This window comes from Halichoerus grypus, chromosome 5 (genome assembly GCF_964656455.1).
Source record: "Halichoerus grypus chromosome 5, mHalGry1.hap1.1, whole genome shotgun sequence".
NCBI lineage: Eukaryota > Metazoa > Chordata > Mammalia > Carnivora > Phocidae > Halichoerus > Halichoerus grypus.
This window is the reverse complement of record NC_135716.1, coordinates 15846969-16386736: the sequence shown is the minus strand read 5'-3', so window position 1 is coordinate 16386736 and position 539768 is coordinate 15846969. Positions and strand designations below refer to the sequence as shown.

Sequence of the window (539768 nt, the reverse complement as noted above, 5' to 3'; positions counted from 1 at the left end):
CACACCCCTCCCCCAATATAACTGGACAAGTTCTTGCCTTTAAGGATGCATGAGATTACATTGGCCTCACCCAGGTAATCCAGGAAGATCTCCCCATCTCAAGGTCCTTAACCACATCCACACAGACACTTTCACCTTGTAAAGTAACATGCACAGGTCCTGGGGATGAGGACGTGGACATTGTTTTGGGAGCGGGAGGCCTTATTTTGCCTACCACTTGAGTATCACACAGGCATTATGATTCGGCCCAATTTGGAAGCCCATTTAGCAGAGCTTTGAAAGCCAGGATGATTATTGTGCATGAAAGAAGGAGGCTCCACAAACACTTTTCTCTCTGGAACAAGATTTTCCCATTTGTTATTCAGCCTCTCAAGTGACAAGTGTCTCAGGAAAAAGGAAGGACCACGCTCCATCCTTCCCCGACTCATTAAAATCCTCTCGAGCACAGTGGATGAGGCACATTCAGAGCTGGTAAGGGAAGGACACCCAGGTCCTCCCCCACCTCTGCCCCCAGGAGTTTCCAGACCAGCCCCTAAAGTTCAGCTTTCCTTTAAGGGAGCACTAGCTCCTCCCAAATCAAGAGATAACACATGTCTCTGCTCTCCCTCATTCAGAAAGGGCCATTTGAGAAAAGAGCACTCTATTTTTCTCTGAATCTTAGCAGGAGAAAGAAAATGGGCTTTGGAGGCTGAGATGGTGGCATGAAGCCTGAGCATAGACAATAGCTGTGTGACCTTGACCGGGTTACTCAACAACTCTGAATCTCTCTGATTTATAAAGTGAAGATGACGTCCATCTTGTAGGATTGTGGGAGTCTGGGCGTGCGGGCTGGTGGCTGATGGCTCTCTACTGCGGATGGAGGGAGAGGAACATTTTTTAAGTGTCTAGTATTGTCTTCTATATCATATTATCCAAATGAATGATCACTTACTATCTGAGTAACAAACAATTAAAGCTCGCTGAATGCTATTATAGATTACAAAGTAATACATCTATTTCCTCGCTCATTCTCCCAAAGGTCCCACTGCACAGACAAGAAAACAGCTCTAGGGGCTTCCAAGATGTCCAAGCTCCTTTGTAGCAGATCTAAACTCCAAGCGCTTCCCCCCACCTCCTGCCCCTCTGCTCTGTGCTTTCCTGGAGGGGCTGCCTAATGATTGACTTAAGGTGGGTGAGCCTGCCCCCAGTCAGAATATTCCTTGATGATTTTTTTAAGGTTCATCCATGGCCCGGGGGTTCAACCACAACCCCCCAAATATTTACACAACGTCATGGATGCAGGTTGGAGTCTCTTCTTCTGTTTACTTGAAGCACTGCGTTTGATGATGGTAAGAGAATGTAAAGGCAGTTCTCGTTCATGCTACACCTGATCTTTTTGATGTTCTTTTCTCATCTTGCCACTTCTTGTGGTGAGAATCCCCACACCCGCAGTGCAGAAAACAATGCAGACATTTAACTGAGCTCTTTCTAAATCAGGCATAGAACTCAGATTTGGAAGTTAGGGTTGTAAAGAAACAGGCAGGGTAGAAACTGCTAGCTGCATACCCAATATCCATTTTCTCCTTCCTTCTTGGTAACAGAAGACCGACCAGCTGTAGGAGGGCAGCAATGTGCTGAGCTCAAGCAGCACGTCTGTCCGTGTCTTGCTATTGGGGGTAGCAGAAACTTTGTGAGCATAGCTCCGTGGGTAGGGCTTACAGGAAATCTCACTAAAGGGAGTTGTTTCAGCTGACAGACCCTTTGCACCTTTTCTTCCTCCTTCATCGCCCCTGAACTGTGGGTGTGATGGTTGGAGCTCCATCAGTTATCTTGGATCTTGAGGCAACCTTGACTATGGAAGCCGCCATAAGTAGTGGGGCAGAAAGATAAAAGGGGCACAGATCCCTGCTAATTGAGGAGTCACCAAACCAGTCCTGCAGGGACTATCTCCAGACTTTTCTACATGAAAGCAAAATAAACCTGTATCTTTCTAAAGCCACAGTTATTTGGGAGTGGTAGTTGTTGCTTTCATTGTTATTTGCAGCTGAACAAATCCTAATTGATACAGAGACTCTTTTCTGGACCTTACAGAATTGGCAACAGTTTATTCCAGTAGCTTATCTAAATTTCTTCACCTCTGGCCAGTGGAGGACCGGGCATCACTAGTCCTTTTGTGAAGACATATTATCTTCCTTCAAGTTGGAGCTGAAACCCAGGGAGAATTTCATGCCTTGAGGCACCTCTGCATTTGAGAACCAAATCAGTTAGAATTTCCAAGTGAAAGTTCTCTCTTTTCCTTCCTGAGCTTCTCTTAAGTCTCACCTTTTATTTATTTATTTTTTTAAAAGATTTTATTTATTTGACAGAGAGAGAGAGAGACAGCGAGAGAGGGAACACAAGCAGGGGGAGTGGGAGAGGGAGAAGCAGGCTTCCCGCGGAGCAGGGAGCCCGATGCGGGGCTCGATCCCAGGACCCCGGGGTCATGACCTGAGCCGACAGCAGATGCTTAACGCCTGAGCCACCCAGGTGCCCCAAATCTCACCTTTTAAAAAAATTTACTTATTTCTAACTTTAGCAAAACATACATAACATAAAATTTACCATTTTAACCATTTCTAAGTGTACAGTTGTGTGGCATTAAGTATATTCACATTGTTCTACAACCATCACCGTCCTCGATCTTCAGAACATCTTTCATCTTGCAAAACTAAACCTCTGTCCCCATTACCAATGGCTTCCCATGCCCCCTCCCCTGCCCCTGGCAACCACGGTTCTGCTCTCTGTCTCTATGAGTTTGACGACTCTGAGTATGGCATGTGGGTGGAATCATACGGTATTTGCCTTTTGTGACTGGCTTATTTCACTTAGTATAACGTCTGCAAGGTTCATCTGTGTTGTGGCTTTTGTCAGGATTTCCGTCCTCTGTAAGGCTGAATAATATTCCATTGTATGTGTGCACCACCTTTTGTTTATTCATTCACGGACACTCAGATTGCTTTCACCTTTGAGCTATTGTAATTGCTGCTATAAGTGAGTGTACAAATATCTCTTTGAGACTTCTTCTTCGAGACCATACTTTCAATTTTTGGAGGGGGTGGGGATAGACTCAGTAGTGGAACTGCTGGATCATATAGTACTGCTATGTTTAATTTTTTGAGGAATTACCATACTGTTTTCCGTAATGACGGTCCCATTTTCTGCTCCCACCAGCTGTGCACAAAGGCTCTAATATCTCCATATCCTCAACAGTACTTGTTACTTTTCTAGGGTTTTTTTCCTTCATAATCACCATCCTAGTGGGTGTGAAGTGATAGCTCACAGTTTTGATTTGCATTTCCTTAATGACTAGTGATGTTGAATATCTTGTTGGTGCGGGCAGGCCAGGTCCGAGGACCCAGAGTGGGGGACCCAGAGCGAGGGTCCTTGGTTTCACACAGGACAGAAATCAAACACAAGCCAGAGAAAGTGAAAGCAGAGTTTACTGAGTAGCGTGAGTGACAGAAAATAGGAGACGGAATGTCCGGGAGACTCGGAAAGGAAAGCAGAATGAGTCTCGTCATCGCTTGGGGTTAGGGGTTTATGCTGGAAAGGAGTCAGGGAACGTGTTCCTTCAGGAATCCAAGGTAGGGTGCCCTCAAATGTGAGTGACAGGTGAGTAGCAGGTGTGATTTTAGAAATCACTGAAGGTAGGGGCTGCTGATGCCAGTGTTCGCCAAGGCTTGTTCGAAGCTAGTGACCTGGAGACAGGTTTGGGATCCAGCTCTTCGTAGATGTGATCAGGTGTTTGGGGGCCTAGGAGAAACTCAGAGAATGATCAACCCTCTTGCCTCCCCATTGGAGTGAGAACATAGCTTCTTTGGTTTTTACTCCAAGGTAAATATAGGATGTGAGTAAATGGGGGCTTGCAGAGAAACTGCAGAGACAGAGCCTTTCTAACCTGGGGTCCCTCTGGCTTCTCCACCTCATTTTCATATGCTTATTGGTCGTTTGTGGATCTTCTTTGGAGAAACGTCTGCTCACGTCCTGTGCTCTTTTTTTGTTTGTTTGTTTTGTTTTTTTATTATGTTATGTTAGTCACCATACATTACATCATTAGTTTTTTTTTTACCTGTATATTTTAATTTTTTTTTAATTTTTTATTGTTATGTTAATCCCCATACATTACATCATTAGTTTTTGATGTAGTGTTCCATGATTCATTGTTTGCGTATAACACCCAGTGCTCCATGCAGAACGTGCCCTCCTTAATACCCATCACCAGGCTAACCCATCCTCCCACCCCGTCCCCTCTAGAACCCTCGGTTTGTTTTTCAGAGTCCACAGTCTCTTATGGTTCATCGCCTGTTTGGCTTCTGTTGTTGTTGGGTTTTCCAAGTTCTCTATACATTCTGGGTATTAATCCCTCATCAGATGCATGGTTTGCAAATATTTTCTCTCATTCTGCGGCTTGCCTTTTCACTGTTGATGGTGTCCTTTGCTACACAGTTTTTAACATTTTGATGGAGTCCAACTTGCCTTGATTTTCTTTTTTTTTAAAGATTTTATTTATTTATTTGAGAGAGAGAGCACAAGCAGGGAGAGAGGGAGAAGCAGGCTCCCCGCTGAGCAGGGAGCCCGATGCGGGGCTCAATCCCAGAACCTTGGGATCATGACCTGAGCCAAAAGTAGACATTTAACTGACAGCCACCCAGGTGCCCCCAGCTTACCTTGTTTTTCTTTTGTGGCCTATGTCTTTGGTGTCATATCCAAGAAATCATGATCGTATCCAGTGTCCTGAAGCTTTTCCTCTGCATTTCCTTCTAGGAGTTTTATAGTTGCAGCTCTTATATTTAGGGCTCTGGTACATGTGGAGTGAATTTTTGTATTTGGTGTTAGGTAAGGGACTAGTGTCGTTCTTTTGTGTGTGGATGTCCAGTTTCCCCAGCACCGTGTGTTGAAAACCTCACCTGGTAAATGTTCTCCCGTACTTCCTTCATACATACCACTCTTAGTAGTGGCCCTTACTGTAGCCAGTGTGCTAGATATTTTCATAATCTTCTTGAGTCCCTGTGATGACTCCAAGAAGAGTCTACGGTCAGCATAGGCTAGAATATATTATAGTAACGCACACACCCTCCAGATCTCAGAGTTTTATCTGAATAGTTTCTCTCACTCACAGACTTGGCTTTGGGTCTGAGCAACACCCCACATGTTGGTCCAGGATTCCATATGGACCCTGCCATATCAATGTTAATTCCACAACTTCTGGGTCCAGGAAAATAGAGTAATGAGACTCCAACATTGACTAGTAAATGCTTCTTCCTCTTGGAAATAGCACAGGATACTTCCACTCATGGCTCATTGGCCAAAACAAGTCACATGGACAATCCCAACTTCAAGAGAGCAGAGAACTACAATCCCCCCGGGTGCTCAGAAGTAGAGGAGAAACCGATATTGGTGAGTCATAGTAACACTTTCTCCATGTGGGTATGATTACTCCCAATTCACAGATCAGAAATTGGGGTGTCATGGCTAATTACCAGGCAGTTTTGTCTTTGGCTTTAAAACCATCTTCTCTTCCTGTTCCCAGCACTGTAGCTATTACAATAGAATGTACTGGATATAGACTATTTTCTTGCTAGGGAATTATCCAATTTTCGGCCTGCACCAGTCTTTGGGATGTTTATGATGATTTAAGGAAACTGCTCGCTAACTGTAAGCCAACTGATTTTCAATAAAACAACAAGTTTCAGATTGTGGTGAATCATTTCTATGGCTTTCCTGAGCTCCTTCATCAGAACCACTTAGGGCTCCTAAGAGTCCACCCGTGGCTTTTAGGAGACACCCAGGGGCCCTTTTCTTCCTCTGCCATTCAGGAAGCTCGGCTGGATCAGTCAGGATCCATGCACATACACGCAGCAGTGGTGGCCACGAAGTAGAAGTAAATTTGCATCTATGCCAATGTTCAATGCACTGATGTCAGTTTTAAAAATAAGCCTTAGGAGTCCATGATCATCATCCCCTCCACCCCTTCCCTCCTGCAACCACCAGGTTGTTCTCTGTATTTATGAGGCTGTTTCTGTCTTTGCTCTTCTTTCTTCTGTTCTGTTTTTCAGATTCCACATATATGTGAAATTGAACTCATTTCACTTAGCATAATACCCTCTAGGCCCGTCCCCATGGTCATGAAGGGGATTAAAAGATATAAATCTCCAGTTACAAAATAAATAAGTCACAGAAATGAAAAGTACGGCATAGAGAGTATCGTTAATAATATTGTAATAACATTGTATGGTGACAGATAGTAACTATACTCATTGTGGTAAACACTGAGTAATGTATAGAACTGTTGGATCACTATGTTGTACGCATGAAACTAATAGAAGTTGTATGTCAACTGTACTTCCAAAAAGAAACAAAACAAAACAAAAACAAAAACAAAACAAAACAAAACAAACCATCAAGAAGTACGTGATGCTCAGCGCCTCCCCACCGGGGGCGAGGGCTATTCCTTTCTTTCTGCCAAGCCCCAGTGTACTTTGTACTTACCTCTCCTGTGACCCACATGCATATTCTCTGGCTCTAGAATCAGTATGTCCTTGTCACCATGCCGTTTTTATCCCTGCAGACTGAATTTCCTCAGGTCCTATCAACTGATGGGTAGAAAGGGGATTACAGTCAGAATAATTACCCCAAAGTCACAACTCTCTTGGTAATCTATAGGAACCTGACCTCCTAAAAAAGTCTTATTCCCTCACTCAGCCCCAGAACCTTTTAAATAAAACCTTCACCCAGACCTAGGACAGTTCACCCACCATATTTCACCTCAAGCTACGGGGCAGGATCAGATAAGTGGGCAGAGACTAGGGTGGCCATGTGACACGTGTTGGCCAATGATGGATATTAAGAAGTCTCTTGGCTGGAGCCTGAGGCACAGCTTGTTTCCTTTATCCTGTCCCCCGATCCCATCTTGGAATGTAAATGTGATACTTGGAGGTACAGCAGCCATTTCTTCACATGAGGTCTGAAGCCGAGGCCACTGCCATGAAAACGCATCAAGAAGCCTTAGCGCCGCACTGCTCCCCTTCAGACTCCCCTGCTTCCAGGGGAGAAAACAACCCCTAACCTGTTAGGTTTTCGGTAGTTTGCAGTCATAGCAATCCTAACTGATACAGAATGGCGAAGCACATGTCTCCAAAACTACAGATGATATTCAATTGCTTTTAAGGGAAAACATACCCATTTGAGTCAAAATGGTAGAAGAAGGGCAGGGCAAGAGGCAGGGACTGGCCAGATTCAGGAGCAGAGTCAGCACAGGAGTCCACAAAAAGATAGACCGTGGTGGCCCACGTTGAAGAACAATCCCTCTCCCCGTCCCCACCACCAGTACCACTCACATAGAAGCTGAGGCCCGGGCAGGGCGGGAGCGAGAGAGAAAAGAACACTTCATAAAAACTCAGGAATTCAGTGACTTGGTCATTTGGTAAATTGGCTTTTAGTAAATTAGCTTTCAGAGAATTGATTTTCAGCAAAGGGACTTAATGCCTGTGTTTTCAGCTAGAACCACTGTCACTCCCAGGGCTATGGCCGGGCTGAGAGGCATGAGGCCCTCCCCCCACCGACTGTGTGCTCCGGACGGCCTGGCCCAGGGCGGCTCTGTCCCACAGCCCTCCAGGGCTCTCAGTCCAGCAGCTCCTTTCCCTCCCTGCCCTCTCTGGAGCGTTCAGGCATCAGCCCCGGGGTGGGGCACAGAGGCAAACCCGTGGGGAGCCCTGGGCTTCACTCACACGCAGCCTCCCCTCGGAAGACTAGAGTTTTTGATGCTGGTCAAGCTCTTGATGTCTGCCCTTCCTAATCCAGTGTTTGTTCTCTCCCAGGAGCCTCCTAAGTTCTCTTAGGAAGAACCCTGTGCAGGTGCGAGCCATGACTTTCCAGACAGGCCTCATAGGACTGACCCCTAGCTGAGGCTCGAGCTGAGAATACAAATCCCAAGTTCCCCAGGTGTGTCTTGCATGTCAGGTCAGTAGGTCAGTAGACATTTGTTCAATAAATGACTATAATAATTACTGCCCTCTATGGAGGGTCTACCGTGTGCTTTGCACTGTGCCAGATTCTTCATTTACATATACCTCAGTTCCCTGAGGCTAACAGTGTGCCCTCCTTCTAGAAAAACCAGGAATAAGGGAAATAAAATTGACTTTCAAGAACTACACTAGGAGACTATCCACTGGAGGTAACTGGTCAGTGTGAGAAGCAGGTCAGTCTCAGCTAAGCTTAGAAATAGGTGGGATCTCTGGGCTGAAACATAATAAAGTCAATCTTTACCCAGGGCATGGTGGAATGTGGTCATAATCACCTGCTGTTGTTTTTATCTGCTCAGGATCCCTTGCTTTGGGGGGAACCATCTCTTTCCCACCTTCAGTCCAAGGGGTTTTAGGTGGAGATAAATTTACCTCCCTTCCCTCAGACATGTATCCCGACTCAGCCCGTGAGTGTTCCAGCCCAAGGGCACAGCAATTCAGTGAATCATTCAGGGTTGTTCATGTGACCCAAGCCACGTGAATAACAGTCATTCCTGAGACTGTCACTGCCCCTCACTCTTTTGTGTGTGTGGGAGGAAAATTTATGGTAAGTGCCTGCCTGAGGATAACATCAGCCCAGAAGAAAGCATCTCAGAGAAGAGAGAGAAAGAGGGAGAGAAAAGCGAACTAGATCCAGCCATGCCTGAAGCACATACCTCCCCCAGGGCTTCCCAGTTACTTTAGCCAATATATTTTGTGTTAAGCTAGTTTGAGTTGGATGGATCTAACACCTGGTCTGAGTACCCAGAGAGCTCTTCAGGGAGAAGACTTGTTCACTGACTTCACGTTTTCTGGTCCCACTGGCAAAGTCACTTGTATGCTTAACAGATATCGCACAGAACCTCTGATCCACCATCTCCCAGGTTCCTCAGCTAGATAAATGCAACTGCCATGGACACATCTGCCAAAATCCTGAGAGCTGTCATTGATTCTACTCTTTCCCATACCCTCCAAGTTCCATTGATCAGTGCCTGTCAATATGGGGTAGACCCCCAAAATATCCACATCCTTCTAGTCTTCTCCAGTTCTTCTGCCACCATCGTGGCTGGCCTAACTGCTGCAAAAACCTCTCACCTGGTGTCCCCGTGGCAGCCAGGGTGATCTTCTAAATGTGGAGACCAGGTTGTATTGTGGCCTTGCTTCCAAAGGTTCAGTTACTGCTCACTGCCCCGAGGAGAAATGTTCAGCTCTGTAGGCTGGCTCATGAGCTCTCTACACTCTGGCCCTGCAGCTTCGGTGATCTCCCCTGACCCCTCATGCCCCTGCTCATCTGCTCAGGCTCCCCTGCTTCCTTCGTGTTCCCTGACCTTGCCCAGGGTCCTGCAGCCCCAGGGCCTTTGCCCCTGCAAGTCTGTCCTCCTGGGATATTTGTCTCCTGGCTCCCCCATGCCTGGCTCATTCTCATTTCCCTGGTCTCAGCTCCTGTGTCATGTCTCTCCTCAGAGAGACTCTTTGTCTTCCTTGCTTTGGACTCAAGTCTCCCTCGAGGGAACGGCAGCTCCAGGAGGGTAAATGTTACCCCGCCCCCACAGTCTCTACACCAGTGTCTGGCATTGTGTGTGAGTCAGTTCCGGCTCCACCACAAATACCTCAGACTGGGCAAGCTAACAAACAGGCATTAATTTTCTCACAGTTCTAGAAGCTGGACCCCTGAGAGCACAATGTCAGCAGGCCGGCAGGGCTGATTTCTTCTGAGGCTGCTCTCCTTGGCTTGCAGATGGCTGTCTCTTCCCTGTGTCCTCATGTGGTCTTCCCTCTGCTTCCATCGGTGTCCTAATCTCCTCCTAAACACACAGGTCACATTGGATGAGGGCCACCCTAATGGCCTCATATTAATTTAATTACCTCTTGAAAGGCTCTATCTCCAAATACAGTCCCACTCTCAGGTCCTGGGGGTTAGGACTTCAACATATGAATTTTTGGGGAAAATGATTCAGCCCATAGCAAGCATAAAGTCGGCCCTCAGACATATTTATTACATTAGCGCAATGTCTGCCTTCTCTGCTTTATACTTGCTCCGGTAATCTCCTCTTGGAGATTTGGCTTCCCGAGTGACTTGTTGATCCTGCTAATGGGAAAGTTCTAGTCCATGTGACAGATCTATTTCTCACTATAAACGAATACATCAGAATTCTGGTGTTTGCCTCGGTCTACTGTGCACTTTAATCAGCATCGGACGGTCTGCAAGGCCTCTTTACTAATCCGGCACTGACGACGACATCCCCGCCTTCCAAACCAACACTCAGGTCCTGGGATGCAGTGGATGACAGTGACGCCACTGGTGTGGCCTTCCCTGGCTTCAGCCCCACCCCTCCTCCCCGGATTGCTCCTATTTTACAGATGGTCGGAGAGGTTAGGTAAATTATACAAAGTCACCCAGCTAGTCAGTCGTGCTAGAATCCAAATTCGCATCTGGTCTTCTCTGGCCGCAAAGCTCCTGTGTCATGGTTCTGCAGTTCTTGCTTCTGCAAATGAATATGCATAAACAGGTCGCAACTGACCACCCAGCTCCCCCGGGGTCACTGATGTCATTCCTCAAAACACTGGCTACTTTGAAAACAAGAGAGCGGGGATGGCCACGGTGAGCAGCCTGACAGAATCAAGGAGCAGGGGCATTGTGGAAGGGTCTGGTGGGGCTTCAGCTGCAGTCCCCCTCCTCACATCTGGAACCTGAGCCACGGGGCACTGGCCTGGGCAGCCGTATTTGGGCACTTTCCCCAGGCCTGGATCTTGTCAGCCAGGGATTCCAGAAAAGACTGAGTAAAGAGCAAGTGAATGTCAGGACTATGTCCTCCATAGGGTCAAATCCTTCCAAAGCAGCTCTTCCCACTTCCCCAGGCCTCCAGCTCCATGGCTGGCCCAGGCTTCTGTCTCCTCCCACGTTTCGTCTCACTTTGCTGTTTTGCCTCATAAGCCCTGCCAGGACTGGACCCTGTCCCTGTGCCTGTGAGGAGGGGCCAGGCAGCCCAGTGATGAAGAACAAGCCTGAGCATTGACATCACAGAAATCTGATCTAAATCCAGATTTAAGCACTTGCCTTCCTTGTGAGATGTAAGATGGGGACAATAGTCCCAATCGTGTAGCCAGCTACGAGGATAAATGTGATAAGAAAGTCAAATTCTTGGCATAGTGTGAGCACTCAATAAAAGAATATTAAAACCTAAACCTGTGGCTGAGGTTCCTCAGCTAGTGCAGAGCTCAGCCAGGATTTGGATCCTGAACTTCCGGGCTTCAAAACCCCTGCTCTTTCGCCCGCGCCTCCCTCCTCCCCAGGAGGCTGACCACGCTGTCCCTCCCACGCGGCGCTGGTGTGAACACAGAGACAGGGGAGGTAGAACTGCTCTCTGCATTGTAGAAAAGCAAAGAAAATGTCAGTGGTTCTGCCTCTCACAGGCTGGCTCCACATCCGTCCTCCCTTTGGAACCTGTCTCTTAATCCACCACATCTCCAGTGGGAGGAAATTGCCAGCAAACCTACTGCTCTGTCCCTCCACACCTTCCTCCTCTGGACCAAGGGATGGTTGCCTTGGGAACCAAGCGATTTCCTTGTTGTCTGCCCTGAAGACAGGCACGCCAAGAAAGCCACCAGAGATGGGCTTCTGCCGGATTATTTGGTGCCGGGGCTATTGGCTTGGGTGGTCTAAGACACCTGCTGCTTGGGCAGAAACCAGGAGGTGTGGGGGCGGGAGGGAAGACTCGTAGAAATGTGGGTAGGGACCAAAACTGAAGTCAGGAAGATCATCCAGCGGAACCCTGAATCTGAAGAGTTCCCAGACAGAAAAGGAGATGAGAGGATGGAATGTGGGTAGACCAGAAAGAGGAAGAAGGGTCGAAGTGTAGGGTGGGAGTCAGAATCCAGGGAAATCACTACTACTCGGAAAATGTCAGTGTGAAGGCTCTGAGTGGAGGGTTGGAACCCTGGGTATAGGCAGAAGGAGGTGTCAAGATACTGACCCTATCCAGATTGGCAGGTTCAATCCATCCCTGCCCTTTGTCTCACAACCCTGAGGGAACGACCTTCAGGATGGATCAGTTCTGCTTGTTTTGTTTTTTTTTTTAAGATTTTATTTATTTGACAGAGAGAGACACAGTGAGAGGGAGAACATAAGCAGGGGGAGTGGGAGAGGGAGAAGCAGGCTTCCCGCAGAGCAGGGAGCCCAATGTGGGGCTCGATCCCAGGACCCTGGGACCATGACCTGAGCCGAAGGCAGACGCTTAACAACTGAGCCACCCAGGTGCCCCTTGCTTGTTTTTTATAACTTTATTTTTTAGAGCAATTTTATGTTCATAGTACAATCGAGTGGGAAATAGAGTTCTCATGTACCCCTGACTCCACACATGAACAGCCTCCCCTAAGATCAACACCCCCAATCACATTTATTACAACCAACGAACCCTCGCTGACATATCAGTATTACTCAGAGTCCTTAGGGTACAGTAGGGTTTGTTCTTGGTGTTGTACATTCTACAGGTTTGGACAAATATATAGTGACCTGTCTCCACCATTGTAGTATCATATGGAATAGCTTCAGGGCCCTGAAAACCCTCTGTGCTCCACTAGTCATCCCGTAGAGCCACTGTTTGTTTGTTTTTTACCGTCTCCATGATGTTGCCTTTTCCAGAATATCATATGGCTGTAATTACATAGTATGTAAACTTTTCAGCCTTTCCTTTCATTTAGCAACATGTTTTTAAGGTTCCTCCATGTCTTTTCATTGCTTAATAGCTCATTTCTTTTTAGCACTGAATAATATTCCATTATCTGGATGTACCACAATTTATTTAACCATTCACCTACTAAAGGACATCTTGGTTGCTTCCAAGCTTTGGCAATTACAAATAAAGCTCTATAAATATCTGTGTGTAGGTTTTTGTATGGACAGGAGCAAATACCAAGGAACATGATTGCTGAATCATATGGTAAGGGTATGTTTAGTTTTGTAAAAAAACTGCCAGAAGTGAGTCAACTTTGATGGTAAGAGTCGCTCAGACATGAAGGAGCTCTGCAAAAGGCAGTGAGAAAGAGTAGGGTAGAGGGAGGAGGTGGAACCAGAGATGCAAAAGAAGGGCAGGTAGAAGGCAAAGACAGGAAAGGTTGACACACCTGTTTCACGGCTGCCAAGGCTGGGTCTAGTTGGAGACTTCACCTTTGCTTGACCTTGATTCAGTCTTCACTGAGCCAGAACTGCCAACTCGAGTCACACCTGCCCGTAGGAAATTCACCAACTGGTTGTGAGAATCACAAATCATTAATCTAATTCATGGCTTTTCCAACTGGCTTCCTCTACAAAGAAAAATATTTCTCATATTTCCCATTTCACGATGAACAAAGCACCCTGTTCACACTCAGGAATACCAGCTGTAGGTAATAATACAATGAGCCAAATTATGCTAAAGCCCCTCCTAGCATCCACACCAAAAACCCTGGACTTTTCCTTACTTTAAAGGGGTCTCTCTGTCAAAGCTCTGGTGTGTTGGAGATTGGGACTATAAATTAGTCATTTGCCTTCCTTCCGGGCTATAGCCAGTTGACAGTAGACACAAGGAGCCAAACGGACCAAAGAATCAGTTTTATCAATGGCAGCAATGTCCCCTTAACTTGCTTTCGGTCATGGTCACCATCCCCTGCTCCTTCCCTGCATGGAAGGTCTATGGGCCAGCAGAGCAGGATGAACTTATTAACCAATCCGCCACTTTGCTTTAAGTTCTGCTAAGGAAGATGGAGAATGATGAGATCATGAGGCTCACTGTGCCTGGGCACAGATCCAACAAGAAACAAGAGCCCTGCCATGAATGAGCAGTGGCTTGAACACATTAACCTTGCCCAACAGAGCAATGGGCTGCTGAGTGTCAGCCTCTCACCAGCTCTCCGGTGGATGAGTCAGCGCTCTTCCTTTCTGCTACTGGGGTGGGAGAGATAAATCCACCATCCCGATTTGCCTGGGACCGAAGCATTGCCATGATGTGGGATTTTTAATGCTAAAACCTGGAAGTCCCTGGCAAATTGGGACCAGTCGGTCCCCTTCTATCCTCCTCAAGCCTTAGCACGTGTGTTGTCTCTACGGAGGGACAACAATGTGGAGAGAGGAAGAAGAGGGTTTCTCCCTACAGTGGCTCCAGCAGCCCCTCCAGGCTGATGAGAACCGGGGTCATTAGTGGATTGGTATGTGTGTGGGGATGAAATTTGGGATGTAAATACAACACCCCCTTACCGGCACTGCTCTCTGTGTGGTGAGACTAAGGGTGATTTTTATGTTCTTTATGCTTTTCTATTTTTTCCAAACTTTCTGCAATAACCATTGGTAGCATGGGAATCAGAAAAAAGAACCAAATTATAGTTAAGAAATAGGAATAAAAAGAGAAAGCCAGTAATTTAAATTGATCAAAAGTTACACTGATCAACTAGAACAGAACAATGAGTAGGGAAAATGGGAAATGTGTTCCAAATTTACCCTGGATGATCTTAGATTATCCAGTGGTCGTATCACAATTTTTAGGAGGTATCTGTTCCTCTACTCGCCCCTTCACAATCATAATCAACTATAAGTACGGGATTCTCCCAAAACACAAACTGTATTACCCTATTCCTCTCCAAATACCTTCTCTGAACTGAAACTGTGATTCAACGTTATGCTCTCTGTTTAAACAGCATTTCCCACCTTGTAAGCAAGCATGGCTGAAGATACAAATTTATTCTATTACCGGCCTAACTGAGAGGAAAATCTGAAGAGGTGAATTTTTGGTCTCAATTCAGCTACTTCCTGAATGTATGGCCTTACACGTCCCCAAGACTCGGGTTCTTCATCCAAAGAGTGTGGCTGGGAGGCACTTTTCTCCCAAGCTTCAGTGCCCCTGGAGGGCTCCATCAAATCAGTGAGCACGGAACTGTTCTATACCCTGCAGAATATTGTCCAAAGATTCACAACTACATATCAAGGGATTGACCTTTTTGCCTTAGGAACCAGGAAACATAGAAACCAATTCAAATGGAAAATAAAACCATTCAGTCATTCGTTCATTCATTTATCCAAACAGCATTTCCTAATCACCTCTGTGCTTAGAACTGGAGACCCAAAGATGGATAAGTTCATCTCTAACCAGGGACCGAATCTGGGAAGTACAGTATTCAGTGTTGCTGCAAGCTCCCAGACCACCTTCCACCCACTCCTCTTAGTTCTGGGCTCTGTGACCATAATGAGACCCTAATGGGACCATAAGGAGACAAATCTCATTGAAAAGCAAGCTTCCAACCATTTCTCCACTGGTGACTGATAGAAACTCTTGTTTTTCTTTCCTTTTACCCAAAGGGAAAAATAAACATTTTAAAAATGATGAAAGTCCTTCGGTCAGGAGCCTGGACTCAGACCTAGAAAAACCAGACAGTAAACACTTAAATTAGCAGAAAGAAAAGATCTTCCCTAAAGAGCTTCCACGGGGCATGCACCGGGGAGGCTGAAAATAAACCCTTTGAAAAACAGAACAGGTGGGTCTCAGCCCCTTCATGACAGTTGATTGCAAACTCTATTTCAAGCTCTATCTTGGAGCAAAGAAGTAATTAAACACACAAAGGCAGACGAATTCAAACAGAGGAACGCCCACTCCCAGAGGACTGAGGCTGAGGTAAGACAAGGATGGCTTGCTTTCCCTGGAAGAGAACTGCTTCACAGGTAGGCAACACCCCATGTAATATGGTGGCTGCTGGAAGCCACCCAGTCCCCCAAATACCACGTCCCACTCCATCCTGCCTTATGGGTATCTGGAACTCCACCCCATTGTAACTGCATCCTTTTAGGTTAAGATAGTGTCCCTGTTACACAACCCACACCAAGTGTTGGTAAAAGTGGGCAAAATCAGGCGAGTCGAGTTCTAGGTATTTGCAGGAAGAAAGGAGGTAGCTGTGAGCTGTTCAGAATGGAGAAGCTTTCTCCAGGATGCCTATAAAGAAAATGCTCAAGTCTGGAGGTTCTCAAATTTCCGTGTGCCTCAGAACTGCCTGGAAGGCTTGTTAAAACCGATTGTTCCCCCATCCCCATGTATACTTGGAGCGATAAAGAATTCCATGTTCAAAGGCGCATACCCTTGACACTTTGAGACTGATGCTCTAATGTCTGCTGGGATCTGATGTGGCTGAGATTTCTTTTCCTTTAGTATGCTGTTCCATAATTTTACTTTTTTATTTTTAATAATTCTCTGTGATTGTGGCTATTTTTAAAATATTTTTTTTATTATTTCTATGTCTTTTGAAATGAGGGCATTTTTTTTTTCCATGCTCAATCTATCAACTTGATTGAGAAGTCTGAGCACGTGTTCTCAATCCTTTCCAATTCCAGGAAGCCAGCCCCAGAACATCTCCAAAAGCCCAGAGATCAATTTGTAAAACTCACATCGCTCATTTTTAGAGAAACAATTACCATTTCTGTTATCTCTCTGTATTCAGGAAGCATCGTGTATATATGGCTTGTCTAGATGCTACCTTATTCCCTTGGCTCAATTTAATATTTATTTATTTATTTATTTATTTATTTAGCATTTTTTTAATAATTTTTTCTATTATGTTATGTTAGTCACCATACATTACATCATTAGTTTTCGATGTAGTGATCCATGATTCGTTGTTTGCGTATAACACCCAGTGGTCCACTCAATACGTGCCCTCCTTAATACCCACCACCAGGCTAGCCCATCCCCCCACACCCCTCTAAAAAGAAGAAAAGAAGGGGAAACCAAGCCACTTGTTCTGGTTCTGATCTGAGGTGAATCACAGTGTATATTTCCCGCTCCTCAACTCTGCTGCAGCATATGCATCCAGGAAGATCAAATCCATAGCTTACCAGCTCGTCTGTCGCTCCATGGGGGCAGGTTGTCAGTGTCATCCCCACTGTACCCCTTATACCTAGCACAGTGCCTGACACAGAGGGCCACGTTGCTCTATCAGCTGAGTGAATAACCGGAAGGAGTAAGCAGGAGGCATGTGACGCAAGCTATACCTTGCTTGAGAAAACTGGGGCTCAGAGTCACAGCCAGGCACCAGAGTTGGGACTAGAACCCCGAATTTCTGACATTAACCCAATTCAACACATCCCAGGAGAAACAACACAACTCTGTTGATGATCTACTGACTGGACATTTCTCCAAAATGTGTCTTGTTCATCTGTGTGCTCATATGAACCCATAAAAGATACTCAATAAGATAGATGCTTGTTCGATTATGATGATGAAATGAATTAATACGATTCAACTAAGTATTCACTTGTTTCCTAATATTTTTGCACTTATAGAACATCCTAGAATTGAACAACAGCATTAAGAACCCTCTCCCCAGAAAAACACACACCTGTACACATGCACACAAACACATAACATTTTGCATCAATTTCGAAAGGTTCCCCAGAGCCCCTAAAGTTGAGTTAGACCTAAAAAATCCCTTTCAAAATCTTGAAATATTAGGGCTTAGAAGGGGCTTACAGATGATTGATTTCAGTGTCCTCACTTCACAAACACAGAACTGAAGACTAGAGATAAGGAGTTACTGGTACACTGACTTCAGAGTGCCTCCCGGGACCGAGTGGAGTGTCAGCTGTGTAGAAGTGCCCCTGGGAGCAGCTGGGGAAAGAGAGATACCACTTCCCTCACCTTCCTGAGTTTCCTGGAGGCAGAAGTGACCTATCCCAAGCTTCATAGCTAGTTAGGAGAAGCCCTGAGACCAAAATTTCTAGCCCATTGCCCTTTCCATGACCAGCACTGCCCCACAAAGGCTCTTGTGTTTTCCTCTTCATTTTCTTTTTCTAAAAAATATTCTATTTATTTATTTATTTATTTATTTAAGAGAGAGCTTGAGCAGGGTTGGGGGGAGGGGCAGAGGGCCGAGGGAGAAGGAGAGAGAGAATCTCAAGCAGACTCCCCGCTGAGGGCAGGGCTGGATCCCAGGACCCTGAGATCATGACCTGAGCCGAAATCAAGAGTCAGACACTCAACCAATCTGCGACTCTACCGAAAAAGAGGAGGAGGAAAAAAGTGGAGGAGGAAGGGGAAGAGGAGGAGCCACCCAGGGGCCCCTCCTCTTCTTTTTCTTTTAATTGAGGTCTAATTGATACACCATATTGTATTAGTTTCAGGGGTATAATAGAATGGTTCGGTATTTGTATATATCGGGGGGGGGGTGATCCCCATGAAGTCTAGTTAACATCCATCACCATATATAATTACAAAGTTCTTTTTTTTTTCCTGTGATGAGAACTTGTAAGATGTGTTCTCTTAGCAACAGCAGAGCCCCTTCCAACCTCTCCCCCCCACCCTCCCAGCCTGCTGTTCTCCCCTCCTTCCCTCTGGGCTCCCTTCTCATTGACTGCTTTCTCCTATGAAATTCTTCTTCTTCTTCTTCTTTTTTTAATTAAAAAGGAATAAAAATTTCAGCCCATAAAGTGATACATAGTTAGCATAGGATGATTAAAACCAAAAATTACTTGTGTATGTCCAGTGTGAGGTTCCCCAACCAAACTCTTTAAAACTCAACCAATTAATCAATTAATCTTGAATGTCCCTCCTTCTGACACTAGGAAAATAACAACATAAATATAACAAGTGGATGGGACAAAAGAAAAGGTGACATTTAAAATTGTGTCCTGAAATGTCACAAGAGGCTTGAGTAAATCTTTATTATGCTAAAATAAATGAAAATAAAAATAAATGGAAGCTACCAAGTCACAGAGAATTTAGGGCCAATATCTGGCCAAGCCAAAGGAAGTGAGGTCAGGAAATGGAGCTCCTTCACTACTCAGTTCAACTGTCAATTCCAAAAATAAAAGCTGTGCCTAAGAGGCTGAGTAGAGATTTTGGGATTCTCATAGGACTAGAGGGAAATAAAATGGCATTCACAGTGCTTTAAAAAGGAGGGGCTTTGAAAAACATGCAAGGCTTTTCATTGGACAAGGGGAAGGGCTGCCCCCTGGGAGTCACATTAAATGGGAAATAGAATATCCCTCCCAAGGACAGAGGCTTCTAATCATCTCAACCCCTGATTTGTTAACGTGATCTGCCCTCAGTTTAGATCAGTTTAGGAAAGTTCTAACTGAGGAACAACAAACAAATGTGACAAAGAGAAAACAAATAGGGGCGCCTGGGTGGCTTAGTCGTTAAGCGTCTGCCTTCTGCTCAGGTCATGATCCCGGGGTCCTGGGATTCAGCCCTGCATCAGGCTCCCTGCTCAGCGGGAAGCGTGCTTCTCCCTCTCCCACTCTCCCTGCTTGTGTTCCCTCTCTCGCTGTCTCTCTGTCAAAAAATAAATAAAATCTTTTTTTTTAAAAAAAGAGAAAACAAATAGCAAAATGTCAGACTTAAATGAAGCCATATAAATAATTGTATTCAATAAAAATGGACTGAATACTGCAAGTTCTAAAAGCAAGATCCTATGTGCTGTCTATAAGAGTAGGACACTTAACTGATTGCACCACCCAGGTGTCCCAGGATGTTTTTTACTCTTAAAATGTATATGTCAAAGTTGAAGTTTTATATATATAATATATATGTATATATATAAAATTTCAACTGACATGCAAATTTTTTTCTATTTTGTTTTATCTTTAAAATTCAAGTATAATTAACATACATATTCATTTCAGACCTATATTATGATTCAACAGTCTCATATGTTACTCAGTACAATATGAACACACTTGTAAATGATAAAAAATACTACATATCAAAATGTGTGAGATGCAGCTAAAACAGTATGTAGGGGGAAATATACAGCTTTTTTTAAAATTTTTTTTTAAAGATTTTATTTATTTATTTGACAGAGAGAGACAGAGTGAGAGAGGGAACACAAGCAGGGGGAGGGGAGAGGGAGAAGCAGGCTTCCCGCGGAGCAGGGAGCCCGATGCGGGGCTCGATCCCAGGACCCTGGGATCATGACCTGAGCCGAAGGCAGACGCTTAACGACTGAGCCACCCAGGCGCCCCAAATATATAGCTTTAATAACTTGTATTAGGAAAAAGGAGGAGGAAATTAGCTCAAAATGTTTTACAGATCTAAGTCTAAGACCTGATACATAAAACTCCTAGAAGAAAACACAGGGAAGAAGCTCCCTGACATTAGTCTTGGCAATGATCTTTTGGATGTGACACCAAAAGCACAAACAACAGAAGCAAAAGTCAACAAGTGGGACCACATCAAACTAAAAATCTTCTGCACAGCAAAAGAAAAGATCCGCAAGTGAAAAGGCAATCTACGAAATGGAAGAAAATATTTGAAAACATAAACTGGATAAGTGGTTAATATCTAAAGATCTCATGCAACTCAATAACAACAACAACAAAAGCACACAACTGTAAGTAAATCTACTAGTATCTAAAATAAATTTTAATTTGGGGCACCCGGGTGGTTCAGTGCATTAAGCGTCTGACTTCGGCTCAGGTCATGATCCCGGAGTCCCGGGATCAAGACCTCCATCAGGGCACCTGGGTGGCTCAGTGCATTAAGCGTCTGCCTTCGGCTCAGGTCATGATCTCAGGGTCCTGGGATTGAGCCCTGCGTTGGCTCCACACTCAGTGGGGAGTCTGCTTGAGATGTTCTCTCTCTCTCTCCCCCTTTGCCCCTCCCCCCACACTCTCTCAAATAAATAAATAAATCTTTAATAAATAAATAATAAAATCAATAACAAAATACATTTTAATTTAAAAAATAAAAATATCTGAATAAACAATGGGCAGAGGAACTAAATACATTTTTCCAAGAAAGACATCCAAATGGCCAGCAGGTTCGTGAAAAGATGCTCACCATCACTAATCATCAGGAAAATGCAAATCAAAGCTGCAGTGAGATATCCCCTCACACCTGTTAGAATGACTATCATGAAGAAGACAAGAGACAAATGTTGGCAAGGATGTGGAGAAGAGAGAACCCCAGTACATGGCTGGTGGGAATGCAAACTGGTACAGCCACTATGGGAAACAGTATGGAAATTCCTCAAAAAGTTAAAAATAGAGCTACCATATGATCCAGCAATCCCACTTCTGGGTATATATTCAAAGGATATATATAGGATAAAAACAGACTATTAAAAAGATATCTGCATTCTCGGGCACCTGGGTGGCTCAGATAATTAAGTGTCTGCCTTCGGCTCAGGTCATGATCCCAGGGTCCTGGGATTGAGTCCCACATCAGGCTGCTTGCTCAACGGGGAGCCTGCTTCTCTCTCTCTCTCTCTCTCTCTCTCTGGCAAATAAATAAAATAAAATCTAAAAAAAAGGATATCTGCATTCTCATGTTTATTGCAGCATTATTAGTGATAGCCAAGATATCAACACAACTTAAGTGTCCATCAACAGATGAATGGAGATAGATATATGTCTACATCTATATCTATATCTATCTATATCTATATCTATCTATCTATATATATATATATATATATATACCACAGGATATTCCATGAGGAAAAAGGAAATCCTGCAGTTGGTGACAACATGGATGGCCCTTGAGGGCTTTATGTTAAGAGAGCTAAGTCAGACTGAGAAAGAAAAATACTGTATAATATCACCTATAGGTGGAATATAAAAAAGCCAAATTTGTAAAAACCACCACAATGGTGGTTACCAGGGCTGGAGGGATGAGAGAATTGGGGAGATGTTGTTTAAGGGTACAAACTTGCAACAAGTAGATAAATGTCTTGGGAGACCTAAACCACAATAACAATAACCATATTATACTAACTGTAAAGTTGCTAAGAGACTAGAACTTAATTGTTCACATAAAAAAAGGAAATAATAATTATGTAATGTGATAGAAGTGTTAGCTAATGCTATGGTGGTAATCAGACTGCAATGTATAAATGTATCAATCAAAATGTTGTACACCTTAAATTTATATAATGTTATACATCAATTATATCTCAATAAAAAAAGGAGAAGTGTTTAAAGTAAATCATCCCAATTCCACCTTAAAAAGTAAAAAGAAATAAAAGCAATTAAATCCAAGGTACAAGGAAAGAAAATAAAAGATCAGAAATCAATGAAATAGTTAACAACAAGGAAAACAAATAATAGAAGAGTTAACAAAGCCAAAAATAGTAAAGAAAAAACAGGGAAAACAAAGTTGCTAATATTAGCAATAAAAGAGGGGCTATAAATACATAACCTACAGATATTAGGATAATAAGTCAATTATCATAAATAACTTTACCAGTAACTTTGGCAACTGGACAAATTCTTTGGACAACACAACTGCCGGAAACTAACAAGAGAGGAATGACTCGAATACTGCTATATCTATTTTTGAAATTGAATTCATAATAAAAAGAAATGTCTCCACAAAGCCAGATGGGTCACTGGTAAATTCCATCAAACACTTAAGAAAAAACAGCAGAGTGTGTCAACGGCTGACTGGCCTTCATTGCTGGTGCTGCCAGGCATGCGAATCCCAGTCTCTGTCCCTTTCCTCCAAATTCCAAATTCCAGGGAAGAAATTTAATTAGTGCGGCATGGGCCAGGTAGACACCTCTAGAAAAATCGAATTGTCCATGGCCAGTAGGGGTGGGGAGGATGGGCACTTATGCAGTACTGACCAGGGCACAGGGACCGACTCTAAGGTCTGAGCATGCTCTTGGAGAAGAGGGGGTCGCCCCAGGCAATCACCCCAGAGCACCCACTGCACCCACTGGAGCCTAGCCTGAGAAACACCCAACTCCTGCAACTGGATGAACATGGTCTCGGAAAGAACAGTAGCATCCAAACCCCCTACATTCACAGTCTTGTCATCTGAAAACGAGTCCCAATCACCATGCGGTTTCAGGCACAACAAAAAATGTAGTGTTGATCTAGTAACACATGAGAAGATCAACCAGTGAATAGGCGCAGGGAGTATGACCCATAAGAGAGCCCACCAGGTTTTCTTAACCAGCCCCCAAGCTTACGCAGTCCTAAAACAAGCAAACAATCCCCTCCCCAACCCCACCACCACCAAAACAAAAACAAGAAACAAGAACCAAAAAACAACCCAAAAAAACCAAAACAAAAAACAATGATCCTGGGGCGCCTGGGTGGCTCAGTTGGTTGAGCGACTGCCTTCGGCTCAGGTCATGATCCTGGAGTCCCGGGATCGAGTCCCGCATCGGGCTCCCTGCTCGGCGGGGAGTCTGCTTCTCCCTCTGCCCCTCCCCCCTCTCATGCTCTCTCTATCTCATTCTCTCTCTCAAATAAGTAAATAAAATCTTTAAAAAAAAAAAAAACAATGATCCTCTGAGATCAATACAGCAGGTTTTGTAGTACAATCCCCACTTTCCAGGTGGGAAAGGTCACATTTAGAAAGGGGCCAAGGGGCCTGACCTGTCTCACTATGGGATCCCGGTATCTTATATCGTATGATTCCTGCATGCGTAGTTTTGCTCCTCAAAGGATAATTTTGGGCCCCCTGTGACTTCTGTTCGTCTAATCTGGGTGCCACCTGGAGGAAGCAGTGCAGTGTGGCCACCAACAAAGGGGCTCCTGCTTTTCCTGTGCTCTTGCAGATCCCCCGGATCTTCCTGCTTTGCCTGCCTCCCTGTCTTGTTGAGATTTGTTGTGTCTACCAATGTTGAAATAAGAACAAAGATCATAAAGTGGAACCGCTACTCGGTTTGCAAAAGGTGACAGAAAAGGGCAAAAATACATATTTAAAGAGGCTCATTTTTTCAAAAAGCCTAGTGATTATTTCCTCTCAGAATAAAATTATGTTAAAATCATTCTCTGCAAGGAGGGGAAAAGATGGCCTTTGGAGAATAAAGCTAAACTAATTTTAGCTCCATTTGCATTTCTAGTATATTAACAACTTCAATTTGGAGTGTGGAGGGGAGGAGAGAGGCTGACCCAATTATGCATCTTAAGAGGGGGCAGGACAGACAGAGCTGTGCCTTCAAAGGCTTACTTGGGCCAGACAGGTATGCTTCGGTCACACAGCTTGCAGGGAGGTGACATTCCTCCCTCCTCTTCACTCCTCAGCTCTGGAGCCTCCAACCTTGGACTTGAATGCCATGAAGACTCACAGGAACAGCATGATGGCGGTGGATAGGGCAAGGGTGGATTCCTTGCCTTGGGCAAGTCACAGCCTCTTTGCTTCCTGTTCGCTCCTATGAAATGGGAACTATTCATGGTTCCCGTGAGGATTCCAGGTAATCATGTACGTAAATCACCTGCACAAGTAGACTTTTAAGAAGGGTAGTACGAGATCCTAGAAAATACATATTGATCTCTGCACCCAGTTCAAAGAGCTCCTATAACCCTGGTCATTTCCTAGGTGATTGGAGCACTAGGATAATCTTTTGTCCTAATATTTGATCTTTGACTCAGCTTCCTGACACAGGGCTGCTGAAACCCTTGCCATTTGCTGGGTAAAAGGAGTGTCTTTTGTTCTAGGTGGGCTTCTGGATGGGGCTGGTCAGCAGGAAGATAAAGCCATGAGTAGAGGCTTGGAATTTTCAGCCTTGCCTCTCATTCTCTTGAGAAGGGAGAAGGGCTGAAAATGGAAGTAAAGATCTATCACACCCACATGATGAAGCCTCCATAAAAATCCCAGAAATATGGGGTTCAGAGAGCTTCCCGGTTGGTGAACACACCCACGTACTGGGAGGTAATGGGCCCCAACTTCACAGGGACAAAAGCACCTGTGTCAGGACCCTCCCAGACCTCGTCCTGTATATCTTTTTATTTGGCTGTTCGCACAGAAGCTGTTGGTAACCTGGGGACCTACTACTTGCGATTGGCATCAGAAGTGGGGTGGGAGAAATCTTGTGGGACTGAGCCCTTAACCTGTGGGGTCTGATGCTATTTCCAGGTAAATAGTATCTGAATTGAGTTAAATTGGAGGACACCAAGTTGGCAACATTGGAGGATTGCTTTATGTGGGAGAAAACCCCACATACTTGGTGACCAGAAGTGTCAGACATTCAATGTTCTGTGTGAGTAGTAAAGAAAAACTCACAGGAGGAAATAACTGTAGGTTTTCCCCTACACAGGTAGCTCCGATTATATGAGCCCCACTCATCATCCCTATTATCCATCCATCCATCCATCGATACCATCAATGGGTAGTGGTGAGACAGATGATGGGTACAGCCTGAGGCTCTGGAAGTTGATGGGTTCCTGAAAAGTCTTTCTTACCTCCAAGTCGTGTAAATCAAACGAAATGCAAAATGCACCTGGTACTCTTGCTATTTGTAAATGACACACAAAAAAACCCATAAAGCAAAGACTTGGCTCTTCAAATCTCTGATTTATAAATAGGATTTCACATATAATTATGGACCCTCAGACGGAAAGGGACCCAGTTCTCCTGGGAGGTTGTGGATGCAGAGGGAAAAATATACCCATTATGTGGTTTTACACAGACTGAAATGAAACAAATAAATACCCCTTGCTTTTATTTTACACTTAGCTTTTTTTTTAAATTACTTCTACCCTTTTTAATAGTGAACTTTGTCAAAGTGATTTGAAAGTATAGACAATATCAAAAATCAATTATTAAGGGAGGGGTGCCTGGGTGGCTCAGATGGTTAAGTGTCTGCCTTCGGCTCAGGTCACAATCCTGGGTCCTGGGATGGAGCCCCACATCAGGATCCTGGCTCAGCAGGAAGCCTGCTTCTCCCTCTTCCTAAGCCTCTCCCCCTGCTCATGCTCTCTCTCTCTCTCTCTCTCTCTCTCTCTGTATCTCTGTGTCTCAAATGAATAAATAAAATCTTTTTTAAAAAATCAATTATTAGGGGAAACGTTTCCTTCTTAAAAATCTATTTCCTCCTTATTTCTAATCTTTAGCATAACATTTTTCCTCTCTGACTCTAATAACCAAAGGTATGGTATGATGCAGACTCAAAAGACAGGGAAATCTGAACCTGATTCTCAGCTCCACTATTTAACCTCTCTGGCCTTTATTTTCCTATCTACAAAATGGGGGATCTAATCCCAAGTAGTTGGTGGTGCTGTTGCTGTAACCGGTGTGCTAAGCAAGCATGATGGTGCCCTGTGATCAAAATGCACTTGGTTATTCTTACACCCTTTAAACTTGATTCCCGGGGGCAGGGGTGGGACAAGGCAGGGAGGGGGTGCTCTCCCCCACCTGTGAGTGACAAATCCTACAGGCCTACTCTGCTCACACTTCTTTGACAGTCTAAAGGCTACAAATACAGCTGTAATTCAGCAACGACACAGTCCAGTTCTCTTTAATGATCCAGAACTCTGAGTGTGACTTAGCTTCACATCTTCCCTTTCTAAGCTCAGGCCTGCTTCTGTGAACAGTGTGGAGGGAGAGGCTTTCTGCTCTTAGCTGCTCTTTCAGATCTGCTGGCCAGGTTCCCAGAAGGGGAGGTGGGATCGAGGTAAGAGAGGAGGACAGTTCTCGCTTAGCACATGACTTTGCACTCCAGCCCTGGAGGTGAGTAAGACAGCAGGGAAAATGTTCTGAAGGTCTGAGGTCCCTCTAAGCCCTCACTAGGCTTGAGGCTAAAAGGTGACACCCCATTCTCTTTATGAATCTTCTCTCAATCTTTCATAATTTCAAACAAGTTAAGGCAGTTGGTAGACATAGAACAGGTTCTCCTTCATTCCCATTGTAAATCCTGCATGTGGAGAGGTCTCTCTCACATTGGCTCATAATCAGCATACTGATATACCTTGGAAAACTGGGTCAAAAGAGTCTCCTTTTAACATCCTGTCATGTGAAGATAAGAAATAATATATCTCATGTGTTTGGCTTATAGTAGGTGCTCAATAAATTATTGACAAGGTAGAATCCTTATTAATAAATCGTTTCTTCCATCTGGTAGATGAGAAGGGACTTTCTGGGAAAATCCCAACACGTGCCTGTTTTAAATGCATCAGAATGCTTTTCTAAAAATGCTCTGTAGTCAACCAATTTAGATTTCCCAAAGCCAAATTCTTGTTAATTATTCAACATTTTAATATATGCCACAAGTAAAACCACATGCTTTAGAATTAAAAACTCTGTTCAAAAACATCCCGGGGTTGGCACATCCAATGGTTGTTGGTAATGTTCCAGAATCAGAATTAAAACAAAAGACTCCACTGTGGGTTTGAGGTTCCTTTAAAAAAAGTGTTACTTTTTCAAGCATGAAAGTATTTATTTTGCAGATCCCCCAGATTTAAATAATGGTTCAGAAATCTCACTGAAAATCTGCCGCCATCAGCTCTTTGGAAAATAGAGATTTAATTCTGGTTCTATCACCTCTGAGCTTGGCAGAGAACAAGCTGGACTATTTTCCAGGCAACCAAATCAATCAAAAACCATGAACCTTCCAGGAAACCTAAGACTTCAATTACCCAGAGCCCGTGTTTGTGCATGTACCATGTGTGCATGGTATGTTTGCGTCCTGCCCTCTGTGAGCTGTGGGCATTGAGGTTCCCCTGCTGAGAAAGCTGAATGCTTTGTTTTTCTCCTGGCAACATCATGGAATCAAAACCCACAGTAATCTGGCTGACTCCCACAGAAAACAGCACCTCTTCCAAAGCTGGAGGCAGCTTTGGTAGCCAGCCGGAACAGAGATGTAAATGCCTTCTCATCTGAGCAGGACCCTTTTGTATACTCACTCAGGACTTGGGTGATTCCCTTAAGTTATTTGGCTCCAAAACCCACCTTCCTTTGTCAGTTCAAGTGCAGTCTCCCCCGCCCCCTCCCCTACCCCCATCTCCAGTGGTGCTCAATGCTTCTTGTCTGACAGTTGGCAGCCTTCTTGGCCTCTGCCTGTTCTCACTGCTCTCACCAGCACCTCCCCACTCCACCACCAATACTAGCTACTTACTAAATTACTGAAGCCCTCACCGCCCCCCTCCAACCAACTGCCCATCACTGAAAGTTTCGAGTAGAGACTGGTGACCTCTTAAAGGGGCTATCACACAGAGAGGATGTTACTTAAAGCATCATGGAGAATCTGTGCATTGAGTGATGAATGCCTGCTCCATGGAGCACAAAGAGGTGGATTAATTTGCCCCAATGCACATTGCCAGGGCAAAGCCCTCCTACCTCGCTTTCCTGCCTTGGGCAAATGCTCTTCATCCGGTGTCTCACCAAATCTGGGAGTCAAGAGGGTCTCCTTCACATGGGTCATTTCTTCCTCAAGCAGTTTTTCTCTGGCTACCTGCATCCATCACTACTGTTCTCAAGGGGACCTTCTAGACTAGACTGGGTGTCCCCAAATCCCTCCAGCAGAACCCACTCTGAAGTAGACCTGCACAGAAGATACCTAGTAATGGGAAGAAATATAAGGAGGGTGCCGAAAAATATATGGGGGCCAATCCTACTCCAGTGCATCCCAGAGAATGCACACTGGATTACTAGTAGCAGCTACTCTTGAGGAATAGTGCTATGAAATGTAAGGGAGGGAGTGTTTCACTCTTACTTTCTGCAAATTCCATTATTTAATTTTTTTTAATTTAGTGGTTACCCTAGACTTTGAAATATGCATTTATAACTAATCTAAGTCCATCTTCAAATAACACAATATTGCTATCGATACCCTATAACAAAATATTGCCAATACCTTCTGGGGACCCCTCATGATATTGCTGTTACTCATTTCACTTATCCATATGCTATAATCATCCAACAAATTGTTGCTATTATTACATTAAACAAGCAGTTATCGCTAGCTCAATTAAGAAGAAGGATAATAAAATATTTTAATTTAATCTTCCTTTATTCCTTCTCTGATGCTCTTCCTTTCTTTATGTAGATCCAAATTTCTGACCTAAATAATTTTCCTTCTCCCTGAAGGATTTCTTTTAACATTTCTTACAGAGTCATTCTGCTGGTTATTAATTCCCCCAGTTTTTTGTTTGTCTGAGAAAGTCTTTATTTCTCTTTCACTTTTGAAGGATAATCTTGCTGGGTGTAGAATTCTAGGTTGGTGGGTTTTTTTTTTTTTTTCAAGACTTTAGATATTTCAGTACATTCTCTTTTTGCTTGCATGGTTTCTGATGAGAGGCCTACTGTAATTTTTATCCTTGTCCCTTTATAGGTAAGATGTGTCCCTCTTCTGGCTTGTTTCAAGAATTTCTCTTTGTCTTTGGTTATTTGAAGTTTGAATAGGATAGCATAAACAATGTAGATTTTTTGGTATTATTCTGCCTGGTGTTCTTTCAGCTTCCTGGCTCTGTGCTTGGGGTGTGTTATTAATTTTGGAAAGTGCTTGGCCACAGTTCATTATTTCTTCTGCTACATTATTTCTTCTCCTGGTATTCCAATGATGTGTTATCTGGCATATCCAATTAGGTTATATCGTTAGACATCCCACAGTTTAGGTGTTCTGGTCTGTGGTGTTTTTTCTTTTCTCCTTCCATGATTTTTTCTCTTCACATTTTAGTTTGGGAAGTTTTTATGGACCTATCTTTGAGTTCACTGATCTTTTTCTCCGCCATGTCTAGTTGGCTGATGAAGTCGTCAGAATAGCATTCTTCATTACTATTACAGTTGGTTTTCTCCTTATATTTCATTTGATTATTTCTTAGGATTTCTATCTCTGTCTTGCATTACCCATCCGTTCTTTTATGTTGTCTACTTTTTCCATTACAGCCTCTAACATATTAATCGTAGTTATTTTAAATCATAGTTTTTTAAATTGCTGCTCTGGTAATTCCAACATCTATAACATATCTGAGTCTGGTTCTGATGCTTACTTTGCCTCTTCAGACTGTGTTTTTTTCTTGATTTTTGTCATGCCTGATAATTTTTTTTTTGTCAAAAGCTGGACATGATATATTGAGTAATAGGAACTGAAGGAAACAGGGCTTTAGTGTCATGTTTTATGTTCATCTGTTCATTGGCCTCTGTTTAATATTTGTTGTAGCAGTAGGTGCCAGAAACTTCAAACTCCTGTAGAGTTCCTGTGGTTGTCTTTAGTTTCCCTAACAATGCCTCCTTCAATAGTCTGCACCTTGCAGCTCTTTCAGCTGTACTTCACTGTCATTATGCTGGTGTCCTGTTGATGAGGCAGTAAGATGTGGTAAGGATGTGGTGAGATGTGTTAAGGAGGGGGAGCATTCTAATCTTATTTTTTAAATTTCAGTCATTTAGTGAGCCCATGTCCCTGGACTGTGACCCTCACAAGTACTTCTGAGCCTCCCCCCATCCCCTCACCACCTTGAGTGACATAGAAAGGCTGCAGCAAGCTAGAGTCTAATAAATGCCTTTCCCCCAGGGGGAATAAGGGTCTGGTAAGGTCTGTTCCCTTTCTGGGTAGGCTTTTATTATGCAGAATACTCTGGCATATTTCCAAATGGTTACTTTTCTCCTCTCCCTGCCAGAGCCACAAGGAGATAATCTTGGATTTTCCCTGTGAGAAGCTGGTGAGTTTACTAGAGGCAAGACCCACGAAAATGGGACACTCCACCCAAACTGTGGCCACCAGGAGTTTCTCACTCTCAAACTACTCCACACTCAACCTTCAGAAATTCATCAAAAATTGCCATTTAAGTGTTCCCATTCATTTTTAGCTGCAAGGGGTTTCTGCTTCAAGGAAGCAGATCTGGGCTCTGACTCTGAATTCATCTGTCTGTCTACATTTAAGGGCAGCTGTTTGCCTTGCGACCTCAGTTTCCTGGTGGGTCCAAGAAAAGTCATGGATTTCAGTTTGTTTAGCTTTGATCTAATTATAAGGATGGGAGTGATGACCTCTGAGTTTTTGACATGTTGGAGCTGAAGCTGGAAATCTATTATTTAATTTTTAACAAAGAGTTTCATTGTTTTAATTAAAGAAAAACTTTTGAAAAATAAGACATCCTTTTTAGGGGTTTATCTTTGGCCTTTAGGTGTATAACTATAGAGTAATTTTCTTCTTACTTTAGCAAGGAGTTATACCAGCAAACCTTTTTAATCCTAATAGAAATTACCAATAGAACCATTGTCTCCCATAAGGAGTAATGATTATCCTCCTTGCTAAGCCCTGAGGCAGCCAAATCTTACTTTAGACAATAGCTTCCTGCATCCAGTTGGCAGTTTGTTTCCTGGACCCAACATAAAGGCAAGAGATTCTAGAAATTCAAGAAATACCTCCCAACCCTCCTACACCGTTGGTGGGAATGCAAGCTGGTGCAGCCACTCTGGAAAACAGTATGGAGGTTCCTGAAAAAGTTGAAAATAGAGCTACCATACGATCCAGCAATTGCACTACTGGGTATTTACCCCAAAGATACAAATGTAGGGATCCGAAGGGGTACATGCACCCCGATGTTTATAGCAGCAATGTCCACAATAGCCAAACTGTGGAAAGAGCCAAGATGTCCATCGACAGATGAATGGATAAAGAAGATGTGGTATATATATACAATGGAATATTATGCAGCCATCAAAAGGAATGAGATCTTGCCATTTACAACGATGTGGATGGAACTGGAGGGTGTTACGCTGAGTGAAATAAGTCAATCAGATAAAGACATGTATCATATGACCTCACTGATATGAGGAATTCTTAATCTCAGGAAACAAACTGAGGGTTGCTGGAGTGGTGGGGGGGTGGGAGGGATGGGGTGGCTGGGTGATGGACATTGGGGAGGGTATGTGCTATGGTGAGCACTGTGAATTGTGCAAGACTGTTGAATCACAGACCTGTACTTCTGGAACAAATAGTACAATATATGTTTAAAAAAAAAAAAGAAGAAGAAGATAGCAGGAGGGGAAGAATGAAGGGGAGGAAATTGGAGGGGAAGACAAACCATGAGAGATGATGGACTCTGAAAAACAAGCTGAGGGTTCTGGAGGGGAGGGGGCTGGGAGGATGGGTTAGCCTGGTGATGGGTATTAGGGAGGGCACATTCTGCATGGAGCACTGGGTGTTATACACAAACAATGAATCATGGAACACTACATCAAAAACTAATGATGTAATGTATGGTGATTAACATAACAATAAAAATAAAAAAAATTAAAAAAAAGAAATATCTCCCAATCTTCCCTCTCCCTGTAGATCCCAATCCCTGTAATGGGGGACATGGTCCTTCCTAAGAGAAGGATAGCTATGATTTCATTTCCAAAGACCCATGAATGAAAGACCTTAGTGACAAGTCTGTACTGAGGTGTAAATGATTGGTGGTGGTTATCTTCCTGAAAGCAGTCTCTTCTAAGACAGAAGAAGAGCTATGTGAGGATGGAGGGCTATAAAAAGGAGTGATACATTCACATGTGGGAGGGGAGAAGGAGAAAGCCACAGGGCCTTCCCCAACCCCTACCCTGCTGATAACTCTGAAGACTTCATTCCTCTCTCTCCCTGAGCTAAACCCGGCCAAGGCCAGCAAAACAGTATAGAACCGGACTGTAACAGCTGTGACACTTGGGAAACTTCTTGATGCCTCTGAGTATGGACATCCTGGTGGGGGCACTGGGTACCACAATACAATTGGATGAGTGTGGAAGTTTTAGCACCTCACTTGACCTTGCTGGTGGGGGTGGGTCTGCAGTTTTCTCTGTGGTGTTTAGCTGGAAAAGAGAACTTACTATCTAAAAGTTTTCTGTCTTGCTACTCTGGGGACTAGATAACATAAGTCTTCCTTGGGGCTTTTGATGTCTGTATCCAGTGATGTTTCCAGGTTGCTGGTTTCATCAGCTCAAGTCTGGGATGCATGAGGCAAACAAAGCAAAAGCCCAGGGGACTCACTACCAGGTCACTCCTTGGGTCCTGAAGTCCCTAGCCAGTCTGCCTTCTTCTCTCCACCTTTCAGAGTCTTCCTAGGCTTGTTTTATACACCATATCCAGAGGTTTTAATTGTATTTCTTGGGAAGAATAAGAAAAGTGGATCTATTCCATCTTCCCAGAAGCAAAACTCTGCCCTCTTTGTTTTGTTACCTTCTTTCAATGCAACATCTTTTCATGCAAATAAACATATTTCATATGATCATTTTAATGATGGTATATTCTTCCACAACACTGATATATATTGCTTTAATTAAATCAATTATCCTGTGGTTGGACCTGCAGGGTTTCTTCTCCCCCAACACGTTTCTATTATGAATAACACCAAGTAGCTAAACATTTGTCATATTCTTAAGTGTTCCCTTCGGCTAAATTTCTGGGCACTGGCACTGGTAATCTAAAGGGCATGTACATGCTAACACTTCTACAAAGTGTATCTGATGCTCTCCGGAGAGCAGAAAGATTATAGCAAAGTATGCAACTGTGTGTATCTTGTTTGTATATGCAACCCTCCTACCTGCAATATCACTGAGTATTATTTTTTTAATTGCCAATCCAGTAAGTTAAAAATGGTAGGTATACCCCATTTCAAAAGTTACCTTTATTTAGTTACCTGTGAGACTCGAGAGCGATGCTGGTGTCTTTAGTAGCACATTTCTAGGCACTGAGAGGAGAGATGGGGAAACCTGAGATCGAAAGCTTGAAAGGGTCCTCCAGGTAGAGTCAGGTCATGGCAGTTTGTGGAACACCACTGCAATGTGGCAGCCAGTGGGCAGGACCCAGTGACCAGGACAGACCCAGAGGGGCAGAGGATAGGGAAGTAGGAGGGCAGCGCTCATCTGATGGGACAACACATTTCCTCTGCCATTCAAGGGGTCATTTAACTTCTCAGGAATTCTTGGGGCTGTTTCCTAAAGAAGCATCTGCCATCCATCAGAAATGGGTAGTTGTCATCACAGTGAATGGACTGAAGGCCCAATTTAATTGTTGTTCTATAACTACTGGCCTTATAATAATATAAATGAATACAGACGCATGCACGCGTGCACACACACACACACACACACACACACACAGCCCTGGCCTGTTTCAATCCTGGTCTCTTCATCCATGCCACACTTAGTCACTATCAGACTATAATTAGCTTATGTTACAATTGGGCTGTAATGACAGTCACATAGGACAAGTGCAAGATGATAGGGGTTGAGCCTGACAGAGAGAGAGCTTTCTTCTTGGCAGTTCTCAGCAACGGCTTAGATTTCACCACTGACCATCCTGCTGCTCAATAAGTGAATGTGAATAATAGTGATTTGCATTTGTTTGCAAGGGATTTTTTTTTTTTTTTAATTTGAGAGAGAGAGCAAGAGCTAGGGTGGGGGAGGGATAGAAGGAGAAAGAGAATCCCAAGAGGACTCCTTGCCCAGCACGGAGACCAACAAGGGGTGCAATCTGAGGACTCCTAGATCACAACCCAAGCTAGAACCAAGAGTAGGCCGCCCAACGGCCTGAGCCACCCAGGTGCCCCTGTTTGCGAGGGATTTTTAACTGTAAGTCCTTAAAGGCAGGAACTCTCCAGGTGTCCCACTCCCAAAAATCTGAGCTAATGACCACCTCATGTCATTGCTCCGTTTCAACTTGTTGAATTGGAATACATTGAATTGTGTTTCATGAAGTTGATTTGTCTAGACTCTGGCATAAAGGGGACCCCCTGTGCTGGTGATGGTGGGCATCCCAGGATACCTAGTACCCAGTGCCTTAAACGCACACTTACTTCTTCAGGCTGTTTCATCTGGAGCCGTTAGATTTCATCAAACAGCTCATGTCTGGGGTGCTGAGGGGCAATCTGATACTTTGGAGTACAGAACATAAGACTTCACACAAAGAGGCACTCACTCCTCCAATTACTGGCGTAGAATTTGACCCCGCCCCCCACAGAAATTTCCATAAATTCCATTTTGTTCAATCCCCATCAATAAAAGGAAAAGGTGAATTTATAATTGTATGCACTGCATCATATGGCTTATTCCTGCCAGGAAAATACTTCCATTTTGATGAGACATTAATGAAAACAGAATATGCCAGGTACAATTACACCTTTGATGCCTGGAATAATTGTACACAGAGTAGCTTCTGGTAGCTTCTGGCCCGGTTTCAAACCCTGTTGCTCCTTTACCACTCACATCTGCCGGTGCCAAACCCAGGAAGGCATGTTCCTAGAGTGACACAACCCCTAGCTCTGCCTTTCTGGGTCCCTGCGGCTGAGCTGGCACGGGGCCAGCTGAAGGATCCCTGAAGGCATCATGACCTGCTGTTCAAAGCTGGTGCCTGGGCTCAGGGGGAGCTCATTTGTCCCGATTCCCACCCCAACAAGGCCAGCCATGGTCCGGCTGTTCTGTCTGTGACCGGTGCGTCCTGAGGTTGCCCAGCCCTGGGACCCGGGATTTCCACTCAGCAAGCAAGGTATGCAATACACTGAGGTATGGAACCCCCCACATTCTTCATTCTAGAAGTTACCAGAGAGCTTTGCACTTGGCGTTATTGATCACTGTCATTTCCAAAGCTGACACTGGAACCCCATTTGGCTCCTTGGACTGCATTTCAATGGTTGGAACCCAGATGCTGGGAAAATGGATTCTTCGTCCCACGACATCCTCCCTCACCAGGTGCTGATCATTTTATAGATACGGACACTAAGTTCAGCAGGATCTGTCTCACCATGGAACAGCTGGTGAATGTCAGGGGAGGGGACTAGGTATAGGCATTTGCCACTGTGGCCCCCCAACTCCCTTGTCTGCCCCTTGGTAATTCTTCACGTTACGAGCCTTGCCATTCCCCGACTTCTCACATTCTCACATTCCTTCGCAGCTCATTGCACAAGTGGGACTCAGGTCCCACCAACAGGATGCACACAAGACTGGATTCAGAAGCGCACGCGCTGAGGAGAAGTCCTCATGCTGGGGAAGCCAATGTGCAGCGCTACGATGGTGGACATTCTGGAGTCTTGTCCCGAGCGAGGGTGGCCGTGGTTGTGGTGCTTTCACTGGGGCAGCACCCGTTCTGCTGATCCGGACTATGTAGCTTCAGAGCTTGCTGAGCCTTTCCGGATTCTGGGACCCACCTAATACCTTTAAAGGTTTTATATATTTATTGAGAAAGAGAGAGAGAGAGCATGAGCAGGGAGAGAGGGAGAGGGAGAAGCAGACTCCCCACTGAGCGGGGAGCCCAGTGCAGGACTCGATCCCAGGACCTGAGGGTCCCAAGACCCTGGGATCATGACCTGAGCTGAAGCTAGACGTTTAACTGACTGAGCCACCCAGGTGCCCCAGCCACTTAATACCTTTAAATAAATTCTTTTCTTGCTTAAAATAACAAGAGCTTATTTTGTTGTCTGCAACACAAAAATCTGACCAATGTTAACCGAAACCCAAGAGTTTGGATTCCCAAAGTCAGAGCTTTTTTTTTTTTTTCTCGGTCCACCATCAGGTATTCGCTTTAAACTCACATCTTATTAACCTTCTCTCTTTCTCCAGATACGTCACCGAAAGTAAAGGACAGAGGGCAGCAGGGAAGAGAAACTTGGACCTTGGGACTGTCAGAATAGACAGTGGTTGGTGGGTGACAGGAAAATCCAGGGCACTGCATCCCACGAGGGGGAATCAGGAGAGGTGGAAACCCAGACAGAATCAGGACGGGCACCAGACAAGAACACACATTTAGCAAGCAAAGACTTGGTGCCAGGACACGTCATAAACAACAGCAAAACCAAAACTAAGTATCTAAGATAGGTATTCGCAGCATTTCTTATCTCCCTCTTTCCAAGGAGAGTTCTCTGTTTGAGTTCTTCAGCTCCAATGTCCTTATGTGGGAACAGGTCTCATGAATAAGCCAAAGAAATGCCTCAGAGTTATGCACGGAACAAAGAAGAGGGACAGAAAGGGAGAGGAGGGGATTACAGGCTGGTAGTAGGAGGGAGGGCAACAGAAATGAGACGTTGGGGAGAGAGGTACCACAATGAGGGAGACTCTGGGGAAGGTGACATTTTAGGAGGGTTGGGCAGATTTGCTGGTACTGCCTAGTGTAACACCCCTTCCCTGGCCCCCCCTTTCAAGAGCCTTCAGAAAGTCTCACATTACTCTTCAAGAGTTTTAGTATGCATTGGTTCTTCTTCAGGAAGCATCGCCATTCTTGGGACCAGTCTTAAGCAGGAACAGATGCATTATCTCATTTGACATTCATTATAGGCCCGTGAGATGAACACTATTGTGATTTCATTTCTCAGCCTAAGAACCTGAGGATCAGAGGGTTTTATGGCTTATCCAGAGTCACACAGCTCTGTAAGTGGGGAGACTGGGATTTGAATCCAGACCGAAAGGATTCCAAAACCCTTGCATAGAGGAAGGTAGAAGAGACAATACGTTGATCCCCTTCAAATCACAATTTGCCCATTTGCTTGCTGGGGCTGGTCACATGGATTTGATAATTCCTGAGCTGATGTAGGGGTCTACCAATTACTTAGATCTGTAACTTAAAAAAAAAAAAAAGACGAGGAAGAAGAAGCTATGAAGTCCTACACAACAACTATTCCCACAGCCTAAGGACAGAACCTCCAAAGCTGTAATTAAGACCTGCGTTAAGTTATTCAGAAAATAAAAATTCATTAAACTGCAAAGATAAGACAGGTATGCAATAATACCCCCTTGGTTTGCTAGTGATGTAACCCATTCTGAAGGCAATTCAGTTCATACACACTTTTTAAAAGTTTAAATGCAATGACCTCACGGTTGTTTATATCCACACAGACCCCAAAGTGATGACACGGGAGGGAAGCCTCCACTATGTAATAATTTTAGTCTAACGTGCTAGAACCAGGCCTGGGAGAAACTAACCACTCTGCAAGTGTAAGAGCATCACAAAGGCTCTCTTTTATCCTGGCCACACCCCTAAGACTTGAATACAATGAGGCACAGCTTATAAATGATTCACTGGGGCTGCGAACGGGTAAGTGATCTGCTCAGTCACTCAGCTTCTGGTTTTAATGAGGAGACCATAGGTCCCGGCATAAGGACAGCCCTGGGTTCTACCTGTTAAAGTGTCCCGCTTCGTTCTCATAATTTTCCCCTCTTAGATGACAATTTGTAGGGTCACCCTAGTCATCAGTGGCAACACTGAGGTGAACCCACATCCGACTTACCCTATGGCTCTCGGTCACTGGGCTCTCCAGGCCTACACAGGGTACATTTCCATGAAGGCACCCTTATTCGGTGAGTCTCGAGTAGGCCCAGAAGTCCATTTTAACCAAGATCCCCAGGTGATTCCATTGCCGATGGTTGGAGCATCGTGTTTTGCGAGAGACTCTCCTGTTACCTTAAATATTAGTTTGCAAGGGCTGCCATAACCAGATATCACAGACTGGCTGGCTTCAACAACAGAGGTTTATTTTCTCACAGTTTCCTATGCTGGAAGTCCAAGATCAAGGTGTTGGCAGGGTTGGTGTCTTCTTTTTTTTTTTTTTTTTTAAAGATTTTATTTATTTATTTGACAGAATGAGACAGCGAGAGAGAGAACACAAGCAGGGGGAGTGGGAGAGGGAGAAGTAGGCTTCCCGCAGAGGGAGAAGCAGGCTTCCTGCAGAGCAGGGAGCCCGATGCGGGGCTCAATCCCAGGACCCCGGGATCATGACCTGAGCCGAAGGCAGGCACTTAACAACTGAGCCACCCAGGCGCCCCGAAGGTTGGTGTCTTCTGAGGCCTCTCTCCTTGGCTTGCGGATGGCCTTCTCACCATGACCCCCCGTGGCCTTTTCTCTGTGCACATGGACCCCTGGGGTCTCTCTGCATCCAAATTTCCTCTTCTTTTTTTTTTTTTTTTTAAAAATTTTATTCAAATTTCCTCTTCTTGTGAGGATACCAGACTGATTGGATTAGGGTCCACCCCAAAGGCCTCTTTATAACTTCATGACTTCTAAAAGCTTCCCCTATCTCCAAATACACTCACATTCTGAGGTCCCAGGAGTGAGGGCCTCAACATACAAATCTAGGGGGGCACAATTCAGCCCACAACACCTTACTAGGTACAGAAAAGGGTAATGGAATAAAGTTATAAAATCTTCTTTTCTGAGGGTCTTCAGAAGTAAAGCAAAGTCACCCCTGTGAGAAACAGGTGTGAGCCAGGTACAAGGTGAGACCTTGTTCATTCCATCACTACCACTGGTTTGGAGGCTCTGAACGTTCTTTGGCCCACTAGTGTGAGTTCCAGAGGTGGCTGGGAAGAGATGCTTTTTCGGCCATGACCACCATCACCACGCCCTCCCCCATCCCCAACTAGGTAAAACAGAGCAACAAAATCAAAGACCTCTGCTGCTAGAAGGTGGGAATGGGTGGCAAGTCGGATGCAATTTGGATTAACCTGCACGGCAGACAATGTTACTTTTGTACCCTAATGACATTCCTACTTTTCCTTCCTGACAGAGGTTACCAGAACTACAAAGCAGGAGGCCTCCCGCTTAGTTGGAGCATGGGCATATGGCTGAATTCTAGTCAAGAGGAACCAAGGGGAAGAAGAAGAAGAATGTAGCAGGAGGGGAAGAATGAAGGGGGGGAAATCGGAGGGGGAGAAGAACCATGAGAGACAATGGACTCTGAAAAACAAACTGAGGGTTCTAGAGGGGAGGGGGGTGGGAGGATGGGTTAGCCTGGTGATGGGTATTGAGGAGGGCACGTTCTGCATGGAGCACTGGGTGTTATGCACAAACAATGAATCATGGAACACTACATCTAAAACTAATGATGTAATGTATGGGGATTAACATAACAATAAAAAAATTTAAAAAAAAAAAAAAAAAGAGGAACCAAGGGGAAATGTCTTAGCTGGTTTCTGGAAAAGAATCTTCCTCTGGTTAACATAGAGTATTAAATAGAAGCTCCAGGGGCGCCTGGGTGGCTCAGTTGGTTAAGCAACTGCCTTCGGCTCAGGTCATGATTCTGGAGTCCCGGGATCGAGTCCCACATCCGGCTCCCTGCTCAGCAGGGGGTCTGCTTCTCCCTCTGACCCTTCCCCTCTCATGCTCTCTGTCTCCCATTCTCTCTCTCAGATAAATAAATAAAATCTTTAAATAAATAAATAAATAAATAAATAAATAGAAGCTCCATGCCACCTGCCTAGGACATGAGTATCTATAGATGTAATGCGTAGGGCTGCGACCTCAGGGAGAAGTGCCCTTAAGAAGATGACCCGGAGCCCTCACCCGTTAACCAATGCTGGAACCACCCTCTTCCAGATTTACCAAGTGAAGCAGTGAATATTTTCTAGTTGCTGAGCATCTTTTTGTAGGATTTCTATTACTTGTAAGCAAAAGCCTCCTACCTGATATAGGGAAAAGGACTCCAGACTTTATATTTTAAAGTGTTAATGGTTATATGGGACATCTGGGTGGGCTCAGATGGTTAAGCATCTGCCTTCAGCTCAGATCATGATCCCAGTGTTCTGGGATTGAGTCCTGCATCGGGCTCCCTGCTCAGTGGGGGGAGCCTGCTTCTCCCTCTCCCTCTGCCATTCCCCCTGCTTGTGCTCTCTCTCACTCTCTCTGACGAGTAAATAAAATCTTTTATAAATAAATAAATAAATAAAGTGTTAATGTTTACTTGAAAATCAGCATATATTGCATATTTATTACAAAAACCATAAGCAAAGATAAAAAGAAGAAGAAGAATGTAGCAGGAGGGGAAGAATGAAGGGGGGGAAATCGGAGGGGGAGAAGAACCATGAGAGACGATGGACTCTGAAAAACAAACTGAGGGTTCTAGAGGGGAGGGGGTTGGGGGGATGGGTTAGCCTGGTGATGGGTATTGAGGAGGGCACGTTCTGCATGGAGCACTGGGGGTTATGCACAAACAATGAATCATGGAACACTATATCTAAAACTAATGATGTAATGTATGGGGATTAACATAACAATAAAAAAATTAAAAAAAAAATGTATATAGAAATCAATCTTATAAGATTATACTCCATGTAATTATTTTTAATAATCCAATTTATGTCCTAGTTTATATCCTTTTTCCAGACATATATACATGTATTTATTTTACAAAAATGGCATCATATTCTGCCCCTAGTTTTGTAATCTGTTTTATGTCTGTGCCTAATAGTATATCATGATGTTCTTTTCCCATTTTTGATGGTGGCAAAGCATTCCCTTGTGTGTATGTACCATAATTTAAATGACCTTACATGGACATTATAGTTTTTAACCACTATAACTGCTTTTATAAATACCATGATAAACATCTTATGTATATAAATTTGCTCACTTAACTGATGACTTCCATAGGATAGATTCAGAAAGTGCTACCTGACTCAAAAGGTACCGTATGATGCCTTTAAGGGTTTGGGTCTGAATTTCAAAATTGCTCTCCAGGAAGGCTGTAGCACTGTCTTTTCCCACAGTCTGTAAGACACCCTGTTTCTGCATGCCTTCCCCAATGCTGGATGTTATTCTTTTGAAGCATTGCCAATCTGATAAGCCCAAAAGGAAAATTTCTCTGATTTTTTGGTAGGCTTTTGATTACCAGATAAGGGTGGGCATTTGGCTTCTTGTTGAAAGCTCAGCTATCTCAGAGCACAGGAGATTTCTTTCCTATTTTACTCAAACACAGGCTTGAGAGGCCCCTGAGCACCTGCCGTGACAGCGAGCAGCCCCCACTCACTCTCCCCAGTTGATTCCGGGACTCAGTATGTCTGTTGGGGTGAATTCTCCTTCTAGCCTGCCTCGGTGACAGCCTGTTACTCAAGCAATAGTGTGGCCCCACCCCAGCCTCTTTTTAAACAACTTATCTTCTGTTGGCGAGTTTCAACCCTGGCTGCACATTAGGATTATCTAGGCAGGTGGGTTTTTATTTTTTTTTTTAACTTTACTATAAATTTTATTTTCCTTCATGAATAGGTAACATATGACTCACAACAAAAAAAAACTTAAGGGGTATTCAATTAAAAATCTCCCTCTGTAGCCCCGAACCATTCCATCATCTTCCCCAGATGCAACCAATGTCATGAGTTTTTTGTGGACACTTCCAGAGATATGAGTAGATTTTAAGAAGCGCCCCTTCTGGGTCCCCACGCCAGGCTTTCTATATCAGAATTTCCAGGATGGAGAATCTGAAAACTCAAATTTTTTCTTTTTAAAGCCCACAACGTTGTTAGGTGATAGCATTTAAAACGACTACTTTAGGTTGCCATTCGTTCATTCATTCAACACATATTTATCGAGCAAGCTCTTTTATTGTCAGACACTATGCTTGGTGCCCTGGGACAGCAGTGAACCAAACAAAGTCGTTACTCTCATGGAACTTAGATAGTAATGGGGGGAAAAACAAAAAATAAACTGTAATTATCAGAAAGTGAGACATTCCATGATGAAAACTAGTCTTCCAATTGCTTGTATCTCAACTTAAACCTCCTTCCTCCTCTTGGAGATTTTTCTTAGTCCCTCCATTAGAAGGCAGAGGGTAGATAGGAAGAAAAAAGAAGCAAATGTGTCAGGCAATTAGATGCCTCCCAGAGCCCAAATTCTGGATGAGCTTGAAGCTTGTGCCCAAAGTCCTTCTGGTGTGATGTTCATTTCTCTTCACTAGCACAGGGCATTGAATTCTTCATAAAGGCTTAGAAATAATTCTGAGAAATGTCAGCTTGCTCATTACTCCAAAATAAAAAGTCTGATTCCTTCTTTTTTTTCTGCAATCCACAAAGACCTACACTAAAGCATTGCGGGGCCCCCACACAACCATCCCATGTGCCTCTCAAAGAGAAAGGTGGTTGGGTGTCTCCTTGACTCGGACACTCACAATATTCAGTTCAGTTCAAAAAAATACCATTACTGACATGCGCCATGCCCTGTGGTAAGTACCATTATCATCCTGTTTAAAATATGAAGAAGAAACCCATGCTCAGAGAGATTAGGTAACTTATCCAAGTCACCCTGAACTCAGATCAAGGTTCGCTGATGTCAGAGCTAACCCCCAAAGGGTTACCTCAAAAGTTGAGTGAGATGATCCAGGGGACCTGGCTGGTTCAGTCAGGAGAGCGTGTGACTTGATTTTGGGATCATGTGTTCAAGCCCCATATTGCAGGTAGAGTTTACTTTTTTTTTTTTTTAATTTTATTATGTTATGTTAGTCACCATACAATACATCATTAGTTTTTGATGTGGTGATCCACGTTCCATTGTTTTCGTATAACACCCAGTGCTCCATGCAGTACGTGCCCTCCTTAATACCCATCACCGGGCTAACCAATCCCCCCTCCCCCCTCCCCTCTAAAACCCTGTTTATTTCTCAGAGTCCATAGTCTTACTTTTAAAAAAATTGCAGGGACGCCTGGGTGGCTCAGTTGGTTAAGCATCTGCCTTCGGCTCAGGTTATGATCCCAGGGTCCTGGGATCTAGTCCCGCATCGGGCTCCTTGCTCATCAGGGAGCCTGTTTCTCCCTCTGCCTGCCACTTCGCCTGCTTGTGTGCTCTCATTCTCTCTCTCTCTCCGACAAACAGACAAATAAATAAATAAAATCTTTGAAAAAAATTTCAAAGCCTCATTCCAAATCTCTGTACTCTGTACCACCCCATAGTACGTACACCCAAAAGGGAATAAATCTTAAAAAAAAAATAAAAAGTTGAGTAAGATGATCCACACATTATGTTTGACATAATGTCTGGTAAATGGTTAAGACCTATTTCATTCTATGGAAGCTACCTTCTTCTCCTTCATCTTCTTTTTCTTCTTCCTCTTCTTCTCCCCCACCCTCCTACTTCCTTCTTCCTCCTCCTTGTTAATTGACTGGACTCTTCAAGATGGCAGTTACGGACTCACGTCCACCATTTTTTTTTTGAACCAAACTACAGAGAAGGAATGAGGTGGGGAGGAGTGAAACCAAGTGGTGGGGGCTGGAATTCGCCTGCCTGCTGCAAGCTGGGAATTCGGAGGGCCTTCCTGGTACCCCGGGGCCATAGCATGAGAAGTTCCTGATCCAGCCTGCATTGTTGGTGCCTCCAAAACCTGCCTCATTTTCTCTTCCATTTGACCATGAAGCACTGGAGGACTTGCTCCTATTTGTATTCCCAGTGCCGGGAATGTTGTCTGGCTCATAACAGGTACTACAAGTTGAATGAAGAAACGACTGGATGAGCTGCCTGACTATCCAGCTTCCTCTTCTCCAAGGTCAGACTCTGCCCTCGTGTCTTCAGTCACTATTCATTTTGCATTTTTCCCTACCAGATGCTGTACTGGATGCTTTAGGTTTATTTTTGTCCTTAATTCTCACACCAGTCATTGGGGTAAGAAATATTAGCTCCACTTTACACCTGTGGAACATGAGGCTCGTGGTATGTAAGTGGTGGTCACACTGTTCTGAAGCAGTGAGGACAGCTTTGGTATTGCCCCCTCTTCTTAACCCACCTGTCCCTTCGTTCCCCCAAACAGCATGAAACAAACACAGACTGAGCACAGTGCCCGGCGAGGCTCGGCACACAGGGAGGTCGTGATCCATGCGGCCCTCGTCCTCATGGGGTTTATAGTCCCAGGGGAAACAGAGCAGTGAGCGGTTAAAATGCAGGGTGCTGAGTCCTGAGTGCAAGAAGAAACATGCAGGGACTGTGGGAGACAGAGGATGGGCACCCAACTCACTGGTGGATCATAAGGCTTCCGAAGGAAGTGGCATCCAGCCAGAGCCCTGAAGGATGCGGATGGAAAGAGGAAAGGGCATTCCCAACAGAGGGAACAGTATATTCAACAGTATATGCAAAAGACCAGGGAGAAAGAACAGTTGTCAGGACTTGCATGGGGCTCACAGTGTGCTACTGGGGGGAGAGGGAAGTAAGCAACATGGCTGCCAAATAATTGGGCCAGATTATAAAGGGCCCTGCAGACCAAGATATTTAAAGACTGGGGGCTCTAATGTGTAGAGAAGCCCTGCTTAAAATGGGAGCGGGGTGATATGATCAGATTTGCATTTTCAAAAGATCTCTCTGGATACTGTGTAGACAATGAACCAGAGGGGAGCGAGGGTGGGTGCTTGAGAGAGTTAATGTACATGCACGGTGGGGGAGATGGTGGACTGCATTAATGTAGCAGCAGAACAGCATGGGAAGAAGAATGGATGGATTTCAGAAGTTGGCGCAAGCTCCAGCCAGCAGGACTTGGTCACTGAGTGGGATGTGGGTGGGTGGGTGGGTGGGATGTCTGTGTGGGGCAGTGCTAGGGGCAAGTGCAGGAAGCCTGCGTTCGGAAAGGGAGTGCGTGCTATCAACACAGCGCTGAGAAGGCATTTTCTTCTGCTGGTTTTAGTGAAGCACCCTCAACTGTGCCTTGTAACCACCCCCTCTGCTATTTCTTTCTCCCTGGACCAGTGATGCCTGAACTTCCTATGACATATTCCTCTTTTAGCAATTACAATGCTGTGTGCTAATCATTGGTTGTGTATCTGCTTCCTCCAAATGGGCTGTGGATTTCTCAAAGCAGGGACTGGGCCTGGGTGAAGTGCTGGTGCAGTAATCACTAACTGTGGTCTTCAGACCACTGGAATTAGAGTCACTTGAGGCTTACCATCGAACAGGCAAATTCTGGGGCCCAACTCCAGGCTGTTTCCAGAATCAGAATCTCTTGGAGGAAGGACCCAGGAATCTGCCTTTTAACCAACTCCTCAAATATATCCAATAGACGTCTACTGAAGTTTAATAACCCTTGGACTATAAAGTTGAGATATAGTCAAGAGGACAATCTCTGAAGTCAGAAGTCTGAAACCTAATTCAGGTCTTCATTGAAACTCAGTGTTCTTTTCTCTACAATGGGATACTCTAGTCACTCCTCAGGGATGAGTGAGATAGTGTCTATAACACACAAAATCTAGGGTGTGACAAAGGCGCCCACTCCATGAACACTGGTTGAATAAACTTGCAAAATTTGCATGCAACATGCAAGCATCTCAAAATGTTGCTACTTCATAGTCACTGAATGCCCCTTTGACATTAACAGCAGTTACATGCTAATGGCGAAAAGCAACGGAGCATTTGTTCTCAGGAACCTAGGACTCCACTGGCCCTGTTAAAATGAAATTGTGCTAAATTGATGACCACAAGGACATTTCCTTGTCCCCATAAGAAGATTCATCTAAATCATGTGGCAGTTTGTTCTCTTCCAAATGCTGCCTGGACTGAAGAGTACCTTCCACGTTATTTCTTATTCAGTGTGTGTCTTCCCATTTGGCCTCTTTTAAAAACCATCACTCCATTTTTCCAGAATGAAAATGATCCCTTCTTAGAATCCTGCGTGCTATTTCTCAGTGGCAGGAGGCTTGGGAGTCAGCGGGGGGCCTGGGTTGGAAGGCCAGCTCCAGTCCTTACCAGCTGAGCAACTTTTCCAAGCCTCAGTGATAACCTCTGTAAAGTGGGTATGATAGCAGTTCCTACATTAGAGAGCTATTGTGAGGATTAATTCTTGCAAACCTGTTAGAACAATGGTCAGCCCTGAGTCAACATTGGGGCAGGCTGTTCTAAAATGTTTCCAGCAGCAAATATTTGGCTGGCACCCGCTCCTCAGCTTTTTAGTCTTATATACCTTCTAAGTCCACTCAGTGAGGTCTATCTCTCTCTCCTGGGTCCAGTGTTTCCTTGTTCAATTGATAATTAAACCTACCACAGAAAGAGAAGAGAAAATGTATCCCTTGTCTGGTCGACAGAAAGTAGCTTTTCCTCTGACCTCTTCCAGAAGGATTTGTAGTTTCAAAACTCTGAGCCTAAAACTTAACCTAAATCCTGCCTGACATACCTCCATGGGTCAACCAACTCAAGACCTCAATAGGAAGCTGTTATATATTAGAAACTGGGCCTACTGACTGGGCGCAGTGGACACTGGCAGAAGTAGAAGGAAGTCCCCACACTCCTTCACTCCAAATCTCTGCCTGTGCTTCAGGGCAGGCGTCTTTGTGGTCCGGGTGTTCTGCAAAATGGCGGTGGCTAGTGGCAGAAGGCACTTTGGTGCTCCTTCTGGACTAGTGCAGGACTGTGCTGAGTGTCTCCAATTAAAACCAGAGCACCCTAGATGTCTGAAGTTCTCAGCAGGGTGATGGTATGTCACAACAAATTTTATGCCAATAGTACGCTCTGCCTCTTCTCCTGGGCTTGTCTCTTTAGAAGCATCTGCGGAGCTTTGAAAAATCCTAATGTCAGGCCACTCACCAAACCAATTACTTTAAACTTGCAGGAGTAGGATCCAGGTACCAGTATTATGGCAATGCTTCTCAAACTTTATTATTTTTTTAATTATATTATGTTAGTCACCATACAGTACATCATTAGTTTTTGAAGTAGTGTTCCATGAATCATTGTTTGCGTATAACACCCAGTACTTCATGCAATATGTGCCCTCCTTAATACCCATCACCGGGCTAACCCATCATCCCCTCAACCCCTTCCCTTCTAAAACCCTCAGATTGCTTCCCAGAGTCCATAGTCTCTCATGGTTCCTCACCCCCTCTGATGTCCCCCCCTTCATTTTTCCCTTCCTTCTCCTAATGTCTTCCATGGTATTCCTTATGTTCCACAAATAAGAGAAACCATATAATTGTCTTTCTTTGCTTCACTTATTTCACTTAACGTACTCTCCTCCAGTTCCATCCATGTTGATGCAAATGTTGGGTATTCATCCTTTCTGATGGCTGGGTAATATTCCATTATATATATGGACCACATCTTCTTTATCCATTCATCTGTTGAAGGGCATCTCGGCTCCCTCCACAGTTAGGCTATCGTGGACATTGCTGCTATGAACATTGGGGTGCATGTGGCCCTTGTTTTCACTACATCTGTATTTTTGGGGTAAATGCCCAGTAGTGCAATTGCTGGGTCATAGGGTAGCTCTATTTTTAACTTTTTGAGGAACCTCCACACCGTTTTCCAAAGTGACTATACCAACTTGCATTCCCACCAACAGTGTAAGAGGGTTTCCCCTTTCTCCGCATCCTTGCCAACATTTATTGTTTGCTGCCTTGTCAATTTTTGCTATTCTAACTGGTGTAAGGTGGTATCTCAGTGTGGTTTTGATTTGAATTTCCCTGATGGCTAATGATGTTGAACATTTTTTCATGTGTCTGTTAGCCATTTGTATGTCTTCTTTGGAGAAGTGTCTGTTCATGTCTTCTGCCCATTTTTTGACTTGATTATTTGTTTTTTGGGGGTCGAGTTTGAGAAGTTCTTTATAGATCTTGGATACCAACCCTTTGTCTGTAGTGTCATTTGCAAATGCTTCTCAAACTGTAAAATGCATTTGAATTACCCAGGAAACTTGTTAAAATGTGGATTTGGATTCACCAGGTCTGGGGTGAAGCCTGAGAGTCTGCATTGCTAACAAACTTCCCGATCATGCCTACACTAATGGTCTAAGGACCAGAATTTGGGTAGCAAAGTCTTAGGCTGTTCCTCCTCCCATCCCTCCTGTCCCATCAAAATCGGTGCCTGATCCTCATCGGTCTCTTTACCTCAGGGCTGTAACATCAGAAATGCAGGCTTTCTTCCAGGTAGCTTATTTACTTCTGAGGAAAGGGAACTAATTATTATTGACTCACCTACATTATCTTGTTTAAGGTGAAGATGATTAGAAAAATGGGAATTTAAAACATTCTTGCAGTCAGGGCTTTCTGACCAATGCAATGTGGTCATCTTTACTCTTCCTGCCATGGGACTTTCAGTTTTGAACAGGCTCACATGGTTTCTCTTTCCCTCCAACACCCAGTTCTAGCAATATTCTTTTTTTTTTTTTTTAAGATTTATTTATTTATTTGACACAAAGAGAGAGACAGCTAGAGAGGGAACACAAGCAGGTGGAGTTGGGAGAGGGAGAAGCAGGCTCCCGGCTGAGCAGGGAGCCCGATACGGGGCTCGATCCCAGGACCCTGGGATCATGACCTGAGCCGAAGGCAGACGCTTAACTGACTGAGCCACCCAGACACCCCACTAGCAATATTCTTTAAGGACATGCACATGCGGAGTGAGGTGCAGCTGTCCACTCAGAGCCGATAGGCCTGGCTTCGTATTCTGGCTCTACCACCTAGAGGCTGTGTGACCTTGGACAACTTGTTTAGCCCTTCTGTGCCTCAGCTCTCCCACCTGTAAGTTGGGAATTATAATACACAAATTAAAATATCTATAAATAAAGTCTTGATCCTGTTGTGAGAACCTCATATGAATTTTCCTCTGGTCCCTACGATGTACCAGTCTGCTGTATCATCCCATTTTGTGGATGGGTTGAGTACTTGGTTTGAGGTCGCACAGCTAGCAGTTAGTAGTTGTGTCAGGGGCAAGATGTGAATGCATGTAGACTGGCTCGGATGGTCATTCCCTTGACCCTCACAGTAAACGACCTCTCACCTGCACGCACTAGAACTCTGGAGGTCATGGCTCTGGGGTAGGGCCATGCTGCCAGTGTCGGCCATGGTCAGCCACAAGCTCTCAGTCCCAGAGCCCCCTGCAGCCTCCCGGGTAGCCGAGGCCCTGATACCTATGCACTCAGCATGCCAAAACTATCCCCCTTCCCATCTAACGTGGGGCTGGCAACTGGAATACTGTGGGCAAGCTCTTCTGCATTCATCAGTTCAACAAATCGTGCACATAGTCCTTCACTTCTGGAGCACCTTCTGAGCTCTGAATCTGCCTCCTGTGTTAAGCTCTGGAGATGTCCAAATCGATAACAGCCAGCCCTGCTCTAACAGAGCTCATGTGGGGCCTCACAGAGGAGACAGACTTGTGAGAGAGGATTTGTGATAACTTGCAGGAAGTGCTCAAAAAGAGGAATGAGCAAAGAGAGGAAAGCTCTGGCCGGGGACATCAGGGAAGGCTTCTAAGAGGAGGTGGCATTTCAGCTCAGAAATGAATCAGGCAAATTAATGAATTCATCAGTTCACTGACAACACTGTGCTAAGTGCTAAAGATGTGAGAGTATACTGGATAATTTCCATTTCCTCCTGCAGATCTCCTGGCCACCTTCTCCCGCCTGCTCTGTGCCCCCGACCCACAAGGACTGCATCACCAGGCTGCTTTGCCCTCTGGCATCTGGTTGGGTTTGGCCAGTGAGAAGCACCAACAGGAGATTAGCAGGTGGAAGAAGAATGAGGTCAGGTATTTATCTGCTAGAGCATGGCTGTTTTCGTCAGTTCTGGCTTCTGTAACAAAGTGCCATAGACTGGGTGGTTTATAAGTGATAGAAACGTATTTCTCGCAGCTCTGGAGGCTGGAAGTCTGAGAGAAGGGTGCCAGTAGGGTTGGCTTCTAGTGAGGGGCCCCTCCCGGATTGCAAGTTGCCACCTCTCATTGTCCTCACGTGGTGGAAAGACAGAATGGAAGTGAGTTCTCTCCTGACTCTTACGAGGGCACTAACCCCATCGTGAGGCCCCACCCTCATGACTTCATCTATCCCTAATCACTTCCCTAAGGCCCATCACATTAGGGGTCAGGATTTCAATATATGAGTTTTGGGGGGACACAAACTTCAGCCCATGCAATGTCCCTGTGGGGTTGTCTCTGATTGATTGCATCCCTCCACTGAAGGCATGGTTCATGTGGCCCCCTCCACGGGCTCTCCCTTTGAGTTCCAGATACCTTCACTTGTCCTTTCAGGCCCAATTAGGTAGAAAGGCTTCCCGTTGTTACCAGCCCAGGGCACAGCATTATTCCTTGCTGGCTCCCCTAAATCCTGCCCATGCCTTACAAATAGTCCCTTTATTAAACTCACTTCAAGCCATTTGATTTGTGTGTGCCTCCGTTCCTGCCAGAACACTGATCAATACACAGGATAAACAAGAAAGACTTGGTCCCTGCTTTCAGGGAGCTTAGGTATGTTGAAGAAGATGGGGCATATTTTGGGTAGGTATAATGCATCTTAGCACAGATTAAGGGCTTCAGGGGTTTTGAGAATGATGGGGCCTTCGGTGTGGACAGAGCACAGGGTGTGGGGATAAGAGTAGCAGCAGAAGGGGCAGAGAAAGGTTCTCAACAGGGCACTTGCTGGGCACCCACTTTGCAAGAAGCACAAAGCTACATGCTCGGTGAACCCTGAGATAAGCAAGGCTTGGTCCCTGTCCACAAGGACTGACTATAGAAGTCACAGAATGTCCCTCATAAAATAAGAATTCCCTCAGATCGAATAAGAAAGAAAACCATTACTCGTTCATTCAATAATGTGTATGTATTAAACACCAGCTACCAGGCATAGACCCTGCAACATGTCAGAGATCAGACCTGTTGGAATGAAATGCTGGGTTTGGAAGCTTTGATGGTAGAAAACCAGGGCAGGAATAAGTCAGGGACACAATGTCATCAAAAATAAAAACAAAACAACAACAACAAAAACAGTGGGTGCATGAATAGCTGTTGTTTATCCACCATTCATCCTTCCTCCTTCTTCTGGTTATATCCTCCTTTCCTGTTTGAATGAATTCTGTGCACCCTGCACCCCACTCCTGTGCCATCCCTAAAAGGATGGACAGGTGACCTGGGCTCATCTAATCAGAATACAGCACTCTCCAAACCATTGCAATCGGTGCAGGGAGGTCTGTGACTCATGCAAGACCAAAGAGTGTCCTCCTACTATTTGATTTGATAAAGGGGTCCTCTTTCTCTGAGATCATTCAGAGCAGTAATGACCAATTAAACCCTGAATTGCTAGAGTCTAAATTTTCTCCATGGGATGAAAGCTTGTCTGAGAATGAAATGAAGCTGATAACAGGAGAGTAGTGATGATGGAAAGAGAGAGATGGAATTGTGGAACTCCTGGATCCAGCCATACCTAAAGCCAGAGCATCCCTCGGACTCTAATTATGAGCCAATAATGTCTCCCTTTTGCTTGAGCTAGGGTTTCTAACCTTTATAACATAAGGAGTTTTATACAAGAGCCAACAGAGAGACCCTGGACAACAGTGGGGAGTGGTTTCTGAAATAGAGAAAGGGCCTAGAAAACAAGAAAGGAGGGAAGGCAGACTTCCTACCCTTGCTAGGGTTGCCTTGGCAACCAAGAGCACCTTCTTTACTCCATCATATAAGGACTGAAGTTCAATGGGCCTGAGCTCTACCCTCTATTTTGTCACTTACTCTGTGACCTCAGGCAAGTCACCTTCCCATTTTGAGCCTCAACATCCACATTTACAAAATGAATAAACAAAAGTCAAACTCTTTTGGATTAAACTCCAACCCAGGTGGCTGCAATGCTTGTTTTCCAATCTCATTATTGTTAGGGCTTCACATTCTCCCATCAGTTCTTGACTCCCTCCACGCCTTCCCATGTTTTGGAGCCCAGGCTGTCCAGTTCAGCTGGAACATTCTACTAGATTCCTGCAGCTACTATCACAGACTTCCACAAACTCGGTGGTTTAAGCCAACAGAAATTTATCCTCTCATAGTTCTGAAGACCAGAATTCCAAAAGGTGTCTTTTAAGGATAAAATCAAGATGTCAGTAGGGTTGGTTCTTTGTTGAGATTCCAGGGGAGAATCTGCTCGTAGCCTCTTCTAGCGCCTGGTGGCCGCAACCTGTGGCTTGGGCTGGCACCTTCCCAGTCTCTGCTGCAGTCCTCACACTGCCTTTTCCTCTTCTGTAGTAAAATCTCTCTCTGCTGCCTGGTCATAGGAACCCGTGTGATTGCATTTAGGGCCCACCCTGGTATCCAAGATCATCCCATCTCAAGAATGTCCATCACATCTGCAAAGTCCTTCTCTACCATATAAAGAGACATGCATGGATTCCAGGAATTAGGACATGGATAGCTTCTAAACTTTTAAAAAGATTTATTTATTTATTTGAGAGAGAGAGAGAGAGAGAGAGAGCTCTGTGAGTGTGGGGAGAAGCATAGGGAGAGGGAGAGAGAGAATCCTCAAGCAGACTCCCTATTGAGTGCAGAGCCTGAGATCATGACCTGAGCTGAAATCAAGAGCTGGACACTTAGCCGACTGAGCCACCCGGGAGCTCCAGGACATTGATATCTATTAGGAGTCCATTATGTAGGCTGTCACAAAGATCTCAGGGGAAACTGGCCTCATCCTCTGATCAGATTCTCCCCTGAAGCTGGATTTTTCCTTGCTGTCCAGCTTTTGCTCTCCCTGACCTTCAGGCTTCCTGAATCTTCCTCTCACTGCAAATCATTAGGCAGAGCTGGAAGGTTCATCCCTCTCATTTTATAGTTAAGGAAGCTGAGGCCCAGGGAGCAACAGCGTGATCCAGATCACACCATTGGCAGAGCTGTGCTGAAACCTGGGCCTTCAGGCTCCCAGGCCAAGGTGCCTTCCAATGTCTTAGCTGTTCCACACCCACTGGACCTGACCTCCTGGCTCCTAGATCTGCTTCTCTTTGGAGATATCAGCCTTGTGAGTCTCTGCTTATCACTCCTGGCTCCCTGAAAGCCAAATTCTTTTGGATTAAACCCCAAACTTTCCGTGAGTGCCTGGACCAAGCTCAGGCCCAGGGCTCAATGTTCTCCACACTTCAGAGTTGCCCAAAGGGCTGTGACATGACATTGGCACAGCAGAACGGTCCCTTAGAGGTTATACAACCCCATCCTCAGTTTCACCTGAGCTGGAACTGCCAGAGTTTGGGGAACGTTTGCTCTTCCAGCCTCGTGGACTTCACTCCATGCCCACCCTACCATGGCCACATAGTCCAATGTACTATGGAGTTGATTTATACTCTTCTCAAGTAAGACAGTGTGAAGGCACCTCGGAAAAGCACCCAACATGGATGTCACCAGAAAATGCAAACTTCTGGAGAAACCCCAAGTACTCTGAGCCTGTAGTGATTGAAAGGTGAGACTTTCTCCTCAGAAAAGTAGAGGCTCCAAACAGTGAAGGACATCCAGGCAGAGCATGCTGCCTTCTGAATGCATCTCTAAGGCCTGGTATTGTCCCCAAGGGCATGGCACAGAGACAATCACACTGTATGACCCCCCACACTATGAAAAGGTCTTAAAGAGTCTTGGGGTCAAATCCAGATCTTCCCCTCTTGCAACTGGATGACCTTAGGTAAGTTACAGTGAAATTGGGTCGGTAAATTCTATCTCCTCACTTGGTTGCAAGGGTTAAGTGAGATAATATTTGTAAAGTGGACCAGTATAATATCCTGACACATAGTAGATGCTAAATCAATGTTAGTTTCTCTATTCTCCCACTCCACATTTTGATGGAAGAGGATGGGATTGGGGTAAAAATCCATTTAAAGCAGGATTTCCCAACAATGGCACTGTTGACCTTTGGGGCCAGATAATTCTTTGTTGTGGGAGGCTGTTCTGCACGTTATAGGATGGTTAGCAGCATCCCCAGCCTCTACCCACTAGATGCCAGTAGCATCCCTACATTCATGACAACCAAAAATATCTCCAGACATTGCCAGATGCCCCAGGGGGACAAAATCTCCTCCAGCTGGGAACCACTGGTTTCAAGGGAACAGGGCCAGCCTTAAGGAGAAAAGGTGTCATAAAACAGAATATCTATCCCAAAGGGCTCTTATCTCCTTAACTTCAGTGGAAGAAGGCTTGATGGACCTTGCCCCCTCCCTGTCCCAAATTCCTCTGAGAGACTGCCTGGGATTGTCAGGTATGGGACAATCAGTCCTTCCAACATTCTAATCTAGAAAAATGAATGCATTTGGAGACACCAGTGGAAAAATACTTTAACCTTCTTTGCAAATGTCTCCTGATAATCTGAAAAGGCAACAGTGCTGACAGAGGGAGATGGGAGAGGAGGAGGAGAAGGACAAGAAGGGAGAAGGAAGGACGGGCAGGAGAGGCAAAGAGGAGGCGGAGAAGAAACCAATGTTAACAAGACTGTGGACTAGGTACTATTTTTAAATGCGTAATAGAGATTTCCTCACAATGCCTTTTCAAGATGGGTGTTTATTGTGCCTGTTTTGCAGATGAGGAGATCAAGGCTCAGAGAGGCTAAGCATCCTGCCCAAAAACACACAGCTAGGAATTGTGGGAATCAGGATTCCACAGTCCAAACATTCCCCCTACTCTGTTGCTTGGAATACATTTCTTGCCACAGAAACTTTCACTTTTTAGTAATTTGTCAATTAATTTGTTTAAATTCTATTCAAACCATGACCCAGCCCAAGTCCGGGGCTTGGGAATAATCCCAGAGAAGGGAAGTCTGAAGCAGAAACACAGTCAAGGCCTTTGGAAATCCAGACAGCAGGGGGAGGATGGGGCGTATTTGTGACATGTTCACTGATGTCCTGACAACGACCTCACCCTGGATTGAGTGGCCCTTGGATGACACAGAGAGCTGGTTAATAAGTCTCTGGCCAAGGAGTCATAAACCTTGAGCCCCATTTTACAAACTCTGTTCAAGTGTCCCAGAACATCCACTCCAGGAGAGGAAGGGAGGGAACAGGGAGAGACTGAGGAACAATAAGTTTTGAGAAAGTTACTGCTGTCCAAAGTAAGAACTAAAAGTTCAAGAGTAAAGGGGGCTAAGGAGACATGACAACTGAACGCAACATATGACCCACGATGTGCTTTCTCTATAAAGGAAGTTATTGGGACAGCGGGTGAAAATAAGAGAGTTAGCTAGCTAGCTAGATGAATTAAGAGCTATAATTTAGACGATAGTATTGTATCAATTTTAATTTTTCAGGTATTGATCATTCTTACTGTGATTCTGTAAGAGAATAATTCTTATTTTTTAGGAAATATGTACTAAAATTTGTAGGTAGGGGTAAAGGGACATCATGTCTTCAACTTAGTCTTACACAATTTAAAAATGAAATTGTGTGTGTGTGTGCACCGCACGCAGCATGTGCAGGGAGAGAGAGAGAGCCAAGTCCCTCCTTCTTTCTGTGGACAGCTCCTTCCCACCGGTTAGGCTTCGGTTTAAGTCAATAATTTTCGCTATCATCTTGCCTTTTATTTTTCAAAAATGCTACCACAATGTATAAATACTTACTTGTGAGTGTGTGCTTAATCCTGTGAACCATCTGAACGTGAAGAACGCGCTTACCCTGACTGCCTCCGTACCCCAGTGCTCAGCACCACCTGCTACGTAGGGTCACTTATTAGCTCTGTGACCCGGAGCAAGTCATTTAACCTCTCTCTCTTTTTACCTATAAAGTGGGTTTCCCTCATAGGTTATTTTGAGAACTGAGATCATTTGCCATCTCTGGTATTTACCGCCAATTCCCTTCCCTTTTTCCTGGAAGAGGGCATCTATTAGGTCCCTTTCTTTTAAGAGACAGAAACCGCATTGGTTGCAACAAAAAAAAGGAAGCTCTTAGCAGGTGTTTCTAAACCACTGGAGAAGCAGGTGAAACCAGGGACTCAAATGCCCTCAGCTGCCCACTTGTCCTTCTCATTCTCCCCCTCTTCCTGTGCATGTATGCGTGTGTGCAAGCGTGTGCATGTGTGTGTGTGTGCACGCACGTGTGTATGTATATGTGTGCATGTCATATCTTTGCTTTTCCCTGTGTGTCACTTTTATTCACTTAGCTGCCTGCCTTTCTCAGGTGGGAAGCCCGTCTCTGCAGCTGTGGCTCCCGTCATAATTTCCGTCCAGAGAGCAACGGCGCTTCTATTCATCCCCCCAGCTCCAGTGAGAGGGATCCCAGGGAAGAACTCTGATGGCCCTGACTCGAATCATGGGACATTCCCCTGACCACTAGGGTCAGGGAGGTGGAGATGTACAGCTCTCATTCAGGTTAGGATAGGCTAGGGACCATGCCCCCCAGAGAAGGAGATGCATTTCCAAGCAGGTGCAGAAGAATTCAGGCAGGAAAAAACAGTGATGTCCACCATGAGAAACGCAGTGTAACACGCAGCAGAGCATGCAGGGCATAGGGGTGGTTACAATGGCCTCTGTAAGCTCTTTATGTGTCTTTCTCCCTGATTAAATTTCTGGCAACCTGGAAACAGAGACAGTGCCTTAATTATGATTCTTTTCGCTCTATCTAGCACCGTCCCGTGCACACGGGGCATGGAGTAGGTGTCATCTGAATAAATGAATGAACAGTGTAAGCCCCAAAGCCTTCTTTCGTCCCTCTTGGTGCTTCTGTGATCCTGGTCCGGGAAAACAAGTTACATAATGACCCTCAGAGTCTCCAAGAAATTTGGCTTCTCTCTCATTAGTTATTTATGTCTTAGAACGGTCTTGCTGAGACTTGCCCATTCTCCTTCGCCTTGCTTGGCCTCTTCCAAGCGTTTCCATGTTCCTATTTATAAATCTCACTTGAGCCCGGCTCTCCGGGCCTGATTCTCTCCTCGCTCCCTGCCTTCCTCCTACGGGCAGAATGCTTTGGTTAACCCGAAATGGCTCTCAGAGGAGGTACAGCTGCTCATACCAATGTCTTGTGGCTTCATCCAGTTCCCTGCCAAAGAGGGAGCAGCCTTTTTGGATTGCCTGTTTAGCACTTGCCTCAAGGACAGAACGGTCACCTAGCAGCTTTCCCGTTTCGTGTACGGAAAAGTGAAAAGGCTGAGAAGGAAGTAATGGGCCAGAGTCCCCGAGTTCCAGACTAACTCAGTTCTGGGCTTTGCAGGTTCCAAGTCCCTAGCCATGGCTAAGCCTTAGACACCTTTCCTCAACCCCTAGAGATGAAACCAGCCACCCTGGGCTGAGCACCCAGGCCCTGTGTGGGGTGCAGGGACAATGCAGTGATGCAGACCAGTTCCTGTCCTTGCAAGGCTTACATCCCCGGCAGGCAGCTGGAAAGGAAAACCATTAGTACAATGGGGTGTGACGTACCAAGGTTTCAGGCCATGAGTTGCACAACATAGAAGACATTAGAATGCGGCAAATGGCTTCTGCATCTGCAAAGACCTTGGTTTGACTCCAGAAAATCCTCCAGGGCTCATTTACTAAGTACCCACTCACAGAAATAACTCAAGAAAAATCCTTTAAAGTTATTTATTTACGGTCATAGCAACTTTTAAGCTGGAGGAATCTTGAAGATAATCTGATCCCAAGCCCTGAGTTCACAAGGGAACACACCAGATCTACAATTACACAATTAAATCATCGCCATGGTGCACAAACTGCCCCCCAAGGATGTCATCTTAATAATGTATATCATTTTCTGTTGGAAAAAGGATAGAAATTAAACATTGATGCATAAGCCTTGAGCTATACATACCATTGTCACATTTAATTCTCCCAATAAGGACGTGGATATTTTTATTCCATTTACAAAGGAGGAAACCGAAGCACGGAGACGTTAAGTGACAGCCCAAGGTCACAAAGCTGATAAATGATGGGTTGGGGATTTGAACTCAGGCTGACTTATTTCCAAAGTCTCTATTCCTATAAGAATGGAAATGTATTGAATTCCTGTTAAAAATCTGGGTCCTTGTCTTAAATCTACCACTAACAATTTACATGAATTGGGAAAGCTCCTTTCATTCTATTAGGACTAAGTTTCCTGAAGAGAACTGAGTGGGGTCAGCGACAGCAATATATTATATGACCTATGAATGGCCACCCTCCCATCCTATGCCCAAGACAGACATGACTATAAGATCAGGGCACTGTTTCCCCCTGAGCTCAAATTGGGCTTCGAATGCAGAGCCTCATGCAATCAGTAGCAATTGGTAAGAAATAAAACCTATTTGCCACCCTTTGGCTCTATGAGCTCTCAAATCTTTGCCAGCTCTATTTAGTCTGTGCAAACTCTGGCCATGGATTTTGTCATTTCTCTGCAGTGCTGGAAGAAAAAGGGGAACAGCTTATCTGTGATTCTGCAGAAAGAATCCTGCCAGATGCAGAGCCCTACTGTTCTGGCTGATGGCAGAGCTGTGCCCAGGACTCCAGGGGGAAGGGTCTGCCATAAATGTGAAGGGTTACAACTCTGCTCCACATGCTGGAAAGCTTCCCTTGTGCCTGACGTTTACTGGGACATCACGTAGTTCTCTCGTAAAATGAACCTCTATTGCTGAAATGGCTTCATACCAACAATGCCCCCAGAGGGATATACAGAAAAACACTATACACACACACACACACACACACACACACACACACACACACACACACACACTGGAATATTATGCAGCCATCAAAAGGAATGAGATCTTGCCATTTGCAACAACGTGGATGGAACTGGAGGGTGTTATGCTGAGCGAAATAAGTCAATCAGAGAAAGGTATCATATGACCTCACTGATATGAGGAATTCTTAATCTCAGGAAACAAACTGAGGGTTGCTGGAGTGGTGGGGGGTGGGAGGGATGGGGTGGCTGGGTGATAGACATTGGGGAGGGTATGTGTTATGGTGAGCGCTGTGAATTGTGCAAGACTGTTGAATCACAGACCTGTACCTCTGAAACAAATAATACAATATATGTTAAGAAAAAAAAGAAGAAGAAGATAGCAGGAGGGGAAAATGAAGGGGGGGAAATCAGAGGGGGAGACGAACCATGAGAGACGATGGACTCTGAAAAGCAAAGTGAGGGTTCTAGAGGGGAGGGGGGTGGGGGGATGGGTTAGCCTGGTGATGGGTATTAAAGAGGGCACGTTCTGCATGGAGCACTGGGTGTTATACGCAAACAATGAATCATGGATCACTACATCAAAAACTAATGATGTAATGTATGGTGATTAACATAACAATAAAAAAAGAAAAGAAAAACACCACAGTCCTCCCATGCTGACTGGCACACCGGCCAGGGGGATGGGATTGGGGCGCGGTGATGGGGGACAGTTAGTCAGAGTTATCTCTATGGAAGATATCCCGAAGTGCCAAGCTATGTCAGGTGGTTGAGCCTGGGACAGGAGGTGACCGAGGAATGGAACATCAGAACAACATTGACTCACGCTAAGCTGACAAGTTCCACCAAATGCCATGGGCAGCGGCAACAGTCGTGTCAGACCCGAGGGAGCACAACTCCTGGCCACATCACCAGGCTGTCCGGACCTCAGCAGTCTGCAGCGTGCAGGTCACCCCAACCTGCCAACAGCCACCATGAAAAAAAAAATGGTCCATCCTTCCAAGTGTCTATTTGAGTTCAGTGTCAAATTACCCCAGGCTGCCAGTGAGTGCCCAAGGCCCTGCATGGTTGCCCGACCTGCCCGTGGAAACAACAGAGCAACGGAGATTCCAGGTTTCTGGATTCCCAGCCACTCCCTCACACAGCACTGTCGCTCGGGGAAGACAGTTGGGAATCCTGCCCCTGGCTACATGATGGAGGGCACAGCTAAGTGTCAGAACTGTCTCTTTGCAGCTCGGGATACTCACAAGTTACCAAGTGTTGTTCTAGCTGCTTCCTAGGGAAAAGCAGCTAAGGGTTTTGGTGGTTGGGCACAATGGATCTAGAACCAGACAGCCTTGGCTCAGATCCCAGATAGCGGTGTATCTTTGGCCAAGTTACCTAACCTCTGTAAGCCTCAGTTTCCTTACCTGTAAAATGGGGGTAACACTTACATGAGGTTGTTATAAGCATCATCGGTGTTATACTTGCTCTTTACACATATTTTCTCATTGGATCCTACAAAAACACTCGGAAGTAGGTATTATGATCCTTATTCGCATGGGAAGAAACACACAGAGCTGAGAAATAGCCTGTCCCTGGTCCCACAGATGGCAGTGATTTTAATAATGAGATCTAACATTTAGTAACTCTTACTATGTGCCAAGCATAACAAAACAGGGTAGCTACAGTGGTCCCCAATTTACAAAAAAGTAAGAGCTGAGATCCAGAGAGACTAACCTGCCAAGATCATAAAGCTAGTAAATGGCAGCGTGGCTTCAGAATCTGAGTTTCTGATGGCTCTCTTCACCCCGGACCTCTGTCTGCTACATCTTGCTACCTAGGAATGAGCTGTGGAATCAGCCATTTCCATGAAAAAAGAAAAAAAAAAAAGTTCTTCTTTGCCTATAACAGCTTTGGTCACCTGAAGAAGAGTTATAAGATTAGTCACAGTCATCATCGTCACGTAGAGGTAGCTCTCCCAGTCCGAATGAGAGCGGATGGTCCAGTTAGAGCCAGGTTCCTCGGTGGAGTGCTACCAGCATTGTGTATGAGACAGTTCTTTGCTGTCACGTGGGGAGTGAGCTGTCCCGCACCTTGCAGGATGATCAGGCCTCCCCCCCACCCATGGAACACCAGGGACTCCCCCAAGCCACTGTAACACCCCAAAAGCCCCCCATGACTTTCACAGGATTTGGGGTGCAGGGGAGGATTCTGCCCCAGGTGAGAACCACTGAAATGGAGGATTACCTACTTCTCTCTCCTCTTTCCAGTAATTCAATTCAACCCAAGGAATTAGGAGAGAGCAGAAGCAAACCAGGGACAGCCACCCCTAGGAGACTGCATATAACTAAGTACCAAATGGAGTGCTGGCGAGCGACAGGCCGGAGAACCCTGCTGAAGGAGGAAGACACACCACCTGGCTATGTGGTCAGGAATGGCTCTGTGGCAACTCCCCTGATTGGAGGTCGGGGCAAAGGAGGAGGCAAAGTGGAGAAGGGATGTAACCTAAGTGAGGCCAACTCACCCCCCTTCACTGTTCAGTGGCTGGGACAAGGCCAGGCAGAGGTGGAGAGGTTCCGGGGGTGGAGGTCGGGATGCCAGGCCCTGGCAAGCTGTGTCACCGTGGTCAAGTCACCTACCCTCTGTTCCTCAGTTACCCCAGTGGCCTCCTGAGGGTGGCCTCCCTGCCCACTTCCCGGAGTTGGAGGGTCACAGGACATCAGGAATGTGAGGGCACCCAGAACAGTGAATACCACTGGTAGTTTCCTTTGTGTCCAAGGCAAGTCTCTGGGCACTGAGCGCTGTTTGCTTTTGAGTATCTGTCACCATTCATAGAAGAATGAACTGTTGCCAGGCCTGCACTCAGTGATTCATTTGTACCCCCACCGGGGACACCAAGAGAGCACTTCCTTCCCAGGCCAGTCTGCCAAGTGCCAAAAACCTCGAGGGTGGTGTGCGTGGGCTGTCCAGAGCGCAGGGAAGGAGCCTGTGACTCAGGCACAAGGTAGGCTCTCGGCTTTCGCTGCCCCTCCATTAGGAAGGCCGGGACGGGGGCCCCTGGCTGGCTCAGTTGGTAGAACATCCAGCCCTTGATCTAGATCTAGATCTAGAGATTGTGAGCTCAAGCCCCACGCTGGGGGTAGAGCCCACTAAAAAAAAGGAATGCCAGGATGTAGCCGTAAGCAGCATTTTAGGGCATTATGGTTCAGAATATGATACAGGCTGCGGAGTTCTACGTCGTGTATGTGTTTATGAGAAAGGAAAGAGAACACTGCGGACTGAGCATTTATTGTGCCGCAGATGCTGTGCTAAGGGCTTGGCGTGCATTTGTCTCATTTAATCCTTGTAGCACGTTGGCCACACGCATGAGGAAACTGAGAAATAGAGAGTTAAGTGACTTGCCTAAAGTAGTACACCCAACTGGTGGGAGTGGTAAACAAAATAATGCCCCCCGCCATGTCCTTGACCCCCAGAATCTATGACAATGTTAGGTTCTATGGCAAAGGGACTTGAGATTGCTGATGGGATTAAAGTAAGATCAGCTGGCTTTAAAGATTTATTTATTTATTTGAGAGAGAGAGAGAGAGAGAGTGTGTGTGTGTGTGTGTGTGTGTGTACAGAGGGGCAGGGACAGAGGGAGAATCTCAAGGAGACTCCCGTGCTGAGTGCGGAGCCTGTCATGGGGCTCGATTCCAGAACCTTGAGATCACGACCTGAGCCGAAATCAAGAGTCAGACACTTAACCCACTGAGCCACCCAGGCGCCCCAAGACCAGCTGGCTTTAAAATCAGATTATCCTAGTAATCTGGCTGGGCCCAGTGTAATCACAAGGGTCCTTAAAAGTGCAAAGGGAGGCAGAAGAGGAGAGGTAGAGAGGGGGTTGGGAGGGACCCAAGGGGAAGCAAAAATAAGCCTCTCCTTATCTCCTAACTTCATGTTCAGCCACTAGAATCCCATAATTACAGCTAATAATAGCTACCATTTATCTAGACGTTGTTATGAGCCAGGTGCCTTGGTAAGCACTTCACACAGATCATCTCTCGGCAAAAAAGAAAAAAAAAAAGAGAGATGTGGCTTTATCTTACAAAAGAAGAAACTGAGGCACAGTGAGGTTAGACACCCTGTGGATCAAAGGTCAGGCCACTAGGGCAGCACCCCGCAAAGCTGCTTATTCTGACTGCATACCCACTGCCTGAGGGGGCTGAGGGCAGCTATGTGATCCCCGCCCCCCTCCCCCCCCATGGACGCAAGAAGGCCATTCAGCTACAGTGCCCTCTGTCATTATCCTTGGTCTTCTCAAATAGCAACCTGGGCATTTTTCAAAGATACTGATTCTTTCTTCACTACTCAAGACTTGGCGAGAGGAGTTTCTTTTTGGTTTTCTCAGAAAATATGTTTAGGGAGTAGTCAGGTATTTCTTATGTAATAATTGTACTCCAACAATTTTCTACGTCTACAATTCTAATTTCTTTCTCTAAATTATACCAAGAGATTTCTGGCATCAGAACCTCATTTCCTAGGGGCCACCTTTGTGACAGAGTTTGGTCAACCAACTAACCAACCAGTTAGAACCCGTTGCACAAGCTCGCACGTTGAGCCAAGGATTGCTACCCACCCTTCCTTCTTTCCGCCTCAGGTCCCAAACTGGGGTCTCAGCGCTACAGAATCGTTCTCAGGTGGAACCTGAGTAGCGGTTTCCCATAGTTAAGAAGAGGAGTTGAGCTCAGAAATGCAATTCTTCTCTGACTTCCTAAGCTCAGTGCTTTCGAATCATTCACTGCCATCTGCCTTCAGAGCCTCCGGGAGACAAGAAACAGGAAAGGCAAGAACAATGGAAGGTTCTGCCTCCAAGGGTCTCAGAACAGTTACTCAATTTCTTTGGTTTCAGTCTCCTGTACTCTACTATTAGGAGGCTGACTTAGATGGTCCCTAAGGTCCCCTGCAGCCCACACAAGACAGACCTACCCTAATTCTTCTAGGTATCAAGCCCTGATAACTAATCTGTGCTCCTTCTAGCTACTATTTATTTAGAATCTGGTGCCTCGCTCCCAGGCCCAGTAGCTCAGCTAATGAGCCACCATCCATCACATTGCCTGGGTATATAAGTATAGTTGTCTAGTATATTTACAGATACTCACATCGAACCTCTTTTTTTTTCCTGAAGAGTCTAAGACACGCCAAAATATAGTGACTTTTCATTGGAAAGAGTAAAGAAATTCTAGTAGAGCAAAACACTAAGAATCTATACAGTAGTCCTCCTTAGCCGTGGTTTTACTTACAGTTACCCACAGTCAACCATGGTCTGGAAGCAGATGACGCTCCTTCTGACATGTCACCAGAAGGTCAATAGTGGCCTAACGCTACGTCACGATGATTACATCATTCACCTCACCTCATCTAATCACGCAAGCATTTTATCATCTCACATTACCACAGGAAGAAGGGTGAGTACAATAAGGTATTTTGACAGAGAGAGACTACGTTCATATAACTTTTATTATAGTATATTGGTATAATTGTTCCATTTTATTGTTGTTAATCTCTTACTGTGTCTAATTTATAAATTAAACTTTATCACAGGTATGTATGTATAGGAAAAAGCAGGGTATATATAGGGTTCAGTACTATCCGTGGTTTCAAGCATCCACTGGGGGTCTTGGAATGTATCCCTTGTGGATAAGGGGAGCTACTGTATTAACATTTTCTGCCATTTGCTAAGCATCAACTATGTGCTAGATCAGTAGACACTGTATATACTTCATCTACTTCTCACTAAAACTCTGGAGATAATCATTTCCCCCATTTTAGGGATGGGCAAACTGAGGCTTGGTGAGATTAGGCTGACTTGCGCAAAGTGAAAACATGAGCGGGTGGGATAGGTGGGATTCCTCACATGGTCCATTTGGCCCCAAAGTTAATGTTGTTTATACTGCACTATGTATCAGACAAAGTGCTGGCTTCCTTCTTCATTTCCACAGCCCTTTGTTTACACCAATTATTCAAGGCACATCTGCCTCACCCAGTGGTCCATCAATCAAACAACTGACCTTTCCCAGGGCACTTACCATATCTTATTCATCTCTCTTCCCTTCCCCAGCCCCAGACCTAGCTCCCAGCAGGTATACAATAATATATGCTCACCAACTAGCGAGCATCAGTATTCCAAAAACGTCCCCACAACGAATACCATGCTGATGAATTTTGATGAAAGAAGCCTTTTATAAACATCATTTTAAGATAGAAAAATAGGCATTGGTCACACTGTCCATTATAAACATCATCAGCTAAGCCTCTTTTTTTTCTGCCCCCATCTTAAAAGTTATGTTTGATCCGTTGGGATGGCCCATATATTTTGAAGCTATTACCATTGCTAAACCTGTGATCAGATTGTTCCCTGGGCACACACTCAAGCACAGGAGAAATGTCATTAGTACCCAGATTCGCCTGCCATCCGCCCGCTTGTCAGTGTCTGGATCCATGGCGCTAGTGAGCATAATCACGACTGATTCGGTCCCTGAGGTTCATTGTGTAGACTCTGGATTCCTGCTGATTCGAATCTTGATTTGCCCAGATTCCTGGGTAGTTCTGAAATACTGAGAAAAACAAAGGACCAAACAGCTAAGTGAATCCTTGGCTGTCACACACTTCCTTGTCCAGAGACCTGTCACTTTGCCTTCCGGACACCTTTCCTTGGTTAATATTAGGATAGAATTATGGAGCTCAAACAAGGCATCTTATTGATTCACTGGCAGTCTTTGGGGTGAGGTGTAGGGCTGCCTCTTGGACTTACAACATGGACACTTTTCTGCCGGTGTTTTTTTTTTCTCTGACATAAGGGCAGTGTTGGATCAGAAGATGCCTGTAGACTCACATGCCAACACCTACATTCTGGCTGGCACACTATCAAATTTGCATTGTTTCCCTAATGGAAATTTTTGTAGTTAGGATATTTTCTGTTTGAGGCATTCAGTAAATCCCAGATTGAGAGTGGAAGAGAACTCCAAAATCCCTACAATTAAGCTTTGTAGTATTACATGCAGTAGAACTCCCAAAGCATCACCCATTCCAGCAGTCAGCCCAGCTTCCAGAACATAACCTGAATCCTTCCCCTTGTCCCCATTTCCAGCACTCCCATCCCGGTCCAGGCCACTGTCATCCCCTCCCCCCCCCCCGACGGACCACTGCCATTGCCTCCTAAGTGGGGTTTCAGCATTGCCCCCGACACACCAGCCAGAATGTTCTTTGAAAGAGAGAACCCAGATGGTATCACTCCTTTGCTGAAGCCTTCTTGTGGATTCCCACTGCATTTGATTCTTTTCTTAGGACCACTCAGGGGCTGTTCCTACCCATTCGGTGGCCTGAGCAGAGGGAGGTGCAGACCAGGCTTCAGTGGCAGGCTGAGCGCTCCGGTCTTCAGCAGGGAACTGTTGACCAGGCACAGAGGGCACCTGCACGCCTTCAGACCAACCACTCTGGGACCTCAGGTTGAGTGGCAGCGAACTCAGGAACTGGAACAGTCCACTCACCCTGAAATTCCACCTGGGTCACAGCCTTTTGAGCAGTGGCCTGCTCTTCCTTTTCAATCTCTTCTCTGTAGGATCTCTGTAGAAGCAGAAATCAGGCACAACCACTCATGGGTGTTCACGGGAAATGGTGCCACGCATGCGCAGAACTTCCCTAGCCAGCATCCACATCAGACCCGCCGAGGGAGCTTCCTTGTTGTTGCAAGGGATGGCGATGTCCACATAGTGCAGAGGAGTGTTACAGCGGGTGATGGTAGACAGGTTGCTCCAAGGACAGCCCATTTCTTCGGGAGGGAGAGTCAGGGAAAAGAGAACAGAGCAGAGGGGCACCAGTGCTGAGCAGAGAGGCCCAGAGTTCGTGGGGCACATTAGCAGCTGCACGGGCCACCCTCAAACCGGCCAGGGCAGGGCAGGCCTTAGCAGGACTGTGTGGAGAAGGGGAGGCAGAGCTGGGGTTCAGAGGTTCTCTTGGTCGCTCTTCAGAGCCAAAGACTGTTTTCATGGTGGTTCTCACTTCCTGAACCTTCTGCCTAGACTGGCTAGGCAGCCAGGAAGCACATATTTCACACAGGGTGGGTGTTGGTTCCAGCAGCCCTACGAAACGAATACACTTTTGATGACCTGGAAATAGGTGTGCTATAAGCACATAAGACGCCTCTGTGACAGGCTGGTGGTCAGCCCTGGGATCAGTAACCACCAGAAGTCTCAGCTCCCAGAAGGCCGCCTGGATCTGGTTAGCGGAGGTTCCAGGAGTGAAGCAGCCAGCAACAAGAGTGACTCCAGGAGCAGCAGCAGCAGACTTCAGCCCAGCTCACCAGCCAGGATTCCTGGATGGTCTCCACCACCTCCCTGCCAGTTGGTGTGGTTCAAAGTGTGGTCCATGGGTCAGAGCTGGTCCACCACATGCTTTTTACCAGGCCAGGAGGAAATAAGTACAGAAACTGAGAGTGTTTGGGAAAATGTATTATAATTTGATGTTCATGCTATTTTTGTTGGATTTTACAAAAGTATTGAGTACTATAGACAGCAAATTTAAATATCTGGTCATTCGCCACAGTTAAACCAGTAAGAAGATGGCAGAAGATGGTCTCAGGACATCATTTGGTCCAGATCCCTGCCTTTGGGATCATCTATTACTCAGTATCCTGTGTTATACTTTTGTGTTTATTGATATTTACTTCTCTGTGACCCTGTCACTGAGAGTTGGGGTCAGCCACAAACTCATAAATATTGTTTGAATGAAGAAGGGGGCCCCTTCCCAAGGCAAGGAGATGGTATTCTGCAGAAATACCTGTTACTCTTCAATGGCCACTGCCAGTTAACACTCCCATAGGTTGAAGAATGTTACTTTGGGGACATTTTGGCTTGGAATTCAGCACATACTCTCTGACCTATCAAAAATAACAAAAAGAATGTTTTGAATTTATATATCCAACTTTATAAATGTACGTGTTTCATTCAGATATGTTCCGGTGCCCCCGATCAATCTTTGTTGTCCACGCAAGGGTCACATTATGGTTCGATCTTACTGTTTATTTGTCATGGTATGGTGAAAACAGCCTGGGCTGTGGAAACATGTGGGAATTCCAGTTGTCATTTTACTGGTTCTATTTGGCAAATAAAGTTACAGAAATTCTATGAACTTCAGCATCTTCCTCTGAAAAAAATGTGAGAAATAACTTTCATTTCAGAGTTGTTTTGAAGATAAAATACCCTATGGGAAACACTGAGCACACAGTAGGTGCTCAGTAAATGCGGGGCCCTTTACTTTATTTCTTTTGTTCCCTGTAGTACCATCAGCCATGGGCTGGAGGAAAAGTTTGAGGCTCTCTCAATCGCCTTTAGTTGTAACAGTTGCTGGAGTCTGTCCTCACATGGTTTCTGCTACACCCAATGCAACAAATCCTTCATCCTAAGTATTATAAGCAAATGCATAGTTTCCAGTGGAGCCCAGCCCTATCTGCTCCCAACACAACTGGTGTAATGACAGCAAGCTCTGGAACCTCATAAAGGTCATCGTGCTCAGGCTGTCCCTAAGCACTTTGAATTGAGCTTGCTGTAGAAGAGAGCTCTGTTGGCTTTTGCCCTTCCTTTGAGCTTGCATTAATTACCCCTTGCACGGAGTTTATAGACCAGAGCCAGATGTGTAAGATCAAAGGGAAACTGGGCCTCAGGAAAGGAACTGGAAATTGCTTCAGAATGCCTTCAGGCGACGTGAATGGCAATGACTCCACCAGCAGGCCCTCACAGGGGGCTTTCTTCAGGATCTGGGCAGACTCTTCTTTAGTCTGCCCAAGAGGACAGAGGGCTCCCCAGACCAACACGGGCCGATAACACCCACCCTGTGTGAAATATGTGCTTCCTGGCTGCCTAGCCAGTCTAGGCAGAAGGTTCAGGAAGTGAGAACCACCATGAAAACAGTCTTTGGCTCTGAAGAGCGACCAAGAGAACCTCTGAACCCCAGCTCTGCCTCCCCTTCTCCACACAGTCCTGCTAAGGCCTGCCCTGCCCTGGCCGGTTTGAGGGTGGCCCGTGGAGCTGCTAATGTGCCCCACGAACTCTGGGCCTCTCTGCTCAGCACTGGTGCCCCTCTGCTCTGTTCTCTTTTCCCTGACTCTCCCTCCCGAAGAAATGGGTTGTCCTTGGAGCAATTCTGGAGGTACTGATGACCGCCAATAAGAAAGAGTCCAATAGATCCTGGGTCTAATCTCAGCTCCCCCCCTTACTAGCCCCGTAACCCCAAGTCTCATCTTCCTCACCTGCAAATTGTGGGTGACAGTGACGCCTGTCTCATGAGGTTGTGCAATGGATCGATAGTGTAGTAAAGCCCTTAGTACAGTGCTCGGCATAGAGTGGATATTCACCAAATACTCTTATTACTGTGATTGTTCTTTTTATTATTAACAAGCAGCTAGCACACCTATTTCCAGGTCATGAAAAGTGTATTAGTTTCGTAGGGCTGCTGGAACCAATTCCCATAAACTGGATGGTTTAATACTACAAAAATGTATTCTAGAGACCAGAAATCTGAAATCAAGGTGTCAGCAGGGCCTCACTTCCTCTGAAGGCTCTAAGGAAGAATCTCTTCCTTGCCTTTTGTAGCTTCTCATGGCTGTGGGCATTCCTTGGTGTTTCCTGGCTTCTAGACACATCCTTTCAATCTCTGTCTTCACATTGTCTTCTCTGCCTTATTTCCCTTTGCCACTTTCTTCTAAGGACACTTGTGAAGGTGTTTAGAACCCACCCAGATAATCCCAGATACTTTCCTCAACTCCAGATCCTTAACTTCATCTCCTCTGTTATTACATAAGGTAATACTCACTCTTTTGCCATACAGGTAATATTCACAGGTTCTGGGGATTGGGACATACTTTACTGGAGGCTACCCAATTAAACCCACTACAGAAGACATGCTCTAGGAAAATGGGTTTGGGAAGGAGGGCTTTTGCTTGCTTCTTGTTCAAGAGTCTCAAATCCTGACAGCATTTGATTATCAGCTGCAAAACCCCATTTGCTGTCTCTCTAGGAACCCATTCATGACCATGCCAGATCCTAACATGGTTACTAGGTCCCTGGATCCATGGTATATATAATATAGTCTGGGAGTGAGTTTGTGGGATGGTACGATGAGACAGAATAGGCTATAGTGACTAGAGATATGTAGCTGGAACAAAGGAACTCTTAAGAGAGAAAGAACATCAAATTTTGGTTCACATTATACATAACAATGGGGATGCTGTAAATCGGCCAAGCCTAAGATCATCTGGTCTTACCTTATGTACCTGGATATGAACTAAACCATGTTTAATCTTCACTTTTTTTTTTAAAGATTTTATTTATTTATTTGACAGAGAGAGAGCACAAGTGGGGGAGTGGCAGGCAGAGGGAGAAGGAGAAGCAGGCTCCCTGCTGAGCAGGGAAGCCCAATGAGGGGCTAGATCCCAGGACCCTGAGATCATGACCTGAGCCGAAGGCAGACTCCTAACCAACTGAGCCACCCAGGCGCCCCTAATCTTCACTTTTGATGATAAGTGGTTTTGATGCCCTCAAAACTGTTGAAATAAAGTACTACTCTCCATCCCTGATCACTGAGGAGAGAGAGACATCATGTTCAAAGGGACACCATGCCTATTGTATTCTGTGGATTTGTGGAATATGATGTCACCAATACCTTGGATTTGTATATACAGTGGCAGCTCTGGGGGAGATGCAGGGGAGAAATGGCCCTGCCTATGAGGTCAGAGGTCTCAGGCAGAGTTTCCAAAGTATGAGTTGGTGGAAGTGGAGATAGAAAGCCTCACCTTTCCTTGCCCTAGACCAGTCCCATGACCTCCACATATCCTCACCTCTTATGGGACTCAGTGCTCTCATTATAAAATGAGAGGGTATAGTGGGCTAAATAATGCCCTCCCCCCACCAAGATACCCATATCCAAATCCCCATAACCTGGGAATTTCACCTTATTTGGCAAAAGGGACTTTGCAGATGTGATTAAATCAAGGACCTTGAGACGGGGAATTATCCTGGATTATCTAGGTGGACCTAAATGTAATTGTAAGTGTCCATACTAAGAGGGAGGCAAGAGGGAGATTTCACTAGAGAAGAGAAGTCAATGTAGTGACTGAAGCAGAGATCAGAGAGGTGCATCCCCAATCCAAGGACCACCGGCCACCACCAGAAGCTGGAAGAGGCATGACACAAAAACTCCCCTGGAGCCTCCAGAAGGAACCAGTTCTGCTGACATCTTGATTTTAGTGCTGGAAGGCCCATTTCAGACTTCTGACTTCCAGAACCATAAGAAAATAAATTTCTGTTGTTTTAAGCCATTAATTCATGGCAATTTGTTCCAGCAGCAGTAGGAAAGTAATGTAAGGGGTTAGGCCATATACCTGTAGTCATGATAATTATACAAGAACGTTCAAGGGCTCAGCTTGGGCCAGGCATTCGGTAACAAGTTGTACTCTTACTTTACTCCCAACGACAACCCTGAGAAGTAAGTACTATTAGTCTCAGGGAACCGAGAATCAGAGAGGTTCATTAACTTTGCTAAAATTAAACAAGTAAATGGAGGGCTGGGATCTAACCTCAGGCCCAGCTGCTTACTAAGGATCCATGATACACTGCCTGCTTTTATATAAGCAATTTCTTGACATTTTTGACTTCGTACATTTAAGGAAAAAAAAAAATTCATGACTTACATAAGCCATTCAATTTCTACTTCCCAGTGGAACTCTAAATATCAGTGTGTGTATGTGCAAAGTGAGATCTTCTTCTCAGGATATGACACCTCCATTTCTTAGATTATGAGTTAAAATTGCCTTTAGCCTATGAAAATCCAATTTCAGTAACGTAAGAACTCACTCAATGGGAAATGAATGTCTAGTCCTTAGATTAGATAAAAATAAAAGTGTTAATAAAAATTATCCCAAACTTGAAAATATGGCAAAGGTCCATACAGTGTGTCCTTATAATGTCTTACTGCAGCACCGTTGAACAGGCCCACCTAAGGAAGGTTTCATTCTCTTGGCTAGTGGTTCTCAAACTTTTTGGTCTCAGGACTCCTTTAACTATTGAAAATTATTGAAGACCTTTTACTACATGGATTACTTTTTTTTTATTTAAATTTTTTATTGTTATGTTAATCCCCATACATTACATCATTAGTTTTAGATATAGTGTTCCATGATTCATTGTTTGTGCATAACACCCAGTGCTCCATGCAGAACGTGCCCTCCTCAATACGCATCACCAGGTTAACCCATCCTTCCACCCCCCTCCCCTCTAGAACCCTCAGTTTGTTTTTCAGAGTCCATCGTCTCTCATGGTTCTTCTCCCCCTCCGATTTCCCCCCCTTCATTCTTCCCCTCCTGCTACATTCTTCTTCTTCTTCTTTTCTTTCTTAACATATATTGCATTATTTGTTTCAGAGGTACAGATCTGAGATTCAACAGTCTTGCACAATTCATAGCGCTTACCAGAGCACATACCCTCCCCAGGACATGGATTACATTTACTGTTCTTTAGCATCTTAGAGATTAAAAACTTAAAAATTCAAAATGCTTATTAATTCATTTAAATAATAATAAACCTATTCCATATTAATACAAGTCACATTTTTATGAAAAAAAATTATACACATTTCCCAAAACCAAGTAATTTAGTGAGAAGAGTGGGATTATTTTGTATGTTTGCAAATTCCTTTAATGTCTGGCTTAAAGAAGACCTCTGGATTCTCATATATGCTTCTGCATTCAGTCTGTTGTGATATGCTGGTTTGGCTGGAGCCTGGGAAGATAATTCTGCCTCACTGAGATATACAGTTTGAAAAGGCGGAGCAGGGGAGAGGCAGAATTTAATGGCCTTTCCAGATAACTATGGATATTTTCCTCTGATACTCTACCCAGCTTGGCTAGTGATAGTTTCTTAAAGCTTAATGGCAATATGGAACCCGATATATCAATGAACTTTCTGAACTCTGTTCCACTAAAGTCCATTGAGCTATCTCACACTTTAAATGAATGTTTTACCCACATACGGATTTTGTGCCATTGTACATTGATCATTTGGAAAATACTGGTTCACTGAGTTCTGCACAGGTTCCTAATGTTAATCTGGATCCTGGTGCCAGAGAAAAGAGTTTCAGAATTCTAATTTTCACTTGAAACTGTGAATTTTGTCATGGCCACAAATTCTGCCAGTAAGTTTTTCTGAAATTCTAGATACTCTTCATTCATTTTTGAGAAATGATTTGCCAAATATCCAAGGCTGAAAAACCATTGTTTGTCAGTTGGTTTTTGTGCTGTTTTTGTTTTTTTTTTTAAGGAAAAATGGTGTTCCTTGAAACAAAGTGGCAAGTTCTGCTCCTAACTCCAATGACAGCCTGATTGCCTTTCCCCTGGATAACCACACACCTTGGGATGCAGCTGTAGTGTTTTATGTCCTCTGTACTTTCCATTTCACAGCATGGAATATTAAAAACAGTACTCAAAGTCAGGAGTTAAGACAATTAATACTTTTTACTTCTTCATCAAGGACATCCTTAAGTGAAGCAGGTGGGGTTCTTTTGCAGCTAGTACATGAGGTAAAGAATGCACCAACCACCAGAGTAGTTTGGGCCCAAGACCTTGGTTTGCACCAAGGTGCCACATTTCCACCCACATTGCTTCTCCCTCATCAATGCACACGTCAATGCCATAAAGATAAATAAATAAAAATGGCTGAAGGGTAAATAACATTGTGGTGTTATTGTGAAAACAGGTTTGACATCATGTATTCCCGGAAAGGGTTTCAGATTCCCCACGGATCCATGGACCACACTTTGAGAACCTCCATCCAAAGATACCTTCTAGTTCTGAGAATCCATGACCCTTCCCTAAGACCAGATTTCCTAGATGACTTTATCTAAACCTATCCTCACAACTGGTGCCGCAAAAGAGAGAAGAGTAGCCCCAATATTCCTGTTACACTTCATTCCACTTAGATTCTGAATCAGGAGATGTGAGGTATGGCTGGAGGTGGGCAGGAGGGTGTTAACGAAGGAAGTGACCTATGTAAAGGTTTCCATAGAGTGTCTAAGGTCTTACACACTTCTAAGTCTTTTCTGGGCAGAGTTTTCAGGAAACAACCTCCTTTCTGCAGGGCTGTTTATCTCTTTCCCCAACTAATTCTTCCTGACATCTAACATTAGACATGTAAGCAGTGGTTTCTAGTCTAGGTCAGCCACTCCATAACTATTTATAATCCTGCAGGAAATCATTATTCTTTTCATTTCAAGACGACTGATTAAAAAAAAAAAACTAATTATGGCAGGTCATAAAAACAGAATTTCAAAGGGTGCTTTGGGGACAGAGTAACCTGGTAAATAATTATTTTCCCTTGTATCTAGCTCTTTAACTGCACAGAAGATTTTATCACTGTCTTCCTGATGAGCTTTTAAGAATTAGCTGGGATTCAGAGAATTGGGGAAGTGGGACAGAGATGAGATTTGCATCAAGGCACAAAGTTTTTATGGTGTTAATAAATGTAAATGTGTCCTACGAGGATAGGCAATGTGGCTGCAGAGCACTGGAGGCTATTTAGAAGTCGGCAAAGAATCTCTGAAATAAATGTCAGGGTAAAGATTCTTTGGGGTTTGGTATCAGGTTGAAATTGATGAGATTTCACCATAGTAATACAATTGATTTCAGCCCTCCTCCTCTGGAGCCATCAGGGGGGATCTTCTGTGACCTTGAGGATTTAGTCAAATCAGCACAAAAGAGGTAAAACATTCTCTCAAAGAGAACTGTATAACAAGTCAATGTGCTGGCTGAGAATTCCTATGTCCCCGTCCTCCCTGTCAATTAGTCTCTTTTCTATTTAACAAATATTATTGTTTTCACATCTACCCTGTGCCAAACTCTGAACAGGACCCTGGGAAGAATATAAAAATTATTAATATAAAATCCCTTATCTCAAAGTTTCTAATTTTGTGCATAATTTAAGAATTATGCACAAAAAACTATAAAAACTATAAAAACAATACACACAGTAATGAAAAGTCTTCCACTTCCTAACTGTGTGACAGACAAGTTATACAAGCTTTCTAAACTTCAGATTTCTCGTCTGTAACATGGGGATAACCCTAGTACATCCCTTGTGGGGTTGTTTTGGACATTAAATGAAATAACATGTATAAAGAGCCTGGTACAGAGCCTGTACTTAGCATTCCAAGTATCTGAGTCAATGATAAAAACTATCATTTTTTAGTGACTTTCCCTCCTAACAATAACCAGGAAGCATTAGTCCCTTTACAAATGATGGAATCTGAGCCTCAGGAAAATAAAATAATTCACTATTCCATGATACCCTTCAGATGAGAATCATTGCAAAAGAGTAGAGAAAGGGACAGGCATTGAAAAGATATGCTCATTAATAGTTGTGGTAGCCTATCTCCAAAATGGCTTCCCAGGAACCATAGTATTTGCGTCCTTGTGTAGCCCCCTCACTCAGTGAATAAATAAATAATTGTGGCATCAGTAATGCCACATGTTGTGAGAGCGGGTTAAAGGAGCCTAGCCTGACTCCTTTGGGATGCTTGCTCTTTGGATGCTCCATCTTGGAGCTCAGCTGCCATGCTGCGAGATGCCTAAACCCAAGCCGCTGCCCCAGCCAAGCTCACAGCCAACAACCAGCACCATCTGATAGTCCTGTCCATGTTCCACTATGGACTTTATCCAAAGTCAAGCCTCAAGATGACTACAGCCCAGATGATATTTGACTACAACTGCTTTTGAGAAATCCAAGTGAGAACTGCCCAACCGAGGAGGGGTCCCATTTCACCTAGTTTGTGGAAAGATACAAGGGAATCTTTCTCTCAGCCTAACAATAAGAAATAACTAGATGATCTAAAAAATCATAACTTTTTTGGAGCATGTTGGAGAGCTAAAGTCACAAGATGACTAGGGTAACTCAATTCTAAAGTTCGACAAGTCCCTCCAAGACGAGATGAGACCTGTGAACTCTTGCACCTGTGGCAGAGCATGGGAGGGAGAGCCCAGCCTCCACAACAGCAGGTGGCAGGGAGGGACCTGCTCGTCATTCGTTTTTATATGCTCAAACAATTTCATAATTTTAAAGGAACCTGGACTGAGAAGCAGATGACCTGTTTGATAGACAGATGTTGATCGCAGCCCAGTGACCTTGGGAAGTACCCCACACTTTGGCTCCTGTCTATCTGGTTGAGGCTGCCTGTGGCAGAGGTCGCAGATGACAGTGAGCACTTCTCAGAGAGCCACACCTGCATGGAGCAGGAAGGCCACTGACACAGGGAGGCCAGGGCACTCAAGGACGGGCAGTGGCTTTGACACGCCCCACAGTTGGCAGACAACAAAGTTTCCCAACACTTCCTGCCTCTCCTGTTCATTGATTAATGTGCACAGCTTTACACAAATCACACATCTTCCCTGTGCTTTTGTGCCTCCTTTTCCAAGGTTCAGAAAACTAATACAGATACCCTCACTGCACTCTCCACCCCACACACAGGCACCACACTCATTCGCAAACACCGTGGTGAGGAAGAACCAGGCAGAGTGACCGAGAACTACTTTACCAGCAAAATGACCACTGATGCCAAATGACTTGACAGGTTAAAAGATGCAGGGACAATAGATTCTCTTAATGAATCTCTAAGTGACCAAAAGAAACTGGGCACCAAAGCCCTGAGAGAAGTAGCAATGTTTTTTTTGCAATATCATCTACAAAGGATCGACTACATACCAGGAACTTTGAATATTTTTTAACATTCTTTATCTTCAATTCATACAAAACTAAAAGTTAGATGTTACTGTCCCATTTTGCATATGGGAAAGCCAAGGCCAAATACAGAGTAATGGTTATGCCATAGGCACCACAGTCAGACTACTTGGGTTTGGTTCCCAGCTCTGCTACTTACTCGCCATGTGACCGTGGGCAAGTCTTCTCTGTGCCTCAGTCATCCCTTCTATAAGACGAGGATAATAATGGTACTTTTCATAGATGAGAGAGTAAAAGTAAGACATTGGGCAATGTGCCTAGCATACAGTAAACCCTTAGTGAATATGACCTGCCATATTAAGTTACTTTACCCAAACCACACAGTGAGAAAGAGTCTGACTCCAAAGTTGCATTCTTTCCAAAGAAATATTGTTTGTGGTTGTGAAAATTGTTTTTGTGAAATATTAATAAATTTAAATAACCTAAGTTAAACAGAACTAGTATGAACTCAGATAGACCTCCCTCACTTGCCTTGATCCCCTCAAGGCAGCATAGCCATGAAGGACCAGATGTTTGCTGAATGGTTTTCTTAGGTTCCCTGCTCCCTCTCATTTTTTGTTGTCCCAGTTCATCAGGATTCCCTCTCTGAAGGAATCTCATTCCATTATGTTAAATTTAGGTAACTAAGGATCTTCAAAGTATAATATATATTGTATTTGCTATGTAAATTTAAGAATATCAAAGCAAAACAAGACTCCTAGAGAAGATTGTAAATCTCTCTTTGGGCTCTTTGTGTAACATAGGTTATGAGAGAGATACAAAGACATAGATGGATGAATGGATAAGTAAAATGTGGATATATATACAATGGAATATTATTCAATCTTAAAAAGGAAGGAAATTCTGGCACATGTTATAACACGGATGAAGCTTGAAGACATTATGTTAAGTGAAATAAGCCAGTAACAAAAGGACAAACCTTAACAAGGTTAATTAAAGTAGTCAAACTCACAGAGACAGACAATAGAATGGTAGGATCCAGGGGTTGGGGGAGGAGAGCATGGGAAGTTAGTGCTTAATAGGTACATACTTTTAGTTGTGCAGGATGAAAAGAGTTACGGGAATGGACAGTAGTGAATGTGCTTAATACCATTTCAAGATAGTTTTTTTTTTTTTTTAAGATTGATTGATTGATTGATTGATTGATTTGAAAGAGAGAGAGTACACACATGTGGAAGGGAGGGCCAGAGAGAGAAGGAGAGAGAGACTCTCAAGCAAACTCCCTGCTGAGATCATGACCTGAGCCAAAATCAAGAGTCCAGTGCTTAACTGACTGAGCCACCCCGGCACCCCCACTTCAAGATAGTTTAAATGGTAAATTTTATGCTATGCATATTTTACCACAGTGAAAATGTTTTTCAAAGAAGAAGAATATGAAATTTGGAGGAGACTAAGGGCATTATAATAATAATGAAACATAAAATATTGGTGAGTTTCTTGTTCTGAGTTGTGTTTGGAATGGATGAGTCCAATAGCCTGGTGGATGCTATAAGATCAATAAAATCTAAACTCCTCAAGCTTCATTTGTCTCAATGTTAAGAGCCATAGCTATTGGGGGATGGGCTCCAGGACATCTGTCACTGAGGGCTCGAAAAGAAACAAGATAATCAGTTGCCAAGAATATTATAGATGGAGTGATTTCTAAGGGAGTACCCATTATGAAAATCTAAGCTTGCTAAACAGAGGAGGCAGACAGGGAGGGGTCAACTGCAATCCATTGTTCATTGAAGGTCTCTGTGTGGCTAGCATGAACTGGGCACTTCTGGGAAACAAAAGCTATAAGGTGGTGTTCTCTACTGAGGGAGCTACCATCAAGTCAGAAGACATGACAGTGTCATGTCATCAGAACCCATTCAGTGCTAAGTTATGTGGACTTTCCTAAGAGATCAGGATGTGTGGAGGTTCTGTATTGTGCCAATTTGGCTAGACTGGAACTATGCTTCCCGGAATTCCCTTCCCTGATGGTTCTGAGTTAGCATTGGTCACAGGAAGAATCTGCAATATTTGAAAGCAACCATTATGCTCTGAAGGTCCTAGAAGACCAGCACCCATGCTGGTACCTCTAATGAATGCTGGCTTTCATTGTTGGTGGGGATGGCAGCCAGCTTGCAGCTCCTCAGACCCCACCAGATCTTCTCCTCCTCTGAGTCTGGAACAGGAGCATGTTTAACTCTGTAACAAAGAGCACCAGCTTCTGGAGGTCATGCCCATCATCAAAATTAGAGGCAGCAAGAGAAAGATATGGGTTCCAACCTGTCCTTGTGGGGTCCAATTTGCCTTTATGGGTTCCAATTTGTCTCTGTGCACCCCAAATTGTTCTCACTGTTGTCCACTTCACATCCATCTTTTCTTTCTAACTGCTGGCCTTGTTGACCTAGAGAAACTTCGAGCCTAGCACCAGAAGTAGAAGCAAGTCATACATAGCTTTCTTCAGCACCTCCCGCAAGTGCCTAAGATCTAATGTCTCTGGTGCATCCCTTACCCCGTATTAGCCACGGTGGCTCTGCTGTCCTGATAGAACCATTACTGATAAGACCATGGGACAGTACAGTCAGGCTAAAGAAGGTATATGTGAACTCCAGCCTTAAAAGCTTAGGTTTTTAAATCATTAACATGCCAACCACTTTCTAATGCTACTTTCCAAACATCACTCATCCATGCCTTAAGATGGCCTTTGTTCCATCAGGAGCCAGTGTTATTTCCAGCTCAGTACATACCAACCCCTAAAATATATTCCTGTGCCAGACCCAGGTAATCTCTTTTTCAGTCTGCCTGATGCCCATAGCTTTAGAGTGGATAAACACCAGCAAAGGCTATAAAACCCAAGAGAAAAATAGGGGAAATTTGAAGCAATTACATTCATCTAGTTTAGTACAATCGTCAGGATGATATTTGGGCTTTGGAGTTACAACTGAGGATGAATCCTGGCTCCACACTTTCTAATCATTGGGCTTTTTGCCAAGTTGCTTAATTTTTCTGAGCCTCGGTTTTCTCATCTGTAAAATAGGAAGATAACCCCTTCATTACCAGTTTTCTGTGAAGATAAAATTTAAAAAGTATATAAAATACTTACTATAGTGTTTTTTAGTGCTTAGTGGTATACCAAATATGTGTACGCATACACATGCACACAAACACACAAACTCAGTATCAGGACTGAGGGTTTCCATTCTTTTGGTCATTGTGTCTTATCTCCAGTAACTGGGATGCTTGTCTATAATGAATAATGGATGGATGGGTGGATGGATGGATGGGTGGTGATGTTTGCTTTGCTAAGGATCTCTAGATAGAAGGGCCGATGGGGGGGACAAAATGGACCTGAATGCCATGACTTTGAAACAGATGTTAAGTCAAGGACATACCTACAGAGAAATCACTCAAAATTGCCGCAGCATCAGGCTCTGCCAGGTTCTTGTCCTTGCTTCCCCAGGGTGTGTTCTTCAAGCCCCGTACTGCTCTGTGTTTCTCTCACGGACTTTTATAGTCTTCAAATCCCTTTCATGAACATAATGTCATTAGATCTCTGCAATAGCCCATGAAGGCAGGAAACATGAATATTAGTGTCCCCATCTTACCATCAGGGAAAGGCTTTTAAAGAGGCTGACCACCTGTTCTGATATCTAACCAAGGGCTGCTTCCCTCATGAGCCACGGCTGTACCAATGTTGCACAGCAGAGATGCAAAGAAAAACCACAGAGAAAAGCTGCTTTTCCATTACAGCAAAATTATGAAGACTGCATCTTGGTTTTGTGCAACGAATGTGATGCTTCAGCAGGGGAACCAGGGCGCTGATTCTGGGCCTGCTTTTACTAGCTGCCATTTGGCATGGCCAAGGGGAAATACTTGGACCTCACAATCAAACAGATCAGAGTTTGAATCCCAGCTCCGCCACTGTCTGTAAAACCTTGGGCAAGTTACTTTCTCTCTTTGAGTCACGACTTTTCAATCTCCAAAACTGAGACAATATCCAGCCTGGAGGCTTCACTGAGATAACCTAGCAGAGTAGCTGAAATCTAGCAGAGGTTCAATCAATGATAATCCTCTATTATCCCTTCTCTATCCACTTCCACCTTAGTGGAGTAAAGAGAAATATAGCAGAAAGTTAAGAGCATGAACTACAGAGCCAGGTTGTCTGGCTTTAAATTCTAGCCCTGCCATCTATTGGCTATGTGACCTTAAGAAAATTACTTAACTTCTCTCTGCCTAAGTTTGCTCTTCTGCCGAATGAAGACAGTAATAGTACCTACCTCATAGGGTTCTTATAAAGACTAAACCAATTAATATTTGTGAGGCACTCAGAACACTGACTGGCATATGGTAGGTGCAACATGCATTTTCTTTTTTAAATAAAAAAAATAATCATTTTCATGGAACTTTTGTGGAAAGAACAGATGTGAAAATATCTTTTTTAATTTAGAAGAATCAGACAAAAGGAGAGAAATACTAAAACACTTTCCCAAAGCATCAAAATGTACTGAGCCCTTACAATTTCACAGCACAAAATAAGATGCAAAATGATGACGTCTGAGCCATTCATTCAGTAAACCTGTGTTGTGTGCCAACTGCGCACCAGGCACTTTGCTAAGCACTGGAGATTCGAAGGTGGACAACACAACCAGGCCCACTGCCTTTGTGGAGCTACCATTCAGAGGGATGGGTGGTGGAAAACTTAGGGGAAAAAATCAATAAGATAATTACAGCTTATAATAAGTACTTGAAGGGGGGCGCCTGGGTGGCTCAGTGGTTGAGCATCTGCCTGCGGCTCAGGTCGTGATCCTAGAGTCCCAGGATCGAGCCCCACTTAGAGTTCTGTGTTCATTAGGGAGCCTGCTTCTCCATCGCCCTCTGCCCCTCCACACTCATGCTCGCACACTCTCTCTCTCTCTCTCACTCTCTCTCAAATAAATAAATAAAATCCTTTAAAAAAATAATAAATACTTGAAGGAAAGATAGCTGTGTACTGTGATCACGGACAATGGCAGGAAGGTGCCTAGACAGAAGGGAGTCAGGGGAGACTTCTCCAAGGAGGTGGCATGTAAGCTGAGGCCAGAGGGCTGTGAAGGTTCTGCTCACAGAGCTTAAATCAGTCTAATCTAGGGAGTTGGGAGCACTTGGCATGAGCATAAATGTAGAGATTCTAATGGATCTACCTCACAGGATTGTTCTGGGGAATAAATATAATGCGGTCTGAGAAACACCTGGCACAAGCCTGGTCCACAGTACATGCTGAACATTGTTACCCTCTCCCTGGAAAGTGCCTCACTTCAGAGGAGCCCCCACAGTTTCTGCGTAGTCAAATGGAGCACTCTTCTGGGCCCATCCCTGCCTCTCAGAGCAGCATCCATTGAGGAATTAATTCAACAATTCCCTCAAATCAACACACTGTTACTAAGTGAATATATTTATGAGTCACATTAAAGGTACAGATGTGATAAAAGATACAAATCCAACCCTAACCCTGCTCTCCAGGGACCTACAGATTGAAGGAGGAAACAGATACCTACAAACTCATAAGGGGGGAGTCCAAGACCAGAGGGAGTAACACCTGTCTACCCCAGAGCAAAGGGTGGAGTGGCCCACAGACCCTCAGCAGAGAAGAAATGGAGCAGAGGGTTAGGAAAGTCTGGCTACTTGGGGAGGGGGTCTCTAGGCATCAAGTGAGCGTTCAGTTTGCCAGCATGTTGGATCAATGAATGTTAACACCTGCTTGGCTCATGACACAAGGCCCTGGGGGCAGACCCCAGGGCAGGAGTGTGAGCTGAAGGAAGAGGGGTCCAGACACTCAAGATGGGCAACAGCCATGCCACAGGTAACAAAGACATCACCACTCTTGCCCTGCCCGGGAGACAACCTCAATCCTAAGGCACCTAATGCATTCCAGCCGCCAAGCCTCCACTGCCTTCTGTCCCTGCCTGGAGTTCCTTCTCTGTTCCCCACTTCCAGATTCAGTGCCCAGCTCCCGAGTTCAATTCTGTTTCCCTGGATATTACAGCCCATAGCCATCACCGCCACCCCTCCAAAAACCGTTACAACCTGCGTCCGCGGGACTCGGATTCTCCTTCAATCAGACCATAATGCAGTAAGACCTTGCTGCCCGCAGAACTCGGTGCAAAGGGCTGGAGGCAGACCTCACATGGGGCACTATGCAGGGTGCCAGGAGACACAGGTGGACATCGTCCCTCCACACAACGTAGGTTTGAGTCAGCACCAAAAGAGAATGAAAGAGAACAGGACCATGGCAGAAGAAGAGATTTCATACTTGCCATGTCTCTCTCTTCCCACACTACATGGCAAAGTTCTTCGTGTATTCACTTGTTCATTGAAGAAATATGTACCGAGTTCACTCTTCTGGGTGATTAAGACACTTCAGTGAACAAAACAGACAAAAATCCATCAGTGAGGGGATATTTTCATGAAGACAGGGAAGAGAAAGGAAATGACCCTGTGGACTAATACAGTGCATAGTATGGGCTTGGAAGAGCAATTCATTGCAAAGGCCCGGAGGTGAGTGTGTACCGGGGCCCCTGAAGAGGCCTGTGGCTGGAGTCAGTGAGCAGGGGAGCGCAGAAGGGGAGGAGGACTGAAAACTAATCAGGGGGCCACGAGGGGCCATGAGCTTTGCTCTGGGTGAAGTGGGGACCCACTGGGAGATTCTGCGTTGGAAAGGAACATGATATAACTCACATTTTGGAGGCTGTTGTGATACCACAGGAGACAGATGGTAATGGCTTAACCCAGGTGAGAAGCAGAGAAATAGCTTTAAATTCCATTTTCCTCCCTAGTGCTTGGGACCATGCCCGGCACCTGGGAGAAGTGGGATAAAAACCGGACTGATTGGATTGAAATGAAGCAAACACCTAAGAGCTCTTTGGATCTGAGCTCCAGCCAAGTCCCATTGTGGACAGACATGCAAAGGGAGGCCCTGTAAGCTGCTGTCATCAGGCACGCTCGGGACTGTGCTGACCGAGCAGCAGCTTTTTCATGGAGAGCTCAGCGGGCAATCCTGACAGCAGGGCATGTGAGCCCGAGGTCTCGCTGGCTGGAGCTGAGAGCTGCAAGAAAGAAACCTGTGTCCTGGGTAAAGCAGTGAGAAGGGAAAGGTCCCTGTACTTCCATTATGTCACAGATTTTTAATGTATCAAGTGACCTCAAAATTAAAAGAGGCTTCTAAAGGCCCATTCGCCCCCCTCCCAGTTTGCTGTCCTCAGAAGGGCTGCCCTGGATTTCAGTCCAGAAGCCTGGTAAAGAGAGACTCACAGAACTCAAAAAGGCAAAAAAGTGATAATTCAGGGACCAGGCCCAGCTTGTCAAATTCGGTGTGCTCTGGGACGCAAAAGGAGAGGACGTGAGTGCATAGTGAGAGAGAGATCAATCTCCCATGGACTGAACCCCCTTGTTCTGCCCAAGCTCCACTCCCCCACTCCCCGCACCTGCTACAGAGTCCTCCAAACAAAGTATCATGTCATCTTTATGATCATTCCTACTAACCCTGTGAGACACCTGCTCGGTGAGGAACTCATTCTGTAGAATTTTGCAGGACTTGGGCCAGGTGAGAAACTGCAGGAAGATGGAGAAAAAATCAGGATCTTAGTGAGTTTCACTGCCCTGACCCCTCTTTTGAAAGGAGTCTCCCCCACCTGCACTCACCGTTACATCAGCCTGTGTCTAAATCCATTCAGGCTGTGATCACAGAACACCGCAGACCGGGCGGCTTACAAAGAATGGAAATTTATTTCTGAGTGAGTGAATAAATACTTCATCAGCTTGAGACAGCCCGTGCATGGAAATAGCCCTAGAATTCCATCCAGAGCCCAGTGCTAGTCAAAGAAAAGCCTTGACCTCCATTAACCTTCACCTTACCTTCCCAGTTTTCAGCGCACTAAGGACGCAGTCCCTGATCTGATCCTCACAGTAAAATCTGTGAGATAACTGTTACCAGTTCACTTTTACAGCTGAGGAAATGGAGCCTCATAAACATTCAGCGATAGCCTCAAGATCATACAACTGATAAGTAGCAGAACTAGAACTCAAATAACCAAGTTCAAGTTCAGAGCTTATTCTGTGCCTGAGGGAACTTTAAAAGAAAGGCTCTTACTTCTAACTAGATCCTTTTCTAATTTATGTACCTATATCTCCTAAGATAGCGTCCGATGTCATCTCTTTAACTCTGGGGAAAAAAGTGTGACCCAATAAAAACGGGTCGGGCTGGAGTCCAGACCGGAGCTGCAGGAACCAGTTATGTAACCTTGGACGAGGGCTGGCACCTCTCAGCGGGCCTCCGTTTCTTCTTCTCTCAAGTGGATGGAATAATACCTGACTTGTTGGCCTCATGAGGCTCTCATAGAAAAAGAGAAAAGTGCCCCAGACACACAAGCTCAACATTACAAAGGGTGCCAGGGCTCTTATGTCCTTCTGGCCCCTGCTGCTCAGACAGCTGATAATGGAGGGACCGTAACTCCCCCTACCCTGCCTTATTTCCATCTTACCCCATTTACCAGATCTGACCCTCCCGTCAGAGCCCAGATCTAGGATAAGACAGTGGTGGCAGAAACTTTGTCAATCTACAAAAAAACCGCGGAATTTTAATCTTGAAATATGGTATGTGAATTATATCTCAATTTTTTTTTAAATAAAAAGATGCGATTGCTAGCCCTAGGGATAGGCACAAAGACCTACCTAAGACTGTAGCTGTGGTAACATGGAGAAGACAAATTAATTGTAAGAGATTTTGAGGAAAAGGAAAAAGCCAAATGTGATTTGAATTTTAGGATGGAAAATGAAGGAGGACAGCGGGGCCTTTAACCAAAAGAAGGGCAAGCGAGTCTGGGAGAGATCAGAACCAACTCGGCCATAGGGTGTATAGAATTTGAGAGTTCAGTGGGACACACGGGTGCATGTGTGCATCGGGAAGCCAGAGAATCAGGCCTGGATTTCTGGGAATGATGAGGACTTGGGGACGACATAAACGCCATGGTTAATGACAAGATTGGATGTGCTCCCTCAAGATTTAGGAAAACAAAAGAGTCAGCAGGGTTTTTATACGTCCAATATTCTGAGTCCTTCTTCAAATTGGTGGGCTCCAATCCTTGTCAATCTATGAATTCTTTGGGTACAGTTGAATTGGTTAACGTTGTCTTTCTCCAAGTAGGGTTAAGGTTTTCTCTTCTTCGAGCAGATAAAGGACCAGTACTCACCTTGAGCCCGTCCAGCTTTGGCTTTAGGCTTTGTTGGCGCCAATCTGTTGTGATCTTTCCCTTACTCCGAGGGCACAGTCATGACTCCGAGGGAGTGCTTTAGGGTGCAGTCCTTATCCCTAGGATTCAGGCCTCCTGGAGTCCTAACTGAAATCCTACCGAGGCCCCTTGACTTTGGCAAGACTTGAACTCCATCGTCTATCTCCCCGGCACTGTTCAGTTGCTAAAACCTTTGCCCAGCACTTAGCTTCCCTGCTGTTCCATTGCTCTGAGCATCCTCTGCAATCTCACTCCTCACTGGTGCAATTTAGGAGTCATCTGATGACTTCAGGGAATTGGCCTGCATATTTGGGGGCTCACTTATCTGAGGTCCTCCTCTTCGGCAGCCCCAAATGCCGTGTCCACTCTGCACAGTGAGGGGATGCTTCCTGCTCAGACTCCACCCCCCTGGCTGAGAATGACAAGTAGCCTCAGGTAATACTCTGAGGTGAATGGGGAGCTAATCTGACTTGCTGCCTTCTCTCAAGGATTGTGGCACCTCCACTTCCTGAGGTTCCCATCCCCCAATCTTTCACATATATTTTAACTATTTTGCCCAGATTGCATAATAGTTTTAGTGAGCCCGTTAATGCAACATGCTACTCCACAAAACTAGCAATCTTCATTAAGAAAATCAAAAGATAAATCAGGACTGGCCCTCAGAAGCCATTTTGGGGAAACAGAAGGGGAGTAGTCCGATAGAAGGAAACAAGAGCAAAGAGGGAAACCAGAGTATACGATCTTATGAAGGCCAAAAGAGAAAAGTGCCACGGAGTCGGCATTCTCAAAAAGAAAAAAAAAAAACCCAGCCATGGAAAGAAGGCTAAAATAAGGACGTTGTCCTTGACAAGGAGCAGAAGGTCATGGGTGTAGTATTTACTGATTGTTTATATTCATCAACCGGTAAGCTTTTTGGGATAGGCGACGAGTTTTACAATTTGTATTTTCACTGGGCAGTTCTGAACATTCAGCATATAGCTGTTCATTAATTATACGACAAGGAAAAGTTCTGAATGTTTGAGAGAGGCTGGTGTAAAGCTGATAGAGAGGTCTGGTTTGGAGTGTCCTCTGCGGAAGGGCTGGGAAGTGCTAATTTAGCAGAGGCCCCCCCACCCCGCCAGACTATTTATATCCACCAGCAAATGTGCCAGGTGCCTGGCATTCAGTTCATGGCTCGGGAAGACGGGAAATAAATTTCATTTCAAGGATCCCAGCTCCCATGTGGAAAAAGAAGTCTGGCTTGAGCTTTCTCTCTCACCCTCTTGATAACCACACAAATAACAGCCCTACACTGAAACAGACGCCTGTGAGCACAGAGTCCAAGGACCCGGCGGCTCTGGGTCTGTATGAAATGTCGTTTCCTCTGCTTCATCTGTCAGACATTTTTCCTTTGCACTGAGTGAAAAGAATATCCGTGCGTTCACACGGACCAGTCTGACAACTGGAAATTCCGAGTGCTGCAGCCTCACAACTTGGTGGTTTCTCCGCCAGACAGGAAAGAGCTCCCTGCTAGCCCACCTCATCCTGCCCATTCTCACCAGGCCCCCTCCCTTCTGGTAAGTATCCAGTCCGTTACTAGCCCGTATAGACAAGTCCACACAATAGTCTAACCCAACAGCACTTCGCAGACCAACAAAGTCCCAGACGAGCAGAGCTAGAAAGGTCCCCGTGGGACCACCAGGCACAGCGGAAGAGCAGTGGTTTACTAGTTAAGCTAGCCATGGGAGCTGGATGCGGACATTCAACTCCCAGCTTTGCTGCCTTTTACCCTGGTGACCTTGAGTAAACCATGCAGTCTCTCTGTTTCAGTTTCCTCTTAGGAACAATGGGGATGATAGAAACGCTTTCCTCGTAGGGCTGGCGTGAGGATAACACAGCCCCTGGCTACCCCTGTGACGGCATGAGAAAGCTCATCATAAACCGTACAACGCAACGTAAACGTGCAGTGTGATGTGATCCTTATTGTTCTTACTGGCACCTCTGTGTTTAGTTAACTCGTACTTGTGTGGATTTTAGGAGACACAGCTGTTCGCTCTGTGCGGGTCAGCATCTGCACTGTGCTGGGTCAGAGCAGCTGGGAGGAGGCTCACCTGCCCCGGGGGTGAGGAGCTGAAGCCCCCAAGTCACAGCACTGCTGGGGGGAGGCCACCCCGGAAGCAGCCAGCATCAGAGAAGGGCTCTGGTTGGAGCGCCAGGCAGTCAGAAACAATGCAGGGATAGAGACAGGCTCTCTGAGAAAGTCACCACCGCCCTACCCAGCAGGAGAGAAGCACCTGTCTCCTCCATCATCCAGCCCCGTGTACAGCGGATGGTCAATGACTCATCGCAAAGGGAATGTTTCTCTATGAGGATGCAATACATCTGCATTAGGCTGATTAAAAATTGTTCCTTGTCAGCCTAACAAGTGTGGTACTAGAGAGTCTGGAATGCAAATGCACAAAGGACTTTGGAGTCTGACCCACCTGCGCCCCAACCCTGGCTCTGCCAATGACCAGCTCTGTGACCTTGGGAAAGCTGCTTAGCTTCTCTGGTTCTGTGACCTTGCCTATAAAATGGGGATAATAAATTTAACTCCCCCGGGTTACTGCCGAGAGTCAGAAGACCTGGCATATGTGAAATGCTGTGGGACTACTGAGCCAGGCTCAGAGGAAGCAAACATGACAATGACCACGTCTCCCTCTTCCTTCCTAAGAGAACCGTTATGTCTAGGTGTACACGGGTAGACCATTCAATTGCTTATCAACCTGTCTATCCCACTGCATCTCAGGTGTATCCAGAATTCCCAGAATGGAACTGTAGTTGCTCAGAATATAAAACAAAATAAACAAAACTCTGGGGTGTCTTGCTCTATTCGGTTAACAGTTCTATTGCTTTCATTACCATAGCTCCATAGCTTTGAATTTACCGATTTAGCCATGAAAAGTATGTTCATTACTTAAAAAAAAAAAAAATTTAGACCTAGGTATGCTGTCACAAGGTAGGAAGAGGTACTTTACCTAGAGCTCCTTCAATAATTTCCTAAATTTAGAAATTCACACAAACTCCTTTTTACCAAAGTTATCACATTTTGTATTTATTTTCATGCCGATGTTCCCTACTCAGCTGGGACCATGGACCACTGATCTCTGTACAGTCACTGCTTAATTTAGTATCTAACACATAAGCAGTGCTAAGGAAATCTTCCTTTAAGTGAGCTCTGAATTGAGCTGTTCTTCCTACTTAAACTATTTTTTAGGTCAAATTCATTACTACTCTCTACATGATGGTTTACTATGACTCAGGATAAACAGTGTCATGCCTTTTATGCACCAAAAATAAAGTCTCTGTTCACATGAACAACTCGTTAATAAAAGATGCTCATCAGAGAAGTCAAAAGATCTCAGATTTTTCTGAAGTATATTCCATCCATCTCGCTTACATGTTTCAATATAACCTGTCATGGAATCTCACTGTCTAATAATTAAAAACAGAACTAACAACAAAAGAGCTGTTGCCATTTACTGAATGCTTACCATGTGCCTATGTGAAGTGCTTTACATGGATTATCTGAATTCTTGCCGTAGCTTCATTACAGGGTCAAGGAGAAGGCAAACTGGATGCACGGGCCAGTGGGGTGGTCACCCAAGGTCACCCAGTTAGCAAGCCCAATTTCAGACCCAGAAGGTCAGACTCCAAATCCAGGAATTTTTGCCACTGCACCTACTTTTTGCCACTGCCCCCCAGCACGGCATCTGGGTTTCCTGGGATCTATTCCACAGACTTCACTTTCCACCTCAGTTTTTCCCTTCTGTGTACCTTCTGCTTCAGCTGGAGGAGCTCCTGTTAACATACCCACTCTGCACTTCCCCAGCTCCACCTTGGCTTAGGAAAGCCTGCTTCCTGGAATGCCTTTCCCACCTTCTCTGCACAGCCTAACCCACCACCCTTTAAAACCCAGGCCAACCCCTGTCTCTTCCAGAAAACTTTCCCTGATACCCTCTGCCCGCCTTCAACACACACCCCCAGCAGGCATCTTTTCTCCCTTCTCTGAACTGCCGGAGCATTTTCTCGGCATTTCCTGTGGACGCCCTGAATCTTATTCCTGGTATATCCTTTTTATGTGCAGATGCCCCAAGTCTATCTACTGGACACTGCTCACCTTGGAGGTAGAATCCACGCTGGATCCAGACCTGGATCCACACAGCATCCAGTTCAGGAGATTGTGGGTGGAAGCCCCTCCCATTGCGGCCCCACGACTGGGTAGCTTTGTCACGCAGATTCCCTTCCTGGCTTCTCTCATGCCCCCCGCCGCAACTTAATTGATTTAATGGGACTTTGTGGAATTCATCGATGAAGTATGAAATGGACCGACATGCTGCCGTAGCCACCCAGTTAATCAAAGGCCTAGCGGAAAATGAAAATGCTGGATAAGATCAAAATAAATAATTGCCAAATTAGTCACCATCTGTGTCTTGTTGTCAACAAACAGAGCCTAGTTTTCCTCTCACTCCCTGCCTGCTTAGATTGTATAGTGAGGTCTCAGCTGAAAGGCATGAGGAAGGAACAGAGAGTGTTCTGGAGATAAGATGTGCCCCTGAACTTACTTTGGGGAAATTCCATCGACCCAATGGGTGTTTATTAAGCACCTACTACATATGTGACACTCTGCTGGGCACTGGAGATAGAATGGTGACAAAGGCTTTTCTGTCCAGGAGCTGAACAGGGGAGTAGGCTCATAAACAGATGGGAAAAGCAAAGACTGACAGCTTCATCTTGGGCATGTGGCCCGGGGAGATCCTGTCACTGCTTTCAGCCTCAGTGTCTTCACCTGTGAGATGGGCTGATGCCAGGCTGGGGAGGGGGTAGTGAGATGACGTTGACATAAAGGCCTGGCTCACGCTGTGTGCTTCACAACTGGTCACTCCCTTCCACCTCTCTTTCTCTTGGGAGCTGAGCCGGGAGTGTAATCCCTCCCTCAACACAAACGCTATTGGAGAATGGAGGATTACAAATACAGTTCAGGGAAGCAAGCCCATGGTGGAGACCTCATATAACCGCCTTCTGGAAGACACACTGAGCTAAATGAATTTTATTTTCTTCCCATTTTCCTGGTGAAGTGCATCATTTCCCATGAGGCTCAGATGGTACCCACCTCCAAATTAAAATAGCCACATCTTAATTTCTCCATCTCTAATGCGGAAGACATAATATCCACCTCCCAGGGTCCTTGTGGGAAAAAATGAGATAACTCATATATCTGTTCAGTAAACGCTTACTGAATGCCTGTGACGTGCCAGCACTGTTCTAGCTTCTGGGGTCACAGCAGTGAACAGAACAGAGTTTTAAAGAAACCCCATCCCTCTAGTGGGCCAGGCAAGGGAACGCATGTTGACAAATTATACAGTATGTCAGATGCTGAGATGCATGCAAAGCATTTGGTGCAAAGCATGACTTATAACGAATGCTCAGGTTTATGGTGATGGAAAGAATGATTAGCACCGAGGGTAAATTACCAAAACAAGTCAGCTTCTTCAAGGTCAGGCTAAAAGAGATGTTGTGGGTGAGCAGTAGAGGAGGATCTTAGTCCCCACGATTACTTAACGTTATGTCATCCATTCGAAGAAAACATCCCTGGGCTTATCAGTGCTTGGAAGAGTCAACAGCGTTTTTCCTGTATACTTGAGAACAGCAATGGAAATGATTTTCTCCCTCAGTCACTCCTGTTTCCAATTTATTTCCTTATTTGACTCAGTGGTCCAAAGTATCTTCAAGACTTTCTTGTATGAAAAATGAAATTATGTTGGCAAAATGTATATATTCTGTGGCCTTTTGCTTCCGGATGCAGAAAGAAATGATTCAACTTAGGCGTTGGTCCTCATCCTTGGGACGAGATTCAGTGTAAATGCTCAGAGGCAGCTGACGGAAACCAGAACATCTACCCCTGGAACAAGGTAACTGACTTTAATTCTCCATCTGAAAAAGCCAAGAGTTGGCATAAACATTTCCAAGGAAAAAGTCTCACCAATGGAAATAAGGCTGCTTGACCACAAGCTCCAGTCATCAGATGAAAAGCATGAAGTGGACATGCTTTCCACCTCTACTCCCAATGATGAGCACCCCAGAAACCATGGTGGGGGTGCCTTTGGGCAATAATGCAGCAAATCTCTGAGTTCCCAAGGGCTGAGACCATATCTTAATGCTCTTTGGAGCCCTAACACCTCCCAGAGAGTCAGGTGCATTATAGACGTGCTGGTGACCATGACCATTCATTTGCCTCTCTTATCAGTCCTCCACCCTGCTCCACCCTGCTCCACCCAGCTCTGGGCCCCTGAGAGACTTACCTTCGTGTTCTTAATCAAAGGGCTTTCTTGCCATCTGACCTCTAGTTGAGTTTGATCAATAGTGATGTTGGGGTGTTTATTCCCTAACTCTCTCCTTATGGGGTGGCTGGTGGTTGGTGGTGTCCCAGTAAAGGCCATTTCTCCTGTCAGGGCACCTTATCCACATCTCTCTCTCTCTTTCTGGGTTCCAGTAACAGCTTCTTCGCCTTGCACTTCAGGCCTAGGAGCAGTAACAGCTCTCCACGGGTACTCAGACCGAGCTGCTTGCACTATCCCTCCATCAATTTTCTTAAACACTACCCTAAATTTCAAAATCAACTCATTTATTAAAGTCTCCTTCAAATATCCAGTGGGAACTTGCCATTAGTTCCCTTCAAGGAAACTGCCTGACAGAGGATGTGAATAATAAATGTTTGCAAAATGAATTAATTGATTAATGGACTCAAATAGTATTATCCTGTTCACATATCCATATAGCTTTATAATCCAGACCAAAGAACCAAAACCTGCCTGATGATTAAAATTATCTGGAGAACTTTTTAAAATAAATATTCTCAGGCGTATCTCAGGGAAATCTAGAGATTGAGTCTTGGAAATGTCTGTGTGTAGCTTTAGGGATCTCCAGGGGAATCTGATGATCAGGATGGCATAAGAACCTCTGATCTAGATGGCTTCCTCAGAATCCCTGACCATCCTAGAAACAGTTAGAGACTGTCACCACCCACCCTTACACTGCTCATGGCTAGTTACCAGAATAACTGGGTCCAGGAGAAAAAAGAACTTGTCATCCCTTATGATACTTCTCTCTTCATTTAGGAAAGGGGGAGGAGGTGCAAAAGAGATAGGGAAGAACTTTCATTATGAGTAGTGATTGGTTATCCAATTAAATGCTGGAAGAAAAGGATTACTTTAGCTATTAGTTGAACAATCCTTCTACCTAGAGAGCCCCATTTCAAAGAATAACTAATAATAATCACTAAGAACATGTTCTTAGGAATCTGCTCATTTGAGTCCTGACTCTACTGGACAACAACTATTTGTGGGCCAGATACACAGTCTTTCTGAGCCCCACTGTCCTCATGTATAATACTTATCTATCCATTCATTCATCTTCCAATCCATCAATCCACCCATCTACTTACTCATCCATCTATCCCACCTAACTATCCACCTAACTACCTACCTACCCTCCCATCCATCCATCCATCCATCCATCCATCCATCTACCTACCTATCTTTCCAACAAACCATCCAACCATCTATCCATTCATCCATCCATTCAAATCATCCAGCCATGGTCTACAGTGTTCAATGGCACCATTAGGATGGATTATCTTTATGGTCCTTTTTGGCCTGGGAGTCTGTAATTCCATAAAAATCAATAGGCAAAGGATGATTATATATAAAATCAACTATAGTCTCAGCAAGCCCTCAAAGAGCTCACATCTAGTGGAGAAGATCAAAAGATAAATATACATACAACAGAGCAGAAGGCAGAAAATGAAAAGAGCCTAAGGGTGGTGTGAGCAGCAGCATAAAGGATGGGGCTGGTTGAAGGTAAAATGGCCTGATCCACACAGAGAAAGGCAGCCCTACCTGTTTCTGAAATATGTTGCAATCAGTATTGTGGATTTGAGGGGCACCAAAAGCCAGAATCTACCCCCTACAGTAGCCAGTACAATGCTTCAAATTGCTACCCTCTTTTGCACAAGGGTATCTGCTTCCAAGTGGTCCCCATTAAAGGCACAAATTGCCTGGGAAATACATCCATCAGTACCTATCTATGGGACTAGCAATCCCACCATCTGTGATTCTAGGATCATATTTCATGAACCTGAAACCAGAGCATGTGACAAGCACACATGGAGACAAATAAAATGTCTATTTGGAATCCAAGCTGCCTTGGAAAATCTGCGTCATATAGATGCTCTGGCCATAGACTGGCTGAGCCTAAGAGATCAGGAATTAGGTTTGTGGGAGCCTGAGGAATCTGGTTTTCACCTCCATCCTGAGGAACTGCTGGGCAAAGAGCATCCAGTAGAATGCAAGGGGCACTGAAACAGTAGTAAGGAACAAAAAGTCAAATGAAAACAGGAAGAGAGAAGAGGGAACTTGGGGAATAGTGGGCAATCCTGAGAAGTCCCCTTATCTCCACCCACAGTGAACTTGAGTTCCTTCACAATTATTTTCCGACCTGGCTTTCAGTAGGGCAATCTGCCTGACCAGCCTGCACCAGAGGCAGGAGTCTGGGGCCCTGGGAGAGGGCTGAGACCCCTCAGTGCTTCTCTTTCCTACCCCTCACTCTCCTTCTTCAGAGGGCAGAGCTCCTGTCCCAGGCAGTGGACTCCACACTCCTGGGAGGACCTCTGGGAAGTGGTTTCCCACAGGGGTGAATGTGGCCATTGGAGAACATTTCCTGAGATGCAGGTATGCAAGGAGGGAACCTTTCTCCTTCCATGAGGATGACTATTTTAGATACTTCTCATTCCCTAAAGCCCATCTCCTGAGTCATTCTCCATTACAACAAGTCAAATGCTGCCATTCAGCCTTCTAGGGCTCCTACAACACTTGAGTTTTACCTCTTACTTGGCGTTTAATTAACTTTCCAGATGTTATTTTCTTACGTATATGAATCTCTCCCTCCCACTCCAACCTTACTGCAAACAGGAAAAGTAGGACCTCATCTATACGGTGTAGCTTTCATTGTTAAAACGTCAGCCTTTACCTGGGATTGTATTAGATTATCATTAACACGTAGGTAATATAAAAATCTGGGCTGTTTTAAAGTTCTTCAAGATGCATAGGTCTATCTTATGGATATAAAACATAAGACCGAGTAGATCAGAAATACCTTAGTAAAAGATAAATTTTGTTATTCTCCTCTTAAAGTCAAATAACTGAAGTAAGTAAACTAAATCAAATAAAAGGACCTCAGAAGTCACCCAGTTTAGTGCTCCCATTTTACAGACAAGATTATATCGTTTCAACTTAGTCACCCCTCCAGTTACCAAGCTGCAAATATAGTGATAGTTCTGGGCCCTTCTCTCCTAAGCCTTGCCTGACAAGGTTCAGTCAGCGGAGCCCAGGCACAGTCGGGGCATGACAGCACACCAGGTTCTCATCAAACCCAGGAGATGGTGGCAACTCCTCCTCTCCCCTTGGCCCCTCCAGGGAGAAGATCCTCAACTCTTACAGACTTGCATTTTTTTTCCCTTCTATTTCCAAATTAGTCATTTTAAGAAAAGGGGAAAGGAAACCACTTGTTATTTCTGGGATTAGTCACACACAGCACTTCAGTGTCAAACCAAATCACAAAGCCCCAGCTTAAGACTTCCTTCTTTGCAAGATGGATGGGAAGGGAGAGTTGATGAGTGTCCACCCTAGAAGAACTTAGCAGGAAAGTTATCAGGGAGAGAGGAGGGCTACCCACCCAACACGTCATCTTGAAGCACGGGGTGGCCGTTCTGAAAGGTTAAAACCAATGGCAGACACTTTGGGTGGGGCTGGCACAGGGGAGACATGGGGAGAGCACGATTAACACTATAGTAAATATGGCCAGAGTCCCGTGTGAAAGTCCAGTCCTGCCATGGGTGCTGAGATACACTAGCCTCAATTCCGGGAGCAAATATTTTCAATTACAGCATTGCCACTGAGGGGTGAAAGAGCCAAGCTTCTATTCTGTTTGTTCATAGACTGAAACCCGGGATGTATAATGAGAAAGACTTGACTTGCACGGTGTTTGCTCATCCTCCATTGTCTTATGGGGTTCTCATGACTGGGACATAAGACAGGGATTATGATGCCCCTTTAAGAGAGAGGACATTGAAACACAGAAGGGTGTAGTACCTCTCCCACTTTAGGCGGGTGGTTAAGGCAGATCAGGGACTCAGACCCAGGCCTTGTGCCTCCCTGGTTTAGGAATCTTTCTCTACGCTGAGAAATAAGATATCGCAAAGCCAGTGGGTCCTTCAAAGGACCAGAGGGGCCTCTACCTAATAGCATGGCAACAGAAGTCCTGCAAACACACTCACAAAAACACACAATCTCAGCTGAGAAGAGGGGCTGCGGGGCTCTCTCCTGGTGGTTGTCTCCCCTCCATGACCCCTGGATGTCACCCTTCTCCTACTCAGCTTCTTGTAACCACCCCAATATTATCCTTCTTTCCCTTAAAACTCAGGCTAAAGCTGACCAACAACCCTTTTCTTCTTTTCCCAAAGCAGAGCTGAGATAGCCAGACATTTCTGCATCAGATGGTTATAAATAGAAACCAGAGAATTGTGACCTACAGTGAAAATAGTATCACAATCGCCACATTTCCAAAAAGGAGAAGTTTGGGACATTGAGAGAGCTACAGACTCGCCCCCAGAAGTCCAGAGCCTCCTCCTAGACACCTGACTTCCAGAAGCTTGTCTCCAGGTCAGTCATCAGTGCCCAACTGCTGATGCGATCAGTATCTGCACCTGCCAAGTGAGACCACCAACCCTGGCCACGCTCCCTGCGAAAATCAAGGAAAAGCTACCAGATGGGACACAACTGAGACATCTTCAAATCTGATTAAATCTAGGGCTGTTCCTTTTTGTTGGTTTGTGTTTGTTTTTCTCCTTAATCATTGCTCTTGGACACAATTTATCATATGGGTCAGGAGAGACATGTCAGAACCTCAGCAGGGATCTTCCAGAAGAGAGAGAGCTTGATGGTTTCAAGGAGAGGCTGGTGTGGAGCAGTACTTCCTTCTCCTGCACTTGTAGCTCTCCTACCAAGGCAAACCATCTGATGCACTCCAAATCCAAGTTTAGAAAAGAAAAGGCCCTCATCCACCTGTTGGGTTTACCTGCCAGCAACAGATGGCAGCCTCAAGCCTCCTTCCCCTTCACTTGGGGGTGTGAAGTGAGTGGCAGGGGGTGGCCTGGCCGAGGAAGTCTTTCAAAGACCTCCAGAAGGTTTGCCCTTCAATGGGTTCACCTAAAAAGGTCTTATCCCCTCTCTAGGTACATGCCTACTAGAACCATGCTCTCCCTCCCTCCTGCTCCCATTGGCCTTCATCAACTCCACATCCAGGTATGTGAGTCTCTGCAATGGGGACTCTACTCCTGTGAACCCTCCTAGCACTTGGACCTCGAAGGGGACCCAGCACAGAAAGAGTATGAGAGCTCAGTAAACATTTATTTGTCAGCTCTTTGAATGCATGAATATGAGTCTAAAATCTTGTCAGGTCCTGATTTTACTGTTATGTATTTAACAGGTACTCAGGAAAGAGTTAATCAGGCAAGGTTTTCATTAAATCATGATAGCTACCAATTAAAAATATCTATTGTGTACCAAGTGCTTTACAGACATTACTTCTGGAGACAACCATGAAAGGTAGATGTTCGCATCCCCATTTCACAGATGATGAAAGTGGAACATGGTAGGTTAAGTATCTCAGCACTCAAGTTACTGATTGATTGGGTTGCTACCTTACCTCTGGTTTGATCCCGAAGACCAGCCCCCTTCTTTCTTGCCAACTGCCTGTCCACTAATGTGGCTCGCAGCCATTCTACTTCTGGATCCCACCCCACCTGTCATCACCATTCCAGAAAAAGCATTTGAGGCTCCTCGATGAGCAATAGGTCCTACAGATCTTTCTCTATCTAGGATCCTCTGTTTAGCAAGATCATCTGCATGGGGGTGAAAACCTATCACCACTATTTGTTCAACCAAAAAGCAGCAATTCAATTTCACAACGTGTCAAGCACAGGTACTATGGGGAGATATTTATAAGATACCTTGGGCAGTTATTATACAAAGGGCCTAGTTGAAGAGACAAAAATAACACACTTAAGAACAAACTGATATCATAAAAAGACAGCATTTAATTATTTGCCACATCACAGATTCTGTGGCACCTCGAATGCCTAGGCCATACCCTTGCAAGTCCTCATTGCTGGCAAAACATTCACTGACTGTAGATTTGAGTATCAGAAATTGCTAGACATTATCCACAGCCAAATCGGGGGAAGAAAGACATCAAAGAAATGGAGTAAATCCATTTTTATAAAAGAGCAAGGCAGTGATTAAAACAATTTTGGGAGGGTTTTTTTTTTTAAATAATATAGTTCTGAGGCAATTCTGAAAGAAGACTTCCCACTGAGTCTCAAGCACAAGACACATCACTAAACAGGGGCTTCCATTCCCAGATTTATTTGAGAAGGAAATATTACTTGGATTTATAACCTTGGGGTTGCTTGTTTAAAAGAACAAAATCATGCTATTTTATTACTGAATCAGGGTAATTTTTTTAAAGATTTTTATTTATTTATTTGAGAGAGAGAGAGAGAGAGAACACAGAGGCAGAGGGAGAGAGAGAAGCAGACTCCCCGCTGAGCAAAGAGCCCGATGTGGGGCTCGATCCCAGGACCCTGAGATCATGACATGAGTCAAGGCAGACGCTTAACTGACTGAGCCACCTAAGCGCCCTGAATCAGGGTAATTTTTAACCTTAATACAGGAGAAGCTGTGTAGAAAACAGGCTACCTGTGTTCAGAATGTATTCTTTCTGGGGTGGCTGGCTGACTCTTGATTTCGGGGTCATGAGTTCAAGCCCATTGAGCGTGGAGTCTACTTAAAATTAAAAAAAATTAAAAATAGGTAAATAACTAAATGTTTTATTTCTGTATCTGGGGTGAAAGAAGACTGTTGATACCCAAGAAGACAGACACATGTAAGACACTGGTCACATTTGTGCTCCTCAAAGTTCGGAAATTTTTTTTGAATGCGGCCACGATTTTCTCTCCCTTCTGGCTTGTAGAAATGCCTGCTTCCACGTTAGTGGAGAGCTCTGGGGGGCTCGATGAGGCTTCTTTTTGTGTGTGTGTGTTTGTTCATTTGTTTAAAGGAGACTGCATTCTGAAGGGCCTAAAAATCAAGGCCAGATCTGCCCCTGCCCAGACGCCTAGCTGCCTCTGGAGCCCCGCTCAAGTCCACGGCAGAACCCCCCCCCACTGGGGCTGCTACTGACATCATCTCAAGAGCTTGCGGAGCTCCCAGGGCCCAACCCCCCCGGTGCAATTACGCCAGAATCTCTAGGGAGGGACCCAGGCACAGGTGTATTTTAAGGCTCCCCAGGCAACTGCCATGTACATCCTCGGCTGAGACTCCCGCCGTGTCAGATGATCCCCTGACACCCAGGTTGTGGCAGGGTGCTGGGCCATCAAGGTTCAACAGCGGCCAGCATCACACCATCGCCCGGGGCGGGGGGGGGGGGGGGGGGATGGGCAGCATCCCCGGGTCTGCGGACGGCGCCCCCTGCATGTGAATCCCACCTCCGTTACAATTCTAGTTACGGAACCAAAGGCAGGAGCAGAATGATGACTATTCCTGCGCCCCCATTTCCTCCTCTGTAAAATGGGGATTAAACCTTCTTGGGGGTCACTGTGAGAATTGAACAAGGTGATGTGTATAAGGCACACAGCGTACTGCCTGGTACACAGCGAGCACTCGGTAGCATGATTTTTGAAATCTCAGTGTTCCATCCCCATTTAAGGGGGGAAGAGGCCATGAAATGAACAGTGCCTGCTGATCAGGGAGGAGTGAGCTCTAACTTCTCTTTCCTCTCTTCTTCTCTCCAATAACCTTCACCCCAGCGTTTGGGGGTGGGGCACACCTTGTCCTAGCTGCAAATTGGCCTTTAAAGAATGCCTCAAGGGGCAGAGGGCAGAGGACAGTGACTCTGGGTGGTGGAGAAGGAGCAGCTGCCTCTGGGAGATGTGCCCTGCGTCCTGGACTTCTTAGGAGCTTCGGTCATTCTCGAGGGGAGGACCCTCGAGAGGCTTCGAGGCAGGGAGGGCCTCTCTGACTTTGAGCCCTTTCATGTGCAGAAAGTTACCACGAGCAGAGTTCAGGAACAGGAAGGACAGGTGCTCATGACTCCAGCTTCCTTCTTTCTGAGAACCGTAGAGACTGAATCACAGCAAAAGCTCTATGATTCAGATTTTATACTGAGATAAGAAAGGTCACACTAAAACAGTAATCTTTAAGTTTTAGCAGAAGTCCCTTATATTTGAACACACTTTAATTCCAGCTACTAGCTAACAGATCGTAGGCCACTTTTTATTGGAAGAGGATCAGTGCGGTATGCCCGATGTTTGGTGTGCATTACTTCGTCATGTCAGACTGAGGCTCATGGAAGAGAAACAACCTGCCAGGGTCACTCAGCTGGCAAATGCTGGATTGCAAAGACTAGGGTTTCCCAGGGACTCCCAAACCTGAGCACACATCAGGATTGACCAGCGGGCTTGTTAAGCAGATTGCTCAGCCCCATCTGCAGACTTTCTGATTCAGGGAGTTTGGGATAGGGCCCAAGAATGTGCATTTGTAACAAGTTCCCAGGGGATGCTGATGTTACTGGTCCCTGGAACCACAGTTTGAGAACATCTGCCTTATGACAACCGTGTCAATTACTTAAACCTCAGCTATGAAGAAAAGGGAAGAGTCCTTAGGAATAACTCTTTAAAAGGTTGTTAGGTTTCCCTACTCCTCCATATACACCCTTACCAACACCATTGTTTATCAAGCAGATGTATTCTTCAGAGACAGGATTCTGCTTGATCCAAATCTAATCACACCCTCCAGGCAGCTAAAGGCGGAAGACCAAGACCTCACTAGCCCCCCAGTGTGGGCAACTTGGTTTCCTGAAGCCTTTCCTTGGGCCAGGTAAGGAAAAGTCCAGGAAAAGGAGAATAAACCAGCCCACAATGCAACCAGGGCACTCTCAACCTCTGCAAGAGAGCTTGGCAACCACTGAAGCTTGATTGCCGTTTGTGGCCATTAACACAAGCTGGGCCCCAGGTGAACTCAGAAAGCCCCTTCGTTGATGTTTGTCTGGTTTCCTAGCAACCCAAACGTTAAGGAACAGACATAAAAACAAAAGGTTCTAGGAGGTCATCCTCCTGCTGGCTGCCCCCACCAGGTTGGAAGAAAATTCTGCAGAATTAGAAGAGTTTTATCTGCCAGCATGAATAAGGTTTGTGATCCCAATCCACAGGCTGAACATAAAACCAGAGACTAATTACCGCAGTGCCCATCACAATTAAAGCCAGACAAATCACAGCTCTTGGTGTTGCAGCATAACTGAGCTCCTGGCAGAAAGACGGTGTGCAATAATCAGAAATAAAACCAGGGTTTGAAAGTTTAAGGCTCCGAGAAATATATGTCATGGCATTTCTTATAAGTGATCGCCACCTACCCAATAGCATGAACTGACCTAAATGGCAAGATATGCTGTCTATCCCAGTGAGATTTCTAGTCCATCAGATGATGTTGGAAAGTGTGATGTTTGGAGAGAAGACGGAGTGTGGGTGGGCCTCGAGTCAGCCCTGAGTTCAAGTCCCAGATCTACCATTTACCAGCAGAATGACCTTGGGCATGTCACCTAATTGCCACATGCAAACCACCACAAGCCCTTTTGGCTCTACCACCAAAAAATGTCCCAAATCTGTCTGTTTCTTTCCTCTCCACTGCTGCCCACCACATGCAAGCCCCCCTTACCTCTAGTCTGGATGACCTCAATGACCTGCTAACAATTACCTGCTAACCAGCCTCCCTGCCTCCCCAGTTGCCTACCAACAGTTCATTCTCCACTCAACAGCTAAAATAATCTTTTAAATTTAATTCTAATAAAACATGCATAACACAAGATTTTCCATCTTAACCATTTTTAAGTTGTGTTAAGAATATTTACATTGTTGTGCAACCAATCTCTAGAACTTCATCTTGCAAAACTATAATCCAGCGTCCATTAAACAGCTCTGCACTTGCCACTCCCCTAGCCCCTGGCAACCACAATATTTTGGGTTTTTTTTCTATGTGTTTGACTATTATAGATGCCTCAGATGAGTGGTATCCTATAGTATTTGTCTTTTTGTGACTGGCTTCTTTCCCTTAGTATAATGTAATCAAGGTCCATCCATGCGTAGCATGTGTCAGAATATCCTTCCCTTTTAAGGCTGAATAACATTTCATTGTATGTGTACACCACGTTTTGTTTATTCACTCATCTTTCAATGGAAATTTGTGTTCTTCCACCTCTTAGCTATTGTGAATAATGCTGCTATGAACAGGGTAGATAAATATCTCTTCAAGACCCTGCTTTCAATTCTTTTGGGTATGTACCCAGAAGTGGTATTGCTGGATCATATGGTAATTTTTTAAAGATTTTATTTATTTATTGAGAGAGAGAGAGAAAGAGCATGCATACATGTGCATGAGCAGGGGGAAGGACAGAGGGAGAGAGAGAGAGAGAGAGAGAGAATCCCAAGCAGACTCCTCATAGAGTGCGGAGCCCGATGCAGGGCTGGATCCCACAACCCCAAGACCATGCCCAGGGCTGAAATCAAGAGTTGGATGCTTAACTGACTGAGCCACCCAGGCACCCTGATCATATGGTAATTCTATTTTTAATTTTTAAAGGAACTATCATACTGTTTTCCATAGTGGTTGCAGCATTTTATATTCACACCAACAGTGCAGAGTGATCTTTTAAGACCTCCGCACAATTGACATTTTGGTCTGGATATCTATTTGTTGTGTGCATATGTGAGGAGAGGGCTGCGTTTTGTGATGTAGAATGCTTAGCCGTATCTCTGGCCTCTACCCACCAGATGCCAGTTGCACCTGCTCCCCCAATTGTGACATCCAAAAGTGTCTCCAGACATTGCCAAATGCTTCCTATGGACAAAATCACTCCTGGTTGAGGACCACTGAATTAGATCATAGCTCTCCCTAGCTTATACCCCTCCAAAGTCTTCCCATCACACTTAGGATAAAATCCAAATCCTCCCATAGCCAATAAAGCCCTCAAGACCTGCCCTGCCCACTTCTACAACCTCATTTCTTCCCATCTCCCAGGTGCTCAGTGGGCCTCACCATGGTGACTCTCCTTGGTCCCTTGAACACAACAGGCTTATGCCTGCCTCAGGGCCTTTGCACTTAACTGTTCCCACTGTCTGTTGTTCCCAGGTCTCTCTATTGTTCACATCTCAACTCATGTGTCACCTCCTCAGGGAAGTGTTCCTTGACCACCCAGTCCAAGCAGCCACTCTCTGGAATAACTCAACCATAACATTTTGAGGCTTAAGACTCTGAGAAATGTATGTCTATAAGTCATGGAATTTTTTACAAGACAATGCTATAGTTGTTTTCTTCATTGCCTTTGTCACCATCTAAAACCATTTTGTTCATTTTTTGTTTGTTTATTATCTGTAGGATAAAAATATAGCCTATCAAACAAATCAGGACATTTTGAGAGTGAAAGGGCAAGCTAAAAATAATGAACAGGTGTTTTGATCCCAGACAAAGCAGGGAGCTTTGGTAGCTCTAATTATCCATCTTCTAGACTAGGATGTGATCTCCATGAGAACAGTTCTGTGAGAACCTCTGTTTTGTTCATCATCTGTGCCTAGAACCTACAACAGTACTGACACACTGTAAATTCTCAGTAAATACTGCCAAATGAATGTCAAAACTTTCTGATCTCAATTGCTTCAACTATGAAAATGGGTGTGATAACTATGACAGCCTCAAGACTGGGGTGAAGAGAATATGATATTACAAATGTGCCATCAGATTCTCAATAAAACACTTACTTCCTTTTATGCTATTTTCATAGAAAAGTAAAGCTTTAGAACTGAAGAGACCTTAGTCCCTGGAAGTGGAATTCCAGAACTGGAGGTGACAGTCTCGTCCACTGTTTCTCAATCCTGGCTGAACATGAGAATGACCTAGAGCATACTTCTGAACATCAATTCCCAGGCCCCACTTCAAGCCAAATGAAACAAAAGCTCTGGAGGTAAGGCTCAGGCAGGTAATGGTTTTTAAAATTTCTTGGGAAGGGGTGCCTGAGTGGCTCAGTCATTAAGCGTCTGCCTTCGGCTCGGGTCATGATCCCAGGGTCCTGGGATTGAGCCCCGCATCGGGCTCCCTGCTCTGCGGGGAGCTTGCTTCTCCCTCTTCCACTCCCCCTGCTTGTGTTCCCTCTCTCACTGTGTCTCTCTCTGTCAAATAAATAAATAAAATCTTTTAAAAAAATAAAATTTCTTGGGAAATTCTGATGCACAGAGAGGGCTGAGGTCCTGGATCAGGTCAACCCCACTAATTTCACAGATGAGGAATCAGGCTCGGGACAGAGACCTGCCCAAGGTGACACACTCTGTGTGGCAGGTCTCCTGGCTCCTAGTCCGTCCTCTGTGCACCCTGTCAAATGGCTTCCTGCCAGCACCTGTAGTTTTCCAGACCTGGAAAGATCCTGAAGGCGTTCTACGGGAGGACCTATGCTTGCTAATGAGCCCCCAGTCAACTGCAGGATCGAAGAGCAAAGTTCAAGTTTAGTTAAGATCCTCATCAGATCACCATGCCTACCTCAAAGCAATCAGCATGGGCACCATGGTGGTAAGTCCGCATTTGCCTCTCCAGACTCACTCTCTGTCCTCAACACCTCCCCAGTGTCCAGGGATGCTGACCTTCAAGCACTGAGGCACCCAGGCTCCTGCGGCTTCTAATTCAACTCAGCCAATGGGTGGCATCAGCAGGAGATCAGATGACCAGAGGAGAGCCTGAAAATGAAGCTAACCTCAGTGGACTCCGTGAGGATGACCTGAGCAGATGAACCCAGTGCCCCTAGCTAACTACACTATGGTCACATGGTCAGTACACAATAAATATCCTTCCCTTTTGACACACAAGACATGGGTAAAATCTGTCCAGTGCTTAGAGGAAGAAATGGAGATTCACCTATATTTATAGCAAAGGACTGACTCAAAAGATTCATTTAAACAGAACAGCAAAAAACAAAAGTAAAAAGTCAGCATTGTTCTCCTTTCTCTGTGTTTGTTGTTCTTAATTATACCCTCCTTCTCCAGTGCAGGACCAACTTCGTTTTTCTTTTCCTAATCTGATTACTTTATAAACAACATTCAGAGCTTTTTATAATCTCTTGTGGGGCTTTCAAAAGTGTTCCTGTACTTAGAGAAACACTCTTTCTGCTGTTCAGAATGTGATTTTCCCGAGGCTAATGAACTGGACCTGGACTCCAAGGAAAAGCAAGTGATGTGTTCCCAGCTTCCCAAGCTTGAACACCAGCCTGGGTTAGCCATCAAGAGTGTGCTGGCCTCTTCTCCGAAGTGCCTGGAGCTATCTCAGACAATCCCGCTGGGATTTTCTGACCTGCAGTCTGCTAGGTGGGTCATATCCAAGTCATGCTACTTGGATGCCCACAGGCTCCCAGTTTGACCTCAGCAGACAGATTTAACGAGGCCATAGCTGTGAGTGGAGGACCAAGTGAACAGGCTGGCCTGCTCTGGGGTCGACTCACTATTGCTGTGTGTTGCTGGATGTGTCACTGAAGCTCCTCATGCCTCAGTTTACTCATGTACACAATCGGCATAGTAGTCATGTTTACTGCAAGGACCAGTGGTAGATAGTAAACTCTGATTTGGGTTTCTAGCCCTGTGAGGAAGGAAGGGGATTTGTGGGGATTGGAAATAATGAATGTCAAGTTCTTGGCACATAGTAGGTGATCAATAAATAATTGTTATTACTTCATAGGGTTTTGTAGGTGTTCAGTGTCATAATGTGTAAAAATAACCAGTTGATGGTAGACACATAGTAGAGGTTCAATAAATGGTACAATATATTTGAAAGCAGGCCTAAGAATATCTATAAAGAAAGCTCAAAAGTAACTCACTGCCTTGAGCTTGACTGGGATTATTCTAACATCTCTTTTACTCTTGGACAGTATCCTCTGGGGCCACCTTCTCCTCATCAAAAAGCTGAGCTGAGCCCCTGACGGATACAGTTAAGAGTGATGGCAATAAGCCCTGTCATGAAAGTTAAAGTTACTAGCTATAAAAAATGTGAAACTCCAGGCACTTTTCAAACCTTATTTTAAATGCCATTAGTTGAAAGTTGGAGTGCAAAGCTGGAAGCAAAGTTCTGTAGCCTTGATTTGCATAGTGTTCTAGTCTTTATATTTTTCCTTGTAGGAGATGTTACTTTCTGCAGCGTTGAACTAAGAGGCAAAAGGTTGGGGGTTTAGAGCCCTATCATTAGCCAGTTGTGTGACTTTGGGGCCCTGGTCTCTCACCTGTCAAGCAGGAGGGTTGGGCTAGATTGTAAATGTGTGGCTTTCGTTTTCCCAAAACGTTGACGGTTGGATGGAGGGGTGTTATTACTGACAATGACGGCCTTGAGTAAGTGAAGTGGGACGGATGGAGGTTAAGTCCCCCCACAGAGTGAGGAAAGAGACTCCCTGCCACCGGCTGGCTAGTAGTGTGTAGGGTATGGGGGAGGGATGGGGTTGTGGTGGCAGCAAATGGCTTTGAAGGAGTGATCACCTGTGGCAAATGCAGAAGGCAGAGGTCAAATAAGATGAGCACAGACTGGCAATGGATTTAGTGATTTGGAGTCACTGGTGACCTTGACAAGAACATTTCTGGTGAAGGGGCTGGGGATAGCCTTACTGAAAGGAGACTGGAACGAGAGAAATTAAAGATGGTTAGACACACTTTGGAGGAATTTTGCTCTCAATCTAGAAAATTATTGCTCACAGTAAGAGATGAGCTATGTAAACACTTCAAAGAGTGCCTGTCATGATGGAATGCTGAAATAATGTTAGCCAGGATTATGGTTCTCTGTTTTCTCATCTGACCCTCACCACATGCCTGAGAGGTCCAGGGGTCAAGCTTTACCTAAGTTTGACATGAGAAAACTGAAGCAGATAAATATGGGGACTTCGTCGAGGTCTCACATCCCATTCCTTGGTTTATCCATTCGTGTCACACATGTCAGTTGCGTGCCTGCTGCATACTGGGAGGACAGAGGTCGCTAAAGAGTAGACCTAGGAGCCACGTCTCCCGGTGAACAGATACTCTTTCTAGTATATTAGGGAAAGTTCTTAAAATGTTTAAACTTATTTTTACTACTAAATATGTGAGTCACAAATCAAGGCAACTCAACTCCTTGACTTCTCAAAGAACTACCACACAATTTGGCAATTCCCCCTCTAGGTATTTACCCAAGGAAAATGAAAACACTAATTTGAAAAGACATATGCACCCCTATATTAATTGCAGCATTATTTATAATAGCCAAGATATGGAAGCAACTTGTGTCCACCATGAATAGATGGTTGGATAAAGAAGATGTGGTATATAAATTTACAATGGAATATTATTCAGGCATAAAAATGGGTGACATCTTGCCATTTAGGTCCAAGTAGATGGACCTAGAGTGTATTATGCTAAGTGAAATAAGTCAGACAGAGGAAGACAAATACTGTATGATTTCACTTAATAACTGGAATCTGAAAAAAAAGAACAAACAAAACAGAAACAGACTCATTGATACAGAGGACAAATTGATGGTTGCCAGAGAAAAGAGAGGTAGGGGAATGGATAAAATAGATAAAATTAAGAGGTACAATCCTCCAGTTATAAAATAAATAAGATACAAGGATGTAATGTACACCATAGGGAATACAGTCAATAATACTGTAACAACTTTGTATGGTGACAGATGGTAACTAGATATCATGGTGACCATTTCATAATGTACATAAATATTGAATCACTATATTGTATACCTGAAACTAATATAATATTGTATGTCAATTATTCTTCAATAAAAAATAATAAAATTTTTAAAATAAAATGAAAAAAAGAGACTGACCACCTTTCTCATGGGAAACCACCAAAACCGTGTCCATACAACGCTTTTTGGGCACTAGAAACCCATCAAAATTGGCCTCTTGACAGAGATGCCAAAGAAAGAGGTTACTTAGTGATCATTTTGGGGGTTTGTTTAGATACAAGAAAAGTTATCCCTTAGAAATGGGGCTATAATTCTTAGGTCCTCAGCCATCCATCACTGTCAAACAGGCAGGATTTAAATCAACTGCTTAGCATCGAAAAGGTTAAAGATCCGAGTGTAATCCATCTCTTTGCACTTTATTACCAATGTTCCTTTTCTCAACCCCTTGAGTAATCTAATTTCTTCAGCCAAGGAAACTGCATGTAGAATCAGAGAAGAGACACCAATTATCCCTCCTGCCTAGAGCCACTGACCATGACACTTTCTGCAAGAAGCGATGAACTGCTTCAAACGCAACCCTTGCTTACTGAGTCCAGGGAGCCTTACAGTTTTCTTTACCACCCATCCCCACCAAGGTCACTTTTCTGACATGGAAGGGAACAGCCAGAGATAAGGATGGCCTGCCTGGCTACTGGCAAAACTGAGACTCCAGACCCTGCCTTCCAGAACTTTCTGCACTAGCCCATAGACCAATGGTTAACTGTGTGGCTATGGAGTGGGCCAAGCTACAGGCCAAAGCCCAGAGCTGACATCTACTTTTGGTTTGACTTTGGGTCCTGGATCTCAGTTAAAACCCACCTCAAAGGGTTGTACAGATTCAAGGTAATATGTGGTGTATAAACCTTAGCATAATTCCAGCGTTCAGTAATTCGTGTAATAATTATTAAGTATTATTGCTTTTACACAGACCACAAAAAGGGAGGACTAATCCAACAAACACAGTTTAATCATCTATCACTGGTTAAACATATATCACCTCAGTTTAACTTCCCACACGAGCCATGGAGGACACTTATATTCAGATATTGCCTTGTGTGTCCTCTGTGACTGGGCTGTCTTGGATGGGCAGCCCTCTGGGGCCAGTGGCCCTGTGAATTCAATATGGAGTCTCTAATTCAATGATACAGTCTGTCCCTCTGTCCTTTGCCATTTGTTCGCCTTGGTCTGATGGTCACAAGGTGCAGATGCCTTGCTCTCGTATCTGCAAAGTCCTCAGACTCTGTCCCATCACGTTCCTCCAGACAGGTTTGACTTAGATTCAAGGGCCCAGACTGGAGGACGAGGTATTATATTTCTTGGTGAGCTGCTGCATCTCTGGTTAGATTTCTGCCTGGCATATTGCAGTCCACCTTCTGGCAAAAGTTCACTCCTCCCTACGATGCTTCAGGTGCTCCACGGGGTAAACTCTGTCCCCCTAAAATGCATATGTTGAAACCCTAAACCCCAGAACTTCAAAATGTGACTATATTTGGAGATAGGGCCTTTAAAGAGGTGATTAAGTTAAAATGAAGCTATTAGAGTAGGCCCTCATCCAATTTCAACTGGTGTCTGTGTAAGAAGAGGAAATTTGGACACAGAAGGACCCCAGGGACGCGTGTGCACAGAGGAAAAGCCATGTGGGGCCATGTGAGAAGGCTGTCTGCAAGCCAAGGAGAGAGGCTGCAGAAGAAATCAACCCTAGAGACCTTGAGCTCAGACTTCCAGCCTCTAGAACTGTGAGAAAATTAATTCCTGTTGCTTAAGCCCCCCTCACCCCCCCACCCCCCCATCTGTGGTACTTTGTAATGGCAGCTGGAGCTGACTAATGCAGACCATTTGTATTTCTCAACAGGCAGATGCTTCTACGTCAATTCACAAGTTAAAATAAACCATGCATACTCATTTTTATGGTGGCTTTGGAAATTGTCTCCGGACAATTACATTCAAGCTGTCACTTGACAATGGCAAAGAGGGAAGAGCCACAGCACTTGAAAGCATACTTTTCTTACAGTTTATCATTCTTCCTGAAGAGACACTGTGGCTCCCAAAGGTGAGGCTGCACCAGACAGTTACTTCTTGTTCACATTTCAGCTTCTTCACGTGCTGGGATCCTTCTACACATTCAGTTTTAGTCACATCACTGGAATGTTCCTCTCATGAATATGCACTAAAGCACTCACAAAAGGAATTCACAATTTCCAGTCCCAGTTCCTACACTGAGCAAAATGTTTCACGTCTGAGGCACTGTGGGGAGCTCCACAGTGTAGCTGTCACCTTCAAATCCAAACCATATTATAAGCTCCCTAGATGTGCCAGAGCCCGCCTTATGCCACATATTGCATTGAACAACCCGGGGAGAGGGGACAGTTCCATAGACTATGGTGCTAATAGCACACTCTAGGGTTGTGCAGTGCACGACCTACACAGCTGTACAAAGTGGCCCTGGCAGAAATTATGTCTCATATAATTCATCTCCCTTCCAGCCTCATGCTGTGTGACTAAAATGCCCTTTATAATTATCAGTTTTCTGACATTTCTAAGTGAAGTATTCTCCTTCAAAAAAGAAAAGTCACCAAGGCAAGAAAAAGGCTCTGGTGAAATATTAGATAAATATCACAGCTCCTTGGATCACACTGTGTCTTCTCTGGACAATGGGAATTACCCAGTAGAGATAAAATGACCTGATACACAGTTATCTCTGGGAAGAGAAGAGGCTTGGTGCTGCGTGAGGTTCTGATGTTTCTCCTTCAGTCCACATGTTTAAACATCACCCTACAATCACCTTCAGCCTTTCATTGTTTACACTTAATAATGACTTTGTTCTGGGGCACCTGGGTGGCTTAGTCGGTTAAGTGTCTGCCTTCGGCTCAGGCCATGATCCCCGAGTCCTGGGATCGAGCCCTGCAACGGGCTCCCTGCTCAGTGGAGAGCCTGCTTCTTCCTCTCCCTCTGCTGCTCCCCCTGCTTGTGCTCCCTCGCTCTGTCAAATAAATAAATAAAATCTTTAAAAAAAATTAATGACTTTGTTCTCCTCTAATTTCTATTTCTGTTAGAACCTCTAAGTACATCCACACTTATTTATTGGTTGAATAATGGCTGTCTTATTCCTTAGAGCCTGTGCAGATGAGCTGGTAAGAATGCCTTGCAAGGGCTGTGAGCAAGTGAGGTCTCAGAGGGAAGCACATGCCTCAGGCTTACCGGGCATGCACCACTTGGAGATTGAGACACAAGTAAGAATGTCTTCTTGTTGGTTTAAGATGGGATGCACCTGCCAACCAAGCCCAGTTGCCCACTTCGGCACCTCTCAACTGTCTTTCCCTATACACCAAATATCTGGACCTCAAAACTGCAATCAGAGGTTTGTTAGATCAGTGGAGATGCCAAGTTGTGTAGACTGATCCATGAGATAATATATCTACCCAGAAATAGGAATGGTGATGCCCATGGGGCAGCAGACACTCTCCACTGGACAGTGCTTGAAAGACACAGCCACTCCTGGCTCTTTGAGGATTTTTTTAAATTCTGTTCTTCAGCCTTACTCTCCCCCTTCAATTTTTCACCAAACCATAAATTACAAGTGAATAGGTATCTGCTAAGTGGGTTCCAAAGACTCCTGCTCAGTCTCCTTAGGATCAGGTCACTTGATTACAGTTTCTTACAGTTCCAGACCCCCGGGTTTCTCATCAGCGGATACTTGCTTGGTTTCCGCCATGATTGGGTTTTCCTGATTTAACTCCCAAACAGAAACTTGTCACCTGAGTTCTCAGGGAACCATCGAACTCACTGCCCACCCTTTCAGCTCTCCTTCCTGCTTTTAAAGGACTGTTGAGAGAGAGAGAATGAGACCACGCACGACATTCTGCAACCGGTGCTCAGCACGACGGGCACTCAGCAAGCACTGGTTTCCTCTTCCAGGGGGAGTGAAGCATGTATGGAGCTCTGCACACCCAATCACACCATGATAGGGGAAGGACGCAGATGTGGATGCCCCCAAGAGAACTTCTGTTGAGTGATTGTGGGGATCCAAATTCCAACCCAATCCCACCCCCCAAGTGGGATCCAAATGTGGGATCCAAATTCTAACCCAATCCCGACCCCCAAGGGACCTGACCTTGAGGGAGACTATGGGAGTGGCAGGCCTGCCATGGATGTGGATCCTCGCTGGGGGGGGGAGGGGGGCGGTGGGGGGAGGAGGAATGTGGCACTTTGTGGCCTGACCAGTGTCCAACCAGATGGGCACAGTGACTGACTCTCCCAGCTGATAATGAAGCTCTGGCCAGATTCATCTCTACGAAAACCTCTGCCTCAGAGTTCAGAGATAGTCAAGGGCCCAAGAGAAATTCAGCTTTGATGTGAAACATGTTCCAAGATGGTGAATATGGTTCGATATCTTTGCCTCCTTACCTCGGGAGCAACAATAAGGCCTGATGTTCACTACCCTGAGATGAGGAGAGAATGTGAAAAGAAATAGAACAGTTGGTTTTGACTTTTCAGTGAGAAAAGAGAATTACAAGCTACTCCTCTCAGGGGTTTCACTCATATGTGTCTGGGGTCCAGTGAGGAGGGCACCAGGCCCATCCTGTATCCTCAAAACTGCAATCACCTACCGCAGACAAATGGGGCAGCTGGAGAGACTGGTTGGTGCCCGTGGTTCTACATTTTCCATCCACAGCCTGTAAGCTTGAAACGTGGTCTTCGTGGAGAAAGCGATGACCCTCGCCTTTAGGAATGAAGATAGAGACCTGGGGTCCAAGGGCCTTCCCAGCAACTATGTTGGCAAACACAGTTCTGTGTGGAGCATCTGTTGCATACCGGGCACTAGGTGCGGGGCTGTGTATGTGTGATCTCATGTCTCTACAACACCAGGAGCCAGGTGGGGGTAAGTAGCTGATCTGCTTAAGGACAACAGCTGGTAAGTAGCTAGACCAGGATCTGGACCCAGATCCGATGACCACTTTCTGCTTGGCCAATCTGCCAAGCACCTGTAAGAAGAGACCATGGTAGCATAAATTGTGTAAGATTTCCTAAACTTTGTAACCTGTGCTTGTTACTGTGGTCTCTGTGCTGTGTCCCCACTGTGATTAGTTGAGGAAAAAAAAAAAACAAAAAACCTTCAAACAAGAGAAGCCCATCTGCTTGTCTTTAGAGGCAATGAGAAGAGAAATCTCTCACGATTAGTGGGGCCAGAGTGGGGAAAGGCAACATCTAAGGGGTGGGATTCTAGAACCTTGGAAGACAGAATGGGAGAGTCTTGCCATCAGGCCAGAAGAAGCTGCACCCCAGGGGCTCAATGGTAGAAAGACTCAGGCTGGCTCACACCATGCTCCCAAAGACAGAGAAATCCTGATGTGGAGAAAAGAGGGTCGAAGGTACACTGATACTTGAGGGCCCATTTCTTGAACTTTAGCACGACACACATGCAGAGTCATTGTCTTTTCTCAGAAAAAGTGATACTCTTTCAATTTTGACAATATCATTTACTTTTTTAAAGTCCCCTTGGTTTTTTTATCCTGGAAACACCTGATCTGAGGCTGGGCCAAGGGAAACAACACTCAGATGACCCCTGGGTCCTTTGGGTGCTCACTTTAGGTCCTTTGGGTCACTTTAACTTGTATGAGCCCAGAGGGTTTGGGGAGACAGGTCTGGCTCTTAATAATATAACGATCCCACAGGATAATTAGCTGTAACTGCCCCCCTCGGGTTAATCTTGGTGCTACTGGTGTATGGACGACCTGAAACTATCAGTGGGTCTGCTTCAATGGGATGTGCTCACAGCAGGGAAGAGCCCCTCTCCATGCTGCCCCCAAACTGGGCCCATTAGTCAGGGAGCCAGCACCTGAACTTCAAGAAGGCACCACTTTCAAGATTCAGGGCCTTTCCTGCAAGTGCAGGGAGCCTTCCCTGCCTGTTGCCATCCATAATGGCCCCACTTTCCCCCACTGCCCTCCTCTCTTTCAGTCAGTAGCTAACAGTTAAGCTTGCAAGTGTCTCTGACTGTTCCAGAGGTATCTGCTTGACTTCTACTGTAAATCCTCTGAGCTTCGTGAGGTGGGTGGGAGTAGGGGGCTGTTCTGTGGATGGTTCTATCCCCCACAGGCCAACCCCAGGATCCAGCTCACGTTCACCAAATCTTAGCCAACTCTCTGGAATTTCTCTGTGTCCTCAAAACAGCTTTCTGAACAGTCCTAGATGCAGGCCTGCTCCTGGGATTCTTTTTCATGACTTCCAGTTTTCACTTATAGTATATGGACTCATAAAAATGAAGAGAGAGAAAGACAAAGACAAAGGAACAGTAACTAAGTTAGGAGAATTAATCCTGGAATTAAAACTGGTTCCTTGGGAGCACTCCTCTCCTGCACATAATAATCTCATTTTGATTAACATTGCCCCATTAGGGAACAGGCACAGTTTGAGTGCAGTAATGGAGAGATCAAATGTGGAATAGCCACTAAGCTGTCAACGCTCTTTGAAATATGTTTTCAACTTTCATTTCTGTCTGAGCCACTGTTCTTCCACCTCCCTCTGTGTTCCGAGTCAAGACTGTCTCTCCATTGGAGAGACATCCTGTGGGATGGGAAGACAATGGGCTTTAGGGTCTGATGGGAATGCATCTGAATCCCACCTCCATGTCCTAGGAATTAAGACTTTCCTTGCAGGGCTTCTGCCATGATTAAGGGAGTTAATAAATGTACATGTGCCAGTGCACACAGCAGGTGCTCAATACATGGAAATGGTTTGTTTTGATTCATAGCATTGCGAACCCTGAACATACCCTGTATGTTGTCACAGCTGCTTCTGCCCTGGATGAACACCTCTGCTGCTTGACATCCTACCCATCCCTTCAGTCCTAGGTTAACTGATATCTCTTCCAGGAGGCGGTCCCTGATTTCCAAATCAAATAAGAGATCACACATGGAAATATGACCATGTTGTTCCTCTAGTCAAAAACCACTGGGTGATTCTCCATTGCCTATAGGACAAATCTAACCATCTCTAGTGAGCACAACTAGGCTCTTTGTGATTTAACCTGTGTTCCCAGTCCTTCCCCAAACTCCACCCTTGTTTCACATTCTAACCGTGCACACCTGCTGTGGCTTCCTGACTATAGTGAATTCCCTCTGACTCCCCTACTGCCGGAGGCTGCACCATCAAACTCAGGTGGCTGAATCAACTTGCACTTGGATTTCTGGGACACAAGGCATGCAAAATGCGGGGTCCAGTTGTAAAGGGGCTCTGTGAAAGGTTCTTTCCTTTGGAGCACATCAAGAATCATGGCCAAGTTCCTTGAGGGCCTTTGCATCTGCATCTTGCAAATACAGCACTCTTGAGTTCATCTGAAGTCACCCTCATGAGGACTGTGGAAGATGTGCTTGGGTTTCCACCTCCCAAACCAATCCGTCTAGCCTGTCTGTCTATCAGCAGCCTGGGGTCAAGGGAAAAGGCATCCCTCCCATGGGTGGACCAGAAATCCAGGGCTCTGTCATTGCTAGAGTACAGTACCGGGCAAGATTGCAGACCCCAGCAGAACCACATCTGGCCCAAACCTGACTTGTCTGGCCCAAACCAGCTTTGGGACGTTGGCTATGTCTCTGAACCCTCATTTCTTCATCTGGAGGAGGGGAGTGGTCATAACATTCCAGAATGTTATGGGGAGGAGTGCCCGACCTATAGCAGGTGTTCAATAAATGATTACCACTATTAGAATTTCTCAAAATAGCAGGCAGTGTTTCCTCTGAAATGCCCCTGGACCATAACAAGCATTTTGGGACTGGGTTTTATGCACTGCCTGAAGAGAGTGATCCAACCACCTTGGATATATCTTTAGTTCAAACATTAAAAGGTCAAAGTTATGTCCTCCACTCTCATCCTTTTCATCAAGAAGCCTCCCTGTGGAAATTACAGAGTCTGTTACGAGAGTCCCTGGAAGGAAGAATCTCTGTACTCCATGTTCAAGAAGTCAACTTCTGCAATTTTGATTCTTCAGAACTTATTATATGATGTGTAGGTTATGGTATGGGAAGATCCAAGAACCTGGAGACAGAGAACGTGAGTTCTGTTCTAGTCCTGGCCCAGCTGTTACCAGTTGAGCTGTGTGATTTTGGCTAAGTCACTTAGCCTCTCTGAGCTTCAGATTCCTCATCTGTAATACAAGAGTGTATACCTCACATATAAGATAATGAGAGGGAAATTGTTTTAGAAACTATTAAGTATGTTCAGGTCTAAGGTTCTTGGATTTGTCTCTTTTTCCTCTTGGCCTATTTTACTATAGGTCAAAAATGGGATCTACAATTCCAAAATGCAAAAACATCTGAAAAATGATACCTTTTGTAACTCATTTGGTTGCAACACTTGACCTCACTGATGTGATGTTATTTATAGACCTTATTCATCCTAGTTACGGTAAGTATTCCTATGTTTTACCGTGGAAATAATGTATTTTAAAGTCCCGTTCCAGCTACCCCTGGGTGTGACAAGAATGCATGAGATATTCTGAAACACATCTGGCCCCAAGAATTTTGCTGAAGGAGTTATAGATTTCTATCCCAGGAATAGATCCTAAGCTGTCATCATTCATGTACCACTTTCATGACTTTTGTCATATTCTTTTACCACCCGTATTATGATTTGCTTTATATAATTGACTTTTTTTACTTATTTTTTTCAAATGAATCTTTTTAAAAAACACGCAGTAAAATAAATACCTAATTATACATTAAAAATATTTTTCTAGGCAATACCCTGATTCACCCTTCACCTCACAGTGAACACACCCCACACTTAGGCAACAATGACCTCCAACCGGGACAACTATGTTGGCTCCTAAATAGAACACGAGTGGTAAGGGCAACATCGCCAAGTTCAGACTCATCTCTGAGGCTCTCAATTATCATAAATATTTAGCAGTTCAGTTCCAAGGCCAGCTGCAGTCCTGCTGTGAGCAGTGATCTCAGTCACATCAGCTGTGAAGGTCTGTTGAGAAAAACCATGAAATAGCCAGTAGAGACAGACGACGGGTGAATCTCCTAACAGTCGAGGTGTGGGAAGTTCTTTCAAGGATACTCTCATCGATTCTCACCTACACCAAGAGCATCATCTAAAATAAAAACCAGGCCCACACAGATTGAGAGCTTCCTCTAAGATCTCGGAGCCACAGGCAGAGCTGAGAGTAAATTCAGGGGCCTGCTGCCAAGCTAGGGTTTTCTGTCCCACTTTGTAGGGTCTCTCACCCACGCCAAGTCAGTCCCAGCTGCTCATGTTGCTGCTTATGCCACTTTGTGCCTCTGATTAATATTCACAGAAGCTGCTGGACTTCCATAAAACCAGCCTGCTCTCAGCCTAAAATATTGCCCTCATGGCTTAGCTATTATCCTTTGCCAGTTGGTGAAAAAGGCTCTGCAATGGTTGAACGGGTCTAACAAGGCTTTTCGGGGTTTTGAGAATCTTCAGAATGGACCAAGAATTATGTGATTGTCAGCGTTTTCTACAAAACTGGGGGAATAGAAGTTGGTGGAAATGGGGCAGTGCCCAGATAATCTGTTCCAAGGCCACATATAACAGCATGATTTAGCCTTTTGGCAAGTGTTTTCTAGAAACTACAATTTCTAGAAGAATCAAGAATTTCCCAATTAGCTAAACAAGTGCAGGAAAGTCAGAGGTCTCCCTCTTTTTTTCATTTCACCAGAATTAATTACTAATAGTCCCAACTTTCCTCTTTTTTCCCATGTGTAAGATCATGAAAAGGAAATTACACTGGGGGTCTGGAAGCCTGGGTCCTAAGTTCTGCCTGTGTCCCAGGACCAGTCTACCATCTGTAGACCACAGAAGCATGCTCTAAGGAGATGGCCTGTAGTGTAATCTGGAAATCTAGGTGCTGTGGTCAGACATGTTTTCATCCTAGCTCTGCCCCTTGGTCAAGTTCTTTAAACTTCTCTGAGCCCTTCTTTCCTCATCTGTAAAACTAACTGCAAAGGTGTTAACGAGGATTAAAAAATAAATTGGATGTAAAACACTGAGCACAGCCCTGGTACAAAGTGAAATGTAAATAAATGGTAGCTGTTGTTGCTAGTGTCAATTTGGATAATCTGGGCCTTTGAACTGAACTATATGAACATGTATAATGAAAGGCTCTTGCTTCCAATGATTATAGATTTATCGCTCAGAACAGAATGACTGAGGAAGCATCATGCCGTTGATAGGTAAGCTCATCACAATTCAATTTTCAAATGCATGAATTCTTCTAGCTTTGAGGAGTTATTCACGGCGCCTTGAAAGAAACAAAAAATCAACCAGCACAGCTTTAAATATGGCCAGTCATGGACTGTCAGTGGAAAAGGAAGTAAGGGCAAATGGGGATAAACATCATCAACAAATAATTATTTTAGTCTGTGCCTTTGACTTTCAGGACAGAATATTTTACCCAGGTGTGTCCCCCTGATTTGAGTTTCACCAAATTACTGTCCCTGGCTCCCCCGCTTCCTGAAGGAACAGTCTAGAGTTAAGGAGCAAGAGGCCGGAGGAGACATGAGGAAACCATGCTAGTATTTTGTGAAACAGAGTCAGCTGACCAACTGCATTAGGGTGACCTAGGTGTTAAATGCAGATCCCCCAGCCCCAAATGAATGAGACTCTCTGGGGTTGGGGGTAGAAAATACGCATTTTTAGCAAGCACTATTGATGTAACCAAAACTTTGAGAACCACTGATCTTATACCATGTTATAATCATGCAATAAATGCCATACATTATTATGTGCCTTCTCAGTAGGATTTCTCTGTCTCTAGTAGAAATTCATGGCCTAACAGGAGCAAAAAAAATTAGCAAACAAGCCATCCCAGGAATTGTATAGCCAAATAATAGAGGTGAAAACAAAGTAAAACGGTGTCCCAGAGCATGTGGGGTCAGTCTGCTTGGTGACACACAGGGACAATTGTCAAGAAGGTCTTCCCCAAGTGGAAGCTCCACCTGCACATTTTTAGACAAAGTGGGTGAAGTATAGAGGTTACTGGACAGATGTGGACAGGAGGCACAAGCAGAGCGAATAATGTGGCAAAGCAGAGATGTGAGAGGGGCTCTGGCACACGTGAGGATGCACAGTGATTCCTTCTGTGGCTGCAAGGCAGGGAGTGAGATTTCGAGGGATAGCGGAAACACGTCTTCTCAACTGTGCAAAACTACAGATATGCTTGCCTTCCGCAGAGAAGAAAAGCCATTTGAAGTTTCTGGCATTAAAAAGCATAAACAAATCTCTAGGCTCTACTCTGACTTGATGTTTTTTTTTCCTTTTCCTAATTTTAAAATACACTGGCATCCTACACCAAATCCCAAGCAGATGGTAAATATAGTCGGCGATACCGTAAGTTGCTTTGCTTGTCTTACTTAAACTCTCCGCTGTAGCTAGCTTGGCCTCATTGTGCGCCACATTTGGCTGTAAGCTCCTTAAGAGAAAAGGTATCTTGCTTTACCCTGTCTGGGATCCTCACTGCAACAGCCCTCCATCTTCACTGTCTTTTGGGGCTCTAAGTCCCTCTTCTAATTTAGCCCCAACTTACGGGATCACTCTCTTTGTTTGATCTCACGTCCACTCCAAACCTAAATTCTTTCATTTCCTTAGTCTGTAGAAAAGGGGGATCCTTTCTTTCCTGGGCCCCGAATTCACCCACACCCCTCTTTAGCTTCAGGTCCAAACATGTGTATTCGGTTTGCACACTACTCAACTCAGGTCACCAGGCATCTGGCATTAGGTGCTTTCCTCAGTCTGTAATCACATCTTGATTGTCCTCTCCATTGCTGGTCTTTCCTGGTTTGGAGAGTCACTGAATTTTAGGGCTGGAAAGAATTTTTGAGCCATTCGGGATAACTTTCCTTGATTCACTTTTTAAAAAATTAAAAAGTTTTTTTTTTTTTGATATTTCTTGAACACAAACATATGGTTCTCTCAATCTTTTTTTTTTTTTTTTTAAAGATTTTATTTATTTATTTGAGAGAGAGAGAGAGCGCAAGAGGGGGTAGGGTTAGAGGGAGAAGCAGACTCCCCGCCGAGCAGGGAGCCCGATGTGGGACTCGATCCCGGGACTCCGGGATCATGACCTGAGCCGAAGGCAGTCGCTTAACCAACTGAGCCACCCAGGCGCCCAGGTTCTCTCAATCTTGTGAGGTAGGGATTATTATGGCTGTTATTATGCCTTTTCTATTACAGATTAGAAAGCAAAAGCTCAGAGAGGCTAAGTAACTTGCTCAGAGTTACCTAATCGATAGTGCCAAGACTCAAGCTCGAATCTGTTGGCTCCAAACTGAATGCTCTTTCCACTCTTCTATACTCCCAGCTTTAGAATATCTGCCTTGTATGGACTTTGCAGCCCCATCCACTGGATCCATTTATCTATCCTCTCTCTCACCCTGGTGTCTCCAAAAGGCCCTCAGCTTTCACTCTTTACAGCTCTACTCTCTACCATCATTTATCTCCGATTTGACTCAATCTAGAAGTTTCCTCTTCTCCCAAAGTTATGCTCAACAATATTAGCATGAAAAATGCAACCATGATCTTGCTCTGGAAGGTCCTACATGCTGTCTTTATTAAAATAGTAAAAATTTTCAAGACGCCACACTCACATTTTATATTGTGTACCTATGCCCTCATCCCTAACAAAACTATTCTGAATCATCCATGAATTATTTTTGGAAGAGGAGAATTCTTTACTGCATGGACCTAGATGTCATTATTTTCTTCCCTTATTTGCGATTACATCAGGACAGCTTCTGGTCCAGTGGGTGGGTTGTGAAACTAAAATTAATTCCTCTGAGTAAAGGTGCTTTGTGAACTGCATCAGACTCCATACTCATCGGGCACCACTATGGTCATAATTCCAATTGGTCCCTGATGGTCCCAGGAGTGCTGAAAGTGGCCTGACCGCCCTGCACACCCAGAACTTCCCCTGGGTCTGAGAAGCTGGAGCTGCCATCTAGATTTCATTTCTACTTGTACTCTACCAATGGGCAGAGCAACAATATTAAGGCAGTGCATGTATACTTCTCCTTCTTCCAACCCCTCCTTCTTTCCTGACTTTTCCACCTTTCCCTTCTATCATCCAATCTTCCCTTTGGGCTCAAATACAAAACTTCCATCCTTCCAGATCCATCCCAACCTAGTATTCTTTCATCTTTCACTGGCAGTACCACTTCTGTGGCATCCAGATGCTACCAATTGCAATATCTATTCTTTTTTCTTCAGCTTTGGTGTAATTTTGAGAAATAAACTCTTGAGAGCAGAGAGAGATGGGCTATTTTTATTTGAAGCAAAATCCATCGCTGGAACTGCTATCTGAGGTAAAGAAAAAGACTTTTGGAAAACAAGGCATTCAACTATTCCCATAGCAACAAGGGAATCAGGCATTGCTGTGTGGCCCAATAGATGTTTATGGAAACGCCAACACCTACAAAAGGATTATAAAGCAACGAGCATAGGAATTAGAGGCCAAGGATCTGGATAACAGAGAACCACCTCTGTCATTCATTGTATATGACCTTGAAGTTCTCAGAATTCAAGTTCCTTGCCTATGAAATGGGGTAAGGAATACCTGTGTCTTCAAGGTTGTTGTCTTAGCCAAATGAGATAATCTGTATGAAATTTCTTTGTCAGTTAGAGAGCTCTAGATAAATTATGATCACTCCGTTGGGGCAGATAATGCTGAGGTTTAGAGGTGACAGCAACCAAAGATGGATGATCGAATAAGGAGCACACACACACCAGGCTTTCGGGACCATGTTCAGGGTGGGGGAAATTCAGAGACAAAAGCCATAGCAGGTGTGTGAACCTGCTTCCCACTGCATTTGAACAGCATTCAAATACCCAGCAGGGCCAAACTTCAGCACTGGAAGAGAAACCTCAGTCTTTAGGCTGTGGGGCTTTTAAGTTGCATGGCTGAGAGAATACAATGCCCCCACATGGTGTGATGAACAGCTAGAGTCCAAACCTGTGGTCCTAGCCACCGTGTGGCAGAACCTTGGCACTGTCCTTATGTCATTGCTTCAGCATTCATCAGTTGAAGAAATCAAGCTATCCCAGCTACACTGCCACTTCAGGGTTCTAGCATAAGTTGGTTTGCTTGTCTTAAACTTTCAGCTATAACTGGTTTCTTTGGAGTTTTTCAGAGGCCAGCCTGTGAGGAATCAGTCTGGGAAAAGTCAGCCCTTACTTTTCCGTAGATTAATAAAGAATACTCCCCCCCCCCTTTGAGTTCTAAAATTTTTGAGTTTAGGGGCGCCTGGGTGGCTCAGTCATTAAGCGTCTGCCTTCGGCTCAGGTCATGATCCCAGGTTCTGGGATCGAGCCCTGCATCAGACTTCCTGCTCCGTGGGAAGCCTGCTTCTCCCTCTCCTACCCCCCCTGCTGTGTTCCCTCTTTCGCTGTGTCTCTCTCTGTCAAATAAATAAATAAAATCTTTAAAAATAAAAAAAATTTAAAAAAATAAAATTTTTGAGTTTATATAGAACTTTTTGGGTTGAAGATAAAAATAGCAGGCTTACTGGGGATAAAGGGTAGGGTGGAAATACGGGTGAGGTGTACAGCAGCAACAATGAGCTTGCTAGTTCTTCACCCCAGAATTAGGCAGACCAGCTATCAAATCACAGGCATCTTTTATAAACCATGGGCCTTTCTGGGCAGGAGCAAAGTGGTCCATTTCTCTGAAGGGAAGCAGATCCCAAAGGAAACCCAGTAAGTACTGACAAATTCCCCCCAGTCAAACCATCATAAACAAAATATGGTAGATACACACAACCCAGGGGAGGGGAGGAGTCAAGCTAGTAATTGAGAAAGGCTAGAACTATTAAAATAGATAGCTCCTAAAGAAATACATGCCATGAGATGAAATATTTCCTCTTAACCGATTTTGAGGAATCCAGTGAACTGTAGTCCGTCCTATTTCACATGAGAAAGGAGGTGTGTCTGAAGTTTTCCATTAAAGGAAGTCCCATTCCCCCTCTCCATGGATATTTAGTATAACTTAAGATAACAGCTATCTGAATGACAAAGCCATTTTCCATGCAAAGTCTCATCCCATCTTAAAACAAGCCTGTGAGTAATAATAATAGTGTCTAGTACTCAATTTGCAGATGAGCTAAATGACCAGGATCAAACAACTAGTAAACAGAAGACCTTTAGATTTAAACATTATTTCAATGAAACTATAGGAGCTTCATAGGACCTCATCAGCTTTAAACAATATGCAAGAAAACTATTGGGAGGCTCTAAATCATTGTACTTTGGTGCAATTATTTTAGGGGTAGTAGTGCTGTAAATAACTTCAAAGCCATGTGTTTGATCTGGGTTATCTTTTGGTTGCTTAACTTCATCAAAGGTGTGTCTGATGGACTGAAATTTCAGTACTTAAAGTCATACAATAAAGGTCCAAAGAGAGAGAAAGTGGAATGTTTTCACTTTTGCATTATTCCTCAGCTCAAATATATTCAACAGATTCCTCTTAAATATATATATATATTTAACCACCAAATTGAAGACCAGAGAGAGTCCTGAAAACTGCTATCTTCACAACAATTTACTAAGCTCCTTCTATATGCCGAGCATTTCACCAGGCATTATAAATATATAATTTCAATCCTTACAGCCCTAAAGAGAGATAGTATTATCTCAGTTTTATAAATGGGGACAATCTGGGACTTCAGAGAGGCTAGTCGTCGTGTGTGAGCTCCCACATTTAGGAACTGATCGGGTTAGAACTGGTGGTTTCTGAGTGACAAATACTAATAGCACCGCTTCAGAATTAAAGTAAAGGACTTTTCAGCCGTGAAAGTAGATCTTCCTGTATGACCACTGCCAGGTCTATCAGCAGCAATCACTCACCTCGGAGGCTCAGAGGCTGAAGTCTTAAAAAGTACATTGCAAATGGGTGAGTAGTTTAAATCCATCCATGTCTTTTTAATGAGTTTACAACTCCCTTACCAAGCCTTCAGAAGTTCAAAATTGATACAGAATTAATAAAAAACACAGGTAGAAAGAGGGATAATCCATAATATGGTATCGTGATAAATTCCAAGGACCCTCAGTGTCGAAGCCTCACACAACAGATGTGGAACAGCGTGCTAATGCTATTCACAGAGAGCCATGGAATCATGAAAGATTTAACTCACTGATTTAAACTGAATTAATATCTTGCCCTTTAAGATTTCTATATTTTATTTATATTTTTCCTGAATTGGAAGGATGCAATATTTTTATTTAAAAGGTTACTGACATAAAGTCTTACTGCAGAGTAAAGATGAACCAATATGATGTGTCAAGCTGACTTACTTTGTCCCCCAATGCTGAATTATATATATAAAAAAAACTATAATAAAATATATTATAAGAACTTAACAGCATCATTGTGACCCATGTGTGTCACTCAGATTTACAGAATTCTAGAGCACCCAAAGGTTGTCCATCTCCCTGACAGCAGAAGGTCCTCAAAAGGAGCTGGATCTCATGATTCTTTTGACCCACTTCCCTCATAATCTGGTTCATTACTGGGCACCAAACACATAACGGTAGAAGTAAGTGTAGAAAGTATTTTTTTCTGAATTGCATTTTGAATTTCTAAATTTTGCAGAGACAAAGAGAAAAGCTGAATCTTAAATTAGTAAGTGAAACTATTTATTAGCCATCTGAGTAGGAAGAATACTGCAGGAAGATATAATTATAAAACCTGAATGTAGCTGGGATCCAGCTTAGAGTGTTCAGCCTGTTTATAAAATATGCCAAATATCAGATGGCATGCAAAGGGCAATGTGTTAATAGCAGAAAGACAAAACACTGGCTACGATTTCCAGGAAAGACTAAAGATTTTGGACTAAGCTTTTGGCAGAACTGCTCGACAACATACTTTTTCACTCGAAATCCAACTGCTTAGAGATAGAAAGGACTTGAAGGAAATGAGGAAAGTTTATTTTAAGCACCTTAAGCATTGTTCTTTTTGAATCTTTCACTTGCTACACAGAGAAAAATAAATACAAAAAGGATACCAACCACAGAATGTTTAGTTTGTAAATTTAAAGCCCCTAAGTTATCCACCCCTCTCTCCAATTGCCTATAACAAGGCAACCCTATAAAATTTGAAGAAAAAAAGGAGCCTAGAATATGGAATCAGAAGAGTTGTATTTAAATGAAGGTCTAGCTGCTTAAAGAGATTTGCAACTCATCTCACCTATAAAATTAGGGATTGTATTACCTTTCCTTCTTTGCCAAAAAAACCAATGCTATGATTATTAAGATATTCTGATGACTCATCAATGGTTGCTATTCGCTTTTGCCTGCTCTGGAGATCATGATTTTAAAGGCTTTGCAATATATCTTTTCTACCCTACTACTGCAATGATGCATTTTCAACTTAAGTTTTTTCCACTGACTTTTTATTTCTCTTAGAATCCAGGAAAAAGTCAACACTTACTACACAGTGTGCAAAGGTCTGTGATAGTTGCAAAGAAAAACACGACCATAAATAAAATCTGATCCTACCTTCAAGAAACTTATAACAGAAAGGATACAGGTACTAAAAACATGGTTGTGATAAAAAGGCATTATCTGAAAGACCAGATGATTACAATAATAGTCTCTAATGAATAATGCCTTCCTGTGTCCTTGCCCCTTTGCAGTATGACATGGCCATTTCTCACACTAAAAGGATAGAGTCAACAGAGTCAACTTCTTCATTCCTTGAATTTGAGCCGGTTTTGTAACTTGTCTTGACCAAGGGAGGGTGGCAGGAGTTGCATGGCATAAAATCTAGAGTATAGGCATTTGGAGACCTCATGGTTTCTACTTTTACTATCTTGGGACCCAACTGTCATATAAAGAAGATTTGGTTAGACTAAGAACTGATAAGAAACCATGTGGTGAGAGAGATCCTAGTCTTCCCTCTATGCCCAGACCATCTTAAACCCTCCAGCTTTTGCCAACTCACCAGCTGACTGCAGCCACACGACTGAACTTAGGCAAGACCAGCAGAGAAATTGCCTGGCCAGCACACAGAAATGTGAGAAATAGTAAATTATTGTTTTCAGCCTCTAAGTTTTAGAATAATGGATAACTGAGATGTCTGATAAGTACTATAACAGACATAAGAAGTGATTTGGGAACAAAGAAGAGTTAGAAATTATTTCCTGTTCAGAGGATGTGGGGTGACAGTTAAAGACAACTTTACAGCAATAATGTTTTTCCTTTTTCTTTTTTGGGGGGGGCTATTTTTTTTTTACAATTATGACTGTGTTATCTTTTTTTTAAATTTTTTTACTGTTATGTTAATCCCCATACATCATTAGTTTTAGATGTAGTGTTCCATGATTCATTGTTTGTGCATAACACCCAGTGCTCCATGCAGAACGTGCCCTCTTTAATACCCATCACCAGGCTAACCCATCCTCCCATCCCCCTCCCCTCTAGAACCCTCAGTTTGTTTTTCAGAGTCCATCAACTCTCATAGTTTGTCTACCCCTCCGATTTGGGGGGGCTATTTTTCATACAACTTTATTGCAAATATTTAAAGTATAAAATTTGGGGTGCCTGGGTGGCTCAGTTGGTTGGGCAACTGCCTTTGACTCAGGTCATGATCCCGGGGTCCTGGGATTGAGCCCTGTGTCAGGCTCCTTGCTCAGCGGGGAGCCCGCTTCTTCCTCTCCCTCTGCCTGCTATTCTACCTGCTTGTGCTCTCTCTCTCTCTCTCAAATAAATAAAAAATATTTTTAAAAAAGTATAAAATTTGATGAGTCTTGGCATGTGTCATCACTATAATCAAGATAAAGAATGCATCCATCACCCACAAGTTTCTTTTCTAAAGTGGTTGTATCATTTTACATCCCTACCAGTAGTGTTACTGTGAACCAGCTGTCCCACAACATCATCAACCCTTGATATGGTATTTTTCTCAATTTTAGCCATTCTAGTGAGTGTGGTTTTAATTTGTATTTTCATGACTAATGACACTGAGCATGTTTTCATGTGCTAATATGCCATCTGTATATCATGTGTGGGTGTTTGTTTCACTAGATTTTGTCAATTTATTTTTGCATCTATTGAGGTGATCATATAGAGAAACTGGGTCCTTAAATATTTATAGTTTTCCTTCTTCCTCCCATTCTCTATTTCCTGTCTTTCTGAGATTCCAATTACACATCTTTAAAGGCATTTCATTGTGCCCATATGCCTCGAAAGGTTGTTCCATTACTTTCTTCTTCCTATGCTTCAGTGTGTATTGTTTCCTATTGACCTATCTTGCAGGTCACTAATTCTGTCTTTTGTGTGCAAATCCAGTGTTACATCTGTCTAATGTGTTATTAATTCCAGATATTGTATGCAGTCACAGAATGTCTATTTTTGATTAACTTTATAGAATAACTTTCTGATGAAAGCCTCTACCTTTTCATTTTTTCCCGTTAACTTTTCTCAAACAAAAATAACATAGTTATCACTATAAAAACACCGTATGTTAACTATACTGAAATTAAAATTAAAAGAAAAGAGGGGCCCCCGAGTGGCACAGTCAGTTAGATATCCAACTCTTGGTTTCAGCTGAGGTCATGATCTCAGTGTCTTGAGATCAAGCCCCACATTGGGCTCTGAGCTCAGCGAGGTCTGCTAAAGTTTCTCTCTCCCTCTCCCCCTCCCTGCGCTCTCTCTCCAAAATAAATAAATAAATCTTTTGTTTTACTTTTAAAAAAAGAAAGAAAAATAAGTTATTTTAGAGTTCTTGTCAGCTAACTCCATTATCTGGATTATCTGTGGGTCTGTTTCTTGTATCTTTTTTCCTTAGTTTTTGGTCATGTGGTCCTATCTTTCGGCATGTCTCAGAATCTTCAATTAATTTCCAGGTGTTATACATAAAAGTTTTACAGGCTTCTGGTGATATCTTCCTCCAGAGAGGTTCATCCTTCCTTTTGCTAGGACAATATAGTGTTCACCCTAATCCAGCTAGAAATCATGATAAATCAAGGCAGAGTTCCAAACCTTGGTATAAGGCTTCTTCTACCTTTGCCCTGGCCTTCAGAATTTTCAAATGATAACCTAGGCTGTTCCCCAGATCCCCTTCTTCCAGCAGGTTCTGAATTTAGTCTTTGTTTCATAAGGCTTTCTGCTTAATTTTGTCTTCTGTCCTAAATAGCTCTACAATTTTGCAAATTTTCTGAGAGGGAATTACATATGCTTGAGGCTTCTGTATATCTCTACCAAAAGCTCTCCTGGTTTCTGTCCCCTAGAAGCAAGACTTAAAATATACAAAACCAAAATTATCAGCCTCCTGACTGCAACAAGAATGGACAAAAGCTCCCAAGCTAAAAGCAGCTTTAGAAGTCAACTCACTTTTAAAATGTTCACTTCTCTTTGGAGTCCTGCCTAGGCAGGTTTCCACTGCCTTCAAATAGATGAGCTGAGATATGGTGGTGGTGGACTTAATAATTTCTAGCAACTAGTGATGGTTGTACTGTTTATTCTTTCCCTTTCTCAATAGAAGTGGTTATTGCATACTTGGTATGTAGGGGCAGATACTTTTTTCATTTATAGGATATCTGATATCAGTGAGCCAGTTTAAAACCTTATAGAGAGAATAGTATATTCCCGGAGTTGAATGCAGTCACTGCATGGAAACTTGAGCCCACTCCCCTGTGGATGGGTGTTTTCCATATAGAGAAAAAGGTGAGACATGAATACTTGGTAGCCAAAATGGTAGATTGTGATACACAACTAGTTTTCCCCCAAAATGTCCTTCCCTTCTTTCAATTTTTGGCTATATATTCAGCCATACATATGGGGAGATTTACAAGCATCTCTTTCAGTTCAGTGTTCATATGATGGACGTCTGATACATAAGTAGATGCGTCATGTGGCAACTTAAAAGTTGGTTCAAGCCCTTTTCTTTCTAGTTCCTTCCTCCTGGATAGACTGCAGATGTGATAGCTGGAGCTGAAGCAGCCATTTTAGATCATGAAGTGACTACTGAGAACAAAAACTAATTACATGAATGAAGCAGAAGGATGGAAATCTGGGCTTTGCTGCTTTGTGGAACATAACCCTTATACTAGCATACTAGTCCTGGGCAACATACCACAACAATTTTATATGAGAGAGAAATAAATGTCCATCTTGTTTCAGCTACTATTATTTTGGGGTTTTGTTACTTACAGCTAAACCTAATCTAAACTAATTAGGAAAGTTCAGGATGGCAGTTCTCAAAGTGTGAAAGTGTGGTCTGCAGATTCCGTCTGTGAGGTCAAAACCATTTTCATAATATACTAAAACCTTATTTACCTTTTTCACAGTGGTGACATGTTCACTGATGGTGCAAAAGCCATGGTGGCTAAAAGCACCAACATTAGAATGAATAAAGACACCAGTAGTGACTGTATTCTTCATTGCCATGCACTTGGAGTTGGGGGAGAGGGAGAAGAAAAGCTTCACTCAGTGTCCTTCAAAAAGCAGTAAAAATTATTTATTTTAAAAATTGACTGTTGAGTAAATGTCTTTTTAATATTCTATATGAATAGGCAAATGTGCACAAAATACTTCTGGGGAGACCAAAATATGATGGTTATCTTGTAGAAAAGCAATTATGAGATTGTTTTGTGAGATAAACTTGGTTATTCAGATGTGCATATTTGGCAGATATTTTTCTCAAACATGAATGAAGTGAACTGTCACTTCAAGGAAAATTAATGGTATGTGTTCCCAATGACAAAATTTAAGCTTTCACGTGAAAATCAGAATTTTGGGAAACATGTATCTGCCATCTGAATTTGAAAGCTTCCCAATACTTAAGAGGCACTTTTTAAAATGATATCACTGGTCATATTATACATGATTTTTAAATTTTATGTGGGAAATGTATTAACATTGGGAGGATCTGCATAATTTGGTGAACCAATAATTTCCAAATGCTGAATGCATGCTGTTATAAAATCATGCATGGGGAAAAATGTTCAAAGTGCAAGGTAGAACAAGAGGTTTTAATGTAACCCAGTGCAAAATTTCATTGATATGGTTTTGAATTCTACAGTGCAATGAACCATTTAGAAACTACCCCTTCTACAGTGTTAGTAGTGTCCAAGAATAAATCTATAGTCATATAAAAAGGTTATTAAAATATTCTTCCTTTTCCCAACCATATATCTGTGTGAGGCAAAATTTTCTTCATATACTTCAAACAAAACAAACATCAAACAGATTGAATGCAGAAAGATATGAGAATCCAGCTGTCTTCTAGCAAGCCAGACATTGAAGAGATCTGTAAAAAATGTAAAAACAATGCTACTCTTCTCACTATACTTTCAGAAAATAGTCTTCATAAGATGTGTATCATTTATGTTAACATGAAGTTGGTTTATTATTATTTTAAAATAAATTGTAAATATTTTTGTAATTTGTCAGTTATAATTTCTAATGCAGTAAATATTTTTATAGCCTTCATGAACAAACAAAAGGTTTTTGAGGACCTCTATATTTTTTTTTCAGAGCTCAAAGGAGTCTTGAGTCAAAACATTTTAAAATCTTTGGTTTGTGATACTGAAAGAATTAGAGATACAATTACAAAGCTGTACTCTGTGAAATAATGAGATCAGGAAAAGTACCATCAAGCTCAGAGTTGGGTAAATAATGCCCTACTCAGAAAAAAGAGGAGTGCAGATAGGTTCTAGAAATTGTAGACTAATATACTTGACATTAATCCTCAAGGGAAATCCTCCATTAGTGCAGATTAAACAGAAAGTAAAGTGGTCACCACTGGCTCCCAACACAAGTTCACTAAGAATAAATCATGCCAACCAAAGAATGTTTGTTTCCTTGGTAACCAGCAGAACAGGACATTATACATACTATATTTCCCATTAAGCATTTGACTATCTGTTACAAACAATGGACTAGAGAACTGCCAGTAGAAGATGAACCATGAACCAATCGACCTGAAGCAAAATGTGGGAAGTTCAAAAATGATACAGAACATGACTTAGGAAGTGTTTACTACTGATACACAATGGGCTGGGAGTCAAGCCAGAATTCAAGCTCCTAGAGAGAAGTGCACAGTGATGTGGGTGGCGAGAGTTGGCCCGTTAAACAAATATCTACTGTAGACCCACCATGTTTCAGGCCCTGTACAAAGTATTACAGATAGAGAAGTGAACAAGTTGGATGCTTACTATGTGCCTTTGTGGCACTGACATTTGAAGCACAGTCAGATCTTTTTCTTCTTATGAAATGTGGGTATGAATTAGTATGGAAGGTTAAAACTGTTAACCATAAAATGAACTAAAAATTAATTTAGATTTTTTCTCCTCCCAATTGGGGGTAAGGGAGAAAAAGAGAAAATGTCTGACTTATATACTTTAAAAATAACAGCACGGAACATAATATACATTATAAAAACTGCATTTCCATCAGTCCAAGGTTGGGGAAAAGAAGAGAAAATAAGGAAGAAAACAATTGCACCTGAGACATAAGGTAAAGAGATACAGAATAACCACTGTTGTGCAGGAATGGTGATGGTGGGGTTGACATGCAGGAGAGAAAAACTCTAATTCTAATTAAAGTAGCCCCAGTTTTTTTTCAACTAACTCTCTTGAACTCCATGTATATCTAGCATCTGCATAACTATTTTATAAATGGTAAAGCACTACACAAATGTATAGCTTTCATATTAGCAAATGGCAAACCTTTACTGAATTTCACAATTCTCACAGAAAATTCCTTTATCCAACAGTTTTGGAAGGTTCACCCCTTCTCCCCTCAAAAGTAGTTCCTTTTAAGTTTAATTCTTCAGTCATCATTCTCACTTTCTATTCCTGTGAACAAAAAGTTTGACTTGGACTTGTCAAATCACACAATCTCTCAGGTGCCTCCTACTCTTTTTAATTGGTGTCAGTAAAAAAAAGTGTTCAAATTTCTTTCATTCATAAACCTGTCAATGGCATTAACATGTTTGATGTCATAAATTTTAATATAAAAGCCAATATACAACACTATGTGCTTCATACTGCTGTCAGCAAAGATCGGTAGACACTAAAAGTCCTGAAGCTTCAAAATTAAAATGTTATATGTCCTCGCTTTAAGTAGTATTCCATTTCTAAAAGTTAAAGAAGAAAAACCAATTTCAGTGTTACAACTCATATACCAATAGCAATTATTGCTTTGGTAAAAACAAGTGATCTGTTAGTAAGATTTCATTATGAGCACAAAACAAACCCTAAATAATTTGCAGATGGGTTAACCACAGATTGTATGAATTCCCAGGGAGCTTCCCCAGGCTTCTTGGGCCATTTCCCTCTACTGCTGACAGTAAATATGCGGGGAGTATTAATCCCAACATTTAAATATTAGTATTTAGACTTAATCCAGAAAATATTAATAATGCGAAGCAAATAAAAAAATCTTACAAGACATTCCAAAGTGAAATATATCTCACAGGTCTGAGATTTCCTTAACATGTATTGTTAATGTTCTCACTTCTTTCAGGTCTTCCCTAAGCATTCTATAAAAATAAACCCTCAACTCTGAGAAACAAACTGAGGGTTTTAGAGGGGAGGGGATGGGGGAATGGGTTAGCCCGGTGATGGGTATTAAGGAGGGAACGTATTGCATGGAGCACTGGGTGTTAAACGCAAACAATGAATCATGGAACACTACATCAAAAACTAATGATGTAATATATGGTGACTAACATAACATCATAAAATAAAATTAGTAATAAATAAATAAATAAATAAATAAATAAATAAACCCTCACATATGACCACTGGTACTTTCCATGCTCCTTACTTTGTTTCATTTATCTCTAGAACTTATCACTGTCTGCAATAAAAAATATTTCAGTGTATGTTTGCCCCACTGATGCCCCCCTCCCCAGAATAAACTTCACGAGAATGAGAATGTTCTAGCTGTTTGCTCAGTTCCTTGAACAGTTGTGAGCACATAGTAAGCATAGAATTTCTTAAATGAACCTTGAGATTATAAGCACAATTCCCTTAGATTATCGGTAAGAAAACAACTCCACAAATCTGAAGGTAAAAAGGAACCTAAGCAGAGAAGAGACGTTACAAAGTCCACAGAATTGATGCCCTATTGCATAGTAACTAAGAACACAGGCTTCAAACTTGGACAACACTGGATTCCAGTCCACTTATTAGTAGTGACCTCATAGGTCTACTACTAACTTTCCATATAAAATTTACCCAATATAAAATAGGGATAATAATAGCACCAACTTAACGTCATTATTTAAAGTGATTAAATATGACAGTGTGTAAAATACTTACAAAACAGCAAGTGAGTACTTAATAAAAGGGAACTAACATCATCATCATCATTATCACCATCATCATCTCACTCAGGCTCCATAGCCTAATATTTCCCCAAAAAATCCTGGTAAGCCTGGCTATCTAGTTGCTAAATCCATACAGCTGAGAAGTGGCAAGTTAGAGAGAGAAGGAGTTGCCAAAAGCCGAGAGCAGTAAAAAGATGGGAGGAAAATTAAAGTTTTCCTGAGGCACTGCATTACAGCACAATGATAATGTCCATGGGGATGGTGCTTAGCCACTAAGAAAAAGATGACATTACATTTAATACATTCTTTTAAGATGGGAAGAAAATATAATTCTAAAATTAGGAAGATTTACTTCAAAATGGTTTACACAAACTTGTGTGAAAGATAAACTTCCATTACCTTCAAAATTCACCTCCTACAGAAAAGGAGTAAATGAGGCATTATTCTACAGAAGGCTTGGATATCTCTGCTGTAAAGACCCATCAGTGTGATTTATGCCAATCTCTCTAGTGTTATTTTTGACATCCTATTAAAGATCAAATTGTCTCAATATAGGATCATTCTTCTCTCATAATCTGTAATGGATCACCAATGTGGATTTGAGGGAGGTAGTAAATAATTCCATTTTACTGTCTCAGTGACATTGCTACAACCCTGTAAAAAATCTGCATTTATTTATTCTATTTCCTTTAGTGACAGAATAACCAGAGTCGTCCCTTAGAGATTAGGAAGAAAATCAAATTTCAAAATCAAAACCACATTCCAAATTTTTTAAAAGATATTTTTTTGTTCAATTCCTTTGTAAAAACATTGGTCACCATTTAACATACAGTGGCAACAAAATGCACCCAATTCACATGCATCAACAAGTCAATAAATCGTAATACACAGACAACATGAATTTCAAACGAACAGTACTAAAGTAGCTCATGTTGTATTTAACTATAGTTATGGTGCTTCCAATAAAGAAATAGCTAATATGAGAAAAAAGATTCCAGTTTCAATCTGAAATAAGATTATTTGTGACAAGTACCATGAAACTATGATTTTATGAAGTCATTATCTTAAAGGGAGCCATTTTTCAGAAATCACTTGGTGCCAAGCACCAATACTCATGTAGAGTAAGATCTTGAAAAGATGTGTACCTTAGGTTAAGGACAAAAGGTCTCCATTTTTTGAAAGTTAATTATCTGAATGATTCACATATTTATTGTGCCCCCAAATTAAAATATCTTTCAACATGAAGGTTATATATGCTATGTTTTGACACTTTAAATAATTCTGTAGACATTCAACTAAATTGAAATCTTCTGTAGGACTGGATTACTTTCAAAAGCAAAAAGTGAAAACCAATAATCAAAGCCCTTTCTAAACTCACAGGCAAGGTTTCTGGATGTGGGATTTAATTAATAAGAAAATTTAAGCACCACAATAAAATAGTTTTTAGAAAACAGAAAAGACTGGCAATATACAAGTTAGGAACAAATGCACTTAGACATTTAAAAAAATTGTTTAAATAAGCACTCTAATCCTTCCAGCTAAAATAATAAAAAAAATTCTTTTTGGTGTGTATGTAGTACTATGTGGAACATAAAAACCACAATTCTGCTTAAGAAGTCAAGTTCTATAATTCTAATTTGATCAAATGAGACTACCGTATTATTTGTACATAATAAGAATGTCATATATTTATTTTTATATTATATGATTTATTTTCTTCTTTTTTCTCAAAAATCTATGATTAAAGAAGAGCTCTAAATTATTTTGGAGTGCACAGACGGTAATTTATGACAAATTGCCTTGTGGGAAAAAACAGCCCCTCTGAAAATAAGAGGTCAAAGTAAGTATGTGCAAATAAAACTTTAAACTAAGGTAACTATATATACAGCCATCTTAGAAGTTTTCCTTCTTTTGCATCTATTTAGCAACATAAATAATTTCAGTGGCCCAAACAGTTATTTTAATTTCAGTTTTTCTCCTCCATGATGTGTTTACTCTTACAAGTAAGAGTAATTTTTTAGCATATGTAACAGACCACATGCTAACAAACTTTAAGGGCTCATAAAATTAAAATTTATGACTCATATATAGTTGTACTATATATGTTAGATACGCAAGGCTGAAAAGCAATCTCAACCTAGAATATTATTTAAACATCACAAAAGAAGAAGACCAAAAAAAAAAAAAAAAAGATTTCTCCTCACGTAACTTTTGACTACTAGACTATTCATAGCAAAAAAGAAAAGTATAAAATATTTAGTCTTCACCTCAAAGTAAGTTATCCAGAAATAAAACACACTAAACAAGACATCAGGAATATGAGTATGGAGACTCAGATTCATTCAATTCAGATGAGAAGATGCTTTGGGGAAAAAGAAATCCATCCCAAACAATCAAATTTGTATCTCATTAACCTCCCAAACACAACTTCAACTTCACCACTTATACCATAAGCCATCTTGACAGTTCCCATTTTCTTTTTCTCTAAAAAAAATTTTAGCCTCTTAATCTCCAAGTGTCATGTCAAACCCCTTATTTTACCTTAATTCCACAATCCCCATTTATAAAAGACCCTAAAATAATCATTTTCTTCCGCTTAGGAGCAGAAGCTACCATGTTATGATTCAAAATTGAGAAATTAAAGATTAAAAAAATCAACTGAAAATAATACACTTATTAACATACATGGTTTTATGTAGTAGGGACACCACATAATTACTCATTCTGATTAAACCTCTGGCTCTTGAGACAGTGAGGTCAGAAAATTAAAATGAGTAATAGATACTTAAAATACTTAAAGTGTGTGTTTATCTTGAATTGACTAAGAGTTTAAAAAATGACTAAAATTATATGATTGTAAATGTTCAATGTAAAACAGTAGAAAATTCATGTTGCCAAATAGAGTAAAAAAAAAAAAAAACCTTTAACTTATATTAAACACCTTAAGTAATGTGGCAAAAATCTCAAGGCTGAGTTGTAACTAGAGAACAACAGCGAAGACAGAGGATCCTTTCATGCATGCACACAGATGAAGTAACAAATACTCAAACCCCAACTCAGTACAGTACGCCAATGACTGATACTTAAATGATATTTTGATATATAAAGAAAAAGAAAAAGGTAAAATGTTGACTGCCATTGATGAAAAAGCATTTCAACAATTTACACAAAATGGATACTAAACATTTTTTAAAAAGATGTCCTAAGAAAACCAAGCCACAATAAGTTAGTGTTTTCCATAATACATGCTGAATTATTTGATCCCATATCTATACACTGTTATTGTCTTAATTCCTAAATGTTGTGACAGCATATTTAGTAATTGAGGTACATTAGTTTACATTTTTTTATAGATACTCTAAGAGGGTTAATTTTTCTTTTCCAGTTTTTCATCTTCTTCACCTCCTCCAAAGAAAAGCAAAGGAAACATTCCTAGAATGCAGCCAATAGTCACCCCAACAGCTTTGCCCTAAGGAAACAAAAGAAAACATTTTTTGAAAGTTATTTTATCCCTGAAAGAAGAATCCTTGCCTAAGTATCTATGATAAATAATTACTATATATTATAAAATTCAACTGTAATTGCATTTCTTTTGATCATAGTAACTTAAATGTAAAAATAAGCCACATATGACAAAGGAGGCAAGAATATGTAATGGAGAAAAGATAGTCTCATAAATGGTGTTGGGAAAACTGGACAGCTACATGCAAAAGAATGAAACTGGACCACTTTCTTACACGATACACAATAATAAACTCAAAATGGATTAAAGATCTAAATATAAGACCTGAAACCATAAAAATCCTAGAAGAAAACATAGTAATCTCTTGAACATCAGCCTTAGCAACATTTTTCTGGATCTGTATCCTCAGGCAAGAAAAAACAAAAGCAACAATACACAATTGGGACTACTTCAAACTGAAAAGCTTTTTGCAGAGCAAAGGAAACCATCAACAAATGACAAAGCAATCTACTAAATGGGAGAAAATATCTATAAATGATATAACCAATAAGGGGTTAATATCCAAAATATATAAAGAACTCATACAACTTAACACCAAAAAATAATCTGATTAAAAAATGGGCAGAGGACCTGACTAGACATTTCTCCAAAGAAGACATACAGATGGTCAACACATGAAAAAGTGCTCAATACTACTAATCATCAGGGAAATGCAAATCAAAAGCACAATGAGATATCACCTCACACCTGTCAGAATGACTAAAATAAGAAACACAAGAAACAAGAAGTGGAGAAAAAGGAACTCCCATGCACTGCTGGTAGGAATACAAACTGGTGCAGCCCTGTGGAAAATAGTATGGAGGTTCCTTTAAAAATTAAGAATAGAACTACCATATGATCCAGTAATCACACTACCGGGTATTTACCCAAAGAATACAAAAACACTAATTTGAAAGGATATATGCACCCCTATGTTTATTGCAGCATTATGTACAATAGCTAAACTATGGAAACAGCCCAAGTGCACACACACACACACACACACGAATATTATTCAGCCATAAAAAAGAATGCAACAACATGATGGATCTAGACGGCATCACGCTAAGTGAAGTAAGTCAGAGAAAGACAAATGCCATATGATTTCAATCATATGTGGAATTTAAGAAAAAACAAAGGGGGGAAAAAAGAGAAACAGACCAAAAACAGACTCTTAACTATAGAAAACAAACAGATGGTTATCAGAGGGGAGGTGGGTAGAACAGGTGAAGGGGATTATCTTATCTTGATGAGCACTGAGTAATATATAGAATTTTTCCATCACTGTATTTACAGTACACCTGAAACTAACACTGTATGTTAACTAGACTGAAATTAAGAAAAAAAAGACAAGAAATAACAAATATTGATGAGGATATGGAGAAAAGGGAACCCTTGTGCACTGCTGGTCGGAATGTAAATTGGTGTAGCCACTATGGAAAACAGAACGAAGGCTCCTCAAAAAATTAAAAATAAAAATACCATATGACCCACTAATTCCACTTCTGGGTATTTACCCAAAGAAAATAAAAACATTAATTTGAAAAGATATATAAATAACCCTATATTTAGTGCAGCATTATTTACAATGGCCAAGATATGGAAGCAACCTAAGGGTCCATCAATACATGAATAAAGAAGATGCAGTATATGTGTATGTGCATGCACACATACATATACATGTATGCAGGTGTATGTGTATATGCATGTATACATACATATATATTGCGCATATGTATGTATACTACATATATACATTTGTATATTTGCATGTGTATATGTATGTATACACATGTGTATGTGCATGTACACACACACACACACACACACACAATGGAGTATTACTCAGCTATAAAAGAGAATGAAATCTTGCCATCTGTGACAACGTAGACGGACCTAGAGGGTATTATGGTACTTGAAATAAGACAGAAAAAGACACATAACATATGATTTCACTTACATGTGGAATCTAAAAAACAGAACAAACAAAAAGCAGAAACAGACCCATAGATACAGAAAACAAAGTGGTGGTTGCCAGAGAGGAGGAGATGGAGGGGATGGGTGAAATAGGTGAAGGGCAATAAGAGTACAAATTTCCAATTATAAAATAAATAAGTCATGAGAAAGAAAAGTACAGCATAGGAAATATAGTCAAAAATGTTATAATAACTTTGTATACTGAAGGATGGTGACCATACTAATTGTGATATTTTGTAATATATATAATTGTTGAATCACTAGGTTGTACACCTGAAACTAATATAATATTGTATGTCAACTACACTTCAATTAAAAAAAAATAAGCTACAAAAAGGTTCTAGAACAAGTAATATTTAAAGTTCAATGCAACTAGGAAAAGTTTTTTCAAATTGCCATGAAATAACACCAAAGAAATATTCAAGTAGAAAAATACCTTTTAGAAATTGTACATACATTTTAACGTCTGAAGATAGGGGAAAAAAAAAACTCACCAAATACTCTCAATATATTTGGATTTGCTCCTTTTGTATATACTCCTTTTCAATATTTATTCCCATGTATACCTAATTATATGTAGGTCTAATTGTTATGTAAACATAGCTTTGTTTTCTGCCTCAATTCTTACCCCAGAGCCACACATGTTATAATAAGCTCTTTTTTCAAACTATTTCATAAACTTAATAGAAAACTTCTAAATTCCACTGAACTGATGGCCTATAATCTGTTTAAATCTCTCCTTATACCATTAAAAGTCACTGCTACTTTTTCACCAGTATAAGTGATATTACAATAAACATTTTTATGTATAGTTTTTCCCAATGATTTATTTAAAAATCAAATATGAATATTTGTGCATATTCATAAGGTAATGAATGCCATGCTGTCTATTCTACACAAAAATGACTGCAAAAACATATATACCAATTGAAATATAGTTGACCCTTGAACAACACAGGTTTGAACTGTGTGGATCCACTTATATGTGGGTTTTTACAGTGCAGTACTCCTAAATGTATTTTCTTTTCCTCATGATTTTCTTAGCAACATTTTCTTTTCTCTAGCTTACTTTATTGTAAGAATACTGTTTATAATATGTATAACATATAAAATATGTGTTAATCGACTATGTATGTTATTGGTAAAGCTTCCAGTTAACAGTAAGCTATTAGTAGTTAAGTGTTTGGGAAGTCAAAAGTTTTATGTCGATTTTCAACTCATGGGGGAGATGGTGCCCCTAACTCCCAGCTTGTTCAAGGGTCAACTGTATATGCATATGTACATGGATATACACACACCAATTTTTGTACAACCGTACCTACTCTATGAACACTTTTAAATTTTTATTTTTGTAAATAATTTTTTAAATTTGCATTTCTAGGATAATCATCAAGGTTAAGCCTCTTTCAATTAAGTTTTATTTCTTCATATAAATATTTATTGAGAATCTACTACGTGCCAAACTCTGCGCTAGCTACCAGAGAGACAAAGCCTAATTAGACGCAGTCGCTCTCTCTCTCCCAGGAACTTCCAGTTAGCTATACAGAGAAAAGCAAATAAATAAAACAAGTTCTATCAAACATTACAGGTGCTATGACAGCTACATAACCAACAGTTCTGAATAAAATGTTTTTTTCCTATATATTGTCCATTTATCTATCAGACCCTACAAGTTTTCTGATAAATTTCAAGATTAGACATTAGTGTTTGACAACAGCTTGCATAAATATTTTCAATTCTGTTATTTTTGGGTTTTTGGTCATGGTAGTAGTGATGGTGGTATGCCCATGCTTTATATTAACAGTCAGACTTGTCATTTTCATCATGTCAAACTTCGGAAAGAATCACTCCTACAGAGTTTTAATAAGCAGAAATTTTCTTCATTCCAGAGGCTGAAAAAGTTAATCCTAGATCCTTATCTTGACCTGAAAGTTTGTATTCATTTCTATTTAGTTATAAACACAGAGAGAGACTATTTTATTTTAGATTCTGGACTTTCCCATACACATGAAATGTCCATTGCCACTTCTACTTCTCACCCATTCTGTTAGAATGCTTGTTACTATTGTCCATGGAAACCAAGGCTTTCCTCCCCACTCACTGTAGGATTCCCAGTTAATGAGTTCCAACCCAATTATCTCAATGGGGCATAAAGTCAATAGGGCAGAGAGGGAGGAAAGAAGTGGGATATCCTTTTCTGGCTCCCTGATTCAGAACCTGAAACATCTTTCCATTGAAAAATCAGTTACTTATATATTATTATCAGGTCTTATGATAGTCTAGGCCTTATAATTAACTACACTGGGGCTAACCTAAGAACTTGAGTACATCCATAATATGGCTCTGCAAGAAAATATTTTCTGAGTTTCAAACAGCCAAATTACAAATGAAGTTTTAAAATACAACCTATGTCAACAGGAACCCACATGTGCATTTGCATATATTCCATTATGGGTAAATGTCAGAGTTAGCTTATGTCATGAATAGATTGCTGATCACTAACTTAAATTACTTCAGGCTATTTGTTAATTGAATGTTATGTTACAGAGTAGATTTGATCCTAACATAAAAGAAGCAGAGTCAACAGCTAAGAAATAGAATCACTTCATATGCTGGTAGAAGATTTATCAAAATACACACACGTATACACACTATACACACACACACACACACTAGCTTAGTAATTAAAGTACTTTTATAATAGGAAAAGGGAATGGATCTGCTTATAATACAGAAAGAAAACAGAATTATGAATTACATGAGAAGAAAGCCCAGGAAAATAATCTTCTCTTGATCCTAACTGTAGTGCTAAAATGTTAAGCCAAATTGCTAGAATGTTAGAATATCCTGATTCTTCAACAACTGTGGCAGATACTAGCCAGCTAATCTCACTTCAATTTATCTACAAATTGCAGGATATGGACACATATATATGATTTTTTACAAAGAAATAGATAAGTCTAAGGTGGAACATGAAATCTGCATTTCTAACAAGTTTCCAGGTAGTGTTGATCCTGCTGGCCCTGGCATTACACTTTGAGAAGCACTGTCCTGTATAATCTCACTTTCTCCCATGGTTTTAACTATCACCTTTTCAGTGAGGCCTGCAGACCCTCCTATTTAATCCTGCAAGCTATCTCCATCCCAGCACTCCCAACCTCTTTTACCCTTCTCTGCCTTCTTTTTTTCTTTAATTCCTTTAACATTTGTGAACTTCTAGTACATTAAACATTTTATCAGATTTTTTATTGTCTTCTCTCCACTGTTAAAATTAAGATCCACCAGAAAAAAAAGATCTTGTTTTGTTAACCAATATATTCAAAACTCCTACATATGTACCGTGCATACAGTAGGTAAAAAATGAATATTTGTTGAATGGGTGTATCATTGATAATACTCATCATCTCTAATTCAGACCTCTCTAACTCTTGACTTTTAATCCAAATGCCTACTAGGTATCACCACTTGAATGTCTTATAAGCATCTCAAATTCAACTTACTGAATCGAAAACAGAACTCATAACCTTTTCTTACTAACTTGTCCTTCCTCCTTTTCTTCTTGACTTAATTGTTGGCATTGTGATCCATCCAGTTTCCTTTCTATTTAAAATTCTTCACTAGCACTCCATCACCTAGGTATGAGGTTCAAGCTCCTTAGTATAGCTTATACAATGTCTTTCCTGTCTGATCCATTCTTACTTCTCCAATGCTGTTTCCTACTGCTGCTTCAATCTTCAACTACTACATATTATAGTCCAGCAATACCTAATTTCTTGTATTTCTCTGAACATACCCTGTTTTTATCACGTCTTTCTACTTGCTAGTCAATGTATTCAGAATTCTCTTGTTCACCTACTAAACATCTCATCAATAACACAAAAATCAGCTTAGATCCAATAATCACCAAGAAATCTTCCCACCAAAAGAATTTTCTCCCCACAAAGTATTAATTCTCTTACTTGTGCTATTGCTATATCTAGTGCGTAATTCTATAACTGCACTAAATTATAATTTGTTTACATGTCTGGTTCTTCACCTAAACAATTCTTAAAAATAACTGTAATTTATATTCATTTTATGTCCTTCAGTCTCTAGGACATGACAGATATTCCTTCACATTAACTGAATCATATGAAGAATATTCTAAAAATCAAGTACACCTACAAAAAATAGACAATAAAAAATTATTGTTCTTCTGAAAACTGCCAAAGCTTAGACAATTTTTGTTAAAAACTCCATTCAAATCAATTTAGTCTCAAATTTCTCAAAGGACTGAACTATACAGTATCTTGCTCTGGCTACCTGAATTCATTATCATAAACCATATAAAGTACTTACAAAATGTGTACTAACACGTGTTTGCCACATGTCCACTTGTTTTGGTGTAAGATCCGGAATTGACAGGCCTAATCTGGAAGCCAAAGCTTCAACGTAGCCTGCAAGTCTTTAAAAAAACACAAGGACAGAATATAAGTTTTTAAAGAGACACACAAAGGTCCTCAGATAACAAACTAATTGCTACAAAAAGAAACAAAATAATTTTACACCTGTAACTGGCACCCTAGAAATGGTGTAAATGTTTTTTACAATTTTCATTTTTATTGTGCATAAATATATACAGTTCAAAATATTTTAATATTAATATATTCATACATAGATAAACTAATTGACTTAGAGCAATTATTCTCTCTTATTTTATTTTATTTATTTTTATTTTTTTGAGAGAGAGCAAGGAGGGGGGTTGAGGGGGTGGGAGAGGGACCAAGGGAGAGGGAGAAAGAATCTCAAGCAGGCTCCACACCCAGTGCAGAGCCCAACACAGGACTCAATCTCACAACCCTGAGATTATGACCTGAGCCAAAATCAAGAGTCAGCTGCTTGGGGCACCTGGATGGCTCAGTTGGTTAAGCATCTGCCTTGGGCTTGGGTCATGATCCCAGGGTCCTGGGTTTGAGCCCCGCATGGGGCTCCTTGCTCAACAGACAGCCTGCTTCTCTCTCTCCCTCTGCTGCTACCCCTGCTTGTGCGCACACGTGCTCTCTGTCAAATAAATAAAATCTTAAAAAAAAAGTCAGACGCTTAACTGACTGAGCCATCCAGGCACACCTCTCTCTTATTTTAAAAGATCATTTCAAGGTATACAAAAAAATTTTGCAATAAAATTACAGTCATGCACTTACTCCAAATTCAAAGCAAAGCACGTTAACATATGATATTAGATTGGGGTGCCTGGGTGGCTCAGTTGGCTAAGTGTCTGCCTTCGGCTCAGGTCATGATCCCAGGGTCCTGGGATCAAGCCCCACGTTGGGCTCCCTGCTCGGTGGGAAGTCTGCTTCTCCTTTTCCCTCTGCCCCTTCTCCCGCTCGCTCTCTCTCTCTCTCGCTCACTCTCTCTAATAAATAAATAAAATCTTTAAAAATACATATATAATATTAGATTTATATACTAAGTAAAACAGCCTAGAATTTTCAGGGCAATCTCAAGTATTTATCAAGTCTAACTTCCCATCATTTATTGGATATAAACTCACTTTGTGAACTGTAAGAAAGAAAAATATTTGCCAGTTAAACTATGCATACATCAGTTATAAGATGGATCCTAATATCAGATATGTTAAGTTCTAAAAAAAACTGGGTACCTAAGAATCAATAAAATGCATTTGTTATTTAATGATATTTTTTCAAGGCAGAGGAGAAATAGTTCTTAAATATAAAGACTCCCAACAAAATCTTAATCTCTAATCAAAAATAATTAATGATGCAATCTAAAATTAAATGGCCTTAAAATCTATTCGATCACTTGGTTCTATTAAATATAAAAAGCTATCACAGTAGTTGTAATATTACCACTATTAACCTTAATGTTGGAAATGGGGAAACAGAATGTGTAAAGGGTGATATCATTATAGATTTATGTCAGGAATCTGAGAAATATAAAATTTCTGCCCTGGCCCAGAAGCAAAGAAACTTTGTGTTTTAACAGTAGCTTTGGCCCCAAACTGCAGTACAGAATTCTAATACACAGGGTCAGATCACTTATGAAGCTGCCTTTTCCTAGATTATAAGGCTAAGTAAACTTCTAGTAGGCCCAAATCCAAATCTCAAAACTTACCACTCTCATGAACCATGGAAGGAAAAAACAGAGCCAAAGACTGAGCAAAAGAGACTATGTTTATCACAATAATTAATGCCAACTTAGTCTAATTTATCCTTCCCAGCCTTCCTCAAGCTCAGGAGGCAGCCCAGGCCATGTGCTGCTTGGAAGACAGAATGTAAAGTGAGAAAGAGAGAAAGCTGGCCTTTTCTAAGTAGACATCCTTGCTTTGTTTCATCATTCCAGCCACATGGAATAAAGAGAGCAAAAACAGGCCAAACCCATCCATGTATGCTCTGGCCATTATTCTTTTTGAAAGTTCCTCTCTCCAGAAAACATGCCCAGTCAGTATCCTCACATTTGAGCCATTCTCTTATCTTTGAGCTTAGTGGGAGAAGAGTGGGGTGAAATAATGATGGGGTTCTTGGTTTTAATCCTGTCTCACCTTGGAAATGTCTATAAAATACACATGAATACTTCAGTAAATGAAAATTAAACTCTGCTTACATTACAGTCGTCTTAGAAAACCTTTTTCATGTATCAATCTTTTGAGAAGATTTTAAACACAAATTCCAGGTCCCTATACCCAGAGACACAAGTTCTGAGGTATAACCCAGGTATTTGTATTTGATGCACACTGAAGCTTTAGTATTACTGATTTAGAAATATTAAATTTAAAACTTTAGTTCGAAAACACACACAATAAATGTCCCATATTTTTTATCTTTCTCAATTAAAGAATGGGGAAGAGAAAGAGAACAACACACATGCACAAATGAATAAATGAATGGACCTACCCAAGTCCAGCTAAATCTGACACAAGATTTCCCAAAGCAGCAGCTAAAAAATTGAGAAGTGGATAAGTGAATTGTTACATGGAAGTCAGAAAAATCATTATAATACATCACTATATCATCAGTAAAGCACTGATCTGGAAGAGTAATCACAGTTTCTGAAACTACAACAACTATATCCAAAGTAACTCATTGGATAGCTCTGAATCTCAAGATTTCAAAATAGAACACAAGTCTCTTGGGATTATAGTGTTCTCCTTCCATCAAGTAGTAGGATTTTTTCTGTTGTGGCAGCCAGTTTCCATTTTGGTTTCAATACCTATACAATATTTTGTAGCTTTATCTTTCATTACATTTAAGGAAATTTGGATATTTGGAAGTTAAAGTAAAGCTTTATGCATAGCTTTGAAATTCAAGAAAATCACAGAGAAGAAATGACTCTTTCATGAATTCATCCACTTCATGCTTTCTACACAATAAACACAACACTGAACCATTCCTAAATTTCACTATCATGAAAAACAGAGTGGTAACTAGGGGAAAGAAAGTAATAGAACCAAATTAGACTTTCAATCTTATATTTCCTTCTTTGATTTTTCTACCCAACTTGAAAATAAATTAGTAAAAACAAGAGTAAAAAGGTTTTGGGGTAACACTGAATTAAGAGAAAAACTTAACTTTAACATAGTCAGTACAGCATTGTTACTTATTAACTAACATAAAGTACCTAAAATTTCTCAGGAAAAAAGTGCTTCATATACAAAATTAAGAATTTGAAGAACAGGATTAAGGAGACAAACTAATAGACATCTCAATGAGTAAATTTATTTAAATAAATCATCCTCTTCTAAGTCTAACCTGCTAAAATGTTTTATAAATATAAGTACAATGGAATAATAATATGACTTATTAAATACCTGCCATAGTTGAAATTCCCAAAATAATTCCAATAGACATCTCAATATGGGTTCCCTGAAAAATGATTACAAAGAAATTAAGCTTAAAAATTAACGCTGTAGTGACTATAAAAATAGCAAAGTATTAATAAAAACAGATAAATTGGTTAAGCCCATAGGTTATTGCAGCAAAATTATATATATAAAATATGCATAAATATTCATATAATGAGGTAATGCACTTAACTATTAAATATATGCATTCATGCAGAAGCATCAATATCATTTGATTCATTAAAATTAGGCTTTTATAAAAAATAAAAATAGCAACAAATATAATTATAATACAAATAGCAATATAATCCATCATTAAAAATCTAGAATTTATATTTTCCAACCACAAAGATTCTTTAAACCTCTTGGAACACAAAGACCAACTTACCTAATTTTAAATTCTGAGTGATACATCTATATTATTGGTATTTACTCTATCAAAGGAGTAACAAAAAAAGCAAACTAAACTAATTTCTAGGGACCCAAGAGATCACAGACTTCAAAAATTATCTTTATAACACTGAGTTCTAACCATTAAGTAGTGAGACGACATGATTCATTTATGAGCAACAATAGCATTTTGCACAATAGATAGAACCTCAGTAAAAAACAAGGTACTGAATTTACTGAGTTTCTGACTTTCTACATCCATCCCATTCCCCTATAGACAAGAGGGACTTGTATTTTTACTTCCACTTTAAAGAGAAGGAACTGAAATGAAGAAGATTAAACAATTCTAATGGGTTATTTACAGAATAAAGAAGAAATACTATGATCTATTGTGCTAATTGAGTTCTAATGCTTGGGCAATGCTCCCATAAGTAGACTTAATTTTCCTCCTAAATACTGATGATTGAAAATTTCTAAATAAATTTTAAAATCTCAATGATAGTTATGGAGGGAAAAAAAAAGAATGTCCTATCTGGTATGTAGAAATATTGCATTACTCAATTATTTATAAAACTGGAGAGGGGCTCCCGGGTGGCTCAGTCGGTTAAGTGTCTGCCTTTGGCTCAGGTCATGATCCCAGGGTCCTGGGATCGAGCCACGCATTGGGCTCCCTGCTCAGCAGTGAATCTGTTTCTTCCTCTCCCTCTGCCCCTCCGCCTGCTTGTGCTCTCTCTCAAATAAATAAAATCTTAAAAATAAAAATAAAAAAAAACAACTGAAGAGAAGCTGAGTTAGTTTCCTCATTTTTCTCTCGCCTAGGCCTTTTGGTTCCACCCCTTTAAAATACAATTCTTGGGGCGCCTGGGTGGCTTAGTTGGTTGAGCGACTGCCTTCAGCTCAGGTCGTGATCCTGGAGTCCCAGGATCGAGTCCCGCGTCGGGCTCCCTGCTCAGCAGGGAGTCTGCTTCTCCCTCTGACCCTCGCCCCCCCCCTTAATGTCCTCTCTCTCTCATTCTCTCTCTCAAATAAATGAATAAAATCTTAAAAAATAAATAAAATAAAATACAATTCTTGTTGGATATGGAGAGAAAAGCCTGATGCATAAAAGTCTCCGAGGTATTTAAAATCACAAGGAAGGTTGTGAAGGAATCCAAAAGAAACAGATTTCTGAAGAAAAAAAGGAACAGACCATGCATAAGGAATAAAGATGTGTATCTTTAATATGGATGGGGAAAAAAAAAACACAAGAAAAACCCCCACAAAAAACTGGAGCACTAATATAGAACAAAGGCACCTGACAGGTACAGTATATAAAAAATAAATATAGCATCCTTAGCAGCAACAAATCATTAGGAATGCCCCAGGAAAACTCTGTTTGCAATACATGTATTTAAAAAGTATTCAAATGCTTAATCATTTAGTTGAATTTAAGAAACCTGAAGGACCTTCTAATAACATAAAAGCTTCAAATAAAGTCAAAGACAGTTTTAGGACAATGGACTACCAGTCTTTACTTTTTCCCATAGTTACATCAAGTTTTATCTTGTACATCTAATACTAATTATCTTAAATTTATATCTGGTTCATCATCTGAATACAATTAAACTACTCTAGAATTCTAACAAATTCTATTCCAATTAAATTGTAAGAAACATAATCCAAAAAAACCACCAAAACATGTCATAAAAAGCAATCCTAGTAATATAAAAATATAATAAAAAACTATGAAACCAAAGGCTGAGTATGAACAGCAGCCAACAATAAAGGTCAGTCTATTACAGGAAGTTACATAGGAATTTGTTTTGATGACTACAACTAGACTAGCAACCAAGAGAGGACAACAGGAAAGAGGAAAACATCAAATGTCAGTGGCATGACAGAAAAGAAGAATCAAATATTTCCTTCACTTACTATCTTAAAACAGTCATAGCTGTCCCACAATGTTAGGAGTCAATCAGTGTTTTTAAAAAATTAAAAGGTGAAAAACATTCTTAAGATAATGATGACTACTTATTTTCCTATTCATAGACTCTAGTTATATTATTTATGTATTTTAGTTTCAGCAGTCTATTTAAAACCTCCTTGGGAAATTGCACTGTCCCTGAACTAGTTTGCAATTACCACTGAATAACAATTTTGCTACACATACTGCTCTTACTCAGGTACTGAAGCCAGTGGTCTAAACATTTATCTCAATATTATATAAGTAAAAACTGGTATTATGTCCCTTAAACTGGATTTCAATGTAAACTTCAAGAACAAGCATTACTAACTTGGAGTCAACCATCTCAGACCTGGAAAAATAGTTCACTCTCAGTTATACTAACAATGAGACATAGGCCGAGTAACAGAAAACAGTAAACAACATTACAATAATTTGACTCTAGAGTGTGTGTTTCACTTTATTGGTAGCTGTATTTAGATGCAGATTATCTGTTACTTTAGATATTTATTTCAAATAAGTAATAGCACACTGTAAAGTTCACAATCTATGAAGCTACCCAGTTTCCCTATTCCGATCTCTCTTCAAAATCTCTATTCACCCTTCTTTATGCAAAATATATCATCTCAATACTTCCTCAATAGTCTTTTAGTATTTGACTATCTAAGGTCTGCCCTATTGAGGCGGAAAAAACAAATGAATATGAAGGTGGTAGTATGGATACCAGCTGTCAATTAAGAGAAATTTAAATATTAAATTGTATAAAAACCGAAAGAAATATTTGTCACAGAGAAACTTTAATTCAGACAATCTATTTAAAAACACATCAAGTCTTACCTACAGCTTATAAATTCATCATAATGGGGGTTTTCATTATAATTAGATATGATTTATTATGTAGTATCTATTTCAGTAATCTAACCAACTCAAATTTTAGTAATTTCACTAAAAGCAGTGTGGTTCCAAGTTGCTGAATATTTACAGATATATAAATTGGCCAATTTAATTCTTATATACATATTAGGAAAATGTCACAGTCAGTCAAAAAACCAGCATTCTGAAATTATATTTTAGAGGCTCTTGCCAGGCTGCTTTGCTAAAGAACTACACAATGGGTGCTTCCACATTCAAGCTGTGCGCATGCTAGAGCACCTGCTGTGACTATTTAAGCATCAGGATACCTTCCTGCTATGTCAACAAGGTGAGGAGCCAGACTTTCTGGATAGCTGAGCACCATTAATCTGACATAAGATGAGACTATATAATAGCAAAAAAAATCTTTTTAGATATTCTTTTAAGAATTTTAGATATTCTTTAAGCAAATTTTATAATCTACACAATGTAAATTATACTTTTAGTCCCTGTTTTGAAACCAAATATTCTATTTATGTCCATCTGTAATACATATGACCTCCAAGACACCAAAAAAACAAAAAACAAAACAAAACAAAAAAAACCCTCGCTCTCATATGTATTTTTCTCATATTCAATAATCCTAAAATCATTTTTTTCAAGTTAGAGTCAGTGAAGAGAAGTGGATAGAGCACTGGGCAGTTTTAGAAGACTTGCATTTTAATCATGGACTCATCTCTGACTTTAGAAATTGGACCAGTGACCAATATTGTTATTCATTAACAAAAGGTGCCATTCAATGGTAGGAAAGGTAAAGAAGCCTTCTCCGAGACTAAACACTTTTAAAGGACACACTTACATTAAAATGACCAGAGCAAAGGGGAACTTTTTTAAAACACTACAATGGAACAAAGACAAAAAGGAGATATACTCAGTATTCTCAACTAAAATTTAAAATACCTTTGGGTCAAATGGATAGACTACATCAAAACACCCTTTAAAACATTTCTGCATGGAGAAACTAAACAAGGAACTAACCAAATAACATATATGTGATGAGAACTGTCAGTAAAATTAAAGAACATCAGAAAATTTTATATACTTTTTCCTTTAATAAGAATGTTGAAACTAGAACAGAATAATATAGACCTAATAAATATGTTTATAATTGTCAATGCTTTACCAAAAGTCTTAATGATTAATACATATAATGCCTTAAAACTGAATGATAGTTTAATTAACATGAAATATAGTAAAAAGTAGCCTTGTTCATTATGATGTTAACTAAAATTTTATAGCTAGGATATATAAATTATTAGGAAAATTTAGACCACATTAATTTCTTTATTAACTCAAAATAGAAGGGGTGAAAGAAAGAACTTACTGCAACAATCATAATTGCATTATCCAAAAAGCCAAACCCTATGAAAGGTATCGCATTGTGGATGAATACTGAAAAACATCGAAAAGAGAAAATATATTTTAGGTTTTCTATTAACTTTAAATGAGAAAACAGACCATATGATTAAAGACTCCTAAATAGATCTGACAACCTTTGAAATTTGCTTTTCATTCCCCATAGCCAAAAGATTCTGCTCCTGCTATAAGTTTAACTACTTCCTAGAAGCCACACTGGGGAAACAAAACAAAATTAAAAAACATGTAACATGTAAAAATAACTGTGTTAGATTTCTGGGTTGTTTTCTTACTAGCTACACATAAAAAGTACATACAGTTAACGGCAGAACAAGTAAGTAAATACATATTATGAGTACCATGCTTTACCTGTTTAATTACTATTGATATCCATCTGTTTCTTATACCTAAAGACTGATATCATAAAATTAATATCCATATTAGAAATAATAAAAAATACCCTGAATCAATTTCAGGGAAGCTATATGGTCACTTTTACCCACTAAACAATTTTTGGACAAATGTGAGAAAAATGTGATTATCTCATTTATATTAGCCATCTATATGCAGTCTCTTCCCCCCTCACAATATCAGAATCCCTGAAAGCTTTCACAAACTATTTGATTTAAATCAAAACGTAATTTGGCCTCTTCCTAACAAAGGCACACTTTACCTTATCTATCTAATACAGAATCTGAATGACCTGACATAATAGAAGTGTAACTAGGAAGAACTAATACCTATATAAATTTTATACATTCAGTCTCATTTTTTTCATATTTGGATCTTCAGCACGTTGCAGAATGCATAGTGCATACCAGATACTCAATGAATATTAGTTAATTAAGTTGAGGACCACTAACCTGGAAAGGAAGAGAATTCCATATTAAGACAATTGAAGGCAGACTGTGAAACAGATTAAAAGCTGGGCTAGTTAAAAGACTTTATTCTGATTCATCTATATAATTGCCAAGATATAGCCAACAACAATTCAACAGATGACTTTTTTAGATAAGCATCAAACTTGTGAATTTTATAACATATCCAAAAAATAGTTCCTTAAGCGAATTGGTTGTATGTGTTTTTCCTTTTAATGCAGTTAAGTCCATAGAAAGTGTAATTAAAATATAATCCAGAAGTTAAAAAAATTTGACATTAGTCTAGTGAGTTCTGCACCAACCCAGGAAAGGCTAATAAACAGTAAACAAAACAAAACAAAAAAACACTCTACCCAAAACCACTATTGGAAGACTAAGATCACAGGAAAAGGGTGTATATATCCTAGATCATTTCAGACTTCTTCTTGCTATCAAGTAAGAATGTTCAAGATAAAAAGTAGCATCTTTTTAATTATAAAGAATATTATTTTTTAAAAGGTATTATTTTAAAAGTTATTAAAGATGGTAAAAATCAAATAGCACATTAATGAAATGGGATTTCTCAATTAAAGAGTCTAGCCTTAGTTCTTTGATTTTGCCTAAGTCTAGTTGCTTAACTACTAGACATTCAAAATTTTATAATAAGCAACTTTGAAGTATAAAATATATCATGTTTTTATGCTTAGACCTAAATAAATGCATCATATAAGTAAAAATTTATTGTCAACACAAAGGAAAAAATACAATTTTCAAATTGTTAAATAAACATGTACTGGACACTCCACCATGCATGAGATACAAAGATAAGTAAGACTTGGTTACCAACCCTCAAGAAATTTGGGTATGATAACATACCATATCAACAGTTAATTTCAATATAACCAACTGATAATAGTATTATACAGTGCTATGGACATGAATTTGCATGAATCTAGGCTAGGAGAATCAGGAAAAATTACCAGGGGAATTAAAGTCTTCAAGAATTCTTAAATGTTTTGGTATTTGGGAAAAGTTACTTATTTCTAATATAAATTATATTCTACCTCTGAGAGAAAAAAGAACTGGCTAGTTAATAAGTTTTAAAAAATCAAGTAAGTTTGCTCTCCAGTATGTAATGATCTCCTATTAATTTGTGATTTCTTCAATTTCCTTTGGGAAATACTACTCTAAAACAGCAAATCACATCTACTATTTAGCTTTCGCTTACAACCTACTCGAATTCACTGTACTGTTAAAACATTCTCTTCTTTTACTGTCTTTATAATAAGATCCCAAACTGTTTTACATTATGCCAGTGTTAGCCTTGACTATTTATTCCCATCTTAACAGAGTAAAGAAAGCACACCAGCACCATTATAAGCTTCTTCTTCCTGGTGGTCTTAAATGAACTTAGCTTTCTTCATCATCATAAACAGCAAGCTGTATAAGTATTTCCTCCACCAGAGAACAGTTCTACCTAGCCCAGACTTTCTAGTTCTGAAATTACCCAACTTAAATCCAAACTAAAGTGAACATATCCTTTTTTCTGGGAATTAAGAAAACCTTACCATAAGCATAATTTTATTTCTAGATGGTAACAACAGTTTAACAATGTTAGATACTGATTCCATAATATTATAATATGTTGTAAACCAAGTTTATAAACTTTTTGTTTCGGCATGATAAATTAGATAACCCACTCTATCTGGAAAAATTAAATTTACTGACTCATCTATATTAACAGTAAATGATACAGTTATTTTATATCTAAAAGATAGATGCACAGATATTTAACAATTATAGAACCATTACCATATCTCAGCTGTCCTGGGGTGGGTGGTAGAGCTTCCAACTTTTCTAAAGGGGAAAAAAGGGTTTAGGTCAAGAATTAGTTACTATAGCATGATTTCTTTTTTATTACAATAAAGAAAATACCAGCAGATTTACAAAGTGTGAGAATATCAAAGTTTATTCATAAATTTTTGTAGGTTAATGGACCAAAGTTATCCATACAGAAAATAATACTTGGTATGGATTAAATTACAAGGCTAGAAAACAAAACTGAACTTTAGTTACAAGTCTACCATGGAACTTATGACCTTGGGTAATCATTAGTTGTTCATTTTTGTGTTTTTAAAATCCTTGCATCTATATAATGAACCTGTTTACATTAATTACAAAAAAAAAAAACCCTTTGAAATATAGCTTCTTTAAGATGCAGTGATAAATGACTTAAGAATTATATATACAAACAAACATTGATAGTAGAAAAAAGAATATTCAAATAGACGTAGATATCCTTTAAAAAACAGAAAATAACATTTTTAAAGCAAAGTATTACAACAATGACTTCACTGGATTGTGTTCTGTTCCTTAATCTCCCTTGATAATATACTGAATATTTTGAGTTTTGAAACCTATATACTATTGGATAATATAGAATATTCTACACAATAAAATGACCCAAAAAAGTAGGGTGCTATTCAAAATCCTAAGTAACAATAAACTACTTATAATATATAGCATAATAAACACACAAAGTTTTCCCAAGTATAAATCAAAGTAAGTATCTTTAAGTGCCATCATTAAATCTAAAAATTAACAATTATTATAAATAAGCAATGTACCTAATTTCATAACAATAACCATCTCACCATTTGTATAAGTACAAGAGTAAGCTATGGTAAAATGGCAGAGAACATACTTTCTTTATCCTCATCCAGTCCAAAAGAATTAACTGACAGTCTATGGAGAAGAACCCACACCACAAATCACACTGTTCTAAAGATTTAGTATAACTGGACTGTCCAAGGAAATACATTATAAACTGGATATATATTTTCTAAAATATTTATTTATAATCTACAACAACATAAGAACTAAAGAATTTGGTTTTAGAAAAGTAAAAAGCAAATAAATTTCCACTGATAAGCTATATAAAAAAGAAGTATCGTCCATATTTGTGAATGGTATTTTACTAAAAACACATATAGTACCAAAATGGTTCTGCAACAAGAAGTACACTAAAACCTTGAGTTTAGTCAATTATCATATTATTCAGAAAGTTCTAAGAATGCAAGTTTAAATTTTGTTTTCCCTTTTTTTAGAGGAGTTATGAAATGAAGATATACTAATCTTTGCAGAATTTCACATCTGATTAAAACATATTTTCTATTTATTGACTAACACCATTACCTCAAAATCTATTTTGAAAGCATGCAAATGGTTTTCCAAATGTTAACAAGAAATATAGGATACCGCTGTACTCCACAGAGTTTTCTGGTGAAGTAAACATGCAAAAGTGGTTACATACCAGAACTATTTGCTAGTTGCATTACTCTCATCATCACTACAGTTCTGACACTGTGAGGAGAAGTCCTTGTCAGTTGACTGGAACATCTTGAAATACCTAAAAATTCAACAAGCAGGACTTTCCCAATAGAATGAGAATATACAGAGTCCTTGCTTTTACTTCGTCAAATTCCCTACATATTCATACTGAGCAAAATACTTAAAATATTTTACAACTCCTAAGAAGAAAGGATAGGAGGTAGGCAAATGTATAAGGTGCAGCAAAGAGAAAACCACCAAATAATATAATCAATATTCCTAATCTTCCTTTCCTATTACCCATAAGGATTAAAAAATTAAAAGTAATGAAAAAATAAAATTTTTAAAGACTGAGAAAGAGAAAGAAATATAAAGGAGAATAGAGTAGGGAGGAAAACCACTGGCACAGAGAATAAAGTAAAATCAAAGCAGAGATTCTGCCTCCTACTTTACAAAGAGCCTATTGAGTAGCAAGAGGAAACATGAAAGGAACATTTCCTAGAAAGTGGAAATTATACTGGAAATTATCCATCAAAATTTTTTTAGATCATAAATTGATCATTTTGAGGACTTTGACATTGTAAATTACCTTCTTTACTATGTTAACTGAATCAAAACTATATATATCAGAAGTGAAAAACATTGGATGTACAATATAAAACAGAACTCCATCTTGGAAATAAGCCCATGCAATCTATACAGGTTTTAAAAATCTATACAAAATTTTCTTTTGACATATTGTAAACTATCTGTACTTACACTGGAAATGTACTCTAATCTAATATTTCATTAAGAAGACTTTGGAGTTAGAAAAACTAGTTCTTTCAGTTTCTGTGTGTGTATGTGTGTGTCTGATATACATCATGCTTTCTTCTTTTTCTGAATATCTTTAAAAAATAAGAAAACCATTAAGATTGTACTTCACCATACCATATTTTCCAATGATTTTAGCTTAAAAAAAATCTGGTTCTACTTCTACGATTGGCTTATTAGTAACCTCCTACAACACCAATTCTCCTGCATAGAATAAATACACACTATACACAAACATATATAAATAAATAACTACCAAAATGCACTAGAAAATGACCAAAAACAGGTTGATTCTGGAAAGGAATCAACACTTAGAAAAAGGAATGGAACTAAGTGAGTTACCTGTTTATTGCAGCTTTTGGCCCGAGGGCAGCCTCAACCCAACTAAAACTCAAACAAAAAATCTTCAGTCTTTCTGGCCTGAAGAAGCAGTGGATAGGGTGCAAGGTAACCAAAGCCACTGGAAAGTGAAAGGGGAGTCCTGGAAAGGATAGAGTCAGAAAGGAGGAGCCTAAATCCAGTATATACAGTCAGTTCAAATGTATGGCTGACCTGTGAACTACACATTTGCAGTTAAAAAAAAAAAAAAATGCTAGCTAAGGGTAAAATAACTGAAGATTTGAGCTACACACCAAGAAACAGAGTTTGCAGTATGAGCCTAACCATCAACTGCCTGCTAAAACAAGTAAAGAAAAACTGAAATTTTTTAGAAGAATAAAACACAACTCAGAGTCTCTACAACATGGTAATTGCAGCAGTGATTAAGATATCATCCAAAATTATTTCACAAAGAAACAGGAAAACATGACCCATTTTCAGGAGAAAAAACAATAGACAGAGATCAATTTTGAAGTGATTCAAATGTTATAAGTAGCAGACAAGGACTTTAAAGTATCAATTAAAAATATATTCAAAAATATAAATGAAAACATAGTCAAATAGAAACTATAAAAAAGAACCAAACTCTAGTCCTAGAACTGAAAAATGTATTATCTGAAATTTTTAAATTAATTGGATAGGCTTAAAAGCAAAATGGAGGTTATAAAACAAAGAGTGAATATGATGATAGATCAATAAAAATAACCCAATCTGAAGAACAGAAAATAAAAGGATTGAGAAATAATGAATCAGTCTCACAGACTTGTGGCTAAATATCAAAAAGTCAATACACGTATAACTGGAGTTCCAAAAAGGGAGAAGAAAGAAAAGACCAAAAAATATTTAAGTAAATAATGCCTAATAATTTCCCAAATTTGGTGGAAGACAAAATTTCAAAAGATTCAAGAAAGTTCAGGGAACCCCTGGTAGAATAAGGATAAAGAAAATCAATGATAAAGAAAAAGGAATCTTGAAAGCAGTCACAAAAAAATGACACGTTAAAGGAAAACAATGATTTATATATACTTCAAGAAGGAAAAAAAGCTGTCAATGCAGTATTCTATATCCAGAAAGATTATATCCTTCAAGAATGAAAGCAAACTGTATCTTAGATAAACTAAAACTATGAAAATATGTTGCCAGCCAACCTGCAATATAGGAAATGTGAAAGCAAGTTCTTTAGACTGAAGGGAAATACCAGTTGGGCAGAGGGATCTTCAGGAAAGAATGAAGAGTATCAGAAATGGTAAATATTGGGTAAATATAAAAAACTACTTTTTCCCTAGTAATTTAATCTACGTAGACCTGTCTAAAAGAAAAAAATTTTAACTCTGTCTTATGGAGTTTATAAGATATGTAGATGTAATTCATATAACATCAAAGCATAAAGGATGAAGGAGGTTACAAATGGACCAATTTGGTAATTTGGTTGTAATATTTCTACAATGTCTATTACGTGATACAATATTAGCTCTAAGTAGTCTATGAAGAAGTAAGAATGCATATTTGTAATGCCTGGAGCAATCACACATACAGACAAAATGCAATGAGGATACAGCTAAAAAGCTAGTAAATAATTTGAAGGGAATTTTTAAAAAATATTAAATTAAGGCAAAACAATGCAGGAAATGAGAACAGAGGGACAAACAGCAAATAGTATAACAGCAAACCTATATCCTACCACATCAATAATTACATTCAATGTTAATGGACTAAACACTCCAAATAAATGGCAGAGATTGTCAAAACATAAAAAAGCAAGACCCAACTATAAGATATCCATAAGAATTACACTTTAGTAGATTGAAAATAAATGGATGGTAAAAGATATACTAAACACTAGACTTATAAAAGCTGGAGTGGCTATATTATCATATAAAGTAGACTTAAAGAATATGGCCAGAACCAGGGACATTTCAGAATGATAAAAGAGTTAATTCATCAAAAGGCATAATAACAATTTGATTACGCCTAATAACACAGCTTCAAAATGTGTGATGCAAAATCTGACAGAATTAAAGGGCAAAATAAATTCTACAATCATACTCCGAGATATAAAAGCCTCTTTCTCAGCAATTGACAGAAAACTAGGCAAAAATATCAGTAAGATATAGATTATTTGAACAACACTGCCAATTATCCTGGTCCATACTTAATATTTAAATGATACCCAACAACTATAATATACAACTATATTATACATATTCTTTTCAAGTGGAGATGGTACATTCATCAAGATAGACCATAAGCTGATCCACAAAACATGTTAATAAATTTATGATTAAAATAATAAAGAATATGTTCTCTGACCAAAATGGAATCAATAACAATAAGATATCTAGAAAAAAAATTGAAAATTAAATAACATCTTCTAAATACATGGGCCAAAGAAGAAATCAAAAGGGAAATTAGAAAATACTTCAAACTGAATATGAGTGAAAATACAACATACCAAAATTTATGGTATGCAGCTAAATGAATGCTTGAAGGGAAGTTTGAAGTACTTCCATTAAAAAGAAGAATCATCTAAGATAAACGGCCTATGGTTCTAACTTAAGAAGCTATGAAAAAAAGAGCAAGTTAAATCAAGAGTAAGGAAATAAAAAGAAGGAAATAAAAGAGCTGAAAATAATTAATAGAAAACAATAAAGGAAATAGGCAAAGGCAAAAGTTGGTTCTTTGAAAAGATCAACAAAATTAATAAACTTCTAAGTACACTGATCAAGAAAGAGAAAACACAAATTACTAATACCAGGAATGAAAGGGGACATCACTACAGATCCTACAGGAATTAAAAAGAGTATTATGAATAGCTTTATGCCAACAAATTCAACAACTTTGATGAAATGGGCAAATGGTTTAAAAAATACAATTTACCAAAACTGATGTGAAATAAAACAAAAAATCTGAATAGCTCTATCCATTAATAAAACTGAATTTGTCATCAAACACTTTTGCATAACATAAACACAAAAATCCTCTAGGCCCAGATGGTTTCATTGCTGAATTTTATCAAAATCTTAAAGAAAAAAAACACCAATCTTACACAAACTCACAAACCCTTTAAAAAAATAGAAGATAAAGAAATACTTCCCAACTTGTTTTATGAAGCCAGAATAATTCTAAAAATAAAACCTAACCAAGAAATGACAAAAAAGAAAAACTGCACACCAATATCCCTCAGGAACACAGACACAAAAATCCTTAACTGAATGATAAGTGTTCTGCTTTCCCCAGGTGTAAGTGTTTATCCATAACAGTGGCAAAAAATAACATCCAGACTTCCTTACATTTTTTCCTTTCTTAAATATTTCTCATTGTTTGAGGGAGAAGTTGCTCTTAGTAGAGTCCCATGTTTAGAAATACACAGGTTAGGGGGTGCCTGGGTGGCTCAATCATTAAACATCTCTTTATTTCAGTTCAAGTTATGATCTCAGGGTTTTGAGATCAAGCCCTGAATTTGGGGCTTGAGATTGTCTCTCTCCCTCTCCCTCTGCTCCTCCCCTCCCTTAAAAAAAAAAAAAAAGAAAAAGAAACACAGGTTAGGAAAATTACCAGCAAGCATTTATGAGATAATATTTACTTATAGGATTTTTTTCCTTTTGAATTCACATTTAAAAGTGTGCCTGAGGGAGGGTAAATAAGAGAAGACAGTTGTTGCAAACTGCTAATTTATACTGTTATCAAATCAAAATGAAAATTATTTGAAATGGAACTATCTCTTCCTCCAATTCATCCTTGAGAATTTAAATACATTCAATTATTACAATACATAAACAAATCTTTTTCTAATACAAAAATATCCTAGATATTCATTACAAATCTTGAAAACATAAGAAAAACACCTTGTATGTTTAAATATAAGATTTTTCAACACTTTCAACATTTTGTTTTGCTTCAGTAAACCAGGAAGATTCCAGAAAACAATTTAAAACATATAAAGCAATTTTACTTTTTTTAATTAAATGAAACTAACTTTTTAGACTGTACAAAGCATGAAGTATTCAGTTAGTTTTCTAATTAACTGAAGCAACCAGAGACCTGTTGTAGCTTGTAAAATACTGTTACTACCTAATATTTTTAAATTTTTTAAAAGGAATATTTCTTTGATGAATTAGAATATTAAAATGCATCACAATCATCATTTTAACGCTCAATTATTATCTTTTTAGGAAATATAAAAATGAGGGCACTGTCACATAAATCAGAAGAGAGTCAAAAGAAAACACAAGGGTTTTTTTCTATTTCAGGAATAAACAAGTATTTAATCTAGCTGCTTTTTATTTCTTGTTACATAAATATAAATATAAATATTTAAGTTGTATTCACTGTATTCACTTAAAGAAAGAGGAATGTTGGGTTAGGAAGAGAACAGCAAAGGGAGAAATGAGAGATTTCAAGTGCAGACATATTTTTAAAAAGAGAGGGAGGAAGGGAGATTATTTTAAAGGGAGCCTCAGAGAAGAACACACAAGAAAGGGACTCCCTAGATCTGGGCAAATGAGTTGCTAGGACATGGGTTTTTTTCAGTCCCTCTACTGTGATTCTTTGATCAGCCATCTAATGGTCTAAACTTGATATCTTTAGCAGACTCCATTGTGCACACAGATACTCATAATACATAGCACAATGTTAAGCACTATGAGAAGAACAGATGAATAGAAAGCATCTCAGTTGTGCCAGAGTGGTTTTGCTGTAGGACATAGGTCTAAAGATTTCTGTATCCTGCCTAGGCCATGTTCTCAAAATTTGTTTCAAAATAAATTCCTGACCAATCATTTATCATTGCCTTTTTTTTAAACCTAAAATGGCATCTAGTAGATAAAATTGGCTAATTATAGGCTCTAATAAACTAATTTCCAGTTAAGTATTTTGTCTTTTTCCTGTGTTGGAAGGTAACCAAAAATTTCTTATTGGTAAGATTCAGGAGAAGCTTTTCCTAGAATATGTATTTGGGACAGTAATCCTACAATCAAGCCTATATTACTGCAATGACAGATGACCTCTAACCATAGAAGAACAACTATTACCGTTTTAAAGCTCACATTTGCTTTAATCCTAGAAAATTCTTACTAGGTTTTACCAAAATATCTTAGAATACTTCATAACTAAAATGCAACTTATGTATTCAAATATTTTTATCAGTGCCACAAGTATACTAAAATTTACCGTTTATATTAATACTTAGAATAAAGTAGACAATTCTTTTAAATTGTGCTTTTCAGGAATATCAACATGCAAGTTTTAGAATAGAACCTCTGGAAATAGAATGACTGTCTGCAACCTAGACATACAATGCCTTGTGCCTTTGGTTGCGCTTTTCAGTCAAAATTGATTACTTTAATAGGAATTTACTGTAAACATCTTAAACAAGCCATATTTATATATATACATAGATGCCTTATGTATATATACACATAATTTACACATAAACATTTATTCATATTTACATATATTAAAAAGATGAGGATATTGAGGGTTTTTTTTTTTAAGATTTTATTTATTTATTTGACCGAGAGAGAGAGAGAGAGAGAGAGTACAAGCAGAGGGAGAGAGAGAAGCAGGCTTCCTGCTGAGCAGGGAGCCCGGCACGGGGCTCGATCCCAGGACTCTGGGATCGTGACCTGAGCCGAAGGCAGACGCTTAAAAACTGAGCCACCCAGGCACCCCGAGTTTGTTTTTTTTAACTTAAGAATTTTTAAGCAAGGAGGGATGGGGTGGCTAGGTGATGGACATTGGGGAGGTATGCGCTATGGTGAGCGCTGTGAATTGTGTAAGACTGATGAATCACAGGGGCACCTGGGTGGCTCAGTCGTTAAGCGTCTGCCTTTGGCTCAAATCATGATGCCAGCGTCCTGAGATCGAGCCCCGAGCCGGGCTCCCTGCTCCACGGGAAGCCTGCTTTTCCCTCTCCCACTCCCCCTGCTTGTGTTCCCTCTCTCGCTGGGTCTCGCTGTCAAATAAATAAATAAATAAAATCTTAAAAAAAAAAAAAAAAAAGACTGATGAATCACAGACCTGTACCTCTGAAACAAATAATACATTATACGTTAAAAAAAAAAAAAAAAAGAAGATAGTAGGAAGAGAAAAATGAAAGGGGGGAAATTGGAGGAGGAGACGAACCATGAGAGACTATGGACTCTGAGAAACAAACTGAGGGTTTTAGAGGGGAGGAGTTGGGGGGTTGGGTTAGCCCGGTGATGGGTATTAAGGAGAGCACGTATTGCACGGAGCACTGGGTGTTATACGCAAACAATGAATCATGGAACACTACATCAAAAACTAATGATGTAATGTATGGTGACTAACATAATAAAATAAAATTAAAAAAAAGAATTTTTAAGCAAAATTAGAAAATAACATTAAAAATACTAAATTCTTTTGGCTTATCTAAACGAAAAAGTTCTACTTTTCAACTATGAAGACCATACGTACTTACTGTGGAAAGTTAGATTCAGAAGAACAAAAAAAAGAAAATTAAACTACCTATAACTTTTCAGAAATAAACATTTTAGGGCGCCTGGGTGGCTCAGTTGGTTAAGCGACTGCCTTCAGCTCAGGTCATGATCCTGGAGTCCCAGGATCGAGTCCCAAATCGGGCTCCCTGCTTGGCGGGAAATCTGCTTCTCCCTCTGACCCTCCCCCCTCTCATGCTCTCTCTCTTTCTCTCTCTCTCTCAAATAAATAAATAATATCTTTAAAAAAAAAAAGAAACATTTTGATGTATAATCCTTCAATCTTTTTTCTACAGAGATGTATACATAAAATGGTATTCTGCCATTTTCATAAGGCATTATCTGGTGAATATTTTCCCTCATCAAATTTTTTAAGGTAATGATTTTACTGGTGACATTTTTTTTCATCGTATGATGTACAATAGTTTAACTAATCCTCTATTACTAGATACTTATTCTTTATTCTTTTTCACTTTTACAAAGAACACTAATATAAATTTGCACCTAAATCTTTTTATGTTCCTCTGAAAGTTCCTTAGAGTAGATTCCTAAGTGGCAATATTAGGTCGAAAGGAAGGAAGGAAGGAAGGAAGGAAGGAAGGAAGGAAGGAAGGAAGGAAAGGAGGAATGAAGGAAGGAAAGGAGGAAGGAGGGAGGAAGGGATTTAAGGATTTTTAAAATTCTGCAAAATTTCTCTCAGAAAGAATATGCCAAACTATTCCCATCTTGCTGCATTTTTATTTTTTCAATGTTAACACTCTACTAAAAATATTTTCATGTTTTTAGAATGTAGGTTAAGTGTCATTAAAACAAATCCTTGAAAGAAATTTCTAAGCCCTAATCAATTGTCAAGTTATTTTAATTGGTAAAATATTCTAATAAAACAATTAGGTAGGACAGGTCTGAGAAGTTTATTATATGATTTACAAGTATATCTCCCCTTAATTATATTTCCTTTTAAAAATAACTCTTTTACAAAAAAAAAAAACCTTCAGACTAATATTAATAAGCATTTCTAGAATACCTCTTAGGATAAGGTATGCCTGGTGTATTTCTTTTTTATTTATTTATTTTAAAAGATCTTTTATTTTAGAGAGAAAGAGCAAGAAGGAGAGGGAGAGAGAGAATCCTCAAGTGGACTCCCTGCTGAGCGTGGAGGCCAACATGGGGCTCAATCCCAGGACCCCGAGATCATGCACTGAGTGGAAACCAAGAGTCGGCTGCCTAACTGACAGAGCCACCCAGGAGCCCCATATTTCTTTTTTAAATAAGTTACTCTACTTAGAGGTACATCTTAAATTGAAAATCAAAACATTCTGGTTGAAGAAATGTAAGTAGAACACCTATAGTTTCTACATTTTAGTCTCTATTATAAAATTATAATAGATGTTTGTAATGGTGATGCTGGAAAACAAAACTAGGCCCCTTGACATATAGAATGAATTCCATTATATTTAATAGAAACCATAATTTCTCATGTTCATAAACATTCCATCATTAAACTTAACCATATTTTACAAAGTATAAATCCAAACTTGAAAAAAAAAAGAAAATCCGAAAAACAAAAAGAGGAATCTTGTTTTCTATCACGCTTTCAAGGCAATGATAATTCTAAATATGGTAACTTATTTTAGTCTGTTACCATGGACATAAACATCAATGTAAGATCAAAAATCAAGGGAACAATTTAAAATCATTTATAATGTACTTAATAAGAAAAGTACCAAAGCAATTGCACTCTGAGATGACAGAAAAGGAACAGTTTAATGCACACATTATTCCTTTAATTACAAATAATACTGTAAGTGTCCAATTATCCAGTTTCTGATCTTTTGACCACCTGCTATTTGCTCCAGGCCCTACCCAGCATTTTCTCTAAGGAAGTACAGAAAGTAGACTTGGAAACACAAATTACACTTTGGCCTAATAAGAGATTTATGATAAGAAAAGAGATGAAACTACTGTGTTTAAGCAACAATTTGGAGACTATAGATCTTAGTTACCCAATTTATGAACATTATGAATAACTGTTTAGACTTTTGATAAAATCAAAAGTTCTGAAGGGTAAGGTGAAATTTACAATAAATATATAACACATTAAAGAATACAAACTTAAATGCAAACAATGCCATATACAAAATAATTTAAACAAATCATATTAAATAATCAAACATGCACCAAACAGGAAAAAGCTTAAAAAAGGTTTTTTTTTAAGCTACAAAGCAAAAAAAAAAAAAAAAAAAGCTACAAAGCAATATTTTTAAAAGAAACAAATTAATATGACTAAGTTATACACTTATAAAAACTCAAATTTGAAAAGTGAAAGCACTCTTTAGAAATAGCAAGGAACTTAAATATTTAACTTACTAAATTTCAGTTAACAAGTCTTTTAGAATAAAAACTATGATTGTAAAAGTCCTTTTTAATAATTGTTTTTAAAAAATGCATGCCTTAGCTAATACCCCCCCACCTCAAAGAAAAAGAAAGAAAAAAAGAAAAAGAAAAAGCATTTGAATGTGATTTTGTAATTTTATTTAGCATTTAAGTGTACTGCAACATGCACATTATGTAGAAAAGAAACTTCTACCTGGATTTCTACATGGATCATATAATACTATTACCTCATTAACCTCTGGGGAACATAACATGGGACCTGGGGCTTCACTGCAACCTAGACTGGTATCTAGTTAACTTCAGGGCAACTAAGCCATTCCTGGGTTGGGCAGGCCAGTCACATAACAGCTGAGGACAGGAGTTGGCCAGCAGTAATGATGAGGAAGGTAACAGTACCCAATTAATCATCACATTTATTACCTAATTAATGTAGTAACTTGTTAATTGTTTAACTCTGGCTGTACAATTATTTATTTCTCTTTTATCTGTCATTTCATAGAGGTTTTTCTTTAATTTTTCATTTTTTATTTAAATTGAATTACCCAGGACACCTGGGTGGCTCAGTTGGTTAAGTGACTGCCTTCGGCTCAGGTCATGATCCTGGGACTCCAGGATTGAGTCCCGCATCGGGCTCCCTGCTCAGCAGGGAGTCTGCTTCTCCCTCCGACCCTCCCCCATCTCGTGCTCTCCCTCTCATTCGCTCTCTCTCAAATAAATAAATAAAATCTTAAAAAAAATAAAATAAAAAAATAAATTGAATTAGCCAATGTATAGTACATCATTAGTTTCAGATGTAGTGTTCTATTTGTTATTTGTGTATAACACCCAGGGCTCATCACATCACGTGCCCTCCTTAATGCCCATCACCCAATTACCCCATTCCCACCACCTCCCTTTCAGCAACCCTAAGTGTGTTGCTGTCTATAGTTAAAAGTCTCTCATGGTTTATCTCCCTCTCTGATGACTTCCCATTCAGTTTTCCCTCCCTTACACTATGATCCTCTGCACTGTTTCTTATATTCCACTATATGAGTGAAACCATATAATTGCCTTTCTCCATTTGACTTATTTCGCTCAGCATAATACCCTCCAGTTCCATCCACATCAATGTAAATAGTAAGTATTTATCCTTTCTGATGGCTGGGTAATATTCCATTGTATATATAAACCACATCTTCTCAATCCATTCAACTGTCGATGGACATCTCGGCTCTCCACAGTTTGGCTATTGTGGACATTGTTGCTATGAACATTGGGGTGCATGTATCTTTGGGGTCAATACTGAGTAGTGCAATTGCTGGGTGGTAGGGTAGCTCTATTTTTAGCTTCTTGAGGAACCTCCATACTGTTTTCCAGAGTGGCTGTACCAGCTTGCATTCCCACCAACAGTGTAAGAGGGTTCCCCTTTCTCTGCATCCTTGCCAACATTTGGTGTTTCCTGTCTTGTTAATTTTTGCCATTTTAACTGGTGTAAGGAGGTATCTCATTGTGGTTTTGCTTTGTATTTCCCTGATGCCAAGGGATGTGGAGCATTTTTTCATTTGTCTGTTGGCTATTTGTATGTCTTATTTGGAGAAATGTCTGTTCATGTCTTCTGCCCATTTCTTGACTGGATTCTTTGTTTTCTGGGTGTTGAGTTTGATAAGTTCTTTATAGATCGTGGACACTAGCCCTTTATCTGATACGTCATTTGCAAATATCTTCTCCCATTCCATAGGTTACCTTTTGGTTTTGTTGACTGTTTCCTTTGCTGTGCAGAAGCTTTTTATCTTGGCGAAGTCCCAATAGTTCATTTTTGCTTTTGTTTCCCTTGCCTTGGAGACGTGTCTAGCAAGAAGCTGCTGCAGCTGAGGTCAAAGAGGTTGCTGTCTGTGTTCTCCTCTAGGATTTTGATGGATTCCTGTCTCACATTAAGGTCTTTCATTCATTTTGAATTTATTTTAGTGTATGGTGCAAGAAAATGGTCCAGTTACATTCCTCTACATGCGGCTGTCCAATTTTCCCAGCACGATTTATTAAAGAGATTGTCTTTTTCGATTGGATATTCTTTCCTGCTCTGTCAAAGATAAGTTGACCATAGAGTTAATGGTGCATTTCTGGGTTCTCTATTCTGTTCGATTGATCTGTGTGTCTGTTTTTGTGCCAGTACCATACTCTCTTGATGATTACAGCTTTGTAATATAGTTTGAAGTCTGGCATTGTGATGCCACCAGCTTTGGTTTTCTTTTTCAACATTCCTCTGGCTATTTGGGGGCTTTTCTGGTTCCATACAAATTTTAGGATTGTTTGTTTCTGCTTTGTGAAAAAAGTTGATGGTGTTTTGATAGGGTTTGCACTGAATGTGTAGATTGCTCTGGGTAGCGTTGACATTTTAACAATATTTATTCTTCCAATCCATGAGCATGGAATATTTTTCCATTTCTTTGTGTCTTCCTCAATTTCTTTCATATGTGTTCTTAGTTTTAAAGGTACAGGTCCTTTACCTCTTTGGTTAGCTTTTCTCCCAGGTATCTTATGGTTTTTGGTGCAATTATAAATGGGATCGATTCCTTAATTTCTCTTTCTTCTGTCTCATTATTAGTATATAGAAGTGCAACTGATTTCTGTGCATTGATTTTATATATCCTGCCACGTTGCTGAATTGCTGTATGAGTTCTAGCAATTTTGGGGTGGAGTCTTTTGGTTTTCCACATAAAGTATCATGTCATCTGTGAAGTGAGACTTTGACTTCTTCTTTGCCAATTTGAATGCCTTTTATTTCTTTTTGTTGTCTGATTGCTGAGGCTAGGACTTCTAGTAGTATGTTGAACAAGAGTGCTGAGAGTGGGCATCCCTGTCATGTTCCTAACCTTAGGGGAAAAGCTCTCAGTTTTTCCCCATTGAGAAAGATATTCACTGTGGGCTTTTCGTAGATGGCTTTTATGATATTGAGGTATGTTCCCTCTATCCCTACACTACAGAGAGTTTTAATCAAGAAAGGATGCTGTAGTTTGTCAAATGCTTTTTCTGCATCTATTGAGAGGATCGTATGGTTCTTGTCCTTTCTTTTCTTAATGTGATGTATCACGTTGATTGATTTGCAGATGTTGAACCAACCTTGCAGCCCAGGAATAAATCGCACTTGGTCATGGTGAATAATCCTTTTAATGTATTGTTGGGTCCTATTGGCTAGTATCTTGGTGAGTATTTTGGCATCCATGTTCATCAAAGATATTGGTCTGTAGTTCTCCTTTTTGGTGGGGTCTTCGTCTGGTTTTGGGATCAAGGTAATGCTGGCCTCATTGAACAAGTTTGGAAGTTTTTCTTCCATTTCTATTTTCTGAAACAGCTTCAGTAGAATAGCTATTATTTCTTCTTTAAATGTTTGGTAGAATTCCCCTGGGAAGCCACCTGGCCGTGAACTCTTGTTTTGGGGGAGGTTTTTTATTACTGCTTCAATTTCCTTGCTGGTTATGGGTCTGTTCAGATTTTCTATTTCTTCCTGTTTCAGTTTTGGTAGTTTGTTAATTTCCAGGAATGCATCCATTTCTTCCAGACTGCCTAGTTTGTTGGCATATAGTTGCTCATAATATGTTCTTAAAATTGTCTGTATTTCCTTGGTGTTGGTCATGATCTCTCCTATTTCATTCATGATTTTATTAATTTGGGTCCTTTCTTTTTTCTTTTTGATAAGTCTAGCTAGGGGTTTATCAATCATATTAATTCTTTCAAAAAACCAGCTTCTAGTTTCGTTGATCTGTTCTACCGTTCTTCTGGTTTCTATTTCATTGATTTCTGCTCTGATCTTCATTATTTCACTTCTCCTGCTTGGTTTAGGTTTAATTTTCTGTTCTGTCTCCAGCTCCAGGTCCTAGGTGTAAGGTTACCTTGTGTATTTGATATTTTTGTAATTTTTTGAGAGAGGCTTGTATTGCAATGTATTTCCCTCTTAGGACCACCTTTGCTGTATCCCAAAGGTTTTGAACAGTTGTGTTTTCATTTTCACTAGTTTCCATGATTTTTAAAAAATTCTTTATTTCCTGGTTGACCTATTCATTCTTTAGTAGGATGCTCTTTAACCTCCAAGAGTTTGAATTCCTTCCAAATTTCCTCCTGTGACTGAGTTCAAGTTTCAAAGCATTATGGTCTGAAAATATGCAGGGAATAATCCCAATCTTTTGGTCCTGGTTGAGACCTGATTTGTGACCCAGTATGTGATTTATTCTGGAGAAAGTTCCATGTGCACTTGAGAAGAATGTATATTCTGTTGCTTTAGGATGGAATGCTCTGTACATACCTGTGAAGTCCAACTGGTCTAGTGTGTCATTCAAAGCTCTTGTTTCCTTGTTGATCTGCTTAGATGATCTGTCCATTGCTACGAGTGGGGTGTTGAAGTCCCCTACTATTATTGTATTATTATGAATGTGTTTCTTTAATTTGGTTATTAATTGGTTATAATTGGCTGCTCCCAAATTAGGAGCGTAAGTATTTATAGTTGTTAGATCTTCTTATTGAGTAGACCCTTTAAGTATGATATAGTGCTCCTCTTCATCTCTTACTACAGTCTTTGGTTTAAAATCTAATTTGTCTAATATGGGGATTGCTACCCCAACTTTCTTTTGAGGTCCATTAGCATAATAAATGGTTCTCCACCTCCTCACTTTCAATCTGGAAGTGTCTTTAGGTCTAAAATGAGTCTCCTGTAGACAGCATATGGATGGGTCTTTTATCCAATCTGATACTCTGTGTCTTTTGACTGGAGCATTTAGCCCACTTACATTCAGAGTAACTATTGAAAGATATGAATTTAGTCTCATTGTATTACCTGTAAAGTCCCTGTTTCTGTAGACTGTCTCTGTTTCTTTCTGGTCTATGTTACTCTTGGGCTCTGTCTTCACTTACAGGATCCCCCTTAATAGTTCTTGCAGGGCTGGCTTGGTGGTCACATATTCTTTCAATTTCTATATGTTCTGGAAACTTTTTACTGCTCCTTTCATTCTGAATGACAGCCTTGCTGGATAAAGTTTTCTTGGTTGCATGTTTTTCTTTTAGTACACTGAATGTATCATGCCAGACCTTTCTGGCCTGCCAGATCTCTGTGGATAGGTCTGATGCCAGTCTAATGTTTCTACCCCTGTAGGTTAGGAACCTCTTGTCTTGAACTGCTTTCAGGATTTTCTCTTTATCTCTGAAATTTGCAAGCTTCACTATTATGTGTTGGGGTGTTGATCTATTTTTATTGATTTTAGGAGGGGTCCTCTCTACCTCTTGGACATGAATGCCTGTTTCCTTCTCCAGATTAGGGACGTTCTCAGCTATGATATTACTTAAATATACCTTCTGGCCCTTTCTTCTCCCTCAGGCACCCCAAAAATTCTGATATTTTATGTGTTATGGCATTGCTGATTTCTCGAAGCCTCCCCTCATAGTCCATTAGTTGTTTTTCTCTTTTCCCCAGCTTCCTTCCTTTCCATCAACTGGTTTTCTATGTCACTTAGTCTCTCTTCTGCCTCATTTACCCTACCTGTTAGAGCATCCAATTTAAACTGCATCTCACAGCATTTTTAATTTGGCCTGATTAGATCTCATTTCTGCACTAAAAGATTCTCTAGTGTCTTCTATGTTTTCAAGCCCAGCTAGTAACTTTATAATTGTTACTCTGAATTCCATCTCCGACATTTTACTTATATCCATGTCAATTAGATCTGTGGCAGAGAGTATTACCTCTGGTTCTTTCTTTTGTTGTGAATTCCTCCTTCTAGTCATTTTACCCAGAGAAGAATGGATGAACAAGTGAGTATTAGCAAAAATACCAACCACGGGGGTGCCTGGGTGGCTCAGTCATTAAGCATCTGCCTTCGGCTCAGGTCATGGTCCCAGGGTCCTGGGTCCGAGCCCCGCATCAGGCTCCCTGCTTGGCAGGAAGCCTGCTTCTCCCTCTCCCACTCCCCCTGCTTGTGTTCCTTCTCTTGCTGTGTCTCTCTCTGTCAAATAAATAAATAAAATCTTTAAAAAAAAAAAACCCACGATCCAAGTGAAATACATACTAGAAAAATCCAAAGAGGTCAGAAACCAGAAAAGAAAAAGAAAAAAACAAAAACAAAAACAAAAAAAGGGGGGGGAGCATGGGGAGGGGGAAGAGAGAATATAATTTCACAGGGTGGACAAAGTAGGGTGATCCACTTGGTCCTGAGTGTATTTTGGTCTGTGTGTTAGAAGAGACTAAATCCCAAAATTGTAAAGAAAGCAAAACTTACATATATACAAAATTAAAATTGAATAGAGTGAAAGGAAGCCAAAAATGAAGAATATATCTATAAAATGTAAATGTAAAAAAAATGAAAGTTAAAAAAAGACTTAAAAACAAAGAGCTGATAAAATAAGAAACTAGTTGAAAAGGGAAAAAAGAAAAAAAAGTAAATGGAAAATTTTAAAGTGAAAGATAAACAAATCATGAGAAAAAAACCTCAAATTCTATATACTATTTTCCCCTAGCACTGGAATTTTACAGTTCTGTGTGGTCCGTAAACTTGCTATTCGCCTGTTCTTCCAGTTGATCTTCTGGGGGAGGGGCCTGCTGCGCTGACTCTCAGGTGTTTTTGCCTGGGCAGAGTTGCACGCCCCCTGGGGGCCGGGCTTGGTGTAAGCTGTTTTTGGTTGCTCTGTGTGGCTTTAGTTCCCTGAAGGCTTTCCGTGCCTCTTTAGAGGATCAAAATAAAAATGGCTGTGCCCCATCTCCAGCCCCAGAGTGAAAAGATCATGGTCCCCTCTCTTCAGCAAACCCTCAGGGATAAGTGGTCTTCATGGTGTGCACCTACAACAATCCTCCTAGGGGAAGTCAGTTGCTGCATTTCTGCACTTTTCAGGGTCCTGGCACAAAGAACGGTCACCTGATCATGCATGTACCCGGTCAGTCCCTCCTGGGGGAAGGCAGAGGGTCGCTGGTTAGTGTTCTTTACAGAGCCATCCCTCCCCCGCCCCCTGCACTGAGAGCTGTTGCCCTTTCCTGCACTCACACATACGCTTGGCCCCTCCCCGGGGAGGTTCCCTCCCCTGCTGTTAATCGTCCCATATCTCCCCGCAGATTCACTTCTCCGCACCTCCTACCTTGCAAAAAGTGCTCACTTTTCTACTTGTAGAGTTCCTGAAATTCTTTTCTTACATCTCAGGTTGAATTCATGGGTGTTCAGAATGATTTAATAGTTATCTAGCTAAATTCAAGGGACCAGATGAAACAAGGTCTTCTACTCTTCCACCATCTTGCCTCTTCCACTTCATAGTTTTTTAAAGATAATCAAACATACTATTGATCTGTGGTTGTTTTTACATGTCTAAATGTGTACTTGAAAATAATATATACTATTTAACACAGAAACTATATTCCTTCCTTTCCTTCATGCCAAAGGAAGACAGAAAAAGGAAATAATTACTATACATAATGACATTCCTTTTTTAAAAGGCTAAGATAAAAACAACAGTATAAATTTTTTTTAAAAGATTTTATTTATTTATTTGACAGAGACACAGCAAGAGAGGGAACACAAGTAGGGGGAGTGGGAGAGGGAGAAGCAGGCTTCCCACTGAGCAGGAAGCCTGATGAGGGGCTGATCCCTGAACCCTGGGATCAAGACCTGAGCGGAAGGAAGACGCTTAACGACTGAGCCACCCAGGCACCCAACAGTACAGATTTTTTTAAAAGATTTTATTTATATGACAGAGATAGAGAGGGCACGAGCACAAGTAGGGGGAGCGGCAAAGGGAGAGGGAGAAGCAGGCTCCCTGCTAAGCAGGGAGCTTGAGATGGGGCTTCATCCCAGGACCCCGAGATCATGACCTGAACCAAAGGCAGACACTTAACCGACTGAGCCACCCAGGTGCCCCAACAGCACAACTTTTTAAAAATAATCAGATCCTCTTACTTTTACTTATTACATAGAGACAATACTATATAACGTTAAGAAACTCTAGAAAAATCATATAACTCGGTATATTATACATATACATTATATTATAGATGGAAAGCTTAAGGAGAGCTAGAAAAATATAATAATTCATCTTGGAACACAATAAATGGTACATATATCTGCGGGTATAGTTACACAGATCTCCAGACGACATTGATTTTTAAATAAAATTGCTTAATACTAGGAAGAAGCAGAGATTTTTCAGTCAATGCATTACCTTTTTCCTTTCCAGTCATTCCTCAAATAAGAATTCTTTCACAGAATGTTAGAGCTGAAAGGATCCCTAGAAACCATCTGCCAGTAGTTTTCAACATGGAGTATACCTCAACCCTTGCTCAGAAATGCAGGGTTGCTTTTGGATGTGATAGTGACTGGGAAATGCTACTGGCATTAGGGGTGCTAAACACCCTGTAATGTGCAAGAGAGTCCTTCATAATAAAGATTTATCCAGCCCAAATGCCAGTAGTATACCCACTGAGAAATACTGACTTAATTCTCCACTTTGAAGATGCAGCCACTTAGGGCCAGAGATGTTAAGTGACTTACTCGAGGCTACACAGCTGGATCTAGAACCCAGGTTCTCATTCTCTTGTTCTAATCCGCTTTCAATGAATAAAATGACAACAGAAAACCACAGAAAACCAAGAATCAATTATATGTTAATACATAAACATTATCAAAACATTGGTCATACATTAATATTTGAAATTGAAATAAAACTGCAATTAACTAAAATATTAATATCCTTTTCAAATTTTTTTTCATCCTAAGAAATAGTTTCCTTTCAGATAAATCATTTTTCAAAAATCCATCACAGTTAAAAGAAAGAGGAGTAAATCAACTGACTTATGGTTACCAAATAAAACATGTTTTGAATGGGAAATTACATGGTTTCTGATGGTTTCAGAACAACTTAATACCCTATAGTCTAGCACTAATCTTCTCTTCTAACCATGAAGAAATTTATCACAGCAAAAAGAAACTGAACTAAAAATCCAAAGGACTCGACACTAATCGTCACTCTGAGGTATAGGTAACCAGTTGCCATATCTTGAACATGTCACAAACCTCTAGATCTATTCCATGTTACATAAAATGAGTTTAGGTCCTGTGATCCTTTCTAGATCTAAGATTTTTATTCTGTATTTCTTCCTTATTGCATAACAAGTAGGGTTTAAAAAAAATACAGAGCTATCAACTAAATATTCACAAAAAAGCACCCTACAGTGAGCAGGGATACAACTAAAGACTGAGTCTCAAAAGGTGATCACTGACTCCTATTAATTTAGTTACTGTTCAGCAACACCTTACCTCCTACTGATATCTGTCATCAGCTATAGAATCATTATCATTCCTTTTTCCCTACACTGTCCTAAAAATAAAGGCTAAGTAAACAATCTTCAGAATACTTCAAAATTATTCTTAAAAAGACATTTGCATTGGGGTGCCTAGGAGGCTCAGTCAGTTAAGCATCTGACTCTTGATTTCAGCTCAGGTCATGATCTCAGGGTCGTGAGATTGAGCACTTCATCGGACTCCACGCTAGGCGTGGAGCCTGCTTAAGATTCTCTCTTTCCTTTTCCCTCTGCCCCTCCCACCCCCACACTCTCTCAAGCTCTCTCTAATAAAAAACAACAACAATAAAAAGACATTAGCATTTAAACATTTAACTTCTACATATACACAGAGATGAAAACTTTTTAATTTTAAAATTACATCAGAACTGGTCAAGTAGAATATACTGCGGGATTTTTTACAGAAAATGTACTAATCTGTTAATATGTGTATGTATGTACACACACTGTGCCTCTACATTTCTCTTAACCTCTTACAGACTGGTCTTTGCTCTTGACAGTGTATATACATCCTAAGAAAACTGAGTTGCATTTAACCTTTATTCTTACAAAATTTCAATTATTCCATAAAATATTTTTGATACTTTTTCATACATGTGTTATACTTCTTAGGCAATATATCTATATTAAATAGCAATCAAAATAAAATAGGGACAGAGATATAGTTTTTATTTCTCCTTCCCTCCCCTTATCTTTCTCTCTCTCTCATACACACACGGACATGCACACAACATAATTCCTCCAACTAGCACATGCAACACAAGTTAGGTATCAAGCTGTATGGAAACTGGATCTAAAAAAAATTCATGAATGACTTTAAAATAAGACTTTCAAAATATTCAAGAATATACTTTAAAAATGTATTTCCCTGAAGTTCAGTTACTTAAATACAGTTTCTCCTTACAATATTCTGAAGATTTTTCCTGTGTGTGGTCCTTTTTTCCTACTCATGCATCCTAAAGAAATTCATAATTTTTGTTGCTTCTTATGTCTCACTTCCTCAGTTATTTCAACAATTTTTTTTTTTTTTTGAGAGAGAGAGACTAAGCACGTGGGGGCAAGGGGGAGGAGCAGAGGGTGAGAGAGAGAGAGAATCTTAAGAAGGCTCCACAACCAGCACGGAGTCCAGCACAGGGCTCGATCTCACGACCCTGAGATCATGACCTGAGCTGAAATCAAGAGTCCGATGCTTAACTGACTGAACCACCCAGGTGCCCCATTTCAATAATTTTAAAAATATGTTATTTAAATATAACTAAATATAAGTGGTTTTATGTCTTGTTAAGGTTATAAATTTAATCCTTCAGTTAATTAAACATGCAATTATTATTCCATCCACAAAGTCTAGGATTAGATAATAAAAATACTCTGTAGACAGTCTAAAACACTGGTGCAAAAAACAAAGGTTATCATTACAACCAAAACATTCTATTTCAAACAGGCAAGAAGTTCTGCCAAATAGATGCTTTGCTATTTGCAGTAACATCTGACAATCAATCAATACTGTTAAGATTGTACTATACCAAAACTATCAGGGGTCTCTGCTGATGATACCTTCTTCGCTTGCTTCACAATGGCAATCTCGGGTTTGGGATATCTGCATGCTAAAAATATTGTAAAATCAAAATGTATTCACGTGATAAAGTAAATAAAATATGTATAAATAAAAAATGTATATGAAATTTTGAAGTGAAGCATGCTAGAACATAGGCAGTCCTTACTTGGCACAGTAGTGTGGGGTCATAAAAATGACAATGCAAGATGAAACCATAAAGCCTTAATACCAATGGGGAAAATTACAATTGTTCTGTGACCTTTAAAATTTTTTTCAAAACAATAAAAATTCTCTTGCCAACAGTTATGAACATAAAGGGAAATTTAAAATAGTAAAACTAATGTATGATCAATTTTCATTTCTTTGCTGTACTTTCATCTTTTTTGGTCAATTCTCTTTTGATTACCCATTTTTTTAAAACATCTCATGGGTTTATCACTATGAGACAAGAAGGCAATGAAAACTACACATTTTGCTATCTCTGTGTGAACTGACCAACAGATTAAGTAGTGACCAATCACTGAGAGACTGAAAGAGTGATATGATTGGCCATGATAATGATGTACATCTGTTGTTACACAGTGCTTTGTAGAAGGCAAAGTTTGTACTTTGTACAATTACTCACCGTTAATATACTGTAGTAAATAAAATTTGAACTGTGTTGTTGGGAACTGCTGTTATGTAACTAAAACATAGTCACTGAAATTGGTGCATTTGGGAACCATGCAAAGCAAGGAATGCCTATAATAATAAAAAAATGGATTATTTAATGAAATGGGCATAAATCCAGGGAAAAAATAGGGTATTCGAATTTCATATATATTTTTTCTACATATATAAATTAATGGTAAATAAAAGAGAACAAGATTCTCTTCCTTAGAAGTTAAATGTTTTCCACTTAAATCACTTAATTTACTATCATTTGACTATCAGTGAAAGAATACCTAACGTATAATGAAGCAAGATTCAGTGATCGAATCTTATGTTTAAAAGTAAAATACTTGTATCATACATCAGCTGGCAAAACTTTTTAAAATGTGCATTCATTGCTGTAAAAAAAAAAGTTCTTAAAGGTTACTAAAAAAAAACAACAACAACAAAAAACAAACCTTGCAGAAAATAGTCCCTAATCTCAAGGATATACAAACATGTATGAGATGATTAGAGGAAGAAAAAAATACATGTAAGTTTCCAAAAGGGAAAAATTATAGCCTTAAGAAGTGGGAGACAGCCTCCAGGAAGAGGTTTTGAGTCTGGCCTTAAAGCACGGCAAGGATTTAAATAAGTGAGGGGAGGGAGGTTTCCCTTTTCCTTCCCATACAATTCAGTCTAAAAGCCATAAGGTGGGAATCAGTGAGGTAGGCATTTGTGTGGGAGGCAGAACAGGGTCTCAGAGCTCAAGGGGGAGGGAGGAAGTGTTCACACGGGGGGTCAGTCTGGCACAATCTGTCAGAACCCAAATAGGGTAAGAAAGGCTTCCCCATGGTAAAAGAGAGGGGATGTGGCTCAGGGTGTCAGTGCCAGAGCTAGGGTGATAAGGGCATCTATAAAGGAGTATGTTGGCAGTGGTGGTGATGGAATATTGGTGACATATAGAAAGAGTGATCTAAATAATAAATATATTAAAGGTAATGGGAGACGAACCATGAGAGACTATGGACTCTGAGAAACAAACTGAGGGTTCTAGAGGGGAGGGGGGGTGGGGGGATTGGTTAGCCTGGTGATGGGTATTAAAGAGGGCACGTACTGAATGGAGCACTGGGTGTTATATGCAAACAATGAATCATGGAACACTACATCAAAAACTAATGATGTGATTAACATAACAATAAAAAATTAAAAAAAAACTAATGTAATGTATGGTGAGTAACATAACATAATGAAATAAAAATAAATAAATAAAGGTAATGGGAGTCAGATATTTTTTCATCATAGAATAGAGTTAGAAATACAGGAAGAGAGAAAACTAGAATGTACGCTGTGGTGCTGGATCAGAATTGAAGAAATTGCTATCAACTCTCATTGTATAATACAGACAGAGAAATAGAAATATAAATGATATTTATTACATATATAAATACATATATTCATATATTCACTAGCTCTGTCCATGATAGGGGTGGAAATAGCAACACCCCAATAACTATGAGCACATCTAATGCCCAGATCTTGGTTTCTAAATACCATTCTACACTAAAGAAACAAGGGCTCCGTAACAATGGCTGATTCCAGAGCTAGGGCAGAAAAAGTCCAAGAGGAACCTGGAACATCTTATGGTGCAGAAAATAAGGAAAAAGGAAATGTTCAAAAAAAAAAAAAAAAGAGTAATGGGGATATGTCAAAAAGACAAAGAAGTCAGCTTGAAGGGGTTCCCATTGGTGAAGTATGGAACAATTAGAGGATCAAAAATGATAGTAATAAATTATAAACCATTAAACAGAAAAAGAATCCATGAGTATATATTGATATAAATTAATAATTGAGTTGATAAGGAATGGAATATTTCATAGACTCAAAGTACCTCTCCACAAAATATTTATCAGACAGATACCACTTTTGTCAAATGTTCAGAGAAAATGTTACCCTGGAAATGGTTAACATGACCAGGGACAAATTAAAATCATGGGCAACTGAAAGGATGAAAAAGAACATAACACCACTTCTATGATATTCCTGCCAAAGATGCAAAACTGGAATCTATTCATGAGGAAAGAGACAAAACTAAATTGAAGTTTATGAGATGATTAGAGGAAGAAAAAAATACATGTAGCATTGAAATCACTGCAAACTTGTTAAGAAATGCAGAATTTTAGGTCCCACTACATGCTACAAATTAACTGGTCTGTAATCTCAAAAGTGCTAAGGTCATGAAGATCAGGTCAAGACTGAGGAACTGTTCCAGATGGAAGGAAATTAAAGATGTAACAACTAAATGCAACATGTGACTTTGGACTGGATCTTTTTGTTGTAAAGGAACATTAATGGGAGAACTGATGAAAGTGAATTACTTCAGAATATTTAGATGGTAGTACATATTACACTGTGGCTATATAAGGCAATGTTCTCATTTGTAGGAAACACAAGCCAAAGTATTCCAGCTGTAGTGGACATTGCAATGTATAGTCAGTCCTTAAGTGCTGGAATTCCTGCCAAGAGACAGCTCTCAGTGGTCAGTCATCATAGAAGACTGCCTCAGCCAAAGAATGTTGCTTCATCCAAGGCTCTGTACCTTGTCCACATCCAATAAATAGCTCATTTTTACAGAGGTAGAGGCCCAGACCTCTCACCCAGCTCAGAACAAAACTGAAGGGTCATCCCATCTGTAGAACTCCCCACAAGGTAAACTGAGGCTTCCACTGAGACTGCATCACTTTACTTGTACCTCTGCCCAAACCTACTTCCTTCCCTTCCCTTTCAAAGATGAGGATTTCAATAGCATTCCCCAATAAACTTCCCGCATGCTAATCTTTGTTTCAGAGACTGCTTCCCACAAAACTCAACCTATGAGAGAGATGATATGGCATCATGTCAGCAACTTATTCTCAAATGACTCAGGAGAAAGAAAAAAAAAAGCTTACTGTACTATACTTGAAACTCTGAGATTTGTTATATAAATATATGGAAAGAGATAAATCTGAGATTGTTTCAAAATTTTATTTTTTTTTTAAAGATTTATTTCTTTGAGAGAGAGAGAGAGTGCATGAGCAGGGGAGGGGCAGAGGGAGAGGGAGAGAAGCGGATTCCCACTGTGCACGGAGCCCAGCGTGGGGCTTGATCTCATGACCCTGAGATCATGACCTGAGCGAAATCAAGAGTCAGATGCTCAACTGACTGAGCCACCCGGGCATCCCATGTTTCAAAATTTCAAAAGCAATACAAAATTAAGCAGGGAAAACACAGAAGAACAGAATGAAGAAAAGCAACAGAAAAAAATAACAGTAGGGGCATGGAACACTAAAGAAATGAGACTAACCAATGGACAGTATATTCAAGGTATTAGTGGAAAATGAAATAGATGAACAAAAAAGAATACATCTATTACAGCATTTATAACCAAAAAGTGATCATTGTAGAACTATAAAATCAGTGTTAATGATTTACATTTTTGCTAATGTTTAAGAAGCCCCTTTTAAGCAGAAAAAAAGCTAGGATAATGTTTTTCAAACCATAAGATCTTAGTCACAAACAAATACAAAATTCTGCCAGCTCACAAAATGTGCCACATCTTACATTATCACTCTTACATGTTTACCTGTTTTCTTTCATAATTCAAACATCCACATGACCTCAACTCTTTCCAACCTTAAAAACAAAAACAAAAACACCTTCTATAACCTTGCACTCAATGGACCTGTAGCATTGAAATCACTGCAAACTTGTTAAGAAATGCAGAATTTTAGGTCCCACTTCAAACCTACTGAAACAGAATCTGCATTTCAATAGGAGTTCAGATGATTTTATATGTACATTAAGCTTTGTAAAGCAGGGCTCTAGTTTCCACTGTGGGATGTAGAAAGCCGCAAAGAGCTTTGCTCTCACCATTAGGATGAAACAAAGTCACACTAAATTCAAATGCATGACTTATTCTGAACCTATCAGAGAACTCAAGTCAAAGAGCAAACAACAAGAGGCAGGCACCTGCAAGGACAGAGGGGACTTGCTTAGTTGCGACAGATGCAACCAGATACCATAAGAAGAATAAGCTAGAACAGTAAGGGAACAAGTGAAGGCAGAGTAAGGGCTGGGGGTACAGTGTGAAGGTACAAGGGTATGCATAAACTGGAAGAACCTGCACCTTCTTGCAGGTTCTTTGACCAGAAATCCCACCAGATGCAAAAAATATGAGAGAGAGCCCTAATAAAGTGTTCATTGTGGTATAGACCTGGAGGAAGGGAAAAACAGTTGTGCAGGAAGAACATGAAACTCTACCTAGATCCTTTTTCAATCTGTCTTATGAGTCAAAAGCCTCAAATTGTAAGAAGAGCAAAAATACTATTACTCTTGGGGCAGGTAGGGTGACCAACTGTCCGGTTCGCCCAAGACTGTCTCAGTCTTAGCACTGAAATTCCATATCCCAGGAAAAAGTGTTCCCTCTATCTCTTAGGCATTTTAATTTGAAAAATAGTTTTCAATCATCTTTTTTATTTCTACGAAAATTTTAATGGAACTGCAGGAAAAAAACAAAAGATTGTTGATAACTTGAAAAAATCTGTAACTTGTAAGAATGTGAATTTCTGAAAAAATGAAATAGTTAAAGCTTTATGTAAATATAATAAAACACAGAATTTCAATTAAGATATATTACAACTGGGGCACGTGGGTGGCTCTCTCTCTCTCTGTCAAATAAATAAATAAAATCTTTTTTTTAAATATATATTACAATTGAAATGTGTTATAATGGTAAAAGCTGGTATCTTGTAGGTACTGGTTCTAAGAAAATACAGATAATATAAAAATTAAACAAATCTACAAAAAAAGTTTCCATTAGTAAAGTTTAAAGGCATAATATACAACACAGTTTTCAAAAAACTTTATTTTTTTAAAAAGATTTTATTTATTTATTTGAGAGAGAGAGAGAAACAGAGAGAAAACACAGAGGGAGAGTAAGAAGGAGAAGCAGACTCCCAGCTGAGCAGAGAGCCCAACGTGGGACTCGATCCCAGGATCCTGGGATCATGATCCGAGCCAAAGGCAGATGTTTAACCGACTGAGCCCCCCAGGTGCCCACAACTGCTTATTAATTTAATCTTATCTTGATATATGTGAGTCATTTTTTTTGGTACCATCTGAAATTGGCTTTTGGAAATTTGAATTTATATAGCATGAGAATAATGTCCCTGATGGACTAGAATTCTACAGGACTGTCTGTAAGAAATGAGTATACTAGTAACAAATATTTAACTTAAGTTCAGACTTCTGACCTGTAAGAGATAATCTCAGATAAACTTAAGCTACTATCCAACATGTCCTGCCCTCCATATCCAAAGTTCCCTTTAAGAGTTAAATCCTTCCTGGGGCACCTGGGTGGCGCAGTCAGTCAAAGTGTCTGACTCTTGGTTTCTGCTCAGGTCTGATCTCAGGGTCTTGGGATCGGCCCGCACGGGGCTCTGCACTACGCGGAGTCTGCTTCAGTTTCTCTCTCCCTCTCCCTCTGCCTCCCTTCCACCCTCCTTCTCTCAAATAAACAAATCTTTAAAAAAAAAAAAAAAGGAGTTGAATCCTTCCTTATTGATACTCCTTCAACCAACTAAAATCTGGCTTCTCCCCACAGAGATCTTATAAGACTGCTTCTGACAAAGACCTCAGTCTCTTTTATGTTTTTAAATCCAACAGACCTCCTCTTTTTCCCCACAGTCTTCCTCTTACTTGATCTATCTAAAGTATCAAATTATTCCCTCTTTCTTGAAATACTCTCTTCTTCACTTTTCTTCTGGGATACACTATTCTTGATATTTTTCCTATCTTTGTGAACATTCCTTCTTGGCCTACTCCTAGTTCTGGTTCTTCTTCCTCTTCCCCTCCAATAAACTTTGGTGTTTTTCATAGTTCTCTCCTTGATCTTCCTCTCTTTCCACTCTACTTAATCTCCCTGGCCTTAGTTGCTAAATATATGGGTAGGATTCCCAAATTTGCATCTTACCCTGGAGCTCCAGGGTTCATACAGCCAAGCCAGTTAACTATTGGGTATCTTTATATATTGTTATCTCACAAATACCCAACACCAAAGAAGCTAAAAATGAACGCAACTTCTCCATTCCAAAATCTGCTTGGGACCCTGCATGGCCCCTTCCATTGTAAAGAACTATCACTATCTTGTCAATGGCTCAAACCAGAAATCTGAGGATCATCTTTGGTTCACCTTTTTATTTCATAATCCTGTCATCAAATACCTATTCTATTGTTCAGTTAAATGTTTTATTATTTAACTTCTAAATAAACTCTCTTGAATATGTCTACCTCTTTCCAACCTTATTTCCACTAGCCTAGTTCAGGTCTCTATTATCTTTCTTTGATTTCTGCAAAGTTCTCCTAACTAATTGCCTCGCTTCTACCTCTAGTCTAATCCCCCTACTATCCCTTCTTTGTGCTATATGCAGAGTGATCTTTCTAAACTGCAAATACGATGGCATTATTCATGATAGTTTACCTCCACCACCCTGTGCACACACCCCTGGATCCACCTACCTCTTACTGAGTTCTAGATTTCAACTTGAATGTTATTTTCTGTAAGGTAATGTCATCCCCTCTGCATTTTCCAGCTCCCCAGTTATCCCTCCAATGCACTTCAATGCACTGTAAACCCTATCACAGTACTTAACACAATGCATTATAATTTCAAGCCAAACTATCTCCTATCTTCTCTAAAACATAAACTTCATAATTTTAAGAATCCTATCAAGTGCCTCAATAGTGTCTGGCAAGTACACAGTAGGACCTCAAATTGTTAAATAAAAAAATTTTAATAAAATGTCAAGCACTAAAATGGCGAAAATTGGCATGAATTTCTCTAAAATTTTACCTGGAGGTTTTGTAACTAGTACTAGTTACTCAATCAAAAATAACATAAATGATTGCGAAGTTGTATAATTAGGTTCCACAGTTATGAAGCAAGTGGAAGACATCTCTGGCATTTAAGGGAGTTATACTGATTTCATAGGATTTTTTAAAAGAGGAAACTTAGTATACATTATTTTTAAATGCACTACAGAGCTGGTAGAGATCTTAGAGATCATATAATTAAAACTATGTTATAGTTATGAGAGAACAAGTCTAAAAAAAATAAGTGACTTATAAGCCCAAGGTGTTCCTTCCATTACAGAAAATGGACTAGTAGAATTAAGATATATATAAAATACAGTGTAGTGAAGCAAAAATTTCCTGCCCCCTTCTAGGTCCTTTTAGCTAGACTAAGAATCAAATTGACATGAGGCATATTAGCAGAAGAAAATAAAATTTAACTTTATTATGTATGGGGAATCCACAGAGATGTGGTGGTTCAGTTGATTAAACAACTGTCTTTGGCTCAGGTCATGATCCCAGGGTCCTGGGATGGAGCCCCATGGCGGGCTCCCTGCTCAGCAGGGAGCCTGCTTCTCCCTCTCTCTCTGCCTGCCACTCCCCCTGCTTGTGCTCTCTCTCCCTCTCTCCCTGTCAAATAAATAAATAAAATCTTTAAAAATTAAAAAAAAAAAAAAAGAAATTCCAAAGACAGGCAAAATGACATATACATGTCATTCAGAACTAAGAAAAAAAGGGTAGGGGTCTGGGACTTCAAAGGGAAGGAATGCAATTTGCAAAAAGATAAAAAAGAGTAAATGTTTGGTAAACAAATGTTTGCTGGGCCACTCAGAAACAATGGGACACAGGAGACTTAGAGCCAACAAGCCTTGCCAGGTTCCTCCGTCTACAATACCTAGCTTATATCATAATGTAGTTCTCTATGGTGATAGCTCTCTTCCTGGAGCAGGTCCTCTATCTAAATTTTTTTAGGCAGCTGTGGGGGAGGTAAAGAGCCTTTCCTAAATCTGCTGGGTTTTAATTGTTTTTAACTTAAAAATAATCTTCATGCCAAAGTGGGGCAGCCTGCCCTTGGCCCCTGTAACACTAACACACACACACACACACAAATACACACACACTTCATGTTATTAAAACAAATCGTTTCTTTTATACTACATACTATAATTAATGTCCAAAATTTTCAATAAATAAGTTACAAATAAGTGTAAGGGTCAGCAAACTATGGCCTGCAGGTCAAATCCAGCCAGTTTTTTATATAGCCATTAAGCTAAAAATTATTTTACATTTTTAAATAGTTTGAAGAACAGCCCTCAACTACTATTATCAAACATGGAATGGCTATGGAAATTAGCTGTGGCCATGATAATATTTCTTAAGGAATTCAACCCAACACAGCATTTAAATGTGAAATATTAAACAGTAGTCATTGGAAGACAACTAATGTTGTTTGAATCACAAGTAATGTTAAGCTGCTTTATATCCTTCCCTTACTGTTAAAAGTTAAAACAAGAGGCAGGATCTTCATTTCCACACAAATATGTAGCAGTTTCATTTTCCTAGCTCAAACCACAATTCCAGCAGCATTCTTCAAACCTCAATGCAAGATCTGTATTTCAAAATCCATTTAACTGTGCAATTGAGGAGCTTCTACCTACCACAAATTGGAAGGGATTAATCTACAATGTAATATGTGAAAAGACAAATATCAGGAGAAAAATCTAATAGAATTCCAAAAAATGTCTTCTAAGCAATCAATACGTTATCATAAGCTTACAGACTGATGCCAATATTTGGAGGTACCTAACCATGTGAAAAAGACATTTTCAAAGATGAAATATATAAAATCCCATTATAGATTGGCATTAACACATAATATCTACAATTAATTTTGACAATAAGGAACACTAATATTGAACCCTAATTAAGCTAAATGTTATCCTCCAAAAAGAATTCCATCTTCCTCATTAGAAGACCTGTATTTAAAAAAAAAAAAAAATTGTACTGAAGTATTTTATTACATTTTTAATTTTGCCAATTAAAAATATCTGTGGAAATCTGTTTCCTCTCTTACACAAATACTATATAACATCCTCAATTTTGCCTTTTGGTCTACAGTACTAAAATATTTACAATCTGGCCCTTTAAAAAAAGTTTGCCAACGTCTGTTCTGTAAAGAAGCTAAATTGTTTTTTAATTTCTAAATTAAAAAGTAAAGTCTAAAAGACTAATACTGAAATTAAGACTAAGTGGTGTTTTTAGTAATTCTCTATTCAACCTATTCAAATATGTCCCCCCACCAAAGAGATGTTTCCAAGGTCACCAGTAACCTCCTTGTAAACAAATTCTATCTTACTAGCCCTCTCAGCAACATACATCATAGCAGATCATTTCCTCATTCTTGGCTTCAAAACTCTTTGCTTTTCCTATTTCACTGGATGCCCCTCCTCAGTCTTCTTTGCTGGCTCTTACTCTTTTGACTTTGAAACTCTGGAGCTTCACAGTCTCAATCATGGGCTTTTTCCTCTTTTCTATCTAAAGGTTAGCAAACAGTTTCTGTAAAGAGACGGTCTAAATATTTTAGGCTTCGAGGGCCATTATGGTCTCTATCACAACTACTCAACTCTGCCATTCTAGCACAGAAGCAGCCATAGACAATACGTAAATGAATGAGTGTGGCTCTACTGCAATAAACTTCATTTACAAGCAGAAGTGGCAGCTAGATTTGCCTGTGGCCTGTAGTTTTCCCACCCCTGATCTAGACTCTCACCTTGGTGCCCTACTCTCCCCCATGACTAAGTAGCATCTACATACAACTGTTGACCCCCACACTTACATATGCAGTCTCAATTTCCCCTATGAATTCCAGATTTATGTGAACACACACACACACACACACACACACACAATGTCCCTAATCTATTTTCCCCCCAGTCTTCTCCCTGGCAGTTTATAGCACCACCTTTCACTCAATTACTATAGTCAGAAACCTGAGTCATCCCTTACTATTTCCTTTTCCTTAATTACCTGTCCCTTTCTAACTCATCAGCAGTCCTATCAGTTCACTCTCAAATATACACCTTGAATCCATCTCCTTCTCTTCATCTCCATGGCCGCCTAGTCTAAGCCCTCAACATTGCTAGCCTAACCTACTGCCAACACTTTCCTAAGTGGTCTCCTAGCTTATGCATTTGCACCCTCCAGTTTGTTCTCTAAAAGCAACCAAGTACTCTTCAAATTCCATTATTTCACTCCCATGTTTCAACCCAGGAACGGCCTTCATACAGTTTACCTAGAAAGGCCCTGACTAATCTTGCTTTCTGCCTACCTGCCTATCTCATCTCATTCCGTGCTCCCCTTTGTTTTTAAGTTGCACTCATGTTTGCCTTCTGTCAATTCTGACACTGTGTCAAGTCTCTTCCTAACTCAGGATCTTGGTATTTGCTTTTCCTTCTCCTCAGAATGCTCTTCCTCCAACTCTCTGAATGACTAGCTTCTTCAATCCTTTATTTTCAGCTTAAATATCACCTACAAAAAGGCCTTCCCAGATCACCTTATCTAAAGAAAGTGTCATTCTGTTTATTCACCTAATAGCACACACTATCAACAATTATCTTGCTTATTTACTTTATTGTTCATATCTTTCCTTTCTCAAAATGGTAAACTTTATGAGAGTATTTTGCCAAATTAATTCTCTGATATACCCCCAACACCTAGTACAACGTCTATTATATGGTATATACAGTAACAAATATTTGCTAAATAAATAAATTTTCAAAGCTGGAAAGCTTTCCTATGAATAGTGTGTTACATATTTTAAAATAAAAATCCAACAACTCACTCAAAAAATTTAAGGAAAATTAAAATTAAAATTAGAAATTTATGGTGGGGGGCTGCCTGGGTGGCTCAATTGGTTGAGCATCTGCCTTCAGCTCAGGTCGTGATCCCAGGGTCCTGGGATTGAGCTCCACCTCGGGCTCTCTGTTCAGCAGGGAGCCTGCTTTTCCCTCTCCCTCTGCTGCTCCCTCTGCTTATGCTCTCTCTCTCTCTCTCTCTCTCTCATTCTGCCGAATAAATAAAATCTTTTTTTAAAAAATAGAAATTTATGTCAGAAGTCCCAAATACTAGTTTTCTGACTCTTCAAAAATTCTCACATATAAACATTTTAAGAGGTTTATAAACTTTTTTTGCATATTGATTTTACTTTGGCTTCTCTTATTTTTAAAGTAACAATGCCATATTTGCTTTTCTATTGAATGTTATATATAGTACAAATATACAGAAGTTAGACTAAGGTATTTTAACCAGCACATGAGACTGTTTTGAGCATTTGAGGTGCTACTTTTTTTCCCCAATGTGTGTTAAAAATCCCAAGTCTGAGTACCCAGAAAGGTGCAAGAAAAAACTAAATTAAAAACTGCTCTGCCACACAGGTTGTAGGATCTTGGGCAAGCAACTCTGAGCCTCAGTTCTTAGTCTATAGAAAAAAAATAATAATTCTTTCTCTCTCTGAGAGAAATAAAATAATTACCTGAAACTTCACTTAGCTCAGTATGTCTGGCACATAGCAAATACTCCATAATTGCTAATTAATGGTAGTAAAGGTGACATTAGCAACAGCAATAGTGGTAGTAATAGGATGTCTTCTATAAAATATAAGAACCCTTATACAATAGAAATTCAGAAGTTGTGTTACAAAATACTAGACTGTTTTTAAAATTATAAATGTTTCTAATAACACAGTGTACTAAATAATCTACCCTAAAACTCAGAAAGAAAACAGAAAATGTAAACCAAGTAAGAGCACATTCTAATTTAAATTTCCCTGAAACTGGGGTGCCTGGGTGGCTCAGTCATTAAGCGTCTGCCTTCGGCTCAGGTCATGGTCTCGGGGTCCTGGGATCGAGCCCCGCATTGGGCTCCCTGCTCCACAGGAAGCCTGCTTCTCCCTCTCCCACTCCCCCTGCTTGTGTTCCCTCTCTCGCTGTCTCTCTCTGTCAAAAAAAAAAAAAAATTTCCCTGAAACTTTAAAAACAGTAAAAACAGTAAATGTCTCAGTTTAGTTAACTTAAACTGTGCTTAAAACAATAATTCTTTGAACAGTCATATCCAGATGTTAGCAAAAAATACAAGATCTTCAGTGTAAGATCTGAGGAGTCAAAAGAACAATAACAATGTAATAAATACAATTGGTTAGCAAGAGAACAGTGGTCTAATGACCTTTAAGTGTCTGTCAGGAGTAAACCCCATTGGGAAACACAGGGGGATGAAAAAAAGAGAGAGAGAATGAAAGAGAAAGAAAAAAAATAAAAAACACTATGGAAGAGTGACAAAGAGTAGACATTAGAAACAATAACAGAGATATCAAGAAAGAGACCTCCTTTCATAGTAGAAAAGAGTTTAGCACAACCACAAGGGATGAATGAGAACAGAATTGTGTGAGGGCACCAGGGAGCGGGAGGAGGGGCTTATAAGCCCCACACATTCACTACCACTATGAGTCTAAAAAACATGCCAACCAAAATGGTACAGTGTTCTGGAGGCATTTGGTGTGATAACTAGTATGTCTACAAATAGAAGTAGCCCCAAAGAAAAGTATTAAAATATAGTATATAAAGATACTGGCATCTGGTAGAAGCTAAATTGTGCTCATTATACTTTTACTAAGGTAGAGAAAAATGCAATACGTTCAAATATGCCACTACCAACAGCCATCAAAGTAGAGCTTAAGGGAAATGACGTCTTGTTACTTGTAATGTCCTTTGCCTAGAAGAGTCTCTCATTTACCAGGTGATTTAGGATAACTAAGTTATTATATTTTAACATACAACTACTTTGTTCTCATGTGGTTGTTTTCATTAACTTAAAACAGATATAAACCTATGAGTCAAAGATAAGGCTAGAGTCCTATAAATCTACATACTAATTAATTCAGCTGAATTGAGCAAGATGCTAATAAAATCTGCACTCAGGGATTTAGTCCCTATTTGTTCCAGTTAGCTTTACACTATGATATGCCAAAGAAAACCAGACCAGAATGTGGTTATGCAAACTCATCATTAGTTTTAGAAAACCCGAAACAGAGATGCCTGGGTGGCTCAGTCATTTAAGTGTCTGCCTTTGGCTCAGGTCATGATCTTGGGGTCCTGGGATCGAGTTCCACATCAGGCTCCTTGCTTGGTGGGGAGCCTGCTTCTCCCTCTGCCTGCTGCTCCCCCTACTTGTGCGTGCACTCGCTCACTCTTTCTTTCTCTCTTTCTGATAAATAAATAAATAAATAAATAAATAAATAAATAAATAAAATCTTAAAAAAAAGAAAACCTGAAACAATCTTCACTAATAACAGTTCAATATTAGTCATCTCAACACGCAAGATCATCCATTATCTTTAGTTCTACCTAACTTTCTGGATGAGCCTATAAATTGCAGACCTATTATTTCAATTTTCCTATACACAGATTTGTTCATAAAAATCTGCTTCTCATAATTGCTATAAAAAGTAAGCACTAAGTGACTACTGAGGTGGACAACACCAAATTAATTGCTGGTGAATGAAACTGAAGCAGTGTTGAACTTTTCTGAAGCCGGATTTTCTAAGCGTGTAATATTTAGAACTTAGTCAAGAACTTAGAAGTGAAGAAGCAACACAATCAAGGAAACCAGTTATCATAGCACTCATTTATTTGATAGAGAAGTGAGGAATCTGATAGGGAGGATAGGTCTCTGTCTTTATCCAGAGACAAATAAATGAAAATAAAGCAGTAAGATTGAAGTACAGAGAATATACTGATAATAGCAAGTATCAATGGATGAGAGAAGAGAAGGAGATAAGGCAGAGGACTGAAGAAGACATAGCCTTATAGCATTTCATAGAAAGCAACGGCTCTCCACCAGGGCAATTTGCTATACTCCTCCCCTTACCCCCAACCCAGAGTCTCCTCCAAGGAACATTTGGCAATGTCTGGAGACATGACTGGTTACACACTGAGGGTGAAGTAGGTGGGAGGGCACTATTGGCATTTAGTGGATAGAGGACAGGGATGTTGCTAAATATCCTGTGTGGAGGACTGCCCCCGCAACAAAGAATTATCCAGCCCAAAATGTCAATATTGCTAAGGTTGAGAAATCTTGATACAGAAAAAGGAGTCCTAAACATCTCAAATATAAAAGGAATCACTGTACTAGCACTCAGTACAAGAACAAATGTTCAAAAGTCTTAAACACCTAGTATGTTAATGGTACGCATTAATAGAGAAAGAGATTCTAACAGAAATGATTTTTTAACATACTGATATAAAGGAATAAACTACAATTATTAGGTATGGTTATCTACATGGAATGCTCCTAATTTCCCTTCCTTGAATCAACACTGGTCTTAGTGATTTCCTTAACCAACAGCATGCACCAGAAATGACATTCTGGGAATTCCAAGACTAGGTCATAACAAGTCTGTGGGAGGCTAAAGAATGGCCCCCAAATATGCCCATTATCCTAATCCTCTAACTTGTGAATACCTTATTTTACATGGCAGAAGAGATTTTGCAGGTGTCACTAAATTAAGGATTTTGAAAGAGATTATCCTGGGTTATCCAGGTGGACCCTAAATGTAATCATGTGAGGTGGATGCAAAAAGGTAAATGAAGGAGAGGATGATGTGACAACCAAGGCGGAAATCAGAATGATGTGGCCAGGAACCAAGGACTGCTGCAAGCTGGAAGAGACAAGGAACAGATTCTCCCCCAGAGCCTCCAGAAGGACTGAGTCTTGCTGACACTTTTATTTTGGCCCCTTAAGTCTCATTCTGGACTTCAGACCTCTAGAACTCTAAGACAATAAATCTGTGTTGTTTTAAGCCACCAAATTTGTGGTAACTTGTTATAGCAGCAACAGAAAACTAATATAAAATCTTATAGCTTCTACGTAGCCCTCTTGGAACTTTTTCTCTGTGAGTCCTGACCCATCTAAGTACTAGAGTCATCTCAAGAATGTGCTAGTGAGGTCAGGTGCATTTACTCTGGTCAACCATTCCAGATGAACCCAGCTTCTGGCCACCTCCACCAAAGTACCAGACGTGTGAGTAAAAACATCTGGGACCCTGTGACCAGCACATCTGCCAGCTGAAATTTATGAACTGACCTCCACAGGTACCACATGAAACAGTAAGAATCATCCAGCCAAGCCCTGCCTATATTCCTGATCCACAAAATCATGAAATGTAATAGAACAGTTGTTGTTTTAAGTCACACATGACTTTGAATATCAAGGTATACATGAGTGACGATCAGAGATTGTCAAATAGTACATATCCATTTTATAATGGAAGGAAAAAATCCTATTTGTGTTAGCTATTTTTTGCTGGCAGTAATCCCTAGTAATAAGACTACTCCACTATGCCAGTAACTCTAAAATATTCAGAATTAAGTTTGTTGGAATATACTGCTATAATTAGGTTCTTTCCATATTGGTAAAATAACTGATTGTAGCAAAGCTTCATTTAACTTATGTGGGCCCAATGATACAGAAGCTCTCAGCTTAAAAAAAAAAAAAAAAGCGCTCAGCTTATTAGAGATCTCTTATTCTTCCTGACTCAATTCACACTTCATATCCTCATCCTGGTTCTTCCTCTCCCTCTTGCTGGGTCTAGTGTGAGCTACACTTTATTCCTCTTTTACTATTTCAACCAAGGCCCTGAAATATCTGTATTCACATATCTTAATTTGGAATATGAAATGTTTTTCTTGCTCTCTTTTTATTCTCTTTGAGCAAAAGCCACAATTTTCTCCAATTCATCCCAGAAACCAATAGCTTAACTGAGTTGCTACTTTCTCACATTACCATGGGCTGAGAAAAATGAGGATACTCTTGTTAAAGAGTCCAAGATCCCTAGTGAATCAGAACTCCACGAAAAGTCTTGTCTTTAAGTATTTTCAGTATCCACTTTAATATCAGATTTTAATCTTCCAGCCTTTCATTTTGCCAAAGGCCTCTTGTTGTATATGGCAAGTTCTCAAAATGAAACATCCTACCTTAAATAAATAATCACAAAAGGTGAAAATTACAAGATTAAGTTTAGAATTATATGGTGTATCTATACAGATGTAGATAAATGGCAAAAAAAAAGCAATTTAAAATGTACACAATTACCACTTTCACAGAGAAACAGAAAAAAATGCAAGCTGATTAAGATCTAACATTAATAGAAAAACTACTCTGTTCACCTCCATACATTTCTTATCTACTATATGTAAAAGAAATCTCATTTTAAAAATACCTAGAGTACACATTTAACAAAAATATTCCCTCAGAACCTCCCTTTTTCAAATCATATCCTTCATTGTGCCTCCCCCAAAGCCAGCTATTATCTCTCTGTGTAATTCTCCAATAAACATTAATTTTAATACTTTTAAGTAAGTGTGGAAGGTAGCCTCCAACATGGCCCCCAATGATTTCTACCTCCTGGTATTTGCACCCTGTAAGGTACCCTCCTGCTATGTACCAGGACAAAAGAAATGGACTACGGCTCTTCTAAGATTGGGTTATAACATATGTGGCTTCCAGCTTAGGCTCTCACTCTCTCCTATCACTCATTCTGGGGGAAGCCAGCTACCATGTTGAGAACACTTAGGCAGCCATGTAGAGAGGCCCACATGGCAAGAAACAAGACTTCCAGCCAACAACCATGTGAGTGAGCCTTCTTGAAAATGAACCCTCCAGCCCCAGGCTAGATCTCAGCTGATGCAGCCCCAGCTAAAAGCTTGATTCAAATGACTCTGTGAAATACCCTGAGTCAGAAACATCCTATTAAGCCTGTACAAGATTCCTAATCCCCAGAAACTGAAATAAAACATGTTTGTTTTAAGCCACTATGTTTTAGGGTAATTTGTTATACAGCAATGTATAACTAATACAATAAGCATTGCCTATTCTTCAAAAACCAAACTCATGTTTTAAAAGTAAAAAAAAATTATAAATAGAAATAGTAATTGCAAAAATTGGGAGAAAAATTTGTTTTTAAAATCTTGGCTAAAATTGAAAGGCAACTGTAATGTCAGTTTGCCAGTTCTACTTAAAAAAAAATGAGCCAACAAAGTACTATCAGGAAAATATGGACTGTTTGTGGAAGAACAGAGATCAGATTGAGTAGGTAAACTGGGAACACAACATCAACTTTTTTAAAATTGAGAAGGAAATCATTTTGTAATTTAAAAATCACAATATCCTATTTAACTACGATAAGACGTCCCACAAAGCTTGCCTTATCTATTTAGAATCTTGTCACAGCTTTACCTTGTCACAGACCAGATCACATGCCTACTGATAAACACATAAGAAAGATAAGGGCAAATGTACCAAATTTCAACTAGATTTCACAGGCATATCAAAGCATAGATTTTTTTCCTGTGATGTTTCCACATCAAATCCAAAACACTTCTTTCACTCATACAAGCACACTTTCCAAGAACACGTAAGATTTCCTATAATACGAAACAGTCCTTTTAACATAACTTATTTAATTAGAAAATGCATTTAGTACCCATACATTTAGTACATGAGTTGGGTATTTAAAAATATCCAAAAAGCAACAATAAAAGAAAAACATGGGAGCTTTTCATTTATCTGATTGGGGGGAAAAATGATTTCAGTGATCTCCTTAGGAACTGTATGTACTGATATTGAACACAACAAGGAACACGAAGACTGTACTAAAAGTTAAAGCAGCAGCATCAATAAGTATCTTTTGAGTCAACGGGCAATAATTTAGTCATCAATACTGGCAAATATAGTTGATTTAAACTCTCAAGTTCTTTAGCTTATGAATAGGAGATAAGCATTGACTACCACATTGTTTCCTACTATATTTTTGCCAGTTTATCTTGAATAAAGAAGACAAATTACTAACTTCTCTCTCATATAACTTACACACTTATTAAGTTTAATTGATGCTAACTGATCTCCACTGACTGAAGTTAATAGGTCCTTTCCAAAATATTTAAAACCATGTCAAGGGGCGCCTGGGTGGTTCAGTCAGTTAAGCGTCTGCCTTCAGCTCAGGTCATGATCCCAGGGTCCTGGGATAGAGGCCCGCACTGGGCTCCCTGCTCAGCAGGGAGCCTGCTTCTCCCTCACCCACTCCCCTTGCTTGTGTTCCCTCTCTCACTGTGTCTCTCTCTGTCAAATAAATAAATAAAATCTAAAAAAAAAAAAAAAAAAACATGTCAAATTTCAAATTATCTTCAGTGGAAAATGCAGCCTCTCTACTGCAATACTCCTGCCATGTGCTAAAACAATAAGGTATGAGGTAAAATTTATCCAGTTGTATCACAGGATGTGCTTTTCAAGAACTGTCATAAAATTATATTAATAGGGCCCTGGAAACTTGTAACAATGTTAATGCAGAAGAATTTCCAAGAAATTACTTAGACAAGGCCTAATGTATGTTCAAATAGTGTTGTCCATGGAGAAAACATTTCTAAAATTAATGTTACAGCATATATGACTGGCTATATTGTTTTCCCAGGAGCACATTTTCAGAACTGAGTATTTTAAAACCACAAAGTGAGTACAAACATACTTACAAATATGATTATTGCTTCATATAACAGCATGATTACACACTTAATAACTGAACTGATTATGATGCTACATTTTTCCTTAAAAGCATTGTGCACAGACAATATCTGGAATATCCAGTACTATAAATTGGTCCACGATTCCCTGAACATAGAAAAAAAAAGCAGTGCAAAGGCAAAGCTAAGAAAAAGTTCCCGAAGAAGCAGTATAGATAAGTCACGCTTACGTGACCTTCCTTCATTCCTGTACACAGGCCAAAGAAACACTTTCAAGTGCCTCCGGCAAATCAAATGCCACGTTCCAATCAATGTACTCTAAACTTAGGAATCTATGGGATGTTTATGTACCTATCAACTCTGGGGAGGGAGGTAAACTTTTTAAAAAATATCAAATACATCAGAATGTACTATAAAATAGCAATGTATCTTGTCTGTTTTATGTATTTTGTCGGTACTATTGTATTTAAACTGCAAAAATATTTTAAGGTGGAATTAATCACTTACTCCTTTCATCCTCTTGATTTTCTGAATTCTTAGCTTTTTCACCTGCACTCAAATTCAGACCTACAGCATTCTGCACTGGTTTTAAAAATATCCTATTTTAACATGTTAGCTTAAAAATAGCCTTGCTTTCACCGCTCCACATTACTTTAAAGCAGAAGTCTGCTTTTCATAGTAGAGCCAGATTCCCAGAAAAATACCTTCTTAATTACTTCATTCTTTCAACCTCTGGGGAAACAACAAAAACTGGAGTTTAACTTGTGCAGCGCCGAACCTACAGGGGCTTGCTGTTGCTGGTTTGATCCATTCTTTCCATTTCCCAGGAAAATGTTTCCTTTGGCTGCTTAATTTAATACAACTACATGTGTGTGCAAACACACAGCTGAGAGCATCTCTGCCTCAGGAAGCAATACCCCTCTTTTGGACACCCATACATCTTGGTTTGATAACCTTTCAAGAAAGTTTCTTCCTGCATCTCGAGTTTGCGGCACTTTTCAAGCAGGCAAGGCACGCCACCTGCGTGGCCGCACGTTCACAAGAAAGCAGCAAGGGCTTAGGGGGACAGGAGGGTTGGGGAGGGGAGGCACACAACAAATCAAAGCACAATCGAAACAGTATCGGTTGACAATCTGGGCTGAAGCTCGGCTTCTAAGGCTGGGGAGGAACCAGCCAAGCGTCGGTCCGGGCTGCTGGCACGATCCGCGCCTGTCCTACCTGCCCTGGGGACACTCAGGAGGCGCGGAAGGTCCCCCCCGCACACACACACCAATCCCCGCCGGGACGTCCCAGGCGCGAGGCCAGGCGGGCGAGGGGAGCCGGCGGCAGGGGTCCCGGGCCGAGGGGCGGAAGGCCTCCCGGGGCGCCGACGGGGTGTGGGGACTCCGGGCCCCCAGGCTCGCCCCTCACGACCCCTTACCTTGGGCGATGGCAATGGACTCGAAGCGGTGCAGCTCCTTGAGCAGGCAGCTCCTCTCGGTGGAGTGCAGGCTGTAGATGAAGTCGCGCGCGCCCTGCGCCGTGTTCAGCGCCTCTATGGGCTCCTTCTTGGGGTGGGTGCCCAGCCCTCGGAAGCCGCCGGGGGCCGCGAGCGCCAGCAGCCCCCGCCCGCAGCAGCACCAGGACGGCGGGCGGGGCGCGGCGGCGGCGGCGGCGACCGGGCCCGGCCTCAGGCTGCGCGCTGTCCGGCTCCTCAGCAGCGGCAACAGCCGGGACATGGCGGGCTGAGGAGCGGGGACCCCCGCGGCAGTCCGGGAGGGCGATTTCTAGCAAGGCAGGGGGAAGAAGGAGGTAGGCTCAGCCGGACCCCGCCCCAATGTCCTCCTGACTGGCAGCAGAGGCGCCGGGCACCATGCACTCCCCGGGCCCGCGCGTCGATCGCCTCCTTTTCTGTCCCCCTTCCCTTCCGAAAGGCCCGCGGCCGCTCCGGTCCCTCCAACGAGAAAAACTTTCTGTGAGGCTGGGGCCGGGAGAGGGCGGGTGGGCGGTGCGGGCGGGCGCCTCCCGGCTGAGGAGGGGCGGCGCGGGGGGGCGGGCGGGCGGCTAGGGTTGTCTCTGTCAGTTTGATCTTCCAGAGGGATGAGTCAGCCACGCACCGCCCTCCTTCGGCACCGCCCTCCGCTCCTGCCGGCTTTCCCACCCTCTTGCCTGCCCTCGTCGGCGCTCCGTAGGGCTCCAGCGCCCTCAAAGCGGCCGCGCTCCAGGCCACAACCGCCGCCGCTACCCCTAGCGGCTGTATAGGGGCTAACAGGGCGGGGCGAAGGGACGGGGCGGGGCCGCGCAAGCGCAGTCCGCGAGCTCCCCGGCCGTGCTCCCGGCGGACTTGGGAGCGTGCACAGGAGTCCCCACCCCCTCCGGTGCGTGATGGTGGAGGAACAGACGGCGCGTATCCCAGTGCTGGCGCCACCTTTAAGTCCAACGCAGGGAACGGGGAAAAACAGCTCTGGATTTCTTGCTCCGCGGTAGTGCCGCTACCACCGCTGCGCCCTAGCGCCAGGCCTAAACCTGGAGCTTGTTCCGAGCGGTGCTCCAGCGTGCGGCGCCCCCTCGCCCGGCACGGGCCTCACCACCGCTCGGAACCTCACGGCGGCGGGGGGGGGCGGGTCCTGCTCAGGCTTTTGGGGATTGAAGCGCCCACCGTGGCTTCGGCCAGGCACTCCGGTCTTTGAGGCACCTGCCCTGGGAGCTTCAAAGGGAGGGCGAGGCCAGGGGTTTGAGACTGAGGCCTTGACACCGAAAATCCGCTTCCTCGTTCTGATGCCAGCAGCTTGCAGACCGTTAATGCTGGAGCAAGAATATCACAGACCTTTGCCGGCTGTTTGCCAAGGTTTGTTTTTAGTTTTTGTTTTTCTCTTTGCCAAGGCGAAAAGAATTTTGCGATTCTGCACTGTTTCCACGTGTCCAGATCCTAGACCTCTTTCAGGGCCAAGCTCGACGGTCTCCTACTCCGACCTTTCCTTTATCTCCTCCTAAGGAAGATCTCCCCTTTATCTGAACCTAATGACACTTAGGCTTCCTGCCTTAGAGAGTAGATCCACTTAGAGAGTAAATCTGCTCAAGCGCAATCAAGATCGAAATCTTACCCTTATCTTATCCGCTGCTGTACCAGCCCAAGACCTGGTATGTGGTAAATGCGCTATAATCATGTAAGTGCAATATATAAATGTGAGTCGGGGGAGGAATGTTACCGCTAAATCATTCTATTGCTCTAACTCAGCGGTTCTCAAAGTGTGATTCCCGGACAGCAGAGCTTGTTAAGCATGAAAATTGGCCTACTCTGCTCTAGACCCCTTGAATCAGAAACTGGAGTTTGGGCCCACTCATCTGTGTTTTAACAAGCCCTCCAGTTAATACTGATGCACACAAAAGTTTGAGAACCACTGCTCTAACTTAACCATGAAAAGCATTTTTTTAAAAATTTCAGGGCAGCCTCTTTGTGTAATAATGGCAGTTAAGAATGTGCTCTGTGAGGGGTGCCTGGCTGGCTCAGTTAGAAGAGCATGTGACTCCTGATCTTGGGGTGGTGAGTTGAAGCCCCACCTTGGGTGTAGAGACTATTTAAAAAAAAATGTGCTCTGTGGTAAATGAAGTTGGGTGTAAAGACTTGTGTCTTTCTTGTTTTTGAAACCCTCTACATCCCCAGAGTAGAATCCTCTGCAGAGTTATTTTAGTCTCAAATTCTTCTCTCCTATATCTCTTACCCACAAGGGATTCTGACTCATTGAGCTTGGGGCAGGGCCTGGGAAGTGAGGTTTGGAACAGCTATTCACTAAGAACCCATTCCTAACAGTCTTTAGGACACCAGTTTTGTGGGTGGACTCCAGAAACAGATGGCTGACAGTTTGACAACTGGCTCAACCATTTTCTAAGTGTGTTAGTGGTAGATTATTAGAATAGTGGTTCCAATGAATCATGGCTTATGGTATCCATTCCTTTGTGTAGACCTGTCCCACATTGACTGTGGGCTTGGCTGTGTGACCTGCTTTAGCTGATAAGTGGAACATCACAACCCTGATCTAAGTGCTTGCTCGGTGGGACTTGTTGTAATGTGTTTGCTGGATGATTTATGATTATTCAAGTCTGCTATAGAAAATAAGAATCTAAAATGTAGACATAATTTGCTTATGCGACATTAAACCTGGGATAAATGGATACGGGTTGATCTTAGATAAAAAGGATGGAACAAATGAAAGTGCTACTTTAGATAGAAAGAGATAGACCAAGTGAACTTTAAATATTAATAAGGTAGAGATTATACTACCTCTAGACACAACTATGTCATCCCTACATTGGCCACCTACTAGTGACACGCATTATAGTCTCATTGTGGCCTCGTGTAGTCTGTACAAGAAAAGCAGATAAACCCCTAGCTACTCAGCCAGCTAATGGCCAGCTGCAAGCAGACACACTTGCTCCTTCATCTCTGACAGAACAGATATATGTTGGTTCCAGGCCCTCCTCTCTTACTTTCCTCTGTGGTCCTTAAAACCACACCATCTGCAGAGAAGACTGGCACAGCAGGGAGGTTAGGACATATGAACATTGCGTAAAACAAAATTCAGATACTGTGGTCTTCCACCTTGCTGTCCTAAGCTGGTTTATCTGTCCATCTCTTTCCCCTTGCTAGGCAGCTCATTGTTAGTCTCTTATAAGATGTCAATCAGATGTCAGCTAACTGCAGCTACTGGCTGGATGCCCAAGATGGCACATTCATGTGGCTGAGGATTGAGGAGGATCGACACTAATGTGGCTGAGGATTGATGCTGGCTAGTGGCTAGCTGCATGCAGCTGGGACTGTGAACTAGTGTACCTTCATTCAGCCCCTCCAGCAAGGCAGAACTTCTCCCTTGCTGGCTGGCTTCCCTCAAAGCGGGTGTCTGAAAAGAACCAGGCCCATGGCCTTTTCTGACATAGCCTAAGAAGTCATGCAGAGGGGCACCGGTGTGTGGTAGTCGGTTAAGCATCCATCACTTGGTTTCAGCTCAGGTCTGATCTCAGGGTGGTGAGATCAAGCCCTGTGTCAGGCTCCACACTAGGTGGGGAGTCTGCTTGAGTTTCTCTCTCCCTCTGCCCCTCCCCCCTGCATGCACGTGCACGCTCGCTCTCTCAAATAAATAAATAAATCTTAAAAAAAAAAAAAAAAGTCATGCAGCATCATTTCTCCTGTACTCAACTAGCTACCAGCAAGCTACTAAAGCCAGCCAAGATTCAAGAGAATTCAATGGGAACAATGCCAAACAATTTGGGAACATGTTCTAAAGCTGCCACATAAACAGTGTGATTCAGGTGTCTTCATTTGGTTTATAAGCCCATCTGTCCTGTGACCTATGGTAGAGTCTGTGTGGTGGTGTACTTGGAGCCTGCCATTGCATCAAGGTAATTCTCCACATGACATTTGCCCTTTGGAATTCAGCTGCCATACATAGAACTCCGGAGTATCCTGCTACAAAGACCACATGGAGGAGGAGGCAACAGCCAGTAACCCCAGCTAACTACCAGGCACATGTATGGGGCCATCTTGGACCATCCAGTCCCAATCAAGACCCAGATGACAGCATTGCAAAGAGGTAAAGTCATTAGCTCTGGAGCCAGACTTCCTGGGTTTGGGTCCTCACTCCTCCATTTACTAGCTCTGTAACCTTGAGCTGATAACTTAATCTTTCACGGACGCTCATCTGATGGAATAAAGGCATGTTGTTAAATTTGCTCATCTGTTAAATGGAAATAAGGCATCTGCTTTATAGGGCTATAGTGAAACTAAATGAATTAATACATGTAAAGCATTTTAAACAGTACCTAGAACATGGTGAGTGCTCGATAAGTATTAGCTCTCATTATCCAAATTCCTGTGAACCTCTCACACCTCTAGGATTATGTCTTTGGACCCTAATTTGAGAAATACCTACCTAGCTATCTGTCGTTTAATACACATTTAATGTGTACTAATTGGATCCCTTATCCATTCCTTTTCTCTGAACATTTGAATATCCTAAATCTGAGTAAATGGAGGAGATGGGGAGAGAGGAGGGCTTGGGGTCTGTGTATAGAGCTATGGAGAAATACAGGATAAGGCAGGCGCATGTGGGTGGCAAGAGGAAGGTCCTGAGGAAATTGTGAGGCTGCTAAAGAGAGTGCCAGCGGGTTGGAGAAGGTTACGGAAGAGGGAGAGCAGGAGGGCCTGGATTCAGCCTAGCCTGCCCTTCACTTTTAAAGATGACGGACATCATGCCTCAGTTAATAATCACAATCTCCTCCTCATGAAAAGCTGCTGCTGAATCAACAGTCCACAGTAGATTACATCATGCAAATACCTTCCAGAGTTCCTGGCATCTCTCTTGCTGGCAGGGCACAAGGCTGTTTGCTGTGTACGTGTTCTGATATGTTATACACCCAGCTATTACTGCCCATTTTTAAATTCCTGAATGGTTGTTTTATTTAGTGGGACCTTTAATCATTTATTCTGTCCACATTTTTGTAGTTCCCTTTTGGCACTTCTCATCCCTCAGTTTCCCACCTTAGGATTCTGACCCCTGGAACTCCCTAGCACCATCAGAATTATGGCACGTGGATTGCTGCTTCACAATGAAAAGCACGAAAGGCAATTAGAAAAATTAAAGAAGACTTAAATAAACAGAGAGAAATACCAATTAAAGTTTGGAAAACGCAAAGTATATGATGTCTGTTCTCTCTGAATTAATCTATAAATTCAGCACAATGTCAATCAAAATCCCAGCTGGGTTTGTGTCTTTGTATGTGTGTGTACGAAATTGTTAAACTGATAGTAAAATTTACATTGAAATGCAAATGGAGGCCATACAGCATACAGAAATGGCATGGGTCCCCCCGAGTTCAAATCCTAACTCTAACTCATCTACTAACTGTATCAGTTGGACAAGTTGTTTATCAGTCTAAGTCTTGGTTTTGAGTTTCTTGTTATTTCTTAAAATCTACCCTAAGAATCATGAGGATGAAATGAGATAATATATGTAAAGCACATGGCATATTACCTAACATGTAGTAGGTGCTCAACAAATGATAGGCAGTATTAAAAGGCAGTAAGATTTAAAAAATAGTGTTAACAGTAAAACGGTATATCAGAGGCCCATGTAACTTTAGAGCTAAAAGAAAGAGAATCCAATTGGATCTCTATTTTCTCAACATGCCTGTATCAGTGTTTCTCAGCGTTCCAACTCCTTGCAATCTAGCTGTCCAGTTTCCAAAGGACTAAGCTGGAGATATAAACGTGGGAACCATCAGCATCCAGATATCATTTAAAGCTATAGAACTGGCCAAGTTCCCATTGGGGTAAAGACGGAGATGAGGAGAGGGTCTGGGGCTTACCTGGGACTCTTCACCCCTGAGAGACTGGAAGAGGCAGAAGAGCCAGCAGGGTAGGAGGAAAACCAGAGGACGGTGGTGTTCAGATCATTAGATGCCTAGAACAATGTTCACCTGGTGTAATACTGGTCATTATTATTCTTGGGATATTGGATGATTTTTTTTTTTTTTTACTCCTTTGCACTTGTATCTGTTACTTGAATTGTTTATGGTAAATGTATATAATTTGTTTTTAAAAACAAAACTTTTATTAAAGAAAGGAACTACAGAACACCTGAGAAATGCAAAATAAACCCTGAAGGGACAATCTCTCTTTCGGATCCTTTGCATTCCTCTACACCAGTCATTTAATACTACCTCTCATCATCTAATGATCTCATCTACATATTGGAAAGTGCCCGTCACAGGTCAAGAAATAGTATCTTATGGAAGCAAGGTAGAAAATATAAGGGAGGGGCTATCAGTTGGTGCACAAAACTCCTGTGCTTAATTTCATATTCCATGAAGCTCATATTTATCTGTCCTTAAGCATACCTATGGGCAACAAGACTGTCCCACACCCACCATAAAAGGTGCACCTGCACACCAAATACACACACATACATGCATGCACACACACACACCTATTTGTCTCTTTCAGGGCAAAATTTTATAACATTTTTTCCTTTCCAGGTCTCCCATCGTGTTTGAGGTTGGGGAGGAATATTGATCAAAGCAAATATAAGCAGTATGGCTTGAAATGCCTTCTTTGCAAACTTTAAACTTGAGTTCTTAGTGAGGCTTCAAATATTTAGATGCTGAAAGTACTATTTTTTGAAAAATGGCTCTATCTGTGAACCCAGCAGGGAGGTCAGTGGAAGGATTGTGAATGTTCCTGTTTGTTTTGGGAAGAAAATAAGGCATTGATTCAGACTTTCCTTGAACATCTTTTCAAAGAGACTTATCAAATCATCCCCAGACTCTATCTGAATTCAACATATATTGACATCACCAAATTAGGTACTGGAAGTATGAAAATAAAAATGTACTTTGTTTAAGGCCAGATTCTCTATTTACAATTTAATATTTTCAATGCTATAAATTACTACTGTTCAACAGTATCCAATTCTCAGGGCCAGAGAGGATTATTCTTTCCTATGCCCTTGAAGCTAGGGGTAGCTGTGTGACTTGCTTTGGCCAATGAATGGAAACCTGACATATTTCACCTCCAAATACAGGTACTTAATTGCCTGTGCTCGACTAGGCAGTTCTTCCCTCTGCTAATGCCTCAGTGAGATTCACAACATGTGCTGAAATGAAGTTCTATGAAACTGATGATGCTGGGAGTAGTGAGCCTATATAGGAGAAGAGCTGCCCTGGAGAGTTGCCCCAATCCATAGCAGACTTTGCATGACAGAGATAGAAGCTTTTTTATGTTAAGTCCATGTGATCGAGGGATTCCTTTTTATTGCAGCAAAAGCTCCAGTATCATGACTAATATAGCTCTTCTTTGGCTCTTTCTCTTACCTTTATAAAGTTGAATGCCTTCCTTCACTCCTGCTATTTTTCTAAAGGGAGGGCCTGTTTTGGCTCCAGTGTGTTTGTTTTTCCTGAGTAGGATATAGGGAGACAGGGTCCTCTTTTCCTCTTGTTTCTGAGTTTTATGTGAGTCTGGCACCACACACAGATTTGGGAGTCGACAGCATTAAGGAAGTGGTTTAAACCCATGTAAGCAGATAAAGTTGGGTATAGCAAATGTGTGACTGAAAACATAAGAGGACAGAGACTTGGGGAACAAAAACAGTTAAGGGATAAGCAGTGGAAGAAGAAATAACCAAGGAAAGAAGGTGAGGTAATGTGACAAAAGGAAAAAAATCTGGCCACAGAAAACAAAGGATGATAAAGTTTCTAGAATGAGTGGTCTAGAGTTTCAAATGCAGCAGCAAAGTAAAGCAAATCAAAGACAAGGAAGTACTTATTAGAAATGGTGAGTTGAACACGTATAATTATGACCCCTTTATAATAAAAGTGCTCTAAACTGAATGTAAATGAGTTAAAAAAAAAAAAAAAGTCATACCCTTGTAAGCATGGAGTTAATAGGAGAAGAGGAAGAGCGGACAGCATTACAGAAATACAAGATGGAGAGCAAATGGAGGAGTGTTAATTAACCCAATGGATCAGAGAAAGGTGAAAACTAAGCTAAAATGGAGCAACCCACAAGAAGGTTAATTTGAGCAACAGTCTCAAAAAAGTACTGGAATTGGAGTCACCAGGTACCTCTGAAGGTTGAGATATAACTGCACTAAAAACATAAGATCTAGGTGAAAATTTTTAAAGGCGTGTTCAGAAAGGCAGATCCCCTTCTACATCCTATATAGCTGGGAGAATGCCACTTCCTGACTCCAGCAGGAATCCAGAAGTTTACTAGTGGAGAGACACTGGGCTTAAGGGCACTAGAAACACCTGAGGGCAAGGGAGGTACAACTCAAGAGATTAAGTGAATACCACAGTCTGACTCATGGGTCCCCCTTGTCACTCTTCTGCTCTGCTTCCAGGAGAGTTTGGTAGCCATACTATTGGAGGATTCCTCTTTGAGTGCCCAATAAAATAGCTCAGCCAGACCACCCGACAGTGAAACCACCAATTAACCAGCTCTGCCAGTCTGCCAATTAGTTTCTAAACAGCTTTTTGTTGTTTCTCTCTTAAATACAAAATATGAGCCAAGAATTTAAAATCATAGGTTGGTTGAAGAAAGCCTTCAAGACAGAAAAAAAATAGCATAAAAATATATAAATAAATAGCATAAAAATATATAGATAGGTAGATAGATAGATAGATAGATAGATGATAGATAGATAGATAGATAGATAGATAGATAGATAGATAGATAGATAGATAGGTGTCTGGGGCACCTGGGTAGCTCAGTCAGTTAAGTGTCTGCCTTCAGTTCAGGTCATGATCCCAGGATCCTGGGATTAAGCCCCGCATCGGGCTCCCTGCTCAGCGGGGAACCTGCTTGTCTCTCTCTCTCTTTCTCAATAAATAAAATCTTTAAAAAAAAAAAAAAGGCATCTGGCTGGCTCAGTCAGTAGAGCATGCAACTCTTGATCTCGTGAGTTCAAGCCCCACATGGAGCGTAGAGATTACTTAAAAAAAAAAAAAAGGACAAAACAAAAAAAATGGATCTCAGAGGACGTAGGGAGCAAAATAAAACTTTTGAAAATTCATAATACTAATATATTTACAGAATGAGGGGAGATACCGCATCTATGGGAAAAAATGGGATTCTGTAAAAGTAGGAATAGCCAGAAAACAGTATTTCTTGAAATTTGAAATATGATAGTCAAAATGAAAAATGTAGCAAAAAGATTGGGAGATAATATTGAGAAACATTTCTTTAAAAGCAGATAATAGATAATAGATAAAATAGAAGATAAATGACAAAATTAAAGAATCAGGAGGTGCAAAAAAGTGGAAGACAACACAGTTTGAAAATGTAAGAGAGAAAATTGTCAAATGTCTGAAGGAGAACTCCCAAAAGTGAAAGTCGTTTGTTCCCAGATCGAGAGAGTTCACTGAGGGACCAGAACACTAGATGAAAAAAGACACACTTTAAAGTATGTCATCACACTTTGTTGTCATCAGATCACTAGGGACCAAAAAAAGATCTTAAAAGTTTCCAGCAGCAAAGTCAAGAAGTGTCAAGGGAAGTTCAGTAAAAAGGATCCCATTTCAAATATAGTTTGTACTGTAATAGCGTTGTGTGGTGACAGATGGCGGCTACACTTGTGGTCACAGCATAACGTATAGAATCACTATGTTTTACACCTAAAACTAACGTAACATTGTGTGTCTATACTCACAATGACTATATAACTCATTTGCATATACAGCTCTACGAAGTTTTGTTTTGTTTTTTTTTAAAAAAAGGATCCCATTTCAGAACTGTTTTAGGCGTCTCAACACTAATGGTGGAAGCCAGAAGACAAATGGAACATAATAGCTTTGAAATTCCAAAGAAAATTATTTCCAATCTAGAATTCTATATTGAGCAATCCGACGTGAAGGTGGATTATAACCTTTTTAAACATTGAAGTCTCAAAATATGTGTGTCCCATACATCATATCAGGAAAAACTGGAAGATGTGCTCCCCTCTCACTCTTGAGAGTGTTTTCTGTATCTTCACTTAATAAACTTCTATCACTTTACTCAAAAAAAACCAAAACAAAAACTGGAAGATGTGCTCCATCAAATAGAAGGAATAAAGCAGGAGATCCAGGAGATGGGAAGTTGCAGGACAACAGGTCTAGAGAACAACCAGTCGACGGGGGAGCAAGGCGATGGAAGGCTTTGGGAGGTGTACCTCTAACAAAGAGATGGAATTTATGGATTTTTCTGATGTTTTTGAAATATTGAAAGAATTACACTTCTAGTGTTAGCTAGCTAGTCAGTTTAAATAGATGGAAGGTGTGCTGCATGATTTGTGTTTTAATGAGCTCTGCATCCAATACTTCGGACCCACGTGTATAAACCATATGTCCTGTTTGTTTATGCATAGTTTTAGGAGTCAAAACATCCTTTTTGTGCTTTTAATTATTAAAATGGTTTCTGGCTATTATTTCATAACCTGTCCCCAGAATTTCGTGCCTTCAACACCCATTCCTCCTGCTGTATTTCCTTTGTACACCTTCGAAACTCAAACTCAAAGTTTGAACCATCTTTGACCTCTTTCACTTCAAAAATGTCTTTGCTAAATGCCACACATTCTATTAAATGTGACATTTTTTCATATTTTTTTAAAAGATTTTAAAAATTTATTTAACAGAGATAGCACAAGTAGGCAGAGTGGCAGACAGAGGTAGAGGGAGAAGCAGGCTCTCCGCCGAGTGGGGAGCCCGATGCAGGGCTCGATCCCAGGACCCTGGGATCATGACCTGAGCCGAAGGCAGCCGCTTAACCGACTGAGCCACCCAGGTGCCCCTCATATATTTTTTTTAAGTAATCTCTATGCCCAATGTGGGGCTCAAACTCATGACCTTGAGATCAAGAGTCACATGCTCTACGAACTAAATAAGCCAGGTACCCCTATCCATTAAATGTTTTTAATTTTTATTCCCATTTTTCCATCCTGGCTGGCTCTGACAGAGTTTAAGCTATCAGTATTTGTGGACTGTCTTTATGCACTCTCTTTATGCTTCTAAACTATATCTCCAATAGCTCCCCTTACTAACTTATGGTCTTTATGGTCTTATTAAACACTGCTTTTCTAGCCACATCTCTTACTACTTTCCCTTTCTTGAGCCAAACATGACTCCCTTAGTACTCTCTAAGATTTCCAGTCTTCATGCTGGTGTTTACATTGTCACCTGTTTACAGCACGTTCACACTCAGTATCTCTACATGTCCACAAACTTTCCCATTCTTCAGCGTCCAGCTCAAATGCCTTCTCATTCCTGGGGTAGCTCTTGAAGATGTTTTCATAGAAGATATGACCTCTTTTTCTGAACTCCCTCATCACTGTCTCTGAACCTTCTTGTGTTCTAGTGCATGGCAGGAGTGGGGGGCTAGTTGGTGGGGTAGGCCTCACTTATAAACAACTTGAAGGAAGCTTCCCTGTTTAATTCATTTTTGTTTTCCCTTAGCAGCTAGCATAGTATCCTGTACATTCAATACATTTTTTGAATTTTAAAACTAAATAGGGGCGCCTGGGTGGCTCAGTCGTTAAGCGTCTGCCTTCGGCTCAGGTCATGATCCCAGGGTCCTGGGATCGAGCCCCGCATCGGGCTCCCTGCTCGGCGGGAAGCCTGCTTCTCCCTCTCCCACTCCCCCTGCTTGTGTTCCCTCTCTCGCTGTCTCTCTCTGTCAAATAAATAAATAAAATCTTTAAAAAAAAAAAAAACTAAATAGCCAACCAATATTATTTCCTGCTTTATTGAGGTACAATTGGCATACAAGAAACTGCATATAATTCATGTATATCATTTGGTAAGTTTGGACGTATGTGTATATACTTCTTATACCATCACCAAAGTCAAGGTAATAAACATATCCATCACTTTCAAAAGTTTCCTTGTATCCCTTTGTTTTGGGTTTAGTTTGGTTTGGGTTTTTTTGGTAAGAATACAACATGACATATACCTTCTTAAATTTTAAGCACATAATTCCTTATTGTTAACTGTCATCACTGTGTTATACATCAGATCTCTGGAATTTACTCATCTTGTATAACTGTAACTATATACACTCAACAACTCCTCTATTCCTCTCCCTCCCCACCCTTGGTAACCACCATTCTACCAATCAATATTTGATTTTATGATATACTGCCATTTGAATGGCAAAAAAAGAGCAGTAACCTTAGGGAACTATCATTATAATAAGACTAAGTTACTTTGCCCCAAGTCCCAGCAAGATAGGAAAATACTATATGATTGTTAAGGAAAAGATAGAGGGTGCGTGGACTGAAAAGTCCTATTAAAGTTGAGTAGCTGTAACCCAATATTGCATCCATTATATAAATAGAACAGAGGTATTGGAGTCAGACTAACCTGAACTAATATCTTGCCTCAGCCCCTTACCAGCTGCAAATCCTTGGACCAATTAACCTCTTTGCCCCTCAGTGTTCTTCTTGCAAAATTTAGACAATAATGATACTTACCTCCCAAAGCTGTTTGTGTAATTAAACAAGATAATCTACATGAAGAGTTTTGCAGAATGCCTGGAATACATCATATACACTCCATAAATGATAACTTCTCTTTTATTATCAGTGGTGAGAGCTGTGTTAATCAGTTGCCAAGAGCACTAGATTTGGAACCAGAGAGAGCTGGAGGTTCTTCTTCTTAAAAAATGATGAGAAAACACTTCTGAACTCATTTTATTAGGCCAACATTAAGCTCATACCAAAGCAAGGTAGGGTCAATACAAGAAAAGAAAATTACAGGCCAATATCCTTGATGAACGTAGATGCAAAAATTCTCAACAGACACTAGCAAGCCATATTCAACAGCACTTTAAAAGGATCAGACCCCGGGGCGCCTGGGTGGCTCAGTTGGTTAAGCGACTGCCTTCGGCTCAGGTCATGATCCTGGAGTCCCTGGATCGAGTCCCACATCGGGCTCCCTGCTCGGCGGGGAGTCTGCTTCTCCCTCTGACCCTCCCCCCCTCATGTGCTGTCTCTCTCATTCTCTCAAATAAATAAATAAAATCTTAAAAAAAAAAAAAAAAAGGATCAGACCCCATAATCAAGTGAGGTTTATTCTTGGAATGCAAGGATAGTTCAGTATACGCAAATCAATAAACATGATACACCACATTAACAAAATGGAGCATTAAAAACCATATAATAATATGAATAGATACAGAAAAGGCACTTGACAAAAGTAAATATCCTTTAATGATACAGACTCAACAAATTAGGTATAGAAGGAATGTACCTCAACATAATAAAGGCGATATATGACAAGCCCACAGATAACAAACTCAACAGTGAAAAGCTGAAAGCTTTTGGCTTAAGATGAGGAAAAGACAAGAATGCCCACCCTCACCACTCCTATTCAACATAATACTGGAGTCTTATAGCAATTAGGCAAGGAAAAGAAATAAAGACATGCAAACTGGAAAGGAAGAAGTTAAGTTGTCTGTTTGCAGATATGCTCTTATATATAGAAAATCCTAAAGACTTCACCAAAAAACTGTTGGAACTAATGAACAAATTCAATAAAGTTACAGGAAACAAAATCAATATACAAAAATTAGTTGTGTTTCTATACACTAAGAATGAACTATTTGAAAAAGAAATTAAGAAAACAATCCCAATTACAATAGCATTGAAAACACAATAAAATATTTAGGGATAAATTTAAATAAGGAGGGGAAGGATCTATATAATAAAAACTACAAGATGTTGATGAAGAAATTGAAGAAGACACAAATAAATGAAAGATATATCATGTTCATGGGTCAGAGAATTAATATTGTTAAAATGTCCGTACTACCCAAAGCCATTTATAGATTCAATGTAATGGCTATCAAAATTCCAATAGTGGTTTTCACAAAATTAGAAAAAAAATCCTAAAATTCGTATGGAACCACAAGAGATTCTGAATAGCCAAAGCAATCTTGAGCAAAAAGAACAAAGCTGGAGGCATCACACTTCCTGGTTTAAAACTATATTACAGAGATTTAGTAATGAAAACAGTATGGTACTGGCATAAAAACAGACATGTAGATCAATGGAACAAAATAGCGAGCCCAGAAATAAGCCCACATATATAGAGTAAACTAATCTGTGACAAAGGTGCCAAGTATACACAATGGAAGAAAAGTATAGTCTCTTCAATAAATGATGTTGGGAAACTAGATATCCACATGCAAAAGAAAGTGGATACACTTATAACATACACAAAAATAAATTCAAAGCAAATCAAAGACTTAAATGTAAGACCTGAAACCATAAAACTCCTAGAAGAAAAGATAAGGATAAGCTTCTTGACATTGGTCTTGGCAATGATTTTTTTTTTTGACATGACACCTAAGTACAGGCAACAAAAGCAAAAATAAACAAGTGGGACTACATCAAACTTAAAAGCTTCTGCACAGCAAAGGAAACTCAACAAAATGAAAGGGCAATCTACAGAATGGTAGAAAATATTTGCAAACTGTACGTCTGATAAGGGGTTAATATCCAAAGTATATAAGGAACTCCATAACTCAATCACAAAAACAAAAATAACTTGAGAGAGTTCTGGGGAATGAACTTAAGTGACCATCAATTTAATATAGACTGCTAAATGCTTAAGATGTTATATACAAACCTAATGGTAGCCACAAATCAAAAACCAGTACAGATATGCAAAAAATAAAGAGAAAGGAATCCAAGTATATCACTAAAAAAACCCAGCAAACCATGAGAGAAGAGAGGAAGAAAGGAACAGAGAAGAACTACAAAAACAACCATAAAACAAGTAACAAAATGGCAATAAGTACATACCTATCAATAGTTATTTTGAATGTAAATTGACTCAGCACTTCAATCAAAAGACATAGGGTGATAGAATGGATAAAAAAGAAAGACCTCTCAGGGCGCCTGGGTGGCACAGACAGTTAAGCATCCAACTCGGTTTTATTCTGGTCATGATCTCAGGGTCCTGGGATCAAGACCCATGTGGGGCTCAGTGCAGAGTGTGCTTGAGATTTTCCCTCCCTCTCCCTCCGCGCCCCCCCCAATGCTTTCTCTCTCTCTAAAATAAATAAATCTTAAAAAAAAAGACCCATCTATATGCTGCCTACAAAAGACTCAGACCTAAAAACACAGCATGCAGATTGAAAGTGAAGGGATGGAAAAGCATTTATCATGCAAATGGAAGTGAGAAGAAAGCTGGGGTAGCAATGTTTATGTTGGACTAAATAGACTTTGAAACAAAGGCCGGGGGTGCCTGGGTGGCTCAGTCAGTTAAGCGTCTGCCTTCAGCTCAGGTCATGATCCCAGGATCCTGGGATCCAGTCCCACGTCGGGCTCCCTGCTCAATGGTGAGTCTGCTTCTCCCTCTGCCTCTCCCCCCACTCGTTCTCTCAATATTTCTCTCTCTCTCGCTCTCGCTCTCTCAAATAAATAAAATCTTTAAAAAAAAAAGACTGTAACTAAAGACAAAGAAAGATATTATATAATCATAAAAGGAATAATCCAACAAGAAGATATAATAATTGTAAATATTTATGTTCCAAACATGGGAGTACCCAAATACATAAAGCAGCTAATAATAAATATAAAAGAAGTAATCAATAGTAATACAATAATAGTAGACTTTAACACCCCACTTACATCAATGGATAGATCATTCAAACAGAAAATCAACAGAGACAGTGGCTTTGAATGACACATTGGACCAGATAGATCTAATATATAGAACATTCCATCCTAAAACAGAACATTCCATCCTAAAACAACAGATTCTTTTCAAGAGCACATGGAACATTCTCCAGAACAGATCACATATTAGGCCACAAAACAAGTCTCAACAAATTCAAAAAGATTGAAGTCATACAATGCATCTTTTCTGACCACAACACTATGCAACTAGAAATCAACCACAAGAAAAAGTCTGGAAAGAGCCCGAAACTTGAAGGTTAAATAACGTGCTACTAAACAATGAATGGATCAACCAAGAAATCCCAAAAAGGAAATCCAAAAATACATGGAGACAAATGAAAATGAAAACACAGTGGTCCAAAATTTGGGGGATGCAGCAAAAGCTGTTCTAAATGGGAAGTTTATAGCAATACAGGTCTACCTCAAGAAGCAAGAAAAAAATCTCAAACAACCTAACCTTACACCTAAAAGAGCAGGAAAAAGAAGAATAAACAAAACCTAAAACTAGTAGAAGGAAATAAATAGGGGCGCCTGGGTGGCTCAGTCGTTAAGTGTCTGCCTTCGGCTCAGGTCATGATCCCAGGGTCCTGGGATCGAGCCCCAAACCCCGTGTCAGGCTCTCTGCTCAGCAGGGAGCCTGCTTCTCCCTCTGCCTCTGCCTGCTACTCCCCCTGCTTGTGCTCTCTCTCTCTCTGACAAATAAATAAAATCTTAAAAAAAAAAGAAGGAAATAAATAATAAAGATTAGAGTAGAAATAAACAAAATAGAAACTAAAAAACTATAGAAGAGCTCAATAAAACCAGGAGCTGGTTCTTTGAAAAGATCAACAAAATTGATAAACCTTTAAGCCAGACTCATCAAAAGAATGGGTTGTGGGTAGAGGACTCAAATAAACAACATCAGAAATGAAAGAGAAGAAATAATAACCAACACCACAGAAATGGAGGATTATGAGAGAATATTATGAAAAATTATATGCCAACAAATTGGACAACCTAGGAGAAATGGATAAATTTGTAGAAACATAACTTCCCAAAACCGAATCCAGAAGAAAAAGAAAATTTGAGCAGACCTATTACCAGCAATGAAATTAAATCAGTAATCAAAAAACTCCCAACAAATAAAAGTCCAGGACCAGACAGTTTCACAGGTGAATTCCACCAAACATATAAAGAAGAGTTGAAACTTAATTCTTCTCAAACTTTTCCACAAAGTAGAAGAGGAAGGAAAGCCTCTAAATTTATTCTATGAGGCCAGCATTACCCTGATAACAAAGCCAAATAAAGATACTACATAAAAAGAGAACAGCAAGCCAACATCTCAGTATCTCTGATGAACATAGATGCAAAAATCCTCAACAAAATGTTAGCAAACCGAATCCAACAATACATTACAAAAAATTATTCACCATGATCAAGTGGGATTTATTCCTGGGATACAAGGGTGGTTCAATGTTTGGAAATCAATCATTGTGATGCATTGCATCAAGAGAAAGGAGAAAACCATATGATTATTTCAATAGATGCAGAAAAAGTATTTGACAAAGTACAACATCCATTCATGATTAAAAACCCTCAATAAAGTAGGTTTAGAGGGAACATACCTCAATGTAAGAAAGGCCTTGTGTGAAACAACCACAGCTAACATCATACTCAATGGTGAAAAACAGTTGTTTCACTAAGGTCAGGAACAAGACAAGTATGACCACTCTCACCACTTCTATTCAACATAGTACTGGAATTCCTAGCCATAGCAGTCAAACAAGAAAAAGAAATAAAAGGTATCCAAGTTGGTAAGGAAGAAGTAAAACTTTCACTATTTGTGGATGACATGAAACTATATATAGAATACTGTAAATACTCCCCAAAAATCTATTAGAACTGATACGTGAAATCAGTGAGGTCACAGGTTACAAAAATCAATATACAGAAATCCATTGCATTTCTATACATTAATAATGAAGTAGCAGAAAGAGAAATTAAGAAAAATAATCCCATGTACAATTACACCAAAAATAATAAAATACCTAGGAATAAACATAACCAAAGAGGTGAAAGACCTGTACTCTGAAAACTATAAGACATGATGAAAGAAATTGAAGATGACACAAACAAATGGAAAGCCATTCCATACTCATGGATTGGAAGAAGAAATATTGTTAAAATGTCCATACTACCCAAAGCAATCTACATATTTAATGCAATCTCTATCAAAATACCAACAGCATTTTTCACAGATCTAGAACAAACAATCCTAAAATTAGTATGGAGCCACAAAAGACTCCAAATAGACAAAACAATCTTGAAAGAGAACGAAACTGGAGGTATCACAATCCCAGATTTCAAGATACACTATGAAGCTGTAGTAATCAAAACAGTATGGTCATGTCCTTTATATATTTTGGATACTTACCCTTTATCAGATGTCATTTGCAAGTATCTTCTCCCATTCAGTAGCTGCTTTTAATTTTGTTGATTGTTTCCTTTGCTGTGCAAGTTTTATTTTTATGTAGTCCCAATAGCTTATTTTTGCTTCTGTTTCCCTTGCCATAGGAGACATATCTAGAAAAATGTTGCTATGGCCAATGTCAGAGAAATTACTATCAGAGCTGTCTTCAAGGGTTTTCATGATTTCAGGTCTCACATTTAGGTCCTTAATCCATTTTGAGTTTATTTTTGTGTATGGTGTAAGAAAGTGATCCAATTTCATCCTTTTGCACACAGCTGTCTAGTTTTCCCAACACCATTTGTTGAAGAGACCGTCTTTTTCCCATTGCATATTCTTGCCTCCTTTGTTGAAGATTAATTGACCATATAATCATGGATTTATTTCTGGACTCTCAATTCTGTTACACTGATCTTTCTGGGCTCTCTATTCTGTTACATTGATCTATGTGTCTGTTTTTGTGCCTGCCTCTGATAATCATAAATGAAACGTCAATCGTCTTCCTAAAATGTAAAGATAATCACCTTTTAACTATTATCCTACTGTACGGAAACTCCCATTGTAGTAACACTTATTGTAAAGGTTAAACAATTTCTTCATTTTCACTTTATGAGTCATACTGTAATGTCATGCCTGTGAACTTCATATGACTTTGGGTTTGAAGTATCCTGTTTGCAGTTTGTTTCTCGCTCGGTAAAATATTCTCATCAAGTAAAGTTCTCAGAATTTTCTTTTGGCAATATGTGCAATGGAATATTATTCATCCATAAAGATGAAGGAAATCCTGCCATTTGCAACAATATGGATGAACCTAGAGGATATTATGCTAAGTGAACAAGCCAGATGCAGAAAGACAAATGCTGTGTGATCCCACTTATATGTGGAATCTAAAAAAGTACAACTTAACCGAAGAATAGAACAGTGGTTGCTGGGGGCTGGGAGGTGAGGAGGGGATGAGAAGATATTGGTCAAAGGGTATAAACTTTCAGTTGTAAGATGAGTAAGTTCTAGGGATGCACAGCGTGGTGGTTATAGTTAATAATACTGTATTGTATGCTTGAAATTTGCTAAGAGAGTAGGATCTTAAGTGTTATCACCACACACACACAAAAAGTAGCTATGTGAGGTGATAGATATTTAAATAATTGTGGTAATCATTTCACATACATACTTATATTAAATCATCACATTATACACCTTTAAAGAATCATGCTGTACAATCTAAATATATACAATTTTTCTTTGTAAATCACACTTCAATAAAGCTTAGGGGGAAAATGGTGAAAGGCTTATTTGGTGAAAGTCTTGTGACTCTTTGACCTGCAAGTGGAAAGCAGTCCTTGAACAGAATGTGGCTAAATGAAGTTGTGCTTGCTACAATCTTTAATCTCTTCAGATCCGATCAGGACTTCTATTTCCTGAAACTATTTCCAGGACAGTCTCTACTCCACCATTTGAAAAGACCTTCAAAGGACTAATATTAACCCCTACTGGGTTCAGGAGAGGGATAACTCTACTTTCTGCCTCCATCACTTCCCAGGTACTATAAAATTAGATTAGGTCTGCTGATCAATTTCATTGTAATAGCTAATCACCTCGTAGTATCACCACATTTTGGAAAGCACTGTGCTAAGTGCTTTGCATACTTCATCTCATTTAATCCTCTAGGCTTTGCAAAGTAGCTTTTTAAAAATCTCCAGCTTAAAGATCATAATAACAATGAAGATTATAGCTCACCATTATTGAGTGCTTATTGTGTTCCAGGTGCTGTTCTGAACCTTTAGTATAGATTATCTCTCTTTATCTTCGTTAATAAACCCATCAAATAGGAACTATTTTTAGTCCTCATTTTTTAGATGTGAAACTAGAGGTAAAGACAGGTTAAGTAACTTGTTCAAGGTCACACAGCTAATAAATAATGGATGGGAATAAAACCTATGGTCTCTGTGAATCCAGAGTTCAAGCTTCTTCCCCCTCAAAGACCCAGCCAAGTTCAGATGCAAACATGTTGACCTTAGAGCCAAGAGATACTGAGTCACCACAGTCTTCTCTTTGCATGAGTTTCAAGGTGTTTCAAAATCATAAGCCTGTTCTTCCTCTTGACAGCTCCAGTGGCACCTTCTCTTAGTAAATTATCTGTTGCCTGACTAGCTTCATATCTAATGACTTCATTAATCTCCAGTTTGAATTTCCCTTTATCATTACCATTTTAACCATCCCAAATGATTTTTTCATGTAATGTTGTCCCTGAGGCACTGGAAAATACATCATTTGAGTAAAAATTATATAAGATAATACACTAAAAAAAGATAATACACTAAACACAGGGTCCATTAATACAAACCAAAACACTATAAATGTTGGAAGATTCATGTATTTTGGTCTTCTTCTCTTGCAACTGTTTATTGGCAACCTTCTCTCTATGCAGCACTGGACTGGGCACTCTGAGCTCTTGGTTTCATGACCTCCTCTCTCTCCAGTGATCCTTTGCTTGCCCTCTTTTCAGCCACTTATGCCCGTGGTTATACCTGGCCTGGTCACCACAAATAATGTCGGCACCCTAAAATTCAACCGTAGCATTTCCCCGCTCTGATCATCACTCTCTACCCTTTAGATCACTACAGCGGTTTGATCCTATCACAACTTCTAACCACTGACTCCACCAGTTTTTCATTATCCATCAATCCTCTCATGTCCTCCCTTCCCTTTGAACCCAGTTTAAATTCCTTGGCATTATAATCGCTCCTTTTGAAACACTATTAACTTGCCTGCCCCCTGTCTCTCCATCCTTCTTCTTTGACAGCTTAACTCTGGCTAAACTCAAGTATTGGCCAGATACCCACCCAGCTCCTGGGCACCAGCATGTGGTTGGAAAACATCACAGCCTTTTTCACCTGCCCCTGCCACTGGGGCTTCTGTCCCTTTACAACAGAGGGAGGATTCCTGCTCTTTCTTTTTCTTTTTCTTTTTTTTATTTATTTAAGTATAGTTGACACACAGTGTTACATTAGTTTCAGGCGTACAACATAGTGATTCAACAACTCTATACATTATGCCGTGCTCAGGACAAGGGTAGCCACCCTCTGTCACCACGCAACAATATTACACTACCATTGCTATGTTCCCTATGCTGGACCTTCTTACTCCTGTGACTTATTCATTCCATAACTGGAAGCTTTTATCTTCCACTGCCCTTCACATATTTTGCCCATCCGCCATCTGGCAACCATCAGTTCTTTGAATTCATAGGTCTGATTCTGCTTTCTATTTGTTTATTCATTTATTTTTTAGATTCCACCTTTTTTTTTTTTTACCAGTGAAAACTTTAAAAAATAAAATCTTTTGAGACTCCCAGTCTAGAACACAGAACAGATGAGAAGGAGGCTGTTCTGGTTAAAGGAGGGGGTGGGCCTGGGCCTATGCTGTTCCGCCTCCCCCCTGCCACCTGGCCCCACCCCTCCCCGAGCACTTCTGGACGAGTCCTTGGAAAACCTGGGGCTTCTCAGAATGGGGCTGGGGACCCAGCAGGGCAGATAGTTTCTGGGATCCCTTGCCCCTCTGCCACATGGTCTAGGTCTAAGCTGCTGAGAATCCCTCCTGTGCTCCTGCCACCCCCACTCCCAAGCTGGGTGCCTCACTGTGGCACCTCACACTCCACGTGTGTCTAAAGGTAAGAGCGTGTCGGGGGAGGCACGCGAGAGGTGTGCAGGGGTGCAAGTCCAGAGCCACACCTGCAGGGGCTGGACACCACTGGTAATGACATCGGAAATTACGCACACCTGGGCCCTCCTCTTCAGGTCCTGCGGCAGGAGGTGTGGAGTGGGCCAAGTTTCCTCCAGGTACTCAGTGATGGCCAGTGACTGGCCAATGGTGATTCCGTCGATCTTCAGGGCCGGCATCTGCTGCATCAGATTCAGTGCCTAGAATTCCTCAGAGAACCGCTGTCCCCCATCCTTTATGAGGTTGAGAGGTACGATCTCATAGTCGAAGGCCAGAGCAATTCGAACTCTCCATGAGCAGGAGCTCCGGAAATAGGAGTAGAGGATGGGCTTGCCAGACTCAGTCATGGTGTCGTGGTGACCCTTGGCCTCTCAGGGAATGTCTTAGATTCCACATTTAAGTGAAATAATATGGTATTTGTCTTTCTCTGATGTATTTCACTTGGCATTATACACTCTAATTCCATCCATGTTGTTGCAAATGGCAAAATCTCATCCTTTTTTATGGATGCATGATATTTCATTGCGTGTGTGAATATATAAATACATATATATTTATATGCATATAAATATATATACACACATATATATATGCCACATCTTTATCCCTTCATCTACCGATGGATACCTGGGCTGCTTCCATATCTTCACTATTGTAAATAATGCTCCAGTAGTTTCCTGCTCTCATCAGGCATATTTCGTGGGTATCGCCTGCTCAGGAAGACCATTCCTAGAATTAACATCTTTAATTAACTAAAATTTTCTTGCATCCTTAAGTTCTTTCTCTGGATACTTCCCCCAAGCATTAAATCATCTTCTATTGTGTTCCACCTTTAAAACAAACCCTCTCTTGAACACACTCATCTACAGCTACAGCCCATTTTTCTGTCTCACTTCAGGGCAGAACTTCTGGAAGAGGTATTCATGCTCATCATCTCCACATCCTTATTTCCCATTTACTCCTTAATGCACTCAGTTAGTCCTTCATCCCTGGCCCCACTCCAATGAAATTGCTTTTATCTGACAAATAATAGGATCTATGTTGCTAAACCCAGTATTTATTTATCTGTTCCAATTTTCCTCTAAATCTCAAAGGTATGTGAAGTAGCAAACTGCTCCCTCACTCTAGAAATGTTGTCTTTTTTAAAATCTTGGAAAACACTGAATTTGCTGTTTTTCCTACCCTCTTATTGGCTCCCTTCTTTTGAGTCTTCCCTAAAGGTTCCTCTGCATTACCTCACTGTGTTCCAGGCACTGCTCCTCAGCCTTCCTCTTTCACCTTTCACCCCAGGTGATCGCAGTCAGTCCCATGGCTATAAATGCCATGGGTATGACTCTGACCCCCAGATCTCCATATCCAGACTAACACATCCAAACTCATGCATCTAGCTGCTCACCTGACATTTCCACTTGGATATACAATACACATCTCAAATGTGACATAGATGAAGGACATATGGTTCTACACCATTTATTCCTGATGTGGCCCTAGGTAAGCAGCACCACCATCCACCCAAATTCTTGGGTCAAAATCCTAGAAGTGAAATGTGTATCACAGGTAAATTTGTAGAGGCAGAAAATAGACTAATAGTGATTATCCAGGTGTACTGGGTTGAATGATGGCCTCTAAAAAGATACGGCCATTACCCCAGGAGTCTATGAATGTAACGTTATTTGGGAAGAGGGCCTTTGTGGTTGTAATTAAGTTAGGCATCTTGAGATGAGATCATTGCCGGCTTCCCAGGTGGACCCTAAACCCCATGACAAGTGTCCTTATAGCAGACAGGAAGAGAGGACACAGAAGAGAGGAGACGGCATGTGAGGACAGAGCCCGAGGATGGAGCAAGGCAGCCACAAGCCAAGGAGCACCTAGAGCTGCCAGAAGCCAAAAGAGGCAGACAAGTATTTTCCTCCAGAGCCTTCGGAGCTCACGCAGTCCTGCTGACAACTTGATTTTGGATTTCTGGCCTCCAAAACTGAGAAGGAATAAATTTCTGTTGTTTTAAACTACCAAGCACTTCGTGATTTGTTCCATGAGCCTAGGAAGCTAATTCAGTGGGGCTGGGGAGGAAGGGAAGCAAGGAGTGACTGCTAATGGGTGTGAGGTTTCTCTTTGGAGTGATGAAAATGTTCTAAAATTATATTGTGGTGATGGTTGCACAGCTCTGTAAATATCCTAAAAACCACTGAATTGAAGGCTTTAAATGGATGGACTTTTATTGGCATATGGCTTATATATCAATAAGATTAAAAATAAAACCCCTTGGAGTTATCTTTTAATCTTCTCTTTTTTTATTCTCACATCTAAATCGACCAGCAAATCTTTGGGCTTTCTCCCACAATGTGTCTCAAATCCGACCACTTCTCATCATCTCCATGGCCACCATCTTAGTGCGTGCCCATCATCTCTGCTCTATACAGCCACAATAGCGTAAATAATTTCCCTACTTCTACTTGAGCCTCATCCAAATCCATACTCCCTAAAGCAAACAAAACGGTTATCTTAGAACACAAATCACACCGTGTCACTCTCTTGCTTAACCTCTTCCCTGCCTTCTCCTGTGGCTTTCCTTTCCACTTAGAATAGAATCCAAACTCCTCACCAGGTCCTACCGGTCCTTCTATGACCTACCTGGCCTGCGTTTACATATGAAACCTCATCTCCTTCCATGCTGCCCTTTGCTCTACACTTCAGTCACACAAACATCCCTTATGATCCTGGGACAGACCAATCTTGTCCCTGTCTCAAGGCTTTTGCCCCAGTGTTCCTTCTGCAAGTACAACTTCCCATGACTGTCTTCTTCCTGTCAAAACCTTTTCTGACCACTCTATATAGAGTTGCCTTTCTCTCATTTACTCTCAATCATGTCACTTTATTGTTTAGCAATTTTTGTTTTCGGAAATAGTCTTCATTTAGTTGTGTATTTATTTATAATGTATTTCACCCTAGTAAAGATAAGCTCTGTGGGAATAGGGACCTTATTAATCTTGCCCACTGCTATATCCCCCCTCCTATCACAGTGCCTGACAAAAGAGATGTCAGAAATATTCAAAATAATGAACTACTCTCTCATTCTAGAAATGCTGTCTTTTTTGAAATCTTGGAAAACACTGGATTTGCTGTTTTTCATACCCTGTCATTGGCTCTAATATTCAAAATAGAATAGTCTTCACCCAAAACAAATCTAATGACCATCCCTCAGTGAGAAACTTGTGGGGAACACATCTTCCCCAAGCCCATACTGGTTAAGCAGCTGGAATGACTGAAGGGATAGTGAGGCCCATGAGTGATACAGAGTGATGACCTTTGATGACCTCTTCTAGGATGCAAAAACAGGTTCAGAGATCTGTGGCTTCTTTGGGCAGCGTCCCTGGACCAATTCCCATCTCTTCACATTACATCTTCCTTGTTCTTGTTCTTTTTGGCTTCCAGATTCCAGTCTCTGACTGCAAGGACTACAAGTTTAGTGCATGCCTATTGCCCAACAGTCTTGGCCTTCATAGTGTGTTGAAACATTCCTCTGACTTGCCCCAATGCTCTGCACAATCCTCAGGGTCCTCTGAATCCCAGAGTAAGAAATTCCCTCCCCCAGCTCCGGTCTCCCAGATGTGGCCCCCTGCCCCCCCCCCGCCCCGCTTTCTCTGAAATCTCCCTTCTCCACCACAGAGGAACTCAGACAGTTGCCATCAAGATTAACCAAGACACAGGACAGCAGAAAAAGCATGGGATTGGTGTCAATCATAGCCCTACCATTTACTGTTTGTGTGACCTTGAGCAAGTTAATGTTTCTGAGTTTTGCTTTCCTCCCTTTTAAAACCTCCAAAGCAATATTTACCTTACAGGGTAGCTGAGATGATAAATAAAGAAAAGGCATCTTTTTTTCCTGTCCAGAAGCGTTAAATCACTATATTGTATGCTTGAAACTAATATTACACTATTGTCAACTGGAATTTAAATTAAAACTTTAAAAAAATTTAAAATATTAGAAAAAAGAAAGGGCATCTTTTGACACCTTTTTCTCTCCTTCCTCTTTCAGTGTTTTCTGACTCATTGAATAGTCTTATTACCATTGACCCAGCTGCTCAAGCCAGCAATCTGGAGGATCTTGTTTACAATTTCTCCAGATCTGCTTTCTGCTGCACCAAAGCCAAGCAACTCTCATTCAGGCCCACTTCTGTCCATTTCACTGGCATGGCTCTGGTCTAGACAGTCATTTCCTACCCGGCATGCAACAGTCTCCTAACCAGTCTCCTAACACCAGATCCATTCTGCAGCCACAGCCCTTCATAAAACGCAAACGTAAGTATCTCATTTACTTCCTTAAAACTCATCATTGGCTTCCCATTGCTATCAGGATAAGGTGCTGAGTTAATGAAAAATAAGAGTAAGTCTAAATGTATATTATAAACTATAAGTGGACTATAAAAGTCACAAATTTTACTTTCTAATTGCAGCCACATAGTACATAAGGAATCTATTTTGAGCTTACAGCAACCATCATGGTGGCTTACATCTTTGGCATGTTTGGGTTCCTGGCTATTTGATGCTAATCCAAATGGTTATGCAAATACTTATATTCCCCTTATCTTTATCCTATAGTTTTCTTTAACTGATAAGTTCAGTGGAAAAGAGCACAGGCTCCTCGATAGCAGGGACATTCTCTGTCTCCTTCACCTTTATCCCTTAGGCTTAGGCTGTAGGCACATACTGCATGCTCATTTTCCTAATGAACAAATCAGCCATGTTTAATAACAGTTCAAACAAAGCACTCCTACTACCACCAACAAATATCCTGAGCATCTCCAATGCAAGTTTGCAATATTAACAATATTTAAGTAAATAGATGGTCTTTTATAAAAAAGAAGACACCACTATGGGAGTCATCAGGGAGGAACAAATGCAAGTAAATCAATTACCTTGTTAAAAAGATTAGGCTAAGTGAACCAAAAGGTCCCTTTCATTATAAAATTCCAATTCCAGGCACTTGGGTGGCTCAGGCAGTTAAGCATCCAACTCTTGATTTCTGCTCAGGTCGTGATCTCCGGGTCATGAGATGCATGGAGCCTGCTTAAGATTCTCTCTTTCCCTCTCCTTCTGCCCACCCCCCCCACTTGCGGGCACTCATGTGTGTGCTCTCTCTCTCTCTCTCTCAAAAAATAAATAAAAGTCCAAGATTATATGTTAGGCGTTTAGAATAGCAGGTGTGCGAGCTTACTAAGAAGTAATTATGGTAGACATAATAATAGTTCCCCAAAGATGTCCACATGTGAATCTCCAGGATGTGAATATATTACCTCACATGGCAAAATGAATTTAGCCAGTGTGATTAAGTTAAGGATCTATGCATGGTTAGATTAACCTGGATTATTCAAGTAGGCCCGATCTAATCACAAAGATCCCTCAAGGGGACAGAGGGAGTCAAGGGAGGCAGAGCAAAGATGTGACTATAGAATCAGTGGTGTGATTGCTGGCTGGTGTCACAAGCCCAAAACTATGGACAGCATCTAGAAGCTGAAAAAGACAAGGAAACACATTCTCCTCTAGAGCCTCCAGAAGGAATGCAGCCCTGTCAACACCTTGATTTTAGTGCCATAAGACCCATTTTGGATTTCTGACCTCCAGGCCTGTAAGATAATAAATTTGTGTTGTTTTAAGCTGTTGTTTATAGTAATCTGTTACAGCAGCAATAGGTAACTATGCAACATTTTACTATCAGTTATCATAATTGGTTTCCCTTGGTAATTTTCTCTGCAGTTTATTTTATGCATTTAAATTTTTTTTTCTGTTCTGCCACTTACTAGCTGTTGTGACCTACAGCAAATTATTTCCCCTCTGCTTCTTCTTCTACAAAATGAGACTAAAAAATCCACACCCCAGGGTTGTTGTGAGAATTCAATAAGATAATTTATGTAAGGATCACAGAGCACCAGGCTCATAGTAGGAACCAACAAAATGTTCTTTCCATTGCCTGTCTCCCCAAACCCTTATGATTATGGATTTCCGAATGAATTTCAAGATAATAATCATGACATTTTCCAGACCTGACCAGTGTTGTTAAGTCTTAATTGTAGCTACTGCTAAAAATATCTAACACCAGTTGCTTAATCTGACTTTGACCTTGAAATATTTAAGTACTGACAGTGTGTTTGGAAGCTTAGTTCCAGTTTTGACTAGTATTTTCTGAATAGCTTTGGCTAAATAATTTATTGTTTCTATTTGCAACATTGTTCCCTTCCTTTTGAGTAACCTGCATTCAGGTACATAAGTTCAAATATGATTTATAATTGAGATGGTGATTAAGACAAAAATAAAGTGATAAGGTATTTTTCCAGAAAGGATGCACAATAAATGTCTTCATCTTAATGATTAAATTGTGCTTACTGAACCTCATATTCTGCCAGTGTCTTAAGTGGTCCTTTGTTGTTAATTAGGCACCTTTGAAATCATTACCCTTTGGGTGTCTATTTGATATCAGGGAAGTGTGACATATTAAGTAGCTAGGTTATCCAGGTGTCAAAGTTCAGTGCATTATAAATCAATAAGTACTTATCAAATTCCTACTTTACTATCAAATCCTTGAGGGCAGGGATCATGTATTTTTCATTCCTCCCATTTGTGGATGGCAAATTATCTGGAACATATTAAGTTCAGTGACATGTCATCAAAACTTTAAAAGCAGGATAAGAAACCCCCAGATGACAAACAGGTTATATTACAAAGGTTTCCCTTTTCTTAACATAGTTTTCTATAGAAATATGTATGTGTTTATTTAGAAATAACTATGTAAATAGTAATGTAATAGAAATATATTAATAGTCATAACATATTACAATGTATACTTATAAGTAGCTATCATGTTACATGTATGTGAAGTTTCCAAGCTGGCCCATAAACTCCAATTGACCCCATAATAAATAAAGTAACCAGGGATTGTCACTAAGCCAGGTTTCCCTCTAAAGCAAAACTCTGATTCACAGCCACTGTCTAATTCCCCAAGCAAGATGCTGAGGCTGGATTGGGGCTTAGGAGAGAGACAGAAGGCATAGGGCATTCTTTTTTTTTTTTTTTTAAATGTTTTATTTATTTATTCATGAAAGTCAGAGAGAGAGAGAGAGGCAGAGGCAGAGGGAGAAGCAGGCTCCCTGCCTAGCAGGGAGCCCGATGCGGGACTCGATCCCAGAACCCTGGGATCATGACCTGAGCCGAAGGCAGACGCTTAACCATCTGAGCCACCCAGGCGCCCCGGCATAGGGCATTCTTATGAGTAGTACTCTGATGGCAGGAAAAGGGGACTAAGAGACTTTAGTTTGCACTGATCTAGCTCCCAGGAAATAATACTAATAACAGCCTCTGCCAAAGTTAGTCTTTCTCATTTATAATGCATTTTCATGTGCAATAGGCATTTATAACCTGGGGTCTGTGGGATGTCTAGTGGGTCTGTGGAAGGAGTCCTGAAGTTCAGGAGTGACTCTTCTGAATGATAGGCCAAGTCTAGACTATCTGTACACTTTTTTTTTAGACAGGATCATTCTCAAAGGGCTCTGTGACTGAAACAAGTTAATAGCCCAAGAGACATGGTCTCACTTGCCCCCATAACCACTTGGTGGGGGAAATAATGTAGGCATTATTATCTTGGGGTCCTCCCCCAATCAGAAGCCATTGGTAACAGGTAATGGCCCCACAAAGTTCACCAGCCAGCTGCCCAAGTGAGCAGGGGTCAAAGTGCACAGGAGTGTGAGCAGGACAGGTGGCTGGTGAGGGAAGGACTGGAAGGAATAAGAATTCCCACAGGGTAATCTTGTGAGAAAGTGGAAAGAAGAAAGGGGAGATGGAATGGACTCGAAGGAATGAGAGAAGCCTGAAAAATAGTAAGGCTGTATTTTTACCCAAGGGATACAAAAAATACCTGTAAAAGGCACAGTCACTCCCTCAAGGAGCTCATACCCTTGATGGAGCATGGAGAAGTTGGGGTAAACACAAAGAACTATAAGTTGACTAAAAGTAAGGACTATTTTATGGATCCCACAGTAATGATGTCAGTGTACATAGTAGGGACTCAGTAAACATTTTGTTTGTTTATCATGTTGACGGTAGACACCATGAGAATAAAAATAGAGTTAGTGATCAATGTGTGGTACTGTTCACTGCCATACATGTTTAGATAAAGCATCGAATAACAGTGGGAAAGCCAGAGAGCCAAGACCACTTTGGCTGTACCAGAAAATATGGGTAATATTTTTATGAAACAAAGATGCAGTCAAGGGAATGTTTAGATAAATATTGGGGAATATAGTGATATTTGTCTGATTAAAACTCAGGGAGTGAAAGCAGGAAGGGAGCCCTTTGAATACAAATTCCTCATGTGACAGGGGAGGTGATATGCCCATTACATAGGAAGTTCAGGGCTATACTCAGCTCTCTTGACTCCTGGACTTAAAATTTCTCCACTACTCCATGCTGCCATGTTGGAAAGTAGTGAGAAATAAGGCTAGTGTAGATAAGGTGGGGCCTGATAAGCAGGGCATTATATCTGGGAATAGAGGTTTGGGTATTGAAAATCCAAGGTGTGAATAGAGGAGCATCATAGAGGAGACATTGGCCAGGGGAGGAAAACTAATCCTGGGTTTACACAATGAAGAAAGAAGTAGTTCCATTCTACAGTCAGTAAACATCTGATGGTTTGACAAGTACCCAGCATCAGAATGAGAAATTTGGCATCTGGGGATTTAACGTAAACACTAAAGATAACCGGGGCACACAGCGGGGTGGCCCAGACCTTGGACAGCAGCTGCCTGAGCCTAAAGGATGATGGGTGTCAGCCAAATATTCCTGAGCATCAAAGGCACATCCCAGCCACAGCACAGAAAGCACTGAGAGATTGGATGCCAATGGATGCACAGAGCAATTTCACATGCTTCGTGCATGAGTGGAGAGATGACCCATTAAAGAAAGCCTTATTAATCATTATCTTTAACTATGTGACTCTTGATTTCTTCCCCAAGGTCTGTAAGATGCCTTGTGCCTCAGATGCTAGCTTCACAATATAGCCTTCCACAGTCGTAGACAACATGTTTCCCACATCTAAGATTCATGTGATGGCAAATCCATCACTTTAACCATTTTTAACCATTCCTCAACATTGTTTAGAATGGCTGCAAGCTTTTCCTTGACAATGGTCACAGTGACTGAATCACAGATTTCCATAACACATCTCTATTGACAGAAAAGGCAGCTCATTAGGACATCCCTATATTTTTGTTTTAAAGGCAGAGTAGTCAGGATTCAAGGTGTTTTTCAGGAATGATTTACATATGGTAAAATGCACTGTACCTCAGTATAAGTTCAGTGAGATTTCGTGAAGGCATGCCACCCAACTTACCCATGCTCCTGTAAACTACAGAACATTTCAATCACCCCAGGTAGTTTCCTCACACCCGCTCCTAATCAAATTCTGCCCCATGCCAGGCAATTGGTGTTCCGACTTCTATCGGCATAAATCAGGTCTGCCTGTTCTAGAACCTCATATAAGCAGAATCAGGAATGGATACTATTACCTTGCCTGGCTTTTTCACTCAGCATACTGTTCTTCAGTATTTGTCCATGTTTCTGTATGTGTCAGTAGTTTGTTCTTTTTGTTTTTGAGCAGTATGTCATTGTATAAATATACCACAGTTTGTTTTTCCATTCTCCTGTTGATGGACATTTGGAGGGTTTCCAGATTTTGGAAATTATAAATAAAACGGCTATGAACAATCTTGTACTAGGTTTTTGTGGACATATGATTTTATTTCTCTTGAATAAACACATAAAAGTGACTATGTTGGGCATAGGATAGATACCTGTTTATCTACAAGAAACTGATTATTTATAAGAAACTGATTATTTATAAGAAGATTATTTATTTATAATAAACTATTACTTATAAGAAACTGATAGTTTTCCAGAGAGATTATACCATTTTACATTTGCACCAGCAACATATGAGGATTTTAATTGTTCCATATCCTTGCCAACATTTGGTGTTGTCAGTATTTTTCATTTTAGCCATTCTAGTAGGTGTGTATTGGTGTCTCATTATGATTTCAATTTGCCCTTGCATGATTAAAGTTATATTGAGCACTTTTATATGTGTTTATTGACCATTATACATCTTTGTTTGTGTGTGATATGTCTATTTATGTGTGTGCTAATTTTTTGGGTGGTAGGGTATTTTGCCTTTTGTTTTTGACTTGCTAGAGAACTTTATGTGGCACTGTGAATATTTTCTCCCCATCGATTTTTTGATAAGCAGAAAATTTTTATTTTCATGATGTCTAATTTACCAGGTTTCTTCTTTTTGTCTTTTAAAAATTATTATTTTTTTATTATTATGTTCAGTTAGCCAACAGGTTTTCTTCTTCTATGATTAGTGCTTTTTGTGTTCCAAGAAATCTTTGTCTTTGCCAAGTTACAAAGATAATATGCTATGCTTTCTTCTAGAAACTTCAAAACTTTAGCTTTTATGTTTAGGTTGGTGATCCATTTTAAGTAATTTTTTCTGTATTACATGAGGTAGAGATCGGGGTTCACTTTTTTCCCATATGAATGTCCAGTTGTTGAAGCATTACTTATTGAAAAGTCTTTTCTCTGCCCACTGAACAGCCTTGGTGCCTTTATCAAAAAATCACTTAGCTTTATATGTGCCTGTATATTTCTGGACTCTTAATTCAGTCTCATAGTCCTTTTTTCCATCCTTATACCAATTTCAAACTGTCTTTATTCTGTAGTGTTATAGTAAGTGTCCAACCATGTCCAATATTGCTTTGGCTATTCTAAGTACTCTGCATTTACATATAAATTTTAGGACCAATCTGTCAATTTCTACCAAAGAGCCCACTTGGATTTTGGCTGGGATTGCATAGAACCTAAAGAAAAAATTGGGAAGAACTGGCATCTTAGCAATATTGCACCTTTTTTTTTTTTTTATGTTATGTTAATCACCATACAGTACATCATTAGTTTTTGATGTAGTGATCCATGATTCATTGTTTTCATATAATACCCAGTGCTCCTCCTTAATACCCATCACCGGGCTAGCCCATCCCCCCACCCCCCTCCCTTTTAAAACCCTCACTTTGTTTCTCAGAGTCCATAGTCCCTCATGGTTCGTCTCCCCCTCCAATATTAGGAGAAGGAAGCACCTTCTAATTCATGAATATCTCCCAATGCATTTAGGTCTTTAATTTCTCTCAGCAATGTCTTGTAGTTTTCAGTGTACAGTTCTTATACATTTTCCATTAGATTGATCCCTAAGTATTTTGTTTCTGATGCAATTAGAAATTATTTTTAATTCATATTCCATTTAGGTCCCTATGCCTTCCCCTCTTTTTAATATAGCTGTCTTAAGTATTTCCTCCACATACACTGAGCACTATGTATCAGATGGCCTATAAATTTTGTTTAAGCCATCAAATGCGATTGAAGAAACTCAGGAAGAAAGAAACAGTTTATGAGAAATAAGTGAGAAATCCAGTGGGTGGAGCATCTAAGGAAGCATATTAAAGGTGGCAGACTCAGTGCTGTGGCCTTTTGACTTTCTCCCTTTCTTCTTCCTACAATGGGACTCAGTGCTCACGGATGGAGCCGACATTTTAAGAGGGTGAGAATGAAGAAAAACAAGAAAGCCAGAAGGATCCCTGGTCTCTGAAGGCATCGTGAAGCTGCCATACCACCCTACTCTACCTACCTCAAGATTTCTTGCTATGAGAAAAATAAAAGCTATCTAGTTGAACTAGTATGGGGGAGCAGTGCCCTCCTTACTACAGTTTCTGATTCCACAGCTTGGGGTAGGGCCCAAGAGCCTGCATCTTTAAGATGAGCTTCAAGTGATTCTCATGCTAGTAATCCAAGGATCATCCTGAAGAAACTCTTCTTTGGCATGTGTAAATAGAAAATTTCATGATAACTGGGGTGGAGGGGTAGCAATTCAAGTAACAAATTACCAGTAGCATATAGAAACTTACAAATAACGGGGCACCTGGGTGGTTCAATCGGTTAAGCGCCTGACTCTTGCTTTTGGCTCAGGTCATGATCTCAAGGTCATGAGATTGAGCCCTGTCTCCAGTTTCATACTCAGCCCAGAGTCTGCTTGTCCCTCTCCTTCTGCTCCCCAGAAATATAAGATCTATTCAATTCTCTTAAGTGCAGTTCAAGCAGTTCCCTTTCTAAGAGGCAACACTAAATGTAATAAATGGATGGTACTCCTGTTTAAACAAATACATGGTTTTAATTGTCAATATCAATGCAAAAAAATTCTAATATTTTCTTTCTGAGAGTATCTTATTTACAGACATTAGCCTTAGTTCTGATTTTTAACTACGACAGATCCCTTGCTAAAACAAATCCAACACACAATAGTCTGTTCTTACACAAAAGATAGTCTTGTGTTATTGTTTCTTTTCTTTAAAAAATAGCAAGCTCCCCTAATGCATTTAAAAATTATTAAAATTAATAAAAATTATTAGGACATAGTTTTAGAATTCTTACACTGAAATTTTTGTGAAGCATATATAACAAACATAAAATAATTCCAGTGGAGTTTTATGCAGGAGCCAGGCACGTAAGTGTGATCATAACAATCAGGTGTCAACGTAAATTAACTTTGGAAATGTCCTAAATCAGGCATGCACCAAAGCAGTTATCCCTGGTCTTCAATGACATGAATGTTTAAATGCACAATCCATTCTTTCATACTTTCAGGGCTAAAAGGGAGGAGTTGAGAAGAACTGACAAGAGCAGGTTGAGGTGGCCCATATCTGCCTGGGGCAAGGGACTCAGAGGAAAAGAATGAGATTGTGGTCCTGCAGGGTTCAGTCTGGGGGGGAAGACAGACCAGCAAATAAATCCTTATAGGGAGGTAAGCGTTGTAGGGGAGTTCTGGTCAATCTGGATCATGGGCCCATATGGGAGCGAATTCTGAACTTCGCTTGAGCTGGAATGGAGATGGAAAATGGAAGACAAGCCAGGGTAGACATCTGAGGGGAAGGGCTGTCACTGCAACCACATTTTAGAGGGTGGCATGAACATGGCCATATGCTGCCCTCAGAAGCTGGGAAGAGGGTGATATTGTTTCCCACGGCCGGAGCACAGTGTGCTTCACAGGAGGGCCCACATATCCCGGAGAAACACATAGGGGCCATGGCAAAAAAAAAGCTCGGACACAATGCCAAGGAATTCTCACTATTCTGAAGATAATGGGCAGACAGTCATAAAAGGATACTAAGCAGGAAAATGAGCTACCTAGATATGCATGTTGGAAAGTTTACTCTGATTGATCAGATTTGGTGTTTATGATCATTTCTGCAAAGCTCTCAATATTAGAAACTTGATCACGAACTTCACCCCTACTATGAATACTCTAAGTTATTTTTATTTCCCCTGAAATTGGCACCCCAAAATAAAGATGACTTCGCATGCAACTCTATGTATTTTTCTGACTTTCTTTCCTTGGGCCATTATGACAATTGGAACCTTCTCTTTGAATCCGAGAAATCAATGTAAAGATAATTTAATAGAAACTATCCGCTTCTTTTCATTCATTCATTTCCCACAGTCAGCTTTTAAGTGAATCTCTAGAGAAGATGCTACCATGAATCCCCAACGTGCATTCTAAATGCAATAGATAACTAATGATGAAAACAATGAAAAATAAGCCCAAATCCCTAGTCAATTGGAGCAATATTTCTATTATATGACAGTGATTTTATTAGTCCATGCAGAGGAAATTTAGAATCAAAGCCAGTTGTAAAGACACCAGTTTGAAGGATAGGAGTCATGAATAATTATTCCATCTGTGCAGAGACCATATAAAGCAATAGCCCCGTTTATCCATATTTGTTTATCATATAAATATATGTGTGTGTTTACTGAGCATGAAGCCACAAATAGGTCATCCCTACACTGGACAGACTTTGGAATACAATCCAAAATTCAAATAGGAGCTTGCACCATCATTTGCTTTTCTGTTAATTGGCTATGCAGTGTAGTGGGATAGAGCAAAAGCCACAGGGTGCAGATTCCAGCGGTGCCTCACTCCAGCTGTGTAATCTTGGGTATGTCCTTTCACTTTCTTGAGCCTTCATTTCCTTATCTATGAAAAGGGGATAATGGTAATACAATTTACTATTACCAATCACAGGGTTTCTGTGAGGGTTAAATTAGTCAATAGGTGCAGAGTACTTAGAACAGTGCCATTCTTATAATAAACAGTATAAATGTATTTATTCTTGTTGTTAGTACTATCTTTCATTTCTGATCTGGACAACCAGCACCGCCTACTTTTTTCAAAAGCCTAAAAACTATTTTTAAATTATAGAAACATTTTCTGTGCATCTATTTGCATAATTATTTTCCTTAAAAATCAAACAAGGAAAGGCACTTGGATGTAAATATAATAGATTTTGCCAGGATACATCCCAGAAAAAACTAGTAGTTGGCCCTATTCAGTGACCTCTGATGAAATGAGTTTGCAATCAACAATATTTCAAAATAACTACCACATCCTTGGATGTAAGTTAAAGCAGATTTTTAATGGAAATAGTTTCTTGGGGACCTACACCGGTGGGCAATGACAGTGTCCTAGGATTATAGGTCCGGCACATGCCCTGCAGTCTATAGCCAAGTGAACACCCAAGAATAGACAAGTTTCTTTTTTTGAACTTTTATTTTTCTATGCTATTTTAAGGCAACCACCAAATAGGTGGGAAATATTGCCACCTGCCTAACTACAGTATTCTTTTTCTTTTTTGGTGATTATTGAGTATATGTATAGTCACATACATATAAAATTATATTAATTATAATTGATTTATATAATTATATTAAGAACATTAATAATTATATTAATTTATATTATATCTAGACCTCTGTTCCCCTTATTTTTTAATTTGCACACATTTTTGAATATGCATACATTTATCATTAAGATTGAAAAGACCTCAATTTTGTATGTTCACTTATTTTTAAACTGTATACATTTACACACAGTATTGAACTTTGAACCACTATATTTATGTACATAATAAGCATACACAAAGACGAAACTTTAAAAAGAGTGAGTTCAAATATTTACTAAAGATCTGTATTAGTTCCCTGTAACACATTACCAAAAGCTTAAAGCAACAGATTTGTTCTCTTACAGTCCTGGAGATCATTAGTCTAAAATCAAGATACCGCGGACACCGGGGTGGCTCAGTCCGCTGAGCGTCCAACTCTTGATTTCGGCTTAGGTCAAGATCTCAGGGTCATGAGATCCAATTCCGCGCTTAGCAGGGAGCCTGCTTGGGCTTCTCTCTCTGCCCCTCCTCCCGGGAACTCTCCCTCTCTCTCTCTGTCTCTCTCTCTCTAAGATGGATAAGTAAATCTTTAAAAAAGAAAAGAAAATCAAGATACAGCCCTCCAGTTATGGAACAAAAGGCAGAGCGTAAGGAATACAGCCAATGATATTGTAGCAGTGATGTAATGGGACAGGTTTGCAGCTACACGCAGCCTCACGTGAGTTGAACATTGCTTAACATATAAACTTTGTACACCTGAAACTCATGTAACTTTGTGTGTCAACCATACTCAAAAAAATAAAAATTTAAAATTAAAAAAAAAGATGATGGGGCACCTGCGTGGCTCAGTCGTTAAGCGTCTGCCTTCGGCTCAGGTCATGACCCCAGGGTCCTGGGATCGAGCCCCCCATCGGGCTCCCTGCTCTATGGGAAGCTTGCTTCTCCCTCTCCCACTCCCCCTTCTTGTGTTTCCTCTCTCGCTGTGTCTCTCTCTGTCAAATAAATAAATAAAATCTTAAAAAAAAAAAAAAAGATGATGGTAGAGCTGGGTTTCTTCTAGAGGCTCCAAAAAGCATCCATTTCTTTGCCTTTTCCAACTTCTAGAAGCCACCTACATGCCTTGGTTTATGGCTCCTTCCTTGAATCACTCCAACTTCTTCCTTCTGTTGTCACACCTCTCACTACTCCCTCTGATCCACTTGCCTCCCTCTTATAAGGATCCTTGTGATTACACAGGGCCCACCCAGATAATCCAGGATAATCCCCCAATCTCAAAATCCTGAATTTAATCACATCTGCAAAGTACCTGTTACTGTGTAAATATTCACAGGTTCTGGGAATTACTACATAGACATCTTTGGGGACCCATTATTTAGCCAACCACAAGGTCTAATGTTGCGGAAAATCTCCTGTGTTGCATGACCCTTACTTTAGAGATGACTCATCTGGACACCCCCCCGAAGGGCCAAGCCCAGGAAGCTCCACCAAGAACTCCTCCTGGACCATTCTATTTCAGGCTAGCAAATCCTGATGGACTCGGAACACATACTGTTGCCCATATAACTTGTTTGTACTGAGAAAAAGGGCAGCAGACACCAGAAGGGAGAATCAGTTCTCGGACTCCTTTCTTGGTGTAATCATGCGAGAACTGATGGTCAAATCTGTGTGGCTGGATCCCTGAGCACAGGACAGCACAACTGAAATCGGGAGCATCTTGGGAGAGCTGATCTTGTCACTTGTTGGTCAGTATCCCTCGTGGTTCCCCATCACCTTCTGGCCTAAATTCAAGGCCTTCTCTACTGCCCACAGGCCTTTCCAGAGCCTACTCACATCTATCGGTCAACCTCTCCCTGAGCACCCCCTAGTGGTACTGTAAGCTGCTAGTATTACCCAAGTCCACTTAGTTGTCCGGTCAATCCCACAAGGCTCGCTGCTTAAGCACACCTTGTTCACTCTGTTCACCATCTGGCAAATGAACCTTGTCTCCACACAAACTCCTTCTTTAAGGAATTCATCCTACCTCACCTGCCTTAGTGAAAGAAACATCCCCCTCGGATTATGGGTTCTCCTCTCTACCCCCTTTATAATGTTAATGATTCTGTAATTATCCTGTGTGTATAGTGAGGACAGACTACACAATTTGTGGGGCTCACTGCACAGTGAAAATGTGGCGTCCCTTGTTCAAAAATTATTAAGAATTTCAAGACAGCAGAGCGTTAAACCAAGCACAGGACACTTCTAAGCTCAGGGCCACAAGGGACTGCCATGGTCACACACCCATGAAGCCAGCCCTTGACCCTACTGTGTGTCTGCTTAGAACATTGAGGATAGAAACTCATCTGTAATCCACATGTTCCCCAGCACTAGGTCGATGCCCTCCCCCACAAAAGCACACACAAATAAGAGTTGAATAAATGCACAAATGAATGAGTGAGCAATGTTGAAGATAGTTTTTATTTTACAGAAGATTGTATGTATTTGTTTCCTAGGACTCTCAGAACAAATTGTCACAAACTTGGTGGCTTAAAACAACAAAGATTTATTCTGTCATAGTTCTGGAAGCTAGCAGTGCAAAATCAAGCTGTTCACAGGGCCATGCTCCCTTTGAAAGCTCTAGGGAAGAATCCTTCCTCTTCTTCTAGCTTCTGATGGCTCCAGCAATCCTTGGGGTTCCTTGGCTTATAGCCCCATTCACTCCAGTCTTTCACTCCATCATCACATGACCTTCTCTCCTCTGTGTGCCTCTTGTGTCCTCTTCTCTTCTTAGAAGGACACCAATCATTGGATTGAGCAATCAACCTGATCTGCTATGACCTCACCTTAACTAATTACACCTGCTAAGACTATTTCCAAATGAGGTTACCTTCTAAGATTCCAGGTGGATGTAAATTTGAGGGAGGACACTATTCAAACCACTACATTTTGTTTGTAGGGCATTCTTCAGAATGCCTCAAGAGTATTTTTTGCCGATATGTCTTTAACAATTCATATGATTTGTAACTTAATTGTATTTGCCAACATATAACCTGAAGAACTAAAAGAAATTTGGGTGTGGTCATTTAACCAATATCAATTATGGTTGAAGTATCCTAGAATATGAAGGGCAGCCAGAAAAACAGGAATGAGAAAATGCCTAAATTTTCATAAGGAAAATAAGGAGAAATCCAGGAAGTGCTAAGTTTCCTGCCAACTCTGTGTGTATGTAAATGGCTGTGACCTGGTTGGTTAGAATTTCCTGACAGCCTCCTGTTCCCAGGGAAAGACTAGGTGGTTAGAATGCCCTTGGGCTCAGCAGTTTGCGTAAGTTATTTATTAAGGGTTAGGAACACTGTATTATTTTGCCAATGTTAAGGAGGTACAGATCTGAGAGAGGCTCCTTGAGGGTTTTAATCAAAATAAACTGCTGACATTTAGTGGTTTCTTGCTGAATGTTCATTGTTTCATTAACTATTTAAACTATCACAGAAGCATGAGGGTTTAAGCCCCCCCTGCTTTACTGGGTTATTAAAAATTGACAAAATTGTAATATATTTAAAGTGTACAATGTGATGGTTTGATATACATATATAGGGAAAAATATTTTTTTGAGAGAGAGAGAGAGCACAAACAGGAGGGAAAGGGGCAGAGGGAGAAGGAGAGAGAATCTTAAAACAGACTCCATGCCCAGCACGGAGCCTGACACGGGGCTTGATCTCACGACTCCAAGATCAAGACCTGAGCCAAAATCAAGAGTCAGACACTTAACCACCTGAGCCACCCAGGCATCCTGGGCAATGTTCACCACAATCAAGTTAATTAACACATCCATCATGTCACATAGTTACCTTTCTTTTGGTGAAAATGCTTAAAATCTACTCCTTTAGCTATTTTCAAGTGTATAAAACAGTATTATTAACTCTAGTCACCATGCTGTACATTAGATCCTCAGAACCTGTTCATCTTTGATAGTTTGTACCCTCTGACCTACATCTCCCACTTTCTCTAACCCCCAGCCCCCATCAGCCACCATTCCATTCTCTGTTTCTATGAGTTCAGCCTTTTTGTTTGTTTGCTTAGATTCCACATGTGAAATCACAAAGTATTTGACTTTGTCTGGCTTGCTTCACTGAGCATAATGCCCTCCAGTTTCATTCATTGTTGCAAATGGCAGGATTTTCTTCTTTTTTATGGCTGAATAATATTCCAATATATATTTAAATGATACATAAATATATGTAAGTATATTATTTATCATATAATACATTTATATGATATCTATATTACATAAATATATTTTTTCTTTACCATTCAGTTGTTGATGGACACTTAGATTATTTCCATATCTTGGCTATTGTGAATAATGCTAATCTCCTCCAAATAGCAAGTTCATTTCCTTAGGATAAATACTCAGAAGTGAATGGCTGGATCATATAGTAGTTCTATTTTTAATTTTTGAGAACCCCCCCATACTGTTTTCCATAGTAGCTGCACCAATTTACATTCCCACCAACAGTGCACAAGGGTTCCCCTTTCTCCACACCCTCTCCAACACTTGTTATCTCTTGTCTTTATGATAATAGACATCTTAACAGGTATGAGGTAATAGTTGATTTGCATTTCCCTGATGATGAGTGATGTTGAGCATCTTTTCATAGAGCTGTTGGCCACTTGTATGTATGTCTTCTTTGGAAAAATGTTTTTTCAGATCCTTTGCCCATTTTTTAATCAGGTTATTTGGTTTTTGTTTTGCTTTGTTTTTGCTATTGAGTTGTTAAGTGTCCCTTATATATTTGGGATATTAACCCCTATTGGATATACAGTTTGCAAATATTTTCTCCCATTCCATAGGTTGCCTTTATTATGTTTCCTTTGCTGTCCAGAAGCGCTTTAGTTTGTTGCAGCCCCCCTTGTTTATTTTTGCTTTTGTTGCCTGGGCTTTTGGTGTCATTTCCAAAAAATCATTACCAAGACCAATATGAAGGAGCTTTTTTCCTGTGTTTTCTTCTAGGGGTTTTAAAGTTTCAGGTCTTACACTTAAGTCTTTAATCGATTTTGAATTGATTTTTTTGTGTGTGGATAAGCATCCAATTTCATTCCTTTTCATGTGGGTATTCAGTTTTTCCAACACCATTTATTGAAGAGACTATCCTTTCCGCATTGTGTATTTCTGGTACTTTCCTTGAAAATTAGTTGACCATATGTGTGTAGATTTAAAGTTTTGTCAATGCATTTCCTGTTAAAGAGGAAAGTGTTGGTTAGGTAATAAGAAGAATCATGTTTAACACTCATTTAATAGTAAAATGGAGCCAGTAGAGCTGTTTCCTGCTCAACAGGTACTGGGCTAGATCCCTTGATCTCTCCTGCCTTTAACATAAGTGGTAGAGATAGAGAGAATTTCCATTTGAAGTTTTGAGCTACCAGAGAGGGCACTTCTCTGGGCAACCATGCTGTCTTGGGCCACTCCTTGACACTTTTCCCACGGTGTACCCAGGCTGGCTCAAAACACCTACATGCTCTCCTCCAGGTGCAGGTACCAGACCCTGCAGCCCTTTCCTGCAACTTGTGGATTAATTGGTAGGGAGCTCGTGACTCTCTTCCTCTCCCTCAAGACTCATTCCCCTGAGTAGGGCTGTAGAGTGAGACCAATTTGCTACTCCAGCATCGCCAGCACCCATGTTGTCTAGAATGCACGCCTCCTGTCTGATCTTGGTGGACTCTCTAGGAAGTATTATAAGATAAACCTCTGGCACTTTCAGGTTGTGTCCTTGGATTCCTTCTGAGTGCCCCATCTCATGGGTTGAGTCTCCCACTGGACCACCCTACCCCCAACATATACCATTTAACCGAGCAGAGCAGATTTCTGTCCAGGACTGAGTCTAGGACAATGGGAGGTTAGCATGCGTGAACACCATTTATTTCATCATTCATTTACTTACATGTTCCTTAATCATACAGTCACTCATTCAAGAAGCATTTATTGAATATTTACTGTGTACCGGTCACTTTGCTAAGCACTGAGAGATACAGTGATGAACACGACAGCAAAGTCTCTGAACTGCATGAAAGAGCTGGAGATACACATTATATAAGTAATGAACAAATGAAGAAGGTCACAAGTTGTGGGAACACACTGAGGAAATTAGCAAGATATTGAAGAAAAGCAACCTGGAAAAGGGCACTTCAGACAAGGGGGACCAGGAATGCTCTGAATGAAGAAGTAACATTTGAGCTGAGACGTAAAGATGAAGAGGAGGGAGCCATATGAAGACCTGAGGAAGAGCATCCCCTAGAGAGGAAGCCGATGAAAATGCTGACAGATGGCAAAGAGCTTAGACCATTCTGTGGGACTGGGCAGGCCAGACCATACCGGGCTTCCTGGCACGTGTAAGTTAAATTTTATCCTAAGAACAATGGGAGACATTGAGCGGTTTTGAGCTGGGGGAGAGACATGATCAGATTTATGTTTTAAAAAGAGAACTCTGGCTCTGCATAGAGAATGAATTCTAGGTACAACTGGGGCTTCCAGTTTCAAGCTAGAGTCATCTGGGCAGGAGATAATGGTGAAGACAATGAGGGTGGAGAGCTGGGGGCATACCCAAGGTATCTTTTGGACCTAGAACGGACAGCACTTGCTGAAGGTCTGGTTGTAGAGGAATGAGAAAGGAAGAATGTCAGGATGACTCCTGCAACTTGTTCTTGAAGGCTGGGCAGGCGGCGATGCCATTTTCTGGATGGAGCAAACTGAAGGAGGCTGCCCCGTAGTCTCTCCATGGCACCCTGTGAGCTGATGGGGTGCAGACAGGAATGCCGGTCTACAAATGTGCTCCCCTCCCTTCAGTGATAAGAAATACCAGTGGCCAACTTGGCCTCATCTTCTGAAATTCTCCTAATGACTCCGTGAGGTGGGTTCTCTAATGCCCTGAGACAGAAAACAGGCAAGAAAGTAAGCAACACCAACAAGGTCCCAGCACGGATGACCTCCTCCCTCTTCTTTTTCCTCCTCTTCTTCTTCTTCTTCTTCCTCTTCTTCTTCCTCCTCTTCTTCTACTTCTTCTTCTTCTTCTTCTTCTCCTCCTCCTCCTCCTCCTCCTCCTTCTTCTTCCCCTTCTCCTTCCCCTTCCCTTTCCCCTTCCTCTTCCTCCTCCTCCTCCTTCTTGCCATGGGAGATAATTTGTTTATTTTTTTTAATTTTTTTTAAGATTTTATTTATTCATTTATTTGAGAGAGTGAGAGAGAGAGAGAGAGAGCACATGAGAGGGGGGAGGGTCAGAGGGAGAAGCAGGCTCCCCGCTGAGCAGGGAGCCTGATGCGGGACTCGATCCCGGGACTCCAGGATCATGACCTGAGCCGAAGGCAGTCGCTTAACCAACTGAGCCACCCAGGCGCCCGATAATTTGTTTATTTATGCAATGAATGAAAACACATCTCTGAGCATCTTCCATGACGAGGCATTGCTCTGGAGTGATGATGATGACAATGATGATGAAGCAATAGCCAGAAAGTTTTAAATTCTCACTCTGTGCCAGGCAGTTTGTTGAGGACTTCACATACATAAAATTCTGGAACTCTCCAGCAGTTCTGTGAGAGGTATAATTATTGTCACCCAAGTAAAGATAAACTGAAGCTCAGAGAGCTTAAGTGACTTGCCTTGGGTAACGTGGTAGAAATGATGAAGCCAGGGTGGAAATCTCCCCGAAAGAACTCCTGAGAAACCTAAATCCGTGTCTGTCCTTCTGACCTCTGTCCCCTCCTCATCTCGCACAGCCCCTCGTGTAGTGTGGGTGCTCAGTGTTGAGCACCTGAACGTGCTTTTTAAACCTGCTCTGCCGGACCATTCGGATGGTGTGTGTGTGTGTTGGGGGGGCCTGTGGGGTCACTTTGAGAGAAGCCACTCTGGTGGCTGGAATTTAGAAGACAGTTTGGAGCCCCAGAACGTCTGGACTAGATAGAGCATTTGAAGCCATCCAGCTGGGCATCATTCATTTTCTTGTGAGGAAACTGGGGTGCAGAGAATTTAGCTCCACACTGGTATGGGAACTGAGGGCCAGATCATTTAGGTGGAACACACCCCGGGTCGCACAGGTATTAACTGGCCGAGCTGCTGCGTCCACAGGCCCAGCTGTGTCTCTCCCTGACAGATGTGCCCTGGATTCCGCAGCGACGCCCCGCGCGCCTGCCCTCAGGACGCAGCGCACGTGAGGATCGCTTCGCCTGGGCTCACATCACAGCCGGCTTGCGTCATCCTGCTCAGGTTAGTGAGTCTCTCTGGGACGCAGCTTCAGCACCAGCGGAGCAGGTAGAAGGCATGACTCAAGGTCCGTCGTGCAGGTTATGCAAAATGGTAAGTAAGGCTTTCATAGGACAAGGCCTGACAGCCATACTCAGAATAAATAATTCAGCATAAATAGATGTGTTAGACCATATTTTGAAGTATTTATTTCTAAGTTTTTCGGGTGCCCCCTTTTCCCTCTGTTCCCACTCACATTTACAAGGCTTATTGCTTGTGACCTCGGGAGGGATGTAACAGGAGAGAGCAGGACTGGCCTGCCTGGCTTCCTGAAATTCTTCCCCAAAGCCCAATCCCCAGAATCAGAGCGGAATCCCAGGTACATGCTAATAGTCTGGGCAAGAAGCCTGGGGGCAAAACTGAAAAGGGAAATTCAGCAAAAATGTGGGAGTAGGGGGGGGACACCTGGGCGGCTCAGTCGGTTAAACATCAGCCTTTGGCTCCGGTCATGATCCCAGGGTCATGATCCCGGGGTCCTGGGATGGAGCCCCATGTCGGGCTCCCTGCTTAGCGGGGAGTCTGTTTCTCCCTCTCCGTCTGCCCCTCCCCCCTGCTCGTGCTCACTCTCACATAAATAAATAAAATCTTTAAAAAAAAATGTGGGAGCGGGGTGGGGGTGGCAGGGATGAGAGAGAATGGTTCTGTGGGTCCTGAGTGAAGAGCGAAGCAGGTCCCACATCCTGGAATGGCCCCTGGATTTTGTCTAGGCACATGGAAAATGCAGGAAGCCTCCTGAAAAAGTGCCCGACCCACCCAAGTATGGTGGGGATGCCAAGAAGCCACACAGATGCACGCAAGTGTAGTCATAGCCGACCAGAACCCCCATTTCCCTGTACTTTGACACCATCATCATATTGAAATCATGTCAAAATTCACAGTGTTCAGAGCGTCCCCAAAACCATGGCCCAATCCTCAGTGGGGAGAACCCCAGGAATGAGTTTAATTTCCTATCGGCTGGGAGGAAGAGAAACTTCAGGTTAAAAATGAAGTTGAATTATAGAGAATAAAGCAACCATTGCTTATCCCAAATATAGTGGATAAGTGTCCGGGACCACTCGTGGTAAAGGGGAGGGAACTCTGCCAGCATCCTGCACCCCGCACGCCCCCCAGCATATGCTAGTGGGGCCCAGGGCTGAGAAGGAGAGTAGTGCAAGCTCAGTCCTTTCTCCAGGCAACCCTAAGGCATTCTCAGAACAGCCAGCAGCAGATTCAGGTTCTGTGGGGGCCTGGGATTTAGAAATTTGTGGCTGTCTTTATGGGGTCAAAGAGTATAAACTACCAGTTATAAGATAAATAAGTCAGAGGAATATAATGTAGAGCATGGTGACTACAGCTAATATGACTGTGTTGCATATCTGAAAGCTCCTAAGAGAGTAGATCTGAAAAAGTCCTCATGGCAAGAAAACACAATTTGTAACTGTGTGTGGTGACGGATGTTACTTAAACTCTTGTGGTGATCATTCCACACTGTATGCAAGCATGGAATCATTACTTGTGCCCCTGAAACTAATATAATGTTATATGTCAATTATACCTCCAAAAATGGGGGGGGAAAAGGATACAAAATTACAAATATAAAAATAGGAACAAAAGCAAATATGTATCTAGAATAAGAAAAGAAATCCCAACATATTGCTACCTTTTTAAAAAAAAAAAACTCACAAATATCACAAACATTACAAAATAGAAAAATAACAGTATTGTTCTTAAGTGTTTAAGGCACCTAAATAAGACCTTTTCTTCATATTTAGCTGCATATCCTTTGATTCCCTCTACATGTGACAACAATTTTATAGTATCCTTTTCTACATAGAGAGTAGGAATATGACCCAGTCTCTCCTCTAACATGGTTGATTGACATTTGTTTTTGTGATCAGGGGTTGGAATGTATAAAACATGCAACTTCAGAGAACTCTTGCTGGTCTTATTATTGCTACTAGTTTGTGGCCTACAAGCATAAAAATTCTGATAAACTCAAATGTGTGTGTTGCCATCTAGTTTTTTTAAAGATTTTATTTATTTCTTAGAGAGAGAGCATGAGTGGGAATGGGAGTGGAGGGGTAGAGGGAGAAGCAGGCTCCCCACTGAGCGGGGAGCCTGATGTAGGGCTGGATCCCAGGACCCTGAGATCATGACCTGAGCTGAAAGCAGACGCCTAACCGACTGAGCCACCCAGGGACCCCGCCATCTAATTTTTAATTTAAAAAACATACATTTTATTGATGTATACAATAGTGACAAAACAGGATTTTAATTTTTTCATCTGTGGGGCATTAAGAGCAAAGAGCAAATGACTGTCTCACTTGGTTTTATGCAGACAAAACGAAGTTGCATTGATTGCATCTCTTTTAAATGTTTTTTTTTTTTTAAGATTTTATTTATTTATTTGACAGAGAAAGACACAGCGAGAGAGGGAACACAAGCAGGGGGAGTGGGAGAGGGAGAAGCAGGCTTCCCGCTGAGCAGGGAGCCCGATGCAGGGCTCGATCCCAGGACCCTGGGATCATGACCTGAGCCGAAGGCAGACACTTAATGACTGAGCCACCCAGGCGCCCCTCTTTTAAGTGTTTTTATGTGAAAAGTGTGTTTGGCCCCTGCTCTATGATTTCCAGGCCTGAACTGCATCGATGTAGTTGACATAGGGGAGTGTGACTCTGGACTTTTCTTTTGTTCTTTAGGTTTACACAAGAACTGTAATGTTTTGGAAGATCCTCAGCCAGCAGCCACTTGGTTTTAAAATTTCTTGATCAAAAAATAGAAACATGTTGTCAGAGAAATCACCTGTTTGTCCTTTTTAAGACTAATGAGTTGAGTGACAGGAGATTCTTTTGGAAACTCTGAGAAAGGCCAAAGCGAGACCTAAGCATCAGGTAAGACCTCGTCTACTCTCCATGCTGCTGACATTGGAGAGCCAGACTGTCCTTTTATTCTTTTCCTTCTTGCTCTTGGTTCTGTGTTCTTGTCCTACAGGAAGTTCCCTCTTGCAGGAATTTCACACTTTTGCTCTATTCTGCCAAAAGGGGATCTAACCCAGAAAAGTTGAGTACTCCTGAAGTTGGATGATGAATGGTATAATGATTAAGACATGGAGGCTAGAACACAGACCTGAAGCAAGATTCTTGCTTTGAAATTCCACCAAAACAGCTTAATGAGTGCTGTGTGTTTTTGAATGGGAAGCATGTGTCTCAATGAGCTGAACTTGTGTTGAATGTGATCTTTCACTAAATATCCTACTCTCGGGATGCCTGGCTGGCTCAGTCAGTAGGACATGTGACTCTTGATCTCCGGGTCATGAGTTCAAGCCCCATGTTGGGTGTAGAGATTACTTAAAAGATATATATATCCTATTCCTAAGTTCTTTTCTAATGTATGGCACATTTATAATGAATATGCTGTGTTATCTAGTATATTCTGAACCAAATGTTAATCAGACATTGTTGAGAACTGAAGCCTCCATTTAAAAATATACATGCCTGAAGGTTAAAAGAAGCTTTCTGCACAGTAGAAACTTGGTTTCTCCTCCGTGACTCACATCCTTCGAGTGCCCAGCATCAGAAAACATGCTCACATCCCCATGGAACACCTGGTCCTGTATTTCTGTGTCGAGAGACCGGGTGAACCCAGCGGCTAGCCATACAAGTATCTCTGAAATTCCTAAGCCTGAATGGCTAGCAAGCACTTAACTACACACGGAAGAGAATGCGATCACATAAATGTATCACACTAAACCAGACTAAATGTATCCCATCCTTTTTTTTTTTTAAGATTTTATTTATTTATTTGACAGAGAGAGACACAGGGAGAGAGGGAACAGAAGCAGGGGGAGTGGGAGAGGGAGAAGCAGGCTTCCCGTGGAGCAGGGAGCCTGACTCAGGGCCCGATCCAGGACCCTGAGATCATGACCTGAGCTGAAGGCAGACGCTTAACCAACTGAGCCACCCAGGTGCGCCTAAATGTATCCCATCTTAACTTCACCTACCAACTCCCCAAGATGCCCACATCCACACCCTACCAGAGAGGAAGGTGGCATGGAGCGACACAGCGATCTTAACCATTTGTGGGTAAGTCATCTTACTTTTGCAAATCTTACAAAAGCACATGACCCTGTGAAACCACTGTGAAAGGCGTCACCCAGGGTCCAGGATCTTCGGAAGGAGCCCATGCACCTGACGGGACCTGAAACTTAAGCTTTGTCACCGTCACAGTAGATCCGCTTCTCAGAACAGGAAAGTGACTCACAAGCTAATGCTGTCCGAAGGTGAAATTTTGTGTGAATGGAGCCACGGTGCCTTAATTCGGCTGGGTGAGATGGTTCACATTTAGTCCCCTGAGAGCAGAACAGCCTGACTCTGGAAACTCATTTCTAGACGAAGAGTCCTTGCCCAGGCACTGTGCTGAGCGTCAGGCCAGAGAGAAGGAAACAAGGTCCCCTGCTCTTGAGGGGGTCACTGTTGGCGAAGTGGATCTCTGTACCCTGTGGCACGTGCTACGTGTGAGAAATGAGGAGATTTTAATGGCACATTAGCAGAGGCATGGATTCCTTCAGATGGAGGGAGTGGTGGGGGGGAGGGAGGCAGAATGGCGGGGGAAGGAGGAGGGGGTGATGCCTGAGCTGAGTTTAGGGGCAAGGAGTGTTTAGGTGGAGAGGAAGGATAGAAATGCTCTTCTGCCTTCTCTCTGGGCTGGGATAGGTCATCTTCTGCAGTGATTTCCTAAAGCCTAAAGGTGGATGGACCAGCCAGGTGTGTGAAAAGCATCCAGTGGGCAGAAGGAAGATGGAGAGTGTGTTCAGAGAGTACTCACTGCAGCCATACAAAGAAAGTAATGAAATCCCTAAGCCCTCCCTTTGGAAATGTCACCAGTCTCTTTGCCCAGGAAAGCCCTCCCCCGGTGGCAACACCTAGTAATACAAACACACTCAGCCAGCCTCTCTAAAAAGCCCCCCCTTTTCAAACCTGCACCTCTCTAACCCAGAGAGCTCTAAACTATGCATCTGTGTATCTTACATATAAATCTTGGAAAAGGGTTACAGTGCTAATATACTATGTACTTCATTACATATATGCAGATAGAGAAATTAAAGATACGGGACACAAAAAATGAATTGAAAGAAGAAAAATTTAGTATTTCCTCTCCTCCCCCCACTGGGACCATCATGCATACTCATGGGGCACGTGGCATCATTTTGGAGACCTCCAAAAACTGGTAGGTCAGTTGTGCTTGACAGCAGCATGGGGCAGGGGGTAAAAATGTGGACTCAGGAGTCAGTTGGTCTGGATGTGAACCTTGGCTGCACCACTTCCTAGCTCGGTGACAATGGTCATATCCTTTTTTAAAAAACATGAATGATAATTGTAAACACCTCACAGAGTTCTTGGAGAAGTTCCTTAATAGAAAACATTGAAATTAGTGCCTGGCACATGGTAAGCACTTTATAAATGTTACCTATTATTTTCCTCAGTGCCACTATTAAAAATACTTTTAAATCTGGGGCACCCGGCTGGCTCAGAATATGGAGCGTGAGACTCTTGATCTCAGAGTCGTGAGATCGAGCCCCACATTGGGCTTGGAGCCTACTTTAAAAAAAATTCTTTTATATCTTTTTTTTTTTTTAACATTGTCCTTAAAAAATTTTTAAAAAACCCAGGTCGGAGGAAAAGGAAAGAGAAGTCTGGAAGGACCTCCTGAAAAAGATGATTCCCAGTTGAATTCAAATTTTCAGAGCTTGCTGAGTGAAAGTGAAAGCAGTAAGAGTCAGCTCAGTCCTTTCTTAGCTAAACTATGTTATTAAAACTTCTTCACACAAGTTAGTCTTTGCTCTTACGTCTCCTTCCTGTCTTTCATCCAAACTCCTCTCCAGAGCCTCTTTGTTGTTTCCAGGGGGCTTTTTCGCTTACTGCCTAGAGGAATGTCACTTAATGGCTGATGTTTGTTCACTCTCCCTTATGTCTCCTCGATTTAGCCCCATAATCAAAAAGTAAAGCCAGTCCACCCTGCAGTCAGGGTGGCTTTGGGGCCCCTTTCTGTCCCAGAGGGGTTGGCAGAAGTCCAAGGGGTAGGCACTTCTCTTGATCTGCCCTATTCTTTCTGCCTCATCTTGCTCACAGAGCCTAGAAGTATTGTGCCCATATTGAAGCCTCAAGGATAAAAGGGTCACACTAAGACTGAAGAGCCTGGTTTACTGGGGAGTTCCCTGAACCGATACACAAGCCCTGAACTGCTTTTCATATTTAAAAAATATCTACCTCCCTACCCACTGTTGAGCTGCTGTTTGTTGGGAGTTTTATTACTTGCTGCCAAACACATTCATGCATCTGGATTGGCCGTGTCAGGAAGGGATGTCTAATAGAGCTGAATGGAGAATGGTAGGCCCCCTGAGGAGGCCTGGACATCCAAACCATTAGAAACCCAAGAACTTGGGGTGCCTGGGTGGTTCAGTCAGTTGGGTGTCTGGCTCTTGGTTTCCGCTCAGGTCATGATCTCAAAGGTCCTAGGATCAAGCCCAGTGGCATCGGGATCTGGCTCCGCGCTCAGCGGGGAGTCTGCTTCAAAATTCTCTCCCCCTGCCCCTCTCCCCAATCCTGCTCACTCTCTCGCTCTCTCTTTAAAATAAATAAATCTTAAAAAAAAAAAAAAGAAACCCAAGAACTTTACTCAAAGGCTGCAACTACTTTGGTGCTGATTGTTGCTGCCATCTAGTGGCAACAACTTGGAACTAAAACGCTCCCTTGGGCCATAAACTGTTTTTCCTGTACATCTTTCTTCTTCCATCATTCATTCGTTCATTCATTCACTCACTCACTCACTTATGTGTTCATTCTACGGATACTTTATGAGAATGTACTATATGTGACGGGTCTTCATAAATACAATAAGGAAATACAGTAATGGGGGGAATCCAGCTCCTTACCCCCTTGAAACTTACACACTTACGGGAAGATAGCCATTAATCAAATTTAAAAATGAAAAAAATATGACTGGAAAGGGTTTTAAGAGAAGAACATGGTGCTATGAGAATCACTGGTAAGGATTTTCCTTACTGGGGAGATGGATAGGAGGTTAGAGAAGGCTTTCCTGAGGATGTTCTGACTGGTCTTGGGAAGGGAATTATCTGGGCAGTGAGACCAGTCATGAAAGTGAGCTGCAGCAAAGGGAAGGAGTGTGTTGAGTACATGGGAAGAAGAGAGGACAATGTGTTTAGATTAGCACTTAATACTAGGCATTCTAGTTTTTGAATTGAGACTATGGTTGTGAATTATAATGACCAGAAAATTATTTTACCTGATAATAAGCTAAAAGGATACAGACTAACAGACAACTACAGGACATTCCACACCAACAGCAGAACACCCATTCTTCTGAAGTGCACCTGGAACATTCTCCAAGATAGACCATATGCTAGGTCATAAAATAAAGCCTCGATAACCCTAAAAGGATTGAAAGTATACATAGTATGTTCTCTGGCCACGATGGAATGAAATTACTAATGGATTAAAGTGAGAATTTAAATAAAAATTTTATTAAATCTTATTATTTTTGAGTTTTTATAAACTTAAATATTACAAAGTCTCAAGCTCTGAGTATCATAATATGAATTATTCAAAGCCCACGTACAATAATGGAACATTCAATTATGGCATTATGTACTTCATAATGTGACAATGTAGCTCTTTATATAATAAAACAAAGCTTATGAAAAAAATTCTTCACCATCTTGGTTTTTACTTCAAATACTCTGACATTAAATAAAGGGAGTTAAATAAGAGTATGTTATCGGTGAAGTAAACAGAGGTGAACAATCCACTCGGGAAACTGTGAGACATAGTCTAGGACACTGTGCAGAGAGAAGGGGATTCTCTCTGGGGAACTCTGCAGCAGGTAAAGTCCATTCAAAATGGAGGTGGTTTTGTTGTGAGCACTGAGGGCAAGGGAGGGGCATAAGTAAAAGAAAAGTCCCAGGTTTGTGACATGAGCAACTAGGAGACTGGCAGGGCATTTCATGAGCTAAAGAGGAGTGGGGAGAACGCAAGCTGAGTTCCATTTTGGAAGTGTTGAGTGTGAAGTGTCTGGGAAAATCAAATGTGGTGGGGGAGGTAGACAGGTACACCCATAAGAAGAAGCATTCAGTGAGGTAGGAGGAAAAGCAACAGAACGTGTTCTTCAAAATGCACGAGAGGGATGGCTTAATCTTTCCTCCATGCTCACAAAACACTTGAAATTGCAACTCCAGTCACACTTCACTCATGGCATCAGAAGTATTCGTGAGCATATCTACAACTCAGAATAGAGTTCCGTGAAGGGAAGTTAGCAAACAGTTGTTCAAAAAACACAGCAGTGATGCTAAAATGAACAAATGAAGAGGCACCTAAGGGAAGGGAACAACATTCCAGGAGCAGCAAGTGGAGGGAAGAACAGAAGGAAGAGAAAACTAAGAAAGTGAAAGCAATTATTCCTCTTTATCTCTAGGCTCCAGGATCTCTCAAGCCATGGAGGCAAGCTCTCGTGTATACAGCCAGCCCAACACCGTGCAGAACCTCCTTCCTACAGGAAAGCTGCCGCCGGCCCTTAAAGAATTGAATGTTGCCTCTCACAAGAGAGGCAAGTGGACGGCCCCTTGGTTTGGCATCTCATCAAGAAGAGGTGATAACAAACTCATCTCCAGTTGGGGGCTCCCTGACTAAAACTCATATGGAATTAAATAATTCTGGCCACTTCAGGAGAGGCGATTTGTGATAAAGTTTTCCCACCCTCTCCTCTCCCTCTGCAGTTAATTTCCCTGACCTACTTCTCCTTTACTAAGTAATCATCCTCTTCTGCGTTGGAACTCATGGGTTGTCTACAAGCTTGTTTATTATTGTCGTTGTTGGTTGCTCTTGCTTTGTTGTCATTTTAATGAGTTCGCATGATGGAAATGGTGGGGAAAGTGAGGTCACGCGCTTGAGGGATGGTGGATCAAGACGGCCATGTACAAGTGGAGATCATTCGTAAATCTGCAATTTTTAAAGGACCGTTTCCAACTCTCGAATATTAAGTTAGTTTTCAAATCATATCCCCCAATATTATGTTTAGCTCAGGTTAATAGTAGGGTATATCTGGGTCAAAGTCCTTGCTACATTATTTTAATTATTGTTGTAAAGTGTCAAACTGACTTTGGAACAGAAGGAAACCTAGAGAAAAAACACTTTGTAAGATAACGACTTTTCTCACCTCCCACTACAAATAAAATGAAAGGGAGCTTCCATTTGTAGGAGGACCCAGAAAACAACTTTTTTGCTGCCTCAAGGATTTTCTAAAGATTTTTCTAAGATATAAAGATAACATTTGTTCATCACATGCAACTTGTAACTAGAGAAAAATATACAAAAGAAAATGGAATCACTTATAATCGCATCACATATAGGGAATCACTATGAATCACCGTTCACATTTACCCTCATAAACTTGTTTAAATAAATATCATCTAAGGCATAGTTGTGTATTTTGCAACTAAACACTGTATAAGGGGTAACTTCCTGTGTCATTAATATTTCTTATAATCATAACAACTGTTTATTATTGCCATCTAAAGGATGTACCATAATTCATTTAACCTTCATCTGTAGGTTAAGTAAAACAGTAAAGAGTATTTAGTTTATCAATCCTTTGTTTGAATTTCTGATCATTCTATATTCATGGAATGGATTCCTGCTTGAATGGGTACAAACATGTTCAAGTCTCCTGGTGATCAAGCAGTCATTCTCTTAATTACTATAGTATTGCCAAGCAATGACTTGTGACTGGAAACTATACAAGATGCTGGGGATATAGCAGCAAACAGAAAAAGAACATTCCTTGCCTATGAGAAAATTATTTGCTACTAGGGAAGACAGACATTTAAGAGTAAACAAATAGCAATCAAGGAGAATTAACAGTATTTTTTAAAAGATTTATTTATTTGTTTTGAGAGAGAGAGAGAGAGAGAGGAAGCACGAGCAGGGGAGGAGCAGAGGGAGAGGGACAGGGAAGAGAATCTTCAGCAGACTCCCCACTGAGCGGGGAGCCTAAGACGGGGCTTGATCCCACAACCCTGAGATCATGACCCTGAGATCATGATCCTGAGATCATGAGCAGAGCCCAAGTCAGAGGCTTAATGGACTGAGCCACACAAGCACTCTAAAATTAACAAACAGTATTAAGTAGACCTAACAGTGGAGGGAAAAGAGAGTGTTGAATTGAATGAAAGCCCCACCAGAAGATGACCTTCAGGCAAATCCCCAGCCATTCCATCATCTGAGGGAAGGGCATTTCAGACAAAGGGAATGGCGAGTACAAAGGTAAAAGCATGAGAAAAGGCATGGCCTATTTTCAGTCTCAGGCTGAGATTTAGGAGCCAGATCATGCATAGTCTGGTGGGCTAGGAGCTTACTCTTTGAACAATGGGTAGGCAGGAACTGTTTCAGTAGGGAGAGATAGGATCAGAATGTTTTGAAAATTCTCATCCTGGTTGGTATGTAGAGAAAAAAAGGAAGGTAAGAGTCCTAAAGGAGAAACCAGTGAGAAGGCAGCTGCAGTAATCTATGTCCCAGAAGGTGGCTAGGGAGATCAAAAGAGGTAGACCAATTTAGTATATACTTTGGATTATAAAAGTATATGGAGTATATAGAGTATGTAAACACCTGACAGTTAATCATCTAATACCTATAGGAAGTTGAGGAAAAGGTGGGAAGCAGGAGGTGATTAGAGATAGTTTCTCAACTGTGTGTTTGAGTAAATGGTTGGATGCTGGATAATATGGTACTATTATATACATGGGAACCATGGCAGAAAGAAACCTGTTTGACACATATTAAGTATGAGTCGCCTATTAGACACCAAGTTGAGATACTAAAGACACAAATGGTATTGGAATTGGGAATGGTAGATATGGAGTGGTGGGAAATATGAACTTGAAAATATCAATAGAAGTGAATCAAGGGAGGTCGTTAAAGATGGCAAGTGGCAGTGTGTTTTGGGAATAATCCAGGAGAAAGAGAAATTGAACGTGCGTGACAGAGAGAATTACTGAAAAAATGAAGTCCTAAGAGAACACTGGGAGACAGTTTAGAACATACCTTAGAAGTATTCCAACTAAGGTGTGTGGAAGCTGGGAAATTTATTCACCAACTTCCATCCGTTGCTGGTTGAGGAATGCTCTCAAGAGGTGGGGGTTGGGTGGGCAGTAATTCCCCAGCATTTTCGGCCTCCCCTAGACATATGTTAAGCCAATTCTGGTGAGCAGAGAAAGCCATCAGGCAGACTCCTAAGTGCTTTAGTTAGAAGCCATTGGATTGGCATATACAGGAATGGTGAGTCCCAAAGGTATATGGGGCACCAAAAGGGTCTTCTACTCTGTCCCACTTGATATTTTTTCCATGGAATCTGAATTTTAAACATGGAGACAAAACTGGGGCGCCTGGGTGGCTCAGTCGTTAAGCGTCTGCCTTCGGCTCAGGTCATGATCCCAGGGTCCTGGGATCGAGTCCCACATCGGGCTCCCTGCTCAGCAGGAAGCCTGCTTCTCCCTCTCCCACTCCCCCTGCTTGTGTTCCCTCTCTCTCTCTCTCTCTCTCTCTCTCTGTCAAATAAATAAATAAAATCTTTAAAAAAAATAAATAAACATAGAGACAAAACTGACAACAACAACAACAACAACTCTGATTGATACTGAATAGGTGTCAAGAAACAAGAAACTGTTTTAACCATAGCCTTGTGCCTCCCATACACAGAGACCTGAATTAGGGAACTTAATGTTTAACGTCTCTGGGTCTCAGTATCCTAATGTGTAGAATGGCGGGAGGTAAGTAGAAAGAACAGGGCTTCTTTCCAACTCTTATTTTACATTATTTGAATTTAGGTGTAGAGGAATTCCTTGTTGTCCTCATTAAGTTTATCAAAGCATTCCAACAGGTATTTAATATCTACTATCTAACCACTTCAACTTATCACATTATATCTCTTTAGAGTACCTACTCTTTGCTAGTCACTGTTCAAAGCGTTTTATATATAATATCTCAGTCATAGCAATCATCTGAGAAAGTTAACCTAAGTCTCATTTTACAGGTGACGATTTTGGTTCTGAGAGGTGATATGATTTACTCAGATCCTCTGACTTTCAAACATTTGTGGGTTTTTTGTGTTTGTTTGTTTTTATACTTCAGGACAGTGAGAGGGTTACGACTATCTTAACAGGGAAAGGGAATGAGGAAGCTATAGTTGACCCTTCACTCTCAGCAAATGCTGTGGCCGCTGACATTGACCTGAGAGCAGCATGAGACTATGGGAAGCCTTTCTCCAAATTCAGCCCATCATTCTAAGTGCACTTCTCCCTTTGGATTCGTGAGCAGAACTGAAGACAGTGCACGAGGGTTCTGGAGGATACCGATTAACTGGACGTCTTTAAGCCCACAGAACTCCTTGTTGTTATTAATCTTCTGCTAGGCGGCATCCAGTTAACCGTCAACCACAACAAAGATGGCAGCAGCGGCTTCACCACGGCAACGGCGACGCTACTTGCCAACGGGCGCCTCGATATTTACTTCCGGCCTGGCCGTTTAACGTCACTTCCGACACCGGCTCCCGGGCGTGCGCGCCGCTCCTCCTGCCTCCGCGGACGATAATGCCGAGCCGGGTGAGTGGAGTCTGAGAGTCTCACGGAGGGAATCCGAGAGAATGTGGGGCCAGCAACATGGAAAGGGAAGGTGGGAAGCCTGCGGCTGTTGTCGCGGTTGTGACTGAGCCTCGGTTTACCCAGCGATACAGGGAATATCTCGAGAAGCAGAAACTCCTGGATAGACGGCACCGTGTAGAAAAGATGCCGGATGGCACGGTGGCGCTGCCCGTGCTGGGAGAGACTCTCCCTGAGCAGCACCTTCGAGAGCTGAGGGATCGTGTGGCTCCAGGCGGCACCTGTATAGTAACGCAGCTCCTGGATCCTCTTCCCTCAAGGAAGGCCCGGGGCTGTTCACCTGCCCAAAGGCTGTGTCTTGAAGTGAGTCGCTGGGTAGAGGGCCGGGGAGTGATGTGGTCACCTGAGTTGGAGGCTGATTTGCCCAGATCTTGGCAACGACATGGTGACCTCTTGTTGCTGAGTGAGGACTGTTTCCAAGCCAAGCGATGGAAAAATCTGGAACCAGAACTCTGGGAGACTGTTGCGTCTGCACTTGGCGTCCATCGTGTGGCCAAACGAGGGCGGGTATCACCAGATGGCACTCGAACACCGGCAGTGACTCTGCTGCTGGGCGACCATGGCTGGGTAGAGCATGTGGATAATGGGATCCGATATAAGTTTGACGTGACCCAGTGCATGTTCTCCTTCGGAAACATCACTGAGAAGCTTCGAGTGGCATCGCTGCCCTGTGCTGGAGAAGTGCTGGTGGATCTCTACGCAGGGATTGGTTATTTTACATTGCCCTTCCTAGTCCATGCTGGTGCCACCTTCGTCCATGCCTGTGAGTGGAACCCCCATGCTGTAGTTGCTCTGAGAAAGAACCTTGATATCAATGGAGTGGCAGATCGGTGCCAAATACACTTTGGGGATAACAGAAAACTGAAGCTCTCTAACACTGCAGACAGGGTGAACCTGGGACTGATTCCCAGTTCTGAAGAAGGCTGGCCCATTGCCTGCCAAGTGCTAAGACGGGATGCAGGGGGCATTTTGCATATCCACCAAAATGTGGAATCTTACCCAGGCAAGAATCTCCAGCCTCCTGGAAGCAGTGAAATGGAGAAGGAGCATCGGCCTTATCCTCAGCAAATTATCACCAACCAATGTACAAACGGAGCAACCAGGGATTCTAGGAGAAGAACGCTGTCAGCAGCCACCAAACCAGAGTGGCAGAGGTGGGCGGAATCTGCAGAAACTCGTATTGCCACCCTTCTTCAGCAGGTGCACGGGACACCATGGAAGACACAAATCCTGCACATCCAACCAGTGAAATCCTATGCTCCCCACGTGGATCATATAGTGTTGGATTTGGAATGCCGCCCCTGTCCTCTAGTTGGCTAGAGAAGGTGGATCCTGAGACACAAGGATCTACATGTGAGTGACCCTTAATACATAAGTTTAGGCAGGGTTCTCACCCCTCCTTTCTCCTGGCAACCTATTTTAGTATTTTGTGTCCCTGAAAGCAGGCTCTAGATCAGTACAAGTCATCTTGTTTGTCTTCCGTTAACACATTGAGAACGAACTACATATCTGGGAGAAGCAGTATGGCTTATTGAGATGAGGCCTGTACAATGAATTCTGACCTCAGTCTTGTCTTACCTTGGGCACGTGGTTCCAATATTCTTTTGGCCTTGTAGTTCCTTACTTGCAAAATGAGGGTTTCTGTGACTGGTCTCATTGGCTGTTGTCTAATAAGCAGTTGTACACAGGGCATTGGTTATTTTAGAGTGAAGGACACAGTGCTGTTTCCAAAATCACTCCAGCTGCAGTGTGGAAAATCGACCGGAGTGGGGCCAGGGTAGAAGCAGGGAGACCTGGGAGGAGGCTTCTGTGGTTGGCCAGGGAGGATATGGCAGTAGCTTGGACTAGGGTGGTGGCAGTGGGAAGTGGATGGATTTGAGATATGAAATCCATGGGACTAAGCAACACAGTCCAAATCAAAGCACTCAAATGGTGCAGCTTTGTTACGAAGACTGACTAAATTAGGGAAGGAAGAGTTTAAGAATTACTCTATTAACTTCATTCCCTTTAGCGTGCCTAAATGAGTGTTGGGGAGGTGTCTTACATATTATGTTTGTTGTTGTAGAAAAGAGATTAAGAATGACTGCTTTAAATTATGGGGAAACTAGATTTCCAGCCTTAAGTTTGTGCAATACGCTATTTTTTTTTTTTAAAGATTTTATTTATTTATTTGAGAGAGAGAGAATGAGAGACAACACATGAGAAGGGGATAGGGTCAGAGGGCAAAGCAGACTCCCTGCCGAGCAGGGAGCCCGATGCGGGACTCGATCCAGGGACTCCAGGATCATGACCTGAGCCGAAGGCAGTCGCTTAACCAACTGAGCCACCCAGGCGCCCGCTAGCTATTTTTTTTTTTTAAGAGATTTTATTTGAGAGAGCGCACAAGCAGGAGGGGTGGGGGCAGGGCAGAGGGAGAAGCAGATTCTCTACTGAGCAGGGAGCGCTGAGATCATGACCTGAACCAAAGTCAGATGCTTAACTGACTGAGCCACCCAGGTGCCCCTAAGCTAGCTATTTTAAAAGTTCAAATTAAAATCTTAGATTTTAACAGGCCTCAGACTCCCTTTTCATATTCTTTCTCTGGTGGACATCAGGGCCAACATAAGGAGCTATTGGGAATGTGAGATATTCTGCAGAGTTTTTCAAGCCTCACCTTATTTTATGACTGTCTGCCAGCCCCATTGTTTACCATTGGAATGACTAATTGCAGAGAATCACTGTTTACCTTTGGGATGACTAATTTTGAGAAGCACTTCAGAGCTTTGTTTTGGTGCACTTTGAAGCCATCTGGCCTTGTTTTCTTGATGAAGGAAACATAGGAAAGTGTGGCTTTATCGGGATTATGATTGTATCTGGCATTTGGCTGGCTGGGGTTGGGCTGGAGCTGCTTGCCCTTGTAACAGTGTCAATAAGGACAGGATCGGTGAGCCTGCTGTGTACATGAACTGTAGGTGCATTAGATACAGCCCCAGTCTCTGAGGAGCTCACAACCTAGCAGCAGAAATAACACAAAAACTGAAAGAATTGGAATACAATAAGTACCATATGAGTGATAGCATGATATAGAAGTGCAAAGGTGGAGAAGAAAAGTTCTGAAAATGGGGAAGTCTTCAGAGAGGTAGTGTTTGATACTGCTCTTAAAAACTGGGTAAGATTTTGGTAATTGGAGTCAGGGTGGAAACATGCTAGTGGAAGAAAAAAAAACAGGTGCAAAAAGTTTGCTCAGAAAATGTTTGGAGCATCGTCAATTGGATCAATTTGGAACAGCAGAAGCAGGGAGAGATGTGTTGAAGATGGCGGTTGTTATAAGGATTAAAAAGAATAGTGTCTGGTACATAGTAAGCCCCCAGGAAATGTTAGCTCTCATGTGATCCCACCCCAGAAGGGGGCCTAATTGTTCCATTCCCATCACACAGAGCAGCCTGCCTGTTTGCCTTAATCATCTCCTCTTTTACATATTGGGTTTCTTCTCACATGTGTGCCTGTAGCTTTCGAGCCTTAAACTAAAACTGCTGGGACTTGAGCCAATATGGGGAGGAAGGAAAGCAGGGGAGAAACAATGAGGAAGGCGAGTCAGGGAGCCACATGTCCAGGGGCTGAGGAGTTACCTTTCTGCCATAAGCTATGGATAGGCCGCTGAAGTCAGATACACCTGGGTGAATTCATTCACCCTGCGATATACACATCAGGCCTTGAGGGCTCAGGGGTGCCAGAAGATTGGCATGGATTCTATCTTCCTAGAATTGAGTTTCCACTTGTATGCCTCCTGGCTTCGCTCCCTTGTCCGTGACCTGAGGCAGCCTCTCAAGATTTAGTTTCCCCATCTGAACATATGAGTTAACAATTGTGCATATCCTGAAGGATACTCTTTAGCTTTAAATGAGTTAACGTACATTAACTATCATCACAATGGCTGGCACATAGTAAATACTTCATTCATTCAGTAGTCTTTATAGAAGGTGAACTACCGTTTCCCAATTTGGGTGTGAGGAATTGTTGTACATTTGCTTTAGTAGTTAAAGTAGAATGTCCTTATTTTGAAAAGCCACTCATTGATTAATTGGTATGTACTGTGTCCTTTCTACGTTAGGCACTGTGATGAGGGCCAGAGACACAGAGGTGAGTAAAGTCAAGTCCTGAGGGGCGCCCGGCTGGCTCAGTAGGTAGGGCACGCAACTCTTGATCTCAGGGTTGTGAGTTCGAGTCCCACGCTGGGTGTGGAGATGACTTAAAAATAAAAATCTTAAAAAAAAAAAACAAAACCAAGCTGAGTCCTGCCCACAGTGGGATCACTTCCAGCGACATGGACACAGAAGGAACAATACTGTGTACTAAGTGCTGAGACAAACGGGTTTTTACAGGCACACGGAGGCAGCCATCCATGTTTGGGGATATGGGTTGGGGGAAGTGGAGAGTGTGCCTGGGAAGATGGGAGCAGGGATGCATCAACTGAGAGTTAAAGAATGAGCCGGAGTTACGTGTGAATGGAAGAAAACAAGGGTCCCTTAAGCCTTGTCTCCACCTTGAGTATATCCATTTACATTACAGTTTTCTCCAAGCACTTGCTGGATTGGCCTGGTCAGGAAGAGGCATCTAATGGAACCAAGGAAAAAAGACTGAAAGGATCAGGAGGCTCATGGAGTGTTTGTCACCTCAGTCCAGGAATGTGTGCTGAAGGCTTCCTTTGTGAGCGTCAGTATTAGTTGCCGGGTAAGGCACCCACTTGATGGAGAGGTTGTGATTAATAATTTTATTAAACTCCCTCAACCGTGAGTTGCTTGGTTCATTAACTTCATAATTTAAATAAAATTGTGTGCATATATTGATATAGAGTATAACATATACATTTTAAACATAAAAACATAGAAATTTAAAATGATGACAAATACATAGCATTTTTAATTCACTTTCTCCCACCTGGGCACACATCTCCCACCCTGGGCACACCCAATATATGTTATTCTGAACAGCCTCAGGGTGCAACCACTTCAAACTGGGCAAGCCATAAAACCGGTCATTTTCTTGGCCTTTGGTAGTTTCCTTTTGTGTGTACTGTGTGTACTGATCATTAGCTGCTACTTTAGGGGAATGGTCAGCAGATGTCTGGAGTTCTCTGTAGCTCTCTCCACTCTGGCATTCTACTCTCTGGACTCATTCCTGGGCTCCTAGGACTCCCTGTTCCATCTCCACCTCAGGGAGTCTGCTGGGCTCCACCTGGCTTCCCCCTCAAGCCACAGCCCAGAAACTTTCTCCAGGCAGTAAGATGGAGCAGTTCAGTGGCTCACCTTGTGGGTTTGCATCTCCCATGGATCATTGTCCATTGCCTATGTCCAGTACCTTGAGGGGGTTGTTCATGTGTTTTGTGTAACTTTTTTTTTTAAACTATTTAGAAGTTTATAATAATTAGTGTATAAATTTACTAGCTTTCACAATCATTGAAGAAATTCACTCTAGCATAATAAATATATACAAGTACTTAAGCTGACACAAGATTTCAACATATAAAGCACATAAAAATTTCTTACCACTATTGTGCTTAGAATCCCTACCTATATTATAAACTGAATATAAAAATATTAACAATAAATACAATGGCATCTTTCTGATTTGATATGATAATACTTGCCAGGTTACTCGATCAACAACCACATAATTTCAGAGAGGCCAAAAACTGTCAGAATAGCTACTTGTCTCTTTGGCTTTTTAAAGGTCAAGGTTGAATCAGAGGCAAATAGAAAATAATGAATATGAGGTTAAAACTGTATTTTGGTACATACCACAGACACACCACACATACATACCACACATGAATACCCACACACACCCCACACGTATCATATTGTCTCCTGGATTGAATGGCCCATGCAATAAAGATGCACGTACACCATTAGGTAGATATAGATGGGTAGATTGTCCTAGTTTCTCTTTTAGTAATTGAATTTTATTTTTTTAAATCAAAGCTATATATATGCATAGTTTCATAACTCAAGTAAAGGTAACACAACTTTATGAATAAGACTGCGCTTCCACAACACCACAATGAAGCAACTATATCCCCCTCTCCTCATTTTTGGGTCTACTTTGAACAATTTCAGCTGGGCCCGTGTGTCAAAGGGGATGTAGGATCTAACCAACATATACTACCAGGAGCCATGAGGGTATGTATGGAACCTGGGTCCTGAGAGCTGGCTAAGATGCAGTTTGCATTCATGTAGGACTCCACTCTCCCATCATAATATGGTCTGAGGAGATCTAGACCATCTGAACATCCCACAGAATATCACGCTAACCTACTATATTTATAGCATCATATTAATTAGGTCAGATAAACAATAAGCTAGTGTATTGCACTCCAAAGATGGAAAATAATCACTAATACAGTCCAGCAACCTGTTACAATAGTGAAATTTTTAGGACTGCTGGTCTGCTTGAATGCTAAGATATCTCCTTCACAATAAAGAATAAGTTTGCATCTCTCCCACTCATCAATACTCCTGGATGACAAGAAAGGCCAGAGGAAATGAACAGGTAGCACAGGCACGTGGCCCAGACTCCTGTGTCATATTTATAACTCTTGCATCAGTGCCCTTCCCTCAGCTCACAATTATGGCCACTTGAGAGGCTCTTCTGTCTTGCTGATGAAGGACAGAAATGCACAGCTAAGTTAATTGATAGGTTTTCTTGGAATATGGGTTCAAACAAAAAAATAGACTGCTGCTACCCTACAGCCCTCTTCAGAAGTGAGGGGAGTCCTCCCAAAAGGCAAAATTGGCAATATTTCTGGTTCTCCACTTTGTATGGAAAGAGAAGTGGCCTGAAGTAAGAATATACCTTTATGGCAAATGTCAGATAGGTTGACGAGTTGATCAGGGCCCTGGAGTAGGAAAGATTAGATCAGGGACAAGGAAGCCGGGAGAAGAGGCCGTGGAAAAACCTCTGGGATTGGAACATGAGTAAACATCTTAGTATTGCAGAACAGTGCCTACCAGAGACCTGCACCGTGCAAGAGGAACTGAACAAGTAAAAAGACTTGGCCAGTTAATTTTAGCAGTTGTAGTCACGAGCTACCCCAATAGCATAATGGGCTTATGAATAAAGTCATGTTCAGGGATGTAGGTTATCAAGATGCCAACAGCATGGCCTCTACTCACCAAGGAGCCACTCCCTAGTATTCAGCACTGAGCCCTTGAAACAACACCATCCCTCAAGGAAAACAAACAGCTCATTGGTAGCAAGTGGATTACATTGGACTTTGGTCACGGAAGGGCAGTGATTCACTTTGACCAGAATCTTCCCATCTGCATGTATGAGTTTTGCCTTTTCTGCCCACAAGGTGTTGGTCAGCATCACTACCCAAGGGTTTACAAGTGTGTGATCCATCAGTATGTATCCTACGTAATATTGCCTCTGACCTAGGGATCTGATTTACAGCAAAGGTGTTTCAGTGGACACATGACCATGTGACTCACCAGTCCTATCACATCCTAGAAAATGCTGGCCTGGTGGAGTGGTGGAAAAACCTTTTGACACCAGACCAAAGCTTGGAGATAATGCCCAGTGAATGAGATGCCATCCATCAGGATGCAGTATACACTCTAAACACCTATTACATAGTCCATGTCCCATATAGATAGAAAATGCACAGCTAGGACTGAAACGGTAGAAATAGGAGAATTCCTACTATGGTGGGCTACATAATGCCCCCCCAAATATGTCCATGTTCTGTAAATATGTTATCTTACAAGGTAAAAGGGACTTTGCAGATGTGATTAAGAACCTCAAAATGGGGGAGGGGGGCGCCTGGGTGGCTCAGGCGTTAAGCATCTGCCTTCGGCTCAGGTCATGATCCCAGGGTCCTGGGATCGAGCCCCGCATCGGGCTCTCTGCTCGGCCGGGAGCCTGCTTCTCCCTCTCCCCCACCCCCTGCTTGTGTTCCCTCTCTAGCTGTCTCTCTCTCTCTCTCTGTCAAATAAATAAAATAAAATCTTAAAAAAAAAAAAAAAAAAAGAGAATCTCAAAATGGGGAGGGTATCCTGGATTATCCAGGTTGGCCCAATATAATCTCAGAGGTCCTTATAAGAGGGAGGTAATACAAGTAGGAGGAGGTGTGATGACTGAAGCAGGATGCAGTAATGTAAGGAAGGGGCCACGAGCCAAGGATTGCAGGAGGCTCTGGAAACTGAGAAAGGCAGGGAAATGGATTCTCCCCCAGAACGCTTCAGGAGGAACAGAGTTGTTGACACCTTGACTGTAGACTTCTGACCTCCATAACTGAGAATAAATTTATGCGGTTTCAAGCCACTAAGTTTGTGGTTATTTGTTATAGCAGCAATAGGAAGGTAACATACCCACTTCCTGTCCCCACGGGCCCACCCGGGGAGTTTGTGCCTCCCATCCCCACAACTTTGTGAGACTAGAGGGCTGGTTCCTAATTGGAGAACTGTTTCATCAGGAGATAAAATAATAGACCCTTTAAACTTTAACCTACTGAGGTTTCCCAGTCACATCAGGCTCCTTGTGCTTAGAGACCAGCAGGCAAGGAGGAGTCCCCATTCTGGGTGGGGATAAGTGAATGTGATCATGAGGAGGAAGTAGGGTTATTGTCATTATTGTCACACAGTGAGGGCAGGAAGGCGTATATTTCACGCTTACTCCATCCACCAGGGCGTCTCTTGATATACTTCCCTACCCAATGTCAAGAGTAAAATGAGCAACTTCCAAAACGATGGAATAAGGACCTCTGAAAACTGGCCTCTCCATAAAAGCAATAAGAACACTGGCAAAAATTGTCAAAATCAACATTTTTTTTTTTTTTAGAACTCTAGAAACTAAAGGCTTGCCACAATCTGAAGAGCATTTATTTTAAAAACTGCTAAATCTTGATTAAAAAGGGAAGCTTCTGGCATTCTAACATGTCCTATTCCTGCCCCTCATCTCTAATACAAGTTAAATTGTTCTTAACTGTAGGGAGAATGCTTCCAGGATCATTCACCCTTAAGTGATATGCAGCCTTTGTTAGACCCATTATATTGCTGGTTTTTTTATCCTGCACTGTAGTGACACTTTTATCATAAATCAGGTGACCGTATATGTGGGGCTGTTTCTAGACTACCTTGTTCCATAGTCTGTTTTTCTGTCCAAGCACCAATACCATCTTGTTTAAATTACTCTATCTTTACAATAGGCCCTGATATCTGATACTGTATGTCCTTCAACTCTGTTCTTTAAGATTGCCTTATTCTTGACCTTTTGCATTTTCTTATGAATTTTAAAATCAGCTTGTCAATTTTTGGGAAAAAGAACCTGTTGAGATTTTTTGTTAGGCTTGCATTGAACATAGAGGGTAAAATTGAAATCTTTACAGTACTGAATATTCCATCTTGAAGCTTTTATTCTACTCAGTTGGGTGCAGCTCCGAAATGAGAAGTGATTATTAGAAGCCTGGACTACAGGATCCCATCTAGGGGGAAGGGTCCTATCCTTCCCATCCGTCAGTGGGGTACTATATCCATCTTTGGGCTCCCTGCCTCGGCAGATGTTTTTAACTTAGTGTTACTTGTACTCTGCCTCTCAGTAGTGTCTTGGCCCTCAGATTATTCTTGACCATCACTTAACATAATTAACATATTTGAACCTATCACCTATTTACATTCTAACATAACTTAAGTACTGTGAATATGATTATCACATATAACGATCCAAACTAACAAACAATATCTTAACAGTACTCCTGAGCCATACACGGAACCATTGCGAAGTGTTGTGTGTAGTGTTGTAAGGTTTCCAGTGAGTATTCTCCTAAAGTTTGTTCACCACACTAATTACTATTACATACTATATATCATACTAAGTACTTAAAATATATTGTTTTAATTTGTGTAACCAGCATGAAAAATTACTTGCAGAGGATCAGATAGGCTCTGGAATCAGAAAAATACCAGTTAGAATCCTGGCTCTGCCACTGTTACTGTCTATGTCTTTCAACAGGTTTGTTGAGATTAAACTGGATGATGCATGCTATGTATTTCATACTTTATCTGGCAATATTAACCATCTTTTTTTCTTTTTCCCAGGTGAGGATACTGATGATTAGAGAGTTTAAGTACTCTATCTAGAGACAAGAGGCAGAAGTGGGCAAGCACACTGCCAAGCACATAGTGCTCAATGTCTGTTACATGAATGAATGAACCAAAGTAGTCAATATATACTCAACATTGATTCCAAATGCCACTATAGTCTCTTGTTTCCTTAACTAAACAACAGACTTTTCCTATTCATTTGGCATTTACAAAACCAGAAGACTCAACTAGTAGCTGAAATTTGATGGACATATCTGAAATTTTTTTTTTTTAAAGATTTTATTTATTTGTCAGAGAGAGACACAGTGAGAGAGGGAACACAAGCAGGGAGAGTGGGAGAGGGAGAAGCAGGCTTCTGGCTGAGCAGGGAGCCCGATGCGGGGCTCAATCCCAGGACCCTGGGATCATGACCTAAGCCGAAGGCAGACGCTTAACGACTGAGCCACCCAGGCGCCCCATCTGAAATTTACTTTAATGAAATGAGAAAAACTATAAAGTAATTTCAGGCCAGAAATTATTTTTTAAGTAATTCCCAAGGTCTGAGAAAAAGTTATGGAACATATTTATCCCTTTTTGGGCTATCAGTGCCTACCCTTCCTACCAGCATCCCCATCTTCCTTTTGAAGTAAATACATAATACATTGGTGGGGAGAGGTGGAGTGGGTGGTTCTAAGTACCTGTTTCCTACTGCTGTCTCCCTCTAAGGAAGCTGCGTGTATCTGCTCTCTGGTACAGCTAGGGGAAGATACATGGTCCAGTAAGCTCGACCAATTGCATATCACTCTTGAAATTTGAAAAATAATGAAAATAACCCTCTAATAAATTCCTTTTTTGCTTAAGATAGCCCAGAATCATTTGCTGCTGTTTGGAACAAAGACTTGGCAAATGCAAAGATCAACAGAAAATGCAAATGAGCTTTTACACATCCTACTTCCAAAGGCTTTTTAGAATGACTAAAAGGCACTCAGCCATTAAAGCCAAATGAACAGATTGTTATTTTTAAACACAGGCAATTTATGTATATGGAGTGTGTCTGCGTGAATACACACACACCCTCCACACTGCTGAGTGGATTCAATATAAATACATACCTGAGTTGTGCAACGTTCAAGTCAACGTAGAAACCAAACAAAGATTAAATTCACTATTAAATTGCAGCTATTTCTATGAAAGCATTTTTTTTTTCATTGTGGTGGGTTCTATGGAGGGATTATGCTTTTTAGGAACTTAGCTTCTGTTGAGAAGATGACTAACACAGACATTTCCTGATACAAAACTGAGAAAACCTCTTGCAAAGCTAAGCAAACATAGCTAGTAAGTTCCTTTTGTAAAAAAACTATTCCTCTGAGGGGCGCCTGGGTGGCTCAGTCGTTAAGCGTCTGCCTTCGGCTCAGGTCATGATCCCAGGGTCCTGGGGTCAAGCCCTGCATGGGGCTCCCTACTCCACGGGAAGCCTGCTTCTCCCTCTCCCCCACCCCCCGCTTGTGTTCCCTCTCTCGCTGTGTCTCTGTCAAATAAATAAAATCTTTAAAATAAATTAAAAAAAATAAAAAACTATTCCTCTGAGATGTTCCCCCATTGTTCCTCTGTTCCAATCATAGCATCTACTAAGTGGTATTGTAGTCCTCAACTTTTTGGTAGTACAGGATATTTTTTGGTAGTATAGGAAGGGCATCCCTTCATCTTTACTTGCAGGTGATTATTTCTCCTAACTTAACTGGACCCATAAAATGTACGCAGGCAGGGACGCCTGGGTGGCTCAGTCAGTTAAGCGTCCAACCCTTGATTTTGGCTCAGGTCATGACATCAGGGTCGTGGGTTCGAGCCCCACATCAGGCCTCCATGCTGGGCATGTAGCCTGTTTAAGATTCTCTCTCTCCCTCTCCCTCTGCCCCTCTCTTTCTCTCTCTAAGAAACAAAACAAAACAAAAAAACAAAACACGTAAGCAGGCAACTGGAGAAGCTCAGACATGATGAAACTGAACTTAGAATATAGACTTAAGGGATGCCAAATGTAAAGCAGAAGAGTGCATCCCTGGCGTAGGTAAAATCTTCTGAGAGCTTGTTTTATTTTTTAAATTCCTAAGCTTTCTAAAAACCACTGCAGTAATATACATTTAGTTTTAAGATAGTATTTTAAAGTACTTTGCCGGGATCTTATTAAACCGTCGTTTTATAGATAGGGAAAGTCAGATCCAGAGTTTAAAGGGATGTACTTGAAGTCATGTAAGATAAGAACGACCATACCAGCACTGCTGAGAGTTCTTGGCCCAAATGAGATTTAGTTTGAATTAGAAATTCTTACACTGATGGTTGGGTAAGCATTTGCATTCAGCTCCGGTTGTGGTCCCAGGGTCCTGAGATCAAGCCCCATCTCAGGCTCCCTGCTCAGTGGGGAGTCTTCTCCCTCACCCTCTGCGCCCCATCACCCCCTGCCCCCCACCCCCGCTAGTACTCTATCGCTCCTGCTCTCTGTCAAATAAATAAAATCTTTAGAAAAATTCTATACTAGGGCGCCTGGGTGGCTCAGTTGTTAAGCGTCTGCCTTCGGCTCAGGTCATGATCCCAGGGTCCTGGGATCGAGTCCCACATCGGGCTCCCTCCTCGGCGGGAAGCCTGCTCTCCCTCTCCCACTCCCGCTGCTTGTGTTCCTGCTCTCGCTATCTCTGTCTCTGTCAAATAAAAAAATAAAATCTTAAAAAAAAAAATTCTATAGTAATAAAATTTGTGCATCAAATTAAGATGAGAAACCATTAAAACAATAAGGGCTGAAGCATTTTTTCAAGATTTTTATTTACTATTTACTACATTCAACTTTTTGAATAAAAATTGGAGGGAAACCCATGAACTATTTTATTCTCCATTTTGCATGATCATACTATAATGGTACTCGCCTGCCTTCTCTACCACACTCCTTAAGATGAATCCTTGTAGACTCTTTTCTCTGTAACAGCTTGTCTCTTTTTTGCTTTAAATTGCAATCAAGGCAGAATAACAGGTGAGTTGAGAAGCTAATTTACATCTCTGAGGTTTTCTGTATAAACCTTAATAGTCCTCTCATCAAGTTTGCTTTCCTTTGGGAATTTTGTCAGAACCACAAGTTTATCCCCCAGATGTGCAATTTGGGAAAATTAACCTGGCAGAGGTAAACAGACTAGATTAGGAAAAGTGGTGATCATAATAATCATAATGAGGATATTGCAGTTAATCAGGCAAGCTACAGTAGGATCTTGGGTTAGGATAGTGGCAGTGACAATACAAAGAATAGAAAGGAGACAGGTACAAGAGACTGTGAGGAAAGAAGGGATACAATGTGGTAGCAGACTGGCTGTGGGTGAGAAGAGGAAGGAATCAAAGATGCCTGAAGTTCTGAGCTTCAGATAGTCCTGGGTTCTAATCCCAAGTTTGACTCTTACTAGCTACGGCCACACCAGCTTACTACTTATACACATATTTTGTGATTTTGATAACCTATCTAAGCCCCAATTTCCTCCTCTCTAAAACAGGTAACACCTCCCAAAGAAGGCTGATGGCAAAGACTGAAATAAAATGTATGGTGCCAGTCATTATTAGTGGGGAATAACAACAAAAGGTGAAAAACAGGAGACTGGAGTAAGGAGTTTGGGTGTGAGTCAATCATCGGACCACACCTAACTCCACCCAGAGAAAGGGGTGTTGGGAGTTTTAAAATTCTCCCCTCTTGGAGGGCTTTTAACTAACAGTTTTAACTAATAGAGGATAATCACCCATGTAGATCCCTGATACGAGTGGAGAGCAGAGCAGTTTGGGCTAGGAGCCCAGATGAGTCAGGTTCTTTTCTTCCTGTTTTATCTCCCTTAAGATGGCTGGGTTAGTAAAGTAAAGCAAAAAATAAACAAACAAACAAACAAAAAAAATAATTTTGTAGAGAAGTGACAGAAGAAAAAGGGGTTTAGGCTTTCAGGGATGGCTAACTTGTGGTAAAGTAAACATATGGGGGAAACTAATGGAAGATAAGGCGTCCTTTAGTAAGGTTTGTGGGTGATTGAGAGTCTAAGTGTTGCCCTCTTCTTGGTAAGGGAGAGGGAGACACCTTTACAAATGGAAATTTATGCCCTGCTTTTTAGACAAATGGTGGCAGTGAGGAGGGCAGGCAGGGATCTTAAATTTTTTTTTAAGCTTCTGCTGTTGTTTCTCAACTACCTTCCGCTCAAAATAATCCTTATGTCAAAGTGGCGTATTTTGGGGTGGCATACTCCGATCCCCTACAAAAACTTAATTATGGCTTCTTCCCGGAGGAGGAAAGAAGGGATTTCCTGGATGCGCTTACCTCAAAGACTAGAAACAAAGAGGCTTGGGTTCTTGCCCTTAAATCACAGTGGCCCTTAACATTAGCAAAATGCGGCCGATGAGCGTCCTCAGTTCTGTCCAATCGGGTAGAAGGTAGGAAAGGTGATGTGCAAAGAGATGAGAGCGATGCTTTTCTTGGCAGCGACTACCACACCTAGCCCAGTGCCACGTAGTGCGGCCGCTGCAGAAAGCGCGCTTAGCGACGCTCCAGCAGGACCCCAGGCGGCCTCGCAGATACTTTCCCTGGAATGTTTGCCCTCTCCCAGATCCTGCCTCCGCGTGGAGTGGGGGTAGGTCTGGCGGGCGGCGTCCTTTGCTTTCTTCCTCCCAAGCAGCTCTGAACCACGTTTATGGGATGTTTAATGGACTATAATAAAACAGCTAATAATTCCCGCCCACGGAAGCAGGGAGTCCCTAGCCCAACCGACGCTGACATCGCCTCCTGTGAAGAAGCCACTCAGTCAAGAGGGCGCGGCTGCCGGAAAGCGCCTGCGCTATGCGGTCTGGCCAAAGCCGCGAAGGTGGGCGGAAACCATAGCAACACTGCGAGACGATTGCTACGCCGTGCGCGATGACGTTTGGGGAGCGCCCCCAGCGCCGGATTATGATGCAATCAGCGGCGCGGGCTCCGCGGTCTCGCGTGACCGCGGGCGCAGGCCCCTGGCCTCCAAACAGCAGCAACGGCAGAGGCAGGCGGGCGAGGTCAAGATGGTGGCTCCGCGGGCGGGGGAGGTGTTGGAGGGAGGAGGAGCCAGACCTTAGCCGACCGGAAACACCGACACCCAGAGGCCTCCCGGGAACCGCCGCCGCTGCCTCCGCCGCCTGCTCCAGCTCGAGAGAGGCGAGCGGGCGGCGGGGCGGGCCGTAAGAGAGCAGAGGAGGGAGGGCGGGGGCGGAGTCGCCCGCCTTAGCCCCCGCCCCTGGCCGCGGTCCCGGGCCCTGCCCCGCGCGGCCCTGCCCGGCTCGCCCAGCCCCGGTGTGGCAGCGGCTCATGGCGGCGGTGGGGCCCCCGCAGCAGCAGGTGCGGATGGCCCATCAGCAGGTCTGGGCGGCGCTCGAGGTGGCGCTCCGGGTGCCCTGCCTCTACATCATCGACGCCATCTTCAACTCCTACTACGATTCCAGCCAAAGCCGGTTCTGCATCGGGCTCCAGATCTTCCTCCGGCTCCTTGGTAAGGGGAACGGGGTAGCTTGGGTCCCGGGATGGCTTTGAGGGCCGAAACGTGCTTTAGGGAGCGGGCACGGTGCGCAAGCTGTGGATAGTGTGTGTATGTGTGTTTGAGAACCAGTTTCTTCGCCAATAGGGGCGTCTTTGCAGGTTGGGAAGGGGGGAAGAGATGACACTTACCTCAGAGTTGACAGCGGAGCGGTCCTCCTAAAGAGTCAGCCCTCTCTTTCATTTTTGCACCCGAGGGTGGGGAGAAAGCATGGATGTGTGAGCATGCGGCTCTTTGCCTGCTGTTTCCCTTGGGGAATGAGTGCTGGCTTGCCGCGTCTTATGCGACAGCCTTAGAAAAATAGCAACTGTTTGCCCCGGTCTCGCCGTGTGACCTTGGACTTGTAGTGCCAAAGCCTGGGCCTCAGTTTCCCCCTTTCCAAAATGCAGAGTACTCGTATGTTGTCACTTCTGTATCCACGGAGTCCACATGATCGTGAAGTGTCTGCGGTAAATGACATCCAAAAGAAAGAGACAGGGTTTTGAATGTCAGACCTTGAAACCATTACTAAAAATGCTCATGAAGACGGCGATGCTTGTAACGAGTCCTAAAATTTTCCATGAATAGAGAGGTATTGAAAATGGCTATAAAAACGTGGCTAGAAAGTCATGAGACTTTTCCAAAAGATACTTCTAAAAATCAGTGTCTTTGTTGTATATGAATGGAGTGTTAAAAATATCTTATGTTTCACTCCCCATCTTCACTTGCATTACCAGAGTGAGAAGCATTTATGCATAAAAGAATTCTTTAAAGTAATTGAAACTTGGCAAATTTTGTTGATGAGGTAATTCTTGTGATCAGTTTTTAGTAGGCTTGTGATTTTTGAAGTTTGCTGAGGAAGGGTTGATGATGAGATCCTTAACCAAGCCTTTCTGAATTAGGAGCCATCTGTTGCTTCTTTATCTCCCGCCCGCCTCCCCCCCCCCCCCCGCCAAAATGTTGAGTTTTGTTATTAGCAATAAATAATATTTTGTTTGGTACTTTACTTTTGTAAAGCATAAACGTCCCTCAGAGGTGGATTGTGTCATTCTCATTTTTTTAAATGAGGAGACCGAGGGGCATAGAGGTTTAGTGTGTTTTGCTTTTGATATACAGCAATTAAGTGGTGGCAGAGCCTAGGCTTAAAAATCTTCTGACATCAAGTGTGGTTCACTTTCAGCTGCTATCCAGATACAGAATGATATAGTAATGATCATATGCTAGATCTTTAACAGATGTGAAAGTGATGTTCTTTAGCACAAGATTTCTCAGTAACGCACAAGCTATTTAATTCCAGTCATTCCTACTTATCACTGCAAAAGTGTAATGCCCTCATTATTTGTGGCAAAAGTGGAGCTGTATGATTTCACAGCCTATACAAATATGGAATCATTATGTTCTACATAATGTTATGTGTCAGTTATACCTCAGCTTAAAAAGAAAGCATTCACTAGTTTTAATCTTTCATACTTAACGTATTTTGCTTAATTCTGGTAGTCATGGGTAAAAGTGATTTCAGTTAAATAACGTTAAAGTAAAATTAATAAGGGGGCCCTGTTGGGAAGGCATTTTATTTCTGCCAGTTAGAAACCACTCATCATGATCATAAATTAACAGGCAGTTCCTTATCTCAGTATAGTTGCTTAGGGGTTCCAGCTGAGCCTGATGAACTGCCAACCCTCTTTCCCCGCCATATCTACCCACATTTGTTGATGATATATGCATGCAGGCAAGATCTATGCCAATTCTTGGTATGGAGAGAAATGGAGAAAAATTATCATTTCTATTCCTTAACTCCACAGGATGGGAGAGAGCTTGCTAGAGAGAGAACAGAAGCTAACAGACTTCTAGGGAACTTTATCAATTTTGGGATAACCCAAGTGCTGCTTTGGAAACTAACCAAATATAATATAGACAAAGGGGATGGGGGGCTGACTTTCCTTGCTTCTGTTTTGAGAGGAAGTCATGATGGAGCAAAAAAAAAAAAAAAAAAAAGGTAAAAAAACCCAAAAAACCAAACAGCTGTGTTTGAGAGGATTCATGTATTCATTGGCAAATAGTGTAGCCACTGCCTTGTATGTTCTTTTGGCCTGTGACTGCGTATCCTCTGACAGTCCCTTTGTGACCAGGTGCTTTAATGCAGTACTCTCAGAGTTGAGCGCTAGGCTGAGGAGCTTTAAGGAAAAGGGAGTATGTTCCTTAAGTAAATCATTTGTAGTTTAAGAACACTAAGGATTTTGGTATTTTCCTTGTAATTCATGCTGATTTTTGTAGTAAATCATGGAAGTTTGTATTTTAAACAGTAATTTTGGTATTTTCCTTGTAATTCATGCTGATTTTTGTAGTAAATCATGGAAGTTTGTATTTGACAAGTTAAAGTAGAATGTGACCTCAGGCGAGTTACTTAACTGCTCTGTACCTCTCTTTGCTTACCTTTACATTTTTAAAGTTGGGCAATAATGGTCTGTCATAAGGTGTTAAAGGATAATAAATGAGTTAGGATGTTCTCAGAATAGTACCTGGGACTAGTATAGGCTACTAAGTGTTAGCTCTTAATAAGCTTGATAACTAAAAAAATATTTCTATACGTCAATTAAGACAGTACAGATATTTTGGTCTTTAGAAGGCATCAGCGTAATTTTGGTGCTTTGTTCCCAGAATTTTTGTTCACACTTTGTGAGAAATACAAAATATTTTCCAGATCTATTACCTGGACTGCTCCTTACATTATGCCAGTGTAGTTTGCCAAATTTTCACATTTGTGAGAATGATAAAATTTTTTTTTTTTTTAAGATTTATTTATTTATTTTAGAGAGGGAGCACAAGTGGGAGAGGGAGAGAATCCCAAGTAGACTCCCCACTGAGTGCGGAGCCTGACAATGGGGCTCGATCTCACGACCCTGAGATCTTGACCTGAGCTGAAACCAAGAATCAGACGCTTAACAGACTACACCACCCAGGTGCCCCGAGAATGATAAAATTATTAAAAACTGGTTTTGTTGCTAAAAATTCACCCTGAATAAAAAATGTCTTCAATATTTGAGGCCCATTTAATGAGGCAGCTCTTGTTGTTATTGAAAGTGACAGGTTTGTGTGTAAAAGATACCAAAGGATAGTTGAAATTAATTGTTCTACACCTGGTTATTTTTTTTTTTAAATAATTGTAGACCTCTCAGTATTATTATATCTAAATCTCAAAACTTGTCAGTCTCACCTTTTTCTTTAAAATGAAATTGTAAAAATGGAAATCTATTCTCTAAAAAGCATTACCAATTTTATATCTCATCTCTAAAGAATTAACTCCCCTTCCCCTACAGAAAAGTACTATCACTGCACTTCTGGTATCAAACTCATATGAGAATTTCAGCAGATCAGAATATAAAGCATCTCATTTTAGAGATCCAAATAAAATCAAATCACAATATATAGAGTATTTAAGAATATTAAGCTATTCTTAGGAGGTGTTAAATGCTAAATGAAACGCAACCCAGTGCAGCATAATGCTGAATTAACAAATCTAAATCCAAGGCAGAAAATACAAGCATAGGAGTTTGTTTTAATAGTATTACTCATGTAATGATAATTCATTGAAGTGGAAAGGCCTTTCTAAACACACAAAACCCCAAAATTACAAGGGAAAATTCGATAAATCTGAATATATAAAAATGAAAAACTTTCTTATGACAAAACTTTTTTTTTTAGCTCTTAAAAATGACAAACTGAGGATACTATTCGCATTGTATGAAATTGAATAAAAGTTTTACTCTCCTTAAGAAAAATTTATACTCCCAGAGAAAAATGGGTCCAGGATAAGCAGTTCCCAATAAATGAAATGCAGATGGTCAGTATGCAAAAGAAAAATAACTCAGCCTCATTTATAATGAAAGAAATGCAGTCAGAACAAAATTTCAGTTATCAGATTGGTGAAGAGTTCAACATTCAAATAAAAACTAGTTTGTCAAAGGTGTGGGGAAATGAGTAAAGTTCTACAGTTTTGGTGTGCTGTCACTTCTGTGTAAAGGCTTTTGGCACTAGCTACTGAAATTCATCACACACCTTTTGACTCACAATTCTAAGAATTTGACCTAGAGACATAGTTGTACTTGTTCAAAGACTATGGGAAAGGATTTTCATTGCAGCACTGTTGGTAATAACAAAATAGTTAATCTAAATATCTATTAAAAGGGAATCTGTTCTTTTATTAGGTTTAGACATACAATAATTTTTTTTTAAAAGAATGAGAGTTATTTTTGGTGCTGTAGAAAGAACTCAGAAAACCTTTGAAGTGAGAAAATATTGAAGCAGTAGTAATTTTGAAAAGATAGGGACAGGTTAGGAATTCTCAACACTATTGACATTTTGGACTGGGTAATTCTTGGGGAGGTGGAGGGTGCTGTTCTGTGAATTGCAGGATTTTTAGCAGTGTCCTTGTCTTTTACCCATTGCATATCCATTAGCACCCTTCTTCCCCCTTTTGTGATTGCTAAAAATGTCTCTAGATATTTAGAAATTACCAGATGCCTGGTGTGGGGGTAGGGAGGTGGGGTTGGTGCAAAATCTGATCCTTGTTAAGAATCACTGAGATCGACAATAGACCAATAGCACAGAATAGAAAGCCCAGAAACAGTGCACCCATGTATATAGAGAAACTTGATGTGTTTCAGAATTAGAATTGAAGTATATACGTGGAGGTAAATAGAGACTATTCAGGTAATGGTCATTTAGTTGTATGGAAAATATACTGGATCCCTAACTACCAATATATAAACAATTCTAAGTGGCTTAATACCTAAATGTGAAAAGCAGAACTTTAAAATTTTTAGAAGAAAATATAGGAGAATATAGAGGTTTTTGTTTCTTAGAGTAAGGGAGAAATTCTTTAAAAATATATGAAAGTCGGGATGCCTGGGTAGCTCATTCAGTTAAGCATCTTCCTTCAGCTCAGGTCATGATCCCTGGGTCCTGGGATGGAGTCCTGCATCAGGCTCCTTGCTCAGCAGGGAGCCTGCTTCTCCCTCTGCCTGCCCCTCCCCCTGCTTGTGCGATCTCCTGCTCTCTCTCTGACAAATACATTTTAAAAATATATGAAAGTCAGGGCGCCTGGGTAGCTCAGTCTGTTAAGTCTCTGACTCTTGATTTTGGTTCAGGTCATGATCTCCGGGTTCTGAGATTGAGCCCTGCATCAGGCTCAGTGCTGGGTGTGGAGCCTCCTTAAGAGTCTCTCTCTCCCTTTCCCACTGCCCCTCTACCCCTCAAAAAAGAACACATACACACACACATACATATACATATATTTGAAAGTAAATTTATAAATAAAGATTGATAAATCCAACAACATTAAAATTAAAAACCTAAAAAATCAAAAACGTGAAAAGACCAGCCACATACCTGGAGAAGATACTTGGAGTACAGGTAACTGACAAAGAATTTGTAGTCAGATTATTTTTAAGTGTCTGCAACTCAAGAAGGAAAAACAACTCCATAGATGAATGGACAAAAGATAAATTGGGAATTGAGAGGAAGAAACATGAATGGTCAATAAATTGGAAGACGCCTTCTTTGATAAGTAATCAGAAATGCATTTTTTTTTAAAAGGTAAAAAAATCTCCACGTTTACAGTGAGATCCCCTTTGGGTAAAAAGCAAAAAAGAATGTGTTTATGAATATATTTATGAAAAACTTTATTCTTCCTCTAATACCTATAAGGTTTACTTTAAAAAATTATATTCAGATTTCTTTTTAATAAAAACATGTTAAAAATCTTAGAAGCAAAAACTTAGTGTTCTGATTAATAAAAGAGTTAGAATACCCTTTTTAACCCAAAATGAGAGTTTGATAGCAAAATTTTCTTTATGCTCTGGTTTATCAAGTATACCTATAGATTAACATTTCAAGATATTTTATTTACTTTGTCTACATTTCATTGCTGAGGGCTCCCTTTGGATTAAGGTAATCATAACATTTCTGTGCTGTTCCATCTTTACTCTGTTAGGCATTTAAATGTTTTTCCACAGTTTTCTTTAGATCATGTTTAAAAGGTACTTAAAGATACCTGGAGAGTTATAAATGTAATGTCTTATTTTCTTCTAATTTTTAGTCCCAAGTTTCCAGACAAGGTTAAAGAAGGTATGAATGTGTTTTACACATAAAGGGGTTAAATGCTTTGTTGTACACTGTGCCTGGGTAGTGTTTGTTTTGTTTGCTTGTTTCTGATAGTCAGATTGCAAAGGTCCTTCCTGAACTCTCTCCTGAATTGAGTTCTATATATCTTCAAAGCTCCTGAATTGATTTTGCTCCTTGCCTGTTTTCCTACCCTGAAGACTTCAGTAAAACTCTAATCACTGGAGAACTGGATCCCTGAGATGTGCTTTCAGTTACTTCTATTCTCCAGTGTCCCACGGTGATTTTTCTTCATAAAGTAGCATTTATATATAGTCTTGATTGCTTCTTCGGATCACTCTTAAATCCTAGTGAGAAACTCTACCCCTGGGCTTAATTTTCTTAGGCCTTTAGGATAAATACCAAGAGTTTTATATCTGAAGTTGTGAAAAGGCAACAAACTTTGATGCTATTGGCAATACTCCCTAAAGTGTTGGAGGAGTGTTACTGGAGAGACTTGTTACTTGGCAAGTTGGCTTTTTCTGTGAAATGAGAGCTGACTTTTCCTACATTCCATTAATAGGAACATGATATAAAAGAAAAATGTAAGCACCTTACATACATGCAACTTTTGGGTAGGAATTAAAATAATTTTATACTGTTCTTGAAATGTTTCATCATTATGTCTTGGGGTATAATTTTAATCAAGAGAAGAGTGGTATTTTTTTTTTTTTTAATTGAGACAGAGAGAGAGGGCATGAGCAGGGGGAGAGGCAGAAGCAAACTCCCTGCTGAGCAGGGAACCCTACGTGGGGCTCAATCCCGGGACCTGGAGATCATGACCTGAGCTGGGCAGAAGCTTAACCATCTGAGCCACCCAGGTGCCCCAAGAAGAGTGGTATCTTATTGTTACTTGCTAGGATACATCCAGACTTTGAGTATAGTCTCACTACATTGTCTATCATCTCTTCCCCTTTTTTTCCCTTTGATACATTTGCATGAAGCAAAATACACTTTTTCTACAGAAATATTTCTAAAAATCAAATCATTCCTTCATTTGTGTGTAAAAATAAGCTTCAAGGAAAACTATTAGAATAAAAAGGACTGGTTTATAAATTACAGCAGAGTTCATGAATATTCACAGGTAAAGATTAATTTACCCCTTTGTGAATAGCAAGTTGACAAAAATACTTTACAGTCCCTGTTTGGCTTTCCCCTTATACGTGGCATAAAATAGAACTGAAGTTATTTGGGTGTTGTTTTGACTTGTTTTAGGAGATTAAGTTTTGTCTCAGGAAAAATACTGACTTTTGTTTTTCTATGTAGAGAAAGCAAGATTACATATAGTGGCTTCCATTTCCTGTTACCTTATGTGAAAATGTTTCTAAACCTCCAAAAAAAGTTATTTTCTATTGAAAGGGCCTGTTCCCAGCTGTCAACTCTTTGGGAGATTATTAGTGGCCCATTTGTTCCAGGAATCAGATGGTTCTTATGCAGAGACTCATGTGTCTTTCAGGTGATTGTGTCCTTTTGTTCTCCTTTTCACAAATGACCTGACAGGTTGGCACAGGATGAATTTTAAGTTCATGGGGAAAGTCATCATTTAGAAGAACTAGCCCTTGCTTTTATATGCAATAGACTGTAAAATGCCTCCATTGTAATATGCAGTGTCTTTTCTTGATTACGTGCTGAAATAAGGTGGACAGATGATGTTTAATTTGGGGTTTGCCACTTTTGCTGTACTCCAAGCTCTGGTATCTCAGCTTTGTCTTAGCTTTTCATTGGTTTCAGTTTCCATGTGGGAATTCTGGGAATCCAGAATTCTACATTAACATTTCCCCAGTTATTTCAATAAACAATGAAATAATTTATTTTCTGCAGAATATTTTGGGATTCATAATGTGCAAGGTAGAATCCTTGCTTGCTATCACAAGGATACATTATATAACAGGGTAGATGACCTCCTCAGATAACTACAAACTACAGTATCAGGTAGTGTATGAGTATTGGGCATTTCACTGAGTTCTGTTGGTAATTTCAAAGATCAGTAACTATCAGAGAAAATTGGTCTATTGGATGGGTAGGATTTGAACAGTCAGGGATTTGGGAAGCTCACCGTACCAGGCAAAGAGAAGAATGTAAACACAGCTGCGGTTATGGCAGAGAAGGGGGTGTGTTGGAGAAAGTCTGGAGTGGTGGGGTGTGTGTTGGAAGGAATACCACATTGAATCCTTGAGTGAGTGGACAGGAATGTAGATTTTTGTTGATAGTAATTTCAAGGGCTGCTGCTTTTGAGCAAAGAAATGCAGAAAGGCACTTTGTGGCTAGATGGGATTGTAGATAGATTTGGACAAGAGTTTTTAGAGACCGGCTAACAGGTTGGTGTCACTGAGAAAAGGGGGGAAGTAACAGGTGTTAGTAGAATTGGCAAATAACTGTCAAAGTTTTAGGGTTCGGGGCTGGAGGTGCCATTAAGAGAATAATGGTACCTTTAACTGAAACTGGAAATCTCAAGAGTTATTTGAAGTCAGTTAGGTTTTAGAAATCTTGAGTATTGCACTTGTAACGTAGAAGTGGAATCAGGTGTATATTTGGATATCCTTTCCATATTGAAACCTTGGGCAATAATGTTTATTGTGATCTCACAAAATTTGTCAGAGCACAAAGAAAGATGATGCTGGATGCACATCACACACATCACACTGTACTTTGTTACATATGGAGTGTGAGGGGTACTTATTCCATTTTTTTAAAACATGCTTTGGTTTTCTGAATGTTTTTGTAATTTGAAGAATAAAAAGGGTTGACTGTAGTAAGAGATACAGTAATGTACAGGAAAAAGAACTTGGATGATGTTTCTGAAATCTGTAGGAAAGTATGTAGAGAGGGGAAAACAAACAAACAAACAAAAAACCCTGTATTTGGACCCAAGAGGGAATGCGCACATTTAAGGAGCAGGAAAAATAAAAGCCAGCAGGAGTTCACTGAGAAAAAGAAGGATTAGGTACAAGTATAAAAGTTAAACTTGATTTCCTAAAGAACAGTTTTAAGAAAAAGAAATCTAAGATTTAACAGGAACAAATATTTCCATTTTGGTTATTTTTAGTGGTTATGAAATTATAAAGGACATGTTCTTTCAAGATTTAAAAACTTGTTAAAATGTAGGTATCACTAATAACTAATCTTGAAGATCATTTAGTAATTTGGTGTCTGGATATATAGTACTACTTGAATTTGGAACTTAAAAGATAAGGAATAATATTTTAAAAAATAGTATGATTGATCTGTTGAACTCTGACTTTACAAAACTTTTCATGGCCCTTAAGCCTAAACTGTCTTGAGACTTAATGTTCATAACTTTGAAAATATTGTATTTCCTAATTAAGGGAAGAGGGGTATAACTGTTAGTACAAAAACATTCTTAAAAATGTTGGTTAAGTGTCCGCCTTCCGCTCAGGTCATGATCTCGGGGTCCTGGGATTGCACCCCGCATGAGGCTCCCTGCTTAGCTGGGGTCTGCTTCTCCCTCTCCCTCTACCCCTTTCCCCGCTTGTGCTCGCACGGGCATTCTCGGGCATTCTCTCTCTCTCAAATAAATAAAATCTTTTAAAAAATGTTGCACTCAAATGACCTTTCTTTCCTTCTTTTTTTTTTTTTTTTTTTAGGTATATTTGTATCCAGTATTGTTCTGATCTTGTCACAACGATCACTTTTCAAGTTTTACATGTACAGTTCAGCCTTTCTATTAGCTGCAACTTCAGTGTTGGTAAATTATTATGCTTCTTTGCACATTGACTTCTATGGTGCCTACAACACATCAGCTTTCGGAATTGAGCTGCTTCCTCGAAAAGGGCCCTCGCTGTGGATGGCACTCATCGTTCTACAGCTAACCTTAGGAATTGGATACATTACACTATTACAAATTCATTCCATCTATTCACAATTAATTATTTTGGATCTCTTGGTTCCTGTAATAGGCTTAATCACAGAGCTCCCATTACACATCCGAGAGACTTTAGTTTTTACTTCTTCCTTGATTCTCACATTAAACACAGTGCTTGTCTTGGCAGTGAAGCTTAAGTGGTTTTATTATTCTACACGGTATGTTTATCTTTTAGTGAGGCACATGTATAGAATTTATGGATTACAGTTATTAATGGAGGACACATGGAAGAGGATTCGTTTCCCAGATATACTGAGAGTCTTTTGGCTAACAAGAATTACAGCTCAGGCTACAGTGTTGATGTACATTTTAAGGATGGCAAATGAAACGGATTCCTTCTTTATTTCTTGGGATGACTTCTGGGACCTCATTTGCAATCTTATAATTAGTGGATGTGATTCTACACTAACTGTACTGGGCATGAGTGCTGTAATTTCCTCAATAGCCCATTATTTGGGCCTTGGAATATTGGCCTTTATTGGATCAACCGAAGAAGATGACAGGCGGCTTGGCTTCGTAGCACCTGTTTTATTTTTTATTTTGGCTCTTCAGACTGGTTTAAGTGGGCTAAGACCAGAAGAGAGACTTATTCGCTTAAGTAGAAACATGTGCCTTTTATTAACTGCAGTCCTGCATTTCATCCACGGAATGACAGACCCTGTATTAATGTCTCTCAGTGCCTCTCATGTGTCATCTTTCCGTAGACATTTTCCTGTGCTCTTTGTCTCTGCTTGCCTGTTTATTCTTCCTGTTTTACTCAGTTACGTTCTTTGGCATCACTATGCACTAAATACATGGTTGTTCGCAGTTACAGCCTTTTGTGTGGAACTCTGCTTAAAAGTAATTGTTTCTCTCACTGTGTATACGTTATTCATGATTGATGGCTACTATAATGTCCTTTGGGAAAAGCTTGATGATTATGTCTACTATGTTCGTTCAACAGGCAATATTATTGAATTTATATTTGGAGTAGTAATGTTTGGAAATGGGGCTTACACTATGATGTTTGAGTCAGGAAGTAAAATTCGGGCTTGTATGATGTGTCTACATGCATATTTTAACATCTACTTACAAGCAAAAAATGGCTGGAAGACATTCATGAACCGTAGGACTGCTGTTAAGAAAATTAATTCACTTCCTGAAATAAAAGGGAGCCGCTTACAAGAAATAGATGATGTATGTGCAATCTGCTATCATGAGTTTACAACATCTGCTCGCATCACACCATGTAATCATTACTTCCATGCACTTTGCCTTCGGAAATGGCTGTACATCCAAGATACTTGTCCAATGTGCCATCAGAAGGTGTACATCGAAGATGATATTAAGGATAATTCAAATATATCTAACAACAATGGATTTATTGCACCCAATGAAAATCCAGAGGAAGCTGTAAGAGAAGCTGCTGCTGAATCTGACAGGGAATTGAACGAAGATGACAGTACAGATTGTGATGATGATGTTCAAAGAGAAAGAAATGGAGTGATTCAGCACACAGGCCCAGCAGCTGAAGAACTTAATGATGATACTGATTAAAATAGCATTTACTAATCATTGAGGTTATTTGTTTAAAATTCAGTTCATCCAAAATGGAGTAATATGCTTCACTTCAGTGTGTAACCAAGCACAAAAACAGTATCCATGTTGAATCTGTGAATGGTTTTCCGTTTACTGTGATGTGCTACTGTAAATATACCTCTTTAATTACTTCTGGTCTCTTTGGTGACCTATTTAAATTTGTGTACATTATTGTACATAGAATAAAATGTTTTCACGTTTTTATGACAAAATTTGAACAAACAGCTTTTTAATAGATGTAATGATGTAATACAGTGCGTCAGCTGTGCCAAAGATTCCTCAATGGAAGCCTATAAAAGTACCTAACTCTGGACCCTAGTTTTTCTTTAAAATGGGTGGGAAAATGCAAATGCAAATCGGAGGAAACCACATTAAGTCAAGGAAATAATTTGGACCAGAGGATAAAAGCTACATGTAGAGTATTTTAAAATGAAGGAGAAAATAGGCTGCCAGAAGAGACTTTTTTGAAATCTGAGTGTAGCACGTGGCTGAGCTGGGTTCAAAAGTCATGATTCAGAGACTGTGTGAGAGTTGAGAAACAGGCTTTTATCAACTAAACTTTGGTATAAAAACCAGAATGTGCTAATTGTTTAATTTTGATGTAAATAAAACCAATATATTTGTTGGCCATTCTGTTTGCAGCGTTGACATAAAATTGTCCTTTTCAGACTTTTGAAGCAATTACAAAATATTTGGGAGTTTTCATTGTTGTAAACTAAGACCTTAATTGATACTAAAATTCTGATCTGACTTGATGGATAAAAACGAGGGGGGTATGGTATGTAGTAATACAGAATAACTCTTTAGACCACTTCCAGAGAATTCCTTTATTCAATCTTTCAGTAAGGTTTACCATGAAATTTTACATAAATGATGGGAAATGGAAAGAACATACCATCAGGAAAAAAATATTTTAATGGTGTTGTTATATAGTGTATTGGCTAATTCCAGTGGATCCTGCTCTCTCACTGCTGACATTATCTCCAGTATCTGACTAAAAGAAAACAAAACAAAATGGTTAAATTTCCAGGTATATGCTCAGTTTTAAAGATATTAGTTTCCACATAAAGGAAACTACTGTACTAGCACTCTTAACATAATAAGCTTAACAGGTATAAGGTTTTCAGCACCATCAACAGAAAGGTTTAACTGTTATGATATTTAAAAGAGAGTAATTTGAGACAGATTTCTGGGGCAGTCTCGCATATAACTAGAGCCAAGGTCCAGGTTCAAATAAATTCGAAAACCAGCCCATATTATGTCAACCACAACTAATGGAACTGACCCAGTGAAAATGAAGAGTTCCTTTAAACTGTGGTCATTATGCATTCATTAGTGGGTCATGATGACCTTTCAAAAAATAGTAAGAAAAGGAAAAGTACATCACACTTAGGGAAGTACTGTTTCATTTCTGTTTGGGTTTTATATATGTACATGTGTGCTGAGTCACAAGGTATTGTGGCATTGTGGGTATAGCAAAGTTTGAAAGCCACTGCTAAGAGAATTAGTCCCAGAAGCAGCAGGAATTTGGTGCATCATGACCAGCACAATGTCAGCAAAGGAAGTTAGAAGTTATTTACTTGGAACAATGTATGGTTATTGGGGTGAGGGGAGGAGAGATGCCTTCTCTTCCTGTACTTACGCCCTGCAAGAGCGAGACTAGCCCAGGTGTCCTATCTTTCAGTTTCTGTGCCTAGAATAATAATCAGTAGTACTGTTCTCTAGCAATACTATATATAGATGTTTTCATACATGAATTAGAAAGTTCTAAAGTCCAAATTAAACATTTAAATATTCGTTAAGATTTTTGTCCCTGGTATGGGTTTCTTAAATATGAACACCTAAAGGAATTAGAGATTAACTGGGAATTTTTTAATTATATAATCGTAACGCAACAGCCACACTTAATATAGACTAAGTTTTTATCTGAATAAGTCAAAATGTGCTAAAAGCAAATATATTAGCATTTAAATTGACAGTAAAGACCCAATATTCTTAGTAAACTACAGAATTTTCCTCTTACCTACTCAGTTGGAACTTATCTGCATAATACTGTGTGAAATCAGTATGATTCCTGCCACCCATCTCCCTTTCGGTCCTTTCTCTATGCTGATACGCTCCAGCTTTTAAAAAAAAACAAAAAACTGCCCCTTTCCTGCTTAAAATCCTTTGGGTCCTGATGAAATCTGAACTACTAAGGTTGGCATACAAGAGCCCTCACCAATCTGGTCTCACTGTACCTTCCTAGGCTTATCACTTACCCGTGCATCCTACTTTTTGCCACACTAAACTCACTGTTTTCCCCAGAGCAGCCAACCCTTCTGCAGTCTGCCTTTGCTTGAGGTGTTTGTCTTGGTCTGGCACAACACCCAGTTGTACCCCGTGAACGGCTGAAGTGTCACCTTAGTTGAGCTATTTCTCCTCAAGGAAGGCAGTTGCTATGTCCTAGGGTCCTCATCATATATTTATACCTCTGTAACAGCACTAACATCTTGGATTATACTTTCTGCTTATTTGCTCCAGGAGGGTTAAGGATCCCTGTCTGATTCCTTCAGTGTCTTATCCAAAGTGCCTGGCAGAATGTACCTAGTCACCTGGTGGATGGATGCAGGGCAGGGATTGTCCTGATTCTTCTAGGTAGCCTCAGTAACCTTGTACCTTTCCTGACATGCAGGAGCTTCAAAATGTGTTTCAAGGAATTTAAAATCTAAAAGGGAGGAAAGATCTCTATAAAAATAATTAAAACATAAAATTGTTAATAGATGGGTTTGATAAAAATGACTTTGTAAGTAGGAATTAATTAGTAATTAGCATTAGACTAGAGGCATGTGTGTTTTTGAAATGTGGTTTAAAAATTTTCAGTTTGTAAATGCTGGCTTTCCCAAGCTCTGCCTCCTCAACTGGTATTCATGATTGCAGATGATACTCAAGCTTTCTTGGTTCTTAACAGTCTGCATTTGGAAGACCTTAGAATTTTGTTTTGCAAATGTGTCTCTAAAGTCAACAGCTATATTGTACTTAACATTAAGGCAGTATATAAAACTGACGTGGATACACTGTTGGCAAATACTTCCCCTGAGCTGGCTACTAGAAAAATACCAGTTTCTTGTCTCTAGTGTCCTATTAAATCTCTATAAAGAATGATTCAGTAATAATTGTTTTCTGTCTTCTGACTGAATTTGCAACTACCTACATTTCATAAAAGTTACAAGTGATTCTTTACTAATCAGAATTTAAATACATTCCTCAGCCTATGGGTTTTAAAACATTCGGTTTTAAAATCTTTGCCAACACCAGCATGTTAATAAAGGAAAATCTTTCCAGTATAATTTTTATAGAATAAATCTGCAGTTCTCTGCTGCTGAATTTTAGATCTGGCTTACCTAATACTCTTATCTGTTAAAAACTAAAAAAGTACATATGGAAGGAATTACTACAACCTAAAAGTAACAGCTCAGTTGCCTGAACTGGTAAACCATACTAGACTGATACAATCTATATTTAAATTATCTGCTTATGCAAACAAAAACTGGATGATGTGCCCATTAACATGATACAAACTTACCCTGTAAGTTATAAGCTCTATAGCTCCTTAACAGTTGGATGGTGAACAGCCCCTCTTTTCGCATGCTATGTATTATAATCAAAAAACAATGCTGAATTACTGCTTGGTCCCCCTCCCCCAGCTTTTGGGTTAGAAAAAGGAAATCCTTTCTATAACTTGACCTTTTTGTTCAGAGGCTTCAAGAAATGTGTTACTACTTAGGTTTATTCAGGTTGTCAAATAATTTAAAATACACAAAAAGGTCTCCTGCTAAGAGTGCATTTTTATAACCATCAGCAAGGAGGCTGCATGAGAATCTTTTTTTCCCTTTCCTACAAAATGACAAATGACCAAAATCACATGAAGTTTTCACTCCTGTAATTAAACCACTTTTAATGAGTTGAGAGGTTGAGATGATGGGAAAAGAGGAGCCTAGATAGAGCAGTTCAGGTGCAGAGCCTTCCAAATCACTGCATTAAAATGGTAGCTTTTGATGTGAACTTCATTTGGATGTCACCCAACTTTAATTCGGTCCCTTGAGTTCATTTTGGAAATGGCATTTGGTGTTGACTTTAATGTTCTGAAGACCATGAAAACAAAACACTTACATTATATGGCAGGGCTCATTCCTGTCTTTTACGCAGTGCCCATTTTCCCACTTCTTTTTGGTAGGAAATGAAGTTTTTATGTATTTTGATCCAGCATGTGTACTTTTCACTCCACACCAAGGTGCGTCTAGAGTTAAGCAAAGATAGAAGTCTCTTACGAGGTTTATCTTTGAAATCATTGTTTTCTTAATGAACATTATCAAACAAATACATAACTTCTAAAATATAAGTCATGATTCAGCTTTAAAAACGGTAAAACAATTCTAAGCACAAGATTAAACCTTGAACTGTACAAATTTTTAAATGCCTTTTAAAAAAAATTTTAAGTGCTTTTTAAGACTCCCCTTCATTACGTTTTTTTCTGCTAACATTACTGTTGGTGTATGGCATACTTTAAAAAAAGAAAGCTAAAAGAAATACAAATTGTAACCTGAAAACATTTAAGTTAAGCCTCTATTTGCCTCTACTGAATGTGAAACAGTGGCTTTAAATACCGGGATTGGGGCACCAGGGTGGCTCAGTCGGTTAAGCGTCTGCCTTCGGCTCAGGTCATGATCCTGGGGTCTTGGGATCCAGCCCCACATCAGGCTCCCTGCTCAGCAAGGGGGTCTGCTTCTCCCTCTCCCTCTGCCCCTCCTCTCCACTTGTGTTCTCTCTCAACTAAATCTTTTTTTAAAAAAATACTGGGATTATTCAGTTACCTCTTTAATAAAGAATTATAAGAATTCACACATTTTACAAGCATTGTACTTTTAATATCATTTCATTTTCATGACTCTCCAAGAAAAACCTGAATTCCTTCAGAAGAAACCTGATTTCTTCAGAATGGCTTAGTCTTGACTTTCCTAAAAAAGCCCTTATGTGTAAGTAAAGCCTTGAGTTCAGGGTTAGGTAAAATGTTTAGCTTCTAACCTTATTGTAAGAGGCAACAGATTAATTTCTAAAATTCCTTGACTAAACCAGTTTGATTTAAATTCTTGTACTTTATTTGAAAAGTATTGTAGAATTAAGCCATTACAAAGACAACACTGTAAAAAAAATTCTGAAGTTTTTGAAACCCCAAGTGAGATACTTCATTAAGACTACTTGTTTAATAAAATATTTATAATTACAACCTCCTTAGTTACATATTCTAATATTCTTTTTTTAAGTGCTTAGGCTTAATCAAACTTCTAAAATTGAAAAACTTGATTGCATAAATACTTTTCTATCAATTGATAAAAAACCCCAAAGGTTTTCTGAAAAGTATAATTGCTGAAGCTATGAGTGAGCTGTTTTAAAATATTTTTTTGTCTAGCTCTTTTTTGATATGGTTTAATATGAAAATGAAAGTTCTAAAAGCATAAACTTACCAGTTTCAATCATTAGTTTTTCACTAGGTATTGACTTCAGAACTTCCAAATTAGCCTCAGTTTTCAGTGAGCTTAAAAAAAATTTATAGATATATTTAACCAACTTTTTTTTCATATTACAAACTTATCTAAAACAGATTACAAAACCTAAAGTCCCCAAAGAAAACTTTGGCTACAATGGCAATATACACATTTCTATCCTTACAGAATCTAGGTTAGGATCTATTCTAACCACACTCTAGCAGGATGTAATTTTTTGTGTTTATCAGCTGACTATCCAATAACTTTCTGAATCAGTCTGTGTAAAACAACTTTTTAAAGAATTCATTTGCTTCCCTGGGTAATTTGCATAATTTAGGCTCAAAATGCTGAGTTTGAAGGTATGGCCAGTTCTCTTATGGGCCAAATACTGCTCTGAAGGAATCAAAGTTAATGTTTCACTAATCAATACAATCTTCACAAAGGATGAAAATCACAATCATAGAACTAGGAGTATTTAACAAGGAATGAAAATGAAAACCTAGTTAGGCGATGTCCTTTTCCCCACATCTGGAAACAGGATCTTCCATTACTCTTGACATTCTGAAACTTAATGTGTCTGGGCAAGAGACTTTTTTCATTCATTTAGGGGAGTTAGAACCCTTCCAATTTAGACTCCTCCCCCCAACTCTGGGAAAAATTATGGGGAAAAGGAATTTTCCCCTTTTGTTTTCTCTCTCATCTCTTTCTGGGACTTGTATTAGTCAGTTTTACAACTCCTGAATTGGTCTGCTATGGCCCTGTTTCTTTTATCCTTTTCTGGGAAATTAACTTTCATTTCCTTAACTTTCATTTTCAGACCCTGAGACAGACTGGATTATTGGTCCCAATTCTTCACTTGCCTTTAAGAGAAATATATCTGCACCCTTGCGATGGTTCTTAGTAGGAACGAGGAGGAGCTTGAATCTGGCCATGGCCTCAAGACTTGCTTTGACCAGATGACATGGCCAGAGGCTTGAAAACGCACTTTTTTTTATTTTGATGGCACTTTTGTGATCTGAAAGTAGCATGCACTAAATAGCCATTACCTCTTCAGCCTGGGCACCCAGAATGAAAACACAGCTCAGATCTGAATTCAACATGTGCCTGTGGCAGAGAGATCTGCCTCTATCCATCAGTCAACCCTCAGCTGATCCTAAGACCCAGGAGTATGAAAAAATACTTACTGTAATATGCCAGTGAGTTTTAGGATGGTTTGTTATATAATGTGATGATGACTAATACTGTCCTTATGTTATATTTTTAATTTTAGCATATATTTAACTTTGTATTATGGAGAGATTAAAATATATGTAAAACTAGAATACAGAACCCCCATGTATTCATTACCCAGCCCCAATCTGTTATCAACTCCTGGCCGATACTATCCCATCCACTCATCCCAAACCTCTCCAGTATTATCTTGAAGGAAATTCAAAATGTTGTATAGTTTCAACATTCTAGCATTTATTTCAGAAAATATTTCAGCATCTGTCTCTAAGCATGAAGTTTTTTTTAAATGTAACCACAATACTATTAATCATGTCCAAGAAAACCCAAATCTTTTATCATAATATATCCAGTATTCAAACTGTCTCAATGTCCTAAATTCTTCTTAAGTTTGTCTGACTGAGGATCCAAATGAGGGCCACATTGCAACTGGTCAGTGTTCTAAATCTCTTAACCTATTAAGTTTTCCTGCATCTCTTTTTCCCTTTAAAATTTGTTAAAGAAACCCAGTTGTTTGCCCTGAAGAGTTTCCCAGTCTTGATTTCATCTGTGTTCATCTGGATTTGTGTCTGGGCTCTGTATTCTGTTCCACTGATCTAGGTGTCTGTTTAGTAGGTTCCTAATGTATGTTTTTTTAGTAGAAGTATAGTGGACATACAATATTATATTAGTTGTAGGTGTAAACCAGAGAGATTTGACATTTGTTTACATCACCAAATACCAGTAAGTGTAACTATCTTCACCATACAAACTTATTACAATATTATTGACTATCTTCTCTATATTGTACTTTGCATCCACATGACTAATTTGTAACTGGAGTTTGTACCTCTTAATACCCTTAAAACAGCCACCAGTTCTCCATATTTTTGAGTTAAATGTTTTTTGTTTGCTCACTTATTTTTTAAGTAGCCTCCATACTGGATGTACTTTATTTGAAAAGTATTGTAGAATTAAGCCATTACAAAGATGACACTGTGTAAAAAAAAATTCTCAAGTTTTTGAAACCCCAAGGTGAGATACTTTAAGACTACTTGTTTAATAAAATATTTATAATTACACCTCCTTAGTTACCACATACTCTGACATCCCATTTTTAAGTATTTAGGCTTAATCAAACTTCTGAAATTGAAAAATGTGACTGCATAAATACTTGTGCCAGTACCACATAGTTTTGATTACTATAGCTTTGTAGGACAGTTTGAAATCTAGGATTGTGATTAACTACAGCTTTGTTCTTCTTTTTCAAGATTACTTTGGGTCTTCAGGGTGTTCTATGGTTCCGTGCACATTTTAGAATTTTAGTTCTGTGAAAAAGACTATTGGTGTTTTGATAGGGATTGCACTGAATCTGTGGATTGCTTTGTGTTGAATGGACATTTTAACAATATTAATTCTTCCAATCCATGAGCATGGTATATCTTTACATTTCTCTGTTTCATTCATCAGTGTCTTACAGTTTTCAGAGTATAGGTCTTTAACTTCTTTGGTTAAATTTATTCCTAGGTATTTTTTTCCTTTTTGACACAATTGTCAATGGGACTGTTCTCTTAATTTCTCTTTCTGCTAGCTCTTTAGTGTATAGAGACCCAACTGATTTTTGTATATTAACTTTCTATCCTGCAACTTTACTGAATTCATTTATTCTAATGGTTTTATGGTGGAGTCCTTAGGGCTTTTTCTAAAAATACTATGTCACCTGCAAATAGTGACAGTTTTACTTCTTCCTTGCCAATCTGGATGCCTTTTCTTTTTCTTGTCTGATTGCTGTGGTTATGACTTCCAGTACTGTGTTGAATATGAGTGGCTAGAGTGGACATCCTTGTATTGTTCCTAATCTCAGAGGAAAAGCTTTCAGCTTTTCACCACCGATTATGATGTGGGTTTGTCATATATGGTCTTTATTATATTGAGGTATGTTCCTTCTATACCCACTTTGTTGAGAGTTTCTATCATGAGTGGATTTGTTGAATTTTGTCAAATGCTTTTTCTGCATCTATTGAGACGATCATATGATTTTTATCCTTCATTTTGTTAATGTGCTGTTCAGTTGGCAGACATAACCATTCGGGCATGCCTGGAACAAATCCCACATGGTCGTGGTGAATGATCCTTTTAATTGAATTCAATTTGCTGATACTTTGTTGAGGAATGCTTTATAATGTTTATCAGGGATATTTGTAATTTTCTATTTTGTAGTGCCTTTGGTTTTGTTTATCAGGGTAATGCTGGTTTCATAGAATGAATTTGGAAGCATTCCTTCCTCTTCAATTTCTTGGAATAGTTTGAGAAGAACAGGTATTAACACTTACTTAAATGTTTGGTAGGATTCACCTGTAAAGCCATCTGCTTCCAGACTTTTGTTTGTTAGGAGTTTTTCTTATCACCAGTTCAATTTCATTACTAGTGATCAGTCTGTTCAGATTTTGTTTCTTGCTGACTCATTCCTGGAAGATTATATTTTTCTAGGAATTTATCCATTTCTTCTAGGTTGTCTGATTTGTTGGTGTATAATTTTTCAAAGTAGTCTCTTATAATCCACTGTATTTTGTGGTGTTGGCTATTTCTTCCCCTTCATTTCTGATTTTGAGTCTTTTGTTTAAAAGTCTGGCTATAGTAGGTTTATCTATTTTGCTTATTTTTTCAAAGAACCAGCTCTAGTTTCATTGATTGTTTTTTCTCTCTTTTTAAGTCTATTTCATTTATTTCTGTTCTGATCTTTACTATCTCTTCTAATTTTCGACTTCATTTGTTCTCCTTTTTCTAGTTTCTTTAGGTATAACGTTAGATTGAGATTTTTGTTTTCTTGAGATAGGCCTGTATTGCTCCAAACTTCCCTTTTAGAACTGCTTTTGCTGCATCCTATAAATATTTCGAACTGTTGTGTTTTCATTTGTCTCAAGGTATTTTTTGATTTCCTCAATCTACTGCTTGTTCAGTGACATGTTCTTTAGCCTCCATGTGTTTTTGTTTTTTTCAACGTTTTTCCTGTAATAGATTTTTTTTTAAGAATTTATTTTTTTAAGTCTCTAAACCCATCATGGGGCTTGAACTCACAATCCTGAGATCAAGTCGCATGTTCTACCAACTGAGCCAGCCAGGCCCCCCTCTGTGATTGATTTCTACTTTCATACTGTTTTTTTTTTTTTTCATACTGTTGTAATCAGAAAAGATGCTTGACAGGATTTCAACCTTCTTACGTTTACGGAGACTTGTTTTGTGGCCTCACGTGTGAACTATCATGGATAACGTTCCATGTACACTGAATGTGTATTCTATGTTTGGATGGAGTGTTCTGTGTATCTATTAAGTTTATTTGGTCTAATACTTCGTTCAAAGCCACTGTTCCCTTATTGAGCTTCTGTTTGAATGATCTATCCATTGATGTAAGTGGGGTGTTAAAGTCCTCTACTATAATTGTATTGCTATCTATTTCTCCCTTTATGTCTGTTAATGAATTGCTTTATGTATTTAGATGCTATGTTGAGTGCAGATATTTACAGTTATATCCTCTTGTTGGATCCCTTTATCATTGTGCAATGCCCTTGTCTCTTGTTAGTTTACTTCAAAACAAAGATTGTATCATTTAAGTATTGCTACTGCAGCTTTTTGTTGCTGCTGCTTCTATTTGCATGGAATATCATTTTCCTCACACTTTCAGTCTGCATGTGTCTTTAGGTCTGAAGTGAGTCTCTCATAGGCAGCGTATAGAAGTTTTTTTTTTTAATCCAGTCATCCCATGCTTTTTGATTGGAGTATTTGATCCATTAATGTTTAAGGTAATTATTGATAGGTATGTGCTTATTACCATTTTGTTAACTGTTTTCTGGTTGCTTCTGTAGTTCTTTCTTCTCTTGTTCTTTTCCCTTATGGTTTGATGGCTTTCTTTAGTATTACGCTTGGATTCCTTTTTCTTTACTTTTTGTGTATCTATTATAGGTTTTCAGTTTGTGGTTACCATGAGGTTCATATACAACATCCTATGTTTATAACAGGCTATTTTCAGTTGATGTTCACTTAAGTTTGAACACATTCTAAAAGCACTACATTATTTCCTCCTTTCCAAGTTTTATGTATATGGTGTCATTCTACATCTTTTTGTGTAATTATTAGAGAACTGATTTTACTGTGCTTTTCAATCTTCATATTATAAGTGAATGCTCTACTATCTTAACTATATGTTTGCTTTTACCAGAGAAATTTTTTCTGTTTATGATTCTCTTCTAGTTAGTCTTTTCTTATCTGCTTAAAGTATGTTTACCATTTCTTGTAAAGATGGTTTAGTGGTGATGAACTCTCAAATTTTGTCTGAGAAATGCTCTTTCTCCTTGAGTTCTAAATGATAACCTTGCCAGGCACAGTATTCTTGATTGTAGACTTTTTCCTTTCAGCACTTTGAATATATCATCACATCACTCCCTTCTGGCCTGCAAAGTTTTAGCTAAAAAAAATCAGCTGATAGCATTAGGGGGTTTCCCTTGTATATAACTAGTTGCTTTTCTCTCACTGCTTTAAAGACTTTCTCTTTAACTTTTGACCTTTTTATTATGTGTCTTGGTGTGGACCTCATTGAGTTGATCTTGTTTGGGGCTCTATGTGCTTCCTGGGGACATCTATTTCCTCCCCCAGGTTAGGAAAGCTTTCAGCTGTTTCTTCAGATTTTCTGCCCCTCTTTCTTCTCCTTCTGGGACTCCTTTAGCACACTTGATGTCCTAGAGGTCTCTTAACCTATCCTTATTTTTAAAAATTCCTTTTCTGTTCAGCTTGGATGGTTTCCACTACCCTGTCTTCCAGGTCACCAATCTGTTCTGCTGTATCCTCTAATCTGTTATTTTTCACTTCAGTTATTGTATTATCTCTAATTGGTTCTTTTTAATATTTTCTCTTTTTCTGATTTCATCCACTCCTTTCAAGTTCGCTGAGCATCTTTATGACCATGACTTCAAACTCTTTGTCAGGTAGATTGTTTGTCTTGATTTTGTTTAGTTATTTTTGTGAGGTTTCGTCTTGTTCTTTCACTTGGAATAAATTCCTTTGTCTTCTCATTTTGCCTTTTTTTTTTTCTCTTTGTATTACATCATTTACATCTGCTAGCCTTGTAAGCAGTGGCCTTGTGTAGGAAGTATCCTGTGGGGCTAAGCAGCATAATAAATATCCCCCATGGTCGGCAGAACCAAGCGCTCCAGGGGTGTGTCGCATGTGGGCTGCCTATGCCCTCCTGTTGTGTGCTGCAGCCGCTGCGGGTGTGCTGGTGGGCAGGGCTATCCCCAAGTCCAGCTGGCTCAGAAGCCCTCCTGGAATCGCTGCAGGCAAGCTGGGTGGGGCTGGGATGTGATCCTAGCCGGAGCTGTCCACAAGGTGTGGGGGTTGGGGGCAGTAATTGTTTTGTGGGTTCACCAGTCCCAAACAAGGTGACCCCTGGGTGTTGCTGGGCAGGAGCCACTTTGGAAGGGCACCTGCCTGAACTGGCAGGTTGGGTGGAGTGGGTCTGACAGGGAATGCCAGAGCAGGGTGGGCTGTGCTATCAAGATAGGAGTGTCAGAACTGACTCTTATTAGCATCAGGCCAGAGAGGCTGGAGAAGAGCAAAAGAAATGGCACCTGCTAGCACTCCCAGTCCTGGAGAGATTTTCTGCAGATCCCTGCCCTTCCAGCACACACCCTAAAATTAGCCAATAAATCTCCCTCCTGCACAACCCAGATACTTTTCAAACTGCTGCCTCTCCACTGGATCTTGGAGTGAGTAATATAGTGTGCTGGCCCTTTAAGAGTAGCGTCTCAGTTTCTTCTAGCACTCTGGCTCTGCTGGAGTGAAGTCCTGCTGGTTATCAAAGCCAAATGTGATGGGGGCTTGTCTTCCTGGTGCAGATCCCCAGGGCAGTCAGGGGGTGGGGGGTACCTGATGTGGGGCTTGATCTCCTTGCTCCTCCGGGAGGACCTATACACCTGTGATATCCCTCCTGGTTGTGAGTTGCCGTACCACATATTTGGTTCCCTACCATGTCTCTGCTCCTCCTTACCCTTCTCAGTGTGGCTTTTTCTTTATAGTGTGGAAGAGCTGTTCTGCTAATCAGGTCATTCTCTGAATGCGTTGCATTACATATAGTTGTTGCCTGGGTGTGTCTGTGGGAGGAGGTGGGATCCTCCTACTCCACCATGTTCTCTGGTCCTGTCAACATGAAGGAAATTTTGCCTTCTGTATTTCTTACAGGATATCTAGAGTCTTGACCAGATTCAGGTTCGATTTTTTTTCTTTTTTTGGCAAGACTTTCATAGTTGGTGGTATGATCTTCTGTTATTTAGAGAGGCACACACTGGTTGTATTTTTGTGATAGGAGGCAGCCATGGCTGCCCAGTGCTTAGACCTCTTCATTCACCAGGAGCTGCAGAATGTTGATAGAACTCTGTCAGCCCTTTATTCACTAGAATACTTGTATACAAATTCCTGTGTCTACTATTAGGTACCCAGTGTAGTTGGGAGAGGAGAAAATTATGTATCTTCCTGTCAAATGTGTGGAGTCCCTCACTTCCTCCAATGGTAGTGGTATTTTAACACAGACATTCATTTTTTAATCATTAAGGAACTCTTATGTTTTTTTCTTGTAATATTCTGTTCATATTTTATGGATGTAACATCTCAGCCTTTATTATATCAGGTCTCTCTTAAATTTTTCCTTGTTTCCTCTGGTGTTGATTTTTCTATTTATCTTGGTCTTTTTCTTCCTGTTGGTTCACCTCATTTATCCGGTGGTCTTTAATTATCAATTTATACTTAAGGAGGCTTGAGTTGCCAGTGTTGTGTTCCCTCTGCTTTTGTGAAAACAGAGGACTGTTTTACTGCCAGTTCTGAGTGGGGAGTCTAACTGGAAGCTCCTTGTGGGACAGGCCAGGACTGGGCATACTGATCTGCAATTTCATTTAAGAGTGAGAAGGGAGGGGGCTGTGAGGCTTTTGCTCCTCTAAATGCTTTCCTCTGGGATCAACATTCGAATTGCCAAGTCTTGGCTCTCATAATTTGTTCAGTTTTCTTGAGAAAAGCGATTTCCCTCTGAATAGAAATGCTTGCTGCACCTGTACTCTGTGCATGGCAATGAATATAGGGAGTGATATCTTTCTCTACAAGGACCTTGAATTACCCTAATTTGGTCCTGTTTGTCACAAATTCTAAACCCAAAGTCCTCTCTGCGATTCTGCATGCTAAATTTGTTCTCACCTCCTCTGGGGCCCTTTAGTCTAAGTGGTCTCTTCCAGAAACTCCAGCCTTGTTTCTTTGCTCTTATAGGTTTTCCATTTTGAATACGTAGGATTTTACTTTAGAATGATTTTAGGAGGAGTGAAAGGGAAATGTGTGTCTAGTTTGCCATAAATACCAGCCTTTTTATTACTGTTCTCTAGAAAAAAAACAAAACTCTTATTTTTCGGCCAGCTTAACAGTTGATCAATATGAGTATTTTCAAAAAATATACTGATATGCTTGATATGGGTATTTAAAACTTCCAGTTATCAAATTAGTTGCATATTTTTAATCTCTTAAAAAGAAATGTCTGACTTAGATGTTTCCTACATATACTCCATGCTTGTAAAAACTGATCTAAATATAGAATATATACTATGAAGAAATATTTTTAAATCAAAGCCAATTATATCTTTAATAAGGTTTTCCATTTAAGGGAGAGTAGCTATATGATTCTGTAGTCAAATTTGAACCTTTCCCATTTTCTTGGAGGAAAATGTTATAATTTAACCCTTAGAAACCAGACTTTATGTCATAGGTAGTATAGGTTAAATAACCATAACTCAGAGACTCAGATTAAGACTGCAATAAATTGAATTTAAGAATAAGAATAGAAACTGATTAAACGACTAACATTAATTCTGAGTTAATACAGGAAAACAGGAAAGAAAAATCTCATGTCATTAACTTAAAGCCAAATCTTTATAAATTCAAGGTCACATAGAAATCTCTTAAGACAGATGGACATTTCAGGTTGGTGAAATAAAGACCTTCTACCCTCTCCCTTTAAAAAAAAAATTTATTGAGAGAGAGAAAGAGTGCAAGCAGGGCAGAAGGAGAAAGAGGGTCTCAAGCAGACCCCATGGTGAGCATGGAGCCTGACGTGGGGCCCAATCCCATGACCCTAAGATCATGACCTGAGCCAAAACCAAGAGTCAGATGTTCAACCAACTGAGCCACCCAGGCACCCCTACTGTCCTCTCTTAAAAATCATTTCAAAATAATAAAAAAAAACCCACATATTTTGATGAAACTAGGAGATGTTTTTGACTCCTAGTCACAAAATATAAAGCAGAAAGACGGTAAAATGATAAATGATCTGTTTATGTGCTAAGTGATTTAAGTGCCATGTGGCTGCAGAGAGAGATGCTGAAGACAAGCAAACCAATTCACCCAAGGAAGTTCTAAGAACTGAAAGATCTAGGTACTTAGGCTGGGATAAGGCAAGGGACTGAGTGGGGACTGTTTTAAAAGGTGGGGAACAGAAAAGACAGAAGTCTCAGATTACTTTCCAGTGAACTGGTACAGTGAGGACTACTTCTGCCGCCTACCCCTGGCCTGAGAGAGAGAAGCGGGGAGAGGTTGTGCGTGCAGTCTCTGGAGAAGCTAAATCAGAGAACAAGCAGCACAGAGGAGCGCAGTGGGGAAGCATGGGGCTGAAAACAGAGACCGGTCTGAATGCTGACTTTTCGGTGAGGTCCTCTCTCCAACCTCATTCTGCTCCAGAACACAGGTACATTGATGAATCCCCACTGTTTTTCCAGCAGAGATCGGAGGATCCCTCTCTGAAGAAAATGAAGCAACCCAGAAAGATCCCGACAAACTGACATTTAGGAATCCCTGGTGAGGTCAGCTGGCCTGCCACTTGATGGGCTGTCTCCCTACAGAGATTCCAAAGAGCTTTTTTCTTAATTTTTTAAATATACTGCATAAGAATTGCCTGACATTTGAAGAAAGTCATGAAAGAAACTAAAAGGAGGAAATAAACGCATCCTATGGCAAACAAAAAAATAACTATAATTCATATCTTTAGAGAGATAGGAAGATGCATCTGCATCTGTCAAACTAGATAATGGTAGGGAAGAGCTTTCAGAGATTAAAACCAGAAAGCTGAAATTTTATTAAAAATTTGAAAAATATTTTTGAAAGTAGGGAGAAGGGGCGCCTGGGTGGCTCAGTCGTTAGGCGTCTGCCTTCGGCTCAGGTCATGATCCCGGCGTCGTGGGATCGAGCCCTGCATCTGGCTCTCCGCTCCGCAGAGGGCCTGCTTCTCCCTCTCCCACTCCCCCTGCTTATGTTCCTGCTCTCGCTGTCTCTCTCTCTGTCAAATAAATAAAATCTAAAAAAAAAAAAAAAAAAAAGATTAAAAAAAAGAAAGTAGGGGGAAAAACAGAGATAGAAATTATAAGGGGAAAAAAACTGAGATCACAGTATGAGCTTGGGAGGTCCAAAGAAAGAACAGAAAAAATTTCCCAGGACTGACAGAGATGAGCTTCTAGCTGGAATGGGCACAGTAGAAAATGCAGAAACTCTGAATGACAAACCCATCAAAACACCTTTGTGAAATCTGATAATACCAAAGGTAAAGAAATAAAATATTCCACTGGGAGAAAATAGTAGGTCACAGGGAAGGACTGGTAATCAGAATAACCACTGATTTACTGACATTAAACCTAGAAATGGAGCCCTGTAAATTCTCATGAAAATTATTTCTAGTCCAGAATTTTATGCCCAGGAAAAATACCACGTGGAAGGGTTTTTGTTTTTCTTTCATTAACTATCCAGGAAAACTTTCAAGAGCAAAGTAAATTCATTCAACAAAACTGAATACATGAGATATAAAAGCGTTCCATCACAGAGCAGACAGTGGTCCAAAATGAAGGAGATGGAAAGGTCAGGAACTGGACAGATAATCTAGACAGCCAGATTATCTAGACAGTTTTCCTCATGCAGAAAAACAGAGAAAGGCATTTTACAGAGCTGTTGGAAAGTGTGAGAAGGCTTCAACTTTTGAAGAAAACCAAGTAAATAAAAACGAGGACAGTTGCTCCAGGAAAATAAAAAAGCGGTATATCCTGTAGTTCAGCAGTCAACAATATTTACACAGACCTAATAATGAAAACACTAAATACGCATACAACCTAAAATTCTGAAGTACACTGATAAGCCTGTGGAGGAAAGAATGCAGGTGGCAGGAAAGTGCTGGATATAAGAACAAAGACGCTCGTACTCCTTCATGGAAACAGACACAGGAGATGAATGAAGAGATAACCACACATATATAAATATTACTTAGACATAGGACGATGAAGAGCAAAGTGCGCGTCTCTGGAAAAGCTGACTTACAGGTAGAGAGTATGGTGGGGAGACTGTGTTTGTAAGTTTTTTAGAACTACTTTATAATCCATTATTCATGTATTCCTTTCCATAGAGGTTTATTAATTAAATGATTAAAACATAGAAGCAGCATCTAGGACATATAAATAAATCTGAACTCTATAGCAAATAATTTCATGGTTCTATTTCCCTGAAGAGATATTTTAGTAAAAAATAATGTAGTCAGCTAAGTGGTAGTTTTAAAAGGAATGAGACACCGGAGAGGGCAAGCCCAGGGGCCCCGCGGTGCCAGCTGACTATAGTGGGCTTACGCAGACTGGTGTGGTGGAACAGCAGGAAGGCCAGCGCGGGTGGGGCCAGAGGACACTGGTTCTCAAGCTGTGAGTTACTTTATGCCTGTTTCTTAACTACTGTGAGCCTCAGTTTCTTGGCCTATAGAGATACACAAAATGATTATGTCATAGTAGGACTTTTCCCCTGGGCCAGACATCACTTGTGCATATGCATACACAATGCTGAGGACATGGATGTTTTAAAGGGATAAAATGACTTGAGAAAAAATTGCGTTGCTAGAGAAAGCTGTCAATCTCCATACAAAACTGTTTTCTATAACTGCGATACAGGGTTAGTAGTTTATAACCTGCAAGTTTTTTTTTTGAAGTAGACTCTGTGACCAAAGTGGGGCTTGAACTCACCACCCCAAGATCAAGAGCCGCACGCTCTACCAACTGAGCCAGCCAGGTGCCCTGTAACTTTCAAGTTTTACTTGCAGGAGTAACGTAGTTTAATTTCTTTCATACTTAGGAAATTTGCAGGCCAAGATCAATGTGATAAATAAATACATTTAAATCCTTATCTACAATTCACTGTAAAACAAGGAATCTACTTAATATAAAACAAGCAAACTGAAGGACCTACCAGCCATTAAATCCTATGTAGAGATCCAAGTCAGTCAAGGCGGCCGCTGCTTCCTTCGTACCATCAAATGAATGCACCTAAGGACGTACAGGTACAATTTCATTGAATAATTACTCTTTCTTTAAAATCCTAAATAACACTAATAAGACTTTCTTAGCAAAAATATAGATGCATTAGGGTTTTTTGGACCAGAGGGTTTCAAACGCGGTGGCCCCTACAATTTTTATTTTCAAATCAAATCTCACAATTAAAATGGGTCAACATCTCCACTGATGTGCGGCAAGAGGGGAGACGGCCGCCTGGGATTTCTGTCCGGGGCTGGCTGATGGCTGTTCCAGCATTCCTGCAGTGCCCCCAGGAAGGGGAGCGGCGGTGGGAGCCACATTCTCAGGCAAAAGCATGAAGTTAAAAATGTGACAAAACCATGCAGAGTGTATCTTCAAATGTTCAATTTTTATGTTACGGGATACTTTTTTCTAGGAGAGAGAGGACTTAAGAGGCAAGTTTTAAGAAGATCTATTCAGAGTTGTGAGAATGTCACTAAAAAAACAGTAATAATCACCTCAGGAGGCAAAAAGGAGTGAGATGGTGGTGTTCTCCTTCAAAGAGACAGGGATTCAAGCAGTTTTTCACACTTTGGATGTATTTGTGTAACCAAAACAGTAAGTAACAACACTTCTTTAAATACACCTAACAAGTCGGGGCACCTGGGTGGCTCAGTTGGTTAAGCATCCAACTCTCGGTTTCAGTTCAGGTCATGATCTCATGGGTCATGGGATCGAGCCCCATGTGGGGTTCAGTGCGGAGTCTGCTTGGGATTCTCACTCTCCTCTCCCTCTGCCCTTCCCCCGCTCATGTATGCATGTTCTTTTAAATAAATCTTTTTATAAATAAATAAGCACACACACCTAACAAGTGATATCATTAATACGTTCATACAGCATCCAGGGTCTGAATCCACTATGAATAACATGCTTCTCAAAAATAAAACTGTTCCACAACTGCCCCAAGGGTTTAGTCTTCCCTTCAGCATTTCCAGCTGACTAGAAGATATATCATATCCTCCATTAACATCAAAATAATTTTAAATAAGACTTCATAAACCATTTCAGAAAATTAGTTATACTTTATTTGGCAGTCTTTTTTAATTTTTAAGTAATCTCTACACCCAATGTGGGGTTTGAACTTACAACCCCAAGATCAAGAGTCACACATTCTACCAACTGAGCCAGCCAGGCGCCCCTTGGCAATATCTTTTTTTGATAAAAGTCAAACATTTAGGTTGGATTTGCTTCTGTTAAGTAAATTCTTCTTTAGAAATAAAGCAAATGGGCTAAGAGGTGGAACCATTAATCCCAAGGGCGTTAATCAGAGCCTCTAAGCCTCTCTCAGTTCCTAAAGGATAAACTGCAGGGTCAGTAAACTGTAGATAAAAATGTGCACAGCACTGCAGAAAACATCACTAGCGTCTGGGGGACATGAAGCAGAGGCTACAAACGAGAGAATACAGGCGGCACTCAAAGCAACACAGGGTGGGTATACAGTGAGTGCTCAGTGCCACTTCCTCTTTTCTTCGTTGGACTTAGTACGACTGATTTTATATACTTGGACCATAGCTTTTCTGCTAGAGACTAGTGAATCGCTCCTAAAATTACAGGTGAAAGTTTGTGCATCTGAGAATTTTTCTGAGGCAGATTTTCAAAAGAACCCATAATCCAAAAGATTTAAAAAACACTGCTTTGGATGCCTGAGCTAAGGCAGATAAGATTTATGAGAACTGACTGAAATGACCACACAGAAGTGTTTAGAGTAGAAGCAAATTACAGAAAAAAGGGGTCTCTAATCAGAGTGGTTAACAGTAAATGAATACAGTTGACAAGAAATTAAGAAGGCAAACCTAAAGTGAGGATTAAAATACTTGATTAAAATTAGTTTATACTCTGCTCAGAATTTCAATTGGAAAACACTGAGGAATGTCTGATGGAAGAGGCAGAGAAAAAGAGTATCACCCTCACTCCTAAAATGTGAGTAAATTCATGGGGTTTTCTTGTGAACCGAATTCTTTATCATTCTTGTACTTTGAACAAAATAAATGTAATTAAATCAGTGTGATTTATATATCACATCTAGTCCATAGATTCTATAGTAAATGTATGTCCTTCAGTAAGAGGGGGAAGAACATCTACTGCTGATACCTGAATTCGCCAACCTGAGGAACAAGGAAGCTTCTGGGCATCATCTAGTAAAAACAACTCTTCTACTTACCACTCCCCCCACACACCGGTCTCTGTTTCTTTTCATTATGTCTGTGAATTAAAAACAAACAACTGTTGGCAAATACCTTGCTTGATTTCTATAAAATTCTTAAATTCTAAATGAGATTTTAGCTTTAACTCACCCAAAAATTCAGCATGTGAGTTCCTACAGTGAAGAAACATTGGTAATTTTGTTTGTTCTGCCAGTTCAAACTGTTTTTCAAAATATCTGTAGGACACCAAAAAAAAATTTCCTTAATTTTACTTTAGCATGAGAAAAATCATTTTTTTAAGTTAAAGAACTTTTATTATTTTGAGATTATAGAAGTATGAACTCAGACATTTAAAACACATCTGGCTTAGCCAAAGGCTTTTTTATAACAAACAACTTCCAGAAAAGGATACTTCATCTTCTGGGATTACAAAGTTATTTTCAAAAATGTTGGTTAGCTTTCCATTATAACTGCTAGGTAAATTAGGTAGCACTTTACTACTCATCACTAGAAATAGCTATAATGTTTAAGTTTACAGTGATGGGAGCTGTTCCCTCAAATAATTACTTTTTTTAAAAAAAGATTTTATTTGAGAGAGAGAGACAGCTAGAGAGAGCACAAGGGGGGGGTGCGGGGTAGGTAGCAGAAGCAGGGAGCCTGACGTAGGGCTCAATCCCAGAACCCCGGGATCATGACCTGAGTTGAAGGCAGACACATAACTGAATGAGCCACCCAGGTGCCCCTCAAGTAATTAATTTTAACTAGCTTTTCCCACCAAACCCAAGCAAATGAAGCAGACACCCTCCCATCACCCTTCCCTGGGATCCATTCCCTGCAGCATGTGTTGGAGGTGAAGAATACACCACCAGCTTCCTGCCCCGAGAGCTGGCTGAGCACCATCAGTGGAAGTCAGTTCGTTCCAGCAAGGGGCCAGGGAAAGCTTTATACTCAGTGTTTTCCATGTGCTGTTATATAAGAAATTACTACCACTAAACACAAGGATTTATTAAATAAATGTAAGTAGCACAAAAACTGAAACACTATTTTTCAAAGATATAAAAATGATATGATAAAATGGCAGCCGTGGGGCACCTGGGTGGTTGTCAGTTAAGCGTCTGCCTTCGGCTCAGGTCGTGATCCCAGGGTCTTGGGATCGAGCCCGGGATCGAGCCCTTCATCGGGCTCCTCGCTCAGTGGAAAGCCTGCTTCTCCCTCTCCCTCTGCCTACCACTCCCCCTGCAGTGCTCTCTCTCTCCCTCTCAAATAAATAAATAAAATCTTTAAAAAAATAAATAAAATAAAATGGCAGCTGTGAATGTTTGGAGAGTACTTTATAAAAAGGTTTTTCAAGTGCCACATACCATTATCTCATCTGATCCACAAAATAACCCTAGAATAGGATAAGAGCTGGTGTCAGGGGATGTAGGACCTCATCCAAGATCACAACACAACATGACAAACTTGGACCCAGAACTTGAGTGCTCTAATTCCAGGTCCCAGCCCAAATGACAAAGTTGTGACATTTCTAAGAAGCCTTTTCTGGTCGCACAGCATAATGACAATAGCCAGATGATAAAGCGGGGTGGGTGTTCCAGGTCTTCTCACTCAGCGCGGGGCTTACTCATTCTCCACTCATGGTCATGCAGTTCAAATGAAACCAAGAGTTACAGACAGTAAGGGTCTTATTTTCCTACAGGAGTTTACCTCTTCTAGGCACCTTAATTTTAGGGAACAATTTCTCAGTGTTTAATTTAAATCTCTTGCTATATATTCCTGTATCTTGTCTCCCTGAAATACAGGGCAACCATTTTCCTGGAGTACCCCTTTGTCCGCTTGAAAATGCTAAATTTTAAAAGTAGAAATATAAGTGTACTTCTTAAATAGCTTTCATAATGTTGGTGGTCTTTGTCTTTATTACCCAGTGTTTAGGCTTTTAAATCACCTTTTCAGATTCTGCTGGGCTAGAATAAGCAAAAATAATTTTAGTTAACAAAGTGCTGAAATTTCAGACTGTAGGAAATAGAAATGAAATACTGAAAGAAAAATCACTATTTCCGTAACCTCTAAAGTAATTCAAATGTCAGCAATGAAACGCGCTCCAGTCATTACGTAAACTTGACCGTGGCTCTGGCTTCTGGCTACACACCACACTCTCCGCTCTACGGCTCCCCACTCTACACGGATCATTTCTTTCACACACAATTCTATGTGCAAAGCCACACAGATTTACAGAATCTAATGATCCCCTTGAGAATAAGCCTATCACAGCAGGCAAAAGTAAAAATTATGAAAGTAACAGATGTTCAAGCAACGTGCCTCCAGAATTCTGCATATGAGAAAAGAAAGGTCCGTGCACTCAAGCTAGCTAGGTATCTTAAGGAGGCCAATTACTCCTAATGACATAAATTGAGGATAACCAGTGCTTGACATTAAGTACTTGTTGTCTTTAAAGAAAAAAACCCACCATGGTAAATAGAAATCGCGTAAGTCAGAGGGCAGCAGAAACTGGCACCTATCAAGAGATTTCTCTTTTTATTTTTATTTTTTTCTTAATTCACATACGAAAAGCACTGTTGGAGTTAGATTTGTTCATTTTAGTGAAGCTGTAATTTGCTTCTGATTGTATTACTGCTTCTTCCATTTTAGGGTCAACAATAACTGAGGACAAGGGCTTGAAAAGGTCAGCTTCCGAGTAGCTGTTAGTAATTCAGACTGAGGCTACTCCCAAACGCCCAGAGCCTTACAGCACTGCACCTTAATCCACAGAGCAGGGCTGCGTCTGGACTGGCCCATGGCAAGGACAGTCTCACTTTCTCATCTCTGAGGTTCCCCAAATCCCCAGACGGTTATTTTGAAATCTTGTCTGATGTCGGATTTCTTTTTCCAAAACAGACCTGCCCAGTATCAACATTTTAAAGCCCCAAGGAAAATCCCACAGCAAATTCCTCCAACTCAAGCGAACTAAGCTCTGAACTTGCAACAAGGAAAGGGAATGTAGCACGGGGCAGAAACTGAAAATACAGTGTTTGCTTCAAGGAAAACCTTTCCTTAGCAACTCCGGCTTCTTCCTTGTCTTCATGCCCTTTAAAAAATCTTTTCAAAGACCCCAAGGAAAAAGAAGAGTCTGTATTTTCCTTAGGATGGAAGTATATATATATATTTTTAAAGATTTTATTATTTATTTGAGAGAGAGAGAATGAGAAAGAGAGCACATGAGAGGGGAGAGGGTCACAGGGAGAAGCAGACTCCCTGCCGAGCAGGGAGCCCGATGCGGGACTCGATCCAGGGACTCCAGGATCATGACCTGAGCCGAAGGCAGTCACTTAACCAACTAAGCCACCCAGGCGCCCAGGATGAAAGTATTTCTAAGACTACCCCCACAGCCACAATTTCTGGAGCATATACTTTGTGGTAAACATGTTGCAATGGGCTTTACATACCAAGTGTTAAAAAAGGTAGGCAGTATTAGCCCCATTTTAATGATGAGGAAATAGAGATTTACAGAGACATACAGCCACCAAATGGCAGTTACGATTTAAACCCAAAGCTGTTGATTCTAAAGAGAACTACTTTGCACAGTTACATACTGCCTTTACTTACCAGTAGGTCTCACACAGTATTTTTTAGCCACTGTGTCTACTGCACATTAGTTCTGTCTTGCCTACTCACATCACACCATTTTCTATTTTTCTCTTCTGATACATCTTTTTCCTGACTGCATTTTTACTTAAAAAAACAAAACAAAAGCAACAAACCATACGCTGGTTAAGTGTCTCAGATGGTATAAAAGAACAGCCCCCAAATTTAAATTCTTCTAAGAAAAGATCCAACAGTAAAAGCTGAATTACAGGCTTTTTAATCCATGCTGCTCTCCAGGAATCAAAAAGAGCCATTTCCCCTTATTTAGAACTCAGTGAACATTTACGGAGTACCCGCCGTGCACTGAGAGCACTGCGCATGGTGCCGTGGGCACGACAACATGAGTGAGGCTGGGTACGTGCCTCCGGAGAACTCCGACACTAGCCTGCTGTGGGACGGGAAGGGGTGACATAAACGTATTCCAGGACAATGTGCAAAATGCTGAAACAAGTACAGAGCACCTTGTGTGCAGGGAGGGAGCTGCACGCTGGGAGCATATGCTAGGGGAAAAGGAGGGAGCATCGGCAGAAGTGGGGGGGGATTTGTTTCCTTAACATCAATCCAAATGGGATTCCTACTGGTGTGTTTTTTTTACTAAATCATTTGATGTTTTATAATTTAAAAAAAATCTCAAATTGAACTGCCCATCTTTTCAAAATTTATACCATACTTTAGTTTGTCCTTAGCTTTATCTACTCTGGAAGAGACCTAGCTCACATCCCCTCACCTTATTAGCAAAGCCTTCCCTGACTCCCCCAAAAAGTCCTTCCCCCTGCTGTCATACATCTTTTTGTTAGCATTTTCCAAACCATTTTAATTATTTATGTCCTCTCTTGTCTATAAAGGCATCAGAACCAAGCCTATTCTTTGTATTACACTGAGGAGGCACTTGGTAATCATTCACTGAATGAATGGAGTTTAAACTCTCTAGTACAGATTAATACCTGGGCAATTGGCATCTGTGTTCAAGCATGAACTATACCCTGCTATACATACTGTTTTAAGTTCTGATCTTAAGGTGATGGTGGAAATATTCTCAGAGCAGTAAAACAGAACTATCAATGTTTTCATTAAATACAAAAGAAATCGAGTTTAAAGTATTCAGGTTGCATTTTAGAATCAGTTTGAATGCATCTGGATCGAAGTCTTATGAGGAGGGAATCCTGAGGGACTCTCCCACTGCCCTTGATTGTCACACCCTACACCGTCTGTTTGCGTCATGACATTCATCTTGGCCAAAAACAGACTCTAAAGTGGAGGAATTATGATCTCTGGGCTTAACCTAAGAAACAAACTATTTTTCTATTTAAATGTGAATATGTGAACTTTTAAGGTGAGTGACCTATAAATGATATTCAAGAGACGTTAAGGATTTAGTAATCCTGCTTGGTAATCATGTGAATGTCCCTGAAAACCACAGCATCATACATCACTAAACAGCTCTGAGAGGATTTATTCTACTGTTTTATCACCTGGATAATTAATACATTGTTTTTGAAACGCAACAAAATGCTCATGTCTTAAATTAAGTCTATGACCTAATTTTTCTTTTTGGCCTATCACACTACCCACCGATATGCTGACAGGAGCTCCAATTAAAAGGTATAGGCAGTGGGTTGCAGGAAGTCTACAAGGGTTGGGAACTTTGGAATTTTCTGAGACGCCACCACTCTCCACATGGGTCCTGTGAAAAGACCCTCACATTCTAAGTTGACTATATCCAGTGCCCAGCAAGAGGAGGTTTTTCCTACTTTGATGATTGATCCTATAATTTCTTACCCTTGGCTCTTAAATCATGCCCCCAACTGAATTTAAATCATTTCACTGGAATGGTTCATGCATGAATACATTCATGAGGCAAAGAACAACGAAAATCTCCATCACGTAAAACTCATCCCTTATTTCTACCATTAAAATTAAGTTAGATGGTTAATCAATTAGGAACTGTATGCTTCCATCCCTTCCATTTCACTTAACTTTTGATATACAAAGGGAAAAACAAAAAATCCTGATGCTTAATCCAACTACATTCTGAACAGATAAAAGCTATTAAAAAAAAAAAATCACTTAAGATTGTTTGATAATTACGAAAGTCAAAAAATTTCCTTACTTGAGCTGAGTATCTTTGGGACAGAACTGTAGTCGGTCGAAATCTTTAAAAGATAAAAAAAGAACCAGTAACAACTCATTACCCTGTACAGAACAAATCACTTTCAAAGTCACTCTAACAGGGCTAGGTTGGCACTTACCCAGTCCACACTCCCCTATTGCTACAACTTTCCCCTTATTGTTTTCAGCAAGATTTAACAACTCCGTTAAGTAAAGATCAGGATCATTCTTTTCAAATTCATCACATCTTGTAGGATGACATCCAACTGTACTGAAAAACATATCTAGCACAAAATAATGTCTTAGGATTATTTTCAAAATATTTTTCATATTACATTTAATATGCAAAATGATAGAATAAGCTCAACTGGTTAATTTTTAACAATAGCCATAAACTATTTGAACCACAAGAATTGATTAAGGTCAATCATATAATTTTTGGAATACCTTAACAAAGCAGGACATGAATATGAAAATTGCCATAACATATTTGTAAAAAGAATTAATTCAACTTTCCGAAGCTTGGTATTTACTGAGTCTTGTAGAATAGAAAATGAAACAATTTCTTGGAGAATGAAATGTCATAACCTAATTATATCTTTTATATTCACTATTCACATCACTGTCTTCTTCATGTATTTAATATAACAAAATGTATTTCTTCCCCTTAAAAAGGGTGACCTAAAGAGATGGAAGGGGGATTTGTTTTTTTTTTTTTTTAAGATTTTATTTACTTATTTGAGAAAAAGAAAGAGAGCACAAGGTGGGGGAGGGGCAGAGGGAGAGGGAGAAGCAGGCTCTCCACTGAGCAGGGAGCACTCCGGGCTCAATCCCAGGACCCCTAGGATCATGACCTGAGCCAAAGACAGAAGCTTAACTGACTGACCCAGACACCCTGGGATTGGTTTTTCTAATAAAAAATAAAGCTCACTTATTTGGAGACCACACCTTGATAGCTGTAATTGTATGGAACACAAATATGAAGTCAAAAAGGGCTTCTGAGTGGCCTGCACCTGAACCCACGGGAGAGGTGGGGAGCCTTCCTCAGCCTCTCCTGCAGGTGTTTACATATAAAGGAGGCAGAGGTTTTAAAGCAGTGAGGACACAGTACGGGAGGAGGAGTGAAGAGGGCTGACAAGGGGAGCTTCAAGAACTTTTAAAAGCATATCTCTTTGGGGATTAAAAAGTATAGAAAACCATATTCTTATACCCCCAAAGGCATCTCGGAAGGTGACTACTTTTAATCACTAAGAAAAAGTGTCAGTGGATCCTGAAGAGAAGTATGCATTTTAGAAAGATTTCCATAAAAAATAACTTTTAATAAGTAAATCCGTATTTTGAAAAATAACATGGAATGCCTTATTTTTCAATGTCTAGCACAAGCAGCATGCATGCCAAAACACAAAACCAAAATAAGTTAGGTAAAGCGAATGCCAGATAAAGGAGAGGTTTTCTGTAACTAGGATTTCCTTAGGAACCAGTTACAAAACTTCATGGATTTTAAATAAAATGCAAAATGTATGAACATAAAGTGAGCCGAGAGATTATTTATTATTACTTGCATTCCTGGGGCCTTACAACAACGGTCTACGTGATAAATATTTAATAAATGACCCTTAACAGTTTAAGTTTTAAAAATGCAAATAAAAAGCAACTCACATCTTAAGCACATTACAACATACAAAAATCTTACATCAGAAATATGTGAGGCTAAACTGTATACCCAGTGAACTTAATTCTCATTAACTGAAATCTTAATTGTGAAGTACAGTGAGAGAGAGGGTTTAATCACATCTGATACACCAGTGGGCACTTAGAATTCTTGCATTTTAATCATGTCCCACTGCAATCAGTCTGTTTTCCTGTTATTTCTACAGTCACAATCCATTGTACTGTACCTGAGGCAGCTTTTAGAAAGATTTCTTCAAAATAACTCATATTGGGGGGGAGGGGGTAAAAGTAATATGAGGATACCATTTGTTTGTGCCAAATGCAGTGCCTCTTTACTGTCCTGCAGATTTCCACCTGTAATCATAAACTGAAATAGAAAGAAATAAAATAAGCCTACTTGAACAGAGCATCAACAACAGTTTCCCAAACATGCCTTCCTGCTGCTTTTTTCCAGAATGCTTTTCTCTCTTTGACTGTCACACACTTACCCTTCCTTTAAAATTTGGCTGAAAGGTCATCGCCTATTTAGAGTGGTCCCTGACCACCCCTCTCCATACAAGCATACATACAACACAGAATTTGTCACGCCTTCCCATTAAAATGTATTCACATGTCTGTTTTTCCTGTTAGATCAAGAGCTCCTTAAGCACAGAGATCACATCATGAAAGACCAAATAACTAAAGACTTCTAAATTTAGAGTCCTTTTAATCTGAGGCGCCTGGGTGGTTCTGTCGGTGAAGCGGCTGCCTTCGGCTCAGGTCATGATCCCGGGATCCTGGGATCGAGCCCCGCATCAGGCTCCCTGCTCCGCAGGAAGCCTGCTTCTCCTCTCCAACTCTCCCTGCCTGTGTTCCCTCTCTCGATGTGTCTCTCTCCGTCAAATAAATAAATAAAAAATCTTAAAAAAAAAAAAAATTCTTTTAATCTAAATTGGAGATTCAGTAGTGTTTATTAATTCAACAGTTCTCCAAGTGTGGTCCCAGAACCCCTGGGGGAATGTGAGGTCAAAACTATTTTCATAATAATTCTAAGATGCTCTTTGCCTTTTTCACTCTCACCCGGCCCCAAGTGTGCAATGAGATATCCCAGAGACTACATGATGTGTAATATCACAACAGACTGACTGCAAAAACAGATATCCAAGTTCAGCAGTCTTCTATTAAGAGCCAGACATTCAAGAGATGTTTAAAAAAAATAAAACAATTCCACTCACATCACATTTTTTTGGTTTGGAAAATATTTTTCATAAAAATATGCTACCTATGTTATATAATGGTTTACTGTTAATAGATATTTTACATTCTTCTTAGTTCTAATTTCCAATATTAGCAAATAAAACCCACATAAAGAAAAGCTCTTTGGGGTCTTCAGGAATATTGAAGAACGTGAATGGGTTTTGAGACCAATAGTTTGACCATCACTGGATTAAGGCATATTGAATTCTTCATAAGGAAATGCATGGCTCCTGGCAGAAAGCACATTTCTAAAGAGGCGCCCTCAGGGTCCACCGGCGGTCAGAACGACTGTATTAAAGGGAAAATGTCACAAAGAGCGGTGTGTGGGTGCCGGCTACTGAGGCAGTGCTGAAGTGTGTGCCCTTCTAAAGAAGGGACTTACTAAGCACACTGATGTAGATTTTTTTAAGCATCTCACTCCAAGCGCCTCACTGAGCTAAAATCAAGAATTCCTTCTAGGCACGCGCCTAAAGAGAAAACATACAAAACACAGGAGGAAGTGCAAATGATGAACAGATGTTTTCATATAGCAACCTAAACTTCTAATATAATAGGCACTGAGAACCTAATTCAGGGAACGCACAGCCATTATTAAATCCTCAACTGCTTGTAAAACACAGGGTATAATATCTTAACAAAAATATTGGGAGAACTTGACTGTTCACTAACACTACCTAATTCTTTAATACAAGACCAGGTGCCCAGATCTAGTATTTCTATTCTGTAAAATAGTTTCTATTCAAGTCTCTCCTTTATTTTATCTATAACTTTTTCCCAAATAGATGAAAAAGCAAGGACAAGACCAGAGAACGTAATTTCCTCTCGCAGGTCATAATGATACCAGGATCATGGTGGCTTCCACCAGAAACCTGATAGAATAAAGGGTGTTTACGCAGGTACAATACCAAGTGCTTTGCACTCCAGCTTTATTTAACTCTCACAACAACTCCCTTAATTAGGCATTATTATCATTCTCGAATTACAGATGCGAAAACTGAAGTCTAGAGAGAGAAGCACCCATGTTACGAAGCTTTGAAGAATGAAGCTGGGGCTGGAACCCAGCGGTGTGAGGTCATAACTGTGCTTTTCATCACTACAACTTAACTGCAAGACACTAAGTTAGATTCCAACTAGGAACCACGACTGAGTAAATTCCATTTGTCATTCTTACATCGGTGTGTGTACGTTTCCAAATGTTAGATTAAACTACTCACGGCTGACACATGAAAATTTAGGAGCTTGGTATTTCAGAGTCTGCAGAAAAGCATTTTATAAAGTGATTTACCAAGCAGAGAATGACTGCACAATGAGAAGTGAATGCTGTAACTTTTATCCTTTCTTATTACTTGTGAGCAGTGACTCTACAGTGTAGAGCTGGGACTGCGGATCTCAGGAGCCAGCAGGGTCCTCTCTTACAACGGAGGTAATTCAACCAGAAGCCGCACCTACCAAGTCTCTGGACACCACACTGGGGAACTTAGAACTCTTAAAAATAAATTTTGTAACATAACTTAGCATTTGTTAGAATTCAGTGGTCTTTTGTTAGAATTCAGTGGTCATCAGAAAGACTTGTATCTGTGTATGGATATACCTTTTCAAATAACTGAGAAGACACTTTAATTTTTATAGTACTAATTTGATTATCAGGAAAATTCTGCTTTTTAGAGAGTTCTAAGCAAATGAATAGTAGCTCTGTGTCAAATTCTTTGAATAGATACTTCTTTTTAATTAGTATTTTTAAAAAATATCAAGGTAACCCACATATGCACACATAAAGTTAAGTTCCCCAGAAGCCTGGTAATTCACATAGGTTGTAAACATTTTTTTTCAAAGAGACTTTGCCATTTACCACATTTCTGCTCACATAAAGAACTCTCCAAGCATGAGGTCTGTTTCACTTAAGTTTGGTATTTTACTTCATTTACTTGCTAATATTACTTGTTGACAATACATATCCCAAAATGCCAAGTGTGGCATTAGCTCTTTCTCTTCTATTCTACAGTATCTTAACCAAAATTTAATTTTTTAAAAAACTTAACAAAAATTTACCTTTTTAACACCAATCCGGACAGCTCTCTCTATTACATCTTGTAAGTCATCTGTAAAAAGCAAACCCCACATTAAGAAAACTTGTTATAAAAAATTTCACTTATCCCTTCTTGAAAGAAAAATACATAAAAACAATTATATTTACCAAATCAATAGTCTGATGAGTACTTATAATAATCAGCAATAACCCAAGGGAAAAAAAAAACAAATCCATATGAGGCAAACTAGATGACTAGTTATCCATTTAATTATATTTTATTCTGTTGACCAAAAGGGAGAAAAGTGACAAAAATCAGGGGGTTCCAACGAAAGGTGAATTTGCTCACTACCATTTAAATTACTTGCCTTAAGTTTGAAACTTGTTGGTACTGTATTTTTTTAAATAAAAATGAAACAATCATTAAAATTGTTATTTTTACTAGGGCTTTTCAAAATATATCTGTAATGCCTCCCAAAACATGATAAAACATCTCTTTGTAAATTGCAGTTAATGCTGTATTTCTATAATTCCCATTCCCACTGAGGAAGGATAATTTTTATTTTCTCTGACAGTTTTTTGCTCTTCCCCCAAAGTTTCTTGTTAAGTAACAAGCTTTTCTGGGGAGATCAATAGAAAGCTAAGCTTTAAGAGGCCTGAGGTAAATGGGACAGCAAAATCAAACAATTGTATCATAAAAACCCACTTATTAATTTCATATTTAATTATCACAGGAAATTTAGTTAGAATTCAATTATTTCTAGAGTAGCAATAAAATTTTAGACAAAAACTATCAATTTAGTGAACTTCTAACAACTAGTTTCACTAAATATTATAAACCAGAGTGCTACTGATATTGATATAATAAAGGTTATTTCACAAACACACACATACGTAAGAGTCACAAAGCATGAAATCTAGGAAGTGCTACAACGGCAAGACAATCAGAATATAATTTATTCAATCATCTGCAGTACCTAACATCTTATAAAACAAAAACTTTATCGAAACTTCTAAATGCAGTAGAAAAGGTAAGTTTTGAGGTAAGGCTTATGAAAGCTAACATTTAACTTTCTTCTTTCAAGTGGCATCTCACATTCCCAGTATTTAGAGAAGCTTTCACTTAGTATCACCTAGAAGCACAAGTGAAATTGGCTCTGACTTAATTGTTGAAAGAAATGTGTAATTCCTCTTCACCCAGACCACAAACCCAAATTTTCCTGTTTGCATTTACATAACAAGTACAGTAATTTTCTAAGGCAATATTCATAAACCAGTTTATTGGAGAAATTCTCCTTTCAAAAACGTGTTGTCACCATCATTTCCTGCTTCCTCACCTCAGATGACAAAATACACGAATGATCTTGATATGATAAATAGAAGCCATTTTGCTTTTGGCTAAGCTTTCCATCAATCTTTGAGAAACTACTGTGTATTCCCACCTACACCGCAGGGATCTGGGCTCTAGCAGGACTTGGAAGAAAGGGGGGAAGGCAAGACAGGGAAGCCGGAGAGCAGCGCACCCACTCCTTAACCACATTACCACTTTGTCACCCAGCTGAAAACACTTCCAAAAGACTAGGTATTACAGTGATGTTCAACTGAATGTGATTTTGATGTTCAACTGCATGTGATTTTTAAATTATGTGCCCTCATGTTCAATTGCTTAAAAGACTAATAAAACATCAACCATTGTTTGGCTTTTATGCGTACGGCTTTTATGCATTTCTATATTCGAAATTATAAACTTCCTCAGAGAAGGAGGCCTTGGTAACACTGTTATTACAGGTGCTTTATAAATGCTCATGGTTGTGATTTACCCACGTAGCTTATGTATATTTCACTTGGTTTACAGTTTTAAACTATATGCATCCAAGATGCATAATAAATCCTTTTAATATTTCAATTGTAAAGTGGATTATGCTTCTCATGATCTCCTTGAGGCAGAAAACTTGTCTTCATAGAGAAACTATTTATCTTAATAAAAGAAACATTTACCTTGATGCTTCTGAACTCCCCTATAAATTCCTCTGAACATAGGATCTGTCAAGTTGATACCAATATCTGTGGAAAGCAAAAATAAATAATTATTAAGAGCTTCTATTTTAAACTTCTATGTTAAATAAAAGTTCCTGTTACGAGATTTTTCATTCACTCAAACAAAATCTAAGTGCCCACCACTTGTCAGTTACTGTGCTAGACACCTGGGACACAAAGAGGAGTAAGAATTCTAGCTCACAAGAAACTCACTGCAGAATTGGGAAGGCAGATCCATCAACAGTTAAGAAATAATTCTAAGTAGACACTGGCACTGTGGGACACAGATGAGGAACACCCAACCTAGTCTGGTAGATGGCCCAGAAGTTTCCAGAAAGAATGGATCCCTGAACTGAATCTTAAAGGGTAAGTTAGAGTTACCCAGAGGACGAGGGGGAAACTGCAGACAGAGGAAGCGGGAGCAGTGCGTCTGGGGTGTGGAAGAGCAGTGACTGTGGCGAGCTACAGGCTGTTTGGCTGGAGAGAAATGTAGGGAAGTGAGTGGCCAGAAAAGTCCAGACTCAGCTATGTTACAGACATTGGTCTGTCTTTAAAACACCAGATGCAATCAGAAGCACAGATGGCTTTTAAGCAGAGGCGTTAAGGTTTGTCTTCTGGACATCTCATTCTGGCGTCTTTGCAGAAGGTAGATTTGAAGGGGGCAAACGGAGTCCGCAGATCTCATTTGGAAACAGACAAGAGCTCATATTTACAATGAGGAGAACCTGAACTGGGGTAAATGTAAGGAGAGATGCAGAGAGCAGAATAAATTATTTCTTTATTCACCAAATACTATGAAGACCAAGCCTGTGTCCTTACTATGTAAGGAGTTAGGGGATACAGAAGGGAGTAAGACCCAACACTTGGTCCCTGCCCTCCAGGAATTCATGGTCTCTATGGGAACTACAAATACACTTGGTGATATAATATGTTAGACTAAGCAACACAAGGCAAGAATGTTTTTCTTTATTGCTATATTCCTAAAACCTAACATAATGGTTGCCCCATAGTAGGAGCTCTATACATGCTAAGTCTATAATTACTATGTGCTTGGGAGCACAAAGGGGGCATTAACAGTTTTGGCAAACATGACGAGAAAAGCCTCCCAGCAGAGCTGGATCTTGAACAAAGCTAAAGCTTACAAGATGACAAATGGAAAGGGCATTCTACAACATGGACACGTGCAGGCACCAACTCTATCTGGAAGACGAGAAGAAAGAAATTCATTGTGCCTACACAGCAGTGGTCCTCAGTGGAGCACAATTCTGCAGCCCCTCTCTCCTTCTAACCTCCCCCCTTGGACAGCATTTAGCAATGTCCATGTTCATTTCTAGTTGGCGCAACTGAGGGGAGTTACTGGCATCCAGGCTTGAGGCCATGGATGCTGCTAAATATCTTATAATGAACAGGATAACTTCCCGCAAGAAGGGATTATCTGACCGCCAACATCAAGGGCCATTCTTGATCAATCCTGCTGCAGAGTACAAGGGGAATAACAGGATGTGAAGTCAGACTGTACTGGCCATGGGCAATAATAATACCTTCCTTATGGGGCACCTGGGAGGCTCAGCCAGTTGGGCGTCTGCCATCGGCTCCAGGCGAGATCCCGGGGTCCTGGGATCAAGCCTCGCATTGGGCTCCCTGCTCAGCGGGGAGTCTGCTTCTCCCGCTCCCTCCGCCTCTCCCCCCACTTGTGCTCTTGCTCGCTCTCAAATAAAATCTTTTTAAAAAATAATACCTTCCTTATTTAAAATACACACGCTTTAGCATTTAGCACCAGGAGAATCTCCAAGTTCATGATGGTTGGGGGCACTTGCCTTCCTACAGACCCTTACATTATTTCTGCTTACTTTCAGCTTCCTCTTGGTAATGTTCTCACCCTGATTTCTGGCCCTCAGTAAGCTGTGCTGCTTCCACATGAAGACAGACTTGAGGTGATGGATGGGAGTTTGGACAATCTAAGGGATGGTGGAGAGAGTAGTCCAGACATTTGGAAAAACAAAAGAAGGGCACAATGCAGAAAACTTGAAAGATATTTCAGCAACAGTACATATGTCAATAGAGGGCAGGAGATGAATTCACACCGGTACCCTTTAAAGGATTATTAACACACAAACACTGACCACAGTAAATACAATATAGGGGTTCAATGGAACCCAGATCACAAGAATTCAGCATCTATTTTTTTTTTTTTTTTTAATTAAGGAAAGGAAACTAGATAGGGCAGGGGACAGACTGAGAAAGGGAGCCCAGGGAAGACAGGAGAGGCTTTTCTGCCTCGAAGAATCCTTCACAGAGCTCCATCTACAATCACCCACCATGGACGATGGTTAGGAGCACAGACTTGGTCTGTATTTCTTCTACTCATTTCCCCCTTTGTGCAGCAAAGAGATGAGTATTTTTCCAAAGCAATCTTTTTACTAGAAAACAAAGTGAAAAACAAAGGAAACAAAAGCAAGCAAATTTACCAAGTAAACTTTATGATACTTATTTTAAAAGCAACGGAGGGGTGCCTGGGTGGCTCAGTCAGTTAAGCATCCAACTTTTTAAAGATTTTATTTATATATTTGAGAGAGAGAGCAAGTGAGCGTGCATGAGCAGGAAGAGGGGCAGAGGGAGAGGGAGAAGCAGACTGCCGCTGAGCAGGGAGCCCGACTTGGGCCTCAATCTTAGGACCCCGAGATCCTGACCTGAGCTGAAGGCAGACGCTTAACCGACTGAGCCCCCCAGGTACCCCAGGTGTCCAACTCTTGATTTTGGCTCAGGTCGTGGTCTCGGGGCCCGAGATCAGCCCCTCATCAGGCTCCACACTCATTACGGAGTCCGCTTGTCCCTGTCCCTCTCCCTCCCCCCTGCCCAGCCCCGGCTTGCACTCACTCTCTCTCTAAAACAAATAAAATAAAATCTTTAAAAAATAATTTTAAAAAGGCAAATTGAAGATTAACTTGGGGGCTCAGTTTCTGAAGCCTTCCCATGTCCTTGTCTCAACTTGCCTCACTGGACTGGATGCTAAATCGTTCTTCAGCACTTTATGCTGAGGCAGATATGGTTGAAGCCAATTCAAGGTGATACACTACCTCTTAGAACCCACGTCTAGTTGTGGGTCAGTCCTTCAGGCCCTAAGTCACAGTGTAGTTCAAAAATCTGTATTCAGCTTTGGACCCAGGTGAGCCTTGGGCTTTAGGATATCCTACCCTGGCTCAGCCACCAATTTCTTCCCTCTGCTGCAAGAAATCTCTCCTGACTTACAGCCCTTGGCCCTTTTCTTTCTGACATATGGTTTGCTTGAAGTGTATTCCTTAGCCAGTTATTAGAGCTGTTTTCTACCTTGAATAGAATGCTTTCCCTTAGTCAGGTTTGGTGAAGGGGGTCAGAACATACCACCCCAAAATATGCCACTTTGGCATCCCAGTTATTTTGAGCTGAATGCACTGGAGAAAGAGCAGATGTAGGCAAGGCTCTCTGGTCTCCCCGCTTTGTAATGAAAAGGAGGTCATAAAATTTCCCATGAGAGAGACCCCCTCCCTATATCAAGAACAGAAGAATATTGTTATCACTGTAATACTGTTATCACCAGTCTGGGAGTCAAAGTCAAAATGAATCTGTACAAACAGACCCAAATAACCCTCATCATCTCCCATTAGTTTCCCCATACATATCCTCGTCATGGTCCCACAACTCAGACAGTTTAAGCCCTTTTATCACATTGCCACTTAAGCTTTTTGGCCTAATGGCTTCTTTGGGGCTTCATTTTCCTTCTGAAGACTCCCAGATACACAAAAAAATGTCTATGCTTTTCTCCTGTTAATGTCTTATGTCAGTTTAATTCTTCAACCAGCCACAGAACCTAACAGGGTAGGAGGAAGCTTTTCCTCCACTACAGGGCAAATACATTCTTTTCCTGGACGCGGAGTCACTTAGGTTCTCCAAGAACTTCTCCTCCCTTACACTGGCTGACCTCTGGGCCTCCCACTCCCCATCTACCTACCCACCGGCAAACCCCTGCAGGATGGTTAAGATAATCAAGAGGTCAGTATGGAGGGGGTCAAAGAAAAGTTCAACTCGATCACCAAAAAGTGTAAATTTGCGAGCAAGTACCAAGAAATCCAATGAAATGGAGGAACTGCAGTTATGGAAAAAGAATTGGCTCAGGAGTCAGAATTCGAATTCGACAAATAAACAATGATGTTGGGCAAATCAGTGAGCCTTCCGGGCCTCAGTTTCCCCACTAATAGGGCATAACATTTCTCCTTCCAGGGATGAAATGTGGCTCAAACTGGAAAATGAATGTGAAAGCATTTTGCAAATTAAAAGCCTTATAAAATGTACTTACTATCATTACTGAGCACAGTATACATTCTGTAACATGCCAGTAACACATGGAATTTTAGTCAACATTAGCTACCCTGCCATACCACCTGGGTGGTTAACACTCTCAATTCATTATTCAATAGCCAAAGTGAGCCCATCTTTTTATACCTAATTCATGATGCAACTACGAAAATAAAGCCACTCAAAATCCTACTTATTTAAATTGTTCAGAATGCCCTAATTTAGTATAAGAGATACTATCTTTTCAATTAAAAAGTTGCTATCACAGGGGCACCTGGGTGGCTCAGTCAGTTAAGCATCTGACTCTTGGTTTTGGCTCAGGTCATGATCTCAGGGTGGTGAGATCGAGCCCCACGTCGGGCTCTGTGCTCAGTGCAAAGTCGGCTTAAGATTCTCTCTTTCCCTCTCTCTCCCCCTCTGCCCCTCTGCCGGCTCAAGAGGGCTCGCTCAAATAAAATTTTTTTATATATTTTTTTAATTTTATTTTATTATGTTGTGTTAATCACCATACATTACATCATTAGTTTTTGATGTAGTGTTCAAATAAAATCTTAAAAAAAAAAAGTTCCTATCACAAGGATGTGTTGTCAACAAACTCAAAAAAAGTGAACAAATAGTATATGAGAATCAATTTCTAGCTTGAAATAGCTTGAAAAACTAAGACAGATGGGGTGAGAGCATGATAGGAAGAAAGACAAGGTAGAAAATGACTACCGCTGATGGGGGAAATTGAGGGAGTCATACATTTAGTGGCACGTCGTCATCTTGTAAGGATCAGTGATGTTTCTTTTCCATTAATCTTTTTTAACTGGGTGGCTTTAAAAGCAGTAACTGCTTTACTGTTAAAAACTACTTCTGGTATTAATGAGATTTCTCAAAACAAGAGTGGAAAACTGCTTGCAACCAAAACAAAACCACATCTCCAAACTGATGCCTCACTGGGCTCAGTGAAACATGTCCTATCACTGTCACCTATGATCTAGGGATACAAATGGACAGTAGACAGGGTGTTTAAAATTGCTTCGGATTTGCTCAGCCTTCAGACAGAACTTCAACTTTACATGAAATACAGGAAATTAGAGGACAAGCTAAACACCAGCACACAGCAATCAGACAAATTCAAAAGACAGACTTCCGTGGGGCCACCAGCCAAGTGCTTCTCCGAGACGGTGCCACGAGGGAAAAGATGTGCTAGCTCAGGGGGTTGGCAAGCTGTTGCTGGCAGACCAACCCCTATCTTTCTTTGCCCCTGAGCTAAAAATGGTTTTACATTTTTAAATAGCTGGGGGCGGGGGGGGGGAAATCAAAAGAATAATAGGATTTTGTGAAACCTAAAAATTATAAGAAACTCAAGTTTCGGTGTCCAAAAAGGTTTACTGGAACACAGCCACACCCATCTGTTTATACAGTGTCCATGCCTGCTTCTGAGTGACAAGATCAGAGTATTTGCGATAGTGATCATATGGTCCACAAAATAAAAAATATATACTATATGGCCCTTAAGGGAAAAGCTGGCCAACCTCTGTGCTAGATACAAAACTTACGGGCATCCAAATACGTGGCTCTGGATTGGATACTGTTTTGGACACGACCACCTTATAAAAGAGGCTCCAGAGAGACCCCTTGCCCGTTCCATCACATGAGGACACAATGAGAAGGCAGCAGCTAGAAACCAGGAAGGGGGTCCTCACCAGAACGCAAACATGCTAGCGCCCTGACCGTGGACTTCCCAGCCTCCAGAACTGCGAGAAATACATTTCTTATTTATAAGTCACTCAATCTGCAATATTCTCTTATAACAGCCCAAATGGACTAAGGCAATCTATAACATCAGCTTCTCTCTCAAGGTGTACTTACCAAGTAGGTGGATTTTATCTCCCAGTCTATCAAACCTGTGCACTTCTTTCCGTCCCCCCCCACCATAACACTCCAGTCAGCCAACTCCAGCCCGAACGCCACTTTGACTCCCCTTCTGTTCTGTTCTCCACCCGACCCATGGTTTCTTTCATTCATAAATCTGATCATGACACTCTTTTTTTTTTTTGGGTGTTCAATAATTATTTATTGAAAGAAATGAGCAAATAAATCCCAGGCTCCGCTTAAGCCATCCCCACACACACACACACGCACACCCATGACACTCCAAACCCACGCGGAGATCATGACACTCTTAACTGGACTTCTATTAGGATGAAAATCAAGGTGCTAACATGGTAGGACCTTGGCTCTGCTAATCTCTTTAGCTCATTCTATACCATCCTCCCACCCTCTCAGCCCCTTCCCCATTTCTCTCTGTTCCAGACCCACTGGTCATTTTTTCAGTTCCTCAAAAGTACCACGTACCCTCTTGCCACAGGATGTTTGCACAGGCTGTTCTGTTTGGAACCTTCTGCCTTTCTTGGCCTACTGAACTCAATTTTTCAGAGCTCAGTCCAAGTGTCACTTCCTCAAGGAAACTTTTCTGACCTGCCGGACTGTTTTGTTCCTCACCAAATACCCGGAGAACCATGCTACCTTTCTTCAGTGCCCTCATGTCTGTAACTGTGGTAAAGCCCTTAGTGCATTCATGAGGCTGTCTCCACCACGAGACTGTGACCTAGTTTCTGACCACCACCGCTTCCTAGCATTTAGCACACTGGATGGCACACAGTAGAGACTCAGTAAATACTTTCACAGTAAATACTTTAAAAGGAATGAATGACTAGGTTGCTTAAGGGAATCAAAGACAAATAGGAAATACGATCCAATCCCTAGAGAAATGGAATATACAAAAAAGGTGGCCAAAAACCCCAACTGGCTTGCTTCTAGGGCCACAGGGCAGGATCAGAATCCTGTTGAAAAAAGACAACTACAGATTAATCCTAGGTACCTAAAAGCTGGATGGCCCGAAGGGATAGTTATGCTACTAATTACTGTCAGCTGCTCTCTCATTGGCCCATGGAGGGGGGTGGGGACTGCTAGACTAGGAATCATCTAAAGTCGTGCTGCTCAAACTAGGGGTGTTCCGGGGCGCCTGGTGGCTCAGTCAGTTAAGCTTCCAACTCTTGGTTTGGGCTCAGGTCATGATCTCAGGGTCCTGGGATCGAGCCCCACCTGGGGCTCCGCACTCAGCAGGGAGTCTGCTTGAGGATTCTCTCTCCCTCTCCCTTTGCCCCTCCCCCCACTTGAGCATGCATGCTCTCGAGCTCTAAAATAAATCAACCACCAAAAAAACAAACAAAATTATGGGTGTTCCACAGAGTATGTAACACTTCGAGATTTCATGGAGTTTCAATTTTACTTCAGAAGATTTAGGGGGTAAAATATCTTAATTTAAAAAGGGCACTATATTATTTCAAAGATAAACACAAAACATCCAAAGAAATGTAAATGCGTCAAGAGTTAGTTACACATCACTGCGGCCACCCCTACCACCCCTGGAATATGCTTCCTTCTACGCAGAAATCTATTAAACAACTAGGGAAGGATATACTTAAAAAGTTTAAACTGGCTATCTCAGGAGAGTAGGGAAAAAAATGTATTCAAAATAAACGCACCCTCTTCAAGAAGTCTTTCCGAACTTATCTTACCAAAAGGTTCAAATTCCTTTATCAATTTTCTTACCACCATGGTACTAAAACTACGTATATTGTTTTACCCATTCATTCATACTTCCATTGACCATCACTGTACTAAGTCCCTGGGAAACAAACACTACGGAGCATTTGCCTTAAGAGTGTGGTCTAGTGGGAAAGAGAGACACATACATATTTAATTATAAACTAATGTGTCAAAGGGTAGAGTTATGAAGTCTGCTCTTGCAACTAAAAATCAACTAAGCAAGAAGGTAGTCAGTGGGATATTAGAGGCAAAAGTGACATTATGGTCCCGAACTGCCACTCTAAAACCTTGTCCAAGGCAAGAAACAGCATGTCCAAGTGTTTGTCAAAGATAAAAGGGATGAGGCTGGAACAGAGGGCAGGACCAGAACACGGATCGGTTTTGTATGCTGGGTCAAGGTACTTCAACTATCCTGAGGACAGTAACTGAAGGATTTGAAGCAGAAAAAAACCGTAGTTGATTTTTACAGACCACAATGAAGGCTGTGTGTATGATGCGTTTAAGGAGACATGACTGGAGGCAGGGATTTAGTTTTAGATCACAAATAATAAGCTGTCTTTTCCTTGTGGAATGTTTCATGGCCCTTAGCCCATCTCCCCCACTAACTGTATCACAGATTGGAGTAGAGAAGCAGACAGACACCACACCTGGAAAATGTCTACAACTACTGAGGACTACACCCCAACCCCACCCCTGGCTCTCCCACAGCATTTTTATGCTTCTTTTGTGGCACTGAAAACACTCTCCCCTGCACTTGCTTTGACTGTACATATCTCTCTAGTCCGAAAAATAACTGCACCACTCGAATCTTTCATAGTTCCAAAAAGTTAGCACAAAGTCTTTGGAAAAAATATCGCTTAAAATAACTCTCAGATCTAAGACTACATTTCCAATTGCCCAGTAAATGTTTCCAGCTGGACGTCCTATAAGACTCTCAAATTTAACCTAATCCACATGGATCTCACTACATCTCCTACCCATTGCCAAACTAATTATGCTTCCATTTCATATTTAGGTATTTATCCCAACTCTGAGTCATCTCTGACTGTTCACTCTCCCTTACTCCCATGAACACCCGCCAAATGCTGCATATGTACATCTCTTCTATTTCTCTCTCCTTTTTCCACTGCCCTAGTTCAAGCTCGGAAATGTTTCCCCATCTCTCCCCCTCCCCCATAGAACCTGCAGTAACTAACAGGATTGCCTTATTAAAGCAGAGATGTGGTCATTGCCCTTTCCCACCTTCAAGTAGCTGGAAACACCCCAAAGACAAGATCACACCCAGCTTTACTAACTGTTGTAACGCACAGCCCCAGGTTCCTGGTACATAACTGGCATTCCATGATTCATTTGATGAAGAAAGGTTGAAAGCCTTCAGCGAAGCTCCACTCTACACACTAAAAGTAAACTCAGCCAGACCTTTGAGTCCCAAGTTATCCTTCCAATCCTAACTCTACAGCTTTTCCCATGTGCCTGGTAGTAAATACTCTTACCCCTTTGGTTCCTGTCGCATCTTCCCCCGTCTTGTTCTACTGATGGTGAACAGATTATTGTTCTTGCCAAGTAATTGAATTTGTTTTTCTCCCCACTATTTGTGTCCTCCAGTTTCTGCACCAGATGGTGATGCCAGCAGATCAGGGACCGGGTCTCTGCGCCCTGTGTTCCTAGCCGGTGCCTGGCCCCCCAGGAGCGCTCAGTAACTGTGCTATGAATGCACGAATTAGTGAGTGAACGGGTGCGACACCGAGAGGGGAAGGGGCGGGAGGTGCACATGGGATGGAGGGGAATACAATGAGTGGCCTCTTTTTTTGGCCTACTTTTGCTTCCTTTTTTTCTTTTTACTGAATACAACACACATGTTGGAAAGCGCATACATCATTGTACAGCTCGTTAATTTTCACAGATGTGTGATACCAGCACCCAGGCCGAGAAGCAGAATATTAACGACACCCAGAAGCCTCCCCGCGCCCTCTTCCACTGAGTGTCCTCTCGACCTTCAGAAAGCCGGAGAGCTCAAGTCCTGGGCCCTTGGCCGCGGTAAGCGACGCCCGTGGGTGGTCTGAAAAGCCCAAGAACCGAGAAGACGCTTACCCACAAACTTGAAGCGACTCATGTTAGCAGCGCCGGCTCCTCCCCGGCGGAAGCGGAAGTAGTCGCCGTCGCCCCGCCCTTCCGGCTGCCCCGCCCCTAGGCCCGGCCTCCGGCTTCCCGGCAGCCCCCGCGGCCGCTGGAGGAAGCGGGTCGTCATGGCGTTCTGCGGGCCGGGTCCCTACCTGACCCACCAGCAAAAGGTGTTGCGGCTTTATAAGCGGGCGCTGCGCCACCTGGAGTCGTATTGCGTCCACAGGTGGGAGAGGGAGAGCCGGGGCGCGGGGAGGTGACCCCGGGGATCCTCACAGAGGCTGAGAGGCCTTGGGGGACCGAGCGACTCAAGGACATGGGGGACGAAGTGGGAAGGCGGCCATAGACTCGGGTTCAAATCCACGCTTCGTCGCTTCTAGCTGCGAGACCTTGAAGAGTTGTTTATCTGGCCCAGGCCTCAGTTTTCTGTTCAGGAAGAGCGACGCAGGACCAGCGCAGAGGGTTGCTTGACGATTAAATAAAGGAAAGTGCCTAAAACTCTAGTTGTGCGTCCAGCGCTCACTATATAAGAGCTTTCTTCTTGACCTTCTTGTTGCTAATATTAGCAGCAGGAATATGTGCATTGTTTTCTGTAGTCCTCATAACAACTCCAGGAGTTAGGGATTATTTAGCCTTAATTTACAAGTAAGAAAATAGGCATGGAGAGTAACTTGCCAAGGCCCTACAGCTGGTGAGTGGCCGGCCAGGATTAAAACCCAGGTGCTAACCTCAAAGCATCACCAGTCTCCCACTTCTCCAATCAACTTTCCTCTTTTTAGCTTCAGCCCTTTCCACTATTTTCACATCCACATAATTCTTTACCAGCCACGTCGTTCTCTTTCTTCTCTCCATCCGAGAGTAGTCTTAGGACAGAGTCTTAAAACATGGATTTTCGTTACCTGGAGGCAGTGCATGTGTGTGGATGCTGGGCCTCCACTGCCTCATGGGAATCCTAAAGCCTAGTCCCAGGAGAAGGGCTTCTGGGAGAAACCTCTAAACGATGGGAAACTAAGTAGGTCTGGAAAAGTTGTGGAGGGTATCCTTAAAGCCCACATTGCATATTTGTGAGTATTGGAAAGTCATTGACCTACTTTGCTAGACAAAGATGGCCAGGTTCATTGTAACATTGTTAGTTTCTTCCCTGATTTGTTCCTTATTCATTCATCTGACAAAATTTGCAACTCAGGTTCTATGCTGGCTACTGAATAAACAAAAACTAGTAAGTCCTGTTTCTCAGCTGTAACCGCTCACGGATTAATGGGGAAGATGGACATGTAAACAAATAAGAATTATCACTCTTATAAAGATGAAGGAAGTTGAGCTGTCAAGAATTCAGATAACACTGAACTGCATCTGGGAGTATTAAAATCCATAGTCCTGGAGGAGAAGATGAAAGCATCTCCTATGATAACACTGACTCAGTGGTTTTTAAGTCTCACTGACGTCCTCTCCCAGGACTTTTCTTCATCCATTTGTCCTCCGTGCTATTTGTTCTCCATGGTTCCATCCCAGGTCCTTGGTGGTGGTGTATATGCTTTGGGCAGCCTCATCTAATGCTGGGACTTGAGTTACCACCTAGGCTCACTTGTCTCTAGAGCTGTTTTCCATTTATTTGTTAGATAACCTACAGTTCTCTGAAACTCAACTTGTCTTAATGCCTTAAAACCAAACTCTACCTCATTTTGATTTTCTTTCTAAATTCCCTGTCTCAGCTAATAGCATTGATTAGTAATTCAGTCACTCAGCTTTAAGTCTTAGAATCGTTCTTAAGTACTCCCTACTTATTCCGATGCCAGTGACACACGTGCTTGTATGCAGTGTTTATTTGGACACTGATTTTTGTAAATTCTCTCCACAGTGTAATAATATTGTAACTGACATTGAGCAGAGGAGGTACCAGGCATCTGTCTGAAGTGTGTTGATATGTTTTAACTCCTCAAATCTTTAGGATACTTTTAAGATCTAGATACTGTTACTAACACTTTTGTAGAGGAGGAACCCATGGCCTAAAGACATTAATTTACCCAGATTACACAGCTAGTAAACTAAGATTTAGTCTGAAACGATCTGATTTTAGCAGACACTCTCATAATTCTGTAATGTAAATGTTTCTCTCCTGTCTCCTACCATCACAGGTGCCTGCTTCAGGCCCTTCTCATCTGTGGCTTGGATTATTGTCGAAGCCAAATGATCTCTGCTTCCGTTTCTTCTAGAACCTGACCTTAACTTGCCTACAATCGTGCAGTTAGTGTCAGAATTAGGATTCAAACCCAGATCTGTGTGATTGATTCAAGCAATAGTTTCCAGTGTGTAACACCTCCCTTCCTACTCACCTTTGTATCTCCAGAATTTAGCACAGTGCCTAGCACAAGGTAGGAGGAATCTCAGTAAATTGTCATTCAATGAGTGTTGAATGATCCGACAGAGGCTGTAGTTTTTCTCTCTTGCAAATTATCTTTTTTTGTGTGTGTTTGAATCAGCATTCCTTTTTTGGAGGAGAGAGAGGGGAAAGTGGTTAGGTTGTGTTTAATACAGTATTTTTTTTTGCTGCTGCCGCCGTGTGGGGGGCTGCCGAGGAGGCAGTCATAATGATGTGGCTGCTTCATTGGCAGGGTCTGGGGTGCCTCCAGGTAGTTACGCTACACATTCAGAAAACGTTAGTAGAAGTGCAGCCTCTTGTCAGACAGTAATCCTGCTCAGCTGAGTAGATAACCTTTCTAATCTCCAAAACCATTTTGGTTAAAGGGACAAATACCGGTACTTCGCTTGTTTGATGAGAGCCCGGTTTGAAGAACATAAGAATGAGAAGGACATGGTGAAGGCCACCCAACTGCTGAGGGCGGCGGAGGAAGAATTCTGGCACAATCAGCATCCTCAGCCATACATCTTCCCTGAGTCTCCAGGAGGGACCTCCTATGAGAGATATGAGTGTTACAAGGTAGGTGAGCACTGCAGTGGTGACTGCCTTCGGAGAGGCAGACCTTTTTTCTCCCGTCCCAAACCTCAGCCCCAAATCCGCTTGCCCCGTTAGGGGCAGCTAGGCAAATTTCTTTCCTGCCAGTGGTAAATACTTTTCTATTTGCAGGTGTCCATTTTCTCTGTCCCAGGTGACATTCTTGTCGCCTTGTCTTTCTGAACTCAGCTCCAAGGTCTTGGAGTATCTTTTTGGCAAAACAATGCGCTAAATTACTTGGTATATAACTCATTTTGGGATCTTAAAGTTAACCAATTCGGATTGGTGCTTAGTATTTTGGAGCAATTACGGTTAACAGTCCCGCACCGCGTCGAGCTGCTCTGTGTAATTAGAGAATGCAGATCAGAGAGGATTGGTGCCAGCTGTCTTTGAACTGACCTTGAGGTTTCTCAGCCCTTGGCTCTCTGACTCTGAGATGTTCTGTGTCAGGGTCAGCTCACCCTCCGTAGGTCGTTGTGCAGCACCTGAGACGTCTGATGCTTGCAGTGGGTATAAAAATACACCGTCATTTTTGCCTTTTGCCTCCTGAGCAGGCCCTGCAGGTGGCATGCCCACACCTCCTATGGGCTGACGCGGTGATTTCCCCTCCTGACAGGTGCCCGAGTGGTGCTTAGATGACTGGCATCCCTCCGAGAAGGCGATGTATCCTGATTACTTTGCCAAGAGAGAGCAGTGGAAGAAGCTGCGGATGGAAAGCTGGGAGCGGGAGGTGAGTCTTCCCTGCCTTTCGCCTCACGGTTTGGCCCACATGGTCCGCGCCTGGAAGGGGCTCAGGTTCTTGTCCCCAGGTGCAGAAGTCCAGAGTCCAGTTATGACAGTTACTGCGGCCCCTTGCCTCTCAGACACACTTGCGTTTCTAAATGTGGTAAACGTAACCTTTACAGCCTTCTTGCAAACGGGTGACAGGGTGTCGCTGGTCTCTTTGGGTTTTCTGCTCTTTGATTTTGCTTCTCCCCTCCTTCTCCTCAGTCCTCTGCCTGACCATCTTCCTGTACCCTCCTTTCCCTGAACTTTCCTCTCCACCAGCGTCTTGGACATTTTTCATTCGTGGTGTCTGATTTACATTTTTAAAAGCTCAACTTTACTGTAGTGTGAAGAGTATATTGGAGAGGGCAAGAGGAGAAGTGGAGAGACCAATTTGGGGTTGTTGCAGTTTGGTCAGAAGATTATGGCAACCAGCATGGGGGTAGGGGGGATGCAGTGAATAGGGAAAGAAATCGATTCAGGGTATCATTTGGCGGGATATGAAGGCTGACTGGATGTGGGGGATGCATGAGGGACAGGGAGGAATCGAGAATGAGATCCACGTTAACACCTGGAGTCTGGTGATGGTTTATTGAGATGAAGAAGAGGAAAAAACGGGCACCAGTCGGTTAAACATCTGACTCGCGATTTCTGCTCAGGTCGTGATCTCAGGGTTGTGAGATGGAGCCCCATGTCCGGCTTCACACAGTGGGGAGTCTGCTTCTCTGCCCCTGCCCCTGCATGTTCCCTCTCTCCCTCTCTCTCAAATAAATAAAAAATAAAAAAAAAGAAAAAACAGGTGTCAGGGGGACAAGTAAGTGTTTGGTTTTAAATTTGTTAAATTTGAGAATGCTGTGAGACACCAAGTGAGATGTGAATAGGCGACTTTGGGTGTAGGAACCTGGAACTCAAAGGAGAGATTGGAGCTCGAAACAAATTTGTGAGTTATCCATTGTTTTAAAAGCTGTGGAAATGAAGGAGATCCTTATGAGAGAGGAGAAAGAGCAGAAAAGTCACAGGCGCTCCCACTTGCGGAGGTGAGGAAAGGAGGCAGCAAAGCACCCAGCAAGGGGAGAGGGGTGACAGCGAGTCCAAGCCAAGAGAAAGTGTTTCAGGAACAGCCAGTCAGGGTTGGTCATTTTTGCTGAAAGTTGCTAAAAGGTGGAATAGAGTGAGGGCCGGAAATAATGTCCACGGACTGTGGCTGTAGGAAGGGCATTCGTGACCTTGGAGAGCCTTTTCTGGAGGGTTTAATCACACCAGTAAGAGTGAGCAGAAGGTAAGAGAGAGAAGACAGTGGCGGGGGGAGGGGGAGGAATTCTTGAGAAGTTTCGCTGGAACAGTAACTGGAGGCCAAGGCATTATTTTCTTTTTAAGATAAGAAATGATGCATGTGTGCTGAGAGAAGGTTCGGGGCGAGGGAGAAATGGACAGTGTTGAAGCAAGGTGGAAGAGGTCAAGGGGGAAAGCTTTGGAGAAGAGCGACGGGATCCCAAGCACGTGTGAGGGCCTCTGAAAGGAGAACGGGTTCTTCCTCCACTAGAACTGCATAGACGGTGCATGTACATACATCCGGGCTGGAAGGTTTGACGATGGGAAAACGAGAGTTCTATGTGACAGCTTCTCTGTTTTAGCAAAGAGGAAAAAGGCATGAAGTGGGCGCAGCCTGTTTTGGAGAATGTGGAGAAGATGTGGGAGTCACGGCAGAGGATGAGATCGCTGGGAATAATGATAGGATTGCCAGGTGGTGGTGAAGGCCCATTTGAAGTTGGGACTAATTAATGTGTTGTGACGTTGGTTTGTTGCAGCATTTTTTTCTTTCTAGCAACACCAGCTGTCTGGGTGCAGTCTGGAAGGTGGATGGTGTGGTGTGTCCAGTGGAGAGTGTCGAGAGACTAGAGGTTACTCAGAAGGGAGTGATTGCCATGATGGGATGGAAGCGGCTAAAGCAGGCACAGAGTCGGGAGGCTGATGCAGAGAAGGACAAATTGGGTCAGAGGATCTGTGAACTGGCAATTTCTGCGTTTCAAAAAGCATTTTCAAGGGGACATTTAAGCACATGAGCTGGAGAGGACTTCTGTGGTTAGATAGTGAGATATTTGATCCACGATTGTCTTTTAAGATTTAGAGAGCACACACTCGAGCTGGGGGGGGGGGGGGGTGGCGGGCAGAGGGAGAGAATCCTTGAGTGGACTCCCTGCTCAGGGCAGAGCCCAGTGCGGGGCTTGATCCCAGGACCCTGAGATCGTGACCTGGGCCAAAACCAAGAGTCAGACAGTTCACCGACAGAGCCACCCAGGCGCCCCTGATTCATGACTTATATGTTCTTTTAAGTTATATATAATTTGAAAGTTATATGGGTTCTGGTGATAAGGTCCAGGATGTTGACTGCAGAAGTTGTTGGCCAAGGTGGAGTGAAAGGAGAGTCATTGTGACCAAGGAGGGCAGTGCTTGCTAAGAAATGTCTCCTCATTTGTAAACTGGAGGTGTGTTTATTCATGGAGAGCAGCAGGTTTGCTCTTCAGCTGGTGCCGGATAACCTCCTCTTCTCCACAAAAACCTTCTTTACCTAGTTCGTCTCACTGTTATTAAACAGCACATACGCTAGAGACTCAGGTCACCCACGATCCAGAATTGAGTTTTCTGGAGGAAGCTTTAGAAAACCATTATCTGGGGAGGGGGTCCCTTACATGTCCTCTTCTATGGGGACAGTGATAGTCTTGGAGATCACTGGAACTTGGGGTGGGTGGGCAGGATCAGGCAGAACAGAGCACATTTTCACATGTGATTTCATGGTATCTCTTGTCCTGGTCGCTATTGGGGGGGGCTTTAAAATGAACATCTCTAATATATATGAATTAAGGTTTCCTAATGGTGCTTTTGGAGAGCACGTAGCTGAGACATAAAAATATTTTTTAGGGGGTACAGGTCGGGGACCATAACAAAGGGAATGGGACTGGTAATGGTCAGTTTTGCATCGTAAGAGATGGGGTGGGAGGGTTTCTCAGCTTTGCTGTTTTAAGAATGGGAAAACCCTTAAGCAGAATTGTTTCTCTGAGTTAAACTGTGGGTATAAACATAAGGCAGGTATATATAAAAACCACCGCGGCAGGTTTTCCAGTCAGCTCGACTCTGATGGTTCCTCCCTTCCCCCTTTCCAGGTTAAGCAGCTGCAGGAGGAAACCCCAGTTGGTGGTCCCAGCACTGAAGCTTTGCCCCCGGCCCGGAAGGAAGGTGATCTGCCCCCGCTGTGGTGGCACATTGTGACCAGGCCCCGGGAGCGGCCCATGTAGCGGGAGAGGGAGACACCCCACCAGCCAGTCGCGCTTGCAAGTGAAATAATTTACAGCACATAGACACACTTGCCCTAATAAAAGTAACTCAATACGGTACGACTGCTGCGTTCTTCCGGGGGTCTGCACGACGCCAAGCGCGTGTGCCCCCGTCGTCTCTTCCCACTTGCGCAGAGAAGTATGGGAAGTGTGGCCAAGTGTCCTCTGCCCCAGGAAGTCCTATTGCTAGCACGTGTTATCAGGGAAAACAGCAGAACCAGATACAAGATTTACTCTTGAGGATTTTAGTTGAACAGACCCTATTTGAAGGCTTAGTGACTGGGATGAATACAAAGAGAAGGTATGCAAATCCTGAGGACTTGAGAAAATCTTTTTGGTTTTGTAAAGGTGCCAGGAATGACATTTTAGTGTGATTAAAAGGTTAACTCTAAGCAGCACATACTCAACGAATCAGCCTGGAGTTCACGGGCTTCGCTCGGGAGCGGAGGTTTGGGGGCTGGGGTGCAGCTTCCCCGGGACGGTTTTCCGGCTCTGCCTCTCTACTGTAGCTTGGGTGGTCTGCGGGCTCCCAGGTGAGGGGACAGCAGAACTCTAAGTGTTGGAAGAAGTGTCTTTAAAAGGTAGAGCCATTTTTAAAACCATCATCAACCAAACCCATTGGCTTTCAGTTGGTGATAACTCACTAGAATTACGTTCAAACAGTTCATGAGTGGAGGCTGCTAGTGTTCTTAGGGCCCAGGGCCATCCCAGAAGTAACGTTCTCTGGTTTCCTAGTAAGCCTAGTCGGAGTCTCCGTGCGTCTCCTAACAGTTGATGAAGACTTGCAACTGAATTTTAATAAGTCTTGACATCCAGGACTTTTTCTAGTGGTTCTTTATTTATAATGTAGGCTGAAGCAATTGTTACAAGGTAGAAGGGAGACACATTACACAATTGTTATTTATACAAGTTTAGAACAAAAAACTGCACGGGGAGAGGTCAACTCTCAGTACGAACTAGCAACTAAACCACAATAATTTACCTTTAGAAACGATTTCTTTATTTTTAGCTGTGACCCTGCTTTTACAATATGCAAAAACACAAACAGAACTACCCAAGGTGTGTCCTCACATTCTTTCTACATTGAATTTGGCAACATTTTATATTAAATTTATTCAGATTATACTAACGTTTAAAAACTAAACAAGTGAAAAGCTGTACCAAGGTACAGTTACATCCATTTATTTCCAAGGTTTAAAATACCACTTTTATCTATTGTAATTACCTTGCAGTGATTTCTGCTTTTGCAAAAACCATCTCAAGCATCATATGCACAATGCATCAGCTACTTTTAGTCATCAAGATTGGTGGGCTAAACCACAGGCACTACTGTTGCTTATATTCTGTAGAAGGAGCTTGTTTTTCAAAGAAAAAAAGCTTGAATAGTTTCTAATAATCATGCCTTTGCTTTAAAGCCATAACATAAAATGCCCTTGAGCAATCACAGCAGTGTTAAATGTTAATATATAGAACAGTGACTGTACAGGTACGTTACTCTCACATCCGATGCAGTTAGGTATGAAAGCAGAAGATTATGTAATTGAAGATCAGAGCCAACAGAAACCTGCAGGGTCTGCGGGACCCACCAAGCTCCGGTTTCTTCAAGAGAAACTGACCCGAGTGCTAAGGGGCTTGCTTGGTCTTTTTGGACATGTCTTCTCCAAACAAGATCCCTTTAAATCTACAAATCTCTGTTGGCTTTAGGGAATGGGCATTAGAACAAATTTAACTTTCACTTAAAAAAGAAAAGACATAAATCCATTCCAAAAAACATTACCTAGAATACCAAAAAAAAAAAAAAAAGAAGGGACAGTATAGTGGTCAGATTCCCAGTGACAATAAATAAATCCTCCGCTCTTCAATGTTTGGTATGATGCCAATTAACTGCCACTTATTTAAAAGAAGAGAAGAAAAACAAGCCCCCAGGTCGGTAAACACATTGGCAAGTTGCTAGATTCCAAGCTGGTTACCCTTGTTAAATCCGCTCGAGTTTGTTCAAAATATTTGGGCTTTTCAACGCGCCCAGCCTGCTGGGCACGGTTAAGTAAAAGGCATTGGCTATATCTAAGAATTCCCTGCTATCATTTTTAAATGTTTTCACATTTTTAAAACTGCCTTACCCTTTTTGGATGTATTTGGATTCAATGAACGTGGGTACGAGAGACGAGTAACTGAAGGGGGGCGGGGGGGGGGCTCTGGGTCTACCCGGTGGCGGCAGCATGCACGGGACTGGAGGTGGGTGCTGTGTGCAGTCAAGAGGAATCGTGGGACAAAGGAAGTCCTTAAACACCCTACAGAAACAAACACTGCAATCCAGTATGGCTTATTCGGATGCATTTACCATGAAGCTACTAGAAATTCAACCTACGAGGCTACTCTTAAATGTTAACAGGATCGGCTATGTTGACTGTGTGCCCCTCCCACGGCCCTCCCCCCCAATCCCAACAGAGTCTACCATTTCCGGATTTACTTCACTCCGAATATTGCTCATCATTTGTTACTCCTGCTTTTCTCAGCCAGAACATACTCCATGTAAATGAAGATTTTAACCCTTGATCCATTTTGTTTGTACATTAAAATAACTTGAATTTGCTTCTAAGCCAGACTACTACAATGCATCTACAAAAGCTTGCAGGAAAAAAAGGAGAGAGAAAAGAAAAGGCTAATAAGTAGAGTTATCCTTTTTTCTGAAATTAACTACTTTGTGTTTCCCCTTGCCCCGACCACCCCCCCCACCCATTATGCATTTAAAATTTTACAAAGACTTGTAAAAAAGTTAAATGGAATTTGGCACCTTCAGAAAAATCAAAAGGGAAACTAAGATTAGAATGTGCAGAAAGAAAACGGTCAATATTTACAAATTAAAAGATCAAAGTTATGTCAGTTACATATGTTGCTTTTAATTCTTATCTAAAGGTGTCGAGTACTTTCAAAAGAGCTGTATTCTGAGTTGCCTACAAAATCTTTTGTCTGATTATAGATTGGAATGGATCGAGACAAATTAGGTTTTATGAATTAAACAGTTCCTTCCCCCACTGGCAGCATTTCTTGGGAGCCTAGCGCGCCTACGAGAAGCGAGGGGCTGAGCGGTCGTTGGTCGTGGTCTTCTTCAGTTTCACGCCCCTTCGGATGGCGTTCAGCATGTCTTCCCCTTGCGGAGTATCTCTCGGGCTCAGCTCTGCAGCATCGCTCTCCGGGATCTGGCCTGGGGAAGCAGTGGCACTTGGGGGATCCCTCTCCTGGTCTTCGGCCTCGCTCTCTGGAATCGCCTGTCTGTGCTCCTCGGGGATACTTGGCTTCGGGCCTGGGAGAGGAGGGTTGACGGAGGCTTGGCCGCTCCACATGGAGGAGGGCATGCTGGTGACACCCTGGGGGCCCTCGCCCACAGACGGCGACTCGGGGCTGTGCTCACCCCTCTCCTCTGGCCCGTCCGGGGGCGCGGGCAACACCCCGGGGAGGTCTGGGACGGTTGGGGTCTTGACGGGGATCACGGGGGTCTTGATGGGGATGGGGCCGGCTCCGATGGTCCCCCGGCGGACAGAAGGCTTGGTGGAAGGGGTCCGTCGGATGGTTGCAACCCCCGGGGTGACCATAGCAGGTCCGAGGGTGGTGGGGAGGCCAGCCGTTGAGGCTGGGCGCTTGGCCTGGAACATCCGTCGGTAGGACTGGCTGATGTCGCTGTTTCTCGGGATGGTGGAGGATTTGTCAAACTCCTGCTGATCTGCCTCCTGGTCGCCACTTACAGAGAAATAATCATAATCTGAAACTGATGATAAGATTTGATTAGGACTCTCCGCGGCAGCAGCTCTGCTTTTCGGTTCTTTGGTGTTGGAGGAACAAAAGGCACAAGAGGCAAGATGCGTTACCCGCCACCTCATCCCCAGCCTCCCCCAATCTCTGCACCATCCTGAGAAGCCCTCGACGTCCGAGCAGTCCCCGCAGGGGTCTTCGGTTCCCCGCTCTAACCCTGGGCCCCAGGACGGCAGCGTCTCCGGGAGGTATAAGGGGGCGCGCGGGAAGAGACGAGGAACTGCACACCCCCGCCGGGCCGGAAGCAGACGTGAGGATCCAGCCTCAGCCGGACTACCACCGCCCCCCCGAGTCACGCGTCGGGCAAAGGCCGGAGAGAGATCGGAGCCCCGGGCGCTGAGCCCCCGAAAAGACGCGCGGAGTCAGGCTGCCGCCCGAGGCGTGCGCGCTTCGTCTCGGCACCCGGGCTCCCGAGGGCGGTGGGGCTCAGAGCGGGTTTCGGAGCCAGAGGACCCCACGCACCGCCCGCCGCCCCCCTGGACAGCACAGCGGCCGTGCGGGGGCCCACGCAGTCTGAGGAGCTTGGAGCGGCGGGCTGCAAATCGGATCGGCCCCCCCACACACACACCTCCTCTGGCCCCTGGGCTGCCATCTGGCCGGCGCGCGCGGCGCTGAGGGACGCAGGGCTCCCGGGGGACTGGGCGGAATGGGTTCCGAACCCGGGGCTGCGGGCTCGGGGCGCCCTGACCAGCACAGGCCGCGCCGCCACGCGCTCCCAGAGGCCGCCGGCGCACTCGCTGTGGCTGCGCGGCCTCCGCTTCTCCGCCGCCGGCCAGCCCGGGCGGCCTCGTACCTTGGGAGGGGATGGTGTCCTCCGAGCAGCACGGGGTGGTGGTCTGGGTGCTGTAGCCGCTGGAGCACTGCAGCGAGTCCCGGCTGCTCCTCTGGGTGTCCAGCTGCAGGCCCCGCGACAGGGCCAGCGCCAGTTCCTCGCACGCCTCCATCTCCTCACCAGGCTGCAGTGGGGAGGCGACAGACACACAGACAAGCCACCAGGGCCGTGAATCCCCTGTCCCATGTCCCCAGAGCCTTTCTGCATACTTCAAGTGGGAGCCTCAGTATTACTCCTAACCCGCTCCCGTGCACATCACCCGTCTGTGGGTCCTACCCAGGCTCTAGAAAGTTCTAGGAGTCCGATTTCAGTGCCAGGCTCTTCCCTGGGGGCCCTCTAATCACTACAGAACAGGGAGTGGGGGGACGGGGCTCAGCCCCTCCAGATGCCGGGCTGACTCGGCCCCCTGTGCTGGTCAGCACACGGCCGCCAGCCAGGGCTAGAGGGGTCCAACCAGCTGTAGCGAAAAAAGCGCCACCCTGGGGCGCCTGGGGGGCTCAGTCGTTAGGGATCTACCTTCGGCTCAGGTCATGATCCCAGGGTCCTGGGATCGAGCCCCGCATCGGGCTCCCTGCTCCGCGGGAAGCCTGCTTCTCCCTCTCCCACTCCCCCTGCTTGTGTTCCCTCTCTCGCTGTGTCTCTGTCAGATAAATAAAATCTTAAAAAAAAAAAAAAAAAGCGTCACCCTGGTGGCAGCTGACACGGTCATGCTCCGCGGTCTCTGCGCTTCGTCAGCCGCTGCGGGCGCGCCACCCGCGGCCGTGGGCCCTCCGCCACTGGGGTCTGGCTCCCGCTTCTCCTTGCGGCGCTGTAGGGTGTTCACCAGAGGCTGGTCGTAGGGTCCTGGCTTGGCCCAGTCCTAAGCAGAAGGCACGCCGTCAGGCGCCCGGCCTCCGCCGCCATCTGGAAGGCTGGAGAAGCCTCCGGACAGCTGCCCACAGAAGGCAGCCGGCCTCTGGGGAAGCTCGGGCTAGGACAGGCCAGCAGGCCCTTCTACTGCGTCCTCACCCGGCTCTAAAAGGAGGGACTGGAAAATCCTTTGGCGGGGGGCCCCCCGGGAACCTCCCCTTTCCTCCTATCTGCCCAAAGATGAAACACCCTCACCAACCAGGCAGGTACCTGTGGGTGACTCTTAGTAGCCACCTGCAGCTGACCAACTGTCTAAGGTGTCTGAAGGCCCCAGCCGGTGGCCAGCACATGCCCCGGGGACCAGGCCCTCCCTGCGGGTGTCTGAAGGGACCCCCTCTCCTCCAGCCCAAATGGCTTCAATTGAGCCAAGTGGCCACCAGGGGGCACTAACGGGAGTCAGCCCCTCCCGCTGACGCTGAACCTCCGCCTCCAGGAAACTGGGCCTGGGCCCCAAAGGGCACCCGGGAAGTGCCCCCCCTGAGGCCCTCACAGAGGGAGGGAAGGCCTCTGGGGTCAGCAGAAAGATTTTTGAGGAGCATGAGGGGTCCACACTAGTTATGAGGGATTAAGTCGAGACCTCAAAATGCCGCAGCCTGGGGTCACCTACTATTCAAAGTAGGGACACCACCTCTCAGAATAGGATTGGACTTGCTAGGAACTCATTTTAAAACTTTGTTTTTGTATTAAGGCAAACACATTTTGAGAGTAAACAAATGAGACTAAAAAATAAAGTCTGCATTTACTTTTGAGATCAAGCATGGTAAGCCAACCCCCAGTTTGCATTATGGTTCTGTCGCCGTGGCCCAGTAAGGGACTCGAGGGGAAAGTCTGGGGCCCGCGGCCGGGGAGGGCAGTGGCTCCCAGCCCCTGTAATACTGACACCCCGCAGTGGCCCCCAGCAGCGCAGAACTGCACACGGCCCTGTCGGGCGCCACCGTCTGCCCGGGCTGAGGGAAGGCGCGTTACAGGGAGCCTCTCCCATCTCAGCTCCGTGTGGAAATTTCTCCCTCAGATCTGCCTGCTGCTTTTTGGTTCTTCCCGGTGGGAACTTTCTTAGGGAGAGGGGTTCTATGGGGAGGAAGGCAGAGTGTGGAAGGGAGGGCTGAGGGGGGTCAGGATGAGGGATCGTGGGACTGGTGGGGGGAGCACAGCCATGAGAGGGGGCGGAGGGAGAGGAGAGGAGGGGAGGGAGGAGAGACACAAACCTTCCAGCTAGGGATCTGAGATGACGGGAACATGCCGGGCCCAATGGTGTGATAATGAGCGAAGTCTGGAAGGTGGACAGAGGTGACCCGAGGGAGCAGGCGGGAGGCAGGCGGGCAATGAGGGGAAAGGCTTGCCCCCACGGGCCCCACATGGGATTCACTTGGCAAACTACAGTGAGAAAACCCGTTAGACAACTGGAAACAAAACAAACAAAAAAGGGGGGGGGGAGAAAGGAAAATAAAATTAATATAACAGGATGAGTGTGGAGGTACAAGATGGCATTGACATTCAAGGGAGGAGGGGACCGGAGCCTTTATCCATCAAACAAGCGGCGGGGCTCTGCTGCTCGTGGATGATCCGTGGGGCAGAAAGGGCCACGGGGCAAAGAGTACCCGTGGGACACCAGGCAAGTGCTCGGTCAAGGACATAACTTATCTACATTCTGGAATAGTGTGGAAATTGACCAGTGTCCTTCACTTGTGGCGTTCGCAATGGTTTTTGATCATTTAGCCAACGAAGCAGAGTTTCAGGGTGATCGTGATCTGCTCATCTCATTATGCAAATTTAAACATTCTCAAGCGTCAACTAAATTTGTTCATTCTAGGTTTCCGAAATCATCACACTGTTCAGGAGCAGATTCCAAATCGGGGTGAAGAGGGAGGAGGGGTCAGCAAACTAAAAGGCAGAAAAGCACACAGCCTCTGATGCAGCGGGAGGTCCCATCGGGCGGTGTGGCTACGGCGACAAGGGGGCCACAGTGGGGGAGAGGGGCTTGGGAGGGCAAGGGGGAGATGGATGAGCACACGGCACTGTTCTGGGAAGGAGCCTTCCACCTCCGAGTTCCCCATACCCCTTCCTCTCCCTCAGGACGACGGCAAGGTCATGGCTCAGGAGCCCGGCGCCCATTCAAGAAAAAGCCCTCAGCCTTGTCCCTCTCTCTGTCCCCAAGAGTGGCTGCTCAGGGTGTGCCTTTGGTTGATTTCAAGTTTCAGGTCCCGGCGGTGACGGCCAGTGGCGGGCGGGGAGGGGGGGCGGAGAAGGGTGGCCGCGGTGGCCGGGGGCCCAGCCGGTCACCTTCTCTGTGGACGCCCAGGCGCCCATGGTGGAGCCTGAGCTGACCGAGGTGGGCGAGCTGCACTCGCTCACGGACTGGCAGGTTTCCGAGGCTTCGGAGGAGGCCGAGCTGGACGAGTTCTGCCGGCAGGGAGGGACCACGTGCCACCAGAAGTAGCAGGAAACCGAAACAGAAGATGGGGCGGGGGGAGGGCACGCACAGAGAGAGAGAGAGAGACAGACATATACACAGAAGAGGGAAGGATGAGAGAAGCAGAGTGTTAGGGTTATTTTTTTCCCCCAAGACTGCACACACACACACAGGCTTCCAAGCCCTCGAAAAGAAGCCGGAGACGCGGCAAGGCCCAGACCTGCCAGGCTGTCAGCCCCCCGCACCCGGGAGCCCAATTTGGGTGTGTCTAGTCTGCGCAGGGCGCGGGTCAGGGGCGGGAACTCCCGGTGTTCCCTCGGGCATCTCTCCTCACGCCACAAGCCCAGGTCCAGGGGAGGCCTGCCTCTGGCATCTCCCAGGTGCACAGGCCCCTTTATTAGCTGAGGACTGACACCCCAGCCCCCCTCCACACACACACCCCCCCACCGGGTCGGGCTTTGGCTCCAACGTCTCCAACTCCCGGCCTCGCCCCTGGTCACATGCAGCCTCTGCGCCCATGAAGGGCGGTGTCCAGCCCCTCTGAAGCTGCATCTTCGCAGGACAGGTTTTTAGGTTTCTCTGCTTGGGAAATGATTCTGAGGTTTGGGACAGTGAAGCCCTGAGCTCAGCGCAATGTTTCCAGTGGCCATTCAGGGAGGGAGGAAGCATCTGGAGCGGGGCCATTACAGAAAGGAGGTCTGACTTGGGACAACATCCCTTCGTGCCGATCTTTATTGAACCTCCAGTCTGGGGGTCACCCCCCACCCCGCCCCGCCATCGGCCAGGGTCTGTGCTCCCAGGTCAGCCTCCTGACATTCAGTTCAGGCAGGGACTGGGCCAGGGGGCTCACCGATCCGTCTCAACTTTCTAGTCCTGTCCTGGCACGTGGCAGGTGCTTGGAATTACTGAATGGATGCGTGACAATGACCATCTCTTCCGTAGAAACTGGGTCCCCTGGGATAGTGCTTTGGGCACACCCAGGTATTTGCTGTAAGTTTTGTTCACAGCTAACTGCAATCTCTGGCTCGTCCTTTCGTTTAAATAAGCCCAATCCTACTGGGGTCTACTATTACTTCCCCCAAAGTGTTCCCACATCCCCTGCCAGGGAGGCCGGACTCATGTTTCTGTCCACTTCTTTCACCGTCTTTAGAAAAAGAAAAGTTTCCGCCAACCATCTCCATCCGGACTCTCCATCCTGCAAGCAGCGAGGCTCCAGGAAGACACTCTGCCGCATGGGGCCCCGTGGAACCACAGCAAGGACAGGCTCCCTGGCGGGTGCCCTGGCAGCCCCTCAAGCTCGGGGTCTGGTGAACCGGTCCCGGATCCAAAGTTTGAGGGGTTCGGATCCAAGTAACGTTTCTGTCACTTCTCAGTGGGGGAACCTTGGGCTTAATCTAAACCTCAATTTCTTTCATCTTTAGGGATCAGTAATATCGAACGGAAGACGACGAAATGAGACTTTGTATCTAATGGATGACGATAAGGCGAAAGCGTACGTGTATGTATGCGTCTGTGTCCAGAGAAGCCGGTTATCTCTGTAATTTGCCAGGGCTGTTCATTTTGGTCCCTCCAATTCAAGTCTGTTCAACTTGAAAAAAAGCCCATAAACCAGCGCAGGGCTGTGGGTTCCTATTTCCTTTGACTTCTGTTCGTTTTTCCTAAAGATCCTCTCACCTTGATGGAATGAACAGCTCTAGGATGAGACCCTCACCACAGACACAGCCCCACTCCTGGGCCTAAGGCACTAAGGTACGACTTGAAAAGAGCACAGGGTAGGAAAACGGGACAATTCTTAACATCCTCCATCACTCGGCACTCACTTCGAGCCATGAGACTGAGGGGAGCAATGAAGGGGTCTTGCCGCTTAGAGATGTGTGTTCCCTTCCTCACGTCCTAAATAAATGCTCCGGCCTATGTGATCTGTACGATTTCCTTAAACTTCCCCTTTACAACTATAAGCAGCCCTAATGCCTTTTTGTAAAACTAGAATTCTCTACTAAATTCTGCAGCATCCCTGAGCTTATTAAGACTACCCTAGAGCTGCTAGCCAAGCAGATCTTGGGCACCGGCTTCCAGATTTGAGTAAATCCCCACACGCCACCTTCTGCTTCCCTCAGCGTAGCCGGAGGCAGAAGCCTCGCTTCAGCCTGACCCACACACACAGTGTGACAGGAAGGCTGCAGCGCAAGGCCTCCCCTTTCTTAGAAAGGAGCGTCAGCACACGATACCATGTTAACGTGTCCGCTGACTAACAACACACACAGAATTCGGCCGCGCAGAGGAACAGCCTTGCAAGAATCGCACATCCCTGTTTTGCTTCCAACCATTCACACTGCTTTCAAGACACACAGGTGTGGTTTAGTGCGCACACGGTGGCGACAGGCGGGGGGCACCCGACAGACCAAGCCGGAGCACCCCCGCGAGGACAAGCACGTTAGAGCGTAAAGCCAAGGCTCTTGGCCCTCGATGTTTCTGTGTGAGGCCGAGTCTCCATCCCAGGAGGACAGAGCGAGAGTCTCCTGAGAGGGCTGGAAGATGCCAGAGGGCCCACCGAGCCGAGAGCCTCTGGGTTCAGCAATGTCAGCAAGTCAGGCAAGTAGCCTTCTGGCTGAAATTCCCACAACACTGCAGCTGCTTCCTCTCCAGGAAGTGCCCCCCAAACACTCTTCCAAGGACGCCTTACGGCTGAGAAAGAACAGAAAGGGTTCTGGATCAGTCATCAGAAGCCCTTGTTCCTGGCGCCCCCCCCACCTGCAGGTCACATGGTAGTGCAACGTGGGGAAGTCACGTCTCTGAGCCCCTTTTTCCACAACTGAGTAGGCGTAACAATACTCCCCGTGGCTGTCGGAAGGACAACAGGGACAGCATGCGGGGGGCCGGGGGGGGGGTCCTAGGGTGGTGCCGGGTACACGGTAGATACTCAGGGACTGTGACGCAAATTGGGTACCTGGATAAACAAGACAAGCATGTGACCTTCTGAGACCACAGGCTCCCGGACCAAAGGCTGTGGGCAGCCCCAGAGAGCGCAGCGGGCTCCCCAGCAGATGGCGCGCGGGCCGCTTACGAAGGGGGAAGCCAGGCCCCTGCCGCTATGGGACGGGGACGGGGGCTGGGGGAGGGGGAACCGAGAGGGCAGGAGGGGGAGGGCGTCCCAGTGCCCCCTCCAGCCCCGGCCCTGCTGCAACCGCTGGCCTGGGCTGCGCTGGGTCTAGCGCCGCCGCCTAACCCAGCCGTGCTTGAAAGATTCCCCATCTTCCCTCCTCCCGGGAGCAGAATGCCAACAGAACCCATCCGCAAGGGCTCTCAGGATCCATTCGCATTCTCGTACCAGCTGCGACAGGGAACCGGGCAGTGCCCCGGAAGGCTTCCAAGAATCTCCACCGCTCAGAGGGAAGCAGAGAGGGCGGTAGGGGAGGGGCCGCCCTTTGCACCAATGCCGTTCCTTAAGCACCATGCTGAGCCGGACACTTACAGGGACGCCAGAGGGTGGTCCGTCTCCTTGCATAAGAAAACTCCCCAACCCAATGGGGTGACGCGACCATCACCACCATGGAGACAGGCTTCAACCCCAACTTAAGAGTTCTCGCCCTTTGGGGAAACAACTCATCTAAAGGTGACAGCTTAGACCAGAGGTCTCTCGTGGGACGAGGACAGGGGTCTGTTAGAGCCGACGTCCTTCCCTGGTTGCAGCCACGGGCGGGGGCCCGGGCACTAGACGCCACAGCCGCTTCTGGAGCCCGGGGCCCCCTTACCTGGTTGGGGGCCTCTGGCGGCATGGGGGACGGTGACTTAGACTGGAAGGCGTCCTGGGAAATGAATCCTGAGTCGTGGGAGGACACGCTGGACAGGCGGACGGGCGCCTGCTGGGCCAGGTTGGAGCTGCGGTAGCGGTAGTGGGAGCTCGGGGAGTGGGAGTGGGAGCCGCTGGAGCGCGAGTCGCTGCTATTCACACTGTTCAGGCTGCTGTGGGGGCAAGCAGAGGGGGCAGGCATGGGAGGGAAGGAGGAAGGAGCGACACGAAAACCGAGGGGGGGGGCGCGGGGGAGGGGGGAGAACATAATGCAGTCAGCTACCTGCCACAGAAAAGCGGGGCAAACGGTAAGGCATGGTTTCAAAACCACCAGATGATTCAGGTAGCAAACAAAAGCTTCTTCACGTAAGCAGGGGAGAGAAAACTAGAGTTATCATAAACCAGGAGTCTGCCGGGACTCACTTCTCTGATGGTGCCACGAGGTGACCTTAGCATGGAGGCCCATGATTCTGAAGAGTCCAGTGCTACCCGATTCTGCCACGTCATCTACCACCAAAGCTACAGACCTAATGTCTGTGGCAGGAAAAGATGGGGCTAATCGTCTCTGCTCAGCAGCTCGCAGAATCCCATGACCCTGTACAAAAACCATGAGGCTGCAGCGCCACCCGGTTAGAATATGCGAGTGTCTCCCTTAGATGGACCATCTGGGGCCAGGAAACCAAGGTCAACCCAGACAACCAACGCCTTGGAAGTGCAGGTGCCAAGGGACTCCTCGAGGTGATTCCATCCTACATGAACCTGGTTCAAGACCATCATAAAGAACATCAGCAAATCAACTCAGTGTGTCCGTGTCACCGTGCTGTACCTCTTATTAACAAAGCTGATGCTTTAATGAACGGCTTTACCCTGACCACAGGAATCTGTGACCGTATCTGTGGGCTGGGTGTGACCGGCACACCTGGAGAGAGGCGGGCAGCTTTCACCACCACCAGGGAGTCAGTGCTAAGCTGTCTGCTTCCGAGACGAACAGTCAACAGGATGTCGAGAAGTGATACACTCCCTGGAGGTGTTGTCTGCTTCCATTTCCACCTCTAATGAATAACGCTCTGCACGGTAATTACTCAAATTACGAAAACCAGAAACCTGAACAGAGTTCTGTGGTCCCAACCGAGATATAAAGTACAGTCGTAGAAGTATCAGAAGGGATAGAACAAACAACCCAGCCCAGGATTAGAAAGTTTGCGGTTTCTGCTCCTGGCAAGAGAGTCTTGTCAAATTTCGCCAACGCTGACAGCTAACGTGGTCAAGGCTGTGTGACCGCCCCAGGCTAGAATCACTTGGTGCGGACGCTCTGACAGATGCAGGGGAGTGTGCCAGAGGGAATGACTGCGGCTGGGCATGAGCATCATAATTTTTGCTTCCCCCCCCCCCAGCCTGCCAATCAGCCAGAAGAGGGCATCTGCGCTCCGCCAAGTTCATAGCTGATGCCGTCAGCGCTACGGGATTTTCGACTGAAGCTCACACTCTAAGAGAGACAAGATACTCATGCAGCTTCGTTTTATACCAGTGAGATGGTTTTCTTGGTTACCAAACTGAAAACCCAGTAGATTTGTCAAAGACACAAACACACACACACAGCCTACAAAAGAGGCTAAATCAACCAACATTTTCAGGTTCCGGAACGTCAGGATGTAGCATCTTCAGTCTGAAATCACTGTTCAGTGTTCACTAGACACGCTCAAATATGGAAGGACACACACACAAGTGTGTACAGAGACACAACCGGACACAGATTTGGCAGATCCAACCTGCTCTTTACTCTCAACACTCATTCACAAGAAGGGGAAGGTCATTTGGCTTCGGAAAGTCCAAGAAAAAGATCAGTCGGTCGAGGACACCAAGAAGGATCAGTGATGCATGGTGAACCTTCCATCCTTCAAGAAGAGGACAGTAAACTCTGCAGTCAGCAAGCCAAGAACAGTCAAACAGAAAACTGCTAGGAAACAATTCTGCAGATGGCAGAACTGTTCTAGATGCTTCTCGAGTGTGTCAGGAGGAGCAGGGTCCAGCTTGACTTACCTGCAGACGCTGGACTTGCGGGACATGGTCGTGCTGGGGGAAGAGGGTGGCGTCTGGTACGACCAACTGTAATCAGAGCCTTTCAAGTCCAAAATCACCTAAGGGGACAGAGCCAAGTGGGTAAGCAAGGAGCTGAGGAGGGAAATGTTATCCATCAAATCTTTACCAGTAACATCAAAATTCTGCCATCATCCAGAGGTATAATGTAAAAACTGTTGTTCAGGTCTTTTTTTAAATTAAAGAACCATACCACCAATCCATCAATGTCCTCATCCTTTTTCTGACACAAGCAAAAATATAAAAAAAATTGCAGGGGGAGGGAGGGGACCATGAATATCAGTCTAGAGAGAGAGAGAGAGAGACAGATTGATTTACAGTTATAGATGGACAATTTACAAGAGTCATTTATAATCCAGGCTAGAATTTATAGGATTTTTGTCTTCGAGAACTACAGGTTCAATCACGGTTTCAGGATTGGTTGATCTTGCATTTTAGCTGCTTGATATTTGGTGGTCACTTGTGCCCTATCTGACCACAACTTGGTATTTGAAAACCTGGCAGAATCAGGAGCAAAAGCCAATTCTTTTGCAGTTACTTCTGCATCTGGCTCCCCCGCCTGACAAGTAAGTACATGAATGTGAGGTCTACCTTTCATTCTTACAGTAGATGCTCAATAAATGTCTATTTATTGAGTCAATGCACGCCGGCTGTGTTTTAACAAAAGCAATTTTATAGAACAGAAAATATACACTCTTGTGTTTGTCTTCAGAGTTGGTTCTCCAGGGAGGCAATAAGAATTTTGTACAAAGGGCAAAAGCCAGCACGTGATTCGTCAGCTGTTCCAACCTGATATAATGTTACTGTCATGTGAACTAAATGAATAAGCATGAAAAATGTCATCTTTTTCATAAGAGAGAGCCTCACGCATTAATTAATTAGAATGGGAGAAATTCAGTGAGACTGGTTCACAAGGATGACCAAGATCACGGTCATGTTCCTATACGAGTTTATTTCTAGAAGACAGATAAACACAATGGTTAAGACCACGGGCTCTTGACTACTTGGTTCAAATCCCAGTTCTGCCACTAATTAGCTAGGTGAACCTGGCTAAGTGACTTTATCTCTCCGTGCCTCACTGTCCTGCTCTATAAAATGGGAATAACAGTGAAGATTAGCTGAGGAAGTCTATGCAAAGAGCCTAGAACACTACCTGGCCCACAGCAGGTGCTCTATAATGGCTCGCAGTGAGGACGACTATGTATCACCATGTGAAACACCGATAGGATTTTAAATGGGATAATGCCTCAAGGAACCCTCAAGACCTTGAACCTTTAGGTCTTTGGTTTGCTCTCTTGAGTGCTCAACCCACGCCTCCTACCTGTTCACTTGAGGACGGCAGTTTGTGAGGGTCCATGGTCAGGCTTTTCAGATCTTCTGATATGGTCTGAAGGTGAGTTATTTCCCCTAGCATTGAGATTTCTTCTTCCTGAAGGACAGTAATGCACAACATGTTGTCATCATGAGTGATTCACTTCCTTGTCTTGGTCCAACTGTTTCTCTGTCTAACCCTTTCAGCGTTTCAGAAAAGGCACCCGAGACTGGTACATCTGTGCTGAAGGCGCTACCGCCTTCCCTCTCTCTTGGGAAACACAAAGGGAAAAAGGAATCTGCCATAATTATGGAGTGACTGTGCCCCCCAGACATGGTGAGCAAGTCAAAGCAAACACGTGGCCTTCCTTGCAGTGCCGGGGGTGGGGGGGTGGGGGGGGTTAGCACACCTGCTCAGATGGTCCGCCTGCGTATTCTCACGGGATCCTGCAGCACAGCCCCTCCACGGGCTGAGGCCCTGCTCTGAAGTCACTCCACTTCAGTGGCTGACCCGAGTGGGAGTGATTTGGGTCCAGATCGGATAACGGATCTCTGTGACAACCCACGTGTGTGCAGTAGCGTTAACTATCCCCCTTCTCTCTTGTGTTTTCCACCAACTTAATAAACGGCAAGCGAGACAGGAGCAGGGGACTACGGAAGGGAGTCATCTGCTCCACTGAAGTGCCAAGCTGGGACTGCAGGCCTGGGCAAGAATGAGCCACGGACAAGTTCTATGCTCAGAGGCTGACTCATATTTGGGCATTTTGCTAGGGCTGAGGGAAATGAGCTGGTGTCTTACCAGTTTCAAGAATGCTGACAGCAGAAGTCCTCAATTATCGCATGCAAATGATTTACTTAAAAAATTAAGTCTGCACTGATTCATTGAGGATCTTCCCATATTAATTTCACGGTCACTCACTGGTGTTGAAGTCGGCCACTGAGTCTCAAAACCACCTGAAGGCCTTGTTTAAAACCCAGATGACTGGGTCCCCACCCCAGAGGTTTGGATTCAGGAGGGTCTGGGTTGGGCTCAAGAAGCTGCATTTTTTTTTTTTAAGATTTTATTTATTTATTTGACAGAGAGAGATACAGCAAGAAAGGGACACAGCAGGGGGAGGGTCAGAGGGAGAAGCAGGCTTCCTGCCGAGCAGGGAGCCCGACGCGGGGCTCGATCCCAGGACCCCGGGACCATGACCTGAGCTGAAGGCAGACGCTTAATGACTGAGCCACCCAGGCGCCCCAAGAAGCTGCATTTCTAACCGGTTCCCAGGGGACGCTGCCGGCCTGGGGACCACCACACCTTAAGAACCACCCTGCAAGGCCTTCTTGACTTGGGGAGAAAGAGTAAGTGAATAACCGGTGCTAAGAACCGTGAACAAGGAACGGCGACCCGGAGAGCGTCACCGGCCTACGGAAGCACTTCCGCCATCACGATCCCTGACACGCAGCAAATTCCCCGGGACTCAAGGACGGGTGGATGGATAAAGGAAAGTCTCCTCCAAACTGGCAGCTGAAGCCTTCCAGAGCTTTCCAATAACTTACAATCACTGGCCGCAGCATAGCAATGAAGGTGCAGAATCGGCCGCGCTCCTCAATCAAAGCCTTCCGGACCGCCTGCTTTTCTGTCTCTTCCAGCAGGAGATACTTGTCGTTGACATCCTGGAGAGCACTGTCCAACTGAGGCTGGATATCGCCTCTCCCTGGAAACAAAACAAAGGCCCGAGCGTGGCTCGCTGAAACACCAGCCCTAAAATAAATGCCCTTCCTCCCTCGAGTCCTGGCCGGAGTGGACATCACCTCTTTCCCGGACTCAAAACAACTATTTAAGGATACTCAGGATGTAAGGTTGCTGTTTTCCGAGGACCGGCCATTTCCGGTTGTTTCCAATGCCCGGAGGGCGCCTTTATCCTCCCGACGAGGAAGACTTCCTGGGTGACCCCTCCTGACTGGCCTTCTTGCCTTGTGCAACCCCACAGAGACTTCTGCCAACAAAACCCCAGATGTGGCAGCCAGACAGTATTCTTTCTTTTTAGAACATTCCGGAGAGCCTAAGGGATGAACAAGGTGAGGACCTGTGGTTGTTTCCCAAAATGGGTACACGCTGGTTTGTCGGGTCAGCCGCAATCAAAGAGCCTGTGTTCGGGCAGAAGCTTCTGTCCCTGAAGACAAAGATGGCAAGCCTCCGCTCTCCTGTCTCGGGGAGGCCCCTGGGAATCCCTGGCAGTCAGTGTAACTCCCCAGTGGAGCGTCCTGAATGTTCCTCTTATAAAACAAGCCCAGGAACAAAAAGACCTACAGTCAGGTCTCCGCTGGTGAAAACCTAAAGGTAGAGTCAGTGCTGAGCCTGCCCCGTGTGAGGTAATCCCCGGCCATGTCCACAGACCCAGTGACGATGAGGCAACCATTTCTAGAGTTTAAGACAAGTGTTAACCGTTTATTTATTTTTTTGGAGTGGTAACCTTTTTTAACTCGAACTTTCTAAAGTCAGCAAACTATCTCCATAAATAAAGTTTTATTCGCACACAGCCACGCCCACGTGCTCATACACCACTATACCCGCTCTTGCTGCAAGAGCAGAGTGGAATCGTAACACACACCGTATGGCCCCTAGACTAAGAATATTTACGCTCTGCTTTTTCAGAGAAAAGGTCTGCTACGCTAGAAGACGAACACAGGCACTGTGTCAGGAGAGGCGACTGCAGACCTGATTTGTAGGTGCGGACAAGGGGGTGACCACCCGAGAGCCCAGCTCAAAGGCTTCTGTGCTCGTGTCCCCACGCAGGGGCTTTGCCTATCGCCTGAACAGAGAAAACATTTCTAAACCCCTTCAGGGCCGGGCCTTGGAACTCTCCCCGCCCAGCCCATACCCATGACAGTGCCATGTGTGTATACAGCAGGCGCTCAATAAACGGTCATTTTAACCACAGAATGTTAGAGACGGAGGGGGCCTTCAGGGTTGTCCAACCTGCTTCTGTTTCGGTAGAAGCGGAGGCCTCGAGAAGGTGAGCGGCTTGTCCAGCGTCATTCAGGGAAAGCTGGAGAGCCAGGACAGAGCCCACGTGGCCTGACCCCCCGGAGGCTGGACTCCTCCTCCTCTGCCCCACGGCCTCAGCCGCACGAAGGAACCCCACTCGCCTCCTGGCAAGGGGCCTGAGCAGTCACCGTCTGCCCCTCTTTAAAAAGATGTAGAGAACATTAAATGCAATGCGCTATTTGGTCTGAAGAAGGAACGGGTCAGGGGAAATTGCCTTGAAAGTAGGAATATGTTCCATGTTTTCTCTCATAAGCAGATGAGAAAGCTTAATTTGGAGCAAGAGGTGGTCAGGCTTCAAGAACATCCCAACAGAAAAGGTCTCTGGATTTTATTAAGGAAAAGTCACTTCCTGGGCGGGGATGAGGTTGTAGGTGAGCACGCACAGGGAAAATCCTACGTAGTCAAAAGTCACCCCTCAAAAAGCCTTGGACGGCGGGTAAAGCACAGTGAACACAGGATGAGCAACTCTCACGAGGCAAGGGAGCACAAACGCATGACGGCTACAACAGGCAGGAATGAATTCCATGCAGGGGTTTGATCCAACAATTCCCAGCGGAGAGCTTGCCTATGTCCAAGCTGACTGCCTACCCCTCAGGATAATTCTAGCACCTCCTACAGGTTCCCCACCACTGCCTCTGGTGTCTCCCCAAGGATGCGGGGCATCATCCCCACACAGGAACCTGGCCCCGGACCCCAGGTTCCACGCATCTGCAGCAGACAGGGGACCCGAGAGAGCGCGCGCCCCTTCTCACTAGGGACTGGCCAGGGAGGGGACAGGTGCTCCCCACCGAGGACACCCACTGTCGGCGGGCACACGCTCTAGGAGGGAAGGCTGGGGTGTCATCGGCCCTATGAGAAATGGGGGCTTTCTCTTCCACTCTTAAATTACTGATTTGTACAGCTGAATCCACAGCCACCGAAGTTGTACCTGGCACAAGCCTCCGGTAGTCAAGCCCTGGGACGCTTTCTCAATATTCTCTGCTGTTCTGCAGCCTACAAAACCGCCAGGCCCCTCTCCGGGGCTGGCCTAAGGCCTCTTTAAGTCTTTCCATCCTTCTATGATGTTCTAACAAAACGTGGAGGGCCCCAGGCATCAGAATGTTCTCAACTGCAGCGGACGAGGGTGGAGGGGAGTCGGGAAGATAGATTAAAACCCACAGTGCTTGACCAAGTCCACCGGGATGTGCTTCGATTACAGGAGCAATTTCTCCTCATATCAGCCTATAAGAAATTAGGAAAATGTGGCTCTTCCCTTCCTTTCACAGGGTATAAAGCACATTTCTATCTGCAATTAATTAACACTGACTTTTAAGCATATACCTCCATAGGAATGCAAAGTGACGGGGACCCAGGGTCATCTAATCTGGTAAATATAAATTTCAATTATTCTATAATTACAGCAAAGTTATCTTAAATATGTATTATATTATAATTATAAGACTTTCAAATTGTAGTATTCTAAAATAAGTATAATCCGTAAAGACGGCTACAATTACAGACACAGTGAGTACATTTCCATTCAGATATATCATAACCTAGAAACACAATGTGTATTTCTTAAATTCACCAACACAACATATAATTATATTTATAAAAAAACCGTGGAAGAAATTATTTCATGTCCTAGTTGGTTGCACTGGTTTTAAGACACAATCCAGAGCTGTATGGGTGCGGAGCCAATATACAAAAGCCCGTTCTCATGGCTCCCGCCGGCAATGTTCAGGGAGCCCGTGCCAACTGGCCCCGCGCAGCCGGCCCCTCCAGCTCCCACTGGGCTGGACTCCATCCTCTTGGCTCACCTCTGCTATGGCCACCCTCCCTGGGTCACCTCCATCTCTAGTCTGGACAGCTACAATGTCCCCTAATTTGTCACCTCCTATGCCCGCCCAGGGCAGCGCCAGATTACTTGCAAAATGCAAAGTACTGCTTCATTTCAATAGCTCCCGGTGCTTTCAAGAAAAGTCCAATGTCTTCAACACCGCCTGCCTGCCAAGGCATGCCCGGTCAGCCCATCCACTCACTGGCAGCCTCTTAGGAGCCTTCTCAGGCTACACTCTCCCTTCCCTCCTCCCCTCACCTCACAGGCCCTTCTCTGGGATCTGGGGTCCGGGGTCCAGCTCCGTCCCATCCTCATACATGCTCTCCTCCTCGCACCCACCTAAGCGCCTGTTCACCTGGCAACTCTCCAGCCTTCATGAACATCCTTTTTGAACTCTCTCACCCGATTGGGTTTTCTTACTTGATCTCAGAAGTCCTACACGGATCCCACAGGACTCTCCTCCCAGTATAAATCTCCTCTTTATTTTTTGAGGTCTTCGATTGATGCCAGTCTGCCCTACTGATCAGAAACCCCACAGAGGTTTCCATTCAGTGCTATACCTTCTCGCCCAGCACACGTGCCTGAAGACAGGCACCCAGATATCTGCCAGTGAATGAGGCACTGATAGAAAAACTTGGCCTGAGATTGCTCAGTGGCCTTGACCATCCTGCCCTTAAAGGGCCTAACGCTATAAAACTCACCAATCCCAGGACAGCCAAGCAGCCACAGCGGGCCTTCCAGACAAAATTCCTGAGCAAAGAGTCGCTTACGACCTTTTCCCTAAAACCCAAGTCACCTTAGTCTTGAGAATTTCTTTCCCCCACCGCCAGTTTCCAGGCCTTGGTTGTATTCATGCTGGAGAATTCTAACGAACAATAGCCAGGAGTCCTTTACTCCCCTAGAAGTCATAGGATGGTTCTCTTTACAGAAAATGCTACTGGGACAAAGTACTGATAATGGGCACATCATGGGCCAAAGCAGCATCCCTAAAGGAGAAAGGATTTCATTTTTTATTTTAATTAAGTAGGGAGAGTTTATAAAGCTGTCTGGAATGATAGGAAGATCCTGTATCTTCCAAACATTTTACGTTTTATTTTCCTTAATCTTTACATCAATGTTCAAGGCAGGAATTAATACCCCCCATTGACAGAGGGGAAAACTGAGACCAAGGGAGGCAAAGTGGCTTGCACAGAGCCACCGAGCTAGGAATGGGGCTAGACTCCACCCAGAGGTCTTTCTTATTCAGAGGCCCATGCTCTCTACTTCATGCTCACAGCAAGCGTAAACCCTGCACACAAGCTGCCAGGAGCTACGTGCTCTGTGTCCTCGACAGCCCGAAGGAAAAAGCCAGTCAACTGTGATGAGCATGATCCGGAACCTCCCAGCCGTTCACACACACGCTGTAGCCCACACCTGAGCCCAGGGGCTGAACCAAGCTGGACACGTTCTCAGGCAAAGGGCTCTCTGACAGGGAAGGACCAGCGCAGGACACACGGGGTCAAGACCACTGTCAGGAAAATACCCGAAGTCATCTCCTTCTCCTGAGAAAGAAGTACAGGGAAACCAGCAGAATCCCACAAGGTGACTTCCACCTGCCCCTGACACACGCACGCGTGCGCACACACACACACAACAGCACTTCATTGGAGGCACCCACTTGCTCACATTGCTCTAGCTCACAAATCATATGGGACGGAAATACTGAAATTTGGGATACAAATACGGAAATGGACGTGCAAGGTGAGGCTGGGGGTGGGAACTGGAATGGTAATTCCCCTTTCCCATCAAAAGGCCGCTGTCCTTGTCGTCCGGATATAAATCTTCTGCTCTGCTATCCCGTAGCAGTTTTGAGTGATTGCCCAAAGGGAAAACCACCAGAAATCAAAAGACTGATAGATTTGATCAGACCAGATTGAAGGCTTTTTGACTTAGCATTTTCAAACTCAATTTCTGTTATTCTTTCGCCAGGCTGTGCCCTCCATGTCCCCCCATCTGTGAGATGCAAATGACCGTCCCTAGCCCACACGGTGGTCTGGAGACCACAGGAGGTCACTCACAGGAGGCAGTCAGCCCAGCGCCCGTGTGTGGTGATCACTCTGTCCGATGCCATCAGCATCTCTGAAGCCATCCTCCCCGCACTGGGCGCCTCGGCAGGGGACAGTGTGCGGGGCACACGGGTTGTTTTAAAGGAGCTTTCGGTTCCACGTCCTCTGTGCTGTGCAGAAATGCATAACATCCCATCATCCATCAGGATGAATCCGTCAGGATTTGCTGGCCCCTGAGCAATCAGCTGTTCAATCGAAGCAAAGACAGGCTCGGAGGACAACTAGGAAATGTCCCCTGCCAACCCGTGGCTCAGCACCCGCGGTGTCTCAGGATCCTCGGTCATTGAAAGGAGTCCTCCTCCGTGGTCAAGGACACGCTCTCCCATCCATCACCTGCTTGCCTGAAATTTGCCTCCCCTTCAACTCCTCTTTCTCACATTTCCCCTAAAAAGCTCTTGAACCCACCTGCCTCTCTCCATCCCTGGGGCCACTTCCCCGAGCCCTGGCCACGGTCATCCCCCGCCTGGACAGCAACAGCCACCTGGTCGTGGGCATCCAGCTGGGTCACTACCTAATCCAAATGCACATGGTCACAGAAGAATTTGCTAGAAGCCAAGGAGCCTACGAGGGCTTCACTTCTCCGAAAGTCACGTCTTGAACGTGGTAGAAAGGCTGTGAGCGGTCAGCCAGCTCACTCGTGCCTAGGCCTGCACCTGAAGGAAGATGCAAGACCACTCCCATCCACGGAAGGTCTCGATATACAGCACGTCCTTCCGTCTTCCCTCGGCACGGGGAGAATGTGAGCCCAGCATCTAGGCCCCGACAGGACGCCTAGCAGGCACCACTCCATAGTAACTGAACCAAACATGGACGAAACCCACCTCCAGGTTCCAGCCGCGCTGCTGTTGTGCGAGCCTGCCCCCGGAACGCACACTCCTCTCTTCTCCCGCCCGCCCCTTTCTCTACAGGCACTCTTGATTCAACCTTCAGGAGTCTGCTGGAGTGTTGCCTCCTCCTGGAAACCTTCGGCTCCCCCAAGCAAAATCCAGCCCCTGCCTCCTCCGTAAGCACCAGCATTTTCTTCATAACGAACTGTATTGATGTTGCCATGTCACAGGGTTGTCGTAAGACGTTAGGGTGTTGTCTTAGAACAGAACACAAATATCCATACATTTGGTCTTTGCCCCAGTTCCTGGCACAGAACTTCCCCAAAGCCTTAGAATTTCCAGAATGGCAGGAGTGTCTCTGTCGTGCTAATGAGGTGACAGGGAGGGTAGGGGGCTAGATAGACAGCTGCAGGATGGGAGATGCTGGCCAGGAAAACCAACCAGAGGATTGGAGGCTTGAACTTTCGGCCCCCACCCCTGACCTCCAGGGAGGGGAGAGGGAGTGGGCTTTCAGTCACCAATGGCCGATGCCTACTCAATCGTACCTCCGTAATGAAGCCGGGGTAAAAACATGAACGGCCGGTTTCAGGAGGAATTCCTGACCGGGGAATATACCGACGTGTTGGGGGGGTGGTAACCCCAGGGAGGCCCGGCCGCTCTGCACGCGCCCCACCACCACCCTGTGCGTCTCTTCACCGGAGGGTTCATCTGTACCCTTGAGAACAAACCAGCAATCCTAAGTACAGTGCTTCCCTGAGTTCTGGGAGCTGTTTTAACGAATTAGCAACCCTGAGGGGAGTCCATAGGAAACCCTGACTTCGAGGTTGGCCAGGCCAAAGTGTGGGCAGCCTGGGGATCCCCACTTGTAGCTAGTGACTGAGGTGGGGGCGGTCTTGTGGGACTGGGCCCTTAGCCTCTGGGACCCATGCCAACTCTGGGTAGTTAGTGTCAAAACTGGGTCCAGTCGTAGGCGTCAGACAACTGACGTTAGAACATAAATGCCTTTGCCACCCTGGGGACAGCTTGGGGGCAGAGGCCACTTCTGCTTCCTTAGCTGCACACGGGGGCTATCGGGGGGTGGGGGGCACTCATACCTAGCTCCCTCAATGGCTTGCTGCACGGCGCGCATCCGCAGTCCTCCCGCAGGATGTTTATGAATGACAGAGACTGCACCAGCTGGGAACTAATTAGCCCGTGAAAACCGGGGATGGCTTGCAGCTCTAGCGAGGCAGACCTGCCACCCCCACCCCCCCGAATCACCGCACCAGCCACTGAGGAGGTGAAAACCACACTGTATAAGAAATCAGTATTGCAAGCAAGCTGTTCTTTCATTTCTTGGCCTTTCCACTGGGCTCCTGTTGTATCCCCTCCAGGCCACTGTAAATACCTCTCCCTTGGCTCCTAAAGGCAGCCACAGGGAAGCCAGGTGCTCCAGCCCATGACAACAGCCTCACTGTGTTAAGGGACAGTTCAGCAGTTCAGCTCCTGGGGTCAGCCAACCAGAGTCGCAGGCAAGGCCCCTGGTGAGCTGTGTGGGGGTGAGGCTTTCCCAGAGACCAGCTCTGCAAAGGAAGGGGGTTGGCAGCTCTGGGCCCCCGGGGGGTTGGGGGGCGGTCCGCGTGGCCTGTTTTTACCTACAATTCTCAGCTGTGAAATACGGCCAAAGAATCCCCCCGCCTCTGAGGACCACCGGCTTTCTTCTCCAATGTGACAGCCCTTTGCAGGAGTTTCTCCGGGTTCAATTCCAACATCTCTACTGATTTCAGGCAGGGACAGCCTTCCGGAATGCCGCACCAGTATAAAAAGGAAAATTCGCCACTCCTGCTTCCACCAAGGTGGAAGGATCGGGCTGCCCCTGGCTGTGCTTTTCCCCACCGGCCCGCTAGCCCGGGGCTTGGCCTCCAAGGACTGGCTGTGTCACCCACCGGCTGGCTGCACTTCTCGCTCTGCCCGCGGCTCTGCCCGGTGCTTCCGAGGGCCATGACATCCATCACGCCGTGGCTCCCTAGTGCTGACCCATTATTACAAAGTCCTTCGCTGTCCATGTCGCACAGGTCTTCCCATTAAGGCTGGCACCCATTCAATCACTTCCCGCATAATTAAATGTGCGTGCTCCTGGAATGCCTTCCCCAAGACTGGAGCAAAGCCGTGACTCAACAGCCTTCCCCGCTGCGTTACAGCTGGATCCAAATCCCCAGACACATCGCAAGGCTGCTCGTGGCCAAACCACCTCCGAAGGCTGAAGCCATCACCTGCTCCCAATTTCAGAAGGAACTGTTCCAGCTTCAGTTTCCACAGAGCAATCATCTGTTCGGGCCCAAAGCACACTTTTACCATCTGCACTGGTGTGAGTGCAGATGGGGGAAGCAGCTGGACCACGGGCCAGCCCCTCACCACCTATGGCAGGATTTAGGAAGGACGGGGGCTGGGTTGTTGCTCTGCAGACAGCCGACACGTGTTAGTGAGGTGGTGACCGCAGAGAGTAGTCAGAGATTTCCAGGGCCAGGTCTTGGAACCTAGACAGCCAGAAGCAACCGGGGGGGTGGGGGGGCCCCTCTGGGCTCCATCCTGACTCCAGTGGCCCAGGAGGTCCTAAGGGGCTGGCAATTCCTGACGACTTTCAGAGGCACACCCAGAACACAGGTGGTGGACAGCCGTGCGGGGCCCCTCGTGCCAGCCACGCCAGCTTCTGAGCAGCCGCTTGTCCCTCAGGCTCAGCAGCAGGAACAGAGCAAAGAGGTCTTCTGCCCCATGCCGGGCAAGAAAGCCAGGCGACCCACTAACAGCTCAGACTGTAGATGTTTAGGTGGGAACTCCCTCTGGGGAAGAGGGCTCCTAGAACTATCCCTCTTCCAGAACCAAAGGCAGGGGTGCCTGGAAGAGACCCAGACATGTCCAGTTTTTACCACGGAGGCAGGGAGAACGATCCACACTGACTGTAGGTCTGAGGGGCATTCTGACAGTGGTTTCTGCTGGCTTTCTAAGTATAGAAGAAACACGCGCGGGGACGTGGGCATACACCTGCTGTGGCCGTGGGATGCATAAACCACGCTCCTGCTGGAAGGCACTCAGCACTGATGGTGGAGAAGTTTAGTCCACTTTGGAGTCTGAGCACAAATGAGGCCCAGGCATGGAACCCTCTGGAGGCAGATCGGGGTAGCCAGGGAGCTGAGGCCGAGCAAGGGGAGGGATCCCTGTGGATCTCCTATGAGTCCAGTCCACCTGTGGGGAGACTGGCAGCCTCCAGAAAAGCTGACTCAGGGTAGCACATACCCTTGCCCTCGGAGTGCCCCCTCGCTCCATGGTCACCTTTGACCAGGGTTCCGGTGCTCCTGTCTAAATGGTGACAGCCATGTGTGGGCATACACTGTCCCCTCTACCTTGAACATCCCTCGCCCTATTTTCCACCAGCTGATCCCTTTCCATCTTGCTCACTATCACCTCCCTGCCTCCAGGCTGAGCTGAGTTCCTTCTTTGCCCACTGCTATACCTTTTGCTCATACTCCTCACAGCGCTGAGCACACCAGACTAAACTAGCTGGCTTATTTCCACTAGAGTCTCAGTTCCTCGAGGAGGCAGGATATCCCTGCAGAATACATTTTGAGTTGTAAATTCCTTCCCTCATGGAGGCCCCCAGCCAAGCTTATGCAGGAACCCAGGGTTCAAGGTAAATTCTTCTAAGTAGACCAAAGGAGAGTTTCATTTATATATTTTTTTCTCTTGTTGAACCAGAACATTTTAACTAGCGTGAAACTGTGTTAAAATGTCTATGTCCAGGTTCAAAAAGGATTTAAAACTTGTAAAAAAAAAAAATTTTTATGAGGGCTTCAAGCCATACTGCTCTCTTATGTCTTTATGCCCAAGTTCACTGCTATGATTACATGTCACTGTGGCTTAGCCTTGTGGACCCTGCGAGAGAAAGAAACAGAGGGAGCTGTGGCAATTTCTCCTGAGATGAGCAGAGGTTAAGCTACGGAGCCAAAGGGCTGTGTGGTTTCCTTCCTCATCCCCAACCCTACTGCCCATCATTCAAAACGAATAAAATGCCCAGTTTACTCCACAGACGGACTCAGGCCAGGCTCTTAGCGAAGGTTCTAGTAAAACTCTGTGTCATCGTAAGGACACCTATTGTACAGTTCCTTTTATATGAAATGTCCAGAAGAGGCAAATCCATAGAGACAGAAAGCAGATGAGTGGGTGTCCGGGGCTGGGGGCAGGGAGAATGGGGACTGGCTGCTCAAAAGGCAGGGGGTGTCTTTTCGGGGTGGTGCCAATGTTATGGAATCAGTGGCGATGGTCGCACAACACTGTGAATGTACTACAAGCCACGGACACGTGCGCTTTAAAATGGTGAATTTTAGGTTATATAAATGTGATCGTAATAATATGCAAAAAAAGAAAAAAAAAGGGGGGGGCTATCTTACCTTCCTCCCAAAAGTACACTAAATTTTGTTCAAAGTGTTTCACATTCACAACATTGAGAACTGGAAAAGATCACTGCTTATAAAGTTGGGGAACGACTAGGCCAACGTCACCATGAGGGGAAGGAGAGACAGAGCTGGGTCCTACGCGAATGACAGCAGACCATCTCGGCCCCCCACCTATCACAGGAGACCCGGGCCACTTGGGTGTTTGTTGGAGAGGACAGATTCCAATTCAAAAACCTCTCTGGAGCTGTTCGGTAAAAATGGTCTCAGAGGACACTCAGCACACTCAAGGCAAGATAAACCACACGGACGCCTCAGACAGACCTTTCCGAGACAGAGGGTATAGCCACGAGACTCCAAAAGCAAATCACCCAGAGAATGAAGTTCAACATTCAGTCAAGAAGAATCACTGGGATTACTGAATTTGAAGATCTGATACCCTTGAAATGAAACATTTCACAAACTCCGCTGAAATAAGAAATACTTTTGTTTTTTGTTTGTTTGTTTGTTTTTTTAAAAAGACAACGAATTATTCATTTTGAAAAGAACTAGATGGTCCTGGGGAGACAAAGTTAAAGAAATTTTGCTAGCCAAATCTGATTTGGGGATTATTTTGAGGGTTTATTTAGTGCAGTTCTACACATTTTATGATATAAATACACGCATACATATATACTCAGATATATATGTATGTATAAATACGTTTATTTCCAGTGCAAATCACTCTGTATTTCTTCTTTCCATGAGTCTAATACTGAATTATGATGATGCAAAGGCCCTCAGGATGTTGGGTTAACCCATGAAAGGGCCAAACACCGAAAAAGGAAAATGATTAAAACACACATAACACACACGATTGTCTTAAAGTTATGGAAAATTAAGTAGGCACAACTGATTGTTCTGAGCTGGCAGGAAAACTTGGGCAACTAGCATAGGTCTGGACAACCACGGAAAGCCCACAGGAAGGACCACATCGTGACCAGCCACCAGAGAGTCAGGATGGTAGACTTACCGAGAGCATCCACTGGCGGGGGGCGCACGGTGAGAAAGTGCAGGATACACAATTGACACAAAAAGGAAAATAATAAAGTCAAACTGGGATTCGAGCAGCAGTCTTACCTTCCTTTCATGTGTTAAACAGTCCGTGGTTTGCCACCGGATTTTCTGTCGGGGCAATTGAACCCACCTCCACCAAGAGCTGCGCATCCACGGTCCCTTCCCTGACTTGCTAAAACTTTTCTTTCTCCTCTTAAACAGAAACCTTCCTCGTTAGTAAGCATCACCCCCTAGAGATCACGGCATGGTTTCTAAGAAGAGAGATGAAGACTATGTTCCCCAAAGAAGCCAATTAAGATGCTTTACACCAAGAAAATCTTTCAAGTATAATTTACTATAACTTGAAAAGTAATTGGGGAAACCCAGGAAACAAAATTTAAACTGGGGTGAAAAATGAAAAAAAAATAATAAAGTTAAATTTTAGTAGAAGAGCAAATAACGTCTTCGTCTAGACCTCTGTGAGTCTGTTTATTAGGTTTATAGTATTGGCTTTTTGCAGCCTCTGGTCAAAAAAGATAGATTAAACTATTGAAATGTCAGGCTCCAGGGTTAATATAGTAGAACGCTCCAGTTTTAGCAGCCTCAAAGAAAGTCCTGATAAGCTTTCAGTAGTTTCAGATGGAAAGAGAAGGCTTGACCATAATTAATTTTTACATTTAAATTAATAGTAATCTGGGAGTTAATTAAATGAGAAGGCTGCTGACTTTGTACGGTAAGGTGGCAAAAGCAAGCAAAGAACAGAACACGTTTCCCACAATCCATCCACGCTCACTTCCCCAGTGAAGTTTCGGCCAGCTCTGGGACCCGAGCTGACATCAAGCAGCAGGGCTTGATGAGGACTCATCGGACATCTTCTAGAGTTCGGACTATTGGGTCGGCTCCACAGCACGTCCCTACCTTCCCGCTGCCTCAGCCTTCTCCCCATCGCCTGTCACTCAGGCTGGCTCTGTCCTGGGTCCCTAACCCTGGGCATCAGCCTGGAACTTCTCCGAGGGCGGGTACCATCTCTGCAGCTCCCAACATCTGCCTCACGTTTACGCCTGGTAGGTGTTCGGTAACCCTGCCTTCCACGGAAATAGGTACACCCACCCACAGCTGGAGCAGATGCCAAGTTGTTTTAAAATGGTTTTGAGATAAAACCTACCCAAATCCCCAAAAAAATATTCGAAGTTTTTTTTTGGATGGTAATATTTAAATACCTTTAGATTATAAATTATCACTGTCTTTATTATAGGAAAAAAAAAAAAGAGCCCAATAAAGCATGTGACAAAAGGTGATATGTGCAGCGTGAAAATTAAAGTAAATTAGTCACATGCAAAAATGACGTCCCCTATGTGTCTGCCTACATACTCAGATATATATGTATGTATAAATTAATAGTAATAAATTAAATTAATAGTAATAAATAAATAATTAAAAAATCAAGAGCAGTGCTACCACCATGTTTAACTGCACAAAGGCATTTGAAATTTTGAAAAGGAGAGTCAGAAGAGCTTTTAGATCAAAGATCACAGTTTTTTTAAAAAGGCACGGCAGAAAGCTGCTTGGTGATCTCCTGAAAACACATTAAAAGCGAAGTGATTATTTGGTTACCAGACTCAGTTCTATCAGGACAAAAAAAAAGGTATCTGAAGCATGTGTCTATCGTAACACATCGTGTAAATCTCGGAAGAAACTACCAACACTTTATAAGCCTAGAGTCCAGAAACCCACCACCTGTGGAAGGTGATGCAGATGCCTCAAGAGGAGTTCTGGCAGCAAGGGAAACTTCAGGTAACCAGACCCCAAATCACTGGAAGCCTCAAATAACCAGATTTCTGCTGGCCCTGAACTTGCAGCACTCCTGCTCCATCCTCAGGCTACCCGTCTTCTAGGAGAGCACTCCATTATAAACAGAATGATAACTCTGGTGCCTTCTAGAAGGTTCCATTCACCTCAGACATACACAAATGTGTGCAGTCGGTCAAAAAAATGCACTTATATATTTTAAAAAACAATATTTTTGTAAAGGAAAGAAAGAAAACTGTTTTCTGGTTGTACTCTGGAGTAATGAGAAAATCATCTGGAACATTCCAAGCAACTGATCTGACTTGGTGCGTGTACATAACTATACCACCGTGGCCACCTTGTCTGGAAGGACATGGTGCCTGAGACCACCAGCTATGTGGCTAGCGCTGAGAAAGAATGCTTCCAGAAACCCCTGCTCACAGCCTCCATCCTCTGCCTTCAGGCCCAAGTGCCCCACGAAGCCTCCCAACCAAATACCAATTCTACTGAGCCCTGGGACCAGAAGCATCTCTTCATGTTACACAGTCCAGCACCCTAGGCATCCTGAATCTTTCCCTTGGGTGCCTCGATGGGGAACTCATTATCCTCTCTAGGCAGGCTGAGCCAGTGCTTGGGCAAGTCTAACTGCCAGAAACTTCCTTTTGTGTTGTACTGCAATCAACCCATCAGCCTTTCCCTGGAGGTCCAAATTCTGCTAATTGGGACAATGCCAGGGACTTCGAGTGACAGATGCACACTGTTCCAGCCTCCGTGCAGAATTCAGATAAAAGGATTATCACTGCAGCCAAGAACTTAAGGCCTCTGGAAAGAGAACTCTGGAACAGCTAAGGGAAAACAGCTACTTTTTCTTCCCTCCTCCTTTTTACCAAACTTCCAAACCTTTCCCAACCTGTAAGTGTCTTCCCTGGACCTTCCTTCCAAATCCCTTTCATCTCAAAGCTGCCAAGCCGTCAATGACATGGAAATCAGTCCCGAATGTTTACCAGCCAGATCTTCCATGGGACCCCAGATTCGATGGAAGCGATGGCCATTTGATTTATAAGCATTTACCTCTGGACTCACTGAAATGTTACTGGCCGCAAACCCTGTTACTTGTCCAATGTTAGGTCCCAGGTGCGCCAGGGAGATAGAACATACGTTTGAAAAGCACCAAGAAAACACATCCAAAACAAAGGGGTGAGGCCAAAACTGACAGAAGATCTGGTTATGGGTGAAAATTCTCCTGCCCTTATCGTGAAATGGTTTTACGGTTTTTACAAGAACTGGGAAGACATTTTTGAAAATTGTCAAAGCTTAAAAACTTTGTCCAGTCCTTGCCCCCCTTCCACCAAACTACTCCAGCTCTCTGAATGTATTTTCCTCTAATTCCAAATGAGAACTGCCCATTTAGGAAAAGAGGAAATTTGGTTTTGGGGGTTTCTACCTAAAAATTGTCCCAAACATTGTCCCAAACAAACACTAAACACAGAGCTTTTTCCTCATGGGAAAAAACAAAAACATTTCATCAGTTGTGAGACAACAAATTCAAAAAGCTGGTATCAAGAAGAACAGCCTGGAAGAATGTCACCCTCTCAAGTTCGAGTCCCTAGATTTTTGGTCTTAGGAAAATGTCACAAATGCTTGCAAAGTAGATGTAGCTAGATTTTTCTCTGCACATTCCCAGTCCACGTTGGAAGAGCAGAGCTGGGTCACGGATCTGACAGGGGGCCAGTGTGTGGATGACAGCAAGCAGGAAGGCGGGCGGAGGGCCACGCTGCCCCAGTCTGGTTTTCCCTGGGAGTCCCCACACTCACGAACACCATGAAAAAGCTCTCTATAAAGCACATGCTCCCAGGCTCCCACTGCAGCCATTTCTAACATTCTCACAAGGCTTAATAAAGGGTTTCGGAGATTATAGGCTGTGAACAATGGAGGAGAAAAGGACATAATTTCTGTAATAATTACTAGAGGACATTTGCATGAAGGCTTTTATGCATTATCCCAAGGCTTCCAAGAAATTTATAGGTTTCATTACAAAGCACAATAGGCATGGAAACTGTCATTTTGGAGACAAAGGTAGGGGGGAGGGAACAAGTCATGTACAACTTTGCAAGGGCCTCAAATTAATAGATATTCTGCACTTGAGAACTTTAATTCAGATGGATTCTAGGTGCTCCTGCTCCCCAGGGCCGTCATATGCACCGAAGTCTGAATCCGATGCTTTCTGCTTCCAAGTCAAACCAAGCACGTTGCTCGTTTCCCCAAAGGAACACTATTAATGGCAGAACTTGTACAGTTACCTTTTTTTGCTTTCTTCTGCAGTTTCAGTGTATCTGAGGACTTCTTTTTTATCTCTTGGCGAGCTTTTTTATATTCTAAAAGAAGGCAGAATATTGAATCATTTTACCACTTTGCGCAACGGAAAATATTTTAAGGAACAACCATTACTTTCATTACAGAAAGCAGAAATGATGACATGCAATGAAGAGCTTAATCCAGAATGCCAAATGATAACAATCTCACACTGACATTGTATAGCCCAGGGGTGATTATTAACATGAAAAGCCACAAAATGCACCTTGGTCTTTTCCTGATAGTATTCACTCGTATCAGCTGTGAAGAAAGACGTCATTCGGGGATATTTCACTAAAAGTGAAAAATCCACAATTTCTCGGCCCACGTATCAGGAAATTGAAAAATAGGATTTGCTTTCCCAAAGGCCCAAATTCACAGTGCTTTGCTCAAAAAGGAACCCATGTGGCAAGACGCTGGCCAGATGTTACAATTCAGCAAAGAGCCCCCAAGCCCCCGGCGTGAGAGATCAGACGGCGTGGGGGCAAACTGGGGAAGGTCCAGCTGCCTTAGCCTTACTCTCACACCCACACCAAGGCTGGCACTGGATCCCGAGGAGGGGCGGCTCACATACATACACCACGTCCCCCCAACAATGACTTCCTCGTCCCCCACCAGTCTACACCTGCTCCTGGACTTCCCATTTCTGTCGTTGGCGCCTCCATCACCCAGATGCGGACATCTGAAGTGACAACCGCCTCTGACACCTCTCTCCTCCTTTGCTGACCTCATATTCAAATAACTGCCCGTTCGACCAGTTCCCTTGCAGACTTCCCGGATGCTTCCCTCCCCCCGAGCCCCCCAGCCCCATGCTGCCACTCAGGGCCCTCAGTCCCACGCTCCTGGGATCCGCTATGCGCCAACCCTTCCTTCTGGCTTCCTCCTGCCTCCAATCTCCCCATAGGCCTTCCCTCCCCAGCATTCACTGCAGGTCGTATGATCCTCGGAGAAACCTGCCCCTTCCACGCTGCCAGTACCCCTAGCCTTTGGGTCCAGGAGGACCAACTGGGGAGGTGTCCATCTGGACCACTTTGCCCCCAGAGCGCGGCACACGAGGTGCTGAGGTGCTTTCGTTGAAGCATATGCAGAGAGGGTGGTGGTTCCGGGCAGGAGACCCCAGGTCAGCTTCTCTCTTTAAAAGGCTGGCTTTCGAAACGTGCTGGAATGCCTTACGTGTGAATCTTTGGCGTTGAAGCCTGGCATTACCGTTCACGTTTCATTCAGCCGATCACAGCTAAGACCACTGAGAGCCTGGACCATCAGCCGCTCAGGGAGGTTTCGGGAGTCCTTATCCTCCAACGCCGAAATGGGAGAAGTGGGACCGGGGGGGCCCTGCGGGGGGCACCAGCAAGGGCACAAGGCAACATCCGGCAACATCCGCAGCTCTGCTCGGGGCGCGTGCTGCTACGCAGCAGACAGCCTGCCCCCGTACCTTTTGCGTGGTCTTTATCCAGCTGGTTGGCCACTTTCTTCCATTCTTCCATCTGTTCTTGAAGTGGGTTTATCAGACAATCGATTAAAGCACTTTCACCCAAAAAAAAAAAAAAAAGGAAAGACAAGGAGAAGTTAAACAGATACATTCTGTTGTGAGGTTGTCAAAACCACCTAAGTCACGACAGCTGGGTGCAAGGCAAGGCAGCACCTAAGCCCAAGTTCACGTCCAAATCTCCCCATTTCGTAATAACCTTACTCTCAGAATGCTCTCCAGGGACTGGTAGGAGGCCGTCCACATGACTGAATGGAGCGAGCCCTCTTCCCATTTCCCCTGCTTATATTCTCTCTCTTGTGTTCGCAAGCATGGTCGCAGACCTGTGGGGTCACCCCTCGAGCTGCACAACAAAAGCTCCTGGAGAGCTTTAAAAAGGTAAAGACATCAGGGCTACACCCCAGACCTCATGCCTGAGAGAAACCTGGAGGGTGGGACCCCAGTATTACTATTTTTTTTTTTTAAAGCCCACATGATTCTGATGTGCATTCAGAATTAGAAGCCATGAGTGTAGACTAACTGGACAGCCTGGAGAAGGAAAGCTGAATGGCCAGCTTCTGGAGAAGAGCGGCAAAGGCATCCCCAGGTACCCCCCACACAGAGGAACCGTGAGAGGCACAGACCCCCAGGGTTTATGTCTGTGTAACAGAAGGAAAATGGATACATTCCTACGTCACAGAGATGTTGTAGAAAAATTAGCAAGTGCCCATAAATCGCTCGAATTGCACTGGTGAGAATTACTACAAAGGTGCTCTCAGGTTACTTTTTGATCGTGGGCCTCCTGAAAATCTTGAAGTTCTTGGTACAATCCCCTCCTTTCCTCGTCAGGGCCTCCCCTCCCTCACACACACGCCAGCCATTCAGCACAGCTCACCCCCTCCTTTCTTCCAGGTCTCTGTTCAAATCGTCCTTCTGAACAGACTCGCTCTAACCACCCAGGGTGGAACCGGGCCACCTGTCTCCTAGCCCACGGATTTCGCCTCGTGGCATTTCCCACGGCCTGACGTTGTGGGAGGTGTACGCGGTGTCTAGAGTGTAAGCCCCATGAGGACAGGGCACGGTCCTATTCACTGCTATAGCCCACACGCCTTAAGACAGTGCCACGCACACAGTAGGTGCTCCATAAACACTGGCTGTTGAACCAGTGTCTCCTCATCCCTAAAATGGGGTAGGGTACCGCCATTCATTCATTCATTCATTATTTACTGCAAATAAACCCGGATGACACGTGGGAGAGGAGGCATTGCATGGTCTGGGAGCGAGCAGGAGGGAAGGCGGGCAGACGTCATCACCTGCTACCCAGGCGCTTTCTGCTCGAAATGTGTGGACATTCCATGATTTCTCACAAGCACCCCAATTTATAGCAGCTGAGATTCCAGCCAAGAGGCCCACGCCTGAGCGGCCAGCCCAGGGTTCAAACCCAGGCCTACCGGTCTCCAAGACCAGGCACTTCCCACCACGTTCTGCCACCTCCCATGGTGGCCCGGCCAGGAGGGACAGAGGCCTTTCACACTGGCAACCCCTCACACAACTCACGATCCGTAAAGCAGAATGCTCCGATCTGCTTGGAAGAATGTCCCTCCCCTCCACCCCCCACTGGAACACTGGTGACTCCAAATCCCTGGCCAACCACTGCCAGTTCTACCCACTCCGGATGCTGGTAAGACAGACAAGAGGCCAGCAGCATGGAGGGCTCCATGGTTACCGCTGTCCGCGGTGGGTAGAGAGGATGCCCCCGGGTAACGGCGCGTGCCCCGCTCCCCAGCACCACGGCTCCCCTTCCAGAGGCTCCTGCAGAGGGGGCGTGCCCTGCTCGCACGCTGGCGGGGCGCCAGGAGAGACCCACAGGAGCACAAAGTGGGGTGCGGGCTCCACGAGGGCAGGGACCCAGGCCGTCCGGTTGTCCGCTACACCCCCAGCACCCCGCCCAGAGCCTGGCATGCGGCAGAAGGCCCACGAACACTTGATCAGTGAGGGAGGAGCATCACGGGCTGTGGGCACTGCAACGCTACAGGGAAAAAAGTGCTGCCCCTTCCCCGGAAACCAGCAAGGGCCGGTGAGATCCCGGCGAGACGCGCTCCTCACCTCGAAAACTGCCTGAGCTTGGCTTCTATGCTTCTGTGTCTCATGCACATCCTGGTCAGGGCGGAGCCAATCTCCCTGGTTCCACCTGAAAAAGAAACACAGGCAAAGCTGAGGACAGGAGACAAGCCGCGATCACTGAAATCTTGAAAAGAGAACGGAATCATCTGGAAAGAAGCTGGATTTCACCACGGGGTAAAACCCAAGCCACTGCCTCTTGCCAGGCGTGTGTACATGCCCGCACGCACGCACATGTGTAAATATATGTGGTGACGCATTTTTCTATTATCACCAAAATAAAAGGTACCTTTACTATACACAATGCCCAATCATACTTTCTATTCTGATTTTCTCTAAATGCCAACTGTGACCCAGAAATTGATTTTACGACCCACTAACGGATCGTGACCTGCAATGTGAAAAATAACTTCCCAAGGAAGACGATCAAAATAGTATCTGATATTTAAGGAAAAGCTGTTGTTTTTGTTCTGTTTTGTTTAGCTTTCCACTTCTGGCCAAATAACCCCCTTAGCATTATTTAGAACAGCTAATAAGGACACTCTAGCTGTTTCAAAACACATAATCTAGAATACAAGTCATTCGGAGACAAGCGAGGCCAAAGCAAAATGAAATAGGGAGTATTTTCCTAAAGGGTTTGGGGTAAGGCTGGTGAAAGAGGTCCTCAGACTCGACAAATGTCAAAGTAAGCTGTAATTCGGTTTGATTTTCCCGAAATTCTTGTCCTACTGCCCCCTTCGGGCACACCCTCTTTCAGATTATTTATAAAGTTTCCCTCCTTCCCCCTGCTAGAAACAATGCCTGAATCAGCACTTAGGTGGGTGTGGGGGAGCAAACTGCAACCACAGATGGGAATTCAGCATCAAGCACTGGAAAGCGCAATTATAAATGTTATGAAAATACTAGGACTCATGAAATCGGGGGGGGGGGGTGGGGAGTGTCAGTAAAGCACAATTTTCCACACACAAGGCCTTCAAGGGAAAGCTGCAGGCATTTATGGTAGGTTTAACCAAGCCAAGTTAACAGGAAAAAAATGCCCTCCCTTATTAGTACTGATGACATTACTGGAGTTCATGTCTCCCCCTCTGCCTGCTCTTCTAGAAATGCCAATGCGCTATTTCAGTTCCTCCTATTTTCCATTTTATTCTGCACAAAGGTTTCCAGAACCAAAAAAAATTAGTGATAATAGTAATATATATTAAATATTAGTATTTCTATATCCTATTTTAGTCTGAAAAGAGAAGCCTTCTAGAACAATTCCCCCATTCCTCTAAAACACAGTTTCTTGGCCCGAATACTACGAACATGTGGGCCAGATGAGTCTTTGTTTGGGGGTGGGGGATCCTGTGCATTGTAGGATGTTTAGCAGCATCCCTGGCCTTGACCTTCCACAAATCAGTAGCCGCCCCCCAATCTGTGACATCTAGATATGTCTCCAGACAGTATGAAGTGTTCCCTGGGGAGCAAAATCCCAGTTTGTGAAGCACTGTTGTAAGAAAACCGAGCAAGAGCTAAAGGTCACCTGAGGCTGGGCACAGCCAGCCGGGAGTCTTGGTAAAATGTCACCCTTTAGCACCCTTTAGCCCCCAGCACCTGCAGCCACTCCCGGGAGTTAGAGACCACCTGGGCGTCCCCATCTACTGCCGCTCACCATTCTCCACCAGGGAAAACCAGTAGAGGGCGCTGCCTGCACGCGTGACGCAGGCAAGCTTTTACTGCTTAACGAGCAAAGGCAAGTAACACTTTATCCCCAAGGGAAATCTCTCCTATTTTTCCTGGGCCTTCATTTGATTAAAAGTTAATAACCTGGCCATGCAAGGAAGCTGGCACACTCATGCACTGCTGGAAGGAGTGTAAACTAGTCCTTTTCTGGAGGAGAATCTGGCAGCGTCCATCCAGCAAAGCCTTTAAAAACAAGTCCCCTCTTTGACACGGCAATTCTACTTCTAGAAGTTTAACCAGAGAAAACAATTAAGAACGAGAGCAAATCCTTCCCCAGGAGGACAGTCCTTGAAATGCTGCTGACAACAGTAAAAACTGGAAGCAGAATCCCATTCTGGGGAGCAGGGTAAATAAAGCATAGAACACAGACCGGCGCTGGAATAGCAATGTAGCCCTCTCCAGGCCAGGCCGCGGTGTTGAAGGTCGTGGGAAGGTGAGTCACCTGGGTGGAGCTCAGGCTGTGCCGGGCCCAGGGAGAAGTGCCGTGCACACAGGAACTCCCTCAATCCTCGAAACGCTCCTGGTTCTGCTAGTACAATTATATCCCCATTTCGTAGATAGGAGAAGTGTCTTATGGAACTTGCCCAAGGTCACGCTGCTAGTAAGTGGGGTTCCAACCCAGGCTAAGCCTCCAGAACCTATGCATTTCACCACTCAGTATATGGCTCTGACTACAGACAGCGGAAGGTGGGGCAGGGGCAGAGCCAAGAGCCTAGAATGAGTACCGCTAAATGTACTGAGCGCCATGCTATGAGGGCCGTTAGGCCTTTAAGGCCCCGCTCTCCAATTCTGGCTGTGCAGCCTAGAAATGTCGAACTGGTACCACAGAACTGAGCTCCTGTCCTTGCTAAGCTACCGCCGAGAGCGCAGGGATGGGCAACTGCTTCACGGATAACCCCTGCCTCAGTTTCCCCAAGACGGGCTTCCGGGGTTGGAAAAGATCACTCAAGGTCGGTTCCCTCCCCCCATTTCTCCGCTCCATTATTTCTGTTACCTTCCCAGACATTTTCCCTAGACGGCCACCGGTCGTGTGCCGCCCCCAGGAAAGCCGGAGGCTTCCCAGAAACAGCCAGTCTATGGTACGATAACAAGCAGGTCCTACACGGGCCCCCGCAGCACAGGAAAGCCTGAGAGGGGAGGAAATGAAAACAGCAAAGACAACTTCCAAACAGCGTGTCTCTGTCCAACTGGCACAGGGCAGGAGACAGGCGGGTGACCTCCGCCACGGACTCCGGGACCCGTCCGCGGGAATTACTGCTGATCGCAGCAACATGGGGCACCCTAAAAATAGCTCGATCTGTGGATGTGCTTAACATCTTATGCTCTTCCTGACCCTTGCTAAAACTCACCAAAAAAAAAAAAAAATCAGCAAGTTTGAAAAAGCTTCAGAGGAAACCGGCTTTAGCTACAAAGACAGAGCAGACATCTGGAAGGGCTCCGATCTGACAGTGAGAATATTTATGGAATCAAATGGATAGCTGAGACACTCAGCAGCTTGTGAGTGAGGACAAGAGCTTACTTGTTTCTGGATTCCCCACACCCAGCCCTGGTGCTGAAGGAAGGAGCCACCATCTACCATTCTGAGAGCGGATCACCAGGCAGGCAGGCCTATACCTGGAGGCAGGACCAGGGGGGTTGGGTTTGTCTTTTGTTTAATCCATACATCTTTGTGTGTCTTCCCCGTACACACTATAGAATATTCAAAATAAATACAAGAGTCTTCTCTTAGAAAAGGTCTAGACTGATGCAAGGTCCATCCAAAGGAACAATGGTATATCCACTTTCTATTGCTTTTATAATCAATCACCACAAACTTACTGGCTTAAAGCAATGCACATTTATTATCTTACAGTTCTAGAAGTCAGAAGTCCAAAATCTGTTTCACCGGGCTAAACTCAAGGAGTCAGGAGGGCTGTGTTTCTTCTGGAGGCTCTAGGGACGAATCTGTTCCTTGCCTTTTCCAGCCTCTAGAGGCTGCCTGCATCCCTTGGCTTGTGGCCTCTTCCAGCATCTTCAAAGCCAGCAGCTTAGCATCTTTTCTCTTCTCTGATCTCTGCAAGGTCCTCACATCTTCTCTGACACTGATCCTCTACCTCCTTCTTATAAGAACCCTTGTGATTACACAGACCCAGCTGGATAATCCAGGATAATCTCCCTGCCTCAAGATCCTTAACTGAATCACAGCTGCAGAGTCCCCTTTGGGATGAAGATGGAGACACCTTTGGGGACGGCAGTATTCTGCCTACCACATTGCATAAGAGTCAGTAATTTGGAGAGTGCCCAGGGGCACTGCGTGTCTCTCTCCAGAGCCCATTCATCCTCAGATGGTGAAGTCTGGGCCAATGACCTAATTCCACCCCCTTTGGCAGTGGCTGGTTCAGGGATGGGACAAAGAGAGAAAGTTGTTGTGGACGCCTATGGGGAAAATGTCCCTGATCTTAACATCAACACACCAAAGAGATCCCACAGGTCACGAACAGAAAGCAGGCTGCCCATCTGCTGCAGTCAGCTATCATTATGGCCATGGGGACACCTGCCTTAGGATGAGACCTGTCCTCCAGACAGAAGACAGAGGGGCCGGCATCCCCAGTGACCTCCCTGAGCTGGGACACTAACACACAGACCCTGAGCAATCCCTGGGCCTGGAGCTCCTGTTTTGCAAGAGCATACATTTCCTTATTTTTAAAGCCACTTTGATTTGGTTCTGTTTCTTGCCAGTTGAAAGGAGAAGAGGGAAGGGAGCATGGGCCTCCTGTGCTTCCCCCGAGCACCAGGAAGCAACCTGCTGCTGAAAGAAATCGCAGTCTGGGCAGTAGCTGCTGAGCGACACAAAGATGCTTTATGGCAAAGATCTTAATTCTTTCCAACACGGTACACATGAGAACTTTCTGCTGTAACAAGCAAAGGTTTTTATAATACAGTAGCACAAAAATTAGTCAGTGATCTACACTGGATGAACTGCAAAGGACACAAACGGTGGAGAAAAAAGACAAAAGTCCAGAGGCTAGGCTATCAGAGTATGAATGCTGGGGCAGAATACTCTGTTTTGCACCTGAAGACACTTAAAAACTCCACAAATGCTTATTGAGTATTGCATCCGTTTCCCAGGGCTGCCGTAACAAAGCACCCCGAACCAGCTGGCTTAAAACAACCACAATGTACTGTCTCACACTTCTAGAGGCCAGAGGTCTGACATGAAGGTGTGGGCAGGGCCGTGCTCCCGCGGAAACCCGCAGGGGAGAATCCTTGCCCCCTCTTCCCAGCTGCTGGTGGTTACAGGCAACCCTCGGCTTGTCGATGCATCACTCCAGTCTCTGTCTTTGTTGTCGAGGGGCAGTCTCCTGTGTGTCTCCGTCCTCACACGAGGTACCTGCGAAGGCATTCTGTCCTCTGCACACGTCTGTGTCCCAATCTCTCTCTTCTTATAGAGACACCAGCTGTCCTGGGTTAGGGCCCACCCTAATGATCTCACCCTAATTTGATTACACCTGCAAAGACCTCATATCCAAATAAGGTCACATTCACAGGTACTGGGGGGTTAAGACTTCGACCTCTCTCTTTGGGAGACTCAATGCACCCCATAATAAGGATCTGCCTGGAGCAAGAATTGAAGTGATTCCAAAGATGACAACAAGGGCCTGACCTTTGAGGGGTCAGTGGACTGGCTGGGGGGGGGGGGGAGGCTATGAAATGGTGCAGGGAACGCAATCTTTGCAGCCACACCGTGGGGTTGGTATTCTTGTCCCCATTTTATAAATGGAAAAACTGGAGCTCAGGTGGGTGAACTAACTTGCTGAGGACCCCAGGGTTGAGAAGTGGTAGAGCAAAGATCCAAGCCCCACTTTTACGGACACCCAAAGGCCCTTCCCCACTATGACAAACTGGACACATTCCCAACTGAGGACAAAGAGGCACATTAAAGTCACAAACAGAATATGAACTGTTTTATGTCATTTGGGGGACGACGGGGGAAAATAAGGAGGCACTGAGCCACAATCATTCCCCTGAAAAGTCTGAGAGGACTACACCCTTTCAGACTACAACTTGCCACACGGTGGCTCTGCAGAGAGGCAGGACAGTGGCATGCATCCGTGGCCTCGTCCCCGTCCCTCCACGCTGCCTCATTGGCAGGCGGCTTCCATCTCCCCACACAGCGGGGGACTAATGCACCGGCCATGGTGGGGTCTCCAGCATGCAGGTGGCCAGCGAGGGCTGAAAAGCCGGTCTGTCGGGCCCAGCTTCTGCAGCAGAAGGGGGGAAGGGGGAGCAAGATTTAAGAAGCGCAGGGCCACAATAAGTCACTGTACCTCCCGGAGGCCCTCTGAGGGCTCATGTTGTTGGGAGCCTAATTAGCAGTCCGAAAGAGCCACAGGACAGGGGAAGGCTCTCCGAAGCCTCTGCAGGAGAGGGCTCAAAGGGACAGCGCCGCTCACCTACTGCAGGGGTTCTCGACCCCAGCACGGCTCACTTCTTGGACCAGATCCTTCTCTGTGGTGCGGGGCTGCCCCGAGCACTGTGGGGTGTCCCGCAGCGTCCGTCCCTGGCCCTCCAGGTGCCAACAGCATGCCCCAGGTCAGGATGACCAGATATGTCTCCACACTGTCAAATGTCCCCGGGGGGGCGGGGGGGGAGGGCGCAGAATCGCGCCTGTTGAGAGCCACCAGCCGAGGGGAACAGTGACCATCTCCCATAAGGATAGCTCTCTGATCTCGGCGCTGGGCCTGGACAAGCCACAGCTGACATCTTCCCTGGGACGGCGGTGGCCCCGCCAACACACACTGCGCCGCTCCAAGAGGCGGGCTTGCTGCCCACCCCCAGCATCCTGAGCAGAGGTAACAGGCACCCCCTGTTCATGTGATGAAGAAATGACTTCACTTGCCGTTAGAGAAACATTAATTCCAAAACACGCAACCGACATTCCCCACAAAGTCAACAGGCACTGATTCCCTCCCCTGCAGCCCTAGGGACACATGGATTCCACCAGAGGTAGCTGATGTTCCAGGGTGAAATACCAGAAGGATCCACACGGCCGTGAAAGGGGGGCAGAGACAGGCCCGATCCCAGGCACCGAAGCTCCACCGTCCATGCAGTTAGGAAGAGCTCCTTCGTGGGACCGACACGGGCTCAGAGGAACAAGGGCGGTGGAATACGAAAGTGACTTCTAGCCACTGAACAGCTCGTGACTTCTGTCTGGACACAGGCCAGCGAAGCACCGACAGCCCCACAGTGTCTCCGATCTACACGCAGGCGCCATGCGACCCTAGCCTGGGCAGGTGCTCCGTCCTTGTGCACGCGGATGCACGCAATCGCTCCCCGCACCCACCTGGTTAAAGTTTAAGAGATCTCAGAGGGGTGGCTGTGTGTGGTTCCTGGGCGCACAACCACCAAACATGCCAGATACGCCACACATACCAAATAAGACTACGTCACCCTGTGACGTATTTGTATCAGGAACCTTTTCCCAAAATGTATCTGTTTAATCACCAGATCTTACCTGTTGTGGTATGTGACCCCGTCCCCTCCCCACTGACCTCAAAAGAGTTCTGGGGGTCCCTTCCCAGCTATATTCCACTCCCCCCCACCAGCCCCAGTGCTCCATCCCTGAGTGACATGCGGACCCCATGTAGCCTGCAGGCCATGGAGATCCCACAGCAGCACGCTCACCGTGGCTGATCTGGAGTCAGATCCCTGCCATCTCCCGAATTATCACGGGGATCAAGAAGAAAAGCAGTAGAGCAAAAGGGTTAAGTAAGCTAGGCTTTGAAGGGAAACAATGTGGATTCAAAGCCCAGCTCCCCCACTCACTAGCTGTGTGACCTCGGGAAGGGTCTAACTTGCTTAGACTCAAATGTGGATGACTGTATTCTACTAAACAGTCGTGCCAGTTCGTGTTTCGGGTCATCTCTGCTGCGCACATCACACCCAAAATGCATCACCTATGATTCAGAGTTTGGGCTTCTTGTGAAACAGCCTGAGTATCCCAGGTTTTTTACAATCTTGTCCCTAATCTTTCACAATTGCCTCATCCATACGCCATTTGATGGCGATATTTCCTTTTAAAAGCAACTTGCTTCTATCCCATATTTTAAGCATTCCACTTATTTCACAGAAATAACCAATCTTGATTTTACACTCATATTCCAAAGATTTACATACCTCATAATTAAATAATTTAGCAATGGTCCATACTGTGTGGATATACAGAGAGAAGCCCACCAGCTATGAGCTTGCTAAAGGCAGGGGTTGGTACAGTTTCTAGAGAAAGACAGAGCGCTGGTTACATCAATGGGCCAATTAAGTAGGGCTCTGGTGTGGCCATAATCAGCCAAGTCCAACAGGAAGGCAGGGGCCAGAGTAACTCTGGCCTGGCTGGAGCGACTGTCCACATCAATGTGCCAGCCACCAGAGGATGGCCCTCACTTCTCCCACATGGAATATTGCCCTTCTCCAAGCAGCTGGCTGATGAGAACATGGAAGGCAAGTTAACAGTACAATGGGCGTTTTCTGCGAAAGCCCGGATTATTCCTTCTTTCCAAACATCTCAGGAGACCAAAGGCTGAGAAGGAGCGGTCCAGAGGGTCTGCCTTGGAAAGGTCTGCTTAGCTATGCATCAACAAAGTGGTCATTTGATGGAACTCAGAGCTGTGGTATCAAGAGGTTCACGGTCACCTGGCTGCTGTGAGCTTCAATCTCTCAGTGCCCCCAGGCCTCCGTAACAGGCAGGCAGCTGTCCTTGGCTAGCCAGCTTTTGAAGGTGTCCTGAGCTCTCTATCTCTGTGGTTTACTTTTATGTTGCAAGATCAAGACAGGTGTGTCACCGCCCTCCTTCCAGGAAAGGATGGAAAGGAAAGGTCCTGTGGACTCCACCACTCAGTACCCTCACAGGGCACTCAGGAGCTCTCCTGCCAATGGCCTGTGGCAGGGTGTTACATTGTGGGCTCAGTATAGGAGGACATGTCTGTCCTTTCTCTCCAGCCACTGCTCTTCAAGAGCCCCGAAGTCTTGAAACATCAGGAGTCTTTCACCTTGCCGGCCGGCTGGAAGACCGCCCGGGCGTGGCATCACAGAAGCTGCCTCGGCGTGCGTCACCTGCCGCTCTGGCCAGACCGCGCAGGGCACGGCTGGGGACACCATCTGCCGCCCTCGCCACAGCCACCACGGCTCCGCACACACGCCGGCGCCGCACCTGACGGGGAAGCTGGCGCCCCACTTCTGCCATCTTGCAGGCAGGTTTCGGGGTTCTCACAGCTCTGAGTGGTGGTACCCGGACTCCGAAAGGGGGAGTAAAAGTGTCTCGGGGACCTGAGTGTGAGCCTGAATTCTAATAAGAAAGAGGGGAGCTCAATTCTTATCCTTGGAGAAGCTCAACCATGAAGCCCTAACCAAGACCACGCATTACCCAAATATCCAGTCCAAGGGGCCAAGTCCAAAGGGCCATCAGGGGCACCACCATAGCCGGACCAACAACATAATGGGTCTGTAGGGAGCACTCGGCACTCCAGGCAGGGGACCAACTGGACCTCAGCTGGAGGTGGGCAGACCGGCCTGAGGCTCTAGAAAGTGGACTTTCCGGGTGACCTCCAGGCTGACCCTCTTTCTTCCTCTAAGGAAAAGCATCTTATGGCAGCCAGGATGCTGGAGAAGAGACGGCACGGCATTCCTACACTCAACAAACACTGAGGAAATGCTACTGCGGTCCCATTCCCATGCCATGGACAGGGAGACAGCCCCAGTCCTCATGGAACGCACAGCTCATCCAAACGTGGAAGCAAGGAATTTTCAGGGTGACCTTTGGGCAGGAAGGTCCCTCGGAAAACTCACCAAGCAACAAACCAGCAGTTCCTTACTGCTCAGCATCACACTCCAGCCTTTAATTAGCAAAGAAGCTCCTGATGCCCTCTGAGGAGTCCCACACTGGCTGTCCTTTCTCATGTTTGGGAAACACACCCAAGTCCGTCCCTGTGCATTTGTGAGGAGGCTGGTTCCTGTCAGGGGCACCATCATTTTCATTTAAAGGTCAAAGAAGGCACTCAGGATATTAAGAACAAATTAACTGTGTTTCTTTTGGCTTCATCAGCATTTTATTTTTATCCTCGGGCACAGAGAGATGGACAACAGGGAAAAGGTGGCATCATTTGATGCCCTACATTTCTTTAATGGAGGGGACGGGGCGGGGAGGGGAGGGGAGGGGAGGAGAAGGGGAAAGAAACAACCAGTTCCTGGTATCACGGGTTACCATACAGACAGTTTACCATTCACATTAGCTATGTAAGCAGCTCCACTCAGTAGAGACACTGGTCAGGCTTCAGTCACGGAACAGCATCCAAACACCTTACGTTAACCCTGACCATGGTTTCAAGAACACCCAACACTTCTGCATGTGCTACTTAGATCACCCAAGTATGTTCTTGCAACAAATCCACAATCTGATTTCAAGGAAACTAACAGATGAGAAATGTGAGCAGTATTTTAAGCAGTGGAAGGATCTGCCCCCTTTTGTCCTCATGGGGTCCCCTAGGACAAAAGTGGAAAAAAAAAAAAAGTATAAAGATTTTTAAAAATAAACCCTTAAATCTCCCCCACAAAGGAAGCCGAACTTCCCTTTTGCTACAATGGCAATCCCAACCACCCGCTTCCATCTTCGCGGAAGAGAAAAACACATGGAGTTTCCTGTTTGAAAAACTGTATTATTCAGCTACTGTATGTGGCTTACGGGCGATGGATGATCCAGCTGGTGTTTACGGAACAGCTAATACCGTGCACTCAGCAAACGCTGGACAGGGTCAGCAACACAGTTTGGGAAGACACCCTTGTGCCCACATGCAGGGTGGAAGACACTGCAAACTGTTATCAGCTGACAATCTTGCAGCCAAGCTCGCACTCCCCAGCCTCTCCCACTTCACGACTTTTCAAAAAGCAGAGGAAACAAAACCACACACAGTCCCCACCACCATCTGGCGGCTTCAGCAAGCACGAGATTCTGGCATGCACGGTACTGGCAGCGACAGAGACCAATATTCCTCTTTCTTTGTTGCTGTTTCAAAAGCAAAGCGAGAGTGGTAATACGGAAACACAAACACACGGACCAGCTCACGCTCTGGGGAAGACAGGGCAGGAGCAAATGCACTCCGACTGGGATCCTTCCCTGCCGCTGTTTCGGATGCAATGGTACCCGGTTGGAAAATGCTGGGGGGGGGGGGGTATCAACCAGGAAATGCCAATGGCCCCCCAGACAGCTGTCACCACCAGCGCCCACTGCGAGGGTCTGCCTCTAATGCAGGTGTGCGGAAAGACGCCCCCACTGGAGCCAGGTGCTCAGCTCAAGGAAGCCAACTCGTGCCGGCAAGGCGGATGTGGGCTGCAGCGTCTTCTCAGCTGGGGAAACTGAACCGCCGGGCAGATAAGATGCTTAGAGCCACTGATCTGGGCATCACCTCCCAGGCGGCCTTCGGGGAAGGCCAGATCATGTAGAAGGGGGCCTGATGAACAATGTGGACACAGAACAGGGCAGCTGTATCTTGGGGATCAGAGAAAGCCTGATGCATCCACCTCCCCGAAAGCGATGAGACCCTTGAGACTGAGCCCTTGATGGGTCTCTTTAGCCATCCCCTGGTTCTGCTTCCGCTGGTGACCAGACCCTCCCTCTGACTAACAATTTATCCTTAAAACCTCTGCTATCCAGAAATGTGTTGCTGGCCTATGAACTGCTCTAGTCCTTAAACGGGCTTCTGTACATCCCTAAACTATGCCAGAATGTGCTGACTTCATCAACTCTCAGGAAGCAATTTTGTTGCTTTCCAAATTATTAGGAATATCTACCGTTTACTAAGGGCTTGTAAGCGAAGAGTGAGTTGCAAGCACAAAGAATTCAATTTTTAACCCCATTCTACTCCTCATATAGGTAACATTATAAGGTAGGTATTATTATCCTCACTTTACAGATGAGGACAGGGAAGCTCAGAGAAGTGAAGTCATTTGCCGAAGGTCACACGGTAGAATTCAGGATCTGTATCCAGGGCTGAGTCTATGGACCTTTTAAACGTTCTTCAGGACAGCTCACTGTTACAAATACATCTCAGAATAGCTGATGGATGAGAAATCAGATTTCCGCCCCCTGCCCTTGCTGTAACTGAAGGAAAATAAAAACCCCTCCACTCAAACATCTGTTTCATCAGCGAGACTCAAACCACTGTTGCCACATCCCTGCCGGACTGTGTGTAGCTGGTCGGTCTGCGTGCGGGGCCCTGGCTCCCGGGCGGATGCAGACGGTCTCAGCAGGTCACCAACCGCCAGCTTCTTTGGACAGGTGCAAAGGACCCTTCCCTACTCATTAGGAGTGTCCTTCCCAAAATCACCCTTTTGGCTACTGACCTGTCCCAGGAAGAGCCTCTACAGCACAGTTTTGTGGAGACCTCATCCTTGCTTAGTCTCATTCGAAATCTGTTTTCTAGAAACACTGACATCTCATCAAACTGCACATCACGGGATGTGTGCACATCTCTGGACATAGTAGGTGCTCAGCAAACCTCCGTATGTGGGAATTGGCAGGCGTGCTGACCTCTGAGTTCCAGGCCTGTAACACTGGCTCTTCCCAATTCTCTTAGTACCTCCCCCAGCTCCCCAGCCCTCTCTCCGTGCATGCTGCCCACCCCACCTGCCACTGTGACAGGGAAAAGCAAGAGAAGCTCAGATGTCAGATTCTATCAGAAGAGTGGCCACATTGGCCAAGACTCCGACAGACTTCTGTGTTGCAGCTAATTTCCTACCCAGATTCATCGAAGGTCACTCTCATCTCCTCCTCTTCCTCCCCTCCATTTCTCTCTCAGGCCACACCTATGCCAAATGGTTTCTGGATGAATCTTTGGATCGTTTCTGAGCAGGTTTCTTCTAACTAACCCTGAAATGGCGAACAGGAGGCTGGCTCTTCCAACCAGAGAAAGCAGGTATAGGGCTCAGGCAGGCAGGAAATCAGCATCGTGATGCAACCCAAGCATCCACAGGACCCTAGGGCCGGCCACCCCACCCTCCCATCCTCCATCTGTTCAATGCAAGGGCGTAAACCGGTTTTAGTTTCGAGTTCCCCAGCTGAGTCTCAAGGTCAAGCAGTAGTGAAGTGAACCAAAGACTATTCTGTTATTTCTAAATCTCTTTACTGCTCTGGCCAACTCAACCACCCACAGTCCTTTGTGTTGTACCAGAACTGCATTAAATCTGGCAAAAATGATCCCAGAGTCACAGTTACTAGAGTCCTCCAAAGTAAAGGGGGGGGGGCGGGGGGAGACGGGTCATATATTACTTTGAAATGTCATTTGTTCAGTAAATAAGATCTTCCAAAGCTTGAGGTACGTCCATAGATGTTGGGGAAACGCAAGGAGTCCTCAGTGGTTAGAAGCTGCTGCTGGAAGCAGAAGATAAACATGCATCTCCCAAAACATTTTCTTGGTCCTGCCCAATTTCCATTAAAACAGGACACAATCCTAGCATCCTGATGACCCTTCGAGGTTAACCTAACCGGCCTACATGAGATGCCCCCAAGAGCCAGTCACGGGATGGGACGTGAACTTTCTACTCGATGATCAGAGCTACCCCTGATCTTCTTCCTGCTCTCTGTTCCCCTGACTTTCTTTCCCTAGTCTTCTAACAGAGCACACACACTTCCCAAGGACAATAATCACCCGTGAGTGGTTTAAACCTAACTGCTGCTCAGTCATCAAACAAAACCCCCAGGGAAGCTGCCAGAAAGTATGGACCGGCCCTGTGTCCTGAGGGGGGGCATGCAGGAGCCAGGGGCACACAGCAGCTTCCCCTGCTCCGTCCAGCTCGCTGCCTGACCCCGAGGACCAGCTGGGTCTGATTTATGGCCAACAGCTGTTCATTCAGTGGGCGCTTGTGTTCCTTTCCTCTTCCCTGGGGAATGATTAGGGGCATAATTCTCAACCCTGAAGGTCTAGGCATTCCTTGTTTTTAGGATGAATTCTTCACAAAGGCGGGGTGGGGGTGGGGCAAATGGGTTTTTATCCTCTGGGCTAATTCTGATTGCCTGCTAATGACGCCTGGAACACTGTGTTAAGAAGGATTCTGAGGCTGGATCTGGACTTGGTGGAGAAGTGGGTGCCTAGATCAGCTAGCAGTGTCTGCCATGATCGCAGGAACCATGGAAGGATGCGTGCCTTGTATTTGCTCATCTGGCTGTAAGCTCTCACAGGAACTAGAGCAGTAAGCTTTCACACTTTAATGTGATCACTAGGGGATTTTGCTAAAATGCAGATTCTGACTCAGAAGGTCTGGAGTGGACCTGAGACTCTGCATTTCTAACCAGCTTCCAGCTCATGCTGACTTACTGCCAGACCAGCAACCACGCTTTGGGTCGAAGGGGCTGGGGTACTTCATCAGCCAATACCCCTTTCCCAAAATCCCTGAGAACTCCACCACCACAAGGACCCTACCAGGCGAAATCTAGGTGGACCAGATGTCCCAGACTTGGAGGAGGGACATGGAGAATGAGACTGTTCACTGTGTTGTACCCCCAAAAGACACTGGGGACTCCTGCTGGTGAAGCTTCCCACCCCTCTCCAGAGGTCCCCCTGCCAACAAGTGAAACTGCAAATCTGGGTCCCGAGAAAAAGAGAAAGCTCAGAAGCATCAGACAGCATGTGAGGGCAAAGTGGCTGGATGTAAGCTAAGTACAGGTCACAAAGTGGCCCTTGGTTCCTGTGAGCCTCTGGCTCCCCCAGACCTGGGAGGTTAAGTAGCCTTCAGAGTGACTCAGTATAAAAAGTTGGGCACGGAGTAAGCTCTCTCCTCTGTCTTACGGAGAATTAGCACCTCAGGGGTCTCCAGCACATGCAGTTCAGGATGGGGTAATGGAGGGAGAGGAGAGACAAGGGGACCAGACGGTTGCTAGCTCACCTCCCTCCTTCCCATGCACGTTCATGCATCACCACACTCGTAACACTGTCCTGGGCTTACTGCATCCTGGGCCCGTGTCCTCCGCTAGACAGTGACCTCCCCGTGGATAGCCACATTGTCCCAGCCATCTCTGAATTCCCAGTGTCTGGCAAGATGCATGGCCCAGAATAAAGGCTCAGTAGGTATTTGCAGATAAAGGAAACCAAAACAGAAACAAAATTGTTTAAATCAGACAATAACCCATCCTGAAGAGCAGGTACCCTTAGGAAGTTGGTAGCTGAGGCTATATCTGAGCTCCCAGAAGGGGGTGATGAGCAGCTCTTTACCAGAGTTAGGCTCACAGTGGAGTGAAAACAAAAAGGGACAGGAGTTCTGACCCCGTGAGCTCTGGGAGGCCTGCCTGGCTTGAGATTCAAGACCGTTTAATAAAACAGTATATCTAAATGCTAATCTAATAAAGAATATTTAGATCTAAAGCTCGTCTGTTTTGCCTGTGCAAATAAAATTATTTGTGTACCTACTATGTGCAAGGCATTATGTAACAATGGGATAGCAATTCTTCTTCCATATAAGAGCATGCACAAAAGAAAAAAAAAAACAAGAAGGCAAAACGAAGAGTAGTCTTTTCACTTTAAGATAGGGGACCGATACGGCCCTCAGAAGTCCCCATCGGGATGGAACAGAGCCCATTAAAATGCTCACAATATTCAGAACATATTTTTTAAGAAGATAATTACCAACAACCTCAGGAAGCTCCAGAGCCCCTTATATGCTATTAGAAAAGCCTTTGCAGGCACAGCTCCGTTGCCATGACAACGATCACTTGGCTGAGTTATAAAGAAGACGGGGGACCCACCAAATGGTATTCTCGACAGTAAGCCCTGAGGTTTCTTAAAGCCACTTTCTAAAGAAGCTTCAGAATCTAGGAGTTAGAGAATGTACAAGCTGAATGGGACCTAAGGGCAGCCCAGTTTAGCATGTTTCTGGCATTTCTTCCCTTCCCACCCCTGCCAACCAGTCACCTAGAGTCAGGTGACATATCCTCCAGGCCAGAGAACTCACCCTGTCCCGTGCTCAGAGGGAGAGGGCAGGAAGCTCTCCTCTGCAATCCCTGGAGTAAAGTGAGCACAGGCGAAGCTTTAGGAAGGGCAGGACTTCTCATCTGAAGAACCTCTCCCTTCCAGGCAGAAGGTTCGAGTAAAGCACCCTGACCTCTTTGGCAACACCTGCCATTAGCTCAAGGAGGCCGAACAAAACAAAGACAGCCATGGAAGGTAGCTTCTTCTAGGTCTTAAGTACAGGACTGGTTTCTAATTCCAACCATTAAATGCCACCTGGAAATTTCATGATTGTCACTGTCTTCCTGTGACCTGAAACAGACACGGCTCACCAGGGACCCTCATGGTATTCAGTGAACCACTTGGGAGGCTGCATATGGCAAAAACATACATGCCTTGTGTCCACACGTACACAGAGTGCACATGCACGTGTGCACAGACCACGAGAGAGGAAGCCACCATGACGCGTGTCTCTTTAGTCACCTCCGTGGAGCATCACCAAGGACGGCTTCTCCCAGGGCCCCAGGCATCAAACCCCTTTGGGATGAAGGCATATGGATGCTTAGGTAACTCCCAGCGGAACGCACTTGTGCAGACCAGGATCGGGAGAAGGGGACACGGCTGAACTGGGGGCACAGCTGGGCACGTAATTTGCATCATAAAAGTGGACTCAGGCATTGCTGAAGGAGAACCCCACATTCCACCAACACGCGCTGCTGTGAGGAGCAGCACAGCCTGAAGAGGAGCCTTCCAGATCCCAGAACAGATGACCTCCACCTGCCTTCCTGACACCAGCCCCTTAGAGTGAGGTTCCAAAACTACAGGTGCTCTCCTGGGTGCCTACTTGCATCCTGTCCAGGACAGAACGGTCCCGAACCCTCAGCTTCCTTCAGTACACTGTGCCCCTTAGCTCACCACTTCCCAGATGGCCCCTGAACACCATCTGCATCTTTCACCCTGGGCCAGGGCAGCACTACCTGGGACCGCCATCCTGAAGCAAGCTTAAAGGCTCATTTCATAGGAGAAAGATCTGTTCTTAAAACTGTTCTTAATCTCGGAAGAATGAAGGGGGGATATAGGAGGGGGAGACGAACCATGAGAGACGATGGACTCTGAAAAACAGACTGAGGGTTCTAGAGGGGAGGGGGGTGGGAGGATGGGTTAGCCTAGTGATGGGTATTAAAGAGGGCACATTCTGCATGGAGCACTGGGTGTTATGCACAAACAATGAATCATGGAACACTACATCAAAAACTAATGATGTAATGTATGGGGATTAACATAACAATAAACAATTAAAAAAAAACTATTCTTAATCTCTGTTCTTAAAACTGTTCTTAAACTCCAGTTTACTTAGTGTCTTATAAATAACTTCTACCATCCTAAGGAAGAACTTGAAAAGATGAAACTATTTGATCTACAGTACTCTTGTTGAAATCAAACACCCAAGTGGGCTCATTTTCACAGATAAGACAGCACTCATGCACAGGTGTCTCCCCAGAACGCTGCAAGGCAGCCCCCCGGGTTTCCTACCAACATTCCCAATCAGGAACCCAGCACGCATTAGGAGAAAAGCCCAGCAAACCTTAACAGTCCTGAATCAGCACACTGACTCAAGTTTGAGGCAGGAATTAGCTCCTGTAAGAATTAGCACTGATTTGGTGAGCATCCTACAGAGATGACACTGTACCCGTCCCAAACCAGGGGTGACAACTCGGGGAGGACAGATGCACGGAGAGTGGCTCCTGACCGGAAGGCGGAAGACAAAGGGTGGAGGGACCGGCCGGAGTCAGCACGTTCCTGTTACAGAAAAAGAAGCCCGGCCCTCCCCCACCGTGGGACTGTTGGCCACGTTTCCAGATGGCTGCAGCGGGCCATGGGAAATGGCACCGGCAGCCAGCCATTAGGAGAGACAGCTCCGCATCCAGACAGCTAAGAAGACGAGCTTACAGCCCTGGAGATGCTAGTTTATTTTAAGAGACAATTGCCCAGTTATTACAAACCTGAGACTGACCTTTCAGCTAGGAATCTCGACATCAGGGACCTTCTTGTCCTCAGCCAGAAAACAGGAAAAGCAATGACATTTGAATGACTTCCATTTAAAGAGTGGGTGTGTGTGCACCTGCACATGTGTGTGTGTATGCGAGACAGACCAAGGGAACCCAGGGCAGGGGCAGACCCCCCGGCCATACACGGCTGCTAGATTAACACAGAATTGTATTCAACCCACAAACCAGCATTCAAAAGTGGATCAATAACTGCTGGAAAATGAGTCCGAGTAAGGCCCATTTTCTTATTTTTTAAGTTCAAAGACTGAGACCCATCGGGTAGGTTAAGTAAACCCAGGACAGACAGCACCCGGCCGTGAATGCCCCCACCTGACAAGCAGACAAACCCTGCACTCAGGCTACTCCTCCAAGCTCATTCCTCAGAATGAACGGATTCCTCAAAGCATGATGCTAGTGCACAGGAGCTGAGGGGGTGTTTCTCTGGCCCTAGAAGGATAGCATGATTTCTGATTGCCCAAGACGAACAGCAGCAGGCCCTGCTGGTTACGCGTCTGCACCTAGTCCCCTGGCTACCCCCCAAGATCCGCTCAGGGTAGCCCAGCCGAGCTGGCTGTTGTTCTTAGGAGGTTCCGATCTGCGTTCTGAGTTGAGCCCAGAAGCCATCCCTAGCGACTGTTTCAGCTCTCCCTGCAACCCGTGGCATAACCCTGGGCAGCATCCACTCTGAAGCTCAGCACTTCCTCCATACAGGGCCAGCGAGGACTGAGGGATGTAATCCTTGCAAGTAAGATGCTGGGCACCGGTGCAGGCCCTACGCATCCAAAGTACTCATCGACCCTTGCTATCGTCATGCTATCAACATTCAAGACCACAGCTGTCTGACGGCAGATCTCTTCCCTCGAGCTTCTCTGCAGGCACAGCTTCACACATGTCCCTTTCACCTAAATCTGGTTTTGGATTTACATCCCACCTCACTGCCAAATGCATTTCGGTTTTCTGTTTAATGCTTCAGCTGCAGCAGAAATGTCTGTAGTGACCAATTAGGAGGAAGCGGTCACTGCCTTCGAAGACGGCCACTGAGAGGCCCTTTAAGCCTCTTGGGACTGATGTGTACGGCTCATAGGTGGTGCACTGCCACGCTCCAGAGGACACCACGCCCACAGACGGTGAGTCACGGGCCTCTGAAAGGCTGGTTTCAACCCCAGTCAAATCCAGAAGGAGATGGGAGTGGAACCTGAGTCACAGCACTGCCAGGTCTGCTGGCCCCACCCTCTCCTTTCTTTTCCCTTGGTCTGTTAGCAAAGTTTAAAACAGACTGGTTCACTCTCAGCAAACGGACAGCTTCCCCCGCCCCAGACAGCTCGGAGGAAAGAACAGGGTGGTTATCTGCTACTGAAATCTTGTTTAGGTGGAGACCAGGGGCTAATGCCGCTGGTCCACCCCATTTGTGAAAAATCATCCGTTACGTTCTCAGGAATCACTTGACTACGAATGAAGTTACAACACCTTTTGCTCTCCTTTGCGGATGGATGAGTAGATTTCTTTTCCTGATGTACAAAGGCCCACTCACCTTTGTCCTCATTACAGGGAAGGAAGAACATCTCTGATTTCCAAACCAGTGGCAGCATCACCAGCAGACCCCAACTTACCAAAGAGGTGCATGTTCCAGAAGACTGTTTGTATTTGCTGTTTCAAAAATGGAGACACTTTTTTTGTTTCCCTGCAAAGAAATAATGCCTCGATGGCAGTTCTCAGGCTAGCCCACACACGTGACCCATTACATACCTGAGCCTAGCACTATGGAACTGGACCAGTCCCGCCACAGTGTGGTTGTGGGAAAAAGTACTCAGTTTCTACGTGGGTCATGGATTTTAGTGGCAAGGAGAAAAGGGTGGAGCAGAGGGGGGAAGTGAAGAGCCTCCTGCATTTGAAAAGACAATATTCCTCATGTGTTTTAATAGACATGCCACACCTACCATGCACAGACGCTAGGATTCGTCAATAAAATGGTCCTCGCTCTAAAAATGGCTCACAGGCCCCTGGTACAAAATGAGAGGTACACAGAAACGGATGATACCATGTGTGAGATCCCAGATTTGGGGGGAAGAGCTTGTCCAAGCTGAGCGAGCCAGGGCCCAGCCAGGCTAAGACAGTGTGCTGCTGAGTCCAGAGAGTGGGGAAGAACCAGCAGCAAGAGGGGACAGGCCTGGGGGCCTCCAGGGAGTCCAAAGTGACTAGAGCATCTTGGATGGAGGGGCAGTAGTCAGAGGATGAAGCTGGAGAGATAGGCAAGAAGAGGCCCGGCCTTGAAATGGCCTCAGCAACAAGGTTAGTCTGGGGGAGAAATTTCACCCCAAGGCAAATGGAGAGCCATGGAAAGGTTTAAAAGAAGAGGCATGGCCAGCAAGCAGAAGGAACCCAGGCCCATCAATGGATGAATGGATCAATAAAATGCGGTATATGCATATAACAGAATATAATTCAGCTTTAAAAAGGAAAGAGAGGGATGCCTGGGTTCAGTACCCCACTCTTGGTTTCAGCTCAGGTCATGATCTCAAGGTAATGGGATCAAGCCCCAGATCAGGCTCTGCGCTCAGCGGGGCGGGGGGAGTCTGCTTGAGATTCTCTCCCTCTGCCCTTCCCCCACTCACGTTCATGCTCACTCGTGCTCCCTCTCAAATAAATAAATAAATCTTGCAAGTATCTACAGCTGTCCAATTCATGGACACAGAAAGTGGAAGGGTGGTTGCCAGGGGCTAGGGGACAAGGAAAACAAGGAGGTATCGTCTAATGGGTATAGTGTCAGTTTCTGCAAGATGAGAAAGTTCTGGGGATTGATTATATGACAAAGTATAGACACTTACTACTACTGAACTATATATACTTAAAAATGGTTAAAATGGCAAGAAGGTGGTCAATTTTATATGTATTTTACCATCTTAAAAATTAAGATAAAAAAAATTTCAAAAGATTTCAGTGATCTCATCTCAGCTTCCGCTTCTGCTCTGGGAATGGTTTTGGAGGAGAAGCTAATGCAAGAACAGGAATGTGACCCCTTTTCCTGGACCAGATCAGCCTGGGGGCCCCAGAAGGAGTCATTAAGAATCACAGGGCAACCTGCTAAGCTGTGCACCCTTCTCTCGTCAGCCTCCTTCGGGCTCTGGCGACCTCTGCCCTTCAGAGTCCTCCTGTCCCTCCTCAGCGCTCTCCCCACTGCCAGCATCACAGGTGACAAGCGTCAGGGCTCGGGACGTTATCGGCCTCAGATCGAATCAGGACTGCAATTTCCCATTTCCACATTCAGGGTACAGATAAGCCAGGCCTCATAGGAAGACACTCGACAGAACATGCCAAGGCTCTGCGTGACGTCAGAACGCTCCGTGAGGGGCCCCAGGCTTGAGGGTGCAGCAGAGAAGGGGTCACTGCAGTGAACTGGGAAACCGAGCCTGTGTTCGCCGGCGTTCGGGTTGACTGGGAAGCGGGCAGGGGCAAGCGCATTAGCTCAGGGCACCTTCTCTTTATGTGGGTGTGGCCTCTGCTGCAAGTGTGTTTATTTCAGGTAGTAAAACCACCCCCTGGGCGCTGCTCTGTTCCATGAGCGTGGTGGCCGGCGCGGGTCATCTGACATCCTCCTGCCCGGGTTTGGCTGCTGTGACTCAGCCCCCACAGGCGAGCACAGGGGATGGGAGACGCAGCAAGTAAGACCAGGGCTACTGTCAGAACCCATGGCCTCATGAGAATGAGATAAAGTACACCCGCGTGACACGGGGATGACAGAGTAGGGGAACACGGAAGGAAGAAGGGGGAAGAACAGGGTCCTGCGAGCGCCCCCCGCCCCCACATCCTCCAACAAATTCCTTCTCTGAGTCTGAAGTGATTTCTGCTGCTACAAAGCAGGCTCTCGACTGATGATATCCGGGAGAGAATTAAGCCCTTCTCATTCACCCCTGGAGCAATGAGGCATTTAGCTATTGAAATCTGGACTGCTTTTCATTTCCATTTCTGAGCGTCTTTATTTTTTTTTTAAAGATTTTATTTATTTATTTAATTGACAGAGAGAGAGAGACAGAGAGAGAGGGAACACAAGCAGGGGGAGTGGGAGAGGGAGAAGCAGGCTTCCCGCGGAGCAGGGAGCCCGATGTGGGGCTCCATCCCAGGACCCTGGGATCATGACCTGAGCTGAAGGCAGTCGCTTAACCGACTGAGCCACCCAGGCACCCCCATTTTTGAGCTTCTTTAAAAACAGGGATTGATTAGCAAACAATTCAGATTAACTAGCAGAAATCCACACCTACGGCCTAGCATTTCATCTGCCCTCCAGCCTGCCACAAATACTAATGTTTTTCCAATCAGGATTATGTAAGTAGGGACCCACAGGTGGAAAGGCTGTCCACGCACAAAGGGAGGGCAGGGTGTCTCCCTCTGGCACAGAGTTCGAGGGACTTAAAGTCTGTGCCTAATGTTCCTCCCAGGAGTCATTCCCAGAACACTGGTGGCAACAAGATGATTTTCAGGCAGGGCTCGGCATCCGGTGAGGACGTCCTCCCTGGAGGTGGTGATGTGGCCACTGGGCAGCCCAGGCCCGGAGACCAGCAGCCGCCTCCAGGGGCCCAGGACTCTTGCTTCCATTTCCAGGAGAACAAGGACTCACCAAACGGCCAGTGGGGTCGCAGGGTTCCCAACCGGGGGCCGGTGGCAGACTTTTGGGCCCCAGTAGGCTATTAACTGCATTAACCCATTTACCTTCATTTTCCTGGCCTGTCAAGTACGAAAGACCAAAAATTCTGTTCTTCCACTTCTTACAAATGAGAAAACCAGGGGATCTGAAAGGGTCCTTGAAAAATCATCGGGTACTCCATAAGGGATCTCACCTAAACCAGAGATCTGCAAAATAATTTTTTTTAAACCCTATTTTGAGTTCAGATGTTTTACAGAGAAAAAGAGGTCCAGTGCTGGCGGGGGGGGCGGGGCGCAGGGGAGTGCCGGGGCCCCTCATAGACTGTTCTCTACCCCAACCCCCTAGGCACACCTGAGAGCTCACCCATCTGATAATACCACTCAAAATTTAGAGCCTACCCTCATTTTAGGGACCTCAGAGACCTAAAGAAGTCAGCTGACAAGATTTACCACCACCTTTTACACTCCTCACTCAGGGTGGGCAACCTTATGCTAGGCACTGTATATACTTGATTTCTAATATTCATAACAGCTGTGCTTGGTGGACATTAATATTCCCACTGTGGATGAGGAAACTGAGGCACAGAGACCAAGGCACTCATTCCAAGAGGTAGCCTGGCGCGTTGGCCCTCACCCAACACCAACTGTGTTTTGGAAGGGGGATTCTTTGTTGGGCTACGCATGTTTCCGCAGTCTTGTGCAAAGTGTTATGTAAAAGTACTCCTTCCAGACTCCTATGTAACGATATTCTCAAGCTGCCCGTGCACAGAGAGGGTAAGCAACCTGCCACGGGTCACACAGCAAATATAAGGGAGCTGGGCGTTAGACCAGATGTGTACACCTCCAAAGGCCGTGCTCTTTCTACCAAACCCCACTGCTTCTCTCACCTAAATCCCTCAGACCGCCACCTAGGCCTCAGGGGAAGCTGCAGAGAACTGGCCACCACCCTCCGGGTACCAGGGTTCACAAGCGAACAGACAAGTACCCACAACACACTCTTCTGTTTCACCACATTCCTGGCTTTCTTTCGTGTCAAGAGTAAGCCGCCACCGCAACGTTCCACGGTATCACAAGACAGATTTCCAAAGAGGAGGTCACCAGGGCAGCGAGCCTGCGCCAGTTCCTCCATATTTGATCTGCAGTTGACAAAACTAATCCTCGGACAGCTGGTGGGGCAGAGACGGTGACCCTGTTCCTAAGGCCACACGTGCTCCGAATGCATTGTGACCAGGCTGAAGGATGGCAAAGCAGCAGGAAGCCTCGGCCCCTTCCTTTCATTCCAAAGGGACACCTCGTGAGGGGTTTCGGGCCCGTGGCTTCCCCGATCGGCTCCGCAGGGACCCTGGTGCCCAGCAGCTCTCCGTAATGCGGGTGCTGGCTTCAGCCTGGGAGAGCAGCCTTCCCCAGACCCGGGGACAGACAAAGGAGGGAAACAAACAAACAAACAACAACAAAAAAAACACACACACAAAAAGCAGCAACCGATAAGCAAGCTGAAATACTGTTCTAAGGAACAAAGGGGAACAGATGCAAGACGGTCTCAGACTTGACAATGACTTTTGCAGCCTCAGAATCATTTGACAATAACAGATTTATAACATTTGGGGGTATGATGGCTGGGAGGGGCAAGGATGAAGTGCTTTGCTCCGAATGACTGGGATAGATGTTTGCTAAGTTTATCTCAAATTTTCTTGTACGCGTTAACGGGAGGTAATTAGCATTCACGGGAGGAGGATTTCACCTGAATCTGAGAGAGTTGACATCTATTAAAGTTAACAGACAAAAAGGCAGAGCTGTGAATGTTCTCTGAAGCTGGCACCTGAGAGTCTTCACGGAAAGCAAAATCGGCACAAACTGCCAACACTGGAGCTCCAGATGACAGGCGTCCTGGCAGCTCCCAAATGCCCCCTCCTCCCTTCCGCCACCTCTCGGCTTCTGGACACGCTGTTCCCTCTGCTGGGACGGTGCCCTGCCTGCTGGCTTCTATGCACCCTTGTGACCGTGCCTGGGTGTCCCCCAGCCTGAGCGGCACTCCCAGAGCTCTGCCTCCGAGAAGCCCCCTCGCCGTGTGAAATCTGCACCCATCACCACCCGAACGCTGTCCGGCCACGGTCTCTACTGCTTCTCTCCTCCACGAGATGAAGCTTCTTGCAGGTGGGGGGGGGGGGGTGTCCTGCCCACTGCACAGTGCCTGGCCCGAGCAGCACTCAACAAAGACTTGCTGAATGATGGAAAATGGGAAGGAAGAAATCACCAGAAATTATGGGGGCTGGGGAGTGTCATTAAAGACAATGGAAATGCAAACAAAATAGATCGGGTTGATCTTTCTAGACTTAAGAAGAAAAAAAAAAAAGCTTTTTACAGTCTCCAGCTGGCTAGATGTAAGTATGGCAGAACTGAGACTCATGGAACTAGAAGGGATCCCGGGGTCACATGGGCCCATATCCGCATAATGCAGGGCACACGTGTCGGCCTTGTACCGAGTCGAGCACATCACTGATGCTCTGTTTTCCTGGCAGACGCTGCTCCCCGAAGAGCCATAAGCTGCAGGCCTGTTTTTCTGTAGAATCACAGTACACAGATTAGAGAATTTTTTTTTCTTTCCACTGCTTCAACTTTCTATCAACTCCAACAGATGAAAAAAAAAAAAAAAAGAAAGAAAAAAAATCCACAAAAACTTAGAGGCGTTAGGACTTCATACTCAGAGGTGGGCATTTTTGTCCTTAGGGAAATGGAAAGTATCTGTCTTCTCTAAGGGATCGCTTTTGCTCCCACCTTCTCGATGAGTATTCGTGCAAGGCACCGGACTCACTCTTTTTTCATTCCCAAGGGTGCCCCACAAGGTCTTGGCACACAGTGAACATTCAAAATCTTTCCGAGTTGGTCTTTTACCAACAAAGACCGAATGTCGGCCACACCCATTTCACTTTTGAGGCCCTCTCCGTTCTTCTCCTGAAATTCCCATCAGAATGGTAGAGGGCAAAGCACTTTTGGAGTCACCTAAAAAGTTAATTATGGCCAATCACTTTTATTACTAGAATGATAAAGCTAGGATCCAACCATTGTGTGAGGAGAGATGTTACTTTGTACGTACAGCAACGGCGCTCTGAGGAAAGAAGAAAACACAGCAATTTTCCAACATATTTCCTTCTTTCTGCATAAAAAATTAAATTAAAAGGCAGAACAATGAAATTTCAATGCCTCACCAAGCTCTGATGGTACAAATGAAACCCTATCTTGAGTGACTGGACACGGAATACGGTTTCTCCAATTGAGCACAGTTGTCCAGTTCAAAGGTCGTCCTCACCCACATTCCAGCCCCTTCCCGGCATCCCTCTGGAGAAGCAAGATGAGGGAAGGCCAAAAATAAAAAAAATTGTATACACACACACACAGAATTATCCTGATCGCCTGGAATCCCTTCACCCATAAAGGCAACTTCTATCTTCCTTCCCACACATCCCTTTCCTTCCCATTCCCCACCCAAACCCACAAGGAAGGAAAACAATGACACCACTGCAATCACCATGACTCTGACCTTTAAATGTTTAACCAGGGATCTATTTTTTAAGGGCCAGATTAAAAAGGCAGGTGATTAGTTTTCAACATGAGTCACAATATCCTCACAGCAAAATAATTCAATTAAATATTTAGTGGCCTTAGGTTTTGTTTGAGGCACTGTGTATGTTGGGGCCTTGTTGGCCCTGGCCATGCTCTCCCGAGTGCAGAAAGTCAGCTCCCAGGCAGAGCGAGTTGCTTAGATGAGCGCAGGCGGCCCTATACCAGACCTGGAAAGCAGGCCCAGGAGCAGGAAAGGGACGGGCATCGGCCACCACAGCCCTGTGGCACTGTCTCTCACATCACACAGAAGCGGAGGCTGTGACCTCTCACGGAGAACTCCTTACTAAGCCTTGGAGAGCCCCGAAGAAGATTCTCACATGGGTTCCTGGCACTGAACTGTAGGGTTAAGGTTTGGGTTGGGTTTTGCTTCCCTCAAGTGACACGCTACTATGAGCTGGTTTTACTCTTTCAGTTGAGAAGACTCTCCCCGAGTAGCATCCCAAGAAAATAAGGGGAGGGGGCCTAGGGCAAGGTCAGAGAACAGACAACCCGTCCCTGTCCAAGAACAGGATGACGGTAAGAACGATCCAGCCTGTCCGCCTTCCTCAGCCCTTCCAGGACCTGGAGCCACAGGGATTAGGTGAAGCATTCAAGTGCTATCTGTTCCAGAGGACTGAGTCATTGAAGAGCTCCCCAAACTACTTGATGTGCCTGTTTCGAGGCATATGGGTCCCCTACTGAAAATGTTGAACTCCATCTGCTATCATATGAACTCACACCAATGTTTATCCTTCTCATGAAGACCCCAGGGACTAAACTGCATGCATTTGTGTTCACACATAGATATTAAACGTGCCCTATTTCCCCAGATAGTTTCCGTTAAGGTATCGATCAATCACTTTTGCGGGTGGCAATAATGAAAGGTTAAAATTACTGGAAAACGTGGTGAGGCTCAATTCTGTGAACACCACATTTTCTTTTTACCAAACACAAGTCAATCTGGCACCCGAAATAGTTGGGTGCCCTGACCCTCTCCCAAAACAACTATTTGCACAATGAACTTTTGTTGAATTAACAAATCATCCTCAAAGAGTGAAGTTTATAAAATTAACCATTCGGTTTAAACACCTGACTTTAAAACAAAGCAAAACCCCACAGAAAACAAAGAGCATTTAAAACAAGGAAGCATCTTCTAAAATGTGCTGCCCTCTTGCCCTTCCCTGCAGAGATAGGAAAACGGTCTCTCCTCCTCTTGTCATCAACTCAAAGCCATCAACCATTGCTTCCTGTCGGTGAACAGCTAGGCACTAGTTAGGCCAGCTTAAAACAAAGGGGAGAGGTGCACTCACAATCTCCATTTAAGCTTGCCAGCCAGCCATCGTGCATGGATTCGAGAAGGCTGGACACCATGCAAAGGCCGGACACCATTCGAAGGCCTGCCAGGACCTGAGAAGAGTAAGAGGGCCCCTGCTCTCAAGGCTGGACCAGAGTGGGAGAGAAAGGGACATGCGTGCGCCGTTTACTATCATCAGTTCCAGAAAAGCACCAAACCAAATGGCACTGTGTGTCGATGGCAAGGGAGTGCCATTTTTGGAGCAGGGCAGGGCCTTTTTCCTGAAAGACCAGCTGCCCACGTTGTAAGAGGAGAAATGGCGAGAGGTAAGTATCAGCATTCAGAGTGGAGGTGGCCAACGGCAACCCGGTCTCGGTGGTGATGTGCCAGAGAAGCAGAAAGGGAAGGGGTGGGCACAGGGGAACTGCAGGGAGCGCCGGCTATGAGCCAGCCAGCACGAGAGTGATCAAGACGCAGGGCCAGGGGACCTTCCCTGAGAGGGCCAGGAACAGACACAGAAATCAAGAGGAGGCAGTTCGGTTTGGCAGAGTCTCAGGTGCCACCGGGTGGGGACCAATATCCCTGTACTGTGCCAGGTACGTGGATGGCACTGAAATCAGCGTCTGTTCGGATGGATGGAGACCAACCAGCAGACGGCTGGAGTAGGAGATTGGGAGCGAACCCAAGGAGGTGGATTTGCCCAGAAGAGGGGAATGTGGGCACCGGAATTAATGTGGCCTACACACAAAGCCGTTTCCTGCCTTCCACATTACAAATGGCAGATGTCTAGCAAGTGCCTGGAAATTTCCTGACACTCCTCTCATAAATACTATCAACAACATGCTCACATTTCCCCAGCTACAGACCTCACAGCTGTAACGAGACGCGGCCCCAAATGTGTCAGGGCTGGGGTGTGTGGATTTCAGATCCAAATATGCAAATCACCCCCTTTCAGGGAAATGGTCTGGTGGGCGGGGCTTGGGAGCCAGCAGGAGAGTAAATGGGAAGGCAGGTGCAAGTGGTCCTCATCTTGTTGAGCAGCATGGAGGGCTCTCGTCAAGGCTCTGCCTCCCTCTGGTTACATGCCCCTAGAAAGGATTTTTCTGAGCCTCAGTGTGATCATCGGTAAAGTGGGACTCTCTCCAGGCCTTAAAAGACTGCAGTTAAGGAACCTGTGAGCGAAACCTCAGGAGAACACACCATAAAATGGTAAAGCCCTCCACAAGAGCCAGAGATTCTTGCCAAATAGCAGAAAACTTCTGATCCTTGCGGTGAACCTATCACAACAATTCTGACTCATTCTTACAGGCAGAATTCGGGTCCAGAGAAATGAGCGCAGGGCTGAGAATTTAAGGACCACAAAAGCTGAAACTTTAGACAGACCAGCACTTTCGGACACTGATTTTCAGTTCTCCAACACAGGCGGCTTTCACAGCAAAGTTCAGCTGGTACAGACCATCTGCTTTCGAGGCAACTCTACGCCCAGAGGCAGCCCAGTCCTGGCTCCGAGAGAGAGAGAGAGAGAGAGAGAGAGAGAGAGAGAGAGAGAGAGAGAGAGGCGCCAGTTAAGGCACCCACACACAAAAACTGCAGCTTTGAGAATCGTGAAAGGGGCTTAAAGGCTCCAGGTGCGCTACGCTGCCTTCCTTAAACACATCTTGTTCCTTTTATTTCTTGATGACCAGCCTCCCAGGCATGGCTACAGAAGGGGAAGGCTACACAGCCATTTTGATGAGCACATCCTCATACAGAGTAGTTTCCATCCAAGAAATCCAGACGACAGGATCACATCCCTGCAATGTCTCTGCACCTCTCAGCTGGCTTACAGGGTCTGTTTTCCATGGTCTGTGACTCTGGCTGAAGCACAGCGAGCACCTACTATGTGCAGCAGAGCACTGGGGAGTCTGCTGGCAACAGGAAGGGAGAGACTGTGTCTCAGTATGACTCCAGGGCACTGTGCAGGCAAGGATGATGATGGGGATGAGGATGAGGATGATGGAGGAGGAGGGGGGTGCTGGCAAAAGCAAAGACCAGTGACCCTGAAGGGCTGTGGGAGAGGGAAGTACAGGGCGTGGGTCTTCCACGAGTGGAATTCGCCTCTCACTACACAGAACCATTCTAATGTCTCATAAGTTCTTATCTTGGGAACATTCTTCTACACGCAGTACGGGGCTGGTTCAGCCCACTGACAAGTTTCTCAGCTGCCGTTTCTGCCGGAACGCTTGAGCTAAAAGATGATCCCATAGTCAAGGTAGCCCCAGTCAAAAGGACCTTGAGAAGCATGAAGTCCAGAAATTAGCCATCTCGGCCACAGAACAGGGCAGGTGGGGATGGGGAGCTAGTGAGGTTACATTCTGTAAGGCAGTTTGTTGGGAGGTACCCCATCCGCCAATGGAAAAGAGGTGATATGAAGATGCCCCTGGTGATGGGATGGGGGGGTGAGAAACGACCAGAGCCCAGCGCGAACAGAGCAGAGTGCCCCAGCAAATTCCATCCAGAATATCTGCTTGCAGGTTTCTTCCTCTGCGTGTGATCCCAATCTCTGCTCCAGGAGACAGCAGAGAAAGGAAGCAAGGATCGCGTCTCCCTGTGACTGACGCAGGGTCTGATGATGCACGCGGCCCCGGTGCTAAGACAGGTCTCCCGAGGCATCTCTGAATGTGTGCTTGCAGCCCCTGCCCAGCCTGCACGCTCGGGTCAGAAGCAAGCCTGCCGTGGGTACTGCATCCCTCCCGAGTGCTACACTCATTCCCATTTCCTGCGAAGCAGCTGCAGAGCCCAGGCCAAAGTCTGCACAGAGAAAACGCTCCGGGGCCTCAAGAGGCTGCCACCCTGTTCTCAAAAGAGAAAGTGAGGTTGTGCTGATCTCCTCTCCCACTCCCTGGCACCTCCGACCTCTGTCTGACCTTGGTGTCTTCGTGGTGCCTTTGAGCCGTCTGAAGACCTGGAGTCATCTTAAACGATCTAAAACTGGTGCAATTAAGTTATTCTGTTGGCACTCAAAGGATGAGGGCTGGCTATCGTGGAGAAACTGGAGCATAATCATTGCATTAGCTAACACTTACTGAGCACCACTGCATACATTAGGCACTTGGCACTTCCTCATCTCCATGACCCCACAAGGCAGGCACCTCTACTTCATAAAGGAAAAGACTGAGGCTCACAGAGGTTATGTCACTTAACCACGGTCACAAAACGTGAACGTGTTGGGGCCAGGATTCAAACCAGAACCATCAGATTCCAATCCGCATTCCCAAGTCCCCCATAACACTAAGCCACGGCCAAGGAGGAGAGGTGACGGAACCAGGAAGACGGGAGGGTGCCAGGAAGCAGTCACAGAGGGGCAGAATGGGATTGGAGCACCCCGTGGAGCCATGGGTCCCCCAGGCACCGTCGAGCAAGGCACATAGGAGGACGTCAGGTGCCAGCCCAGATGTCGGAGTCTCCACAGGCAACAGGAAGCCAGAGAAAGCAGCACAGGAAAGCAACGTGAACTGCACTGTGGAAAGAAAACCGTGACACTGCCATTTCCCTCAGACAGAACCTTCCCGTGGCTAGAACACGAGCTGGGATGCACAGTATCGCACAGGCCACCAAAGGAGCAGACGCCAAAAGCTTGGCAGGGGGCAGAGGGGCGCTTCCTGCCCCAGTCAGCAAGCGTGAACTCCACCGGCCTAGCGGCTCCTGGTCATCTTGCTCTCGGATCATGTTCCCCGGAACACAGTACCAATTATCTCTTCCAATTAAACCACCGCCACAGGATCCTAAATCCAATGACACCAACCAGCAGCAGGATGCTCACTCAGCTGCGGGCTGGCATTTATGACCCTGATTAGCAGGAAGGCTGTGTTTCCTGCTCCCCATGGCTCGCCCGAGGAGCCGGGGACGGCAGGTAAGCCCAGCAGGACCCTCCACCTCCCTTCCCCACAGGACCCCGGAGCAGGGGCTCTGGAAAAGGGCAGATTGTCCCTGATGCAGAATCCATCCAGAGAAGCCAGGGCTCATTTACCATCACGTCTGCTGTCCAGCACCACAAGGCTGTCAGGATGCACCAACCCCAAAAGGGGGTTCTTTCCCCACCGACGATGAGCAATTTACAAAACCTCAAGTTACAGGCATTTTGTGAGCTAAGAGATTCCTCTGACCGGGTGTGCACTGATGGGCCGGACACTGCGAGGAGCACTTGACATAATTTCATTCAATCCTCATGGCAGGCTCTGAGGCAAGTGTGCTCTTACCTCCCCTCCATTTTGAAGACGGGGAGCCTGAGGCTCCAAGAAAGTCGCCCTTTGTGGGTAAACCCAGGAGTCAAACCCAGAGGGTATCCGGCCCCAAAGTCTGCACATCAGAGCCCCATGACACCATGGCACACTGTGACAGTAACATGCATACCTTTTATGTAATCCTAGACGATCTGCAAAAAAGTTTTTATTCACCAAGAAGGTCCGCAGGGGCAGGAGGGCAAGGAACCAGGAACGAGAGCTAACTTACGCTGAGCACTCACGAGCGGGGCCCAGGCCTAAGCTTTGTACACACGTTAATTCGTGTTAATTCTTCCAACAACCCTGTGAGGAGGCACTGTTATCATCCTCATTTTACAGAGGAGGAAATGGGAGACTCGGGGAGGTCCAGTCGCCTCAAGTCACAGCGCTGCAGAAGGCTAGGGCCGGGTATTTAGCTCAGATGCCCAAGATCTGCCCGCTGAACCACAGGATAGCTGGGCTTGGGGAACGCCCCTCCTACAACAGCCCCTAAAAGAGCAAGCTTCTCTGTGCCCAGGCGCTGAGACAGCCAGCTGGCCTCCAACAGGAGTGTCCTCCTGTCCTGGTGTGTGGGCGCTGTTTCCATCCCAACACAGACACACAGCCCTCTGCTCAGCCTGCCTGACCAGAGAGTCCCTTCTCCCAGACTTCACCTACAAGGATTTCCCCCACTTCCTCAGTGAATCATCCCAACGACTGAAGCTCCCTTTCTGAGCAAACCACAAGTTTTCCTTTTCATCTTAGGTGTCACCTTTTTTTCAAACGTATTATGCACGTTAGGCTTTGTGTCAACAAAGCCATCAGCAGACAAGTGGGCCTTCATGACACGGACGGCTGTCAACCCCTCAGGGATAAGGGTAGCAACAGGCGGGAGCGGGGACAGAGGGAAAGAACTGGAAGGAGAGGACGCTCAGAAAGGACTGAAGGGGGGAAAAACGGACACGAAAGGCCACGGATATTTCCCATTAATTTGCTTTACAGAGACTTCACATTTACAATTGGGTTTCTCCTGGTGATTCTAAGGAAGGAGGGAACACCGTAACTGGATCTCCTTGCTTCACAGGTACTGGAAGTGAGATTCAAAAGAAATTAAGCCAGACACCAGGTGGTGTAGACCCCTGCTACACAGGGCGACCCACGGATCCGCAGCAAGATCTGGGAGCCTCAATGCAGGCTTCCTGCCCCCACCTCCCGCCTGCATTTCCGCAAGACCCCAGGTGATTTGCAGGCACTTTAAAGTTTGAGAGGCGTTGATCTAGAGCACAGCCTTTGGGGTCAGAAAAATCTGGGTTCCGGTTCTGGCAACACTACTTATTTGTATGGGACCCAGAGCAAGCTCTGTAGCCTGCACTCTCTCATCTGGAAAGCAGTACCTACTTGAAAGGTAAAGTAAAAGTAAGCAAAATAAAGCAGTTGGCTGAGCTGTCATCAAAACTTGAAGGCAGAGCCCAAGTCACCAGATTTCGCCTCTTGTCATGGTCATCACCTGTGGTCATGGCACTCCAGAGCCTGCCTGACACACTGCACTCACTAGTGTGTTCTTAAATACACAATTTAACACAGCATCATCGCCGACAGAAAGCTGCCAACCACGCCTGGAGCCAAAGACACACTTGTAGAAGGAAAGGAGATGACTAGTAGTGGTGCTTAAACATTTGGTCGGCCCAAAGCTTTGCCCTTGAGCCTGAAGCACCTCAGAGACCAGGTGCTTAAGTCAAAGACGAGGAAGCCAGCAGAGGGGGGACAGGCCAGCAACTCTGGACCCTGATTCCAACAAGCGGCCACCGCTGGAGGCCCTGAGGGCAGCCCAGACCAAAGGTCACTACCTGGACATACAAATATCCCCAATGACACAAAATGTCCTTTACTTCCAGAGCCAGCAAACACAACACACCGATTTCACAAGAGGTGAGCCCTTTAGGGCACTGGAGGCACGTAACACATACAAAGCAAAGATAGGGTCTACGCAACAGGGTCCCAACACCTCTGCCCAGGTCAGATCCTATCCTGGCCTCTGCACCTCACTGCACACCTGGCCTGGAGTCCTGGTCAACGCTTGCCTGTCCTTTACTCAGCTCAAGGCACACCATCTCTGTCCTAAGAGGTCTCTGGCCCTGTGCTGTCCACTTCACTCCCCAAATCACTCTCAGGTTCTTATCGTGAAAGCCCTAGGTCTGCTGGCTGTCTCTCTACAGCTCAATCCTGTTCAGCATCACTCCCCTGCTCAACCCCATATAACACCTCCGACCCCACCATGCCCTTGGGTGGATCTACTGTTTAGGGTATCAACCCACAGTCCTTCAAAGGCAGAGGCTCCCAGCACTGCCCGCCCGCCCACTCCCGGTCTTCTGCGGCAGCCCTTGGAGGGACAGATCTGGAGTTTGCCGGGCGGGGTTGTTATTTGTCTGGTTTGGTTTTAACAAAGTAAACAGAACGGGGAGAAAGGGTAAGGAGCGTCCATGCTGCCTTTTATCAGCACACGCATACCACAAACAAAAGTCAGTAAAAATAAGGTGGCTCTTGCTACAAACTCGGAATTTCTCCAACCAAATGGTGGTTGTCGTCTTAAAAGCCAATGCTTTAATAAACCTACTGTTGGGCAAACACTTTTGAGAAGTCCTATTTTAAGAACAGCACGCAGAATTAGGTTCATAAGGAACTGGAGAAAAGCGGTCCTTCGACTTGAGAGTCAAACGCTCTTCTGACCATAAACAGTACTGAACAGCTTTGTCATCCACCCTGGTCCCAAGACTTGGCCCTGACTCTTGCCGCTAAAGGGAAAAATTAGGTCCACTCTCAGTACATGAAAACTTACCATAGTAAGTGGTCTTTAAAATAACATTTGTTGATTCTAATTTGATATTGTGTTAAGTTCTGATGGTGATTCTAGAAGAGGTAGCCCCCAAAATCTGAGCAGTGTCCAGGTGGAGCTGATGGGAGCTGATGGAGCAAGTGGAATTAGCTTCCAGAGATAATTCATTCCTTCTCTCATACTTCAAGGTGTGATCCAGATCTAAATTTATGTATGAAGATCTAAGTTATTCAAAATGACAAAAGAGCAATGTTCTTCTCTACGTAGCTTCCTTTGAGACCAGTTCGAAGGTTAATATAGAGGCCAGTCTTTACTTAAAATGGGAGCTATAAAATGTCCCAATCCTCCCCCCAATGTTTCTTCATGCCTCTCTTCTCTATCCTCTCAAACCACATTGTATAAATATTTACAAATATGAAGAGATCTCGATCTGTCACCAAGGACACCAAAGGGGTCATGACAACTGGAAAATAAAAGTCACCAGCCTGATTTTCGTGATCAACTGACGAGAGCAGCAAACCTTTACATTCCCTTGACCTAAATACTTTTTCTCCCCTGTTGCTGGAACAGACAGCATTAACAGCACCTAGCAGGTGTACAATCCACACCCTTGGTATCTGGAGTGTGGTCCCTGGATCTGCAGCAGCAGGCCCTGCCCAGGAGGCTTCACGGACATGCAGCACCCCGGGCCCCCCCTCCCCACACCTGCTGAATCAGAACCTGATTTTTACAAGATGCCAGGTAATTCCTATGCACCTTAGAGACTGACAAGTGCTGTTCTCTGTGAGAACCTTAAAAGGTAGCAAATGACTTTTTAAAAGTCCTAATGAACTTTGTAGTTTTACAGAATAATAAATTCTGACTCTTGGTTCCCCATCTACTAAAAGGGAACATTGTACATTCTCCCTGGGTCTTTACCCTCCGGACACCACTTCCCTCCTCCTCCCTCTTTCTTCCCATAAATAAACCTCACTTTGGGGTTAAAAAGACAGGAGGAAAGAGACAAATGCAAAGAACAAGCCGCAGGACAGAGCTACTCTAGTCTGCTTGGAAAATAAACTTGCAAGGTGGGAGGAGGGAGGATGCACGCGGAATCGCCAGGTGCAGTGCTCCCTCCTAGCAGCATGGCCGTGGTCCCTGAAGTTTGAGAAGACTCAGGACTTCTTGATTGCACGGCTCAGCTGTAAATGTATATGTAAACAGAGAAATGGGTGATGCCTGACATATCCCAGCCAAATGCCCAAACATCCCCGTTCCTATAAAATCCCCCGTATCCACCCCCATCCAGAGCACACGAAAATCCTTATTACAGTTGGCGACTCTGATTAGCAGCTTCCCGCTTATCTCCAAACTGCCAAGCTAAGCTGCCTGAGGCGAAGAGTGGCTGATTCATCTTTACACCCTCCGCAGCACTGCAAGATCTGGTAGACAGCAGGTGCTCAATCATTGCTGCTTCATGGATGTCCTGAACTGTCACTGTCTCTCATGCAACTGCCCTGTTTTTAGGTGGAACCAAACTTAATTTGTGACTCCCAGATTTCCATTTTATTAGATGGTTAGCATGCTTTCCATCTGGCTGCTAAACAAAATCAGGAGAAAGGTTACCTGGTCTCAATGTGCTCACCTAGGCCAAATAAAATACCCTGCTACATGCACCAAGTATCTGAATGAAGGAAGTCGACACTCGGCTCCTAAGGTTAAAAGACACAAAGGTTAGCAGGTCTGTTGTCAGGCTCCCCGGGGTTTTAAGCACACAGCAGCCCTGGATAAAGCTCGGGATGTAATCACAGCTACGGCCAGATTTTTCTTTCCTTCTTTTCTACCAAACATGTTTTGAGACTCCACAAATACTAGGCCAACGTAACAAAGGTTATTAACTCAGGGAGCTTGCCTCCCAAAAGTTTTCCGAAGGGCAGCCGCCATGACATGGTCATTCTGACAGCTAGGACAAATGAAGCTTAATTTGCTGAGAGCCTTCCCTGTTCATTTAGTGCCATCACTGGAGACTCATGGTCCCCACGGAGGAGACGCATCCAGATGTCCGCTGAGAGCCACGGATCTCCCAGACCAAGAGTCTCCAAGCATTCCCATTCAGTGAATTGAAAGCCCCAGCCCCGACGGAGCAGGCCCACGAGGAAGGGGCCTGCTTCACACCTGGGCTCATGGGGCTCTCTGCCCAATCATGACCTTGCAGGACCGTCTTCGAGCCTCTTTAGAAGAACCTGCAGGTCACAGTATTTGCTCTGGGCAGGGAGCCACCTCCCTGTGCTTCTCTAAGAGTCATCCTGGCTCCCTTCAAGACGAAGAGTTCGGAGGAAGACAGCTAAATTTTAAAATGAACTTATTTATTCATCCAATCCAACCCAAGGGTCTATTTTGTAAAAAGGGAACAGGGAAATGGGGTGGTAACCAAGGCAGGAAACAGAATCAAGGGAGGTTCTGGATGACGACTTTAAAGTCACCCACAGCTAGTCGTGAGGGAGGGGTGTCCAGGGGGGAGGTGCCTTTGTAGGCTGGGGTCAGGGGGGCAGCGCCAGGAAGCCCCCTCTCCCACGGGAAGCGGGAAGCAGAGCACGGGGCTCCGTGTGGATGGGCTGGTGGTGGGCTTGGTATGGGCAGCTGAGCACTGAACACTTGCAGAAGGGAGGGGCTGGGGCATTTGCAAACCCCTAGCTGTGGCCCAGCAGCTGCTCCATGCTGGGACCTGCAGGAAGCAGGTGGTCGGCCATCTCTACTCGCATCCTGGCAGGAATGGAATTTCTGTGTCACATGTGGGCCTCAGATTCTTCGGCCAGAGCCACGTTATTCTGAGGAGTCTTCAAGCAAAAGGGTGATCTGCCCCTACAAGTTACAGAGTTGTTTTCATGGATACATTTTGGATGGATGTACCTGCTCATTTGTTCTTCTTAGGCGAATGTTTGAAGTCAGGTGGGAAAACTGCTGTGGGAACATGATACCAAATTAGGCTGAACCTTACCTCAAAGGACATCTGATCTCAGAGAAGGCTTACACACAAGTTAGATGAATGAAGGAGGGGAAGCAGGTTTGGGAGTTTAGAGGAGGGAGATTAATTCCAGTTAGGAGGAAGACAGAGTTTCCCAAACTTTACTGTACATAATAAGAATCACCTGAGAAACTTTCCCTATGTGGTCTCTTCCTTCTCATAAAATTCTATGATTCCTGTACCTTTTTAGGGAAGAAGAGGCCGACTCCCTTCATGGTATTATCATTTAAGAGGGAGAATGTAGCCTCTAACAATAAATCGAACAAAGATATTAATCAGAATTCTTTTGTCTTGTAGAGAGCCAAGGAAATTTCAAATTTCATAACTACAAAAGGTTTAAAGCTTGAACACTGCTGCCCAGTTTTCAGGGTCTTTTTCTTCAATCAGTGGAGAAGACAGAGTCAAGAGGAAACACAGAAGTGTTTGTGATCAAATCCACTACTGCTGAGTGGAGCTTCAAAGGAAGCCCAAATCATCCAAAAATAAGCTTGGAATGAGAAGAGTTCCATCTGAAACAGGAAAGGGGATCACACACAGACATTCCACTTCCAAAGTTCCTTCCCTGGCGGAGATCCGAGCCCTGTGGGCCACAGTCAGGAAATGGGAGGGTCCATGAGGAAAGAAGCAGACACCTGATCCTTCGAGCAGTTCTGTTCTCCTCGAGCTCCCAGAGAACTGGAAAAAGCCACAGAGCTAATTACCACCACTCAAGCATGAAGTGGAAATATCCCCCAAATGCTTCCCTTTTAATAACCTAGGAGTTTTTAGATCAACACCCATCACATACCTATTCCCTACCACTGTGGTCAGGACACAGGCGGGTGACAAGGACCTTGAGGCCACAAAAGAATTGGTAAGAGGAGGAGGATGCCTTTTTCATCACTAGGAATTATTGCTTTCGTGTTACAAGCAAACAAATGATAAATATCATTTTGGAAATATAAAGACAGACCCTACAAGGGAAAGAATTTTAATGAAGAGAGAAGACCAGTTTGAATTCATCAAAAGGCTGAACTGACAAGTATGAACTCTACATTTTAACAAGAAAAGGACTTCTGGTTTTGAAATGCATCTACGGTGATGAGCGAGGTTAACCAGCTGTTGGCGGGCAGAAGGGCTAGACCACCTGCTTTAATGAAGCTATAAATTTCTCACAAGAGTGTGTCAACAAGCCCCTCTCCAGAGCTGTACGAGCATATGTGATCAGACAATCTTTCCGAGAGTACTGACTTGCTTCCCGGATTTCTTCTCTATGTAGTGTTAAGACTGTCATGGTCTAGGGGCGCCTGGGTGGCTCAGTCGGTTGAGGGTCCGACTCTTATTTCAGCTCAGGTCATGATCTCAGGGTCCTGGGATCGAGCCCCGTGTTGGGCTCCCTGCTCAGGGGGGAGTCTGCTTGAGAGTCTCTCTCACCCTCTCCCTCTGCTCCTCTTCCCATTCGCAAGCACATTCCCTCTCTCTCTCTCAAAAATGAGTAGATAAATCTTTTATTAAAAAAGACAGTTATGGTCTAAATGTTTATAAACTTGGAGTCTGCCAAATAAGATTTTTGGGGGGGTACTTCTTGCCCCTACACCTCATAATCATATTAGTGAATGAGATAAACATTAGAGACCAGTATAACGAGCCTAGCACAGTCTGCTGACATTTAATGAGCACCTACTATGTGGAAAAGCACTTTCACATATACTACTTACTAGATGGACCCTCCCCAGCTGCAGTGCTGGACCCCCTCCCATTTTACAGATGAGGAAATTGAGTGGTTTCCCTTTGGTCGCACAGCTGGTAGGTGGGCCAAGCTGGGATAAGAACCCAGCTCTCTGGACTCCCAGCCCACTCACTGTTCTTCCACCCTCTGGCCTATTTCCCACCGAGCAATGGGAGGTGATGCGAAGAAATGCAGTCACTCCGGTTCAGCAGAAAGACCGTCCTGTCTGCTGTGATGGCTGTTTATTTTAAGAAGGCAGAGCAGGAAAGGACTCAGAAATGAAATATACACACCTTAAACAATTTACTTTAAACATTCATGCCCCAATCTTGTGATGAAGGGCCAAGGTCTTTTCTTTTGAGGATGGATCTGTTGACTGAAGTTCCATGGTCTTTCTAGCAAAACCACACCTGCAAGGTCCCAGTGCAACTTCCTTCAAGGAGAGTTTCACTAACTTGTAAAGAGAAGAATCCTCCTAGATTTTAACCACCACCGTGCCCCTTGTTTATTTATACTGATGTGTCTCAACCACACCTAAAACGACAGGAATTTTTTTAAAGATTCTATTCACTTATTTATTTTAGAAAGAAAGAAAAAGAGTGGGGGGGTGCAGAAGGACAGGAGCAAGCAGACTCCATGCTGAGCCCGACGTGGGGCTCAATCCCACGACCCTGAGATCATGACCTGAGCTGAAATCAAGAGTCAGACCCCTAATTAACTGAGCCACCCAGGCACACCAGGAAATTCTTTTTTTTTTTAATAAAGTTGCTTTTCAAGTCTTTCCAAAACACACAATGTAGTTTTCAGAAAAACAACTTCTCTTCACACTCAGATTTCATAAGTTTATATAATATTTCATTCAATTACATAATCACAAAAAGCAAGTGCAAGTGGCAAAAACAAGTTTGGAGGGAATAAACACAACTGCCCAGTAAGCACAGCACTCTCTGGGAGGGAGCAATGACAGCCCCCACGGACCTCAAGGACGGAAAGAGCAGTTACCCTGGCCAGCAGGCCCCCGGAGGCCAGTTGAGAGAGCTTCTATCACACACACCTGTAAGCACCTTGGGGCAAACGGTGAAAGTTTCCACCAGAAAGCAGAGCCGTTTCTCATGCAGCTGCAGCAAAAATTAAATAAGAATATGTAAAAGCTCTCAGCCCTGGCCTTGAAACACAGAACTGCTCAACCAACATGAGTTCCTTCTCTGTCTTATGTACCTTTCTTCCATAGCGCCTAGCAACATACTTCAAAGGGAAAGCTGTGAAGATGGATGGATGGATGGTGGATGGATGGATGGATGGACAGCCCAACAGACAAATGGTCTGGTGGAAGACCTAAAAACCCTTCAATTTAGTAACTTGTTTGGCTCAAATGGCCCAAATAAATGAATCAAGAAGCTGTATCCTGAATCAGAGTTTTCCCTACCCCATGATGAATGAATTCTAATTTTACCAATGAGCATGGAGAGAAAAAAAGGAAGGATAAAGGAAAGAGACAAGCAGAAGAGAATTGTGAAAGCATCAGTCCTGGATGGTCAAGAAAAGAACTGACTCGTTGGTAGATAAATCTCCCCCCCTTCCCCTTCTTTCCAAATGTAGTTATTGAGAATGAAGCAACATTAGCATGGGTGTCACAAAGAAATGTACAGACGGCTAAATCCAGCATAAAGGTAAATTATTTACCTTTAATTTTCAATAAACAGCAAGTCTCAAAAGTTAAAAAGGAAATAGTTCCAGAAGGACCACCGTGTGGTTTGGTTTCAAGTACTTCCCATGTGCTAAACGGAACAGTTAACTGGAAAGATGTTTAAATCCTGAAATGAAGCAGGTGCCAGATACATGCTTTCAGTGATAGAAGCAATATGAATGGAAAAGAGGCAGAAATGGAAAGAAAGGCCCTAAGCATAGCATATCTTTTTTTTTTTTTTTTTTAATGAATCACAGGAGATAAAGCATTCACGCACTGGAGATTTTTTGTTTACAAGAAGCTCAAAGTGCTTAGAAAGCCATACCTAAAACCTGGGAGGGGACACTGTACTCTGCGGAGAAAAACATCTCAGTTTTAAACAGGAGCCCCAAATCAACCTACCCCTCTCAGTGTCAGCTAATTCCCATCTTCTTTCTGACGATCCATCTTTGGTTGGTCCAACTGAGCTTTACAACTATTAAGTCTTAGGGCGCCTGGGGGCTCGGTCGATTAAGCTTCTGCCGTCGGCTCGGGTCATGATCCCAGGGTCCTGGGATTGAGCCCCGCATCGGGCTCCCTGCTCGGAAGGAAGCCTGCTTCTCCCTCTCCCACTCCCCCGCTTGTGTTCCCTCTCTCAAAAAATAAATAAAATCTTAAAAAAAAAAAAAAAAAACTATTAAGTCTCAGGGCGCCTGGGGGGCTCAGTCGGTTAAGCGTCTGCCTTCAGCTCAGGTCATGATCTCAGGGTCCTGGGATCGAGTTCCGCATCAGGCTCCCTGGTTAGCAGGGAGTCTGTTTCTCCCTCTCCCTATCCCCTGCTCATGCTCTCTCTCTGTCTCTCTCTCTCAAATAAATAAATAAATACATCTTAAAAAAAAAGAAAAAAAACACTATTAAGTCTCCAGGCATCTCCTTAGCTAATAACAAGCATTAACTCATCCAATTTGGGAATATGACTCTCTGAGGACAGCCTCACTTGTCTGTGTTTTTAAAAGACCATATGAGAAGAGTCAATGGCCTGTTGGTTCTCTAACCCTCAGCTGTTCCATCTGTTAAATGGGGATATAGTGGAACCTATTTCAGTTAGCTGTTGTGAGAACCAAAGATACATATCACACTTAGTGCATCCTGTACAATAACGCCTCGATCCTGCTATCATTCTCCTGCTCTATATCATTAACAAAAACACCAACAAAAAGGATCTCTGAACAGTAAAACTGGCAGAGTTGCAAAAAAAAAAAAAAAATTGGTTAACGCCTAGTCTCAATGAGATGCCTCCCCACCTGGTGGGGGATTAACTATCTAAACCCTTACGAAAGCAGCATTTGGCAACAACAGGAATGCGTGCTGCAGCATCACCTGCAATACTGAACGCTAGAAACAAAGTATAACCAACAGCCGAGAAACGAGAAACGGTTCAATAAATGGCTGTAATGCTCACATGAGTAAGTGTTTCTATTCTAATAATGAAAAAATTATTGCAATATGATAATTTAAACATTAATATCTGTAGGGGCGCCTGGGTGGCTCAGTTTGGTTAAACGTCCGACTCTTGGTTTTGGCTCAGGTCATGATCTCAAGGTTGTGAGATCAAGCCCCAGTCCAGCTCTGCGCTCAGCAGGGAGTCCGTTTGAGATTCTCTCTCTCCCTCTCCCTCTGCCCCTCCCCTCCATTCGCATACACACACACACCCTCTTTCTTAAAAAAAAAAAAAAAAATCTTTAAAATCTGTAGCCAAAACTTGGAGACCTTATATGTCATATATAAATATATTTAAAATATTACGCATTCACACAGTTAAATTATACACACACACACACACATACATACACGCGGAAAATATGGAAAAATATTTGCAGAAGTACAAAATATTACGTTAGGTATTTCCAGATGGTGAAATTACAGGTCATTTTTATACACTGTAAAAAGATAAGTGCGCTGTGTTTTTGAAATTCTGTAAAAAGAGTTTATTTTAAAAATCAGGGAAAAAAATTTATGAAGTATGTGTGACGAGGAGAGGAAAAAGTACATTAGAGATGTCCCACAGCCCATTTCCATGAAAATGAACTGGAAGCACATCATTAGGAGCTAATACCTGAACACACAGAAAGAAGGAACAGAACAGGACCCTCTCAGGCCCACAGCTTGAGCTACATTAAGCCTGGAGTCATTTCCTTTAAGACCCAGGCACATGGGCATTGCTCATTTTCATGTACCATTATTTGTGTGTTGACAGGGGTGGAGGTTGGGGGGGGTGGGGGGAGCCTCCCAAACCTCAAACCACATTTGAATGCATAAGCAACACACAGTTCTATAGCATTCTGGTGGTTTCCCTGGCAACCTTATCTCTGTCTTCTTTTACCTCAGCCACAGATGATACAGCCTTGGTCCTACAAAGTCCCTGAGGTCACTGCCCACTACAGAGTGGCCAACCATGGTAGGATGCTCACTCGCTAAGAAATCCTAATTAACAAATTTGTTCACACCAACTTCATGCCACAACGATTTTAAAGAAGTGAATCTTGACCATCTGAGTTCCAAACTGTCTGAACTTCCTGTTACCAAAATTTAATTTTAGCATCATCTAAACATAATTAATCTTTCTCACTAAGTGAAAGGAAAAAGGAAATCACATTGAAGTCTCCAACTTTACTAAATAGTACAGTGTCTAAACACATACCTGCTGTTTCTACCTCAGGTCCCTTGAGTAGCAAGTTGGCGCGCGGGGGAGGGGGGGTGCGCGTTGTTCCAGACCTAATTTTAACAGGTGAGTGTCAAACTGGAAAACCTCCCACCAGGGGTGGTGAGCAAGGCTTTGACATCTGAACACTACAGACAATATTATAAAGAAGCCAGTGGAGGGGCGCCTGGGTGGCTCAATCAGTTGGGCGTCTGCCTTCAGCTCAGGTCATGATCCCAGGGTCCTGGGATCGAGTCCCATGTTGGGCTCCTTGCTCAGCGGGGAGTCTGCTTCTCCCTCTCTCTCTACCTGCAGCTCCCCCTGCTTGTACTCTCTCTCTCTCTCTCTCTGTCAAATGAATGAATATTTTAAAAAAAATAAAGAAGCCAGTGGATCATTTCAAAAAGGGATGGGGTAACTTAAGTCACCTACTTATGATTCAGTTAACTATCAGGGGCCTTTAAACATTTTACAAAATTTGTGTTTTTCCCCTTAAAGGCATTTTTCTACAAAAATATCTGCCTAGATAAACTGGATAAAGTCAGGTGTGTCACCCACAGACTCATTCAACCATAAACATCTATCAGGGACCTAAGCATAGCAGGTCTTAAGATTTTTCTTTTTTCTTTTTTTAAACGAATCATAGCCGATAAAGCTTTCACTCACTCTGGAGATTTTTAAGCTCAAGTGCTTAAGAAGACATACCTTAAACATGGGAGGGGACACTATACTCTGGGAAGAAAAACATGGCACCGTGATAGGCCTCAGGGACACCTGACCCAGAGATGGTCTCAGGTTAGTGGATCAAAAACATCTTCAGTGGGCAGAAGCACACGGGGCTTGCCCGCGCCCAGGGTGGCTAGTGGAAGCATGCTTCTGGGAGTAGCTACACTGTTGTATCACAAGTTGAAAGCGCCCCAGTTTACCACGTCAGGTTATTGTTCTGGTGTTGGTGGGTTTTTTAAACTATTTTTCCCAAATCTCATTTTCTCCATGAAGACTCAGCATGATTTTCAATTTTAAGCCCAAACCCTTGACTGAAATTCTTTATCATGAGTGCCCAGAAAGTGAAAATGACCATACATTTTACTATTTTGAGCGCTCTAAACTTTTTTTTTTTAAGATTTATTTATTTTTAGAGAGAGAGACAGAGAGAGAGAATGTGTGCGCGCACGCAAGAGCACGCGAGTACGGAGGAGGGGCAGAGGGAGAGAGAATCTCAAGCGGACTCCCTGCTGAGTGTGGAGCCCAATGCGGGGCTCAATCCCAGGACCCTGAGATCACAACCTGAGCCGAAACCAAGAGCTGGACGCTTAAGCAACTGCACCACCCAGGCCCCCGGGCACTCTAAGCTTTCAGTGAAAACAGCTGTTCATGTTCCTAAACAGAAAAAAAAGACCCTCACCTCGGCACCCATGAGCCCAGCTTTCTCCTCTGCCCCCAGCCCCAGCTGCACAAAAACCATTCAACCCTCCTTCAGGGCAGTAAGCACGGACTCTCACCCCATTTCAAGGACTGTGGTACCTTCAGGAGCTGCTAATGCAAACAGGGTCCAACCGTTCCTGTTCTATTTCTCCCCTTCTCTCCATTTATCTATTTAGAAAAAAATGAATTTTTTTTATTATTTATTAGTATTTAAAATATGTGTAATGAACAGTGAGGTTTTTAGAAAATTGTATGTAACTCAGTTTTTTAAAGCAGTCTGGGCCATGTTGACATCTCAGCTAGTCTGGGCTCCTTCAGGAATCTAGGAATCCATTCCTTCTGGGTTTTTTTCCCCGTCTTTCCACTGTGACACGGTCAAGGCCCAGTTCCCAAGCTTAGTCCACTAACTCAAAGGCTGGGCTATCTCAGTTTTAGTCCATTACATGTTAAACAGCTGATGGCCTGGAAAACGTGTAACAATGAATATGGCTGACACCTAATCAGCATTTCTGTGTAAATAAACGGAATAAACGATCAGAAATCATTCTGCTGTTAAATCCATACTTTCATTATTTAGACACCCTGCAAGAAATCCAAGAAAATAGTATGTGGTATCTGGGTGTGACGGGAACAAGGCTTCTCAACTGCTTTGAAAGAATAAATGCCCCTGAGTTTTAAGCCTCCCCTACAGAAGGCCGAGATCAGAAAGCTATCACCCAGCACCCTGAAGGAAAATTGGTATCACCTGTTTACACTACATAAACAGGTTGTACAACTTACTGGATCATAGCTAATAGCTATTTTCCATACAGTTTAAAAAAAAAAAACCCACTGCATCATTACACATACCTTCTTAAAAAAAAGTAATTTATCTATATGCTCAAGAACTACCTCAAACTATAATTTCATATTACTTCTGTTTTATATATGTATTATGTTACTCATGTCTGGATACATCCATATTTAAGATCTTTTATTTAACAGAATTTTTTTTGGCCTTTATTACATATCAAAGTTTCTGTGTTTTACCCTCAATAAAACAGGTTCCAATATACAAAAAAAGGTATGTGTGTGTGTTTGTGAGAAGTGTTACCATTCCTCCTATCCCCATTATCTAGCCAATTTCAAAAGTACTAAGACAAATAATTTCTCATTTCTTCACATTATTACAGCCACCCACACCCTCACCTCAGACTTAGGATGAAGAAAGCAAAAGCCACCTTCACCTCCAACAGTAGCCATTCCCAGCTCCTGATCAGGGGATGTTTCAACACAAGGTAAGAGAGGGAGGGTGAGACTCCCTTCAGGGGCTGCAGTGAAATGGACACCACAAGGCTGTGAGTTTGCCAGGATGAAAAACACCATTATTTATCCAACACCTAGGGAGTCCGCATCACATGGGGTACACACAAGCCTACCCTCGAGAAGCCTCTACAATATCCAACCTCCACGAGAATCTCCCCATGCAAGAATGGATCGTGATTTAACCCTCTCCAAAACAGTTACCCTTTCTGTCTTTTGTGAGCTACCCGCCGTCATTCTTCAGAAAGTTTCAGAAGAGTAATAAATAGCCATTTCCATTCAGACTGAACCCTGAATCAAGAGTTGGCAAACCACAGCCATCAGACCAATTATGGCTCACTGTTGTGGTAAATAAAGTTTTACCGAAACACAACCAGGGCCATCCATTTAGCTATTTTCTACAGCTGCTTTTGCTCTACAGGGCAGGACTGAAGAGCTGCAATAGAGATGCTGGATCTCTCAAAGTCTGAAGTATTTACTCAGTGGCCTTTAAAGAAAAAGTGTACCCTAAACGGTACAAAGCGTTTAAACCTCTAGGAGGTCCACAGCATTATCAGCAGGAAGCAGCCCTTACCTAAACAATGCCCTCAAGTGGTGCAGAGGACCGAGGGGGCGGGGGCCCTGAGACAGGCTGTGCTTCTTACCAGCTTTCATGACAACCACAGGACACTGGCAGGTCTCCGCTCCTCTGGCTATATGTTTAGGGCGTCGATACCTACTTCACGAAGCTGTCTTGAGGATGGGACAGAATGACATATATAAAAAGCCCCTAAAACCAGGCCTGATATTCCTCAAGGTGCTCCATTAAAGCCAATGACCCACCGCCCATCCTTCACCAACCATGGTGATCTAAGTACGAAACGTGAATCACTGAGATACCGACCTTTAGTCTTTACGGCCCCTTCTGCATGATCTCAAAAAGGATCAGACTCAGAGCAGTATAACCCAAACAAAAGATGCAATGCTCCCACTTTGCTGAGTCACAGAAAATTAAAGGCTCGGGATTTTATGTTCTTGTGCTTGGGGAAAAATACTGTGAACGGTTTCTGGATAGAGTCTTTCCATACCAAATTTCAGGCAGCCTTGGGATATGGAAAAGACCCAGAGCTTCGCCATCTAGGGTCGTTCTTTGAACACTGTGTGTTTAATCTTATTAACAGAGAGCAAGTAGAACAGGGTATCCCCAGACAGCAACAAAACCACATCACCACAGACTAGCCAGAACTGTGAAGAGATGTTTTCAAGAGCTGTGAGATCCCACTCCTGTTGCTTCATGTGGGTAGAAGTGACACCAGGCAGAGCACAGAGCAAATGACAAGAAACAAGATAATCAGGACATGGTGAGGGGCAGGCGCCCAACGTGACCATATCATGACAATGTCCTAGGCCAGAGGCAGCCACATCTCAGCCTCTCCCCCATCCTCCCATTCCACCCCATCGCCTCTGACATTTGCAAACCAGAACCAAGCACAGCCTTCAACCACCCCAGGCTTCCCCCAGACCTTCCCTTCACATTTCCCTACCTCAGGGCATCTGATCTTAAATACAAATCCCAGGAGGTGGGAGGGGCAGGGTCTAGGTATCAGTTTCACAGCTGGGAAAACTGAGGCTCAGCAAGAAGTTGTGGCCTGGCAGGAAAGTCACAACTGTCGGACTTACCTACCACTCCGTACCCGACCCCAGGGCCCGGCAAGTCCTTGGTAGTTAACACAGGTAAGTCCACAGTTATTCAGGGCCTACGTTCAAATTCCAACACTTCCATGGACTAGCCATTGACCTTGGGGATGTCAACTGACCTCTCTCTCTGCCCAAGTTCGTTCATCCGTGAAACGGAAATAACAGTAACCTACCCCGTGAGGCCTGAGTGAGCTCGGACAATGCTTGGCCCCAAGCAGGTGTCCATTAACTGCTGGCTTGGGGCCAACCCTGCTACTCGCTGGGTTGAATCTACCTGACCTCAATCCCCATCTCTGGACCACTTTCTGCCCTTCTCATTCACATAGTCATTCCCCAAACACACAGATAGCAATTTTTTTTAAATTATGACCTGAGAAAAGCCACCTCCTAGGATGTCAGTATTAAAGCATCAGGCAACAAGAGCCTTTTTCAGAAAGCCATCTGGCTTAAGCTGATAACGTGCCACAAAGTAAGCCGATAGCCGCGGTCGGTCACGTGCGCAAGCCTCAACTGAAAACTTGAGCCTGACACGTCCACTCAAAGAGCATTTCTTTAATACACTCAGCACACACCCCTCAACGACACCCCACTGCGCTCCCGGGCCCCAGCTACGAACACCGTCCCCGGGGCCATTTATTTATTCTTTTTTTTTTTTTTCTTGGCCACTGACAATTCCAGCAGCGAACATGTTACATTCAGTACATTTCTCCAGAGTTCTGCCCTCTAACTACAGGCTGCTACAGCTTCCGGGCCGCAGAAGGGCCCTCCCCCGAAACCACAGACCAGATAAAGAGCAACGTGAAAGGCTTCCCAAGAAAAGAGGTCCCTTCAGCTGTTCTGGCTCAGGACCCTCCACCGGGTCACCGAGTCCCAGCCCACACCCAGCAGAAAGAAACCCTCACGCAGGAAGAACTTGCTAAATCAACCGAGGGCTCAGCGACAGGAAAATGCACAGACTCGGGGTCACCTTGACCCCCGGATCAGGGGAAGCAGGGACCTCCTGCTTGCTGGGCTTCATCCGTTCGGATCTCAGGGTTGCAGCACACTCTGTCCCAGAAGGAGGGAGCTCCTTGTGTGCTCTCTCCCAGAGCCCCATTCCTCCTCGGGGGCGGGGGTGGGGGGAGACCGTTCCTGGTCTGTCAGAGAGCCCCATTCTGTCCATTCCATTTTCCTTAAAGGATTTTCACTCCCCAACTTCAAAACTCAGTTCCAAGGCCACCTCCCTCGGGCACCCTTTCCGGGCTGTTTCCAGAGGCTCTAACCACTGTTACACTTCCCCGTCCACTAGGAATCACAAACTCTGTAATAATTGGATGGGACTCAGGAAACATCTATTACAACTTCTCACCCCGTAGAGGAATTTCTTCTCTACATCAGCACTGTCCAAGAGAAATAGGATGCAGCCCACGAAGTTAGCCACAGGAGTAATTTTTAAATTTCTGGGGCCACGTTACCATTAAAAGAAACAGGAGGGATTAATTTTCATAATATATTTTATTTAACTCAATATAGCTAGAATATTGTCATTTCAATATGAAACCAACCTACAAATCACTTGATGAGATACTTTAATTCTATTTTTTATATCAAGTTCTTTAGAATCCAGGGCGTATTTTCTTTCTTTTTTTTTTTTTTTTTTTTTAGATTTTATTTATTAGAGAGAGAGCGTGTGCGAGAGAGAGAGAGAGAACATGAGCAGGGGGGAGAGGCAGAGGGAGAAGCAGACTCCCCACTGAGCAGGGAGCCCGATGCAGGGCTCGATTGCTTAACCAACTGAGCCACCCAGGCACCCTCCAGTGTGTATTTTCCACTGAAAAATACATCTCAATGCAGACCAGTCACATTTCAAGTGCTTGACAGCCATCAAGTAGCCAGTAGCTACAGTATGGGACAGGACGGTTACACCACTGTCTGTGGGCATTCCTACAGTGCAGGGGAGTATGTTCCTTCTAACAATATACAGGAAAAAACACAATTCCTTCCTACAAAGACAGCACATTGGTATGTCATTTAGCAAAGGCTACCCCGGGTGAGAAACACAGGGAGTATGCTCAGTCCCAGCATTTCCCTGTTAATTCACTACAACGGGGACTTTAGAGATCTCATGGTCCAGCTTGACAGGTGAGAAGACTGACACCCAGAAAATGAATGTGAATAACCTGAGGTCACACAGATAAGCAATAGCACAGGGAGGCCTAAAATCTACATATCTAGTCAAGGGTTCTTCAAATATTAATACCACACACACACCTATCTACTTGGTTACCACTCTCTGCAGTCAATGCATACTTCAAGATTTAAGATTAAGGCAGTTACAGAAGGCAACACAACTCTGCTTTCTCCCAATAAGCCCCAAATTTCTGAGATCTAGGAAATGCAACAGAATCTCACCAATTCCGTCCAGTGTCCACTTCCCACTCTTACCTGGGATGTGAGGAATAAGGTAAGAAAACACAAACAAGGAAGATAATCATAGGCACAGCAAAGCATGCCTCTTAATTAGGAGTAAAGCACAAAATGTGCATTATGCCTCTATCCTAGACATATCCACCCCCCCTTCCACCTCTAACAGATACTAACAGTAAACTGTGGGAACCTTACACAAATGGATAGTAACCTGCAATGATTGTTGAAAAGCGCTTCTAAAGAATGATCTCATGGAGTCTGTTTTAATGAACCTCCCCCTAAAGACCCTGAAGTTTGTGCCCCCACCCAATACCTGTGGTAGGTTACCTATCACTCTGCGATCTCATTCACTCTGTGACTTGATTGCAGCAAATTCTCTGCTCAACCCTGTGACCACCTATCTGAGTTATCCATCCATTTTGGGACAACTGTCAAAAGGAATCCACAGATTAAAATTACCCCAAACATATTCAGTTCTGTGCCCAGGCACATGGGGCTTGCCTAGCTCTGGAATGTCTGGATGGGACACATGCACCAAGCAGGTGGGAGAAGGACTGGGGTAGCAATTCAGAAAAGTGGATCTCGTGGGAAAGCCGAGATCAATTCCCGTGCCAACAAGAGGGAAACCCAGCAATGCTCTGTGGGATGACAGCCGGTTAAGGCCAGACCAGAAAGGAATCAGCTCAAAGTTATGCCCAAGTGAAATGGGTGGCTTAGTCCGCCATCTTGAAATGAAATGGCTGGCTAATAACTTTTCATATACTACATCTTTTGTATGTTTTTATTCATTACAACTATGTTGATAGACTATCAGGGGAAAGGATGTATGTGGTAGCTTAAAAAAATGCCAAAAAGGCCTTTGTAACATTTACTTTGAAAAAAAAAAAAAATACCCCTTTTCTTCGTAGGCCATACTACGACTAGGACTTTCTTCCGTGAGGATGTTGGGGGAGGTCCGCAGTCAACAGAACCACTAGAAGTAACCTGCACTCAGAGAATGCTAAAAACTTAGATAATCTTAACTCACTGATCCCCTGAGTGCCCATCACAGGACAGCTGTATAGACTTGGCTGTAGGAAAAGGCCTCTTTCCCATCACAGATTCTCAGGCAGAGCAGCAACGTCTCAGGTTATTTACATTCCAGAGCTTCTGGATGCTCCCAGAAATATCTTCCTGCTGCTACCCGCCCCCCCCAGGAGGGTGATGAGGTGGATCATCGTCACTGACCTGCCAGCTAACAGAGCAGCCTCAACTCCTAAGGAAGGAAGGACAGGCCCGAAGCATTCCTGCGGACAGTTGCCAGGAAAATCCCGAGGATGAGACTCTTTGCCAAATGAACTATTAACCTATTTTTAAATGTTTGACCCTCTTCTCCCATCCGGTTTGCATTTTAAAGAAATGCGTTCTAGGGGCACCTGGGTGGCTCAGTCGTTAGGCGTCTGCCTTCGGCTCAGGTCATGATCCCAGGGTCCTGGGATCGAGCCCTGCATCGGGCTCCCTGCTCCGCGGGAAGCCTGCTTCTCCCTCTCCCTCTCCCCCTGCTTGTGTTCCTTCTCTCGCTGTCTCTCTGTCAAATAAAAATAAAAAATAAATAAAAAATAAAAAAATAAAGAAATGCGTTCTTCAGAAAGAAAAAAATTCCCTGTTTCGAGAAGCATTACAGAAGCAAATGTTCCCATCTACTCTCTCACCGTCTGTCAGTTTTCCTGGTGAGAATAATAGTGTCTAAAATGTAAGACACAGGGCGCCTGGGTGGCTCAGTTGGTTAAGCGACTGCCTTCAGCTCAGGTCATGATCCTGGAGTCCAGGGATCGAGTCACGCATCGGACTCCCTGCTCAGTGGGGAGTCTGCTTCTCCCTCTGACCCTACCCCCTCTCATGCACTCTCTCTCACTCTCTCAAATAAATAAAATCTTTAAAATAAAATAAAATAAAATAAAATGTAAGACACATTAATAAATTATATAGCGGGAGAGTTCTTCCCTTCCCATAGATCAGAAGAAATGGCAACTCACAATTCTGAAGAATTTTTGAGAAAAACAAAAGTTTCACAAAGTGTAAACACTCAAAGGTTCATGCTAAACCCTGTGAAGTATATTCTTATGTCAAGAACTCCAGGAGTCGAGATACTTTACCCTGACCCGGCTCAGTCTCCACTAGCAAGGTGACCTTTGCCAGCTGAGTATCCTTCAAGGTCCCAGTGGCCTTACTAAAAAAGAGAGTAAGTCCCATGACTATTCTGGGATAAGCATAACGTGATATATCTAGAGAGGGTCCCCGACTTATAATGGTTCAACTTACGATTTTTTGAACTTCACAATGGTGTGAAAGTGATACATATACATTAGAAAACGTACTCTGAATTTTGAATTCGGATCTTTTCCCCAGCTAACAATATGTGGTACGATCCTCTCCATCGATGCTGGGGCTCCCGGTCAGCCCCGCGATCACAAAGGTCAACAACTGATACACCAACAACCATCCTGCACCCATGCAACCATACCATTTGTCACTTTTAGTATAGTATCCAATAAATTACATGAAATATGCAACACCTTATTATAAAATAGGCTTTGTGTTAGATGATTCTACCCAACTATAGGCTAATGTAAGTGTTCTGAGCATATGTGAGGTGGGCTACGCTAAGCTACGATGTTCCGTAGTAGGTTAGGTTTATTACATGCATTTTTCTGTTCACGGTAATTTTTAACTTGCGGTGGGTTTATGGGGACATAACCCCACTGTCAGTCAAGGAAGATCTATATTAGCAAACACGATAACCAATGTGAACAGCTCTTTACAGCTTACTTACACTTCTCATTATCTTCTGCCCATTTTTGACAAGAACACCCTGAAGCTCAAATAACTTGCTCAAGGCCACAGAGTTAGAACAGGGTGTTGGGCTCTAGTCTTCTAATGCCAAAACCTCTAACAGTCTAATAAGAATGCTTAAAGATCAGTCAGGCACTCTATTCCTCATCATAAAACCACTTCCCAGTGAAGTACTACCCCACCCTCCCTTTTCTGCTCTGCAGCCCATAAAGAGCAGAGCAAGACGTGGACCAGAAAATGATGTGCTTATGAGCCAGGCGTGCGAAGTGCAGGCGCCCTGTGGCTCAGCCCAGGCGTGGGTACTTGCCAAGGGGGCCAGCGGAGCCCCGCTTGTGTACCAAGCAAGTCCACCAAGCCCTTCTAGGGAAGCGTTTGTTCCCAAAGTCGCTGCAAATGATTCCAAAAGGCAAGATGTTCGATGCCAACTCTGTTGCGACAGTCAGCTAGACAAATAAAGGAGAAGGGGCGGTTACTGATTAGATTCGATTAAGAGAGATTTAAGCATATATCAACAAACACAATGATAGGACTCTGTATTTTGATTCAAACAAACTAACGTAAAAGACATTTGAGTCATGGGCGCCTGGGTGGCTCAGTTGGTTAAGCGACTGCCTTCAGCTCAGGTCATGATCCTGGAGTCCCAGGATCGAGTCCGCATCAGGCTCCCTGCTCAGCGGGGAGTCTGCTTCTCCCTCTGGCCCTCCCCCTCTCATGTGCTCCCTCTCTCTCTCTCAAATAAATAAATAAAATCTTAAAAAAAAAAAAAAAAAAAGACATTTGAGTCAGAGGCGCCTGGGTGGCTTGGTGGGTTAAGCGTCTGACTTGATTTCAGCTCAGGTTGTCATCTCAGGGTCTTGGGATCGAGCCCCATGTTGGGCTCTGCACTGGGTGTGGAGTCTGCTTGAGATTCTCTCTCTCTCTCTCCCCCTCCCTCTCCCCCTTCTTAAAAAATAAAAATAAAAGACATTTGAGTCATTGAGGAAAACTGAGTACAGACTAACGGTGTGAAGAAATGACTGTTAATTTTGTTAAAAGTGATAACAGTATTGTGGTTACAGGCTGTTGTTTTTTTAAAGCCTAATCCGTTAGTGGTTCCTGCTTAAGTGTAGATGGGTAAAGTCATGTGTGCATTCTGCTTGAAGATACTGCAGCACACGAAACAGGAGGGCCATGCATGTCTGAAAATAAGCCTAGCAGCAAGTTGATGGTTGTTGACCTGAGTAATGGGTAAATGGGGTTCATCAGAGTAGCTGGTCTCCCTTCGTGTGTGTGTTTAAAAATTCCCATACTAGGGGCACCTGGGTGGCTCAGCTGGTTAAGCGTCTGACTTTGGCTCAGGTCATGATCTTGGAGTCCTGGGATTGAGCCCCGTGTCAGGCTCCCCGCTCAGCGGAGGTCTGCTTCTCCCTCTCCCTGGGCCCCTCCCCACCACTCGTGCCCTTTCTCACCCTCTCCCTCTAATAAATAAAATCTTTTTAAAAATTCCCATACTGAAAAGTTTTTTAAATGAAGCCACAAAAATTAGAAAGATCTATTTCCTTCTTCTTGACACATAGGTCATTTTAGAGGCAGAGTAAGCTTAAAAAAAAAAAAAAAAAAGACATTTAGTCACAGATGGACTACATGTGAACAGAGGCCAGTTCCCTCTGCACTGAGCCAAAACAGAGCACAAAGACACAAAGGCTCAGCAGCCACTCTGTGCCAAAGAGAGTTCCAGGGTCACCTCAAGCCCACCGCCCAAGCATCATGCACAAGGCAGATACACACAGCCCTCGCCTCAGTCCAAATTTAACCAGGAGACAAGGGCCTTCTAATGACACACAGGACCCCCAGGTACCAACCTCCCTAAAAAGGCATGAGACCCCTCAGTTCATACATCCACCCCACAGGTGGGTTTGGATCTCAGCTGATAACCTCATTATTAACCCATTTCAAGTTGTCAAATTACAAGCATTATAAAATGAAGTCCTTCTCCATCTGCTACGGACTGAATGTTGTGTCCCCCCCAGAAATTCATATACTGAAGCACTAATCCCCAATGTGATGGTATTTGGAGGTGGGGCCTTTGAGAGGGAAAGAGGTCGTGAGTGTGGAACCCTCATGGATGGGATTAGTGCCCTTATTAAAAAAAAAAAAAAAAAGACACAAGAGATATGATTTTTTCTGCCATGTGAAGACACGGCAAGGAGGCATCCAACTACAAATCAGGAAGACAGCCTCACAAGGAACCCAATCAGCCAGCACCTTGACCTTGGATGTCCTAGCCTCCAGAACTGTGAGAAATAAATTTGTTGTTTAAGCCTGTGGTATTTTTGTCACAGAAGCTCAAACTGACCCACATACCATCTTTGCATTATTTCAAAAGAAGGTGAACAAATCCCAGCAATTCTGAAGTTTGTTGTATAGGACGTTAATAATCTACCAGCTTAACTCTGACAAATAGTTCCTTTACAAGAACTCAACACTAGTTAAGAACTAGAATCGTGGATGATCTGAGATGAAACAGACAAGTTGCTATGAAAATTACCTTTCTGTCCTGCTCAGAACAGTTATTTCTCACATTAGGGTAGCTTTAAATACATAATGGCCAAAGGGTATCAACTACCACCTAGTTTAAGAGCTCAGATTCTATTGGTCGCCAGCTATAATTTATTACATAGTTTCCCCCATGACTCTTGATCCATTTTAGTGACTCACATCTCAGGAATGATCATATATACGTGCATATGCCTTTACCTGATAATATCAGGAAAGTTTATCTTCAAATACAGTGAAACACTTGGATCACAGCACATAGATCAGCACTCTAGGCTTATTCCAGAAAAGCTACCTAAAAAATCACATGGAGCCGCTCAGCTCATTTCTCAGGAGATTAAAGGCTAAGAACTATGATTTGACTCCAGAAGCAAAGAGCCAAACACCTAACCCACACTGTTTCCAGTGGTTAAATTATAAAGTCCACAGAAATTCTTGGGAGGAAACAGACAAGGTATAGTTGTCATAACATCAAAGGGAACCGTGTAAAATTACCTGGTCATCTTCTGGATCCTCTCCCTAAGCAGAGTGATGGAACAACACCTGGGCCACCCCACTCTCACCTGGGTGCCCTCCCTCCCTTCTTACAGAAACTTCTCCCAGCCCCTGGATCACATTTTCCCTGGGACCGGTTTCCCAGAGATACTTCTATCCTGACCAAGGCCCTGAAGGGAAGGATTGTGATTCAAGCATCTTCAAATCAGCAGCATCTAGCACAGTGCCTGGCTCGAGGCTGGCATTCGAATGCCTGCTGAGTGAACAGAAGGTGGATGGATGGATGAGCGGAGAACCCATAATCCTGAGGAATTAACAAAATATACAGGAAAAAACAGAATGTACTAAAGTACTGTGAAGACATTAAAGAATGGATATTAAATCAACTTCAGACAGTGAGAGTGATCCTGGAATTAAATGAGAGTCCAAATAAAATAACTAAACAGAAATAAATACAGGGACACACCACTGTCGGGCGGATGTGGTAATCACTACACAGTGGGAACATCCATCAAGGACACACCATTGTAAGGAGGAACGCTCCTCCTGACTCTCTCACTGTTAAAATCAGACCTTGTGATCCATTTCCCATGGACGCTGAGTAACAAAAGCCACAGAGTATTAGAAACAGTCTGTCTCTACCCTACTCAAAGGGACTGCCCCCTCCCCCCACAAAATATGGCAGGGGGGATGGCCATTCTAACCAGTTAGATCTCAAAACCGAGCAACTGTCCCAGTGATATCCTTGGACTTTAAGGCAGTCCACACAAGTACATTAAAGAAAAGAACTTTGAAAAGCCCTGCACCAGTTTTGGGCTCAACTGTGCGAGATGACAAGGCGCAGGGCAGCCTAGAGTCAGGTTTCAAAAAAGCGCAACCATATGAGCAATTTGGAATAAGCTGTGCCACAGAAACACAAGCCCTAGAACAGGGCGGCATTTTAGCCAAAGAAAAGTCAACAGGGGAAGGAGGGGCAAGAAACCAATGATACAAGGTTATAATTAGAAGGTATATTATGGTATTTAGAGAGAAGGAAACACTCACATACACACAGACACACAACACACACACATACACACACAGGGGTGAGGCAATAAATCAGCAAGGCCTCCCCCATCATAGCACAGATCACTGCCCCACTCCTCCAACAGAATAGGAACTTCCTGGGTTATAGCTTAACCCCCGCTCCCACTTACTTGCCTGGACTGAGATGCCTCCCACTCTACACCAAAAAGGAAGCTGCGGCTTAGTGAGGAAATTCAAGCAGTCCCGTTTCCATGAAGGATGCTCTAAGTGCATATAATGTGAATGGTGCTGAAAGCCTCACAGTGGGGCAGCACACCGTGCTGACTCGGCACAGGAAGCCCAGAACCCTTCCCTCTGATAGCAAATTCGCCCCCATGACATCCTGGTTCTCCCCACTCTGAAGGCTCCTTTCCCCACCTGGGCCAAAGTGGGAGGAACTGATGCCCTGAGGCCATTTTCAATCAACAGACAGCCAGGGAGGCAACAATCAGTGAACAGGAAAAACCAGACCCAGCCCTGCAGCAAGATGCCCCAGGGCAGGAGAATGCGCTTGGTCATTAGGAAGTTTATCACTCAGAACCTTTGTCCTTTGAGTAAAGAGCTTCAGTAAGAAAAACTCAACTAACACATCTATGTTTTAAAAACTGAAGTCGATCTGCTTTTTCCAAAAGAAAGGGTAATACTGAAAAGTAAAAAGCCTGGGAAAACGTCACCCAGAAACAATTCCAAAATTATATAGGTTTATTTCCTTCTGGGCTTTTTTTTTTTTTGTCCTAAACAGATGTATATTTGTAAACAGCCCAGGCCTGTGTGGGCTGATAATTACAGTATTTAGACAAAGAGCATGCTTCATGACCCAGTTCCCCAGTGCCCACCCAAGCACGCGTTCTTCTGTCTCTCAGGCTAATTCAAAAGGAATCTGCAGTTGAGAACACACATGTGACCATCATGCATGAAAAGGCCAAATGATCATGTAGTGGGATCCTAGCAAAGCCACGGGCACAGACACCGCTGGGAGAAAACACAAGCCACAGCCTTCCCAGCCCAGGAGAGAGGCAGCAAGCTTACTTCCTGGACCCACCTGTCCTACAAACGCCACCCTCCAAAGATGGGGCTGGGGACGAACCTGGGACATCAAATCAGCACAGCAGGGCCTCGTAAAGGGTTTCCCTATTTATTCAAATTACCAAAGCCGCTTTAGCAAAGAGCCTGTTCACAGTTTGCTCATCACACATTTAGAACCTAATACGCTTCTTTGCATTCATCTGTTTTCCCTGTCTCCCCCGCTTAGACTAAGCAAGCCTTAAGTTTTGGAGCTGTGCTTTATTTACCTTCGTGTCCACGTTGTCTAGCACATAGGAGGTGCTCAAGAAATGTTTGCGGAGTGAATGTAAGAGGCATTTAAAATGGAAGAGGAAGCCAACTTCAGCTTCGTTTTACATTGAAGAGAAAGGAAAAGGATCTATCCCAGTCTTGTCTGCAGGCTCTGCTCTTCAGTCTCAAAGTCGATGGTAGAGGCAAAGGTGGCGTTTTAGATCTATTTATCTCATTTGCTACTAACGCTGAACAATATTCCAGAGTACCTCCCGATGGTGTTTGGGAAGACCAGAATCCAACGATGCCTGAGAATGAAGAGAAGCCAGTCTCCACATTTTCTTAGCATCTAACACAAACAAGCACCCCCAGCCCCCACGGGGGCTCCAGAAGTACCAACAGTGATGTTCACCACTGTATTCTAGGGCCTGGCCCGTAGCAGGTGTTCCATAAAGATTTCTGAATGGTACTAAATGCCAGGTACAGCAGGGGACACCAAGACAGAGAGGGCTCAGGCTCTGCCACCAGGAAGCTTTTCCTTCTAATGCAGTGGTTCTTGGTCTAGGGCACCCACGAAAATTACCTGGAGATGGAGAGATTTTCCAAAATACTCAGGAGCCAAGCTCTTTCCAGACCTCTTGAATAACCTCTGAAGACAGGGTCTGGTACACCTCCTTTTCAAACAGCTACCCAAATGATTTGAATACACAGCTGAGAACCTCTGCCCCCACAGAGTAAAATAAAGCCATTGTGACCTTCATAAATACTGGGGCATAGGCACAGGGAGAGGAGCGAAGCCGGTAATGTTTATTTGTAAGCATCAAAGCTTCCCTATACCTGATAGCACTCTGCAGTCAGACAAAGCAGGCAGAGACCAAGGGCAACTTCCTAAGGGGCTGAGTGACTGAGAAATGTGGCCCTGAGCCACTTCTGATCCAAAGGGCAGCGACTCACCTTTAGCCAGATGAGGACCCTGGTTGTCAGGGCCCCGCCCCCACCCCAACCCCCACGCTCAGAGTCGCTGTGTCCGGTGCTGTCTGGATGGCCTCAGGCACAGAATCAGGTGGCCGGCGCTGACCTGCAGCCAGGCCTACAAGTCTGGCTCTTCAGAAAAGGAGCACCTGCAGCAGAGCCATGAAGTCCCTCTCAGGAACTAGCACCCTGTGCTGTGAAGTTTTCCTTCGGCCACTTGATAAAACCTCATACTAAGTGAACAACACACATTTGTTGAGAAAGTCATAGTCTCAGGTGCCCTTCTGCTCAAGGAGGCTTCCCACAAACGCTTTGGCAAAGAGCTCTAAGTGAGGCTAAGGACACTTGCCCCTGGCGGGAAGGAAAATCCGCAGCTGTGTTCTCTGGCCCGACCGCAGTCCCCTCCTCCCCGAAGCCTCCAGAGCAGGGACTCGGGATCCTGGCAGGAAACCCAGGCTTGCGTATGTATGCACCATCCACCCCAAATGACCCACCTGCCCCATCCATGCCCCTGCCAACGTCAAGTATAGGAGCGTCCCCGCTTCTGCTTTATCCCACACTCCTTAATGCAATAGGTTTTGTGAATTCTTGTCCCTTTCTTGGCTCCTCTGCCACGTGACCCATTATTCACCTACATACAAAGGCTGCTTTCCTCTTCCTCCTCCTCAAAGGGCCCTCGGAGTATCACCTTCTGCTATTTTGTCTTTGTCCATCCCAGTGTCCTTTTGTAAACGGCCTGCCACGCACGCGCAAAGCACAGTAGATACAAAGAAAAATAAGATGCAGTCCCATTCTTCAAGAAGGGCAAAGACACACAGAACTGAAAATGATGATAGAAAATGCAATGGAAGAGATAAGCCCCTGGCATCAGGGGAACACAGGGGATAAGCGAGGCTCACAGGAAGCCTTCTCAAGAGACAGTGCCCAGCTCGAGTCTAAGAGCCGAGGATGAGTCAGTGATGGCCACGTGGTGTTGGCAGACAAAGGACCGGGGACAAAGCACAGAAGCCACCCCATGCCTGGGGAGGTGGGCAGAAACTATCCAGACTCTTGGGTGGGACAAGAGGTGACGTCCAGGTGGGGAGCGGCAGGGGGTACGCTGGACTGGCGGGCAGAGGCCAGAGCCTGCAGGGCCACCCCCTCTGGAGGCCTTAGGGTACCACCCACAGCTCTGCTGGCCTTTTCCCAGGAGTGGTTTCATGACTTCGAACCACAGGCCTTAGTTCAACCTGTCATCAGAGGGCAACCTAGTCGATGGCCCTAATTAAAGTCGCCTGAGACACAGGTGTGGCCATTCCCTTCCGGCAAGGCCCGTCTCTAGATAAAGGCTCCCTCACCACAAGGCCCAGCAGCCGAGCCCTCCACGCGGCTTCCCACTGGCCTTTAATTTGGTAGCACCCAGGCACTCAGGTCTGAACCCAACCATTTAAGGTTACAAAACGTCTCTCTAATGGTTGGTAGTGTGTAGACCAGAGTTTAGGGTATGCAAGATTACAGGCCACACTCTAAAACCGAGCCCTTCATTTTCCCTTGGGTTTGGAAAAGGCGGATGACCACGGGGTCCTCTCATACCCCGAAGCAGGCACACTCACAACACACGGTCACATGGAATTACAGGCCACCAGGGACTCTTGCTCATCGGGGGACCTGGCTAGTCAGAAATCCGCCAAATATGCAACGAGAGCGCTTTCCAGAGTGCTTTGGCTTACATGGAGCCATTAGTCACTTCGGCCTCCAGACCTTTTTCCACCCTTTCTATAAACACGGCCACCCCCATCACCATCATCAACACATACTGAGTGATGACTGTGCGCCTAGCACTGTCCACCTGAGCCCCGTGAAGCAGACGACCATATTTCACTGAGTTCAGGCCCACGCCTAGACTCAGTCTACAGTCAATCCTTTTTCTCCCCATATTTTAATATCTCTAAAAAAAGCACGTCATACTTGCATTAGCAGGACTTTTTTTTCTTTTTACGGGTATAAAAAAATAAAGGTGCAGCTTAACTGACAGTATCTTGGGTTTGAGGAAGTGTCTATTTTTATCTCCCCCTTCTCGATATGGCCACTGAGCACACAGAGGGTAAATAACTCGCCCTAAGGCAAATGTTTGTACCAGGTAATCCGTGGGGTGCCTTTCAGCACTTAAATGATTTGAATACACGTATATATACAAGAAGCACGGCTGCCTTCCAACCCTGAAGACAAAAATTATTCCTGCAGGGTTCTCTCTCTGGGATTTTTTAAAGATTCCTTTGCTCTATTCAACAATCTCTTCAGTGTTGAATTCTGTTTTTCTTCCCGAATCTAATCAATGAACACTTCATTGCTCTCTTTTCCCATCTCTTGAGATCTCAGTTCATAAAATGTCATCCAAAGTTCATTCATTCACTTAGTCTCACTTTTGGGCCTTTGCTTACTTTGTCTCCATCCTCATTCTACACCCTCCTCCAGGAAGCCTTCAGTGATTTCCTCCTGGCTTTTCTCTCTCTCTCTCTCTCTCCCTCCCTCCCTCTCTCACACCTATTTATCTGGATACATTTTGCATTAAACTGATCTCTCTGGGGGGTAAGCAGTGGGTCATATCCCTTAGCATATCCCTGGGGCCCAGCACTGTAGCTAGCTCAAGAGGACTCAAAAAACATATGCTGAAGGAAGGAAGGAAGGAATGCATGCCTGGGTGTATAGCACGTGTAAGGCATCATGCTCTGGAACACATGGGCGAGGCAGCCACGCAAACTCTCAACTCTAATACAGATGTGAAACAGGTGTTCCAGTCATATACTCTGCAATAACAATAGAAGGAAAACTGAAGTCTGGCCGGGTGCACTGAAGAAAAATACTGATGGAAATGAGAGGGATGGAGACAGGAGGCTAGAAGGAAAGAGCAAGAGCAAAGGCAGAGAGTCTCCGGGTGCAGTCTTCCCAGGAATGGTCCAGCATAGCATCAGGCAGAGTTCACAGCTGGGATCCACAGACCCCTTGAAATTGAGTGGACAGTTAGTTGGGTGAATACATACCTTTCCAGGTAGGAGGTCACAGCTTTCATTACTGCCTCAGAGGGGAGACGAAGAGCCCCTGAGTCAGTGTGTCCAGTTAGGGGACAAGGAGAACAAAGGAGGGGGGTCTCACATTTCAGGATGAGCCACGTCGCAGAGGGTGAGAATGCTACTCAGTAGAGTTTGAGCTTTATTTCAACGCAATGGGGAGTCACGGAGGGTTTTCAGATAGAAAAGCAGGGTGATCAGATCTGGACTACCAGAAAGAAAACCCCTCAGCAGCATGGAGGCCACACGGGAGAGGAGGCAGGGGAAGACCGGCTAGGCCCCTGGTGGCCTGCAAGAGAGACAGACTCTAAGAGAGTGGGAACAAGAACAGAAATCAAGATTCCCATTTAAGAAAGAACAGTTCAAATGAACCCCAGACAGAAGTCTAGCCCTGCTAGCTCTGTAAAAAGGGGAAAAGAAAAAAAAAAAAAGAACAAACCAGGGAGTAGGCTGGGATTCAGGTGGAGGGGAAAGCATGACTCCATTTCCTCCTCTCTCAGAATCTGAGTTTCCACTGTGAGTTTGGGGTGTAGGCAGACCTCCATGGGAAGCTCTCCCAGGGGGATATGGAGCTTAGCCGTCCCTGGGAAGAACTCCAGCCTCACTGGTCCAGACTCTTCACCCACACTACTAGATAGGGTCCGAGGTTATTCAGAAAACACACTTTTGTAGATAGTACCAATTAACACAACAGGTTCTTAGAAGATGTCAAACATTTAAGACGGCAAACCTTCTTGAGTTGTAATGTAGTAGAAAAAACACTAGACACATGGAGCCCAGAATCCTGGGTTCAAATCTCAGCTCTTTCACGGAAGAATGAGAGTTATTATATGATGGGCACAGAGTTTCAGTTTGGGACAGTGAAAAGTTCTAGAGACAATGGTTGTGACAGTTGCAGAACAATGTGAATGTTCAAATGGGGGCGCCTGGGTGGCTCAGATGGTTAAGCGTCTGCCTCCAGCTCAGGTCATGATCCCAGGGTCCTGGGATCGAGCCCCACATCAGGCTCCTGGCTCAGGAGGAGCCTGCTTCTCCCTCTCCCTCTGCCATTCCCTCTGCTTGTACTCTTCTATTTCTCTGTCAAATAAATAAATAAAATCTTAAAAAAAGAAAGAGAAGAAATGGTTAAAATGGTGGGGCACCTGTGTAGCGCAGTCGGTTGAGCGTCCAACTCTTGATTTCGGCTCAGGTCAAGATCTCAGGCTTTTGAGACCGAGCCCCACGTCGGGCTCCGTGCTAGGCATGGAGCCTGCTTAAAATTCTCTCTCTCCCTCTCCCTTTGCCCCTACCCTGTCTAAAAAATAAATTAAAAAAATAGTTAGGGGCGCCTGGGTGGCTCAGTCGGTTAAGCGTCTGCCTCCGGCTCAGGTCATGATCCCAGGGTCCTGGGATCGAGCCCCACATCGAGCTCCCTGCTCAGCAGGGAGCCTGCTTATCCCTCCCCCTCTGCTGCTCCCCCTGCTTGTGCTCACTCGCTCCTTCTCTCTGTCAAATAAATAAAATCTTTAAAAATAAATGAACAAATATAGTTAAAAATGGTAAATTTTATGGTATGTGTATTTTACTACAATAAACAAGTAATAACCCTGCAAGGTAGGTATTATTATCATTTCAGACAAATGAGGAAACAGAGTCTTGAAAAGGTTCTGTAATTAGCACAAGGATGCACAACTGCCACAGAACTAAGGGCTTTGAGCTCCACCAGCTAACTCTAGATCCAAGATGGCACAGCACCGTCAGCCACATGTGTTCCCACAGAACGGGCTGCAGGAGGGTGGTACTTCTACTCTCCCCATTTGGTTTTCTTATGGGCACAACCAGTTCCACAAGCCACATCTTTTCCAGCATATTTTCTCCTGGCCCTAAACTGACAAATGTCTTGGTGGAGAACGGCACTGCGGACAGGAGGTGCCACCAGATCTGCGTGACCCAAGAGACCCACAGCTGGGCTTCCACCCCTCAGTTCACAACTACAGCAGGAATTCATCCCACTCTTCCCCATTCTCAACATCCCCCTTCTCTTTCCTACCCTTGTGGGTCTGTCTGCAAATGGATTCCTCACTCCATGTGGTCACGGACAGCTAAAAACGCCCCATCAGCCATTTTGTTTCAGGATGGCAAAGAGACCCGCAAGGTCAACTTAACATATCCTGACGCTCTTCAACCGCATACCAGATTCAGTTATAAAAAAAAATCAATGCCTCTGAACGTGACCAGAAAACAAAAATGTCAAGATGCCTCAAGAAGTTGAAACCAAGATCTCTGTGTATCAGGGCAGCCAGTCCAAACTGACCGCTGTGTTGAAAATAACTCCTGTACCCAGGACCCAAAGTCCATCCTTAGCTCTATCTACAGGACCTCATCCGATACAAGCTTTTACCAGCAAATTCTACAAAGCCCATCAAGGTCTGACTCACTGTGTTCTTGTGATGCAAAAGAAACACCTTTTGGTACACACGGGCTCTTTCCCACACAACTCTGTACCTTCCGTGAGGCCCTGGATACATCACATTCCCCATCAAAGCTGCTGAGTGAACACAAGCCTCGTGGTTTACACAGACATTTTGACTGTATCTGGCTTTGAAACTCTTTTCCAACTGGGTTTACTGCTACTGGATTTCACGTTGCTCCACTCGAAATGCTGAGCGCGAAATGAATCTCTTGGTAAACACCAAGCAGCAAAGTAAGACCCCCAACCACCTCCACGCTCCAAAAATGCGATCCCTAGGACACCATGATAACACAGTACAATTAGAAAAGGTTTCATCCCCACAGTTTTAGATTCTATTTTTCTCTATAAATACTTACTCATTTTCTAATTAAACAAACAATTAGCAGAAAGCACAGCCTGAGAAACTGTGTGGGTGTCACCAACTTACTACACAGAGATACTGTGACAAACGACGCGAACCAAGGGGTAAATAAGACGTGTTTGGCTCCGATGTTTGCACAGGCAACCTCACCATCCAGCTTTTATTACACAGCTTGCTCCAAACTCGATATATACACTTTTAATGACAGACATATGAAACAGAGAAACAATTCCTTTAGATAAAGCCCAGATTTCTTGGACCGGAGGGGGAAAGAAATAAAAGAGCTAGTTGGGGAATATATTCAAGGAAGTATGATTTTTGTTTGTTTTACAGGATGCTACGGTACTACAAAAGGTCCCAGGCCCAAATGAGTCAAAGACTGTGAGCCACACAGTTTTGGCTGGCTTTTACTAACGTTCAGCGTCTCTGTCTACACATACTCAGGGATACAAGGCAAAGCGAAGACCTTTACAGCTCATGTGCTAAATCTGCTGGTTCCACTTGACTAAGCAAAGTTAATATTTGCTCTTCTTAGTTTAGTCCTGGTGAAAGAAAACGGGTAGCTACAGCACTCCAGTCTCCCTATGCTACATAAAGGCAGATGGTACAATACAAGCGTCTCGCTCCTGTCCTAATAGTATCCAAATATCATCTCCACAGAAGGATGTGTCTGCAAGCACAAGCTAATTTTAAGTTCATTCATTTAAAGTTCTTATGCACTCATTCATTCATTCAACAAGTCTGTCCTGAATGCCAGGTACTGTGGAACAGAGTTCTGTCCTCGTGAAGCTTACATGCTAGTGGACAGGAAACAGATCCAAGAGGTCATGCGAATAAGAATTTTATGTAATTCCAAGAGCCATAAAACAGGGCAGTGGAAGAGACAAGGAGTAGAGGGGGGCGGTGCGTAGAGGAAGGAGGATGGGGTATTTAACCTGGGGTGGGTGGGCACTCAGAGAAGGCCTTTTTGACGTTACATTTGAGCTGAAACTTGTACAGAAGTCTGGGGAAGAATCTTCCAGGCAGAGGGAACTGCGAGTATATCCTGCCAGTGATCCTGGGGTGGAAAGGAGCTGGGCCCTTAAGGTTGAGCACAACCAACTCTGGGAACAAGTGCTGGGGGAGGGGGCTTGAAGGGGCCTCCCATGCAGCCCCATAGGCCACTGGGGACTTCTGATTGTGTCCTACAAGCAAAGGAGTCTTCTAAATCGACACGGAGCTACAACTTTAAATACAAACGTGCAGGCGAGCTCAGCAAACGTGATACACTTAGAACTGATGGTTTGAGAGGATAAAAATAAGGAAGTGGGTTTATGATAAACACCACTTGTATAGCACCCTAGGGGCTACCAAGAGCTTTCTCCACATCATCTTATTTGCATGGTTATATTGGAGCAGTGAGCATCAGAGGTTAAGGAGGAACAGTAAAAAGAACTGCGAGCGCTTAATTACTAAGAAACTGATTCATCCCGTCTCTAAAGTGGTTAAAGAAGAAAACTCCAGAGACTGTGGATGAAAGAGGTGGCTTCAGGGCTCTTCTGCCTCTGAAGACTTCAAATCATCCCTTTCACGAAGCGTGGGGTATGAACCCATGAGTGCCAAGAGGCCTGGTCGCCAAAACTAAACACAGAGCTGCCATTTTCGGTACAAGACTCAGGCAGTCTTAATTTTCCATTGTCATCAGTTCAGAGGAGACCTTCTAGGACACGCGGCTTTTCAGTTTTGTTTTCTGCAGTGCCTCTGCATTCTGATACGCTCATCGGGTCTGGACTGCTCCAGTCCCTCATTGCAGGCTACCCTGCTTAAACACTTCTCATCTCAAGAACCCTCCAGAGCCCTCCTCCAAAATCAGAGCTTCCCTTACCTCTCTGACTGTGCCAGCCTCTCTTCTCTCATTGCTTCCAACTCACCCATTCTCCCCTCCAGAGAGGAGTCTCCACATGGTCCTCATTAGAGCCAAGCTGTCCTCCCTCTTTCTACCCAAACTGAGTCCCGCAGGACCAGAAAAGTCACATTGCTTTCATGAAGTCTTCCTTCACTATCCTCACCTTCACTGGCTGCCTTGCCTTCTAAAACTTCACAGCATAAGAACCTAGGGACACCCAGAATTCTCATAAAGATAACTTTTCATGGGGCACCTGGTTGGCTTGGTCTGTTAAGCGTCCAACTCTTGGTTTCAGCTCAGGTCATGATCTCAGGGTGGTGAGACTGAGTCCCACCTTGGGCTCCATGCTCAGGACAGAGCCTACCTGGGATTCTCTCCCTCTCCCTCCATCTCTGCGCCTCCCCTCACTCACACTTGCTCGCTCTCTAAAATAAATAAATAAGGAAGGAAGGAAGGAAGCAAGCTAACTTTTCAGAAGACAACCAAAGTAGAGAGAGTATTCCAAGACATTCCCATTCCCACTGGTGGCTCAAACTCTGGAGAAGGATTCACGGCTGTAGCAAATTAGCTCAAGATGTCCCAAGCCCAAGTTTGGGATTTTGTGACTGTAGACAGCTGCCTTCAGATAACAGCTCTCAGATGAGAAACACTAGGTATCTCTTATATAACCACCATCTTAATTAAGAACACAGCATCCTGCCCCAAGAAATACCTGCTATGATCAACATCCATTTCTTTTATAAACATCACTTAAGGAGACTGAGATTCTCCATTCATAAACACATCTGATCAACACTATTTGTATAAGACAATAATAAGACAAAAGCTCAATTTTGGCTATATTCAGTGACTTCATAGAAAAATTCCTATCACAACACATACTAAGGGTACATGTCTCCACACCTAGTAGGTACTGTTCTGTAGAAGTTTTAAGGAACTCAGGCAGTCATGCCCATACAATAACTTTACAAATGTCAACTGGAATAGATGTTCTGCGATCATCTCAGAGAATGCTAATTAAGGATCTACTTTTTTTCGGCATGTGTGTAGTGAAATAATAAGATGCACCCAGACACTAAGGGACACAAAGATAGTATTAACCAGTAATATTATTTTCGTCCACTTAAAAATATGGAGAAGAAGGGCATCATGGAGAACTGTGGCCTTTTACATATCATCCAGGAAAGAGAAGGAAGGTGACTTTGTCTTTTTCACTTGATTTAAACCTCAAGAACCAAATCCAGGCCCTTGGCTCCAGACTAAGCCGTCAGGGTTTCCTTCAGGGTCTCCGAAAGCTAGGAAATGTAGTTCCTCTACATTCCACACTGGACTGCTGTGTTCTGTTAGTAAGGTGAGCTGTGTCTTAAAGTGGTACCAAAATGTGTAAGGACAGCACAGTAGAGATGAAGAGGGAAAGCCCCATAAAATGAAATATGAAGCCAGAGAGGAGACCACACATGCCTTCATACGGTATGTTCCTCTTGAAGAAAATCACTCGAGGGTGCTACGAGTTGCTCACAAGGACACGCGTGACCCAGACGCGGACACGCCAAGTGAGACCCAGCGCAAGGCCAGGATCCCGAAATGCTGTGTGAGAGCCCCCAAGGGAGGTCAGGCAAAGCGGGCTGCTCTCCGCCATTCCACCCTGCGCTATTTTAAGCACTATGACTTCATTGTTGTTTGTTCTGAAGCAGCACAGATGGGCTGCTTCAATTTCTGTTACTACAGGAAGATAAGGAGACCCAGATTGGAAGCAGTATTTCTCTCGCCTCCTGTTAGGGCATCATGAAGCGGGAACTGTGACATGTTAAGCAGCTGCAAGCACTGTTTCTCTCTTTTTTCAGAGCCTAAGAGCATTTCACCAACACTGCCTTGTTTCACGGAACCAAACTCCAGATCCACCTGAAAAATGGCAGAAAGGACACTGCTGGTAAGTGGTTAAGTACCCTTCGGTGTCATGGGTGCCACCCAACTGTGAAAGCAATCCCAGCCCCTTGAGACACAGGAAGGCTCGTCCTCATCAGAGGGCAGAAGGAAAATGCCACCCATCCAAGCTGGACTGTGGCTTAAGGTAGACCAGGGTTCCCACAGGACATTTCATTATGCAGACAGACCTCTGAAGCCACAAGGCTTCTCAAACCTTTCCAGGAAATGTAGCGAACCAGACTGCAGAAGGAGCAGGTATGTAACAGATTACATTTACTAAACCTCGCCCGGAGGCTGCACATCTTACTAAAAACTCCGAACAATCCTCTTATAATTCTTATTATTTCTATTTTAAAAGAGAAAACCAGCTCAAAGAGCTAGAGGAAATAACCAGGCCCAAAATACATAGCCAGTAAGAATCAGAGCAAAAACTAACCCTTCCGCTCCATGGCAGGTACTATCAAGAAACTGTCTTCCATGGAGAGATAGGTTTGAAGCTTCTAGAAGAAGAGTGATCCTTCACTAGCCTATCCACTTTGCTGGCTTCTCCCGTCGCCCTGCTGGCAAATATCACATGGAAATAATAAAGAAGTGCAGGAAAACTGCCGTCTTCCCAATGACCTGACTTTGAACAAGTTCTATCATCCAAGCCTCGGGGTCCCCTGTGTAAAGGTGAGTTTTCCTCTGTCACAGGTTGTAGACCAAGCATATCAGGGACTGATAGCTCCTGGCAATATAGCAAAAAAAAAAATTAAAAAAAAAAAAAAAAATATATATATAAGATTTGAGAGAGTGTGCACGAGCGTGCACAAGGGTGTGCGAGCCAGGGGAGGGGCAAAGGGAGAGAATCTCAAGCAGACCCCCCACTGAGTGCAGAGCTGGATGGGGGGCTCGATCCCACAACCCCAAGATCATGACCTGAGCCAAAACCAAGAGTTGGCCACCCAACCAACTGAGCCACCCAGGCAACCCCAATATATTTTTTCTAATGTTAGTGAAATTGACATAACATAAAATTAACCATTTTAAAGTGAACAATTCAGTGGCATTTAGTACATTGCCAGTGTTGCACAGTGACCACCTCTACCTAGTTCCAAAATGTTTTCATCGCTCCAAAATAAACTCCCACGCCCATTAAGCAGTAAGTCCCCATCCCCCACTCCCACCACTCCTAGCAACCACGAACCTGCCATTTGTCTCTATGGGTTTACCTTTTCGGAAAGTTTCACATAAACAGAATCATAGGAGACCTTTGGTGTCTGACTTTCACGTACCATCGTGTTTTCTAGGTTCATCCAAGTTGTAGCAAATTACCAGTACGTCATTCCTTTTTGTGGTTGAATAATATTCTGTTGGGTGTAGCTACCACAGTTTATCATTCACCCCATGATGGACCACCGGGCTGTTTCCACCTTTTGGCTATTGTTAGAGCTGCTACAAACATTCCTGTAACAGGTTCCATCTCTTGAAGCACTTTTACATTTGATTCTAACAACTTTGTGAGGTAGACCCTACATTCATCAAAACAAAAAAAATAATATATATATATATATATATATATATATATATAAGATTTGAGAGAGTGTGCACCTGAAAAATGGCAGAAGGGACACTGCTGGTAAGTGGTTAAGTACATTTGGGGTGTGCTGCCCTCTTCATTAATTCATCACACTCAAATCCTTCCCCCGCCCAACCTTCTTTGTTTTAATCAAGAAAAATGGCAAAGGACTTCCAAGGCCAAGTCAGACGCATAAAGACTTTGTGAAGAAAGGAACGAAAAGGTGTTTACTCATGATTTGATCTTTTTAAATTGATCATAACTAAGACTGTAACCCGATATCTACAAAATTGGACATTATCCCTAACCTGTATGAAAAACGTAAAGGTTGTAATAAGAATTAAATTCTTTCCAAAGTGAAGACACTGCAGGAATGTGGAGAGAAATGAGGCACAGGGGAGAACAAAAGCAAAGCTCCCCATCTCTGGTCCCACGCTTCTTCACCACCGAGTTCAGTGACTTCAGGACACCCAGACCTTCCATTGCCCGGAACGATTTTCATCCAGTGGACACCTTCACGACCATCCAGAGAGTTTCAGCTCAACACCTTAAGCCAGGCGGGCAACCACAAGGCAATTGTGGGCCTGAGGGACCCTCAGGGCCTTCACCGCATTGCGGGGTCCGATGGAAGAACCATGTGCTCAAATCTAGACTTGGGAAGGCTAATATTGTCCTCATTCCTGTTGCCATTATTCAGCTGCCAAGACCATTCTTCCTCTGCACAAAGAGAACCGCCTCCCCGGAGGTGCCAAGAGTCTGAAGCTCTCAATGAAAAAGTCTTAGTTCCCTGGAATCGCTTTTAAATCCAAGGTGTGGGGCTTCAGATGCAGCATACAAAGTGAACCCCATACAACAGGCTCCTTGAAAGGGCAAAACGCAGTCTCACCTGAGGACGGAGGCCGGCCAGCTGCCGTCCCCAAGTCAGCCAGGCACAGGCTCGCAGGGCAGCCGACGCAACTTGGCACGACTCACTGTGTCATGTCAAGTACTCCTCACCGCATACATAATAAAGTCAGTCAGATGAACACGCTCATGCTGTGTTCCCCATGAGATGCAAAGAGAGAAACTGTCTATTCAGAATTGTAAAGGTTTTGGGGGTGGGCCACAGAAGAGAGCGAGAGCCGTAAGAATGCTCTTGCTCAACAACATCAAGGCCTTCCTTCCCGAGGCCTCCACCATCACCAATGGTTTATTTTTTTCTTTTGTCTCCCCTCCATCAAGACTTTCATTTCAAGGATACACAAAATCAGGAGGAAGAGAAAAAAAAAATTTTTTTTTTTTTAAAGATTTTATTTATTTATTTGACAGAGCGAGACACAGAGAGAGAGGGAACACAAGCAGGGGGAGTGGGAGAGGGAGAAGCAGGCTTCCCACTGAGCCGGGAGCCTGATGTGGGGCTCGATCCCAGGACCTTGGGATCATGACCTGAGCCGAAGGCAGACGCTTAACGACTGAGCCACCCAGGTGCCCCCCCAAAAAAAATTTTTTTAAAGAACGATTCATTTGGAATATTTAAATTTTACCAAAGGCAGGGAAAAGGTAAGGAACACGCACTTTCTACCTCCATCCCCACACTACTTTCTCCCAACCTACTTTGCTTGAAATCAAAGCAAACTTTTTCTGTCAAGGGTCACGGGGTAAATATCGTAGGCTTTGCGGGCCATTGGGTCTCCGTTACAACTCAACTCCAAAATTAGCCATAGACCAAACCTTAACACTAACGGGCTGGCTGTGTTCCAATAAAACTTTATGGATGAACCTTAAGTCTGAATTTCATGTTCATTTTTACATGTCGTGAAACAGGACTCCTTTTTTTCAACTGTGTAAAAAAACATTCTCGGCTCATGGGCCAGCAGTGAGGGGATGTGGCACACAAGGTCTAGGTTGCCCGACCCTGCTCTAAATTGTTGATGCCAGCTTGTTAGGGATGCAGTATACGTGGGGTTATTTTTTGGGGGGGGGTTGGGGGGAAAGATTTAGAGGTCTGCATAAACCAAAACAGAACCAGGCACAGGAAATGTTTACAAGAGTACATTTCAGAAAGAAAGCACCCACCTCTGTTACACGAATCCCAAGAAAGTCTGAAAACTCCTTTCCTCACTTCTTGGCAAAAGACTACAAATTTTAAAACATGCCTGCTTATTTCTAAACGTTAAGTGTTTCACTCTCTCCTCCATGAAAAAGAAGTATGAGAATACTTATTTATATTTTCTGAATCAGATCGGTAGGTGCTCCTTAGATTCCTCTTGTGGGTTCAGCAGTGGACATGCTGCTGGATATAAAGGATATCAAACACATCTTTTCCCCTAAAGGTCTTTGATCCCTGGGAGTTTTCAGTGATATACCCTCAGTATGGAAGTGATAGATTGGGGCTGATCCCTAATCCTAGGGATCCATAATCCTAGTTGATCCCCCTTTGATCCACTACATGCATTTTAGAAATGATTTTACCTAGAGGTTAGTATATTTTTTTTCTTTTTTTGTGTATGTATGTGTTTGTCTGTGTATGTGTTGTTAGTACATGTATTTATGGCAATGAAGTTAGTATGGTCTTAAAGGAACAATACCAGACTTTAAAATACTAATTCTGCCACTTAGCTCTGGGACCCAAAGAAAACTAATTAACCTCTCCAAACCTTTTATGAGAACAGACATGAAAACAATCTTTCTCAAATATCTCAACACTTTGGTGCAAGGCCTGGTTGGCACTAATTCACCCTCTTATTCAACAAAGGTTTAATGAGCCCCTACAATGTCTGGGGCCGGAGGAACACAATAAACAAGGCAAACCCCGTCTCCTCCACTGTGGAATTTACAGACCAATGGCAACTCATTGCCTGTTTTCACTAAAAACACACACGCATGCCTAAAAACACTCCTTAAACTGTAAAATGTCTATCCTCCTTTGCTTTCACTACTTTGAATTCCACTCCAACCTGTTAACCTGGGAGTGGCACCGGCTTTGGAATCTAACAGACGCAGATCAACACACAACGTCTGTCGTGTATCTGTCATTCTTGCTCTAGAGTGTGACGTCAGAAGACTGTTGGCATTCGAAGATTTAGGCACTCCTTTCTTAAGAAATTCTACAGTCCATAGCGAGGGTTACATGGTTTTGCCAAGGCAAGGTCTGAATCCCGTATGTGGTGAGGGGGATCAGGATATGCTGCCCCCAAATATGCCACTTTGACATAAGAAATACTTAAAGCTGAAAGGATTTGAGAAGCAGCAGGTGCAGGAAGGATTCTCTGCCCTCGGAGGGATATCTAAAGGAATCTGAATGAACAGGCCTTGATACACTTCCCCCAGTAACTACCTTAGTTTCTACCCTTTTGTCCCATCACATTTTCCCATGACTTTCCACTCCTCATCAAAACTTAAAAAGCCACTCAGGTTCAACTATTTCTTAGAATCTTCATTTCCTTATGAAGGCTCCCATCTGGCATAAAACTTATATGAAAGAAATGTGTATGTTTTTCTCCTGTTAATCTGCCTTTTGTCAGTCCATTTCATGGGGTCCCTCGCTGGAGAACCTCAGAAGGTGTTGGGGAAAAGTGTTGCTCCCCCACAGAGGCGAGGTTGGTTTGTGAAGGCAAGACCTTTAGCTAGTAAGTAAGCCAAGCCTAGTGCCTGCATCTCAACTCTGGTTTTCTTCTTTTCATTTAACAGATTTTATTTAGTCTTTGCAACTACTCTAAGAGGCCGGTATAACCATCCTCATTGAACACGTATAGAAACTGAAAGTAACTGGACACTATAGTGGCTTTTGAGCATTTGAAAATCCATAAGGATCTTGTATGGTCACCCTCTAACGTTCAGGGTCTAAGAGGTGGTTTCTGACCCTGTCTGAACTTAGAATCCACCGAGGTGCTTTAGAAAATACTGATGCCCAGCCCCACTTCAGAGGAGTTAAATCAGACCATTTGAGCAAAGCCCAAGTATCAGGACTTTTTAAATGCTCCTCTGATTTTCGTCTGGGTAGAGGTTGTAAGGTGACAGTCCATGAGCCAAATGTAGTCTGCAAACTCCTAAAAATCAGAAGATTGTACATAATACCCAGATTCTGGCTTCTTCTACACCTGTGCTGCCCGATGGGGTAGCCATGAGTCACACGTGGCTATTTAAGTTTAAATCAATTCAACTGAAATAAAATTAAAAATATGGTTCCTCGATCATACCAGCCACATTTCAAGTGCTCAGTAGCCACATGTGACTGCCTTACTGGATGATGCAGGTATGGAACGTTTCCATCATCAATACAATGGCTACTACAATCCTATTTCAGTCTAATACAATTCTATTGGACAGCACTGTTCCTAAAAATCCAAGGACCTAAGCCCACTTTCCAATAAGACAACAGGGTCGTTGCCTGCTTTAGACAAGCCACATGCTTTCCCGTTGGCAGCCGGACTCCACTCATTCCTGTCTGTGACCTGCCCCGTCCCTTAGATGCCATACCCAAACCCTGCCTAGCCACTATGCGAGTTAAATAAAACTGGTGCAGAGCCTGATTAGAAACAGATTCAAATTCTTTACCTCTAAAGCTTAACTGCACGTGTGCTGTGTTCCCTCTGTCCCCCCACCTCCCTCCTTCCATCTCCCTCTCTGTTTTTACTGCAGTGAGAAGGTTAACTTATATGAGAATAGATTCTACCTGACAAATGGCCTGCAGGCCTTTGGAGTCGATCTCTGCATGAATATGTACTTGTCCTGCATGGTTCCCTATGCTTCTAAAGATCAGATTTTCATCTGGGCAAAGGCCCACCAATGAAGATTCAAAAACACTCCAGTTTCCATAGAAATGGTCACTTTTTCCTGTGAGCAACAGGGTTGAAGGTACATGCATTCTTTCCCATTCTGGACAGTTAGCCCTATTGGGCCCAAACCCTTGCCTGATCTGCTTCAAAAGCCCTTTCCAGAAGCTGCCCCAGTCCTCTAAAAGTGGAATGTGTTCAGAGTTTGTTCGGTGAACCATGGAACCAACTGCCATTCGGTCACAACAGAAGAGCTGGATGTGGTGTAGAAACCCACAATACCAGTCGACTCGCCTCACACTGAACATCTGAGAATGCCAATCAATGGAAGATTTATATAGACTGTGAGAATCTCGAAACCTCTCACACTTTGCAACAAGATCCATGAGAAAGTTTAGAAGGCAGCCTAACTCCTCAATGGGAGAAAATTTATACAACACTCTGTACAGGATTTGACAAGGACTAACCCCAACAGCCACCATCAAAAAAGGGTTATGAACCTCACATACACACTAATTTGGGATTTGATTAAAATCACCTCTAACAACTGCCAAGACATTCTCTAAACTTAGCTTTCCTTATTTACTCCAGGACTTTTTTTGCATCTAGGGTTCGCAAAAACAGTTAAGTCAGCTTCTCCCAACCGATATTTATGAATGAATTTAAGCCCTAGGAAACACAGAAATTGAGTCATATTGGAGTTTCAGTTGTCAGTACATAAAATACAAAAGGCAGAATGGTGCCCCAGGAAGAGATTTTTAAAAGGCAACTTCTTTACCACTGCATCAGACCCTACACCTGGAATACAGATGCTCCCGAGCAGGTCAGCTCCATCTCCAGCTCAGGAGCACCAGGTAAGGCCGAGTCAGGCAGCAGGACAGGGAGGGGACAAGTCACCAGAAGAAGGCCCTCCCTCCTCCAGCTATCAAACCTCAGGGGGCCATTGCCAGCCAGCTGATGCATCTGTTCTCAGCTAAAAGTAGGTAAGAAGGAAGCACCTGGAAGTTGAGCCCCAGGGGAGAACACGTTAGGGTAGGAGAGGAGGGAATGGAGGGATTACTCCAAGGTAAAGAGAGGGAAGATGATCATAAGAAAAAACAAAGGTTGGGGCGCCTAGGTGGCTCAGTCGTTAAGCGTCTGCCTTAGGCTCAGGTCATGATCCCGGGGTCCTGGGATCAAGCCCGGCGTCAGGCTCCCTGCTCAGCAGGAAGCCTGCTTCTCCCTCTCCCATTCCCCCAGCTTGTGTTCCCTCTCTCTCTGTCTCTGTCAAATAAATAAAATCTTTAAAAAAAAGAGAAAAAACAAAGGTTATTTATATGCCACAACGAAGGCACTCAGGTTCCAGAACCCAATATAGCATTTCTATTGAATGAACAGCATGCAATAGTACATCACTGTAACACTTCTGTTATAGTCATCTCTTTCAAGAACATCCAGGACCTGATCACCAATATACTCTCAACAGAGAAACTCTACCACCCATTCCACGTGTTGAAGAACATTCACTGGTGCCAGGCACGGTGCTTCCACAGCATGAATGAAGGACACACTCCTTAGCAAAACAGGTAAGGACACATGGAGCCCTCACCCCCACCCAAGCTGTGGTAGGCTATCAGCTCTGCATTGACGCCCTTACCCCAGACTTGATTCCTGCGGGAGGAAGAATACACCGGGCCACAAAGACCCTCATGACCAGAGTAGTGGTTTCTTTGGACCACAGAAAGGGAGCTCCTTAATCACATTTAAGCAAGTTAATAATCTCTTCAAGGCCACCTGGGGATTAAGTGGCAGAGCACAGAGTAGAAACGTTTCCCGCCACCCCCCCCATGGAGTAGACTCCAAGGTTCAGCATTGCAAACAAAAAGGAGGATTATTGTGCTCAGCTTCCTGCTGAGTGAAAAGCTGGACCTTGGAAACCTTACACAAATGTGTCTATCAAATCTAAAACAACACAGGAAGCTGTGGCATTCTTTTAAAAAAAAAAAAAAAAAAAAGGCAAATGACAAACTCAAGTAACTAATCTTCCACCCAGGATCATCCATCAGTCATGAAAGGTACTGCTTTTATGCCACACCCAGTTGTTTTTTGGGGGGTGTGTGTGTGTGTGTGAGAGAGAGAGAGAGAGAGAGAGAGAGAGAGTGGGTGTGTGTTTGGAGTGTGTGGAAGTTTTTTAAATGTCCACAATGAAAATGTACCCATCCTAAATATATTTCAAATTATTTCAGGGAACCTGATCACTGTGTAAATCAATACCACCTCTCTCAGAATGACCTTGTATAAAGATTAATTAACATAATCTACAGCAAGCACAGCATACTGCCTGACACATTCATACATACAGACAAGTAAGTAGTAGCTTACCATCTTCATGATAACAGCTAACATGCTGGGGTGGCTCAGTCGGTTAAGCGTCTGTCTTCAGTTCAGGTCATGATCCCGGAGTCCTGGGATCGAGCCCCACATCAGCTCCCTGCTCAGTGGGGAGTCTGCTTCTCCCTCTCCCTCTGCTCATGCTCTCTCTCAAATAAATAAATAAAATCTTAAAAAAAAATAATAGCTATCATGTAAAGTCTGCTATGGACCAGGCCCTGAACTAGGCCCTTCTCTCTCTCTCTCACACACACAGAGATTTCCCTGCAGCCCTACATGGGTGCTATCATCGCATCTAATTTACAGACAAGAAAACTGAGGTATGCAGAGATTAGAGCCGTTTGCCAAAGGTCACGCTGCAAAAAAAAAAAAGAAAGCACAGGCCAGGGTTCAATCCAAATTGAAGGTTCTTAACCAGCACACTGTGCAATTTCTCAACTTTAACAGCTGGGCAGCATTCACACCAAAAAAATATACCCTCTTTTACAATTCACACTGACATGATTTCGGGGGCCGTGTTTCTGTGGAGTGAGAGCAGGGTTCATCCACACGTGTGCCCCCCTCCAGCAGCTTCCCTCGTGCCAGGGTCAGCCCTATTTACTGACTGGCTGGTGCTCCCTGGGGGCGACACAGCCATCAGCAGTGGCAAAGCAGCTGGGATCCAGAACTAACATGCCTCCCCGCCCTCCGTCTGCAAGGTCACAGGTATGAGGAGCAGCACAGAGGCAGGGAACAGCGGCCCCATTCCAGAGAGTAAGTGCTTGGTTCTGAGGCTGTGAGAGAGAACAGGACCGCTCTGGCCATTGCCTCAATGCCTGCAGGGCAAGAATACAGCAAAGAGGCCACTGGAGGGGCCAGTCTGGCCCTTGGGAGGGAGCAGGAAGCCTGGGGCCGGGGAGGGCGAGGCCAGGCTGCTGGACGGAGGGCCAAGGGTGAAGGCTGGCTGCCCGGACCAGGGCTGACGGCAGGGCCAGCTCTGGGCAGCTGCAACAGCAGTCCCCACCTCAGAGACGGAGAACAACGCAGGGAAGGGACGACAACACAGCACAGGAACAGACACAACAATGGGAAACAGCGTTTGAAGCCAAATGCATACTAAACACAGTCAAAGAAAACAAGGAGGGGCTCTGAAGCCAAATTACACCCCTAACCATGTTCTCATCCAAAAACAAAAATGGATGGGCTTTGAACTATGGATGACTGCTTTGTCTTGCTTTTCTAACACTGACAAATGGTCGTCCGCCCTTCCTTCCTCAGCCTCCGACCGAACCAGTCCACCTTCGTTCCAATCCTGAGGTTTCCTAAAGTAATGAAGCAACAGCACACTGAGCTGTCCGGCCCCAGGTTATTTTCATGGGACTTAAGCATGATTGGCTCATGTGTAATGTTACAGAGCTTCCGGTTAAAGTAAGCAAACAAATAAATAATAAACAACAAATTTAAATTTTAAAAAAATGGAAGAGGAGTGGCGACACCAGACATCCTCCCCCTCAAGGAATTGGGAACAGAAAAAAGGTTTCCAACAGCCTGCAGCGTTAATCTCAAACACGGGCACGCGCACGCACGCATACACACGCACACTCACGCACGCGCACGCAGCGCACTCCCTGGGCCTGAGGCTCCGAACTTCGGAGGAAATTTCCAGGAGTGCTGCCTTCCTTGACAGCCTGGAAGGAATGCAACAACACAGATCCATCTCCAGACAAGAAAACCACAGCTGGAGGCCAGAGGTGGAAACACCTCTTCCAAGGGTTCCTACTCCAAGGAACCAACTGCCATATCTGGGTCACTTTCTCTGGCAGCAAACACCACAGGATGCAGGGCAAGTGAGAATATGAAAAACCATTGCACTGAGATTGGTCAAGCGATGGCTGAACAGACACACTCAGGACCGAGGCAACAGAATATGGTGGCTCATAGCCTCTGGAGGCTTTGGACTGAAGCCCCAGTTCACCCCCTCCAGTGGTGGTCACAGACGCTAGCTACCCTGCGAACGTGGGGAGGCCATAATGAATCAGCACCAGCGCGGTGAGGGCTCAGCGCTGGCTGGCTACCGACGCCCACGGCCATCTCCGTCACGAGACCAAGAGTGAGCTTCGGCTGGTCAGAGGGCGAAAGGTGACCTGAGCCTCGGGACTCCAAGCACTGGTCATCTAAACAAATGGAATTTTGTACCTACACTTTAGAGAGAAGAAATGATCCTTTGGTTTGTAGCCATGGTCAAATCTTCGAGCCCACAAATGCATTACAAGAGTAGAAAACGTCCGCACTAAAACAAAAACCTTTCATTATTTTTTCTCGAAAAACAAACTGTAAGCTATTTTGCATTCTTTTTAGTTTCTTTTTTTTTTTTTTTAAGTATCTGATAGCACGGCCATTAAAGACAATCTCTAAAAGTCTTTGTTGAGCATCAGAATGAGACAGCTGGGATATTGGCATGAGGAAATGTTCAATCTTGTCATTTTGCAAAAGGAATTCATATTCATAATTAATGAGGCTTTTGTCCATGCCAGAAAGAAAATCTAAAGGCTCAACTATGCTTAAGTAAATTCTACCCAAGCCAACTGCAATACAATTTTATAAATTATAGAGCAACAGGGAAGAACAAGATTTTATGAGTTGTGAGCCTAAAAAAAAAGACTAACATACTTCAAGGAAGAAATCGGCTTAAAAATATTAATTTCTGAAAGGATGACTACATTTTTTTCTCCTCCATAAAAGAAACAGTATTTGAAAATTTTAACATCCTAAGAAAAAGTATGTATTTGGCCATCGCTACATGTATTTGAAAGATTCAGTAAGTCTTTGTTTCAGTCTTTGTTTCTGAGTGTGTCAGACGGATGCCACCAGGTACAGAACCAGGACCACCATTATCAACCCAAAATATCGACTAAAAATAACAAAGATGCGCAGATAAATACAAAAGTAGCTTTGGTTCCAGAGGCACTTCTATGCAGATATCGGTGGACAAGTAGAAAACTCTTAAATACTAGGAAAACATTTCAAAGAAATTTCCTTAAAGATAACTTTTCTCATTATGTGGCTGTTGAAGAAATACACAAAGATAAATCAGTGCTAGAGTAAAAGCTCATCACTGACCAAAGTTTTATTCAGCAACAACCATGTTGGGGGCTAAGGATATAATGATGGAAAAAATACAAAACACCGGCAGGGTGACTGACAGATACTAGTGGAGGGAGTGGACAAGAGGAAGATAGGGATTACCTGCTTAATGTGTATGGGCTTTTGGTTTTTTTGTGGTAAAATATACCTAACATAAAATTTAGCATCACAGCCATCTCTTTAAGATTTTATTTTTTAGAGCCATTTTAGGTTCATAGCAAAATGGAGAAGGGAGAGATTTCCCATATACGCCCTTATCACCACAAATGCACAGCCTCCCATTATCAATATCCCCCACCAGAGTGTACATGTGTTATAACTGATGAATTGACTCTGGTACATCATTATCACCCAAAGTGCACAGTTAAAATAGGGTTCATCCTTGGTGTTGTACGTTCTGTGAACTTGGACAAGTGGATAATGTCATGTATTCATCAGTATGGTATGACACAAGAGAATTTTTACTGCCCTAAAAATCCTCTGTGCATTATCACCATTTTTAAAAAAAGATTTTATTGGGTGCCTGGGTGGCTCAGTTGCTTAAGCGACTGCCTTCGGCTCAGGTCATGATCCTGGAGTCCCAGGATCGAGTCCGGCATCAGGCTCCCTGCTCGGCAGGGAGTCTGCTTCTCCCTCTGCCCCTCCCCCCTCTCATGTGCTCTCTCTCATTCTCTCTCTCTCAAATAAATAAACAAAATCTTTAAAAAATAAAAATAAAATAAATTAAAAAAAAGATTTTATTTATTTATTTGAGAGAGAAAGAGCACAACAAGCAGGGGAAGCAGCAGAGGGAGAAGGAGAAGCAGGCTCCCAGCTGAGCCAGGAACCCAATGTAGGGCTCAATCCCAGGACCCTGGGATCATGACCTGACCGAAGGCAGACGCTTAACCGACTGAGCCACCCAGGCACCCCAACATTATAACCATTCTTTAAGTGTAGAGTTCAATGGCACCCCAACATTATAACCATTCTTTAAGTGTAGAGTTCAATGGCGTTACAGTATGTTCACACTGTTGTACAACCCTCACCACCATCCATCTCCACAACTTTTCCATCACCCTGGGTGCAGGGATTAATCTGAGGTGATAAAAATGCTTTGGAACCAGACAGAGGTGGCAGTTGTACAACACTGTAAATAAATGAAATGACACCAAACTATTCGCTTTAAAACAGTTTTATGTTATATGAACTTCATCTCAATTAAGGAAAAAAAAAAAGACAGGGCACACCAGCGTGCTCAGTAGTGTAATCAGTGAATGAGTCCTTGCCTTGAAGAAGCTCAGAGGTTCGTAAGGGAACGGTGATGGGCAAGTGGAGCCCAGGTTCTGGGGTTGGAGCAAAGCAGGGCAGCCTCTAGCCCAGTGAAGGACCAAGAAAAGGCTTTCCAGAGGAGAAACTGCCTGAGAGCAACCTCAGAGGATCAGCCAGGGTCTGTGTGAGAGAAGGAAAGGAACATTCCAAGTGAATGCCAAGGTGGGGAAGGTGAGATTCCCCAGACCGGGGGCATGCGAGAGGCAACTAAAATTCTCAGAATTCATTTTTTAAAAATGGTAACCATGTCAGGTGATGGGTTTGTTAATTAACTTAATCGTGGTCATCATTTCATAATGTCTAAGTATATGAAATCATCATGATGTACACCTTAAAAAAAATCACAACCTAAATATAGTTATTTGTCAATCATACTTCAATAAAGCTTGAAAAAATAAAACATTAAAAAAAATTCATTCAAGTTACCATTACAATACCCCAAATCTAATAGCAACATAATTACATGTAATATTTGTAATATGTAAATACTCATTTATAAACAAAAAAATAAACTGTATTAGTAATAAACAAAATAATAACAGAGCCCAGAGAATAAAGGGAACTTTTAAAATGTCAGAGGTCTTTCGGAGGAAAATCAGAGACGTAAAGAGATCCAGAGCACAGGCAGAGGTTGGAGACAGAGAGGCAGAAGACAGGGCAAGCAACAGTGGAATCAGACAGGAGTGTTGGTGTCTAAGAAGAAGCCAAGCAGCCACCGGTCTGATGTGGGCAGGACCCCCAGAAATTATGTGACACAGGAACACATGACCTTGTGTCATAACTGCTGGGGGCTTTCAGAGCCACAGCGTCAAGCGAGCTCCACGATCACCCTGACAGGCAGGGATGGCCGAACCCACTGTCCTCCACAGACAACAAAGCTGAGGTGTGTCCGATCGGATTGATCCACCGAGGCCACCCAGCTGTGACCGGGCAGCACCGACCTCCTGCCCGCATCCTGACCCAGGCTCTGCCTCTGCCAAGCCACCTCTCCGAAGGAAGCCGGCCCAGCGGGAACGAAAACCCTCCGTTCGTCTCCACCACTGTTCTGATTCAACTTAATCTTTTAAAATACTATGCATATTTTCACACTGGGAAATGACCTTCTGTTGAAAAGGAGCAATCTTTTTTGGTAAGATGTGGACTCTTCACAAAGTTTTATCCACGACTTAGCACAGTGGTCATTGCTCGGATGAAACAATTGCATGACCTGTCAAACTTCTAAAATCAAAACACGGTTATAAATAACTTAAAACCTAGCTTAAATGAACCAAGTTCTCTACAACCGCGTCAAGAAAAGGCACAGCCATGGTTCCGTCAAACCGCCATATGAAAATACCTGAAGGGTCTAGTTCAAAGGTTCTCATCAGGACCGTTTTAACCCCCAGAGGACACTGGGCAATGTTGAGAGACATTTTCAGTTTTCACAAGCGGGGGATGGACCAGGGATGCTGCCAAACATCCCACAATGCACAGCCCTAACAAACAATTATCCAGCCCAACATGTCAATAGTGCCACGATGAAGAAATGCTGGTCTCAATCCCGAGATGGTTCTATATATACAACTGATCTCTCAGGTGGAAAGAATGTGGGACTGAGGGTCACGCAGAGCAGACACACACTCCAGGCTCTGCGGCTTCAAAGTTGTGTGACATTTTAACCAAGTCACTGCGAGTCACCAAGCTGGTTTCCCTTGTTTGCAAAATGGAGTTGCTACCACCTCAAGATAAAGCAGCTGGAGGGCTAGCTGAATCCTCAAGGCCACGGCTGGACTGAGATCCCCACCACCTGTGACAGGCAAAGGCTCTGGTCCATCTCGCTGTTTCTGAAGATCATCCACTCCCAGCATTTGCTTTGCACAAACACATTTGGAAAAACAGATGTCAGAGCACTAGGCGTCCATCTAAACAAGGTTGGGGCCCATCTTACTCTCCCTCCATCTCATGGAGTCTGTTCATGGGCAGTGGGAACCTGGGGCTGGGTATCTGCCACCTCCCTGGAGGATGTGCTGTAGGCCCACCTGTGACCAGTGACCGATGGGCCACCAAACCACTGGGAAGTCAGGGGCTGTGTTCACATGGCTCATGAGACCTTCCGATTCTCATACAAGCAGCACATCTTGCACTTGGCTTTAAACCGTATTATCCCAATGAAGGATCGCTCTCATCATCACCATCCGCCTTTCAACAAGCACAGATGGCAACCACGTGCTCAACTGGCAAATCCAGGGCTAAAATTCAGGCAAGCTCTCCAGGCTCTCTGATCCGGTTCTCTGGGCAGGTTCTGAGAGAGAGGGGTCAGGAAATGCAGGAAGGGGGGGAGGGGGCGGGGAACATGCAGAAAGCTGGTCTTTTGTCTGCTCTCAAGCCCTTCAGACAAATCAAATGGACTCAGCCAGAGTCAACAGGATAAAAGGCCATGTCAGCCCGCCCTGCCGTCATTCCCAAAGAGAAGCCTACAGATCCCCCCGCTCAGGGCAAAGGTTCCACTTTCACCACCTCCCCCGAAATTCTTCTGTATTTTATCAGATACCTCTGGCCACCTCTGGGTGACACTCATAAAAAGGGTGCATATTAAGGTCTCTTTCTACCTTCGCAGAAATAGCATTTTTTTTTAATTTGTAATCACTCTGGGGCGCCTGGGTAGCTCAGTCGTTGGGCGTCTGCCTTCAGCTCAGGTCATGATCCCGGGGTCCTGGGATCGAGCCCCGCGTCGCGCTCCCTGCTCGGCGGGAAGCCTGCTTCTCCCTCTCCCACTCCCCCTGCTTGTGTTCCCTCGCTCACTGTCAAATAAATAAATAAAATCTTTAAAAAATAAAAAAATAAAAATAAATAAATTTGTAATCACTCAGATTTTCCCCCTCTCCTTATTTTAAAGGGAGAAGCAGCAGCATTGTATTGAACTGTGAAATGCGCTCAAATGCAGCTCTAAAGGAAAGTACCACCCAGCGGCTGGATGTTAGTTTCCATGGCAACCAGGGTCCCCGGGCCCTGGCACACACAGCAGGAAATGCTGCAGATTTCCACAGCAGTATCTTTTACTAGAAATAAGAGTCCCGTGGCAATTTTAAACGTTTGGGAATCAAAAAACATATCATGTGTGCGACTGTATGTGGGCGCATGTTTACGTGCACACACGCGTGGATGGAGGTAGATTTGCAATAAGACAACGCAGATGAAAGAAATCTCGTTATTCTTACAGATAAATATGCTTATGTCAAATATAACAATATATTTTTGCTCCAAATTTAAGCAAAACAGCCGCCCCTCGAACAGACACAGAGCTAAAAGAAAACAAAAGCATCTTCCATTAGAAAAACGAAGGACCAAAATAGAAGTGGAAAATGGCTTTCGAAAACCAGTTGACCAAGGGTCCTGCAGAAACAAATAAGCAAACAAAAATCCTTACAAATAATCGACTGAAAGCAGAGATTTTTTTTTTCCACAGCTCATGTTATTTCCTACTTGAATATCCTTAGCACTAAACCAAGGGACAAAGTGAACAAGCCATTTACCATGCGGCTTTCAGGGGAAACCAGGAGACAGAAGACTCTGGGCTAGCAGGACAACCCCTCCCCAACTGTGAGCCCCTTCCAGCTGCGTGGCCTTGGGCAAGTGACTTTGCCCCCTAAAAATGAAAAGGTTGCACCAGACACTAGGTGGTCTATAAGAAAAACCCTGTACCATCTTAAAAATGAAAGACCACAGGGTTAGATTAAAAAAACAAAAAACAAAAAACAAAAAAACTCCAGATCATTCTCACCTTAAGCCACAGATAGGTTTCTAAAAGTAGTGCATAAAAATCAAATTTCTTTAAAATGTATCAGAAGGATTCACTGCCAGATTTTTGTGACAGAAGAATATCTTTTGAATAGTCTGTATTCTCAGAGCTATTTCTCAACACCCTACTTTTTTTCCCCCTCCAGGAGAGCACACGTGTACAGTTAAAGTGATAATGTCAGTTCAGAGGAGTTTTCATACCTTATGCAAGTTTTAGGCTGGGGCTTTATCAGAGGGAGCAGAGAACAGGCAGCTTGCAATCAAGCAGAATAGGCTCATCGTAGAAAAATACTAGTTTTGACAACTTCAAGTGTCTTCAAGTTCACATTTACATTCTAAACGGTTATTTTTATCTGAGGTGGGCAGACCAGACCAAGTTCACAACTCTACGGCAAATGATCTTTCCCATGAAAATATTGTTTAAATTAAAAAAAAAAAAACTTGCCTCATCTGTATGAACTAAAATAATTGCATCCTCCCGTGAATGCTAATCCATATTTTACTCAAGTAACAACCACATGGTTGTGTGCAACAGCAGGGTGGGGTGGAGTATTAGTTATTAAGCCAAAACAAAGAACAAAGGGAAAGAATGAGGATGGAGAGGAGAGAGGGAGAAGGGGGAGAGTCCTCAGGGCTTGTGTACAAAATGCAGACAGCCGGGCAAGCTGGAAGGATGGAACTGCTGAGCAAACCACTTCATTATGTAAACTGCCTAACGACACAAATAACGACGCTGCACAGATCGACCCAGTCACCCATAAAAACACACATCCTCTCCGTGCCTGGACCTTCCTCCCTGCCGCCGCCATCGCCTTCACCCCCGTGTCGAGTATTCGCCGGCATTTACTAAGGCTGCTGAGGTTAGACAGAAACCAGCACACATCACACTCAAGCATCGTCTGGGAAAATACACTGGGGCCAAACAGGGTGATGTCACTGAGCACGGACAGATGTTTCTCTTGGGTTAGTGGTGGGACAAGCCTTAGCAGGACACACGGGCTCCGGGGTGGAATTCGGACATCCCCAGCTCTCCCTGTTACGTACGGGATTTCAGGATTCTGGTGACATCCTGCTCCGGACACCCAGGTAGGCTTACGTTCAAGTGGGACTCATGTTCGTGCCTTTCAGGCCAAAGCACAATAACCGCCGTTGCAAGTGTCATTTCAGGAAAAGAGCGAAAAGTCAAACACGGCACAGGCGGGACACTGGCGAACCACAGTGAAGGTGGTTCGTCGCAGGCAACTGTTGCCACCCAACCAAACATCAGTAAGAAAAGGCCACCTGTAGAGCGGGGAACAGTACTGCTGGTCAAGCATCAGTTTTAACATTAAGAAAAGATCAATGGGATCAGAAAGGACGGATTTCATTCTATCACCAGTAATGCCCAGTTCAGAAGATCCCAATCTCCTGGAATATACAAATTTGCCCACCAAAATAATTGCATATGTTAACACCCACCTCTGAACTCCTACAACCAAAAAACAGAGGGGGAAAAGGGAAGATTTTTTAAAATTTATAAAATATATTTAATAAACATATGAATTCCTTTATTTCTTGTCCTTACCTACAGTGTGATTTGTAAAAGAAAAAAAAGTTTAAAATACACATGCCTCCTTACTAGGCTAGACTCAACACCAAGTCTGAATTTCATATCAAGCGAACCAAAAAATAATCACGTTTAAAAAGTGGAAAATGGAGGGCGCCTGGGTGGCTCAGTCGTTAAGCGTCTGCCTTTGGCTCAGGTCATGATCCCAGGGTCCTGGGATCAAGCCCCACATCTGGCTCCCTGCTCAGCGGGAAGCCTGCTTCTCCCTCTCCCACTCCCCCTGCTTGTGTTCCCTTTCTCACTGTGTCTCTGTCAAATAAATAAATAAAATCTTTAAAAAATTAAATTAAATTAAAAAATAAAAAATGGAAAATGGTAAGACAAACTTCACCTTCATAGGGCCACTTTCATTTTTTTAAAGATTTATTTATTTGAGAGAGAGAAAGAAAGATTGCAGGCATGTGAGCAGGGGGAGGGGCAGAAGGAGAGAGAGAATCCTCAAACTCCCCTCGGAGCGCAGAGCCCAAGTGGGGCTCAATCCCAGGACCCTGAGATCATGACCTGAGCCAAAATCAAGAGTCAGACGCTTAAATGACAGCGCCCCCGCCCCCTCACCATGGGGCCAATTTTTAAAAAGTTGTTTTATCCCAAGCAGAATGTGTAAGCTTAATTGTATTGTGGTAATGAGTTAAAATGACTCAAGGTCTATCAGAGTGGAAAAGCATCAAAACAGTGAAACCCACAAGCAGGTATGCATTTATGAACCCACTTAAAAAGGCATTATGTTTTTATGTCATCCCTTTGTAGGTCAAAGACAACTCCAAAATCTCTCTAGGAGATGGAGAATTTATATCCTGAAGCGGTTTACATAATAGGCACACTTTTTAGCTTAAATATTATTATAAAAAGCAACAAGTTACAAATTTTTTATTTGTACTTCATGTAAGATTGAGACTATGACAGGTATTAAAATACAAAAATAGATGGATATGTACTCCTACACACGTACACATTTCAGCATGGAGTGGCTTGAGAAGCTGATGGAAATTCCTGAAGCTACTATCCCAGATTGTGGTACAAACAGCCCTCAGCAAAGTTGTAAGTTACATATAATTAAAATTAATTAAAATGTAAAAAATTAGGAATTCAGTTCTTCAGTTACACTAGCCACATTTCAGGTGCTCCAAAAACCACCTGTGGCGAGTAACTACCATATTGGACAGTGAAAACGCAGAACATTTCCAGCATTTCACAGAACAGCCTGGCCCAGACTAAAAGCTCCACAGGGCCAGGACCCCACAGCATACACAGCTCCTGTCAAGTCCTGGCACTGGGCCTGCAATTAAAGGGAAAACAAAAAAAGAAATGGGAGAAAAAGGTGACTTTTTCTTTGCCCGGCCAATTTCCCACTTGAACCAAATACAAATGTTCTTATTCTTCATATCTCTGTTCTTACTCCCCACACCTGCCAACATCACACCAGTGAGACTTTTCAAAATCTAACTACCAGCAGGGCACAATGTGCCTAGGGGTTCCTCAGCATAATTCATGGGAATCAAAATCAAGAAGTCAAGTTCAAAACCCTGCAAATGAAAAGCAATGGAGAGTTTCTAGGTCATCTTCCATCCAGCATACCTAGACTCGTGTTTAAAAATATGAGAGAATACAGCTGCTGGTCCATCCACCCTGCAAGCTATGAAGTGTTTCACTTTAGAAAATTTTTTTTAATATCTCAGCAACTGTTTCCTGGGCACCTAAGATGTGCCAGGCTCCAGGAAATCAGAGCTAAGGTGCCCCTATTATGGCTATATACAGGCTCTAAGCAAAATTAACCCCTGCCAGGTTTCCATAAAACTCCCTCTCCAAGGCTCCAGAAGATGCTTTATGCTAGACTCCTTTCTCTCCTATTATCTGGTAAATCCTCAGAATAAGATCATCAGAAAAATTAATACACGACCCTTGAAGTTTTCAAAACAAACTAAGCTCTTAAAAAAAAAAACACACAACTGAGCTTGTTTCCCAAAGACTTTTAAGTTCTCTCTTTTCCTAAAGGCAAAAAAATCTCAAAGACAATAACCAAAAATAACCATTCATGATCTACCGTCATATCTAGAGATGAGCAGATTGCTGTTTTAGAACCTTTTATTTTGAATCAGTGAATGGATTTGTCGACATTCCTTTAACTAGAATATACAGTTCCAGGCCTGTGAGAAGGACCTTACTTATGATTTTTTTTAAATAACCCCCCCACCCCCCAGTTTGTGGCTGAGGAGCTTCCTAGGTAGAAATCATAAGGCTCTGATTACATGAAAGAGTCTGACCTGAACACCAAAGTCAAGCCAGAAGTTAAGGGCCAGTGAAATCTCAAACCACCTATTTAAAATAAAACTCAGGGGCAAACAAAACCAGTCTGGCTGCCTCTCGGAACAGCTTCCCAGCACCTCCTCCCCGAGAAGGGAAGATTCTCTCTCTTCCCTGGGCCCAGCCATTCACCCACCTGCCCCTTCCTGTGCCTGCATCATGAAATTACTCGGCCCTCTTCAGCTACAAGAAATAAGAAGTCACACATTCCACACCAGACTGGACCTCAGGGAGAGGGGTCACCACAATGTAAGTTCTGAACCCCCATATGGAATCCAACCAAGATCCCATCCCACCAGCTTTCTGCCCCCAGGGATGACAGCCTTCCTCACCCGGATCCACTGAGGACCACGCTAGTGTGCTCACTGCTGTATACGCTCATTCATTCATTCATCAAACATTGTCTGCACTTTGCCAAATGCCAGAGAGCCACTGAGCATCTAGGTGCCCCGGCTCCTCAGAGAGGAGCTGGATGCAGGCCTGTCCTGGAGGGGCCTGCATCCTAGTACAGAGCCGGGGACGACACAGGGAGCCAGAAGCACGTGCCGCAGAGGCCCTGAGGCCCGAAGTCTCCCTCTACCTGGTGACCATCGGTATCATCAGTGACGCGACTGCTAACCTGGCTCTTGGAAAACAAGCAGCAAATCCTCGAGCATCTAAAGGGGGCGGACAGGGGGCGGAGGGAGAAGGACATTCCAGGTGTGGAATGCACACACATGCAAGCAGACAGGGTCAAAGGATTTAAGGGCTTCAGGGAGCCAGGAGCATTTCTCTATGGGTGCAAGTGCCAGCCACTGGCGGAGATGCCGCTGGACAGGTGGCTTAGGCAAGAGGCACAAACCTCGCCGGGGAGTAAAATCTCCCGAGGAACTTTAAAAAATCTGAGATTCCCAGGTCCTACCCACACCCATCTGATTCCACAGATACAAGGCAGGGCCCTGAAATCTGTATTTTTTTTAAAAAAAGGTTTTATTTATTTGAAAGAGAGCAGTGTGAGAGAGAGCAAGAGAGCGCAAGCGAGAGCGCGCAGGAGCAGGGGGGAGGGGCAGAGGGAGAAGCAGACACCCCCACTGAGCAGGGAGCCCCCCCACGTGGGACTCAATCCCAGGACCCTGGGATCCGCGACCTGAGCGGAAGGCAGACGCTTAACCGACTGAGCCACCCAGGCATCCCTGAAATCTGTATTTTAAAACCAACTTCCTGAGCGATTATGATCCACGCAGTCATATCTGGAGACCACAGCATTTAACAAAATGTATACTAAAAACGTGTAACATACACTAAAAACACATCACTATTTGCAAGAACCACTACTGGCCCAGACTAAAAGCTCCACATCACTATTTGCAAGAACCACTACTGCTTTATCCAATGTAAGCCCCGGAGACTTTCTTCACCAAAGCACAGAACCTCGGCAATCCAGGCTTGCTGAAGAAAGTGCACCTCTGGCCAACTGGACCTCGCGGGCGGTCCTAAACGTTCCAGCTTCCACCTGCCCTCCTCAAACGCACGCTGCAGGTCTGAGGGGGGGCCTTGATTTTTCTCTTCTAACCCTCCCTCTCTCCATAATCCCATGCTTAACGTTGCTTCCGCTACTCCTTTGTCTCCAGGGCAAAAACTGGAAAGTCTAAAGATAACCTAGGGGAGAGAATTTGGACGTCCAACTTCATTCATATTTTATGGACTTAATAGGGCCAACGAGATTTTTCAAATCATAAAATATTAGAGCCGAGAAAGGTTCCTCATGATCATTTAGGACTCTGTGTCCTGGGAAAACCCCTTTGAGAGTTGGGGAAATTAAAGCCCTGAAAAGTGAAATATACAGTAGTCCCCTCCTTATCTGTGGTTTTGCTTTCTGTGGTGTCAGTTACCCACAGTCAACTGTGGTGTGGAAGCAGCTGACCCTCCTCCTGACAAATCGTCAGAAGGTCCAACAGGAGCCCAACGCTATGTCATGGTGTCTTCGTCATTCCCCTCACTTCACCTCATCACGTAGGCATTTTATCATCTCTCATCATCACAAGAAGATGTTTTGAGAAATAGAAAGACCACATTCACATAATTTTTATACCATATTGTTATGATTGGTCTATTTTATTATTACTTTTTGTTGTTAATCTCTTACTGAGCCTAATTTATAAATTAAACTTTATCATAGGTATATACATATAGAAAAAAACAGTATGTAAAGCGTTCGGGACAATCCCCAGTTTCAGGCATCCAGTGAGGTCTTGGATAGTATCCCCCTTGGATAAGGGGCGGGGGATGGAGGGGCTGCCTAGTTGGCAAAACCAGAAGACAAACCCAGGCATCACAGTTCCCAATCTAGGTTACTCCAAGGTGCCACACAGATTCTTCTAATGCATTCAGGATCAAGTAACTTTAAAAGCAAATATAAGCTTATACTAAATCCAGGAGCTCCTTACATAAGGAATTGTAACTTAATGGTTAAAATCTAGGCTCTGGGCCAGACTCCTTTTACCACTTACTGGCCATGTAACCTTGGTTTAGGTTAAGTTCTCTTTATCCTGACTTCATCACCTAAAATGGAGATCACAAGCACCGTATCTCACGTTATGAGAACAGACTCAGCATATGTGATGCTCTTAGAACAGAGCCCGGCCCGCATTACTATTCAATAAAGGTTAGTTGTCATGATTTCCAACGTCGAAACCATGCCCACTCTTTTAAAGTGATGTACAAAGGCTTCTGGACATTAAAGATGATCTAGTCGGCTGGGGATCCATTTCCTTTCTTCATAAAATCTTAAACTCCTCACTCTGGGTTTGGTGTATCATTATCTAAACAGCCCTGAGATGGTTTTTCAAAGCTATAAAGTAATTACATAGGCACACAGAGGCAGCCAGAAATGAAAGTCACACAGCATTATGCTCTTCAAAGGCCCTTGTGGACACAACCAAACAATGCGGTGGTGCAAAGGGCCAGTGCTGACTAAGGCAGAGGGTTTCATCAGCTCAGTACCCCTGCCTTCCAGTCAAACAGGAGGCAGGGCCCAGTGTGCAAGGACGTGCTCACAGGTGCAGGAATCCTATTCCCCAAGAGGTGCTTCTGCTGTCCAGAGCTAAGATGCCCTCCATCCCAACCCCCTTAGTTTTTTTTTCTTTTTCTTTTTTTTTTTTTTTTTTAAGTAACTCAGACAACTGCATACCAGTCAGTCCAACATTTCTCAACTCCAATGACAGGTCGTTTGCTGGTCCATCATGGACACGAAGAAGATGGGGACTCTGCTCCACAAAGTCTGGCATTCCATGCATAGCAAATGCCTAGACACTAACTCTTTGTGGTCAGTAATATGGGAAAAGGTATACTTTCATGCTAAATACAAACTGTATATTCATTCCAGAGTGCACAATCAACAAAATATGAAACTGTATTATGGATTATGGTGCTAACAAACTCTTAAATTCCATTATGGTTTAATTATTAATCTAAATACACACATTATAATAGCAACTTATACGCATTTGTATAATGAACAAAATAGAGTTCTAACATATTTCCACATCCTATTTAACAAGTTACGTAATGACTACATTAATTTTGCTCTTATGGTGAATAGCTTTAAAAGTTTTTCCTAAATAAATTGTGTTAATAGCTAGTGCAAAATATTAGCTAAGAAGGACAAAGGAATTTCAGAGCTTTGGGAAACAATATGGAATGCTAATATTTTGGAAACCAGAGACATGCTAACTTGAGATTCTGGATGCCTGCCCAAAAGAGATGCACTTAAATTCCCTTCTATCACATTGAGCAAGGACTCAAAAAATACATCCAAAAGCTCTAAGCAAAAACAAACAAACAAACAAAAAACACAAAAAACTGGACTTTTGCAGAGGGTAGATATCAATCTGCAAACCATATAGAGTCACAGCCTTTAATAAGCTTAAGTCCAAATATATTTGCTGCTGACCAAAACAGTTTGAAGCAATTTCTACAGACCGTTTCCGTGGAGATGCACACACTTTTAAAAAGAGATTACACACAGATCTCCCAAAGGATGTATATATGGGCATTAACTGCTGCATGGCTTGAAACAGCAAATAAATGAGAGATATCCTAAATTTCCATCAACAGCAGAATGCTGAAACCGTGCTGTATCCAGACAATGAAATTCTGTTTGGGCGCTACAAAGAATGAGGCCGATCCACAGGTATGGACATGGAAAGGTAACTGTAACGTACCGTGTAGTAAAAGCACGGGAACGTGTTCCTTAGGGGCTACCTTTAGATCATCCAGAAGTACTTTACTCCACGTACCATTCTACACATCGTTCTGCAACTAGCTTTCTTCCTCCCAGACGTGTTTATACACGCAAAAAAAAAGTCTATAAATGACGCTCAACCCAATCCCTGCCAGGGGGCACTGGGAGGGTGGATTTTACTTTACAGACTTTGTTATATGAATTTTTTAAACAAAAGCGCATGGTCTAGGTTTTTCCATTTTTAAGTTAAAAATAACTTAATAAAAATCACTTCTGATGCTTGTTGACCATACAAGAAGTGCCTTCGTGTTTCTCTCTTATCACCTCTATGAAATATACCTTCTTTGTATCAACCATACCCTTTTTAGATCATGTGAGAGTTCTCACCCTCAAGAGAAAGTTCTTTCTCCCCCCAGTGCACAGGGATTTCTAGAGATCGCGAGATGTAAAGTTATTCTGGCATCGCTAAAAATGACCTGAAATCAAGTGGTTTAAAAATACATCAAAGCAGGGGTCTGTTCACTGTGACATTGTCTTTTGTCAAGTTCTTCACCTCCAAGCTGCGACTCCACCTCCATCACCGCCACAGAGAGGCTATTCTGGTTTCTTTTCCCACAGACAGTTGCTCTGTTTGTCCTCCCTGAAGCCATGAGACTTGCAGGCCCTCTGCTTTCCCACCGAGAGCCACTCCAGGGAGCAGCCTCTGCAGAAACCCCAGTTCCTGCTGTCGGCAATTACGGGAACTTGAGGGATGCTGCTCTCCTCCATCCTTGAGGGTCCCATCAATAATTAAATATGAAAATATAAAAAACTTGGGGCGCCTGGGTGGCTCAGTCGTTAAGCGTCTGCCTTCGGCTCAGGTCATGATCTCAAGGTCCTGGGATCGAGCCCCGCATCGGGCTCCCTGCTCAGTGGGAAGCCTGCTTCTCCCTCTCCCACTCCCCGCTGCCTGTGTTCCCTCTCTCGCTGTGTCTCTGTCAAATAAATAAATAACATCTTAAAAAAAAAAAAAAAAACTTTAAAAAAACAAAATATTAAAAAATTAAAAAAGAAAAGAGAAAATATAAAAAACTTATTAAGAATCACAGAGTCTCAAAAATGCAACGCCAGTGATCTCTGTCCTTTCAAATAGTAAAGCCATTCTTTTAAGGAAGACACGTTCTGATGGCCATTCTAGAAAGACATCAGTGTGACTGACAAGCCCAGTTCCCAAGACCACTGAAATAGACTATTTGAAAATAGACTCAAAAACACTAACAGTGGTGATGGTTGGGTTAAATGTTGCAGAATCTTTATAATATCCAAGTAAAAAGAGTACAATGGACACATGTCGACTATGTAAGAACTTTTTATGGGATTAAGATACGAATTAAGACCCCTATCAAGCTGACAAACCAGATCAAGTCCTTCCAACCACTGCTCTAGTGCCTCCATCCCATTCTCCTAGGGAACCTTTCGAAACACCGTTGGCATCTTGGAAATAAGGGGAAATATTACCTCCCCTGGGAGAACCTCGACTCCCTGAGCTGAGCTAATTGCTCACTTTTCTGTATTCCCCCAGCACGCTTCTCTACTACTATTACTGTACTAAACATATTACTTCTACCGCTAAATTCTCTATTCACACATCTCCTCCCTACCCCCCACTCAATTGCAAACCCCTCCAGGACACGAAGAATAAATAATATATTGATTTTTGTGGTCCCATAATAGTACCTAAAATATTAGCAGTTCTCAAGTTTCTTGAATGAATGAGAAGTATCCTCACTGCAAATTCATTTGAATATTTAATTAGACACCGATGGTAAAGGGGTACCAACTGAAACCCGCTGGAGGTATCCATCATGTGTTTCAGAGAAGCTAAACCCTCGTGGGACTGACAGCAACCCCCCAAAACTCACCCCCAATACCCATGTTTTCCAGTGTTACCATGACAATGAACAGACAGTATACAAGCAGACCCAGAAAAATAAGGCAAAAAAAAAAAAAAGAGGCAGGAGAGCTTCCCTGCCTGGGAATGAAAAGGAAAGCACCCCCCCTTTGAACAGGGGTCTCCATGTTCTGGGTGATGTTGTCTTTCTGACAATGGCGGTGGATAGGGGAGCTTCATTTTCTCTTTCTACCTCTCATGTTTTTATTCTAGTCACTGAAACTATTAAAAAGTTGCACAAGATTTCCCTTTGTTCATTGATTTAATAAACCTTTTAAACACCTGCTATGTGCTAGGCACCATTTTGGGGGAGTTCCGACATGAATACGTCATAGTCTCAAGGGGTTTGCCATCCAGTGTGGGAGACACACAGATCCAACACAAGAGGACACGACTTACACAAGGGATCCTTGCAGAAAAATGCTCTATCTGATCATTCTCGCCGCTTCCCTCTCCACAAGGGAATAAGGAAAACCTTAGGACAGACAACCCGTGTGAGGAGGGAAGGACGGCAACCAAACACACGGTTCCAGGCTCGGCAACCAGCACGTCATTAAAAGTGACCCACACCACACACCAGGCCCCCTCCCACACAAACCGTGCCTCCTTTTCTCTACTTTTCACGCCCCCTCTCACATGCTTCGTTATCTGGAGGACTGTCTGCAACTTCCAATATGGGGAATCCCACAGAGTTTTCTAGGAAGTTAAAACCGTGAGTCAGCTAAGCTCTGATAACTTCAGCCGTAGCTCCCCGTGAAGCCACCCAAGGGTAAGAGCCCACATGCTGCATTCGGTTCGCGCTGGAAGCCGTCCCTCCATCTGCTTACCACGTGTGTTGGTCGCCATGTCAGCCACTTTCTGAAAGGCGTCCAAGAAGGCAGCCGCTGCTACTACTGTGGTCCTAAAATGCAAACAGAGAACAAAAACATGAGGAATGTCTCATGCAAGTTCATTACAGCTAAAGGGTTAACACCTCTGCAGGGAACGGAATGCAACCTTCTGGGAGAAATGACTCAACTGGACGTGGACAGGCACGGGCTTGGCAGGCCCCCTTGTTTGCTCAGGAAGCATTTCTCCCCATATTAGCACTCTCTCCCGAAAATACCCAGTGCATTCGGGGCTGGTCAGTAATTGTGGGCAATTCCTCCCATCCTGTTCCACCTGATGACATAATTACTGGGCCAAATTTCACAAAGGAGGAAAGACAGGTGTTTCTAACCTAAAAGAAAAACATTAAAAACTAGAAATGGTACAGGTGAAATTCATTTTAGAATAGGCAAACAGCATCTCTATGTGGACTGGGAGATGGAATCTTAGAGAGAGAGCCTCTGCTTCAAATACTTCATATTAGAGTTGGGAAAATGGAGACAAGTTCAGAGTGACTTTCAAAAATCACCAGTTCATCTCAGAATTGGAATGGATGTAGCCTGGCAGGATGCACAGTCCCGTGCTCATCTGCTGCAGGACAAGATCCTAGCTGTGTGACTTTTCCCCCTAAATCCCACTTATAATGAAACAGACTATTTTTTCAACCTTAGAATGCTATCTCGACTGCATCTTCTGAATTCCTTGAGACTGAGGAGAAGTCACTACAGTCATCTGCTGTCCTAGAAATTATTTTGAGTTCTTCACATCCTCTTGAGAACTCTGTGGTCTACCGGTTCCTAGCACTGTGATCCCAAGACGTCATCCAGTGAAGTTAGATAAGCTCCGCTACCCACGAGGACCTGGGCCTACAACACACAAGCCAGCCCCAGGACTCGCACACATGGACTTCACAATCCAGCGTGGAGCCTGAAGTGCATTTCCAAGTTTCTCACATATGAATCTAGTCTTTGCTCAGCATTCCTAAGAACGCAAAGCTGTAGAAGGAAGAACATGAGAATAAGGACTAGAAAGGAAGGACTTCAAGATGGAACTGAAGAAAGGAACCCTATACCTCAGCAACAGTAGCTCTGACACAGAAGGTTCTGGAAGGTGCTGGGAGTGGTCTCCAGGAAAACCCGGGCCACAGTCCCTTAGCGCCAAACTGCAGAATGAAGCCTGATATTGTCCGGTAGAGCAAGAAAATATTCTGCTCAAATTAAAAAAAAAAAAAAAGACACACAGAACAAAACTGAAAGAAAAAAGCCCCTCTGAAGTGTATTTTTCAAAGAGTTGACATCAAATGCAAACCCTGGAAAAGTTAGCTTTATCAAACATCCTGGGATTTATACATAATTCATTCTGATTGACAATTAATATCTGACACAATGGCTGGATTGATTCTCGTTCAAGTCAATGCTGATCATCCCAATTTAATGAGCCAGCTGTAGAGGTGCCTTGCTACACGGGCTCCCCTGAAAAGGAGGATGGCGGTCAAGTGTGCGGAATCAGGAGCTTTTAACCACTGCCCTCCAGTGAGTCCTATTTCATTGTCTGCTGTCGTCATGAGACATCCTGGTTCTCTGACGGGGCTGAGCCACCATGCATGCGCCCACAGCACCGAGCAGTGATTCAGCGTACACACTCCAAGCTTATTCGCCTCTCCTACGGGCTTCTCATCCTTTCTTTACTACTGAAAACTAAACCATGTGCAGGAGGCTCTCAGCTGGGTACTCCTAGTTTGACAAAATAAAGAAATGGTCCCTGTCCTCAGGAGGCCTAAACGTTGTGAATAAAATATATAAAATGTTCTTTGTACCAATGGGGATAAGATTGCTTTAAGTTTTGGGGCGCGTGGGTGGCTCAGTTGGTTAAGCAGCTGACTCTTGATTTCAGCTCAGATCATAATCTCAGGGGTCCTGGGATCGAGCCCCCTGTCAGGCTCTGTGCTCAGCGGGGAGTCAGCTTCAGGTCTCTCTCTCCCTCTGCCCCTCCCCCACGCTCTTTCTAAAATAAATAAATAAATCTTTAAAAAAAAAAAGATTGCTTTAAGTTTCATTGTAACTGATTAGCTGTGCTAAATAAATAATTACTTTAAGTTTTAGCTTCCTCTTTGGTAGAAGGGGAAGAGAGCATCTTCTCCTTGGTCAACCCTGAAAGGCTGCCAGACAATTAAATGCAGTCAGAAAAGAAATGAGGCAGGGTGGCGGGGGAGGGGTACTCAAATGTTTTTCTGGTTTATTCCAGGAGGGACCTCCTACAGGATGGAGGGTAGGTGTAGCTCCTTGCATTCAGAGAGAGGAGGTTGGAGCTGGCCCAACAGAAAACCTTTACAAGTTCCCCCTTTTTTAAAAAGTCTGTTCAAGTTCTTAAGCACCAAAATGGTAAAGGATTTGACAAGCCGAAAAGGGGCTATATGCCTGAGATGACTGTCCATCTGGAAGACCACTCACAGCTTGGGATATCCTAGGTTCATGGGATAGAAATCCCAGGCCCCACGAAGCTGACAAAATGGAATAGGAAAGATCCTTCCTTCTGGAGGTCCTCTCTTCTGATCTACAGGGGAGCCATGGATGTCCAGTCTTATGGCTACAGCTCCTGACATCCATGGGTAAAGCACCAAGAGGTTATGTCATCCACGTGGCTTTTTATCCTAGAAAACACCTACCTGCTTTGTCCTCTGGAAAACCACCTCCATACATCCAAACCAACTGATGTCATCCCCCATATGCCATGAACGGGAATCATGAAAATTACTGCTTTTTAAAATGTCCCATCCCAGGGGCGCCTGGGTGGCTCAGATGGTTAAGCGTCTGCCTTCGGCTCAGGTCATGATCCCAGGGTCCTGGGATCGAGCCCCACATCGGGCTCCTGGCTCAGCGGGGAGCCTGCTTCTCCCTCTCCCTCTGCCTCTCTCCCTGCTCATGCTTTCTCTCTGTATCTGTGTCTCAAATGAATAAATAAAATCTTAAAAATAAAATAAAATGTCCCATCTCTCATGGGGCACCCACCAAGTGGGTAGCCCTTCTCCCCACTAAAAGCATATAGCTGTAACGAGAAGATGCTGACAAATTTTCTATTTCATATCAAATGATACATGAGCAAGCACAAGACAAGGCAACAATAATAGCCCCTTAAAGCCGCTCAGCCCTAGATCTTGTTCTTTTTTAAGCAGCTTCATTGAGACATAATTTGTATACCATAAGATTCACCCTTTTTGGGTGTGTGATTCAACAATTTTTTTAGTAAAGTTAGAATTTTGCAACCACTACCACAAGCCAATTTTAGAACATTTCCATCACCCCCAAAAGATTTCTCTTGCCCATTTGTACTCAATCTCCTGTTCCTCTCCTAGTCCCAGGCAACACTAACCTATATCTGTCTCTACAGATCTGCATTTTCTAGACATTTCACACACATGGAATTATACAATAGTCAACAGCAAGTTGTAAACTCTTTATAAAGACAGGCAGTGGGCAGAATGGACTATGCAGCCAGACTCAGGTTCAAATCCCTGCTCTGCCATTTACTAGCTGTGTGACATTGGACAAGCTACTTAGCTTCTCGTTGCCTTAGTTTTTTCATCAGTAAATTGAGGATAATAACTGTACTTACCCCTTGGGGTTGTGAGATGTAATTAATTTAACATATGCCTGGCACACAGTGAACATTACATAAATGTTGCTCATTATTACCTTACATATGATACCTCATTTGACTCCCAAAACTCCTGTGGAAGTAGAGCAGATAGGAGTTCGGTTTTACGTATGGGAATCGGGGGGTAAGAAGTGGCAGTGCTCACATTAGAACCCACTACATGCTTCTGTATCTGTAATGCTTCCAAAATTAACCTCAATCTGCATCCTGGGTCTGTCCTATTCCATCCTCTGTCTAAGGATGTTGCCATTTTTCTGGGGATGACATGCTTCTCTACTTACCGAAGCTGGGACTGTAGCTTTCCTGCTTTGTTTATGAAATCTTCCCACACTGGATAGCTCCCCTACAACAAAACAAAGTCATCAATCAGTAAGGCACACTGTGATAGACATCTGATTAAGACAATAACAGAACACCCAATTCCAATTATACAGGGAACAACCTGTGTGCGCGCTCTTCCTCTGCAGTCTAGGATATGGTGCCCAGATTATATATAAATGCATTGGCTCCGAAATGGGTTTAGAATGTGCTCAGGCCCTGTTATCTTGTAAATACTACAAACGCCAATTTGAACACGTTTGGCAGAATCTAACACATACATGGATAGATCACTTTTTGAGTAACAGATGGTGGGTCCAAATTCAAGATATGCAGAACATTTAAGGCTCTGACCGGAACCGCCTGACCCTGGCCACGGCTTTTCCCACCCTCATCCCCCAAGGGCAGGGAGGAGGGAACCAGAGTGATTGGCGCTCCTCCCCAGGACAGTGACTGACAGCCACTGGGAAGCATTACTAACCCATCAGAATCTCAAGGTTGAGAAGTTATCGAAGTGTAGCCACCCAGTTGATGGCTTGAACCCAGCACCTACACACGACATGACAACATGTGGATCCCCAGCACACTTCAGCTCACAAGGAACTCAACACCCTCCTGTGGGAGCCTCTATCTGCCATCGTGTCCTCTGTGTCCATGCGGCACCGGCTTGAACCTTCTGGGGACCCTCAGGGTGACGCCCAACCCCGCTTCCGTGTGGAAGTCTTTTCAAAGAACTGAGGAAAACCAGCACATTCCTCCAGCTTTCCCTTCTCTCCCCATTTGCAGTTCATGTTCTACCCAGGACCGTGTTTCACGTCCCTGCAGCGTCCTGGGGACACGGCAAGGTATCGCTCTCTCCCCTTTTAAGGGCGGTACTCAGACACAAACTCAAAACTGCAGGTGCAATTCTGACCGGGGCAAACCAGAGTGGGGCGTGATACCTCCCCTACACGGACACGTTCAATTGATATTAAGATCAAGGAGCCAAGCAAGAGGGGATGCAAAATAAACCCATAAAAGGAGAAGCCATGGCTAAAGAAGCAGAGTTTGGCACAGAATAGTTTACATACAGAGCTAAGACTCAACACCTGCGGGGTGATACTTGCTGCCTCCTGAGCTGGCGGTTTAAGGAACGGAGGGAGAAATTCTGCTGAAGTTCATCATCTCATCTTCCACTAATTACAGAAGCCCACCAAAACAGGCTGCGACGGCAACTGAGCCAAAACATGATGATTTCATCTTCCTACTGATTTGAATGGTCTTAGTTTCTTACCCTGGCGTACAGTTAGTTGCTCAACCTTGCCACCACTGACATTTCGGGCCAGACGGTTCTTTTCTGTGGGGGACTGTTCCGTGCACTGTAGGGTGTTCAGCACCATCCCTGACCTCAGCTTCACTAAATGCCAATAATAGGGGCACCGGGGTGGCTCAGTCGGTTAAACGTCTGACTCTTGATTTCAGCTCAGGTCAGGATCTTAGGGTCCTGGGATGGAGCCCTGCATCAGGCCCTGCACTCAGTGGGAAGTCTGCTTGAGGATTCTCTCTCTACCCCTCCCCCTGCTTGCAGGAGCCCACTCTCTTTCTCTAAAATAAATAAATAAATCTTTAGAACAAAGAACCACTGCTTTACAGGGATGCTTGAGCCCCTCCCCCCGCACTGGGCTCCCTGCTCAGCGGGGAGTCTGCTTGTCCCTCTCCCCCTGCCCCTCCCCCGGCTCACTCTGTCTCTCTCTAATAAATAAATAAAATCTTTAAAAAATAAAATAAAATAAAGGGATGCCTGAGAAACTAATTTCTTTTGGTCATCTGAAGTTCAGCAATTTCTTCAGTATTTCACTTAAGTTTCAATTCTGTTAAAGTAAAATTAAATATATTTTTATTTTACATCTTATCATAAAAGTGCCTCTTTCTACGTTTCTCTAGCTATCAAGTCTGTCTGAAAATGAGCAGAGAGATATCTGGAAAATTGTCTACCAACGTTCAAATGGCCTATTTCTGGAAGCTGAGATTTGGACCAATGTGTTGCGTTCTGGTTTGTATTTTCCTATATGACCACAGTTTTTTTGTTTTTTGTTGTGTGTGTGTGTGTGTGTGTGTGTGTTTTAATTAAGGGTCATGTATCATTTTTACGAAAACAACAGTCATTATTTTTTTTAATTTTAAGATCAAACTAGAGGTTCTGGCAATAAGAGCACCATGAAGTTACAAACCTCCCAAAGCCTAAAGTCTGTTTCACAGGTGCTGCTAGAGCACATCCATCAACTCTGCATCTGAGACCTGCTTGGCCCAACTGCAGGTCTCGGGATTTATTCCCCCAAGCGACAGTTGGCTCCTATGGGGCACTAAGCTGCACCAGGCCAGGCATCCTGTCTGACTGGCTCCTGGCAGAGGCCCTTTGGCAGCCACACCTGAGCTCCTGACACCAATATCCACACACAGGTCCTATCACCACATTGCTAAGCCACACAGCCTCCATCTCGTCTTTGTGCCCCAGTGGGCTGCTTCTACCCAAGAGCATAACTTTATTTTAACTTAGGCTGAATGAATCCTTGACAGCTCAAGCTACCATTCCAGGCCCATCAAGACCTTGTGGGGAAATCCAATTATAACACCTAACGTATTTACCATTTTCTTATCAAGTATGAACACCCTTTCTACATCTATATCCAAGTAATTAAAGGGGCAAGGGCTGAGATCAGAGTTCTCTGGCTGGCCGCGAGAGATCTATGTCCCATGGACATCAGCATACTTAAGAGCACAAGAGTTCAACCAACCAATTACAGCCTCACCTCGCCTTTTCTTCTCTTTCAGATCCCCGGGAAAGTATGAGAAGCTTTTTGAAAAGCCTAAACATGCTCAGACATACTGACCACCAACTTCCAGCCAAAAGGTACCAGCATCGCTCATCTACACAAAGGAGGCCATGACCGCCGCCGGGCCTTCCTATCCCCAGCACCAACCACTCCCCTGCAGGGGCCCCTGTGAGAAGGTCACTGAGATGCTCCAGAAGATGGAAGAAAAAGGTGAGGCACATTCAATGAGAACACGCCAGAAAGACAACAGGTCTGCGCAGGAAGCACACAGTCCTGATTTCTAGCCATGGCTGCGCCAGCCAAGTATTAGGGCAAGTCACTTTACCTCTCAGGGCCTGCTCCTTACAAAGACAAACAATAAAAACAAATAATTCCATCACCATTACTGAACACGGACATCACTGAACACTAAAAGAATGGAGGGAAGGAATAAGGGGATAAGTCACTACTTCTCGGGGTTGGTGGGAGGGATAACAGACCTGCAGTTGGGCCAAGCAGACCTCAAAAGCGCTCAGTGCAACGCCGGGCACTCTGTCAGTGTCCAATAAACATTGGCCAGGAATGACCCAAGGGTCTGCAGGGCCCTGTAATCTCACTCAGGCTACTGGCACAGATGTTGAAGCCTCGAAGTCAGACTGTCTGTCCAGGCTGGAATCCTGCATGCTAAGTGCAGAACCAGCTGCACCTCACAACTAGTTAACCAGCTGGGTGTAGGGAGTCAGACTAGTCTCTGCCGCTCCCCGGCACATGATAGAAGGAGTACTCAGACCGACATGAATGTGCCTGAAATCAACTGCTCAAAGCACTTAAAAAAACAACTTATCTGCCCCCACCACTTGGGAGCCTCATTTCAGTCTTTACCAAATTAGCAACAAAAGGAGGGTCCCCTCTCTAGTCAAGGGGTGCAGCACACAGCTCTCCGCCCACGAACACCCACTCAGCCAGAAGAAGGCTGCCAAAAGCAGCTCTTTCCTGATTTAATGATATTTGACAGTCTATCAAAGAGTGTCAGGCCCACCTGTTTTAGGCAATATATAATTTAATGGATTCTAAAAAAAAAAAAAAAAATGAACTTCTAAGAACAGAAGACAAAACCTCCTTGTTGAGAATTTTTTTTTAAAGTGCGTAAATGTTATTAAAATTTAAAGGCAAGGTGATGTTGGATTGTTCTAGATCTAGTTTTTTTCTTTTAAGTTTCTTTCAAGGTTAAAAAAAAAAAGTTTCTACCCACCTGAAAAGTAGCTTTACTACAAAAATTCAAAAGCCTGGAGGAAGTGAGAGGAGAGAGAAGAAACTTGAAGAAAGAGTTAAAGGTAACAGAGAAAAAGCCAGGGCTTCTTCTAGACTCTTAAGACCAAGTCAAAGAGAATATACTCGAGTTTCAAAAGAAATCTGCAGATCAAGATGCCATATCCACTGAGAACCCTATCAGAAAACAATCCCAACACAGTCCTTAATTTTCTCATCTGCACCTCCCACCAACGAGTCCCAGAAAGCTCTCCCGCGAGGCCATTGGTTCTGACGGGGCTCCATTCACGTTTGAGGAAATCCCCAGGAACACAGTCCTGGGGCTGTGAAAAATCTCCACACAGACCCCTCTGTGGGGTTCACCAGAGAACACAAAGATTTCACAACTTTCCAGACAGACCAAAATCAAAGAAAATAAGACTCCCGCCAAGCACCCGGGCTCTGCCAAGTCCAAAGTCACAGGCAACGGGTACATGACTCCCGTCTCCCTGGAACCCCTTGGCTTTCTATGGAGAAGAGGGCAGGTTTTGAACCCCAGGCGATTTGTTGAAAATAAAACTCACACCACACTGGATTCTGAGAGAAAGGAAAAGTCCCCTATTCCAAAACGAGTTTGTTTACAAATATGTAAAGGACTCCCTTGATCAAGTTGCAAGACTGCCCCCCTTCCTACAGCAACAGAGGGGGGGCTTCCTTGAAGACAGGCTATTATAGCTCACACCTCTGCATCCACCAGGTGGGCTGCCCACCATGCTCCCCACCCCACACACCCGCCACTGACAGCTGTTCTCTCTTCTAACCTCCAGGGGCATCCAACAACTAGAAAACTCCTATTCAGCCATAATAAATACAATCTTAAAAAAAAAAAAAAATCCCAAGTCACCTAGGTGACAAGAGAACCTAACTCACAGGCCACATACCTTACAGCAGTCTGGTCCCTTAGGGAGGGGGTGGGTGGTGAAGTCTTTTACTTACTTCTGAGAAAAAAGACCCACCCAATCTCTGTCAACTCCCCAAGAGGCTGGTGGCCACTTAAGCAAATATGGAAGTTGGCTTCCCCACCCCCACCGTCCAAGCTGAGCTCTGGGAACACCCCAGGGTCCCTCTCCTCTTCTCCCTCCCCTTCCTCCACTCTCCCCACAGCCAGAAGGCGGGACAGGCCACTTGCCTAATGCAGGGCGCAGGACACAGCACCCAGCCAGTGGCTGTTGTGGCTTGGGGTTCTGTTTTGCTTTGTTTTGTTCTGTATTAAACAGAGGCCCAGGATGGCATCCCACACACAGAGCAGAAGAATAAACTGTGTGTAACTCATCGGCACGGCTGGTTAACGATGCCCCATAAATAATGCAGCAACTGCCTCTCCCAGCCCAGCCCACTGTGGCAGCGGGACCTCAGGGGACAGCTGAGGGAACCAGACACCCGCGCTGGGAACTCGGGGGAGCCGGGAGCCGTGGTCAGAGAAGGGGCAATGTGAGAAGAGCCAGAGCTAGAGAAGAGTCTCCCAAGGAGGAAGACTGCAGCTTAGCTGAGAACAAACGAGAGACTGGCTCCAGGGAGTGGGTTCCAGCTCAGAGGCCTCTGTCCCGCCCAAAGGTTCCAGAGGGATGCTGGCTCGCCATGCTGCTGAGAACTCAAGTCCTGGGCACACGACTGCACGGGTAACCTCCCAAGCCCCTCTTCTCACCCTGGCGACATGACCACCATCATCATCATCATCAAGCATCACCAGTTTCTAAAACAGTTGCTTGGTGCCAGGTGCATGGATCAGCAGGTCTCACACTTTCACTTCCATGCCCATCACCTGGGGATCCTGTAGAAACACAGGCTCGGATTCCCTTGGTCCGGATGTCACGTGTTTCACCTAAGCGACGCTGAGGCTGTTGGCGCACAGACCACGCTGAGGAGCACAACCTGATACACATTCCGTTCCGTGCTCACAACACCCCGCCGAGGCAGGTGCTACTGTTATTTCGCAGCCAAGGAAATGGAGGACCGACTTTGGGGCCCAAGGGCTACCCTGACTCTGGGAAGTACAAGCCACGAGACGAACAGACCCAGCTACCCAGCCCAGCCCCCGGGCTGCAGAGGGCCGCTCAGTAGGCAGGCTGGGTCCCGCTCGGTCCAAGAAGGGAGGTACGAGGGCTCCCCAACCTGCAAATGCTCCAGGGGAGCTAGAGATGGTCATGAGCCTCAACCACGTGAAAAAGAAACCACGAGACACAAAACAAAGAAAAGCCCTTCGTGTAGAAAAAGGTCTGGAAGGAATGAACCCGAAATGTTCACAGGTGCTGTCGTCCTTGGTGCGATTATGGGTAACGATCACATCTTCAGGTTTTCGATGGACTGATGGGGACTGATCAGGTTCTAGCTGACAGCCCGTCTGGAGGATCTCTACAGGCTACTGCTGTCAGCACCCCAAGCCACCAGCCTCCCCCCCCGCCCCGCCCCCCGGCAGATCTGCAGGAACCTCCTCAGGGCGAGCACGAGTAACGCAACCCTCAGCAGCCCTCCTCCTCCTCTCCCAGGTCACCCCTTGGTGTGGACTTTGGGGAAATGAAAAGCAAAGCTTCCAGAGGAAGCTTCTGATCTGAGCAGGAGTGCCTCTGGACCCCATGTGCTTCTACAAGCACGAGGCAGGAATCGGCAGCTTCCAGAAGTGGGTGTGCAGGATGAAGGACAGGGCCCCTAACTGCCTGTCACAGCTTTGTCCCAAAAGCCACCCTTCCCCACCCTATCCTGTAAGAGGAAGGGCTCCTGAGATCCTCAGATGAAAGGCACTGTGTAAGCCCATCCATCATAAAAACCATTCCTGGGCTTTTATTCTCTGATTGGGGCCTGCCTAATCCACTAATTATCCCTGTCCATCAAATGGATGACAGCCTTGGGGATAATCAATGGTTGCTTCCTCCACACGCCCACCCTCACCCACTTGCCCAAGCTCACCAGCAATAAATACGCCTATGAAAAGGAAGATTTAACCACAAAAGGTGCTCCCTCCACCCAACCTCCCCTCTCAAACTGCTCCATTTGTAACCGTAAGACCCTAATAAAGTCAAGGACATCAGGCGTCTTCTTCCTCCAGTGCTATGTGGTTCTATGCCCACAATGCCTGTTTTCTGACACATGGGTAGGTCGCCACTGGAAATAAAAGAAGAACCAACCAAATATGTCAACTGTACCTTCAAAGTATTGTTGTTGTTGTTGTTGTTAGATTTTCTACCAAGAGGCATTCCTTTGTCTATTCTGAGCCTTCCAGCAAAAGAGCCACTGGCCACATGGACTTAAATTTAAATTCACTACGATTAAATGAAATGTAAAATCAGTTCCTCACACCAGTGCTCGTGAGCCCCACGTGGCCCGTAGTACTAGGCTGCGCGGATGCAGAACACGTCCCCCGCTGCTGACGGGGCCATCGGACAGCGCCGGCCATCGGGGGACAAAGCCACTCTGGGCACCCGGTCTTGTTCTACACCTCAGTGAGGTTTCTGGTCCCATTGTTTCACTCTTGCAAAAACTGGTGTGCGTACCATGCACTACCATTTCTATGAAAATGGAATCCTGCTCCTCTCCCTCTTCCCCAAATTCACCCTCTCCCTGCCCAAATCTGTGCTACCCCAGTGGTCACCTGAGGCCATCTAGGAGTCCAAGTGTATTTCATGATCATCACTAAGAACCCCATCTCACGTTTCCATAGTACTTGAGGGTATAAAGGGCTCTCAGGACAACCCCTGCCAGGGTACTTGGCGGAACCAACCCCAAAACGGATTTTTTTTTTTTTTCTATGCATTTATAAATATTTTTAAATCTTTTTTATTTATTTTTTTTTAATTTTTTTATTGTTATGTTAATCCCCATACATTACATCATTAGTTTTAGATATAGTGTTCCATGATTCATTGTTTGTGCATAACACCCAGTGCTCCATGCAGAACGTGCCCTCCTCAATACCCATCACCAGGCTAACCCATCCTCCCAACCCCCTCCCCTCTAGAACCCTCAGTTTGTTTTTCAGAGTCCATCGTCTCTCACGGTTCTTCTCCCCCTCCGATTTCCCCCCCTTCATTCTTCCCCTCCTGCTACATTCTTCTTCTTCTTTTTTTCTTTCTTAACATATATTGCATTATTTGTTTCAGAGGTACAGATCTGAGATTCAACAGTCTTGCACAATTCACAGCGCTTACCAGAACACATACCCTCCCCAGTGTCCATCACCCAGTCACCCCATCCCTCCCACCCCACCCCCCACTCCAGCAACCCTCAGTTTGTTTCCTGAGATTAAGAATTCCTCATATCAGTGAGGTCATATGATACATGTCTTTCTCTGTTTGACTTATTTCGCTCAGCATAATACCCTCCAGTTCCATCCACGTCGTTGCAAATGGCAAGATCTTATTCCTTTTGATGGCTGCATAATATTCCATTGTATATATATACCACATCTTCTTTATCCATTCATCTGTTGATAGACATCTTGGCTCTTTCCACAGTTTGGCTATTGTGGACATTGCTGCTATAAACATCGGGGTGCACGTACCCTTTTGGGTCCCTACTTTTGTATCTTTGGGGTAAATACCCAGTAGTGCAATTGCTGGATCATATGGTAGCTCTATTTTCAACTTTTTGAGGAACCTCCATACTGTTTTCCAGAGTGGCTGCACCAGCTTGCATTCCCACCAACAGTGTAGGAGGGTTCCCCTTTCTCCGCATCCCCGCCAACATCTGTCATTTCCTGACTTGTTAATTTTAGCCATTCTGACTGGTGTGAGGTGGTATCTCATTGAGGTTTTGATTTGGATTTCCCTGATGCCGAGCGATATTGAACACTTTTTCATGTGTCTGTTGGCCATTTGGATGTCTTCTTTGGAAAAATGTCTGTTCATGTCTTCTGCCCATTTCTTGATTGGATTCTTTGTTCTTTTGGTGTTGAGTTTGATGAGTTCTTTATAGATTTTGGATACTAGCCCTTTATCTGATATGTCATTTGCAAATATCTTCTCCCATTCTGTCAGTTGTCTTTTGGTTTTGTTGACTGTTTCCTTTGCTTTGCAAAAGCTTTTTATCTTGATGAAGTCCCAATAGTTCATTTTTGCCCTTGCTTCCCTTGCCTTTGGCGATGTTTCTAGGAAGAAGTTGCTGCGGCTGAGGTCGAAGAGGTTGCTGCCTGTGTTCTCCTTTAGGATTTTGATGGGACTCCTGTCTCACATTGAGGTCTTTCAACCATTTGGAGTCTATTTTTGTGTGTGGTGTAAGGAAATGGTCCAGTTTCATTCTTCTGCATGTGGCTGTCCAATTTTCCCAACACCATTTGTTGAAGAGACTGTCTTTTTTCCATTGGACATTCTTTCCTGCTTTGTCAAAGATTAGTTGACCATAGAGTTGAGGGTCCATTTCTGGGCTCTCTATTCTGTTCCATTGATCGATGTGTCTGTTTTGTGCCAGTACCATACTGTCTTGATGATGACAGCTTTGTAGTAGAGCTGGAAGTCTGGAATTGTGATGCCGCCAGCTTTGCTTTTCTTTTTCAACATTCCTCTGGCTATTCGGGGTCTCTTCTGGTTCCATACAAATTTTAGGATTATTTGTTCCATTTCTTTGAAGAAAGTGGATGGTATTTTGATGGGGATTGCATTGAATGTGTAGATTGCTCTAGGTAGGATTGACATCTTCACAATATTTGTTCTTCCAATCCATGAGCATGGAACGTTTTTCCATTTCTTTGTGTCTTCCTCAATTTCTTTCATGAGTATTTTATAGTTTTCTGAGTACAGATCCTTTGCCTCTTTGGTTAGATTTATTCCTAGGTATCTTATGGTTTTGGGTGCAATTGTAAATGGGATCGACTCCTTAATTTCTCTTTCTTCTGACTTGTTGTTGGTGTATAGGAATGCCACTGATTTCTGTGCCTTGATTTTATCTCCTGCCACTTTACTGAATTCCTGTATGAGTTCTAGCAGCCCCAAAACGGATTCTTGCAATCTGTCAAATCCACCCTGGGGAGCCATGGCCTGGCCACACCGTACACACTTCATGGGCTCTGGCACCTTCCTATGAACAGTGCCTGCCCCACAACCCCCAAGCCCCACCCCAGGCTGCCAGGAAGGACACCCGGGGGCGGGGGGGGGGGGGGGTGTCACCGAAAAAGGCACTGACTGTGTTTGATACCTGTACACTCGCTGTCCTCTCTTTCGTCTTCCCACAGCGTGTCCTCCTGGCCTGGAGAGAGCACCCTGGGGCGCAGCCATACTCCGGAGTCTGAAAGGACCCATGTGATGTAGGCGTCAAGAGCATGGCGCTACGGTCAGACTGCCCGACTTCACATCTGCCCACTGGATGACCTAGGCGACTTAGTCACCCGCAACTGCCCTGTCTTCATGTGTAAAGGACACCTATGCTAGGCCCCACCTCCAAGGATGGTAATGAGGGTAAGGGAAGTAGTGCAGGCGTTTAGAAGGGTGACGGGCACTTAGGACTCAATAAATCCCAGCGATTGCTATTTTCAGGAGTCTACATGCGATGCCAGCCACCCTAGCTGGGGCATTTAATGAGCACCTACTATGGTAGGAGTGGGGTGGAGGCCGTACAGAGATAAGGAGCCAAAGCACTGAGGAACTCAGGCCAGTAGAACACGGATGCGGATGCGTTAGCCACCATTCGGAGGGCACCACACTCCAAATATAAAGTACCAGAAGGTGCGGTTGGTGTAAGCTTCCCGGGGCGGGGGGGGGGGGGGGGGGGGAGCCTCACCTAGGTCTTTAAGGACAAAGGGGCGTTTTCCTGGCAAAGGGGCAGGAAATAAAGAAGGGAGACAGTTTTCCTTGCAAAAGAAAGAATTGGCAGAGGAAAGGGAATACAGAAGATCATGCTGCATTTAGGCATGAGAGTCATTTTGGGGTGTAATCTGGGGGCACGGGAGAGGGGAGCAGGGAGATCCTTCCTACTTACCTCATGAGCTGCAAAGGAGGCTCTTGGTGCCCAAGAACCACTTCTACTTGCCCTGTTCCTGGTATAATCACAACCTACCAGAGACTCACTAGGAATGTCTGCTACGACTACAGAGGCCTGAGCCCCACCCCACAGCTACACAATGGACATCTCTGAGGCCCAGACACCTGCACTGAACACACTCCCCAGGGCACACTCACACTTTCTTGCTAAAATCACACACAGCAAGATTTGAAAATCACCACACCAGGGGCGCCTGGGTGGCTCAGTCCGGTTAAGCATCTGCCTTTGGCTCAGGCCAGGATTCCAGGGTCCTGGGATCCAGCTCCATGTCGGGCTCCCTACTGAGCGGGGAGTCTGCTTCTTCCTCTCCCTGTGCTTGTCCTCTCTCGCGCTCTACTAAATAAAATCTTTAAAAAAAAAAATTAAAATCACCACACCAAATAAGACGCTTCGTCCCTCTGAGGCCCAGCAAGCTGTGGCCTCAGCAATTTCTCTGTCCCGATATTCAAGTCTAGCTCCTTGAGAAATAATCCCTGGTGATGAGCACCTGCACGTGGGAAGAGGAACGGGTACGTGCTTTCTGAACGGCACTGGGCAACGTGTTTGAAATGCCTTGAAAAGTCCGTACCTTTGACCCAGGATAAAGCCTTCAGGGGAAACTGTCCATGCAAATCAATGTCTAGCTACAAGGATATACTCACTGCAGTGCTGCTTATAATTAGTGAAAAACCGGACACAGCCTAAACACGAAATCAGCATGGGACGGACAGAACTGTGCCCACCTTAAGGCCTCCGCACATGCTCTTCCCTGGCCTGGAACATTCTTTTTCCGATATCCATGTACTTCCTACGGTTTTGCTCAAAGGTCACCTGCTCTGTGAGGCCTTCCCTAGCCACGGTATTTAAAAAACAACAACACTGCCCCTGCTCTACTTTTCCCCATTGCACATAATCCTTCTAACATACAGAAGAACCGACTTAGTTTGTCCCCGCTGCCCTAGAATGTAAGCTCCAAGGGGCGCAGGGGCTGTGTCCGTTTTTATTTACTGCTGTACCCCCAGCACTTAACACAGAACCTGGCACATGGTCGGTCCTCAAAGACAGGTCAGCTGAATAAATTAATTGTACACATACCAAACAATGGAACACCACACAACATTAAAACTGACACGGCTCATAATTACATACACGGAAAGGCAAGGTAAGTGAAAAGCTAAGTGAATAAAAATTTCTGGCACAGCGTGGGCCGCATGAACCTTTGTCTAAACTGTGTGTACATAACCCGCTTTGTAATCAAGCAGTATGGGTGAGTTTTATTTTTTTACTTAACTGAAATTTCTGTTTTTCTTCCACTAACTTTATATTGCTTGCATAATCTTTGAGAAGTAATCCCTCATGAAATGCTCTCAAAGCACTTAATTTTTTTCTTTTTACGAATAAGCTTCCTCCTTAGTGATTTAATTAGGGTGTCCCTAATTAAGGCCAGCACAACATCAAAGAGGCCAGGTTCCAGGGGACCCTTGCTTCAGGTCTACTCCTGGCTGCAAGGCGACCTCAGTCCCTCCAGCTTGCAGAACTTGTGAGCGCTGGGATGCCGAAGGCTTGGCCACCAGCTAGCTCCTCCTGGCCCTACTCCCGGCTACTTGCTTCCTATTGGGGTGCCTCATCCAATTATTCAGGCCCGAGATCACATCCTGCTGGAGAGCTGGCTTTGAAGGTTCAGTAAACAATCACTTCAAAACAAAGAGCGACCATTAAACCAAACTCAAAGACTTCCTTAATGACTCCGTGCTCAGCTGCAGGAGCCTGGGCACAAGCAAGCCGGGCCTCAGAAGTGAAACTGAGGTCTCCCTGGAAACTAATCTCTAAGCATTTCCAGCCTCCTACTGCAAATATGCCCCTTCCTGTTTCGCGCTCAGGCATGTGGGGTGCAGAGCCGTTACTGGGGCGACCCTGACGGGCGGGGTGTCTTCAGCAAAACAAACCTGTGTCTCGTGGTTGTCACCTTCAACAGCTGTGTCAGAACCCTGGGTCTCACACCCTGCCTGCTCCCCACCTACTTCCCTCTGCTGACAAATCAGAGGCACCCGTGGGGTGAGTCAACCACCCAACAGGATCTTGTCGGCTGGGCTTGACTCTGCTTTAAATACAGAGAGGCCCCTTGAGCTTCTTGAAGCAGTTCAGAGAAGAGCCTCGATTGTTAGGCTTTACCTGGTTCATCCTGAGTCCTAAAGGTACAGACAGAACAATCGTCAAAGAGATCAGTGAAACACACCCATTACAGAATCTGAAAAGACACAGCCCACCACGGCGGATAAGCCCAGAGCCTGGAGCCAGACCACCTGGGTTCAAATCCCAGCCTTCCCTCTCACGAGCTGTCTGGTGTGGGCAAATGGCTACACCTCTCTGAACCTCAGTTTCCCCATCTGTAAAGTGGGAATTGTAGCAGCAACTACCTCACTGGGTTGCCGGGAAGAGTTAAAGAGTCTATTGGTAAGGCACTAGAATGCCTGCTTGTGCCATATAAAGGCTCATGAAATAGGTAAAATAAAACGTAGGTGTCACTCATACCAAAGCCTCCCCTGACTCTGTCCTCCACTCCCAATGACGATCAGAGGCCCTCCCTAAGATCTTGCTGCTTCTCTGTTCCTCTTCTAGACAAAACAACTTTAGGGCGAGGGCTTTACTGGTCTTGCTCACAGGTGTATCTCTACCCCCGCATTGCCTGGCCCAGAGCAGGCACATCGTCAGATCTGTTGAATACGTGTACTGTGTTCTCTCAAATTATTCATATACGTTGAAAGTTGAAAAGCACTGCAGTGTTGTCTCTATTGCATTATCAAAGTGGAGCTATAGGTTTCTTGTATTTTCTGAAACATCTGAGTGCTATTATTACAGGGTACTCCACTAGAAACTACCACGGCAGCTCAGATACACGAGAGCATTTTATTTAGCATTTATTTCACGCTAAGCCCTTTACATATACTTTCTCACTGAAGCCCCTACAACTTCAAGAGGGAAGTATTATTTCCCCCATTTTACAGATAAGAAAATCAAGTCCCAGGAGGTTGAGTAACTCGCCCAGAGTAATCTACCTAGGAAGTGGCAGAGCCAGGTTTTAAAGCCCAAGGGCAACCGCGTAAGGTAGAACGTAATACTCAGTAGACTCAACACAGGATGTGAAGAATGCCTAAGGGTATCTGGGTTGGTGGAAAGAGGAGATAACTTTGTGGTGGGGCCTTGAAGGATGAGAAAGATTTCAGTGGCCAACAACGTAGAAATGTCCTCCAAGCAGGACAAACAGCAAGAATGAGGGGCACAGGATGTGTTCAAAGAGGCCAGGGACTCCAGGATGGAGAGCACTAGGCATACAGACCACTCAGCTAGGGCCCAGCCGCGGGGTCCTTGAATCCCAGGCTAAGGCAGGTGGGACACATCCAGCAGGTGGGCAGGTAGGAAGAACTCAAATATGGCCAAGTCCTAGGAAGAGACAGAAGATTAGTGCCCAGCTGCTGCTACAGGACAGGCTAAGAGGCGACCGAGGCCAATTTTCCTGGTGATCACTCCCAAAAAAGAAGGGGGAACTCAAACAATGCAGACAGAAAAAGACGGCCTTTACAAAGCTGCTCCTTTCCCCTTACCCTGGTGTAAACATCTCTGAAAGACTTTTTTTTTTTTTAAGCATTAAATGCCCTGAGGACCTCAGCCAGGACCCAGCCCTCCCCTTCCCTTTATAGACAACGGGTTTGCAAACACAGAATTGCAAATAGGCCCAGCCGAGGCAGATGAGGTTATAATGAACTCAAGAGTAATTGACTTAGCAAGAAAAAAAAAAAACAACGCAACTTCTCCATTTCCTGCAACTTCGGTGCAAACTCTAAATACAACTATGTCCAGGGTTGGGTAGCTTTTGCCTGAAGTGGTGGAAAGAATTACTACAGTGACTGGAACGGTAACAGCTGCTCACCCCCGAGTGCCAGTGGCAAGGCACGGCGTGGAGCTTCGCAAGCGCAGTCTGCTTCCGGAATCCTCTGAAGTGGGTACTTTCTCAGACCCTCGTACAGAAGAGGAAAAGGAGGCTGAGAGATTAAGTAACTTGCCCACGGGATTGAAAAGCAGATCCCTTTGACTCCAAGGTCAGCGGGAGCTCTGGAATTTCCACAGGAGGGGTTTAGAGGCAACGGGGAAGGGGCCGGCCAGAAGGGAGTAGAAGGTGTGCAGGAAGCTCACTGTTTTTACTTAAACGGTATGTTGTAGATCTACACCGTCCAATACGGGAGTTACTAGCCCCATACGGCTATTTAAACAAAAGTGAATAAAACCTAATAGCTCCTTGATCACACTCGCCAGACTTCAACTGCTCAGTAGTCACATGTGGCTAGTGGATAACGTATTTGACAATTTCCATTATGGTAGAAAATCATACCGGACAGGGCTATTGTATATTTAAAATCGTTAAATATTCTAAAGAGGCTTTTTTCTACTATTTTTATATTTCAATTTATTTAATGTTGTTTCACCATAAATTTATTTTTATTTTTATTCGTGGCAAAACACACATAACATACAATCTATCATCTTGGCCATTCTTAAGCGTCCAGTTCAATAGTGTTTAGCAGATTCACACTGTTGTACAAACATCTAAACATGCTTTTACTCAGACTTTGGTGAGGTTGAGAAAGTACTTTTGAGGGTGCTAAAGTTGTGTATGACTCGGTGGTTCTCAAGCCCGACTACACATTAGAATTACCTGGGGGTGCTTTAAGAAAAAAAATGTGAATGCCCAGGATGTCCCCTGGAAGCAATGAATCAGAACCTCCAGGGAATAGGTCCAGGTATCAGTGTCTTAAAGGCTCACAGGAAACCCGACGCTCTTAGGCCTGTAACCAGGCACATTCTACCAGAAGGGGCACACCAGCCCAGAGCCTCCTCCTCTGGCCAGACCCACTCCTCCAGCCCCGAGAGACCCCTGTCCTGTGGGAGGTGGCAGGGAAGGGAGTCCCGGGCAAAACCTGCTGCCCACCTCCAGGACTTAGGAGGCCACTCATGCCGAGCGAGCTAATATTTTACAGTTGCCCAAATTCTTCAAGGGGAAGAAAGCAAATAAAAAGACACACAGCTCAAAAGACACTCAATTGATTTTTTTTTTAAACCCACTTAAACTAGACAGGAAAAGAAAAACCACTTAGAAACTATGACCAAGGCCGTATATGCCAAGAGTCAGCACAGGAAGGAGGGGTTTTTGGTGATCCCATCAATTTCTGCAAACACAGAGCCTGAAAGGGCTCTACAGACTCAACCAAACTGGAGAGTTACGGGGACGTAATTAAATACAGAAAAGCTCTTTTACCAGAGAGTTCCAGGGCTGGACATAAAATGAGTTCAAGGTAAGGAGTTCCCTTAGAGGCGTCATTTGAACTTTGGGTGAACTTATTTAATTCATATAATTAGCGCGGGCTGCCAGGCTTGCACAGTCGCCCAGTCTCAGGAACCAATGGGCTCCCCGGACGTATAAACACGGCCCTCTGGCCACTCATGGAGAAGACTGTGAGCACTTCGTATGGGGACAAGGACAGGAGCCAAGGGTGACAGGCCAGAGCCTGGCCCGAAGGCTTCTTTCCCCTCTGCACACCCAGAAGAAGAGGAAAGGGAATTCCAGGTTTGTCTGTCAGAGAAGACCGGTGAGTGGGAGAGGGAAGGAGGCCACAATATGTCAATAGATCATAAATTAAATGACTTCCACAAAAGTGACAGCCAGATGGGAGCTGCCCGCCCCACAACAGTCCCCACGCATCTGAGCTCAAGTTCACGCCTCCAGGCTGGCTCTGGGCTCCAGGCACGGAAATAAGACCCTGATTCCTTCCTTGAGCCTCCTGTAGAACTCAGTAAAGTGGAATTCGGTATGCTGCCCTCTACAAATAAATCCATTCCCCCCTCTCTACCTTCAGCATGTTCTAAAGACCTCCAGCTTTGGGAATCAAATCGGCCAAGGTCTGAACCAATCCCCCTCACCATGGCCTTGGATAAGTTACCACCTCTCTTCAAAGAGCCTCAGTTTTCTCATCCGTAAAGTGGGGCTGATGTGAGGATGACGTGAAACCATGCGCACCAAGCACTTAGCGCATTGCCTGGCACATGGCAGGTTCTCACCAAGTCCCTTCCTGCCCCGTGTTCACCATATGCCGTGAACACTAAGCACCTACTACATACAGGCGACGCACAAGAGCGTCTTAAATCGGGAAGCAGCAGACACACAGCCCAGGTCCTCCCTGGGCTAAGAGGTGGGGAACACTGACAAGCGGTGGGCTGCTCTCGAATCTGTGCTGGGTGGGTTTGCTTTTGCTTTTGGGGGTTTCGTGTGTGTCTGTGTGTCAGATACTCAGAAGAAACCTTGCGCAGCCTCCTAACTAATTCAAGGGAGAACCTCCGCAATCAAATACAATGGGCTTCCTCGAAGCTCAACCAATTAATTTACTTCATTTGTCTCTCTGGTTTGCTGCTTAATAAGGCCATATCAGCAGTGCAATCTGCAAATCCGAGTTAAAGTGCTTAAGGCATCCATCAGTTCCCTCTAAGGAGCCCCAAATACTTCTCCTCTGGTGTCCTAGGCAGCTAAATCTGCCTTTGGCTTTTGTTTGGTTCCAGGAGAGGTATTTCTTTGTTTTTGCAGAGGTGTGGGTTTAAGGGGAAAGTGTCCTGAAGGCAGTTCCGAGAAGTAATGGAGACCTCGCAACGATCTCATTTTCCCAGTCCCAATCTGAGCACCTAAACAGTCTTCTGCAGAAGGAATCTTTCGAGCTCTCACCCATCCCCGGCAAGATGGAAAAGCCCAGATGAAAATTATAGATAAAGCGTCTACTAGATCAATAGTTTCAACTTTTCCATCCTCCAAACATTTTAACAACCTCAAATGAGCTGGCCATATTGACAGACACCATTTTAGCTTTTTCCTTTTCCTGGATGCAAAAGAGCAGTTCAAAGTACAAGAGGTCAGTCGCTGAGAAGCCCGAGGATGCATGGAACATGCTTATACTAAAAAGTTGTTCCCTGTTTATCTGAAATTCAAATTTAACTGGAGAGTCTGTATCTTTACTTGCTGAATCATAGCACTGAGCTCAGTGCTTGCAACCTTGCTGGTGCTCAATAAATACTACAGAATTACGAGTACATGCTACTCTCGTAAGAACGGACTGATAGCTGAACCAGGCAAAACTCAAACTCAGCTCATCTTCCATGTGAACCATGACCTGGGATTGACCTTCTCTCCACGTGAGGCATCGCTAACTGTGGAAATTCAGAACATAAATGTTCACGGTGTCGAACAACAAGTTCTACCCAATTTGGTTAAATATGATGTATACAGGATTTTCCCACAGAAACATTCAAGCCAAGACCAAAAAATAAATAAATAAAAGACTTCTTTCTAAACCTGGACAAGATCTGCACCTAAAAAAACCTAACAGACTGATCTACATAGGCTCTCAATCTCAGAACAGGCACCCATTCTGGACAGTTCCCCTGCTGCCAAATTTTATGACATCTTCACTTCACCTTCTTCGCCCACAGGCCCAAATTGAGGAAGCTGTAAAATCCTGGGCAAACACAGCCATTTGCTAAGAGAAAAAACAACATGGGGCCCATCTGTACTTTACAAGGGCTCTGCTGGTCCTGCCTCTGTGTGTCGCCATTTTCAGGGCTGCCCGCCTCCCTCAGAGCACCTGGCCGCTCTTGGAGGCCTTCGCTGGGTTTTCAGTATCTTCCTGGAGAAAACATTTTTTTTTTTCCAAGAGTCAAAGAGAAGTCCTTCAAAAACTGACTGATGCTCTTCCTTCATGGTCACCATAGGGTACTTAATGTTACCTACTTACAGCCCACAGGACAAGCAGCTCTCCAAGGGCAGGCCTTGTTGGCTCCTTGCTGCCCAGCCAGAGACCTTCCACATAGCAGGCCCTCGATAAACACCGAGGAAGGAGCCTCTCGTCTGAGAGAAACCCCAAAGCCAAAGCAGTGGGGGGTGGGGGGAACCCTGAAATCATTATCCAGCGCTGGACCCAATACCCACATTCTTGATCTATGATAAGTGAGGGAAAATACCATGTCATGCCTTCGAACCACAAAAGATTTCCATGGAATTCAAGAAGTTCCTTTACCAGCTCTAATTTTAGGCAGAACTTAGGAGGATACGGGTGCCAACGGTGGTGGGGGGCAGTGGAGAGGAACTGAACAAGGCCCTTATTCTGCTCGGCACAGGTGCTGGTAACAGGACACCTCTCTCTACAGTGAGAGGTGGGGTAGGGATATTCAAGGTGTGCTTCGGTGCTTTTCACCCCCCAGTCCCATTACATAACCCCCAACACACTCTCAAACCTAGTACAAAGTTCTCCTTGCATCAGGCCCAATTCAGCTCCTGACATGCTGATTCTTGAGCAACAAGGCTGAGGAAAATATTTGGTTTTAGCATCCAACTTTAAAAAAAACACCAAAAACCTAAGTTAATTATTAAAAGAACAAAGATATCCACAGTGACTTGCCCTTGAGTTTAGCCAGTCTCCTGGTCTTAAAAGCTCCCCAAACATCATCAAATTCTTTGCTGGTTCAATTACTTCAACATTAAAAAAAAAAAAAAAAAAAAAATCAATCAATAAAAATAAATTTAAAAACTACAAGTATCAAATCACTGTGTTGTATATCTAAAACTAATATAATGTTGTATGTCCATTATATCCCAAAAAATTTTTTTAAAAAGTCATGGCTCAAATCTGCTGTTTGCAGCATTTAGCCTGCTTTTCTTGGCACTTGGATAGAAACTCCAAAAAGATTCTAGAACCTCGTCAATGTCTAACCATTGTCAAACATCAGAAGCCAGTCAGTTGGCCTTCCATAGTCACCGGCAAGCTACTGTTCCCCCAGACAAACGGGTGATGGGCCCTCGCCTCCAGCCACGTGAATCTCTGTCTCCCCTTCTCTTTGGGACCAGCTCACACCAGACAACTTGATTTATGTGCATGGGCGGAAAGGCAGCCAGTAAGCGATTCTGCACACCACCGTCATTAGTGACCACCACCACAGGAGGGTGGAAGACAGGGGAAAACACACAAGGTTTCCTCTCGTCAAGGAATCAATAAGTTATTTAACAGCTGCTGCTGGATCCCAATGGAAGAAGAGCGAGGGTTTCTTCCGCACCCTTCCCCCTGAAAAGGATAAAACACACACCCTGACCGCTGAGGATTTAGCCAGATGAAGGATCACTAGAAAAAAGCAGGATTCCTCTCCAGCTTTTTAATGTCTTGAGGTTTTTGGTTTTGGAAGATGTATAGTGTTAGGCCTTGAAATTACTCCATTTTTTTTTTTGTTCTTTTTTTTTCCTCCTCCAAAGAGGAAACTGACTCCCTTCCTGTGTCGCTGTACATTTTGGAGAATCAAATGCTACTAAAAAAAAAAAAAAATTTCCTTACCCTTTCCTCACCCCAGTCCAGCATTACTTCTGGAAAAATAACCTAAAAATTTTCTCAAGATGACATTCCAAATGGGTTTCCAACATTTACACTTGTCCTTCAAAGCAAACAGAAAGGGGACCAAAGACATCAGAAACCCATCATGGCAGTTCAAAGAGAAAAAGAGGATAAACTGGTCATTAGAAAGCCAGCTGACTTCAGATATTAAAAGACTGACTTTTATTGGTGGTGACTTCATGCATTATGCATACTACGCACTGCTTATCCTATATGCCCAAAATTTTTTTTAATTCCCTTTTAAAATATCACTGCCATCCAACCCACAAAGAAGTCTTTTAAAAAGAAAACTCCATTAAAATATTCAACAACTGTCTTCTGCGTAAACAATCTTGGCAATCAGTCTACGCCTTTCTTTTTCCTTATCTCTCTCTACTCCCCAAAAGTCTGGAATCCTGCAGACCCTGAGGCAAGTTTTAGTCTTCCCCTCCAGTTTGCTTTTCAAATCTTTGCCAAAACAAAACAAACAACCTTAAAATAAATGCCTTCCCACAGGATGTTGAACAAACCCTACTAAATTCAAAGGGAAAGAAGTCAGGAACCACAAACTATAGATACAGCATTGAAAGGGCATTAAATAAATCCTTATTTTTAACTGTCATCTTGCAGAGGGAAAAACATGCCACCTTGGCACCCATAAATCCCCCTGGCCAGAATGCTAGAGGGCAGCCACAGGATGGCAGGCGGAAAATAGGGGGCCCATCCTGTGGTGGGCTACCTTCTGAAAGGCTTTGGGTTCAAACTGCTAAATGCAAAGAACGGAGACTGGAGGGATTATGGATTAAGGAACAAAGAGAGAAAAAAAAACTCTAGATTTTTTTTTTTCTGGGTCTGCAGTGGGCAGAACTTTTAGGTCACTGGGTCCTTGTTACTACTCAGGGACTGGAAACATCCATTTCTCTTCAAAAAAAAAAAAAGAAGAAGAAGAAAAAACCGCAAGCAGCTTTACCTGCCCATCTCAAATTCTTCCCCTGGTGATCAAAATACACATGTGCCTCAAACCAAATCTTTGATTATAAGGCGTACAGAATTTAAGTTAACAAGAAATACCCCAGAGTCCGAGGCGGGGACACCAATCTTTGTCTCAAAAGAGCACTTCAATAAGTCAATGTGGATTGAGGGCAAAGGAATGAAAGAGGCTGTCTTTGAACAGGGAATAATCCATCTAATTCCAAGTGGCTGGATTAGAGGCATTCCTGGACAAGCAGGGTCTAGCTGAAGATAATGCTACACGAATGTCAATTTCTCACACACACAAAACAACAACAACAACACAGGCTCTGTAGAAGGAGGGCCAAGACCAGGATGGAGGCACCTTGGAAAAGTTCACCCTTGGGGAGATGGCAGTTGCTTCTAAAAGGGGGAAGCAGGCGTGACAGCTGAGCATTCCTTCACAAAGTCCATCTCCCAGGCCAAACCCTCTCTAAACCTTACACTTCATCAGACAAAAGCTCCTCCAAACGCCCAGTCAGCGGCTGAAGAGGGGCTATCCACACCCACCGGCTCGACAGCTTTCCAAACCTGCCTACTCGTTTTGGAAGCCGAGCTTTTAATTAAACACCACCTCCCCGGATCTGTTGAGGCAAACTGGGGCTGGGTTAAAGCCAAAGAGAAGCTCCCTAAATACACATGAAAAAAAAAAATCCCCCCACCGCCCCCAATTCCCACCTCCAGCCAGCTCGCGAGGCTGGTTATATTTCCTTTGGAGGAGTAACACTGGGCCCTGGTCTATCTCTATGCACCAGAAAATCCACATCCAAGGAGCAGGTTATCCCCAGTCCCACCCTTTGCAGGAAAAAAACCAGGGTGTTGTTCCCCGCCCCCAATACACACGCGCGCGCGCGTGCGCGAGCACACACGGACACACACACCACACACACACACACACACACAATATTCACAATCCTTCCAAGAGAAAACCTGGAGTCTGTGTGTGGTGGGTGGGGGGGTGGGGGGGGCGGAATACAGTTCTTTAGGGGACCCCAATCTTGCCTTCAGGCTGGAGCCTCAGCCAGTGGAAGGAGGGTCCCCAGCAAGGCTACTCTGGGAACTTCTGCTCCGCGCCCCCGGGGAGGGCTGAGGAAGGCATGCACACCCTCACCAGCTTAGGAACAGCCTAATTAATGCCTAATTTGCTCAGATCCCCCCCAGGTGGACCTGAAAGCCAAGGAGGGAGAGGAAGGCCTCTCTCTCAGGCTCTCGGCCAGGGGTGGGGGGCCAGTTCCCGGGGCCGGGCAGAGCCCCCATACCCCTCCCCACCACCGCGCCAGGTGCCCCCACCCCGTACTCGGGGGAATCAGGTGTCCGCCCAGGCACCCAGTCTCCAGGGGTCGCAGACACTCCGTCCAGCGACAGACAATGGAAAACTTGGAGCCGGGGCCCTGCGCCCCCAGGGAAACGAGATGGTGCCGCCCCCTGGGACAATGAGCGTGGAGAGGGCAGGGGGCATCAGACACCCCCAGAGAAGCAGCCCGCCCGGTGACCCAGCAGAGCCCGGAGCGGCGCCGCGGGTGAGCAGGTGACACCGGGCCGGAGCGCTCCCGCAGGTGGCCGGCGGCCGCGGCGCAGGCAAGGGCTGGGCGGCTGGCCCGGGGCGGAGGCGAAGCACCGCGGCGAGGTCAGTGCGCGGCCGCCGCCACCGCAGCCGCGCCCCCGGCGTCCTACCTTCATGTCGCTGATGATGGTCTGGAAGAGGCCTCCGAGCGCGCTGCATTCCTTCTCAATCACAGCCTCCATTTTCCCGGCGCCGGCAGGGAGAGGACACACACTCGGGGCCGCCTGGACTGTGCGCGGGGCCGGGGCTCGCTCACCCGCGAGCAATTCCACCTTCCGAGCGACCCACCTCCGACTCACAGCCTCTTCTGCAAAGAGGACGAAGTGCCCAAGATCGGCTGTTCTCTGCCCCAAATAATAACAATAATTTAAAAAGCCAAACCGCCCTGCAGGGTGATTCGCCTACATGCAGTGCTCGGCTCCTGGTCTTAAAAATGCCCGGAGAAGACTGACAATCAGGCCACCACTGGTGCCCACGACGGAAACAGCAAAGCCCATCTTGAAGCAGAGAAAACCGCCCGCTGACCTGGGGCCAGCGCCATTTAAAAATGCAAGATTTTCTAATTTAATAATATTTTTGAAATTAAAAAAAAAATCGCCCAACAGCAGAACGCGTCTGCTCGCGGCGTCCGGATCTGTTGCTCGCAGCCGCGGCCGCCGCCTCCTTTTCAGTCCTGCGCGCCCGGCCCCGGCGCTCGCTCTGGCGCGGCTCCCGGGGACGTTCGGAGGGGCGCACGCGCGCTCGCGGCCGTGCGTCCGCCGCGGGGGCGCGGGTAGGGCGCGCGCTCGCGGCCGTGCGTCCGCCGCACGCGGGCGGGGCTAGGAGCGCGTGCCCGGGAGGCGCGTGGAGCGCACGCAGAGGAGGGGAACCGGCGGGCGCTGCGGCGAGGATTCCAGCCCCGCGGGAGACACCTCCTCCTCGGAGCACGCGCGGAGCACCCCCTCCTGCCCTGGGCGCGGGTCGCAGCGCGGAGAGGGCGTGTCAGCACGCGGCTGGACGAGCGCCCACCCCACAATGGCTGCGAGCGCCTGGGACCGAGGGTGCACCGCCGCTCCCCGGGGTCTTGCAGGGTGGCCCGCTTAGCGCAGTGCCCAGCATATTCTAGTGAGCGCTCAGTAGGGCGGGAAAGCTGACGCGGCTGCTGCTACTGCAGCCTTTGGAGAAGCCCTTTCTGTGATATCAGGACTGCCACGCCAGTCACGATTGCAGACAGCATTCGTAATCTGTAATTAATTTGTAATTAACAAATATGTAATTAAGGAGAGTTTGGGTGCGTATCCTGTGGCGGGATGCCCAGTTCAATAAAAGTTGCAGGCTGCTGGGAAAGTGGATTGATTTGCCATTGCAAAATAAATGGATTGAGTTTTTGTATCCTGTCTTCGGTTTCTGGATATTGTTGACTGCCTGTGACTTGGATGTTTTTTTGGTTTTTGTTTTTTCAGGCCCACTGAGGGCATTGGGTGTTGGTATCACTGCAGAGAGCCCTGTTGGGACGTTCAACCTGGAAAGAGCACAAATGTTCCTGAGTTGATTTGGAGGCTGGTGGTTCATTTTCATAGCTCCACCGCCTAACTGCACATAGCTGGAGCCCTCATTTAGATTACCACCAAATAGGCAAGGAAGAAAGGAATCAAATGAGCGGCTTTTTAAAAGACCTTTAAACATAAGTACCTAACTCTTGACTGCTCCCTTGCCCCGTGAGCTGACCCTGTGAAGCACAAAATACAACAAAGGGAAATACTGGGGAGGAGACAAAAGAAACCATATGCAAAATGCTGTAGGCTTGTGTCAGACTCACTCACTCAGTAATAGGTCAAGTTCTGGCTTTGAAAAATTGCATGCATCAAGGAGATTCATGGAGGGGCATATCACAGCTGCAGAAGATAATTTTACCCTGGGCCACTCTGCCCAACTTTTTTTTTAAGATTTTATTTATTTATTTATTTATTTGAGAGAGAGAGAGAGAGAGAGAGCACATGAGGGAGGAGGGTCAGAGGGAGAAGCAGACTCCCTGCCAAGCAGGGAGCCTGGTTGGTGCTCGATCCCAGGACTCCAGGATCATGACCTGAGCCAAAGGCAGTCGCTTAACCAACTCTGCCCAACTTTTAATCACAACCCTTCTCCACCCCCTCCCAAAAATCATAAAGAGGAGTGTTACTTCTGGAATTAACCAATCTCTTGGACAACCCTGCTGGATCCTGTCCCCAAGGTTATGGGGATGTATAAGTCACATCTTCACCTTGCCAGTAATAGAACTTGACATACAGTTTGCTGTCAATCATTATCATTAGTATGATGTTTAGTACTATTGGTATTATAGTGATCAGGTCACTGTTTATAGAGCCTGATTGTACTGGGTTCAAACTCCAGTTTACAACCTACTAACTAACTGTATGACCTTGGGCCAAACTAACTGGGCCTCAGTTTCCTCATCTGTAAGTGGGGATAAAAACTTCATAGGGCTGTAGTGACTTTTACTTCCACTAATATATGTAAAGCATTTAAAACAGTTCCTGGCCTATGGTAAATAAGCTCTCAATAAATCTTACAGACGTAGCTTCTTCATAATAGCTTCTTCATAATAACTATTACGAATAGCCAAGATGTGGGAACAACCTAAATGTCCATATTTGATGAATGGATAAAGAAAATGTGGTATGTACATACAATGGGGTATTATTCAGCCTCAAAGGAAATCCTGCAATATGTAACAACATGGATGCAACTTGAGGACATTATGATAAGGGAAATAAACCAACTGCAGGACAAAAACTGCATGATTCCACTTATGAGTGGAATTGAGTACTAGCTAAAATACTCAAATTCATAGGATGGCTGCCAGGCGCTGGGGTTGGGGGAAGGCGGTAATGGGGAGTTGTTAGCCAATGGGCACGAAGTCTCAATTACACAAGATGAGCTAAGTCTAGTGAATGAGGGATTTTGAACAGGAAAGGGACAACATCAGATTTACACCCCTACATCACATTCTTTCCCCATGTTTCAGCATCCCTCAAACTCTTTTCTCCCTTCAAAATGTCCCGAACTCACTGCACAGACAACAAGATCTGATTAACATGCAATTCCTCCCAGGAGTGTTTGCCTTTTTTTTTTTTAATAGCTCCTAGGAGGAGGAACCCAGAGGAATGAAGCTCTACTAAAGGAATTTTAAGTCATGTGATCTTGGAAAGGAGAGATTGAGAAGCAGCGAAGCCTTCTCAAAGGCACTCCCATCACCCTCCTTCACCTGGTAGAGGGTAGTTCAGGATGCCCACCACCATCTCCTAGCCCCGAGACTTCTGGCAGGTTGTTTGATCTCTGGAGCCAGCCTGTTTCCTTGCAGGTTCCTGACTCGTGGCCTGTTTCCAGGGTTGAAGTAGATATCAAATGCCTATCACATAATAGTCTACCCAGAGGACTTCCCTTCCCTCTCAGAAGTGATTCTCAGCCCCAGGTGCACCAGGAGTTCTGCCTGGTCCTCAGACTTGGCAATTGGAATCCCCTGGGGGAATTTGAAAACACCTGCGCCTGAGTTCCACGACCAGGGAGACTGATTTAATTCATCTGGGCCCTAGCCTGGGCATCAGGACTTTTTTAAACTCCCCAAATGATTCTAACGTGCAGCAAATTTGAGAACTTTGATCTAAGGAACTTTAAAAGAAACTACTCTTGCTCAGGTCCTACCCTTAAACAATTAAAGTAGAATCTCTGGGGACTGGGCTCCAGATTTTTTTTTTAATGTATTATACACATTTTATTCCATCCTCGTATAAGGACATACAGACATATGGGTGTGTGTGTGTACATATGTATGTGTGCATATTTTGTCATTATTTGCTTTACACGAATAGAATCACATCACACTCACTTTTCTGGATCTTGTTATTAACGCTTCCTGTTGGGGCTTCTGGGTGGCTCAGTTGGTTAAGCGTCTGCCTTGGGCTCAGGTCATGATCCCAGGGTCCTGGGATTAAACCCTGCATCAGGCTCCCTCTGCCCCTCCTCCTTGCTCAGGCTCTCTCTCTCAAATAAATAAATAAAATCTTTTTAAAAAAATAAATAAAAATTTTTTAAAAAAAACATTTCCTGTTAACACTTCTTACCATCAACAATTCCTGGGGCACCTGGGTGGCTCAGTCAGTTAAGCATCTGACTCTTGGTTTCAGCTCAAGTCATGATCTCACAGTCTTGGGATCAAGCCCTGCATCGGGCTCCACTCTCCACATGGAGTCTGCTTTGGATTCTCTTTCCCTCGGCTTCTCTGCCCACTTGTGCTCCCTCTCTCTTTCTCTCTCAAATAGGTAAATAAATAAAACCTTTAAAAAAAAAAATTCCTATAGAAATCCCTCCAAGTCAATTAATATTATTCCAATACACTTTTTTCATTTAATATTTTTTTACTTTGCTACAATTTCAAACATACAGAAAGAAGAGTGCAGAGACTTCCACATTCACCCTGCATTAGATCCCCCAAATGTTAACCCATGATGGTATTTCCTCTGTGTCTCCATATGCTTTGGAGGCTCCTCATGAGATTCCAACGTGTGTCCACGTTGCTAGGGGAGGCCTCAGGGATGCGATGAAGCTTCAGGCAATGGTCTGTGACACTTCTGACCCTTGTAAGGGATCCTTGCACAAGGGCAGCCGGGCTCTGGATAGGCTCTGAGGATAGGCTCAGAGTCAAGCAGCCTAGGTGTGAATTCTGACTTCTCTTCCCAGCTTTTCGTGCCTCAGTTTCTTCATCTGTAAAATAGATAATGGAAGTGCAAACTCCTAAGGGTGTGTGAGGCCTAAATGGGATGACTTACTCTAGCACTTGGCACCAGTAAGTACTCAATCAAGGTGAGCTATTCACATGTATTGATCATTACCATGACTCATCTGTGAGATAAAACTGGTTTAAGCTCCCCCTCATGACCTATTAGCAAAATGTTTTATGAGCCCCAACCCACTAAATCCCTTAGAAAAACTGGGGAGTTGTCAGTAGATAAAAGCATCTCAAATTTAGAAACCGAAGGCCTTTTTGCAAATGAAACCAGCAAGAATCAACAATAATATCTGTTGCGGTGACTCACCCTAAGAGATGTTTTGTATGTGTTTGTGGATGCTGGCCTGGGATACACCCAAGAATACTATAACCTCAATGTGTAGAATGTGTCACTGAGGCAGGAAACTAATGAAAGAAGGTCTACCCTCACAAACTGATTGGTAACAAGGCCAAAGGCTGGAACAGCAGGGTCACAAGCTCAGCATGTCTATGGGGTCAGGCCGCATACCTGTGAAGAAGGCCAATTGTCAGTTCATGAGAAGTGGGGGGACAGTGGACGCCTGGAGAACAAAGTGCTCGCTCCAAGAGCCAGTTGTTCCTCGGTCCCAGGCCGAGTGGGAAGGTGTGCCCTTAATTGCCCCACATTCCAGTCCTTCCAGAGGGGCTGAAACTTTGCGTCTTGATGTGTAGTTTTCCAAAATCTAAATATTTTAAAATTTCCCAGTTTTTAAAATCTCCTCTGCAGGCCAGTTTGAAGCATCTGGTCATGGCAATTACATAGAGAGTTTGGTTCATAGGGAAGATGTAAAAGAGGGGAAAAGGAAAAGAATTTACATTTTTTGGGGTGTCTGGGTGGCTCAGCCGGTTAAGCAGCTGTCTTAGGCTCAGGTCATGATCTCAGGGTCCCGGGATCGAGCCCCACATTGGGCTCCCTGCTCAGCGGGGAGCCTGCTTCTCCCTCTCTCTCTGTCCCTCTCCCCACTCGTTCTCTCTCTCTCTCAAATAAATAAATAAATAAATAAAATCTTAAAAAAATAAGAATTTACATTTCTCTGGGACTGTTCAAGGAAGAGGGACCCTATCTAATGGTTCTAGGTCACCAGGAAAGTCTGTGTCTGCCCAGTACTGGGGTAGGGATGGTTAGTCAATTCCTGATCTACTTCTTGAGCATCTACTCTGTGCCCAGTCACACTTCTCCCAGGAGAATTTGATTTCCTTCTCCTTGTTTATACTGTCCCAGGCTGCCTGCTGACTCCTAATTTGGCAAAATTAGTTACCTTGATATTGAGAATGGAGTTTGCAGGGAAAAAGCAGACATCCCCATTGCAAATTACAGAACAGGATTGTCCAAGATCTGATCTCTTCCTCTTCCTGAGCTTAGCTTTTTCTGTTCCATACAAGCACAATGAGAAAAAGGAGCATTTTGTAAGTAAGATACGAGTTCTGGTTAGAGTAGCAGAAAAAAGAGTGAAAAGCATATTAGAACACCTTACTTTTAACATAACACATGAAGCAATTGAAAAAGACCTAGTTAAATCTAATTAATCAGAGGCATCTGAGTTTGCCGGAAAATGGAAAATTGATGTATTCTGCAAAACCCAACATTTCCCCATGTAAACATTTTACAGTGATTTTTTAGTATAGTCACAGTTGTGTGACCATCACCACAACTAATTTTAGAACATTTTCATCAAAGCAACCCCTACCCATTTGCATTTCGCTGTACCTCTCCATCCCCAGCCCTAGACATCTACTAATCAACTCTCTGTCTCTAGAGATTTGCCTATTCTGGACATTTCATATAAATAAAATCATACATTGGCCTTTCTCATCTGGCTTCTTTCACTCAGTGTAATGTTTACAAGGATCATCCATGTTGTAGCATGTTTCTGTGCTTCATTCCTTTTTATGGCTGAATAATCCATTGTATGGATGTACCACATTTTGTTTATCCATTCATCAGTTGATGAACATTTGAATTGTTTCCACTTTGAGTACTATGAATAAAGGTGCTATAAACATTCATGTATGAGTTTTTGTGTGGACATGTGTTTTCAGTTCTCTTGGGTATATACTTATAGCGGAATTTCTGGTTCATATGGAATACCTATTTGTAAACTTTTGGGGGAATTGTCAGACTATTTTCCAGTAAATAGTTTCTTATTCCATACAATTTCATAAGGTTTTTCACAACACGAAGTAGCTCTGATGAAGTCAATGTCAATCTATTCATAACAGTGACATCATCTATCTGTATCATCCCCAGCTAGTGACTGGTGGTATGGTAAATCTCTATTACCTGGCATTGCACCCACAGCAAACTGTTTATTGATTCTTCCAATAGCATGATTTTAGAAATTTTTAAATTCATTTTCGAACAATCCCATTGTTAATGTTTCTAGCACTGAGACTCCCAGGTAAACAAAATTCTACTGTAGCCAATTAATATTCTGTCTATACATCTGTCTCTCATAAATCGGGCTAGCAGGAGTCTATCCCTGAGAGTCTGTTAACTCACTGACAAGACCAAGATTCTGCACCTACAAAGCTGCTTTCTGGTTTCTTTGGACAGCTGAGTATATAAAATGGCCCGCAAATTAAGCATGCATTGGAGCAAGATAATAATCACCAGCCACTTAACATCTATAGTCTTTTGCTGTGTCCGCTTTGCACATTTAACTGATGGAGGTGGCTTGAGGCTTCCTCTCTCCAGCAACCCCACAAACATGCCTACAATTTTAGGAGGTTTTACCAGGGCAGATGCAAGTTTCCTTCTCCTGTGTCTTGGCTTTTCTTTAAATCAACAATGAACACAGGGGCATAGGAGACCTGTCTGTAACGTGCTAAGGTAGATTAGGCATGGGTTTGGAGTCATAGAGATTTAAGTTCAAATGCTCATGTTTCCATATTATAGCTGAATCCATGAGCAAATTACTTGGCCTGCCCATGCCGTTGATAAAATGCAAAATATCCCTACTTCTAAATCTTGAAGATTAGAGATAATGTGGTTCCTGAGCCTAAGCTGTAACAGGCACTCAATAGTGTGTGTGTGTGCGCGCGTGCGAGCATGCCTGTGATTCTCAACCACACTGCCGGCATTCTCTCTTTAGATTTTCAATATGGGAGGCTTTGTTTGGGGTAACAGGGGTGAATTTAGGCCGCTGAGCCCGGAGACATTTAATCAATTGTTTCAAAGCAGTTCTGCCTTGTTTACTTTTAATAATGGGTTTGTTTGCTTTTAATAATAAGACCCAGACCCAGCCCTTCTATTTTCTGAAGCTGGGGAGCAAATGGATGCTTGTGAACCGGCACTCAGGAGCAATCTCTGCAGCCACAAGGGGCCAGTGGCCCCGGGGCAACAAGTGAAAACAGGTTGTGTGCGGGGAGGGGGGGGGGGGCGGGGGACATTCATTTGCAGAGGGTAATGGTATTTACCTGCGATCCTATCCAGCAGCTTCAAAGGTGGTGGCAAGCATTACCCAGCTAATGAGCACAACACCCCCTAGGCCCCCTGGCCCCAAGGCAGGAATGATGTTACGTAATATCTCCCCAGTGATGCCCATCAGAAGACAGAGGGAGAAAAAAGAACTTGCCTACCTGAGCTTGACTAGCTGTGGGATCTCCAGGGAATCAGAGATCCTTCCTGGGCCTTACTTCCCTCTGTAAAATGAGAGGGTTGGTACCTTCCAGGTGATGTTACAAGTGTCTTCCATGTGATGGTAGTTGACCTTCAGGCCTGATTTCAGGCTCACTCTCCATCTTTGTTGACTTTACATATACAGGCGTGTCTGTCTGTCTCTGGGGGTACTTTGGAAACAGCTGGAAAAAGAGATTCAGGAAGAGACAAGTGCTGTGTGCTCCAGGCAGTGGCCCAGAGAGGCATTCCCAGTGAAAGAACAAAGTCACTTCCCAGATGATGCTTAATTGCTTAATGCCTGCCCCCTCCCCCCCCACCCCCGCACTACCTTGGATTCTTGGACTCTTCCTATCACTTTGTCTGTCACTAGACAAAGCAGAAGAAGCATCTAAGTCCCACGATGCATGACACCATTAGCTTGTCCCAGCTGCAACTGGGGCACTTCTTTCCCCCAAAAAACTTGTTTATATTTATTTTACTCTAAATCTATTTTTACCTAAATATATTGAAGTAGGAGAGGCCTATCCATCTCACACCTTCTATTGACATGCATTTTCTGGAACAAATTCAAACCCAATTATCAAATGAAACAGATTTCCACTAAGTTCTTCCCCATAATTCCAATTTTTCTGATAGGGAGCTTACTATTTCAAATGGCAACCATCCTCTTGTTGGTCATAGCTATTTATTTGAAATAATATCTTTATCCTGAGTTGGATACTTTCCCCCTTGTTGAAGGGAATTTTCTTAAGGACCTATAATCAAGGCACCATCTTTCCTTCAACACCATCTCTCAGAGGAGAAATGTAAATAGCCACACAATTCACATACATGTTAACCACTGGGTCTCAGTAACATATTATTATAAGAAATTACATATTTATCTAAACTCTATTCTCTATATATTTGTATATTCTATTCTATAATGTAATTTCTGCTTATAGTTTAATATATATTGTAATATATAAAAATAATTTGAAAACTGGATTAATTTAGAAAAAGCGACTCTCTCAGGGGACCCATTCATGAAAATGGAAAGATCTTTTATCAAGTAATTTCCCCCGGGGGGCCTTTAAATAGCAATCTCCCCGTTTTGATTCAATCTGTAGCAATCCCATTTAGCTGCATTACTGGACCACCTCCTTGTGTGAAGGAAGAAGGTAAACTGTATTGGTGACCATTTAGCTCTCTGGTTTTTTTTCCCAACTTGCTTCTAATTCATTTGGCCATTAATCGGGCTCCCCCCACCCCGCAGCCATTTGATCTGTTTGCAAGATAAGCAGAGAGTTAGGGCCACTCCTCCAGTTACAATGGCTTTCCAGAAGCACAATCCAAAGGGACACTGGAGTTATGACAAATGATTAATTGAATAACTCACTCGAAAACGATGTGCCGCTTTAAAGACCTAATAGCTGATGGAGTAAGACCTCACGTAGTAGCCTAAGAACCATGCCGAGGGAAAAAAAATTTTTTTTAAAGATTCCCATTAATGGATTTCTACAAATGCTGGATGCACGATAGAAAATAACATTTCCATAATTTTGATAATATGCACTTACATTTGCATAACTCTACACAGTTTATGAAGCATTTTCACAAATATTGTTGCAGCTCTTACAGTGTCAGAGGGATGGGGGACGCAGGGGAGGGGGGAGCGGGGGTGGGGGGGAAAGAGGGGGTGGAGGTGGCCCTGAAAGTCCTCAGCTGGACTCGTGTCCCAGGAGCGACAGCAGGCTTGGATCTGTTGGCTCCCCAAAGGCACCCCGCCAAGGAAGTGGCAAAAGTAGCACCAGGACCCAGGACTCTAATTTGAAATCTCTTTTAACCGCACCATCTCCTGAGCATCACAGCTTAAACCACCTCTTTGGATATTTCTCACTCTGGAGAGAAGGGCACACCGCCTTGAAAGTATCTGGCCGTTGGGGGCCCAGAAGCCCAAGCAAGACTGCGACCCACAGAAAGCATCTAAGTCCCATGATGCATGACACCATTATTTTCCGATATTATAAAGGAATGGGTTCCTTTCTGTGGGACCTTCATGGAATTTACTGCAAGGGGTCCATACATCCTCATGAACCCCCAAGCCCATGTACAGAGAGACTGAATATACAAGCAGTGGCCAGATCACATTAAAAAAATTAAAACTTTAAGCCACAACCTGCCCAAGAAATACATCCTTTATCTACCTTTATCAATAAACAACCCAGGTAGCCAGCCTGCCCTAACTCAGATTTGCAAGAAGCCGGATCGCCCTCTCTAGCGGCAATCCAGGAAGCGAAACAATAATTCTGCAAAAATCGGCCCCAAATGTCCAGAACTTCGTTGGTAACTGATACCTTCCCTGTTTGGTTTTTGTTGTTGTTGTTGTTGTTCCCTTGCTTCCAACTTGGGACCAATCAGAGAAAGCTACATATGCACCCCTAACCAATAGGATCCCCTGCTTCTAGTTAGCCCGCCTCCAGCTTCCCAACAGCCTCCAATCAGGGCACACTGAAAGTTGGGGTTCCTTCCACAATGAAGCTCTCCAACTCTTCCGCCTGCCTGTCAGTCTCTGCCCAAATGCCAGTGACAGCGGCCGACTTTCTTGCGATCGCATATAAATAGGCTTTGCTTTTCTCATTTGGAGGGTCTTCGTTTATTTGCCGGGTATAAACCAGAGATGTAATACGCCTCATTCATACACATACCCCTCCTTTCAAATATGTGTAGCTGCTGTCGTGCTGTGGGTCCTAGTCCAGACCCTGCCACGAACTGCATGTGTAAGATTAGTAGATTTGTTCTTCTTGTTGAGTGGTTCCAACACACACAGCTCTGCCCTTCTCCTTCCTACTTCTCGGGGTCATTACTTGCTCAAGGCTGGCCGTCTAACACAGGCAGCTGGACTCCAGAACCTGGACTCCTCACTGCTGTGGGTCTACCCCCTGCCACGTCAGGGGTATGTGGGCAGAGCCCACGGCTGCCTGTGCCTCACTGGATTTCCAGCACCTCCCTCAATGCTCAGTACATAGTCCATGCCTAGCAGGTATTTATGGAATGGATGAATGGCTTCTATCTCATCTGTACGGGGCCTAACAAAACATTTCATACACATTGGAAGTTAATACTATTCAATGTCCCTGACTGTGTTCAGCTTTCTCCCGTTACTGTTAACAACCAAAGAGAAAGGCTTTACTATACACAAATAGTTCGTTTGCCCTACCCCCACCAGATTTTTGTTCCTATTTACCCAATGTCTAGTCCTGTCTTTTGTTATATTCGATGCCCTGTTGAATGAAAAGGACCATTTGTCTCAATAGGTGCTAGAAAACAACAACAAAAAAAGAGAGATCGTTTGCTTCTTTCCCACCCAGATCTATATCCATAATTCGCTCCTCTCTCCCTTTGGGTGTGTTGTTTTTACTCCCCAGCTAGTGGCTCTGCCGTGAACGCGTCCAAAGAGCCATCACCTGTGGGGCCCCTTACCCTCTCTCTAGAGCTCACCCACTTCTCCTTGACACCATTTACAGGAGGCGGTGCTAAGTTTACAGCCCCAGGAACAGCAGCTCTAGGAACCCAATTCGCACACACTGAATGCTGTGGGATCCTGTTCCCGGCCGGCAGCTTTTTTTGGGTTGTTCATTTCCCCTGCCTGGCACTAATAGCTTTTTCAGACCTCTCCAGGGATGTGGACTATTTTGCATTCGTAAGCCACCTTTATGGAGAGGGCCTGCAGTTTTGAAGGGCCCCGTGACCACTTACTCAGTTGGACACGCAAAGCGTCAAGGCCTAGTTCATCGGAAAGTGGAAATGCGTGGTAAGTGTGATATTGTGAATGTCCTTGTGGCACTGGATGGTCACGCAGGACTCCAGCGTGGCTGACATCATGTTGGAGAAATGGAATTGTACTGATGCAAAGGATTGTTCTGCTAGCTCTTTAAAGGAGGGCGGGGGGATGAAAAAGGAAGTGCCGTTGAGTGGGGGCAGGCTAAGAGAAAAGGAAGTGTTCAGCTTGAAGTCTGGAAGATTTTGCCCTTCCAGAGCAGGGCAGGGGATCCACCCAAGTCCCAGGTAATTGCCCCACCGTGCTTCCATCCTGATCATCAGCATGGCAGGCCTAGAGAAGTTTCTGAACTAATTTGTGGCCCCTTCTCTGTGCCCGGCTCTTTCCCCATTTAACTCTCACACGATTGCTATGAGAAAGTTGCTGTGGCCTTATTTTGTACTTGGGGAAAGTGACACTCAAGGAAATGACACAGTGTGGCCAGTGTCACATTGCTAAGGGATGGAGTCACTAATCAAATTCAAGGTTGCTGGGTGCCAAAGCCAGGTTTTCCCTCTGTGCCACCCCCACGCTGTCAGTGACGGGCAAACAAATCAGGGACCATGACAATAAAGACCTGTTGCATTTCCTCAGTCTAGTAGACGTTGCTCTTTTTGTGATTTTGGAGATTCTCCTGGCTGCGTCCCCTTGGTGTCTAGTGGTGAAACTCCTTTCAAACACCAAGGAACAGTGCATTCTCTTGTAGGAAACTGAATTCTCTACGACAATCTTGGTGAGGAAGGGTGCCCCAGAAGACAGAGTTGATGGTGGGCACGAAACAAGGGAAGTCCCCCGTGGGGAGGAAGAAAGGCAGTAGGAGGAACTGGTCAGAGACTTGAGTCATTGTGGGTGCTGAACCATGAAAAGCCTGAGGAGGACCTGGTGTCAGTTTGTTTCCATGATCCCCACCCTCCCGGCAGAAAAGAGTTTCCCTAGGGTGCTCCCGTATGCTCTAGGCATTCCTTTCATGATCAACTATTTGCTGAGTGTTTCCACATGCTGACGTAGACTTCAGATTAGGTTCTAGTGCATATATAACACCAACACACACGGTGGCTTAAACAGGGCAGATGTTTATCTTTCCATTGTGTCAAAGTCTACATGTGGGCCACAAGTGTGGTGACTCAGTGGAGTCACTGGGGACATAGGCTCTGTCTTTCTACTCTTCCAGCTGCGGCTTCCTCCTGCAAGTCACCTCATGGTCCAAGATGGCTGCTGGGGCCCTTCCTGAGATGGAAGAAGGAGGAAAAGCAGAAGAGCAGAGAGGGGTCCTTCCCAAATGAAACAGCTACTTTTAAACAGCCTTTCAAGAAATCCCAAATAATGCTTCCTCTTATATCCCATTGGCTGGAATTTATTGAAATGGTCACATTTGCCTGTGGGAGTGGCTAAGAATTATCATTGTATTGCGCGGACTGCTGGACACAAATACGTGCAGCTAAAAATGAGGACTAACTAAAGGAAGAATGGATATTATGATAGACCAGGAGTCCCTAAGCTATGGCGCGCACGCTAAATCTGGCCCATGGTTCTGTAAATATAGTGTTACTGGAACCCAGCCAAGTTCATTCATTTACATATTTTCTAGGGCTATTTTTATGCTACCACAGTAGAGTTAAGTAGTTATGATGAGATACACCCGATTTACTATCTGACACTTTGCAGAGAAAGTTGGCTAACTGTTGGAATAGACAACAACGACGTGGGGGGCAGAACAGCATCCATGACGTCTACCCGCTAGGCACCCCCAGAGCAACCCCCAAGTTGTGACAACCCAAACTGTCTCCAGACATTGCCAAATGTCCCCTGGTGCTGGGGGAGAGGGAAGGCGCAATCGCCCCTTCTTGAGAGCCGAGGAGCTCGTAGTAAGGCTTAAATGAGACAGTGCATACGTTACACGTGCAAGCATTAGGTTGATAACTATTCTCATTATTATAACTAGTGTCCTGGAAACGTAAACTGAAAGAATGAATACACGTCATAGAAGAGCAAAAATCTCACAGAAGCTATTTCTGGTTCTAGGCCGGCAAAGGTGAGAAAGGCGGTCTTAGCTGTGGCAAACAAAATTTTCTGTCAAACCCACCTGTTGCACATGGCATTATGTTAGGAATGTTGGCCGAGAGGCATTATCAAATGAGCTGTCAGTGACATCTGTTGTTTCGTTGCTTGATTGCATTTTGGGGGGGAAATAGCCACCCCCACTTTCAGCCATGTGCTTCGCATGAAGCTGACCTCCACGTTGGTTGCCGAGGTGAATCACAGGCCTCAGGCCCAAGTCTCCTAGGGAAGTCCATTCTCCTGGCCGCAGTCCTTAGTCCTGGATTGGGAACCAGGCTCAAGCCAAGATGCAATCAGAAAATCCCAGGGGTTTGCTCGGACAACTCTGAAGATGGGGTTTTCCCCTCTCCACTGGACTTGGACATGCCAGGTCATGAGATGAAGGCTGTGGCCTGGGAAGGGGGGTGGTGTCTGGTGTCTGAGAATAAGGCCCACACACAGAGGAGGGCAGAGTTGAGCAGAAAGATGCCTGAAACCCAATTTGTTTACCAACTGTTCATGTTCTTGTGCTAATAAATTCCCTCTTGCTTGTTAATTTGGGCTAGTTTTTCCGTCCTTGACGTCAGAAGACCCCCATCTCCCCACCAACCGATCCTTGATCCTGATTATACTAAGAGTATTTCACGAGTCTCTTTGCACAGTTTGAAAAAATAGGCTCCAGCTCCCTTTCTCTGGAGCTCTTTCGGCCCAGCTGTCCTCATTGTGCCGGCTCTGCCTTAAGGCTGGCTTCTCTGGTAGCAAAAATGGGGCAGTGGTTCCGGACCTCACAGATAATGTGCCGCCAGGAAAGAGAGAGGAAGAGTCTTCTCAGTTCAGAACCAGCAAACAGAAGTCTTGGGCTTCCCTGTGGTTAGACCATCTTGGATCAGGTGCTCAACCTTAAACCGGGGTGATGGGTAGGGGATCTCCTTGGTTTGTAGCCAGGGCCTGAAGCTAGACTCCTGGGGCTGGCTCAGTGCCATCCGGAGCTTGGAGCTGCTCTTCAGTGGGGATACGGCATGGGTGCTGGAAGGCATGCTCACTGCTCACTTGAAAACAAGAAAATAATATGAAATGTCAACGAAAAGGTCACCGTTTAGTGACACCTTTCCGTTTCTGTTGGATGTCAGCATGCCTCTCCCCCGGTTCTTCCAGGATTTGCTTGTTAATATATTAGCAATCACATCTCAACTGTTAAGAGTTGTTTGTCCAACATTTATTTTCCTTGCTAGACAATTTGGGCAGAGAGCAAATCCAACATCTTTTCTTCTCCTCAACATAGCCCCGTACTCGGTGGAGGCCTGCTCTTTGTATTTATTTATTTGTTTGCCGTATACTTCGATTTTATTTTACTCGAGATTTCCATGCAGATTATGCCATAGCCATCTTCTTGGCACCAAGGGGTTCTCATCTGAATCAGAGGCACAGCCGAAAGTTGGGCCAATAACGGGAGCCTGTTGTTTGTGAGAATTATTTGATTAGCAACACAACCAGCCTCTCTGTGATAATCTGCCCATGAACTTCAGTCCAGATATTGAAAGGCTAGACCTGAAATGAGGGAGACGTGTTTTAACTAAGTACACTGATTGCTTTCATTGACCAGGAGGTGTTTTGTTTTGTTGTTAGTTTCTCTCTCTCTCTCTTTTTTTAAACCAATTAAATTTGTTCCCCTACAAAGCAAGGACAAAGAACTTCAAACCCAGCTTGCCAAGAGTCTAGACCTCTGAATTGTAATTCCAGGACTGAAGTTCAAATTTTTCCTCCAAGCTTACGGGCTGTGTGATCCTGAACAAGTTACTTAATCTGTATAAACCTCAGTTTCCTCATCTGTAGAATGGGGATAATAATATTAACCACGTTGTAGAGTTATTCGAAAAAATGAATGAACTAATGTCCGTGGGTCCAACTGATGGGAAATGCTCAGCAATGCTAGCTCTTAATGTGATGGCTCTTTTTTTTATCATTGAATGTGTGCGTTTGGACAATCCAGACAAAATGCCAAAGCAGCAGTTTCTTCATTTGTGAAACAGGACAAGAGCACCTCCTTTACAAGGCTCTTGTGAAGAGCACGCAGTAGACATCGACTCAACATTAGCACCAGTTCACTTCCACCCATGCTGGTCCCAACGAAGAATAGGATGGAGGGCGCCCTTCATTCTCCCGCCCCTCCCATCGGTGGAAGGGGCATTTGAGACCCTAAGGTTTGTCTTACAAATAATTAGGAATCTAGGGCAGAGAACCCCCGGTAGACGTTATGGTTGAGATCCGATAGTCGCAGATCAAGCAATCCAGCCTCTGTGGTTCCTCTTTCAACCACTGTTGACCACATTGGGCTTTCAGACAAACCTGCGGACAGTAAGGCTGAAGCATCAGTTGGAACAGGAGAGGGGAAATATATGTGGGCAGCTGTAAAATGTCTTGACTTCCACTGGTGAAACACAATTGTGTAGCCAAGGCAGGGACCCCTGCTGCATTTTTGTGAGTTGTTGAAGTTTTTTTCCCCCACTTTGGAAGCTTCCAGCTACCTTAGTGGGTTTCTTTTTCCTGGGTTGCAGGCTACTGTTTAAGATGGCAGTTGGCACGTTTGGAAGGTACTGGCCTGAAAAAGATTCACAACCTGAAATGCCCCTAGGTTTCCAGATAGCGGTTTATGCATTAGTGGATGTATTTGGGGGATCAGAGAGGTCTGTACTCTGTCTTACTATTCATTTCTATATCCTGAGCCCCTAGCACAGTGCCTGACATAGACTCCAGGCTTAGCAGATGTTTGACAAGTGAGGGAGAAAGGAGGAAGTCACTCAATTAAATAGATCAGGGCACAAACAGCAAATCCTGACCGGTGGTGTTTATAGCCTATTGAGGACTGAGAATTTCCAGGCTGACCAGAGACTTATTGTGACATTTACTGACTTGTACTTACAGCAAGATCAATGGGGAACCTGTTTGGGCTAGTTGATCCCAATTTTCAGCTAGGATATTGAGTGGTGTCAGCCCGGGCAGAATGACCATATTCCTGTGAGCTTGTGTGTGTAATTGGTGAGTGTCCGGGGCTAGCCAGTTCAGCCTGGGGACAGGAGCACAAAGCCACTGCCGCTGAGCCCTTCTGCAAGATCATTGCATTCAGGTTAGGGATCATGACATTATTTCCTGGCCTTCCCATCACTTCATGCCCAGCAGAACTCCTGTCTGCCGTAACACAGTGGAATACAGACTCAGAGAACATTGGATCTGGAAGGGGCCGATGTTTATCTACCAGGCCTGCTGGACACGAGCATCAGAATTACCTGGGATACTGATTCATTGTACACATGATAAAAATGAAGCCCAGAGAAATACAGTGACTTTCCTAAGGTCACACAGCTGGTTTGCAACAGAAGAAGCTTATACCGTGGTATCATGAGAGCTGTATTCTGTTTTATATATTGTCCCGAAGTGTTTTCATCTCTATTCTCCCATTTGGTCTTCTCAACCCCTCTCCACCTAAGAACACGGAATTATTTGTTTTCATGTTAGGAGGAAAAGCAGTTTTTATTTAGATTTCTGTGTTAGTAACCAGACATGAGCTTCTCAAAAAAGGTACCACTAACCTATATCGTACCTTTGTACAAATTAGTAGAAGGCACCCTTTCTTCCAGGAATATGTGGGCCTGGCCCATGTGACCAGAGTGCAAGCTCGATTTTGGCCCTTACTCCTGTCCTTGGTCAAATGGACTTGGGCAGTTTCCAACATGTACAACTGTACATGGCAGCCCTATTCTCAAGGATGAAGAACTTGTCTTTTTGTACTCCCCAGTGTCTAGCACAGAGCTGGACTTATAAGTATTTTAAAAAGGTGACTGAATTGCTCAAGGCTACCTGGTTGATCAGTAGTAGGACTGGAACCTCTGATTCTTGGCATGGCCTCAGGTTGCCTTACGCAGGAGACAACAAACTTTAACCCGGTATGCTGACCATATTCCACTCTGGGGGACTCGGCCGGAATAACTTAGTTCTCCAGAAATAAAGCACCTTGGGGTGACCCCTGAAGACCAATTTTCAAAGTCAAGGATTTGTAGTGATCCCCATCTCAGGTATGAGTGCTGGGAAGTGTGGGTTGAAATAGCCTGATGCCCCCAACCCCTACAGGAATCCAAATGCCAACCTCTGTGTTTGGCAGAAGTTAAATGAGAGTTTTCAGACAGGGAGCAAAGCTGGACTCCATTCCTGCCTCCGCCCCCCCCTTGCAAGGTGTAAACACGTGGGAAAGGTTCCTGAGCAGCTGGGCCTGACCCATAATTACGGTAGTGACACTTTTGCCTACTAATAAACATGCAATTCTTAGCCTTTTTATTACATGGCTCGACGTTATCACAGAGAGGTGGCCTTTTCCCCTCAGGCTGCCCCTGAAGAGAACTTCCATTGCTCAGGGATGGAACATTCTTGGCTTTGGCTCTATGTATAGCAGTATTCAACTTATACTGAACTCTTTGCAGGGGCCAGGCCATGGGCCCAGGGCTCAGGGCTTTACTGGGTCATCTTATTTCATCCCCACATTCACCCTGTGAAGTAGATGTGATTATGCCCCTTTTACAGAGGAGGAAACTGAGTCAGAGGAGTTCAGGAAACCACTCGAGGTCACCCAGCCAGTAGGTGGTAAAGCCAGGACTCAGACTCACACCCCAGGGCATCTAACCACCCAGCCAGTGTTGCTACCTCTCATGTTCCACTGTCCTTAGTCTTGTTTGATGGTGTGCTGTACTGGGTACTGAGGACAAAGACCTGCAGAGAGCCCTGCCTTTTTTCTGCAAGTATTTGCTTTGCCTCATTTATTGATTGTTTGCTGTGTTACCAACACTGTGCTAAGTAGCTGTCCTGGATTTACATGCATTTTCTTTTTTTTTAATTTAAATTCAATTAATTAACATATAGTATATTATTAGTTTCAGAGGTAGGATTTAGTGATTCACCAGTTGCATATAACACCCAGTGCTCATCACATCACGCACCCTTATTAATGCCCATCACCCAGTTACCCCATCCCCCCACCCACCTCCCCCCCAGTAACACTCAGTTTGTTTCCTAGAGTTAAGAGTCTCTTATGGTTTGTCTCCCCCTCTGATTTCATCTTATTTTATTTTTCCTTCCCTTCTCCTATGACCCTGTTTTGTTCCTTAAATTCCACATATGAGTAAAACCATATGATAATTGTCTTTCTCTGATTTACTTATTTCTCTTAGCATAATACCCTCTTGTTCCATCCACATTGTTACAAATGGTAAGATTTCATTTTTTTTTGATGGCTGAGTAATATTCCATTGTATATATAGACCACATCTTCTTTATCCATTCATCTGTCGATGGACATCTGGGTTTAGCTATTGTGGACATTGCTGCTATTAACATTGGGGTGCACGTGCCCCTTCACTGTTTGTATCCTTTGGGTAAATATCCAGTAGTGCATTTGCTGGGTGGTAGGGCAGCTCTATTTTCAACTTTTTGAGAAACCTCCATACTGTTTTCCAGAGTGGCTGCACCAGCTTGCATTCCCACACAGTGTAAGAGGGTTCCCCTTTCTCTGCATCCCCGCCAACATCTATTGTTTCCTGACTTGTTCATTTTATCCATTTTGACTGGTGTGACATTGTATCTCATTGTGGTTTTGATTTGTATTTCTCTGATTACTTGCATTTTCTTTTAATACTCTAAGCAAACCTACTAGTCAGTACCGTGGCTCCCGCTTTCCCTATGAGAAGTTCAAATCACTCACTCAAGGAGAAGGTGGGATTCCAACTCCAGGCCTACCTACATGACTCTAAAACTTGTTCTCACCCAAAAGCCTTGTATTTCTCAAAGCATGGTCCGTGGGTCACCCTCGTCTACATCTTGGTGGTTCTTGTAGAAATGCAGATTCCTGGCCCACATTCAGGAGGGGCCAACCTACTGGATCAGAATCTCTGACAGCGGGGCCAGGGAATCTGCTTTCCTGCCAAGTGCCCCAGGTGTTTCCTATGAACTTGTACAGGTAAAACTCATTTCCATACGCAGGTGCTGGTAACACGCGCATGCGCACTTCTGAAAATTCACGGAGTTGTAGATTTCTGACTTATCACTTGTCTCTGTGTCTGTTACAGCTTAACAAAACTGGACTTAAAAATCTACTCCCATATAAGACAGTCTCTTTATTAGGAGCCTTTTGCCACAGTGTTACTTTTCCATCCTTAATCTGCATGGGACACTGCAGTGCACCAGGCCTGAAAAACCAGGCTATGAGAATGTCCCAGAGTCACCTCTTCCTCCGCCCAAGCTATCACGCAAAGGTTACCAGCAGTTCTCATTTTCTTTTCTCTAGATAATTCCCCCAAAATAGATCACCCAAATGCCTCACTCTGAAAACTTCCATCATGTTCCATCAACCCTGAAACCCAAATCAGTACAAAATGGCCCCCGGGGGCCTCCGGATGGCTCATCATCTGAGTTTCCACCACCGGGTCACCGGGGTGGTCCCGGAGACTTCTCTTTTTGGGCCCATCCCGTCCGTGAATCACTCCTTGACTAACTGTCACCTGTTCCTTTCCCCTTAACCCTTGGTGAGGGGTTTTCCTCTCCTTCTGCCTTCCTCTGCTTCTTCTGGAACCTTGGTAGAACGCGCATCAGAAATACTCTTACTCTGCAACCTCTGGGAACTGATTCATTCACCCACTTATTCACATTTACTGAGCACCTATACGTACTAGGAACTCTGCTATGGAGAAGAATTTAGAAAATAAATAGGACGTGGCCCCTTTTCTTGTGGAATGCAAAATGTCGGCAATCCTTCTGGAGCTACTTTTTAAAATAATATGTTGTAGTTGATGAGCCACTGATGCTAGAGGAGGGGAACAAGGAGGAGAAAGAGGAGAAGATGACATTATTTGAGCCCCCCACCCTTTTTTTAAATGGGCTCCACTCCCAGCATGGAGCCCAACACAGGACTTGAACTCACGACCCTGAGATCAAGAACTGAGCTGAGATCAAGGGTTGGATGCTTAACCCACTGTGCCACTCAGGTGCCCCTATTGGAGTCCTCTATCCATGGCAGGTCCTCTAATAATCATTTAAATGTATGACTTCTTTCCCTCAACAACCCCAGGAGGCAGGTACTATTATAATCTTCATTTTACAGATGAAGAAATATAGGCCCAGAGAAACTGAGTACTTTTCTTGGGGTCACACACTTTGTAAAGGCTGAACCCTAGAGCTGATCTGGAGTCTGACCCCAGAGACAGGGCTCTCTAATATTCCCTTTGAGTCCTCAAAACCGTCAAATGAGAAGTATTGGAAGTGCAGGCAAATGGCCTGAAAGAGGATGAAAGATGAGAAACAAGAGCCTGGGAAGAGCATCGTCTGCCTGGCTCCAGACTGAGAACATGAAATGCACATTGGCTGTGGAAGTGTGGTCTTATCTGTCCTGTCTAAAGGATAGCATTTCCCCCAAATCATAGAACCATAAATCTCAGGGTTGGGAGGGATGTCGATGTGGTGTAACCTAACCCTCATTAGATGCTGAACCTCTTTACAACTTTGTCACCAAGTGCTCATCCGGTCTGTCTGGAATACCTCCAGGGACGAGGACCTCCCTACCTTAGGAGATAGCTTATTCTGTTTCTTACAAACCAGTGTAATGGATATCATGGTTTGGCCCGCCCAGCATCCCTCCTTCCTTTTGGTAACAGCATGCCAAGTTTTCTTTGGGAAACTTTCTTCCCCCATTTCAAGTGATTCTACCAGGGGCTATCAGTCAGTGAGGGACTGGGTATATGACCCCAGGTCAGGCCAATCAGACTGTCTCTGCTGGGACACCAAGGAACACAAGGATAGAAAACTGATCAAACCAAGTTACAGCAAAGCGAGAGTGGCCATGAGGGCCCTGAGCAGCTTCGGGACTCCTGACCTTCTTCAGCCTTCTCTTCAATTCTGGAAGCAGTCGTGTCCTTCTATTAAATCCTTTTTTTGCTTGTTCTGCCTATTAGCCAGTTTTGGGGGGGGGGTAGGAGGGGCAGAGGAAGAGGGAGAGAGAGAATCTTAAGCAGGCTCCATGCCCAGCACGGGACCGATGTGGGGCTCGATCTCACAGCCCTGAGATCATGACCTGAGCCGACATCAAGAGTTGGATGCTTAACCCACTGAGCCACCCAGGCACCCCACCAGGGTTGTATTTTGATGCTTGCAACCAAAATACCTTAGCTATTACAATCCACTTGTGTTTTCTTTCTGTTGTGTTGCTTTATTAAATCCGTTTCTTCATTATAAGTATAATCCACACACATGGTTTTAAAACCTCTTCAGTGGAACACAAGGGTAATTTCCAATGGGGCATTTCCCTGGTCCTACTCCGTGGAGGTAACCACTGCTAATAGTTTCTTGTGTTCCCTCCAGAAACCTCTCTTTTGTTTATTAACAGCTCTGTTAGTTCTTCCCTAGACTGAGTTAAAATCTGCCAGTTTGTGGTTTCCATTCGTTTGCACAAAGTCTGAGTTTTGGAAACCACTGAACAGATTTCACTTTCAGGTAGTTGACATTTCTGAAACCTCGTGCCTGAAGTCTCTCCTAGAACCAGTCACTCTCAGTTCCTGAGGCCACCACCCAGGCGGCACAGTCAGGAAGCCCCTCGCCATCCTGGCCCCTTTCCTCTGAATACACGCTAGTTTGCTGTATCTTTCCAGAACTGGGACAGCAGAGCTGAATGCGTTATTCCACAGTGATCTGGTGGAGGAGAGCAGAATGCCTGTTGCTGCCCTCGTCCTTCTTGTTGTCCTGGAAAATGCAGCCTGAGACTCTCTGAGTAACTCCGGTCGGCAGCCTTATCACCCCACTGACCTTACTGTCCGCTAAAACACACACACAGAGACATACACACAGTAGCTACGTCAGATCTCGATACTGAATTTCTACTGCTTCTTTTTTTTTTTAATCCAAGTACTAGAACTAATACATAGCCACACTAAATTCTCTCTAGTGCGTAGACGCATGTTAAAATTTTTGGCCCTGACTCAATGAAATAGTACTGATAAGATCCCTGTTCCCGAGAGAGCCTATCCTGAACGCATAATCTCACTTTGTGCAAGTGAGCCCCTGCACACTGAAATACAGCACGGACATCAGCACGTGTATCAAAAGCCCCACAGTTTTGCATATCTTGTTGCCCACCTGTTCTACTTCTAGGCTGTTCTTTGAAACATTGTTCAAAAATCATCCCAAAGTGCAAAGAGCCCAAGTACCCCCACAAATAGGGACTTGGTCAAATAAAGTAAAGAACAATCATATGATGAAATATCATGTGGTTATTAAAGATCAGGCTCAAGAGCCAGATACTCAAACAGATCAATCTGACACGACACAGCACTCTTTAGCTATGGGACCCTACAGCGCCATGTAACCTCTGAAGCTGTCCGCTTACTGACCACATGGGGCTAATAACATCCTATCTTTTGTCTCATCTTCCACAGCTCCCCACATTCTCTGTAACAACGCTTCCATCCCTTTGCAACACTGTTTCCCCTGTTCCCTCTGCCTGGGATGCCCCTTCCCGGGTAGGTCTCAAAAATACCTACTCAACCCCCCCACGAGTAGGGCCTAAGGTGTAGTTGAAGATGAATAAATATTCGCTGGATGAATAAATCCCACAAGATCAGGTTTCTCCCCCTTTCCACCCTCCCTCTCCCCTGGCCATACCTAATATCCGCAGGCAGAACAATACTTGTTCATCATCCCCATTAAATGTGCAAAAGCCTCAGGTGCAGACCTCATGAATGACACAGAACATTAGTGTTTAGTAAACAATAGTAAAAGTGAAAAACAAGTTGGTTGGGAAAGGCATTATTATCTTCATTTTAATAATGACTCTTAGGTTCTGAAAAACCCCAAAGAACTTTTTGAATCATCCTGGAAAGTTAAGCAGCTTGCCCAGTCGCAAAGGGCCCCAGGCAACCTCATTTTCTGACCTGAATCTGAGTTGTCAGACCACAGTTCTCTTAGGCGTTGAAGAAAAAGTACTTATTTCACAAATCCTAAATGCATATTTTCCAACATCTCAGAAACTGAGAAGGGCTTTTCTTTCTTTAATTATACATAGAATAATGGTGGTGTCTCTTATAAGTGATGTGTCCTTTGATTTGATGAAATGTATTATTAGTTGTAGTTGGGAAACCTGGAAGAACCTGTATCTGGCAGCTATTGATTCAATTAATGAAGGCACTTTTATGCAATTGAATAATATAAAATGATAAAACTGCTAATAATTATGGTTAATTATAAACAATGGGTATGTATGTGTATAGATAAAAGCCATTGGTGATATTTTGTTCTACTAACAAAAAGCTTGGCTTCAATCTGATTCCATTTTTGTTTGAAAAACACCTCTGTGTGGATGGCCACCATAGTGTATGTGAGGATCACCTGACATTAGTAAGATTAGAGGTGTTCTTTTTTCACAGCTGAGTTACTCTTAAAAATAGCTAATTCCAATGCTATTTATTCATTTATCTTTCTTTGGTTATTTGGAAATACTTTTATTTATTTATTTTTAAATTTTTCTTTTTTTAGTAGGCTCCACACCCAACATGGGTTTGGGCTCACAACCCTAAGATCAAGAGTTGCATGCACCCCACAGACTCTGCCAGCCAGACCCCACCCCTTATTTATTTATTTTTAAACTGATTTTGAAATAATTTCTAACTTACAGAAAAGTTACAAGAACAGTACACAGAAGGCTTATATACCCTCTTGTGTATTTCTCTCTGTGTCTCTTGCTCGTCTCCTATGTTTGTGCTCACGAAATTATTTTTTATAAAACAGTGGAGAATAGGTTACAGATATCATGTCCCTTTACCCATTAGTATTTCATTATCCATTTCTTAAGAACAAGGATAGTCTCTTACATAGCCACAGACCCATTGGCAAATTCCAGACATGTATACTGATACAATACTTTCATCTAAGCTACCGTCCATATTCCAACTTAATCAACTGTCCCCATTATGTCCGTTTTAGGAACTTATTTTTCCCTTGTTCAGAGCCCAGTTCAGGACAGTGCATTGCATTTAGCTGTCACATCTTTTGTCTTCTTAAAGACTTATTCATTTATTTGAGAGAGAGACAGAGACAGGAGAGAAGGGGCAGAGGGAGAAGGAGAGAGAGAATCTCAAGCAGACTCCCCACCAAGCATGGAGCTGGGCACGGGGCTTGATTTCCCAACCCTGAGATCACGACCTGAACCGAAATCAAGAGTTGGAGGCTTAACTGACTGAGCCACCCAGGCGCCCCTTATCTTTTTATCTTCTTTATCTGGAGCAGTTCATCAGCCTTCCTTTGTCTTTCATGACATTGACAGTGTTTAAGAATACAGGCCTGTATTTTACAGAAAGCCCCTCGATTCAGGTTGTCTGATGTTTCCTTACAATTTGGTTCGGGTCGTGCATTTTTGGCTGGGCTACTACATAAGTGATGTTGCGTCCTTCTCAAGGTATCACATCCAGAGACCCATGACATCTGTCTGTCCCTTAGCGTGATGCTAACTTTTATCTCTTTGTTGTCACTTGTGCTTTCTTCACAGAATAGTTTCTATTTCTCCTCTGTCAGTAGTAAATACTTTGTGGGAGGATACTCTGAAAGTGTGTAAATTTCCTATTCCTTGTCTGACTTCTTCCCCACCTTCCAGGTAGAACCTGATGATAAATCTTACTTGAACCAATTTTTACTATATAGTTACAAAAGGGTGATTTTTCTATTTTAATCATTTCTCCTACATTTATTAATTGTAAGGAGGAGCTCCCCCTTCTTTACTTACAATCAAAATGGACTACGGAGTTTTATTTTATTCAATGGATTACTGTCCCTTACTGTCTATATTTATCATGATGCTCAAAATTGTCTAGGTTTGGCCAGTAGGAGCCCATTCATGCTGACTCCTGTGCCTTTTTGACATGTCCCAAAGTTTTTTTTTTGTTTTCTGATGCTTCCTCTGGCCTTTCTTTATGGCACAGAAAGATGTTCCAGGCTCACCTTCTTCCTTCCATGCCCCAGCCTTGGAATCAGCCTTTTCTCAGAGGGGCCACTTCTTTTTAGTGGATAATGGCATCTAGAAAAGAAGAGTGTGCTACACACCAAATCTGATACAGGCATTTCATTTTTCTTCTTTTCATCTATCTGTATCTACTATTTTAAAACACAAACATGTAATTCTTTATAAGAAGAGAAAAAAACTAAAGTTATTTTTACATGATCTTCAACAACAACCAAAAGACAGTGGACTGTCACAAATCCCCATGGGAACCAAAATGCCTTGGACCCTGAGGACAATTTTCATCACACATTGTCCTGGACACTAGGCATGCACATGGCTCATATAGAGGGTCCCGAAGCTATCGCTAGTCGGGAAGAAGGCTGGTGATATGTGGACATGTGCCCAGGTGCCTCATCATAATACAAGCCCTGTCTGCCTTGACTTGGGACCAGGCGAGAATGTTTTGTGAAACTGTTGAGGAGGTTGGTTGAACGCTAAGCACTCTTTATGCAGCATGGTGTGTAAAGTGTGGCAATTTCTAGTTCAGAATGTTCTATTCAGTGTGGAAGAATGTGGCTATTTGAAATTCTGCTGCAAAGATGCTACAACTGTTCTAGACAAAGGCTGACAAATCTCTGTCACCACCTCGGGGGCACATGGAGAGAAATGCAGGGAGAGAGAGCGCCTCTCTTCTTCTGGAGAATTAAGTAGAAAAAGACTTCCCTGGGAATGCAGGAGAGGGAAGGACTGGTGTTTCACAGGTAAGGGGACATTTTTGATCCTTTCTACATATTTTTCATAACTTTATTCTGGTTATAAAATTAATATGTGCTGAATCTGGGGTGGGGGGGGCAGAAAAATTTAAAGAAGAAAAGAGCAGTCTCTCCAAATCCTTCCCCCAGATAATAGACTACCAGTATATTTGGCATATTCTTTTCTAGTCTCTTTTCTAAGCATGAGATCAGTTGTACATATTTGAGCTCATGCTGTTTGTACAATACCATCTCTTCCTCCTCTCCATTGGTGTGCCGCAAGGGTTCTCCCACATAATTAAAAGGCACATTATAAAGCAAGTTGCAGGATAATACATATAGTCTGATACCAGAAAAAAAAACACAAGCCAAAATAATAAGTTATATTTGCTAAGCACATACGGAAAATATTTTTTTAAAGCTCTGAATGGACACATTTCAAATTCAAAATAGTGGTTATCTCTGGGGAGACAGAGGGAGAAGAAAGAAACTGGTGCAGGAAAGCAAGGGATATTAGCTTTCCCTACAAGGCCCAGTTTGAAAAGAGAGAGGGGAGGCACCTGGGTGGCTCAGCAGGTTAAGTGTCTGACTTTGGCTGAGGTCATGATCTTGGGGTCCTGGGATCGAGCCCCGCAAGGAGCCCCACGTTGGGATCCATGCTCAGTGGGGAGTCTGTGTCTCCCTCTCCCTCTGCCCCTCCCCCCAACCATGCTCTCTCTGTTTCTCTCTCAAATAAATAAATAAATAAAATCTTAAAAAAAAAGAGTGAGAGATTCTAGTTCTCATGTACTATGTAGATAATCAAAATTATGTTTAAGTTTTATTGTAGTTATCATTATATTGTTTAATATTACGTGGCTGCACCTTATTTGAAGGTTTCTTCTAAGATGGGACATCAAAATTGTTCAAAATTTTAACTATTCTCACTAATTTTGTGGTTAACTTCCTTGGGTACAAATCTTTGTCTTAATCTTAGGTGATTTCCTCTGCATGTATCTGGAATTCTTTGGACAGTGTCCATCGAGTCGCACTCCTCCAAGCACCACATGTTAGTGTCTGCCTCACTGCAGCCTCACAAGCACTGAGTATTATCACTTTTTAAATGCATTACTAATTTGGTGCTGACTCATTTACTTTTAATTAGTATTTCTCTACTACAAGTGGATCTAAATCTTTAAATATATATTCATTAGCCATTTTCTCTGAGGAAAGAAGTTTCTTTATCCACTTGAAGTGGGGAAAAAAAGGCAGAAGCTCTTCAAGGAGGAAGCAATGGGGATATACCTAGAATGGTGTTTGTCTTTGTCCTTGGAGGTTTCTTCCTTTCACTGCTTGGGAGAAGGAGAAGCTGAGAAAAAGCAGCTTGGGGGCCAGAACAACAGGAGTGACATCAGCTATGAGTCAGCCTAAAGCTCATAAAGTTAATCTCCCTAAAATACAGCTCTGGTTACATCACTGACCTGCCCACACCTTCATCTTCCCATCACCTGTCAAGAGAGAGTCCTCCTCAGTGGAACCCAACCCAACTTCTCAAGCATGCTCCCCTCATGATGGGCACATGTCATATCATATCCTCCATTCAGTGGACTGGGTGCCATTTTTCAAACACACAGCTCCAGCCCTGACTCTTGCCTTGCGCACATTGTTATTCCCTCTACTGCAATGCCCTGTCTACTTGATCCCTTCACCAATCTTCCTCCCCAACAAAGATTCCGAAGGCCACCTCCTCAGTCATGCTTTTGCTCATCCCCTAAATTTTCATTACTTTGAACTTCTCTTTGTTCTTGAGGCAGGAGTTAGGGCCAAGCTTCAAACTCTAGTTTGTTGACTTCTCCCACTTCCTACATGGTGCTTTGGGCAAATTATTAAGGAATCTGAGTCTCTGAGTCCCTCTTCAGAAAATCAGAAAATTAAATGAGATCATGTAAATAAAGTGTCCACGGCTCCTGGCATGTAGTAGAATGGTCAAAAGAGGTTAGCTTCTACCTTACTTCATTTTGCCTTTGCATTAGTGTGATGTGTATAATTTTCATATCATCTCCAGCTCCCTTCTAGAAAATAAAGTCCTTGCCGGAAAGGTCCCAGTTCTTGCCCTTTTATTTGCCCTCTACACCAAAGCATCTAGCACAATGCCTTGCAATCAGTAGATATTCAATAAATCTGTGTTGAATTTGGAGAAGATTAAAGGCAAATCATTGAGAATTTACTTCTGACCAAAATTTAATAGGTAAGTAAAGGAAAAGTACACAGTTGCTATAATAAACTAACCAAGGGACTCAAGAGAAATGAGCATAAGCTTGGGCTCCAAGATTGATTTTCCACTCTCAGGCTATAAGACACTGGGAAGGCCATTTATTTCATGTAAGAGCCTTAGGTCTTGTGTCCATGAAGGAGGTATTAATAGAACCGACCTCATGGAGTTCCCAGGAAAGAGCGAATGAGATCATACATGGAGTGGACAGCACCAGGCACATTGTCCGCTCTCACAGTAACTACTGATCATTTTATGGGTGTAAAAGCAGACAAAGACAGCAAGTTTCAGGAGAATTAAAGTTATTGAGAAGACATTGAGATATGTATCATGCTAGTTCATATTTTTTAAAGTCCCCAAGAATGCTCTTTAATTCTGTTTGTTCAAAATTTGCATGTTTAATATTTTTTAAAAGAGAAATATTTTATAAACAAGGAGGGCAATGTTTTCATGAATACGAATTGTCTGGAATTGATGAAAGTGCCAGAATGCCATCATCTTGAGTTTTACAGAAAGTATGGACCTTGCAGCTAGGACGGCAAGACCACACAACAATTTCATCCTCCTTATTCATATGTCGAGCACATACTACGTGCCAGGCATTTAACAACACACACACAAAGTGCAAGGGCAATAAATTTTAAAAAGGTTTCAAATTAATGACTCCTTTTTGTACTAGAACTAAAACAAAAGTCACGAGATTGTCAGATTTCGATTGCCACATGCTGAGTAAAGTCAGGAGGTAGATCTGGCTCTGAATTTTTAAGGAAAGAGGAGAGTGTACACAACAGAACCCTCCATTTACAGAAAGAAAGGAAGGAAAGTAAGGAGGAAGGAAGGAGGGAGAGAGAGAGGGAGAGAAACAGTAGGCCTGTCCCTACAAGTGAACAAATCAGGAAGATAGCCTCTCTTCCATCACCCCATCAATAGGCAGGTCTCTGCTCAAAAGCCTCCGGTGGCTTTCCATGGACATTAGGAAAAATTCCAAACTCTAACATGATGTAGTGGACAGTCTTGGTTGCGTACCTAATTGTCATCCTCCACCTTTCCCACTACACCTCTAGTCATTCACATAAACACCTCACCCCCAGTTTCAGAGGGAATTTGGCCTGTTTAAACCCCCAGGGCACGGCGATCTCTGGTAATTATCATTGGCCATTCTCAGCAAAGGAGTCTGTCGCTCCAGTCACCACTGAGAGCCACCTTGTGACCATGGGGAGAGGTTCTCATGAGGCCGAGAGTGACAGAACAATGAGCTAAATATAAAGACCCTGGCTCCACTGAATCAAGCAACTCCGAAGCCGCCCACCTCTGAGCCTCTTGTAAAGTTAGATCAGAAATGTCTTTATTATTTAGGGCAGTCCGAGCCTAGGTTTTGTACCTAGGATGCCAAAAGCATCCTAGCGGTTACAGGTGTTTTAAGGCCTTTCTGCATGGTATCTCCTTGTCCTGCCCTGTGTCAAACCACTTGATCTCAATGCTTTCAAGCCCTGTTCTCCTTTCGGTTCCTCGGATGTGTCTTGCTGTGTCTCTCCTCCAAGTCTTTCCGTACACAGTCTCTCTTTGGTTGGCTAATTGCTACCTATCCTCAGGCCTTGGCCTAAATGCTACTTTCCCTGGGAAGGCTCCCCCGACCCTTACAATCTGGAGGTGAGTTAGACATCATTCTCTGGGAGATAATTACATATTAGTTAGCTAACCTATTAACAGGATTAATTTTTTGAGGCAATATTATATGGTGGGTTAATCTACAGATTCCAGACTCAGAGTGTTTGGGTTCACAACCAGCCCCACCTCTTACCAGCTGGTAAGTTACTCAACCCTATGTGTCTTAGTTTCCTCATACATCAAGTGGAGATAATAGTACCCTCGTTATACATCAGTGGGGACTATGAGGATAGATGGGCTAATATATGAGAAGCACAGAATGCCTCATACACAGTAATGGTTGTTGTTGGCGTTGTTGCTAGAGAGGCGGCCTAGTAGGAAAAGGATAGAACACTCAGGTCCCACTGCTGGATCATCAAAAAATTATCCATTTGAGCCTCAACGTCCGCCATGTTTCTCTGGGCCTCCATCTCCTTCCAGTGAAAGGAGATCATAAACTGTGTTCTGTCATCTCTATTCATTTATTCAATAAAGTCTTACTGAGCACCCACTCTTTTATCACTATGAAAGTTCTCTCTCTATTACTAGGGACACTTTTTGTTTTGAAGTGTACTTTTTTTTTAAGATTTTATTTATTTATTTGACAGAGAGAGACACAGCGAGAGAGGGAACACAAGCAGGGGGAGTGGGAGAGGGAGAAGCAGGCTTCCCGCGGAACAGGGAGCCAGATGCGGGGCTCGAACCCAGGACCCTGGGATCATGATCTGAGCCGAAGGCAGACGCTTAACGACTGAGCCAGCCTGGCATCCCTCATCGTTGTTTTTTGCATGATGTTTCTTTTTCTATCCTTTTACTTTTAACCTGTTTGTATCTTTGAACCTAAAGTTTGTCTGCTGTAGACCGCATATAATTGGATCCTGTTTTTGTTTTTTTTTTAGTCCAGTTTGACAATCTCTGCCTCTTGTTGGATGTTTGGGCTTGTTTTTTAAACACTGGAGATATTATAGTAGATCTGAGTGCTGAGAAAGAGGCCCAGCAGAAGGAAAGGTAGGAGGTGTAGAAAAGAACAATGAATATTAATGCAGTGGGTCGTTGAGAAGGTAAGCAAGGAGAAAATCCATAGCTCACATGAAAGCAGTTGTCTCCTTTCAAGGAGGGATGTTTCCTCTCTAACAACAGAAGGGAAATAGGAGAACATTGGTACAGGTGCAAGTCCTTTTGTAAATTTGATGGTGGGAAACTCAAGAGCATTGACTTCTGGTGATTTCTGTATTCTCTTGTTATAGGAATCAAAAAAGGTAATCTGGACAAAAATACTTCAAAAGCATTAGAGAAATGCAAAGCAATGTCTTCACTTCTTCAGCCCATTATCACTTGGCATAGAGTGGAGCTTTGCGTAAGTGAGACTCCAGGACAGCTGGACTTTGATGGGGCCGGACTCTGGGAGTCAGAGGCAGGAAGGGAGGTCTACGGCATTTAGCTTGGCCTGGCTTGTGCTTTGGACCAAAGCCAGGGCTGAGAGGGCCATGGGGAGAAGAGGCTCCTGCAGATTTGTGTCTAATTCCTTTTCATATGGGCCCAGCCCTGCTGGCAGTACTCACTAGCTCTGCAAAAGGAAGATTCTGGATTTGCCCAGTCATTGCACAACATCCTGTCACGTCCACAGCCAGATATTGCTGATCATCCTGGGTAGAGTGACCCGTGGTGACGAGCACTTGGAACAGACGAGCTAGTAGGCAAGCCTCAACGGGGCTGCACCGTCTCCTCATCCTGCCTGAACTGTGCAATCCCGTGTAATCCTCACAGGCCTGAGGGGCTTCCCACTCACTCACAGTCCAGCCCACATTCTGATTCACACTGTTGGCCGGTGGGGAGACGGGAGTCTGCACGGAGCAGCTGAACGGGGAGGAAGTGCTCTGGTTTAATGGGTCTGCATGGCAAGTGTTCTTTTCCCTCTTATCTACTTAAAGATTTTTTTTTGACAACACACATGTTCATTGTTGAAAAGGTGAAATATGCAGATAAAAAATATATCTCCCCCAATTCCCAGCCAAAGGTAAAAACCTGAATATTTTGGTATATGTTTTGGCATATGTCCCCTCTGGGGACATAAAATGTATATAATATATATAAAATATATATAATAAAATGTGAATGTATATATAAATATATAAATAATAAAATATATGTAATAAAAATGTGAATGCATATATACATAATTTTTTAATGAAATAATGTTTTTGTGAACACAAAGGCAGGAGGGGGAAATGGAGTTCCAGTGCTCTAAGATTCTTGCGTTTTCTGGGAAGTGTTAAATACTCTACATGACAGTGTACTTTATATTAACCGTAATAAGTCAAGGATGCACACTGAAACACCTAGGGTAACCACTAAAAGAACGATACAAGCATATATAACTAGCAAGCTAATATAAATGGAAAATGAAGTAATAAAAAACAGAGGGGAGATAAAAAAACTAAAAACAAATATGGCAAATAGAAAACAAACAATAGCATGGTAGATTTAAACTTGAACAGAGCAGTAACTATATTAAATGAAAATAGATTAAATATTCTAATTAATACTCAAAAATTGCCAGATTGGATAAAAAGAAAAACAAAATCCAACCTTATGTTGCTGAACACTGAGAGGGTAGAAGGAAATGGACTGGAGAAGATATACCATGAAAGCTAACCAAAAGAAATCTAGTGCTGTATAAAGTAGCCCTTAGGTCCAGAAGTGCTATTAAAGAGGGAGACTTCCCATAATGATAGAGTGAAGAGGACAGCAATTCCCACCCCTGCAACAAAAAGAGGAATTCTAAAACTGGACAAAAATTATCAAAAACAACAATTTCTGGGTACTAGGAGTTGACCAAAGGCAGAGCAATTGAGAAGTATTTATGCTTAAAATATTACTAGAGCTTCAGGTGAGAATGGTAGAAGTCTATGGTCTTCTTGCCTCTGGCTACTCATATCCAGCACACCTCCAGTTCCACAAGGGAGAAATGCAGCTTTATCACCCTGGATCTGTCCAAGAAAATCAGCAACTTTGATGCCAGAAGAGGGTGAGTTTGATTGAGGAGGCAGTAGGGGCAAAAACCCACGCTTTCCCAGCTAAAAGTGATGGGATTAGCTGGGAATGGACCGAGAAAACCCGCAGCTCTGCTGTCCCGGTTCAGAACATAGGAACAAAAAAGATGGCAAAAGCAGAAAACAGATACTAAAATAGTGGCATTAACTCCAAACATATCAATAATTCCATTAAATATTAATGGACTAAACATAATGCTAAAAGGCTCAAGCTCCCTGCAAGTAATATAAGGTGGACAGATTTAGAGCTTTGGAGTGAGCCAAGTCCATGTTTGGACCCCAGCTCAATCACTTACATATCCTCAAACGTAAAATGGAAATAATATTTGTACTTCCTTCATAGGGTTAAATTATCTGTGTAATAGCTTACTTTAGTGCCTAGTATCTAGTAAGTACTCAATAAATATCAATCACTTCTCTTAAAATTTAATATAACAAAGATGAGCAATGATCAGTTTCTCTAGGTCATTTTAACCTAGGAGCACTGGGTTCATCTAGAATGGGGCTTGGTAAACCACAGCTACAGGCCACGTCTAGACTGCTTCCTGTTTGGGGAAATAGTTTTATTCGGACACATCTACACCCATTTTTTAATAAATAGTGTATGGCTACTTTTGTGCTATGACAGAGTAGAAATTGTATGGTCCATAAAGTATAAAATATTCACTATCTGTCCCTTTATAAAAAAACATTTGGCCATCCCTGACGGAGAACATGATTGAATTTACTTCCAAAATCCCAGCCTCATTTTTTTTTTTGAGACATCTTATGCCAACTTTTTGCTATTAATACTTTTGATTCCATGTTTATTGTTAGATAAATCTACTTTGAAAATAGTGGCGATCATTTAGATGTTCACTTGATTAAAAATTACAATCTTTGCTTGCTACCTGATACCCTGTCTCCAAGACTTCTACCTTTATAAACTTTTCTTGTGATACCTCTAAAAATCACAGTCGAAGAACTGTTTAAGGGTCACTTAAATCCACCATCTTGCTCCACTGTTAATAATCATAAGCCCTTTTATGTGTGTTAGCTTGATTTTTTTAAAGATTTTTTTATTTCTTTATTTTTGAGAGAGAAAGCGGGGGGAGGGGTAGAGGGAGAAGCAGACTCCCTGCTGAGCAGGGAGCCTGATGTGGGACTTGATCCCAGGACCCTGGGATCATGACCTGAGCCGAAGGCAGCCGCTTAACCAACTGAGCCACCCAGGCACCCTGTGTATTAGCTTTAGAACTCTCACATGTATGTTCTCATTTAATTATTACCATATTGCATCCATTTTGTAGGTAAGAAAACTGAGGTTCAAAGAGATTGGTCACTTGCCAAACAGCAGGCAGTGGAAGGGTATTCTGACATCCCATCTAGTGCTGCAGATCATATCACTTCATGCACATCTGTTCCCTGATGTTTCTCATTTTACTGAAAGAGAATCACTTTTACTAAGTGAAAAAGACAGTCCAAACTCTGATTTTAGTTAAGTTAACAGAGTCTGGAAGCTCTTGGAGATAGAGGCCTGGTAGCATTCTAAAAGTAGGGGTTGAGTACTTAAACCCTAGTTAAGTACTTAGAACTATTAGCTTTTGGCTTACAATGCTATAAAAATTTGCAAAAGCAGGAAGCATGTAATGCAAACCTATTAACATAGCACAGCAAACACCACCTGAACAGATCTCCCTCGTCCAGAGAAAATCCCTGGTGTGTTACTAGCACTCAGCAAATTCAGCCGATAATTCTGAAGGTCAATAAAGTGCCAAGCTCTGTGTTAAGCATAGGGGGAGAAGGGTGGCCTAAAGATGACAGGACCCTGAATATGCCTTCAGAGAACTACAGTCTAGTAGGGGAGCTAGATACATATACACACATACAAACATCCACCTCAAAGAGAAAACAAGGAGCTTCCCATGGTGGAAGGGACTGCTGGGGACAAGGATACCTACAGGTTGGGGCCCAAAAGAAGAGAGGGCAACACTAGCCCCCTTTTAGTAGCTACAGGGAAACAAAGGGAAGGACAGCTATCGGTCTCTGGCTTTAACTAGTCTCTCCTCTGCCATTTCTCTGTTCTCTTCTGACCGCTGAATCTGGCCTTGTTAAAACTGTAGGAATTGGTTGTCTATATTCGTATATCTATCCATTTATTCATTCTATTCACTTCTTCATTTGCCCATTCATCCCTTCTTCCATCCTTCCAACCATCTATTTATTGATCTATTCATTCATTCACTCATTGGTCCATTCACTTATTCAAGGACTCATCCATCTATTCACTCATTTATTCATTCATCCATCGAGACAACATTCATCGAGTACCTTCTTACTACCACACATCAGGCCCAGTGCAGGCTGTGTGTGGGCAAGAATGACTTCTCTCTTATATTCACCATTGAATCCTCACTACCTGGAAAGATGATTAGGGGGTTACTAAGATGAGAATGAAGAGTCCCACAGCATTTGAAGATGCCTGGTGTGTCCTGAAAGGGTATGGTTTACCTATACCCATAGGAGGAGTTCCTACTGGCTGGAGCACAGGGTTTGTAGGGGTCAGGAGGCTCAAGGAAGAAGACAGGCAAAGAGGCTGCCCTGTATGGATGTCAGGCCAAGGAGTTCGGTTTGATCCTGTGGGCACCAGGCAATCCACCTGGCTTTCATTAGGGGAATGAGATGTTCAATGTTTTTTTAGGAAGACAATTGATGAGAGATGGAAAACCAAAGGCCAGGAGGCCAGCAAGTAGGCTTAGGCTGAGGTCATGTTGATGGAGATGAAGAGGTAGTATTTGAGCATGTTTCCAAGGGACATTTGACAAGTCATATCTCTAAATCCCATCTAAGAAAACCCCCGAGCTTTGAGGGGAAAACACCTTTACTTTGTGTTCTCCTTTCTCGGAGCACATTAAAGGCGTTTTCCAATCCAGAATGTTAATTATTGCATGGGCCCTCAAATGGCGGCGACCAGAGCTACTCCCCTGGGCCACAGTGCAGGCTGGTCTGCAGCTCTGAGTGTAATGAAGCCTTGGCCTTAAAGAGATTTTTTTCTTTCAGCTCATTCCTGATAGAATCTTTGAGATGCTCTCATTTTACAAATGAGAGCTACAAAGAGAGGCCCACCTCGGTTAAGTACTTTCTCAAGGTCACACAGAACTACTGAGAGCAACTCAAGTCTTTTCACCGTTATCATCAAATGAATATTGACAATTGTTTATACACTAAGACTACAGCTTTGGTACAGATTACAGATAAGTTACACAAAGAAAGTAATTGCTGTGCTTGAGCCATTTTTCCATAAAATTCCTTTTATGGAGCTTTAAAATATATTTAATGATTACAAACTTAATATATAGATTCAACAAATGGGCTATGTTGTCAGAGTCTCAAGAAGGGGGGAAATCTGAAGTCCTTCCTGGTGTGGCCCCTTTCTACTCTTGGGAACTTGGAACACAATTCAGCATAACTCGGAGCAATTCTGTGCAATGATTCTGTGTAACTCAAGGATCTCTTGTAGCCTCGCTGGCTTTCCCTCTCCCAGGATAGTTCCCTGGTTGTCAGCCCTGATCCCATTCCTGGCTCACCACTTTGGCCTCATTTCTCCATTCTGCATATTTGCCTCCTACTGCCCCTCCCCAGGCTTCACACCAGCCGTGGACCCAAGGTCACCAACTGGCCAACTAACGATCTGATAAGGTCTACAACACGGTGCATGGCTTACACCATATTTTAAATATTTGAATTGGTTCTCAACAACTACAAATTATAAAACTTCACATTAAAAAAAAAATCTAGATTTCTGGCTTTTCTTTAAAAAGTGGGAGATATGGGGGCCCCTGGGTGGCTCAGTCGGTTAAGCGTCCGACTCTTGATTTCTGTTCAGGTCGTGATCTCAGGGTCATGAGATGGAGCCCCATATCGGGCTCCATGATGAGCATGGGGCCTGCTGAAGATGTCTCTCTCCCTCTCCCTCGGCCCCTCCCCACCGCATTCTCTTTCTCTCTAGAAAAAAAAAAGGGAAAAAAAAAAGTGGAAGATCTGGCAAGATAGGGCCTGCCTTCCCACACATAATCAGCCAGAGCTGACAAACATGTGCTGTTCAGTTTGCCACAGCGCTTACCTTCTGCTGACCTCACTCATTTATGGAACTTGACTGACCCCGAAGGCATTTGAGTTCATGATCCTCGCAGTAGATAACCCTTGGGATACGTAATGGAGCATCTACCATCTCAAGTATTTCCAAAGGACCCGGGTGGTCCACACCATGTAGCATTTTGTGATTTAACCGAGACCCGAATGGATTTGACTCAGGTATGGACATACAAATCGAAGAACGTAAGAACTTCTAGATAGCACAATGACTTTTAAACTTAATTTTCTTAATTTCAATTTTGTACTCAGGATCATTCTCTGCTAGGTGTCAATGCCATATTTTTTCTTTACTTTTAAAAATAATTTTTTTATGAAAGTAATGTTTATAATAAACCATATCTGAAAATGCAGGTAGGGCGGTAGAAAATAAAAATCAGAATCCCTTTATCCAGAGATAAACTGTTAATTTTACATACATCCTTTCAATCTTGTTCTATGTGTTTAGACACATAGAAAAGTGGGATTGTATTGCCGCAATTATTTTATAATCTTTTTCTTTTTTCTTTTCTTTTTTAAGATTTTATATTTAATTTTTTAAAGATTTTATTTATTTATTTGAAAAAGAGAGAGAGCATGAGCAGGGAGAGGGGCAGAGGGAGAAGCAGACTCCCCACTGAGCAGGGAGCCCGATGCAGGGCTCGATCCCAGGACCCCAGGATCATGACCCTACCCAAAGGCAGACACCCAACTGACTGAGCCACCCTGGCTCTCCACTCTCTCCCCTACTGTGGGCTCCTTAAGAGAAGGAGGCGTATCTTTTATCCTAAATGCCTACCCAAATGAGATCCCATCCTGGATGTTCAACAGGTGTTTGATGAATGAATAAAGGAGTGACTGACACAGGGCTCCCAGCACTGTTTCCATGATTTCTTTCCAGAACTAGGTGTTTCCTAGAGACCATGCTCAGTTCATGGCCATGCCTAGCCTGGACTGTGCAAGGGGGTGGCTTCACTGGTCTGGCCACTCTCAGCTGGACCCCCTGCCAGGCCATGGAGAAGGCAGCCTGAGGTGGAGGGACAGACAGTGCCTCTCAGGACCTCAGGGTAAGCCCAGGCAGGCCTGTTTCTGGAACCGTCCTTCCTGCTGAGACTTTTCAGTGCAGGGACTCCAGGGAACTGGTCTAACCATGTAGGCAAATCTTGTTTCTAAGGCAATCTGCTGAATGAGAAGGATGAGTAAAGGCTTTATGAGCTGTAAAAGGCTGCAGGAACACGGGGATTACCATTCAGTATTACTACTAATCTCGTGGAAAGACAGTTCCAATAGGGACCTTAGTAATGACATCATCTGTCCCCTGCCTCTGTTTCCCAGATGAGGACAAGGAAGCCCAAAGAGGGGAAGGGACTGGGCCAAAATCGTGCAGTGGGCAAGAAGATTTGCAGAAGCCCTCGGGGAGGGAGGTAGAAGAGCTTGCCAGTGGATGGATAAAAGCTTTACTGAGCACTAAAAAGTCTTAGCTGAGAGCCCTGCTTGAGCTGACAAACTAGATGTGAAGACAGGATATAAACCATGGGCCGCTGACCACAGCAGACGCTGCTCTGGGTGCTGGGGTAAGTGGCGTTGCCCTTGTTGGCAAGGAGAGGACAGGAAGGTGACAAGTAGACGAGGAGGGAGGTCTTGACCACTGGGCAGAGGGCTTTGGAGTTTATCTGGCAAAGTGACATGCACTCGGGCACAGCGTCCCCTGGAGCACTCACCGCGACAGAGCAACGGACAGGAAAGCACGTGAGGAAGATCGCATGGGGCATCCCGTGTCTTCTCTGCCAGGGTCCTGTTTGGCACCCCTGCATCCCTGCTGGTGACTCCCTGAGGTCTGCTCCCGGCAAAGCAAACCATCCTGGAAGAACACCGCCAGGGGCTTGCTGAAGCGTCAACAGAAATCACCCGGTGAACCAGAAAAGCGGCCTGGGCAACAGCCTGATCCAGAGCAGGTGTGGGCCTCAGTGTCCTCATCTGTAAAATGGGCAGCTCCTTCCAGCTCATGGGGATTCGGAGGGCTGCGATTCTGAAAAGTCACAGCGGCACTGGTCGCCACTTCCCACTCTGCCCCTCTCCCACCCTCAGCGCTCTCCCTCTGTCCCGTAGCCCCCTGCCTCCGACAGGCTCCTTCCCCCTCTCCGCCTGAGTCCTGCTGGCCCCAGCTGTCCTTCATCAAAGGGCAAGATTTACCCCACCCTCTCTGCCGCTCACAAAGCCCCCACTGGAGAAAACAGAGCCCCCCCTGGAGGGCTAATAAAAGCTTTATTGCCTCTTCGAAGTTGCCTGTTTAAGGTTTAGGTCTTTCTATAGACATGGCTTGCGGCCAGGAGGTGACTCTCCCGGTGGGAACACTGGGGAGGAGCTAGGTAGGACAGGCCGACCCATAATGTGCCCCACATCTGCTTCTGTATTGCTGCCTTGATCCCAATATAAAGGACGACACAGAAACGGAGGAGGGACTCATTTTTATAGAGCTTAGAGGGCTCTCCAAGGCATTATTATCTAATTGGGTTCTCAACAGCTCTGCGAGGCAGGTCTGGCAGCGCTGAGCAGCTGGGCCAGGGGGACCGGTCCCAGGTGAGGGTGCCAGCGACCCAGACAGACCGCTGGGCTGGGCTCACTCGCTGTCCATGTCCGGCAAGTGGCTCAACCTCTCTGATCCCCAGTTATCTCATCTGTGAAATGAGAGTGATGATGTTAATAATAGCCCACCCCTCCACAGGGTTATTGTATTCAGTATATGTGATGTATATTCTAAGGGCCAGGAAAGTGGTAAATATTACCACTTTTATTCTCCTTGCCTGTGTGAGCGTCCCAGTGGTCCTGCTGGCTGGGTGCCGGGTAAGAAGGCTGTAGACACAGCCTCTGTGTCTGCTCATTCCCTCCCCTCCTCCCCCCAGCATTGCTTCCCTTACCCCTGGGGGCAGGTTGTGCGCCCAGGAGCCCTGCTGGACTCATAGATTGAACCAGGGGCAGCTATGTGACCCAGGCTGGTCCAATCAGATCCTATCTGGGAACGTGGTATTTTCTGGAACAGCTATTCTTATAAGCCCTGGTAGGTTCTGATATCAAGGAGTCGGGAAACGCAAGGCAGACTTGGGTACAGAAAAGCAGAGAGAGGAAAATAAAGCAAGCGCAGGGAGGGACGTAGGTAGGACATCATGTGACAAGGAGGGAGAGGCAGAGAGGGAGGCCCGGGATGCGGAAGATCGCTACCCGGGTCCTGCCCTTCCCGGTGCCTAAGAGGATCTGAGGGTGGTGGGTAAGGGGGTGGACTCTAGGGCCAGGAGTCTTTGGCTTGAACCCACCTCCTTTCTCTTTATTAATTACATACTCTTGGACAAATAACCTAACCCCTCTGTACCTAGTTTCCTTGTCTGCACAAGGATTCGACACAACAAAATCTGACCTAGTTACCAGGTCTGTGGTTCTACGACACGCTTCGGAGGGAGTGGCCTGGGGTTATACGCGTTATCACTGCAATCCCGCCTCTCCCTTCCATGAGATTTGGGACTGGGTGTAGCTATTTGTCTCCTCGAAACCTCACTTCATCTGTAAAATGAAAAGAGTACCAAGTACACTGTTGTGACGGTCCAGTGAGTGGTGTGCCTGTAACTGCTTAAGCACCAACTGATTGGTAGCGTTTGCTGATTTCCACGATGCAAATACACCCCCAACAGCTGATTTCCAAGGTACCGATGTAACATATTTGAACGAGGAATTGGCAGAGATGGGCACCACTATGTAATACTTCCCCTGTACAGATACAATAGACATGATTCGAACCTAAATAATAGTTAAATGTAGTAAAATAATTAGACATGGGTGAATGTTGAGTTTTTATCATAGCTGTTTTTAATGTAATTTCTTTAATTGGGAATTTACATAATGTAATTTTTAGTAATTGCTGTGTTTAGTAACCAGCCTGCAAAATTCTTGGAAATTTAACCACTGGCTCTCAGGAGCCAGAACGAGTTGGCTCGACATGCTGTGGATGAGCTAAAGCTCACACCAGGCGCAGGACGAAACCAGCACACGGAAGGGCTCAATCAACGGTAACCTGTGTGATTCTTGTCATTTATTTTTATTATGCAATTTATGACCGTAGGGGGAAAATCGGGAGAAAATAAACCACACTTTAAAAGTGCTTTTTATGAATTTAGTGTCGCTTCGTCTAACTGAGCAACACAGACTTGAGGTTTATGCAACGTGATTTACTCATAAAATGACTGTGCTTGGCATAAAGTCAAAACCGAGGCCAGAAAAAGAACTGAAAAATGTTGGGTTAAAAAGTTTGTGAAACTTTGGATTTATTGTGGTGTCGCCTGTGGTAGCGGGACGCTGGAGGCAGTTCCTCACCGGGGACTGAGAAGTGAAGGGGGGAGGCTGCGGAAACCGTGCAGCCCCGTGGGGGGAGGCAGCACCCAGGCGCATGCGCCGTCCGGCGATACACGCAGTAAATAATAGGATGAAGTCTATTCACTGCACACGTACGTATACACAAATGTGCACGCCAAGGAACAGTCTCCGTTTTACAAGGTACGTATTTGGAAAGGAAAATGATGGGCATACACAGAGGCACCATTGGAGAATTAATAAAAGTACTACAGACGAGGTCCAGAAAGTTTGCCTTACGATTTTTTGACTTGATGGTGGTGTGAAAGCGAAATGCATTCAGTAGAAAGTATACTTCAAATTGTGAATTTGGATCTTTTCCCCCGGCTAGTGGTCCATCTGCTCTCGTGGTGCTGGGTGTAGGCATCGGCCACAGCTCCCAGTCTGCCAGCGATCACACAGTCAACAACAGATACATCAGCTGCCATTCTGCACCCATATAGACATTCTGTTTGTCACTTTCAGTATACAGTATTCAATAAATTACATGAGATATTCAACCCTTTGTTATAAATAGGCTTCGTGTTAGATGACTTTGCTCAACGGTAGGCTAATGTAAATGTTCTGTGCATGTTTAAAGTAGGCTGATGAATTATTAACTCTACATCTGAAACTAATGATGTACTATATGTTGGCTAATGGAATTTAAATTTTAAAAAGGGGGAAAATGTAGACTAAGCTAAGCTATGACTTTGGGTAGGTTAGGTGTATTACATGCATTTTTGACGTGTGGTTGTTTCAACTTACAGTGGGTTTACTGGGACATAAGCCCATCCTAAGTCGAGGAAGAGCTGTATTTGCAAACAGGTGGGCAGGGTTAGGAAAACCACCAGTGATGGTGAAGTGGGCTAGAGGAGGAACAACCATGTGACCTGACGTGCCCTAGGCCCAAAGGGGCTGAATTGGTTGAGAGTGCCTAGAGAAGGCCACCTCACAGGGGCCCTGGGGATGCAGCCAACACCTGCCTCAGCAGAGCACCTTGCTATGCCACCTTCTGGGTCTCCTGACAGTGATTCCCGTGGGCCCAACCCCATCAGAAACCAGAGGGCAAGCAAACCATTGACGTCCACCCTACAGGTGAGCCTCCAGGGACCCAGAGCTGGACTGAGGGAAATGGAGAGTAGATCTGGAGGGGCAAACGGAAGGGGTGCATCACAATATTCTAGGATACAAATTGCACATAGTAGGATGGATGTCAATGGGGAAAAGGGAAAGAAAGTAAGGACTTGGAGTGTAGAGGACCATACTAAAACAAGTTCTTTGCTCTGATGGTGAGGGTAATCATGTCTTCTTGAATGGAAGAGCATAATTAACCCTCAGCACCTGAGCTCTCAAAGAGAAGGCAAGTCTGACAGTTGCTGGAAAAGCAGCAAGCTAAAGAAGTCTTTGGAAAACAGCCTTTCCCCTTGCGCTCCAACCCCCCTGTGAAGTCAGGGCTGGAGAGAAAATTGACTCCTTGTGTGAAAGAATGGGTTGGTCACAGGAAGGGGCCTCGGGCAAGGACTGCGTGACGGAAGACAAAAGCAGAAATGTGTGTGTGGGCAGTAGAATGGGTCTCAGGAGTAGTTGTAAAAATCTGTGTTTATCAGTAAAGCGGAAGAGAAGCTATGTGGACAATTAGGAAGGGATGATATTTTTCCTATGAAAAGAGAATGTACATACTTGCAAAGAAAAATGTCTGGCAGGCAATACACCAAAATATGAATGGTGGGTGTCTTTGGGTGTTGTATTATGAGTAGTTTTTATTTGTTTGATTTGCTTTCGTGTATTTTGTAATTTTCATAAAGTAAACATGAGTTATTATGTAATGAGGAAGGAGTTAAGTTAAAAAAGGTAATAACGTCTTTGAATAACATTAACAGCTAAGAAGTGGGATTGATGACATATGTGAGAATTATGCCACACTTCTTCACTTTGCTCACCTGCTCCTCCCTCCTCTGCCTCCAGGTTCTGTACACAACTTACACATGAATGAATTGATCGTGTCATTTGCAATATAGAAAATCTGGAGAGGCCCTGGCTCGGCTGAAAACAAGAGGGTTCTCAAGAGATTAAATTGTAACCACTGGGGCACCTGGGTGGCTCAGTCGGTTAAGTGTCTGCCTTCAGCTCAGGTCATTGTCACAGGGTCCTGGGATCGAGCCCCGCATCTGGCTCCCTGTTCCGCGGGAAGCCTACTTCTCCCTCTCCCACTCCCCCTGTTTGTGTTCCCTCTCTCGCTGTGTCTCTCTCTGTCAAATAAATAAATAAAATCTTTAAAAAAAAAAATTGTAACCACTGCTTGGGAACATTCTCTACCTGCCACCAAGAGGCCAAGTGGGGATCAAAAAGTAATCCTTCTTGGAATTTGCGGTTTATATTAGTTTCCTAGGGCAGCCATAACAAATTAGCATAGACTAGGAGGCTTAAGACAACAAGAATTTATTGTTTTACAGGTTGAGATGCAAGAAATCAGAAATCAAGGTGTTGGCAAGGTTGGTTCCTTCTGGGGGCTGTGAGGGAGCATCTGTTCCATGTTTTCTTCCAGCTTCCGGTGGTTGCCGACAGTGGTCCTTGGCATTCCTTGGCTTGTAGCTGCATCCCTCCGATCTCTCTGCCTCCACATAGACTTCTCAAGGTGTCTCTGTGTCACCAAGCTTCTATCTCCTTGTAAGGACACCAGTCAGTGGATTTGGGGACCCTCCCCAATTCAGTATGACTTCACTTAACTTGATCACAGCTGCAAAGACCCTATTTCCAAATAAGGTCATATTCACGGGTAATGGGGGTTAGGACTCTGACATATCTTTTTAGGGGGGGACACGATTCAACCCAACCCACCACAGTACCATTTGCCAAAACTTTTTTGCCTTAGAAAAAATTCAAGCACCAGAATTTTCCTGATGAAATAATCATGAATATTTATTTATTTATTTTAAAGATTTTATTTATTTATTTGACAGAGAGAGACACAGCAAGAGAGGGAACACAAGCAGGGGGAGAGGGAGAAGCAGGCTTCCCGCAGAGCATGGAGCCCGATGTGGGGCTCAATCCCAGGACCCTGGGATCATGACCTGAGCTGAAGTTAGATGCTTAACGACCAAGCCACTCAGGTGCCCCAATCACGAATATTTAAAACTTCTTTTTGGGGGCATCTGGGTGGCTCAGTCAGTTAAGCATCTGCCTTCGGCTCAGGTTGTGGTCCTGGAGTCCTGGGATCGAGGCTTGCTTCGGGCTCCCTGTTTGGCAGGGAGTCTGCTTCTCCCTCTGTCCCCCCCCCCCCACCGTTCCTTCTCTCTCTTGCTCACACACCCTCTCTCTCAAATAAATAAAATCTTTAAGAAAAAAACAAAAAAACCCTTCTTTTTGAAGTATAATCTAATACAAGGAAGTGCAAAATCATGTTTGGCTCCACAAATTGTCACAGGGAGACACACCCATATGCTGTCATAGACCAAGAAGCAGAACATGACCTTTCCTACAGAAGTTTCCCTCTTGTCCCCTCCCTTGATCCTCCCCTCCAACACCATAGATGCGGTTTTCCATTTCTGAAGTTACGAAACATGAAATAATGCAGTCTACTCTTTTGTGTCTTGATTCTTTCACCCAACATTGTGTCTGTGAGATTCATCCATGTTGTGTGTAGCAATAATATGTTCAATTCTAATCACTCTATAGATTCCATTGTATGATTATTCCACAATTAACTCTACTGTGGGTGGATACTGGGTTGTTTCTGTTTTGGTTTTCGCTACTATCAACAGTGCTGTGTTGATATTCTCGTATGTGTCTTTTGGTAGACAGACACACATGGCTCTGTTGAGTACATGCCAGGAGTAGAACTACTGAGTCACAGGAAATGTCCGCTAAGTGAAGTGGATACTGCCAAAGACTTTCAAAGTCCTATCACTTTACACTTTCTCCAGCAGCATAGGACCGTTCCAGTTGCTCTGTATTGTCACCAACACTTGGTATTGTCTTTTTAATTTTAACCATTCTAGTGGATGTGGATATCTTTAAAAATAAGATATTTCATGCAGCATTGTTCATAAGAACAGACAAAACAAAACAAAAACTGGAAAAGATTGAATGACTTGAAAAGATGCTTTTGATATATTAAGTTAAAATCAAGTTATAAAATTCTACGAACCCATTTTAAAAGACAGAGAGAGAGGGAGGAGAGAGATGGAAAAAAATCTATAATCTCCCTCTTCCTCGCCTTCTGTCTATATATGCCCTTAATGTGTCTGATTCCTCTGCCTGCAATTCTCCCCCCACCCCCCGAACTCTTTCCATGGATGCTCATTCCCGTTCTTCAGGCCTCATTTCATCACCCCTTCCCAGGAAGGCCCTCCCGGATCACCCATTATAAAACAAGCTCCATCTGACCTTCCTCTTAGAACCCAGGTGTTTTCCTTCACAGCAATGAACAAGTTTCTAAGTATATATAATGTTGTGTTGTTTACTTTCTCCATAAACACAGGAATCATGGGTGTCAGACCCTGGCTATGGGGCTCTCCTTACAGCAGGTGTTTGGACCAGACATTCATAGGGATCACATTCTAGTGGGGATGAGAGAGACAAATAATATGATTACAGATGGTAGTAAATCCTTCAAAGGACATAAAATAAATGACTGGGGGAAGGATGTGCTGAGGAGAGGGAGTTGAGACCTGAAAGAATGATAAGCATCCAGGTCTGCAAAGATGTGGGGGAGATTATTTTAAGCAGAGAGTGGAGCAAGTGCAAAGGCCCTGGGTCAGTTTGGCTGGAGGGCAGTGAAGGGGCTGGGCTGAGGGTTGTAGATGATGAGGTCAGAAGGGAAGGTGTGAATGAGATGAAGAAAATCCTGGTAGGCTGTGCTAAGGAGGTTGGATTTGGTTCTAAAAATAATGGTAAACCAGTGGAGAGTTTTAAGCGGAAAAGTGACATGATCTAATTTACATCTTTTAAAAGATCCATCTGGCTGCTCTGTGAGTTGTTAGGGTGTAAGAGTAGAGGCATGAACTAGGAGGCTATTTCGTTGGTCTCAGAGAGACACCAATGGCTGGGATCAGGATGGTAGCCGTGGAGATGGAGAAAAGTGAGTGGAATCAAGACATAATTTGGCGGCTGTACCACCAACACGTGTTGATAGATTGGGTGTGGTTTATGAGGAAAGAGAGAAATCAAGCGTGACTATTCTGGCCCAAGTTACTGGGTGAATGATGGTGCCACTAATTTTGATGGGCAAGAATGGAGGAACAAGTTTAGGGGAGAAAATCAAAAGTTTTGTTTTGCGTATGCTAATTTTACAATGAACTTTAAGCTGATGATTACACATCCACGTGGAGGTATAGCTAGAAGCTGAATGGATACGTGGGCCTGCACTCAGGGGGAGGGATTGGGGCTGGAGAGAAGTAGTTGGCTATCAGCATGTGGATAGTATCTATAGCCATGGGGCCAGAAGGGAACCTAGGGAGGGAGTGAGGAAGGGCCCACGTAGGGAGCCCGACACTCAGCCCAGGGTTTTTGAACATTCACAAACAATCGGAGGAAAAGCCAAGTCTTAGCAAAGGAGACTGAGAAGGAGCTTGGCTTTCTGTGATGGAAAAACTCAGAGTGTTTGGTGTTATGAAAACCCAAGAAGAAAGTGTTAGAGGGAGAGAATAGTCAATTGTGTCCATTGCTTCTGAGAATTTGGGTTCAAGGAGAAGGAAGAGTTCACCCTTGCATTTGGCAAGCTGAGGTCGTCGGGACCTTGGTAAGGGCAGGTTTATTTGGTTGGGGTTGGGGTGGGAATGGAAGCCTGTTGA

The 539768-nt window shown here is 43.6% G+C and overlaps 7 protein-coding genes and 1 pseudogene across 37 annotated transcripts; 3 read left to right on the top strand and 5 right to left on the bottom strand.

The window, feature by feature from the left end:
- Positions 1 to 65988: 65988 nt before the first annotated feature.
- On the bottom strand, positions 65989 to 89937 carry LOC144381698 (small ribosomal subunit protein uS2-like; annotated as a pseudogene).
- A 43624-nt stretch (positions 89938 to 133561) lies between these two features.
- TMEM65 (transmembrane protein 65) lies at positions 133562 to 197217 on the bottom strand. Of its 3 annotated transcripts, none has more exons than XM_078072043.1 (8): positions 196425 to 197217; positions 155010 to 155105; positions 153509 to 153553; positions 150808 to 150875; positions 146207 to 146261; positions 145293 to 145335; positions 142756 to 142846; positions 133562 to 136392 (listed from the first exon to the last, which is right to left on the bottom strand). In XM_078072043.1, exons 1-8 carry the CDS (start codon positions 196720 to 196722, stop codon positions 136291 to 136293), a joined length of 798 nt encoding a protein of 265 aa, XP_077928169.1. In that variant the 5' UTR covers positions 196723 to 197217; the 3' UTR covers positions 133562 to 136290. The 3 variants fall into 3 exon arrangements, with proteins under 3 accessions (XP_077928169.1, XP_035972567.1, XP_035972569.1); XM_036116674.2 differs by having other exon boundaries at positions 133684 to 136392; positions 142741 to 142846; XM_036116676.2 differs by lacking the exon at positions 155010 to 155105 and having other exon boundaries at positions 133684 to 136392; positions 142741 to 142846.
- A 101-nt stretch (positions 197218 to 197318) lies between these two features.
- Positions 197319 to 258914, top strand: TYW2 (tRNA wybutosine-synthesizing protein 2). Of its 3 annotated transcripts, XM_036116666.2 has the most exons (8): positions 197319 to 197831; positions 200418 to 200571; positions 222396 to 222658; positions 241265 to 241492; positions 244117 to 244308; positions 249905 to 250078; positions 253615 to 255494; positions 258690 to 258914. In XM_036116666.2, exon 7 carries the CDS (start codon positions 254142 to 254144, stop codon positions 255459 to 255461), a length of 1320 nt encoding a protein of 439 aa, XP_035972559.2. In that variant the 5' UTR covers positions 197319 to 197831; positions 200418 to 200571; positions 222396 to 222658; positions 241265 to 241492; positions 244117 to 244308; positions 249905 to 250078; positions 253615 to 254141; the 3' UTR covers positions 255462 to 255494; positions 258690 to 258914. The 3 variants fall into 3 exon arrangements, with proteins under 3 accessions (XP_035972559.2, XP_035972560.2, XP_077928168.1); XM_036116667.2 differs by lacking the exons at positions 197319 to 197831; positions 200418 to 200571; positions 222396 to 222658; positions 241265 to 241492; positions 244117 to 244308 and adding an exon at positions 245226 to 245499; XM_078072042.1 differs by lacking the exons at positions 197319 to 197831; positions 200418 to 200571; positions 222396 to 222658; positions 241265 to 241492; positions 244117 to 244308 and adding an exon at positions 247170 to 247185.
- Positions 215131 to 218706, bottom strand: LOC144381697 (maleylacetoacetate isomerase-like). The gene is made up of 3 exons (XM_078071661.1): positions 218614 to 218706; positions 218371 to 218559; positions 215131 to 215142 (listed from the first exon to the last, which is right to left on the bottom strand). The coding sequence occupies exons 1-3, from the start codon at positions 218704 to 218706 to the stop codon at positions 215131 to 215133; spliced, it is 294 nt and encodes a 97-aa protein (XP_077927787.1).
- Positions 258915 to 269186: 10272 nt separating the features above from the next.
- Positions 269187 to 324381, top strand: RNF139 (ring finger protein 139). 11 transcript variants are annotated; one of them, XR_013447699.1, is made up of 4 exons: positions 269190 to 269721; positions 301334 to 301409; positions 323889 to 324006; positions 324187 to 324381. XR_013447699.1 is itself a non-coding variant. In XM_078072032.1 (3 exons), exons 1-3 carry the CDS (start codon positions 269541 to 269543, stop codon positions 301575 to 301577), a joined length of 285 nt encoding a protein of 94 aa, XP_077928158.1. In that variant the 5' UTR covers positions 269188 to 269540; the 3' UTR covers positions 301578 to 301725. The 11 variants fall into 11 exon arrangements, 7 of the variants coding, with proteins under 7 accessions (XP_077928161.1, XP_077928158.1, XP_077928163.1 ...); XR_013447701.1 differs by lacking the exons at positions 323889 to 324006; positions 324187 to 324381 and adding exons at positions 299283 to 300047; positions 301550 to 301725 and having other exon boundaries at positions 269659 to 269721; XM_078072032.1 differs by lacking the exons at positions 323889 to 324006; positions 324187 to 324381 and adding an exon at positions 301550 to 301725 and having other exon boundaries at positions 269188 to 269721.
- Positions 282178 to 324460, bottom strand: TATDN1 (TatD DNase domain containing 1). 10 transcript variants are annotated; one of them, XM_036116680.2, is made up of 13 exons: positions 324375 to 324460; positions 314313 to 314378; positions 312338 to 312387; positions 309356 to 309419; positions 307522 to 307665; positions 307383 to 307425; positions 301784 to 301869; positions 301651 to 301691; positions 299386 to 299462; positions 286870 to 286940; positions 285518 to 285644; positions 283952 to 284092; positions 282178 to 282359 (listed from the first exon to the last, which is right to left on the bottom strand). In XM_036116680.2, exons 1-12 carry the CDS (start codon positions 324394 to 324396, stop codon positions 283999 to 284001), a joined length of 885 nt encoding a protein of 294 aa, XP_035972573.1. In that variant the 5' UTR covers positions 324397 to 324460; the 3' UTR covers positions 282178 to 282359; positions 283952 to 283998. The 10 variants fall into 10 exon arrangements, with proteins under 10 accessions (XP_035972573.1, XP_077928164.1, XP_035972572.1 ...); XM_078072038.1 differs by having other exon boundaries at positions 283960 to 284092; XM_036116679.2 differs by lacking the exon at positions 283952 to 284092.
- A 7-nt stretch (positions 324461 to 324467) lies between these two features.
- On the top strand, positions 324468 to 331514 carry NDUFB9 (NADH:ubiquinone oxidoreductase subunit B9). Its single transcript, XM_036116690.2, has 4 exons — positions 324468 to 324630; positions 327150 to 327342; positions 327974 to 328087; positions 331284 to 331514. Exons 1-4 carry the CDS (start codon positions 324530 to 324532, stop codon positions 331413 to 331415), a joined length of 540 nt encoding a protein of 179 aa, XP_035972583.1. The 5' UTR covers positions 324468 to 324529; the 3' UTR covers positions 331416 to 331514.
- Positions 331515 to 332270: 756 nt separating this feature from the next.
- MTSS1 (MTSS I-BAR domain containing 1) lies at positions 332271 to 492277 on the bottom strand. Of its 8 annotated transcripts, none has more exons than XM_078072024.1 (15): positions 491637 to 492277; positions 468418 to 468479; positions 464443 to 464516; positions 367572 to 367656; positions 365433 to 365524; positions 363937 to 364023; positions 348156 to 348313; positions 346624 to 346731; positions 345246 to 345343; positions 343168 to 343378; positions 339286 to 339405; positions 338211 to 338405; positions 336782 to 336955; positions 336058 to 336220; positions 332271 to 335220 (listed from the first exon to the last, which is right to left on the bottom strand). In XM_078072024.1, exons 1-15 carry the CDS (start codon positions 491706 to 491708, stop codon positions 334520 to 334522), a joined length of 2400 nt encoding a protein of 799 aa, XP_077928150.1. In that variant the 5' UTR covers positions 491709 to 492277; the 3' UTR covers positions 332271 to 334519. The 8 variants fall into 8 exon arrangements, with proteins under 8 accessions (XP_077928150.1, XP_077928151.1, XP_077928154.1 ...); XM_078072025.1 differs by having other exon boundaries at positions 363949 to 364023; positions 491637 to 492276; XM_078072028.1 differs by lacking the exon at positions 338211 to 338405.
- Positions 492278 to 539768: the final 47491 nt, after the last annotated feature.

Excerpts from the sequence above, each read along its gene's own strand:
- TMEM65 (XM_036116674.2), bottom strand. The coding sequence starts at position 196,722 with ATGTCCCGGCTGTTGCCGCTGCTGAGGAGCCGGACAGCGCGCAGCCTG. Across the intron at positions 153,554-155,009 it reads GCAACTAGCAAATAGTTCTG|AAAAGTTGGAAGCTCTACCA; the intron begins GTATGTAACCAC and ends TTTCCCCTTTAG. Across the intron at positions 150,876-153,508 it reads CCCAGGACAGCTGAGATATG|TATTCATCCACAATGCGATA; the intron begins GTAATGGTTCTA and ends GATGTTTTTCAG.
- LOC144381697 (XM_078071661.1), bottom strand. The coding sequence starts at position 218,706 with ATGACTGAGTCTGGCAAGCCCATCCTCTACTCCTATTTCCGGAGCTCC. Across the intron at positions 218,560-218,613 it reads TGGCCTTCGACTATGAGATC|GCACTGAATCTGATGCAGCA; the intron begins GTACCTCTCAAC and ends GAGGAATTCTAG.
- TYW2 (XM_036116666.2), top strand. The coding sequence starts at position 254,142 with ATGGAAAGGGAAGGTGGGAAGCCTGCGGCTGTTGTCGCGGTTGTGACT.
- RNF139 (XM_036116678.2), top strand. The coding sequence starts at position 269,541 with ATGGCGGCGGTGGGGCCCCCGCAGCAGCAGGTGCGGATGGCCCATCAG. Across the intron at positions 269,722-279,509 it reads GATCTTCCTCCGGCTCCTTG|GTATATTTGTATCCAGTATT; the intron begins GTAAGGGGAACG and ends TTTTTTTTTTAG.
- TATDN1 (XM_036116679.2), bottom strand. The coding sequence starts at position 324,396 with ATGAGTCGCTTCAAGTTTGTGG. Across the intron at positions 312,388-314,312 it reads GGGAGTTCAGAAGCATCAAG|ATGACTTACAAGATGTAATA; the intron begins GTAAATGTTTCT and ends TGCTTTTTACAG. Across the intron at positions 301,870-307,382 it reads CCCAAAGATACTCAGCTCAA|ATATTTTGAAAAACAGTTTG; the intron begins GTAAGGAAATTT and ends GGTGTCCTACAG.
- NDUFB9 (XM_036116690.2), top strand. The coding sequence starts at position 324,530 with ATGGCGTTCTGCGGGCCGGGTCCCTACCTGACCCACCAGCAAAAGGTG. Across the intron at positions 324,631-327,149 it reads GAGTCGTATTGCGTCCACAG|GGACAAATACCGGTACTTCG; the intron begins GTGGGAGAGGGA and ends TTTTGGTTAAAG. Across the intron at positions 327,343-327,973 it reads AGAGATATGAGTGTTACAAG|GTGCCCGAGTGGTGCTTAGA; the intron begins GTAGGTGAGCAC and ends CCCTCCTGACAG.
- MTSS1 (XM_078072024.1), bottom strand. The coding sequence starts at position 491,708 with ATGGAGGCTGTGATTGAGAAGGAATGCAGCGCGCTCGGAGGCCTCTTC. Across the intron at positions 464,517-468,417 it reads AAGCTACAGTCCCAGCTTCG|GACCACAGTAGTAGCAGCGG; the intron begins GTAAGTAGAGAA and ends TTTGCATTTTAG. Across the intron at positions 364,024-365,432 it reads GGATAAAGACCACGCAAAAG|AATATAAAAAAGCTCGCCAA; the intron begins GTACGGGGGCAG and ends GCCTTCTTTTAG.